The 495,907-nt window shown below is 40.4% G+C and overlaps 11 protein-coding genes across 14 annotated transcripts; 5 read left to right on the forward strand and 6 right to left on the reverse strand.

Annotated features, from left to right (window-relative positions):
• Positions 1-178,714: 178,714 nt before the first annotated feature.
• On the reverse strand, positions 178,715-182,109 carry tmem216 (transmembrane protein 216). The gene is made up of 6 exons (XM_033966935.2): positions 182,098-182,109; positions 181,131-181,144; positions 180,944-181,037; positions 179,814-179,906; positions 179,148-179,349; positions 178,715-178,736 (listed from the first exon to the last, which is right to left on the reverse strand). The coding sequence occupies exons 1-6, from the start codon at positions 182,105-182,107 to the stop codon at positions 178,721-178,723; spliced, it is 429 nt and encodes a 142-aa protein (XP_033822826.2). The 5' UTR covers positions 182,108-182,109; the 3' UTR covers positions 178,715-178,720.
• A 719-nt stretch (positions 182,110-182,828) lies between these two features.
• tmed9 (transmembrane p24 trafficking protein 9) lies at positions 182,829-189,649 on the forward strand. The gene is made up of 5 exons (XM_033966933.2): positions 182,829-182,995; positions 183,986-184,086; positions 185,983-186,108; positions 187,026-187,172; positions 187,660-189,649. The coding sequence occupies exons 1-5, from the start codon at positions 182,848-182,850 to the stop codon at positions 187,807-187,809; spliced, it is 672 nt and encodes a 223-aa protein (XP_033822824.1). The 5' UTR covers positions 182,829-182,847; the 3' UTR covers positions 187,810-189,649.
• Positions 189,650-193,907: 4,258 nt separating this feature from the next.
• Positions 193,908-204,370, forward strand: b4galt7 (xylosylprotein beta 1,4-galactosyltransferase, polypeptide 7 (galactosyltransferase I)). Its single transcript, XM_033966574.2, has 6 exons — positions 193,908-194,462; positions 196,781-197,131; positions 197,567-197,792; positions 199,621-199,704; positions 199,789-199,893; positions 200,882-204,370. Exons 1-6 carry the CDS (start codon positions 194,410-194,412, stop codon positions 201,035-201,037), a joined length of 975 nt encoding a protein of 324 aa, XP_033822465.1. The 5' UTR covers positions 193,908-194,409; the 3' UTR covers positions 201,038-204,370.
• Positions 204,371-234,163: 29,793 nt separating this feature from the next.
• On the forward strand, positions 234,164-486,090 carry canx (calnexin). Of its 3 annotated transcripts, XM_033967102.2 has the most exons (16): positions 467,202-467,274; positions 472,204-472,424; positions 474,028-474,101; positions 474,191-474,249; positions 474,983-475,124; positions 475,266-475,347; positions 476,013-476,205; positions 476,709-476,898; positions 478,361-478,474; positions 478,836-478,992; positions 479,870-480,085; positions 480,166-480,285; positions 482,588-482,687; positions 484,410-484,546; positions 484,969-484,996; positions 485,865-485,957. In XM_033967102.2, the coding sequence occupies exons 2-15, from the start codon at positions 472,206-472,208 to the stop codon at positions 484,975-484,977; spliced, it is 1,812 nt and encodes a 603-aa protein (XP_033822993.1). In that variant the 5' UTR covers positions 467,202-467,274; positions 472,204-472,205; the 3' UTR covers positions 484,978-484,996; positions 485,865-485,957. The 3 variants fall into 3 exon arrangements, with proteins under 3 accessions (XP_055077659.1, XP_033822993.1, XP_033822991.1); XM_033967100.2 differs by lacking the exon at positions 484,969-484,996 and having other exon boundaries at positions 485,865-486,090; XM_055221684.1 differs by lacking the exons at positions 467,202-467,274; positions 472,204-472,424; positions 484,969-484,996 and adding an exon at positions 234,164-234,170 and having other exon boundaries at positions 485,865-486,090.
• emx3 (empty spiracles homeobox 3) lies at positions 278,102-297,728 on the reverse strand. The gene is made up of 3 exons (XM_033966954.2): positions 296,779-297,728; positions 287,600-287,784; positions 278,102-279,910 (listed from the first exon to the last, which is right to left on the reverse strand). Exons 1-3 carry the CDS (start codon positions 297,128-297,130, stop codon positions 279,749-279,751), a joined length of 699 nt encoding a protein of 232 aa, XP_033822845.1. The 5' UTR covers positions 297,131-297,728; the 3' UTR covers positions 278,102-279,748.
• On the reverse strand, positions 301,805-323,719 carry ccdc69 (coiled-coil domain containing 69). The gene is made up of 9 exons (XM_055221688.1): positions 323,562-323,719; positions 309,050-309,098; positions 307,260-307,432; positions 306,969-307,056; positions 306,590-306,663; positions 306,366-306,467; positions 305,423-305,542; positions 304,938-305,035; positions 301,805-303,904 (listed from the first exon to the last, which is right to left on the reverse strand). The coding sequence occupies exons 1-9, from the start codon at positions 323,580-323,582 to the stop codon at positions 303,736-303,738; spliced, it is 894 nt and encodes a 297-aa protein (XP_055077663.1). The 5' UTR covers positions 323,583-323,719; the 3' UTR covers positions 301,805-303,735.
• Positions 330,426-335,356, reverse strand: ltc4s (leukotriene C4 synthase). Its single transcript, XM_033967007.2, has 5 exons — positions 335,179-335,356; positions 332,471-332,570; positions 332,302-332,372; positions 332,140-332,221; positions 330,426-331,918 (listed from the first exon to the last, which is right to left on the reverse strand). Exons 1-5 carry the CDS (start codon positions 335,228-335,230, stop codon positions 331,777-331,779), a joined length of 447 nt encoding a protein of 148 aa, XP_033822898.1. The 5' UTR covers positions 335,231-335,356; the 3' UTR covers positions 330,426-331,776.
• LOC117371269 (ubiquitin-conjugating enzyme E2 2-like) lies at positions 338,229-355,656 on the forward strand. Of its 2 annotated transcripts, XM_055221689.1 has the most exons (8): positions 338,229-338,600; positions 341,772-341,835; positions 347,806-347,837; positions 347,918-347,995; positions 351,212-351,317; positions 352,186-352,279; positions 353,377-353,427; positions 355,361-355,656. In XM_055221689.1, the coding sequence occupies exons 1-7, from the start codon at positions 338,577-338,579 to the stop codon at positions 353,423-353,425; spliced, it is 447 nt and encodes a 148-aa protein (XP_055077664.1). In that variant the 5' UTR covers positions 338,229-338,576; the 3' UTR covers positions 353,426-353,427; positions 355,361-355,656. The 2 variants fall into 2 exon arrangements, with proteins under 2 accessions (XP_055077664.1, XP_033822802.1); XM_033966911.2 differs by lacking the exon at positions 353,377-353,427 and having other exon boundaries at positions 338,230-338,600.
• On the reverse strand, positions 356,627-393,492 carry LOC117371063 (nuclear factor NF-kappa-B p105 subunit-like). Its single transcript, XM_033966654.2, is given in 25 exon segments — positions 356,627-358,426; positions 358,991-359,117; positions 360,500-360,663; positions 360,978-361,047; positions 361,220-361,332; positions 362,436-362,538; positions 363,723-363,892; positions 366,558-366,759; positions 367,582-367,696; positions 368,002-368,131; positions 368,489-368,632; positions 369,645-369,752; positions 370,413-370,429; positions 370,431-370,554; positions 370,777-370,915; positions 371,422-371,513; positions 371,880-371,984; positions 372,582-372,740; positions 372,915-373,078; positions 374,278-374,429; positions 379,305-379,403; positions 379,500-379,540; positions 387,429-387,507; positions 388,684-388,729; positions 393,212-393,492. Coding segments are annotated over 24 exon segments (2,748 nt in total). The 5' UTR covers positions 388,723-388,729; positions 393,212-393,492; the 3' UTR covers positions 356,627-358,334.
• Positions 395,748-418,640, reverse strand: LOC117371426 (diacylglycerol kinase theta-like). Its single transcript, XM_033967111.2, has 23 exons — positions 417,626-418,640; positions 413,370-413,449; positions 412,397-412,496; positions 411,392-411,480; positions 410,697-410,822; positions 410,124-410,277; positions 408,979-409,047; positions 408,794-408,894; positions 407,624-407,895; positions 407,030-407,120; positions 405,443-405,497; positions 405,261-405,322; positions 404,948-405,098; positions 404,647-404,685; positions 404,444-404,559; positions 403,597-403,748; positions 402,862-403,010; positions 402,239-402,417; positions 401,234-401,334; positions 400,720-400,866; positions 399,901-400,012; positions 399,633-399,785; positions 395,748-399,453 (listed from the first exon to the last, which is right to left on the reverse strand). The coding sequence occupies exons 1-23, from the start codon at positions 417,816-417,818 to the stop codon at positions 399,361-399,363; spliced, it is 2,784 nt and encodes a 927-aa protein (XP_033823002.1). The 5' UTR covers positions 417,819-418,640; the 3' UTR covers positions 395,748-399,360.
• On the forward strand, positions 425,274-466,294 carry mgat4b (alpha-1,3-mannosyl-glycoprotein 4-beta-N-acetylglucosaminyltransferase B). Its single transcript, XM_033967103.2, has 15 exons — positions 425,274-425,479; positions 449,476-449,655; positions 449,924-450,064; positions 452,340-452,473; positions 453,339-453,385; positions 453,846-453,959; positions 457,586-457,661; positions 458,510-458,624; positions 459,032-459,162; positions 460,072-460,179; positions 460,586-460,779; positions 461,410-461,488; positions 462,062-462,149; positions 462,752-462,864; positions 463,656-466,294. Exons 1-15 carry the CDS (start codon positions 425,383-425,385, stop codon positions 463,677-463,679), a joined length of 1,641 nt encoding a protein of 546 aa, XP_033822994.1. The 5' UTR covers positions 425,274-425,382; the 3' UTR covers positions 463,680-466,294.
• Positions 486,091-495,907: the final 9,817 nt, after the last annotated feature.

A 495,907-nucleotide genomic window follows, 5' to 3' on the forward strand; every position in this document is an offset into this window, starting at 1 on the left:
CTATTGAGTCACAGAAATGATATAGAACACTAAAGGTGTTGTTTAAAAGTATTGTGGTACAGATAGTACTAGCTCAGTAGAGGTTGGTGTATTCGGCATACTGTATCTAATCGTAGTACAGAAGAAGAATAAATATAAACGTACTATTGCAAAATATTATACAATTGCACTACATAACTTTTCTATAGTGAAGAATCCGCCTACTTCTTCTCTTCATGAAAATGTTATTGCTTTGCCTGGAATGTACCAAAGTATGGCATTAAATGTATCTCATTTGAGACAAGGAGGTGACACCACTAGGCCAAGGTAAAGGTCACATTTTAGGATAATCAAGTCTGCTCATAGTAAGAATGCATGGTTGTTTTATTTTTCCAATTAAATGTATTTTTATAGCCCAAAATCAGTAATTTTACTCATGTAAATGAATAAAAGCAAATCATTTTAATGCCATACTATGGAACATTTTAGGCAACACAATAACACCTTCATGTAGACAATCATTTGATTTGTATGGCACATTTTAGACATTTTATTGTATAATTCAGTCACTCCATGAGCCACAGCTGCCCTGAGGAAGACTGACAGAAGTGAGGCTGCACCACCAGAACCAAAATATACCAGAACCACATTCTTATTGGTTAATGTGGGCCAAGTGTCTTGCCCAAGGACAAAACTACTAGAGCCACTGCTCCCTGACTGTGGCACCTGGTATTTCCAGCAGCCAGCAGTTCAAAAATATAATCTGATTTTGTACTGTACAAATTAGAAATAGAGTGATATATTGGAGCAATATTTGGATTTTTTTTGCATATTGGCTATTGACTTTAAATCTCCAGCACAGGTCAATATTTTGTTTTGTTCAGTCTGTTGCCTAGAAATATACACAAAGCTTTATATTATCACTTTGATATGAAGAGATAGCTGCACAAAACATGACCACAGCTCTCTTAAAGGTGTGTGATGAAGTTTGTAGTAAATTTAAATGACATATTTTGAGGAAAATAATCAATATCAGTCCTAAATATTGGCAGAGCTTATCGGCCACCGGGTGCTCTGGATTCTAAATAATTGGTATCGGGCATTAGCAGTGAAAAAACTAAAAAACACATTGACTGATCTCTAGTACAAATCCACAAAGTAGCTCCATATTCAAATGTGCCAACATGGACCTCTCACAGAAATATATGATCTGTTAGTATAAACTTTTCCCTATGTTCCTGTCAGCATTCCTTCTCATCTCCCTCTGCTGACTCTCACAAACTGCTCTTCACATTCCGATTGGCGTGTTAATGTGGGGCCGTAGATCCACCGGTGCCTGGCTCTCCGGAGCGCCCCTGCCCTCCCGCGCTCCCGTCCTTTAGGTTGGTGGCTGCAGCGTGCGTCTCTCTGTTGATTTACTTTGTGACAGCTCGCATCTGCGTATACTGCTGAGACGGCTGCTTACGGGGTAACGACGCCCACGGAGAGAGAGTGAGGGAGGGAGAAAGAGAGGGAGGCATGGAGAAAAAAGGGGGGAGGGAGGGCAAAGAGAGAGAGAGAATGGGGAAAGAGAGAAAGTGCGCAGGGGTAGACAGAGCGAGAAGGAGAGAGAGCTAGAGGGAGTGGAGAGAGAGTGAAGGAGAGAAGAGGAGAGAGCTGGAGGGGGCGAAAGGGAGAGAAAAAGAGAAAGGGGGAAGAAAGAGTGACAGAAAGAGAAAGAGAGAGAGATGGATGGGGGTGATGGAGAGAGAGGGAGGAGAGCGAGTGACAGAAAGAGGGAGAAAGAGAGACAGAGAGGGAGGACAGGGTGACAGAGAGAGTGAGAGAGATGAGAGAGATGAGAGAGAGAGAAAGAGTGGCAGAGAGAGATAAAGAGAGAGAGCCTTGAGAGGAGTTATGGGGCAGGGAGAAGTGGGGAACATTTAAAGTGATGAGTTGGGATTTTAAAGCTGCTGCTACTTTACTACAGCAGGACTACTGCAGTTTTATGTATAAAGTCAGTCATGTTTTGTTTTTGTTTTGTTTTTTTCTGGTAGTAATACACATGTTTATTAAGTTTGTTCTTTACTGAGGCTAATTAAGGTGTAGTACCACTTTTATTGTATTGTAAAAATAAAAATTCTGATTACATTTTTTTCAGATTTAAGGCAACTACATGAAAAAACATTTTCTAGTTAGAGGTGACTCCATGGTGGTGGCCCCTGACATTTTGGACTTTTTATGTATCTTATTTTTATATTGCGACATAGGACCAGTGCCTTGTCTGTGATCTTAACATTTATTTAATCACCCTCTCTCTCTCTCCTCTCTTGCCTCTCCTCTTTTTCTCTTCTGTCCTTCTCTGTCTCTTCCTTTCTCTGCCTCTCTCTCTTCTTCTCTTTCTCACCTTTTCACTCTCTCTGTCTGTCCATCCCTCTGAGTTTTCCGGTTTTGGGTGGATTTACCAAACCAAAAAAAAAAAAAAAAAAAAAAAAAAAATTCTGTTTCTCCCCCTCTCTCTCTCCTCTCTCTCTTCCTCTCTCTCCTTTTACTCTTCCCTCTCCTTCTCTGTCTCTTCTCTCTCTTTCTCATCCTCTCTTTCTATCTCTCTCTCACCCCCCTCTCTCTCTTGCTCCCCATCTCTCCCTCTCTCTCTCTCTCTCTCTCTCTCTCTCTTCTTTACCTGAGTTTTCCGATTTTTGGAGGATTTGCCAAACTAGAAAAAGAAAATCCCAGATGAGTCCAGTCCAAATCTGTCACCAGCCAGATTTACTCACAACTCACGAGTGATCAGAGCAGAACCATCGGACAAAAGAGGTCAATATTTAGCAAACGAATGGACTGGACTGAACTGTAGAGGAGAGAGGGAGAGAGAGAGAGGGGAGGAGAGAGGAGGAGAGCATGGCCGAGCTACAGCTGAAAGGTAAATATTTAAGAAACGGCTGCGCTGGACTGGAGAGGAGAAGAGAGAGATGGAGAGTAAGAGGAGAATAGGAGGGAAAAGAGGAGAGAGGGAGAGAAGAAGAGAGGGGAAGAGAGTGTAGAGGAGAGGAGAGAAAGGGAAAAGAGGAGGAGAGAGGAGAATAGGAGGGGAAAGTGGTGAGGAGAGAGGGGGAGGAGGAGAGGGAGAGAGCATGTAATGGAGAGAGAGAGAGGAAGTGGGGAGACAGAGAAGTGAGAGAAAGGGAAAGAGAAGGAAGAGAGAGGAGAGAGTAGAGAGGGGCAAGAGAGAGGGTAGAGAGACGAGATCAACAGAATGAGGAGAAGGTAGAGAAAAGGAGAAGAAAGGGGAGAGAGAAAAAAGAGGAGGTATAAAAGAGTAGAGATATGGGAGGGGAGGGGGGAGGAGAAGGTAGTGAAAAGGAGAAGAAAGAGGAGAGAGAAAAAAGGTGGAGGTATAAAAGAGTAGAGATATGGGAGGGGGGGGGAGGAGAAGGTAGAGAAAAGGAGAAGAAAGCGGAGAGAGAAAAAAGGAGGAGGTATAAAAGAGTAGAGATATGGGAACGGAGGGGGGAATAGAGATCAGAAAAGAGAGAGAAGGGAGGATGAGAAGAAAGAAGAGAGATGGGAGGTTGAGAGGAGAGGAAGTGAAAGGGAGAAGAGGAGGAGAGGAAAGAGAAGACGGGAGAGTAAAGAGTTGAGAAAGAGAGAGAGATGAGAAATGAAAGAAAGGGAGACAGACAAGTGTAGAGTGAAGAGAGTGAGGGGGAGAAGAAAGAGAGATAAGAGACTAGAGAGAGGAGGAAGAGGGGGAGAGGAGGGAAAAAGAGGAGGACATAAAGAGAGAGGAGAGGAGAGAGAGGAGGAGAGGAGAGCAGGAACAGATCAGAGGAGAGAGAAAAGCATGAGATAGAGAGAAGAGAGGAGGAGTGGTTTCTTAGTTTTGGAGTTTCTTAGTTTTTCTTAGTTAGGGAGATAGGAGGAGAATAAAGAAAAGAGAAAGGAAACACAAAGAAAAGAAAAAAAAGATAAATCATGAGAGAGAGGAGGAGAGGAGAAAAGAGGGATGAGACAGAGGAGAATCAGATGAGTGTAGTTCTTTAGTTTTGTGTTGAGCAAATATTGATGAGATTAGAGAAGCAGAGAGTCCAGTCACAGTGTATTAGGTCTGGACCAGCACATGCCGGACAGTCACGGGATTACACAGGGATTATACAGGGATTATACAGGGATTACAGCACAGGGCAAACTACTACCTGCTACCTCAACTTTCTCTGACAAAACAAGATCACAAATAAAACAAATAAAAATATGTTAGCTTTAAAAGAACTGTAGGTAAGACTTAGATTTTTGAGAAAAACTTGTATGTGTGCTCTATGTGTCCCGTCTCTGCAGGTGAAGGCTCTGGACACACAGGTTCAGTTGTGATTGTAGTAACTTTCTGAGTAAAGCCTTTTTTTTCTCTGGCATAGTTCGCTTGGGGCCTCGGAGTGGGTCTGTTTGTTGCAGGTCCCTCCAGATGAGTTGTATTTCCATGCTCTGGTCATGGCTCCGGGTGCAGGGGCAGGGCTCTGCACCGTGAGACACTGATGTCATCCAAACATTACAAATGTTTTCTCTCTTCCACGGCAATCTTTATTGATTTCTCTTTGTTATTTGGACTGATTGAGACCTGATGAGTGTAAAAACAAATAATTACCTTTTTATATTCTGAGAAAAAAATATGTCCACATGTGAGGACATTCGTTCTATATTTTGATCATTTTGATAGATCATTTGAATAATGATTTGCAAAAACTACAACAAAACTGCAACATCTGTCCTCAGTGTAAAAACAATTGTGCCTCTTGGAACAATGTGGCTTATTTCAAGTGCTGCTAAGAGGTACAGGAAGACATATGGCCTTTACAAAAAAATAAAAATAAATAAATAATACATAAATAAAAAATATATATATTATGAACATTCTAAACTCTTAAAAATATTAAAAACTGACTTTTTGCATTGTTGCTGTTCTTTTATGCTGTTCCACTTCTAAAAAATTGCATTGTGGCCTAGACAACCCAAAATGTGTTGTCCTCATATATACGCCAGGTCCTAGGAGGTTAATAAATAAAATCTAAATCATACCTGAATTATAAGACTGATCTCAACAATTCACAAGAAAGCGTTTAGTATTTCCAGTTCGCAGTGGGTCTGGCTCATGTTAGCTGCATTATACAGAGGAAATATAACATTTTCAATCTTCATACATGAGTGATGTGCATCCATAAACAGAAAACAGCTGTTGCATTAGTGCTTTGTTTTGTGGACCATATCAGCTCAACATTTAAGTTGCCATAACTGGAAATACGGCAGTTTATCATAAGATCAAGTCAGTGTTTGGTGACAAATGTTTACATCATATACGTTTGTATATATTATATATGTTTGCACGTTTGTATGTTTAGCCATGTGCACTTCTGCTGGTGTAATCTGGGAGAGTAAAAGGAAGAAAATATGGTCTTTCTCTAGTATGCACGCTGACCAAAAAAAAAAAAAAAAAACTAAAAAAAAACGTTTCATGATTTTGGAACAATCAGGTTGATATTGGATTCATTACTTCTTGATAGGTTGAAGCAAGCCCCCCCCCCCCCCCCCCCCCCCACACACACACACATATATATATATTTAAGTTTTATTTATTTTATTTCTTTATTGATTTCATTATTATATATTTTTATTTATATTTTATGTAATATTATATTTTACTGTTAACATGAGTAAGAATTTAGACCAAATAGAGATCAAGATATTTTTGTTTTTTTTTGTTTTTTTGTTTTGTTTTTTTTTACTTGCTGTATACCAATAGCACACTTTTACACCACACTGAAATCTCACTACATAGTCAGTCATATCAGTTTTTTTATCCTGTCTAAAAATCCATATTTGTTCCCTTTTTTCACTCTGCAAATTGAACTTCTTTTATTCTACCCATCCACACCTCCTCCTACTTTCTCTCCTCCGGTGCAAACTGGCTAACGCTACAAAAGTGCATAATTTTCCAACCAGGACTGCATTGATTTTAGCATCAGAAACCTCTCGGTCCAAAATTCTCCCTGGTTTGAATTATGATGATATTTATCCATCTCGTTTAAGCTCGAGTAGGTTAATAAGCCCGACTTATTGATTAGCCGGGATCGATTAAACCAGGGTTACAAACAGATGAGCGCCACGTTACCCAATGAAAATCAATGTGATGAGAGCTGTAGCACAGGTCGATGTCTCTCAGACTGAAGCTGGACTCAACTCAGGAACATTTGTGAAGATGGTTTTAGCAACAGGAAGTGAGACATATGCAGCTTTTTAGAGAGGGTCTGGGAATGAAAAAGTTAGGGGATTCTGTTACATCCTGCTAATAGTGAGGAGGTTGTGGGTAAAAATCCCAGAAAATGAGAAGCCTTTGTCATGAAGTATTTAAGTTCTCTGTAGTGTTGTCACAATCCTAAATTTTAAACTTGATACAAGGAATAGACTCAAGTTCATTTCTGTTCTGTGACTGTGACTTTTTTCGTATCGATACCTGCTCAAATCAAATCCAGTTTTGATATTAGTTTTCATTTCAATTAGTATCTGATTTTTGATACTTTTGACATTCCTAGTTCTTTGGGTGTCTGGGTTGGGGGTGGGACAGTAAATAGTAAAAGTATTAAGGTATAGAAGGGATAGACTGTTGCTGCAGTTGATAAAATCGTGAAAATCATACAAAGCTAACCACCATCCTTCTCCCTGATGTTCTATTTTAGTTCATTGCTGTTTCCATTTATAGTAAAGTACGTCTCTCTAATAGTGGTTTAAATATAGAGCGAATGCATAATATTACAATTATAATTATTAATACTGCACCACAATTTTCTTTTTTAGCCCAAACCAGCCTAAAATAAAGCCTTTTTTCTTTATTTTGGTTGTGATTGTGTACTGAAAAACATATTGTGGGCTTGCATCTTCACAAACCTGACTCTTATTTGACCTGGAGGAGGGCCTCTTTCCTTGGAAATGTTGTTCCTTTGGCTATAATATTCCACAGTATGGCATAAAACTCAAAGTTTATATTTCCATCGAAGCATGCAGATGATGTGCTGCCTCCAGAAAGTTTCATACTGTGCATTAACCAAAGTATTTTTGTATTATAGTTGTTCATGTTTATAATATTACAATTATAATGATTTAATATTTCAGATGATCAGCATTTTTAGTTTTTGTTGTGATATTATTGTTAATTGAAAAGATTTTGGCCATGATAATCGTAATCCTAAATTTGAAGGAGTCTAACCATAGACTGTATAAAGACATGGATTAAGGGACGGTGATGACATCCATAGTGTTTGGCTCCAGTCAAATGAAGCTCATCAAGGTTAGCAGTTACAGGGGTGAATTTGGAGCCGAGCCACAATTAGCATTCCAACCACGAGTATCATAGCAACCAAAGAGTCCATCCGGAGAGAGGTTGTTGAAGGTAACGGCCCGTCCTGTCCTTTCCACTGATTTAGCAGGGAGCAAGTGCTTAGCAGTGCTGTTAATCAAACCTGTTGCTAATCGGGAGCGTGCTCTGGGAAAGAAGCTACCTGATTTGTCTGTTATTAATGTTCATATCTTGAGTTACAAACACAATAGCAAAATAAAAACCTCAGGATCATGTAGAGCGGGTTTCAAACCAAAATCCTGAGCTTGACAGCAGCATTTATGGAGGGCAACAGTTTTCCAATGTACAGTGAATTGGAGCCAGAGTCAATGGACCCGGAAGCGCACCAAGGCTAACTTCCTATTTTGAACGCAGTGGCTAGCAGGTTTGATACATTTCTATATACGGTCTGTTAGTCTAACCCACAATCTCCTTACTGAGAGGAGGAGACAAGATAACCACTCTGCCACAGTGACACAGGGAGCTAAACTCAACAAATAAACCCAGTCCCCAGGCTTCTGAGAGAACTGGACCTGTAAGCTAATCGTCAGGTGTCATTACGTAATCAATGGCATTGATGAGCAGGCATGACAGTGTACGCCGGTGGAACCATGGCCTCCTGATTAACTCTGCAGAACCCCAATCGGACCAATGGCACGTCAGCTCTCCAGCTCCGCCCACCGTCATCTTATGGATTCTCCTCGCACCCCCCCTCCCCCCGCGCTGTCAGGACTCTTCAATCAGACCGCGTCAATGGGACTCAGCGAGAGGCGTAATTACACACTGATTTCTCTAGAGGAGCCAAGCGAGCGGGAGCGCGGGTGACACGGGCAAGCAGAGGAGAAGAAGATATGTGAGGGACAAAGAGGGGGAGACGGCGGACAAACAGGGAGAGGGCGGGCAATGAGGGAGAGAAGGGGAGAGAGAGGGGGAGAGAAGAGGAAAGAGGGGGAAAGGGGTGAGGGAAGGATGAGACAGAGGACGAAGGAGGTGGTGAGAGGGAGGGGGGTGGAAAGAGGGGGAGAGGTGCTGGGGTGGGTCAAGAGGTGGAGGGAGGGAAGAGAAGTGTAGAGAGGTGGTGAGAGAGGAGAAGAGAGGGAAAGCGGTACAAAGTAGTGGTCCAAGAAATTAGTAAACATTATTTATACTCAAGTAAGAGTAACTTAAAGAATAACTATTCGGGCGTAACATCTGTTTTGTAATGTGAAGTTAAAGTAATTTTAAGGACCTAACATTACATAATACATAAAATCTGGTGTTTTCAAATGATAAAAAACACAAAATGGGACAAACTAAATCATATCTGAAAGAGCTGCGAAAGACACAAATGTTCAAATCATTTCATATTGTCAACATAAAGATTTGTCACAGTGGGAAGAGTAACCAAAGAGTAGTGTTACTTCAATAAAAAATATTACTTAAGTAGGAGGAAAAGTATGCTGTTGGAAAAGTACGATTTCTTTTAAAATTTACTCAAGTAAATGTAACTGAGTACATACTACCCACCTCTTCACGGGACTAAAGCAATGGGGAATGACTCAATTTGTTGTCCAGTGTAGGTTGCAGGACTGTAGAGGACGACTGTAGACTGGGCCTTGATACCCTGAGAGCCCTGGATTGCATAAGTGACAAGGCATCAAACAAGGCAACTTAATCTTTCCGGACAATCACACCATTCAAATGCACTAACAACATAGACATAAACAAATCTAATTGGACGATCATGCTTGGTTCTGTCTTGAAGCGCGGCGGAGGGTGTGGTGACGAGACTGATATTCCTCTGAGAGCATAAAGGGCTATGATTCCAGACTTGCCAAACATGCCTGATTGTGCTTGGATTCATTGATGTGAGTTTGAGTAAATGGTACATGGTCATGCTTACTTAATGCTTTCCTACCTTCAAGGCACTCAAAACACTTAACATCAAGAGCCACCCATTCACACACACATTCATACACCAGTGTACACAGACACCGGGGGCAAAGCAGGTCAAGTGTCTTGCCCAGTGACACAACAACAGTATTCATCAGTGGGAGTTGTAATTAGACCTCCAAACTGTAGCTCAGTAGATCTTTCAAAATCACACATGGTCACAAAGGCTGCAGTTTATGAAGTACTAGAACTTCCTCCACAAACAACACAATCTCCTGTTTTATTCTGCCTAAAATCATTTTCAAAACATATTTCAGAGCTTTTGTCAGTTCTTCTGGAAACATTTAAAATATTGACCAGAATCATAGTATCAAAACATAAATCACAAATTGCACTGCAAAGATTTTCAGATAATAGATATTTTTCCCAAATCAATCAGCCCTAATTTTAATGTCAGGATCAATGGATGAGCACTCTAACTGAGCTACTGTTGAGTAATCCTGTATAGTTTGTCCACCAGATCATGCCATGGGCTGGTTTTGTTTTTAAAGTTCATTATTTCACATCATATGTATTAATTTGATAAGGACGGTGCATTTTAATGAACACCTGCAGTACTGATATAGACTCATAAATATGCCCAGTGACTGTAAAAGTCCTGTTTCCATCTGTGTCCTGCCAGAAGACAAATCAGTACAAAACACTGCTACATTTTCATTACCGCTTTTGTTTGCACCACAAAGTGAGTCTAAGATCCAGCGGCAATGAATCAGCCTTATGCTGTGGTGATGTACATTATTCACATTATTAACGTGAAATTCAAAAGCAAATCCAAAAGGACTTCCAAAGGCCTAAATCTGGGAGTGGTCAATGGTCGCACTTTTATATAGCACTTTTCCACTTTCAAGGCACTCAAAGTGCTTTGCCTTGTAATGCCTTGGGATTCCCCAGAGGAGCTGGAGGAAGTGTCTGGGGTGAGGGAAGGGCTGAGAGTCCCTGTTCAGACTGCTGCCCCGTGACCAGGCCATGCATAAAGCGGAAGACACTTGGAATTCCAAGGAATGCATTGGATTAATATGGGCTCTTCTCATCCAAAGCGCTTTACAGTGCATTATTCATTCATTCACTCAGACACACACCGCATTCATACTAGGCAATCTGGGTGAAGTGCCTTGCCTAAGGACACAACAAACGAGCTTGATCTGAGTGGGAATCCACTGCTCTAGCCACTGAGCACGGTCACCCTCACAACATTAGGCAAATACTGTTTGATATAGATGGAGGGGGATGAGTTCTAGTGCCAAATAGGGACAATGGGAATGCTATCTGAGAGTATAACATTCTATAGAAGATGAAAACCACCAATGTTGAGATATTCATGTGTATCCCTAAAAAAACAACTCTGTGTGCACGATACTAGAGGCACACTTAGAAAATATATATTACCAACATATTTATTTCAATATGTTCCATTATAATAATTAAAGTTATTCCTGTAGTTTGGCATAAAAAGATAATACATATACAGGTCCAAAGTGTTTATCAAAGTCTTTCACTTCCTGAGTACAATTGACTAAACCACCCCCTAACCATCCACAAAAAAAAAAAAAAACAAACCCAAAAAACAAATTGGCTCTAATCACAACACATTATTTACCTTCTTCCATCTTCTTCTCAAAATGCAACCTCCTCTTGAACTTTGACAGTAATCCTTGTCACTTCTCACCTGGATCGGATCAACATTTCCAAACTCCAAAAATCCAAGATGGCAGCCGCAGCCCCTCTCCTCCCTTCTCCCGGAGTTGCTCCCGTAATCCCAATCCGACAGGTGGACTCTCCGGTGGATTAGGGCCTGTACAATTCCGGCTTTACGCTGAATTAAAATCGGAATCAATATGGAAAATGCGGATAATTACCGACGCAGAGACATTTTAGGGACATGTCAGAGGTTTTTTATGCTCCTTCTGTCGACACTATACAGCTAAAATTCCAAACGTTTTTCCACACCCTGCTCAAATCCCGGATAAGAACATTACAGACATAAACTCATTCAGGTTGAGATTATAGAGAGAGGATGCTTTAACAGTTGGAGGCAAAATTTGAAAGAGGCTTTTGAGAAATGCCATTCAAGTGATAGAAACAGCAGGGAAACGTACACTGTCTAGAGTTCTGCTGATGGTTACATTACCTCCCCCTCGAGTATTGCAAACATGATTTCCAACGCCGCAGCCAAAAACATAAAAAACATAAATATCTGCCTTGTTTAAATAAAGTTAAAGTTACACGAGTGGATTGTAAATGGGATTTTTGTCAAAGCCTGATCTTGTCTTGTGACCTGAAAGTAGTGTGCTGCAGGTCCAGATCTCTCGGTGAATGAGTGCACTATAGAGTCTGCTGAAGAGTGCAGGGGTGTAGTGAATGAGGGGTTAGGGGCTGGGGAAGGGGTTGTGTTCGGAGGGATCGATGGTGCAGATTGGCAGCCTCGCTTCTGTCAGTCTGCCTCAGGGCTGCTGTGGCTCATCTGCATGGGTCAACACAGGCACAGCCCCTCCTCCCTGCGCTCACCTGCCTCTGGAGAATGTGATGTATTCTTGTGTGTTCGTCAGTAGTGCCGGCTGACTCACTCCCCTTCCCCATTTAGATGCAAATTGAGCCTTCTCCGTCACAAAGAGCACGCGCCATCATTGTCTCGCAGCGCGGGTGAGATGGATTTACCCTCTGTAGCTCTACATACTGACAGACCCGATCATCTGCAACCAGCCTATAGTGGCATCTCAAATGTGTCCTCTGCATTTGACCCATCCTTCAGGAACTCATCAGGAGCAGTGGGACCCATCTCCAGATCTTGAGCTAGTCTTAGTCAGGACTTTCTTAGCTGGAGGATTTAATGATCTATCTATGATGCATGTTTTGGGTTGATGGGAGAAACCGGAGTGCCCAGAGTAAACCCAACCAGACACAGGGAGAACATGCAAACTCCACACAGGAAGGCCCAGGAATCAAACCCAGAACCTTCTTGCTGTGAGGTGAGAGAGCTATAGCCACTGCCAAGGTCTGCAACCTGCTTGTCTGCTTGGAGATCTTATTGCTCGGCCTGGAATGTTCCGCAGTAATCCAGCTGTGACTGAATAGGTGTATGATTGATGTACTAAAGCAGGAGCGTCAAACTCATTTTCACCGAGGGCCACATCAATAAAATGACTGCTCTCAAAGGGTCAGATATAATTTAAGATAGTATAAATGTAACCAAATGTAACATAAAATAAATGCAACTACTTTTTAATCTTGTTAATTAATTGTTTTTTTTATACTTATTCAAGTTACAAATATTGCATGGATATGGAAAAAAATGACTGTGTATCTCCTGATAAACTGATAGTTTAAGTCATACCTTTTAATTGACAGTGTCTCGGCCATATAAAATGATGTGACGGGCCGCATTTGGCCCACGGGCCTTTAGTTTGACAGGTGTATTAAAGAGTGCAGGACTATATAGTGAGTGAGGGGTTAGGGGAAATAACTTTGTAAAATTCCATCATGATGCACTGTGAAAAATATCAAAATGTGTAAAATGACGAATATGTTTGAACTGGATAGCCACTGGTCAAAGGGCAAATGCTCCCTGACTGTACCACTCTCACCCCAGACATAGTTGTGTAAGATAAGAAGCTAGGCATGTAAAATACTGTTTATTTATGTACTTTTTGTGCTTTATCTGCCACATAGTTATAATCTCTGACACCCATGGATCATGACATTATAATTTGCACATTTTAAATTGCAATGTTCATGTAAGATTACTTAATAAAAGAAACAAATCCATGTGATTTCCATGTTACAAAACTGCAGTGCCAAATGGGAGCTGACGTTGCCGTGAACAACATCATCACAACAAAGACCCGTGCAGCTGTCAGAACCTCGTATGGATAGCTGCGCATCACACTAGCAAGTAGAGGATTTTTTTTTTTTTTTAATGTGTAGAATAAAGATTACTCAGACATGCATAAATCACTCTAAATACAACTTCAGAGGGTCAATGAGAAGGAAACAACTATGACAAAAGGCCTAAAAAGTCAATTTTGCAGAATATGTCCACTTGACCAATATTTATGGCAACAACTACAGCTCTCAGTTGAAAAAGACGTTAATAATTCCTCTTTTTAAGTCTCCTCATCTCAAAAACCTTTGTCAGTTTTCCCTCTGCAGTAGAAGCAGGCTTTGACATTTTGAGTGACGCATCTCTTGGTCCAGTCTAGCTCAGTCTGTCCAGTCTCTGGGGACAGACCTGGTCCCACTGGGGTCTAGATTAGTATTAAAGTCCACGTTCAGAGTCCAGAGACCAGGCTCAAGTCAAAGTGTGTGCGAGGAGAAAGGCAGACAGAGTTTTAAGAATATAAACCAGAATATATCCAAAAGTTAAAAGAAGTCAGAAGAGGAGGATGGGTGTGTTCTCTGCTACTGCTGGTACTACTGCTGGCAAGTACAGCTACTTAGTACTTTCATAGGCTATAGTTTTGAATTCATAGTTTTATTGTTCTTTCTCTGGACTGGAATATTTTAAAATCCAACCATATAACTAAAGGTTCCAGTCATCCTCCAACTTGTACATGACTGGAAAGCACTGCCATCTCGGAATTTCTACTCAAATTTCTACGCAAAGTCAGAGAACATTTCAGAGTCTTAGCACGGTGGCGCTCTGTGTTTGGATAGAGTTTGATATCTGACAGTTAAAATATTGCTCATACTTTTGTTTTTTGGGGTTTTTTTTGTGGCCTTTTTTGCTTCCTCTAGTCCTGTGTGAACCTGCGCCTGTACAGCTGTAGAGCCTCTGGAGTTATAAATGCACAGTTATTATGTGTTATACTAATTCTGCTGTTACCAAAAGCCAACTAAAAACATAGAAAAACATGCGTGAATGGGCTTGCATCTCCATAAACCTGACTCTTATTTGGCCTACAGGAGGGCTTCCGCTTGCCTGTCTCCATGAAATACTGTTCCATAGTTAAAGCGAGACAGTGTAATCCCTCATTTGTCCCGGAGTGGTCCGGTGTTACAGTGGTGCTCATCTGGACACTGTTTGTAATCAAGAGTTTTCAGTTCCTGTCCAGAAGCCATTTTAATTGATGGCACTGGTCAGAGTCTGGTCGTTGGGGTAGGTCCTGTATTACATAAAATGGACTCTTGTGAGCTTTAAGCCAGGTTATAATGCTGTTACTTAATCAAAAACGTACCTGGAGTTGTGCTTAGTTTCATTCAGTTTTCTGGTTGAGAGGAGAACTCAGCGTAAATGTGCAGAGTTTGGATGTTAAACGTGTGAATGAAACAAAACACAACTCCAAGTATGTTTATGATGGCGCAACATAATTATAACGTCTTAAAGCTCACAAGAGTTAAGTTTATGTAATATAGGCCCTTTAAACTCAGTCCCATAAATCTCAGTAAAATCAAATGTAGAGCTTGATCCTCTTAAATGTGTTTTAGGACGACATGACGTCTCACCAAATCTTAAAAGCAACAAACTTTTCACTGTGCTCTGGTACTGTGCCCGTTTAACAATACTCCAGCAATGGTTGAACGAAATCACATTTGAATCTGCATATTGTTGAGTTTGTCCAGTGTGCATGACCTTAACATAAATAAAATGATCGAATAAAAATGGCTTCTGGTTGGACATTGAAACATCTTGATTTCAGTAATACTGTCCTGAAAACCTTTTTTAAAGTATGACTTAAATGTATGTCCATGGAGAATGTTCTGAAGTACTGTTTTAACTTTGTGCTTCCATGATACATTAAAGGCACACTATGTAGCTTTTCTGGTGGTTGGTAGTATTGTATTGAATTAGGCCTATCTCCATTGAGGCGACACAGTAAGAATTTGAGTTTTGCAAGGTGTTTTGTGCAATAAAAACCTCTGTAAATGAATAAATGCACGATATGTAGGTTTAATGCATAGACTGTATATATAAATGGACATAGCGAACCCACGTTACCTTCAACAGCCTCGCTCTGTATTGGTTCTTTGGTTGCTATGATATTTATGGTCGCAACTTGGCTGGAAATTGGCTCCTGTAACTGCTCTAGCCTCGATGAGCTTCATTTGACTGGAACACTAGAGGTGACGTCACACTCAGGTCACTTCTCTATACAGTCTGTGGTTCAATGCCATACTTCGGAACACCCAGGCAAAGCATTATCATTTCTATAAAGACAGGCAAGTGACAGACCCTTCAACAGAAAAGTTACATAGTGCACAGTTTACTCTTACATTCAAAAATGACTGTGTATCTTTACGTTGTGTCGCTGCACAGTTTGTCTCCGTAGGATCACTGGTGACACAGATCTTGCTGCTCTTAGCTCTGACTCTCGTCACAGAAAAACGTGTGGTGCTGAGTCAGCCGATCACATGACCTCCCAGTTGACCAATCAGGCGTGCCCTCCTGATCCCTGGTCGGTCCTTGGCCCCTCCCCCAAACCCTCCAGCACCCTGAGGTCATTAGTCTGAACCGGGCCCAATCCTGATGGAGACCTGAATGCTGACAGAGAGTATTGTGGGTAATGAGCACACTAGAGTCAATGACCAAGGTACAGAGACATGGGAAGACTTGGTTTTCAGACATGGATTCTTCCTGCTCCTAGTTTGAACAATGTGCAGTTTTCAGGTTCATTAATATAAGTTTGACATGTAGCCTATAGTAAGTAAACCTCCATATGATGTGATTTTGTGAGTGCTGTGGACTCAAGCACATTAAAAAACCATGAGAACCCAGGCCAAATGTACTCAGGCGTCTATGGGAGAACAGTAATGAGTCCACTTGCAGCACATGTATGGATGAACCTGTCAGCAGCTTTCATTGTTAAAAACTGTCTGATTTTAGCAATATTTATAAGGTGGAAGAAAGCTGTTTTTGGTTACATGGTTGGTCACCTTGGTTACATGTGCATTAAAAGTCAGGTCTGTGTCAAGGATGACCCTATAATATTTTATATTCAAATCCTCAGAGTATCCGCCGTTTGCTTTTTTGACAGCGCTGCAAACCCTTGGTCTTCTAGACACCCCACTGGGGGAGAGGTGGGTTAAGTGTCTTGCCGAAGAACACAACAACAGCATTTCTCTGTGGGAGCTGGAATCTCATCACCAGCCTGTGGATCAGTGGACCTGAGTGCTCTGCCAATGATGTTTTATGTCGAGAGCGAGATTCCAACCACCAACCTTCAGATCAGTTGACAAATACTCTACTACTCTACTCTCTACTACTCCACTACATAGCTGCTGTCATTTGGCCTGGTGACATCTCCAGCTTATTTTAATAGACAAGATTAATGCCATACTGTGGAACATTCAAGGCAAGCAAACCTTTGGTCTTCTCTGAATGAGCTTCTCGATGAAGTATCCTGAAATTGACACTTCACAGATGAGTTCAAAGCTTGATTATTTTCAAAAGGTTGATTATTTTTAATGGGTTTTTTTTATGTTTTATTTTATTTAATCTAAAACAAGTTTGTTATTTTGTTATTTTGAGTTTATTTTTTTCTTATTACATTCACATTGTCATTCATAGTTTTGACGCCTTCATTGAGAATCTATAGTGCAAATAATCATGGAAATAATGAATAGATAGATAAACATAGATTTAAAAAGTGTGATTAAAAAACTTTTGACTGGTTGTGTACATTACATTTTTTGTCACATTTCCCTATTTGTTTGTGCCATCCACGAAGACTTCTGTTTGGTTTTGTTTAACTTCAAGAAGTTGTTATTCATCCAGCTGTTTACTGCTGGTAAGCAGTCTGTTATGGATGAGATGTTTTTTAGTTTGTTCTGGCTCTATTCAGATATACATCTTAGTATCATCAGCACAAGCAGGTGACAAGCCCAAATAAAGGAGTTGAAAACTAAGTAATTCGGCCCTGAATCTTATAATTTTTTTGTTTTTTTTTTCCCTCAAAATTGTGTAGCTCACATTGATTCTAATTCTCCTTGTTTAGTCTATCTATCTATCTATCGATACACAAAATGCAGACACAATGTACTCAGTATAAAGCATAAAACATTATTTGAGTTTATTTCTGCATTTTTGGGCTAAATGAAACAACTTAGCACATTATAGCAAAAATTCCCTGGAATTCATACTCACCTATACTTCCTACTACTTATTACCACACTTCCTGTTCAAAGCCACAAATATTCCCAGCTCCGTGTCGGGATTTGCAGACTGGAGTTTTGCTTGGCTGTATCTTCTCCATCAGTGTCGCTCTGGTGCTAATCCTGCGCTCCTCAAACCTCAGAGACGTGACTGCATTCTGAATTCACTCCCCCACTCTGAGTTTGGCTCCTCCAATACTGCACCATCATCAGAGAGGGAGGGGAGCCAGTCACACGTGACATCATTAGGGCCACCGAGCGGGACGCCTGACTGGCCGAGGGGGCGGAATGGAGGCACGTGAGAAGAGGGGGGGACAGGATTAGGAATCAGTCAGGTGTAGGTGAAGACACGGCAGTCAGGTGTGGTGTAAATCCAGCCTGATTTTAAGAATTATTCAACAGATTTTTTGGTACTTTGATGCATTATAGATTTAAAGCGGAACAATAATACTTTTCTCTTGAGGGGTTTTGCTACTTTGTTGTTTCCATGGAGATGGTATTGCTTTGTCTGGAATGTTCCACAGTATGGGGCTAATTTAGTCAGAATAAGCATGTGTTAGATGTTCTACCTGTGCTTCTCCGGTACTAGAAGGCACAGCTCTGCATCCTGGACCCAGACATGGAACCAGACCTGGACCCAGACCTGGACCCAGACCTGGACCCAGAACCTAGATCCAGACCTAGACCCAGACCTGCACCCAGACCTAGACCCAGACATGGACCCAGACCTGGACCCAAACCTGGATCCAGAACTAGACCCACACCTGACCCAGAACCCCAACCCAGACCTGGACCCAGACCTGGACCCAGACCTGGACCTAGACCTGGACCCAGGCCTGGACCCAGACCTGGACCCACACCTGGACCCAGACCTGGACCCAGACCTGGACCCAGACCTAGACCCAGACCTGTTTCTAGACATGAACACAGACCTGGACCCAGACCTAGACCCAAACCTGGCCAGACCTGACACACAGCGGAAACTCCAGGGACTTCATATGTTCATTCTTGCAAGTTTTCAGCCGCCAACTCTCATTTAAATACCATTTGCAAACTGCTGCTTAAACGGCCCATATTAGGCTACTTTCTGATTTATGTTATAATGTTGTTTCCTCATCACAAACAGACCTGGAGTTGTGTTTTTGTTCAGTCACACATTTAAAACACAAACCCTGCATATTTAGGCTGAGTTCTTCTCTCAAACAGAAAACACTCTGTTCCACTTTATGATGTCATGTGGCAATACAGGATGTGCTCCACTGTGTTTTCAATTTCCATACACCTTCACTAGAATCATTTGGACCATAGACCATCAGCCCTGGAATTACCCGTTTCGCCTGAACTAAAAGTAAAAGGTAGCTGCTAACTTGAAAAGGTGGAGCAGAGCATTTTGACCTTTGGAGATGTAGACAGACTAATATTACAGGATTACTCAAACATGTGTGAATGAAATAAAACACAACCAGGTACGTTTTTGAGGAGGTAACAACATTATAACGTGGTTTAATGCTCACGAGAGAACCTTTAAACTTCCTGATGAAACCTCCTGAAATTTATCTGTCAGAACCTCTAAGAGAACATAGACATGCTCCATCAGAAGGCCTGGTCTACAGCTGCGTGTATGTGTGTGTGATTGTGTGTGAGTGTGAGTGTGTGTGTGTGTGTGCTCATTATTGAGAAGATCACAGTCTGCTCTCACCAGGACACTTCCCTCTCCAGCCACAGGGGCAGCCTCCATTATTGAACAGATCCACACAGAACTGCAACTGTTGATGTATTATGCTTTTATCTGTATGTAGCAGAGGTGTTTAAAGTACCTAAAAAGTAACATTACTTCACAATAATACTATTTCAATAGAAGTACTGTTCCAAGAAATTACAGGGTGAAAAACAATTTGGGAAAAGACAAGTAAGAGTAACTTAAAGAGTAACTGTCGAGACGTAACATCTGATTTATAATTTGACGGTCATGTAATTTGAAGTACAAAACATTAAATACTGCACAGAATCTGGTATTTTCAAACAGACGCACAAATGAGCCAACCTAAGTCACATCTGAAGGAGCTGCAAGAAACACAAATGTTCAACTCATTTTATATTGTTGACATAAAGCAGGAGCCTATTGATACTTTGCAGTGACATCAGACTAGAGAAGTTCTATATGTATGTATGTATATGGTGGAATGTTCAGTGACACAATGCACATGTTAGCAAACACTGCCACAAAAAAAGTTTTAAGATAGTCTGAAAACTCAAGAAAAAACTCAAAACGGACATTTTCAGGAGCCTGTGATCAATACAGGCTCATGGACCTGTTTAGAAGTTTGATTTTCTACCAAAAGGTGAGAGCGGCTAACTGGAAAACTGTCGGCTAACGCTGGCTAGCTTGTGATGGTAATGTTATTTGAGAGGGACTTGTTTAACAGCACAAATCAGATCACCTGTTGTAGACCCAAGTAAGTCAGCTCATTTTGGTCAGATTGTGTTCACATAAAGCTCAGATACAGTCGAAGAAATCCTCAGACAGAGCATGCCTACAGTTAGCGTCACACCCTCAGGGAATGTTGATGCCATCAGTTGTAAAGTTTCAGTTGGTTCATTTGTAGCTCCATCCAAATGAAACGGCAAAATGACTTTAATTTACATGAGCTGGATGCAGTTTGGACTAGTTTGCATGGAATGTATTATCAGGCAAAATGACTTTCAACTTTACTCTTTCGCTCTTCTCTTTCTTCCCCTACTCCCTCTTTTCCCCTTTCTCTTCCCCTTTTCTTTCTCTCTCCCATTCTCCCTGGCTCTCTGTCTGCTCCTCCCTTTCTTTCTCCTTCTCTCACTCTCTCCCCTAGCCCTCTTTCCCTCTTCCCTACTCAGCTTCTGCCTCCTTTTTTCTATTGCTTCTTGTGCTCTATCTCTCACCCTCCTCTCTCCTTCCTCCATTTGCTATCTTTTCTCATGTGCTCCCTTTCTCCTTCTCCTCTCTCACTCCCCCGTTCTTCCTTCCTTTCCCTACCCTCATCCTCCCTTCCTCTTTCTATCTCTTCTCATGCTCTTTCACTCTTCTTTTCTTCCCCTGCTCCTTCTTTCCCCCCCTTTCCCCTTTTTTTCTCTCTCCCATTCTCCCCGGCTCTCTGTCTGCTCCTCTCTTTCTTTCTCCTTCCCTCCCTCTCTCCCCTAGCCCTCTTTCCCTCTTCCCTACTCAGCTTCTGCCTCCTTTTTTCTATCTCTTCTCGTGCTCTATCTCTTACCCTCCCTCATTCTCCCTTCCTCTTTCTATCTCTTCTCATGCTCTTTCACTCTTCTTTTCTTCCCCTGCTACTTCTTTCCCCCTTTTCTTTCTCTCTCCCATTCTCCCCATCTCTCTGCCTGCCCCTCTCTTTCTTTCTCCCTCTCTCCCCAGGCCCTCCCTTCCTCCCTCTTTCTATTTATTCTCATACTCTTTCACTCTTCCCTTTCTTCCCCTGCTCCTTCTTTTCCCCTTTCTCTTCCCCTATTCTTTCTCTCTCCCATTCTCCCTGTCTCTCTGTTTGCCCCACTCTCCCTCTCTCCCTCCCTCTTCTCTACTCCCTCCCGCTCCATCCATCTTCTCTAAAGTAATAAAATAATAATCAACCCTTGACATGTTTTATCTGCAGGATTAAACCAGCACTAAACTAAAACTAAACTAGGACTAAACTTGGTCTAATCCTTCACCAACTCTGGATTAAACTGGGTCCAGGATTAAGACTAAACTTGGACTATCCCAGGTCTGACCCAGGTCTGAATCAGGACTGAACCAGGTCTAACCCTGTGCAGTCCTTGTCTTTCACATCTCCATATCTCGCCTCATTGACTCCAGCTCGTTGGATCTGTGTTTCAACGACAATGGCCTTGAGCTCCAGAGGCACCTTGGGAGCCCACGGAGGAGAAACAGGAAGTGGGCTTTATATGAGCGCTACCATGACAACGGAGTGAAAATCTCAGACAGGGGCAACTGAGACCAAACTAGACCCAGAATATGGACTGGTTATGAGGGAAAGCAACAAAGCAACTTTTAACTTTAAAACCTAATCTTCTACGTATGTGTCTCTATGGAGATGGAATTGCTTTCTCGGAATGTCCCACAGTATGGCATTAAACTTACCTATATGGCATGTATTTTTTTTATAGATATTCAGAATTTGAAAAAATATCTTGAAAACCTGCAGACCAGCGTCACCAGTCTCTATGGAGATAGATATGTTTTTAAATGATACTAATGCTACATCTTACGTCATAGTAATTTTTGGCTACTGGGTCTATAAAGTGTGAAAAATTTCAGGCAAAGCAATGACATCTCCATGGAGACAAGTGCAGAGAAACTACATAGTGGACCTTTAAAGTGGAACCGAACACAAAATTAAACTGCTACCAGACTGTGTATATGGTGTTTTAATAGCATTATATACAGCTACTAATCCTTTTTTGGCAACTTTAGAGCAAACTAGATACATTTGCTGCTTTCAGGTCAAAACACAGTCAAAAAAGTGTGTGCTGCCTCTAGTGTCCACTGCCATTTCAAGTACGCAGGACTCCCCCGATTACAGCCAGGTGTTTCTGATTACATTAGAATCACACTGTTCCTCAAATGTCCAGACTCCACCCCTTCTCCCCCCACACTCTCCCTTTTAGTCCTCCAGACCCCTTCTCCCCCCTCACTCTTGACTTTAGTCCTCTAGACCCCGCCCCTTCTCCCGCCTCGGTCTCCCTTTAGTCCTCCAGACCCCCAGCCCTACTCCTCCTCCCTCCCTCTTCCCTTTACTCCCCCAGACCACGCCCATACTCCCCCAACACTCTCCCTTTACTCCTCCAGACTCCACCTCTCTTCCTCCCTCACTCTTGACTCTAGTCCTCCAAACACCTTCCCTCCTCTCTCCTCCCTTTCCTCTTTTGTCCTCCAGACCCCCAGCCCTACTTCTCCTCCCTCCCTCTCCCCTTTACTCTCCCAGACCACGCCCATTCTCCCCCCACACTCTTCTGTTACTCCTCCAGACATTGCCCCTCCTCCTCCTCCCTCCCCCTCCCTTTTAGTCCTCCAGATCCCACCCCTCCCTCCCCCTCTCTCCCCTTTAGTCCTCCAGGTACTCCCCAGTTCCGCAGCTCTATTTGAAATGCGATTGTGGTTCGGGTTTTAGTGTTTGGTCCCATTTTAACTATATACTGTATTTGAACACAATAACTGATATTTAGTTTGGTGAAAAAGCCCACATAGTGAAGAGTAAGAATAACAGCGTTTGTGATGATTCCCACAGTAGCTTTTTAGCAGCTGCCTGTTTTGTTTACAGTCATTTCCTCCGACTTGAAGGCAGCGTTTGGGGGAGCGAGGGCCAGCCGGGACTTGTTAACAGCTCTGCTACAATCCGTGGGAGGGGGAGACATTTTTAGACACACAAAAACACTAAATAACAGACGCGGAATACTGATAAATGTAGTAACAAATGACGCTGAGGTGAAAAATTAATGAAACAAGTAAAAATGTGTGAAGAATATGAATTATTAAGAAAACAAGTGGAGTTAGAGAGAAGCGAGAGACAGACGGGGGTCAAGGGAAGGACATCTGATTAAAAATACAATATTTGCTTTTTTAAGATTAATTTCACTGTAAAAGTTTGAAATTTGAGTTTCATTGCTCAAACGGCCCCAAATGAACCTGTTTCCAGTGTGTTATTTTCTGATCTCTGTTATAATTCCTCATCAAAAACATAGCTGGAGTTGTGTTTTGTTTCATTCACACTGCTTAACACACAAACCTTGCATAATTAGTTCTTCTCTCAAACACTTTTCTACTTTTTGATGTCATGTGTTTTACAGGAAGTGCTCCACTGTGTTTTTAAACTCCACACACTTTCACTAAAATCATTTGGACAGTTTCAGCCATGAGATTGCCAGTCTACTCAACAAAATGTAAAAGCTTCATGATATCACAAGGTGGCCGGGGGTGCGACTTATACTCAGATGCGACTTAAATGTGAAACATTAAAAGAGAGTATTGTAGATATCTACCTATTGCCCAGCCTCATCCAAAGCTGGAATGTGCACCTTTTTTTGCGGATTATGAATGACAGCGCCGAGTGTTATTACACCACAGCTGCCTTCAAAACAGCGTAATTGTTATCTTTCTTGGACAAGTATGAAAAAGTATCCTGGATCAGTGCTTGAAATAAAGAAAATCATCATTATCATCATCATCTTTAGATTATGTTAACTTGTGCACTTTACATCACTTTTAACCGGACCTGTCTATACTCCGCAGATCATTTACACCAGTCTTTTCATTAAATTTACACTAAGTTTTTGCTCTCGTCTAAGCAGTGCCATAGACTATATATAAATGAACATAGCTAACCTGCGAGCTGCCGCATACCAAACAGGAAGTGACCATGGGTGTGCTTCTGGCTCCAGTTCACTTTACATTGAAAAATTGTCTTAAAACATTCGCATTAACCGATTCTACATGATCCTGGGGTTTTGTTTCGCTATTGTGTCCATAACTCAACATATAAATTTAAATAACAGACAAATCAGGCGTTTACTTTCCCTGAGTTCATTCCAACTAGAATTAGCAACAGGTTTGACTGACAGCGTCGCTAAACCAGCAGTGCAGGCGGAAAGGGGAATTACCTTCAACAGCCTCGCCGGTTGCTATTCATGGTTGGAATTCCTAATATGCAACTTGGCTCCAAATTCGCCCCTATAACCGCGAGGCTCGATGAGCTTCATTTGACTGGAGCCCAACGTTATGGGTAATGTCACACTCCCTTAGTTCACTTTTTCATACATTCTCTGAGCAGTCCCCGCTAAACAACTTCATCTGCATTTCCTCCTCTTTTTTTTTGTGAATTTTGGCCAAACCGCCCTGTTTTTTGCATATTCATTCGGTCCCAGGAGAAAAATCTGTGCTGTCCCATAAAGCATCTATTCACATTATTCCCGAAGTTGCCATGGGCGCCGCCATCGGGTTGTATTATTTTGCATGTGGCTGCTGATCTTGACAGTAAATAAGTTCTATATGGACTACAAAGCTGTTTTAAAGCCTCCAGAGAACATCAAACGTTTTACACACATCAACATTACTTTATATCAGATTTTAGCTGCAAAAATTTCCTAATTTCGCCATTAAAATGAATGGGATTCCCACTTAACCGGACGTGCCACCTCAAAGTAAACACAATTTAGTTGCATTTACGGCAAAAGTGGGCGGGGCTGAACAAGAGTACCAATACCATCATACATTTTTGGGCTAAATGTATTTTTAAATACATATGTACCATTTTAAAGTAAACTCCTTCAAACTAAATAATTTAATGTGAAGACATCAGAAAACCATACCACCACCGCACACCCATCACAGATCTCGCTGTTTCAGTCCTGACATGAGTTATAGAGACAAACACATGAAGCGGCGTTTCCAGAGGGAGCCTTAACGCACCGTCCTTGGTCCAGTCCTCCAACATGTCATAACTGTCCATCACTTCCTGTCAGGCCCTGTCAAAATAAGAGACAGCGCTCCACCGCACGACCCCGGCGGAACACAGCTTCGTGCTCCGGTAACGTGCGCACCTGTCAGGACCGGCATCAATAATTCAAATATTGGAGGCAGGACAGGTGTAAGGACAGGAGCATCGCACAATCAAACGCTTGTCGTCCATTTGGGGTTTACAGGGGTTATTTCCCATGTTCTTATGTCATGTGTCATCGCTGTAGCTCACACGGACTGCAGGGCTGTAACAGAGATGCAGGCAGGTCAGGTGTCTCTAGTGAATCTGTAGATGTTGTGCTGTGGTTGGTTGAAAACAGTGGGAGAATGGACCTTTGCTAATAGAAATGATCAGGTTCTTTCTGAATTAATATGATTGATTTTGGATTTTCAGATTTTATGAAACAATTCCATTTAAAGCAGACATACTGTATTGTGCCTGTGTCTGCTATAATAATCTATGACACTCATGGATCATTACGCTATAATTTGCACATTTTAAATCTCAATATTCATGTAAAACAACTTAATAAAAGAAAGTCCACTTATTTCCACGATAGAAAACTCTGGGGCCCAATGGGAGCAGACGTTGCCATAAATGTCATCACTACAAAGTGCCACGTGCTGTCGGCCAAATCCTATGCGTATCGTCAATTAAGAAAGTTTTAAAAAAGTAATTACAGAGCAGTGGCCATGTACCGGTAGTGGAGAAAACAGGGGCTGCTCGGCAATATGGCATGAATGAATCACTTGAAATACAACTTTGGGTGAGTAATGGTGAGGGGAAACAACTATAACATGGTTGAAAGCTTTGAAAAGTCCAATTTGCAGGATAAGTCTGCTTTAAAATGTTGTATTTCATGTGGGATGTACAACTCTGTCTGCATGATGGATCCCTGTCTCTACAACATCAGCTGTAAGTTATGTTATGTAACCATGGTTCTATGAGTGGGAGATGCAAACTGTACATACATGTCGTAAGAACCTGAGTCTGCAGCTATTTGAAATGAACGGATGCTTGACTGTAAATAAAAAATAAAAAAAAATCTCTGTTGTCATATCCTCAAACACAAGCAGACGTCCATGGCCTCCTCTTTTTTTTTTTGACAGGGCTGTTACTCTGTGCACTGTTTGGATGAATAAAAGTATCTGTTTCACTGTGGCTGTTGCGCCTTCTGTGGCTCACACTGGAGCTGCAGCGAGCCCTTCAGTCACAAACACTACACAGTCACTTTAAAAACAACTATGCAAATACCTCCTCTCCTCCACTTTTCACTTCGTTTTTGCTCCCTCACTTTGTCGAAGGTGAGTGGAGTCCCTCTCATCTGACTCTCTCTCTGTCTCTCTCTCCCTCTCTCTCTCACACACACGCACTCTTTTTTCTCTCTCTTTCGCTCTCGCACAGTTTGACGGTGGAGTGTCAGTTGCGTCGCCCTGTCATGTTCCCGTCACACCTACTCCTGTATCTGCCATCTCTTCTCCTCTCCTGTCTACTCTCTCCTTCTCTCTCCTCTCCTGTCTGCTCTCTCCTTTACTTTCTCTGTTCTCTCCTTCACTCGCTTTCTCTCTCCCATGTGCTCTATTCTCTCTCTCTCCAATCCTGTCTACTCTTTCACTCTCTTTATCTCTCCCATCTGCTCTCCTTCTCTCTCTCTAACATCTCCTGCCTGCTCTCTCCTTCATTTTCTCTGCTCTCTCCTTCACTGTCTCCTATCCTCTCCCGTCTGCTCTCTCCTTCACTCTATTTCTCTCTCCCATCTGCACTTCTTCTCTCTCTCTATCCTGTCTCCTCTCTTCTTCACTCTCTCTCTCCTCTCCTGTCTTCTCTCTCCTTCACTCTCCCCGCTCCTGTCTGCTCTCTCCTTCACTCTCTCTCACCTTTCCTGTCTGCTCTCCCCTTCACTCTCTCTCTCCTCTCATGTCTGCTCTCCCCTTCACTCTCTCTCTCCTCTCTGCTCTCTCCTTCACTCTCTCTCTCCTGTCTGCTCTCTCCTTCACTCTTTCTCTCCTCTCTTGTCTCCTCTCTCCTTCACTCTCTCTCTCCTCTCCTGTCTGCTTTCTCCTTCATTGTCTCTCTTCTTTCTCATCTGCTCTCTCCTTCACACTCTCTCTCCCATCTGCTCTCCTTCTCTCTCTCCCTCTCCTGTCTGCTCTCTCCTTCACTCTCTCTCTCCTCTCCTGTCTGCTCTCTCCTTCACTCTCTCTCTCCTCTCCTGTCTGCTCTCTCCTTCACTCTCTCTCCTCTCTTGTCTGCTCTCCCCTTCACTCTCTCTCTATCCTCTCCTGTCTGCTCTCTCCTTCACTCTCTCTCTCCTCTCTCCTTCACTCTCTCTCCTCTCTTGTCTGCTCTCTCCTTCACTCTCTCTCTCCTCTCTCGTCTGCTCTTTCCTTCACTCTATTTCTCTCTCCCATCTGCACTTCTTCTCTCTCTCTATCCTGTCTCCTCTCTTCTTCACTCTCTCTCTCCTCTCCTGTCTTCTCTCTCCTTCACTCTCCCCGCTCCTGCCTGCTCTCTCCTTCACTCTCTCTCACCTTTCCTGTCTGCTCTCCCCTTCACTCTCTCTCTCCTCTTCTGTCTGCTCTCTCCTTCACTCTCTCTCTCCTCTCTTGTCTGCTCTCTCCTTCACTCTCTCTCTCCTCTCCTGTCTGCTCTCTCCTTCACTCTCTCTCCTCTCCTGTCTGCTCTCCCCTTCACTCTCTCTCTATCCTCTCCTGTCTGCTCTCTCCTTCACTCTCTCTCTCCTCTCTCCTTCACTCTCTCTCCTCTCTTGTCTGCTCTCTCCTTCACTCTCTCTCCTCTCTTGTCTGCTCTCTCCTTCACTCTCTCTCTCCTCTCTCGTCTGCTCTTTCCTTCAATCTATTTCTCTCTCCCATCTGCACTTCTTCTCTCTCTCTATCCTGTCTCCTCTCTTCTTCACTCTCTCTCTCCTCTCCTGTCTTCTCTCTCCTTCACTCTCCCCGCTCCTGCCTGCTCTCTCCTTCACTCTCTCTCACCTTTCCTGTCTGCTCTCCCCTTCACTCTCTCTCTCCTCTTCTGTCTGCTCTCTCCTTCACTCTCTCTCTCCTCTCTCCTTCACTCTCTCTCCTCTCTTGACTGCTCTCTCCTTCACTCTCTCTCTCCTCTCCCGTCTGCTCTCTCCTTCACTCTATTTCTCTCTCCCATCTGCACTTCTTCTCTCTCTCTATCCTGTCTCCTCTCTTCTTCACTCTCTCTCTCCTCTCCTGTCTTCTCTCTCCTTCACTCTCCCCGCTCCTGTCTGCTCTCTCCTTCACTCTCTCTCACCTTTCCTGTCTGCTCTCCCCTTCACTCTCTCTCTCCTCTCATGTCTGCTCTCCCCTTCACTCTCTCTCTCCTCTCTGCTCTCTCCTTCACTCTCTCTCTCCTGTCTGCTCTCTCCTTCACTCTTTCTCTCCTCTCTTGTCTCCTCTCTCCTTCACTCTCTCTCTCCTCTCCTGTCTGCTTTCTCCTTCATTGTCTCTCTTCTTTCTCATCTGCTCTCTCCTTCACACTCTCTCTCCCATCTGCTCTCCTTCTCTCTCTCCCTCTCCTGTCTGCTCTCTCCTTCACTCTCTCTCTCCTCTCCTGTCTGCTCTCTCCTTCACTCTCTCTCTCCTCTCCTGTCTGCTCTCTCCTTCACTCTCTCTCCTCTCTTGTCTGCTCTCCCCTTCACTCTCTCTCTATCCTCTCCTGTCTGCTCTCTCCTTCACTCTCTCTCTCCTCTCTCCTTCACTCTCTCTCCTCTCTTGTCTGCTCTCTCCTTCACTCTCTCTCTCCTCTCTCGTCTGCTCTTTCCTTCACTCTATTTCTCTCTCCCATCTGCACTTCTTCTCTCTCTCTATCCTGTCTCCTCTCTTCTTCACTCTCTCTCTCCTCTCCTGTCTTCTCTCTCCTTCACTCTCCCCGCTCCTGCCTGCTCTCTCCTTCACTCTCTCTCACCTTTCCTGTCTGCTCTCCCCTTCACTCTCTCTCTCCTCTTCTGTCTGCTCTCTCCTTCACTCTCTCTCTCCTCTCTTGTCTGCTCTCTCCTTCACTCTCTCTCTCCTCTCCTGTCTGCTCTCTCCTTCACTCTCTCTCCTCTCCTGTCTGCTCTCCCCTTCACTCTCTCTCTATCCTCTCCTGTCTGCTCTCTCCTTCACTCTCTCTCTCCTCTCTCCTTCACTCTCTCTCCTCTCTTGTCTGCTCTCTCCTTCACTCTCTCTCCTCTCTTGTCTGCTCTCTCCTTCACTCTCTCTCTCCTCTCTCGTCTGCTCTTTCCTTCAATCTATTTCTCTCTCCCATCTGCACTTCTTCTCTCTCTCTATCCTGTCTCCTCTCTTCTTCACTCTCTCTCTCCTCTCCTGTCTTCTCTCTCCTTCACTCTCCCCGCTCCTGCCTGCTCTCTCCTTCACTCTCTCTCACCTTTCCTGTCTGCTCTCCCCTTCACTCTCTCTCTCCTCTTCTGTCTGCTCTCTCCTTCACTCTCTCTCTCCTCTCTTGTCTGCTCTCTCCTTCACTCTCTCTCTCCTCTCCTGTCTGCTCTCTCCTTCACTCTCTCTCCTCTCCTGTCTGCTCTCTCCTTCACTCTTTCTCTCCTCTCTTGTCTCCTCTCTCCTTCACTCTCTCTCTCCTCTCCTGTCTGCTTTCTCCTTCATTGTCTCTCTTCTTTCTCATCTGCTCTCTCCTTCACACTCTCTCTCCCATCTGCTCTCCTTCTCTCTCTCGCTCCTCTCCTGTCTGCTCTCTCCTTCACTCTCTCTCTCCTCTCCTGTCTGCTTTTTCCTTCACTCTCTCTCTCCTCTCATGTCTGCTCTCTCCTTCACTCTCTCTCTCCCCTCTTGTCTGCTCTCCCCTTCACTCTCTCTCTCTCCTGTCTGCTCTCTCCTTCACTCTCTCTCTCCTCTCTTGTCTTCTCTCTCCTTCACACTCTCTCTCCTCTCATGTCTGCTTTCTCCTTCATTGTCTCTCTTCTTTCTCATCTGCTCTCTCCTTCACACTCTCTCCTTCTCTCTCTCTCTTTCCTGTCTACTCTCTCCTTCTCTGTCTCTTGTTTGCTCTTTCTCATTTCCCCCAAATGTTCTTCTCTTTCTCCTCCCTTCTTCTCTTCTCTGTGGCCTCTCCTGTCTGCTCCTTCACTTTCTACCTGTGTATCCTCATCCCCTGCACTCACTCATGCCCCTCTCCTCTAAACTCTCCCCCCTCCATCACTCTCCCCTCTGCCATTTCTCTCTCTACTCTTCTCTCACACCCCTCTCCCTCTGACTTTTCACTATTACTCTCACCCCTTCTCTTCTCCCCTCTCCTCACTCCTTTCGCTCTCTATCCCCATCTCTCCTCTTGCCTCCATCTCATATCATACACTCTCCTCCCTCTTTCCCCATCTCTTTCTCTTCCTTCCCCCTCCCTTCACTCCTCCTGCCCTGTCTCCACCCTCTCTCTCTCTTCGATCCCTTACCTTTCATCCTACTCTCCTGTCTCCTCTTTATCCTTGTCCGTCTCTCTCGGTGTCTCCCCCTCTCCAGTCTACTTCCGTTCTCTCTCTCTTTTCCTCTCCTCTACTTTTTTTTCCATCATAATTCAATGTTAAAGAGGAGATAATATCCAAAATTGACTTTTAAAAACTTTCTACCATGTTATAATATTGTTCCTTCATCAAAAACCTACCTGAAGTGGTTTTAGACGTCATTTATGCATATTTGAGTAATTTAGCAATCTCTCGCCGGCCTTATTCGAACCCTCCTTACGGTTAGCCGTAAGATTCTGTGCGATGCTCCGCCCACAAGCCTACGTCACCCATGCTCCCACATGACAAATCTCCATAAATATACAAAAATGTGATACAAAACGTTACACTACAACTTCACAAACCTGATACGATGTGCAGTAGTTTCATTGACTGTTATGATAGCACTGTGAAGGGGGAGCGACTTATCAAGAGGAAAGAAAGGGGAGACTCCGAACATCAAAAACAAAACTAAAACATGTTAATTTGTTGTTGTCGTTGGCGAATATATCATTTTATTAACAACAAAAGGAAACAGGGTAGTTAATTCTCCGTAGAAGTAAAATATCCCCTTTTTAAAGTATAAAAACGAATGCAAATGCCGAGGAGTTCTCAAAGTCTACTTTTTAAACACAATTTGACATTTTTAAAAGCCTCGTAGAAGATCGAAGACTCATAAACGTAGAGGACATGGCGTTCGCTTCCTGCCAAATCCCATTGTGAATTCAAACATAACTTTATCGTTCGAGCAGCAGATTCACGCTAATGCTCCTGCCCCAGCGATACGTCTTGTTTTGCTGAATGTGACAAAGCTAATACCGCCATATGTTCAAACCGCGATGCCCCATTTGTCAAAAAACTACACGGAAATGACTCCAGTATTCAGAAATAATGACAAATCGTCCAAAAGCAACAAGAACTAGAGGAAGTGACATAAGTTTGAGTCAAAACTGTTCCAAAACGCATTAAAATCCCATCGAAGAGGAAGCCAGCGCGTCCCGCCAAAACAAAAGCCCGCACTTCCAGAACGCGTCGGCCCAGAGCTGATCTAAATAGAACACAATATGGCCACAGTGAAGAGTGCTGACTCGGTTTCCCACAATGCATCTGTGATATATCGACCGGTCCGTGCATCCAAAACTAGCGCCAGGACAAATGTATTTTCTTTCACACAAATAAGACTGTTTGAGTGATGTCAAAATGTATTAACAAGAACGAGAACCGGTAAAGCTGATGAGCAAGTAGTTAAACTGTGTACCCACCAACCCAAAGGTCAGTGGTTCAGTCCCAGCTCTAACCAGTGCCGGTGTTGTGTTCTTAGGTAAGACAAGAGGGGGTATTTTACTTCTATGGGGTATTAACTACTAACATATAACATATTTACATCACTATGTTACATTTCGTTTTGAAAATGCTATATTTGTCAAGAAAAAAGCGTTTTAACATGTCTGCCCTCCCTTTTCTCTCTGCACTAAGTCGCTCCCACTTCAGAGCTCTATCACAACACAATCAGCGTGCATCCTGCTAAACATCGCATCAGGTTTGTGAAGTTGTAGTGTATTGTCTTGTATCATGCTTTTGTATATTTATGGAGAATTTTTGTGTGGGCACATGGGTGACGTAGGTTTGTGGGCGGAGCATTGCACAGAATTTTACAGTTAAACGTGAGGAGGATTTGAATAGGGCCTGGGAGGGATTGTCAAAATACTCAAACATGGACCTCTTCATGCATGTTTTTGATGAGGGAACATTATAACATGGTAGAAGGCTCAAATATTACCTCCGTTTTAATACCTCATAACAATACCTCCACTTTAAATCCCAATACAACTATTGCTAATACTTGTAATACTACTGCCAATACTGCAACCACTACTACTTATGGCTTAAAGATGCACTGTGTATTTCTGTATTTCTGTATTTCATCTGCTTCTCTCCATGAAGATGTTAATGCAATTAAGGATCTGGCAACACAAGTCAGTTGAGATAGTTGATGTAATTGTTTTTTTGAACCGCAGGAGCACAGGTTGCACACAGTAGCTTTAAAAATCTGATGGAACCTGTAATATTAACCAGACCCATCCTTACCATAGGGCAGTCAAAATGGGTTATGTCACTTACGTCAAAGTTTGGCTTGTAAATCTGCCCTCCCTGTCTTTTGTCCCCTCCCGGTCTGTCCTCTCTGGATTGTCCTCTCTGATCTCCTATCTGTGGATGATGGACAGGTGAGGTTTGGAAGTGATGGACGCGTTGGAGAACAGGTAAGTGCTGCCAGGCTGTTTTCCATGATTACATTTACATCCACAGGGCCATAGAGTGTAAACAGGCCCATCCGTCTGCGCGCCTGTCACCCTAACGTTCCTATAACAGTGCAGGCAGATGAACTACGGCTGAGAAAGAAGGGGCATGACCGTGCTGGGATGGACCTGGTGAAGAGCCAGTGTAGACCTGGTATGTGGTATCTGCCCATCTGTATGCACACCTGTCATCTTAACAGTTCTATAACAGTACTGAGACAGATCAACTGAGAGACAAGAGGTATGGACCCATCAGGAGGGACCTGGGTTAGACCTGGTTAAGACCTGGGTTAGAATTATGTCAAAGTTGGTGGATACATGGTTTAGACTTTGTTCAGACCTGGTTTAGACTCAAAGTTGGGGTAGACATGGTTTAGACCTTGTTCAGACCCTGGTTAGACCTATGTCAAAGTTGGTGTCGATATGGTTTGGTGCTGGTTTCATCCAAGGTCTAGCCTTTGTCTTAATTAGGCCGAGGAAAATTTATCCTGATCCTTCTCCAGATCTGGTCAGAAGTACAGAGCTGGACCCTTCAGATCTGAGCTGTGATGAGTCATAATTGTTAGTTTCACATTTCTGGATCTTATATATATTTAGTTCGACAATAAACTGTTGTTTTAGCCCCATGCATTACTTGCTCTTGTGGCTGCCAACTCATGTTTTCACATTTCATTTGGTGTGTTTATTCAACTAAAAAGTGCAGCTTGTGCTGGTCAGAGGACAGAAGTTTGGGACTATTGGAGTGAAATTAGCTGCTTGTTTTCTAGCAAGAACAATTAGACATATTATATTCAAATGATAACCTTTTATTTTAAAGATGTTTATGTGGTGAACTGATAGTGTAATCGTAAACACTAACAGTCATGACAATTTTATTTTAAGGGCCCATATTATGGTGCTTTCTGATTTATGTTATAATGGTGTTTCCTCATTACAAACAGACCTGGAGTTGTGTTTTGTTTCATTTACACATGTTTAACACACACATCCTGCATATTTAGACTGAGCTCTTCTCTCAAACAGAAAACATTCTGTTTCACCCTGTGATGTCATGTGGAAACTCAAGAAATGTTTCACTGTGTTTTTAAACTCCAAACACCTTCATTAGATTTGTTTGGATAATTTCAGCCCTGGAATTTTCTTTTGAACTAAAGTTAATAGGAGCTATTAACTTGAAAACTACCACTTCATGACTTCACAATTTGGAACAGAGCATTTTGAGCTTTAGAGATGAAGACGGACTGATAATAAAGGGTTACTCAAACAACAAAACACAGCATTAACATGACCTAAAGCTCACAAGAGTCAGTTGTGTGTAATATAGGACCTTTAAGCAACCTGAATGAAAGTGAATGATGGATTTCAAAGTTTGATCATGCTGTCAATAATCTTCTCACATTTACGACAATACTTTTTTTTATATCATTACCTCCTTATTTTGTTACATTTCTCACTTTTTACCTGTCCTCCTTTTGTCCCTGCCATCCCCGTGCCTGTGTCCCTCAGAGGAAGACATCAGTGAGTGCACTCTGTGTCAGCCTCTGCGCTCCTCATTCAATTTACCGAGCCATTATTCCCCGTGACGCTGATTGTGTTGGTGTTACGGCCGTGCGCGAGGGCCGGCGAGCGTGCACGAGGGTGATATGAGCGTGCACGAGGAGGGGGGGGGGACAGGAGCGTACACGTGAGCGACCTTGTGCGCACGGCCCCTCGGTGTGATGGACAGACACATAAAGAGGACTCAATGTCGGGGGAAATGGAGTGGAGAGAGTGGGCCGTGAACTTGGGTCAGCTCCTGTCTGCTAACAACAAGAGTAGAGGTGATGCTTTGGCGTACAGGAACAAGAGATGGGTTAGACTGGGGTTAGTCCTGGTTTAGTCCTGGTTTAGTCCTGATGGATGCAGTACTGTAGATAGTGCATTTAACTTAACACAACGGGGGACTGAGGTTAGACCGGGGTTAGTCCTGATGGATACTTTACTCTCTACTTGGGTTGTCCAAAGTATCAAAAATCAGATATTAATCAATAACACTAGTGTCCAAACTAGATAGGTATCAATTCTAAAAAACAACATTCACAGGACAGGACTGAACCTTTCCTGAATATCTTTAGAATGATCTTGAGTTGTATCGGAACAAGTATAAGACGCATAGACTAGTTTACACCCATGGACCACTATGGAACCTACCTGGACAACTAAGGATTACACAGATAAGACCATAAGAGAATATAAAAGAAAGTGCTACCATTTAATGTGGAAAATCATATTCTATTGTCTAAATAAAGAGAGTTTTATTATCACTGTGGTATCAGAATCAGTATCAAGTATCAAGTCAGTTCAATAGTATCAAATTCAAGTTTAAAATTTTTGTATGGCGACAACACTACTCTCTACTGTGGATAAAGAAAAGTAAATGCAATTAACAGAAACAAGGGACTGAGGTTAGACCCGGTGCACTCCTGGTTTAGTCCTGACTTGTACTTTATTACTACAGTGAATAAAGAAAAATAAATGTACTTAACAGGAGCTTGAGACTGAGGTTAAACCAGGATTAGTCTTGGTTTAGTCCAGACAAGATAATATAAGAGAACCTTCATTTGATCTATGTTATAATTTTGTTTCCTCATTACAAACATATCTGGAGTTCACACATGTTTAACACACAAATCCTACATATTTAGGTTGAGCCCTTTTCTTAAACCTTGTGATGTCATGTAGTAATACAGGAAGTGCTTCACTGTGTTTTTAAACTCAATACACCTTCACTAGAATCATTTGAATAATTTCAGCTCTGGAATTGCCAATCTCTATTAAACAAAAGGTAAAAGTTAACTTGAAAACTACCGCTACCGACATCACAAGGTGGAAAAGAGCATTTCAAGCCTCTGAGATGTAGACAGACAATAAAGGATTACTCAAACATGCGTGAATGAAACAAGACACAACCGTAATGAAACTACTCCACATTGCATTGGGTTTGTGTACAGTTTTGTATCATGTTTTTATATATTTATGGAGATTTGTTGCGTAGCGGCATGTGTGATGGAGGCTTGTGGGTGGAGCATTGCACAGAACCTTACAGCTATCAGTAAGAAGAGTTCAAATAGGACCCAGGAGATATTGCTAAATTACTCAAACATGAATCGATGTGGGAACATTATAACACGGTAGAAAGCTAAAATATATTTTGCATAATACCCCCTCTTTAAGGTCCAACATTTGTATGAATAATTAGATGTGATTCAGTGGTCAGTTGAAGTGAGGTGCGTGTGATTGCTAAGAATTGTCTGGAAATGTCATATATCAGGGCAAGTCGTTGATGTTTTTGACCTTCCTCAAGAGTTTTTCATCCAAGATGTTCCAGCATAGATGTGATGTTCAAAAGTTACAAAACGTGGTGCTCTTCTCAACTTTACTGTTGTCCTTTGATAGATGAGGGTCCCAGATGGTAGTGCAACATTCCAGGGCGCTGTGAGTTATAGGTGATGGTCTCTGGGGAGCAGTGCTTCAGATCCCTACTGATAAAGTTCAGGGTGTTGTTTGCCTCCTGTGACACTACGTAACCTTGTGTCTTCTGTAAATCACTCCGAATGTGCACACCATAGACTGTATATATATGTAAATGGACATAGCTAACCTGCTAGCTGGCATGTTCTAAATATGAAATGAGCATGGGTGTGCTTCCAGCTCCATCGACTCACTTTCTATTGAAAAACTGTCACCCCTCTCTCCATAGCTATTGACGGCAGACTTGTCATTTTGGTCTTAAAATGTTCGTATTAACCCACTCTACTGCTATTTTGCCGGTAAATCAACATGCAACGATTAATAACAGACAGATGAGCAACCCTCTCTCGCTGAGGTCAATGCTGCTTGTGCTAGGTTTAATTTACAACGTTACTAAGCGCCTACTCCGTACCAAACTAACGGGGCGGGAAGCAGCATTACCTTCAACAGTCTCACTCCTGATTGGCTCTTTAGTTGCCATGATACTCAAGGTTGGCTTCAAATTCACCCCTATAACTGCTAGCCTGGATGAGCTTCATTTGGCTTGAGCTGAAAGCTATGAGACGTCACATTCATTTAGTCCACTTCTTTATACAGTCTAGTGCACTCTCAGGTAGGTGGTATGGTGAACTCCAATAATACTAGATCACATGACATGTATAAAATCTTAAGTTACGCTGGTGTTATCCCCGAGAGAGCCCTTTACCCCTCCACCCCTTCACGATACCCCTTAAGACCCCTCCACCCCTGCTGTCCGCTCCTGTCACAGTGCGTCCCCGTCACATTAGCGCTGGGCCCTCAGAGGTAATTGCTGCCAGGTCTGTTTTGGCTGATGCAGATTTGAGATGGGCTCAGAAAGAGGATGAGATGAGATGAAGGCTGAGATCTGGAGATCTGGCCTCTGCACGGCACAGAGGAGGAGGAGAGGCCTGTGTGAGCGGAATACGAATTTAAGGACACTACAAAGCCAAAGACCAAACCCAGTCTAGTCCAGGATTAGTTCTGGTTGAGTTCTAGGTTGTTGTTGAGTAGACATGGCTCTACACAGAGGTTACATTTATATGGCCAGTAACAATCAGATAACTAGAATAATCATAAAACCAGGTGTGGAAAGTAACTGATTACAAATACTCATGTTACTGTAAATGAGTAGATTGTAACACCTGCACTTGTATCTGCAAATATGTTACTTTTACTTAAAGAGTGGGTAGTTTACTTCTATGGGGTATTAACTGCTAACATACTTCACCAGATCACTATGTTACCTTTTATTATTTTGAAAATGCTAAATCCTCAGAAAAAAACATATTAACATGTTTAATAAGTATAAGTTTCATTTTTGTTTTTGACACTCTGAGTCACTTCAAAGCGCTATCACGACACAATCAATGTGCATCCTGCTAATGAAGCTACTGCACATCGCATCAGGTTTGTGAAGCTGTAGTATATTGTTTTGCATCACGTGTTTGCAGATTTATGTAGAGTTCTTGTGTGGGAGCACGGACGACGCAGGCTTGTGGGCCGAGCATTTGAAAATTTTAGAGTTAACCGCGAGTGGGGTTCGGATAGGGCTTGGGCAGGATACCTAGATTACTGAAACACGCATGAACCAGGACTAAAATAACCACGTCTAAAATAAAACCAAAACTAAACCAAGACTAAAGCACGTCTAGACCAAGACCAACTAGGTCTAAACCAAACAAGGAATAAACCAAATAAAAATAAGCACAAAACCAAGTCTAAACCAGGTCCCCAGAACTAGACCAGAACATAAAAATGTCTCTAAATTAAACCAACTCTATTGACTATGAAGAAGCCATTAGTGGGCTGTGCACCACAGTTTGAGACACTCTTATCTCTTATAGCCCATTAAAAACATGTCCGTGCAGAATGCTGATGTAGCTGCATTAGCCGGCTCTCTCCTGTGTCCATACAAGTAAAGGCAGCACCATCACTCACATTAGCCATTAGCCATGTCCGTGCTAATGGCTAACAGCTAATGACTATGGTGTGACCCGACTGCTAACAAGATGGACACCACTGTCCTCGAATCACATCCACAGATTTACTCAGACTGTAGGGAGCATCCTATATTTAGCTTTCAAAAGAATGTAGGAGTACAAAAGTTAAAGATGCACTATGCAAGTTTCTCCTGCTTGAGATGTTTCGCATTGCCTTGAAGGATCTACTTTTCTATTTTCATTTACAAATGAAAAAAAAAAAAAAAAATGAACGGAGTCACTTCTCCACTAATCTCACCTGTAACTTAGGCTGGAGGTCTTACCGTTTTTTTTCTATGGAGATTTGTAAGTTTAATGCCATCCTTGTTACCTTTCCAGGCAAAGCAACAACATCGCCATGAATACAAGCAGGTAGCAAACCCACCACTTGAAAAGATACATAGTGTACCTTTAAACTAGGACAAATATATCTCAAGGGGTTTAAAACATAGTGTAGTGTATAAAGAAGTGGACTAAGTGAGTGTGACTTCACTCACAGTGTTCTGTTCCAGTCAAATGAAGCTCATCGAGGCTCGCAGTTATAAGGGTGAATTTGGAGCCAAGTTTCATATTAGGAATTTTGGCCGCGAGTATCATAGCAACCAAAAAGCCAATCTGGAGCAAGGCTTTTGATGGTACCACCTATTAGCAAAACTGTCAATCAAATAAAACCACCTGTGGGAACAACCTCGGGGAAAGAAACCGTCTCATTGGTCTGATATTAATGCTCATGTCTAGATTTACAGACAGAATAGCAAAATAAAAATACCAGGATCTTGTAGACCGGGTCAATATGAACATGTTAAGACTAAAATAACAAGTCTGACAGCAGCAGTTACAGAGAGAGGGGTGAGTTGATGGAGCTGGAAGCGCGCCCATGCTCACTTCTTATTTGGAACGCGGCGGATAGCAGGTTCGCTATGTCCATTTATAAATACAGTCTATGGTTTAAACAAGAACAAACCCGACCAAAAACCATCTTGGATTAAACCAGGATATCGTAACTTAGCTCAGGCCAAACCGATATGAGTAGCATTTTGAATTAACAAATAACTGAATGTGATTGGCAGAAACACCACAACAGTGAAACATCCTCATCCGCACAAACAAAAATAAGCTGATAAGCTGTTGTGTTTGCTACACCTTTGGCTCCGCCCAAAGTACAATGCTGCTCTATGATTGGACTGACTGTGGTCCTATTGCGTTGCATTGTTAAATGGATCCTCGTGAGTCTGTGCTCTGTATTCATCTTGCTGTGTTACAGGAGAACACCTGACACTGTTAGAGATCCAAACAGCTCATTTTCCAGGATGAGTCTCTGCTGGTCCTGTGGGAAAAACAGGGACAAGGAACTCTCCCTGGAGTGGAGACGGAATTTCCTCACACATCTTAGGAGCTTGTTCAACACTTTGTGTCCAAATGCACAGAGGAGCAGAGAAGGAAAGATAAGAGATGGAGTGAGAGGGGAGGCGAGATGAGAGAGGGAGAGGAGAGGGATTGAGTTAGGAGGGAAAGAGAAAGAGATGCAGAGGGGGAGAGGAGAGAGAGATGGAGCGAATGAGAGAGGAGTAGAGAAGAGAGAGAGAAGAGAAAGGGAGAGGAAAGAAGAAGAGAGTGAGAGAAAGATAATGATGACCAGAAGGCGCACTGCTGCAGAGGAGATGTGACAATTAAAGAATCATCATCAAAACAGAAGTGAGCGCAGCCCCAGGGACAGAGTGAGGCCTCTCCACTGCAACAAAACATCTTCACTGAAATAATTGGATATCATATAAAAGCAATATAGAGAACACACATTATGAGGTTCCTTCAAACATGATTTTATAGAGATTGGAAATTACAGGAATGTAGTATAGTATCTATTAGGTCCAACCCAGAACTAAACCAAGAATAAAAACAGTTTATAACCAGTACTAAAACAGAACTAAACCAGGATGAAATCAGGTCTGAAGGACGGCAACAGAAGGAACTGATATGATGGCAGCTGGACCTGACCAACATCATGACTACACCAGGATAACTATATATTGCATACAGATGTTATTGTTTTGCTTGGAATGTTCCACTGTAAGACTTAAAGCATGTCTATCTTGTGTGTATTCAATTTCAGATGTTTTTAGCTATATAAAATACTCTTTGGTGCTTTCATATTATAATGTTGTTTCCTTATCAAAAACATGCCTGAAGAGGTTTTAAATCTCATCCATGCATGTTTGAGTAATTTAACAATCTCTCTTGGGACCTATTTGAACCTTCCTTAGGGTTAGTTGTATCATTCTGTCCAATGCTCCGTCACAAACCTACATCACCCATGCTCTCACACGACAATTCTCCATAAATATACAAAAACGTGACACAGAACAATACACTACAACTTCACAAACCTGGTGCAACGTGCAATAGTTTCATTCATTTCATTGTGTTGTGACAGCGCTCTGAAGGGGGAGTGACTTAGTGTGGGGAGGGGGGACTCAGAGCTTCAAATACAAAAGTGAAACGTATCAAATATGCTAATGTTTTCGGTGAATATAACATTTTCAGAACTACAAAAGGTAAAATGGTGAGCTAATATGTTATGTGTTAGCAGTTAATACTCCATAGTATACTACTTCATCTTTAAAATGTGCATTTTTAGGAGTGCATAATATATTGGAAAAAAGTAAACAGAATTATTGCAATGTTGATTATAATATAATATAAATGTGCAATCAACTCTAGTTATTTCATGTGCTAATCTTGCATTTGTTGCACACATGAGCCTGCATATTTAGTGACTAGTAACTTGTCTCTGTGGACATTAAGTTTAATGCCATACGGTGAAACATTTCAGAACAATAACAAAACAATAACATCCCCATGGACACAAGCAGAAAAGTTGCATAGAGTACCATTAAACCATGATTAATTTACAGTTGTGTTGTGTTCACACTTGCACAATCACCACAACAAAATTGAGACTAAACCCTGACTGAACCCGGAACTAAACCTGCACCAAACCAGGACTAAACTGGGACAATGTTTAAACCAGAATTTAAAGTGAAACCAAACACTAAACTGGGTATAGGGTAGCATTATCTACTGTTTCTAGTCATTTTTGGCAACTTCACTTCAAACTAGGTGCATTTACAGGTTTCTGGTCTAACGCATCTTAATCTAAGTTTGTGCTGCCTTCAGTAGCTGCTGCAATTTCAAGTAGTTGGTGACATCACATCGGACTGCACGGATTACGGCCAGGTGAACCGTGGATACCTGTTAGACCAATCACACTGTTCCTTATAGTGTGATTGACCCACACCCGGCCCCTCCTCCCCCCTCACTCTCATCTTTAGTCTCCAGACCTCACCCCTCCTTCCTCCTCACTCTAGTCCTCCAGGTACTGCCCAGTTTAGCAGCTCCAAACTAATCCAGGACTAAACCAGGACTAAACCGAACTCATCCAGGACTAAACCTGGTACCGCTGTCAAATCGTTACCTCAGACTGTGTAAGAGCAGAGAACATGTAAAGATGTCCTTAATTAAACATGAAAAATGTGATTTAAATTCTCTCATTAAAAACACTGTGATGAACTATTATCTCCAACAGCGTTTAATCTGAAGCAGGCAAACGGACACAAGTACGGCGAGAGAGGAGGGCCAAATGTCACAGCAGTGAGTTTAATTAAATATGACCTTTCATAAACTTCATTAACTCCTGTCATTAAGATATTATGTCACATTAACCCCCGCATAACCGGAGGCCAGGAATTATGTTAAGTGAGAGACAAGGTTTAAAACAGGACTAAAAAAGACTAAACTAAACAAAGACTAAACAAGGACTTTACAAAGGATTAAAACAAAGACTAAACAGAGACTATACCTAGGAATAAACCAGGTCCAAAACATAGTCTAATCAGGGATTTAACGGGCTACAGAACTACAGGATGTCAATGAGAGAAGGTAAATGGCATTTGGAAAAAAAAAAAAAAAAAAAAAAATCCTATACTTCACTTCTTTAATAATTTGTATTTAAAATCAGTCCAAGTTTACTCTCAGGTTATTGGACCTGGTTAAGTATATTTTATTTACAGCAGAACTATACTAAATCTGCATTAGGACTAAAACCAAGACAAGTTAACATAGGTTTAGTCCTGGTTTAGCTCTGGTCTAGCCCTGGTTTAGTCTAGTTCTGGTCTAGTCTTGGTTTAGCCCTGGTTGAGTCTTGGTTTAGCTCTGGTTTAGTCCTCTTTTAGCCCTAGTTTATCTCTTGTTTAGTCCTGGTCAGTTTTTTTTTGCTTTAGCCCTGGTTTTGCCCTGGTTTAATCCCGGTCTAGTCCTGGTTTACTCCTGGTTTAGTCCTGATTTAGTCTTGGTTTAGCCCTGGTTGAGTCCTGGTTTAGCTCTGGTTTAGTCCTCTTTTAGCCCTTGTTTATCCCTGGTTTAGTTCTCGTCTGTTTTTGGTTTAGTCCTGGTTTAGCCCTGATTTAGGCCTGATTTAGCTCTGGTCTAGTCCGTGTTTAGATCTGGTCTAGTCCTGGTCTAGTCCTGGTCTAGTCCTGATCTAGTCCTTGTCTAGTCCTGGTCTAGTCCATGTCCAGCCTTGGTTCATTCACTTCCTGAACAGATTAGATCACACTGCGTGTCCCTGAGGCCTGTTCGCTGTCACAGTCTGTCTGTCCTGTCTGTTTGAATAAAGTTGTGCTGTTTTGAAGCTGCTGTTGTGGGCTCCGTTGGCTCTTGTTTACCTTGGTCCTCCTCTCTCTCCTCAATCCACCGGTAAAGACAGCTGGGCTAATTGCCCTCGGGGGGACTAGCTTCTGCGGCGAAAGAGCACGGTTTCCTATCAGTCTGCACTCCGGCTGTGCACACAACTGTACCACGCTGGTGTCAAGGAGCGCCGCAATTAAGTAAAAAACAAAAACAACAAACAAACAAAAGAGACGGACGAATGGAGCGCGAAGAGAGGAGGGAGAGAGGAGTGGGAGGAGGGCAAGGACCTGTTATAGAGGAGAGACAGGTGACACACTCAGAAGTAAAGCAGGTCTAAAACTGGACTAAGAAAAAAACTGATGCACGATGTAATAATAATTCAAAATGTAATAACTGCAAGTTGTTGTCAGATGCATTATTTAATAACCCACAGTTTGGAGACAAGCTAATATCCATAGCATAATATAGCTTAATATCCATCCATGTTCTTTATCCAGGGCTGGGCTGTGGGGGCAGGCTAAGCAGGGACCCCCAGACTTTCCTTACACACACACTTCCTCCAGCTCTTCCCGGGGGAACCTGGGGTGTTCCCGTGAATGGGCAACACCTGGGAACACCTGGCAACACTAACATCTAGCAAGGGAGGTGTCTAGGAGGCATCCAGAACAGGTGCCAAAGCCACCTCAGCCGGCTCCTCTCTCTATGGAGGAGCAGTGGCTCTACTCCAAGAACCTCCCACATGACTGAGCTCCTCACCCTATCTCTAAGGGAACACCGAGCCACCCTACAGAGGAATCTCATTTCTTGTGATACTAATAGCATAATAGCAAAAGGCACAATATCACTTGCATTTTGTAACCATTTGTCTCACTATCTTGCCTGGCAAGTCCAGACTATCTCTTTAATACAGAGGGATATCAGTCTGGGCACCACTCCCTCCATTGTGTCTCGAGCCAGAACCAAACACGATTCTCCGATCAGATTTGTTTAAGTGATGCATGTGAAACGAAAGCTCTCATTGGTAATCTGGCATTTTGAATAAAATGAAACTTTTCTCACCTCAGATTAATAGAGTTTAGTGCTTCACTCATTGATACTGCAAATAGTAAATTTTTTTCAGTCCCTTGTGATTTTTTTCCCAATATTTTTTCCTCATAAGAAGCCATATTTGTTTTGATATGGATGCATGCATGTCCCTGATTGGTTAATCCACTTGTCAAGTGGATTATCTGAAAAACAGGTAGATTCACTCGTGTCCAGACTCACATCTTGCACCATGACACAAAAACAACTCTTCAGAGCACTACCACAACACAATCAGCATGCATCCCACTAATGAAACTACTGCTCATCACATCAAGTTTGTGAAGTTTTGTTGTGTACAGTTTTGTCTCATTCTTTTGTATATTCATGAAATATGGCCGTCTTGTGGGCGGCACATTGGACAGAATCATACTGCTACCTGTGAGTGTTCAAATAGGGCCCGGGGGAGATCGCAAGATTACAGGCATGGATAACATATAAAGTCACCTGTTTTTGATGAGCAAACAAATTTATAAGATGGTAGAAAGCTCCAAAAAAGTCAATTTTGCATAACACCTTCATCTTGAAGAATGAATCAAAATCAGGTACAGGCCCTTTAAAACCTGGTAAATTTGTCTAATCCACAACATTACTGCTCTTGTACATTCACAGTCAGATCAAACATGTTGTATCCTCTGGTCTTCTCTCCTGGTGTTTCTTGCGTGTCCATTTTGGCTCTAGTGCTAGTCTAATCTGGGTCATCTCTTCATTATGTCTGCCATCCCTCACACTCTGCCTAATTAAACCGTGACAGCGCCGTAAAGCTAACGATCGGCAACAAGGTCCAATTAAAACCAAACAAGGCCGGCTCCCCCTTGGGCCGCACATGAAAGACTGGTGTCCAGGGGGCGCTGGCGGACAGGAAGAGCCCAAACACAGGAACATGGAGATAATTAAGGCAGAAGAAGAGAAAAGGTCCACTCGGATCACAATGTACAAGAAGAGTGGTTAAAAAAATGGATTGATGTTAGTAATAGCTGATAAGAGATGGGGTTATAAAAGGAGTAAAATTGTGTAAACCAGATCTAAAACAGGATTAATTTAAACTGGACTACAGAATGTTCAAATGAGACCAAACTAGGCTGAACTGGGTATCTTTCAGGTCTAATACTGATCTAGGACTATTTACAAGTCCAAACCGAGGAATGAACTAGGTCTAAACATAGGACTAATGCAAGTCCAAACTAAAGAATAAACCAGGTCTATAAGACTAAACCAGGACTAACTCAAACTGGACTAAAACATTTTGTCATTGAAAAAAAACTAGGCTGAACCAGGTCTCTTCCAGGTTTAAAACTGGTCTGAACTAGGACTAATGCAAGTCCAAACCAAGGAACAAACCAGATCTATAGGACTAAACCAGGTTTAACTGGTGACTGAGTGGCAACACTCATGTCTCACAGCAAGAAGGTTGGTTCGATCCCCGGGTCACCAGGCCTTTCTGTGTGGAGTTTTTCATGTTTCTCCCTGTGTCTGGATGGGTTTCCTCCGGGTACTCCGGTTTCCCCCATCAACCAAAACATGAACGCCCTTCGAGACAACTCTTGTTGTGATTTTGGGCATTACAAAAATAAATGAATTGAAATTGAATTGAAATTAACTCAATCTGGACTGAAGAAGTTCAAAGTTAGACTCAACTAGGTTGAACCAGGTATGTTCCAGGTCTAAACCTGATCTGGACTAGGACTAATGCAAGTCTAAACCAAAGAATAAACCAGGTCTAAATCTGGGACTAAACCAGGTCTAAACCTGGGACTAAACCAGGGCTAACTCAAACATGACTAAAGAAGACCTAAAGTGAGACCAAATAAGACTGAACCAGGTATATTCCAGGTCTAAAACTGGTCTGAACTAGGACTAATAGAAGTGGGGAGGGGACATATGTAAATGTTTATCAGTTTAAGTGTTCAGAAATGTCAGTTTTCAGGTATCCCCTGTCCCCGCCCACAACTCTGTACTTACTTCTGATTATTCAAAAAAAGTTGGACTCCAGGTCAGAATATAGTGTTATGTCACATAGCAACAATAAAAAAGATGTAAATATTATTGTTAGTTTAGTGCCAATGTAAACTTGGTTTGTACTTCTCCTGATTTAGTCCTAGTCAAATCCAGGTTTAATTCCAGGTTTAGTCTTAGTTTAATCTCAAATTTGATAAGGTGTGCAAGTGTGAAGGACCTTGAAAATTAAAAAGCCAAAACTGTAATTACAATAAATTGATACTATAAGTAGGTCTAAACCAGGATGAATTTGGATGAAATAAGATTAATCTAAAACTGAACCATGCAGGTCAGAGAAGGACTAAATGTAAACTGCACGTAAACCAGGTTCATTTATGGACTTTAGTATCAGGTGGCATCTAGGACTAAACTAGAACTAAATCTAAATAGATCTAAACCAGGTCTAAATCAAGGACTAAACCAAGACTAAGGTTTGAACCAGGATTAAACCAAGATTAAACTAGGTCTCAAGACTAAACCCATAATCAACCAGGTCTAAACCCTTGACCAGAACACAATTAAACCAGGTCTAGAAATTAAACAAGAAGTAAACTTCAAAAGTTCAAAACTTAAACCAATAAAGCCAAGACTTTCTCAATCAAGAAATGGCAGTAAACCAAGACTTGTAAACAAAGTCTAAGACGGTAGCTAATACAGGAATCGGCCAGTTCTAAATGTAAACTTGAACTGAAACTAAACTAGAGGCCTGTACTATGAAGCTGGATTAGAGGGTTAGCGAGGTAACTTCGAGATTAAGTCTAGTTTAGCTGTACTAAGAAGCTAGATCACTTTCTATCAGGGTAGATCCCTATGGTAACATGCCCTGTACTCATAACCTGCTCTAACCAGATAAAGTTCCCCAATAAGATAAAAAGGCAGCTCTTCCAATCAGAGACAAGAATCCATATGCTGTGCCCAATCAGAGAGGAGAATTGAGTCACTGTGAAGCAAGCGAGCGGCTGTAAAGAGAGAGGAAGTGGGGTAATGGGTACAGCATGTGCTTATATTGTTTCCTTTGGCTTGTTCTTTTATTATTTTAACTCTTCGTATATTTGGTGATTTTGATTGACAGTTCCTCATGTGCAAAGTGCATAGCTCTTATCTTTTCTATCATTCTGACTGGTCGACTGGTGCTAGCCCCAACTCATCTTCTTTGAAGGCACACGGCTTCATTCCGAAAATCTGGGGTTGACAAATCGAGTTGTGAACTTGCTTCGTAGTTTCCAGAGATGCTCATGTCTGGGTGAATTTATCCAGGTAAGTGAAATCCAAGATAAGTTTAGGTAGTTTCATTGTACAGGCCTCAGGTATGAACAAAGAAGTAAAACCAAACATAAGCCAGGTCCAACCTTAGAACTAAGGCAGTACTTCACTAAGATTAAACCAGATTTAAATCTAGAATAGAACTAGGACTAAACCAGGTCTAAACTAGGACTAAACCAAGACTAAGGTTTGAACCAGGATTAAACTAAGAGTAAACTAGACTAAACCAGGTCTAAACCAGGTCTAAACTAGGACTAAACCAGGTCTAAACTAGGACTAAACCAGGTCTAAACCAGGTCTAAACCAGGTCTAAACTAGGACTAACCCAGGTCTAAACCAGGTCTAAACCTGGTCTAAACTAGGACTTAACCAGGGCTAAACTCTTCTCAGTCTGTGTGTATTTCCTGTGCACAGCTGGGTCCCAGTTGGAGTAGCTCTTGAGTTTGGCTCCAGGTTGTTTAATCTCCTCTCATAGTGTGATGTCTTCAGGGACCCTGGGACAGAGCAGGACTGTGTTTGTGACAGATGTTACTGTGATGACAGCGGAGTTAAGAAACCAGAACATAGAGATCATTCAGTGTGAGACCACAACACAGGCCCCGAATCCACAAGGCAAACATGAAGACAAGAAGACAGAAACTAGCTACAATTATGACATGTATTAGATCAATAACTATATGGGGTTAGATATACTGAATTAGGTGTAGTTTGGTACAAAACCAGACTGTATAAAAAAGTGAGTTTGACTTCAAACATAGCGTTCTGCTCCAGTCAAATGAAGCTCAGCGAGGCAGCAGGTAGGGACAGTTATGGAGACGGGTTCCATATTTTGAATTCTGACCACTAGTATCATAGCAACAAAAAAGCCAATTCAGTGCGAGGTTATTTTCACATTTGGTTGTCAGCCTGTTTATTGCCACAAGTTTGAGCCCACATGTCATCATCCTTGAGTTCATATGTAAAATACAGACGTACTGCGGACTTCATTGGCATGAAGGGATGGGCCTATATCCTCCTGAGACCTGACGTCCTCATCTGTGGACACACACATTTTGGGTTGTTTAGGCCACAGTGCAAATTTTTTGAAGAACAGCAACAAGAACATGTTCAAGTTTGAATATTTCTAAGAGTTTAGAATATTTATTTATTTTTATTGTATTTATTTATTTTATTATTTTATATGTTTTTAATTTTTTTTATTATTTATTATTTTTATTGTATTTAAATTTATTTTTATTTATTTTTATTTATTTATTTATTAATTGTATTATATTTTATTTTCTTTTTTTATTTTTATTTATTTTTATTTTTATTTATTTATTATTTTTATTGTATTTAATTTTTTTATGTATTTATTTATTATTTTTATTGTATTTTAATTAATTAATTTATTGTATTTATTTATTTATTTATTTTATTTAAAGGCACATGTCTTCCTGCTCCTGTCAGCAGCACAAACAAGACACATTGTTCCTAGAGGCACAATTGTTTCTCATTTAGTTTTTTACACAAAATCTATGTGTTCAGGCTCTTAATAGTTTTTTGCAAATAAAGTCCTGCAAGAGCTCGGGTCTTAGGAGGTTAAAGTAATATTTTGGCCTGCTGCTGTGGCCGATAACCGATAATACCAATATTTTGCATTTAAAATCCATCACAAGGCCCACAAATTTATCTTAAGTTAACTTTAGTAACATTCACAAATAAATTTTTCATTTTTGTAAAAATCATAATAAAATATATTTATCTGCAATATAAAATGATGTGTTACATGTTTGTGCAACATAAAGCCATATACCTCTCTTCTATTTCCATTTCCAGCACAAAAAATATCAATAGGGAATATCTCCGTTGAGTATAGATCCTTGTTTAGTCTTAGCTTAGACTGGGTTTGAACCTGGTTGGTTTAGGTCTGGATTAGTACTGTTTTAGCCTCAGCTTAGTCCTGGTTTAGTTCTGGTTTAATCCTGGTTTTGACCTGGTTTAGTCTTGGTTTTATCCTGATTTAGACTTGGTTTAGATCTGGTTTACATCTGGTTTAGTTATGGTTTTGTCCCAGTTTAGACCCAGTTTATACCTGGGTAATCCTGGTTTAGACCTGGTCTAGATCTGATTCAGATCTGGTTCAGACCTGGTTTAGACCTGGTTTAGTTCTGGCTTAGTCCTGATTTAGTCCTAGTTTAGTCCTTTTTTGATCTGGTTTAGACCTAGTTCCGACCTGGTTCAGACCTCGTTTAGTTCTTGCTTAGTCCTGGTTTAGTTTGTTTTTTTTCAGTCCTGGTTTATTCCTGGTTCAGACCTAGTTCAGCCCGGGTTTGAACCTGGTTTAGTTCTGGTTTTGTCCTAGTTTAGTCCTTTTTTGATCTGGTTTAGACCTAGTTCCGACCTGGTTCAGACCTCGTTTAGTTCTTGCTTAGTCCTGGTTTAGTTTGTTTTTTTTTTCAGACCTGGTTTAGACCTGCTTCAGACCTGGTTTAGACCTGCTTCAGACCTGTTTGATGAAACTGATGAATCTGTACCCATTATATCACCCATTCCTATTGAGATGTTTGTACTGCACAGACCAGGAGCAAAGCCAGGGACAGCGCCCAGAGATGACCAAGGGGCTCTGTTTGTAAAGGGCTAAAGTGAATTTGAGTTGAAGTGTGTGGTCTAAACTATGGTCTAAAGATCAAACATTTAACCAAGTTTTCCTATGCTTATCTAACGTTGTGTTGGAGTTATTGATACAAGGATGATTTATGACCAGGGGAAAGTCTATAAGCCACACATTAAAGTCTGAGCCCAATTTAGTCAAAAATAGTTGTTGACTAAAAATACATACCATGTGACATCCTAGGCAAAGAAATAGCATCTCCATCATAGACTGTTTAGATAAATGGACATAGCCAGCCTATTAGCCGCTGCGTTCCAAATAGGAAGTGAACTCCCGGCTCCATCGACTGTAACTGCCACCCCTTTCACTGTAACTGCTGCAGTGAGCCTGGTCATTTTGGCCTTAAAATGTTTGTACTAACCTGCTTTACATGATACTGGTATATTTTTTTTTGTTTGCTATTGTGTCCGTAACTCAAAATATGAACATTAATGACATACAAATTAGGCGCCTTCTTTCCCAGAGGTCGTTCCCGCTGGCATTAACAACAGGTTTGATTGACAGCGTTCCTAAGCGCCCACCCCCTACTAAACCAGTGGTGCGGGTGGGAATGTCTTTTACCTTCATCACCTTCACTCCAGATTGGCTCTTTGGTTGCTACGATACTTGTGGTCTGAATTCTAAATGTGGAACACTATTGGTTATGCACATTTAACTAGCGTGTATGTGTGTGTGTGTGTGTGTGTGTGTATATATAGTTTAATTACTCAAAAGTAGCAATTCAAAGCATGAATAATGTAAAACTCGACCTTTGACCCCCTTTCATAGTCCATAATGATCCAACAATGACCCATCTCCAAAAGGTGTGAACTCTCCTCTCCATGATTGAGGTTCAGATGGGGCTGATGTTCTTCATGTTCTTCAGAGGCCCAGATCTCTGCGGACCAGGACTGGCTCTGGCCCTGGGATCCTCGTATGAAAGACCGCTTTAATAGAGCACAGATATGGAAATGCAGAGAGGATTTAACCGGAGAGCAGATAACCTCAGGTCCAAAGCCCACTGAGCACAACTGATACATTTATATGAAGTCATTAAGAAGAGAAGGCAGAGCTGGGAAAGTTTGGGTTGTTATATTAGTCTGGAACAGTTTGAAACCTGGTTTAGACCCGGTTAAAGGAACTGTATGCACTATATAGTTTTCAAAAAAGCGTCACAATCACAACAGACCATGGGCTGCCAGAGCCTTGAGGTGGAACTAAACACTAAATACATTTTGTTTTGGTACTAAACTGTGGATATTGTATTTGAATAGCATTATCTAGTATTCCTAATCCTTTTTGGTAATTTTAGTACAACCTAGGCAAATGTGCAGCTTTCTGGTCAAAAGTGCCAACATCTAAGTACTTGGTGACATCACACAGTCAGGTGTTTCTGATCACAAATACCCGGCTGCAGGGGCGGAGTTTGAAGTGTGGACACCTGTTAGACAAATCACACTGTTCCTTCCTCCTTTTAGTCCTCCAGTTACTGCCATAAACTGTATAAATAAATGGACATAGCTAAACTGCTAGCTGCGTTCGAAATAGGAAGTGATCATGGGCGTGCTTCCGGCTCCATCGACTCTGGCTCCAATTCACTTTACATTGAAAAACTGTCGCCACTCATATAGAGAACACATACACGTTTTACTGTTCAAAATAAGGCTATACAGGACATGTTTGAGCCCTATGTGTACTACCCCAGGAATACTTTTGATTGATCTTGTAAATACAGGTATATGAGCGGGGATAGGGGGTAAGTGAAAACAGAAACGTATGTAGAGGCTAGATTGAAATGGAGGAGCCCTGGTTTGGTTTAGATCTAGTTTAGACCTTGTTTGACCCTATTTTAGCCATAGTTTGTTTCAGTACTTTTTGAGGCCTGATTTAGTCCTTATTTACTTTTGTTTTAGACCATACTATCCAGTTTCATCCCTGGTCACATCCAATCTCTTGCATTAGCTCCTCATCTGAGTGAAAACTTTTAAACCAAAAACTTGTATCATTAATTTCCCAGCGTTGTGTTTAAAGTGTAAAGACATGTGACCTTTTCTTAGTCGGAGTAAACAAAGCCTGGATTAATTTGTAGCCAGGATTAATGAGGTGTTTAAGTGAGATGACAGAGTTAGCCCCGCGTGGCTAATAATCTCTAGTCCATTTCTCTGCTTCAGTCAAAGGTCTTATTAAACATGGTGAGAGAGCTGTGTTTCTGTCACGTACACTTTATTGCAAAATTGGGCAATGTTAAAATAATCATTTAAAATGTAAACAAAAAATATTACATTTTGCTTACTGTTTAGGTTTTAGAGGCACTGTATGTAGCCTGCTCTCTTACTTTTTGAATGTTCTATATTACACAAAATTTACTTTATTGAGATTTAAGACATGTTATAATGTTGTTACCCCCTCACAAAAACATACCTGGAGTTCTCTTGTTTCATTCACACATGCTTGAGTAACCTTTTATTATTAGTCTGTCTACATCTTCAAAGCTCAAAATGCTCTTGGTAGTTGGTGGTGGTCGTGGTAGTTTTCGATTTAACAGCTACCTTAGACCTTTTTCCAGTAGAGGTTGGAAATTCCAGTACTGAAATTATCCAAATGATCCTAGTGTGGGAATATGTTTTAAAACACAGTGGAGCAGTTCCTGTATTTTTACATGACATAAGGAACTGTATCTAGGCTGTGCTCTTACTGTTTAAAAAAAAAGTTACAACAGTCACAACTGAACCTGTGTTGCCAGAGCCTTAACCTGCAGATTGAGACACAGTCAAGTTGTTCTCATTCTCAGTTTATGGACAGGCCTCATTTGAAAGAACCTCCAGAATTCAGTCACTGAGCTGCAGAGGCTGCACTAGCACTGATTCATGATTGGCTGCAGGTGCTAATTACAAATAAATCAGCATTACAATAGTCATCAGTAAAAAATACATTTGGTTCAAACATGTTTATTTCATTTCTGGGAGCACACATACAGTTATGTTTTGTTTCACATGTATCCGTCTTTAAAAGTAAAAATAAGCATTTGTGACATCACCAGGTGTTAATCAAGGACCTGATTTCCCCTTGGTGTTATATAAAGTATATTTTCTCTGCTGTTCAACAATAAATGCTTCTATTTCCATGGTGACAAGCTGGTGACACCACCATAAATTAGTTTCTTTTTGTGGTTTGTTCCTTACTTCTCAGCCTGGTTTTGTGCTGGCGTAGTCCATTAAAAGTACCCTCTCTATTGAGACTGACAGTGGATGTTAAGTAATTGACCCCTGCCTGATCCGTTCACGTTGATGCTAACCACCAAACGCTAACAGGGACGGACTGAGCGGGCTCCGTCAGTGTCCTCTCCACATGATGAATGGGCCCTCTCAGATCCACTGCACGCTGAATTATTAACGAACAAATAAAAGCTTCAAACGCTGTCTTCCCTGAGCTAACGGCTAACGGTTAATCAATGCTAACAGATGCTCCCATGAGACCCGCCTGATCCGTTACACAGGAGCAGAGATGGAGCCGAGTCACAGCGCAGAGCATGAGGGGAGACATCAGACTGGTATGTCTTTGTAATAAGCAGCTTGAACTGAGATGAGGATAATATGGACTACACCAGGGCTAAAACAATCCTAACAAAGGATCAAACAGGTTTATTATGAGAACCTGCATTTTTGTTCTGTTTTGATAATCTAGAATAGTTCAATACAGTTGTGGTGTCATCAATAAGTTAAAGCTGTAATATGTAACATGTCGGGTGATCAGAAGTCACCAAGCAAAGTTACAAGTCAGATCAGTGGGGAATTGGCTATTCCTGCTTAAACTAGAACAGGACCAAACCAAATCTCCATCAGGACTAGACTGGGCTGAAAACCAGGACCAAACCTGGACTAAGCCAATACCAAACCAGAACCAAATCAAGTGTGAATGCCCTTTGTCAGGTCCTGGTTTGATCCAAGTTGGCATTAACCTTCTTGATTTATACGTCTGTCAAATGTAGTTTAATATTATGTTATCATTGTTTTGGTCTGATTTAATCCTGTTTGGAATTGTTTTATACTTGGTTAAGTTCTCCCATAGTCCAGATACCATGTCCCCATCTTTCACCTGTTAAAAGATCCTGCAAAAGTTCTTAAAAGTCCTCTTCTAACCCACGCAAGCTTGGATTGGCTCATGTGGGTTAGAAGAGGACTTTCAAGAACTTTTGCAGGATGTTTCAAGACTCATACTTTGTGTTTGACTGGTAAAACCAACACCTAGTTTAGTCCTGCTTAAGTCCTTTTTTGTCTTCAATAGTTCTGGTCAAATCCTGGTTCTTCATCCGTGTCAAGACTAGTTTTAGACATGTTTAGTCCTGGTTTACTTCTGATTTAGTCCTGGTCTAGTCCTTATGTAGTCCTGTTGATCACCTTTGGAAACCTCTTGGAAAAGTTGTAGTGGACTCTGTGTTTGACAGGTATTAATGTTCATATTGGAGAGACTGGTCCTTGGCCACCTCCCCTCCACCGTGAGCTCAGCAAAGGACCCACTGCAGTTTGCGTACCGGCCTGGCATCGGAGTGGAGGACGCCGTCATCTACCTGCTGCACCGCTCACTGTCTCACCTGGAGAACCCCAGCAGCACTGTGAGGATTCTCTTGACTTCTCCTGTGCTTTCAACACCATCCAGCCACTGCTCCTGAGGGACAAGCTGGAGACCGCCGGGGTGGACTGTGACCTGGCAGACTGGGTCCTGGACTATCTCACAAACTGGCCCCAATTTGTGAGAGCCAAGAACTGCGTGTCTGATCTCATGACCTGTAGTGTGGGGGCGCCCCAGGGCACTGTCCTCATGCCCTTTCTTTTCACCCTTTACACTGCAGACTTCAGACACAACACGGACAGCTGCGTCCTGCAGAAGTTCTCTGATGACTCTGCCATCATTGGCCTCATCAAGGATGATGACGATGTGGAATCCAGAGGACTAACACAGGACTTTGTGGACTGGTGTCAGCAGAACCACCTCATCATCAATGCAGAGAAGACCAAGGAGATGGTGGTGGACTTCCACAGACGCCACTCTACTGCCCCCTCAGTGAACATTCAGGGAAGGGACATTGAGAGAGTGGACTCATACAAGTACCTGGGTGTTCATCTGAACAACAAACTGGACTGGACTCACAACACAGATGCACTGTACAGGAAGGGCCAGAGCAGGCTCTATCTCCTGAGGAGACTCAGGTCTTTTGGAGTGAGAGGGCCACTCCTGAAGACCTTCTATGACTCTGTGGTGGCATCAGCCATCCTGTACGGTGTGGTCTGCTGGAGCAGCAGCATCACAGAGAGGGAGAGGAAGAAGTTGGACAAGGTCATCAAGAAGTCCAGCTTCGTCCTGGGCTGTCCTTTGGACTCAGTGCAGGAGGTGGGGGACAGGAGGGTCCTGGCTAAGGTCATTTCTATGCTGGGCCATGAGTCTGCCCCCTTGCAGGACGCTCTGTCTGCCCTGGAGAGCAGCTTCAGTGACAGACTGATTCACCCTCGCTTTGTGAAGGAGAGGTTTCACAGGTCTTTCCTTCCTGCTGCTGTCAGACTGTACAACGAACACTGTTAACACTGAACATGTGTCATTCATCCACACCTATGTGCAATACTCAAGTCACTTTACGCAGATGTTATATTAGAGTCTATTTTTAGTTTATTTTTAAGTATATATTTAAAATTATTTTAAACTATTTATCTATTATCTCGTTTTATTGCATGTACCATTTTCCTTCTGTTCTTTAACTGTGCGGTGCAATACTGGAATTTCCCCACTGTGGGACTAATAAAGTCATATCTTATCTTATATTATCCTGCATTAATCCTGATTTAGTCCAAATTTAAAGTCTTTTAGATTATATTCACACACTGCATCATAATTTGGATTACTGGGACGAAACCTGGACTACACCAGGATTATGAACCAAACCAAATCCACATCAGGACTAAACTAGTATCAAACTAAATGCGAACGTACTCTCAGTCAGTAAGAGTTCGAGTTCAATTTTGTGGATTTTTACCCATTTTCAGATCATAAACTTTATCTCAGCTCAAAATCCATCTTTCGTCTTAAAAAACGCTTTTTAATCATTACCCTCAGCTACGGTCTATGTCTGCTCAAGCTAAGCTCAAGCTCTGATTGGTTAGAGTGATCACATGGTACCACATGAACGAGCATGTGAGCGATGTAAACGAGCTCAACTATCATGAACGAGCCTCAGGTTTAGAACATGGTTCAGAAGTGTACTGGAAGCATACACATTATCATTTATAATGTATTATTTATTTATTATACCCTCGCCTCCTTCACGGGTCGCTCGCTCTCATCATGCTAAGTCTCTTGGGGTGTAGCTCAACTGCTCCTCCCTATGAGATGCTCACATAGTTGATGGTCAGGGCACATGTCAGGGCAGGACCGGATGTACCAGGACCGATGTAAAGCACAGCCTATTGACTTCAATGGGGGGCCAAGTTTAGGCCCCAGGGCTTGGATGCATCTTGTTTAAATGTAGCTTAGTCTTGATTTGATAATTTTGAAGTTCTGGCTTTAATTAATTTAGATTGATTAGTCCTGGTTTAGTTCTGATTTAGACGTGATTTAGTTTTGATTTAGACATGATTTAGTTTTGATTTGGATGTGGTTTAGTTCTTATTTAGTCCTAAGGCCATCTCCCTGTCAGTCACCTTTGGAAACCTCCTGGAAAAGTCCTTGTAAATCCCATACAAGTCCCTGAAATCCCTCTGACACGACCGTACCGGAGCACAGCCGTACAAACACCAGTAGCAAGCTTTGGTTTGACAGGTAACAGTCTCCCTAGACCCATCCTCTTCCTCTGCCTCTGCACTGGGAGCCGAGGCCCATTTAAGACCAGAGATTTTCAGGCCCGGGAAAAACATCGACCCTTCAAGGACGAGCGCGAGCTGCAACGGTTTCATCAGTCGCTGCATTTGAATTATTTCTCAGCCGCGTTTGTCAAGAGAACAATGGCAGGAAAGAAAGGAAAGAGAAAAAAGAGACTGAAAGAGAGGTGGGGAGGGGAGTGTAGACCTGGGTTAGACCTTGGTTTGGATCTTCGTTAATCCTGGTTCAATCATGTTTTAGTTTGAATCAAGCTTGAAATTTACTCATTTCCAATTATCTATGATCAGTTTGGGTCTTTTAAAAGCCCCGGTACATAACATACATACATATACTGAAATAAAAAGCCTTTTTTGTTTTGGTTGATTTTATGGTACTGAAATATATTTAAAACATAATGGCGTCCTTTGCTGTGAGTGGATTTGCATCTCCACAAAACTGACTCTTACTTGGCCTGTGCTTGTTTCCATTGCTGTTTCTTTGGTTATAATGTTCCACAGTATGGCATAAAACATCTATCTCCTTAGAAAAAGAAAAACTTTATATTTCCATGGAATACTGCAGATGGCATGCCACCTCCAGAAACTTACATAGTGTTGTTTTTAATTAGTTTAAAGCACGTTGATGTGTTTAATGATTGTGGTGTGATAATGATTAAAAATAACTCTGGATTTACATCGTTCAGCCTCTTAGTGTTGATTTTTTTTCCAGCTCAGTCCTTGATACTTCTCACTATAGTCCAGTTTAGTTTAGTCCTGGTTTATCCATTCATCCATCCATCCATTTTCTTCCGCTTATCCGAGGCCGGGTCGTGGGAGCAACAGTCTTATCAGGGACCCACAGACTCCCCACCCCAGATACTTCCTCCAGCTCCTCCGGTGGGACCCCAAGGCATTCCCAGGCCAGCTGCGATACATAGTCCTAGTTGAATTGTTGTTATTGTGTAGATTTTGGTCCTGGTTTTCACCTAATTATTGACTGTATATGAGAAACAGAGGGTTAGTTAAAATAAATAATACAAAATATGATTACTAAAGTGTATTTGATTGTCCCCATAGCTGTAGTATTTGATTTCTGCTCACATCTTAACCCAAACCTAAACTGGGCCAAAACCAGGACTTAACCCAGGTCTAAACCAGGACTTGTACCATGATGTAAGAACCACTGGTCTAATTTGCAAATCCGCAGTCTTGTTCATTGTGTTATTTTCTCCTGCTGTCCCTTTGCACGCCTTTGCAGTTTGTCAGGCAAGCGTCACATTTCCTGGTTTACCCCTGGAGCCTGAACACAACAGCTGTTTCCTCTCTCCATGTGATGAGTGAGACAATACTACACTACCCAGAATGCATCAGGGCTCTCTGCTTCTCCCTTTTCCACCTGGAGCTTCTGATTCTTAATTTTTTTGGTTTTGTGGAGTGATGCGCACAGATGGGTCCTTTAGGGAGAACATACAAGATCCAATCTTAAGAAGAAAAAGATCCAAACCGATACTAAAGCTGGACTAAACCAGGATTCAGTAAGGTCTATCCCAGGACGAACATTAACGTTTTAATTCACATATAGTTTAGTAGCAAAAGAACCCCCATCCCATTTGTAGAAAAACGTATAAAACTCTTCGTACACTCCAGCAGGTCATTTCCTCGTCATAGATCACACCTGCAGCAGAAATCTGAGCCCCTTTAACGTCTCCATTTGACCCTAAAAGGACAGGACACGGCCATTTCACCCGGTGCTGAGTGAGGGTGATGTGTGTATGGGACGGGGGAGCTGTGGTGCTGATCCACGTGTTTGACAGCTGTGTCTTTTTGACGGTCGGACACTTGATTTATTTACTTTATGTCTAGCGATTATGTCATCAACTTCACCTTATACAGAGCGCTAAAATAAAATAACCCAGCATCCAATGTGTTTATCCCCCACAGACAGTTGTGATTCAGTGAGATATAAAGTATATATATATATGTGGTGCAGAGTTGGAGGACAGGAGCGCACAATCGCACATCAAGTTGTCTTTCTATAGATCCCAATCTTAACAGGAAATGTCGCGTATGTAACATTTTGACCCCATTTTGTACGCATGCTTTTTAAATGAGACCCTAGATCTGAATTGTAACACTTGGACTTGTAGTTGACATGAGCTCTGATCTTGGTCTGGATTTGTCTCTGGTTCCAGACTAGATCACACCTTCAGTCAGAGCAATCTCAACCATTATGTGACACCTGACCTCCGACCTATGCGCTAACGAAAGGATAACACCATGCTAGCAAAAGCTCTCCAATGATAACTCTAAATATAAAAAGGAGCAAAGTCTGAAAACCTCCCAACAAAAGGAGAAAGAAACCAGCTGGTGTCTCTGAAGATCCACTCAACTTGTCAAAGTACTGGTTATATCTACCTCTTCAAATCTGTTGATAATCAGATATACTAACCGATCCAAAAACTAATATTGAAACTAGATACTCATTTGAGCAGGTGTCGATATTAAAAAAAGTCACATTCACAGAACAGAAATGAACCTTTTCTGAATAGCTTTAGAACACCGTTTTCAACTTTTCTTTTCTGTTCCACTTTGTGATGTCATGTGGTAATACAGGAAGTACTCCACTGTGTTTTTAAACTTTATACACCTTCACTAGACTGATTAGGATGATTTCAGTCCTGGAACTGTCAATATCTACTGAACTAAAGGTAAAAGGTAGCTGTTAACTCAAAAACTACTAGCTCATGGCATCGTAAAGCTTTGGAGATGTAGACAGACTAATAAGAAAGAGTTACTCAAATGTGTGAATGAAACAAAACACAACTCTGGGTACGTTTTCTGAAGAGGTAACAACATCTTAACATGGCTCAAAGCTCACAAGAGTCAATTATGCATGATATAAGATCTTTAATGATGAAAATCACATTATATTTTGTAATAAGGTGTGTTTTTATTATCATTGTGGTATCAGAATCTGGTTTGAGCATCGAGTATATTCCTTAGTATCAAAATGAAGTAGAGTGACGCACCACCAGCCAGGGACCTGTTTTAAACCCACTTGACCTCACAATTCCTTTAAGCAAAACTTATTTTCATCTTATTTTTACCATTACGTTTGCCTCCAAAACAGCCAAAGCCCACGCTGTTTTCCCACAATGCACCTCACTTAGAGCAGATGAATAGTTAATAGAGCTGAGAACAACAATAGTTACTTAAAGACTCATAGAATATTCAAACCGTAGCTCAGAAAACACGCGGGAGGAACGTGTGATTAACTGTCCCGGGAACGCAAGAAGAGGAGAAATAAATAAGTGAAAGATTGTGTTTAAAATGCCCCAATTTCTCTGGATTTTGAGACTTTTTCTTAAGATAGTAAAGGTTCAATTAAACTGAGCATATCTTCTTAAATTTGGGGGTATCAGTAATGTAGTGCAGGAGCTCCCAAACTTTTTCTCTCCATGACCCCTATTTTACAAGTCTGGCAACCCAAACATCCTTCTTCGACTTGACAAGCTACAATTTTACAAGTAAAACTATAAGTGATTTATGGTTGGATGTTATAGAACAGTAATTATGATAAAATGCTTTATAGAAGCAGTAACCATGCCATTCCTTCCAAATAATTCAAAGTAGACAGTACTTTGGACCTCTTTACAAACCCTAGGGACAGCTGTATAAACTTTGGAGACAGGATACGGTTCCAGACCCAAACGTCTTTGTAAAGTTTTGTCTCAGCGTGTTGTTCTGGCTGGAGAGATATTACATTTAGGTGGGTGAAGTGTCTTTCCTAATAACTTGGTCTGCAGTTTGATGGATAAGTGCATTGAGCCCCTGACCCACTATTGCACGCTACTGTGTTCTTACTGTTACTGTTGTAAATGAGTACTTTTTGTGGTTTTCCCTCAATGAGTATGTTGTGAAAGTGTGACAAAATGAGACACTGTATGCTGTGATTAAGTCAAAATTTAGCTTTTTTTTCCCTCCGCAACTCTGAAGTGAGCACCAAAAACGTCCTTCTGATTGGCTGTGCTTGGGCGGTCCAGTTTCACTTCTCCGTCTGAGCTGTACCTCAACTCTGTACATGCCTCAAAATGAATGCCTGTGGATATTAACAATGTGGTAATTGCTTTGCTAATTACACAGATTTAAATAGCTACTTCCTCCTTCTGCACTGTGAAGGAAATGGAATCAAGTACCTCAACTCTATACACATAAAAGTAGCTACTTAAATATTTCCCTAGGACTGATTCACTATCATCCCTTGGCTACAACAATTATCATCAATTTCTTCGAGTCCAATCACAATTAAGATTTTATCACAATTTGTGTACACCAAATATCTTTATAATGCTACAAAGTCAACCACTTGTGAGCAGTAATACTTCAGTGTGATTGGTTAATTATACCTGTCACTCACACAGAGCCTTTGGGAGGCTGACCAACAGAACTGGGTTGTCTGTGTTTGAGCTGCATTATACTTACCTGGCAAATCCAGAATGATATCCCTGTGTATTTCTTATACAGATCAGTCTGATCACCACCACAGACGTTAAAACGAAGTAGACTAAAGGAGTGTGACACCCCCCATAGCGTTTGGCTCCAGTCAAATGAAGCTCATCAGGGCTTGAGCAGTTATAGGGGCAAATTTACAGAGAATTTGAGTGAGTGACAAGTTTTCAATGTAAAGTGAATTAGAACCAGAGTCGATGGAGCCTGAAGCGTGCCCATGAGCACTTCCTCTCTGGAACGCGGCAACTATCAAGTTAGTTATGTCTATTTATATATAGTCTATGGTCACCACTCCCTCCGTCATATCTTGAGAACTTAACATGATCAAAAATCAGATTTGATTTCAGAGACGTATGTGAAATGACGAAGCTCATTAGTCACAATTTAGCAAATGACCTTTCTCTCACCTTAGATTAACAATTCAGTGCATCACTCATTAATTCTGCAAAGATCTGTGACGTTTTCCAGATCCCTGTGATATATTTTCCTTTCTTTTTTTCCTCGTAAGCAGCCATATTTGTTTTAAAATGGCCAGACAATGTGTATCCCTGACTGGCTAATCAATCCACCTGTCGATCACGCCCATCTGAACTCAGGGAGATTCACCGGTGACCACATTCAAATCTTCATAAACATTTGGAGATGTGTATTTTGGATCCGAGCAAGCCTTAAACAGATGTAGTACTGAATCTGATAATGTCACCCAAACATGTCATGTATCATATCTATCCATTTTAGTCCATTTTAGTTTTCAGATTTGAGAATTTCATGATGTCATAATCCGAGATAGGGGGGCAAGGGTCAGATTTCCCTATCGATTACATTGTACTTTGAAATATTGAAAAGATAAAAGAACAAATGTTGATTCTGATTGTTTCTATAAGTGACTAGAGCCAGGTTTTCACTGTATTGTATTATTAAACCCCCATCTGTATTATCTGTAGTAAATATTAGTGGCCTATATAATGTTGTGATGTCATGTGAAACCCTGCTATACTGTTTCCATATTGCCCTTAGTAATATAAACGTACACCACGTAGCCACTGCGCTAACACGCCACGCTAACATCTGCTTCCTGTTTGCACACTCACGTCTTCTTCTGCTGTTGTACACGCTGTCTCCTCTCCTCCTGTGTGCTCAGCGCCAGCCGTTGTTTCTTCTTCGGCTGTTTGTGGAGACGTCTGTAGCATCTGGTGTTGTTGACTCGGCTCCTCACATTCTCCCGGAGCAAAGACGGTACACAGCGCGGGTTAGCATAATATTAGCTCAGATGCTAACGAGGGGCCCAGACAGGGATCCAGCGTGTACAGCCTGTTTAGAATTGCTGTCGGAACAAGCAGAGGCAAAACAGGACTAAGCCACATCCAGAGCCGGCCAAGTGTTTAGGCGGAACAGTATGGAGTCTAATGTGAGACGTGTACGGGAACTAGGATTACAGGAGCTACAATGAACTTTTTTGTTTGTTTTTTTAATCCAGTTCATTGTCTGGGCCCAGAGGTGGGTAGTACTCAGTTACATTTACGAGGTGACAGTCAATTGAGTACATTTTTTTAAGAAATTAGCACAGAAGTAAACTTAGTACTTGAGTAAAAGTTGTGGTTCCTCTTCCCACTGTGAGTAACTCTGAAGTCACTTGAGCTTTATGTCGACAATATGAAATGATTTGAACATTTGTGTTTCTTGCAGCTCCTTCATATATAATTTAGTTTGGCTCATTTTTGTGTCTCTTTAAAAATACCAGATTATGTACTTTTTTAATGTTTTGTGCTTTAAATTATAAATCAGATCTTACAGTTACTCTTTAAGTTATTCTAAACTCAGTAGAACTTTTCCCAAAGTAATTTTTAGGACAACTTTGTACTTCTACTTGAGTAATATCAATTTGAAGTCGTGTTACTGTTACTTGACTACTCTACCCAAATCTGCTCGGCCTTTCTATGTAGAGTTTGCATGTTCTCCCTGTGTCTGGGTGGGCTTACTCCAGGCACTCCCATCAACCCAAAATATGCACAATAGGTCAGGTTTCTAGCTAAGGTCGTCCTGATCAAGACGAGCTCGAGATCTGGAGGTGGGTCCCTGCGCTGTATGGCAGTAGTGCACTGCTCCTGACAGGTTGCCCCAATGGCACTTGGTTGAAGGACAGGTCAAATGCAGACAATGAATTTCACTCATGTAAAGTAATGTAAGATAAGATAATAGGACCTTTATTTGTCCCACAATGGGGAAATTCCAATGCTGCAACAAACAGCTCAAGAACAGCAACAGAACAGAAATAAGCACTCAAAAGTCAAGATAAATCAATAAAGAAAAATCAATAAATATTAGAACATAGACTTAAACACAATACTGTGCACGTATAATAAATTAAAGGGCTACAGCAGTGTTCTGCGAGTGGCTCTATGGTTCTGTAGAGTGTATGTTATGAACAGGATAAACAGTAAAGTGACTTCAGTGAATTATACAGGAGATGATGCATACATGATTAATACAGTTGAATGACACAAGTACACGGCCAGTATTCATACAGTCTGGCAGCAGCAGAAGGAAAGATCTTTAGAACCTCTCCTTGACACAGCCCTGGACCCTCCTCTTTGTGATGTCACTGAGTGCTCCACTGTGTTTTTAAACTTCATACACCTTCATTTCATTTGGAAAATCTCAGCCCTGGAATTGCCAAACTTTTAAGCTACAGTTATTGTTTTAGCCTGAATGAAACACTCCTCAGTGTAAATACCAGATGATATTGTAGAGCAGGGGTCACCAGCCTTTGTGAACCTGAGAGCTACTTCACAGGTACTGATTCATACAAAGGGCTACCAGTTTGATATGCTCTTCTGAAATAACACATTTGCTCAGTTTGCCTTTAGTTATATATTATTAATAATGAATATTGATAATCATCTATGTGAAGACACTGATCACATTAATGATTTCTCACAATAATTATCAACAATGACAGCAAGGTGGTAAACAGATATCAATATTCAGCACTTTAACTTTTTTAATCTTAGTAATTGTTTAATTGTTTTCAGATGATCACTTACATCACTACATCTTAAAGAAAAACTGTCCCATTTTCTCTATTCACTGACAAGCCTTTTTAACAAAACATAAACTATGTTGCCTCATGTTTCAAAAAAGTTATCAATTATGTAATGTTAAAGAAAAATCAACTTACATATTTTTAAATAAATCTCAGTTGCTTTGTGTGACTTTTTTGCCGGTCTCGAGACAAAAGACTGTTGTTTACCCAAAGCTGCTTTTAGCTCAGGGCTTTTTCTGCCCGTAGTGCATGTCCTGGTGGGTAGTTAGCGTGGAGCTTTTGTGACACGTAGTGAAGTGTCTCTCCAGTTTGTGCCGTTTTGCCGTCGTCACAGTAGCTCCACACACATGAGACACACGCTGGGTTTTTTCTACAGTCATAAAATTTGTTGTGAAAGTGAAGTGATCTCTTTTTTTTTTTTTCTGCCATGTTTTTGAGGTAAGAAACTGCATTCAGCACATCTTTGCAGCGCTCACTGAGCACTGGTTTGTCACGCGCACAATACTAACCTTTGAACTGAGTAGGTCAGAGTTCACCTTAACTTATCTAAACTTATCTTAACTTCACATATGATGAACATATTTTTAAGATATTGTCATTTTAAAAAAATCTATATAAATGCAAGGGTGATTAAAATAAATAGCAACAGTATAAAATTAAAGTTTAGATGCAGCTCATTAGTGAGTTGTGTTAGCTGGCCTGTGGGCGACTCATGTGTTCCTTGGGGCCCGTGGGCACAGTGTTGATGACCCTTGTTGTAGACTTTTTGTGCTAATTTTTATTTTAAGGCAACATTGGTAATTCTAGTGCAGTACAGAGTAAATCAGTTGATTTGAGTCTCTAAATAGCTGTTAACTTCAAAACTACCTTTTGATGACATCACAAGGTGGAACAGAGCATTTTTACCTTTGGAGATGTAGACAGACTAATAACAAATGTGTGAATGAAACAGGACGCAACTCGGGTTATGTGTTTGAGGAGGTAACTCCATTCCAACATGACTAAAAACTGTTTTAAAATGTAAACATAATGTTAAAGAGTATAAGTATATATAAAGTTCAATTTTGTTGACTAAAAATATGAGTGGAGACTGGATCCAAGATTTTACTACAAGACAAATTATTTGGCATTGGGCAAGTCTAAAGCATCACTATTCTAGTCAGGCCCACCGCCAATCGCATGCTCCACTTGATTACCCTCATTAAAACCAGTTTATTTAATCTGGACTGAGTAAATCCAGCTCCAGCAGAGTCACATGTGGAGACCAGGTGAGCTGGGTTTATGTCGTCTTTATGGGCATAAACCTTATTCTCTCATATGTGACTGATTTGTGTCATGTACAGTGTTTAGCATTCATCTCACACTCTGTTAGCTTCTGTCAGCCTATAGCCGTGTTTATGATAATAGGCCTGTAGCAGAGGTATGAGGAAGTAACTGTTTTCCACATAATGACTCATGTGTTACTGTTTTCCCATCAATATTTCACCATCAAAAACACAAACACATTTATTCCAAACAATAGTACACAAGACAACACGGGGCTGAATGTTTGCATTATTTAAATCAAATTCACTTCATTTCATTTCATTGTATTATTTATATATATTTTTTATGCTATTTAATTCATTCATCATTATTGTTTTGTTTTTATTCTAACTTGATTTCTATACTAAGGAATAGACTTGATACTCAATACCGATTCTGATACGACGATGATAATAAAAACAAAACTCTTTATTTAGACAACAGAATGTGATTTTCAACATACTTTGAACATACAACAACATACTTTCTTTTATATTCCCATGTGGCCTTATATCTGTGTAATCCCTCAATAGTCCAGGTAGGTTCCATAGTGGTCCATGAGCGTATACTAGTCTATGTGTCTTATACTACTACTACTACTACTACTATTACTACTACTACTACTACTACTACTACTACTACTACTACTACTACTACTACTACAACTACTACTCAAGATCATTCTAAAAAGTTCAGTTCTGTTCTGTGAATATGACTTTTTTAGTATCAACACCTGCTCAAATGAATATCTAGTTTTGATTAGTATCTTTTTGATACTTTTGACAACCGTAATACTTATTGACTGAATGATGGGTCAAATGCAGTGAACAAATATCCTTACAGTACTATACCTGCACCTTAAAGAGGGTTTATTATGCAAATAGATTTTATAACCATGTTACAATGTTGATCCCTCAGCAAAATCAAGCCTGAAGAGATTTTAAATGTCATCCATGCATGTTTGAGTAATTTAGCAATCTCTCCCGAGCCCTATCCGGACCCTCTTTATGGTTTTCAGTAAGATTCTCTACAAGGCTCCACCCACAAGCCAATGTCGCCCATGCACCCACATGACAATTTTCCATCAATATACTAAAACATGATACAAAACTGTACAAAGTAACTTGACAAACCTGATGCGATGTGCAGTACTTTCATTAGTGGGATGCACACTGATTGTGTTGTGATAGCGCTCAGAAGGGGGAGCGACTTAAGACAGAGAGGAGACTCACAAACACAAACTGAAACTTACAAAACATGTTAATATGTTTTCGGCACATATATCACTTTCAAACAATAAAAGGTAACACAGATTTAAATATATTACGTGTTAGCAGTTAATACCCCATAGAAGTAAAATACCCCCTCTTTAATAACAGCAGTCTGAAATAATATATAATACCGTATTTATGATATTTCGTATATAGTCCTTCAGCTTATACGAGGACCTTTAGTTTGGCTCCTGATAACGCAGTGCAGATGAAGTCCTCTGTCAGCGTTTTGCAGAGTCCACATTGCGACCCGCGGACCAGCTCAGCGCTCGTCAATCACACAGCGCACTCGATAAATAACTATAATTAAAAAATACTGCTGATTGCATAAACGGGGTAATCCATTAGGGCGGCGCTGGTGTGCACGCTGACGGCTGCCTGAGTTATGGGCCTTCTGCAGAGTGAGGACGGCTTCCTGCTTGTGAACGAGTTTGAGACCAATCAGGGGAAGGCTCAAGTAAAGTAAATATTAGTTTACTGCAGTACAAGGAGATTAAAGTATAACACATGTACAGAGACTTGACTCACTTTTGAATACATTTATGCTGAGGTGGGTAGAGTAGCCAAACATTGTACTCACGTATTCTTAATTACAAAAAAAAAACATTGGACATGATGGACTAGTTATACTGTTATAATTTTGTGTTTTGGTTCAAGACGATTAGCCAATCAGAGAGCAGAATGACTCTCACTTGTGTTGCAAGTTTCAATCCTGAAATCCAGTTGGTTTAAAACTAAAATGCCTCTCTCTGATCTGAATGGTCACTATCTAAACCACGGCACCTGCAGCCAATCATGAATCAGTGCTAGTGCTGCCTCTGCAGCTCAGTGAGTGAATTCTGGAGCTTCTTTCACATGAGGCCTGTCCATATACTGGGAATGAGACACACTTGTGTGTGTCTAAATCTCCAGGTTAATGCTCTGGACACAGTTTCAGTTGAGATTGTAGTTCATTTTTAAAACAATAAGAGTGCAGGCTACAGTTCCTTTAAGGTACACTTTATTGTCCTGTAGGGAAATGTGTCCTCTGCATTTGGCCCATCTTTCAATACCATTAAAGCACCTGTCAGGAGCAGTGGAGCAGCAATTTTTAACTTAATAGTATGGGATTTTGACCAACTAAGAAGTGCAGTTTATGCAGTTCAAAGGGCGGAAGTTATGGACTTTTGGATTGTGTGATTTGAGCAGTTTGTTTTTCCCAGATCCATGGCAACCATGTATGAAGTTACCTATGCTAGCCAGCTACATCTGAAATGCTACAGACCTTTTACACCATAGCTACAGGCTTTCTACACCAAATATGTCAGGTTCCAGAGGGAATGTCCTGTCTCATCACCTACCGAAATAACATTGCAGAGAGAGAAGCTTAGGAGAGGCTTTCCTGTTGTGTGTCCAGAGTTCACCTGGCTCCCTGGAGGCTGCTGTCATGCTGCAGGCCACAGAGGGCACGGAAGAGGGACACTTTTGTCCTGATAGCTATTACTTACCTCCACTGAAATTTTTGTTTGAGCTTTTCTATTATTATTGTATTTTACTAATATATTTTATATATATATATATATCTTAGATTGCACTGTTTGGCACACTGTATACTTTAGTACTTCAGTAATACTCGCTTGATTCCAAATCGTTGCGCTCTCAGTGAACATAATAGGTCCACAGCAGAACACTGTAGCCACATGAGGACTGGGGACATGTTTACTTCAGACAAACACAAGCAGTGGATTGTGGACATGAAAATAAATAAATCCATAAAAATGACAAAGAGAATAAATGCACAAGTCATGTTCACATTAAACATGCAGAGATCCACTCCACAGCAGAGTTTGGGCTTAAACCCAGCGGGAGTCAAGTCCTGAGGAGCAGAGACAAGGGGGACAGAGTGTGGGAGGAGTGTGAGAAAGAAGAGACAAGAACTATACTGACATGTACGATCATGATTAATTTTAGCTGTAAACTGAGGAAACTTAAGAAAGAAACATGACTGAGGAGCAGAGAGTGTGGGAGGGGAGGGCAAGAACAGCACATGGACTCTTGGTTGAGTAAAGATGGAAAACCAAACATCCGTTGTTTTGGCATTTTCGGTTAAACAGGCATCACATTCATTTAAATGTAGAGGTAGAGAAAAGACTCACAGCAGTATATAACTTAGGTTTGTGTAAAATGTCCACTGTTCCTGTGCTGACAACCGACATGTCAACAGTGCTCCATTTGGCTAACAGCTTTGAAGTGTTCATGAGTTTCATACAAATGATTCCTTCCTGATTTGAAGGATTTTGTAAGGACCTTTCCCTCCCTGTTTCCCTGATCCTATTTTGGTTTGAATTGTGTTATTTCTGTTAAAACTGTGGACTGTTGTCATGCCAACTCCTTGAAATCAGGGATCCTAAAGGTTAAAGTACACTTTATTTGTCCCATCCCTCAACAGCACTGGGCCACCGCATCAGGAGCAGCTGGAGGATTTTATCTATAGCATATGTTTTGGGTTGATGGGGAAACCCACCCAGACACATGGAGGACATGCAAACTCCACACAGAAAGCCCCGGGTGACCCAGGGATCGAACCCAGAGCTTTGTACACTGAGTGTTAGCCACTCAGCCATCCCGACTGAAACCTAGAACTTAGGTTAGAATTGACTATTTGCCCTATGCAAAATTACACATATTGGAAAGTCACAGAAAATTTCTTCTACACAGTTCTCACCCAACCTTCTGGTTGATACTTTATGGTTCACATCATATAAGATGTCTATTAAAATGCAGTGTGATGTCTCTACAAACTGTCCATAACAGCAGATTGGTTAAGTGTCATTATCAGCCAGCTTATTATTACTTTAGTGTAGAGTGAGGAGTGAAATGGCCAACGCACAGCTGTTATGAGGAACATATGCTCAGGTTTGATGTTATCTATAAAAAACAGAATCCCCCTCCCCTCTTCTCTACACTGCCATGTTAGCTTTGTGTCCCCCCCTCTGAAGCCCATTAGCCGCTGGAAGATAAAGATCACTGATAGCTCTGTGTAATGGTCTCAGGAAGCATTAGCGCATTAGCCTGTTAGCGCATTAGCTCAGTTAGCTCAGAGCCATTATCTCACACCAGAGTTCATGTGTTTATGAGTTAGCATGTGTCCAGGGGACTGCCCACGTCTGTATCTACAACTATTATCTATGACACCACTCTCCTTAGAGACACTCTATCCTGAACTCAAACGGACCTGGGAGATCTTTAGGTCTGTAGTGCCACCTGTGGTTGCCAGAAGTAATTTTAACTTCCTTAGTTTTTATGAACCTAAAAGTGAAAAAAATGGGTTTGTATTGGTTATATTGTGTTTCCCTTAACATGAGAACAGCTCATTGGAAAAACAGATCTTAAAGAGGGGGTATTACACTTACACATCACCATGTTACGTTTTATAGTTTTGAAAATACTATATTCGGCGAAGACAACGTATTATCATGTTTAATACACTTCACTTTCCCCTCCCTTTGCTCTACGCACTAAGTCACTCCCTCTTCATTGCAGTCTAACAACACAATCAGCGTGCATCCTGCTAATGAAACTACTGCACATCGCTCCAGGTTTTTGAAGCTGTAGTGTAGAGTTTTGTATTCTGCTTTTGTATTTTTATGGAGAATTACCCTCTGGGAGCATACATGATGTAGGCTTGTGGGCGGAGCATTGGACAGAATCTGCAGCTAACTGTAAAGAGGGTTTAAATAGGGCCCAGGAGAGATCGCTAAAATTCTCAAACATGCATGGATGACGTCTAAAACCTCTTCAGGCATCTTTTTGATGAGAGAACAATGTTATAACAGGGTAGAAAGCACCAGAAAAAGTTGATTTTGCCTCTTCCTTTTCCTCTTTAAATAAATCTCCTAACATTGCATAGTATCATCCAATGACAAAGTCCATTATAAGCACCTGCTCCTCCCTGCACTTCTGATACTCATCTTTCATAATCTCATCCAGTGCAGTTTAACTTGTTTAGGCTGCTCCAGAGTGCTCCCGTCAGCACAACGGCTCCATCGTTAACCCCTCGACGCACTAACGAGGAGGTAATTATCCCCTGGTCCCCGACAAACACACTCACACTCATTTGGACACAATCAGAGTTTTAGGAGACGCCGTAATGTCGCAGCCAAACATCAAAAAGCTAAAGAGGTGTCAATGAACCAGATGAGGACTGAGAGCAGACATCAGCGCTTCAGAGGAGGGGGTATTAGGACGATGAAACGAAAAGTTAAAGTGGGACTAAACACCTAAACTCCGCCCTCAACCACATTTCAAATAGAGATGCTAACATGGGTACCACCTGGAGGACTAAAGGGAGAGTGAGGAAGGAGGAGGGGCGGGGTCTGGAGGACTAAAGAGGAGAGTGAGGGGGGAGGAAGAGTGGGGTCAGGAGAACTAAAGAGGAGAGAGAGGGTGGAGGAGGGACAGGGTCTGGAGGACTAAAGGGGAGAGTGAGGGGGAGGAGGGACAGGGTCTGGAGGACTAAAGGGGAGAGGAAGGAGAGGATGGGCGAGTTTTGAATGACTAAATAAGAGTGAGAAGAGGGGTGGCGTTTGGAGGACTAAAGGGGAGAGTGATGAGGGAGGAGGGGCGAGGTCTGCAGGACTAAAGAGGAGAGTGAGAGGAGCGGAGGGACAGGGTCTGGAGGATTAAAGGGGAGAGGGAGGAGGGAAGTGGCAATATTTGGAGGACTAAAGGAGAGAGTGAGGGAGGAGGAGGGGGGAGGGTCTGGAGGTTTAAGGAACAGTGTGATTAGTGTAACAGGGATTCACAGTTCAAACTCCGCCCTGCTGCCAGGTGTTAGGGCAGACCTATGTGATGTCACCTAGTACTTGAGACAGCACACACTCAGTTTTTAACTGTTGCAAATTCACTTAGTTTGCACTAAAATTGCCGCAAAAAGACTAGGAACAGTAGACAGTTGTATTAAAACACCATGTACAGAGTTTAGTAGCAAAAAAGAGTTATTGCTCAGCTTGAAATCCTTTAAACCTGTCCTTAATCTACGAATGTCTTCTGATTTTATCTCTTTGTTACTCCATTAAGTCTTCTGAGTCATTTATGTCCAATGTGTCCAAACCATTTCCATCTGCTTTTTCAGTTGCCAGGTTTCTGCACCACATAGCAGTAGAATGGAGAGTGGGATTGACTCATAGTTTAGTCTGAGTTATGGTTTTCATCTCCCACAATCTCTTCATTTTGCCAAAAGCAGCACTAACTTTCCCTTTATATACATATTTGCCCTCTATCATAAACCTCCACCTTCAATGAAAATCAGCGACCCCATATTTAAAGAAGACAGACTGTGCTTGTGTCAGCTATACAGTTATAATCTATGACACCTGCGGATCAATACGTAATAATCTGGGTATTTTAAATCATAATATTCATCTAAAATTACTAAATAAAAGCAAGACAAAGGTGCCCAGTTGGAGCTGGCGTTACTGCAAACGTCATCACAACAAAGCACTGCACGCTGTCAGCCCGATGGATAGCTGCACATCACACTAGTGAGTAACGGAACTTTTTCATCTGCAGCAAAATGTACACAACTCTGCTGAATCCTACATGTGTCACTGAGAAAATAAAAGAGAACAAAGTGTATACGTCAGTGGGCATGTACCTGTGGAGATGAAAATGGAAGTAGATCGATGCAATGACGTCTTGAACACAGGAAAACAAAGAATACTCAAACATGCATGAATCACTCTAACCATGTTATACTTGTTTTTTCTCATTTATTCTTTCAAAGTTGTATTTAAAGTCAATTTTCCACTTAAAATAAATTCACAAACTGGATACCTGGATGCCTGCACAGTCTGGGAAAAATAAATACTGACTCCCAATTTTGAGCCCTCTGTCCTCAGTCCAACCAGGTTTATCCAGGATCATTGATTTTTCCCAGTTTTATACAAGAAATGTCCCAGGTGTTGCTATTTTTGACCAATTTGACATCCACCAAGAGTAAAGGGGCAGTATATTGTCATTTGTTTAGCTAAAATACAGAAAACCGTGCATGAAAATGAGCATAAGGCAAAAAAAACAAAAACAAAAAAACGACAGATCCTTCAGATTATAACCATGGGAACCGGGGAAAGAAGATGCTTGATTTGTCTGTTATTAATGCTCATATCTTGATTTACAGAGAGAATACCGATTATGTAGAGTGGGTTAATACAAACATTTTAAGACCAAAATGACAAAGTGACAATACAAAGTGAAGTGGAATTTGAGTCGATAGAGCTAGAAGGTGCCCATGCTCACTTCCTCCTTGGAACGTGGCGGCTAGCAGGTTAGCCAGGTCCATTTATATTTACAGTCTATGATTATCACTGACCGACAAATGAGTTAAGAATGAACAGTATCACACTCTCTTCACACTCATAATTGTATTTATACCAACCATCCCAGGTGTTTCCCAGTTGAGAATTCAAAAATCTGGTCACCTTATTTCTGAAAATATATTAAACTCAAATTTCATCATGTAAAATAAGTCTTTTCTGTGTTGCTTTCTGCTGTCGTCAGTCACATATTTATCAGAGTAATTTTCCGTTAGCATTTTGAAAAGTTGCAAAATTCAAAATTTGTTCCAGAGCGTGTCAAAATTTGAATAAAAGCTTATTACTGTCCCTTTAAACCCTCCTTGTTTTTCCTCTTGACACAAATAGCTGTAGGCACATCTCGCCTCCTAGACACTTGTCCTTGGACTTCTGCTTCCTTGTTTCCTCGTCTCCTTGTCATTACTGCACTTTTTAATTACTCACTCCACCTCAAGGTCGCGGGTCCCCTCCCTCCAAAGTTTCTTGTTTAAGCGTCACTTTTCTCCTAAGTTTCCTGTTGACTGGCTGCAGGATAGCTCTGTCACGTCGCGCGGTATGCTAATGTGGCTAATGCGCGGAGGTGCGGTGTAAGCTAATGGCTCATCTGCATACGCGGCTCTTCATCTGGAAAGCCTTGTCTCCGGAGTGGCATTAAAAGTAAACAGTAGAAGAGAGGGAGGGAGAGTGAAAGAGTGCAGAGTGACTGGAGAAAGAGTTAGTTATGGTTTAAAAGATTATGAAAAGAAACTTGAAGGAGATGTGTTAGGCTTTAACCTGTTATAGAGCTCACTTTGCAGTGTACATATACGTCTGCATCACCCACACAATCTACACGTCAAATGAAAGCTATGGCGCTCGCCTTTTCGAATATGCAAACCATTTTCACCTGAAATCACCACACTGCTGACAGGAAAGCTGTTTATACAGAAAAGCCAACAATTTGGATTTGGACGTCACTTACCTTTGAGGGCTCTGGTTCTGTCAAACATCAACATATTCCCAGAAAGTTGGTCTCATTCGTTCCGTGTAGGTTCAGAGAGTATAATCCAGTGAAGAAATTATGTCCACAAAGTAAGTTAGATCCTTCATGTCGAATCTGCTGCAGGAAGTATTAAAAACATTAAATCTTCTCTGTCACGTTTTTGCATTTCTTTTGGGGATATCAGGCATAATAAACTTCAGACAGAGCCAACTTTGCTTCTCAATGCTAAGAAAGAAACTCTTGTCTTGGAGCTGGCAGAGGCAGGAGTGATCAGAACACAACAGGAAGAAGGATGCAGGGAGAAGCATCATCATCTTGTGTACATCAACCTGGGCAGTGACAAGACACAAGTGCAGGAAGTGACATGCCAAAATTCCAGTGAAATGTTTAACTTGCTATATTCCCCTGTGCTTCCAGCAACAAATAGACTGCTATAAAGCACACAGAAGACCAGCCATAATCTTGTACAGTGCGTTTTCAGTTTGCAGTGTGTGTTTGTTTAGATTTTGAAATGTGACCTCATTCTTTGAGCACAGACTGTTGCTGAACCTAGACCTGACCAACTGCAGCAACACCCACATATTTGCTTAGTTAAATCCAGGTGGTGACTTTTATTTTGTTGTTTTTTGTTTTGTTTTTTTTGTCCAGGCAGTGTATATTGTGTTTGGATATGCTATATAAATGTATATAATAATAGAGCAGCTAGATGTGCAGATACAGATTCCTCTCAGTGTGAACTTTCAGTAGAGCCCTCATTGATGTCTGTGGGTTGAAGCATTCAAAGGTTATTGCATTTCTTCCATTCTCTAAATGTCTCAATTTGGAGAGGTTTGGATAAATTTGGATACATCAAAAGTCCCTCCATAAAACGCCTGGATTTACTGATAATGAAAGGAGTGTAGAAATCTCATTTTTGTAGATATTGTCCTCAAATTTGAAATGTGAAAGGTTAATAATATTTTCTGTTGAGATATAGTTTATTTTTGTCCCCAGCTACATACTGCAGCTTGCTACACCTTCATTTTAACCAAGAAATTTAGGCGAGGGTGAGACAATAATGTTTTATGTGTGTTCCAAAGTGTAGTGGGTAAAACTATTAGGTGTTACCATTATAAATACCACAAACTTGTACATATACTACTGAGGGTTCAGTAATGGTGATCATTTTAATTTGGAGAGGTCAGAACAAAGGCAATTTCACCAAAATGACCCAGAATTGTGGGGGGTTAATTAAAACAAGTAACACGCATGTTCACTGTAAAACACAAGATTCACAGAATAACTAAAATTTTTCAGCAAATTCAAGAGCATCAATTCAACACTTGTTATTTTTAACACACAATATCATATAGGCTCCCCCCCAAATTGGCTAAAACCATAGACTGTATAAAGAAGTGGACTAAGAGAGTGTGACATCCATAGTGTTCGGCTCCAGTCAAATGAAGCTCATCGAGGCTTTTAGGAATTCTGACCACGAGTATCATAGCAACCAAAGAGCAAATCCGGAGCGAGGCTGTTGAATGTCCCTGTTGAATGTCTCTTCTCGCTTGCACCATCAATTTTGCAGGGAGCACGTGGTTAGCAACCCTGTCAATAAAAGGGTTTCAAATGACATCTCAACATTCTATAGGCCAATAATATTTAATAGAGACAGGGGCCAGTCAAATTAGCATTGCTAAAATGCAGATTTTTGTTGTGATATAGAGGGTTTTGGTGTCCAGTCACTAATAAAAATGATCAGGCTGAATATTTGTGAATTTACTTTTTAGATATTTCAGAGAAAGTAAAATGTATTCAAGATGGACAATTGGCACATGCCCCATGGGAGTATGACATCATCACATTCTACAGTCTGAAAACCACCAATTTAACCTGATGCTAACGTTGGCACGAGCGACCACGGGGAAAGAAAGCGCCTGATTTGTCTGTTATTAATGTTCATATCTTGATTTTTGGATACAATAGCAAAATAAAGTGATACCAGGATCATGTAGAGTGGGTTAATACAAACATTTTAAGACCAAAATGATGAGCCTGACAGCAGCAGTTACAGTGAGAGGGGCGGTAGTTTTCCAGTGTAAAGTGAACTGGAGTCGATGGAGCCTGAAGCAAACCCATGGTCACTTCATATTTGGAACGCAGCGGCTAGCAGGTTAGCTATGTCCATTTATATATGTAGTCTATGCTTAAAACTATACTTTCTAAGGTGTTGAAGGCTAAACATTAGTCGGGTGATGTAATTATCCTCATAGTTGATTTTTTATTATTTATTATTTATTTATTTATTTTTTTTATAATAGTATACAGTGTAAAACTACAACACTATACAGAAATGTTTTAACACTTAGTTTAAAGGTACTCTACTGTCTCCTCATCTCCAAAATTCATAATCTGTTCCACCTCATGATGCCATATAGTGGTCATATAGAAGAACTCAGCCTAAATCTGCAGGGTTTGTGTGTTAAACATGTGTGAATGAAACAAAACACAAGTCCAGGTCTGTTTGTGATGAGGAAACAACATTATAACAGAGATCAGAAAATAACGTAATACAGGCCCTTTAAACAAGTCATATGAAATAAAAAAATTTTCTTTCTTTCACTTTTGAAGTTTACGTGGGACTTCCATCATCCATGTTGTGGACAGTTTGATGAATAAAAGTGTAAAAGTTTGCTCTTTGAAGAGTTCATCAAACGCAGGTCGATGATGACATAACCTCCCGTCCTTCTCACTAATGATGCAGGTAGAAAGGCCGTCCAGGCTTAATCCCGGCAAGAAATGTGTCAGTGATCATGCCAGTGTGTAAAATATACTATAGATTAGAATAAATACAAGATATTTAAGGAACCACATTGCTGTACAGCCGGGATTTGGATTAAACTAAATTTTATTCAATGCTCAATTAAAAGTCTTGGGTGAAATACTAGAATTAAAACTGATCATCATGTAGTTTTTATTTATTTATTTATTGTTTGCAAAAATTTGATTTTTGATTTTAATTTTTGCAAAATTAATAGAGAGGTAAATATTTAACCAAATTTAAACATTGCAGCATATTGGTATTTTTTCGGTTACGCTGTTACATGAGCGCTGTTTTTGTGTATACAGGAACCATTCGATAAATACCAAATGTCATACACAAAAAAATGAAACCTCTTAGTGCTTTACAGTAGGTTGCTGTCCTATTTTTAACTATATGACTCACAGAAAACAAAACAGCCCAATCCCGTTAATCACCAAATTAGAAAGACTCACCAACTCCATGTAAACAATTAGAGCCAATTAATAAAGGCTGATTTCCGAGGCTACATTTCAATACTGCATTTAACCATTTCATGACCTGCAGAGGACCGACAGTTTTCTATAATTTAGACATTTTAAATCGTAATATTGATCTAAAAAGACTTAATAAAAGAAATAAGACTGATGATTTCTGTGTTAAAAAACTGCCGTGCCCAATGCTGTTGGCGCCCCCTATGGATAGCTGTACATCACACTAGCGAGCAGCCCATTATATAGTCATTTTAGTACCAAAATGACTACACGACGCTGCCATATCCTCGTGGCACCTGCGCTCTGATTGGTCATCTTCGAGGGACAGCGTAAGCAGATTACCGTAATGACAGTAAAATATATAAAGAGCAACATAACTCTGCCTTAAGACGCTGTTTGAAATTTAACCGCGCTCTATTGGCGACGCGAGTATCCACCGCTATAGGGTTAAGAAAATAAGACTGGAGAAAGAAGTAAGTATGTCATAGTGGGCGTGTACTGGTGGAGGTGAAAACAGGACTTGATTGGCAATATTGCGTTTTGAAATTTTTAAAAAAGCGATTAAAGATTGCTCAAACATATGGAGAAGTGTAGAAGTAGGATGTGATTGGATGACAGGAAAGTGACACATAGTAAGCGACAAGTACAGTCTTCTTTTTCAGGTATATATTTATTAAAAGTCATTTTGGGAAAGTGTTTTAGTCTTAAATGTGTAATAAAAATGGAAAGACACATCAGCTGTCTCTCTCTTTCTCTCTCTCTGCTCTCAGGCCTCAGTTGTTCTCAGCGGGGGCAAAACTCATACAAACTGTGGCATTAGTTTTACTCAGTTCTACACGGGCCTCCTGCTGGGACTGTCCACGTGCACTTTATCTGTCCTCATGCACGCTCCTGTCCCTCTCAAGTACTCTCTCTCTCTCTCTCTGTTCTCTCCCCCTCATGCACACCCCTCTGTTTCTTCCTTATCTCCTCCTCATGATTTCCCGTTTCTCTCTATTTCCTCTCTCTCATTCTTCACAGCCCACTCTCCCTGTCCCACACTCTTTCTCATGCTTTCTCTCCCTCCTCTGCTCCTCATGCACACCTCTCTCGCCTCTCTTCCCGTACACCTTTCTTCTCTCTCTCTCTCTCCCCCTCCTCTCTCCCTCCTCTGTTCCTCATGCACACTTCTGTGTCTCTCAAATACTCTCTCTCCCCCTGCGCACAACCCTCCCTCTCTCATCTGTCCCCTTGTGCACACCACATTCTCTCTCACTCTCCTCTCTCGCCTCCTCCACAGCCCACTCTCCCCCCCCTCTCTCTCTCCCTCATGCATGCTCCTGTCTCTCTCATTCACTTTCTCTCTTTCCTCACTCTCCCCGCTCTTGCACATCCCCGTCTCTCTCTCATGCACCCCCCTCATACATGCTCCCGTCTCTCCCTCATCTCTCCTCCTCATGCACACCTCTCTCACTTCTCTTTCCCTCAGGCACACCTCTTTTTCTCTCCCTCCTCTGCTCCTCATGCACACTTCGGTGTTTCTCAAGTACTCTCTCTCCTCCCTGAGCACAACCCTCCCTCTCTCGTCTCTCCCCTTGTGTACACCCCATTCTCTCTCTATCTCTCTCTCCCCTCTCTTTTCCCCTTGTGCACATCCGCTTCTGCCCCTCCTGTACACCTTTCTTTCTCTCTTCCTTTTCTCTCATGCTGTCTCTCTCTCTCTCTGCCATGCACTCTCTCCTCCTTGTGCACACCCCTCTCTCCCTCTCCCCCCTCTCTCCCCTTGTGCACGTCCTTCTCTCTCTGTCCGCCTTCTCTTCTTTGTGCACACGCCTCTTTCTCCACACTCTCTCTCACTTGTGCATGCTCTCTCTCTCTCCCCCTCTCTTATGCAACCACCCCTCCCCTCTCTCTCCCCCTCTAGCCCTCTCTCCTCTTCCTCTCTCTCCCACTCTCTCATGCAACCATTCCCTCCCTTCTCTCACCCTCTCTCCCCCTCTCTCATGCAGCCACCTCCTCCCTCTCCCCTCCCCCTTCTCTCATGCAGCCACCTCCTCCCCTCTCTCTCCCCGTCTCCCTCTACCCTCTCTCCCCCTCTCTCATCAGCCACCCCCTCCCCTCTCTCCTCCTCACTTATGCACCCTCCTCCTCTCTCCCCTCTCTCTCCTCTCTCTCTCCCCCTCTCTCTCTTCCCTCCCCTCTCTCTCCTCCCTCCCCTCTCTCTCCTCTCTCTCTCCCCCTCTCTCATGCAGCCACCCTCTCCCCTCTCTCTCCTTCCTTCCCTCTCTCCTTGTCTCTCTTGTACACCCCTGCCTCTCTCCCTCCCCCCCTCCCTCGCTCCCCTGTAGTGCTGCCTGGTAGGGGACAGGCCCAGATGGCGCAGTCACGGCTGTCAGTGCGAACCACGTTTCCCACAATGCACCTGTGACAGCTGCCGCGTGTTCAGCAGCGCGGCTACACCGACTAATTATCACCAGACGGACCTCACAGCGTCGCCACGGAAACCAGAGACAAGGACCGCCAGGGACAAGTGAGGCTTTACCATGGAGCGTTCATTATACTAACAATACTAATATGAGACACATTAGAAGTAGTAGTGATAGTAGTGATAGTAGTGGAAGTAGAAAAGGAAGTAGTTGTAGTAGTCATAGTAGTTGTTGTAAATAATGCAGTACAAGTTGCACAAGCAGCGGTTGTAGTAGTAATTTGGGGCAACAACAGTATTAGTGGCAGCAGGGACAAAAGGAGTGAAGGTATCAAAAATTGTAGTAGTAGTAGTAGTAGTAATAGTAGTAGTAGAAACCCTTGTAAATCATATGGAACTAATAGCAGTTGAGTAGTAATAGCAGCAGTACTGGTAGTAGCAGTAGAAGCAGTAGTAGTATTAGTAGAAGCAGAAGTGGTAGTAGTATTAGAAGCAGCAGCAGTAGTAGTAATAGTACTAGTAGTAGCAGAAGTAGTAGAAGCAGCAGCAGTACTAGTAGTAGTAGAAGCAGCAGTAGTAGTAGTAGCAGTAGTTGTAGTAGTAGTAGTAGCAGCAGTAGTGGTAGAAGCAGTAGTAGTAGTAATAGTACTAGTAGCAGCAGCAGCAGTAGTAGTAGCAGCAGCAGTAGTAGTAGTAGCAGCAGTAGTAGCAGCAGCAGCAGTAGTAGTAGTAGCAGCAGTAGTAGTAGCAGTTGTAGTAGTACTTCAGATTGAAATCACAAACTGTTTTATGTTGTCATCGTGGGTCCCACACAGGAAACTACAGAGTCTTTGTAGTTTTCTTTTTCCTCTCTAAACTTGAGGAAGTGCCCCTCCTTTCCTCTAAATAAACACATCTGAATAACTAAAGTCAGACTTATCAAACCAAACCATCAGCGGACCACACATGTTCAGGTCAGCTCTGAAGACGTGAGGTTATCTTCTCAGGACGGGCTACGAAACACTGCCTGACTACAACTTGTGCTCTGGATCCTTCACTGGTGCAGTCAAAGAAACAGGTGGAGAGACCAGCAGGGGGCAGCAGAGTAAAGGCAGGTTATCAATCAATCATTAGCCACAAAGAGTTTTTCATTACAGCTGCAGCTCGTCATTATGTTAGCAGTCCACTAGTCACCCATTCATTTCCTGATCACTCGACCTGTCAAACGAGTATTTCTATTGTACACTGAGACTCCTGCTGGGACGGTCCGCGTGTACTTTACCTCTCTTCATGCTTGTTCCTGTCTTTCTCAAGTCATCTCTTTCCTCCCCGTGAACATTTCTCTGTCTTTCTCTCTCTGTCTTCTCTCTGCCTCATGTAAACCTCTTTCTCTCTCTCCCTTCTCTTGTCCTAATGCACACCCCTGTCTCTCTTTCTCTTCTCTCTCTCCTCCTGCATGCCCCTCTCTCTCCTCCCCTTCTCTCCCTTCATACAAATGCTCCTCTCTCCTCTCGTCCTCATGCACACACCCCTCTCTCACCCTCCGCTCCTCTTCTTTCCCCCTCATGCACCCCCTTCTCTCTCTCCTCCCTCTCATCCTCATGCACGCCCCTGTCTCTCTCCTCTCTCTCTCTTTCTCTTGTCTCCCTCTCATGCACACCCTTCTCTCCCCCCTCTCTTGTCCTCATACATGTCCCTGTCTCTCTTCTATTGTCCTCATGCACACCCCCTCTCTCTCTCCTCCTTATGCATGCCCCGTCTCTCTCTCTCTCCTTCTTCTCTCCCCCTCATGCACAACTACCTCTCTCTCCTACTCTTGCATGCACCTCTCTCTCTCTCTCTCTCTCTCTCTCTCTCTCTCTCTCTCTCTCTCTCTCTCTCTCTCTCTATATATATATATATATATATATATATATATATATATATATATATATATATATCCGTCCCTGTATGACCGGAGCAGGAGCTGTGTTCGCATTGCCGGCAGTAAGTCAGACCTGTTCCCAGTGCATGTTGGACTCCGCCAGGGCTGCCCTTTGTCACCGGTTCTGTTCATTATATTTATGGACAGAATTTCTAGGCGCAGCCAGGGGCCGGAGGGGGCCTGGTTTGGGAACCACAGGATTTCATCTCTGCTGTTTGCAGATGATGTTGTCCTGATGGCTTCTTCGAGCCAGGACCTGCAGCAGGCACTGGGGCGGTTTGCAGCCGAGTGTGAAGTGGCTGGGATGAGAATCAGCTCCTCCAAATCCGAGGCCATGGTTCTCGACCGGAAAAAGGTGGTTTGCTCTCTCCGGGTGGGTGGTGAGTCTCTGCCCCAAGTGGAGGAGTTCAAGTATCTCGGGGTCTTGTTCACGAGTGAGGGAAGGATGGAGCGTGAGATTGACAGGCGGATCGGTGCAGTGTCTGCAGTGATGCGGTCGCTGTATCGGTCCGTTGTGGTAAAGAAGGAGCTGAGCCGGAAGGCGAAGCTCTCGATTTACCGGTCAATCTACGTTCCTACCCTCACCTATGGTCATGAGCTTTGGGTAATGACCGAAAGGACAAGATCGCGGATACAAGCGGCTGAAATGTGCTTCCTCCGCAGAGTGGCTGGGCGCACCCTTAGGGATAGGGTGAGGAGCTCGGTCACACGGGAGGAGCTCGGAGTAGAGCCGCTGCTCCTACACGTTGAGAGGAACCAGCTGAGGTGGCTCGGGCATCTGCTCAGGATGCCTCCTGGACGCCTCCCTAGGGAGGTGTTCTGGGCATGTCCCACCGGGAGGAGGCCCCGGGGAAGACCCAGGACACGCTGGAGGGACTATGTCTCTCGGCTGGCCTGGGAACGCCTTGGGGTCCCACCGGAGGAGCTGGAGGACGTGTCCGGGGTGAGGGAAGTCTGGGAGTCCCTGCTTAGACTGCTGCCCCCGCGACCCGGCCCCGGATAAGCGGAAGAAAATGGATGGATGGATGGATATATATATATATATATATCCCTCTTTTCTTCCCTCATACACACCCCCTCTCTCTCTTCTCTCGTCCTCATGCACACCACTCTCTCTCCTCTCTCCTCCTCTTGCATGCACCTCTCTCTCTCTATCCCTCTTTTCTTCCCTCATACACACCCCCTCTCTCTCTCCTCTTATCCTCATGCACACCCCTCTCTCTCTCTCCTCCTCTTGCATGCACCTGTCTCTCGCCTTCTTCTCTCCCTCCCATACACTCCAGTCTCTCTCTCTCTCCTCTCTCCTCCTCCTGCATGCCCCTGTCTCTCTCTCTCTCTCTCCCTCTTCTATCCCCTTCATGCACACCCCTCTCTCTCCCCTCTCTTGTCCTCATAGATGTCCAAGTCTCTCTCTATCCCTCTTCTCTCTCACTCATGCACACCCTTCTCTCTCTCCCACCTCTTGTCCTCATGCATGCCCCTGTCTCTCTACCTCCTCTACCTCATCTCTCCTCTCACCCACATCTTCACATCTGTGTTTTAGAGTCTATAACACCCTCCCACCCAACCACCCTGTCCCAGTGTCTTACATAACAATTTTAGGTTCCAAGATGAGACACTGCAGGTGAATAGGAAAGTATTTTAAATTTAGAGGTGTCATTTTGAAACTTCTGCTGTAGTTTACTCACATAAATGTAAGGGGAAAAAAAGGATTGCATCATGTAAAAAATGTATGTGTAAAAATTTAAAGGACCAGCGTTATTTTCTTGAAAACGACCACTTCATGACATCACAAGGTGGAACAGAGCATTTTGAGCTTTGGAGATGTGACAGACTAATAATAATAATTACTCAAACATGTGTGAATGAAACAAAACACAACTCCAGGTCTATTTTTGATGAGGTAACAAAATTACAACATGACTTAAAGCTCACAAGACTCGACTTTGCGTAATATAGGACCTTTAATAAATCGCGCTGAATTAGATGAACAAATCCTTCTGTCTGTGAAAATCTTGTTAAGTACCAGATTATAAAGTTTGGTGTGTGCCGGTGCTACTTTAAAGGGTGATCCATATGTCCCTATAAGAGTAAATGAGTTTTGAAAAGCCTTTGATATTATAACGTTCAGTTCCATATGGGTTTTTTAAATGAAATAATAAAACATCTTTAGGAGCAGACTGGGCAATGTTGTTGTTTTCGGGTGAAATTTATATGATGAGATGATGAAAACTGACCAAAAAAATAATAATAACTGAAAATAATTGGTTCTGTTACAATTGTTATCAGTAAAAGCTATTTTTGATTTGAACATGTTTACCTCATATCTGGGGACACAGATTAAGTCAAAATCTTTATACAGTTAAAGTTTTGTTTGTTTTCAATATTTTTTTTTCCATTCTTAGCATTACGAAGTTTTCAAATCAGGGATAAAACATAAGTATATGTAAATTAGTGAAGACAGTTTAAATCCAGAAGCTCATTTTTATGCAGCAGATGTGTCATTTTTACAGCGCAGATACATCCTCTTTAAGTGGCATTAGTTTAGCATCTGTCTTAGGTTCCCTACTCCTGCCCCTGCTCCTCCTGTCTCTGCTCCTGTCCCTGCTCCTGCCCCTACTCCTGTCTCTGCTCCTGCCCCTGCTCCTGTCCCCGCTCCTGCCCCTGCTCCTGTCCCTGCTCCTGTCCCCGCTCATGTCCCCGCTCCTGCCCCTGCTCCTGTCCCTGCTCCTGTCCCTGCTCCTGTCCCCGCTCCTGCCCCTGCTCCTCCTGTCTCTGCTCCTGTCCCTGCTCCTGTCCCCACTCCTGCACCTGTTCCTGTCCCTGCTCCTGTCCCCGCTCCTCCTGTCCCTGCTCCTGTCCCTGCTCCTGCACCTGCTCCTGTCCCTGCTCCTCCTGCCCCTGCTCCTCTCCCTGCTCCTGCACCTGCTCCTGTCTCTGCTCCTGTCCCTGCTCCTCCTGTCCCTTCTGTTCCTGTACCTGCTCCTGCCCCTGCTCCTGCTCCTGCACCTGCTCCTGTCCCTGCTCCTGTCCCTGCTCCTGTCCCTGCTCCTCCCCCTGCTCCTGTCCCCGCTCCTGTCCCCGCTCCTGTCCCCGCTCCTGTCCCTACTCCTGTCCCCGCTCCTGTCCCTGAGGTGTTTTTCAGCAGTCCTCGCGGCTCTCTGCTGCTTAAGATTCACAGCACTGCCTGAATAATTCTCATTGTAATAATTGATTTTTAGGGGATTGCTTTGTAAATAATGGATGTGTTCATCAGGGAATAACGGCGCCGGAGAGACACTCTGAGACAACCAAAGTAAAACAATTTAAGAGGAGCAAAAAGTGTCTCAAAACCACATGTACAGGTGAAACGTCTCCAAATGTTACACACACACACACACATGCACAGGTGAAACGTCTGTAAATCTCCACACATATGTACAAGTGAAACGTCTCCAGATGTCCACACGGAAACACTTGTACAGTTGAAATGTCTCTAAATGTCCACACACACATGTACAGGTGAGACCATGTTACAATGTGACACAGTAGAATCAGTCTGTCCCGGGTCCTACTTGAACCCTCCTGATGCTATGTGCAGTAGTTTATTAAGCTCTACACTGATTGTGCTGTATGCGCTCTGAAGGGGGAGTGATTTAGCACAGAGAGCAAAGTGAGACTCAGAGCATCGAAAACTTTTAGCAGTTAATACCCCATAGAAGTAAACTACCCCCTCTGTAAAATATAGATAGCACAGCATTTTTTTTTTTTCTTTTCATTCGGATGTACATTTACTCACACATTTCTGTATTTTTTTTATTTTTTTTATAACACTTCATTCACATATATTTTTCTTCCAGATAACTACTGCATTATTAATTAAAAGGATATAGATTGAAGAGTAGTCTAACATGATTGGGCCGTCCCTGTTGGCCGCTCCCTCCATAATAAAGCTGTTATAGAGAGATATGGAAATGTGCGTGTTATTAAATATTCATGTTTCTGGAGTGGGGCCTAATCACACGGGGTTGAATAATGCATGCTGCTCTGATTGGCCCTCGCTAACCCCCCCGAAGGACCCCCACCTCGACACACTCAGCCCAGCCGTAAAAATAAGAAAGCAGATATTTAGGATTTACGCTATTGTTTCGTTAAGACTCCAAACCGAGGAAGCATCTTTAAAACAGGTCTACAAGTGCAAGTTTGAGCCAGTACTTGTGGTTATACTAGACTGAATCAATAACAGACTAAGTACTGCTAATTTTAAAGGTGAACTTGGAACTTTTCTGTGGGGAAAGTCTTTCGCATGTCTCCTAAATGTTTTACAGAGTGAGTAGTACTCTCTCCTCACAGCAAGAAGGTTCCAGGTTTGATTCCTTAGCTGCATGAACAAAAAATACTCAAGTAAAAGTATTTTCTCTACTCAAGTAAAATATATATATATATATATATATATATATATATATATATATATATATATATATATATATATATATATATATATATAATATTAGCGTATAAAAGTTAAAGTATTTCTCACAGATTTTGAGATCTATAATAAAGCTTCAAATGTAGTTATTTGGATAAAGATTTGTGTTGAATTTGGTTCAACAGAAACAATTAAATCAATGTTTTTGGGGGTTTTTTCATGCTGGTTTTATTTGTCATTTTTGTTTGCTCAAGTTATGAATTTGATAAAAATGAACTCTCAGTCATTTCAGCAGGTCTCAAACTGTAATAAAAAAAATATTTTTACAATGCAAAAATGTTTTGAAGCAGAAAGTACAGATACCCACACGCAAATGTAAAAGAAGTGGACTAACTGAGTGTGACGTTGTCCACAGCGTTCGGCTCCAGTCAAATGAAGCTCATCAAGGCTGACAGTTATATGACCTCAAGCATCATAGCAACCAAAGAGCCAATCCGAAGCCCGTCTATTGAAAGTAATGCCCATTCCTCCTCGCTCCCGGCTAAACCAGCGGTGCGGGCGGGAAGGGGCGTTACCTTAGAAATGCTGTCAATCAAACCTGTTGCTAACTCTAGTGGGAGCGACCTCAGGGAAAAAAGGCGCCTGAATTGTTTGTTATTAATGTTCATATTTTCTTTATTTACAGGCAAAATAGCTAAATAAAAACCAAAATGATGAGCCTGTGGACAGCAGTTACAAAGAGAGGGGTGACAATTTTTCAATGTAAAGTGAATTGGAGCCAGAGTCAACAGAGCTGGAACCGCGCACATGCTCACTTCCTACTTGGAGCACGACGGCTAGCAGGTTAGCTATGTCCATTTATATATACAGTCTATGGTTACAATCCAACTCTACCAATGAGATATTAGAAGCCGAGTCCCAGTTTTTTGCCAAATCCTACGTATATATCACCAAAATTTGGAGAACAAAGTGCGCACGTCACAGTGAGTGTGTAGTATTAGTGTGGAAAATGGGGGTAGATTGGAGCAATGACATATAAAAGAAAGAATAAAGATCACGCTAATCACTCTAAATACAACTTTGAGAGAGTAAACGAGAAGGGAGATAAGCAATATTCAAATTTACACTACAGGGATTGGTTGATAAATGTTCAGAAAAGGTCACTAATACCTTGTTGGCTAGCCTGTGTTTTTGGTTCAGATTTGGTCCTGCTGTGTTTGTTCAGGTTGTTGGTTCAAATCCCTCCAGAATGGCAGAGGTAAACCGGCCTGTTGGTCTAACACTGGTGAGCGGTGAGTCTGGACCAGGTCTGGGCCAGGTTTGGGCTCTGTTTGGTGTTTGTTGGCAAAGCCGCAGCAAGCCACGGGTCCTCTGTGTTTACTCAGCCTGTGTAAGCTAACAGCGCTAAGCTAACAGGTGGGATAAATACAAGCAGAGAGGGAGAGTGCAAACACTGACACCACAACTGTGTTTATGTTTACAGGGGGGGGAGAGAGAGAGACCTGGAGGAAGAGGAGAAGGGCAGAGAGAGAGACAGAGAGACAGAGAGAGAGAGACCTGGAGGAAGAGGAGAAGGGCAGAGAGAGAGAGAGACAGAGAGAGAGAGAGACAGAGAGAGAGAGAGACAGAGAGAGAGAGAGACCTGGAGGAAGAGGAGAAGGGCAGAGAGAGAGAGAGAGAGAGAGACAGAGAGAGAGAGACCTGGAGGAAGAGGAGAAGGGCAGAGAGAGAGAGAGACAGAGAGAGAGAGAGACAGAGAGAGAGAGAGAGACAGAGAGAGAGAGAGACCTGGAGGAAGAGGAGAAGGGCAGAGAGAGAGAGAGAGAGAGACAGAGAGAGAGAGACCTGGAGGAAGAGGAGAAGGGCAGAGAGGGAGAGAGAGAGACAGAGAGAGAGAGAGAGACCTGGAGGAAGAGGAGAAGGGCAGAGAGGGAGAGAGAGAGAGAGAGACCTGGAGGAAGAGGAGAAGGGCAGAGAGAGAGAGAGAGACCTGGAGGAAGAGGAGAAGGACAGAGAGAGAGAGAGAGAGAGTGAGAGAGACCTGGAGGAAGAGGAGAAGGACAGAGAGAGAGAGACAGAGAGAGAGAGAACTGGAGGAAGAGGAGAAGGGCAGAGAAAGAGAGAAAGAGAGAGAGACCTGGAGGAAGAGGAGAAGAGCAGAGAGAGAGAGAAAGAGAGAGAGAGAGACCTGGAGGAAGAGGAGAAGGGCAGAGAGAGAGAGACCTGGAGGAAGAGGAGAAGGGCAAAGAGAGAGAGAGAGAGAGAAAGAGAGACCTGGAGGAAGAGGAGAAGGGCAGAGAGGGAGAGAGAGACCTGGAGGAAGAGGAGAAGGGCAGAGAGAGAGAGAGAGAGACCTGGAGGAAGAGGAGAAGGGCAGTGAGAGAGAGAGAGAGAGAGAGAGAGAGAGAGAGAGAGAGAGAGAGAGAGAGAGAGAGAGAAAGAGAGAGAGAGACCTGGAGGAAGAAGAGAAGGGCAGAGATAGAGAGAGGGTGTTACCAAAACTGTTTATGTTTACAGGGGGAGCGAGAGAGACCTGGAGGAAGAGGAGAAGGGCAGAGAAAGAGAGAGTGATACCAAAACTAGGATTAAGTTTACAGAGAGAGAGAGAGAGAGAGAGAGATGGAGAAAGGGTGAAAGAGGAGAAGGGCAGAGAGAGAGTCATACCAAAACAGAGAGAGAGAGAAGAGAGAGGGAGAAAGACGAGACAGGGAGAGGGGGAGAAAGAGAATACGGTGATACCAAAACTTTGGTCAAGTTTACAGTGAGAGAGAGGAGAGAGATTGAGAGAAAGAGAGAGAGAGAGAGAGAGAGAGCACGACGGACAGAGAGAGACAAAGAGAGAGAGAGACGGAGAGAGAGGGAGAGAGAGAGAGAGAGAGGGAGAGAGAGAGAGCGAGAGATGGAGAGAGACAAAGAGTGAGGGAGAGAGAGAGAGGGAGAAAGATGAGAAGGGGAGATGGGGAGAAAGAGGATATGGTGATACCAAAACAGTGGTCAAGTTTACCAAGAGAGAGAGAGATGGTGGCTAGAGAGATTGAGAAGGGAGAGAAAGGGGCAAGATGGGGAAGCAAGAGATGGGGAGAAAGAAAGGGAGGAGAGAAAAAGAAAGAGAGGAAAAAGGGAGCGGTCGAACTATTAACACCCAAACTGTGCTCAAGTTTACATAGCGAGAGGGGAGGAGGGAGTAAGGGAGAGAAAAACAGAAAAAGAGAGAGTGCAGAGGGAGAGAAAAGAATCTTCACATATTTATACTTTTTTCAGTTTCTCATTTCGTATTGTTGAGTCTAAAATCATATGTGCCTGTTTCCTCCTGTTTGTGTAGCTATCACCATGCCAACCAACAAGTCCCCAGCAGAACCCAAAAAGTAACTAATGAAACTACTGCACATCATATCTGGTTTGTGAAGTTGTAGTGTACAGTTTTGTATTGTGCTTTGTAAATGGGGAGAGATCACTAAATTACTCAAACTTGCATGGATGACGTTTAAAACCTCTTCAGGCCTGTTTATAATGAGAGAACATAATAACATGGTACAAAACTCCAAAAAAGTAGATTTTGCTTAATACCTCCTCTTTAAAGTAGCACTGTGTAACATCTCTGGGGGAATGTCTGTCACCTGCTTCTTGCTTGTCTCAATGGAGATGTTATTTTATTCACTGAAATGTTCCACAGTAAAGCATTAAACTTGTATATTTCCATCCAGATGACTCCAACAGGCAAACTTACAGGTTAGATCTGTGGAGAGGTGACTCCACTCAAAATACAATTTGTTTTTAGAGTCATTTGCCCAGTAGATACGTTTATTGTAATACCGTGGAACATTGCAGACAAAGCAATAACATCTCCAGGGAGACAAGAAGTTGGCCGACCCCCAAACCACAAAGTTACATAGGGAACCTTTAACTTTTTTACTTCCAAAAATGAAACTCGACTTTTGGAGTATTCTAACAGTAAACTTTGATGTACTACGACACACATCTAAATACATAAACTTTGTGTGCAAATACCTGGTACAGCTGAAAGTTGTGTTGTTGTCAGCAGTTGTGTCCAGTCGTCATGGCAGCACACAGAGTGAGGAAGGAGGCAGATGGACCCGTCTGTTTGTGTTTATCCTCAAGAAAAAGGTGAAAGTCCAAAACTGCACCATCTGCTGATCACCAATCTCCCAAAATATACTGCTATATAATACTTTACAAACATATACTTTGAAATATACTATTATATACCATATTTTCCGGACTTTAAGGCGCACTTTTTTTCATAGTTTGGCCGGGGGTGCGACTTATACTCAGATGCGACTTACATGTGAAATTATTAAAATATATAATTTCACATCTTCGTTATTGTCACACTGACAACTGCACGAGGACACTCTATTTCAATTCAATGGATTTAGTGATTTGGAGCGAGAGTGAACTTGTTAGCTTGTTTTTTTTTTATGCTTTAGTTATCTGTTAATGTCTTACGTTAACATATCAGACACATATTCAGTTTGTTGTCTATGCTTCTTGTAGTTGAATAAATATGTGTTATGTAACGGTTGATTATACATGTTATAGTTCACTTGTTTTACCCATAGATGGCGGTGGTGTGTCTGTAACACCTGTAAGAAAATTTACTTGACTCGTTTGCTATAAAAGTACTATACCAACCAGACATCTGCTCAAAGTATACTGTATTTTGTATTTTTTGTAGATTTATTCGGTCATTACATTCAAATCAAACATTATTCAACTTGTATAAGGTTGGACATAACATCTCTATCATGATCGAAAGGGTTTAGGCTGAAGTAAAGAAAAAAATACTTATAATGCCTAACCCATATTAATAATAACACACAAGAATTCAAAGAAAAGCAGCCTCAGTTCCACAACATATGACTAAATATGTAAACAAAAGAAAAACTGTAAACCACGACAGTTCACATGAATCATTCCTGAGTCCTGTAATTTTCAAAAAGTAATGTTTTATACCTCTTTTTTAATGCTTCTAATGTGTAGGAGCTTTATAATTTATCATCAAGGTTGTTCCACACACTAACCCCTCGAACAGAAACACAATGACATTTTTTATTGGTTCTAGTCTTAATTTTTTTTGAATATACCAGTTTGTCTGAGATGATATTGACTCTCTGTTTGAATAGCATCTGTAAACGAGAGGGGAACTTATGATTATATACCTTGTACATCATTACGGCTGTGCTCAAATTAACAAGATCAAACAATTTTACTAGTTTAAACTTAACAAAAATAGGATTTGTTGGTGCGAGATAGTCTGCTTGGTTAACTATTCTAATGACCTTCTTTTGGAGTAGAAAAATTGATTTTATGTTAGATTTATAAGTATTACCCCAGATATCTACACAATAATTCAAATATGGTAGAAATAGACTATTGTAAAATAATTTAAGTGAAACCTGACTCAGCAAAAAATTCGTTTTACTCATTATAGCAGCAATTTTAGCTAACTTTGTCTGAAGAACAGTAATGTGCACTTTCCAATTAAGTTTTTCATCAATATGAATACCTAAGAATTTGGTCACTCGTTCAATTTCCATATCATTTAATTTAATATTAGTTGGGCAGTAAATTTTTCTATTCCCAAAGATAATGTATTTAGTTTTGTTTAGATTCATTGAAAGTTTATTAATGTAAAAGTACTATACCAACTAGACAAGTATATATGCCCTTATATGTCCTTTAAAAACATAAAAAATAAATAAAAATGCTCTCTGTAAACGAGGACTGGATCTAAATCAGAACTAAATCTAGAAATAAACTTCACTGAGACCAATTCTACATTTTGAGACCAGCTCTGAGATCATCTCGAGCTAAATCGGTCTGCAAGTTTTAAAGATGTAATTTTCCTGGATCAGTCCTCATTTCGATTATGAACAGTTTGGACTTAATATGGATATGTTTTCTACTCTTGCCACTTTTCTACTCTCCTTATTTCCTCTCTCTTCTTATCTCCTCTTTCCTCATCTCCTCTCTCCTTGTCTCCTCTCTTGTCATCTCCTTGTCTCCTTGCTCCTCTGCTCCTCTCTCCTTGTCTCCTCATCTCCTTGTCTCCTTGCTCCTCAACTCCTCTCTCCTTGTCTCCTCTTTCCTTGTTTCCTCCTCTGTTCTTATCTCCTACCTTCTCATCTCCTTGTCTCCTTGCTCCCCAACTCCTCTCTCCTTGTCTCCTCTCTTCTTCTCTCCACTCTCCTAATCTCTTCTTCTCATCTCCTCTCCCCTCAGGTTCCTCTATCTTCCACCTGTTTGTACTGTTCCCTTTTTTTTTTTTTTACCTCATCTCTCTTACTCTCTCCCTCTGACTTTCTTGTCTCCTCTCTCCTTGCCTTCTCTCTCCTCTTTTCCGCCTCTTCCCTTGCTTTTTCTCCCCTCTTTATCTTTTTCTCCCTCTCTCTGTTCCTCTCTCCTTCTCTTTCTCTCTTTCTCTCTCAACCCAGAGCAGACCTGTGGAGATGGGACTGAAGTAGTTTAACACTATTTCTCTCTCTCCTTCTCCCACTCTCTCTCTTCTTCTTTCTCCCACATCCCCTCCCTCCCTCTCTTGCCCCCTGCGTCTCTTTGAATGAGATTTTAAAAACAAACTATTCCTTCTAAATCCACCGCTCCGGGAATCTAATATATTTTTACAATTTTGGAGTAAAGTCTAAATGAAATTGTAGTTCCATAAATGGGGTCTTTGCCCAGACACAGGCGGCGGTTATAATCTGTGATACAATTATGAACAAGACCAGTTTGGACATGTTCCTCTGGGGTCTCTGCACACGAGGTACTTCAGACCTCAACCGAGAACATGGCGGACAAAAAAGAAGCATTATGGAACATTTCAGATGTAGGGTCTGCCATGTGCTTGTCTCCCATAGACTGTATATATAAATTGACATAGTTAACCTGCTATCTGCCGTGTTTCAAATAGGAAGTGATCATGGGCGCGCTTCCGGCTCCATCGATTCTGGCTCCAATTCACTTTCCATTGAAAAACTGACATCACTGCAATCTATAGGCCAATATTATTTAATACAGAGGGGAGTAACTAGTGAATAATAGAAATGATAAGGTTCAACACTGGTCCTTTTGTATATTTCATGGTAAAGTACAGTGTAATCAATAGGACTGTCTCCTTCCCCCATCTGTGAGTATAACATTCAAGAATCTGAAAAAAACATCAATATGACAGATCACCCCAGTATTTTGGGACTGCTCATACACTCAAATCAAGTGTGTGTTGAACCTAATCCTAAACCTGTGAAAGTATCTTATTCACTGGTGTAAATTTTCTAGCCAAAAAGCGAAACCCAAATTTGTTTCAATTCAAGTAAAAGTTCAATGTAGTGGTCCAAGAAATTACTCAAGTAAGAGAAAAGTATTTGGGAAAATTATAACTCCAGAAATAGTGACTCAAAGGGTAACTGTCTAGTAAATATTGCAATAAGTAGGAGAAAAAGTATCTGCTAAAATGTACCTGAGTACTACCCACCTCTGACGCGGGGAATATCAGGTGCAAACTGTTGTTGTCTCCTTAGGCAAGACACTCCACAGACATTGCTTAGTGTGAATGTCATGTGTGAGTGTTGGTGATGATCGTAGGGTCTGATGGCACAGACTGGCAGCCTCACTCACCAGGGCAGCTGTGGCTACAATAGTATCTTACCACCACTGAGTGTGGAGAGAATTAATAATACACTGTAAAGCTCTTTGGGGGTTTTGAAAGAGGCTAAATAAATTCAATGCATTATTATAATTCTCCAGATCTGCACCAGGATTATTTAGTCACTTGAACTTTGTGCTGAAATTACATGATTGAAGATTATGTTCTAAATTAGTTTAAAGAGGGAGTATTTTACTTCTATGCCGTTTTAACAGCTAACACTATTTAGATCACCATGTTTCCTTTTTTTTTTTTTTTTTTGAAAATGCTATATTCACCTAAAACAATGTATTAGCATGTTTAATAAGTTTTGCTCTCGTTTTTGAGACTCTGAGTCCCTCCTCCCTTTGCTCTCTGCATTAAGTCATCCCCCCCTTCAAAGCACTAATGAAACTATTGAACATCACATCAGGTTTGTCAAGTTGTTGTTGCAGTTTTGTGTCATGTTTTTGTATATTTGTGGAGGATTGTCGTGTTGGAGCATGGCTGACTCAGGCTTGTGGGGGGAGTATTGGACAGAACCTTACAGCTAATGTAAGGAGAGTTCAAATAGTTCAAATAGTGTCAGGGAGCGATCACGAAAATACACAAACATGCATGAATAACATCTCAAACCTCTCCAGGCAGGTTTTTGGTGATAGAACGTTATAACGTGGTAGAAAGCTAAAAAAAAAAAATAGATCTTTACGTGAGTAGCATTAGCTCCACAGCACTTAATTTAAATCATTTTCAGCTGGGTTAAAATTGCAACAATTTAATTGAGCTGAAATATGAATCAAATTTGAGCTGCCATTTTAAAATTGTATCTTTGGGGCAAATTGTGTTTTGAGTTTAAATTTTTTCTCCAAATAAACACAATGTTATGAAAAGGTCAGATTTCCGCTCTTTTCATTCTGGCTTTGCTTTTGTGTCATTGGTCCAGTCCTTTTGATTTTATGAATGAAATATTAGTTGTGGTAGTCTCAGATGAAAACATGTTTTTACTCCTCGGGGGTTTACTGTGGCGTGAAATGAAGTCAACAATGTGTTTGAGCAATTCTCCACAACCTAACAACTGCATACTAATGATGCTACCCAAGGACAAGATACAGGCTAACCACTCTGCCGCAGTAACACAGGGAGGACATCCACACTCCACTCACAGACATCAGGAGTTCAATTCAATTCAATTCATTTATTTTTGTAACGCCCAAAATCACAACAACAGTTGTCTCGAAGGGCGTTCATGTTTTGGTTGATGGGGGAAACCGGAGTACCCGGAGGAAACCCATCCAGACACGGGGAGAAACATGAAAAACTCCACACAGAAAGGCCTGGTGACCCGGGGATCGAACCAACCTTCTTGCTGTGAGACATGAGTGATGGCACTCAGTCACCGTGCCGCCAAGACACAAAAAACAAAACAACAGGAAGAATCAGACACAACAAGAAAAATCAGACACAACAGGAAAAATCAGACACAACAGGAAAAATCAGACAACATAAGAAATCGGCCAGGAGACCAGACGAGGAGGAGGAGAGCCGGGCGAGGAGGAGGAGAGCCAGGCAAGGAGGAGGTCCAACTGTCATCGGGGCATCTGAAAGAGATACACTCCACAGGGGGAGTGGGACAGGGGACAACATGTGAATAGCATTGCTGATGAGAAAATAGGGCAAAGTAGAGGATAGTGCTCAGGTTGCCATACTTCCCCCAGCTAGTTACTCCTACTGCAGCTTATCTTATCCCGGGTTTTAATAACCCTAACTCCCTCACTAAGTAACCTGGTCATACGCTATACCGAAGAGGAAGGTTTTAAGCCTGGTCTTAAATACAGAGACTGTGGGGGCCTGTTTAACATCAGCAGGGAGTTGATTCCATAGCACAGGAGCTTGGTAACTGAATGCTCTCCCTCCCACTGTACTTTTGGACACTCTAGGAACCACTAATAGTCCTGCATTCTGAGAGCGGAGTGCTCTGTTTGGCTGGTACGGGACAATAGCATCTTGCAGATAGGATGGGGCCATACCGTTTAGGGCTTTGTATGTCAGGAGGAGGACTTTGAATTTGATTCTAAGCTCGACAGGAAGCCAGTGCAGATATTTTAGTACAGGACTGATGTGGTCTCTTCTTTTAGTTCCTGTTAGGACTCTGGCCGCTGCATTTTGGACCAACTGGAGGCTCCTTATAGTACTTTTGGGGCAGGCGGCAAGCAGGGAATTACAGTAATCAAGTCTGGAAGTAACAAATGCATGGATGAGTTTTTCAGCATCGTTTTTAGGTAAAATGTTTCTAATTTTAGTTATATTTCGCAGGTGAAAGTATGCGGTTTTACAAGCTAGGTTTATATGGGCTGTGAATGAGAGATTTTGATCAAATAGGACTCCAAGATTTTTTACAGTAGGGCTAGAAGCTATATTCACATTGTCGAGTGAGAATATCTGGTCTGACAGAGAATCTCTTTGACCTTTGGGACCAACGACAATGACCTCTGTTTTTTCAGGATTTAAGAGCAGGTAATTCAAGGTCATCCAGGTTTTGATGTCCTTCACACAGGCACTGAGTTTATCAATTTGATCAGTCTGATTTGGTTTCATTGATAAGTACAGCTGAGTGTCATCAGCGTAGCAGTGAAAATTAATGCCATGTTTTCTGATAATGTTACCCAATGGCAACATATACAGAGTAAATAGGATTGGACCAAGCACAGATCCTTGTGGAACACCACAGGCTACTTTAGAACAGGGAGAGGTGCTCTGGTTTATACTAACAAACTGGTACCTATCTGATAGATAGGATTTAAACCATTTGAGGGCGGTCCCTCTGATTCCAATGTCACATTCTAACCTCTGCAGTAGAATGTTGTGATCAATGGTGTCAAACGCTGCACTGAGGTCCAGTAGGACCAGGACTGAAGCCAGCCCGTTATCAGCAGCTAGTAGTAAATCATTTGTTACTTTAAGCAGTGCAGTCTCTGTGCTGTGGTGAGCTCTGAATCCAGATTGAAATTTTTCAAATATATTATTGTCCTGCAGGTGGCGGCAGAGCTGTTTCACCACAACTCGTTCTAGAATTTTTGAGAGGAAGGGAAGATTAGAGATAGGTCTATAGTTGACTAATTCATCAGGATTTAGGTTAGGTTTTTTCAAAAGGGGTTTAATCACAGCATACTTAAAGGACTGAGGAACGTAGCCATTTTCTAACGACATATTTAATATGTTATGGATGGAATCTATTATTAGGGGGAGGGCTTCTTTGAGGAGTCTGATTGGAATAGGGTCGAGCAAACAGGTTGATGGTTTTGACGACATGATGACTGAGGTAATCTCCACCTCATCAACAGGAGTAAATTTATCTAATATTATTAGAGGGTCCATATGGGATATTGGCATTACAGACTGGATTTGCTCAGAGCTGATTTTTGGAGTAGCTTTGTTAATTTTGTCTCTAATGGTTGTGATTTTGTAATCAAAGAAGTGAAGAAAGTCATCACAACTAATGTTCGAGGGGATAAGAGACTCATTAGCAGTGTGGGAGTTTGTCAGCCTGGCTACAGTGCTGAACAAAAATCTGGGGTTATTTTTGTTTACTTCTATTAGATTTGAATAGTATCTAGTTCGGGCTTTCCGCAGAGCGGCCTTATAAGTGAGCAGGCAGAGCTTCCATGCCTTCAGAGACTGCTCAGAGCGCGAGCGGCGCCAAAGCTTCTCTGTGCGTCTTACATGTTGTTTGAGTGTCCTGAGCTGTAACGTGTACCATGGAGCCGGAGGTCTTGGTTTAATGCTTTTCTGTTTTAGCGGAGCTACAACATCGAGAGCAGATTTTAAGGTGAGCATTGTTCTGTCAACCAATCGATCAGTGACAATTGGATTAAAATTATTGCCATTGTCACATGACATATCTTTCAGTAATGGCTCAATAATTTCTTTAAACTCTGTAACCGATTTATCTGATAATGTTCTTTTCATTATAGTTTTTTTCTGTGGGGCTGGATAGTCTTTTAGTATAAATTGAAAGGTAATTAAGAAATGGTCAGAGAGTATAGGGTTTTGAGGAAGGACAATTAGATCATTAATCTCAATACCATAGGTTAGAACGAGATCTAGAGTGTGATTGTGACAGTGAGTCGGCTTATTCACACTCTGGGTGAAACCGATCCCATCCAGGAGTGCACCAAAAGCATTACTGAGGCAATCACTGCCGTTATCTACATGAATGTTGAAATCTCCGACTATAACAATCCTTTCCCAGTTCAAGACTAAACTTGAGATGAAATCAGAAAACTCTGTCAGGAAGTCGGCATATGGACCAGGAGTCTAACCCACAACCTTCTTATACTGAGAGGAGAAAAGACAGTAACTACTCAGTAGTACTGGACTAAAATACTTTATAGAAGATGAAGAGTGTGTACTAGTATTTGCATGTTGCAGTACTTTGTGATGCAAATGCACTGTATAGATTATAGTGAAGTAGGTCAGTCAACTCTGTTACATTTCTTGGGGATAAAGACAAGACTTTCTATGTATTCTCTGATGGTTCACAAAAAAAAACAACAAACCCTCAGTGTTTTTGATCAGTAGTGGGCGCCCCCTGTTGGTAGATGGGGTGTACTGTCACGTAAGGTTCCAGTCATGATTTGCTGGTTTATCCTGGTTTATTTTTGGTTTTGATCACAGGTAGGTCCAGAGTGACTGATCTCTTTTTATAGAGCAGCTGCAGCTCAGTTGTTAGAGTATTTGTCCACTGATTTGAAGGTTGGCAGTTTGAATCCTGTTTTCAACATAAATATCATTGTTTGTTTGATTTGTTTATTTCAGTGACACATCAGCTCATTGGTCACCCATCATTTAGAACAAAATGACATTTCTCTCACCCCAGATGAATAGAGTTTAGTCCTTCACTCATTGATTCAGCAGAAATTCTCTGTGTTTTTCAGTCCACTGTGATATTTTTTCTATTCTTTATTCCTCGTATGCAGACATATTTGTTTTGATACAGCCGGGCCATGTGTGCTTTTTCTGATCTGCAGCGATCCATAGGCGGGGCTGACAGCATGGTCCAACAAAGCACTCTTTGTTGTCATGATGATTTATTTATTTAAACTGTTCAGAATATGGAGCATATGTCTTCTGTAAAAATGATTGTTTCATTATAGTTGTGGTTTAGACCATCAGCGTTTTAGTCTTGGTTGTGATGCTGTTTCATTCCTATAGTTTTTTCCCTGATAAACACACATGTTTAGACTTGGGTCAGTTAGTCCTGTTTAAGTCCAGTTCCTGATGTAGATGTGGTTTAGTCCTCATTTAAACCCCTCTTACCCCTGGTTTAGCCCTGGTCTAATCCTGGTATAAACCTCCTTTAGTCCTGGTTTGGCCCTGGTTTAACCCGCTCTTACCCTGGTTTAGTCCTAGTTTATAGTCCTGATTCAAACCGCCTTTAGGCCTGGTTTAATCCTGGTTTAGCCCTCCTTTAGTCCATCTTTGGTTCTACTTTAGTCCTGCATTAGTCCTGGTTTTGTTCTGATTTAAACCTCCTGTGGTCCTGCTTTGATCCTTGTTTAGTTTTGATTTAAACTTCCTTTAGTCCAGGTTTAGTTCTACTTTAGGCCTGGTTTTGTCCTTGTTTAGTTCTGATTTAAACCTCCTTTCATCCAGATTTAGTTCTACTTTCGTCCTGGTTTAGTCCTGGTTTAGTTCTGATTTAAACCTCTTGCAATCCTGTTTTTGTCCTAGTTTATAGTCCCGATTTAAACCGCCTTTAGTCCTGCTTTAGTCCTGGTTTAGTTTTGATTTAAACCTTCTGTGGTACTGGTTTGGTCCTTGTTTATTTCTGATTTAAAACTTTAGTCTGTGTTTAGTCCTACTTTAGTCCTGCTTTAGTCCTGGTTTAATTCTGATTTAAACCTCCTGTGGTCCTGGTTTGGTCCTTTTTTTAGTTCTGATTTAAACCTCCTTTAGTCTAGGTTTAGTCCAGGTTTGGTCCAGGTTTATTCCAGGTTTAGTCCAGGTTTAGTCCTCCTTTAGTCCTTCTTTAAACCCTTCTTAACTCCATTACTTGTATTTTGAAGTGCTGTTTTCTTGAGCAGCTCTTCACCCACAGACAAATTATTTTACCTAACGCCAAACTTTTAATTAACCTTCCCTTTCCACTCATTACTCTTAACTCAGAAATAATTAGGATACCGGTTTATTGTCTTATTTTCATATGGCTCGTCAAACCCACACACTCTTATTAAAACACATCCCTCTTCATTTGCTCGCCTTTCCCAGACGCTTCCCTCAGATACGCTCTCTTCCAAATGTTATTCTGGTTTTTGTTGTAATTACTGTGCTTTTACGGTGGCCAGGTAAATGTGCTAATTACAGATTAGTTTAATGAAGTTTCTGTGGACTCCGATTTCAAAGACACTAGAATAAAGAGCAGAAGTTTCACCAGTCAGAGTTATATGAGTCATATTCAGTTTGTTTAAAAAGTACTTTGTGAAGACTAGGTTTGAAGAGACTTGTATTTTGGATTTAGTCGGATTTATACCTAAATTAGCCCCGGTTTGGACCTGGTTTAAAACTGTTGGTTCTAGATATAGTTAAATAGTTAAATCAGGTACAGCGGCTGATTTCTTTAAAAACATGATGAACTGCTGCTGCTAATGCTAACAGAGCACTTCCTGGTTTGTGGACAATAATGATGCCTTATAATTAGCATAAAGAGTATCTATTTGGATGCTCTTTATCTCTTTCTTACCCTCTCTCCTGCTCTCTCTCTTTCTCAGTCCTCTCTCCTGCTCTCTTTCTGCTTCATCCTCTCTCCTGCTCTCTCTCTTTCTCAGTCCTCTCTCTTGCTCTCTCTCTCTTTTTCAGTCCTCTCCTCTTCTCTCTCTTTCTGCCTCACCCTCTCCCACTCTCTCTCTTTCTCAGTCCTCCCGCCTTCTCTCTCTTTCTTCCCCACCCTCTCTCCTGCTCTCTCTCGTTCTCAGTCCTCTCTCCTGCTCTCTCTTTCTTCCCCACCCTCTCTTCTGCTCTCTCTCGTTCTCAGTCCTCTCTCCTGCTCTCTCTTTCTTCCTCACCATCTCTCCTCCTTTCTCTCTATCTGAGCCTGTCTCCTACTCTATCTCTCTTTCGCAACCTCTCTCCCACTCTCTCGCAGCCTTTCCCACTCTCTCTCTCTCTCTCTCTCTTTCTCAGTCCTCTCTCCTGCTCTCTCTTTCTGCCCCACCCTCTCCCACTCTCTCTATTTCTCAGTCCTCTCTCCTGCTCTGTACCTCTCTTTCTCACTCCTCTCTCTTGCTCTCTCTTTCTTCCTCACCGTCTCTCCTGCTTTCTCTCTTTCTGAGCCTGTCTCCTACTCTCTCTCTCTCTCTCAGCCTCTCTCTCTCATCACTCTCTCTCTTTCTCATCATTCTCTCCTGCTCTCTCTCTCTGTCCTGATGGGTCTAGGTACAGTTAAAGGCGCTGTATCTGATTTCTTCTGTCTAAAAACCTGAAAAACTGCTGCTAATGCTAAGTAACAGCTATCATGCTAACAGAACACTTCCTGGTTTGTGGAGATTAAAAACACTTCATAAGTGTAATGAGTATCTGTCGAGATCCCCGGCTGAATCGTTTGCATGTGCAGTACGGAAACTGACCAATCACAATCCAGCCCCTTCTTTTCTGCCTTTTCTCTTTATCACCCTCTCTCCTGCTCTCTCTCTCTCTCTCTCTTTCACCCTCTCTCCTTCACATTCTCACCCCTGTCTCCAGTTCTCTCCTGCTTCCTCTCTCATGCGTCCCCCTCCTCTCCCTCTATCACCCTTGCCACGCTCTCTCCTCCATTGCTTTGTTTCTTTCTTCTGTTCCTTTCTCACCCTTTTGTCTCATTAATGTCTCCCTCTCTCTGCCCTTCTCTCCTGTTGTCTCTCACACCTACTTCTCTCACCGATCTCTTCTTCTCATGCGTGTCTCTTCCTCCTCTCTTTTTAATACTATCTCACCTATCTCTTGCTCACCCCATCTCTTCCCACATGCTCCTCTCTCCTCCCTCTCTTTCATCCACCCTTTTTTATTACTGTCTCCCGTCTCCCCTCTTCCTCCCCTCTCTCTCTTTCTCCCTCTCCACCTATCTTACCTTCTCCTCCCATCTTTCTCCTTCTTTCTCTCCTCTCTCCCTCTCTCACCTTCCCTCTTCTCCTCATCTCCTCTCCCCCTCTCTTACCTTCTCCTCCCATCTTTCTCCTTCTTTCTCTCCACTCTACCTCTCTCACCTCCCCTCCTCTCCTCATCTCCCCCTCTTTCACTTTCTCCTCTCTCCTTTGTCTCCCTCTGCTCTCCTCCTCTCTCCCTCACTCTCCTCCTCTCCTCTTCTCCCCTCATCTCCTCCCTCCCCTCCCACTCTTCTCCCCCTCTCTCACCCTCTCATCCCCCTCTCCTCTCCCGTTCTCGCGGTGACCTTTTGAAGTAGCTGCTCAACAGAACAAAGTCAGGATTAGCGTCTGCGGCGGTGAGAGTCGTGTTAAAAATCCATCAAAGCCTGATCTCACCTGGGCTTTGTGAAGTCGGGCTTATCTGAACCTCGCTCACAGCTGTGGCCACATGGGCAAAATGAGGACGCCACGCTCCACTGCAGCTTTCCCACTACTTTACTACAGCATACTTTTACTCCTACTTAAGTAATACTTTTATTAAAGAAACAGTACTCTTTCTTGAGTAAAAGTTGTGGTTCCTCTTCCCACGGTGAGTCAGTCTAAAGTGACTTGAGCTTTATGTTGACAACATGAAATGATTTGAACATTTCAACCTGTCACAGAACTGACATGAGATCACCACTTTATAGTATTAAAAAAAAAAATACTACATGGGAGATATCCAAGAACTTTTCTGACCAAGAGTCGGATTTTTACTTTTGTTACAAAGCAGAGTCAACATTAATCAGTCAATTATTCCTGCACAAACCTTCTAAGTCTTCTTGGCTTCATACTTGCAGTTTTTCACCCCATAATTTCACAGCCAATCAAATCAGCAGATTGATTTGCTACTTGACAAGGTCACTGGTCGCTGCAGTTCATCACTCTGTGTGTTGGATTTTTAACCCAACGTGATGAGTGACACTTGTTGCAGCCAGTGTGTCGACCTCCTCACTCTCCCCTTTAGTCCTCCAGACCCCGCCCCTTGTCCCCCCTTACTCTCCCCTTTAGTCCTCCAGACACTAGCAGCGGTATTTGAAGTGTTGTGGGACTAGTTGTTTAGGTGTTTAGTCCGACTATTTCAAAAAAAAAAAAAAAAAAAAAAAAAAAAAAATATATATATATATATATATATATATATATATATATATATATATATATATATATATATATATATATATATATATATATATATATATATATATATATATTTTTTTTTTTTTTTTTTTATATATATATATATATATATATAATCTCTGTGGAGATGACACCACCAGCAAAGTTAAATAGTTCTCCTTTAATTTATGGAAAAGGGGCCTCAGTATTTGTAATCATTTTTACTACAGAATAATCAGGATTCCATATAAAAACCTGACTGATGTATTTCAAAGCTGACCTCCATTTGGCCTCCATTTCCCACAATCCTTTGTTGATGTGAGGCTTAAAATGTTTTTTATCAAAATCAATAGAACTTTTTTTTTGTTTTTAATTATAAAAGAGACAGACATGCACTGACACAAAGATTACATTTAAAAGGAACAAAGATGAAATATACCATTTATATGAAAATGATCTTTACTAAAGAACAAGGACATGTGGACATTTTGATAAAGTTTGAGTCTTTAATTTTAGACAGAAGCTGTATGATATTTAAATATAAAATGAAAAAACATAATAAATATACTCTGCTAAACTCACTGGGCTTTTGTATTGAATCCTCATTAAAACACACACATTACATGACATTACAGCAGCTTATTCTGCAAAATGGACTTTTAAATTTTTCAATGGAGCTTTTACCCTCTGGAGTTGTATTTTAAGTAGAGCTGGGCAGCCAATCAAATGTTTAATCATGATTAACCACATGCCTGATATGTGATTAATCGTAATTAATGGCATGTTAGCACAAAGGTGAAAAAAATGATATAATAAGGTTTTGGCTCCTACACAGCTCTTTATTTAACCTTTTAGGTTTAAATCTTCTGTAGTATTGACCCAGTGTGGTGCTGGTGTGGCTTGAATATGATTGTTTTATGTATCTGGGACGAAGGTATTTGTACAAATAAAAGTCAGAATATAAAGAGGCTCAGTATTCACCTATTATATATTATTTTTATAATGTCTACATTCAAATATAGGACTGGAATGTTATTTAACCTTTTGAAGCTGAAACTATTTTTCCCTGTGGTCTGTGTGGTCTGTGTGGTCTGTGGTGGTCCTGTGTGGTCTGTGGTTGTCCCGTGTGGTCCGTGGTTGTCCCGTGCGGTCTACTGCTTTCTGTTCACTGTGAGCCTAATAGGAGGCTGCTGGAGACCTGCCTTAGTTTTACTTTAGTCCTGATTCTAACCAGCTCACTGTTACTAAACTTGTGGGATTTTAATATCTCCGTAGTTTCCAAAGTAAACATGATTGACACGTGCGGTAAACTTGCCACTGATGGAGCTCTAATCATCCACACACATGTTTAATGTATTTAGCGTCACTCTCAGTGTGCAGACTTTAGTGGCCGTTTCTCCTGATCACTGACTCTTTTTTAGAGTTTAAAACTCAGACAGAGCTTGGGCTCGTGTCTGTCTCCCTCTTTGTAGGGCAGGGTGCACTTCCTCATGTCCCGTGCACAGATACAGCAGACCAGCCCCTCTCTGTGTGTGTGTAAGTGTGTGTAGGTGTGTGTGTTTGTATGTGTGTATGGGTGTGTGTGCTGAGCGGAGAGAGAGAAAAGGTGTGTGCAGAGGCTCAGACTGCAGCGGGCCATTTGATCCTGTGTTTTTGACTCATCCACAAAATAATCGCGATTAATGAGTTAACGCGATAAAACATGTGCCCAACTCTAATCTAGAGTAATTCATGCATGTCTGATTAATCCTTACTTTTCTGTATTCAAGAGGTCATTGCTCCATCTAACCCCGTTTTCACTGCCACATGTACCACTGTCAGTACTTCCTTCTCCAGTTTCATTTTTTAAATCTGTAATCAATCAATGTATAAATTGGCAGCATCCTGTAATCATTTTGATACAAATTTTAAAAATTGCTACTTGCTAGCGTGATGTGCAGCTAAACACAGGAGGGGCCAACAGAATGCAACATTTTGTCATGATGACGTTTACAGCAGCGTCATCTCCCACGGGCTCAACCATAGACTGTATATGTAAATGGCCATAGCTAACCTGCTACCCATCACATTCCAAATAGGAAGTTATCATGGACACGCTTTCGGCTTCATCAAGTCTGGCTCAAATTCACTTTATATTGGAAAACTGTCACACCTCTCTCTGTAACTGCTGCTATTTTATCCGTAAATCAAGGTATGAACATTAATAACTCACAAATCAGGCACCTTCTTTCCCCGTGATACCTGCAGTCAGAACTCGGCCCCAAATTCAGGTCTATAACTGCTAACCACAATGAGCTTCATTTGACTGAGTTTTACAGTCTATTAGCACCACAGTTTTTTCTAACATGGAATTTAGAGGACTTGTTTCTTTTATTTAGTTATCTTAGACGAATATTCTAAGTATCATAGCAACCAAAAGACCAATCCGGAGCAAGGCTGTTGAAGGTAACGCCTCTTCCTACCCACACCACTGGTTTAGCAGGGAGCAGTAGTAACACTGTCAATCAAACCTGATCTCAGGGAGACAAGTCGCCTGATTTGTCTGTAATTAATGTTCATATCTTGAATTAGAGACACAATACTAGGATCATGTAGAACGAGTCAATACAAACATTTTAAGACCAAAATAACAAGTCTGACAACAGAAATTACAGAGAGAGGGGCGACAGTTTTCCAATGTAAAGTGAAATTGAGCCAGAGTCGATGGAGCCGAAAGCACGGCAATGCTCACTTCCTATTTGTAACGCAGTCTATGCTCTGATTTAAATGTGGTCAATGAGTTAATACCAACACCCTCTTGTTATTTAATAAATTGCGATTGTTTAGGGCTAATGCTAACGGCTATGGGAAAAAAATAACAGGGTGTCCCAAAATATTCCTAGCCGAGTTCCTAAGTGGATGATAGCATTAGCACTGTGATCCGTTTCTTGTCATTATATATCTATGGTAAGGAGAGCCTAGTTGGACCCGTCTTCACCAGATTTGAGACAGCAATCCTGGTCAGGAGTACCTAGCTGAAGAATTTTTACAGATTTCAGGTTGAAGACAAAATGGAGGACACCCAACAAGACACAGGGAGAACATGCAAACTCTATGGAGCTGGTGCACACGGTCTAGGACTCAAATCTGGTACTTTCTTGCTTCGAGGAGACTGTTAACCACTCTGCAACCATGCGTAAAAACAATCAACTTCATGAACTCCTTAGTAATTGCATTTCTATGGCCATTTCAAGCATAAAACACAATATAAGAAGACAAAATGGACAACTCCCCCGGACCAATCACAAAGCCCCAAAGTTCCAGAGCCACTCAAAAGTTTCACAAATTCAAACTTTGTCAAACTTTGTCCAAATTCCAAAGTAGTTTAAATATTTCTCATTTCTCTCCTTGACTGGCTCCATATTCCTCCTTTTCAGATCATAATTTACGAAGACGTGCCTGTCTTTGGGGCGGACACAGCGTGGAGGTGGAGCGTGACCTTTGCAATGCGCCGGTCGCCGTGGTTACGCGTTAGACAGAACCAGACGGTCACGCAGACAGGAGTACAATCTGAGGACCTGTTTGAGAACCACGCAGCCAGGACGGGGGGATGAGGGGGGCATGCACGGAGATGGGAGAGAGAGAGACAAAAGCACATGTATAAAACTAATAAAATAGTAAAATAATAATAATAATACTTTACTGTACTTTACCTATATTTTAAAGTAGATATGTTTTACTTCACTACATTTGAGAGCAGGAATCTGTACTTTCTACTCCACTACATTTTTTAACAGGACTGAAAAGTAAAAAGTATTTTTTTATTATTGTTTGAGGCCTGTTGAAAAGTCTGACGGTTTATTTTTAACAAGTAAAAATAATTTGAGCAAACAGAAATATACAAAGAAAAACAGATAGAGAAAAAAAAATTCAGCACAAATCTGTATCAAAATCACCACATTTGAAGTTTTATAAGACCTCAACAATAGAAATACTTTGACTTATTCATTTATTTAGTATTTCAGTGGAACAGTGTGCATTAATAAACATTCAAATAATGTAAATGTAGTCCCGGTTTACTCTTTAAATACATTTTGAAACAGGTTCTTTCGTGCTTTTTAAATAGATTTTTTTCATGTGATACTTTTACTTGTTGTTTTATTTGTTTTCTTTTTCTTTTTTTGCTCTGCAGATAGAATAAGTAAATAAATACATACCAATTTTCTTCTTTAACATTTGACTATTTAGTTTTGTAACAAATATTGAGACTAGAATGAGAAATGTTGACACAAGTAAAATGTATGTATAAAATATCATATAGTTATAGATAGTTATTTAAAAAAAACATATTTTTGTTCTGAATCCAAGACATTTTTTTTTAACTCCAGCAATATGCCTTGTATGCCTTTTCTCACTATGAGAAGATGACACTAACACATAAAAACACAAAACACAAGTAACACTAACACACACAAACACACAAAAATAAAACCAATGCTATTTGTTCATTATTTTAACTGTTTATTTTATAAATGAAAAAAATTAAAACCTTGTCAGAGCGGCTGGTCGAGTCAAAGGACAGCAGCCTGTGATGTGTAAAGTGTAATTAAATCAGACCTATTCTGCAAAATTAACTTTTCAAAGCGTTTAATCATGTTATAGTTGTTTATCTTCTCATTTTCCTTATTTTCAAGATGCCGTATTGCCGATTTACCCCCGTTTTCCCTGATACACGCCCACTGTGACATACACACATTTTATTTTCTTAATCTGTGATACTTGTAGAATTTGGAAATGTGGCATAGTCATTTTGATACAAATTTTAAAAATCTGCTACTAATGTGATACTCCCTAGTGTGATCTGCACCTGTCCATAATATGAGCCAACAATTTCACGCCACTTTGTTTTGACGACATTTACAGTGACGTCAGCTCTCATTGGGCACCAGAGCTTTCTGACGTGGAACTCAGTGGACTTGTTTCTTTTATCATGTCGTTTAAGATGAATATTGTGATTTAAAATGTCCAGATTATAACAAAATGATCCACGGGGGTCATAAATTATAACCACCCTCATGTGATCACTCTGAGGAAGAGCGCTAGTGAGAGGTCCAAACTGTCAGGTATGAAAACAAACTTCATCTGGAAAAAAAATTGGACTTAAAGCTCACATGTGTAATACAGGACCTTTATATTCTGGTTTAGCTTTGACTTATTCCTTGTTTACTCATTGTTGAGCTTCTCCTTTTGCAGATTGCCCTTAAAATGCCCATATTTTTCCGATAGCGCTCTGTGGAACATTTGCCGGTTTAAATGCTTGTTTTTGGCGTGGAGAGTCGGGGCTGTAGTCACTCCTTATCACCCCACACCAGATGCTAACGTTTACATTCACACTGCGATGCGTTTGGGTGCCCCCCTCACACACACACACACACAGACACACACAGACACACACAGACACACTTTGGCTTTCCATGCTTCTTGGGGACAGTACATTGAATCGATTCTTTTCCTGGAGACTGATCCTAAACACAACCATAGTCACTATTTGCATTACCTTAATCTAAACCCAACCTCAACCTACTTTATTTCAACCCATATCTGAACTGGACACCGTGCTGTTGATCTTATAATAAAGGATTTACATCACGGACCTGATTTTTGTCCACATAAGGCCAGATATCCATGATGTGTGTACAGAATTTAGTCCCCACAGTGCGAGAAGTATCTGTCCACACATAAATGGGTGATACGGTCCGGTGCTCATCTCTATCTATCTGTTTTTAATTATGGATTTACTATATATTGATTACCTTAAAGTAGCTTTCTTTCTATAGAATCCTTTGAGTAGGTCAGTAGAAAAAAAGGGTTGGTACTGGACTTGTCTGAGCAGCCAGTCCATTCTACAGTCAGTTTGTATTTCAGAAGGGTCTGGAGTCGGACCACAGAGCGTGACAAACCTCCTTCCTGACTTGGTACGGTCCAACCACAGCCGCTAATTTGCATCATTGCGTCTCTCAAATGCAGAAGACTCTCCAAAACTATCACTTCTTTTACCTGACATAAATAAGAGTTTCATATTTCAGTTGTTGATTCTGCAGAAATCCACTCTTGTTTCTCAGCCCTCTTTCTTTTTTATATGTAAGCTGCCATGAGATGATGCGTTCAGGTGCCCTCTCATCTCTATGGGCACTGCACTTCAGTACACAGTCGATGTACTCCACACAGTGATACTCAGTTAAACAGGTACAAGTATAGACTGTATATATAAATGGACATCACTAATACGCCAGCCACCGTGTTCTTGAAATTGAAAAGTTGTCGCCTCTTCCTCTGTAACTGCTGCAGTGAGCCCCGTCACTTTGGTCTTAAAATGTTTGGATCAACCCGTTCTACATGAGCCTGATATTTTATTCTGCTTTCTTGTCCGTAAATCACGATATGAACATTAATAAGAGACAAATCAGGCGCCTTCTTTCTGTGAAGTTGCTCCCGGTAGCGTTAGCAACAGGTTTAATTGGCAGCATTGCTAAGCTAAACTTCTATACTAAACCTTCAACAGCCTCGCTCCCGATTGGCTCTTTGGTTGCTATGATACGCGTGGTCGGAATTCCAAATATGGAACTCAACTCCAAATTGGCCGCTATAACTGCTCGCCTCGATGAGCTTCATTTGACTGTTGAACGCTGTGGGTGACGTCACAGTCCACTTCTTTATACAGTCTATGGTTACAGGACATTAGGTGAGCACATTGACACTTTTTTTTAAATTGTGGATTTAATTGTATCAATTTAATTGTATTTTTTTTTAAACTCTTCCCTAATCTCCTTCTACTGAATCCTTCTCGCTGTTCAAATATCCTAGAAAGATTAGACGAGGTAATCTCACACAGTAAAATGAATTCTTGTGATGTTTGTCGCAAACTCACAAGAATCCATATGTCTCCATGGCAACATGCCCAGAATATTCCACGCTATTACAATAAACTTAAATGTATTTATAGGCCAAAAGCAACTTGCAAAAACTCTGACATGTAACTTGGCCTGGTGATGGTCTTGTCTCCATGGAGATTTCAACTTACTATTGAACATTCCAGGGAAAACAATAACATGTCCATGAAGACAAGTAGGTGATGTATTCACCAGAAAAGTGACATAGTGCAGCATTAAAATATTAAAGTAAAAAATAAAAGCGTCTGTTGGTGCGACTTGGAGCAGAGATGTTATGTCCGAGTGACTGAGGACATTTTATGAAAACAGCCACTGAAGTTATAATTCCTCATGATTATAAATAGGTTTTCCAGTAATATTTCATTTTAAAGTAAACGCTGTGCCTATATAAAGTTTCAGGCACCATCTTGTTTCTAGGGAGATTTTATTGCTTTCTGTAGAATGAATCTATCTCCACGGAGAAAAACAGGTGACAGAAGTAGGAAGAGTAGCCAAAAAGTAAGAGTGATGCTACTTCAAAATAATATTACTCAAGTAGAAGTATAAAATAGTGGTCCAGGAAATTACACAAAAGTAGTGCACAAAATCTTCAGAGGATGGACACAAAATGAACCTAATCATATCTAAATAGTAATGCTGCTAGAAATGTACAATTTCTTTAAAAGTTGCTCAAGTAAATTACATAAGAATACGTGTTTTTCAAGGTATATCAAAGAACAATGCTTTAACTTAATACACTCAGGCTAGATGAGTTTAATTCCATACTGCGGAACATTCCAGACTCTTCCTAACTCTTTGTCTGTCTGTGAAGTTGTTCAGACAGACTCATCTTAATCAGCAGACAAATGGAGCGGAGGTAAGTGATTTCTGACGATTATTTTTGCATAATCACAAATCATTAAAAGTGTGTGGACTCCGCTCTGGTGCCTTCACTGCCTTCACCACTCCATTGTACTCACTCTTACCCTAATGGCAGCTGATTGCTCGGGAGCGCTGATAGATTATAAATTCGCATAATTACCAGCAGTATTTGAACTGTTTCTGTTAGCAGCACACAGCAGGTTAAAGCGATCAAGATCAAGTCAACCTGGAACTCACATTTAAATCAATTGGGAATTTAAAAGTGGATTTTTTAAAAGTGCGTATGACGTTAATTTTGACTTAATTTGGTGGAATAATACCTGCTGTAAATATAAATCATTGTTTTACACCAATCAAGAAGCGGTATGTGTTACAGGAAGGAGTTTCTAGCCGTAAGTGACGCACAATTTATGCTCAAGAAGCACATTTCTTTTCTGATGAACATTATTTCAGCAAAGATAAAGTGTTTTCTCTTCTGTAAATGTTTCTGTTGTGTTTTCTGTTGTTCTTTTTTTATGTATTTTGTGTTTTATTTGGTCTTTTTGTGTTGTATTTTGTCTTGTTTTTGTGTAGTATTTTGTGTTTTTTGTACTATATTTTGTCTTGTTTCTGTATTGTATTTTGTCTTTTTGTGTTGTATTTTGTGTTGAATTTTTGTTGTTTTATGATATGTTTTGTCTTGTTTCTTATGTAGTATTTTGTGTTGTTTTTATGTTGTTTTTTGTACTATAGTTTATCTTGTTTTTTGTGTTGTCATTTTTTGTGAGTTGTTTTTTTGTTGTATCTTGTGTCGTCTTTTGTGAGTTTTTTGTATTTTGTGTTGTATTTTTTGTTTTATTTTGTTGTCTTCTATTTTGTCTTGTTTTTTGTTTTGCATTTTGACTTTTTGTGTTGTATTTTGTCTTGTTTTTTGTCTGGTTTCTTGTGTTGCTTTTATGTTGTTTTTTGTAGTTTATCTTGTCTTGTTTTTTGTGTTGTATTTTGTCTTGTGTTATATGTTGTATTGTATTGCAGTGGTTTAAAAAATGTGATGATGGAAGGAAGAGAGAACACAGTGAAAAGTTTGGACCAAACCAGGTCTAAAGCAGATCTACATGAGGGACTAAAGTCAGACTGAACAGAACCAGGATCACATTTTGTTTCTCTGCCAAATAATTGTCAAATCAGCAGCAGTTTCATGTTACTGTACACTCATCTTTTGTTGAAGATGTGAGTCTGCTCGAGTTAAAGCTAAACTCTGTTCATCTGAGGTTGTTCAAATGACAGGTGACCAATGAGCTCCTTTGTTTCACAATAAACAAATCTGATTGGACAATCACGTTGAGTTGGATTCGACCTGTTATGGACCAGACTGATATCCCTCTGTGTAAAAAACACAAACAGATCTCAACTCATTTCTTTGCTGAATCAAACTATTCAGAAAAGATAGAAATAATTCCTTACAATTTCATTGTATTTTTTGTAATAATACTTGATAACGGTTTAATATTGATTAGTAATAGTAATATACAAATGAAATTAAAATACATTTATGACACATAAATAAAGTGCTGCTCTGTAACAGGGTGAAGTGATTCATTTTAGCTTCAGGATGTTTGAAACAAACACATTATAATATATTTAAGACTTAAAGCATGAATTTATAACAAGCACTTCTTATACAGCTGCTTGTCTCCATGATGTTATTGTTTTGCCTGAAATGTTCCACAGTACATCATTAAACTTCCATCCATCTTAAACTTATTCAATTACATATGTATTTATTCCTCAAAAATCCTTTAAAAACATGCATTATTTGTGTGTGCAGTTTTGCCTCTCCAATAATATAATTGTAATATATTTATAATAATATTCAGTGACTGAAGCATCTCAAGCACTGCACATAAATGAGCAGTACAGATCAGCCTCTTGCTTTAACACTGATGTCATGTGACGAGGATCTCCAGGCCTATGCTAAACTGTAACCTCCACAATCTGACACTACATCTCCCAGCATGCCCCGGGGCCACCGCCTCCATCTCCCAGCATGCCGCGGGAGTGCATTTGATGTGCGCGCCTTGACATGGAGGAGATACTGGAGGCGGGCGGAGCTTCTGGCACGACTGTTGTACTCTGTGTTACAGAAAGTTTACAACTGGTAGAATAAGCACTGGAGATAGAGTGTGTAAATAAGAACAGACAGGACTAAACCAGGACTAAACTTGAGCTAAACTAGGGCTGAACTAGGAATAAACTAGGAATAAATAACTAGGACTAAACTAGAAGTGACCCAGGATTAAACTAAGACTAAAACTGGGACTAAATTGGGACTGAACAAGGAAGTAATAGGACTAAACCAGGACTATAACAGGACTCAGCTAGGGCTAAACCAGGACTAAATCAGGACTAAACTGGGACTAAACCAGGAATATAATAGGACAAAATTAGAATTTAGGACTAGGCTAGCATATGTTAGGCTACCATAGATATCTGATTAACTGTTAATATCTTACAAAAACATACCAGACACATATTCAGCTTGTTGTTCAGACCATGAAAGAAAACGAAACTGAAACTTATTAAACATGTTGACACGTTCTTTTTGGCAAATATAGCATTTTCAAAACAATAAAAGGTAACATGGAAACTAACATGTTATGTGTTGCCCCAAAGAAGTAAAATATCCCTCCTTTTAAGAGAGATCAACAGTGTGATAAACCAGTGCTTCTTTCTGTTTCATTCAGATGTGTTGTGCATGAAGACCTGTTGCTGTCTGCTGTTGTTTCCAACTCTCCCATTGCATTCTGGTCTATACTGACTGGTCTAGTGATCATTGCTGGACACTACTTTTCAAGGTGCATTGTGGGAAATGTTGAATGTACTACTTTTCACCAACGGGACATTCGGACTCCACTAAAAATGATGTGACCCCTAAAAAGTGCCCGAACTAGGAAATAGTGTGGGACTAAACTAGGGTTAAACCAGGACTAAACTATGACAAAACCAGGACTACACAAGAACTAAACCAGGACTACACAAGAACTAAACAAGGATTATACGAGATCTAAACCAGGACTACACAAGAACTAAACAAGGATTATACGAGATCTAAACCAGGACTACACAAGAACTAAACAAGGATTATACGAGATCTAAACCAGGACTACACAAGAACTAAACAAGGATTATACGAGATCTAAACCAGGACTACACAAGAACTAAACAAGGATTATACGAGATCTAAACCAGGACTACACAAGAACTAAACCAGAACTACACAAGAACTAAACTAGGACTACACAAGAACTAAACAAGGACTAAACTATGACAAAACCAGGACTACACAAGGACTAAACCAGGATTATACGAGATCTAAACCAGGACTACACAAGAACTAAACCAGGACTACACAAGAACTAAACCAGGACTACACAAGAACTAAACAAGGACTAAACTATGACAAAACGAGGACTACACAAGAACTAAACCAGGACTACACAGGAAGTAAACCAGGACTACACAAGAACTAAACCAGGACTACACAAGAACTAAACAAGGATTATACGAGATCTAAACCAGGACTACAAAAGAACTAAACCAGGACTACACAAGAACTAAACCAGAACTACACAAGAACTAAACCAGGACTACACAAGAACTAAACCAGGACTCCATAAGAACTAAACCAGGACTGCACAAGAACTAAACCAGGACTACACAAGAACTAAACAAGGATTATACAAGATCTAAACCAGGACTACACAAGAACTAAACCAGGACTACACAAGAACTAAACCAGGACTACACAAGAACTAAACCAGGACTACACAAGGGCTAAACCAGGACTAAACTGTGCAGTGTTAGTTTGGAGTAAATGTGTTGTGTTGTCCTTGGAAACGCATTCTCAGCTGTACGGGGACATTTTGGAACATATGGAGGTAAAAACACACAAAATAAAACACTCTTTTGGTGTGCTTTGTTCTGAATGAATGTGAACAGCAGCCGTGCCATAATGTTTTAGAGTTTGTTTGTTTTTTTCTCTTTTTTTTCTTTTGTTTTTTTTTCACTAAACAAAACAATAAGACTCTTAACAGCTCTGGACACATGCAAATGAAGCTCATTAACATCGTGACTAACTGCACCAGACAAGAGAGAAGGAAGGGGGGATAGAGTGAAGACAGAAAGAAAGAAAGAATGAAAGAAAGAAGGAGAGAAGAAGAGAGTATGAGAAAAAGAGGGGAACGAGGGAGGTGGAATGAGAGACATTGTAAAAGAGGGAAAATAAAATTAAGGAGGGAGGGGAGAAAAAGAGTAGAAAAAGTGCAAGGAGAGATAGTCCTGGGGTCCGGGTTTAGCTCTGGTTTAGATCAGTTTTAGTCCTGGTTAAGTCCGAGTTTAGCTCTGGTTTAGATCAGTTTTAGCCCTGGTTAAGTCCGGGTTTAGCTCTGGTTTAGATCAGTTTTAGTTCTGGTTAAGTCTGAGTTTAGCTCTGGTTTAGATCAGTTTTAGCTCTGGTTAAGTCCGAGTTTAGCTCTGGTTTAGATCAGTTTTAGCTCTGGTTAAGTCCGAGTTTAGCTCTGGTTTAGATCAGTTTTAGCCCTGGTTAAATCCGGGTTTAGCTCTGGTTTAGATCAGTTTTAGTCCTGGTTAAGTCTGGATTTAGCTCTGGTTAGATCAGTTTTAGTCCTGGTTAAATCCGGGTTTAGCTCTGGTTTAGATAGATCAGTTTTAGTCCTGGTTAAGTCCGGGTTTAGCTCTGGTTTAGATCAGTTTTAGTCCTGGTTAAGTCCGGGTTTAGCTTTGGTTTAGATCAGTTTTAGTCCTGGTTAAATCCGGGTTTAGCTTTGGTTTAGATCAGTTTTAGTCCTGGTTAAGTCCGGGTTTAGCTCTGATTTAGATCAGTTTCATTCCAGGTTAAGTTCGGGTTTAGCTCTGGTTTAGATCAGTTTTAGTCCTGGTTAAGTCCGGGTTTAGCTCTGGTTTAGATAAGATTTAGTCCTGGTTAAGTCCGGGTTTAGCTCTGGTTTAGATCAGTTTTAGTCCTGGTCCAGCTCATATGGGTTGCTTGCTTTCTGTTCGGGTCTGTGTATATTAGAGATGCTTTGTGCCAGGTTTAGTTCTGATTTAGACCAGTTTTTAGTCTTGGTTCAGTGCACCTCTTGTGGGTTGTGTCCTGTCTGCAGTGGTCAGAAGTAGAGCCAAGGGTTACTTGATTTTCTTAATCAATGATAAGCATAGGATTTGGCAGTGCTGCGTAGTCATTTTGGTATAAATAAAAACAATCTGCTGCTCACTAGTGTGATGTGCTGCTCTCCATAGGGGGCACCGACAGCATGTGGCTCTTTGCTGTCAAGACCTTTGCTTCCCATTGGACACCGTCAGTGGACTTGTTTCTTTTATTAAGAAATTTGAGATGAATATTGAAATGTGCAAATTATAACATAATGATCCACAGATGTCATAGATTATATATAGAGCAGACACAATGACAATAGGGCTTCTTTAATCTACAGGTACTTTGTTTTTTATGTGGTTTTCTTTTTCTGCAGTATAAAACTTTTAGCCTGGTCAAAAGTTGAAAATAGTCATATCAAACAGAATCACGCACCTCTGTGAGATGGTCTATATATGCAACCATTAGCACTGTATAAACTACGCCTTTGTCTTTCATGTGTCTGCGACAGGTCCACTGTTTTCTTGTTAAAACGTTCAGGTCAGTGAGCTCAAACATGACCCAAAATCATTATTTCAGGACAATAGATTGTTGCAGAGTATAATGTATTTTACAACATGGATGCTAAATAAAGCTAACTGCTGGGGGTTAGCCATTTGAAACGACAGTGCGCTACGCTAATGAGGAAGCTGCACAGACTGATGCAGTGGTTTTGGACAGGGACATACTAACTATAAATTATGACCAGGATTAACCGGATGTGGTATTTAGAGGGTAAAAGTGGGGGTGGAGGCAAATTGTATAATATAGATTTTAATTTATATCCATATTAGCATACGATCATGTCATTAGCACTGAATAAAACGTAGGCGAGTGCATGCAGCAGTACACGGCATGCATCGGCCCACCTCGCAAAGAGAAAGGAGTCACTGGGGAGCTACAAACAATCAGCATAGTTAGCTCTGTACTGACTATTACGTGGTTAAATTAATCAAAACCACTCAAATAGCCGTCCACTGAGAGTTTGTGTATTTGTAACCCAGGTTATAAAAATGTGCCTAAACTGAGGTCTGTGAACACATCCTGCTACGCCCTCACAGTATGGTCTCCTCTCAGGCATTCAGAAGTTGGGGAAAGCAGCTACAGGACTGCAGTACAGAAGTCACTTTACCACCACAGAAACTGGGTTCTAGCTGCCAACGGATTACAAATTGGGACTGGCCAGGTGCTCAGTCGGGTACAAAACCATTGGATCGTCAGATGGAAAACTAGAATCAGCCCAGAACCTCAATAACCTGAACTCTATCACTGTCAACGCCCCATCCTTCTGTGGTTTTGAACTTTTAATCAAAGTACTTTAACTATCAAGCTTGAGAATTATCTGCAGATACATTATAAATATTGTTGTTGTTTTTTTTGGATCATGCACCTCCGAGTCCCCATATCTTGTCTTCTGATCCAGCCCATAATCCCTCCTTAAACTGTTTTGGCCAGCAGTACCAAGACAGAACTTTACTGTACAGTCATGAACAATCAAGTTAAAGTGGCCGCCATGTCTCTGCCCCAGCCAGGACTTGACATGAGAGAACGGAGAGGAAGGGAGGAGAGGGAAGGGGTCAGGTGGGAGGGGTCAGGTGGGGGGAGCAGAATCCAGAGAATACTTTTTTTTATCTGGGCGTTGCCGCTGTTGTGATGTGATTCAGACCAATCACAGGGCATCATTTTGATTTTGGGCGGAGCCAAACATGAAATGCTCCAAACTTACAATGAAAACCAGGACTAAACTAAATCTAAATGAGAACAGAAACCAGGTATAAAAAATGACTAAACCAAAACTCACCTGTGTATTAAGTAAGAGTAAAACAGGATTAAAACCAGTCTCGAGCAAAGACTGTCATGGGGTGTTCCCCCAGAGAAATTAATGAATTAAAGTGTTTAGACCTGGTTGAGCTCTGGGTTTGACTTGGATTTGGAGCTCATATCGACCTGATTTAGACCCAGTTGAGATCTGAGTTTGACTTGGATTTAGACCTGGTTTAGACCTGGTTGAGGCCTGGGTTTGACTTGGGTTTAGAGTTGATTTAGTCCTGATTGATATCTGGGTATGACCTGGGCTTAGACCTGGCTTAGTCCTGGTTTAGACCTGGTTGAGATCTGGGTTTGACTTGAGTTTAGACAAGGTTTAGACCTGGTTGAGGCCTGGGTTTGACTTGGGTTTAGATCTGACTTAGTCCTGATTTAGGCCTGGTTGAGATCTGGGTTTGACTTGGTTTTAGACCTTGTTTAGACCTGGTTGAGATCTGGGTTTGACTTGGGTTTAGAGTGTGAGTGTTCCCAGTCTACAGTGATCATTATTTTGGTGCATATATCTTCCCTCACTCGTGCTGGTTAAACATGTGTCTTGTGTATTCACTAAAACGTTTTTCAAAGGGAAGTTGCTGCTGTATCAGTGCTGCCGGATCTGTGGCACTTCCTGTCTCCTGCTGAGAGTGTTTAGTGTGGGCCCCAGAGGATTTCCTGTTCCTGTCTATGAACTCCAGCTCAGCAGGAGAAGGAGCGATCTAATATGTGTGGGGCTACACATTTACAAGCCTGTGGCATCAAATGTAAAAATGGGCTTTTTTCTAATAAATCAAAATCAAGGTCAAAACAAGGACTAAACCAGAACCAAATAGTTGTTGTGACAAAATTAGAAGTAAACCAGGACTTAATCAAAACAAAGAGCTAATCTAAACTTTAGCTTATAGTAGAAAATAACCAAGAGTAAACCAAAACAAAAACCATGACTGAACTAAACCAGGACAAAACTAAGATTGAACTGAGACTAAACTTGGACTAAAACCATAAATAAAACAGGACTAAACCAAGATTAAAATTGCCACTAGTCAGGTTGAAGTAAAAGAGCATTCACCCAGAGAGCAGTGCTTGGGCCGGTGTGAAGCCAACAGTCGTACTCTGGACCGCAATAAACAGCCGGACCGAGAGTGCTTCAAACAGGAGGTCTCAGAGCGGCTCCGCTGACACTGTGGAGCAGGGCGAGTGTGGTGTGAACATGACTGACCTCGGGCCGACCTACATAGTCCACTGTGACAGTAAAAGTGTTTGGAATTGGCTAAAAAGCTCTCTGATCATGTATATTTGTATGAATGGGTGCAGCAGAGTTGCTGCTTGACACATTCATCTGATGAGGGCCATTTGGATTAACTTAATATCAGCAACAGTCTCCTCCTGCCTCTGTTTGTGCAGGTGAGCTTGGGTCTGTCTGTGTGCCATTCAAACTAGCCTGGCTTACTCCAGATTCATAGAGATCTATCTATGTCTAGTCTGGATTGGCTTTGAGCTTTGGAGATGTAGACAGACTAATAATAAAGGATTACTTCAAACATGTGTAAATGAAACAAAACACATAAAATATAGCACATTTAAACTAATCTAAGAAGCAAAACTAAACAAGAATTAAACAAGTACTTAATAATTTGAACCAGAATTAACCCAGGACTATAACAGACTGGACCCATTCCTCTCTTCAACACTCAGGCCCTCATTAGTCCTGGTCTTTGTGTGAGACCTGGATTAGTCCGGGATTAGTCCAGGTGTCTATCACTCATGGTCCCTTTTCCAGACGATGTAATCCTTAATAATGATTGGTCCATTGTTGGGTGTGCGTTGGTAATTTTCTTCCTCGTGCCGAGCTGGTTTGGTCATGAATCTTTTGTGAGCGCTGTAAAAAAACACATTAGAATGAGTTATTACAATAGCAGGATTATAATTGTTCAGGCAGCAGAGGTGTACAGTGAAAGAGGGCATTTAACACGGGCAATTAGTGAGGATTACAGGGAGGAGGTAGGACTGAACCAGGACTGAACCAGGACTGAACCAGGACTAAACCAAGACTCATCCAGGACTGAACCAGGAGTAAAGCAGGACTGAACCAGGACTGAACCAGGACTCAACCAGAACTGAACCAGGACTGAACCAGGACTGAACCAGGAAAGAACCAGGACTGAACCAGAACTAAAACTGAAGCAGTGAACCAGGACTGAACCAGGACTGAACCAGGACTGAACCAGGACTAGAAAACTAGGATATATAGTGGAACAGACCATATAATCTTGGTCCATTGTGATTGGTTCAGATTTATTCCTCTGCTGTATCTAACATATATTTAAAGAGTAAAAGATTATTTGATATAATCTGGTCTCTACTTAGTCCTTTTTTAGTTCTCATTTTGACCTGGCTTAGTCCTTATTCTGTCCTGGTTTGAACCTATATTCACATGATTTTGTCTCTCTCTTGCTCTCTTTGGTGCATGCTGCCTCCACCTCTCCTGGATTCACTCCCAACTATCAAAGTCCCTTAATTAGGTGAGATCAGAGCGTGTTAGCACACGGTCGCCACGTTAACCTACTTCTGTCGCTAACAGGAAACAAGAGGTCAAAGGTAACGCAAGGAGCCATTTTGGATCAGATGCCGCTTCAGTGAGAATGGGGACAGGTGTAAGATGTGTACAGACTAAAAAGGTCTATGGTAACAAGTCTAAAGTCTAAATTGGATTTAAGTAACAGTTTTATTTTGAATTGAATTTGTATGACTTTCCCTGAATTGCATCTTTTGACTCAATTATTTAAAAAAAAAATGGTTTTGGTCCTTAAAACCTCTCTCTTTTATTCGAAATTGTGGATAGTAGACATTGTGTATCATCAAATAAAGTAAAATTTGTGCATAGAAATGTGATGATATTTTATGGATTTAAAAACTGCTCAGGGCACCTTTCTATGATGTAACTATCTCGGAAAATTTGAAAGACAGTGATTTCTGGGGCTCAGAGAAGATGACATTGTAAACAGGATTAATGAAACAAGCGTGAACTACAGTTAAGCATAACACAACTTATCTCATCTCCTCTCTACTTTTCATCTTTCTATTTGTCTCCTCTGTCCTTGTCTCCTCTCTTCTTGTTTTCTTTGTCCTCGTCTCCTCTCTCCTTGTTTTCTCTGTCCTTGTTTCATCTCTTTTCCTCTGTTCTTGTCTCCTCCATTCTCGTCTCCTCTATGCTCATGTCCTCGCATCCTCCCTCCCCATCTCCTCTGTCCTTGTCTCCTCTTTCCTTGTTTTCTCTGTCCCTGTGTCCTCTGTCCTCGTCTCCCCCTCCTTGTCTCCCCTCTCCTTGTTTCCTCTGCCCTTGTGTCATCGCTCCTCGTCTTTTCTATTTTCATCTCCTCTGACCTTGTCTCTTCTCTCCTTGTCTCTTTTTTCTTGTCCCCTCTGTCCTTTTCTTCTTGTCTCCTCTCTTCTCTCCTTATCGCCTTGTCTCCTCTGTCCTAGTCTCTTCTCCTTGTCCTCTCTTCTTGTCTCCTTGTCCCCTCTGTCCTCGTCTCCTCTTTCCTTGTTTCCTGTGTCCATTCTCCTTGTCTCCTCTCTCCTTATCCATTCTTTCCTCATCTCCTCTGTCCTTTTTTTCTCTTTCCTTGTCTCCTTCTCCTTGCCTCCTCTCCCTTATCTTTTTGTCTCTCTGTCCTTCTCTTCTCTCTTCTTATCTTTTGCGTCCTCTGTAGTCCTCCACGTCCCCAGAGATGGTCCCGTCATGGCGTCCCGTCCTCTTGTCTTCTGTACATATGTTTGCTGCTAAAAATGGCTGCTCTTTAGGGGATTTCCTTTATTTGTCTGGCACTGGGTAAAACTGGTTTAGTCCTGGCCTAGACTTTGTCCTGGGTTAGGCCTGATTTAGACAAAACGTTGATCTGGTTTCAGTCCAGATGTCATCCTGGTTTGTGATCTTAGTTCCTAAATAAAATTGCCTCTAAAATATAAAATGTAAATCTTTTTAGAACTAATCTGTTTTTTCTGTGTCTTTGCTCTGAGGGCGTGGAGCCAACAGCAGATGTTTAGGTTGAGGGACAATGGGACTGCATGCTTGCCTGCGATTGGCTGGTCTGGGATAAGGCCCGCCCCTCAGTGTCCTGATGGATCACCTGTCTCTGAGGTGGACTGTCCTCCATTTTGTCCTCTTCACCCTTCAGTTTCATGTAAGTAGAAGAATACATGTCTCAATAGGCAGGTTTAGGACCGGTTTAGTGCTGGTTTAGTTCTAGTTTAGACCTGATTTAGTCCTTGTTTAGACCTGTTTTATTCCTAGTTTATACCTGGTTTAGTCCTAGTTTATACCTGGTTTAGTTCTTGTTTAGATCAGTTTTAGCCTTATTTTAGATCTGGTTTAGTCCTAGTTTAGGCCCGATTTAGTCATAGTTAGGACCTGGTTTAGTCATAGTTTAGACTTGGTTTAGTCCTTGTTTAGACCCAGTTTAATCCTAGTGTAGACCCAGTTTAGTTCTTGTTAAGACTTTTTAGGTTTAGTCCTTGTTCAATATATCCTTAACATCCAAACTACATCCAGCCAGGCTCAATATGCCACGAGATATAAACCAGGACTAAACTGGGAATAAACCAGGAATAAAGCACAAGTAAACCAGGATTACATCTGGACTAAACCAAGATTTAAGTAGAAATTAACCAGGGTTAAACAAAATCAAATCCAGGATTATTAGGACTAAACCAGGATTAAATGAGAAATTGATCATATTAAACCAGGACTAAACCAGAATTTAACTAGAAATCAACTGGGGTTAAACCAGAACTAAACCAGGATTAAGATAGAACTAAACCTGGGCTAAACTAAAACTAAACCAGGACTAATTAAATCAGGACTAAACCAGGTCTACACCAGGATTAAGACAGGATTAATCTTGAACTCAACCATATTAAACCAGGATTATAGAAGTAAAATTGCATTACTTGAACTAAATCTGGGTTGTACTAGACTAAGTATGGTTGACTGAAGGAGCACTACACCAGGATTAAAATAGGATTAAACTAGGACTAAACTGGGACTAAACAAGGACTAAACAAGGACTAATCAAGGACTAAATTGGAACTAAACCATGACTAAACAAGGACTATACTGGGACTAAATCAGTACTAAACCAGAAATGATTAAACCAGGATTAGATCATTTAACTAGAGCTAAACCAAGATCAAACCAGGACAGAAGTTGAAGCATAATACCTGAACTAAACCTGGGCAGTGCTTGGTCAAGTACAGGACCACACCAGGACCACACCAGGACCAAACCAGGACTACACCAGGACTACACACGACCAAACCAGGACTACACCAGGACTACACCAGGACCAAACCAGGACTACACCAGGACTACACAGGACCAAACCAGGACTACACCAGCACTACACCAGGACAAAAGCGAGTCTAAAGAGTCTTTATTTCCTCTGCGTTTGACCCTGTTTAAGCTTTAACATACTGAGGTTTCAGTGATAAACTCCTTGTGAATAATCCAGGCCGGTGGCTCCCTCTGCACTTGGTCTGAGCTCCGCCATATTTATTATTGACATTTTATTTAAACATAAATGACGCTGGCTCAGGCTCAAAGTCAGAAACACTCGGGTTTGTTCAATATTTCATTTGTCCCCATGTTACACACAGAGCAAACAAGAGGCTATTTGTGCTCTGAAAGATGCACCAGTCAGCTGGACAAGTTTATTTATGAACACTTAGGTACAGTTGAAGGCAGCATGTATTGAAACTTTGCAGCTAATGTCATCAACATTCCCTGGGGCTGTGGACACTGCTCTGTCTGAGGGTTTGTTAAACTTTAATCTCAGCTTTATTATAACACAATCTGACCAGAAATATCTGATTTAGCTGGAACTAAAACAGGTGAGCTGATACAGTATGTGCTGCTAAACAAGTCCCTCTCAAATAACATTACAGTCACTAGCTAACTAGCATTAGCCAACAGTTTTTCAGTTATTCACTCTCACGTCTTTGTTGAAAATCCACACCCAGACAGGACCATAAACGCTCGGATTGATCATAAAATCCTGGAAGTGTGTTATTTTAATCAATTTTGTATTTTTTCTTGAGTTTCAGGCAATCTAAAAACATTTCTTTGCAGTGTGCATTGTGTCACCATGGTAACTGCTGAACATTCTACTATAAACATACATGAAAAACACCCCAGAACATACTCAAAAGTATCAGTTGCTGCTTTCATGTTGTCCTGAGGAACTTGGGATTCTGAGATGAGATGGCGAGCTTCTGACTTCTTTGTGTTCATGTCTTTTTATCCAGAAAAGTCCAGATTTTGATGTCACTCAATAAAATCACAATGACGGCTGAGGAGTGAGATTCGTGGTTGTTAGCCACCTCAAAAGCTAAATGTTATCTGTTTACTTGTACTCTGTATTAATGAAATAGTATTATCTCTTATGATTTGTAGAGCTGACAGTAAAGCTGGTTTCGGCCCGAGTTCCCTACTTGTTTTTCCAATTTGTGTGAACATTCATTCCACATTAACAGGCCAAATGAGAGTGACTGATGTGATATTTGAGAGGGACTTGTTTAACAGCACAAATCAACTTACCTGTAGTTCCAACTAGGTCAGTTCTTTCTGATCAGATTGTGATACAACAAAAGCCAGATTAAAGCCTAACTTAAGTAACAGAGCTTCAGACAGAGCACTACAGTAAGGTAATTCTGCCACTGTCTCAAGATAATGTAGAAAGATGCAGAGTAGACAAAACCTCCAGCTAGGTACTTCTGACTAGATCCTGGCTCAGATCTGGTCTAAAAAGACACAGTTCTCCACATGGACAGTATTACATTTGTGTATAATTCTTCATTACTTGGCAATATAATATTTTTGTTTTAGTTTTCAAGCACACCCTTTAGTCCTAGTTAAGATCAAGTTTATAGTTTGGTTGGATTTAGACCTTGGCGAACTTCTAACGCATAACATATTTAGATCATCATGTTGCCTTTTATTGTTTTGAAAATGCTGTATTCACCCAAAAAAAATGCATTAACATGTTTCTCTGTTCTCCATGTTAAGTCTCTCCCCCTTCAGAGCGCTATTACAACACAATAGGTTTGCATCCCGCTAATGAAACTACTGCACATCACATCAAGTTGTTGTGTACAGTTTTGCATCATATTTTTGTTTATCTATGGAGAATTGGCATGTCGGAGCATGTGTGACTATGGCTTGTGGATGGAGCATTGCACAAAATCTTACAGTTTACAGTTCAAAAAGTGCCCATGAGAGATCACTAGATTATTCAAACATGTGTGGATGACATCGAAAACCTCTTCAAGCCTGTTTTTAATGAAAGAACAACATTATAACATGGTGGATTTTACATAATATCCCTCCTTTAATTTCATTCTTGCGGTTAATCCAGATGACGTGGTCTGATTCTTGAGTCGAGATAGTTCAATATGATTTGTTTTAGTTTAATCTTGCTCCTGGTTTAGTCAGGTTCAAGTTTATCACTCGCTCCTTTGTTTAAAATCTGTATATTTAATATTCTGACTAATCTCCTCAGAGTAATTCCTCAGATTTGATGTTGTCAATCCTTCAGCCCGGCTATAGACCATGTTAAGTCTGTTTTTAGTCTGTGTTTAATTTTTGTTTAGACATGCTTTAGTCCTGGTTTAGTCAATGTTTAGTCCTGCTTTAATCTTTCTTTAGTCCACCTTTAGTCCATGTTTAGTTCAGGGTTAGACTACGTTTAGTCCATGTTTAGTCCTGCTTTATTCCTGCTTTAGTCCAAGTTTAGTTCAGGGTTAGACTACGTTTAGTCCATGTTTAGTCCTGGTTTGGACATGCTTTAGTCCTGGTTTAGTACTGGTTCAGTCCTGCTTTAGTCCACGTTTAGTCCTGTTTAGGCCACATTTAGTCCTGCTTTTGTCTTTGTTTAGTCCTGCTTTAGTCCACGTTTAGTCCTAGTTCAGTCCTGGTTTATTCCATGTTTATAGTCCTGCTTTAGTCTTGCTTTAGTCCATGTTTAGTGGACTTGTTGGATATTTTAACATATATTTTCAGCACTATTTCAAACTCTCTCCTTTGTTTAAAATCTCTGAGTAATCTCCCATCTCATTCTTGAGATTTTGATGTTTTTAATCCCGACGACAAAGGCTGCGGCTTCAAAGTCTGTGTCTGTGTGGATCAGAGGAAGTGGGGATCAACACTGACTCTTGAAAGAGAATGTGTCTTCTGTTCTTAAAGCTGTGAGGGGACAAGGTTATTCAAAGGTACATTAAAGACACACTGTGTAACTTTTCTGGTGAAGGCTCTGCCACGAGTTCATCATGGAGATGTTATTAAAACTAAGTAAAAGTAGTAAGGTATTGTAATTAATTACAAATGTTAGGTATCTGTACTTTACTTACGTACATTTTCACTTTTACTTCACTACATTTGAGAGCAGGTATCTGTACTTTATACTCCACACTTTTTTTCATCCGTTCATAATTTGAACATCAGAAATATACAATTGTTTCTGCTGAACGAAATTCAGCCCAAATCTTTATCAAAATCACAACATCTGAAGCTTTATAAGACCTTAGAATCTCTGTGAAATACTTCTACGTTTTACTCTTTAAGTGCACAGCAACTTTAATATTAGCAGATATTTTCATGTGATATTTTTACTTTTACTTGAGTATTTTTTTTGCCCTGGTATCTGAACTTTTACTGAACAAAATCAAGTACTTCTTCCACCACTGCCTGAAATGTTTTACAGTATGGCATTAAAATGACAAGTTACAGGTCAGAGGTAACATTTATAAAACAGTATGTGGAACTGTGACTAAAAGAGACGTAGAAAGAAAACCAAAACTTCACCAATATGAAAAAAATTGAGATTTTTAAAACTTTGCATACGCTTCCTCAGATCACACCTGCAGCAGAAATTTAAGCACACCCCTTTAATGCCTTAGTTTCACTGTAATGGACTGGACACGCCCCTTTAACGCCTCTGTTTCACCATAAAATAACAGGACACGCCCCTTTAATGCCTCCATTGCGCCATAAAGGACAGTACACGCCCCTTTAACGCCTCCGTTTCACCATAAAATAACAGGACACGCCCCTTTAATGCCTCCATTGTGCCATAAAGGACAGGACACGCCCCTTTAATGCCTCCATTGTGCCATAAAGGACAGGACACGCCCCTTTAACCCCTCTGTTTCACCATAAAAGGACAATGCAAAGTGACTTCTGAATGAGATTTATCTAAACATGAGCCTATAATGAGCGGGTTTGATTGACACATGGGGTTAAGAGGGAGGTGTTCGGGGAGATGCTCCTGCAGAGGACACTGGCTCTTGTCTCGCCGGCTTGCTTCTCTAGCATTTTGTCCTGTCATTTAAAGTTTGAACACAACTGTTTGGATAAAGTGTGCTTTTTAGCCTGTATTTATCTGTGTGTACACAATACACTCGAAATCATGAGACATATTTCATTTTGCATGTGCTAGTGTCACCCTCCCTCTCTGATCTGTGAGTGTGGAGAGTGTGTAGTAGTCTCAGGAGAGGAGGCGCTCTGAGACGATAAAAGTTTGCTGTGCTGTAGTTAACCTCCTGGTCCTGTCATAAATCACACTCTTTTTCTCCAATCTGACAACAGCTCTCTGCTGTGGAACTGCTGCGCACACTCTACTGTACCATGGGCTTAGGGTCTTGGGTTTGGACCTGGTTAAGATCTTGATTTGGCCTGATAATCCAAGCCCACATTTGGTCCTGTTTTAGTCTACGTTTTGTCCATGTTTAGTTCACGTTTAATCCTGCTTAATCCACTTTTAGTCCTTGTCTAGTCCATGTTTAGTCCACATTTAGTCCTGCTTTAGTCCATGTTTAGTCCCTGTTCAGTTCATGTTCAGTCCTAGTTAAGTCCTGCTTTAGTCCTCATTTGTTGCTAATTCATTCCCTGTTGGACTCCTCCTTGGTGCCGGTGTGTCTTTCCTGGTAACATCTGTTCTTGCTGGGGTAACTCTTGTACCACACCAAGATGGCCGCCGGGGTTCCATTAGCGCTGGACGTTAGCGGCAGCTGCTGTTAGCCACTCAGAGGGACAGGAAACAGACTTAGAGCAAACACGGCCAACAGCTCCCCGAGACAGGACGAGCTAGAGCCAGGGAAAAGTTTGAAACTTTGTACAATATGGAGAGAGGAGGGAGATGAAAAACTTTACTCGAGGATTTTTGAGGTTCCGTTTTATGCTTAAAGAGGGGATATCATGCAAAGTTTGTTTATTTAGTTTTGCTTTCTACCATGTTTTAATGTTGTTCCCTCACTTTAAAAAATGCCGGATAAAGTTTTAAATTTCACCCATGCATGTTTGAGTTATATAGTGATCTCTCCCGGGCCCCATTCCAACCGTCCTTGAGGTTAGCTGCAAGATTCTGTCCACTGTCTATCCCCACTCATAACTGTGCGGACTCTTGTTGTGTTCTTTTGATGCTTTCTTCACTTTCAGAGTCAAACCTTCTTGGGACCTTCTTACTGTGAGACAAGCAGTAAGCAGTAGTAGTTTTGGTAGTAGTTGTAAAAGCAGGAGTGGTAGTAATAGCACCAGCCTGTAGGTGATGTTATTTTTTACTGCGAGTACTTCTACTGTCTCTGTTCCATCATTCACTCACCACTCAGACTGCTGGTTTTAATCCAAATATTTGAAAATGTTTTCTGCAGTGACTGATCAAAGCTGAGATAATTTGGGATTTAGTGCAGGGTAATTAGACAACCTCATTACTCCTAGGATCAGATTAGACCGGATTTAACAGCACAGATCAGACTGATGAGTTTAAAGTACATATAGGTCTGCAGGAGGCTCGTATGTTCATAACCTGGAACTAGGAAAAGGTCCGATTGTGTCAGATGTCAACAGTGTGGTGAGCTCGTCTAGAAACATAGTGGTGTGAGTGTCCATCCATCCATCCATTTTCTTCCACTTATCCGGAGCTGGGTCGCGGGGGCAGCAGTCTAAGCAGGGACTCCCAGACTTCCCTCACCCCTGACACGTCCTCCAGCTCCTCCGGTGGGACCCCAAGGCGTTCCCAGGCCAGCCGAGAGACATAGTCCCTCCAGCGTGTCCTGGGTCTTCCCCGGGGCCTCCTCCCAGTGGGACATGCCCAGAACACCTCCCTAGGGAGGCGTCCAGGAGGCATCCTGAGCAGATGCCCGAGCCACCTCAACTGGTTCCTCTCAACGTGTAGGAGCAGCGGCTCTACTCTGAGCTCCTCCCGTGTGACCGAGCTCCTCACCCTATCCCTAAGGGTGCGCCCGGCCACTCTGCGGAGGAAACCCATTTTGGCCGCTTGTATCCGCGATCTTGTCCTTTCGGTCATTACCCAGAGCTCATGACCATAGGTGAGGGTAGGAACGTAGATTGACCGGTAAATCGAGAGCTTCGCCTTCCGGCTCAGCTCCTTCTTTACCACAACGGACCGATACAGCGACCGCATCACTGCAGACGCTGCACCGATCCGCCTGTCAATCTCCCGCTCCATCCTTCCCTCACTCGTGAACAAGACCCCGAGATACTTGAACTCCTCCACTTGGGGCAGAGACTCACCACCCACCCGGAGAGAGCAAACCACCTTTTTCCGGTCGAGAACCATGGCCTCGGATTTGGAGGAGCTGATTCTCATCCCAACCACTTCACACTCGGCTGCAAACCGCCCCAGTGCCTGCTGCAGGTCCTGGCTCGAAGAAGCCATCAGGACAACATCATCCGCAAACAGCAGAGATGAAATCCTGTGGTTCCCAAACCAGGCCCCCTCCGGCCCCTGGCTGCGCCTAGAAATTCTGTCCATAAATATAATGAACAGAACCGGTGACAAAGGGCAGCCCTAGCGGAGTCCAACATGCACCGGGAACAGGTCTGACTTACTGCCGGCAATGCGAACACAGCTCCTGCTCCGGTCATACAGGGACCGGACAGCCCTTAGCAAAGAGCCCCGGACCCCATACTCCCAGAGCACCCCCCAAAGGACACCACGAGGGACACGGTCGAATGCCTTCTCCAGATCCACAAAACACATGTGGACTGGTTGGGCATACTCCCATGAGCCCTCGAGGACCCGATGAAGAGTATAGAGCTGGTCCAGTGTTCCACGACCAGGACGAAAACCACACTGCTCCTCCTGAATCCGAGGTTCGACTATCGGTCGGATTCTCCTCTCCAGTACCCTGGAATAGACCTTACCGGGAAGGCTGAGGAGTGTGATTCCCCTGTAATTGGAACACACCCTCCGGTCCCCCTTCTTATACAGAGGGACCACCACCCCGGTCTGCCATTCCACAGGTACTGTCCCCGACCGCCACGCGATGTTGCAGAGACGTGTCAGCCAAGACAGCCCCACAACATCCAGAGACTTGAGGTACTCAGGACAGATCTCGTCCACCCCCGGAGCCTTGCCACCGAGGAGCTTGCCAACCACCTCAGTGACTTCAGCCAGGGTGATGGACGAGTCCGCCTCTGGGTCCCCAGTTTCTGCTTCCTCCTCGGAAGACGTGACAGTGGGATTGAGGAGATCCTCAAAGTATTCCTTCCACCGCCCGACAACATCCCCAGTCGAGGTCAGCAGCTCTCCACCCGCACTGTATACAGTGTTGGTGAAGCACTGCTTCCCCCTCCTGAGGCGTCGGACGGTTTGCCAGAATCTCTTTGAGGCCGTCCGATAGTCCTTCTCCATGGCCTCTCCGAACTCCTCCCAACCCCGAGTTTTTGCCTCTGTGACCGCCCGAGCCGCGGCACGCTTGGCCCGCCGGTACTCATCAGCTGCCTCAGGAGTCCCACGTGGTGCACGTGGCACCAGGACACTCTAGGTCGGAGGTCGATGATCGACTTTGTTGTCGTGTCATCTGACCTCCGACTGTGTGTCTTGGACACTCGGGTGAAGAGAGGGGCTGAGCTGTCAACTGATCACCACCTGGTGGTGAGTTGGATCCGCTGGCGGAGGAGGAAGCCGGACAGACCTGGCAGACCCAAGCGCATTGTGAGGGTCTGCTGGGAACGTCTGGCGGAGCCCTCTGTCAGGGAGGTCTTCAACTCCCACCTCCGGGAGAGCTTCTCCCTGATTCCGGGGGAGGTTGGAGACATGGACTCCGAGTGGGCCATGTTCTCCACCTCTATTGTCGATGCGGCTGCTCGCAGCTGTGGTTGTAAGGTCTGGTGTGAATGTGTAGTAGTGTATTTTATCATGCTTAAAGAGGCGAAACTACGTAAAATTGACTGGAGTTTCTACCATGATATAACATTATTGTCTCATCAAAAACATGCCTGAACAGGTTTAAGATGTCACCCATGCATGTTTGAGTAATTTAGTGATCTCACCCAGGCCCTATTTGAGCAGTACGATTCTGTGCAATGCTCCGCCCACAGGCCTACGTCACCCATGCTCCCACACAGCAGTTCTCCATGACAATGACTTGTGGGCGGAGCATTGGACAGAATCTTACTGCTAACCATAAGGAGGGTTCAACTAGGGCCCAGGAGAGATCGCTAAATTACTCAAACATGCATGGATGACATCTCAAACCTCTTCAGGCATGTTTTTGATGAGGGAACATTATAACATGGTAGAAAGCTAAAAAAAAAAAAAAAAAAAAAAAAGAAAAAAAAAGAAAAAAGAGAGATTTTGCATAATATTCCCTCTTTAGATAAACACATTCAGCTGGCCACCACATCTTTGAGGTGCCACTTTTCTCTCTCCCCATCCTCCTCTTTCTTTCTTATGCCTCTCTTATTCTCCTTCTTTGTTTTATCTCCTTCTCCCCATCTCTCAACCTCCTCACTCTGTCTCTCTGTTCCTCTCGCCCTTATTACTTCTCTCTCTCACACACACCTTTGTCACCTCTTTACTCTCTATTAGTTCCCTCTGTTCCCCCCATTTTTCTCTTCTCTCCTCCCTTTCTCTCTCTCTCTCATACTCTTGTGTCCTGCCCTTTCTCTTCTCCCTCCATTTCTCCTCAGGTCTAACTCAGGACTAAACCAGGTCTAACCCAGGACTAAACCAGGTCTAAGCTACACTAAACCAGGCCTAACTGAGGATCTAAACCAGGCCTGACCTAGAACTAACCCGGCTCTAACCCAGGGCTAACTGAGGACTAAACTAGGTCTGACCCAGGAGTAAACCAGGTCAGACCCACGACTAAACCAGGCCTGAACCAACACTAAACCGGCTCTAACCCAGGACTAAACTAGGACTAAGCCATTTTTCCTCACCTAAACCACCCTGTGTCATTGAACATATTCTCTTACACTTGCCTTACTTGTTTCCATATTTCTCCCCCAGATATCATCATGCATCCTCACACACCTCTACTCCCGCCCGCACCCGCCTGTCTCTAGTGTTTTGGTGGCACCTGCTCCATGTCACCCAGGCAGTCGAGCGTTGCCATGTTGGACGAAAAGCAGTGGCAAAAGAGGATAATTGGGCTAAAGTTTAATGTAAATGAAACCCAGACACGGAGCGGGATCATCATGTGCAGCGGAGCGAGAGACAAGAGCCAAGATGGAGGACAGAACCAACTAGGTGCAGAGGAGGGACAAGAGCCAAGATGGAGGACGGAACTAACTATGTACAGAGGCCGGACAAGAGCCAAGATGGAGGACGGAACCAACTAGGTACAGAGGAGGGAGAAGGGCCAAGATGGAGGGCGGAACCAACTTTGTAAAGAGGAGTGACACAAGCCAAGATTGGGGACAAAACCAACTATGTACAGAGGAGGATGAAGAGCCAAGATGGAGGACAGAACCAACAATGTATAGAGGAGGGAGAAGAGCCAAGATGGAGGACAGAAACAACTATGTACAGAGAAGGGAGAAGAGCCAAGATGGAGAACAGAAACAACTATGTACAAAGGAGGAAGAAGAGACAAGATGGAGGCCAGAACCAAGATTGTATAGAGGAGGGAGGAGAGCCAAGATGGAGGATTGAACCAACAATGTACAGAAGAGGGAAGAGAGTCAAGATGGAGGAAAAAGAGCCAAAATGACAGAACAGAGTAAGAAGTACTGAACCAGGACTAAACCAGTACAAAACCAGGACTAAACTTGTGATGTTATGTGGAAATACAGGAAGTGCTCCACTGTGTCTGTAAACTCCAAACAACTTCACTAGAACCATTTGAATAATTTCAAACCTGGAATGTATCTCTACTGAACTAAAGGTAAAAGGAGCTGTTAAATACCACTTCATGACATCACAAGGTGGAACAGAGTATTTTGAGCTTTAGAGATGTAGATAGACTAATAATGCGGGGTTACTCAAACATCTGTGAATGACACAAAACACAACTTCGGATATGTTTTTGAGGAAGTAACAATATTATAACACAACCAGTCCTAGATTAGTCCTGATTAGTTGAGACCTTGTTCCGGATAGTATCTGAACCCCCTTTTCCTCATCTCCCTCTGAAACCTAAGTCCTGACATGATACCTCTGCGGATCAGATCTGGTTGTGATCCGGTCTCAGGTCCAAAGTCCTAGTTTTAGTTCAGATCTGTGTCCTGGATTAAATTCTCTGTGGTTTTATAGCCTCCGTTTAGATTTGACACTCAATATGGCCGCCTTATGAATATGTTATGACATCAGCTGTAATAGAAGCCACTGGATACCTGATATTTACCTCAAGATCAAGTCCCTTTCACCCCAAATTATCCTACCCTGTCAGATGCTCTCCCATCCTCCTATATCCTTATGTCAGATACCCTCCCTCCTGTATCCCTGTGTGTCAGACACCATCCCATCGTCCTATATCCCTGTCTGTCAGATGCCCTCCCATACTCAAATGCTGTCATCATCTGTGTTTATTTTGAGTGTGTTTTTGTCTGTGGACCTGTGAACTCAGAGTGAACCAGTATCAGAGCCAGGCTAAATCCAGGCCTAAGTTTGAAAGTCAAGTTAAGTCCTCCTCATTTTGAGGAGGACTTAACTTAACTTTTAAAATAAAGGCAAATTTAAGAACCACATATGATTTTCCAGCTTCATTACACTCCATAATGGAATCTGATGAAGCTGCCATCTCCTGCCAGCAGAAAAAAGTACCATCTGGAAAAAAAATTAATAAACTAGTTGATAAGTAACATGAAGCAGTAATGAACACAGTAGAAATATTTTTGAATGTGTCTTATGGATTTGAGAACTGTGCAAGGTTTCTACCTGTGATACAACAATCCTGGGAAAATTCAAACCAAGTGTTTTAATGTGAATGTGTGTGTGTTTTGTTTTTTTGTTTTTTTATACAGAGGATTACTTAAGCCAGACATAAAGTGTGAGACAGACATGTTCGAGCACAAAGTTAGGCCTAGATTTATACAGAGTTCTGATGATCCACATGTGTTGTGTCTGCGTCTCTGTGCAGAGTTTAAACTACATACATATATTTGGTTTGTACTTTTTACCATATTTTTTATTAAACTAGGATAATCCCCCTGAGATTAGGGATCTCATTTTCAGGGGAGATCTGATCTAGAGGGACACACATGTTTTTAGTGAATGGTATCGATGTTGTTTCAATTGTACACACACAGTACTTAGTGGTACTTTTTACTATTTTATGCAATATATATGCTACACACCAGAAGTCTACATGGGCATGGGGAGAACATGGAAACTCCACACAAAAAGACGTCACCCATGAGCTGAAATCCTGTGGGCTGAAGCTATGTTGTTATAATTTTTTTGGTTTACCGCAGCCTTGAAACTTTGAGTTCTAAGAGTCTTATAGATGATGGTGAAGATGATCCAGATAAAGTCTGGTGCTTATGTAGACCTTAGAGGAGGGCAGGTCCCAGCACATCTGCTCTGTGCTTTCATAAACCAGGTGGAGAACAACACTTAGGCCTGGTACCTGCTGCTGTCTGATTTAACACCACCCATAACACCTGACACTCACATGTTGTGTAAAAATACATGTTCTAAGGCCAAAGAGAGAGAGTGTGGACATCCTGTGAAGTCTAACACACACCAGAGAACAGCTCACCAAATGATCTTAAAACAGGAAAGAAGAAGAGGAGATTTGAAGTAAGCAGCTACAACAGAACATTTTCTGTTACGTGTTTAAAGAATTGCCAATTAAATAAACTCTTATCTAACCTGAACTAGATTTAAGATTTTAGATCTGACCTGGCCTATTTGTTTTGGCTGTTTCTGCTGACAGCACTGTGAATGTGATGTGTCAGACTGGAATAGCATGTGTGATTATAGTATTTATAACAAGTCCAACCGGGTCTATGCTGACTGCAGAGCCCTGAACAATGACTGTGCCTACATCGACAATGTGTGCTGCTCTGCCAGAACTCTTCAGGTACAACATGGTGTACACTGAGCGCAGGAGTTGGATCTGGGACAGCTAGCCAAAAATGTTATCTTTAGATGCACCCAACAAGATAACAATTTGCAAATTATGACACAAAAATAAAGAAAGAAATAGTAATAATAAGGCTTACAGTTTCGGCACCACGGACAGCACCCAATCTCTTTTCCTTTGCAGTGCTGTATATCTTGTATTCTTGGAATTTTACAGAGTTTTAAGTAAATATGTTTGCTTGTTTTGTTTGTTTGTTTGTTTGTTTGTGCTTTTTGGATTATCTTTATATATTGGCCTTATATTTTCCACAATACCAGATAAAACAATAAAAGGGCTCAAAAATTACTTAAAATTATGATTATTTAACAGACAGCTTTCTCAAAATGCTGTTGACTTCATCTGGTCAACAGTAATGTTGTAATATTTTTAGCAATATCCTGTTTTGTTAAAATGAATAGTCCAGCCTGCCATGTGCACTTTGAGTGTTGGAGGGCTGTTTATAGATTTCTCTAAAATGGCCCCTCTCTCATGGAGTGATAATGGCTCAGTCCATTTGAAGATAAGAGATTACAGCCCCTTCAGCACCACGGACAGCAGCTTCATATGAATAATCACGTTGTATTACACTTAATAAACTTTACAAGCCTTTACACTTGTAAGTTTTGAACATTTTTAAAAAGACATATTGTGCTTGTATCTGCTGTATAGTTATAGTCTATGGCACCTGTGGATCATTTAATACCAGCTAGACACAATTTCTCTGTGTTTCATTGCTCTTTTCTTATGTATGGTGTTATCTGCATATTTGTTTTATGTTAACTTTTATGTGAAGCACTTTTTATGTGAAGCACTTTGGTCTGAAGTTGTTTTTATATGTGCCATATAAATAAACTTGAATTGAACTGAAGTAAGTAGTGCCATAAAACTGTAAATTAGATTGTAAATTAGCTATAGTCCATCACATTGGAATTTGTTCAGTAGAAATGTTCATGAATGTGCCTTGTTCCTATTAAATAAGTAAAAATAAATAAATAAATAAATAAATAAATATATATATATATATATATATATATATATATATATATATATATATATATATATATATATAATATATATATATATATATATATATATATATATATATATATATATATATATATATATATATATATATATATATATATATATATATATATATATATATACTCCATACTCCATACTCCATACATTTGCACATTTATGTTGTATTTATATTTAAATGCACGTATTTTATTTCTGTTATACTTTTTGTAGTCTAAAACATTTCACTTCAACGGAGAAGTCCTGACCATAAACAAATCAATAGGTGGGTTTGTGTTTCAGCACCATGGACACAGCTCCGGGCTGTGTTTAATCCAGCGCTCTTTTGGAGTTACTCACATACAAATGTGGACTGTGCAAATATAACAGTGTGATTGTAATCCAGCTGTAGTGATATGTCCCAGTTATTTTATTTAAAGCCCCATCATGCAAGTTTTTTTCATTCTGGACGTTTTTATTGTACTGAAAAGCAAAGTTAAAAAGTCTTTACAGTGAGCAGGCTTGCATCTCCATAAACCTGACTCCTGTTTGTTTCCATGGAAATGTTGTTCCTTTGGATATAATATTTCACATTATACCAAACAACTTGTCTATCTCCATGGAGAATGTTTTGCAGTATGGTTTTACCTTTTTACTTTGACTGAATCATGCAGGTGACTTTTCACCCCCAGAAAGTTACATATTGTGCCTGTAGAGACAAATATTTCAAAATATAAGATCATCAATAATTACAGAGCTTATTATTTCAGGACTAAGGACAGCAGCTGACAGACATAATGTTTATGTTTCACTTTCACTTTATTTTTTCAGTCACAAAATTAATAACATTGTCAAAACAATAACAATATTTTGTCTATACAACAATGACTGAAAAAAGATAAGGCAATGTATGTACATATGTATGTATGTGTGTTTGTATGTGTGTATGTGTGTGTGCATGCATGTGTATGTATGTGTGTGTGTATGTATGTATGTATGTATGCATGTATGTGTGTTTGTATGTATATGTGTGTGTGTGTATGTATGTGTAGGGGTGTGTGTGTGTGGGGGGGTGTATGTATGTGTGTGTGTCTGTGTGTATATGTATGTGTGTATGTGTGTGTGTGTGTGTGTGTGTGTGGGTGGGTGTGCGCGCGCGTGTGGGTGTGTGCGCGCGCGTGTGTATGTATGTGTGTATTTATGAATGTATGTGTACAATATAATTTTGAATAATAATAAAGTTAAACCAAAGAAGTGATTGGTAAGACATCAATTAATCCTAAAAATCTTGATAAAAAGCAACATAAATTTGTCAAATCAAGATCTTCATCATGGCCATTTGAACTTGACTGGTTTTGTGCAAGAGTCTAACCACTCGGCCAGTAACACAGAGAGAACATGCACACTCCACTCAAGAATCTAACCCACAACACCCCCTTTCTTAGTCAACAGGCTAACCACTCTGCTATAGCTCTTCCCATACAGTATATCTCGAATGGTATCCGTGGCGCCGTTCCAAATGTTCCGTACTATCCAGTGTAATTGTCATATTTTAGTGGTTTATGATGAATGTTGGTGGAGCCATAGCCAACAATATTCTCGTGTATTATTGATGCGTGCGTATTCTGCTCGGGTTCATAAATCATATTCCAACAAAAGCAGAGCCTTGGTGCCATCCATCTGCATTAAAGTGCATTAAAAACCATTACTGTCTCAAACCATCTCTCTACCCTGTTTACAACCAGGGAGCAGCCACTTTGGAGCCCATCCTAGTCCGGGTTTAGTTCTAGTTTGGGTCTACTTTGCCCCATGTAATCCTGGTTTAGTTCTAGTCTGATCATACTTTGTACTAGACCTGGTTTAGTCCTGGGAGGAGGAGATAGGATTACCAGTCTAAGTCTAATCTAACCTTACTTTGCCCTGGTTTAGTCTTGGTTTAGATCTAGTCTGGTCATACTTTGTTCTATATCATGATTAGACCTGGTTTAGTTCCAGTTTGATCCTACTTTGCAATAGGTCCTGGTCTAAACCGAAACCTGCTAAGCCTACCGGTAGATATGGTTTAGTCCTGGTTTAGTCCTCGTCTAATCCTAAACCCAGGACTAAATGCAGATCTGGTTTAGTTCTGTAATCCTGCTTTAGTTCTAGTTTGATCCTGCTTTTCCCCAGGTCTGATTTAGTCCTGGTTTAATTCTAGTCTACTGCTATTTTGCGCTGCATCTGGTTTAGTCCTGTTTTAGTTCTACTCTAACCCTATTGTGGACTAGGTCTACATTAGTCCTGGTTTAGTTCCAATCTGATCCTTTGCAGTAGGTGTAATTCAGTCTTTCTTTAGTCCTTGTCTAATCCTAACCGTAGTATTAATTGTAGATCCGGTTTAGTCCTGGTTTAGTTCTAATTTGATCCCATTTTGTTCTGGATCTGATTTATTATTAATCCTGCTTTAATCTAGACACGGTTTAGTCCTGGTTTAGTCCTGATCTAGTCCTAGTTTGGTCAAGTTACAACTTTATGAGAGTATAAATATATATTTTTTCCATTTCTTCAGTTTGTATCTTGTGTCCGTCACTCCATCTGCCTCTGGTGCTTTGTTTTATTTGCTGTTGCTGCGGTGATGTTTTGTGGTTATGATATGGCAGAGCAGCTCAGAATCGCACTGACAACACACATGAGGAGTGCAGCAGATTCAAAACGTGCATGACGACGTAAAGTCAGGCCACGCTTCTCTGAAGTCGAGGAGAAGCAAAAGTGATCACAAAAGAGTCTGCTTCATTCTCTGTCTGACAGAAAGTTTTAAAACTCTGCACGCATCTTAAAATGTAAGTATTTAAATGCTGGTTGATTCTGCAGAAATCCGCCATGTTTTTCAGTCCCCTGTGATTTTATTTTGCTTTTTCTTTTTCCTCGTAAGCAGCCATATTTGTTTTGACAGACTGACCATGCATGTCCCTGATTGGGTAATCCACCTGAACACACCCACATGAACTCGAAGAGACCAGACTCACATCTTGAGAAAGTATTGAATAAATGTGTATTCCCAGGCATTTAAAGTTCAAACCACCAATATATTTCTTTTTTATTCATGCCTTCATCATTCCTGTCCCCCTGTCTTTGTAAACTGTCCTCTTTGTCTCCTCACCAGCTGCTCCGTGTCTCTCGTGTGTCTCCTGTCTGTAGTTCTGGGCGCGCTCAGTAGCGTCCTGTCGCGGTGCGTTCAAGGCTTGACCTCTGGGGGGCAGGATTGGGACAGGGAACGCACCACGGAGACAGGGTCAGCTCACATAACATGAAAAACCACGAGGCCAGAGACAGGAGACTGGGAAATCATGGAAAACTTCTACCTTTTGTTTGGAAGTTCACAAGGACAATTAAAGTGCATGTGACGGGTTACACGCTTCATTAAAGAAGACCTATTGTGTTTGTATCTGCTCTATAGTTATAATGTATGACACCCCTGGTTTATAATGTTATAATTTGCACATTTTTGCACATTTTAAATCACAATATTCATCTAAAATGAATGCATAAAAGAAACAATTCCACTGACTTCTGTGTTAGAAAACTGGGAGCTGACATCACCGTAAACGTCATTGCAACAAAATCCTCATTTTATAAGCCTTTTAAAATAAATCTGTACTGAGGCATGCCTGAAGAGGTTTAAGATGTCTTCTATGCATGTTTGAATAATCTAGCGATCTCTCTTTGTCCCTATTCAAACTGTACTTGTGGTTAGCCGTATGAGCCTGTACAAGGCTCCTGCCACAAGCCTACGTCACCCATGCTCCCACACAGAGAACAATACACTACAACTTCACAAACCTGATACAATGAACAGAAGTTTAACAGGATGCACGCTGTCTCTGTTGTGATAGCACTCTGAAGGGGAAGTCACTTGTGTTAGCAATTAATACCCCATAGAAGTGCAATGCCCCCTCTTTAAATGAAGAAAAAAAAAAAAAATTGGTACAGCCCCTTTAAATATGACTGATGACAACCAGGACTAAACCAGAACTAAACCAGGACTAAACCAGAACTAAACCAGGACTGAACCAGGACTAAACCAGGACTAAACCAAGACTGAACCAGGACTAAACCTGAACTAAACCAGGACTAAACCAGGACTAATCCAGAACTGAACCAGGACTGAACCAGGACTAAACCAGGACTAAACCGGGACTAGGATAAGATTAACTTGTGTTCCAATGACCCATCCTTGGGGAGGAATGGGGAATGGTGGGTGCTCAGGGACTATCTTTGCTGAAGGATAAATAATAAAATAATGCTTTTATATGCTGTGCTATTAACTGATTACAGTTGACCTCTCGTCCAAATTTCTTGTGATCAAAAATCAGTTATAAATGATGGATGATATGAAAAGTTTAAAATTAACTAATTGTGGGAAGATTTGTACTGCATTACATTTTACATATAGTAGTTGCATCTAATACAGATCACTTCTACACATGGGGGTATGACATACATTTTATTCTATTTATCTTATTAGTAACAAATAATAGTGACTTTCAATCTTGATTTTATGAATAAGACCTGTCTTCTGTGACATTTACTCAGTGGAGACTTGGTTAGGCCTGGGTCACTTATGATGTAGACCTGGTGTAAACCTGGTATAGACTTGGTGTAGACTTAGTTTAGGCCTGGTGTAGTCCTGGTGTAGACTTGGTGTACACTTAGTTTAGGCCTGGTGTAGTCCTGGTGTAGACTTGGTGTAGACTTAGTTTAGGCCTGGTGTAGTCCTGGTGTAGACTTAGTGTAGACTTAGTTTAGGCCTGGTGTAGTCCTGGTATAGACTTGGTGTAGACTTAGTTTAGTCCTGGTGTAGTCCTGGTGTAGACTTAGTGTAGACTTAGTTTAGGCCTGGTGTAGTCCTGGTGTAGACTTAGTGTAGACTTAGTTTAGGCCTGGTGTAGTCCTGGTGTAGACTTGGTGTAGACTTAGTTTAGGCCTGGTGTAGTCCTGGTGTAGACTTGGTGTAGACTTAGTTTAGGCCTGGTGTAGTCCTGGTGTAGACTTGGTGTACACTTAGTTTAGGCCTGGTGTAGTCCTGGTGTAAACCTGGTGTAGACTTAGTTTAGTCCTGGTGTAGTCCTGGTGTAGACTTGGTGTAGACTTAGTTTAGGCCTGGTGTAGTCCTGGTGTAGACTTGGTGTAGACTTAGTTTAGTCCTGGTGTAGTCCTGGTGTAGACTTGGTGTAGACTTAGTTTAGTCCTGGTGTAGTCCTGGTGTACACTTAGTTTAGTCTTGGTGTAGTCCTGGTGTAGACTTGGTGTAGACTTAGTTTAGTCCTGGTGTAGTTCTGGTGTAGACTTGGTGTAGACTTAGTTTAGTCTCGGTGTAGTCCTGGTGTAGACTTGGTGTAGATTTAGTTTAGGCCTGATGTAGTCGTGGGTGGTCACTGTTGAGCTCCTTAGCGCTGTATGAATGTGGTTGTGGAGCAAACAGAAGACGAAGGAGGCATGAAATTTCAATGTATTTTTTAGTGACACTGTTTAAAAGTCTATGTTCTGTAGCAATTGTATCAGTTTTAACTAATACAGTTTTTTAATTTATTTTTTATCAATATTGATCAAAGGAGGAAAGAAATGAAAGAATTGTTTTTTGGTTTTATTGTTGTTTTTTTTCTCATATTGCCCAGCCGTACTGTTAAACAATAGTGCTTGAAATTTGAAAATAACTATTGTAATAATAAGAGCAGCCACAATACCATCTCAGCTAGTCCAAATTAAAAAAAGAATTCTATTTGGATTTTCATTTTATTTTTGATTTGAAAATGTGACTGAATCACCACACACTTCTGTTCTTCTTGTGCGTTTTTATCACAGTGCGGGACTAAAATCTGTATACACACATCATCAAGACCTGCCTTATGGGGACAAAACCAGGTCTCCATAACGTAAATCCTTTAATATCAGATCAACAACATTGTTTAAAAGTCAGAAATCCTGTTTTGTTGTTTTTCTAATTCAGACTTTTTTGGTGGGATAGACCCTGTGTTAAATATGTATTATAATTTAGCATAATTTAGTTGGCAGTTTGTGGAAAAAAAGTTAATAAAATACAGGAAGTAGTGCTGAGTTGTAAACCTGAATCCCCCTACCTATGTCATCAACACCTTGACTTAACAGAATAAAGCTGTTGTCATTAATTTGTATTCGTCTACTCATAACAAGTGTGAAATTCAGACACGTTTTGGCCCTTGTTAACCTTATGGTTGCTAGGTAACAGTTATGAATTTACCTCTATGTATGTCATATCTGCTGTCAGGGAGTAAAATTATAAACTTCACCAATATTAAAAACTAGGCAAGATTTTTGGTCAGCTCTTAGTGAAATGAGAAGTCTAACGTGTCAGATGCACTTTAAGGTTAAAGCAGTGACTATGGGTAAGGTTAGGATCAGTGTGTGTGTGTGTGTGGGGGGGGGGTGTAGGGGTGTGTGTGTGTGTGAGAGAGAGAGAGAGAGAGAGAGAGAGAGAGAGAGAGAGACAGCGCGCGAGAGAGAAAGAGAGCAACAGAGAGAGAGAGTAGATGCTGTCCTCACAGTGGAGTCACAGCGCACCCCACAGGCTACTGCTACTCACTGCATCAATATTCGGCCATATCCATCTACTGCGCTCTACTGCAGTCAATCCTACTGAAATGTGCTAATTACTATTATAAACTCCTACCAATTAGTTTTGTCATGATACTAATGTTCAACACGATTTTGATACTAAGGAATAGATTCAATTCTCAATAGAGATTCTGATATAAAAAAACACACTGTGTGAATGTGATTTTCTGTAAATATGATTTTCAGCATTAAATGGTAGTACTTTCTTTTATATTCCCATGTGGCCTTATATCTGTGTACTCCCTCAGTGTCCAGGTAGTTTCCATAGTGGTCCGTGGGTGTATAATAGTCTATGTGTCTTATACTTGTTCTGATACAGCTCAAGATCATTCTCAAGATATTCAGAAAAGGTTCATTTCTGTCCTGTTTCGTGTCGATACTTGCTTTAATGAGTACTTAGTTTTGATACTTTTAAATAATATTTTACATATAGTTAAAAAAAAAAAAAAGACTTCACTTCCACACATGGCGGTATGGCATTTTATCTCTTTAAGTTTTATTGTATTGTATTTACTTTATTAGCAACAAATAACAGTGACTTTCTAATCTTGATTTTATGAACAAGTCATGACTGTAGACCTGGTTTAGGCCTGGTTCAATTCTGATTTAGTCCTGATTTAGTCCTTTTTTTGAACCTGCTTTAGTCTTTGCTTATCACTTTTATATTTTTGCTATTTAGTGGATTTCCTGTGAGTGTGCTGGTCCTTGAATGCCTCTCAGTGTTAAACAATAGGCCCACAGGGTGCTCCCATCAGCGCTCATTATACCCGTGTTGTGTGCGAAGCTTAAAGGCAGCGTTCATTATTCCTGCGCTGTGTGAGGACCTGAAGGCAGCACAACCAGCAAAGACCATTGTGAAGCCAGGCCTTGGACTCCTGTTTATCTGCACCAGAGGAACAGCGCAAACAAAAGAAACACACAAAGAGACGCTTTCAATTATAAAACTGCCACACAAGCACAAGGGGGAGTTGGGAGTTTAGTCCTGGTCTAGACCTGGTTTAGTCCTGGTCTAGACCTGTATAAGACCTGGTGTTGTCCTGGTTTAGTTCTGGTTTAGACCTGTGTAAGACTTGGTTTAGACCTTGATTAGATCCAGTTTAGGCCTGTGTTAGACTGGGCTAGTCCTGCATTAGACATGAATTAGACCTGGTTTAGTCCTGGGTTAGACATGGTTTTTAGTGCTGGTTTAGACTTGGTTTAGACATGGTTTAGAACTGGCTTAGTGCTGGTTTAGACCTGGTTTAGTCTTGGTCTAGACCTGGTTTAGAACTGGCTTAGACGTGGTTTAGTCCTGAGTTAGACCTGGTTTAGTCCTTGATTAGATCTGGTTTGGTCCTGGGTTAGACCTGGGTTATTCCTGGGTTAGTCATGCGTTAGTCCTGGGTTAGACCTGCATTAGTCCTGGGTTAGACCTGGGTTAATGCTGGTCTTTAGCTACAACAGTTTACCAGAATCAGAATCAGAAGACTTTTATTGCCATCATCAGTTCACAACACAGTTCACAAACTAGGAACTTACTGCAGTGATAACACAGTACACAATAAAAAGTAACATTTGAAAGTATTTCATATTGCCTGTTCTAAACAAATAACCTATTCTATCTGAGTTGTCCTTTGTCCTGTGTGTCCTCTGCCGCTGTGCCCTTGAGCAGAGCCCTCACTAAACTGTAACAATAAGTGCTTTTGTCAGAGTGAATGGGACTCCAGATGAATGAGATTATATTTATTCTCTCAGACTGAACTGTGGAGATTTGATCGAAGCATTCACACTTTTGTCTTGGACTCATTACTGCAGCTGGACAGATAAAACTCCACAAAATAATGGCTCGCTCACAGATTCCAAATGTGTTTGTGCCGCAGGCTTTTATTCTGAAAGGGAAGCAGGTGGAGGAGGCAGAGGTCAGCACACTGTTTCACAAAATACACAAGTCCAAATGTGGTTATGGTAGACTTGGTAGTAGAGTTAGGAGAGGAGCTGGGCTTTCACACCTCAGCTCCTGGTCTCTGCTGCCTCACAGCAGCAGAGGACCTTCTTGGAATTCTACTAATGAACACCATTTTCAAACACACTGCACATGGCACCAGGGCACTCTAAGCTGGAGGTCCGTGATCCACTTTGTTGACTGTGTGCCTTGGAAATTCAGGTGAAAACAGGGCGGAGCTGTAGAGTACCACCTGGTGGTGAGTTGGATCTGCTGGCAGAGGAGGTCCCTCTATTTAAGAAGAAAGAGCGGAGGATGTGTTACTATTTCGACCGATAGTCAAACCTCGGATTCAGGAGGAGCAGTGTGGTTTTTGTCCTGGTCGCGGAACACTGGACCAGATCTATACCCTCCATTGGGGGCTTGAGGGTTAAAAGTTTTTATGGATAGAATTTCTGGGCACAGTCAGGGGCTGGAGAGAGTCTGGTTTGGGGATCACAGGATCTCATCTCTGATGATCTCCTGATGCTCCATCAAACTAGGACCTGCAACACGCACTGGGAACAGGTCTGAACCAAGACTAAACCAGGACCCACAACATGCCCTGGGGCAGTTTGTAGCCGAGTTTGAAATGGCTGGGATGAGAATCAGTTCCTCCAAATCCGAGGTCATGGTTCTCAACCGGAAAAGGATGGTGCTCTCTCCAAGTGGGTGGAGAATCCCTGCCTCAAGTGGTTCCAGATGCCTCCTGGATGTCTCCCTGGGGAGGTGGTCCAGGCAGACTGTCTCTCAGCTGGCTCAGTAACACCTTGCGATCACCCCAGAAAAGCTGGATGTTTGTGTATAGAAGGGAACGTCTGTACCACCTAGCCCCAGATAAAACAGAAGATTTGTAAAGCAATGGTAGTAGAATTACAGGTATCCAACAATAGAAACTGCGATTACATAATGGAAGCACAAATCTCACTGAACTAATCACACCAAACAACTATGGGATTGGGTTTTCAAGGACCACACACCAGAAAAGTTACATAGTGCACCTTTGATAATGATGTCCAGTATGTGTATCTGGGATATAAAATAATTTATTATATGATTGTTCAAACATAGAGACAGATTTTAGCGTAGTTCCTCATCTTTTTCTATTGTTCTTTATGAGTCTGTGATGAATCTGATCCTCTGAGGACGAACTGGGACTGACACATGGGCACACAGAAAACACTACTGGTGCCAAATAGCGGCTAAATTTGCCAAAACCGATATTAAAGTCTATATAGCACCCGTTTGTTTTTTTGTTTTTTGTTTGTTTTGTTTTTAACTGTTGATGTGTACAATAGTTCCCTGTGGAACACCTTGAGAAAGTTGGATTGGTGTATTAGCTTTGTGGTAGCTAACTTTACACACTGATGTCTTCAGCAAATCTGTGTCTTTATAGAGTCCGGACCAGGTGCCAGGAGGGTCCCAGCTGCTCCTGTGACCTGGACTAGACCTGGACCAAGGACAGCCCCAAAAGAGAACCCAAGCTGAACCACACAGACTGTCCAATTATGCCTTTACATACCCCTGTGACCCTGTGTGTCTGATGACCTCCCGTCCTCCTATATTCCTGTTTGTCAGATGCCCTCCCATCCTCCTACGTCTCTGGGAGCGTCTGCAGTGAGGTGTCTGTTCCCTGTAGTGTTAGACTGAGACTGGGGTAGGTCAAATGTCTAGTTAATCTGCAAAACATTAGGAAACATTGGTAGATTTCTGCAAATGCTACTGCTACTACCACTACTGCTACTACCACTACTGCTACTACCACTACTGCTACTACTACTACTGCTACTACCACTACTGCTACTACCACTACTGCTACTACTACTACTGCTACTACCACTACTGCTGCTACCACTACTTCTACTACCACTACTGCTACTACTACTACTACTACTACTGCTACTACTACTGCTACTTCAGTCTTGTCTTAAAGGTTCCACAGTACAGCATTAAACTCATCCACTTGCATTTACTCAATTATAAGTGTTACCTTGAAAAGCATGCACTCTTACTATGAACAGGCTCACTTCTCTTTGTTGCAAAGCACCAGAAAAGTTACATAGTGGCCCTATAAAATAGGTTCATGTGAGTTGAGTGGATATTGCACGGATGTTTTCTTCAGGAGAGTTGCCCAGGTGTCCAAGCTTGTGTCCCGTTGTCTCCTCTGGACCCCCACAGCCCTGACAGACTGACAGCTCTGAGCTCAGACTGAGCAGCAGCGGGACGTCCCACACTCAGTGAAGCAGACATGAGCCTGGAACGTCCCACACTCAGTGAAGCAGACACAGGCCTGTGGTGTGTTCAGGTGCCCGGAGACAGTACGGTCAGGGACAGACAGATCTCATGTGGAGAGCAAAGTACTCAAGCATTAGAACATTATTTAGGCTTCTACTGTGCAATTTCTACTTAACAATATGACTGCTAGTACTACTACTGATGTTGCTATTACTAACTACTACTACCACCATCACTATTAATACTTCAATGATTTTTGCATAATTATTTGAAATTATTTTTTGTTGGAAAACAGCTGAAGGTCACTTAATTATTATCAAAAATAATAATACCAGGAGGGGGCACGTGGACTCAACCAGTATGTGCACTAGTTTGCACATAAGAGTAAAGACGTTCAAATCATTCTTTTTTAAAACACACTTCGGTGCAGTTTGGGGAGTTGTACTGAAATGATTATGGATTTGTTTGAGAGTGAGCTTGTATGGACAAAAAAAGTCATAGAGATTAAAAGTCTGTTTGTGTAGACTTGAATTGTGTGTTCTATTTTAATATCCAGCAGGCTGTGTTCTTCACAAGTGGCACCAGTTAAACTTGACTGTGTGAGCAGAAGAATCTGCTCTTCAGAGTTTGTTGCAGCAATTACATCACACATTTGAAACCTGGCACTTTGACATTGTCACAGTTGTAGTCACTCGCCTCTAGTTTGGAAATACCGTAGAAGTGCAGAATATGGTATCCAGTAGGGGGAGTCCTTTCATTTGAGTCAATGGGAAAAATGTATCCCATTTTAATGAATAGTTCAAAAACTGTAAGAGAGATATGTGAAAAGTAATGTCAAGACAGGGAAATGTAATGTCAAGACAATGTTTGACACTTGATGTTTGAAGAAGCATCGAGTGTCAATTTTGACTTAAGTGTTGAGGAGTCGAAAGGTGTCAAAAACAGGAAGAAAAGATCAAATACAAGAGCAAATACTGAGGTGATGTTATCATGCTGTCACTCAATGATGTTTACAATGTTTTGGCAAGGTAGCGTTCTGTTCTTTTTTGATGAAGTAGTGTTCTGTCCTGTTTTGGTAATGTAGTGTTCTGTTTTGGTAAAGCAGTATTCTGTTCTGTTTTGGTTAAGTAGTGTCTGTTTGGAGAAGTAGTGTCAGTTCTTTTTTGGTAAACTAATGGTCTGTTTTGGTAAAGTAGTGGTCTATTTTGGTAAAGTAGTGGTCTGTTTTGGTAAAGTAGTGGTCTGTTTTGGTAAAGTAGTGGTCTGTTTTAGTGAAGTAGTGTTCTGTTTTGGCAAAGTTGTGTTCTGTTCTGTTTTGGTGAAGTAGTTCATCCTGTCACATGCTCTTTAAACCCTGCAGAGATACTGCAGGATATGAGCACACCCTAATAGCAGTCAGTCTGTTTGGATGTCCTCACAGAAGGGGCACTTGTGCAGGTTTTGGAGCTCAGAGTGGGGCACAGTCTGTCAGGTCCATGGGGGTCCTCCTGTCTCCATGTAAAGTATGTACAAGTCCATAACCTCCAGAGCTACTGAATGTCAACTCACAGCGCCACCACATGGAGGACTTGAGATGACAGAGCAAAACTGGTCAACAATAAGTGCAGCAGCCCAGAACCTGGAATTAAAGTTGAATTACCCAGATTTTCTGTAGGTGTACTGTGAAAGCAGAACTTTGTTACTAAATCTGATCACTATATGTTGTCCACATCTATGACTGTGTGTTGTTTCACTTCTCTGTCTGAAAGCAGTGCTGAAGCTGTACATAGTGCCTGAAGATTCCTGCATGTAAAATACCAGTGATTTGCCAGATGGATTTGTGGGTGCTATGGACTAGTCCATATCTAACCATATTAGAAACAGCGGGCCACAGACACGCTGTCAGTACAGTGAGTCATTCACATTGATGCATTTAACATGCCCATTACAGAGCACTGTACCTTTAATAAGGCATGTGACAATAATGTCTGTTCTGTGTCAACATGCAGTGTGATGTCATTTAGAGTGGTAGAATTACTTAAATCTATGTTTATTTGCCATAGGAAGTTACGATTTTGGCCAATTCACCAAATCGTTCTGATAGATAGCATAGTTTGGACCCCTCTGGATGAGTCAGATTCATATAGTGGTCCCTTGTTCATCACAGGGGTTACATTGAAAAAATAACCCGCAATAAGCGAAATCCGTGAAGTAGTCACCTTTATATTTTACAATTATTATATCTGTTTTAAGGCTGTAAAACCCCTCACCACACACTTTATACACTTTTCTTAGACAGGCATCAACATTTTCTCACATTTCTCTCTTGTTTAAACACTCTCAAAGTTCAAGCCTTCGTAGATTTAAAAAATAGGTGCCTTTGTCGTTGCAGAATATTAAATCGACATTGTGGGTTTTGTCGGGGAGAAAACTTTCAAACATAGAGCACTTCAGAGTCACACTGTTAGTGATCGAACATTTATGTAAATTTGGCTGAACGCATTGCCTTGCAACAAAAGCATAATTGCTTAAGTAATTTGTCAAGATTCTTGGCTAAAAACAAACAAGCTTCCTATGTCTATAACATGACTGGCCAGTTTGTGTTTTTTGTCTGTAAAAGTCTTTCTGATTGGTCAAGGATGGAGCCAATGCCACCTACACACACACAGCAGGGTCTGGAGAGTAGAATGAGACAGAAAGCTAAATTTGGCCACAAAATGACTTAAGCAGTTGTGCGATGAGGTGATGTTTTATATTTTACACCTAAAATATAAGATATGTTTGCAGTCATTTCACCCATTTTGGTTTGTTGATTCCATGTACTCAGAGGTAGTCATACTGAGAGAATGACTATCGTAAAAAAGGGTCTAACCTGGTCCACTCTCTCCTCTCCTTGCGCTAATGAATAAGTCTCGCCTTGAAGTTGACTAATGCCTTCATATATCAAACTTCAATGAAGCCTGACTTTGAGATAAGCCTTTTAACTTAAGCTTGAGCAGATAGTGTCACTCAAACTCCAGATACTTGGACAAATGAATGTCAGATCATAATTCTAACATGCTGTAATATTAAACACAGTTGATCCTCTATAACCTCATGTGACACAGAGAGGACACTCCACCATCCATCTTCATACACCTGTGCTAACCCTTACGACGAGGGCCGAGGGTCCCTACAACGCCTGAGCCAATTAAACCCCGCTCTGTGTCTGAACGCTTTGGAGTACAGACAAATGGAGTGGGTTCTGTTGCCATGGCAAATGTGGCGGCTACTTTGTGAGTGGAGCAAGAGTAAAATAATGCGGCCAAAAAATGCACGGGTCTATATTTTATGAAGAATGAATCTATGTTTTTGTTTTTGTTCACACCTATTAAAGGGCCCATATTAGGCTATTTCCTGATCGATGTTATAATATTGTTTCCTCATCACAAACAGACCTGGAGTTGTGTTTTGTTTCATTCACACATGTTTAACACACAAACCCTGCATGTTTAGGCTGAGTTCTTCTCAATCAGAAAACACTCTGCTCCACCTTATGATGTCATGTGGTAATACAGGAAGTGCTCCACTGTGTTTTTAAGCTCCATACACCTTCACTAGAATCATTTACATAATTTCAGTCCTGGAATTGCCAAACTCTACTGAACTAAAGGTAAAAGGAGATGTTACGTGCTTCACATCAAGATGGAACAGAGCATTTTGAGCTTTGGGGATGTAGACAGACTAATAACGAAGGATTACTTAACATGCGTGAATGAAACAAAAAACACAACTCCAGGTATGTTTTTGAGGAGGTAACAGCTTTCTAACATGGCTTAAAGCTCACAAGAGTCAATTGTGTGTAATATAGGACAGTTAATATAATATAATAATACATTTTTCCAAGATTTGTTCACATGAGTTGATAGAACATAGACATTAGATAAAATACAAATGCAAAAAAACAACAAAAACAAAACAAAAACAAAACAGCAGTCTAAAATGAAAAAGTGCAGCTCCCTGTTAGTTTGTCTGAGTTCTTCAGTTCTACACTTATAACATGTCTGCTGGGCAATACTGGTATCGATATCGGCACCGATGCTGAAAATTTTCAGATTTTCAAATATAGGTTAAGCTGATCCTAATTCAGCATGCACACTGATGTAACAGGACTATTCACTCGTCATAGTTGGTCTAGAAGGTCTCATAATGTTTGAATTTTTATTTATACAAAGTTGTTCTGTTACTTGAGGGATACATAACAGCTCCATAACACTTGGATCAGTTTGGTCTTATTTTATTTTAAAGGAAATAAATGCTGTTTTCAGTGTCTGGTATCAGTTGATATCGGGGATCGGCAGATACTTAAAGCTATGGTATCAAAATTGGTATCGAAACTCTTTAGTGTAGGTTACCATAGCGACAGTCTCTCTGGTCTTTTACTATATCTCATTGAATCTGATACGGTGTAGTTTTGGTCTCTGTCTGATCGGTTCACGTTATAAATGGGAGCAATCTCTGCACAGGGGAAAATCAGAGTTCAGATCCCACCTGGATTTTTTTTTTTTTTTTTTTTGTGGTAAATATAAGGTTAGTTGAAGAGTTATCGTGTAACTATGAATTTGGTGGTTCAAATTGTGTCTTTGGGCAATAACTTGAATGAAAAAGCACAGGTGGTGGTCATTGGCAAAAATTGGCAACCTCAGGGCACTTGTGACTACAGAAGTGGCCATTACTACTACTATTACTACTACTACTACTACTACTACTACAACTGCTATATAACTACTTCTACTCCTGCACTACTACTCCTACTACTACTACTACTACTACTACTATATAACTACTACTACTGCTGCACTACTACTCCTACTACTACTACTACTACTGCTATATAACTACTACTACTGCTATATAACTACTATTACTGCTGCGCTACTACTCCTAATACTACTACTATTACTTCTTCTAGTAGTATTTCTTCTACTACTACTGCTGCTGCTGCTAATATACATTGTCTGGCCAAAAAAAAAGTCACCATCAAAAAAAAAGAAAATTGGTTGTTCTGCCTTAATCTTTCACCAAGATGTTGCATTGATGATGGTAGAGTCTGTCTTCTCAGGAACATCCCAAAGATTCTCAATGGGGTTAAGGTCTGGACTCTGTGGTGGACAATCCATGTGTGAAAATGATGTCTCATGCTCCTGAACCACTCTGTCACAATTTGAGCCCGATGAATCCTGGCACTGTCATCTTGGAATATGCCCGTGTCATCAGGGAAGAAAAAATCCATAGATAGAATAATTTCCTTTCTTCGGTCCTTCAGTATATTCAGGTGTCAGCTGAACTCACAGACTTTTTGCTGAACCTAGACCTGACCAACTGGAGGAGGCTAGTACCTATTTGCTTAGTTAAATCCAGTGGGGACTTTTTTTTTTTGGCCAGGCAGTGTATTTCAGAGATATATGAGTAGAAAATCATCATAGAAATTGCACGATTAATCAACTTTCAAACTACTACTACTACTCACTAATGAATAACTTTTTCAACTTTAGTATAAATCAGGTTCTTTTACTCCTTGTCCCTGCTGTTTCAAACCAGTATAAATATACTAAAAATATATATATATATACAAAATGTCATACAAAACACAAAACTCTTCTCTCTAAGCACAACAGTAACTCCATTTTAAAAGTTAGACAAAGCTCACCCGCTTCTGTCGCTCCTTTTGTTTACATTTGGAGCTGTCAGTCAAACTGTACCAGGGTGAGAGGGCGGGACATGCCTCGTCTTCTGTGGTCCATAAACAGGAGACGTGGGGTCTGTATTATTCCAAGGAAATCCCAAAGGACGGTCCTCCAGCTCTTCACGGCGTCTGGGGAGTGAGTCAGATCATTCTCGAATTTATACTTTAGGACCGGGGAAAAAAATAAGGTTTTTGAAAAAGTTTGGCTTCAAATCAGGACTAAGCCAAGACTGAACCTGGACTATACTACAACAGGCTAATCCTGCAGTAGATGTATGTGAACAGATTTATCTGAGAGGGCCAAACCAGGACTAAACCAGGTCTAAACCCAGACTAAAACTGGAAGGAGCTGAGACAGAACCAGGTCTAATCTAGAACTAAACCAGGTCTAAACCTCTCTTAGTGCAGTAGATGTAGTAGATGTATGTGTGTTCCATAATAGAGTAGACCTATCAGAGAACTGAATCGGGACTAAACCAGGACTAAACCAGAACTACACCAGGTCTAAGCCAGGTCTAAAGCAGGATTAAACCAGGTCTGGACCCTCTGCTCTTTTGGTGCAGTAGATTTATGTGTGATCCATAATAGAACAGACCTATCAGAGAACTTAAATAATGCACTGGCTCCATCAAACATTCATCTCTTATTGAACACGGCGCTGCCTTTTCCCACCTTCAGGCTCGACTATGAACACACCACACACCCTCCACAAAGCACAACTTACAAACAAAACAACCTACTTTCCTGAGTTTCTTTGGTTTATACATCTGCAAATGTTCATGGGCAAGATGAATTATTTCAAGTAGCCTATGGTAAAAGGACTACATTTAGACTATTAATTACATTTTGAATTTTAAGTAGTTTGGACTTATATGGATAGTCTGGTTTCAACCATTTGTAGTCCTAAAGTAAAATAAGAATATGCATTAAGTCTTGGACATAATATGAAATAAAAAAAATTAAAAAATCTAGTCAGTGTCCGAATGTCCACACTATTCCCTACAGGGGGCACTCCCACAATGCACCTTGAAAAGCAGTGGGCATCAGTGGTTACTAGACTCGTCAATATAGACCCCAATGCATCGTGAGAGTCGGAAAAACAACAGCGAACAGCAACAGGTCTTTGACTGGACACAACACGACTGAATGAAGCAGATAGAAGTGCTGGTTTATCACACTGTTGATCTTGATTATGAATAAAACTTAAATAAACTGTTGCTACGTAAAGTTGCTTGCGTTAGCCACTTACCTTAGCTTGAGCTATTAATAGAGCGAGAATTTCCACATCTCAGACAAACTTTTAAAAATCCAGTCTGTTTACGTGAGATGCAGCTTCATAAAAGTTGTACGGTTATGATTAGTCCATAAAAATTTGTGCCAGTCCAATCTTATCATTATTTATGACAGAAATCAACTTTTATCGGAGTTTAGCCTTTAGACTTTTTTTTCACCAATACCAGAGTCATGTGACCTGAAAGTAAAAAGCTGTGTGTCTGAATCTCTCTGTGAATGAAGCTCTATTGAGTCTGCTAAAGAGCACATGCCTGTGGAGTGAATGAGGGGTGAGGGTTTGAGGGGGAACATCAGCCACAACCTTAGTCAGAAGCACTTGAAACAAAATACAAGCTAATGCTGGTGCTATTCATTTACTTTTTAAAGGTTGATGTGAGATGTATTAGGGAATGCAGTAACCTCTCTTACTACCTTAAAGATGCACTAAACTCTCTGGTCGAGGAGCCATCACAATCTGGAACAATCTTCCTGAAGATGTGAGACAGGCCTCTACTTTGACAATGTTTAAATCCAGACTCAAAACAGTTCTGTTTAGCTGTGCAAAGGTTTTTATTCTGCACTCTTCTGTTTTAATGCAAATTATAAAATTTGCATTAAAACAGAAGAGTATTTGTGATTATTTATGTTTTGATTTGTGTGATTTTAATGTCCTTCTTATTCTTTAAAGCACTTTGAATTACTTTGTGTACGAATTGTGCTATACAAATAAACATGCCTTGCCTTGCCATCACTTTACCTTGTGCAGCAAGGTGAATTCTCACAATATTTTTCGCAAGAATCCATCTTGGCAGGCTCCCACTGGTGCAATTGGGCCAGGTAACCAGAGGGCCAGAGACTGGATCAACCACAGAGCAGCATTGTGGTTTGGGCAGAGGCCAAAGGTGAAGCAAACCAAAACAAACGGCAACAAATGTTTCTGTCTATGTTTGCAAAAATATAGACTATTTAGTTTGTGAAAAAATGCACAGAGGGAACATAGACTGTATGAAGTTGTGGACTAAGTGAGTATGACGTCACCTATAGCGTTCAGCTCCAGTCAAATGAAGCTCATCGAGGCTCGCAGTTATAGCAGTGGATTTGGAGCCAAGTTCCATATTCAGAATTCTGAAGACAAGTATCACAGCAGCCAAAGAGCCAATCCGGAGTGAGGCTGTTGAAGGTAATTTCCTAGGCGCTTCCTGTTTGGAACGCAGTGGCTAGCAGGTTATACTATGTCCATTTATATATACAGTCTATGAAAGGGAAGCACTTTGTGGAAATATGTCTGTGTTATTTATCTCCACTGGATTTAACCACAGTTTGATTTCTGGACATGTTCCACTGTTTAACACTTCAACCAATCAGCTTGGAGTATTTGTTTTAACATTACCATCATTGGCTCTGATCACTTTTTCTGTGAGTACCATCGCATGTCAAACACACACATACACACACACATCAGGCTGATGTGAGCCAGGTTATTCATCACCTGATTGTCTCCATGATGTTATTGCTCTGCCTGGTATGTTGCACAGTATGGTATTAAACTTGTCACCATGGAGATGAGGAAGTGAAGCCCCCAGCAAATACACACGATAAAAATGATTACTAACAAGCATCTTTTAAAAATTGTTCCAGTTTGGTCCTGGCTTGCTCTCTCCTTGGTTTAGTCGTGTTTGTAACTTTTTTTTTCATCCTAAACATTGACACCGGTTTAGTCCTGGTTCATTCCCTTTCCGTATATATTTCCTCTCATCCTCCTCCCCTCCGGTACATTGTAATATCTGCTCCTGTTTGAACCCTGTCTTAAACCGTGCACAAACTCAATTACCCATGATTCATTTGTGCGCGCAGCTCGCCTCTGTGACTGCGGGCCCTGCACCTCTCTCCTCCATTTTGTTTTATCACATTATTGTTCTCTTTGGGCGACAGTGATCAAAACGAATGCGCCGCGCAGCCACCTGACGATTAGCCCGCGCCTTGTTAGGGAGGGCAATGTGCTTGTCGCTAACCGCATTAGCCTAGCGCCTGATTGGGTTAGCACCAGCCCACAGGACACTTCCAATAAGCACAGATCCGGCAGGGGGAAAAACAGAGACACAAGGTACACATCCTATATGACATTGTACTGCAGTACAATTATGGCACTCAAAGTAAAAGTAGGCTGTTCCAAAGCTGGCCTAAAGTACATGCACTGTTAATTCAAAATCTTAAACTTAAATCTTAAATTGTCTGAACTATCAACTCCATTACTGGTGCTACAGTTCAACTATTTTCACTTCCAGTGCAATTACCTAAAGACTGTTGAAACACAAAACAGAGGGTTTAGTGGTTAGAGCACTTGTCCACCAACCCAAAGGTCAGTAGTTTGATTCCTGCATGGACTCAGGCCTCATGCAATGAATCTGATTTATTTGTTATTGTTCAGACCTGTGCATGTGGTACATAAGAAAAATAAATCAGTTCATGTAGAATCCCTCCGTACTAGCAGTACCCCCTATCCCCGCCCAAATCCCAGTACTTACTTGTACTAACCTCGACTCTGATTTTGTATAAAAAAAATTTAATAAGCACATTTTTTTTTTTTTTTTGCTTGCTACAGTGAAATGCCACTGTGAAGAGCTGGGGCAGTTCGACAGAAAGTCAATGACTCATCTACTAAAATAATGATGTACAGCTGCTCCTGTTTTTAGTATTTTAGGTGGTTTTCACACAAGTTAACGCTCTTTGGAGTGACCCAATTTGCACTAGAATTAGTTCTGTTTATTTTACTTTTGGGTCATTCTTGTTCACACACACTGCTCATCATTCACCCCAAACACCACACCAAGAGCCACGTGAGAGTCCATCAGCTGAACAAGGAACTTATTTCTAAGACGACGTGCTTCAAGTGGAATGATGTGTGGTGTGAACAAGGATGACTCAAAAGTAAAGTAAACAGAACTAACACTAGTGCCACTGGGGTGTCCCCACTGAGAGCTAACATGTGTGAAAACCTCCTTAAATAGAGCTATGCAGTTATTTGTTTTGTTTGTTTTGTTTGTATTGTTCTGTATTTGAACAGGGCACTTGTGAAAAGAAAGTCTGGCACCCTCATTGGGCTCTCCCTATAGAAATAAAGATTAATAAAAATGAAAAAAGTTATAGTTCAATACTAAACCTGTAAAAGTCTATTGTCTCCTTCAAAGTCAGGTGGTGAGAGTGAGAGAGTCAGCATTTTGAGCTGTGAAGAGGGAAATCATCTCAAACATCGTGAGACTCGAACAAAACAAAAGCTCACACCCCAGATGCTTCCTCCAGCTCCTCCAATGGAACCCACCAAAACACATTTTGTACCTAAAATAAGAAAGAAACACTAATTCTTTGCAAAAAGGAAGGAATTAAGAAAACATATCTTATTCTACTGGTAACATCAAAGGAAGTGTATGTAAGATTTAGATTTTAAATATGTTCTTAAGTCAACTCATTTTTGACTCATCATTTCAAATCTAAATATGTCCCTTTTTGCAGGATGAATTTGGTGTCAGTTTTATACTTTGTCAGCATTTTCAGTGCAGTTTTATTATGACCAAACAATAGTACCTGATGTTGTGTCCTCTTTGGGCTGTCTTTTTGCTGAGCCTGACTTTGTTGCGCTCACTTTACACATCTGTCTGCTCCTGTGCTTTGTACTGTAAGGATGCCACACGCCATTTTGTGCCAGGCCACGCTGAAAAACACAATTTAGTGTTTTGGGAAGTGGAGGACTGCAGAGGAAAGCGGTCACATACAAAAAGGGCTCATACAGAAGTTTGGAGAAATGGAACTATGTAAATATAAGCAAAAAGATGAGAATTACATCATTCTGTGTTTATGCTAATAGTGATAGTCAGCAATATGAGCATTTGCACCTGATTTAGACCTGATTTAGTCCTGGTTCAGTCAGTATTAAGACCCAGTTTAGTCTTGGTTTAGACCTGGTTTAAGTCTTGGTTTAGCCCTGGTTTAGTCTTGGTTTAGTCTTGGTTTAGTTTAGTTTTGGTTTGGTCCTGTTTTAGACCTGATTTAGTCCTGTTTAGTCAGTGTTAAGACCTGGTTTAGTTTTTGTTTAGCCCTGTTGGAGACTTGAATGGGGTAGTCCTGCTTTAGACCGGATTTAGTTTTGGTTTAGACCTGCTTTTACACCTAGTTTAGTCTTGGTGTGTTAGTGGCCTGCGTAACCTGCCAGTAGTGTATTGAGTGTGTCCTCAAAAACAAATGTATTCTAGCAGTGAGCCGGATTGCCTCTGCACAGATTTGACTTGTGACTTGACCCGATGGTATCACCTGCTTGCCTCCAGATAGATATGTTTAATGCCATACCGTGGAACATTCTAAGCAAAGCAAAAGCACCTCTTTGTAGAAAAGTGCACCTTTAAAAAAAGTAAAATAAATTTCCACATCTAGAGAGAAACACTGATAACTAACATCATACTGTATTTTTTGTTTACTCTCAGGTCATGTGACTGTCTCTGTTTCCTGGGTGATGCTGGGCTCTGGTCCATGTGAGCTCTGTGAATATTTCATGGTTTGATTAGACTCTCACCTGCAGCATTTTCTCTCAATAAGTCTACTCCAAGACCGGTCTCATATCAGGACTAAACCTGGGGACAAAAGGACTGGATCAGAACTGGACCAGGTCTAGGCCAGAAGTAGACCAGGACTAAACCAGGACTGAATCAGGACTGAACTAGGACTGATCGAGGGCGAGACCAGGACTCGACCAGGAGGAGACCAGGACTGGACCACGACTGAACTAGGACTGATTAGGGGCTAGACCAGGAGTGAACCAGGACTCAACCTGGACTGGACTGGGAGTGAACCGAGACTGATCCGGGATTGGACCCGGACTGACCCAGGACTGATCCAGGGCCAGACCAGAACTGGAGCAGGACTGAACCAGGACTGAACCAGGACTCGACCAGGACTCGACCAGGACTCGACCTGGACTGAACCAGGACTGGACAAGCACTGGATCAGGACTGAACCAGGACTGATTCAGGGTTAGAATAGGACTGAACCACGACTGGACCAGATCTGGATCAGGACTGAACCAGGACTCGACCAGGACTGGACCACGACTGAACTAGGGCTGATTAGGGGCTAGACCAGGAGTGAACCGGGACTCAACCAGGACTGGACTGGGAGTGAACCGAGACTGGACCGGGAGTGAACCGGGACTGATCCGGGATTGGACCCGGACTGATCCAGGGCTAGACCAGAACTGGACCAGGACTGAACCAGGACTGAACCAGGACTCGACCAGGACTCGACCTGGACTGAACCAGGACTGGACAAGCACTGGACCAGGACTGATTCAGGGTTAGACCAGAACTGAACCACGACTGGACCAGATCTGGATCAGGACTGAACCAGGACTCGACCAGGACTGGACAGGGGCTGAACCAGGATTGATCCAGAGCTAGACCAGGACTGAATCAGGACTAAACCAGGACTGGATCAGGATTGAACCAGGACTGGACCAGAACTGGACTGGAACTGAACCAGGACTGCTGATTTATTCTTAATTACAAAAACACTGGACATGATGGACTAGTTGTTTATGTTATAATTTGGCATAGCCTTGAAGTGCGTTGTCATAAGTTCTTTGATCAGCTGATGGACTCTCACGTGGCTCATGGTGTTTGAGGAGAATAATGTGTGGTGTGTGTGAACAAGGCTGACCCAAAAGTGAAGCAAAAAGAACTAACTCCACAGAGCAACATGTGTGAGGTGACATACTGTTCCTTTAACTATTTTCCGTCTACATTATCACTTTTTTCAGTTATAAAATGTGATAGTTTCCATTTAAAACACGTGTGTCTTTAAAACCTGCACATTTAACACCCCCCAAATCCTCTTTGTCAAACATCTGCTCCTCTGGTTTGGTCCCGTCTCATGATGGCACATGTTTTGGCACAGTTCAGCACACTTTGGCACATTTTGGCACAGTTTTAGGCGCATTTTGGGCACATTTGGGGGATGTTTTTGACAGAAAACAGGTGGGAAATAATCTGTGTAATTACTCATAAGGCTGTGAGCAGATGGAGGGCTCGGATGTGATATGGATAAAGTTAACACACAGATGAACACGTGCACTTTGTTTCATATAAATAAGCTACAGATACATCTGATTTGATTTGACCACAGTCTGATTGGTTACATGTTAAAGACTCTTCCTTGTGAATGTGTTCTATTGCTTTGGGTTTGGTTCACTGTATTAACTGTAGTAGTATTTGCAGTACAGCCATAAGAGTTGGGTTCAGGAGCGAAATATTTTACTACAAAAGAATCATTTCATATTGTCAAGGTAAAGCTGTTATCACTTGTAGACTTACTCACAGTTGGAACCAAAACTTTTAATGAGTTCTGTTTTCTAGCAAAAAACAAAACACATATAAAGTAAAGTATGACATCATTAGTGTGATTAGTAGTAATGGCAGCAGTAGCTTAAATACTCTCTTTGTAGCGTACATGCTTGACTCATGTGCTGCTGCAGACAAATGGACTGATGAATAATACACAGTGACGGGTCTGGACCAGGACTCTGTGTAATTACACTGAGCACATCTATAATTCTGCTATTCGTTTGTAACTGTCCCATAGACTCACAGGGAAGCAGGCCGGTGGGATGTGGGATCTGGTAAAGGGACGGGGCTCATATGGTTTCCTCTGCTGTGAGTTATTGGAAAAATTTGCCAACAGAGGCTAAGGGGAGTAGGTAAAAGTGGATATGTTTATGTGTTTGGCTGTATGTTGTTTTATCTATATACATTGAATCTGTATTTTCAATATTTCCACCAGCTCAGGGTCAATGGGTGTAAAGGAGCATCCACGCTATAACCTGCACCAGCATCTCTCCTGTGACTTGTCTTGGTTAATGTATTGTTGTTCTGTTGCTTTGGTTTGGTCACTTCTCTTCTAATCTAGATGGAGCCAGTCATTGAGTTTGTGTAGCTTCATCTGGTGTTTTGGTTTGGTTTGGCCGATGCACTGCACATTATGCATTTAATTTATTTGCAGTATGTGAATAGCAGTTTGTTGAGAAGTGGTCACTTAAGCATTACTGCCAATAGAGTTATGATTAGGACATAATGTGTCACTTGTTCACAAGCTGCATTTACATGAGCCATGACGACATAGTAACAATTGTTTGCAAGAAAAACTAATCATTAATACCAACAGACGAGTTTAGCAGCATAATGTAATCAAAATATAATTGAGTTGTTGGAGAGGAAGACAGAAGATTCATCTTTGAGAGTTGTTTGGTTTGTTCTCGTACAAGTCTGTGCACAGTGAACACCCACAACACTACAGTTGCAGTTCCTATTTATACCAGATGTGGAAAACTAGTACAAACACTAACTGTAAATTAATGTTGAAAATCAAACTCCTAAACAGGACCATCAACGCTCGGACTGATCACAGGCTCCTGAAAATGTGCTCTTTAAATAAATTTTAAAAACCTAAAACTTTTTTGACAATGTTTATGAATACCTGCATTGTGTCACCATGGTAACTGCTGAACATTCTGCCATAGAGATACATGTAAAACACCCCCAGTGTGATACTACTGCAAAGTATCAATAAAAACAAAAAGTTAGTAATTTTATGTGTACAAATGACTCTTCATGTATTTATGTTTTGTATCATAGTTCTTTTGAGTTCCTTCTTTCTTTTCCGTAGCAGGTCTTGGAGATGGATGACTGACGCTGGGGACAGTCAGATGTAAATGAACAGAGGAAATGGAAATGCTTGAAACAGTCCCGTAATTACACTAAAGTCTGGTCTCGGACTCTTCCACTGCTGCAGGACACAAAGCTCATCATGTTTCATAATCGGACTCCAAATGTGGAACTGGCCTCATATATCTGATTATTTTTACACCGTAATACCAGTAATACCAGCAGGGCATTCAAGTATGTATGACAGGTTTTGATGATTCTCTAAATTTGGTGAGATAATAACTGTTGTGAATATGAATTATAGTTTTACACAAATTGAGAAGTAATGTGTGAAGATGAAAAATATGTTGAAAATGACACGAAGTAGAGAGTTATAGTTTAAGGAGCTCTACACTGATGACATCACACTGGGAGAATTGTATACAAATGTTTGGCACCATCAGGCCACAATGTAATTATAAGAACTGAAAAATAATCATTGTGACTTTTTTAGAAGCAAAATGAAGTTATTTGTTTTATTATCTCCTGTTTATGGCACCTCAGCTTTAGAAAGTTTCATTTCATAAACCCAGTCATAAGCTGTATTCACATGGGATTAGTTTTACCTGGGTCCTGGGTCCGTGACCCTCGTCCTGTCTGTAAACATGTCTGTAAAAATGTTTCCCTGAATTTTACCTGCTGTAATTCTGCAAACTCAGAGCTCCTCAGGTGATTCTAGTCCCGTGTGAACGCTCGTGTCTGTAAAGCTCATAGTGATTGAAAATGTTTCTTTATTTTCTTAATTGGTGATAGTTGTAGAATTCTGCAGTTTTGCATTGTAAGTATGACTTTTTCCTGTTTTTAAGGGCATAAGTTTGATTAAAAAATAGAAACATTTGTTGTTAATTGCTAAAGGCGACTGCTCCATTTTTTGTCATTATAAGTGGTATCATGCAAAATTGTTCCCTCCTCAAAAACTTGCCTGAAGAGGTTGTAGATGTCATCCATGCATGTTTGAGTAATCTAGCGATCTCTCCTGGACCCTATTCAAACCCTCCTTACGCTTAGCTGTAAGATTCTGTGCAATTCTCCACGCACAAACCTACGTCACCCATGCTCCCACACGGCAACTCTCCATAAATGTAAAAAAGCATGAAACAAAACTGTACACGACAACTATGATTGTGTTGTGATAGCGCTTTGAAGTGGGAGTGACTTAGCACGGAGAGCAAAGAAAGATACAAAATTGAAACTGACGAAACATAGTAATACATTGTTTTGGCTGAATATAGCATTTTCAAAACAATAAAAGGTGACAGGTGATCTAAATATGTATTTTGTTAGCAGTTAATACGTCATAGAAGTAAAATACCCCTTCACTACACCCACTGATAGAAGTTTCATTGTCTTGAATTTGGATGAAAGACATTTATCTATTTATTTTTCAATGACCCAGATGCCCTACTTTCTTCCACACTCGCAAACAAAGTGCTTTCTATTTCTTTTCTTTGTAGTAATTTGTCCTTCTGGGCCTCTGTACTTCTGAGCCTTATTTAGCGTTTTGTGGCATCAGCTTTTTGCACTTTGTTCTTGAAAAAAAACAAAAAAACAAAACTACACTCCGAGCCCCTGCGCCATGCCCCAGGAGACCCCTCAGCACCGCAGCTCCCATCATGCTTTGCGGCGACCATTACGACAAACCCGAGTGGGCCAGGAAGTGTTTTTGGATTGTAATGATGCTAACTGCTCTCCGTGGCTTTAGCGCTGCTGTCTCGAGTGTGCACTGCTCACGGGAAATCAGCCAGGAACTCAGACGTACAACAACAAAACTACTCGCAGTACACAAAAGATAAAAGAGGATTAAACCAGGACTAGACCACAGTAATCTAGTTTCGATACTACTTTTAGCATCAATTAGTGTCTGCCTTTCGATACTTTTCACAACCCTCCCCCTCTCAATAATCATTTTAGGGTATTTTTGAGCTAAGACCTGTAATTAAATAAATTCTTTATAGATGCAGTTAATACCATATGGTGTAACTTTTCAGGCTAAGCAATAACATCTCAGAGACAAGCTGAAAAGGTGAATAGTGCAAAAAAAATAAATAAATAAACACACAAAACACAGTATAAAACAAAAGATTTTATGTAGTGTAGAAGGCCTATACAGGAATCATATCACAAAAATTGAACAGAGCGAGCTTGAGTTTGCAGCAGAGCCTGGAGCAGATAAATGGTGCATTGAACAGGTTGATTCATATTTAATTCTTCATGAATAAAAATCTTCCCCTCCTCTCCTCCTTCACTTTACATTGTATTTTTAATGACAGTCACATGACCTCACACCATCCCTGCTCTAATCTGTGACACTCAAATGGTTCTAACCAAAAAGTTTGTGCTCTACCACCTGAAGTCCATCAAGTCATTGTTTCAAATAGGGGGTATTATGCTAAATCGTATTTTATTTAGCTTTCTACCATGTTATAAAGTTGTTCCCTCATCCAAAACATGCTTGAGGTATTAGATGTCATCCCTGTTTGAATAATCTAGCGGTCTCTCCTGGACCCTATTGGGACCCTCCTTATTGTTAGCTGCAAGATTCTGCTCAATGCTCCGCCCACCAGCCTACATCACCCACGCTCCCACGCGACAATTCTCCATAAACATACATGTGTTAGCAGTTAATACCCCATAGAAGTCAAATACCCCCTCTTTAATGTATGATCAGGGCATTTTAAAGACTTTACTACTTTGGCAAAATGCTAATAAAATATAGTCCCATTTTGGTCCTGCAGGTGGCGCTCTCAGTCTTGGATTTTGCGCTTTATTTTCGAGTTTTCAGTTTCTGTAATGTGCAAAGAAAAGAGAACATAAAATTAGCCATTTTTGGTAGATTTCTAATTGGACTATTATTTTTAATGGGCACTAGAGAAATAAAGTGGGGGTGAGGGGCAGGGTCTGGACGACTAAGGGGGAGAGTGACCGGGGAGGTTTGGAAGAGTCTGAAGGACTAAAGGGGAGAGTGACGGGTAGGAGGGACAGGATTTGGAGAACTAAAGGGGAGAATAAGTGGGGTGGAGGGGTGGCGTCTGGAGGACTAAAGGAAAGAGTGAGGAGGAGGAGGTAATTAGACATAAATAGGGAGATTAGGATATTTTACATGTCAATAATAACAGTGTGTACTTACTGTTCCTGATCTGGAGTTCTGAGACATTTTTTGAACAGCGTCAATCGTATCTGTTGAAAAAAACAAATACATATTATAAGATTTAAAATGGTCCCTTACATCATGGATTGTGTGGGAAAAGGCTATAAAAATACATTGAGACTGCAAAATATTATAATCTTCATCATCTCCAGATGCCATTTCCACTCTTAGCCAGGACATTGTTTTGCATATTTTGAGTTGATGAGGGAACCAGAGTGCCTGAAAGAACCCACCCAGCCATAGGGAGAACATGCAAACACCACCGTGTCACCTAATCAGGGAAAATTACAAAGAATCATGGTAAACTGCCTGAACCTATCCCAGACACTTGATTCTCTGACATGGTGCATTTTCAAGAGTGACAAAAAAGCAAATAGTTCCGGAGATTGTAGGACTGTAATAAATCATTAAACATATTAAAACACACATTAAACTATCCCAGACAGTTGTGTCTGTGTCATAGTGCAATATCATGAAAGTTCAAACTAAAACATGCTCCTGACTCATGGTTTGAAATCAGGTACAAGCCCGTTAATAAAGAAAATCTGCATACCTTAGAATCATAGAGTGGTCCAAATACTAGAATCCAGAACCCCTGGAAAAATAATACATGCATTTACTACAGAAAGGAGCTGTGGTCAGCCTGCATGTTTAAGTTTCCTGCATTTGTAATTTAGGCGCTCAGAAATTCTTTGTTTGTACCTACCCCCTATCTAGACTTAGAGTTCAAAACTGTCACATAGACTACAATAAAAAACATGTAAATGAAAAGCTGCTGCTTGCTGCAGTAAAATATCATTATGAAGTTGTAGCAGTTCTGCAGTTTTGAACAGGAAGTCTGTGGACTTGTTTCTATTATTGTGTCATTTTAGGTCATTGTTGTGGTTTACAGTGCAAAAACATTATGATAATATGCTATAGTTTATTAGTGAAAATAACACAGGGATTGTTCCAAATCTACTTACAGCAAAGTTTTGTCATTTGTTTGTGGTGACAGATTTCTTCATTTCTATACTGTTTTTTGTTTTTTTTATCTCTCTCTCTCTCTCTCTAACATTCCAGCAATGGTTAACTTTTACTTCTTGAGCCAAGCAGGTGGCACAATGAGGTCACAGGTCAGACCTGTGGAGAGGTGACTGCACTCACAGTGATGCTGTGTTCAGACTGGTCAAAATGTCTGTGTCAAAGACGTCTGTTTATAACGTTTACATGTCTCAAGAGTTTGGCCCAGCGTGTCATGAGCATTCATGCTCCACACGTCAAAGGTAAGGGTTGGAGAAACTTTTTGTGTTGCATCAATGTATTTCAAGCATTTGCCTTCAAAAGCAGAGGTGTCCAGCAAGAGGTGTTTGACCTGATTTTGACATCACAGTCTGAACATAGCAAAACAATGCATTTTTGAGCATCAAATAAGTTGGGAATAATTGAAGGATTGCAAGATAAATACTTTTAATGCCATATTGTGGAACATTTCATTGAGACAAGCCAGTGGCAAACTCCTCAAAGGAAAAGTGCACCTTTAAATATTAGAATACTGTAGTGTGGACCAGTTCACCAGTAAGTATCATCTTCTCACCTGTAATGAACTGAGGACTACAAGGGGGTAGTAGAAGCCCACACGGCTACGGATCGCTTCCAAGGCAAGTCCATTAGTCAGGCCCAACAACAGAAACGAGATCAGAAGAAAGAACAGGCAAAACAGTAGTTTCCTATTAGCCTCTCTGTTAACCACTCTGCTACTGTGGACAATCCTGTATAGAATCACACTGAGCAGTACTAGGTTGACCAGCAATATGATCATGATCGGCACAGCTAAGGACAGAACAGTCTTGGAAGTTCGGAAATCCAGAAAACAAAAGACATATTCAGAGACATATTGACCTTGTGGTGCTGTGGAGGCTATTGCGATGGTGGTTATCAGTAGTGGACCTCCGTACCCCACAGCAAAACCAATGGGGAGCATTTTAGCATTGAAGGTGTTTGAGAAGGCCCAGGAAGTTTTGAAGAAAAGCAGCAGGCACAAGATAAGCATCCAGAAGAAGATAGAAAGGTCAAAAAGTTCCCAGAAAAATATTAAGGATTTACATTTCCAAGGGCTTACAAAGGTTTTACGATAATACACTAAAAAGAAGCGCAGGCCCTCTTCCATCAGCATACAGATAGCAGTGTTTATGAGGGTCACATGTTTCATCAGAGAGGTGGAGTTTTCACTTATGGACTTCCAAAAACATCCCTCAATCATGAAGCATATCAGAACACACACTACATTCACTCCGGATGCAATTAAAATACTTTCATACGTATCCATATTTATAGGTATATGAGTGTCCAGAACTGAGAAAGTGCTGAGGCGATTGCAGTTACAAACCACAGTCTCGTTCATTTGGTTAGTGTCACATCCTTCTTCCGTCCAGCCCCGCACTCTCCCACTCAGCTCAGAGTCCCAGAGCACACAGCAGTGCAAGGTTGTGGAGAAGGACTTCATCTTGAACGTCACATACACTTCATGGATCTGCAGCTGGTGGACTGTGACCAAGACCACATCAGCGTTGATGGAAGAGTTGTTTGCATCTGGGAGGTCCTGGGAGGGCATCAGAGTGCCCAGTGTGGAGAAGGTCACTGTGCTGATGACGGCATTGACGGTCTGCTGTGTGCTTGGGATCTCAGTAGAAATAGTGGGGCTCAGGTCTGCTTTGTAAGATGTGCTGAAACTGCTTATAGTCAGCTGGATCTGTGCAGTGGAGATGGAGATCTCACCTTCAAATGATGCTAACAGGGCCTCCAGTGCCCTCAACAGGCCAGAAGTGGCAAATAAGACACTGCTTGGAGACAGAGAGTCCCAGGAGTCAAATGCCTCCTCAGAAACAAGGACAACCACTACATTCAGCAGATTCTAGAGACAAAACAGAGGAGCATCATTCAGTGACATTGTTTAAATGTATCAATATTTGATCAAACCAGGCATCAGCACCTTCATGACTGGAGCCGTGACTGCAGCGCAGGCTTCAGAGGTCTCTTCAAGGATCTCAAGAATTGCCAAGATGGTGGGAGCTGAATTCTGAACTTCTTTTTGAAGAGATTTAACACTTTGATAGAGCTTTTCAACAAACATTGAGTCCAAATCCTGGCAATAAATACATATATTGTTCATATTGCAATAGTTGTGGTGTGTTCTGACTGCATTTATCAGATTTAACTTCATCTTCAGTAACTAGGGTTGCCAATCGTCATGTAAACTATGGAATCACTCTGTAATTAGCAAACAAAATCCGTGTCCATCTAGAAGTGATACTGAAAATGTTTTTTTTCCATATTTTGAGAAGCCAATGAAATTCCCAAGTCTAATGGAATTATTTAATAGTCACTCTCGCCTTCTTCCTATTTGTGAATGAGCAGCTTTAGCACAGATCTAGAACTGTTCCAAACTGAAGAAGTAACGCATCAGGCTGAGATGAGACAGAGAGCGGGCGAGGAGAGTGCGGGAAATGAGCGTATGGGAGGGCATCTGGACAACACATGAATGAATCCTTTAATTTACTTGAATAGCGGTCTTTGCTTCTGCTGCCTCCTCAACTCCTGAAAGCACTGCTGTTGGTACTAGAATTCTAGTAGTACTACTAGTAGTACTACTGTTACTACTACGACTACAAGTACTAATACTACTTGTTCTGCTGCTAATACCACTATCTACTGACCTGTGATTCGATCAGCAACCGGTTGATCTGGGGCAAAATTTCAGGGGTGGAGTTGGACCAGATGAACCCTTGTAGGAGACACATTAAACATGGTTTTACTTTTACCTGTGTATCTGTAAGGGAATAATAGTCACACCATAGTAACAGTAGCAGGATTAGCATTATGAAATGTACTTTCCACCAAGTACTTTCACTGTTCTGCAAGTATTGACCTTATCCAGGAACAAAACAACAATTAAAGGGATATTTTTACTTAAAAGTTTGAAGTACTTTTCTGTGAGTTACCTGACGAAGTGGCTGACTGGAAGATCATGCTGATATTCACACCAGTGCTCCCAATGGTGGTTGTTATGTTGTCTGCAGTAAATATGTTAGTAGCATTAGTATTTGTAGTACTAGCCTCAGTAGTAGTAGTCACAGTAATATTGTGGATTGGTAAAGTTGTTCTGTGCTAATTCAACTTCCTGCCCTTGTTGCTAAGAGACATGAGCAAAAAGTTCAACAGTCAGAGACAGAAGGCCACACTCACCAGCGCTCTTCATCCACGTCGGCTCAGTCTCAGGTAAGTCCTACAAAGGTCAGAAGAAGTCAGGTCTGTAGCATTTTACACACACACCGTGACATTGACCATGTTATGGCCAGTAAGAATCTAAGGGGGATTTCACATTTTTAGGATTTTCCAGTTTGGTTTCGTCTTGTGTGAATGCTCCTGTAGACCATGGTCCAAAGTCCTGTGTAAATGCTCCTGTGAACCCTGGTCTGGATCAAAGAGCTGATCCTTTTGTCAAAGAAAAAGAAATCCAAGAAGTTGCATGCATCCAATCCCACACAGACAAGCGACTTTTCACCTCAAACGGGAGGTGAAAAAAGTGGCAAATTATTGAGGCAAGCTAACGTTCTGTTGTATACAACACTGTAATTGTAATGTGCTGCTACATCATATATATATATATATATATATATATATATATATATATATATATATATATATATATATATATATATATATATATATATATATATATATATATATAATACTGTTGTTGCTCTATCCACGGCTCACATATATGCCAGCATTTCGCTCTCTAGACTGACCGGAATACAGGACTGTTGGCAGTCCTAGCCAGACCCTTCTCGTTTACTTTCCAAAAGAAAAAAATATATATGGAAAGTCTGTTGTTTCAGATTTTGGGAGCTAGTGCGAAGCTTAAGACCAAATGAGAACATTTGAAGTTTTAAATCCAGATCTCAGTGCAGACATTCAGGTGTGAATCAGCCCTGAAGGCAGTGAGCCAGCAGTTACCTGTGCCATGGTGCAGTGTATCTCCAAGACCGAAAACATCACTAAGGCCACCAAGATGATTCCTCTGCTGGCCATAACGTTAAGAAGACATAAAAGAGGTAGCACTTTATTTTAAAGTAAAATACTTTGTGTATGAATTGTGCATTATAAATAAATTTGGCTTGCCTAAAGTTCCTGTACCTGTTTTTCTCCATGTATTTGAGCAAAATGTGTCTTGCCCCAGTATAGATACATTGTATAGACAGCACCTGAGGTCAAAATAAGTCCACTGTGTACTGTTTACATCTAATTATGAAGCATTTTATTGGAAATTGTGCATTAGCATGCTGGTTGTTGTCAACTTTACTGTGACAGCAAAGTTCTCTTGCTCCAAATCTCGCTCTGGTCTCTAAAAGTTGTGAAAAGACAAACTCATTTTGGTGAATAATTAGGATGCTCAGAATGTAATGTACAGCCCCAATTCCAATGAAGTTGAAACACTGTAAAACAAAAAAAATAATAATAGTAATACAGAATACAATGATTGGCAAATCGTTTTCAACCTATATTGAACTGAATAAACTACAAAGGTGATATTTAATGTTCAAACTGATAAACTTTATTGTTTTTATGCAAATATTCACTCATTTTCAATCTGATGCCTGCAACACATTCCAATAAAGCTGGGACAGAGGAAACAAAAGAATGGGAAATTTGAGGGATTTTTAAAATACACCTGTTTGGAACATTCCACAGGTGAAAAGGTTAATTGGAAACAGGTGAGTGTCATGATTGGGTATAAAAAGAGCATCCCGGAAGGGCTCAGTCATTCACAAGCAATGATGGGGCAAGGTTCACCACTTTGTGAACAACTGTGTGAGCAAATAGTCCAACAGTCTAAGACGAACGTTTCTCAATGTACAATTGCAAGGAATTTAGGGATTTCACCATCTACGGTCCATGATATCATCAAAAGATTCAGAGAATCTGGAGATTGCACGTAAGCAGCAAGGCCAAAAACCAACATTGAATGCCCATGACCTTCGATCCCTCAGGCGGTACTGATATGAATGTGTAAAAGATATTACCACATGGGCTCAGGAACACTTCAGGAAACCACTGTCATTGTTGTTAACACAGTTTTACATCTCCAAGTGCAAGTTAAAACTGTACTATGCAAAGCCAAAGCCATATATCAACAACATCCAGAAACGCTGTTGGCTTTTCTGGGCCTGAGCTCACCTGAGATGGACAGACGCAAAGTGGAAAAGTGTGCTGTCGTATCATGAGCCCACATTTCAAATTGTTTTTGGAAAACATGGACGTTATGTCTTGCGGGCCAATGAGGAAGAGGACCATCCGGATTGTTATCAGCACAAAGTTCAAAAGCCTGTGACGGTATGGGGGTGTGTTAGTGCCCATAGACTGCTGAGCAACTGAAGTTGCACATTCAGCAATGGGAAAGGATTCCTCCTGCAAAGCTTCAACAAGGAGTGTCCTCAGTTCCCAAACGCTTATTGAATGTTGGTAAAAGGAAAGGTGATGTAACACAGTGGTAAACATGCCCCTGTCCCAGCTTTATTGGAATATGTTGCAAACATCATATTGAAAATGAGTGAATATTGGCATAAAAACAATAAAGTTTATCAGTTTCAACATTAAATATCACCTTTGTAGTTTATTCAGTTCAATATAGGTTGAAAAGGATTTGCAAATCATTGTGTTCTGTATTTTTATTTTATTTTTAAGTTTATACAGCATTCCAACTTCATTGGAATTGGGGTTGGAAGTGAGGATTAAGTGAACCACTGCAAACTGTTTAAAATTCTGTTTTCTATGTTTTTAAGACAGTAAAAATCAGGTACAGAGCCTTTAAGGTTTTAGGTTTATGGGAGACAGTATAAGATCCCCACACATCAGGCCCCAGATCACCTGGGAGTTGAACCTGAGACCTTGCTGTGAGGCCATTGCCTGTACAACCACGACCACATGCATTTACAATGCTTTAGAAAGACATTATGGTCTGGAACAGATCCTCTGTTTTTTTCAGTTTTATTCAAATACTTTTGTTATTTGAATTTTACTCTGGGCAGCAGACGTGACATACATATGAAGTTCCTTTAAGTGTTACATAGAAACCATACTTTAAACAAAGGCTAAAGCTTGTACAGTATATCTTACACAGTTTCACAATTTCACAACCCCAAGCTGGTTCTGAGTCAGAAGACGTGGCTGTGCCACATGTACACATAAGCTTTGATATCCCACAGTAAAATATTGATAGTTCACATGCTAAAGCTGCTCTCAACTGTCCACCCGCATCTGTGAACCCTCTTCTGTGAACTCGCTCCTGCAGCAGTTGAGCCTCTGCAGTTATAAATGTGCTTTTATGCTCCGTTATGCTAATGGAAACACAGAGCTAATGTCGACAAAAGCAAAAATTCACTTGCAAACACTGACTTCTAATTTACAATTGTAAAAACAATGTCCAGGTTCATAAATCGACTTGAAATGAACTTTCCTAGATTGTATTACCTGTGTGACTTGTTAGCATAGACTGTATAAAAAAATGGACTATAAAGAAAGAATAAAAGTGCATGTGACGTCATCCATAGCGTCAAATGAAGCTTTTTGAGGCTAGCTGTTATAGTGGCCAATTTGGAGCCAAGTTCCATATTTGGAAATCCAACCACAAGTATCATAGCAACCAAAGAGCCAATCCAGCGCGAGATTATTAAAGGTAATGTCCCTTTCTGCCCACACCACTGGATTAGCAGGGATCAGGCACTTAGCAACGCTGTCAATCAAACCTGTTGGTAACACTAGGGGGAGCGACCTCGGGGAAAGAAGGCGCCTGATTTGTCTGTTATTAATGTTCTTCATTTACAGACACAATAGTGAAATAAAAATAACAGGGTCATGTAGAGCAGGTTAATACGAACATTTTAAGACCAAAATGATGAGTCTGACAGCAGCATTTACAGAGAGACGAGCGACAGTTTTTCAGTGTAAAGTGAATTGGAGCCAGAAACACGCACAAACTCACTTCCTATACAGAATGTGGTGACTAGTGCGTTAGCTGTGTCCATTTATACTGTATATTTAGTCCATAGTGTAGATTATATTGTAATGTACAGGTCATTGTTAGTCCGACGTCCCACTGGAAGACAGAAAACTCAGAGAAAACGTTATTCCGAGTTCAGACCTCTGAGCATAAATAGAATGCAGCATTAGGCTAATACAAAATGGGAATACAACATCCTTCATTTTTAAAAAGTTAATAAAAGTGTTCCTTTTATTTTACTTTTATTAAAAATCTTGCCTAGGGTTTACAATATTTCTGTAGATGCAGCAGAGGTGACATATGTACAGGTAACTCCGTAACTGTTATCTAGAAACCATAATTAACAAGGGCCAAAACATGTCTAAATAATCAGTGATGGGAAGAATACTTTGAAAATGTCTGTAGTTACAGAATACTGAGCCTGAATTAAACGTATCCTGTTACATGGTCCTATCAGAGTACTGCATTCTGAATACTCTGAAGACCTTTACACTGAGTTTCATTATAATATGGTGTAAAAACATGACATATAATTACAAACTTTATTTTTGGCTCACTGCTTGTTATGCATTCATTTATGTCTAATAAAAGATGAAAAAAATCACAAACACACACGCACGCACACCCCCACCCACACACACACACACACACACACACATACACACACGCACACATACACTGTAAGAGCTGTGTTTTCTTTTTTCTCACTAATGGCCTGCAGTTCAAAGTCAAAATTATATTATGAAGTAGCATTGTGTATTAATTAATTAATTTATTTTTTTGTTTTTTGTTTTTTTTGGGGGAGAAATAACTGTATTCAGTTAGTAAAAGAAAATATGTCAACTGGACAGAAAGTTACTTCCCAGCATTGTAAATAACACAATAATTATTGATTAATTATGATGATGATTAGACTAAAACAAATAAATGACAACAGGTTTATGTTGCCAGATAAATAACTTCCTTGTGCATAAATTGTCTCTGCATTTCTGATGGACTTTTCTGTGTTGATTACAGAGGCAGAACGATTTTACAACTCGATGCTACTTCCTGTATTTTTGTACTTTCCTTCACTTAACTGATGTAAAACTAAATATTTCCCACAGGTACTATCCCTCCAAACCAAGACAGAATTTGAAAAAATATATGAAAATCTCACCTAAAGCAGTGAGTAAATTGTAAACTTACTTTTTCACTGCTGTCTGGACAGCGTCAGATCCAAAGCACAGGTGCAGTGGGACAGATGAGAGGGACAGTTACATGACTCAGTCAAGAGAAAACTGGATCTTGTGGTGGGACTTTTTTACATATGTAAAATAATCAAATGAATTTTACAAGTCCTAATATTATCAAACCTTGACTATTGTCCCATTGCATGGTCCAATACTAAAGCTGAATACTACAAAGAAAATAACAAAGTGTTAAAAAACAGAGCAGCATGGCTAATACTCTGTGATTATTACACCAGGGCTAAATGAATACACCAGAAATGAGGCCAGTTATTGGGACATGACACATTTTTATATTCACTGTTCACATTCTTCAGGAGGGTTTCTTTCACTGAGACTCGATTTAACATCCACATAATGTTTTTCTTCATGATGCCATCTATTTTGTGAAGTGTTATTTAACTAATTTTTAATCATCCCTATCCCTAATTATGAAACCAGACATGCTTCTGGCAATTTATGTCCCCTAAAAAAAGTATTTCAGTTACACAGAAATGTATGAATGGAATATGTTTTCTAAACATTCTGCAATATTAAAAATTATTTTAAATTTAAAAAGCTGTTAAATTATTTTATTAAACAACAAGTCTCCTTGAATGAATTTGAATGAAATGAAGCTGCTTGTGTCGACTCTTGTACGTTGTTCTCTATAATGTGTTTTTTCTCTGTTCATGTTTGTATTGTGTAGTGTCTTGAATTGCATTTTATAATTGTTTCATTGTACATTTTTTGTGGACTCTAGGAAGATTAGCAGCAGCTATGCTGTCGCTTAATGGGATCCAAATAAATAAAATGATAAAACCTTTACTATGGGCTGTAAGAGGAAACATTATCCAGGTTACCATAACCAGTTTGGAAATGTCATGTGGCCAAATATAACTGTTCTTTTACTACTGATACTGTGTGACAGTAAATAATGACATTCAAATTTAAACAGATGTTAACCAAAACATGGATAAGGGGCCTTTGTTTATTACACTCATCATACTGGAAAACACACATGCTTTTGAAACTGTGCACACTCACGTGCACACTCGTACACACTCTCGTGCACACTCACGTGCACAAGCTCCCGGTGCAGCGGTGGCTCTCCCTTAGTTTGCTCTGTGACCATAGACTTGTCCAGCTGTGACCCAACTCAGAGGATCCTCGGAATTTGTAACTGGACTTATGAACATTCAGACCTGAGACTTCACACAGAGGACAAGAGCCAGGCTTTGGGTTTAAAGAGGGGGTATTATGCAAAAAAAAAAAAAAAAAAAAAATTGGGAGCTTTCTTCCAAGTTATATCATTGTTCTCTCATAAAAAATATGCCTGAAGAGGTTTTATACGTATTTTAGCAATCTCTCCTGGGCCCTATTTGAACTGTCTTTATGGTTAACTGTTAGGTTCTGTGCAGTGCTCCGCCCACAAACCTCGTCACTCATGGTCCAACACAACAAGTCTCCAAAAACATGATACAAAACTGTACACCACAACTTCACAAACCTGATGCGATGTACAGTAGTGGCGGGATACACGCTGATTGTGTTGTGATAGCGCTCTGAAGGGGGAGTGACTTTGCTCGGAGAGGAGAATCAGAAAGTCAAAAACAAAGGTGAAACTTATAAAACTTATAAAATGTTTTTTTTGGGGATATATAAAACACAGATTACAGGTGAATCTATAAAGCACAGATTACAAATGGATCTAAAAAACACAGATTACAGGGGGGATGTATAATGTACAGATTTCAGGTGGGAAATGAGGCCACTGACCTGGCTTGACAGACAGTTTAATTCCATACTTTGGATGGTGTACCCCCCACCCAAATGTTTACATTAGAGCTGGGCAGATCCACTGTGTGCACTGGACATGAAGAGGAGCGCCCTGCTGTAGAGAGAGGGAGACAGAGAGGAGCCCAAGCTCCGTCTGAGTTTTTAAATCATCCAACAAGAGTCAGTGATCAGGAGAAACGGCCGCTAAAATCTGCACACTGAGAGTGACGCTAAATACATTAAACATTTGTGTGGAGGACTGGCGCTCTATCAGATATTAAAATCCTACATGTTTAATAATCAGTGAATGGAACCAGAACTGAACCAGAACTGAACCAGGACTAAACAAGGACTAAATAGGAAAACTGACTTACCAGATCTGAATCAGGACTAAAACAAGACTAAGCCAGGACTCTAGCAGCCTTCTGTTAGGCTCACAGTGAACAGAAAGGAGCAGCAGACTTTTATTTGGACATTTTCATTAATTTAGTCCCAGATACATAAAGCACCACACTGTGTGAATACTACAATAGATTTATGCCTAAAAGGTCAAATAAAGAGCTGTTAATAAGCCAAAACCTTATTATATTGATTTTGACCTTTGTGCACATCACGCCATTAACTGTGATTAATCACAAATCAGGCATGTGGTTAATCACTATTAAACATTTGAATGGCTGCCCAGCTTCACTTTAAATACCGGTGTGTATATATAACAACAACAACAAAAAAAAAAAGAAAAAGAAAAAGAAAAAAATATTGAGAGATCATTTTATTGTTTGTTTTCCTGACAAAATAAAATTAAAAGTTTAATAATGCAAGTGCATTAATAGTTTTTTTGGTTATAATAGATTCTCCATTCAAAATATCCAAGACTCTCTGCATGAACTAAATCAGACCTGGTCTGAAACAGGACAAACCCAGGTTTAAAGCTGACCTAAAGCAGGTCTAAAGCAGGACTAAACCAGGTCTAAAGCAGGACTAAACCAGGTCTAAAGCAGGACTAAACCAGGTCTAAAGCTGGACTAAACCAGGTCTAAAGCAGGACTAAACCAGGACTAAACCAGGTCTAAAGCTGGACTAAACTAGGTCTTAGACAGAACTATAAACCAAAACATGAAACCAGGTGTAAAGGCGGACTACAGTAAAAATTAATTAAATAAATAAATAAATAAATAAATAAGTAGAACTAAACCAGAACTATAAGATCAATCCAAAAGCATCCTAAAGTCCATCCTTGTCCTGATCCAGACCCTGTCCCAGTCTAGAGCAGTCCGGACTGGTGGATCTGACACAGGACTGGCTCTGGTCTCATGAATAATCAAGTCCAGTGTGAATAATTCATGTGGATTTTTGCTCCAATCTGCAGCACTCTTTCTGCAAGATTCAGAATGATGCAGGGTCTGCAGCTGGTCTGCACCTGCGACAGGTGACAGGGACTGGACCGGGACTGAACCAGGACTGAACCAGGACTGAACCGGGACTGAAACTAAACCAGGGCTATGTTTCATGACGTGAGCACACATATATATCAATGTGTGATATTCAAAAAGGCTCTACTTTCGTTGCGGTGTAACATAAACTAGGACTAAAATAGAACTAAAACAGGACTAAATTAGGAATAAAACAGGACTAAATTAGGAATAAAACAGGACTAAATTAGGAATAAAACAGGACTAAATTAGGAATAAAACAGGACTAAATTAGGACTAAAACAGGACTAAATTAGGACTAAAACAGGACTAAAATAGGACTAAAATAGGACTAAATTAGGACTAAAACAGGACTAAAATAGGACTAAATTAGGACAAAAACAGGACTAAAATAGGACTAAATTAGGACTAAAACAGGACTAAAATAGGACTAAAATAGGACTAAAATTGGACTAAACCCCAAATTAAAAGAAGACAATGCCAAGTGTAACTGTAGAGAACCGAACCAAACCAGACCTAAACTAAGACCAGGACAAGACTTGGACTAAACAGGACAAACAGGGAAAACCTGTTCTAAACAGGAGTTATCCAGGCCAAACCAGGACAAGAACTAGGTTTTGGTAAGCCTGTATGTGCCCCCATTTGTGATACTTGACTGCCATCTGCAGACTAATAAAGGAATTATTTCAGATACTATTATTGTGACAAATATTAGTTACCCTAATACAGAAATATAAAACAAGCCGAGAACTAAACTAGGAATAAACCAAGAACTAAACCAAGAACTAAACCAGGACTAAACCAAGAACTAAGCCAAGAATTAAACCAAGAACTAAACTAGGACTAAACCATGAGTTGTGTTTTGTTTCATTCACACGTTTGCATAACTCTTTATCATCAGTCTGTCATCTCAAAGCTCAAAAATGCTGTTCCACCTTGTGATGTCATGAAGTGGTAGTTTTGAAGTTGGCAGCTACCTTTTACCTTTAGTTCAGGAGAGATCGGAAATTCCAGGGCTGAAACCATCCAAATGTACTAATGATTAAACACAGTTGAGCACCTCTTGTATTACCTCATGACATCACAAGGTGGAACAGTGTGTTTTCTGTTTGAAAGAAGAACTCAGCCTAAATATGGAGGGTTTGTGTGTTAAACATGTGTGAATTAAACAAATCACAACTCCGGGTATGTTTTTGAAGAGGAAACATTATAACATAGACCAGAGAATAAAGAATTATATTCCCTTTAATCCCAATTAAGCAAGAAAAGACAAGACACAAGACAAGACACTTTCATATTTGTATTATTTATATAAAAACAGATGAACAGTAAAAAAAAAAAATGAAACCACAGTTTACATCCAAAAATATTTACAAAATTCTCTCATCAAAACATTGAAATGGATTGTTCTTTAGTACACTCTGGACCTACAAGAAAAAGAAAGAGCAATCAATTACAAATTTTCTGACCCTCTCCACTGCATCCGCGGCTCCATCTGCTCCTCTCCTCTCTACCCTCTGCTCCTCCTCTCTCCTACTTCCTTTCTCCTCCTCCCTGCTACTCCCCTCTCCTCCTCTCTCCTTCTTCTCTTCCTTTCTCCTCCTCTTTCCTCATTCTCTCTGCTCCTCCTCCTCCTCTCTGCTTCTTTTCTTTGCTACTCCCCTCTACTCCTCTCTCCTTCTCCTCCTCTCTGCTCCTTCTCACTGCTCCTCCTCTTCTTCTCCTTCTCCTCTCTACTCCTCCTCACTCCTATTCCTCTCCCCTCCTCTCTGCTCCTCCTCTCTGTCCTACTCGCTGCTGCTCCTCCTCTCTGCTCCTCCCTCCTCCTCCTCCCTCACCTGGAGAACATGGACAGTGCGAGCACGCTTAGCACAAACTCAGCGCAGTAAAAGACGAGGAGGATTGTGTTGAGGATGAACTCGAGACGCAGGACGAAGGTCTGGAGGAGCAGGTAGTACACGCACAGGGCCGTGCACGGGAACAGCACCAACACGGACATGCTCGAAGACAGGGGGCGCTCACACAGGTTACCTTTCTCTGCTGGAACAACAACAACAACAAATAGACTGTGGGCTCAATCAGAAATATGTATATGATTCAGGGATAGTCCATTTCTAAACCAGGACTAGGACTACATCAGAGCAAATGAAATAGGACTGCACAAATTTGGGGGGAAAAAATGCAATTGGACTTGTGATATACGCTTAAAAAGTAGGATTCTGTTCCTAGAGCTCATTGTAAACTCTCTTTACTCTTTAAATACATGTTTAAACTGGTACTTAAATACTTTCACTTAAGTGCATGAATAGTTACTTGAGTAACAATGTATCTCTGTATCTGTACTTTTACTTAGGTTCTTAAAATTTTCCACAAAAAGAGGAGGTATGTATTTACAGCTAACCTGTCCCTAGCTCTGACAAATCTTTTAGCACATCGTGGATTTTCAGGTATTCTAAAGTCATACACACACAAAAAAAAGACAAAAACAATGAAAAGTATTGTACCATAGAAGATTCGGAGTGTCTCCAAACCGAGGAAGAGCACCAGCAAAACCACATCCAGGATGAGGTTATCAGTGGGATATGGGAGCAAAATGCCTGCAAGAATCGTATTTAAAAGTATTTACAAAGTAGAAACATTCTGATCATCAGCCTGGTCACTTTTATGTTTAAACTGCTTTTCTAAATCAATCCAATCAAGATTCCTTTTAACACAAACTATAAGGTATTTTATTTCAATGGGGTATTAACTCTTAACACACATAACATATTTAGATCACCATGTTACCTTTTATTGTATTGAAAATCCTCCCCTCCTTTTGCTCCCCGCATTAAGTCTGCTCCTCTCTGCTCCTCTCTGCTCCTCCCTCCTCCTCCCTCCTCCTCCCTCCTCTTCCCTTCTCTTTCCTTCACTTCCCTTCTCCTCCCTCCTCCTTCCTCAACTTCAGTGCACTATCACAACACAATCAGCGCGCATCCTGGTAATGAAACTACTGCACATCACGTCAGGTTTGTGAAGCTGTTGTTTACAGTAAAAGCCAAAGTTAAATCTGTCAACTGGGCAAAAAGTTGTAGAAGTGAAGACATTTCGTTGCTCATCCAAGCTGCAACACCGAAAGTGTAAACAGCTATTGTATACAGTTTCTGTATGTAGGCTAGGTCTAGGTTGTCATTTACAGTTGTGTATCACATTTTTGTATATTTATGGAGAATTGTCACGTGGGAGCATGGGTGATGTAAGGTTGTGGGCTGAGCCTCATACAGGATTCTACTACTAACTGTAAGGAGGGTTCGAATAAGGCCCGGGAGAGATTGCAAGATTACTCAAACATGCATGAATGACATCTAAAACCTTTTCAGGCTAACTAAAAAAAACTAAAACATCTTTAACAGGTTACTAGAGAAATTACACTGCGTTGGTATATATTATCAACAAACTAAAATAACTGGATTTACTTAGTTTTTAGAAGTCACTAAAACGTCACCACCCTGCGCTACACCTTGTGGGAGTCACAGTCACAAACACAAGCCCTGAAGCTACCTGGTTGGTAGTGAAATCTCGGCTTCTAAAAGTTGTTTAACTTGTTGATAATATCTTATTCCTGGATGTCTTAACATTCCCATCAATTAATTACCTTTGTATATGAACATGAGGATTTCTGCCAGGTAGAAAGCAGCAAAGTACCATTTGTTTAGATGAAGCAGGATCTGGAGAGGGGTAGATGAGAGCTACAGAAAACTGTTAAGGACAAAAATCACAAAACATGAGAGATTTCAATTAATCAGGACACAACTGTCACATGCTGCATCAGGGAAGGATACGATCTGCTGGTTTCCTGAGAAAATATAGAGAAGAATTAAGTTTATTACAATAGTTTATTGCATTAATCCATTTATTTGAGTTCTTACTGGTTATTATCTAATTGCATGTATCATAGTATTCAGAGGTGGGTGGAGTACACAAAAATTGTACACTAGTAAGAGTGAAAATAATATTACTCGACTAAAAGTACAAAGTAGTTTCTAAGGAAATGACTCAAGAAAGTTTGTAAAAGTAGGTAAAAAAAAAACAAACAACTACTACTACTCAAGTAAGTGTAAATTAAAGAGTAACTGTTACCGATTGTAACATCTGATTTATGATTTGAAGTGAATGTAATTTGAAGGACAAAACATTAAATAATGCACACAATCTGGTATTTTCAAGGGGCAGATACAAAAATGAGACAAACTAAATCATATCTGAAGGAGCAGTACAAGAAACACAAATGGTCAAATCATTTCATATTGTCAACATAAAGCTTAAGTCACTTGTAGACTTACTCACAGTGTGAAGAGAAACCACAACTTTTACTCAAGTAAGAGTAGGTCGATAAAAAAAAAAAAAAACTCAAGTAGGACTAAGAGTATGCTGCTTGAAAACTACCTCTAAAAGTACAATTTCTTGAAAAAAAAAAAGTTACTCAGTTAAATGTAAAAGAGTTTGTTATTATTCTCGCATATTTGTTACACCTTCTTCTATTTATTTTAATAAAAACTGTGAATAAATAAAATAAATGCTGTAATACATCAACAGAGCCCATGCCCTTTCTGTTTCTATGGACGCTTTGAACTAGCTCTCATTTTAACTCACTTTTCTCTATTTTCTGAGGTAATTAAGAAAATCTATCACCACTGGATAAATATTTAAACATTTAAGCATGTACTTAATACTATAAACGGTAGAAAGTAACCCAGGAACGCGTCCAGGAGTCTATTTCTGTCTAAAAACAGAGATCTCCACACTCACCCGCCGCCATTTTGGATTGCCATGGAAACCGCGTCAGAAGTTTATTTCCGCTGCACTCTGAACCAATGAGGCACCACAGCGCCGTCTAGCGGTGAAAAACGAAACCACTGCCTCCACTGCTGCTGACTGTACTGCACAATCACTTTTATGTGACATGAAACATATGCAAAATTTGAGAAAATATTTAACCAGAACTTCGAGATGAAATTAATTAATTTGCATTATTTTGACCTTGGATGAGACACAAAGGCGACTGATAAGCACACTAGAAATGTTGCTGTTGCTACAGCAAGGGGGGTTCAGGAGGATTATGCGTCACATTTTTGCTCTTTCCTAAGTAACATAATTAATAAAATAAAAAATCAACTGAATGGTTTGTTTATTCATTTGTTTTTGTGTTTGTTTACGTAATGTATTTATTCATTTATTTAGTAATTTATCTATTAATGTAATCGTTTCCATTTTTATTATATTGTTCTGGTATTTATTTATTTATTTATTTATTTATTCAAACTCCATAACTTTCTTCACATTTGTGTGTAGTTCAAACTGTCAAGTGTATTCTGCGCTGTGAGATCCAAAAAGATTTATCTCCTCATATTTTCATTTTATTGCAGTAATATAATTACTATGTAAACTTCATTTCCCATGATGCCTCAGCCACGCTCTGATTGGCCTGCGCAGGTTGAGGGTTTACGTGGCACTGTGGGCTCGGCGCATGCTCAGTCGAGTCCTCTCCCCGGCAGGAAGATGGTGGTTGTCAGCATGAAGTCCAGTGCTTTATCTTTGTTACTCTTGAACCTTTTCTCCAGCCTGGTGTCCTCCTTGTACTTCCACATCGGGGAGACCGAAAAGAAATGTTTCATAGAAGAGATCCCCGATGAGACCATGATCATCGGTGAGTGATTATCTTTTACAAACCATCGAGACGGTGGTGAGAGGGCTGCTAATGCTAATGCTAATGCTGGAAGTGAACATCCTCGGACAAGGCTAAAACATAAAATATAACCACGTATTAGCTAAATTACCACCACTTTTTATCTTAATAGTTATTTTAAGATCTTATGAAACTGCTAGTTTTTTATATTTTTATGTTTACTTTGAAACGACATCCCTAGCTACTCAGTGGTAAATCCATGTACTATTTACAGAAAGACACTTGTCAGGGTAAATGAAATGTATTTATAACATGCCATTCATCTTCATCACACATGCATTGTTCTAAGCATAATGATGTCAAACTAAATATTTAACGTTTCCTGAATGAAACGTGGGCAGCAGACACACAAGTCATCCACCGCTCCTTAAGGCTTTAATATACAGAAATATTGCGTTGCCCATGTAAAGGCTGCAGAGGGCAGTATTTGAGTATTAATAGGGGTTAACACAAAAAGCTGTGTAAAAACTGCTAATTCTGTAGTTTAGGGGCATTTTAGAAGACGACTGGAGAGGTCTGAGTGTCAGATGTTCTCCCCGTGTCTCCGTTGGATCTTATTACATGTAAAAGCTGCTAATCCTGCGGTTTTGACATCTACAAACATGTTCTTAAATGTCCCTGTGTGTTAGATGCCCCCCCTGCCTGTCTAGGGATTCGTATGTGTAAAGGCTGTTAAACCTGTTGTTCGTACCTGTACAAGTATGTTCTGAAATGTCCCTGTGTGTCACATGCTCTCCCTGTGTCTCCATAAAGGCTTATTTTGTGTGAAAGCTTCTAACCCTATAGTTTAGACCTCTACAAACAAGTTCTGAAATGCATGGATTCTTGATTTAGTTTAGCAATTCAGATTTCTATCTTTTCTCAAATGTTAATGCCATTGTATGGGTGTGCTCATATGTTGCAGCCCTGATTGTAAACATCACAAAATTAATTTCCATTTTTGTGTGACAGGTAACTACCGCACTCACCTGTATGACAAACAGAAGGAGGAATACCTGCCTGCCACTCAGGGCCTGGGAATGTTTGTGGAGGTGAAAGACCCTGACGACAAGGTACAGCCATACCACTGGAGGGCACTACAGTTTAAATCTGTTTATTTATGTTGAGTGTAAAGAAATCCTGGACATGTTTTTGGGAGCGAGTCATTTTGTATTATTGTTCCTAAGATGTTGAATTGGGTTAAAGTGCAGATGGCAGATTAGACTACTCATTTCATTAAAGCAGACCTATTCTGCAAAACTGACATTTCAGAGCTTTTAACCATATTATAGTTGTTTACCCTCACCATTTACTCAGCTGAAGTGGAGTGTCTGAGCAATCTTTAAAACCGTATTTTCAACGCTATATTGCCCATCAATTACTGTGTTCACCGTCACTGGCACACGACCACTGCTATGACCACTTTCTTCGTTCTCCAATTTTATTATTTAACCTGTGATACACATAGAATTGGACAGCATTGTGTAATAATTTTTTAAAATACATGGCTTGTTAATGTAATGTGCAGCTATCCATAGGAGGGGCCGACAGCATGCAGCACTGTTGTGATGCTGTTTATGGTGATGTCAGAATTCACTGTTACCTAGAAATCATTATATTAGCAATGGCCAACCTGATTTGCACAATAGTTAATATTTAAATAATACATCACAACATCTTAATTTTCTTAAAGTCCTATATTACGCAAATTTGACGTGTGTCGTGTGTTTTAAGCATTTGACCCATCCTTCAGTGATTCTTGTATATGTGTGGAAAATTTGGGCCAGGTAGATTTCAAGTGGAGTGATGTATTGTGGTGTAAAAAAGTAATCCCCTCTCTTTCTAGACTTTCTGAATGTTTTCTGAAACAACAGTGTCGGTTAGATTTAATAATTCATTTGGTTTTCGTTGTTTGTCATTGCTTCTGTGCAAGAAAACTGCGGTGCCCAATGGGAGCTGACTTCACCGTAAACGTCATCACAACTCTTGCTGTCGGTGCCCCCTATGGATAGTTGCACATCACGCTAGTGAACATAGGATTTTTTTTTTTCATTGAAGGGAAACAACTATACCATGTTTAAACATGTTTAAAAATCAATTTTGCAGAATAGGTCTGCTTTAAACATAAAAAAGATCCTTATCCTTGCGTAGAAATCTGAATGACCAATCCAATCCAATCCAACTTTATTTATAAAGCACTTTAAAAACAACACAGTCGACCAAAGTGCTGTATACAAGTTAAAACACAAAACATGAGATGGAATAACATTAAAAACAGAACATGATAAATGTCAAGTCTTTACACTGAGTTAAAAGCCAAGCTAAAAAAATTAGTTTTAAGAAGAGATTTAAAAACAGGAAGTGAATCGGCCATTCTAACATTCAGTGGAAGTGCATTCCAGAGTTTAGGTGCAGCCACTGAAAAAGCCCGATCACCCCTGTGTTTCCTTTTTGGCCTGGGGACCACAAGGAGAACCCGACCTGCAGACCTGAGGGAGCGGGAGGGCGTGTAAGGCACCAGCAGGTCAGACAGATACTGTGGGGCCAGGCCATGCAGACAATTAAAAACAAATAAAAGAATCTTAAAATCAATACGAAACTGAACAGGTAGCCAATGTAGAGATTTCAGAATGGGAGTTATGTGGTGAAATTTTCGAGAACCAGTTAAAAGACGAGCAGCAGCGTTCTGGACGAGCTGAAGACGGGAAAGCAGGGTTTTATTGAGACCTGAGTATAAGGCGTTGCAATAATCTAGCCGTGTCGAGATAAAAGCATGGATTAAAATTTCAAAATTGTGTCGAGATAAAAATGACTTTACTTTGGCAAGTTGCCTCAGTTGAAAAAAACTAGTCTTAACAACTGCCTTAATTTGAGCATCGACCAAACATGTTTTGTTTTTTTAAGTCATCTGTAGTGCTCGGAGTTGCTTTCTTACCATACCAGGTTCATATACAGTGTTGTTTGTGTAGGTGATCCTGTCTCGTCAGTATGGCTCGGAGGGACGCTTCACCTTTACCTCCCACACTCCCGGAGAGCACCAGATCTGCCTGCACTCCAACTCCTCCAAGTTCGCCCTCTTCGCTGGAGGCATGCTGGTACTACAGCGTATCTCACATCTGTCATTTCATTCAGTAAAGACAAGCTACTATTAAAGGAACTGTACAGAGCTTGAGCTCCTACAGTTTTAAAAAGGTACTAGAATCTCAGCTGACCATGTGTGTCCAGAGCCTTAACCTGCAGATAGAGGGCACTACAGTGGTCACTCTTTTATCGCGGGGGTTACATTCCAAAAATGACCCACAAAAGGCAAAATCTGCAAAGTAGTCAGCTTTATTTTTTACAATTATTATATGTTTTAAGGCTGTAAAACCCCTCATCACGCACATTATACACTTTTCTCAGGCAGGCATTAACATTTTCTCAAATTTTTCTTGTTTCTCTCTCGTGCCTCTTCATCATGTATTTTTATCGAAGAGAAAATAACTTTCACTGAACTCCAATGTAAAATTTTAATTCACAGCTTTACAGTTGTGTTTTGTTTCATTCACACATGTTTAACACACAAACCCTGCATATTGAGTTCTTCTCTCAAACAAAAAACACTTTGTTCCACCTTGTGATGTCCTGTGGTAATACAAGAAGTGCTCCACTGTGTGTTTTTAAACTCCATATACCTTCACTAGAATCATTTTGTTGATTTGAGCACTGGAATTTCCAATCTCTACTGAACTAAAAGGTGAAAGGTAGCTGTTAATTTAAACTACTGCTTCATGATCTCGCAAGGTGGAAGACAACATTTTTAGCTTTGGAGATGAGGACAGACTAATAAAAAGGATTACTCAAATGTGTGTAAATGAAACAAAACACAACTCCAGGTGTTTTTGATGAGGAAACATAACATAGATCAGAAAATAGTCCACACGCCCTTTAATAAAATTCATAAAGTACTTTCATAATGTCATGTGACCGACACTGTTGTGTGTTTGTGTTAATTCCACTTTTGTTATTTCAGAGAGTGCACTTGGACATCCAGGTGGGAGAACACGCTAACAATTACGCCGAGATTGCAGCTAAAGACAAGCTAACAGAGCTGCAACTCAGAGTCCGACAGCTGGTGGAACAGGTGGACCAGATCCAGAAGGAGCAGAACTACCAGAGGGTAAAGATACTGCTACTACTATAACTTCTACTGCTGCTGCTAATACTACTGCCACCATCTATATCTACTCATTCACATATTGGAAAGCATGCCTGAAGAGGTATTGGATATCATCCATGCCTGTTTGAGTAATTTAGCGATCTCTCCCAGGCCCTATTCAAACTCCATCTTACAGTTGTAAGATTCTGTCCAAAGCTCAGCCCATGTTTCCATGGTAATTCTACATAAGTATACGAAACTACTCAACTTCACAAACCTGATGCGATGTGCTATAGTTTTATTAGTGAAATGCACGCTGATTGTGTTGTGAAAGCTATCTTAAGGGGGAGTGACTTAGCATGGAGAACAATGGGAGGGGAGACTGAGAGATACTTAATAATGGGTAACATGCTGATCTAAATATGTTGTTAGCAGTTAATGCCCCATAGAAGTAAAATACCCCCTCTTTTAATGCCCTATAAAAGTAAAATACCCCCTTTTTCCTTAGTACCGTGAGGAACGTTTCCGTCAGACCAGCGAGAGCACCAACCAGAGGGTCCTGTGGTGGTCCATAGTCCAGACCCTGATCCTGGTCGCCATTGGCATCTGGCAAATGAGGCATCTCAAGTCCTTCTTCGAGGCCAAGAAACTGGTCTAAACCCTGGGCTAGACCTGCTCCGAAATCTGGCTCCAGGCTGGTCCGAAACCAGTCCATATAGGTCCACCTTCCCTTTTCAATTCAAAGCAGAACTCAGTAACTCGTTTGTTATGTTTGGCTTTATAACAATATTTTTTAACCAGCTACTGTCCCATTAAAGGGCCTGTGCTTGATCTACTGTACAACTTCACCTCAAATCAATAGGTTGCATTCACATGACATCACAATATTCTAAAATCTCTGTAGTTTAAACTGAGCTGGACAGGTCAGAATTCTCAGTTGGAATTATATTTTCTTGACAATGTGAATAGGGCAGGTCTTTTTTTAAGATCTAAGATTAATATGAGAAGTTTGTGGCGCCAATCCCAAACAAATAATGAGAAGATTCAACATTTGTGGATCATAAGTGTTTTTGAAAGAAATATCCATAGTTATACAAGTCCCACTCTCCACCTGAAAATATGACATCAAATTCTACAACGTGAATGCAACCTATAGAAAACGTCACTGAGTTCTGCTTTAAAATGGAGTGATGTTGTGGAGATGAATCGTCAGGTTTTGGAATCTTAAAGCAGTACAAATGTGGGGGCAAGGTGCACAAAATGAACTGAAAAATCTGCACCCCCTGAACTTCGTCCGAACGGCAGATATGTGATGGCTCAGTCTGCTGTAAATGTTACTGGCCGCTGGAGTTTGTTTTTCAACTATTTTAATGTATTAAAGTTGCACTGTGTAACTTTTCTGGAGGGTACGTTGCCGCATGTCCCAATTGAGATGCTATAGCTTTGCCTGGAATGTTTCACAGTATGGTATTACAGTAGCTATCTTGTATTTATTACAGTTTTTATTGCTCAAAAACATTCTTACTGTGAGCTAGGGTTGTCAATAGATACTAAAACTAATATCGAAACTAGATACTCATTTGAGAAGGTATTGATACTAAAACAGCCACATTGACAAGACACAGACATGAACATTTTCTGAATGTCTTTAGAATGATCTTGAGCTGTATCAGAACAAGTATAAGACACATAGACTAGTGTACACCCATGGACCACCATGGAACTTACCTGGACGACTGAACGATTACACAGATATAAGGCCACATGGGAATATAATAGAAAGTATATGTTGAAAATCAGTTTATTGTCTAAAAAAAGTGTTTTTATTATCATCTTGGTATCGGAATTGGTATTCAGTCATTTCCTTAGTATTGAAATCAAGTTTGAATTTTTTGTATTGTGACAACACTATCGCCTCTCCGCAGATCTAACCTGCTAACTTTGCCTGGTTGCGCTGCTTGTCTCTATACTAAAAGATATGTTTTATACTGTGGGACATCCCAGGTAATGCTATAACCTCTTCATCGAACCACCACCAGAAAACTTACATAGTGCACCTTTAACAAATGAATGCAGTTTTTACATGGAGAAAGAGCTTTAGGATTTGGCATATGCTTAGGACCCCTCTATATGTACATAGATATTTTTCTGTATACAGTTTCTACTTACAAATAGTATTTCATATCCCAGTCCTGGTCCAACTCATGTACTATTTTTTTGCAACATGGAGAATATCGATTTCTAAAAATATCTATGCCCATGTCCTTAGGTCCTCAAAATCTAAAATTTGGTTGTAATTTTGTTCTTACGTTTTGAGGGGATTTCTGTTCTTGTTTCTCAGTTGTATTTAAAAATATGGGTTATTTTTGTAGAGATTGTGTGAAGATTGCACTCAGAGATAATACAAGTTTGAAGGTGAATGGTTTCTAACGTCAAGGTTTTATCAAACTGTGACTTAACCAAGATTTGTTTTAAATAAATGTAATAAAAGGAAATGGTTTAATTAATTTATGAGGAAACAGGAACAACATCTGTCAAGGGAGAATATGAAACGCCAGATACTGTTTTAACTCTATTTACAGATTGTACAGGATTTTAAACATCGTGGCCCTGAGTGATTTGCCATTTAAAAAAAGCTGTACCAGATTTGAATGAAAAGGTCCCACCAAATGTTCAAGTAAAAACTACACTGGTCAAAAAAAAAAGGTCACACATATAATATTTGGTTGTTCCGCCTTTAGCTTTGATTACAGCACACATTCGCTGTGGCATTGTTTCGATTTCGCTTCTGCAATGTCACAAGATTTATTTCCATCCAATGTTGCATTAATGTTTCACCAAGATGTTGCATTGATGATGGTAGAGTCTGTCTTCTCCAGCACATCCCAAAGATTCTCAATGGGGTTAAGGTCTGGACTCTGTGGTGGACAATCCATGTGTGAAAATGATGTCTCATGCTCCTGAATCACTCTGTCACAATTTGAGCCTGATGAATCCTGGCATTGTCATCTTGGCATATGCCCGTGCCATCAGGGAAGAAAAAACCCTGGATTAACCTGGTCATTCAGTATATTCAGGCGTCAGCTGAACTCATTCTTTGAGCACAGACTGATGCTGAACCTAGACCTGACCAACTGCAGCAACCTAAACCTATTTGCTGAGTTAAATCGAGGTGGCGACTTTTTTTTTTGGCAAGGCAGTGTACTTTTCAATAGGGACTGGTAACTAACATTGGTTGATATCACAATTTGTGTATACACTGTTTTTCAAATTCTTTTAAGAGATAATATTGTAAAAGTTCACACTTCACGGTGATCAGAGCCTTACACAGGGTAACCAATAGGAAGTGTGTTTGGAAAAAGTGTGTGGTGCAGCAGTTGGCTACATTAAATAGATAAATATGATTCAGAATATAACCAAAATATATAATCACGGGTGAGATCACGATTTGATTAGGACTACAACAAGTTAATCGATTAATCGGCAACTAATTAAGTAATCGAATATTCTGGGCTATGCACAGGCTGTAAACTGAGAGAAGAGGCTTTAGGACAGCAGCAATTAAAGCAAGAAAAAGGTAATGGATAGATTTATCAACTATCAAAATAATCATTAGTTGCTGCCCTAGATTTGATTTTTATGTCCGTATCGCCCAGGCCTGTCGGAATACTTTTGAATGAACACTAAATTTATGCTAAATGACAATTGAGATATGACCAGGGGCGTTGGATTGGAGGGGGTAAAGAGCACTGTTTACCCAGGGCGCAATGCAGGGAGGGGGCCTCACAAAGTCTGTAATGTGTATTCTTCATTAGACAACATGACTTTCTCCAAAAGCTTTGGAATCAGGAAAACAGTATCCCCCATCACTTCATCACCTCGTTCAAACAGAGGAAGAATTCCACTGATCCTTGTGATTTCTTTGTGGGACATGCCGCTATTGTACAAAGGTGGAATAAAAGTCATTAAGCCACAGGGAGCAACCCCGATCAGGGCTTTCAGAGGGCGGTTCTCATAGGTTTGGAATATCTTGGATTGCTTGGTGAGGGATGGCGCGGTTTCCACAGCAATTTCCAAACAGTCTAGAATGACACGCATGTTTGGAGAAAGCTGTGGGAATTTCGGAGGCATGCTCTTTTTTTTACTTTCGCTCAACTAATCCATATTTTAATGGAGGATAGAACTATGAACAGGTACAGTAGCTAGCCCAAGTGACAATAGCTCTGCAGACTGTAGCTACACTCACTTTAAACATCTCAGCAATAAGCCAAGTACATTAAAAACTCATCGATTAGAGGGATGTTCTGAGTTGGGCTCAGGGAAGGCTTCTATCCCTCTCTCCTGTGCTTCTGTCCAATCCAAGAGTCGAGACGCAGACAGTGCAATGGACTTCCAAAACCTCTGGAATTCGCCCTCCGAGGGGAACTGGGTGTAATACTGGATCTGCTCATCTGAAGCACAGTAGCAGAGATAAATGATGGATGACAAAGCTACTCTCTTCTGATTGACCGTCAACTGGTTCATGTATTCCACGTATTCATCATATTTATCTATAAAAACAGAACAAAAAATATATAATATACACAGACTAGGGTTATCAAAAGTATCAGCAAATCAGATGCTAATCTATTAGCTACTCATTTGAACAGGTATTGATACTAAAAAAGTCACATTCACAGGACAGAAATCAACCTTACCTGAATATCTTTATAATGATCTTGAGCTGTATCCTCACAAGTATAAGACACATAGACTAGTACACACCCATGGACGACTATGGAACCTACCTGGACACTGAGGGATTACACAGATATAAGGCCATGTGGAAATATAAAAGAAAGTACTACCATTTAATGTTGAAAATCACATTCTGTTGTCTGAAAAAAAGTGTTTTTTTATTATCACGGTATCAGAATCGATTTGGAGTATCAAGTCTATTCCTTTGTATCAAAATCAAGCTTGAAATTTTAATATTCAAAGATTCAAAGCTTTTATTGTCATAGGAACAGTAAGAAAAACGTTTCCCTATACAATGAAATTCTTACTCTGCTGACCACACTGGGTGACAAAGTATAGAGAAAATTAGGTATAAAATAGATAAATGATAAATAAAGAGAGCATATAAAAATATAATCAAATAAATAATAGTGTAAATTATCATGTGCAAGGTTTAAGTTTATAAGTTTAGTATTGTGACAACATTAACACACCTGTTTTAATTAGCTGTTGCAACTAAAATAGCAACCCATATTTGATAGAGAATTTATATAGAGCTGAGGACTGTGTTGTTGTATCTCAGAATTTTAAATTATTCTAATGTTAATAATATTAAAACAATATAGATTTAAAGATGCTAAATGTTTTATATTGTGTTCATTCAAAAGTATTCTGACACTATTAGTCTTAACAATGACAATAGTAAAATGTCAACCTCGAGTTCAACCTCAAGGAATTGACTCAATACTTGATACCACGAGGAAGATAAAAAATGTTAGTTTAATAAAATAATAATACTATTCAACACAAAATTGTGAAATTTTACAAAATGCGAGACCAAAAACAGGCATTTTATCTTTAAAAGCAAGTTATAATAATAATAAAATAGAGAACAACAGGCTGAACAGCAGTACAGCATGCTAACATGACACAGACAATGAAGTGAATATGTGTCTGGTATGTTAACATAAGATATAACAGTTAATCAGAAAACTAAAGCATAAAAAACAAGTTAATCCTCGGTGTCGCTTCTAAAGTGACACCTTCTTTAGTCCGGAAAATACGTTACTTCTGATAAACCTCAAATGCATATGAAAACTGAAAGTTCAAATTTTGTCCTGCAGTATCAATACTTGCTCAAATGAGTATCTAGGTTTGATACTAGTTTTAGCATTGCTTAGTATCTTATTTCCGATACTTTTCCAACCCTAGATAACATAGTGTGACAGATGTAGAGTTGATATTTTACATTATGTTTGTAGTCAAGTTTTTGACATTCGACCCGAAGCTCTAGTATTTTACAGTAGCTGTTTCATTCTTACTAATACTACAACATAATTAACAGAATATTTTACTTCCTGTTTGGACACAGGCAGCAGAGGTAATTCTAATTCTGTGACCTAGCAATCATAATATTAACAAGGGCCAAATTTTGGTTAAATTACAAAATAATTATGATTTGACTAGTAAAGATAGTTGACAACACCTTTATTTAATTAAATCAAGGTTTAATCTGTCCAAAAAAAAAAGTTCAGTGTTTATGATATGGTATTCCATTTTCTATTTCCTGTTTTTTGTACTTTTCTTTTTTTCCTCAAACACTACAATAAGTTCTGTTTTCAGTCTCAGCTATACTTTGTGGCGCTGCACGAACACGCACCGGAAGAAACCTATTCCGCCATGGAGCTACTTCCGGTTCTCGTGGAAAAGTTTTTTTGTTTGTTTGTTTTTTTCTTCTTCTTCTAAATTTTTTTTATTTTATTTTTTTTTTACTTTGAACAAATTATTTACTTATAGTGTGAATGTAATAGCATAGTATAACTTTTTTTTTTTCTTTTAATTACGAGTAAATAACTGCCATAGGATACAAGCAGCCCACTAATTGTTTCTTATTTTGAGTTGTAAACAGCTTCCATGCATAACAGCACAAGTGAATACATCAGCAAAAAAATATGTAAATTATAATTTTAATTTTAACTGATACGCGTGAATAAAAAGAGACTAACAAAATAGAAAGGAGGAACGTTCACTGTTAATAACATTGCCAGCCGGCTCTATTTCGCCGTCGGACCGCTTTACAATCGGCTTGTGTTCTGATTTTTTACTATCAAATGCGTCTATTTTTTGTTTATTTCTTTTGTTATTATACTAATTTGACAACGACATAACAGCAGCGGTAGCAGAGGTATAGCATAGCAAGATGTCATCGTAAAACGTTAAGTTAGATCTCGCAAATAGTGTGTTTTTAGGTGGACCTGAGCATCTTTCTCACGGCTCCATGCTACGTGTACAGTAGCCAAGAGGAGCTCATCGAATGGACATCCAAATGGCTTCGAACGTGGATTTTAACCTTTTGTTGGATATTTAAAACCCTAAAATGGACCTCAGACGTATTGGTGTTGTAATGTGTGGGTTACGTTAGCAGGGAGGTTATATTTGTGAAAATATATATTTAATCATGGCCAATTAGGCACTTTTAAATGCCTTTGAAACGTAAAAGAACTACGCCTAGACTGTTCCGCACCCATCTGCTCTCATAAAGATGATGTATTCGTCCAGAAGAAAGCCAGTGCTGTATTTCAAAGAGGAGAAAAGGTGAGACTGAGGGGTGTTTTGTTTTTTTGTTTGTTTTTTTATTATTATTTTTAGTTTAGTTTCAAAGTGTCACTACTTTATGTGTTTGCCTTTGCTGTTAGCTGTATGAACGTGTGTAACTTTATTCTCATTGTTGGTCTTTGAAGGAGTGAAAGGTCAAGAATGGACAAAAAGTGAGTAAAATGAACAGTAAAACAAATTGGAATGGAAAATGAAAGTGCATGAAAATGTGTGGCTCCGAAGCAAATCTTAAAAGTGTACGATGTGACTGTTCTGGTCTTTGTTCCACAGTATAGCATTAAATGTATCTGTCTTACATTTATTTAATTATAGGTGTTTTGATTACTCAAAAATGTACTCAAACATCACTTCTCCTATTCACAAAAAAACGCATTAAAGGAATTATATGCAGATTTTCATTTCAAATTCCATAAATGTGTGATGGCCAAGTTGCATGTTATACTTTGGTGTTTTGGTTTGGAGTATTATCCAATCAGAAAGCAGAATGAGCCTGGGTTGCCAGTGTCAAAGCTAAAAGCTGGTTGGTTTCAATCTAAAAGGACTCTCTTTCATATGAATAAATCCCAACACCTGTTTCTGAGCTTTCACCTGAGGCATGGCCTGTCGATATATTGAGAATGAGAAAAGCTTGTGTGTGTGGGTTAAGGCACTGGCAACACTGGTCCAGTTGTGACTTTAATACTTAGTATTGCACTAAAAGTGTAAAAGCACAGCTGCATATAGTTCCTTTAATTATTTACTCCACACTTGGTGGTGAGTTACTATTGTTGCTACAGCTGCCTTGGGGCAGACTGACAGAAGCAAGGTTGCCTATCAGCACCACTGGCCACTCACACGTTCATACTAGGCAATGTGAGTGTGTCTTGCAAGTACACAAAGTTTGTATGCACAAGTGCCTCTACTTCGCCCCTGTGGCATGTGGTATTATCAGTAGTCTCCCATTCATAATGCCATACTGTTGAACATTCCACGTAAAGAGATAACATCTTCATGAAGGAAAGCAGGTGAGGAACTCTCCAACAGAAAATATATTAATGTACCTTTTAAAGGATTTAAGAATCAAACTTTGACGATATATAGCTTATTGTACCCTGATTAAGAATTTGAACTTTGACTTAAATGAATGGTATGTGGAAATGCTTTTTGTGTAACAGAAATAATTGGACTTACTTTTTGTTTTTCTTGTTCAAGTCAAGACTTGAAAACTGTATGAATGTATAATATTTACTGAGTTGTTTCTGACTCATCTTTACCCGCCAGGCTGGAAATGCCTTGCTTAATCTAGTGGCCTTGTAGTAAGTAGATTAATCTGGTGTGTTTTGATGCCAGTTATCTTCACTAGTTTGCAATAAACTCTTGCTCTAACCTTGAAATAAGCTTGCACAATCCTCACTTCTATATCACAGCATTCTTAACAAACTCCAGTTCATACCAGCCTCAAGTTTATCAGTTAAGGCTGAAGCCACAAGCCACGAGCCAAGTCAAAACCAAGAACTGAAATCAGTTCAAGTCTAGAATTAACCTAGGACTAAACAAGGAGTAAGAAGACAAAAACCAGGACTGAACCAGGACAAACCAGGAGATCTCCACATTAAATCCATGGAGAGAAAAAAAATAGAATTAAAACGAGACTAGACTTTGGTTTACCAGGATTAATTCAATTCATTTTTATTTCAATTCATTTTTAATTCAATTAATTTTTGTAAAGCCCAAAATCACAACAGCAGTTGCCTCTTAGGCTTGAACATGAGAATTCATTTAACAAACATGACTTGATCAGGACTAAACCAAGCCTGAGGTCAGGACTAAACCAAGCCTGAGGTCAGGACTAAACCAAATCTTAGGCCAGGGCTAGGCCAGGACCGTAGCTAGGCCGGAACTAGGCCGGGCCGGGACTAGGCCAGGCCAGAACTAGGCCGGGACTAGGCCAGGCCAGGACTGGGTACGTTCACACTTGCACATAAAGCCACATTAAAATTAAGACTAAACTGAGACTAAATTCAGAACTAATCCTGGACTAGACTGGGACTAGACCGGGACTGGACCAAGGCTAGACCAAGGCTAGACCAAGGCTAGACCAAGGCTAGACCAAGGCTAGACCAAGGCTAGACCAAGGCTAGACCAAGGCTAGACCAAGGCTAGACCAAGGCTAGACCAAGGCTAGACCAAGGCTAGACCAAGGCTACCTGCAGCATTTTTTCCTACATTATGGTTGGTTATCTACAGGCAGAAATGAATGAACCAAGACTAAACCAGGACTAAACCAGATCTCCCTCTCTTGTCCTCTGGTCCCTCAGGTTCCCGTGGAGTATGTGGCGTTGCTCTCGCTGTAGTGTCTTCCAGCTCTTCGGCCTGTGCATGGTGCTGGTTCTGGTGCCTCTCCTGTGGCTGCAGCTTTCCTGTTCTGGAGACATGTCCTCATCCCAGCGCTCCTCAGCCCCCTGTCCCCCCCCGGTCCAGGGCTCAAAGAGGGACCAGAGCCTGGAGCCTGACCCGAGCAGCTGGGGCCCGCACAAACTGGCCCTGGTGGTGCCCTTCAGGGAGAGGTTTGAGGAGCTCCTGGTCTTTGTGCCCTTCATGCACAGCTTCCTCAACAAGAAGAAGATCAGACACAAGATACTCATCATCAACCAGATAGACCACTACAGGTGAGAAACAGAACTGGAGGAGGACTGGAGGAGGACTGGAGGAGGACTGGAGGAGGACTGGAGGAGGACTGGAGGAGGACTGGAGGAGGACTGGAGGAGGACTGGAGGAGGACTGGACCAGGGCTTGAGCAGGGCTTGAGCAGGGCTTGAGCAGGGCTTGAGCAGGGCTTGAGATTGACCACTACAAGTGAAGACCGGGACTGGACCGGGACTGGACCGGGACTGGACCGGGACTGGACCGGAACTGGACCGGGACTGGACCGGGACTGGACCGGGACTGGACCGGGACTGGACCGGGACTGGACCGGGACTAAAGTAGCACTGAACCAGGTCTAAAGCACTGATAGACCAAATAACTACCACAGGTGAGGAGAGGGACTGAACCAAACCAGACCTGAAGTAGCCAGGCCTAAAATGGTATGTTCTTGCCCAAAGGTTTAACCGCGCCTCCCTGATAAACGTGGGTTACCTGGAGAGTGGTAATGACACAGACTACTTGGCCATGCACGATGTGGATCTGCTGCCCCTCAACGATGCCCTGGACTACGGTTTCCCCGCCGACGGGCCCTTCCACGTAGCTTCACCTGAGCTGCATCCGCTTTACCATTACAAGACCTACGTGGGAGGGATTCTACTGCTCACCAAGAAGCACTACAAGATGGTGAATACTGCCAAGACTACTACTGCTCATGTATCTGCTGTGGTACAATGATGCGATTACTAGTTTTGAACATAAACTGTATATACTAAAGGACATGGCTAACCCGCTAACCGCCATGTTCCAAATAGGAAGTGAGCACGGGTGCGCTTCCGACTCCGTCGACTCTGGCTCCATTTCACATCACACTGACAGACCATCACCCACTCATTCTGTAACTGCTGTTGTCAGGCTCGTCATTTTGGTCTTAAAATGTTCATATTAGCCCGTCTACATGATCCTGGTGTTTTAATTTTGCTATTTTGTCTGTAAATCAATATATCAACATTAATAACAGAAAAATCAGGCACCTTCTTTCCCTGAGACTGCTCCCGTTACTGTTAGCAACAGGTTTGATTCATAATGTTGTTAAGCCCCCTGGAGCTGTAGGTGTAAAGGGGCGTTCTTCAACAGCCTCGCTCCTGATTGACTCTTTGGTTGTTATGATATTCGCCGTTGGAATTCCAGATATGGAACTTTGCTCCATATTGGCCCCTATAACTTCTAGCCTCGACAAGCTTCATTTGACTATATGTGACACATACTTAATCGACTTCTTTATACAGTCTATGGTTCTGATGCAGCAAAGTTTGAGGGTACATTTTCGACGATACTAAATTGTCAAATTCGATTTTGAGGAATAGACTTGATACTCAACACCGATTTTGATCCCACAATGATTATATAAAAGCACTCACATTTAGACAATAGAATCTGATTTTCAGCATTAAATGGTAGTACTTTCTTTTATATTCCCATGTGGCCTTATATCTGTGTAACCCCTCAGTTGTGAAGGTATGTTCCATAGTGATCCCTGGGCATATACTAGTATACTAGTGGGAGATTTGGGGTAATTATTGCTTCATTCTGCTTTTTTTTTTTTTTTTTTTTAAATACTTTTGGAGCTCATGCCACGTAATGATACTCTCTATTTAAAATTGGTTTGCTGGGATTATCCTGCTTAGTTTTATTTTGCCAGTGGCACAAAGTCATTTCTATATTAGCGTTTATCACAGTATTTCTCTGTAACAATATATTCAAAATGTGTTATTCGACAGGCCTAGTATGTAAAGGTCCTGGGATCCATTGGCCTTCGGGTTGACTCTCTGAACCACTGAGCCACAAACTCCCAGGTTTCCTCCATGGCTAGTCCCCTCCCACTAAAAACATGTACATAATATTTTGCATAAAAACAAGACAAATAAACTGCAACATCCTTTTCTGTAGAGGCTCAGACACCAGTGAGTCCACATACTAGAAAAGTATTGCACTGGGCTTAGTGCTGGGTCGGTCAGTGGTTAACCAGTGTAATCCTTGAAACTTTAATTCTTTCAGCTCATTGTCACCAGGCCTGTTACGATCACACATTTTAAAGATATATTGCTACAGAGATATACTGATACTGATGAGATATACTGCAACAAATGATAATGTGTGAGAAGTGTGATATTGTAGAAGTAAATATAGATGACAAACAATAACAAAGCCATAAAGCAGAATTATCCCTCTAAAAGTATTCTAAAAGTACAGTATTGATAAAAAAAAAAAAACTGCAATAAATACATGACAGAATGCAACACTTAAGTAGTTAGTTTGTGTCTATAATGAGTCATAGAAGTTCATAATTCAAAACTCCACAGCTCTAATCTCAACACAGTACACAAAAATAACCCAAAATGTTCCCACCAGTGTAAAGAAATCATATATTACATTACATACATAACGTTGATATATATATATTGTCTTTATTGAGACAGGCCTAATCACAGATTTCTTGTTTTGTCTGTTTCAGTGTAATGGCATGTCCAACCGCTTCTGGGGCTGGGGGCGAGAGGATGATGAGTTTTACAGGCGTCTGAAGAAAGCTGAGCTGCAGGTAGCACAAATAAAATTTCATTTCACAAACATATTTCTTAAGTTTGTGTGTCTCTAAAAGAAATCTCATCATATATTCCTTTAGTTGTACCGTCCAACTGGGATCAACACAGGGTACAAGACGTTTCAGCACATCCACGATCCGGCCTGGAGGAAGAGGGACCAGAAGAGAGTGGCAGCACAGAAACAGGTACAAGCTAAACCAACATGGGACAAAGAATCTTTCATAACGTTATAATACTGCAGTCTGAAATAATTGTTAAGGCCACTGCAAATAATGCTTAAAGAGCGGGTATTATGCAAAATTAGTCGGTTTTTTTTAGCTTTTTACCATGTTAAAACATAGTTCCCTCAACGAGGTTACTCATTATGTTTTGCAGTGCACTAGATGGGCTTGGCTAGTCTAAGCTATACTTATTTTAATGATTCTGTTAATCCATTGAAAGCACCACACCACCCCCTCAGTTTGCTCCATTCCTGATATTTGGGCACGGCACAGTCCTTGTTTAGAGCTGAACGCGCCACTATCTGCCAGGAAATTATGTTGTCCATGCTACTGTGTAAAATAGAGCCCTATATCTTTTATAATGATATTTGACTTTTTCCAAATGGTCATGCTAAAGCTAAAAAACAGGCAGTGTTCACATGACATCACAACATTGCACAATCCCTATAGCGTAACATAACTATAGGCACTGCTCTGTCTGAAGTTCTGTTACTCAAATTTCAATTTTAATCTGACCTTTAATTTAACTCAATCTGACCAGAAAGAGCTGGTTTAGCTGTAAAAACAACAGTTAAACTGATTTTTGCTGTTAAACAAGTCTGTCAACCTAAAATTACAGTCACAAGCTAGCTATCCTATCATTAGCCAATGTTTTTTCAGTTAGTCACTCTCACCTTTTTCTTGAAAATCATTCACCTAAACTGGACCATGGACACTCGTATTGATCACAGGCTCCTGAAAATGTTTAAATCCATTTTGTATTTTTTTCTTGCATTTTCAGATAGATCTAGATAGCTCTTTAAGACAGATCTTAAAACATTTTGGGTATTGTTTGCTAATGTGTACATTGCATCACCACGGTAGCTGCTGAACATTATGCCATAGCATAATGCAAAGTAGAAATACTTTTCATATATAACTAGTACATAAAATATCACCTTTTTGTGTCCAGGAGCAGTTTAAGGTGGACCCAGACGGCGGACTTTCTAACCTCATGTACTCTGTGGAGTCCCGACAGGAAATTACCATAAATGGAGCCCCGTGTACGATCATAAACACCAAACTGGATTGTGACCAGGAGCACACGCCCTGGTGCATTCTGGGATAGTGTCACCTACACTTGGCATTTTGAGTAAATTTCACAGATCTCAGCCTGGTGCATAGGATGGAACTGCTAAGGGTACAGAGCAGAGAAGAGAAACAAGAGGGGACTTTCCAGTGGTCACCTACAGTACGGTGGCCATCTTGTGACTGTAGGTTTTACCCCTTCCATATGAAAATAAATGGGGAGCTGCAGTTACTTTCATAATCTTAATTAATTAATTTAGTCAATTTGACTTTGACTGCACAATAGCAGTAAAATCTCATACTCAGGGATACAACAACTATTTTAGGCAAGATTGGAACTGGCAACCTCATGTTTAGAGGGCATACTTTACCAACTGTGCCATTGTGTCATGTGGAGTAGCTTGTTAATTGTCTATAGGGTTGTGTGCTTAATTAAATGTGACTAGTTACAAATGATTCTCAAATCAATTTAGAAAAAATTTAATTGAGAAAAAGATTAAATTGTGTTTTGAAATAATATACAAAACATTACTAGTAATTATAATAAGCCTATCTTCCTGTAAAGTTTTTTTTTTTTTTTTTTAATACTACAAAGCTTTTCTTTGAGTCATAATTGAAATAATAATTTTCCAAATAATTCTAATCTTGATTTTATATAATTTTTTATTTTATTTCTAATTGAGCAGCTCCTTGTCTATGGACTTGTCCCTATAGTTATTTGCCATATGCACATTTAGTAGAACTTTAACCAGAGAGAAGAAATCAATGTAAAAACTATTAGACCTGTTACTATACGAATGAGCCTTATCCTACTGTCACAAGATGGCGCTATGTCCACTTTGTTGTGCGCTGTAGGGTTGTACTACTCTCTGCCACAGCCCTGGTGCATTCTGGGAAGCATCTAAGAACAATGCAACTACAGAAAAATGTACTACAGAATGTCCACAAAAGACTACAACCAGAATGGACTACAAATGCAATGATTTGTGGGTAAAAAAGTCTACAATGATGGACAACAAGCATGGACTATGTTGATCCCACTGCACACCTGAGCATCACCAAGTGGCCATTTTGGATTTAAGTGTCTGAAATGCAACCAGGACAAAAGATGCAAGTTCACTGGGTTTTGAATTTGAACAACTGCATTTCTTACTGGTTTAAACTACTGGACATTATGGGAAAGATCATTTAAGTATGTGTTAAAGGGCCCATATTATGCAATTTTCTGATCTATGTTATGTTTCTTCCTCAAAAACAGACCTGGAGTTGTTTTTTGTTTCATTCACACATGTTTAACACATAAACCCTGCATATTTAGGCTGAGTTATTTGCTCAGACTAAAATACTCTGTTCCACCTTGTGATGTCATGTGGTAATACAGGAAGTGCTCCATGGTACACCTTCACTAGAACCATTTTGATCATTTCAGCCCTGGAATTGACTTGAACTAAAGGTAAAAGGACATGTTAACTTGAAATTACATCACACGGTGAAACAGAGGATTTTGATCTTCGAGATGTAGAAAGAATAATAATGAAAGGTTACTCAAACATGTGGATGAAACAAAACACAACTCGAGGTATGTTTTTGAGGAGACAATGGTGTCATAACATGGTGTAAAGCTCACAAGAGTCGATTTTGCGTAAAATGGGAACTTTTTACTTTCTGAAATGTTTGTGACGTAAACATTGGACATTGAACCACGCGACAATAATCTGGTTTTGCTCCTCATTCTCACACAAAATGATTAAGATTATTTTATTTTTTGTAAAAGTTTGTGTTACTAAGCCAAAAATGCTGTCGACTCCTGGTGGATTTTAGGCAGGGAGTTACTTCTCAAGAGTGCAATTTTATGGTGGGAGTTTTGGTTGAGACTAGGGCAGCACGATATGAGAAATACTGCAATATTCAATCCACTGCAAAAAGTTATGGAGCTCAACAGTCCCGCCCACTAACAAGTCCACTCTGGCTCTGGAAGTTCATTTTCCTTTCTCTTTTCCCCATAGACTTTTCGAAATATTCAAATATTAAGAGTTCAGAGGTATCGCAGAGGCTAATCAGCTATGCACTATCTAGCTACGTGCTAATTAGCTATGTACTAACCAGTTACGTGTCTACAAAAATTCATAACATGGTAGTTTTAAGTACAAATAAATGATAGGTCTTGTGATCATTAGTTACCCCATAGATGATTAGGCCTGGACATTCAAACTTTTTTCTTTTATCTTTTTTTGGAAAGCCTACGGGAAAAATAAATGGGAATTTTACTTCCAGGACCTCATTAAGAACATTTAAACTGTTAGTTCACTATTTTAAGTACAAAAGGCCTGTTCCATTGGTAGATCATTTTACATTTCACATTTTCTTAGTTCAAGTATTTTTTTACCAGTTAAATTAAAACCAAAAATGTCCATGCCTTTAGTTACTAGTCAAACTATAGAAAAGTCAAAACTAGATGGAAACTAAACCAATACCAACCCAGGTCTAAAATAGTGAACCTTGTGTTAAGATATATTTAGTTTCATGCGATATTGATTATCACGACAACCAATACTACGATATTGATTTTTTTTTGTGATATATCGTGCAGCCCTAGGTGAGACTTAAGAGTAAAAAGTGTTTATTCATACTAGCATTATACACATTATAACAAGCATCATTTTTTAAAACCTTTAGCTCAAATTTCAAGCAAATTCTGAGTAGATCTGCAGATTTGAAAATAATATAAGAAACATAATTTAACAAGCTTTTACTTAATACATGCTTGCCTCCATGGAGATGTTATTGCATTGCCTGGAATGTTCCGCAGTATGGCCTTAAGCTTGTCTATCTCCGTGGAGACAAGCAAGTGACCACCAGACCAAGTTACATGTCTGGTATGTTTTTCAATGTATTTTTTTTAGCAACAACAGCACTTGTAATCGAGCAAATGCTAGCTAGTAAAATGCCGTACTGTGAAAAGTTCCAGGCCAAACAATAAAATCACCATGGAGATGAGCAAGAGGCGAAGAAATGTTACATAGCTTTCTGTCTTATGTTCTCAATGGCATACTGAAGCTGTCTTTGTAAGTGTTCGCTAAAACGGTTATGAGACAGTTGATTAGATGTGGCCAAAGATACAAACCCCAGCCACAAGAGGGCAGTAAGCAGCTATTCTAGTACCTCCATTTGTGCTTTTAATTTAAACTCAAAATGTGTGTAGGAAATTTTATGAAATGCCAGTATTGGGATATTTTACTTTCTGTTGTGTTTAAGTTGTATTTTGAATAGATTTTTATTTAAGAAAGTGTCACCAAATGTGTGTGTGGACTGAGCCAAATGAGACCAGCTGGAGCTTCGGGTCAAGAAGAAATAAAAGATAGTTTGTTTTTTTAAAGTCTGCTGCTTTGAAGTTATTACAGAGATGTAGTTTTGAATTCATGTTTCACATCTACAGAGATTGTTGCATCACAGTTAAAGTTATAAAAAATAATATAGTACAGTTTTCTCCATGTATCTGAGCAAAATGAGTCTCGCCCCAGTTCATATATATTGTATAAGCAGCTCTTGAGGTCAAAGTATGTGTTTGTATGTTTATTGTTGTTAGCATTACCGTTACAGCAAAACTCCACTCTGTGGAACTCCAAGCTGTGAAAAGTGCTTAAAAACTCATTAAGGTAAATCATTAGGATGCTCTGAATTCATAAGGTGAATGAAGAAAAACTTTGGATCACAGCAAACTTTAAAATGAAAGAAATCTGTTTTTCATATTTAAAAAAAAAATCAGGTACAGCTCCTTTAATATGTGAATGGAGCCCGGGTTTCTTTGGATTACTTACAAAGCAATCGTACTGTAAACAAGGACAAAGCTTGGCCAAGTTACACAATAGTTATATAATCTTTATTTTATCTTTATCATTATTGTCTGAAAGTCTCAGTCCCTGATTCAAAAAAATGTGAAAAACAGAACTAGTTTATTTTTAAACAGTTTGCAGTGGTCCTGATTTACCTTATGCATTCTGAACATCATAATTATTCACCATGATGAGTTTATAAGTGCATGTAATAATAATAATGCCTTACACTTGTAATGCACTTTACAGGCTTGTCAAAGCCTCTCAAAGCACTACACTATAGTCATTATTCATTCATTTCCACACTTGGTGATGGTAAGCTACTATTGTAGCCACAGCTGCCCTGGGGAGACTGACAGAAGCAAGGCTGCCAATCTGCGCCATCGGCCCCGCACACACCACGCACACACCACTTTCATACTAGGCAATGTGGGTGAAGTGTCTTGCCTAAGGACAAAACGACAGAACTTGGTCCGAGCGGGACTCGATCCTCCAACCTTCAGGTTGGGGGGACCAACACTCTAACCACTGAGCCACTGTCACCCCACCTGGAAAACCACAGGTGGGGCTTAGTCCTGGTTTTCCTGTGGAAAACCATGACTAAGTTCAGTGGCCAGAGGGGAGTTTTGCAATTACAGTAATGCTACCAACTGCCAATGCCACTTTTTTGGACTTATTTTGATCTCAAGAGCTGCTTGTGCAATATACCTGTAGACACATTTTGCTCAGATACATGAAAATTGGATACAGGCTCTTTAAATGTAAAAAAAAAAAAAAACGTGCATAAATTGTCTCTGCATTTTGGAAGGAATTTTGTGTATTGATGATAGAGATATAGAGATTCTGCTTTAAACATGGTGCTGCTACCTCTAATTTATTTACCAACCTTTAAATGATAAACACAGGTGCTATTCAGCTAAAATGCATTGTGGAAAAGCTTTCATATGCTCTTATCATTTAGGCCTATATTATAACAATGACAACATGCTTTTAGTCTGACGTTTATGGACTCTACCATTAGCCCTCATTAGCCGTGCTAGCAGTCTGTGCGTACGTTAGCAGTAGAACAGTAGGCACTGGTTTCTTGGTTTGCTCCATTTGCACCTTCTTCACCGGTGTTTAAAGGTGTCAGGTCAGGCCTATTAATAGACACATGACACTCTGCACAGGGATCACCAGGGGGCCACACTTCATTTACAGCTCCATGTGCTCCCAGAGGCGACATCCAGCAATTATCCACACGAGGAGATGGGAAGGGGGAAATATATGGGTTAAGTCAGAACTAAATGTCTTTAATGTCCTGCAAGATTCATGTTTTAATCTTTCCACAATACGGCATTAAGCACATGTATTTCCACAGAGATAGGCAGGTTACAGTAAGAATGCCTTCAAGATTTTTGCATAAGGATAGTCTGTAATTGAACAAATGTAACACCAGCTGTGGCACACTGTCAGGCAGCAGTAACATAGGCGGCCTCTAGTGGTTATATGTGAGAATATAACAGGGCCAGGGTGGTCAGGCTAATCTCGGGGTCTTGTTCACGAGTGAGGGAAGGATGGAGCGGGAGATTGACAGGCGGATCAGTGCAGCGTCTGCAGTGATGCGGTCGCTGTATCGGTCCGTTGTGGTAAAGAAGGAGCTGAGCCCAAAGGCAAAGCTCTCGATTTACCGGTCAATCTACGTTCCTACCCTCACCTATGGTCATGAGCTCTGGGTAATGACCGAAAGGACAAGATCGCGGATACAAGCGGCTGAAATGGGCTTCCTCCGCAGAGTGGCCGGGCGCACCCTTAGGGATAGGGTGAGGAGCTCGGTCACACGGGAGGAGCTCGGAGTAGAGCCGCTGCTCCTACACGTTGAGAGGAACCAGTTGAGGTGGCTCGGGCATCTGCTCAGGATGCCTCCTGGACGCCTCCCTAGAGAGGTGTTCTGGGCATGTCCCACCGGGAGGACGCCCCGGGGAAGACCCAGGACACGCTGGAGGGACTATGTCTCTCGGCTGGCCTGGGAACGCCTTGGGGTCCCACCGGTGGAGCTGGAGGACGTGTCTGGTGTGAGGGAAGTCTGGGAGTCCCTGCTTAGACTGCTGCCCCCGCGACCCGGCCCCGGATAAGCGGAAGAAAATGGATGGATGGGTGGGTGGTCAGGCTAATTACAGATGGTAGCTTTAAGTGTGCATTTAAAGGAACTGTATAGAGTCTGTGGTGTAGCTCTTACAGTTGCAGCTGCAGAGAAACTAATTCATTATTGGCTGCAGGTGCTGGAGCATTTTAGGGTTCAGCACTGAAAAAAATAAAATTATAATATTACACACAGGTCCTTTAAATTAAATACATATACACATGTGGTGCAAACATTAAAGGTAATGTTAACAACACAGTGACAGTGATCAGAAGAAGAATGGATTTTAAAAACACAGAGAAGCACTTCTGGGGGAAAAAAAAAAATAATAAAAAAAAAAAAAAAAATCAGGGCTACACCAACACTATAACTCAACCAGGCAGGGTGCTGTTTTACATTTAGACACTAGATGGGGATGTTGGCTTCTGAATAAACCCGCTGCTTTCTCAAATAATTAAAAGAAAAGAAACATGCCAATCATTTTTTTTGTATTAATATTTTCTACCCTAGTGTCACTGCTGCAAGTTCTGTAAAATGTCTGCCCTCATAACTGAAATAACACAAAGCTGTGATGCAGATCAATCATGCTCCTGGCCTTATCACAGCTGCAGTGCCTCAAACCTGCGTCAAATGGAACTGTTTAAAGGACTGTCTTCACTGTCCAGTGTGCCATGTGGCCTCTGCTCCACAAGTTTTGGTATGTGGCCCACAGTGAACAAAACGCTTGGATCGCCCTGGTCTGAACATTCTACAGAATATTTTAAGGACACATTCACACAAAAGCTTTAGGAACTGAAACAGGACTAAACCAAGACCAACCCAAACTTACATAACATATAACAGATGAAAAAAAACAGAACTAAACCAGAACTAAACCACGACTAAACCAGTACGCTCCTAGGGCCAAACCAGGACTAAACCAGGACTAAACCAAGACCAACCCAAACCTACACCAAGATATAACAGGGGAGGAAAAAACAGAACTAAATTAGGACTAAACAAGGACTGAACCAAGACTAAACTAGGGCCAACCCAAACCAAACACCAGAGTCTGGTGACTTAAGTGGGACTAAACCAGGACTAAACTAGACCAACAGTAAAATCAGGGCCAAACAGGACTGTTAAAGACTAAGCAGTAAATAAACCTAAACCAGGACTAAACTGGATTTTAATCGAGGACAAAACCAGGATTAAATTGGGTCTCAAAACCAGGACTAAACCAGGACTTAAAGCTCTGGACCAAACCGTTTCTTTAGGGATGATTCATGTGCAGCTCTCTGGGAAGATTGTGGGTACAGGGACAGGGGACTGTAGGTAATGATGTCTTAATGACTCCAGTGGGACCAGGCCTACACCCAGTCTCAGGTCCAGACTCTGGGGAGGGCCTTGAACGCACCGCGGGGGGATCATTAGAGAGACAAGAGACGGTGAACGCACCAAAACACACCTGTTCACTGGCCCATTAGCAAACAGATACTGTGCTTATGGGTTTAATCATTTCAACAATAACAAAGATTATACCTGAATTGACCCAAGACTAGACCAGAACCAAACCAAGACTAAACCGGTGATAAACCAGGACTAAACCAGGGGTAAACCAGGACTAAACCAGGAATAAGCTAGGACTAAACCAGGGATAAACTATTACTGCAGGACTACCAGATCTAAGACTAGACCAGGACTAACCCAGGACTAAAACAGTACTAAACTAGGCCTAAATCAGGACTTAACAAGGACTAAACCACGACAAAAACAGGACTAAATATTTGTAGATATTATCCAGTCCTTTCACACATAGGTACTCATGTGGTAGTCTTGTGTCTAAACTGTCTTCCATAGTGTCCCTGAACGTAGCTTCTGTCAGCACGAGGCGTTTAAAGACCACAGCGTATCCGTCACTTTGAGCGCTCACTCATCGCACTCAGGCTAACCACTCTGACATCAGTGAACAGGCATCTGGTCTATTCTACACATGTGCAGTAAAGACATCTGTCAGATACACTGTAACAGCCTCCTCCTCAAGAACACCTGTGTCGGTCTAACCAGAACTAAACCAGGTCTACATCTGGATTAGTTAAGATAAACTAGGTCTAAACACGTTCTAAACCAGGTCTGAACCAGGTTTAAATCAGGTCTAATCCAGGACTAAACCAGGACTAAATCGAGTCTGAGCCATGTCTAAGCCAGGTCTGAACCAAGTCTGAACCAGGTTTAAACCAGGTCTAGACCAGGACTGAACTACTATAAGTCTAAAGCGGGTCTAATCCAGGACTAAACTATGTCTAAACATAGGTCTTAATAAGGTCTTAACAAACAGTACTGAAGTAACTAAACCAGGACTAAACTAGAACCAAGCGAGGAGTAAACCAGGACTAAAAATGGTACCTAAACTACTATAGCAGAACTGAAGTTATTGGTCCAGGGCTAAACCTTGAAAAAAACAGGATCAGACAGTCTGGGACAAAACCACCGCTGAGCCAAGTCAGTAGGGCCTGGAAATGTTCCACAGTATGGCATTAAATGTTCTGTTTTGCATTTACTCAATTACACAAGTTTCTAATCCTCAAATATACTTTGAAAACATGCATTCTTACTGTGAGTGGGGCCACCACTCCACAGATCTGACCTGTAACTTGCCTTAGTCATGGCATCACTTGCTTGTATTGCAGATAAAAGTTTAATGCCATACTTTGGAACATTTCAGACAAAACAATAACATCTCAATGGAGACAAGCAGGAAGGTTACACATTATGCCTTTAAAATATATGGCTTAATTTAAAGAGGTAGTATTACACTTAACATTAACATATTTAGATAGCAAATGAAACTACTGTACATTGCATCAGGTTTGTGAAGTTGTAGTATATCACTTTGTATCATGTTTTTGTATATTTGTGGAGAATTGTCGAGTGGGAGCATGGGTAACGTGGGCTTGCGGGCGGAGCATTGGACAGAATCTTACAGCTAACCGGAGGGTTCAAATAGGGCCTGGGAGAGATCACTAAATTACTCAAACATGCATGGATGACATCTGAAATGATGAGGGAACATTATAACATTGATACACAACTCCAAAAAGTCAATTTTACATAACATCCCTGCTTTAAAGAGCCCATTCTACACTATTTGATCTATGTTATAATGTTGTTTCCTCATCACAATCACACCTGTTTAACATGTTTAACACACAAACCCTGCATATTTAGGCTGAGTTCTTCTCTCAAACAGAAAACACTCTCTTCCACCTTGTGATGTCATGTGGTGATACAGGAAGTGCTCCATTGTGTTTTTAAACTCCATACACCTTCACGAGAATCATGTTGATGATTTCAGCCCTGGAATTGCCAATCTCTGTTGAACTAAAGGTAAAAGGAGCTGTTAATTTGAAAACTACCACTTCATGACATCACAAGGTGGAACAGAGCATTTTAAACTCCAGGTATGTTTTTGAGGAGATAACAGCATTATAACAAGGCTTAAAACTCACAAGAGTCAATTTTGTGTAATATAGGACCTTGAACAATGGAATAAGGTGACATAATACCAGCAAATAGGGTCAACTTTTCTCTTTCCTCCCTCTTGAGTCCTGTCTTTGGTATCTTGGTGCGGTGTCTGTCTGGCTTGTTTACACTGTGGGCTTAAGCGCGTCCTAATCGGGGATAATGGATGTCTAATGGCCAGGTGTGTGCAGGTAATGAGCAGTGTGCAGAGGGGGCGGGGCCTGTCGCACCTGAGCGAGGACAGGTACAGGAAGTGCCCGGGGCCAGTAACAACAACAGTCTGACAGCTCACACACTGGAATCTCACACCAGACGATGATTTATACTGGCATGAGGAGAGCACTGGTCAGACTACAACTCCCACAATGCATCTGTCTCAATAAGAAATAGGTTATGAGCTTTGAATAGGTTGCAGCAAATCAAGACAAGTGAATCAAGACTCATAAATACCTGCTCTCACATCATTGCTTCCTCGCAGTTCTCACCTGAGGCCCCTCCAGCCCCGCCTCCTGCTCTCTTGTATCACCATGGCGACCACAGGTGTTCAGGTGTTTGTGTGTGTGCGTGTGTGTCACCACGTTTACCCTAGGTGTGCCTCACGCTCCATAGACTCCCTATGATGCGGTCGACATTAGGTTAAACAGTCACTGGTTTAGATAAATTATGTTTCAGAGAGTTTGAATATTTTTAAATAAATTAAAACTGTTACAGAATGATCATATTTTGAAATACTAAAGGTTATTGAAAAGGACAGACTTAAAGGTTCTATATTATGCAAAAGTGACTCTTTTGAGCTTCATGTTATAATATTGTTACTTCATCAAAAAAAATACTTGTCACATCGAAATATAAGTCACATCTAAACCACAACTTGGGCTAAACCAGGTCTAAAGTGGAAATTAAACCAGACTGAAACCATCACAAACCAGTAAGTGAACAAAATATATTATTTACTGACTGTGATTTAGTGTGTGAAGTGTCTTGCCCAAAGGCACAACCACAGAACATGCACTTGAGCAGGGGAACTGAACCTCCAACCTCTTACAGTTTAAACAGCAGCTGCAGTTCTCACTTAGCTCCGGCTCTTTAAAATAGTTTAGCGGGTAGAGCGTCTCATTTTTGGACACATTCCTCATAAAAATGTTTCAGGAAGTGGCTTTAATAACAGAGGAGAGGACAGACAGGAGCAGAAGTATAGTGCTTTGTGTCAATACACTGTTTATCTTCATGTGAATATGTCTGTCTGTTTGAGGCACCCAAGATACTCAGGCCTCACATTAGCTTTCAACTACAGTAAGTGCATCCATAATAGAATGTACAGGTTTTGTCATATTTATTTATTTATAACAAATTTAAATAGATGGGTTGGGTCCTTGTGCTGGGTGGTATACCACACTGCTCAGACTGTTTCACTCTATTCTACATTTGCTTGTATTTCTTTGTAATGTTGAGATTATGCCGTCTTCTTGATTATAGGGAACATTTCAAGTTAATGGGGGGAGACTGTAAAAGGATAAATCACTCAGCCATTCTCTTCTTCCCATCTCAAGCGGGGAGATGGTCCTGACCAGTCTCCCCAAAGACAGCCGGCCTCTCTTCTTCCACCTACCCGCTTGACTCATTACACTTTATTAACAAGTTAGTGCATTCAGCTCTGCTCCTCAGCCCAATTTGTCCAAAGTTTTGTATTCACTCTTAAGGCTCTGTGACGACATCATAGAGGTAAAACAAATACTATCTCTGTCATGACTCGTGTGTTAGCTGTTTCAGAGCGTGCTCAGTCTGTGTTTAAGCTGCTCTGCTGCAGCATTAGAAGAGGCAGCTGTGTGAACGAGACTCTAGTCAATAAATCCCATCCATGTCTGGATCGGCCTATAACGATATGAGTAATGGATCAGGAAATCCCTAATGAGAAGTATTTCTTACTTTTCAGTCCAGGTAAAAATGTAGTAGGGTAGAAAGTACAGGTCTTCTCTCAAATGTAGTGAAGTAAAAAAAAAAGTATAAAAATACATAAAAGATCTGCTTATACAGTATGTTATAAATATACTTTCCACCACCACATAAAAGAAAGTATGCTTTGAGTCCATGGAGACACGCAGGTCACACCACCACCAAGTCAGATCTGTGTTGAGGAGAGTCCACTAAAAGTAAGAGTGTATGTTTTAAAGGTAATTATTTTAGGAATATAAAACCAGAAGAGATACATTTAATGCCATTCTGTGGAACATTTCAGGCAAAGCAATAACATCTCCATGGAGACATTCAGGTGATGAACTTTCGACAAAAAAGTTCCATAATGTGCCTTTATTTTTATGAAAGTAGTGACTGTAGAATTTGAAGTATTAGAAGTATAAAGTATTTATTGCAGTATAACAGTAGTACTCATAGTTTACAGTAGTAGTGCTCGTAGTTTCAAATTCCAGGAAGAAAGTCATTTTTCTAGCTAAATGTATTGTTACTAATAACATCTAATGTTATTCTGCTGTGAACCTGTCTGTGGTAGTGTGTAGTACTCAGTGTGTACTCTGTGTAGTAGTGTGAACTACTAATCTTTGTTGAGTGAAGTTTGTTTGTACTGTCTTCTTCCTCTTGGTGTCAGATCTAAGCCCAGAGCTGACAGCTGTGTAACCCAATATTGCTCAAATGCCTGCAGTACTACCACTGTGTGCTTACTACTAATACAACCACAGTTATTTCTACTGCACAGTTACTACCACTACTGTTACTACAACAGTACTACATCATATTGGTATCTTCTATTTATAAACTTAATGTGTATAAAACATTTAATGAAATATTCCAGGACTGACATGTTCTAATAACACTCATTCTTACTATGAGCGGAGTTGCCTTTCCACAGATCTGACATGTTACTTGACCTGGTGAGGTCTTTAGAGATAAGTTTAATGCCATACTGTGGAACATTCCAAGAAAAGGAATAACTTCTCCATGGAGATGAGTAGGTGGCTAACGCCCCACTAGAAAAGTTACATATTGCCCCTTTAATCTAATAACTTTTTAAAGAAATATGCTTAGAGTAGTTTTCAGATACCACTTTTACTCCTGCTTGAGAAATATTTTTATTGAAGTAATGGTACTCTTACTTGAGTAAAAGTTATGTTTCCTCTTCCCACTGTGATTAAAGAGACTTGAGCTTTATGTCAAGAATATGAAATGATTTGAACATTTGTGTTTCTTGCAGCTCCTTCTCATGAGTCTATCTGATTTCATGACCATTACAATAAATTCACTTGAAATTATATCTTGGTGTTTTATAGTTGTTTTAAATGTGCTATATAAATAAACCGAACCGACTCCTTTGTATGGACCCAATCTCTAACAATAAATGTCAGGTTTCTGCATTTATGTTTTTTTTTTTAGGTTTTTCTTTCATAAAATGAGACTAAATAATAGGCTCCAGTCCTCCATCCATAGACTGTATATATAAATGGACATAGCTAACTTGTTAGCCGCTGCATTCCAAATAGAAAGTGAGGATGTGCACACTTCCAGCTCCATTGACAATTCACGTTCTATTGAAAAACTGTGGCCCCTCTCTCTGTAACTGCTGCTGTCAGACTCATCATTTTGGTCTTAAAATTTTCATATTAACCCTCTTTACATGATCTGGTGTTTTTATTTCACTTTTGTGCCCTTAAATCAAGCACTCCTTGCTAAACCTGTGGGGTGGGCAGGAAGGGGCGTTATCTTCAACAGCCTCACTCCCAATTGGCTCTTTGGTTGCTATGATACTTAAGGTCGGAATTCCAAATATTGAACTCGGTTTTAAGTTTGCTGCTATAAGTGCTAGCCTCGATGAACTTCATTTAACTTCTCCACCTCTTCCACTTCTTTGCACAGTCTCTGTCTCCATCTGAAATGACATCCTCATTTTGTAAAACATCATGAGTGCAGCCAATCAGATCACGTTATACTGCTGTGACACGACCCCTTCTGATTCTTGTCATTGTTAATACTATTCAAAACATTTGAATGAGAATGAGTTTTGTTCGATGGCAGATGGACAGTCACCTCTCTTCTCCCCCTCCCTCTCTCACTCCCCCTCTCTTTCTTCCTCTCTCTTTCCGCTCCTCACAGGAATAGAAAAGGAGACTTTCTCTCCAAAAACGATAGAACACCGGAGGAGGAAGTGTGTTCACACTCCACTCGCCTCAGGGCAAGCTGGACTCAGCCAGTCTTCCAAGTACAACTACACAGAGTACACGCACAATACGCACAAAGTACACAAAATACTGCAGTCACTATAACCATGAAGGAGGGATAATCTCACACTTTGACTAATGAGGGGTTAATTAAAGACATTTGGGGTGGAAGTACCGGGGGTCGCCACTAGGGGGGTGCCACAACACAGGTACTGTGGTCCATAAGAAAAAGACCCTATACTTGTTGATGTAATTGTAAAAGTATCTGTAGCAACCGTAGGACCACTCTACTTCTCTACTGAGAACTTTGGGAGCTTAGTGGCTACCACACTGCTGCACCCAATAAGTTCCTAATAAATAGAAAACTTCTATGACACAGTAATTTCCTGTTTTGTTGCAATACTATGTAATAGTGGTGGTAGTAGTAGTAGTAGTAGTAGTAGTAGTAGTAGTAGTAGTAGTAGTAGTAGTAGTAGTAGTAGTAGTAGTAGTAGTAATAGTAGTAATAGTAGTAGTAATAGTAGTAATAGTGGTAGTAGTAAGAGGAGGAGCTGTAATAGAAGTAGTTGTAGCTGTTGTAGCAGTAGTAGAAGGAGTGGTAGTAGGATTTGTGATGTAATTAGTAAGAGTAGTACTAGGGCGTCTCCGGTGAAGTTTTCATCTCATTTGTAAAGTCTTTAACATGTTGTCAGTGACATCCACCTGCATCTTACTGTCCACTGCGGGTACTTTAAATATTTGTTAATGTAGTAATGTAGTAATATTACTAGTAGCAGTAGTAATATTCAATAATACTTATTCCACATTGTTGCTGTTAGAAGTATTGATACAAGTACTACTGCTACTACCATTACTATTAGTTCATTACTGCTACTATCACCTAAACCACTATTACATTTTTCTTCTGTGAGTGTAAGAAATTGATTGAAGAAAGGTCCCGTTCAGATCCAACATGGCCGCCTGTGGCTCTGGTCCTCTTGGCGGCGTTGCGAGCGTTTGGCCGTGTGTCTCTTCTTAATGAGTTCTAATTGTTCCACAGACTGTTCTTTAAAAACCACGCTACGCTAATTTATTCATGAATGCAGAGGGGCCTTCTGCTGTCGAGTCTGCTCGAGACAAACAACACCAAGCAAAACTGTGCAAACCCACTGCAGTCTGTGCATAAAGCTCCACTAGGGAACTTTCTCATCTGGACATGCATCATCAAGTTCTATCAGAAATATACGCAAGCTCAGAGGAGAGTGGCAGTTCAAATCAGGCTAAAACAATAGCTTTCTAGTGCATTAGCTGAAGTGTATGCGTGAGTGTGGTGATGGTGTATGGACTCGAAGAACAAGGAGGAGACAACAAGGACAGACAACAAGGAGGAGGACTCTTTAGGTAAACAGGATATAGACCAGTGGAACACATTTTTTGTTTTGTTTTTGTTTTTTTTCAGTCTGGTCCCATAGCTGTTGTCTGTTCTAATCCTGGTTCAGTCCTGATTTCATCTTGGCCAAGTCCATGTTGAATACTGTTTTGGTTCCAGTTCAGTCCTGATCCTGATTTAGTCCTGGTTTAGTTCTTGCTCAGCTCTGGGGGAGACAGCTCCATTGTTCTACTCTGCACATATATATCACACTTATATGACAGACTGCAGTCCTGCTGAGCTGTGGATCTCTGAGAGATTTTTTCCTATTTATGAATATCCTGTTCACAAATAAATAAACCAAGCAACTTTGAAAATGCTCCATTATTTAAGTAAACTGCATTAGACGACACCAAATATTTTATTAATTGGCTTTCCCCACTCTCGGGTCAGAAATCTGGAGAAGGTTCCTTGGTCCTGGTTCAGTTCTGTAGCACATTCCTTGGTCCTGGTTCAGTTCTCAAGAAGGTTCTTCGGTCCTGGTTCAATTCTGCAGACCGTTTTCTGGTCCTAGTTCAGTTCTGGAGAAAGTTCTTTGGTCCTGATTCAGTTCTGTAGACCATTCCTTGGTCCTGGCTCAGTTCTGGAGAAGTTTCCATGGTCTTGGTCCAGTTCTGTAGAAAGTTTATTTAGTCCTGGTTCCATTCTGTATATTATTCTTTGGTCCTGGTTGAGTTCTGGAGAAAGTTCCTTGGTACTGGTTCAGTTCTGGAGATGGTTCTTTGGTTCTGTTCTGTTCTGGGTCTTTGGTCCTTGTTCAAGTCTGATTCAGAGGTCCAGATTCTTAATGTAATGCAATCCTTGACTGGTCCTGTTTATCCATCCATTTTCTTCCGCTTATCCGGGGCAAGGTTGTAGGGGCAGCAATCTAAGCAGGGACTCCCAGTCTTCCTTCACCCTGGACATGTCCTCCAGCTTCTCCAGTGGGACCCCAAGGCGTTCCCAGGCCAGACGAGAGATCCTCCAGCGTGTCCTGGGTATTCCCTGGGGCACCTGCCCTGAACACCTCCCTTGGTCCTGTTTAGTGAGAGTATTTTGATTGTCCATGAGTCCCGTGGTCCAGTTTACTTGAAATGACCCTAGGACCATCACAACAGTCAACATTGTGCCTTACAGTAGCACTTCCCAGAAGAAGAAGAAGATTTCTGCAAGGGAGGGTCCTTTCCCCACAGAGCACAACCAAGGAAACGGCAGAAGAAGGTACAAAGAAAAAGTAGAGGTTTCCCGTCAGCAGGAGCCTAAATACAATACATGCATTTAAAGTTCAATACAAAACAATGCATTTGACAAGAGGATACCAAATACACCGGAGACATAATGTGACATACAGTATATAGTGACATAATGAGGGAACTTTATCGAGGTAACTTCATATTTCACAATTCCATTAAACATTTACATTTCTAAGCTGGAACATTCAAAGCAATAACATCTCCATGGAAAAAGCGCATGGTGTACCCTCCAATAAAAAAGTTCCATAGTGTACCTTTAAATGTGCTGTGGCCTTGTTTGTTCAGTCTGTGTGATTGTGAGAAGGGTATGAGTGCATTATTTTCATTATAAAGTCATTATGAATAATTATAATAACTAAGATCAATCAGAGATCAGCCAGGCTCCACTTAGGCCTGTGTCTACAACAAAACAAGTCCCAAAAAATATAATAGTTAATAGTCCATGTGAAAGGCCAGTCAGGGCTAAACCAGGACAGAAAGAGGACTAGAACAGGACTAAAACTGAAATTAAACTAGAACTAAATCAGGATTTACCAAGGCTAAACATGAACCAGGGCTAAAGTAGGAATAAACCAGTACTAAAACAGAACTAAAACAGAACTAAAACAGAACTAAACCAGGGTTAAATCAGGACTCTGTCAAGACTAAACCAGAACTAAAACAGGACTAATCCAGGCCAGAACCAGGGCTAAACTCGAAGTAAACCGAGATTTTCCCAGGGCTGAACAAGGGCTTGATTTAACCAAGACTAAACCAAGACAAGCAGTAAAACTAGACTAACCAGGAGTGTAGTACCTATAGCCTCCCAGAACTTTGCAACTTTAAACTCTTTTAGGGCCTAAACCAGGACTATAAAACAGGTAAAAACCACAATAACACTAATCTGGCCTAAACTAATGCAAACAATAACTAAATAAGGTCTTAAAAATATATTATACCAGGACTATGAAATCCAGGACCAAAATAGATGCAGACCAGGATTAAACCCAGACCAAAACAGGACTGCAGCAGAACTTTGTCACTTCCCTTATGTGCATGTGCTTAATAAGAGCAGTCTTGGTTGGGTCCACAGGGAGGACCGAGTCTGGAGTCTGGTCCAGGGTCCAGAGACCAGACAGATGGACATGTTCCCCTTCTACACCCAAACACAAGTCCCCATGTCCATTCTGTGTAGGACCATAACCACAGGGACAAAATATAAGATTGATTTTTTATTATTTTTTGTTGGAAATTTTGAAACCTTTATTCCTTTATTAGTATTTTCCACATACATTCTGGTAGAGGGTCTGTGTCTTGTTTTTGTCTATTGCGTATTCATTTCCAAGCATTTTTATTAGCAAATTAGCCTCCATGGAGATTTTTTTAATTACAATTTTGTCTAAAATTCCAGGCAAAACAATAATATATGTCTACGGAGGAAAGAAGGTTTTGGACCCTCTTTGATTTTTGTCCAACTTTGATGTTAGCTGTCATAGTTTTTATCTTAATAGAAACTGCTCCTTTTCCTCAGTACTTCAGCAAATACAGTATTGCGCCCTCTGTTGGCATTTTGTAAACACAATTTCTATGGCATCTATGTACTTGATGTATTTTCCAGACACAAGTCTATTATGCTATTACTCATAACTGGATGTGGAGTGACTGATGTTTCATGTTTGAGTAATCCTGCACTGTTCTGCTTGTGAGGATTGAGCGCTCAGGAAATTCCAGTTTTCACCTAACCCTTATCCCCACCCACTTTCCTATTCTAGCTTGTTTTTATTTGAACAATTTAGACTCCAGGTCAGACATGGGTTTGAAGATGTTGTGTAGCTCTTTTTAGCAATAAAATCTCAGGTGAAATCAATAGTACAATAAAGAGCCATTTTGAACAGGACATCTATGAAGCTGTTTTAGATAAACTTCATGGTTTACAGAGAAAAAAATGTTAAAACATTTCTCAATAAGCTTCATGGTGAAGTCTCTTCACAGCTGTTTCAGGGCCAAGAAATGCCAAAAGTGAAAAGCAGTGATCAAAGCAAAGGCTAAAGGCCATTTTAAAAATCTAACACCTGAAACAATTGTGGAGTAATTTTGAGTTTTGAACATATTAAACTATAAACTTTAAGCCATGTTATAATGCTGTTACCTCCTCAAAATCATACCTGGAGTTGTGTTTTGTTTCATTCACACATTTGAGTAATCCTTTATTATCAGTCTGTCTACATCTCCAAAGCTCAAAATGCTCTGTTCCACCTGGTGATGTCATGAAGCTGCATTTTTAAAGTTGAAACTAATTTGAGCTGCTACATACTGCAGTACCCTAGAATGTCGATTGCTCGGTTGAGATTGCCACAGAAAGTCTACAATATCTCCAGGTGCCCCAAGAAGCAAAGATATTAAATTTTATTTATGAGGCTAAAAGACACTTAATGACAAGGGGGAACAGAGTGTTTTCTGTTTGAGAAAAGAACTCAGCCTAAATATGCAGGGTTTGTGTGTTACAAATGTGTGAATGAAACAAAATACAACTCCAGGTCTGTTTTTGATAAGGAAACATTATAAGACAGGTAAAAAATGTGTTTAATATAGGCCCTTTAAAGTTTTACTGCGGGATGTACCAAAGCAGTTGAGTGCGTGTGTATATTTCCAAACTAACTCTCCTTTATGTGAATATTAAAACTAGATAGTACGTATTTTTTCACCCACTTGACTATTTCTAACTAACAGTCCATTTACCCCCCTCTTCCCTCTAATCCTCTTGTACTCGTATACTGCAGTTCAAAGTACCAGCGCAGTACTTTCTGTGTACTTCACGCCTTCACCCATTCAGCGGTTAATCCCCTGGACAAAGGGCCTGCGGAGAGGCATTGAGGGCCCGCGCTCAGGGCCGCACCCTACAGCTGGGAACCCTCTAATCCCCCTGCGATTGGCCGACAGCCGCGTACACACCGCAAGGTCCACAAAGAGGTTAGCCGCTAATTAGGACAAAGCTAACGTGATGACTTCCTGTGTTCAGATCATTAGACATCACAGGGCGTCAAGTGGAGGGAGGGAGGGGCACTGAGGGACATGGGAACACGGATGCTAATACTGCTAGCTATTACGGCTATTACTACTGCGAGCTATTACAGCTACTGCTATTGATAGATATTATGGCTATTACAACGGCTAGGTATTACAGCTACTACTACTACCATTACTACTACTCCCACTACTACTATTACTACTACTATCACTACTACTACTACCACTATTACTACTACTATCACTACTACTACTACTGCTATTACGACAAATACAATTATTACTTCTACTACTACCACTATTACTATTACTACTTATTACTACTACTCGTACCACTACTATTACTACTACTACTGCTGCTAATACTACTACCATTACTACTACTACTACTTCTACTACTGTTACTACTACCACTACTACTATTCCTACTACTATCACTACTACTACTGTTACGACAAATACAATTATTACTTCGACTACTACCACTGTTACTAATACTACTACTACTGCTACTACTACTGCTACCACTACTACTATTACTACCATTATTACTACTACTACTTCTACTACTACTTCTACTACTACTACTACTACTACTATATCTCCTCCTACCTCTACTACTACTATTATACTCATTGCACTTTACATTAAGAAATCACTTACTGATTAACACACTAGAAAAATCGGTGGGTTAAATGTCTTGCCCAAGGACGAGATGAGATGCTACAGAGAAGTGTCTACGCTGATAAATACTTCCTCCAGACAAACATCCAGTGGAGATTCAAGAGCCCCATCGAATACCAGGCCACAAACTGGAAAAAGCCTGAGGTCTCTGAGTGTGAATTGGACCAGTTTTCAAATCTAGAGGAAGCCATAATGCTACGGGCTGATGGCATGGGCAAAGATGCTGTGTTGGACTTGGAGGTTTTCCTTGATTTTCTTAAAAATCTTCTCCATGTCGACCCTGAGAAGAGGCTGACTGTCGGCCAAGCCCTAAGGCACCCGTTTATAACAATGGAACACCTGATCTACAGTGACGGTGAATATGTCCAAAGTGCCTTTGATCTTATGGCAGTAACCCTGAAGACCTCCAAACGAGCTGAAGGAAATTCAGACCAGGACTCTCATTCCTCTGCAGCTTCACACGAGAGTCCATGGTCGTCTCTGGCCTCTGGAGATGTGAGCTCTCCTCCTGAGGACCATCATATGTCGTCTGAACCTGAGGAATCTGACTGGTCCTACAGCCCTGTGACTGAGACTGGCATAGACTCTTTCATGGGAAATGATGATGTTTCCTTCATCATTCAGCCTGTGGAGGAGAATAACCTGTGCATGGACATAAACGTCACTGACCCTGATCTGCTCTGGGACAAAGGACCCGTCCTGTTCTCGTTCGAGATGGACCAGAGTGATGAGGTCAGCTCCTGTTTGAACGAGGAGCATACGGCTGAACCTGAACAGGCTGAGATTGCTGTTGGTGATTCTTCAGAAAAGGCAGATGCTGCAAACAATGGTGTGGATAAAGGACCCATCCTGTTGTGGTTCGAGATGGACCATAGTGGTGAGATCAGCTCCTGTTTCAATGAGGAGCATACAGCTGAACCTGAACAGGCTGAGATCGTTGTTAGTGACTCTTCAGACGAGGCCGATACTGCAAACAATTGTGTGCACAAGAGCACCTCCGTCTGGTCACGCATCAAGAAAACGTTTGGAGATGTCATGGCGCGTTTACGCCGATCCATGGCCCCTGTGCGTCGTTGCTTCACCTCCAGAAGGCGTTAAAAGGCGCCATTGCAAACTTATTTATTTATTTATTTTTATTTTTTATTTTTATTTATTATTATTATTATTATTATTTTGCAAACTTATTTAAATAAAAATTGTTCATTAGCATTCAAATGAGTTCATGTATTTATTGGTCAAATGGTTTCCCCGACAAACTTTTTGAAAATACAACTTTATAATTTAAAAATAGACAAATACTCACTACGAATACTTGAAATTTATTTAGCATTACATTGAATTAATATAAATAAAATAAATAAATATAATACTGGAATTAGTTTTGTGAACATAGAACACACTGAATACTAGGGCCTGGATCATAAAGATGATTCAGATGTGAGGTCATATGGCAAGTACTTATTACATAGCCTATACTTGAAATGTAGGTCTAATAACTATGAAGTAATTGGCATGTTGAATCCTTCAGGCCTATAAGCTCCAAGAGCAGTCTGTTGGTGATATTAACGTAACAATGATGGCAGTGATTAGGTAAGACTGTCTTTAATGCACAAAAGACAAATGTAGCACAATTTCATTTGGCTGAAACTTGCTTATTTGGCAGTGTACATACATCATGTGAATCCTTAAATCAGGGGTCCCCAAACTTTTTCCTGTGAGGGCCACATAACTTTTCGCTTCTCTGATGGGGGGCCGGGGTCAGTTTGTAACAGAAAAAGTATGACAATTGCAGGAGTGCCTAAACGTAAAAATGTATTGTTTTCCAGAAAGCCACACATAATCAAATAATCCTTTCTGGATTCTTCACAGAACAAAAGTCAGGAAAGAAATAATAACACTATTAATTAAATAAATAATAATCAAATTACCCTTCTTGTGTAATAATTAGTTCATAACTAAGCAACATTTTATTGCAAAAGTCCAACTTTATTATCAAATACAAATACACATATATGAAAAAAAATCAAAATGCTCTCTGGTATTGTTCAGGGGGCCGGACCAAATGTGGAGGTGGGCCGTATCCAGCCCGCGGGCCGTAGTTTGGGGACCACTGATTTAGACCTTTACAGTTCCAAGAGATAAACCTCACTGTATTTCTTGCCATAGTTAGTGATCATCAAAAATTATCCTGAAAGCCTGCTCCCCCACCCCCGGGGAATAAAAAGGGGAGAGAAAAAAAAAAGAAGTGAAATAAAACAAAACCCACATGACCCTCTCTGCCTTTCCCCAAATGAAAGACATACGAACTGCATCCAGTGCAGGAACAGAAAAAAGACAAAATATTGCTAACCTCCGCCGATATGTTAGCTGAAGGAGCCGACGCTGTCTGAATAGTCTTCTGCGTATATTTGCGAGTGCCTTTTTTAGTAGTCATATCCCCGTCGACATAGTTAACATGTTGTAGTCCTGGACAAATGTCCTGGATCCTCAAAAAGAGTTGTGTTTTGTTTCCTTCATCCATGTAACACATAAACCCTGCATATTTATGCTGTGTACTTCTCTCAACCTGAAAACACGTGTGATGTCATTAAGTGGTAATAAAGGAAATACACCTTCATTAGAATCATTACAATAACTTCCAGCCCTGGACCTAACTTTGAAGCTACAGAGAAGTGTAAAGCAGGTCAATTGAGGCCAAAAATATCTGTTAATTTTTAAAACTTAACGACTTAACAAGGGGGTATTTTACTTCTATTGGGTATTAACTGCTAACACATAACATATTTAGATCACCATGTTACCTTTTATTGTCTTACCTCTTATGTTTTTGATGAGGGAACAATGTTATAACATGGAAGAATGGTAAAAAAAAACCAAACTATTTTGCATAATAGTCCCTCTTTAATGACATCACAAGGTGGAACTGGCATTTTGAGCTTTGGAGATGTATGACAACTTAAAAACCCAAGATTGTCGAAACGTGTGAATGAAACAAAACACAACTCTGGGTAGGTTTTTGATGGATTAACAGTATTCTAATATGACTAATACCACGTAATACAGGACCTTTAAATTCCTGGGCAAGTCCATGTTTAGTCTTTTTTAAACCAAGGCCTTGTTTGAGATCACACAAAAATAATGAATAAAAGTAATAAGAATGTTTGTAGCTAATGACTTGTTTTAAAACAGGAGCTGGTTCTTTGATTAGCTGCAGCCTGTTCAGTAATCGCTCTGTTTTTGAACTTAAGCTGTTGTGAAGCTCTTGTCTGGACTGAGTACCAGCAATTATACCTCATGTGGATAACTAATGAAGCTATTTTCATTATGAGCTTGTTATGAATAACACTGGGTTACAAAAAAAACATTTTTGAAAGTTGTCTGTGTTTTTTCAACTGAATTAGGACCATTTAGCACCGCTGAATCCAAAAATGATATCCATTTTTCTCAGTCAGGTCAGGTTTTTATGCTAATTTGATTTAGAAAAATCCGATCTTCTGACTAAATTGATTACAATTTTGTGACATTATCAGTTGATTTTCTTTAATATTTCTCATCCTGTTTTAGGAGATAAAAAATAGTTTTCTAACAGAATGTATTAATTGAATGTTATGTTAATTGATAAAGGTAAGTACATGTAAATTGGAACGTTACGTTATCATTGTGCAAAATTCAGGACATGAACTTCTGTTTTTATGAACCCCTTGAATGCTCAGTAGCAGGATGTCTCTCTTCAGAGTCCAACAGTAATCAGCCATCATGACTGCATCCCAGCGTCCCTGATACCTGGTCTCCATCTCTTTTATGTCCTGATGGAATCTCTCCACCTGCTCATCACTCAGTGATCCCAGATTCTCAGGAAACCTGAACATTTAGCTCCTTTTCGGAAAAAGGATGTGGAGCATCATCATTAAAACCACACTGGAGGAATCTTTGTCACTGATGTCAGGAACTTCACTACAAAGACAGGTACTGGAATTTCATCACAGTGAGCTACAGGACGTGCTGATTCACGGTCAGGATACTTGAGGCTTCGGTTCTTTCTGTTGATCCCAGTCACATCAATAGCCCAGAAGTAGCTATTGATGTCGACTCCCTCCAAACCATGGGATTCCAAACTTCAGACAACTCTTCTTGCCTTTAGTCCACTGACGCAGATACTCGGTGCATGACTTGCATACCATGTGTGGCGCCCAAGCTTCATCTTGGTCACCAAGTTTAATACCAAAATAAGCACGGTAAGCACGCTTTATGAAACTTGTGACTTGATTCCTGTTAGGAACATTGGTGTATTCACCGCAGATGTAGCAGAATATGTCAGGCTTATTTTTGCAAGATCTTCTAGTCGAAGCCATTTCATTCACTTGTAATATAACAAAAAAAACAATTAGTCATAAGTTGGCACATGCAAAATCTTCAGAATTTGTTTATAGCGAGAAATATAACAGAATTTTGCATCATATGACGTGAAAATACTCATACATGTTAACAAAATCGTCCAAAAACAAATATGTAGCTTAGTTCAGAACGTTGAACTGATTGAGCAAAACCAATGTGATTTTTGGATTCAGCACATCAAAATTATCCTAAATCAGCTAAAAAATCTTAGACAATAAATTTAGTGTTGACCAGTGTAATTATTATGATTCTGAATAATATGAGGCACTGAAGAGAACGCAAGTCTTTTTTTTCTTTTTTTTTCTTTTTATAAAAGCCCATAAAAGTGTCCCAGGCAATTCAATTCAATAATCTGAATTTTCGTTAAACATGAGTGCTACTAAAACGTATTTCCACTCTATGATTATCTCTCACAGAGACTATTGTTTAACTAGTTGGTCTCTTACCTGCCCTTCAACACTTAAAACCAATGAAAACCTCTATAAAAGAGGCCTAAAAATACTTGATAAAAAACCCATTTCCCACCACTGTCACATTCTGAAAAAGCATAGACTACTGGACTTCAACAACAGGTCGACCTTTAAAGAGCTTGCCTAATTTATAAGGTCCTACACTCCCATGCACCACCACCACTAAAGGAGTGCATTGAAAATAAAGACAATTTAGCAAGGACCACACAAGCCATCACCAGAGATGACCTGCTGATCCCCCACAGACAGACCACCTTTGGATAGAATGCATCTGCCCAAGGTGAGGAACCTGTGGAATAATCTCCCAACAGACCCTGCCAGGGTCTACCAGGTCTGTCCGGGTTTCTCCTCCGTCAGCGGATCCAACTCACCACTAGGTGGAGTTCAGTTGACAGGTCTGCCCCTGTCTTCACCTGAGTGTCCTGGTGCCACATGCACTGATGGACACCCTTGTGCTTGAACATGGTGTTTGTTATGGATAAACTGTGGCTAGCACAGAAGTCCAATAACAAAACACCACTCAGGTTTAGATCAGGAAGGCCCTTCTTCCCGATTATGCCCCTCCAGGTGCCACTGTCATTGCCCACATGGGCGTTGAAGTCCTCCAGTAGAAGCACCTCCCCAGTCAGAGTGAGACATGTGGAGTGAGACCTATATATAACTCACTGGAGTGAGGCCTTTGGCTGGTCAGGTGATGTGGAGTGAGAAAAAAGAGAGAGCCATGTGGAGTGAAACAGGCAGAATGGTGCAGAGTACACCTGTGTCCCCTTGGGCTCTGTCTGTTCACACACAAGTATCAAAGGTCAGGACAAAACAAACATCTAGTACTACTGTCACACCTGAGGAAGACAATCCAGGACTGCTACTATTGCTACTACTACTTCTACTACTACTACTACTAACTACTACTACTACTACTGCTGCTGCTACAACTGTATCTACTTCTGCTACTAATGCTACTACAACTAATAGTAGTAGTTGCTGTTGTAACTGTTGATGTAGTTCTGATTTACCAGTGACTTTGCAAACTTGGACCTTTCTTTGTCTTGTATTTATTACTATACTGTATGTATATGTATACTACTTTACTATGTGTAGTCTATTTCTGGGGTCTTGTTTCATATGCTTGGTTTAAACCTTAACCCTTTTTAGATGTAGCTTAACCCCAGGTTTATTCCAGTATTTTCTAGGATTTTATCAGATTTAGTCCTGTTTTAGCAGCAGTCCCTGGCTAAAAGGGCCCATATTACACTATTGTCTGATCTACATGACCAGTCAAAGGATTGGACACACTTTATCATTATGTTTCTTCTTTATTTCCATGATTATTTACACAGAAGATTCTCACTGAAGCATCAAATCTATGAATGGCACATGTGAAATGTAGTACAAAAATATATTAATACATAAATTAATTAATTAATTAATTAATACTAATAATAAAAATGGCCACCCTTTTCTTTGATTACCACTTTGTACACAGTGAAATGAAAACCATTTCAAGAAACTTCATCAAGAAGCTCACTGAGAGAAGGCCAAGGATTTGCGGCTGTCCACAAAGCAAAGAGTGGACACTCTTTAGGATAGGATTTGAATATAAAATGTAAAACATATTTAGTTGAGTTATAATTCCAAACATCTTGCATCATACATTTGATGTCTTAGTAGAAAAGAAATAAACATTAAATGAGGGGGCGTGGCCAAACTTTGGATTGGTCGTATGTCATAATGTTGTTTCCTTGTCACAAACATCCTGGATCCACAAAAGTCCTGGAGTTGTGTTTTGTTTCATTCACACATGTTTAACATGTGTTTTTAAACTCCATACTCCTTCAATAGAATCATCTGGATGACTTCAATTTAGGAATTGCTAATCTCTTTTGAACTTGACGAAGTAACAGCATTATAACATGGTTTAAAGCTCACAACAGTGCATTTTGTGTAATATAGGACCTTTTAATCTTGGTTTAGACCTACAATACATCAGCTCAGTTAGTAGCCCTGTAGTCTTGGTGCTGGCTTAGTCCTGGTTCAGTTGGATAAAGTTCCCATTTCTAACTTTAATAATAAAATAATTTATTGTTTCTCTGTTTCATCTATATCTCCTCTCTGAAACCTCAACCTGCAAAATAATAAAAAATAACCCCAAAAATCCACATATTTCAGACTTTGACCTAACCTCAACTAATTCTCCAAGTGTCCTCCGCCCGGTCCATCCCGCGGCCCTAACCCTCTCCTAATCATCCCTGTAATGATCTCAACTCTCGCCCCGTGCTCGCTAGCTCCTGTGCTAGCGTAGCATGCTGTTAGCGGGTGCTGTTAGCGTACCATCTGTCCTCTCCATGGCTGGCGCTCATTACGGCGTCTCCCCTTTTGGCTAATGCCTCTAATATGGCGTCTAATGGAGAGTTAATAGGGCTGTGAGCGGGCGGGCGAGCGAGCCAGTGTTAGTGTGCCAGAAGAGGAGAGAGAGGGGGGGAGTAGAGAGAAAGGGAGAGGAAGAGAGAGAGAGAGGGAGAGAAAGAGAGGACACCGATAGAGAGGGGGAGGTAAAGAGAGGAGAGAAGGAGATAAATGGAGGAGAGGGAGAGAAAATGGACAAGGAGAGAGAGAGAGGAGAGAGAGGAGAGGGTGAGAAGAGGAGCGCTAACAACAGCATAATCACACCAGAAAACGCTCTTTTTATGGTTCAGAGAAAGAGAGAGAGAGGGAGAGAGAGGGACAATATGCACTGCAAAAATAACATCAAAATACTGTCATAAAATACTTTGAATTATCACTAGTCATCTTGGTATGAGTGAGCACAGGTGGTAAAGTAGACAAAAGTTGTGCTCAAGTAAGAATAACTTTACTTCAAAATAATATTACTCAAGTGGAAGTACAAAGAGGTGGTTCAAGAAATGACTCAAGTAAGTAAGAAAGTATTTGGGAAAAGTATTATTCAAGTAAGAGTAACTGTCAGGAAATAATATCTGATTTAAAGGTTTAAGTTAATGTGATTTGAAAGACAAAACATCAAATACTGCACAAAATCTGGTATTTTCAAATATATCTGAAGGAGGTGCAAGAAACACAATTTCATATTGTGAACATAAAGTTCAAGTCACTTTAGACTGACTCACAGTGGGAAGAGGAGTAACAGTACTGTTACTTCAAAAAAGTATTACTCAAGTAGGAGTAAAAGTATGCTGCTAGAAAAGTACTTGAAAAAGTACAATTTCTTTAAAGTTACTCAAGTAAATGTAACTACCCACCTCTGGTTTAGACAGAGGCTGATATTGTGTCTTATTGCACTTAATACAAATCTTCATTATTTTAATGCTGTGTTAAAAACTTAGAGCTTTAGTGAAGTGGCAGTTTGTGGAAAAAAGTAAAAAATGATAGGTAGTAACACGTGTGTTTATATATAACATATATTTTAAATGAATCTAATTGAAAAGTAAATTTAAAAAAATCTAATAAAATAAACAAACAACCCCCAACCAGAGGTGTGAAGAACATTCTGCTGACGGAGTGTAATTTACTTATGCACACCCCTCCATGTGCACGTCTGTCTCATATGCACACACCTGTCTCACATGCACATACCTCCATGTGCACATACCTCCATGTGCACACTCCTCCATGTGCACACCCCTCCATGTGCACGTCTGTCTCACATGCACACACCTCCACATCCACCTCCAGTCTTATTGTGCATATACTCTGTTCTTGTGCACAGCCCTTCAGTTCACACTCCCTTTCACATGCACACTCCTGTCCATGGGCACGATCTTCATTGACACCCCTCTTTCTCGTGCACACTCCTCACTGACACCCCTTCCTCTCTTTCTCTCTCATGCACACCCTTGTCCACGTGCACACTCCTGTCCCCGTGCACGCTCCTCATCTACACCCCCCCTCCTTCTCACACTTGTGCACCTGCAGAGGTCTTTGGTCTTTGGAGTCTGGATGTGAGCCGGAACAGCCTCAGGGACATTCTTCAACTGCTTCTGAAAAAACACAAACATTCAACTTTCAACACAAGAGGAGGACTACACCAGGACTGAGTCTCGGCCTGGACTAGACCAGGCCACAAGACAAATAAGGGCAACAGTTAGAACGGACATGAATGGAATATGGTTAATTAAAGATTTTTACTGTCGCTTAAAAACATGTAAAACAGAACTAGTTCGTTTTAAACAGTTTACAGTTGTCCAAAGTCACGCCTCACGTTATACATTCTGAGCACCCTAATGATTCACCATGATGAGTTAACAAGTTACCAGAGCGGCGTTTTGCTCTGACGGTAAAGCTAATAATGACTAGCATGCTAACGTGCAGTCCCTGATTATCGGAAGAGCTGCTTATACAGTATATCTGAAGTGGAGTGAGACAAAGTACATGGACCAGGGCTGTGCATTCTTCTCTTTAGATGTGGCATGCACTTGAAACTGAAAAATATAATTATTTTTTTTTACATTAAAAAGTGTTAATATTTGTGGCATAATAAATGCAAATAATCTTCCTGTAAATTATAGGCCTGCTTGTCTCCATGAAGATCTTATTGCTTTAATGTTTCAGAGTATGGCATTACACTGCCATTACATAGAGACAAGGAGGTGACACCACTGTGGAAGGTTACAGGTGAGATCTGCGGAGAGGTGATCGCGCTCACGCTAAAAATGCATGTTTTATTTTAGCAATAAAACAACTGTAATTAAATAAATGCAAGATAAATCAGTTTATTGTTATGCCATGGAACATCACAATGAAAGCAATAACATCTCCATGGAGGCAAGCACTTTCCACCAAAAAACTTTCATTGTGCATAATTATATTTAACTTCACTGTACTAATACTGAGGCCTCAATATAGTGGAAAAAAAACAGAAATGTGTACAAATCACCACAGACATAAAGATCCACTGCGTAATTTTTCTACTGGTATATTACCTAATTGTCTCCATGGAAATGTATAGATAAGTGCCATAAAAACAACCCTAAGGGCACGCTTGATTAGTTTAATGCCATACTGTGGGACATTTCAGGGAAAACAATAGTAGTGCATGTCTAAAGGAATTATACCCTAACCCAGAAACATGACCTCTTTGTGTGGACATGAGGGACATGTATTTATTTTATAATTTGGTGTTTTGGTTCAAGACAATTATCCAATCAGAAAGCAGAATGAGCCTCACATGAGTCTCATTTGTGTTGCCAGTTTCAATGCCAAAGTCCAGTTGGTTTAAACCTAAAATGCCTCTCTCTGATCTGAATGGTCACTGCCTAAACCCCAGCACCTGCAGCCAATCATGAATCAGTGCTAGTGCAGCCTCTGCAGCTCAGTGTGTGAATTCTGGAGGTTCTGAGCTTTAACATAAGGCCTGTCCATAAACTGAGAATGAGACACACTTGCATGTGTCACTATCTGCAGGCTGAGGCTGGACACTCAGGCTCAGTTGAGATTGCAGTATATTTTTAAAACTGTAACAGAGCAGGCTTCATACAGTTCTTTACATTGTTTTATTCAAATTTGAGCCAGAACTAAACTAAAATTAAAGATGTACTATCTAACTTCTATGCTGAAAGGCCCATCACCTGCTGGTCTCCATGGAGATGTTACTTCTTTGCCTGGAATGCTTCACAGTAAGGCATTACACCTTCTGTCAGTTATAGGTGTTTTAATTGATTAACTCATGCCTTGATAATAAGTTACAGATCTGGTCTGTAACTTGCCCTCGTGGCATCAGCTGCTTGTCTCCATGAAGCGTGGTAGTTCTATGCCATAGTGTGGAACATTTGTGACAAAGCAATAACATCGTCATGGACACACGCAGATTATATTTGTTTACTTTAAAGGTTGCATATTAGGCTATTTTCTAATGTATGTTATAATGTTGTTTCCTTGTCACAAACAGACCTGGAGTTGTGTTTTGTAAATTTGGATTTGGCAAAACTAATTAAAGAGGGGGTATTATGTGAAATCATTTTTGTTTTTTGGGTTTTTTTTTTTTTTTAGCTTTCTACCATGTAGAAACATAACACTGTCCCCTCATTAAAAACATGCCTGACGGGGTTTTGGATGTTGACATGCATGTTTGAGAAATTTTGCGATCTCTCCCGGGCCCTATTTGAATGGTAAATGGTCACATTTTTCTATAGCACTTTTCTACCTTCTACCTTGAAAGAGCTTTACAACAAGGAACCACTCACCCCATTAAGTGTCTTGCCCAAGGACACAATGACAGCATTTATCTGTGTGAGTTAGAATCACACCGCCAACCTATGGATCTGACCGCTCAACCAATGATGTTTATGTCGAGAGCGGGATTTGAACCACCAACCTTTGGATCAGTGGACAAACACTCTACCAACTGTGAACCCTCTGTACGGTTAGCAGTAATATTCTGTGCAATGCTCCGCCCACAAGCCTACGTCATCCATGCTCAACTCTCCATAAATATACAAAAGCATGATACCAAACAATACACTACAACTTCACAAGCCTGATGCGATGTGCAGTAGTTTCATTTTGGGATGCACACTGATTGTGTTGTGATAGCACTCTGGAGGGGGAGTGACTTAGCACAGAGAGCAAAGGTAGAGAGACTCAGAGCGTCAAAAAACAAAAGTGAAACTTACAAAACATGTTAACACGTTTGTAGGCGAACATAGCATTTTCAAAACCTAAAAGGTAACATGGTGATCTAAATATGTTATGTGTTAGGAGTTCATGCCTCATGTTAAAATCAATATTCCTCCTTAAATCAAGAGAAATATTTTGAATTCAAGACATTTTAGCAATTGTTTTGTGAGGCTAAGTCAGGACAAAACTGGTCTCATGTTTGGCTCGTGTAAAACACTATTCTGGTCAAATTGTTTAGGATTCCAGTGAATGTGAGGATGTGGGCGGGGCTCCTCAAATGGCCCCAAGCAACAATCTGTGCTGACAGACACACGCCCCTTCATTAACAGCTCCACGTGCACGCTCGGCCTCACGTGCACGCCCATACACACGTGCATGCTCGGGAACGCCACATGCACGCCCCACACCTCCCAGGAACAGCTGAGGCGTCAATGGAAGAAATGCACAAGAAGAAAGACAGAGGGGGGAAGGGGAACTGTCAACAAACCAGGACTAAACCAGGACTAAACCAGGACTAAACCAGAACTGAATCAGGACTAAACCAGGACTAAACCAGGACTGAACCAGGACTAAACCAGAACTGAACCAGAACTAAACCAGGACTGAACCAGCACTAAACCAGCACTAAACCAGGACTAAACCAGGACTGAATCAAAGCTAAACCAGGACTAAACCAGGACTAAACCAGAACTGAACCAGGGTTAAACCAGAACTAAGCCAGGACTGAACCAGGCCTAAACCAGGACTAAACCAGGACTAAACCAGGACTAAACCAGAACTAAACCAGGACTAAATCAGGACTAAACCAGAACTAAACTAGAACTAAACCAGGACTGAACCAGCACTAAACCAGGACTAAACTAGGACTGAATCAGAACTGAACCACGATTAAACCAGGATTAATCCAAGACTAAACCAGGACTCAACCGGGTCTAAACCAGGTCTAATACATGGAATACACCTGCTCTAAACTAAAACTATACCAGGGTCTAAACCAGGACTATACAAGAGTCTAAACCAGAACATTACCAGGGTCTAAACTGGGACTATGCCAGAGTCTAAACCAGGATCTAAACTAGGACTATACCAGGGTCTGAACCGGGACTATACCAAGGTCTAAACCAGGACTATAACAGGGTCTAAACTAGGACTAACACATGTATGGAGTAAATTATGTCTACAAAACCTTTACCTGGAGGTGAAGACTCGAGGTGCGTTCACACTTGTCCTGGTTTAGTACAGGTTTAGCCCATAATTTCAAATCCAGGTCCAAACTAAGTTAAAAAAAAAGTTCTAAACCAGGACTAAAGGAATACAGATCTGAACCAGTGCTAAATCAAGGTTAAAAATGCACTATGTAACTTTTCTGGTGTCACCTGCTTCCCTCCATTGAGATGTACATTCAATCAAGTCAAAATCAGCATTTAGTCTAAAACAGGACTAAAGCAGGACCAAACAAGGACTAAACCAGGACTAAATCATGACTAAATCCAGGCCTAACCCAGTCCAGTCCCAGGACTAAACCAAGTCTTTCCCTCCCTGCTTCCCAGTCCTGCTTATGTACTGCAATGTTGTATTTATTTATGCTCTGAATGTGTGCCTCATTAGTAAACCATGAGTCATATGTTTCTGAAGTGAAGATAACAAGTCATATTAATATCTCACCCCAAAAAAACATCTTTAAAAAAGTCGCTAATGATGGCGTCTTTGGCTGCAGCTCGCTCCCAAAGTGACAAGTTGATTGGCTGTCAACAACTTTCTCTCTCTCACACAAACTCATTGACGCAAAATGTGGCAGAGAGGAAAAAAATGAAAGAAAAACAGAGAGAGAGAGGGAGGAGAGAGGCACGGAGCAGCCGTTTCTGAATACCAGTAATGTAAGGGGGGCAGTGAAGGGCAGACAGGAAGTGGAGGAGGGGACAGGTAACAGCGTGACACCTGTTAGCATGTAGTATCATCTGCACTAAGTGCTAATGAATGCACGACAATATGAGCAGCGGTGGTATACGGAGGCCACAGGGTGTCACAAGTGGAGAGTTAAAATATGCAAGACTGTACCATCATTAGCGGCATCGATCTTTGGTCTTTGTCTAGACTTCTGAACTGGACTAAACTCAGGTCTAAATAAGGACATAACCCACAAATCAGGTCTAATAAATGAGTGACTAAAACCAGTCGAAACATAACCTATTAAAGGTCCCATATTACACATAATTAACTGTGGTGAGCTTTAAACCATTTATAATGTTATTACCTCCTCAAAAACATATCTGGAGTGTTTTGTTTCATTCAGACATGTTGGCGTAACCCTTTATTATTAGTCTGTCTACGTCTCTAAAGCACAAAATTCTCTGTTCCACCTTGTAATGCCATGACGCTGTAGTTAGCAGCTCCTTTTATCTTTAGTTCAGTAGAGATTAGAAATTCCAGGCCTGCAATCATCCAAACGTACTAATAATGCTAATGAAGGTGTACAGAAGGTGTAAAACACAGTGGAGCACTTCCTGTATCACCACATGACATCATGAGGTGGAACAGTGCTTTCTGTTTGAGAGAACTCCAGATATGCTTTTGAGAAGGAGACAACATTAGAACATAGATCAGAAAATGGCCTAATATATAGGCCCTAAAATGTGCCCAGATTGAGAAAAGTGGATACTATTATCACTCAGACTAATCCAGACATGAGCCTGACAGGTCATGTATTATATTATATTAAAGATGTTGATTCAGCAGAATACATTTATCCAAGCATCTGTCTAAATATGTTTACCACTTGTACAGGCTCCATTTCAAAATGGACACTTGAAAAACAGCTTTCACTTTCTGAACACTTTTTGAGCATCCTAATTATTTCATAATTATTCACTGCAATGAATTTATAAGTGTCTTTTTCCTTGAGGCCAGAGCGGCTTTTTGCCATTGCAGTAATGTTAACAACAATGAGCACGCTAACAGTGCTCTAGAGCTGTTTTTACAGTATATTTGTAATGGAGTAACACTAACTGTAGTTAATTACACAGAATAATCAACTACAGCCCCTTAAAGGTGCAGCATGTCACTTTTTAGAGGTGACACGTCACCTGCATGATTCCATGGAAATAGGAACATTCTCCATGGAGACAGATATATTTTAAGCCGTACTGTGGAATGTCAGAGTAACAATATTTCCATGGAAATGAGCAGAAAGAGTCCCTCACACAACCGCACAACAACAACAATATATATATATATAACAATATATATATATATATAACAATATATATATATATATATATAACAATATATAACAATATATATATATATATATATATATATATATATATATATATATATATATATATATATATATATATATATATATATATATATATATATATATATATATATATAACTATATATATATATATAGTTATATATATATATATATATATATATATATATATATATATATATATATATATATATATATATATATATATATATATATTTATTTATTTATTTATTTTTTATTTATTTATTTTTTTTGTGATATACTGTGGCCTACTGTGTGACCTACTGTATGGCCTATATACTGCAGGAGCTAAGTTTTGTTGCTAAAATCTGATATAAAGTAGTGATGATTTGTGTAAAATCTTCAATGTTCATCTGAAAAACAAGTCAAGATTGCAGCGATTCTCTGGAGGCTTTAAAATGGCTCTGTAAAATAACACAATCCAAATGACAATGGTGGTGCCCACAGCAGCTTCGTGAATAAGATGAATACCGCGTCCCAGGAACCAGAACTAGTGATGTGGCATCTCTGAGCAAGTTGACTCTTTTGAACAGTTCATTCATGTGAACAGTTCGCATCAGGTCCCATTTTTGAAAGAACCAATTTTTTTATTTACAATGTTAAGCATTTTTACACTGATTTACACTGAACCAGCACAAGAATCAGCTCAGAAAAAGAGTAGGCAACATGAGTGAGAACTTTGCGCACAACAGACATATGTGTCATTATAAAAATAGTGTTTTTTAGTGCAATGTTTTGTTTAGATCATGCATAATTACAGGCTAGACACACACCAACTTTCAGTTCGAACAATTTTAATCAAATCTTAGCCTTGGTCATTTCTCTGTCTGATTAGTAAAAAAAAATGTAAAAAAAATTGTAAATAAAATAAGTTTCCAAAAGATTCGGATCCCATAAAAGAGCCGAAAGTCCCATCACTCACCAGAACTAAAACTGTTACTGGAGCTACAAGAGTCTCTACACTGCAAAAGCTCTCAGACCAGCATGCGACAAACCTGAGTCTCAACAAAAGATCGTAACATTCTTCCAGGACCAAACTTGAAATAATTTGTCTTTCGTATCTAAACCCTCCCGGTCCCTCCTTCCTCTCGTCTCACTGTCTCTCCTGTTTATGCTCTGCTCCTTGTTGTGTTGGGCTCCAGATCTGGCGTTGCGGCGTTTGGCGTCGGCAGATCCACAGATGGGCTCTCCCTCTCGGACGCAGCGCTTCCTGGATTCTTTCCCGGACCTCAACACAATGACGAGCGTCCACCAAAAAGAAGCTACCGGATCCACGCCGTGACCTTTCACCCCACACCTGCTGCAGAATATGAGCGCCTGCAGTAATGTATGGTGCAACAGCTAAAGCGCAGCTGGTGAATTCAGACAGGGAGTATAGACATTACAAGTACACCTGATTTAAAGGGTCTATATGAGTTTATTTTTGTACTATCCCATATATTTTAGTGTTAGCTTGTAATTGTTATGTAGCTCTTTCTTTAGCTTTCTACCATATGTTAGCGTTGTTCCCTCATCAAAATGTCTGAAGAGGTTTTAGATGTCATCCATGCATGTTTGAGTAATCTAGCAATCTCTCCCAGACCCTATTTAACCAGTCCCTACGGTTATTCATACGTTTCTGTGCAATGCTCCACCCACAAGTCTACGTTATCCATGCTTCCACACGACAATTCTCTATAAATATACAAAAACATGATATAAAACAATACACTATGACTTCACATATCTGATGCGATGTTAACACATTGTTTTGAATATAGTATTTAATATTGTGAACTGCATTACTGATTTAAAACTGCTCATTCATTTAAGGTGAACTCAGTTTTCTGGTGGTGGTAACATCTGCCACCTGCTTGTCTCCATAGAGAAATGATTGCATTGCATTGAATGTTCCACAGTATGGCATTAAACTTATCTAACTCCATGGAAACAAGAAGTTGATGTCACTAGACCAAGTTAAGGTTACATACACTTTATTGTCCCCATAGAATTTTTTTTTTTTTCTCTTTTTTGACCTATCCTTCAATGTCACTGGGTAACCTCATCAGGAGCAGTGGGACCCATCTCCATCTTGGGACCTTAAGCTGGAGGATTTGAAAACTGTGGCGATACATAAGTTACAGGTCAGAGAAGTGAAAGGTGGAGAGGTGACCCTGCTGTATGTTTTAAGTATTTTTTGTTTGTAATAACCACAGACTGTATATTTAAATGGCCGTAGCTAATGAGCTAGCCACCACGTTCCAAATAGGAAGTGATTATGAGCTTCTGGTTCCATCGACTCTGGCTCTAACTCACTGTATGGTTAAAAACTGTGGCTCCTCTCTCTGTAACTGATGCGGTGAGCCTCATCATTTTGGTCTTAAAATGTTCGTACTACCGCACTCGACATGATCCTGGGTTTTTATTTCACTATTGTGTCCATAAATCAAGATATGGCAGCATTGTTAAGTCCCTGCTAACCCAACTGTGCGGACGGGAAGGTGCATTTTTAACTCTGAACCGACACAAGGATCAGCACTGAAGCAAAGACCACAAGAGTGAGAGACTTGTGCGCAAAAAACACATTTGGTATCATAATAACAATTTATTATTATTATTATTATTATTATTATTATTATTATTATTATTATTATTATTATTATTATTATTATTATTATTATTTGTATAGAGTATGCATAAATAATTTCAAAGAGTAAACACATCTGAGCCTTGGTTGTTTCTCTCTGTGATCAGTTTGTTGTTAAAATGAGCTCTCACATTGGCTTGTGTCATATAAATAAATAGTAAAAGAGCTAGTCTTTTGAACAGCTCTTTGACATGAGATTCAGATCCCATAAAAGAGCCAAAAGTCCCATCACTCTGTGGAACCTACATGGATGACTGAGGGAGGAAACAGACGTTGGTCATCTTTTTCTATCTTTTTGGTCTACTCTACATGAATCCTGACGTAACAGAAGCAGCAGAAGCAAGACAACAGCAGTGATAGCTTTGTGCACGCAACAATCTGCCGTACAAGTCATCTGTCCCGTTTGACTCACATCTGAGTTTGGTGCCTTACTCTCTGATTAAACAAGTTCTCATGAATACTCTGAAATATAAACTCATACAAGAGCCAGTCTTTTAAAGGAATGAGCCCCTCAAATAGTTGTGTTGTAGCACTGGAAACAGCCATAAGTCTCATTATCGTTTGGCAGCTGCTCGTGGGAGAAATACTTGATCCAAATTTGATCCAGACCCATACTCTATCAGCGAGCAGTCCAGTTGTGCCAGGCTATTTTCCACTACTGTGTCTGTGTAATTTAAAACAATTATTATTCATATTAACATTTTTTATAAGTTTTGCTTTTGTTTTTGATGCTCCCCTCCCTTTGCTAACATCATTAAGTCACTCCTCCTTCAGAGCGATATCACAACACAATGAAACAATTGCACATCAGGTTTGTCAAGTTGCTGTGTACAGATTTGTATCATGTTTTTTCTATATTTATGGAGAATGGAGAATTGTTTGTGGGCAGAGCCTTGTACAGAATCTTACAGCTAACCGTAAGGAGGAGAGATCGCTACATTACTCAAACATGCATGGATGACATCTAAAACCGCTTCAGAGATGTTTTTTGATGAGGGAACAATGTTATAACTTAGTAGAAAGCTAAAAATAAATGTATTTTGTATAAGACTACTTCATTAAATGTGTTTTTGCGGACCCCTGAAACAGTCATATTAGACTTGTACAATAAGTTGAATTTGAATAGAGATGGATAGAGTTCTGTCGAATGGTCAGTGATCAGCTGACTGGACACATCACAGTGAGGAAGTGCGCTAGTGAGCAGTCCAAAACTGTCAGATATGAAAACAAACAAAACTTTGGTCTAGAAAAATAATCTATTAAAATACACTGATGAACCTCATTTTACTACATAACTGTTCACTTCTAATTCAGGGGTTTGACTTCCTGTTACATGCACCGTTATGAGGACCTTTTTGTAATAATATCTGATTATTTAAATGTATATTGTGGTGTGAAACGCTGAGCCGATTCTTTGGCGTTTAGATTCTGGAGGCACACGTTCCTCTTCATTTCAATGGATTTTCTCATTTGTCCCAGAGCACTCCACACCTACGTCTTGTCCTGAGGAGGTGTGCATTGTTCTCTTCGGGATGAACCTGGATTCGGAACTGGACTGGTCCTGGTCCAGATCCTGGTCTGGTTTGAATCCAGGTCCGGTTCGGTCCAGCTCAGCCCGGGTGGACAATGGGGGGGGTCAGATGGTGGGCTGTGGGTCGAGATGTGGGAGGAGATGGATTTTGAGATACAAAATGAATGGTTATTCTTAAACTGGCAGTGTGTGATGGAAAGAGGCTGTATTTTGATTGGACTGTTGAATACTTGTGTTTTGTTTCATTCAGGTATATTTGAGTAAGAAGTAATATTGAGTATGACGCTGAGTTTCCGGGAATCCCCTAAGGAACAGTATGTAAGATTTTTATTTAAAATTTCTGCTGCAGTGGGCCCGAGCAATGGTTTAACAACACTTAACTGCTTACAATTAGCATTTGGTCTTTTTAGCCTTGGAGAGGTAATACCTTCACATTAGCATTTGAGTACAGATGCGGACAACAGTGTGCGGGTATACAGCATGTGTCAGTGATGCTAAAAATGTATGCTGCACATCAATAAAATACAAAAAAAAAAAAAAGTCTTCCATTTGGGTTGCCAGTTTCAATACTAAAATCCAAATGGTTTAAACCAAAAATGTCTGCAGCCACAAACAAACCAGTGGTAGTACAATCTCTGCAGCTCAGTGACTGAATTCTGGAGGTTCTTTCACATGAGGCCTGTCCATAAACTGAGAATGAAAAAAACTAAAATGCTCTGACCACAGCCCTCAACAAAATGTATGATTTGTTTTACCTGAGCATGTGTCTCTGTGACTGGTTAATTCACCTGTCAATCACACCCTTTGGAATCTGGAAGACAGGATACAGTTCTAGACCCACATCTTTGGTTTGTGTAAGTTTGTGGTTCTGTCTGGACAAGTAAGTGGAGAGATGCTTGTTTTTCAAGGTCTAAGCTATTAAAAAGACCTAAGAAAGAAAAAGTTTAGTAAGTGTAGTAAAAGTAATGCTATGAATGAGTATAAATGATACGAAACCAGTAGCTGCTTGTGTTGAAACTAGTTAGCACCTAATATTTTGTAGAAAATGTATTTATCTCTATAGCAGTCTATTTATTCTATCTATAAGCTAAATAGAGAAAAGCAGTATATTTATGGCACCTGTGCTCTTGCTGTTTTAGAAAGGAACTACAATCATAGCTGAACCTGTGCTGCCTTAAGAGAGTCTTAACCTGCAGATAGAAATACATCCTCAGTATATGGACAGGCCTCTTGTGAAAACTCAGAATCTTCAGAATTCGCTCACTGAGCTGCCAAGGCTGTGCTAGGACTGATTAATGATGGCTGCAGGTGCTGGGGTTTAGGCAGTGACCATTCAGATCAGAGAGATCCATTTTAGGTTTAAACAAACTGGATTTCAGCATTGAAACTGGCAACACAAATGAGACTCATGTGAAGCCCTCTGCTTTCTGCTTTCTCATCTTGAACCAAAACACCAATTTAATATAAACAACTTGTCCAGTGTTTTTGTAATTAAGAATAAATCAGCATTACAATAAGTTATATTTGGTTTTAACATGTTTATCTCATATCTCATATCTCATTAAAATCTTAGTGTCCCTTTAACATACTGCTGTTTTTTTCTGTCATAAATCATCCACATATAGTTATAATGGTTTGGCAACACATAATCCTTGTGTTTGACCACAATTGAACGGTGTGGTTACAGATCCTGCACACAACACTCTGAAGAGTTTTTATGATGTGTTTATAGTGAACAGATGACGGTTAACCCAACCCCACCACATTAAACTGCTGTCAGCGGCTGATCACATGTGACATGTGAGGAGGCGTGGCATGTGTGGCTCTGTTCAAAACATCTTACCATGAGCCGGATTCATGTCTGTTGTGCACCGCAGTCATCATCTCATACAGAACACTAGAGCGCCCCCTATGTTTGGTCAAGTTTACTCCCATGTGGACTCTCTTTTTTATGTGTAATTCTGCCAGTTAAGCACTTTCTATAAAAAAGATAATGAAATAAATCCATTTTCTCTTCCACACACCATGGATCATAGATATTCCATTAAGTTTATTCGTTTTTAATGATTTTTACTTTAAAGAGGGGCTATTTTATTTCTGGTGGGTATTAACTGCAAACACATATTTACATCACCATGTTACCTTTTATTATTTTGAAAATGCTATATTCCCCCAAAACAACCTGTTAACATATTATTAGTTGTTGATGTTCCGAGTGTCCCCTTTGCTCTCCACGCTCCCCCTCAGAGCATTATCACAATCAGCGTGCGTCCCACTAATGGCACTACTGTAAATCACTTCAGGTTTGTCAAGTCTTTGTTTAGTTTTGTATCATGTTCATGTTGTGATATTATTGCTTTAGCTGGAATATTCCACAGTATGGCACGTGTGGTTTGTTTGGACTTAAACAAAGAGTTCTTAATGAGGGGGTATTACGCAATTCCTAACATGTTATATTATTGTTCCATCATCAAAAACATGCCTGAATAAGTTTTAGATATCATCCATTCATGTTTCAGTAATTTAGTGATCTCTCCAGGCCCTATTCAAACCCTCCTTATGGTTAGCAGTAAGATTCTGTCCAATGCTCCGCCCACAAGTCTGCGTCACCTGTGTTAACCACATGACAATTCTCCATAAATATACAAAAACATGATACAAAACAATGTACTACAACTTCACAAACTGGATGCAATGTACAGTAGTTTCATTAGCAGGATGCAGCTGATTGTCTAGTGATAGCGCTCTGAAAGGGGAGTGAGGAGTGACTTAACACAGAAAGGGAGGTCTAAAACGTCTGTGAAACTTATAGAACATGTTAATACGTTTTCAGAGAATTTAGCAAGGTAACATGGTGATCTAAGTATGTTATGTGTTACGGTTAATAGCCCACAGAAGTAAAACAGCCCCTCTTTAATACCCTATAGAAGTAAAATACCCCCTCATTAACAGCATAAAATATTAAACTTATCTATATTTTGCATCCATTAAGCTGTAGATATTTTTATCGTGAATAACTTGACCTGTACATGATTTTGAACCTCGAGTGTAGAACATGTTTCAGACAAACTCCCATCTAGTTCTTTTTGCATGACATAGCTATGAGGGTTTTTTTATGTTTTCCTGAAGTCAGGTACTGGCCCTTAAAAGTTCCATGATGTCACCTTTCTGGTGGAGGTCTGCCACCTGCTTGTCTCCATGGAGATGTTATTGCTTTGTTTGGAATGTTCCACAGTATGGCATTTTACTGATTAACTTCATTGTATTTGTCCTGTATCTGCAGGTTAAATCAGACCTATTCTGCAAAATTGACTTTAAACCATGTTATAGTTGTTTCCCCTCATCATTTTCACACCCAAAGTTGTATTTGGAGTCACTGATGCATGTTTGAGTAATTTAATCACTTCAAGACGCCGTTTTCCCGATCAACTCCTATTTTCATCCCCACTGATACATACCCAATATGACATACACACTTTATTGTTCAGCTTTATTTTCTTAATATGTGATACTCGTAGGATTTGGCAGCATCTACTTTTGCACAAATGAAAAAAGTCCTGGTGTGATGTGCAGTGTGGATAAAATACAAATCTAATACATTGGTTCTACATCTGTAGCCCCTCTCACCTCAGTAATGTGTAACCCTCACTCTGTAATCCCCGCTCTGTGAAGGTTATAAAACACTCACCTTGTTCGACTTTGCTTTAAATTTCTTGCCAAAAGAAAGTTTATACCCCACTCTTCTAGTAGTATAAAAACTCTGTTACAATCTCACCCTGTCAGACTCTGCACAAGACTCTACTAGACTCTACTTCAGACACTAGACACGACACTGCTTTGAATTTAGCTGGATGCTGCCTTTAACCCGACTCTATTGCTGTATCCGACAATAAAGATCTACAGAATGATGATGACGTTTACAGCGGCGTCAGCTCCCATTGGGCATCACAGTTTCCTAACAAGGACATCAGCGAACTTGTTTCTTTTATTAAGTCATTTTAGATCAGGGCTGTCCAAACTACAGCCCAGGGGCCAAATGCGGCCCTCAGACCAATTTTTATTGGCCCTCATGCCTCCTCCTAAACTATCCCTATTGATCAGGAAGTATTTTTACTACAAACTGAAGAGATTCTAACTCTATAACCTGAATAACATCACTTTGCAATAATCAATAATCTTCCAAGTCTTATTAAATGTACAATGGCTCTGTCAAACCCGTGTGAAATGCACCATTTGACTCCCTGTATCGACACTGGTCTGAAGCCCTCCGTTTCAAATATGTTTCAGTATGTGGCCCTCGGGGAAAAAAGTTTGGACACCCCTGTTTTAGATTAATGTATTTTGATTTAAAATGTCTAATTATAACATAATGATCCACGGGTGTCATAGACAATAACTATAGAGCAGACACAAGCACAATAGGAATAAGTAAATAGTTTAGTTAATTTGGATGTATATAGAGATTATATAGAAACTGCTCTCTATGACTTCAATAAAAAAATAATTTCATACATTTAATTTGTTGTCTCACCTCCCATTGTAAATCCGATAAAATATTCCCATTTTGAAAGCTGAATAAACAGAAACATGGAAATAATGGGGCGCTGATTAGGAGCTGTCACCTAAAGGCAGCGAGGTGCGAGCACCGAAAGGTACGGGCTTCACACGTCACCTGAACTACACACGGCCCAATAAACAACAGCACAACAAGCACAAGAGATAAACAGGAAGCCCACCACGACTGAGGTGTGGAGACAGGAAATTGCAGCTGCCACTTCCTGTCTGGGATCACAGCAGGAGAGAAAGACAGGTACTGCAGAATGACAGGAATACACTTGTTTAAGGTGGAGAGAGGTATGCAAAGTGACAACACATGACAATCAAAGTGTTTAAAGAGGGGGTATTATGCAAAATCTATTTTATTTCTGAGCGTTCTACTATGTCGTAGCGTTATCCCTTCAACAAAAACATGCCTGAGGAGGTTCTAGATGTTATCCATGCATGTTTGAGTAATTTAGCGATCTCTCCCTGACCCTATTCGAACCTTACAGCTATCTGCAAGATTTGCACAGAATCTTACGGTTAGGTGTAAGTTTCTATGCAAAGCCCACATCAACCTTCCACACGACAATTCTCTATAAATATAGAAAAATATAATACAAAACTCTACACAGCAACTTAACAAACCTGATGCAATGTGCTGTAGTACTGATTGTGTTGTGACAGCGCTCTGAAGGGTGGGCATTTTAACATGGGGAGCAAAGGTAAGGGACACTCAGAGCATCAAAAATGAAAGTAACCATGTTGTTTTTGGTGAATTGAATTAGTGGATTTTAAAAACAGTAAAAGGTAACATGGTGATCTAAGTGTTACCATAATATTAGTACCCCCATAGTAAAATACCCCCTCTTTAAAGGCACTGTACATGTTCTTATATGTATTAATTAATTTACACTACATTCTGTGCTATCGGCCCCTCTGTTTGCCACCAATCACTCGCACACACTATATTCACACAAGGCAGGCAAAGTGGGTAAAGTGTGAGTTCTGCCTGTGTCATTACCTGATTGGTTAATCCATCTGTCAGTCAAACCCATCCAAACCCAACGATGTGATTGGTGTCCAGACTATAAATGTCTTTGAAACATATTAGAGAAGCATGTATTCTTGCCCAACCACCAAAAGATTTTACACTCTGTGTTAAACTGTGTTGTAAAATGTTTTTTCTTCATTTCCAGGATTATATACATTGTAGATTCTCACTGAAGTGTCAAAACTATGAATGACACATGTAGAATATAGTAAAAGATAAAATAAACTCAAAATAACTCCAGACTTGTTTTAGATTTTTTTTTTTTAAACTTCAAAATACCTGCCCTTTACTTTGAGCCCTGGTTTACACTCTTGGCATTTCTTGACCGTGACATAGCACACCTGAAGTGAAAACCATTTCAGGAAACTTTATCAAGAAGGCCAAGGTTTTGCAGCGCTGTCCATAAAGCAAAGGGTGGATACTTTGAGGATTTAAATATAGAATTTCACTTTTTTTCTTTGCTACATAATTCCATATATCTTGCTCCATATATTTGATGCCTTCTGTTTGTATATAAAATGTAGGATGTAGCAAACATAAAGAAAAAATGAAATGAAAAGGTGTGTCCAAACTTTTGCCTTGTCGTTTATAAGCAGTTATTAGAGACATAATGAGTCTGTGATGCATCTACTTAGTCATTATATATACTGTACTACAGGGCAAGGCAAGTTTATTTGTATGACACAATTCATACACAAAATAATTCGAAGTGCTTTACAGAATAAGAAAGACAATACAATCACAATACAACAAATCAAAACATAAATAATCACAAATAATCATCATAAAATTAACATTAAAACAGAAGAGTGCAGAATAAAAACCTTTCAGTCACATGCACAGCTAAACAGAACTGTTCTGAGCCTGGATTTAAACATTGTCAAAGTAGAGGCCTGTCTCACATCTTCAGGAAGACTGTTCCAGATTTCATCTGCATAAAACTGAAACGCTGAATCCCCATGTTTAGTCCTGACTCTGGGACCAGCAGGAGGCTGGGACTATAGAACAGTAAAGAGTATGAACCCTTAAAAGATGTGAAAAGTTTACAAACTGAAGAGTTCATTCAACAGATAAGTGCCATTTTAAAAAGTCATTGGAGGCTGTTTACGCTTTGTATAGTGTTTTCAAATTTTATTTTACTACAGTATTATTACAAGTATTATTTCATCCCCTCTTGATTAAATCCACTAAACATTATATTAATTGATGGAAATGTAGCGTTATGCAAATCTCATGGTTTTATATTTATTGCAGTATTGTGGAGATGAACAGAATTGAAAAAATGCTACTACGATTATAATTTGAGATGTTTTGACAGTCCTTGATATTACTGTGAGAACTTTAACAACACAGTATCACAATATTTTGATTATTGTTACATTGATACTCAGACAGACAGAGACTGCAGCGCATTGTGCGCTCTGCTGAGAAGGTGATTGGCTGCAGCCTTCCATCTATACAGGATCTGCACGTCTCCAGGACTCGGGGGCGAGCAGGCCGTATAGCAGCTGACACTTCTCACCCTGGACATGGACTATTTGAGCCACTTCCCTCTGGCAGGAGGCTACGGTCCATTGGGACCAGAACCTCTCGCCATAAGAACAGTTTCTTCCCCTCTGCTGTTTGTCTCATGAACACTTTATAATATCTGCACTAAACTGGACACTTTATAATACCGGTCACTTTAATAAGTCATGTTTGCACTGTTGTTCTGATGCTGCTGTTTTACATATTTTCTCCCTTTAAGTATTTCATTTGATTTTTTAAGCATATCTTTTTAACTTTGTGCATGCCCTTATTTGTATTTGTATTTATTCAGTGTGTTTATGTTGCACTTTTTCACCGAAGCAAGTTCCTAGTTTGTGAACTGTGTTCACAGACTATGGCAATAAAAGTCTTCTGATTCTGATTCTGATGATAATACCTGTAGAAGATGGTAACGAAAAGAAACATACTGTAATGACCTGATATTTTCTGTTTAGTCCAGAGTAAACAACAAAAGGTGCCAACCTTTTGTTGTTCTTGTAGCTGTTTATGTGTTGTTGTTAATGTAACTGCACAGAATCTCACAGCTAACCATTAGGAGGGTTGGAAAAGGGCCCGGAAGAGATCACTAGATTACTCAAACATGCATGGATGCCATCTAAATCCTCTTAGGCACGTTTTTGATGAAGGAACAATGTTATAACATGATTGAAAGCTAAAAAAATATGATGGCCTTCCTCACTATATATATGATTTTGCCTGATATCTTTAATGCAATACTGCGTAGCATTCCACGTAGTGCAGTAACATCTCCATGAACCAAGTAGGTGGCGGATCCTTCACCTCAAAAGTTACATAGTGAACCTTTAAAGTGTCAAGTCCTTTGTGCATTATTTTACTTTTTACCGTCACAAATATCCTATGTCCTGCTGTCCTGTCCTTGTCTCTCATTAGACTTGGTTGGCGCGGTCTTGGCGAGGGTCCAAAGATGGCACCACCCTTCCACCTCCGCTCCCTCGCACTCCAACTCATCAGACGTGAGAACGAGGTAAGCACTCTGCAGTCGCTAACATGCTAATATATGCAGCAGCAGCACAGCATTGTGGGTAGTGGACCGGGCTAATCCAAGGCGAGTGTGAAATGTGAAAAATGGCAGGACATTTACCAGCCATTTGAATTAGCGCCGACGCAGCCACCGGCAACTGAATCATTCACACCCTGACTGCGCGTGCACGTGCAACAGACTGCCAAGTGTGCGCGTGGGAAGGGTGTGCATGTGGAGATAGGTGTGCACGAGGAGACAGGGGTGTGCACCAGAGAGAGGGTGTGCATGGGTAGACAGGGGTGTACACCAGTGTTAATCTCATTGACTAAAATATTCATCATAGTTTTCGTCAATGTCATAATTTTTCTGACTAAAACTAAACAACAAAATTCATAATGACTAAAACTATGACATTTGTTTTGTGTTTCACTCACAAATTCTGCAGAAATCTGAGATGTTTTTCATTCTCTTGTGATATTCTTTTTACCTCGTAAGCAGCCATATTTGTTTTGATATGGATGGACCATGTGTGTCCCTGATTGGCTAATCCAACTGTCAATCATGCCCATCTGAACTCTGGGAGATTTATCAATGACCAAACTTCATGAAGATTTGGACAGGCAGTCAAAGCATGTTCTTACTCATGAATAGTGCTTTTTACTAGTGAACACTTCAACAAGATGGATTCTTAAGAGTTTGCGAACTCAGAAACATCACAAGACTCAATTTTGCTGCAATGTTGCTTAAACACTCTTCTAATGCAGTAGTCATTTTAGATTCCTTTGTTTGCTGACCAAATTAATTGATCAAAGTTGAGTAAAATTAGATGCCAAGCTACTTTTTGGGGCTAGCTTATTGTTCTTTGTTATTTCACTTAAAGCCCCAGCGTGTAACCTGCCAGCGTGTCAAAAAAATAAAAATAAAAAATTTTCATCGCCCTGAAAACATGTATGCTTACTATGAATGGGTTTGCATCTCCACAAACTAGACTCTTCTTTGGCCCGGAGGAGGTTCTCCTCCTGCTTGTTTCCATGGAAATGCTGTTCCTTTAACCATGATGTTTCACAGTATGGCATAAAATCTATCTCCAAGGAGAATGTCTCCAAGTATGTTTTAACTGCATGGGTTTGCATGATCAGAAACAGAGCAATCAAAAGCCAAAGTAAGTGTTAAAGGGGTGTCTGGAGGTCCTCAGTGTGTGATAGTGTAAAACTAAATGTCTACAGTGAAAGTAATTACTGTAAGTTATGAATCATATAAACTTCAAACCCTTGAATAAATAATGTGATAGTTTAGTTTTTCTTGTTTTCAAACAGTGTAAAGGAGTAAACACAGAAACATATTTACAACTCCACTCTTCCACACGTGTTGTTTTCCATCTCTGATAGTATTGAGATGATACTGTTGTTCTGATAGCTTTATTTTGATAGTGTTGTTTTGATAGTGCTCTTGCGACAGTGTTCTTCCGATAGTGCTGTTCCGATAGTGTTGTTCCGGAAGTGTTGTTTTGATCGTGTTTTTCTGATAATGTTCTTCTGATAGTGTTGTTCTGATAGTGTTGTTCTGATAGCATTGTTCTGATAGTGTTGTTCTGATAGCGTTGTTCTGATAGTGTTGTTCTGATAGCATTGTTCTGATAGTGTTGTTCTGATAGCGTTGTTCTGATAGTGTTGTTCTGATAGCATTGTTCTGATAGTGTTGTTCTGATAATGTTCTTCCGATAGTGCTTTTCCGATAGCGTTGCTCCGGTAGTGTTGTTTTGATAGTGTTGTTGCGATAGTGTTGTGCTGATATGCTCTGATAATGCTGTTCTCATAGTGTTTTTCTGATAGTGCTCTTCTGAAAGCACTGTTCTGTTAGTGTTGTTCCGATAGTGTTGTTCCGATAGTGTTGTTCTAGTAGTGTTGTTCCGGTAGTGTTGTTTTGATAGTGTTTTTCAGATAATGTTCTTCCGATAGTGTTGTTCTGATAGTGTTGTTCTGATAATGTTCTTCCAATAGCTTTGCTCCGGTAGTGTTGTTTTGATATTGTTGTTCTAATAGTGCTTTTCTAATAGTGTTGTTCCGATAGGTGCTGTTCTGCTAGTATTGTTCTGCTAGTGTTGTTCTGGTAGTGTTCTTCTGATAGTGTTGTTCTGGTAGTGTTCTTCTGATAGTGTTGTTCTGATATGTTCTGATAGTGTTGTTGTCATGGTGTTGCTCTGGTATGTTCTGATAGTGTTGTTCTGGTAGTGTTCTTCTGATACTGTTCTTCTGATAGTGTTGTTGTGATAGTGTTGTTCTGGTATGTTCTGATAGTGTTCTTCTGATAGTGTTGTTCTGATATGTTCTGATAGTGTTGTTGTCATGGTGTTGCTCTGGTATGTTCTGATAGTGTTGTTCTGGTAGTGTTCTTCTGATACTGTTCTTCTGATAGTGTTGTTGTGATAGTGTTGTTCTGGTATGTTCTGATAGTGTTGTTCTGATAGTGTTGTTTTGATATGTTCTGATAGTGTTGTTCTGATAGTGTTGTTTTGATATGTTCTGATAGTGTTGTTCTGGTAGTGTTCTTCTGATACTGTTCTTCTGATAGTGTTGTTGTGATAGTGTTGTTTTGATATGTTCTGATAGTGTTGTTCTGATAGTGTTGTTTTGATATGTTCTGATAGTGTTGTTCTGATATGTTCTGATAGTGTTGTTGTCATAGTGTTGCTCTGGTATGTTCTGATAGTGTTGTTCTGGTAGTGTTCTTCTGATACTGTTCTTCTGATAGTGTTGTTGTGATAGTGTTGTTTTGATATGTTCTGATAGTGTTGTTCCGGTAGTGTTCTTCTGATAGTGTTCTTCTGATAGTGTTGTTGTGATAGTGTTGTCCTAATTACACTCTTCTTATTGTAGTCTTCTGATTGTGCTCCTCTGATTGTGCTGTTCTGATAGCAGTGCGTGTGCTGTGTGTAATAATAGCTGACATTGTGCGATCGTCACAAACAAACAGAGCCGCATGCCAGCTCGCTCCTGAACACTTTCTCCGAGCGCCGCTTCGCTAAAGTTGCAAAGAGAAGCATATGTGGCACAATCTGTCGACTTATTTACCGCCGCGTGTGAATCTGGAAGGAGTTCACGGGTAATAATTCATGGACTAATCTCGCCGCATGACTCTCATTATCAGTTCATTAAAAGCATAATTCTGATAATTATAATTTCGCACGTTTTAAAAGGGGAGCGAGGAGAGGAGCGGAGCAAGAGAGAGCAGCAAGAGAGGAGGGGAGAGAGAGGGGAGGAGGGGAGAGAAAGGGGAGCAGTGCCAATTTAAGAGATACAGAAATCTATGTAGCCTACTATTAAATGGATATTTATAAATGATACAGTTACTCTGGGCAGGACTTGCTCTTAGTGGTTTGAATGCAACAGTGTAAACATACGGTTGTTGTATTGGTAGAATGACAGAAGTGAGGTACATCCAAGAACTACTATGCACTCACACCACATTCATATTAAGTCATGTGGATGTAGTGTTTTGCTTAAAGAGGAGATATTATGCAAAATCGATTTTGACTTTTCTACCATGTTATAACGTTTCCCAACATTGTCCAAAGATGTGTTATATGCCACCCATGCATGTGTGACTAATCTAGAGCAGTGATTCTTAACCATAGGGACGAGGCCCCAAGTAGGGCAGAAGGCAGCACCCACCTAAGGGCCACGAAATCAGAACAATGTAATACATTTAATATGTGACTGGGCACCCAGTTATTTTTTACTGAAAATATTGGGCCGAGAGGTCAAAAAGGTTTGGAATCTAGATCTTTCCCAGGCCCGGTTTGTACTTTCCTTGCAGTTAGCAATACACTTTCATCCAATTCTCAGCCCACAAGTGTATGTCACCCATGCTCCCACACAGCCTTTTTCCATAGATATATAAATGCATGATACAAAACAATACACTACAATTTCACAAACCTTATGCGATGTGCAGTAGTTTCATTAGTGAAATGCACACCAATTGTGTTGTGATGTCAATCTGAAGGGGGAGTGACTTTTGACTCAGAGCGTCAACAACAAAACTGAAACTGAAACATGTGATAGCAATATAGCATTTTCAAAACAAAAACAGGTAACATGGTGATTTAAACATGTGAGCAATTAATAACCTATTAGTAAAATACTAATATACCCCCCTTTAAGAACACAACAACAGTTTGCACAAGAGCCACCGCTGCCTCATAGTGACTGTAGCTTCTAAAAGCAGACAAGATTGTCCAACATCTCCATAGACATCAGAAAGTTGCATAATGTGCCTTTAAGCGAATGCTAAGCTACTAAATTGACATCACGCTGAGCATGTATAAACAAAGCACTACTCCAACTATGATATCAGAAGAGTATATTTTGCATAAGTTATCTCTTCTTTGCCTCCATCTCTCACACTGACGTGCTAACAGCCGTGCATTGGTTCTTCTCATAGTATTTGATCCAAATTAATCCCTATCTTTGCCTAATGCTCTCCTGCTCCACTCTGATTCAGACTTTGCCTAATGCTCCTGACTGAGCAGCTCTCAGCACTACAGTGTACACACAGGCAAAGCAACCTCAGGAGAGAGGGCCAATGTGGGACTAAAACAGGACCAGAAAAGAGGGCCAACACAGGGCTAAAGCAGCTCCAGGACAGGACAACACATGGGTAAAGCAGAGATAAAGAAGGGCTAAACCAGGACTGAACTAGGACTAAAGAAGTGCTGAAACAGGACTAAACCAAGGCAAAAGGAGTTCTTAACCTTAGACCAGGGATGTCCTAACTTTGGCAAGGGTCCAATTGAGGCCCTCACATGATTTTTGTGGGCCGTGTTGATACATTGACGTAGACTAAATAAGGACTAGCCAGTTAAAGCTAAACCAGGACTATACCCAATTTAAACTTAACGCAGAATTAAACAATTAAGGGGTAAATATGGGCCAACTAGTAAGGCTAAAGTAGGATTTAACAAGCTTCACTATGTTTTCGGGTTGAGTGAGTGTTGGCAGTGCAAGTGCAGTTTGTTCTTTACTGCTCCATCTGAAAAATCTATGGGCATGTGCACATGTCCCCCCAAAAAAAAGATTTTTCATGTACTAGAGTAGAAGTAGTTTTGCCCCTGGACAGATACATTTTAAAAGCAGACCACTGTCTACTGTCTGCAACTAATTGGCTGTGTTAAAGGTCCTATATTATGCGAAATCGACTCTTGTGAGCTTTAAGCTATGTTATAATGTTGTTACCTCATCAAAACATACTTGGAGTTGTGTTTTGTTTCATTCACACATGTTTGAGTAACACTTTTATTCACTATTCACTATTATTATTAGTCTGTCTACATCTCCACAGGTCTGTACACCTTGTGATGTCATGTAGTGGTGGTTTTCAAGTTAACAGCTAGGTTTAACTTTTTGGTAAGTAAAGTTTGATAGTTCCAGGGCTGAAATTATTCAGGCGATTCTAGTGAAGATGTATGAAGTTTAAAAACAAAGGGTAATGCTACCACATGACATCACAAGGTGGAACAGAGTGTTTTCTGTAACTGAGAGAGCAGCCTAGATATGCAGATCTCATATTGCACATATGCAAAGCTCAACCCCAAGTATGTTTATGAAGAGCAAACATTATAACATAGATCCGATAATAGTGTAATCTGGACACTTTAATGGCCACACTATTCCGACATGCACTATTTAGGAGTCTCATTATTCATGAAAATGTAGTGTTCAGCGCTGATCACTAGATTGGTTAGAAAAGACAAACAACAGCAGACAGCGACAGCTCTTCAGGACACAGCACAACTGAATGAAATTCTACACAGTGTGAGACGATGTAGTGAGGAAGTAACTATGCACAGCAAGATCTATTCTCGTGATATTTCTAAGTTCACAAACCCATGAGACTGGAGTGCGTTACGCCCCGATAGATGGTTGGTGCACCAATCACAGAGCAGCATTGAGAGTTGTACGGAAGCCAAGTGAACCAAAAGAATTTTAGGTTTAATACAGACTATTGTGTTTGTGTAAAACATGCAAAAGGTTAGAGCTGTGTGCATTTGTGACAGGAAAGATATCTGTGCTTTTCTCAGATTTAACAAAAGTTAGATTTTTCGTCTTGTTGTGACGCTTCGACCAATCAGATTCAAATAATCGTCATGACATTCTACATTTTCTGATCACTTTCAGCAAGAGCCATCCCAGGTTGACAATGTGTAGAGCTCAATTCAGAGACACACACATCAATCTTGCGTGAGAAAGGTTAGTGAGGAAGGCCATTATAAAGTGTTTTTATCATCCATGAACCAGCAAGTAATGCTGGTGTGCTGTTAGCATGCTAGTTGTCATCACTTGTGTGACAGAAAAATTCTGCTCATCATTATGAATAATGAGGATGCATAGGGTAAGGAAGGTGAGGAATAATTTTGTAAAACTTAAAATGTATTATGATCAGATCTGGTTGCATAGTGTCCCACTAATGACACAGTATGACATCACACTCAGCTGGCCAGCCCACACCGTCAGCCTGCGCCACCAAGCCGCACCGTCGGCTCACACCGCTTCCACATTCCACGGTCATCCATAGTTTATTTAGGAAGGAAGTTGGTATGTGCAAGTGGCTGTTGCTCTGCCTCTCCCACTGCACCGCTGAGCAACTCCGCTGCCATTTATTGGGTAGGTGTAGCTTGTAATTTTGTTTTATGCACGTCCCTCCCTATTTAGCTGTAGACGCACTGTAACAGTACCGCTGCCATGGTCACTACTCCTCGGCGTCTGGTTGTTTGCGTATGGCCTGGTCAGAGCAGCTTGTGTTAGGTTAGTGCCCTTTAGGGTCAATCTAAAGTCATGATATGGGCCATTAGCTAACTTTTGTTATTTGTTTTCATAAATGCTGCCGGCAAATGCTGTTGTTTATTTGGGTCAAATAATTTGTTTTGGTTTTGAGCTGTAGTGATTGATCATCTTTTCAGCCCTAGGATCCGGTCCAGGTGTGGTCATCTGCCGGTGTATAGTGGTATTTTTGCACACCCTCGCTCTTTTCAAGCTTTTGTTGCCCTTTCAGGTTTATTTTGTGTGACTTAATGGAGAGCAGTGAGAGCCCTACCCCAAAGAGTCCCTCCCTGCATCACATATGTCTCTGTTCGTCCTGGGGCACTGTAGGTTTGAATTAATTCATTCCCTTATTAGTATTTTAAATGCTATAAAAAAAAATTGTGTTTTATCTTATATTAATTAAACTTGTTAAATCTTGATGTGTCTGTGCCTCTCCTTTGACCACCTGCATTGATTATTTGCTTATCCAATTTCAATAGATTCCCTTAAGGAAGCCCTATCTACGTATTCTAATCAATCACAATAGGTCAAATAGGAAAAAAAACATGTCTGTTTATACAGCTGAAACCAGAAGTTTACAAACACTATTTAAAAAGACATACATTTCAATAGTATTTGGTACCATTGCCTTTAAACTGTATGACTTGGGTCAAACGTTTGCATATCCTTCCACAGGATTCTCAAAACAGTTGGCAGGAATTTTGTCCCATTCCTCCTGACAGAACTGGTGTAACTGAGCCAAGTTTGTAGGCTGTCATACTCGCACATGCTTTTTCAGGTCTGCCCATACATTTTCAATAGGACTGAGATCAGGGCTTTGTGATGGCCACTACAAAACAGTGACTTTGTTATCCTTAAGCTACTTTGTAGCAGTATGTTTCGGGGCATTGTCCATTTGGAAGATCCATATGCGCCCTTTAACTTCCTGTCTTGAGATGTTGCTTCAGTATTTCCACATAATGTTCTTTCCTCATGATACCATCTATTTTGTAAAGTGCACCAGTCCCATCTGCAGCAAAATAACCCCACAACATGATAATGCCACTTCCACATTTCGTAGTTGGGATGGTGTTCTGGGCTTGCAAGTTTACCCCTTTTTCCTCCAAAGGTAACAGTGATCATTATGGCCAGACAGTTCAATTTTAGTTTCGTCATACCACAAAACATGTCTCGTACAATTAAGGTCTTTGTCTTATCATCTGGGTTTTCCAAAATTGTTTAAATGCTTAGACTGCTGCCCCCGCGACCCGGCCCCGGATAAGCGGAAGAAAATGGATGGATGGATGTTTAAATGCATAGTAATCTTTCTTTCTGTATAACTTCTGAACTTCCTATTTTGAAGAAAGTGATGAAAAATTGTCTTAAAAAAAAAAAAAAACTTTCCTCATTATTCTGGCATTTAGTAGATGACTTAAAACAGGAAAGGTTTAGTCTGATTTTATGTCAAACCGTCAGAAAAAAGCATCTGTATTTTTTTATATAGCGTGTGTAAACTTCTGGTTTTAACTCTACGTGCTATAGATAAAGCGTTGTGATTGGTAATTCACATACTTGAGGAAGCAGTAAGGTTTGGAAAGGTCCTGTCTCACTGGGCTCATTTTAAGTAATAGTAGTAGTAGTAAAGCTATATCTTTATTTAAACCAATGTACTTTTAAACAAATCTATGACATCACAATACTCATTATAATACTTTGCATATCCATAGCTCAGTGGTTCCATCAGTGCTGCTGTAGCCCGTTTAAATCCTTCATCTAACGAGCCCCCATCATTTGGTTAAAAGCCAAAGAAGAGAAGCAGAGACAGCCAGGCTTAAGTCAACTCCCGCTCAGCAGACTTGGGCTTTGTTGTTGGATTCCACTGATGCATGCCTAAAACTAGGGAGCAGCGGCGTCTAACATTCAAAAGTACTGCACTTTTGTTAGTACAGCACAGGTAGTACACAAATACTCCTGGCACGCGCCGTTTAATGTCTCTTAGTCAGATTCACTGGGCTCAGGGAAAGAGAAAAGTAAAATGTCCTATTAGTCAAAAAGGTTGGAGGTCCAAGTATGTAAAGTAAAAAGGTTGGTCGTTCTGGTTAAGTTAAGATGATAGAATACATACATACATACATACATACATACATACATACATACATACACAGGATTAGATCTAGTGATAAGTTAAGAAGTAGTAACAATAGACGTTATAGTACTAGTAGTAGCAACAATAAAACAAGTTAAGCAGTAGTACCAGCAGTTGTAAGTTATAGAGGTTGGGATTCTGACATCACACAGCATAGAATTTTCATTTAGCCTAATGTAAAACCAAAGGAGATGCTAAACACTCTATGAGCATTTTGCACAACTGCTTCAAACATAGCCGGTTTCCATGGTAACATCCTTCTTTCCTGAGCTCTATAGGGTTAAGTCTGATGTCACTTCCTGGTCCAAGGCAGGCAGCATTGTGGCAAAATAAAAATAAAGCTGTGAAGTTGCCAGTTGGACCTGGAAGTGAGTTCTTGTAGGAGTGATAGTGGATGTAGTAGCAACAGCAGTAGTAACAGTAGCTAGAAGCAAGTAGTACCATTAGTCACTTAGTTACAGCTCTTGTGAAGAGTTAGTTGTCACTGTGTGTAGAGCATAGACAGTGCATATAAATGGACATAGCTGACATGCTAGCCACCACACTCCAAATAGGAAGTGATCCGTGGGTGTGCTTCTGGCTCCATTGACTCTCTAATTCTCTTTCTATTGGAAAAAAAACGGTCTCTCTCTGTAACTGCTGCTGTCAAGCTCATTATTTTGGTCTTAAAATGTTTGTATTAACCAGCTCTACACGATCACAGTGTTTTTATTTCGCTTTTTTGTTTGTAAATCAAGATATGAACTTAAATAACAGACAAATCAGGCGCCTTCTTTCCGTGAGAATGCCCCTACTAGCGTTAGCAACAGGTTTGATTGACAGGGAAAGGGTGTTACCTTCAACAACCTCGCTCCTGATTTGCTCTTTGGTTGCTATGATCCTCGTTGTCGGAATTCCAAACATGGAACTTGGCTCCAAATTCACCTCAATAACCACTAGCCTTGATGAGCTTCATTTGTCTGGAGCCGAATGCTATGGCTGACGTTACACTCACTTAGTCCACTTCTTTATATATTCTATGGTTAGAACCAGCTTTGCTCAGCACTGACAGTTTGGTGCTGATAGGAGCGAGTGTTTAGCACTTGATAGGGGTGATGGTCTCGATGCTCCTACAGCCCGAGCTATCTATCTTCAACCAAGGATTTACTTAGTGTTCATTTCTCTGACCTGTAGAGCAGAATGGACAGGACTGTGGCGTTGTAGATGGAGGTTCTCCAAAGTGGTTTCCAGACTGTAGAGCTGATGCGGTCGAGGCGCATCACTGGTTTTAGTTGGCTGTTATTTGTCAAAGCTGTTTACATGCTCAACAATGTCATCACCGAGCTGTAGTAGCGTTGTCTAGCTCACATGAAGTTCCTCTGCCTCCTGGTTATAGATGTTCAGAGCGTCCCTCAGGTGAGGTGGGATGTGTTAAGCTGGATGGTGTCGTTGCTGTATTTTTTGAGGTCCGAGGGCCAGTTCCAGCTTGTGGTGCCTAAGACGAGACTTAATATCAGGGGGGACAGGGCCTTCTCTGTGTCTCATCTTAAGACCCACTTTTATTTTTTGGCTTTTTTTCTCCTATTTGATTTGACTGGTTTACATTTTAAGGCTAATAACAAGTAACAAGTTATTTTATTATTTCATTATTATCATTGTTGTTACTGTTGTTACTGTGTATTTGTGCAGCACTTTGAAAACTGTTTATGAAATATACTATATAAATAAAGGATTGGAAATATTCTATGTCAGTCTGATGAGAGTTGGCAAAGGACACCAGGGGCCCGCTCGTAGACTCGCATTAGGTGATCTTTGACATAGATGAAGAGATCTGGAGCCTTAACACAACCTTGGAGAACATCTACCTATGTCATCGACACAGAAAATACCATCCAAAATGCAGAGACAATTTACACACAAGGAAGGCATTTTTCAAAATTGATCTGGCTGCAGACCTCCACCCAGAGGACGCAACCTGCAGACTTCCACAAGGAGGAGCCTCACCTTTATCCACAGGTCCCTAAGAGTAAACAACAGCTGCCAGAAAAATGCCCAAGTCCATTGTTTCCTGGTCACTGTTTTCTACGCAGCATTACAAAAGTTTACATTGTTATAAACTTAAGACAAGCCCAAACCATTTCCCTAACCTTAATCATTACAGATTTGTGCCTGCTCTTCCTTATACAGTCTTTACGATTAACCAGACACAGACAACACTTTCACAGACAAGCTACATCTAATAAGTCTATGCTATTTAGGCCCTTGTATGTGTAGGCCTTTGCTGACAGGTAAATATCTGATTTTGTTTTTGACATGTTTTAAACTGCCATTTAACCTACATCAGCAGAGTAGAGCAGAGACAAGAGAAGCTACTTTATTTCAAACTAGAAATAAAATCTGTTGGTGATCTGTGGTCTGAGAAGTGCTTCGCTCAAAACAATTTAAAATGAGCTTTTATTACCTGTAATACACACTGAACCAAGACAACAACTGATACAATGTGTCCTTGTTGTTTTTAAAGTAAACTGATGAAAAATGGTGAGGTGCATCATCCTGGTGGAGGTCTGTGGGTAGGAACCTCTGGGTGGAGGTTAGCAGCCAGACTCTTTTGCATTTTTCTGACAAATGAAACATTGATCCAACAAAATAAAAGTGACGATATAAAATATTTTATTTGTATTAATCTAATCATAACTTGTATTACAGTTGTCAAAAGACTCGAAAATCACTAATCAATACTAAAACTAGTATCAACTAATATCAATACTAGTATCAAAAATATAATTTTTTTCCAAGTATCAATACTAAAAAACTAAAATTCACAGCCTGAATATATTTAGAATGATCTTGAGCTGTATCAGAACAAGTATAAGACACATAGACTAGTACACACCCATGGACCACTATGGAACCTACCTGGACACTGAGGATTACACAGATATAAGGCCACATGGGAATATAAAAGAAAGCACTGCCATTTAATGTGAAGGAGAGAATTTTAAATCTGTCATCTGGACAAATTGTTGATGGAGTGAAGTTGTTTCTGATGCTCATCCAAGCCGCTTCTTCAATTCTGGTCAGATTGCTGGTGGCCTTAAATCTAAAACTGACGACTGAGGGATTACACGACCATTTAATGTGGAAAACCACATACTATTGTCTAATGAAAGAGGTAGCGAGTTAGGTAACAGTTATGGAATTACTTCTGCGTATGTCACATTGGCTGCCTGTGTCCAACCAGAAAGTAAAATGATAAACTTCACAAAAAAAAAAAAAAGTTTTGTGGAGCACTTCCTGTATTACCACATGACATCACAAGGTGGAACAGAGTGTGTTTGTGATGAGGAAACAATGTTATAACATAGATAAAAAAAATAGAATATGAGCCCTTTAAGATTTAAATACAAAAAAAAAAAAAAAAATATATATATATATATATATATATATATATATATATATATATATATATATATATATATATATATATATATATATATATATATATATATATTTTTTTTTTTTTTTTTTTTTTGTATTTAAATCTTAAAGGGCTCATATTCTATTTTTTTTATCTATGTTATAACATTGTTTCCTCATCACAAACACACTCTGTTCCACCTTGTGATGTCATGTGGTAATACAGGAAGTGCTCCACAAAACTTTTTAAACTCCACACACCTTCACTAGAATCATTTGGATCATTTTAGCCCTGGAATTGCAAATCTCTATTGAACTAAAGGTAAAAGGAGCTGTTAACTTCAAACCTACCTCTTCATGACATCACAAGGTGGAATAGAGCATTTCGATCGACTTATAATGCAGGATTATGAAACAAAACACAATTCCATGTATGTTTTTGAGGAGGTAACAACATTTTAACATGGCTTAATGCTCATAAGAGCCCATTTTGTGTAATATAAGACTTTAACTATAAGGATGTTAACCATGTTGCAGTGAAATGAGTAGTCTAAGCTGTTATGTGCTGTTCTCTGGAGGCCTTGTCTCTGTTTGCACCTCATTACAATTCCTCCGGCACACCTTTATGAGTCTTTAAATATAAATCCTGCTCCAGAGCTGTTAATTGATGTAATATTGCATTTTTCTGCTCGTCTTGGTGCATGTGATTAGCACTCGGTTGGTTTTCCAAAGGCTTTGACACGTGTAAAAAGAGCCAGTTTCACCTGAGCGCGGCGGGAACCAACAAAAAAGAGAAAGAGGGGATTGTTTAAATGTAACACCCGCCTCTTGCTCAAACGAATCAGGCAAGAAAGGAACAATGGCTTTGTCACCACAATCTGTGATCATTTAGACAACAAATGTGTTCTGATGCATTGAAAGTAAGCAGTATGGCTGTGATTATGTTTGTGTTTATTTTGTTTTAACTGCACATTTCCAGCAGGACAAACTCTTGAGAAAACTGAAATCTGAATTTAAAGCCCCAGTTTGTAGCTTTATGTTGGTGGAATGTCAGCATCATGATTCCATGGAGATATAAAGTTAAAACCATACTTTGGAACACTTCCCATGGAGATGGGAAAATGCCTTACTGTGGAATATTATATGCAAAGGAACAACATTTCCATGGAAACAAGCAGGAGCAGGCCCTCCTCCAGGCCAAATAAGAATAAGAGTCAGGTTTGTGGAGATGCAAGCCCGCTCAAGTAAGATAAGAAGTTTATTACTTGAAACTATTAATAAAAACATGTGTCCTTACTGTGAGGGGGCTCGCATCTCCACAAACCTGGATGGATGTATTGGTGTGTGTTTATGTGAGTTTTGGTTGGATAAGCCGTTGGTGCAGATTGGCGGCCTATCAGTCTTACCCAGGGCAGCTGTGACTACAGAAGTATCTTACCACTGAGTATGGAACGATTTATGTTGTTGTCAGCCATATTACCTTGAGAATGCCTCATTTGGTCTTCAGGGCTAAGCAGGGCTGGACCTGGTAAATGCTGGATGGGAGACCGCTGGGAATACCAGGAGCCATAGTGGTAAGTAGTGGTTCAGTGGCTAGAGTGCATACTGCTGTTGTGTCCTTGGGTAAGACACCATCCTCCTTACCTCTAGTGTTGAAGTATGATGGTGAATAAATGAGGGTGAATGCAGGAGAACAAATATCTGTCTGCTCCTCTGGCTTTGCTCTTCTGTCTCTGCTCCTATCTGCTCCTTTGGCTCTGCTCCTGTCTACTCCTGTCTGCTTCTGGCTGCTCTTCTGGCTCTCCTCTTCTGGCTCCCGCTCTTCTGACTCTGCTTCCCGGACTCTCTTCCTGTCTGTTTCTCTGACTCTGCTCCTCTAGCTCTGCTCCTGTCTGCTCCTCTAGCTCTGCTCCTCTCTGCTCCTTTGTCTCTCCTCCTGTCTGTTCCACTGGCTCTGCTCCTGTCTGCTCCTCTACCTCTGCTCCTGTCTGCTCCTCTAGTTCGCTCCTGTCTGGTCCTCTGTCTCTGCTCCTGTCTGCTCCTCTGTCTCTGCTCCTGTCTGCTCCTCTAGCTCGCTCCTGTCTGCTCCTGCCTGCTCCTCTAGCACTTCACCTGTCTGCTCTTCTAGCCGTGCTCCTGTCTGCTCCTGTGTCTCTGTTCTGTCTGCTTCTGTCAGCCAACATTTACCCTTGGCGGTTCTTCACTGTACGCACATTCATAGGTGATAATTCTCCCTCAAATGATCGTCTTCTGAACTGTGTGCCGCTAATTAAAATCACTTTCTGCTAAAATTTGGTAGAGACACGGCGCTTGGAGGTCGTTAGCCTCGTTAGCGCACCTGAGCTCCAAATTAAAAGCCCAATCCTGTAAATTTGTGCATCCGCCGCCAGTCGCTGTTAGCAAACACCAAACCTGAGCTGCGCGATAATTAATGTTAAGATAAAGCCAAGGGGAGTGGTACGGGGGGGGGGGGGGGGCGCACTGTGGGAAAAGGAACAAAAGATGCATTCTTTGGATTTGCAATGATATGAACTTGTAACTGCAGATTAGATTAGACATAACATTTAGAGTAGCATAATGAGTGCAAATCTTTAACTCTATCTTGCAATGAAGGTTTTACGCACTATACTATAGATTTTTCTAACATGTTATAACGTTGTTTCCTCATCAAAAACATGCCAAGAGGTTTTATGTATATATATATGTTTGAATAATCTAGTGATCTCTCCCACGTCCTATTCAAACTCTCCTTGCGGTTAGCAGTACGAGTCTGCATAAAACTTAGCCCACAAGCCTACATCACTCATGCTCCCACACAGCCATTTTACATCAATATACAAAGCATAATACAAAACAATACACTACAACTTCACAAACCTGATGCGATGTAGTAGTTTCATTAGGTGATTGCACGCTGACTGTGTTGTGATAGTGCACTGAAGGGGGATGGGTTTGTTGTTTTTTTTTTCAGGTAACATGGCAATCTAAATGTCATGCGTTAATAATTAATACCCCCTCTTTATGTTATGCCCCCTCTTTAAGGTATACTCTGCAGCAACTCATCCAGGCAAAACCATCTTGATTATTTATAATTTGGCATTTTTGAGGTCCTTAAAAGTCCTTAAAAATGTCTGTTTGAAGCAGAGACATCAGAGCTGCCCCTGTAACAACAGTCTCTGTATATTCTCACGTTTAAACTCCAAACTGTTTTATATTGCTCATAAATTCATTGTTGCGTTACCATCCAAGTTTCAGTGTCTGCATCGTGCTCATTTCTCTTTGTTAAATCGTTCTTGTAAAGTTGCTGTTTGATGTTGTAAAGTGTATTATATTTATTCCCCACAACTTGCCTGGTAAATCCAAACTGGTATCACTCTGTATTTTTTATGCAAATTGATATCAGTCTGGTCCCCTCTGTTGCGTCTCAAGCTCGGTTAAACATGATCGTCCAGTCAGATTTGTTTTATTTTTTTCAGTGACTCATGTGAAACAAAGGAGCTCATTGGTCACCTCTAATTTACAAATAAAATCACATCTATCTCACCTCAGATTAACAGAGTTGTGTGCTTCACTCATTTATTTTCCAGAAATCCGTGTCCCTGATTGGCTAATCCACTTGTCAACCATGCCCATTTGAAAACAGGGAGTTTCACCATTGACCAGACTCACATCTTCATAAAGTATTGAAGAAGTGTGTATTCAGGATCCCAGGCAGCCCTACGACTATAAACGTTTCGTGGTCCAACACAGGTCACTCCAAGTTCATTTGAGCGACGCGTAGCATAATTACACCCGTAAGACATAGCTGTAGGCTGTTAAAACCAATAGCGAATCCTACGCATCAAAATCCATGTATTATTTACTGTATATTTTAGACTTGTCAGGGAAAGTGGATCAAACCTGTGCCTGGATCTTGCTTAGGGGGTATCCAGGGGTCCTAAACACAGGGGGAATCTGGCTTAGGGAGTGGAGCCTAGAACCATATGACAGAACTATCCTTTCTCAGCTGCTCAGGACACTGGTTTAAAATCACAGCCCTACTGTACTTTTTATGAATGAACAGCTGTGTGGCCCCGCCCCTCTGCATCACTCCATGCCCATAGAAACCATTTGTTTACTGGCAGAACTCTGCAGATTTCTGGGAACAGCCTCTTGGTGTGGGTCTAGACCTGTGTGGGCCTGACACAGTGACACATAAGAGCACTGGAAGGCCCGAGCTGCACCTGAACGCACCGCCAGGGGAGAAAGGGGAGGAAGAGGTGTGGCCTTCGGGGGACGTCCATCAGCACCAAAGCAGACAGGGAAATGCCTAATAATGTTTAATGAGTATAGGACTAGGAAAGCCAAAGGTTAAATCTAAAGCAATAGACTGTGGGACATATTGCAGATGTATTGGCATTTGCATGCATTTGTTTATTTAATATGGGACATTATATTATAATTAACATGATCCTATGGACATATGCCAGATTTATACATACTAAAGTCTAATTTTCATTTGTAGTTCTAGGGCAAAGTGATGTACTACTGAACAGGATGATTATAGTGCTGTGAGATTCTTATTGAACAGTGACCCAGGTGTGGCTGCCCTCACAGAGAAACAATTCTCAAGTTTTTTGTTGTTTTTTTCTTTCTTTTTTTTCTGAAAGGAATGGCACAGTTGCCTCTGCTTTGAGCTTGTCTTACACTGTACTTAAATGTACAGTAACTATCTGGAGGTGGTACATCACCTACATGATGCCATAGGAGCAGAACATTCTCCATGGAGATAGATATAAATGTTATGCTTTTCTGTGGAATATAATAGTTAAAAGAACAACATTCCCATTAAAACAAGCAGCAGGAGGTCTCCAGGCCAAATAAGAGTTAGGTTTGTAGAGATGCAAGCTTGCTCACAGTAAGGATGAATGTTTTTGTTTTACCGTGCAATAAACCTAACTTTTTTTTTAAAACAACAAAAAAAAGAAACATGCTTGTATATTTTTTTAGCTAAAACATTGCACACTGTGGTGGTGGACCAATTCTTGCAAAGGATGTTATGATAATCCAAGAATTATTTTATAGTGTTGTGAAATTTTGCAATATCACTCTCATCAAAAAGTCCTATTTCGATAGAATATGACAGCGGTGAACATAAATGACCCTATTTTTTTTTTGACTGACTACAGTATTGTTTTACTGTTGTTTCACATAAACATAGCACTTATGATTGTTTTAGTAATTTGTATCATTTCATTATTTCAAACATTCCTGAACGTGATTAGATTTTATTTTCCCTTTTCCTATTTAAAATTTGAATGTCGTTTTCTTTGTTTATTGTGTGACTTTATCAAAAACACATATGCGTGGGTTAACCAGTTTTGCGCAGACACCATAGATTAGAGAGATAGATAGATAATTCCTTGGCTCTTTAGCAGAAGTTGCAGATTATTTCTTTATAACGTGAATAAGAGGGGGCCCAAGGTTGATCCTGGCGGTACTCCATGTAGTTATTTACTCTAAAAGAAGTGCACTTATTGACCTGATTTGAAAAACCCTTGTTTTTGGTAATTAGTCTGGATCATACTACCTTAAAAACATACTTACATTTATAATATTTATTATGTATACAATAATCCACATGATAACTGGAACAGGCACACGGCATCAGGTAGGCCCGTGTTTGGAGTCACAACTAAAGTGTGTCCGAAACTAGAGCCAAACTGCTGATGTGAGCAAAACAGATCCTAACTGTCCACAGTGAATCCTCTGCTCCATCTATGTACATGTCCTCTCTATATATTCCTAAATCTCCTCTTTGGTCTTCCTCTGGGGCATCTCATTTCTTCTGCTCTAACCTCAGCATTCTTCTTTCCACATATTCATTCACCCACCTCTGTACTATATATTGGAAAATGTGTCTCAGATAAAATATCCCTGACCTGTGGGTTGCCCCAGGGGTCAGTCCTGGGACCCCTGTTGTTCAATCTCTACATGCTGCCAGTTAATACACAGCAATAATGTGTCCTACCACAACTATGCAGATGACACTCAGATCTATGTCTCACTGGCAGCAGGTGAATATGGACCAGTGGATTCACTCTGACACTGCATCCAACAGATCAATGTGTGGATGCAAAACAAGTTTCTCCAGCTAAACTCAGACAAGACTGAAGTCATAGTCTTTGGCCCACATAAATATGGGTAATAACTGACTAAGAATTGGACTCAGACTTGAACTTTAACAGCCACATCAAATCAATAACATCTGCTGCTTTTTACCATCTAAAAACATTGCAAAAATCAAAGGTATACTGTCAAAACCAGACTTGGAAAGACTTGTGTTTGTCTCCAGTAGGTTAGACTGCTGTAACAGCCTTCTCACTGGCCTCTCCAAACGAGTTTTAAGACAGCTGCAGTACATCCAGAATGCTGTTGCTCAGATCCTGTTTAGAAGTAGGAAGCACGAGCACATACGTCCTGTGCTCAGGTCTCTGCACTGGCTCCTGTGGCTCAGAGAATCAACAACAAGTCTCTCCATGGCTTATCACCAAAGTACATTTCTGATATGTTAGTGCCACATGAACTATCTCACACTCTGAGGACTTCAGGGACTGGCCTCCTGGTGCCCAGAGTCAGGATTAAACTTGCCTTGTCTATGCCTCCACTGTACCATATATTCATCGTCCCTCCTCTGTACCATTTATGCACGCTCCCTCCTCTGTACTATATACTCACTGTGCTCCTCTGTACCATATATCCAGTGTGCTTCCTCTTTACCATATACTGACTGTGTTCCTCTGTATCATATATTCCGTGTGCCATCCTCTCTCATATGCTAGTGTCGTGTCCCATGTTAGCTTATCTTGCTTCTTTATAATGAAGTCGTGTCATTCGGTTCGTAAACTCGCACCTCATTTTCTACTTTCACCTTTTTACGGAAACGCCAATTTCTTTCCTGATCACACACAATTACTGTAAAAATAACAGCTTTAACTTCCCTGATAATGATTTCCCCTGCTCCTCCTCCTCCATCAGATCTGATCATTAGAACCCAAAGCAGACACACACTTTGTTTCTGTCACAAATGACATGATGAAAATCACAGAGGAACAAACCAGAAGTGATCAAAAACTATTAATTACTCCATTTCAACTTTTAACGAGCTCCATTCACAGAGTGTAGTCTGCAGGTGTATGTGTTCAAGAAGAGGAGGTTAGGTTTGTTTCGGAATTGATATAGTCCTAATTAAAAGGCCTTTACCTGATTTCTTCTATGTATCTGAAGAAAATGTATCCTACCTCAGAGAATCAGGAAGTGAACATTGGCATGGTTGTTGCTGTTTAAAATTAACTACTTCTGTTTTCTCACATTTTAAAGAGAGTAATAATCAGGTGCGGTACCTTTAAAGTGGCTGGGCCTATATTTGTTAGGCCTAGTTGAGCAAAATTAGTTTCTCTCCAGTACAAATATATTGTAAAGGCAGATCTAAAGTGCTGTTTACTCTTAATTAGAAAGCATTTTATCATCCGAGAACCAGGAAGTGCATTGTCAGCAAACTACTACTACGTGTTGTTAGCTTAGCACACATTTCCGGACTAATACATGCATTCAGTGTAAACTACAGAATGGAAGGAAAAACATAAAAGAACACTTCAAGAGTCCTGGGTCTGCAAATCTGATACAAGTACTGTTTTATTTCCAGGACAGAGATCACAAAATCTCTACATTTATTAGTGTAATGAATCATGGCCATCATCAATCAATGAGAGGTTGTATAGGTGACACTCCCCACACCAGCTTCAGAATCAGCAGAGAAGCTTAAGCGAGCCTAAAATTAGTAATAACTCAAGTATGATGCTTTGAAATATACCTGTTATATCGTCCATGACTCACTGTTCCTCAAACTCTTTGCTCTGACTCATATTTTGGGATGTATCAAACCACAAACCACAACCATTTATCATGCTTCTGATTCATATGCACATAAAAAACAGAGGCCTTTATATAAACTAAAAATATAGTACAGATGAGGAGGTGAATATAAGGTACAGAGGAGGGAAACGGTGAATATATAGTACAGAGGAGGAAGAGTGAATATATGGTACAGAGGAGGGACAGTAGTTATAAGTGCAGTAAAAGATAAGTTAGTTGATATGTTTTTAACAAGGTCTTGCTGTTGTTGATCTGAAGTTTAGTTAAAACACTTGTCGAGTTGGTCCAATCACAGTGACGCTAATCACACCCGCTAACTGCTAATGGCTAATGAGGCTAACAAGGCTAACAAGCTCTTGGCACAGAACCTCTAATCAACATAATTACACCAATAAACAGGCAATTATCAGGAGAGGCCGATTACCCAGCATGCACTGAAGCCACTGACAGGGGCCACAGGAGCAGGGTCATAAAATAAAGCCGTAGACAAGGACATTTTAAATCGGTCAGAAAGTTTAAGTTGAGAAATAGAGAAATAGTTGTCCTCATATGAAGGTTTAGCTGTAGATCAGATCTGGTTTAAGCCCCATTTTAAAAGAAATGGGGACACTATTTGTGGGATTGGTGCCACAAACTTATTTTCATTATTCTTCAATCTTATTGATTAAAGTCGACTCAACTGAAAACACTCATGTTTCAGAGGTTGAATAAAGACATAACAGGTTATCTTTGAAGGGTCTTTCAACAAGGCAAGTAAACTCCATGTAAGTATCCACGTTTTTCAGGGTATTGTAATGGAATAAATGCGAGGCAGATACGTTTGAGAGGCCATATTATGGGGTCATCAGTGCTAAACTGTGTTATTCTCATTATGTTAATTTTTGTTCATTGTAAACCACAATACTGATCTAACATGACTTATAATAATAGAAACAGGTCCATTTCCTTCAGCCCTGTCTAAGCCCTGCAGGACAATGCAGGATGTCTCAAACATGCATCAATCAGTTGGCTAATGACAGATATGTGTAGCTGAACTGAGTTCTACACATGTGAAAGTGATCACAATGTTTAAACTAATTTTTAAACAAATCAAATCTAAATTTAGTTAGATTCAGTTGAGAGAAAAGCACATCTTTCCCTCTACAAGCGGACTGATATTCATGAGCTTATGAACTTACAAAAATTGTGAGGTTTCATTTTGTAGTGCAAGGTTAGATAAAGTTAGTAATTACAGAGATATTAACCATAAACCTGCTCAGCAATCAATCTGCAATCGGACAGTTACAGCTGACTTCCTCCAGCTCAATGTTAATGTGTGGGGATTCTAGACCGTCGTGATGTCACAGTCAAACTAACGCTCAGTGCTCAGCCGAAAGGGCCTGGAGAGGCAGAGGAGGTGTCCGGGGAGGGGGAGATCCAGTGCAGGGGGGTTATGAAAAAGAGGGAGGGGCCAGTATGAAACAAGGTGAGAACAGAGGAGCAGACAGGGGAACTCCAACCTCTGCACCAACATGGCTACAAGCAGCATAAGGTCTACATCCAAATTGTGTGTCAGTGATTCACTTTGTCACTGAGAGTCTGTGATGGTTAAATCAGATGTTATGGGGTTAATTAAGAGCTGACCATCTGTGGGATAGAAACCACACAAGTACAAGTATGAGCATCACCAATTCTATGTACCTCAAACAAAAGAAACATGATTACTCAAACATGTGCAGATAAAACTAAGCAGCAGGTATGTGTAATAAAATTACAACAACACAACTAAAATCAATTTGAATGAATATGAATATTTTTTGGAGAAAATGTCTAATAAGCCTCTAATCAGTAAAAGTTTATCAGCTGTGTTCTTAGTGTGTTTGTGCGGTCATTAAGTTAAAGCAAACAGACCTCTTCGTTATCATTTAATCAATATATAATTAAGTTATCATCATCACAATCAGAGCAAGAGGTGGTACAGAAAGAAACGGACCAATCAGAGAGCTCACGGTTCACAAGAGTTTAGATACAGTAGATCAGGGTCAAAATTCCCCAAGCCCTGTCCAGTCTAAATGTTTGTTGTCCATTGGCTGAAGTGTTTTGCCCAAGAACATGAGTCACTGTTGACTTTAAAGGGCCCATATTACCTTATTTTCTGATCTGTTATAATGCTGTTTCCTCCTCAAAAGCATGTTTAGATAGGTGTTTTCTTTTATTCATACAACTGAAATCAGAACTTTACATACTCTATATAAAAAAACACATATGGTCTTTTTTCTCACATTCTTAAGTGAAATCAGACTAAACTTTCCATGTTTTAGGTCAGTTCAGATTACCAAAATTATTTCTTTTTACTAAATGCTAGAATAATGAGAGATGGATTTTTAGATAATGTTTCATGACTTTCTTCAAAGTCAGGTGTTTACGTACATTTATTTATTTATTTATTTATTTTGTATTTGGTACCTTTGCCTTTAAACTGTATGACTTGGGTCAAATATATTGGATATAATTCCACAAGCTTCTCACAATAATTTTGTCCTATTCCTCCTGACAGAACAAGTGTAACTGAGCCAAGTTTGTAGGCTGCCATACTTGCACATGCCTTTTCAGGTCTGCCCATAAATTTTCAATAGGATTGAGATCAGGGCTTTGTGATGGCCACTACAAAACATTGATTATGTCCTTAAGCCACTTTGTCACCAGTTTGGCAATATGGTATTGTCATTGTCCATTTTCAAGGCTCATTTGTGCCCAAGCTTTATCTTCCTGGCAGATGTCTTCAGATGTTGGTTCAGTATTTCCACATAATGTTCTTTCCTCATGATGCCATCTATTTTGTCCAATGCACCAGTCCCTCCTGTAGCAAAACAACCCCACAACATGATGCTGCCACCCCCATATTTCACAGTTGGGATGGTGTTCTCAGGCTTGCAAGTTTTCCTCTTTTTCCTCCAAACATAATGATGCAGATTAAGGCCAAACAGTTCAATTTTAATTTTGTCAGACCACAGGACATGTCTTTAGAAATGAAGGTCTTTGTCCTTGTGTGTATTTGCAAACTGTAATTTGGCTTTTTAATATTTCTTTTGGAGTAATGGCTTCTTCCTGCAGAGTGTCCTTTCAGCCCATGTCGGTACAGTACTCATTTTACTGTGGATAATGACACACTCTCACCAGTTTCAGCAGCATCTTCACAAGGTTTTTGTTTTTGAGTCGATACGCACATTTCGGACCAAAAGCACATTCATCTCTGGGACACAGAACCCATCTCTTTCCTAAGTGGTTTAATGGCTAGACATTCCCATGGTCTTTATGCTTATCTTTGTAATAGTTTGAACAGATGAATCTTGCACCTTCAAGCATCTGGAAATTGCACCCAAGGATGAACCAGACAATTCTACAGTTCTCTTCCTGATATCTTGGCTGATTTCTTTTGACTTTCCCATGACGTTACACAAAGAAGCAGTGTGTTTCAGGTGTGCCTTCAAATACATCCACAGGTGTGTCTCTAATTAACTCAAATGTTTCCAAAAAAACTATCAGAAGCTTCCAAAGACATTATATCATTATATCATTTTCGCAAATTGTTTAAAGATGTAGTAGTCTTAATGTATGTTAACTTTATCTTTATTATTTCTCTTTATCTATTCTCTTATTATTCTGGCATTTAGGAAATATTTTTTGTCATTCTAACTGACCTAAAACAGGGAAAGTTTAGTCTGAGTTCATGTCAGACAGTGAGAAAAAAAAAAAAAAAAAGCCTATGTAATTTCAACTGTACATGCATATTTAGGCTGAGTTTTCTCTCAAACACAAAACACCCTGTTCCACCTTGTGATGTCATGTGATAATATAGGAAGTGCTCCACTGTGTTTTTAAACTGTTTGAGGCAGTAACAACATTGGCTTAAAGCTCAAAAGAGATCATTTTGCATAATACGGGACCTTAGTTTTTCTTTAGGCACCGTAGCATTTGCTTAGTGCTTGTTTTAATGAAATAGTTCCAGTTCTAAACAAAGGATTGAACGGGTCTAACTGGGGCCTAATAAAATAATTAATTGGACTTGTCCTTATTTTATAGCCTGACTCCTGCTGTTACCATAGTGATGTGCTGATGATTTACGACGTCCGTTTTGACATGATAATGACAGGTTAGGGTTTTACAGAGCAGTCCGTCTGGTTCAGAGCAGACATGACTGAGACAGCTCACACACTGCAATGAGGTGGGACCGTTTAGACGTTTACAGCTCTGGATGAGACTGTTAAGAATGCAAATTAGAGCTGAAATTACTGTAAATTGTTTAGATTGGAAAGCTGTTTACACTGTTCCTTCACTCCAAAAAGGTTCCAGGTTAATTTCTCATCGGTGGTTTTCAGATTCTAAAATGCGGTTATGTCATAATACCAGATGGAGGACAGTTTTCCTATTGATTAAATTGTACTTTCAAAAGGAATATTTTTTAAAAATTTACAAATGTTGAACCCGATCTTTTCTATTAAGAATTCAGGCACTTTGAATTTTAGCTGCCCCCATCTGTAAATAAAATTGGCCTATTCAATGTTATGATGTTATCTGAAAGCCAGCAACAGCATGAGGGTTCTTTCTGTATAGAAAATACTCAGAGACATCATTCTGGATTTGCCAGATAACAGAGATAGATTTGATTTAAATACTGCTAATAGTACTATGTGTATGTTTAGTTAGCTATATCAAGCTAACATGGTTAAAGGGGCTGTCCTCATTGTATAAAATCCACTATGCATCATAAAGCATAGTATATATAAGTGGATATAGCTAATTCGCTAGCTGCCATATTCAAAATAGGAAGTGTGCACGTCTGGCTCCATTTACTTTGGCTCCAATTCACTTTTCATGGAAGAATTGTCCCCCCTCTCTGCTCTGCTGCTGTCGCGCTCGTCATTTTTTGTCTTAAAATGTTCGTATTAACCCGCTTTACATGATCCTGGTGTTTTTATTTCACTATTGTGTCTGTAACTGTGGATATGAACATTAGTATCAAATGCTCTATCCCTGAGGCAGTCCAGACAGGAAGGGGCGTTACTTGCAACAGCCTCACTCCGGATTGACTTCTTTATACAGTCTGTGGTCTTCATCCAGGCAAAGACAGAAGTGGCTAGCATTACAGCGAGTTGCTCTCTGAAAGTTGTGCAACATTCTTATTCTCATCGGTGTAGAAATTTGGGACATTAGGAAACATTATGAAAGAGAGGAATATTTTTTTCTTAAAATAAGGTTCCTCACAGATTTAAAATCAGTCTTTCAAATCAAATCATTTTCCTGTTAATAATTACAGTGTTGATTTAGGGGAAGAGAAGATAAATGAAATTTGTCTTCTGCGTTTGAAACCATCCTTCAAACCTTCAGTTCTTTCTGAGCTAGGCTTGGTCAAGACTACCTTAGTAAGACAGACAAGTTTAATGCCTTACCGTGTGACATTCCAGATTTTTACAGTCTTAAAAATGTAAAAAAAAAAAAAAAAAAAAAAAAAGAAAACAAGTTAATTTTAAACACTTTGCATTTATTCATCACTTAGCTTATGTATTCAGAGCTAATTATCCACCGTGATGAGTTTATAAGCACTTTTCACCACTTTCCAGACCAGAGAGGAGTTTTGTCATCAGTATAACAACAACTAGCATGCTCATGTGCGCTTCTTGGTTCTCTGATACTAAAAAGCTTACAATACGCAGCAGACAGGTCAAAGTGAATGTACTTTGACTTCGAGAGCTATTTACACAATACAGCTGTACTGGGGCAAGACACATTTTACTCAAATATATGGGAATAGAAATGGGTACAGGGTCTTTAGTTTGGACTGTAGTCAAGTTCAGTAGGACCACATGATACACTGCCTTGATACCATTTGAAAAAAAAATAAAAATAAAAATAAAAATCGAATAACTTTCTTTCTCAGGTAGTGAGCGTTTTTTTCTTTTAAAGTCCTTAAATGAGCAAACACCACGTAAAGCGCTGATCCCGGCTGTCGACGCCTGTCTGCCCGATGTCTGTGTCTGCTGCAGTGCTGATACGGTTGCCAGGGAGATGCCGGTGTGGTGTTACCGTCGGCGACCGCTGATGGAGGACAGATGGAGGAAAGCGTGGAGGTGCGTGACCCAGAGGAACAGCATCAGAAGGAAGAGACTGAGAAGTGACAATTTTAGAGACTCAAAACACATGGACAGTTTAAGCAGCTCATTACATTTTTATAACGCTGTATTTTAGAAACAAAAACATATATGTCCTTAAAAGTGTCACTGAGAGCCAAGACATTTTTATGTTGAATTGCCCTGGTCACTGCCCTAAAACGGTGATTGCAAGGACAGGCTGATGAGGCTGAGCTTGTGTGGGAGATTGAGCATTACAGACTAGATATCGTCAGCCTCACCTCCACACACAGTTTGGGCTCTGGAACCCAACTCCTCAAGAGGGGTCAGACTCTCCATGTCCCTGAGCCTTTGGGTAGGGGACAGGTCTCTAACTATATTCTCAAATGACGAAGTTTAAATCTGTCAACTGGACAAATTGTTGTGTTGTTGTGTTGTAAGTGCAGACATTTCACTGCTCATCCAAGCCGCTTCTTCAGTTCAGAATTGAAGAACGTCTTTTGTTATGGATCAGACCTGGACGACTGAGGGATTACACAGACATACTCTCCAGTGACGTGCAGTGCGGTTCATGGCTGGTGAGGCACTGATGTCATCACAATCAGATTTACAAACATGTAAACCAGGTGTCGGCAAGTACATTTGACCCCGGGCCTATTTCTCTCCCAGTAAGTGACTTGGAGCCAGAATAAAAAAGAATTTCAAAATAAGTTCCGAAGTCCGTATGAAATAGCTCTAATAGTATGAAATAAAAAGCAAGCTGGTTTTATATTGTTTTATCCTTATTCTGGTTCCCCAATTTTTAATGGATTGAAGTCATTAAATATCTTACCATTTCGTACAACTCTGTTTAAAAAGAGCGAGTCATTCATCCCATAGTCTTGGGAATGAATGTCAAAAATTGTACTTACTGGCAAACGTTCACATAAAGATGCATTTGCAAAATCATTCTTAAAAAAATGATCACACTGTAATGTTAGAATATTTCTGAATGAAGTTTATTATTTAGCATCTTAAATTAGAACTAAACACTAAATCCACTCATTTCGCTAGTAAACTGTGTATATGGTGTTTTAATAGCATTGTCTACTGTTCCTAATAATTGTTGGCAACTTTAATGCAAACCAGGTAAATTTGAGTGTGTGCTGCCTCCAGTGGCCACTGCAATTTCAAGTACTATGTGATGTCACACAGGACTGCCCTGATTACAGCCAGGTGTCTCTGATTACAAACACATTGCAGCAGGGGCAGACTTTGAGGTGTAGATACCTGTTAGACAAATCACACTTTTCCTTATACCTGTAGACTCTCCTCTCCCTCATTATCTTCTTTAATCCTTCAGGCCTTGGCCAGTTAGGCAACTCTATTTGAAATGTGGGCAGTAGTGATGCACAGCACGTAACCCACAGGTCCTGCAGGTTGACCGTGGGTCGGATAACTCATTGAGGAGAAGGAAAGTGGATGCAGGTATGTTGGATCCAAACACACCTCTGCTTTCACGTGGCACAGCAGTCGGCACAATAAGGCTTGCCTAAAGCATGTTCTGGAGCTCTAATTAACAAATAAGGGCATAGGACTTTTGTATTCAGATGTCATACCTGCACAAAGAGGACAACTTTATTCCTTATGCAACTGACGCCAAATGAAAACCGTGATAGAAGAGAAAAAGTGCATGATGTTCTGTGTGCACAGAGCAGACACACTATCAACAGTTTTGTATCTTCACATTGGAAGTACACAAACGATGCTCCAGCGTGAACGAGGCATGTCACAAGTGCTTTAGTCTCAAACAAACTCTCCTAAAAGCTTCTATCTCCTGTGAGTGCACAAGCCATTTCAATCGGCTCCTAAATAGTGCATCTGAGTGTAAACAGTAAAAAGAAGTGTGACTTTAACACATCACACATAAAAAAGCCGCGCCTTCACTGTGCCGCACTTCTGCAGACATGACACGCAGCTGCAGTGGCACGCGAAACATTACTAATGTGCGTGGGTTTAGGGTCGACTCCCAACATTTAAACTAGTGATGTGACGCTCGTGAACAAGTCAGCTCTTTTTAACGGTTTCTTTACATGAACGGGTGGATCCAGATCTAATTTTTTAAATGAGTCGATTTTTTTTTTTTTTCTAATTTGTGTGCATATTTATACTGCTTTCAACTGAACCAACACAAGAATCAACACAGAAGCAGAGCAGGCAACACGAGTGAGAGATTTGTGCACAAAAAACATTTTTTGCATCATAATAACAGTTAGCTTTAAAATTTGTATTATTGTAGGGCAATGCGTTATTTAAATTAAGCATCATTTGAAAGGGTAAATTCTCTTCCACTCTCAGTTTGAACTAGTTTAAACACATTTAAGCCTTGGTCATTTCTCTCTGTGATTAGTTTGTTGTTAAAATGAGTTCTCACATTGGCTTCTGTCATATAAATAAGTAATAAAAGAGCCAAAGGATTCAGATCCCATAAAAGAGCCGAAAGTCCCATCCCTAATTTGAACCCATTTCTTCTGGCGGGGTGGGTCATATTTTAACTTTGGTCAGACAGGGCGAGTCAGAAAAAAACCTGACCTGTGCATCAATAGTGGGCAGAGTTTGGGTGTTAAGTCCTACTTTAAAATCCCTGTTGGTTTAATATTAGACTATGATGATGATGTGTATGATGACACAATCTCAAGCTCTATTCAAAAGTAACACATCCAGTAAAAACTATCAAAAGCTAAAATATTTTACAAATCCTTTTTATTCAACATCATTTTAATATGTTTTTTTTTTTTGTTTTTTTTTTCCAAAACACAAAAACCAATGAAGCCTTAAATCAATGGTACAGTTAGTGCATTCGACCCTGAAAATGAAAAAATATCTCTATAAACAAGTGCTACATAAGGAAATACAGTGAGGTAAGTCTGTCAGGAAGAAACATGCAAACCAAGAGAGACAAGCAATGCACAAGATAGTATCATTATTATTATTCATATTATTATTATGTTATTATTATGTACACAGCAATGCATAGAATACTTTTTACATCACACATTTATTTAAAAGTCAAAGCAGGCCACACGCAACCCAGTCTATCCAATGAGATCGGTATGTAAAATAACAGTTCCCCAAGTGTCTGCAAGAAAGTTGTATTGCCTTGTGGTGCTCCTGCATTATTTCAATGTTTTAAACCAGAAAGTACAAATGTGCAAAGTTAATTATTTCAGATGGAGGGCAGGAGCCTTTGGAACTGCATGTGATAGTTTTTGAATGAAATATATGGGCCACATTTTTACCCGACATCTTATATTTTGACTTGATACTCTTGTATTTTGACCCAGTTGTGGCCCCTTTCGACCCTATTGTCTTGCATTTTGACCCTGTTGTTGTGCATTTTGATCCCACATCTTGCATTTTGATTCCACGTCTTGTATTTTGACCCAACTGTGGTCCCTTTTGACCCTATTGTCTTGCATTTTGAGGATAGTAAATTCACAAATGGTGAACCTTTGACGTTGCAGATTAGGTTCACGAATTTATAATATTAATCTTAAGTATTTCACCTGACAACAAGCATGTCGGTGTGTTTGAATAATGGCACCACTTTATAGTTAAGTAAAATATTTTACCTTTGTTTATATTTGTTGACAGAAAAGATGTAAAACTTTGTGTTAGTTTTAGTTGCTCGTGAATAGGCTCAGTAATTATAGAGATATTAACCATAAACCAGGTTGACACATCTGCAATCCGACAGTTACGCAGCAAATTCCACCATAGAATTCTTGATCTGTCTCCAGCTCAGTTTTAATTTCGTGTGAACTATATTTAGAAAATCCTTATGTCTTTTTTTGAATATTAGTTTGCATTTTCCTGTATTGAGAAGTTATTGAAATCAGAAGACAGGAAAAATCGACCATGAACCGAGATGAGGGGGCTTATTCATTGGCTCACACCTGGAAATTTTTGCAACTATGTGACTAATTAAAGGAAAACACAATCCAGTTATATGAACACAACCAAATAAATGAGCATGTTTGCAGTCGAACCAAAAGGTTTGTGGTTCAGTTCCATCTCTATCCCTATCATCCATACTGTCATTGGCTTATCAGCTGGTGTAAACTCAGCTCTAGGGAAAATATTCTCTTACATTAGAATCCATGGCTACTTGACTTCATGTTTAACATTAAGTTGTTTTCGGTCCATTTCCTTGTCTGGATTCTCGTTGGCACCAATCATATCTCTCATTGGTCCAGATCCAGGAAGTGACTCCATTAAGCCCCTCCAACTAGACCATATTTGTCCATGCCCAGTGGTTGTCCGTGTCCAGTGTTTAATAAATAAGTGTTTGAATGTTGCAGGAATGTTTTGTCAATGGACAAAATCTGGTGGTTAGCTGACTCGGACGGGGTCAAAGGTCACGTTATGTTGCGCATTTTGTCACAGCTCAGATGTACTAAACCTGGAACACCAAATCCAAACCTGAACTTGTTTGTCTGTTTCACTTTCATTGTTGATTCTCTAACTTTCTGTTGGTTAAATAAATTCTCATGTTCAGCCCTAAGAGGCAACTGCTGTTGTGACTTTGGGCTTTGCAAAAATAAACTGAATTGAATTGAACACAGATTCAACTAGGCCTAAATCAAGCCGGTACCACGAGTAACTCAGGCTAACTATAAATCTAACCCAAGACTATACCAGGGATTAAACTAATTTAAAGGTACAACTTCAGTTGTAATGCATTCGTGATGTACCCCCAAAGTTGATTTTGCTTTAAATTCTGACCCTATTGTTGCCAAACCCACAATCTGTACTCTTGCAAATTTCTATATGATGTTGCGGATGTCTTGCGTTTTGATCGCATTGTTGTCCATTTTGACCCTATAGTTTTACATTTTAACCCCATTGTTGTGCTTTTGACCACATAGTCTTGCATGTTGACCCCACATCTTGCATTTTCACCCAACTGTGGTCAGTTTTTATCCCATAGTCTTGCATTTTGACCCCATTGCTATCCATTTTGACAAGATAGTCTTGCATTTTGACCCCATTTTTCTCCCTTTAACTCTACAGTCTAGCATTTTGGCCCCACATCTTGCATTTTGAGCCCATAATTTAACATTTTGACCATATAGTCTTGCACTTTTGACTTTCTTGCTGTGTATTTTGACCAAACACTCTTGCATTTTGACCCCATTGTTGTCCCTTTTGACCCCATAGTCTTGCATTTTGACCCTGTTGTTGTATATTTTGACCCCACAGTCTTTAGGCTTGGTGCTGTGCTTGGGTCCATCAGCCCTCACTCATGATGTCCACCTCCTCACTGCCCTGCTGTAGTGGTTCAGTCTTCACTCATGACGTCCACCTCCCCTCTGCCCTGCTGTAGTGATTCAGTCCTCGCTGATGACGTCCACCTCCTCGCTGCCTTGCTGGGTGGCTGCCCTCCATCGGCTCACGTGCTGACTGCCCTTCCTCTTCTGCTGCTCCGGACACTCCTCCTCTAGCTTTTGACGCTTGTGCTTCGTCCTCCTATTCTGGAACCACACCTTCACCTGGAACAAAGACCAATAGGCCGTGAGGAGGAGGAGGAGCTTGTACCAACAAGCTAAAAATCAGCCTTTTTTTTTTTTCAGTCATCAAAAATGTGGTAAAAGCATCAGTAGGAATGTCAAAAGTATAGAAAATCATGTAATAATACTAGTATCGAAAATAGAGCATTTGAGCAGGTATCGATAATAAAAAAAAGTTACAATCACAGGACAAAAATTTATCTTTCCTGAATACCTTTAGAATGATCTTGAGCTTTATCAGAATAAATATAAGACCACATACACAAATATATGCCCATGGACCACTATGGAACCCACCTGAACCATTAAGATCTGTACCTCTCTATCTTCAAAGAGTGGTTAGTGGCTTTGAGATGATTCAGAGCAGATTAGGGTCCCCAGCTGCTCTCTCAATGGTGTTGGTACACTCTCTTATGGAATGGCTGTTTAGTTTCTCAAATGTAATGCTCACTGCAGTCTTTTTTTATCCCTACACTGAATGGAGTAGACCATTTTGCTTTGTTTGTGTCTCAGGGTTTTGTCCTCTGGGTGGTTTCTGTTTTAAAGTGTTTGTCCTGTTTTTAGCTCTCTCGGATCTATTAAAGGCCCATTTTGGATGTCCACAAGCTGAGAGGGCTTGTTCTTTCGTTTTTCTGTCTGTGCTTGTATGAATCACTTGAGCCTCCTGTTTTAATGTTCAAATAACGTCGAGTTTGTGCTCTAGAGGATGGTGTGAATCAAAGACATGAAGTTCCGGTCTATTTCAAACCTACAAACTCTTAATATACCATGTACACATAAAAGTGTCAGATCGCGTAAACACTCCACACTTGAAAATTTCCTGTCAAACACGTGAATGACTGCATGCAAATTAGCGGTACACACTTTGGTTGCTACAACATTCATGTTCCTGAAGCTGATTCAGTTCAGTCATCTTCAAATCAGTAGAGCTAAAATAAAAAATAATTTAGGCTACATCTTAAACAGTTGTGGTGTGAGAGAAACATAGACTGTGCAAATGATTTATCTTCGTTTATGAAGGAAAACACAAAATCAACTGTAAATCAAAAGTGGATTTAAAAGCACAAGTCTATTATTAGTCCATGTTTTCCTCGGCTCATGGAAAACGGTGTGAATTTCGCCTGGAGAAGCTCCATGCTTCCTGGGCCCTCACAAGCAGAGAACTGGGTACTGCGCAGCCAGAGAACTGGGTACTGTGCAGTGACAGCCAAAGCCAAAGACAGGTGAAGAGGTCTGGGCATGAGACTGTTGGATCCTGAATGCTCCTCGGTCTGTGGTCTTGCCTACCCTTATTTAATATTGAGCAGTCAGAGGTGGTAGAATCACTGGAGGTTGTAGGAAAAGCCTCACTGCCTATGGCTCTGCAGGACCACAGATGCCCTCGCTGGCTTCTGTGCACTCACTGTGGGAGAGCGGGCTCTTGGTGATTGCTGCCCGCTCCCTGGTTTAGTCTTGGCTGTATACTGACCCAGTCCACGCACAGAGAGGGGAAATAACTCACCTGGAGTTGCTAGACCTGCTGAGAGCTCTCCAGTACTTAACTAAAGTTTAAGAGCACAGACAGCCTGTCTGCTCCAAATGCAGGATACTCTCTGTGTTTTGTAAATAAAACATTCTTTTATATGTGTGGAAATCCTGGAGCAAAATCTAAAGTGTATGGACCTGATGGAATTACATAAATATTGTGTAAATTCTCAGTGTACAAGAGGACACTGAGAGGCACAGGACACAGAGGAGCCGTTACTGCTAGGGATGGGACAATATACGATAATATGGCTAATTGCAATCAAAAAGGTTCACAATTAATTGTTTGTGGCATTTTTTTAATAATCGTGATCATCACACAGGATTATAATCGCCTTTACGGCACCAGACTGCCTCATGTTTCCAGTTTAAATACAATGTTTAGATATTAGTTCTGGTGTTTGCCCACAAGGAGGCCCTCTAGCATAGCAATGAAAATTGTTAGCTTTTTGTACCCAGACACCTACAAATTGTATGGTAATTGATGTTTTAGTGACTTTAAAAAAAATAAAAATGTAACCATGGTTTAATAATTATTGTGATAATATCGTTAATTGGTCAAAAATAATCGTGAGTCTAAATTTTAATATCATCCTATCTCTAGCTACAGCTCAGGGTTTCACGGACAAATGGACTTTACATGATGAAAAAGGAGATTAGTACTTGGCAATTTGTATTTAACATGTAGCAGCTCAGCTGGCGTAGAATCCTCTCTTTTACGTTTGGATGTGTGATTGATATGGATCCAATTAGGCCTGTAATTATACCACACCTAGAGCATGTTGGACGCTCTATTCTGTCGGTCTGTGCTTCCATCGAGTTAAACGCCTGCTCATTGTTCACAATTATTTGCTCTTGAACACCTGTTTGCCTCATTTGCACCGCTCCATCCGCCCAAAACATAAAAAACGATTCACGCCGCACCACGTTGGTTAGCATGGGAATGGTCCATGTTCAGTGCTGCGTTCAGTCTGAGCGAACCTTTAGACAGAAAGTAGTTCACCCAAAGGACAAAACCCCGAGCCACAAACAAAGCAATGTGGTCTACTCCATTCAGTGCAGTGAAGAGTGCAGTGAGTGGTACACTGGAGAAACTAAACAGCCACTTCATAAGAAAATGTACCAACACGATCGCAAAAGCAGCTCGGGACCCCAGTCTGCTGTTCATCTGCATCTCAAAGCCACTAACTACTCCTTTGAAGATAGAGAAGTACAGCTCTTAGCCAAAGAAAAGAAATGGTTTGAGAGGGGTTTTGTTTGAGCAGGAATGAGGGCCTTAGACATCATCTGTCTCCTATTTATAACTCCATCCTTAGACCTATATCTAAATAAACAAAACAATAGGTTTAGCCAGTATGCTAATAGGTGTGAGAGCACCCATTAGGGATCCAAATGTTTATGCCAAATAAGACTCATTTCACTCATTTGTTAGCTTTGATGCAGTTAGCTCCTCCCATCAAATACATATAACGCAGTGTCCACCAGCAATCTGACCACAACTCAAGAAGCGGCTTGGATGAGTGTCTTCTCTAAAACTTTTGTCCATTTGTTCGTTTGCAATTTTTCATTTGCACATGATTAGACAGACAACTTTCTAAAGACAGAGAGTTTTGTATCAGAATTGGTATTGAGTATCGAGTTTATTTCTTAGTATCAAAATCAAGTTTGAAATTTTAGATTTGTGACAGCACTTTTTGCCAGTAAACGTCTTGGTTGGGGTGAATGAACTGTAATTTATAACCCTGTACCCAATTTTGCATAAGGTAAGTGAGGAGTAACTTTGGACCATAAACAGTTTAAAATGAAGTAGTTCTGTTTTTAAGACATCAAAAATCTGGTATTAGTAAAAATCTGCTTTAAAATCTGCCTTAAACCACAACAGTACAAACTTATACACTTACAGTTTGCATTATTTTAACTTCTGCGGCAGATAGAGTTGATATTCTAACTCTGTGTCTACTAATACACCATACTATGTGACATTTCTGGTGTATAATGCGCCAACTACTTATCTTCCTGATTGCAATAGCTATGCCTAGAAAGTTCCACAACCATTTTTACACAATTATGTAACTGCATTGCGTAATCATGTAAATAGCTACTTCCCTTTCAAAAAAAAAAAAATTCTAATATAATTACCTAAGATGACTACATGTAAAAATTGTAATAATTATCATTAGGAGCAGAAGTATGCTGTGTATTGACTTTACTTGGCCCCGCCCACTTTTGCCTCTAAATACTTCTAAACTGCTGTTTCTTTGTGGTGGTTGTTCCAGTTAAGTGGGAATCCCACTCGTTTCAGTAGAGAATTTAAGAAAACTTTTGTAGCTAAAATCTGATATAAAGTAGTGTTCATTTGTGTAAAATGTTCAATGTTTATGTGACCAACAAGTCAACACTGCAGCGCCTCTCTGAGCAGCGCCCGCGGCAACTAACAGAATAAGGTGAATGCATGTATTACACTTCTATGGAGTATTAAGTGCTAACACATATTTAGATCAGCTGTTGTTTTGTATCATGCTTTTTTATATATTTATTCCACCTTGTGATGTCATGTTGTGGCTGCTTTCATGTTAACAGCTTCTTTTACCTTTAGTTCAGTAGAGACTTGAAACCCTAGTTGAAATCATCCAAATAATTCTGGTGAAGGTGTGTCGAGAAACAACATAGTGGAGCACTTCCGTTATCTCCAGATGACATCATAAGGTGGAACAGAGTGTTTTCAGTTTGAGAGAAGAACTCAGCCTAAGTATACAGGGTTTGTGTGTTAAACATGTGTGAATGAAACAAAACACAACTCCAGGTGTGTTTTTGATGAGGAAACAACATTAGAACATAGATCAGAGAATAACCATAGGCCCTTTATATAATGCTGTTAAGTATCTATAAAAAGTATGGTGCTTGTATCCTAAGATGACTGCTTGTTTCCAAACCCCATGGCTGGAGTCCAGATCAGATCACATGACCATCATTTGATTGACAGGTGGGAGTCATGTGACCACTGTTTGATTGACAGCTGGTATCTCTGACGCCGGTGATTCACAGCGCTGATATTTACGACAGTGCTCTCCCCTGAACGCACCGCCAAGCATTTCTCATCGGGGCGTAATGAGACAGCAGACAGAGTGGAGACTACGGTGGCCCCGCAGGGACAAGATACACCTTTTATTTAAAACTGTGTGTGGTGCATTTAAACAGGGACATGTGCAAAGTTTTAAAAGGCAAAATCAGGATTTAACCAGGACTAAACCAGATACTGTAACCAAGACTATTAGACCAGAATTAAACTAAGATTTAACCATTGCTAGAACAGGGACTACACCAAGACTAAACAAGGATTTAATCAGGACTAAACTAGAGATGATGCCCAAGACTAATTAGGTACAAAATCAGGACTAAACCAAGACTAGTCCAAGTTGAAACCAGGATTTACAGACAATAAAGGACCTCGAATTTATTAGGACTATACAAGGATAAACCAGGCTAAATGGTAGTGATGCACGGAACAAGGATTTTACCAGGACCAAACCAGCTACTATGGCTAAGACTAATTAAAAACAAGGCTAGGATTAAACCAGGACTTAACAAAGGCAAAACCAGACTTTGCCAGGACTATAAAAGACTACACCAGAGTAAATGGGAGTGATGCGCAGATCAGTCCTCACTGAGGTATTTTCATGCAAAAAATATCAATATTTGAAATTTAAAATAATCAAAATGTATCAAATATAAATGCATTAAATGTTCTAAAATAAATATTTTATATTTTTTTGCTTTGGTTTTCTGTACATATATTAATTGTTAGATCAGTTTAAGTTTGGTGGAGCCAAGATAATGAGATACAGTGAAGGTGCTTCAATGCCTTTTAATACAAAACTCATTGGCATCAGTTTCAGATCAATATCACAATACTTTACATAGTATTAGGTCAAATTAAAATTAAAATAGGTAATTAATTGTCCTGAATTAAACCAGTACAAAACCTAGGCTAAACCGGGATAAGTCAGGACTAAACAAGCACACAACCAAGGCTAAACGAGTGACTAAAGTAGCAGTTAAACAAGGTTAGGTTAAAAAAAAAAAAAAAAACAGGATTTCATCTGGACTAAAACTGGACAAACACAGAAAGAAATCAGGATTTAACCAGGGCTGATACATCTGGGCTACTACTACTACTACTACTACTACTACTAATACTGCTACTATTGTGGTACTGCAGGATATGTATATGAGGCAGAGCTCTAACGCCAGATGCTTCCTCTTGGCTCCCACCACATAGTGATTCTTCTACTACTACAATTAGTACAACGACTACTGCTACTGCTGCTACTACTACTACAACTAAATCTACTTAACCCCCATCTAGTCCTGAAAAACAATGGAGGCAGGTCAAAACCACGGACTAAATCAATTATAAATCAAGAGAAAACCAGGATGAGGCCAGAAATAAAGCCGGTCTAGACCAGGGACTAAAGTAGGTCTAGACCAGGACTAAACTTTAGACTTTTATGGTAGGAGTTAAATAGTACTCGTGTGATGGTGCAGTGTGCTGGGACATGTACTCTCTACAGTCTAAATCATGCTGACAGCACCACCATAATTATAGCTACAATACTTTTATTACTCTGATTTATGTACGCTCATTTCACTGTCAACATGTACCAACAATAACTCTAGTAGTAGGGGTAATAGTAGTAGGGATAGTAGTTGTACTTATTAGTAGTAGCTGTAGTTGTATGGCAATAGCAGTGGAAGTAGCAGTGGTACTAGATTTTATAGTAGTTCTAGTGCTGGTATTAGGAGAAGAGTAGTCTTAGTAGTATGAATAGTAGTTGGGGGAAGTAGTAGTTGGAATAGTTGCTGTAATAATCGTAGTAGCAGTAGTAGTAATAGTAATAGTAATGGTGATGGTCACTGTAGTAGTTGTAGTGTTGATAGTAGTTTTACATGAACAGTAGTTGGAGGTAGTATATGTATTAGTAATAATACTATTAGTCCTAGTAGAAATAGCAGTGGAAGCAGTAGTAGTTATAGTGGTATATAGTTTAAGTAGTGCTGGTGGTAGTAGTAGGAGTAGTCCTAGTAGTACAAATAGTAGTAGTTTAGGTAGCAGTAATAGGTAGGCAGAGTAGGAGTACCAATAGTAGTAGAAGTAGTCCTTGAGAGACAGCAGTACTTTTTAATTTAACAATTACAACTACAGTAATTACTAAAACTATACAAAAACTACAACTACCACTGTACACTAATGTTACTATTTACAGGTGGTAGTGATTCATTTGGTGAAGATCGGTGGTTCAAATCACACCCAATTTGAACTGTGTATCCTTGGGCAACACACTTTAACCAAATTTTGTGTGAATAATATGTGATTGGTGGTAGCTGGAGAAACTGCCACAACAACTATTAGTACTACTAATATTGCTATTATTACAACTACTACCACAAGTACTAGTAGTATACTATTATTACCACAATTACCATTACTAATGTTGCCATTGTTTTGACAGAGCTGTATATCGTCGGTAGCTCCCGAGGCGTTTGGTGAAGAATCATGTTTGAGCAGATGCTGTCAGAGATAGTCCCAAAGATATTTATGACTGTGTAAGGGAAGATTATGAGGGAGGAGGTGTAGTAGTAACAGCAGTAGAGTAGTCGATTTTATCTAGTATCAGAAGCTGTATTGAGGTTGTACTTGTCAAACTTCAGTCGGTTGTTATAGTAGACCTAGTTGTTAATATTAGTACTCAAGGTTTTGGTGAGACATGATACCAGCTGCTTTCCCCCAGTTCCCACTACATACTCTTACTACTACTATTGTTACAACTACTAATGCTACTACTTCTGGTACTGCAGCATTTTACCTAATTATGCCCCTATTTTGCCCTGATGGTGGCTGTTTTCTATTGAATCTACTACTAATACTACTAATACAAATAATACTACTGCTACTATTACTGCTGCTACTACTACTACTACTACTACTGCTACTACTACTACTACTACTACTACTACTACTACTACTACCAACCCTCCCTGTGGTACAGCATTATATACAGCAGTATCTACTTCCACCACATAGTGATTCTACTACTACTACTATTGTTACTTCTACTACCCCTCACTGTAGTACTGCAGTATTTGTACCTGAGTTTCGGTGAGACAGAGCCCTGATGCCAGCTGCTTCCTCTCTGCTCCCACCACATAGTGATTCTTCTCGAAGGCCCTCTCCAGCCTGAGCAGTTGTGAGGGTGAGAAGGCCGTCCGGATGCGTTTGGGTTTCCTGGAGAACGGGCCGTGGAGGAGGAGGTTCTCTGGGCTGGCCTCCTCACCTGCAGGGGGCAGAGAGAGATACAACAGAGACACAATAAAGGTCAAGACCAGGGCTAAAGCCAGGGAGAAATCAAAACTAAACCAGTACTAAAATGGGGCATAAAAGGATGCAAACACAAAAAACAAAACAGGACTAAAGCCAGGGATGAATTATAATACTTATTGCATATAATTTGAAGAAGCTCCAGAACCAGAACTAAACCAGGTTTGGACCAGCAATAAACAGGTGAGAGGTCAGGTGAGAAGAGAGGGGAGGGGTCAGGTGAGGGGAGGGGTCAGGTGAGGGTAGGGAAGGGGCCATGGGAGGGGAGGAGGGAGGGGCCAGGTGAGAGGAGGGTGGAGGGGCCAAGTGAGGGGAGGGGTCAGGTGAGGGGAGGGAAGGGGCCAGGGGAGGGGAGGAGGGAAGGGCCAGGTGAGAAGAGGGGGAAGGGGCCAGGTGAGGAAATGGGGGAGGGGTCAGATGTAAAAGTATAGGATCCAAAAACTACTCTGAATATTTTTTTTTTTTTTTTTTACTGGGATAAAACCAGTTCTAATGTAGGACCTAGGGCTAAAGCAAGAGTTCAAACCAGAGATAAACCCATGACACTAAACTAGAGTTAATGGTAGTAAATTCTCAGTCTCAATGGAGACAAGTAGGTGAGACCTCCAGGCCAAGTTAGAGATCAGATCAGTGGAGAGGCGAGCCCAATCGCAGTAAGAATCTATGTTTTTCAGTGTATTTTGTGCATGTATCCCCTGAAGCATAGTTTACTGCTGTGTAAAGAGTGGTGTTGACTTTGGGATTATCCTGTTAATCTGAAAATCTGCTTTTATGTCAGATTTAGAGCATAATGTCAGTGTATACTAGCTGTGTGTGTACAGGTATGGTGTATTAAAGCCACAGTATATATCTTCAAGACAAAAATAGCCAAATAATAATAGTTGAGGGTTGTTTTTTTTTTGTTGTTTGTTTTTTTTTTTTTTTTACCTGACGCAAACGTATAAACTGGAGGTCGTCTACTTGTTTCTATGGACATTGTATTGCTTTGGATAAAATGTGATGGTATGTTAAAAACATATCTATGGAGAATGTTCCCAAGTATGGTTTTAGCTTTCTTTTTCCATGGAGGCATGCAGTTGACGAATGAGAGCATTTCATATTCCACTGGTCCCTCATAGAACGCACTCAACAAAAGTATGAACTGCTCGGGATTGAACTGCTAACCCTGACCAAACATCTACACGGAGAGCAAGAATGACCTAGAATTTTCCACTTATACAATACATATATATAGCTTACCCTGGACCAGAGTAAGATATAGGTCAGATCTGTGGAGAGGCGTCCCTGCTCACAGTAAGAATGCATGTTTTTCATAGTCTTTTTAGCAATAATAACACATTTAATTAACCAAAATAAACAAGTGCAAATCTATACAGTGGAACATTTCAGGCAAAGCAGTAACAACTCCATGGAAACAAGCAGGTATCCTTCAACCAGAATAGCGCCCTTTTAATAGTTTAAGTTGTAAACATGTAAAGCTATACAGGTGTATTTTGTTGACACAAAGTTCAAAGTTGTTGGTTTTTTTTTGGTTTTTTTTTGGTTTTTTCTCAAAAACTGATATTTTTCTCTCATATCAGCATCAGCATGTTTGTAGACAGAAAGAACATAAAGACAAAAGATTCACTGACTGCCTCCATTTTCTACTTTCTTATACTTTCTGTATGTAGGCTGTGCTCGAACACAAGTGTGTTTCATTCTCAGTATATGGACTGGCCTCAAGTGCAAGAACCTTCAGAATTGACTCACTGAGCTGCAGAGGCTGCACTAGCACTGATTCATGATTGGCTGCAGGTGCTGGGGTTTAGGCAGTGACCATTCAGATCAGAGAGAGGCATTTTAGGTTTAAACCAATTGGATTTCAGCATTAGAACTGGCAACACAAATGAGAGACTCATTCTGCTTTCTGATTGGATAATCATCTTGAACCAAAACATTAAATTATAACAAACAAGTTGGCATCATGTCCAATGCTTTTGTAACTAAGAATAAATCAGCATTAGAATAGTTATCAGTAAAAATTGCATTTGATTTGAGCATGTTTATCTCGTATCTGGGGACACAGAGACGTTATGTTCATGGAATAAAAATCCAAATCTTACATACTGTTCATTTAAAGGTGGCTACATTTTAGGAGATCCGAATCATTTGGATCTGGTCACTCAGATCCATTCCATAGACTGACTCTTTCCTTTTTTATTTATATGACAGGAGACAATGTGAGAACTAATTTTATCTACAAACTAATCACAGAGAGAAGTGATTGTTTTTTAAATGGTTCAAACTGACGCTGGGACTGTGTCTATCCATGAAATTATCCATAACCTAAAAAAATACAATTAAAAATAGACTAGAATGATGCCAAATATGTGTTTTGTGCAAAAATCTCTCATTCTTGTAGCCTGGTCTTCTTCTGTGCTGATTTTTGAGTTGGTTCAGCGTCAATGTGTCAAAATGCACAAAACTGAGATCCGATTCCAGCCGTTCGTGTTAAGGAACCGTTCAAAAGAGCCATTCACCACGTAACTTAGTATTAAGATTAATTTGTCTGAACGGCCTAAGCTCCAGACGATTCAGTTTCCACATTTCGTTAAACGGCGGACTTTCCAAGATGGCCGCTCATATTCCCCTCAGAATTTGCCTGTCTACGCTCCTCTCCACGCCTTCGCCTTCGCTTTGCATATGAAAGTCACATTTGAGTCGCCATTTTGTCCATCGAAAACCGCCGCGGTCACACTCAAAGCACGCTGGGCCCGGGTGCGTGTCGGAAAAGATCCCTCCGCTCCCCCTTTCTGGCCCCAACTTCGATTTGGTTATGTAAAAGATTAGACATTTTAATATGATCAAAATGGAGTGGTTTGGGGCACAAAGAAAGTTGCAACGGTTGAGTTCGGTGGTTGGTTTTGTCACGGCAAACGGATTCAGAGAAGCAGAACAAAGCATGGTGATATTTCATTATCAAATGATCTGGAACATGGGAGAAAATCGGCCATATATTTGGACCACATTCACTACCTTCTACACGCACTGCCAACCTCAGATTTATTACTACCAAATCGTTTTATTAATATGTTTATGTTTTGATGGTGAACTCATGGGCAGGTCAGGCCTTGAAAGAGAATAGTCAGTCTCAATGGGAATTTTCCAGGTTAACACTTAAAGGACCTATATTACACAAAATGGACTCTTGCGAGCGTAAACCCATGTTATAACGTTGGTACGATCTCAAAAACATACCTGGAGTTGTATTTTGTTTCATTTACACATGTGTAAGTAACGCTACATCTTCAAAGTTCAAAATGTTCTGATCATCCTTGTGATGTTTTCAAGTTAACAGCTCCATTGACCTTTTGTTCAGTAAAGATCGACAATTCCAGGGCTGAAATTATCCAAATGATTCTAGTGAAGGTGTGTGGAGTTTAAAAACACAGTGGAGCACTTCCTGTATTACCACATGACATCACAAGGTGGAACAGAGTGTTTTCAGTTTGAGAGAAGAACTCAGCCTAAATATACAGGGTTTGTGTGTTAAACGTGTGAATGAAAAAAAAACACAACTCCAGGTCTGTTTGTGATGAGGAAAAAACATTAGAACAGATCAGAAAATAATGTAACTTGAGCCCTTTAAATTTTAAATGTGCAACTTTACTGATGGGAGATTTGCCATCTGCTAGTATACATGTAGATGTTATAGCTTTGTTCCACAGCATGGCATTAAACTTATTAATGTTCAGGTGTTTTTTGTTGCTAAAGGAAATACCTTGAAAAACCTACATTCTTACTGTGAGAAGGGCGCCCTCTTTATAGATCGGACCTGTAATTTGGCCTGATTTAAGTTTAATGCCATACTTTGGGACATTCCAGGCAAGCAGGCGATGGACCCTTCACCAGAGAAAAAGCACTCCACAAAACCTGAACTAAACCTGTCTAACCCAGGACTGATCCAGGTCTAACCCAGGACTAGGACCAAACCAAGTCTGAAAGAACTACTAAACCAGGACTAAATAAATACTAAGCCGAAATCAGACCAGGCCTAGCTGGACTCAATGTAAATAATGGTACACTTTATTGTCTGTGAAGGGACATGTGTCCTCTGACACACTGCACACAGTTTGCTCTCTTGTCTAAGTCACAAGCACAATTCCTCCTGTATTCTTTCTGAACACCATCCATGCCATCAGTACATGTGGGTGAAGAGTCTTGCCCAAGGGACAATGGCAGCATGCGATTCCGACCTTTAGAGCAGTGCTATTGGAGGCACTGCTGTGTACAGTCTGCTTGCTTTATAGGTGCACTCTGTAAGTTTTGTGTTGGGGGTGCACCACCTGCTCATCTCCATGGTAATGGTATTTCTTTGCTGAGTTCATTTAACACAACACAGCTCACCAGAGCAGCAGCCAGAGTCACATGACCCGGCTGTGATGAGGGACAAGTCTGAGCCTGTCACTAACTCTCCTTTTTATCACTGCTAACTGTTCAGGAGCTAACGATAACTGTTCAGGAGCTAACGATAACTGTTCAGGAGCTAACGATAACTGTTTTTTGGCTCTAAAACACAGATACACTATGGGCTACAAAATGCAATATGGCAACAGTGGCTCAGTGGTTAAAGCAGTCGTGCCCAAAACTAAGGCGACGGATTGATTCCCGCTCTGACGAAGTTCTGTCATTGTGTCCTTAGGCAAAACACTTTACCCACATTGCCTAGTGATGGTGTGCGTGTGAGTGATTGGTGGTGGTCGGAGGACCCTCTCCTCTGCTTCCTCTGCTCCACTTGTCCCTCCCCTCTGCTCCGCCTGACCTTCCACTTTGCATCCTCTGCACCTCTGACCATCTCCTCTGCTCCTCTCCTCTGCATTACTCCTACACACTGTCCCTCCTCTGTACCTCCTGACTCTGCACTAGGCACACCTGACTTTATCTACAAAGCATCTATCTGCTTATATCATTAAATTAATGATTATTTTATTTCTTTAAAGGCACTAAATCTCGTCCAGTAAAAGTAAGAAACCTTCTAAAATCAAATGACGCATAACATCACCATAAGACCACAGACCTACTTTAAACTGTCTGTTTCCACGCGCGTAAAACGAGAGAAACCGAACCTATAATTAACGAGGATAATGAAACAACGAACGAGCAGTGCCACATGTCACGGACCATCTGCGCCACAACGGGCAAACCGCGCACACTTTAACTAGTCTGACTGGACAAGTCGCCTAAATGTGCTGCAAAATGTGAGAAAATGTAAGGCACGTGTCAGTGCTCATCAGTCTACAGGGCCTATGTTTTAAATGAGATTCGGGCAAATAAAATGTAGTAGGCCTAAATAGATCCGCGTACGCACAAAATGAGAATTACCTCTGACCAATTATGCGGAGAGGAGCACTGGAAACTGCGAACCACAGACTGTAAATATACTGAGACCTCCTCTATAAGTAGGCCTACAAAATTACACAAACGTATACTGGCAAATGTTTATTATTTTATGTATTCATGTATTTATTTATTTATTTATTTATTTATTTATTTATTTATTTATTTATTTATTTATTTATTTATTTATTTATTTATTTGACATTAGCCTAAGTAATTTTTTTGTGCATTTATAGGGCAAACAGTAGCATACCTCCGCGTGTTAGGGCCGATGGAGAAGGGACAAACTTAATTACGCACGGTTTGTCACACGAAATATTATGTAGTCTAATAAAATTATTCGAATCATTTGAAGAGTTTTTTTCCCCCTTTTGTTCTTTTTGATACTATCATCTACAGATATTATGAGTGGCATTAATGTACAGTGGATTTTTTCAAGAAGGGGTGGATGTATATGTTTGATAGCAGTAAAATACATTTGTCTTTTGAAAATATTACTGTACTAGGAGTAAACTACAAGCCCCCGATGACCTGTTTTCCCAAATGAACTCTTCATACAGGCCTGGGTCTATAGCCTATTGAATTAATGATACGTGCAAATTTAAAGAAACTTTAAATAAAATACATTATACGAAAAACATTTGAACGTGCCAAAAAAAATAACAATTCAGCTGTTGGAACGTGCGTAAAACGGGGAAATTAAGAAGAATTTGAGGATGTTTTTGCATGAAGTGAAATTTTAGCCAACGTCCAGTAAAAAAAAATGGGTTTTAGTTGTCCTGGTAACGATTTGGAAATGTTGCCTTTGGAGAGATATCATTTTAATATCTGTCGGCCTATAGAAATTAAATGGGATAACGCCATTAACCATCAGGCTAAACTGCGTTGTTTGGAGTTTTATTGTCAAATCAATAATTAACCTAAAAGTCATTAATTGGTTTTAAAATATTCTGAGACAGTCTCTTAAACAGGGCAAAGATATTTACAGAAATTTTAACATCGTAGACTGACAAGAAGCCCATCGGGATTTCAGGCTCGGTGTTACGCCATAAAACTCCCCCCTGTCAAAATGTGCCCCCTCCTCCTTATTGAACCTTTCCTACACTTTCTCTGGGTTATATGAATAAAATGAGAACGTAATCGGCTTCTCCAAAGGCTTGGCTAGTTTAATGCCACGTTTTTTCGTCTTTATTCGATGTAAAAACATATATAACAGTACAAGACGTGATACGCTATCTTCAGGTCACTGCAAATAAAAAATATCGTGTCGCATCTTGGTATTAAAGAGTATTAGGATTATTAGTAACGAGATAACTATGGCGCAGATTAAGTTCATATTTTTGCAGAAATTCTTAAAAAAAAAAAAAAAAAAAAAAAAAAAATCCACACTGATATTTGTGTTTTTTGCAATAATAATGGTTTCGGTATTGTTTGTTGTTTGTTGAGATTGTTTTTTAATTAATTAAAATGATGTAAAAATAGCATGTTGCGTTTTGCATTGTTTTAGATGTTAGATGTCCTGTCTAGTCAGGACTTTGTAGAAGCCATTTACGTTGTCACTTTATTCGTATTATCCAGAGAAAACGCGCAAAAAAGATTCGCAAAGGAGAAGGAGAAGGAGGGAGGGGGCACAGTTTGACAGGGGGGACTTTTATGGCGTAACACTGGTCTGAAATCCCAAAAAGCTACTTCTCAGTCTGTAATGTTTTCATTTCTGTTCATATCTGTCCCCTTTTATGACATAACACTGGGCCCAGAGCAGAGGGACGTGTCTTGGCGCATTTTATTTTCAACGTGAGAAACTCCACAAATACAAAGGTGTATTTATGTGAATTACTACGACATGTGAGAGATTTATCGCGTCTGCAGCGCGCGGCTGTGCGTCAGCAGACATCAGCGCGTGCGCGGATGTCTCAGTTTGTGCTCACGTTTCTCAGTTTGTGCTTAAGGACCACATATGATTATAGTGATTTATGAGAGATGTCAAAACGTCTCAGTGCGTCAGGTACATGTGGAACAAGGAACAAGCAACTGTAAGACTTAGTCAGCTTATGCTTACAGGGTGATAAATAAAGTACAAAATCCTATCCAAGTATCGAAAGTGTCACCGGTGTGGGACTACTGCAGTAGTATTCACCGTCTCTTGAGTCATGACACTCAAGAGACGGTGAATACGATTAGCGTTTCATGTCACAACGCTGTTCCACAACTTTGCATACAATTTGTGAAACAACTTAAATAATATAAAAGCTTTAATTTAGTTTAAATATTGTGCAACAAATCCCCTAAGTGCAGAGGAACATAATCATATAGTAATAAAGTCACATTCCATCACTGTTTATTGTGCATGTGAAGAATGCCACAGCGCGTGTGCGTAAACGTGCCCGTGCCCACACCACACACACCACACACACACACACACACCCCCACACACCCACACACCACACACCACACACACACATCACACACACGCCTTTAAACCCCATGTGTAAAACGAAGTTAGCCACGTTTAAAGAGAAATCGGGCCTATTTAACATCGCGTTTTAATGTCGCAATTTTCAGGTCAAGAAAAAAAAACTGCTTTGATCTAAATTTTCATTGCAGTAAAATGATTTAACATCGTTATAAAATATGGCATTTAAATCATAAATGTGCTGCATAAAATTTCTCAAGAAATTGGCTCAACAATTTGTGCATAAAAGTTTTCTATAGATTTGTAAATAAATACAAACTAAATTTATTCAAAGCCTACAATAGTTCTTAAACTGAATATTTGGTATTTAAGTTGACAATGTCAGATAAAGAACTGCTGCATTATACCAATGATCATTTTATAAAATTGTGTGAAAATCCCACGCGTAAAATGTCGAAAATGACTATGAAATCTGATTGGTGGTGCATAAAAATGAATTACGCAGTTCCCACAAAGAGAAGAATTTAAAAACGACTGTACATAAAATGAGGCAAACGTGGAGAGGATTAAAGCTGTGCGTAAAAGACGCGCTCTCAACTGGAAGAAAGGCAGTGCGCTCCAGGTCAGTGCAGAGGTGAGGATAATTAACACTCCGGTCTAATGTTTAAATCTGAGAGAAATCTGAACAGAATTTTAGTTTTTAAAATATTCAAAAATGAATAGTCTTATTTACAGTATAACTAAAGTATAAACCAAATTATAAAGCAGCAGGTCAAACTGTTACTGAGACATTTACGCGCATTTCTTATTCCTTCAAACATTGACATTGAACATTAAGATTTTTTTTTTTTTTTTTTTTTTTTTTTCAATATTGTTTTTGTTTCAGTATTATTTTTGTTCCAATATTAGTTGTAAATATATGATTTGTAGACTACACAGTGGCTCCCGCTGAGGTGCAGTTCAGGGTAAGTGCAGCCTGTTTATTTACATGGTTTTATTTCATGTATTTCATGTATTTGTTTTTGGCGACATGAAATTCTAAGATTAGCTTTTTTATTTAAACTCGTTGCATTCTTGAACCGTGTCTGTCTCTTGAATAAAACACAGTTATTTTTCATAAATCAATAATCATTTACGCATCAGATCTGTGGAACGTCTCACCTGCGAACCTGTGCGTCAAGTAGCGTCCCCGGAGCAGCCAAGAGCCCGGGTAAAAACCCAGACCCGCGTGCGTCTGTGGCGGAACTTGCAGCGCGTGCAGCGGCGTGTGCGTGTGTGTTCCGGGCTCGTGCAACATGACGTCGTGTCCAGTGGGAAAGAGGCGCGCGCCACCGAATGCTCCGGCCGCGGATACCGCGTGCAGCGCGTCCGTGAAGCGCAGCGCCGTGGGCCTGAGCGGCTCTTCCTGGACACGCGCCGGCCCGTGACCCGAGCCCAGACCCGGACCCGAGCACGACTTTCCCACGAGCGCCTCAATACTGAAGGCCTTCCGCGGGGATGGTCCCGGGAACATGGTCCAAGTCCTACTCCTGAGGGGTCTAAACCGGCTTAGTCCAGGATTAGTCCTGGTGTAAACTTGTGCCCGAGTGTAGCACTTTAGTCCCTTTAAACCAGAGGTTTAGAGCTGCAGAGTCCTGTCTGGTCCTGAAGACTCCAGGTCCCTGGAAAGTCCTGGTGCCGCTCAGTCCTGGGAGAAGTCTGATTTGTCAGGAGTAAATCCTGTGGGCTGCTGCGGGCTACAAGTGTAAACAAACTCTTTCTGCTTCGGGTTTAGTGCAGATTTATCACGGATCCAGGTTTAGTCCCAGCGTGGGTCACATCCAGACCTGTGCCAGACCCATAACTCCACTGCGATCCCTCCCTCCTCTCTGTCCGGGAAACGATGCTCCTGGTGCGGCCTCAGCTGCAGTGCGCTTCGGGGACGTGTTGATCCAGTACCGGTTGTATTCAGCGTCCTGAGGGCTGTGTGCGGGAGGAGCGCACTGTGTCTGGGCTGCAGAGCTGCGGAGACTCGGTGCTCTTCGGATGAGGCAAAGTATGAGCCCGGTTTGAGAGCGCCTCGGAGCGGATACCTGCCCAGCTCCGCCCCCGGAGGCAGAGGTGCACAGGGCATGCGCAGTACGCATGCTGTGCACTTCAGGGATTTATCATGACATCACGAGGAGAGAGACTTCTCGTCAACATTAGTCACATTATTCAATGTCAATGGAGGATATGACGTCATGATTATAGCAAAACAAACTCCACATTACACTGAAGATTAGTGTGTAATTATCAGTGTTTTAGTTAGTCACGTGGTTTAAACTTTTCATCCTGAGTTAACATAGTTTAACCCTTAAATACAGGTCCTGGGCTTGTCTCTTGTGTAACATTTCCTCTAGTTTAGTCCTGATGTAGTCCTAAAATAGCTCTGGCTAAGTCTAGTCCTGCTTTATTCTTGGTTTAGCCCTGGTATAGTCCAGGTTTAGTCCAGGTTTAGTCCATGTTTAGTCCTTTAGCTGGTTGTGGCTTTGTAGTTTTGCTGTGGTGTAGTCCTAATTTAGTGCTGTCTGCACTGGTTTAGCTCTGGTTTAGCTCTGGTTTTGTGGCTTTCTGATTGGATAATATAGATACAATATATATAGTTACATACAGTTATTTTAATACAATGAAATAAATAAATCAAATCAGAATGAGATAATACAGGGAATGGTGATAAGGGTTAAACATTAGAACATTGTTTATTATTATGTTGTACTTTATTTTTTAGGGATGCACTGATCCGATTCTGGTATTGGATATCGGTGCCAATACTGAAAAATATGCTGCTTCAAACTATCGGTTCAGTTGATATCCTGGTTGGATGTATAAATGATGTGTTAAGACCCAGAAAGCCTCAGAATCTTTGAATTTTTATTTATACAAAGTTGTTGACTTAAGTGATTAATAACAGCTACAAAACACATCTGGATCAGTTTTGTCTCATTTTATTTTGTTTAAAGGCTACAGTATCGGATCGGTATCAGAACTGAGAAAGATGAATCTCAGTTTATTTTTGTAGATTTTTAAGCAGGACGACACATCACACAAATAAAATGTAATTAAAATGTAATTAAGACAAGACACTGCAGGAGAAGCTCAGAGGTATCTGTCTGAAACTCCTGCTGTGGTTCACTCACATAAATGTAAGAAAAAAGTATATGTCAAGTTTTTTATCATGTGATATTCTCACATAAAAAATAAGCCATTTTATGTGTAAAACTGGACAGAATTGACCATTTTTGGGACATTCAAAACAGGAACATGAAAAAGCCAAGTTAAAATTTCTTGCTTCATTTTGTTATTTAGTATTTGACTAAACTAGATCCAACTGAAAATTTGCCAAATTTCATCAAATTTTTTGGAGTTAAAACTTGAATAAGACTTGGATTTAGATATAAAATAAATAAATAAATAAATCTTCAGTAAATTTCATCAAAATCTCATTAAGCACCAGATTACGCCCTTAGAAAACGTCCTTCAAAGTGTCTCATGTAACTCTAAGGAGCCAAGTTGATTAAATTAAATATTAAAACGCATTTCACTGCAGTGTGGATAATTTTGTTGTTTCCACATGAAATCTTGTTGCCAAGAGACAAAACTGACAAAAAACAAAACATTAAAAAAAAAGAGTTTTGCCTGTAGGTCGTGAGTTACAGTTTAATAGATTATTTATACCTGAATTTATATTGAGCTAAACTAACAGTAAATGACTCATACACATCAGTACGAGAGCCAGACTAAAGCTCTTTTCACTATAGTGTCAGTCCTATGCATATTTCCTGTTAGCATTAGCACGTGTAGCTGTGGCTTGGGATAAACTGTTGTGACTAATGAGTTTGTGTAGCCCCCCACAGAGACCCCAGTGTGTCGCTGTGTTAGCCCCATGTGAACAAAGATCCCCCCCAGGACTCTTCCACTGGTTCAGTCCTGGTCTAGTCCGGTTTTAGACCTTTCTGACTCCTGCTTTAGTCCTGGTTTAGTCTAGGTTAAGTCCTGGTTTAGTCCTGGTTGAGTCCTGTTTTAATCCTGGTTTAATCTTGTTTTAGTCTTGGTTCAGTCCAGTCCAGTTTTGTCCTGCTTTAGTTCTGTTTTAGTCCTGGTTCTGTCCTGATTTTGTTCCACTTTAATCCATCTTTGTCCGGTTTTACTCCTGGTTTAGCCCTGTTTTAGCCCTGCTTTAGACTTGCTTTAGTCCTGGTTTAGTCCTGGTTTAGCACTGCTTTAGCCCTGGTTTAGCCCTGCTTTAGACCTGCTTTTGTCCTGCTCTTGTCTTGTTTTAGCTCTGCTTTTGTCCCACTTTAGTCTCGGTTTAGTCCTGCTTTGGTCCTGGTTTAGTCCTGCTTTAGTCCTGCTTTAGTCCTGTTTTAGTCCTGCTTTAGTCCTGTTTTAGTCCTGTTTTAGTCCTGTTTTAGTCCTGCTTTAGTCCTGTTTTAGTCCTGTTTTAGTCCTGCTTTAGTCCTGCTTTAGTCCTTGGTGTTATGAACCTAAACCAACACTTGACACATGTGCTGGATCTCATTATACAACCATAGCACTCACCTTATGCATTCAGAGCATCCTAATTACACAACAAGAGTTTAGAAGCACTTTTCACAACTCTCAGAGACCAGAGCAGTCTGCCATGGTGATGCTAACAACAACACTAGCATTTTAACTGTGTACTTCCTGATTATCAAATAATAAAACGTATTTTGGCTTCAAGAGATGCTTATACAATATATTTGTACTGAGGGAGGACACATTTTGGGAACATATCAGGGACAGGGTCTTTAATCTGGACGTGATGAGGAAATAACATTATACAAAGAAATGGTTTATGCCGAGAGGATTTCTGAGCCAGTGTCTGGTACTGTTCCCGTGGCGATCGTTTGAGTGACAGGTGATGGGCTCCTTGTTGACCCTGGGGTCAAAGGTCAGGGCAAGCTGTGAGAATCTCCACAGGAAACACTTGAGGCGCATTAGCACTCCACCTCCACACCTTAGACTAAAGCAGGTTTATAACTGGACTAAACCACGTCTATAGCAGGACTAAAACAGGTCTAAAGCTGGACTAAGCCAGATCTAAACCAGATCTAAACCAGGTCTAAACCAGGTCTAAAGCAGGTCTAAAGCAGGTCAAAACCAGGACTGAGCCAAGACTGAGCCAGGACTAACTCAGGGTCTAAATCATGGCCTAAACCTCGGACTGTTATATAATGTTATAGCAAATCTAGAACTAAAATAGACAGGACTAAACAGGACTAAAACCAGAACTATAGGTCCAACAAACCAGGCTCTAACAGAACTGAATCTATAACTAGATTCTCCCAGGACTATCCACCTCTCACTTCTATTCACTCACTTCACACTTGAAGTGAGTGGAGAGGGATTATAGCACTCTGCTGACCCTTGGTGGTAGGTCAGAGTAATTACCAATATGTGCTCAGAAATAAACTGGGGAATTTATGAAGAACCAATCTCTTGATGGAACCGTATGTAAGATTTGATTTCAAATTCTATAAACATGACCTGTGTCCCCTGATATGAAGTAAACATGGTCAAATCAAATATAACTTTTACTGATAACTGTAACACTGACTTATTACAAAAACATTGGACATGATGTACAAGCTGTTTGTTATATTTTGGTGTTTTGGTTCAAGATGATTATCCAATCAGAAAGCAGAATGAACTCCACATGAGTCTCTCATTTGTGTTGCCAGTTTCAGTGCTGAAATCCAGTTGGTTTGAAAATAAAATGCCTCTCTCTGATCTGAATGGTCATTACCTAAACCCCAGCACCTGCAGCCAATCATGAATCAGCCTCTGCAGCTCAGTGAGTGAATTCTGGAGGTTCTTTCACATGAGGCCCGTCCATAAACTGACAATGGGACACACTTGTATGTGTCTGTCTGCAGGTTAAGGCTCTGGACACACAGGCTCAGTTGTTGTTGTACCATTTTAAACAAATAAGAGTTCAGGGTACATGGATTTCCTGTAATAAATATCAGCCAATTACTCAGGAGGCAAACCACAGGCTATGGGGTAACGCAGGTCTAAACCAGGACTGAGCTTAGTCTAGGGTGAAAACCAAACCAGTTTCTAAAAAAAAAAAAGGCTCATGGACCTGTACCAGGTCTAAACCACCACTGAATCTACGGTAGTCCAATAAATCACACAATCCAGTATAGATTTGTCAGTTTTTATTTAGTCTGAGTTGAACCAGAGACATTCAAAGAAAGAACAGAAATTTCACAGAAATTCAAAGTGCTTTGTCTCTGTTCAAAACACAAAAATATGACTTAAATTTGGCAAAAACACTCAAAATATTTACAAAATGTTCACAAAATCACGTTCCCTCGCTCATCGTTGGCTCCACACATTATCAACACCATTCAACACGGGTAAATGCAAACATGATCCAAAAAGTCCCAAAGAAACAATGATGAAGAGATGTGGTTAAAACAACATCAAGAATACGCACAGTCACCGAAACAGACGACACTGACCTGAAGGAATCTGAAACCAGATTTTGTACAGAAATGTTGTCTTTTGTAAGGTTCAGGTTAGGGTAAAATACAGTGACAATTGGGCTAAGGCACCACAAATATATATATATAAACAAAAAAAACAAAACAATTTTGTAAAGATAAAAAAAAAAAAAAAAAAAAAAAAAAAAAAATTGTGGGGAGTAAAATAGTGATCAAGATGGTTGTATTTCATGTAACATCAGAATGCACATATGGCAAACTACATTACATTTTAAAATACAAACTGGGCCAATATGCAAATTTTTGTTTCTCCTTTGAAAATTTAAATTCCAGTAACTGCAATATCTTTGGGTTAAATAGAAGAGCTATGTAGAATTAATGTTTAGAGTAACGTTCAGTCCTCAAGGCAACTACATGAGGTACCATGTGCTCAAACTCTGATTTGGACCAAAAACAAGAATTATGACGAACAAACTTTAGATTTTAGAACTGGGTCATCTCAGTGCATGTTCTTTAAAGACCACTTTTCATAAGCCAATAGAATTTGACATGAAGATAGAAAATAACTTCTTATACTTTATGCTTCTTATTGCCAAAACATCTACATTTTACTGACCAATTTGACAAAATTCATGTAAAATTTCATGAATTGCATTAGTGTTTTTGAAATAAACGCATTTACAAATCTAGACGTTTCAGTTCACATCATGAAATGTAAATTGTTTCTGGATGGGAGCTGAAACATCCAGATTTCACTTGGACCACTCCTGGACAAATGGGGGATTACACTTTCATGTCTATAAGTCACTTTACTTGCATTCAAAACAGAGTCTTAAGGGGTATAGAAGTTTTTAGTAAACAATATCTTTAGTCCACGCATTTACAGACTGAAGAGCTGTCTCTAGAGGCCCTAACTCTACAACAAAGGGTAGCATAAAATACTGCATGGATTCTAAAAAATGAAACAGTTCTTTAAATATCTAAATATGAGACTTTTTAAACCTCAACTAAATACTTGTATGGGGCCCTCCTCAAAAACATACCTTGAACTGTGTTCTGTTTTGAGTTTAAAACAAACACACACTCACACAGTGGAGAACTTCCTGTATTACCACATGACCTCTCAAACAGAAAACACTCTGTTCCACTTTGTGATAAGAACTCAGCCTAAATATGCAGAGTTTGTGTGTTAAACAAGTGAATGAAACAAAACAACTCCAGGTATGTTTGTGATGAGGAAACAGGATTATAACATGGATCAAATGGCATAATATAGGCCCTTTAAATCTTGTTTGAACACTTGAGTAGTTGTTCTAAGTTCAATGCAAAAATAGATTATTTGTGTACAAAAATATGGCACTGGAGGTGAGAGTTGGTTAAACACTCTTCTCATCTCTTGTCCTCAGTCCACTCAAGCCAGTTCTTGAGTTCTCACTGGGTTATCCTTGTTTAAACTTATCCAAAAGTCTTTAAATGTAAATATGGACTTTGCATTTGTAGTCTGTGGCTCTGAAGGCACATTATGGTGGCCAGTCTTTATTAAATATAAAATATATATATGAGAATGGAAGCTCCGCCCCTTTGAAGAAGTCCTGTCTGAGATTGGCTGAGAGTGTGAGGTCAGGGGTCACCGGGGGGCGATCTCAGGAACCATGGTGGACAGGTGCATGCTGGGATAAGAGTCTCGGTGGCGGATTTTGAAGACGAGCTGCTCCTTTTCCTGAGAGAGGCGCTGGTTCAGGCTTAGCTGTCGGTCCAGGGCTAGCTTTAGCTCCTGCTGCTCTTTGGACAACTGCCTACGGAGACAAGACAGGGACAAGACATTTAAAAACACATTTTAATAAGGGAAAAATACTACCGCTGCTTTTTAGACATCTATGGGGATCGATGTTAGCATGTTATGGATGGCCAGACATCTTTCATACAGATATAATTTTATTTAAAGTGACAGTATGTAACTTTCTAAGCGTGAAAAGTCAACTTCATGATTCCATGGAAATAAAGGTTAAAACCATACAGAACATTGTTAATGGAGAGAGATGTTTTATGCCATACTGTGGCATGTTATAATAAATAACATTTCCATGGAAACGAGCAGGAATAAGCCCTCCTCCAGACCAAATAAGAGTTAGGTTTGTGGATATGCAAGACTGCTCAAAGTAAGGACACATCTTTCTTTTTTCCCTCCATTACGGATGTGTCTGTTGCATAGAAGAAATAATATTTTAGTGTAAAATAACACCCCAGTATGCAACTTTTTTGCCAAAAAAAAAAATTCACCTTCAAAAAACTAAACAAATTAGAGCAGTAAAAACCCTGTCAAGTTTGCCCACATTTGCTGGACACCATGTGGAGTAGGTTTAGAGCAGTTTCTGGTCAGAATAATTAATAATTATTAAAACCATATTTTAATAAGAAAAAAATCCTGCTGCTGCTCTTTACACAACTGCCAACAATTGGGCACCAGCACTTTGTTGTAAATCCTGGTTTGACCATAGTTTAGATTTCCCATATTCTAAATGGGTTAAAAAGACAATAATATATTATACTTTTTTTTTTTTTTTTTTTTTTTTTTTTTACTAGTTTTCACTTTTATCTTGAGAAAGAATGTTTAGTATGAAGTAAATGAAGGATTTTGTGTGTGCATTATAAACAAGGAGTGACCGTCTTCTGAACCTACAAATTAAAAAGGTCAAAATGTTGGTCTATCCAGGCTTTATTATTTATGTCGTACTTCACCAGCAGAGGGCACCATCTCATAATTCACACGAGGTACCTGTCTAACAAAGTGTCAGTGCTGTTGTGTACACAGACAGTGGTGGGTCTTACTGAATGAAACTCTGGCAGTTGTCAAAGCGCACTCGCAGGTCCTCATTCTGCTGCAGCTCCTGGACCAGCTGCTCCTCCAGACTCTGGTTCTTCTGCCTCTGCAAACACAAGCAAACACACAACACACAATATTTAGCATGCCTACAACTGTACACAGGACTGGTCAGGAGTCCACCCACAGCCTAATGATGCATAATGTCGCCTTTAACACCTATGGGAGGTTTGACCAAGGGTTGGCAGTGCTGTCCACAAAGCAAAGGGTGAATACTCTGAAGATGAGTCAAAGGTGTTTTTGACATGTTAGTGGCTCTGGTGTGAGGCCAGTGCACACTAGATTTAGTTCTGTTTATTTCACTTTTGGATGGGCCTTTTTCACATACACGCATCATCTTGCGGTGACCCAAAGAAAGTTGTGTGGTCTTAAAACCTCAGAGGAGCTGCCTGGACTGGTACATGCTAAGATGCTAAGATGCTAATGCACTCACCAGCGTGTCCATCTGCTGGAGCCTCCTCCTGTGCTCCTCCACCTGCTCCGCCTTCATTTCGATCACAAACAGCAAGGATTCCTGCTCCGACTCCCAGAATGCACCGGGGCTGCCGTGGGCCTGCACACACAAGAGGACAAAGGTAATTACAGTAATGGAAGATGATCTAGACAGTGTTTTTTTTTTCGAGCAACCAGGGTTAAAAATAAGCACAGACTCAGGCCTAAACTGGGCCCTACACTTCAAAACTGGATCTGAGGGGTAATTTGGGGTTAAGCCTGGTTTGGTAGTAGATGAATTATATATTAGGGTATATTCTCTATGGTAACATGGCCTGAACTTATAACCTACCCTATCAGGTTATAAGGTGCTGTACAGGCGCTGTACCTGATTTTTAGCGTCTTAAAAAAGGTGAAAACCATAACTAGTTCATTTTAAAAGCTTTGCAGTGGTCCAAAGGTATTCCTCACTTTAACGCATTCCGAGCATCCCAATTATTCCCTATGAAAAGAGTTTATAAGCACACAACTCTCAACTTTCAGAGACCAGAGCAGAATTTTACAATCACACTACTGCTGACAACAAAAATAGCCTGCTCACAGTGCACCAATATTACTTCCTGATTCTTGAAAAATAAAACGCACGACGGTACACTGCAAACTTATTTTGAATTGACCTCAAGAGCTCATTTGTTAAACAAGTCCCTCTCAAATAACATTACACTCACAAGCTAGCATTCTCACCTTTTTGGTTGAAAATCAAAACACCTGAACAGGACCATTGATCAGTTTTCAGACAATCTTAAAACCTTTTTAGCTGTGTTGACTAATAATTGCATCGTGTCACCATGGAAGCTGTTGAACATTCCCCCATAGACATACATGAAGTACACCCCAGCAAGCCCCATCCCCTGCCCCATCCCCTGCCCCATCCCCTGCCCCACCTGGATGTTCCTCTTCAGGTCCCTCTTTAACGTAGACTCTTTCACCCTCCTCTTCAGCTCGTTGTAAACCTGCAGCTCGGAGGTCAGCACCTCCACCTGGCCCTAAAGCCACATCACACATTTATATCAGAACAGAATTACATAATCACCATCTACTCCACCTGGCCCTAAAGTCACACAATACTTTTACACAATAACATCACACGAAATGTGCCAGGTTTTACCTTTAGAACATTTTCAGCAGCTTCAAACTTCTCCGTCAGTTGGGCCATTTCTTGTTGGTGGGCCTTTTGGAGCTCTGAAATGTAGAGGTTATTAAGTCCTTTCTAGAAATCAAAATAATTCCAGTCTAGTGTACATTGTGAACAAATACACAAAGACAGTGAGCAAAACAACTATTGCAACCATTTATGACATTAGTGAAAGAGCAGCAAAATGGGTGGGTTTTATTGGAAGTAAATTAGAAGTAACATTTGTAGCAGTACTAGTGGTAGTAGTAACAGCAGTAACAATGGTACCAGTAGTAGTATTACAATAGTAGTAGCAGTAACAATAACACAAACAGTAGCAGTTGTAAAATAGTAACAGTAGCAGCAGCAGTACCTTCTACTCGTCTCTCATGTTCTTCTGAGGTGGCTTTACTTTTTTGTTCAAATGAAACATTTAAATCTGCTGTAGTTTCTGTTTTTACCTGTGAAATATAAGAGAAAAATAAATAATGATTGAACCCGGGCCTGAACCCGGGCCTGAACCCGGGCCTGAACCCGGGCCTGAACCCGGGCCTGAACCCGGGCCTGAACCCGGGCCTGAACCCGGGCCTGAACCCGGGCCTGAACCCGGGCCTGAACCCGGGCCTGAACCCGGGCCTGAACCCGGGCCTTATGGGTTCCTTACCTTGTCCAAGATGCTGTTGACCAGGGCACACACCTCCTCGTGGGCGTGGCCTTTCAGAAGCTCTGCCCTGGCTGCATTCCCATTGGCCGACAGCACTTCCTTTAGCGTCCGGAGCTGCCACTCAAACTTCTCCAGCTGCTTCTCCAGACACACGTCTGAGCCACAGCTGGGGTCTAGTAAGAGAGGACAGTCCAGCTTAGACAAGTCTGTACAGTCTAATGAGTAGTCCCCCTAGCCCGCAGAGTCTAGTCCCCCTAGCCCGCAGAGTCTAGTCCCCCTAGCCCGCAGAGTCTAGGCCCCCTAGCCCGCAGAGTCTAGGCCCCCTAGCCCGCAGAGTCTAGGCCCCCTAGCCCGCAGAGTCTAGGCCCCCTAGCCCGCAGAGTCTAGGCCCCCTAGCCCGCAGAGTCTAGGCCCCCTAGCCCGCAGAGTCTAGTCCCCCTAGCCCGCAGAGTCTAGTCCCCCTAGCCCGCAGAGTCTAGTCCCCCTAGCCCGCAGAGTCTAGTCCCCCTAGCCCGCAGAGTCTAGTCCCCCTCTGCAAAGAATCTAGAGCCCTACTACATCCCGGAGAGTCCAGTCCCCCACTCCCCAGTCTAGTCCCCTTTCCCACACCCTGTACAGTCCAGGCCTCTCCCTCACAGGGTCTAAAATGTTAAATACTTCTCTCATTTTCTTCTGAGGTGGCTTTACTTTTTTGTTCAAATAAAACATTTAGTCATGCTTAAGTCCTGCCTTAAAACCTACTTTCAGGCTCAGCTTACTAACTTTGAATACCACAGTACAATGTACAAGTCCAAGAGGTAGTAGCAGGTCCTAATAGCTGTATCCTAAGTACAAGTGGTAGTAGCTGATAAAAGTTGTTTAAAATCTGAGCCAAATCCTTTTTACTTTTGCCTGTATTATTTTCTCATTAATTTGTTCCCTTCTCTCTATGAAGTCATCCTTATAAAACATTACAGGCGTTTGCTGCGCAGTGATTGGTTGGGCCCCTCACAGTCTCAGGCATGTCCTGAGCTCTGATTGGTCGAGGGTGACATCATGGGCATGTGTGGACCTGCCTCTGCTCTGAATGCTGCTTGTTTTGGTCCAATGTGGATGAGAGCAAGCCACAACTGTTCTGCTTATAATCAACCAGTTATTATCTAAGTCCACAGACCTGTTCATTCACAAAAACAACATTTACAAGTCTGTTATCCAATATGCTTCACTGTAAATTTGAACGGAAGCAAAATGAAACCATCACCGGATTCATTCTACAGCCAAATTGTGTGTGTGGGGGGGGGGGGGGGTAAAGTTAAAATTGCTACAGATTGTTCTTGTTATATATAAAGATGTTTGGCTGGTGAATCCAGACTGAAGTCCTCTGTGCAGGATTCAGTCTGGTCACCACCTCTTAGGCCAAAATCACACCCATCAGAACGCTGGAAGACGAGGCTTGGCCCAGAATATATGGCATAGGAAAAGGGTGTAGTCATGGCTAGCGTGGCAAGTGAATAGTACCACCTTTTACTGTATAATCAGGTTCAACATCCCACAGTCTAGAATTGGAAAAGCACCAATATAAACAAGTATGTGTCATTGGTGCCAAAATACAGAAATCCAGTCTGAATGACAGGACTTATATGATGGATGCTTTGCACATTGGACTGACGGGCTGTAGATGAGTAACCCCAGTGACTCTACCTCCCTCTGTCAGACTGGTTCAGAAGCTTTACCACATGTTTTGTCAGGGTTCCCATGAAAAGCCAGGTCTCAAACAGGAAGTAATGCAAGAGGAAGTGAAACTCTCTCACCTCCGTCTCCGCTCAGCCTCTTCTCACTCTTCTTGCCTTTGCTTTTCTTCTGATAACACACAAAAACAGCAGAGTTAGCATCAACAATAGGACATTAAACAGACCTGGGCCAGAACCAGGACCATCAATCATGGACAACATCACAACCCGATAGCACACCATACACTGATCTAACCTGTAAACAAGACCGTTCCCTTGGCATTAAATGCATTTATTATAAAGTTGTTTTTATATTTTTCAATTTAAAAAAAAAAGGTACAGTATGCAACTTTCTGGAGTTAAAAAGTTGATAATTCCATGGAAATAGAAAGTTAAAACCATACTTTGGAATATTCACCACAGAGATAGACAAGTTTTATGCCATAATGTGGAATATTATAGCCAAAGGAACAACATTTCCATGGAAACAAGCAGAAGGAGCCCCTACAACAGGACAAATAAGACAGGTTTGTGGAGATGCAAGCCGGCACATAGTAAGGACACGTTTTTTAGAGCAATAAACTAAAATAAAACATGTTTTATTTTAATCTATTTTTTGTCTTAAAGTTAAACTGTGTAGTTTGTTTTTTCTTATAATTCATGACAAAAACACCCACCCACCATTATGAGTATTTTACACTGGTCTTATAACATGCTGCCAGTAATTATCCAACTAAACTGCTGTCCAACGCCTCATTGAGAGTAAAGGGGACAGTGAGTGAAGCTGTGCCCTCACAAAGACGCCAACAATCTCACATTGCAGCAGTCCACAGTTTTATAGTGACATTTTAATTCATTATCATTCAATCACATCCCATTATGACAGAGCCAGAGGGGTCAGAGGTCCTGACGTGCTATGACATTGTGCTGACAGAGAAATTAGCCTGTTCACTGTGCTGGGAGGTATTGTTTTGAGCACAGACTTGTTTCATAATCACATGTTTGCCAAAGCGCTGTGGGACTTTTGATTTATGTGTGCCATGAATGAGCCTCTGTGTATCAGAGTGTGTGTGCGTGTGTGCGCGCGACTGTGTGTGCGTGGGCAGGTTTCTGCCCGTCAAGCAAATATACTGTCATCAGAGTGCATTATAAAATACACACATAGAGAGTAACCCGCTATGGCCCAAAGTCACCAGGGAAATGTGGGAAAAATTCAGTCAAAAATTCTACATTTGACATTATTGAGTCAAAGGGTCAAAAGACAATATCTTAATATAACCTGATACTAGGCCTGTCACAGTAAAATTATGAAGTTTGATATATGACTGAAGAAAATACAGATGATAATCGATAGTATTGAAACTAATTTTGCCATTGATATATTAACCCTAAAGTAGAAGTATCCCCCAAATAATATTCTAAATGTGCATTATTATTAAAAATACAAAAACAAACTGCAGTAAATACGTAGCAGAATGAAACACTTTAGTACTTGGTTTGTATCAATAATGAGTTATTTACTTCATGAGTTTGTTTTCCCCCCAATGCAGTTCTGTCAAGACCCAGTCAGAAAACCTGTCCTAAACTGTTCCTAACCCAACATAACCCTCATCTTAATCCTAACCTTTACCTCATTGTGAAATACTAAAACTGTGACAAAGATGCTGTTGAACCCTGTTAGAATAATCTTATGTCTTAAAATTAACAAAATGTAAAACAATAATCTGCTTGTTCATAGATTACTAGATACCAGGAAAAAAGTCTTAAAAGTACCCATGCTAGTAGAGTCTCCTGCACAGGCCTGTGACGATAAAACATTTTGAAGGGCGATATATTACTAAATAGAGAGGATAAACGACAATATTGAAACTAATGTATGCCACTGACACAAAAACCCAACAGCAGATTTAAAGCCCAAAAACTATTCTAAATCTACAATATTGTTTTGTTTTTTTTAAAGTGTTTCATTCTGCAGTTTATTTATTGTAACTCATCTTTTAGTATTTAGTTTGCATTCATAATGAGACATAAAAGTTATTAAGTCAAACTTTTAGGTCTTAAATCTTATTATAGAGCCAAAAAATAACCAAAAATGTCCCAGTCGTGCAAAGAAAATGTACACACGATAAATATTGACCCTGTGGTAGAAATATTAGTGTTGTGTGTTAAGTATTAAAAGTCACACAATACTAATATTCTTTGTCCAATTCTTTAGCCTCACAGAAGGCTTTAGGTACTTTTGTGTTTTTCATTTACATGTCTGTTTGATTTCACATATCTCTTGTTTGATCATCCTTACCTGTTCTCAGATGCCAATGTAAAAGGTGTTACCTCTCAGAGTTAAGAAGCTGAAATGTCTAGCCAGACTGACCTAAATGTGAATTGTCTTTTAAGTAAACACACTTAAATACTGTTTGAGGTTAGCCCCCAGACAGCCCTTCCCCATCGCTCTGGGCCCTGTGCGGCAGAAACTGTCAGTAGTGGGACCGGTTATTTACCAGCGCAAACGTAATAAACCAACATAGACAGTCTTCTTGTATATTTTGGTATTATTTTACAGATATTTCAACGACAACCCCCCAAAAATATTGTTCCAGTTTCCATATATTAAACGATAAATCAATACTGTATAGTGATTGTGATGACAGCCCCAGAGACGCACATCTCTGGCCCCTTGTGTGTATAAAGGGAGTTTAAACAGTGCATATCTCCTGACATTGTCCTGTGGTGTCTGTCTGCCACACGGACATTCTCTGGAGAGGCGTGGATCTAAACACTTACTTCACTGTGACATTACCCAACCTTAAACAATCACTGCTGCGGTGTTTATGTGAGGGCTGCTCCTCTCTGTGCTCTCTGCTACTGCCTCTGCTCAACATGACGCTCCACTAGTCTGATAATACACTTTTAGTTCATGGCAGGGTTGTCAAAAGTATCAAAAATCAGGTATTAATAAACACTAACACCAGTGCTGAAACTAGATACTTATTTGAACAAGTAAAGACGATAAAAAAGTCACATTGACAGGACAGAAATGAACCTTTCCTGAATATCTTTATAAAGATCTTGAGTTGTATCAGAACAAGTATAAGACACATAGCCTAGTATACGCAGATGAACCACTACAGAACCTACTGGACACTGAGGTATTACACAGATATAAGACCAAATGGGAATATACAATAAAGTACTACGAGTTAATGTTGAAAATCACATTCTGTTGTCTAAATAAAGAGTGTTTTTATTATCATTGTGGTATCAGAATCAGTATCGAGTCTATTCCTTAGTATTGAAATAGTGTTTGTTGGTACTTCTAAACCTCAGGCCTTTATTCTATTAATCATTTGATGGTGTCTTAGTCATCCAAAATGTGCATTAGTAGATCATTTTATTTAGATAAGGAATTATATGGGACAGCAGCAGAAAGGAGAAGTGGAGGAGCTGAAGTGCTGGTATATTTTTGGGGGATTTAACTGTAAAAAGTCAGATTAAACTCAGGATTCACAAATTGTTTCCTTGTACTTGTTTCTGCAAAAATAGTTTTTGCATGAACTCCTGTGCAGGTGTAGTTTTGTGAGTGCAGTTGTGGTCAGGTATATAGATACACAGAGCTTTTGCCAAGCCCCCTTTTTAGTCTGCTAACGAATTTACAGAACATCTCTTTAATTGAACAAGAATACAGCCCTTCTAAACTCATCTGGAGGAGTCATTTTATAGGCTTGTCACAATTATTACTATATTGACTTCAATTTCAGTTCAGTTATGATAGAAAGATCAATGTTTTTTTCTTTTGTGTGTATGTAGAAGACCACATGACAATTATCCACATGAAACCAATTACTCAAAGTCAAGTTAAAAATGTGAAAAACCAAAATAGTTCATTTGAAATAGTTTACAGTAGTCCAAAGTCATTCCTCACATACCTTATGCATTCACCGCGATGAGTTTATAAGCACTTTTCTCAACTTTTTAGAAGCCAGAGCAACTCAGGGTCACAGTAATGCTAACAACTACTAGCACACTAACCACACACTTCCTGATTCTTGATTAGCTGCAGACAGTACATTCAGAAAACAGTTCATTCAGTTTTACGTTTACCATGTCAGTGGCCTAACGTAATTTCAATATTCTCATTTATTCACATTTTACTGCAACAGGCCCAACACTTTTGAACCCAATTTAGTCATAGTTTAGTTAGTCCCAGTTCCTGTTTTAGTCAAAATATTTTCATAGACAGATTTACTGGCAAAAAAAAAAGAAGTTAAACAGTACCTCTCACCGCTCCTTCTGTTAAAAGAATACTATTGTTTTGGTTCATTAATCAAAGTCCTGGCATTGGCAGTGAACGCCTCCTCCATTGCAGACTGAGGGATTTGAGCAGATTACACAGATTTTGGAATAAAGCGAGGGCATTGCATCATTGTTGTTCAACTGGCTATAATGCACTATTCAACTCTAACGATGTGTTTTTATAGCCTAACAACACATTTTTAAAGGGCCCATATTACACCATTTTCTGATCCATGTCATGTTTCCTCATCACAAATATACTTGGAGTCGTGTTTTGTTTAATTCATACATGTTTAACACACAAACCCTACATATTTAGTGCTCCACTGTGCTTTCAAACCGCATACACCTTCACTAGAAACATTTGGGTGATTTCAGCTCTGGAAACGTAATGAAACAAAACACAACTCCAGGTATATTTTTGAGGTGGTAACAACACTCTAAGATGGCTTAAATTTGAAAAGTAAATTTTGAGTAATGTAGGACCTTTTGTATATGTATACATTTTATTATCTTGATTTAGGAAGTCAATACGTTTCCTCCTAAAGTGTCCAGGAGAGGAGTGGTTAAGTTCTCATTCAGTTCCGAGTCAGGAGCTGCCAAATGTCTCACCAACCGGACACAACTATTTAACTCCTACGAGCCAGAATTAGAACCAGGACTGGACCCAAGACCAAGGTCAAAACTGGGGCAACGACTCAAAATAATTTAATGATAAACAGCTTGACCATAGCTGAACAGTTTCTTTGGTATATAATTACTGACAGTGCCTGAAATGTTACATTTTACACTCATAACTAAAAAGGACATGTTAAAGTAGAGGGTTTTCTGCCTTGGTTCAGTCTAGGGCTAAAAGCAACTAATCTTTTAAATAATCGTTAACTAATTTTAAATATTCGTTATCTGGACTGCAAGAAGAGGTTTTATGAGTCAGTAAAAATGACTTCAAAATGACACTGGGAATGTGTTGATGTAGTGTCTTTGATGAACGCCTCTGTTCTGTCTAAACGCAGTTCATCGAGATGCATCCTTTGCAAGTTGAACAAGAGTTCAGAAAAATTGCTAGATTAACTGATTAATAAAATAATTATTAGTTGCATCTCTAATTCAGACCTTGTTAAAAGAGGGCATTTTACTTCGAAGGGGTATTATGGGGCACATACCTATGTGCAATACTCAAGTCATTTTACGGAGATGTTACATTAGAGTCTTTTAGTTTATTTTTAAGTCTATTTTTTTAATTATTTTAAGCTATTTATCTATTATCTTGTTTTATTGTATGTACCATTTTCCTTCTGTTCAACTGTGCGGTGCAATACTGGAATTTCCCCACTGTGGGACTAATAAAGGCATATCTTATCTTATATTTCATTCATGTCAGTCCTCAGGTTTGTCAAGTTGCTGTGTACAGCTGTATCATGCTTTTGTATATTTATGGAGAACTATAGTGAGGTAGGTTTGTTTGCGGAGCATTGGACAGAATCTTTCAGCCCAGGAGAGATCACTAAATTACTCAAACATGCATGGATGACATCTAAAACCTCTTTAAACATGTTAACAATGAGAACAATGTTATAAAATGGTAGAAAGCCATTTTAATTGTTTTTAATAAATTTTGCACAATACCCCCCCTTTTGTACCCACAGACATTCACAGTTTACACACGGCTATTGAATCGTTAGTACAACTATGCAAAGTACAAGTACATTGAAAACAGTTTGTATTATTTAAATTAAATTTGGTGTTTGGTAAAACTTTAGGAGAGGTCAAGCAGGGTGTTGACAATCACATCACTGATAAAAACGACACATTATGGCAGACTGTATAGAGTAAAGCAGGGGTGTTCATTACGTCGATCGTGATCCACCAGTCGATCGCGAAGGCATTTTGGGTAGATCACGTCCCGTCATCCATCCAGTCACATGACTAATATACAGGACAACAGTCAGATTACACCTGACTCTAGGTCACATCATGGGCGCTGCACACGCGTAAACAAGCACGAGTCAGCTTAACCCTATAGCGTCGGATCCTATCGTCGCCGATAGAGCGCAGTTGCGGACTTTCCAGCAGCGTAACTCCGCAACCAGTCATGCTCTCATGTAAATTCAAACGGCATCTCAAAGCGGAGACATGGGGCTATCTAAATATTTTACCATCATTACGGTAATCTGCCTCTGTTGTCCCTTGAAGGTGACGAATGAGAGCGCGGTGCTGCGGGGATTTTCACTCATTTATTCGATGCATAAAAGAAAAAATACCGATGGATGTGTCAAATAGAAGTAGTTGTGTGAAAAAATGCAGTAAATTCTGATACTTCGTTTAACATGATTTTTATGGCTATAAAAAAAAAAAAAGACAAAATCGTAATCAGCATGATTAGCTCTGTTATCGTTTTCAAACAAAAAAATGCAATTTTACTCCTGGCTGGCTGTCAGAAGCTACTGCCCGAACTATGCATCCCTCACTGATTCTATTCAGTGCAAGTCAGAGCAGTAATCATCATTCATCAAGTAATTATGAACATGTAGGAAGTTCAATTGTGTTGTGCAGTATTATCTCATGACGTTGTGCAAGGTACATCAAAATGCACTGTACATGTAAGAATTCATAATACATGTACAAATAAATATATGTTTAACATTTTTGTATTAGGTGGTAGATCTTTCAGACACAATCATTTTAAAAGTAGCTCACATACTGAAAAAGTCTGAGCACCCCTGGAGTAAAGTCTTTGTTTTCACCAGTGAGCCAAGAGCAGGTAGGTCTGGGCAATATGCCAAAAAATATCACGATTCTCTGTCAGATTTCATATAAAGGTGAGAAGCTTTACAATGCATTGAAGATGCAAGTACAGTCATCTGCTTCTTCTGAAAGTTCACAATTCACTGTGATTGGCTAACTCCACATGTCAAGGCTGATCAATAGAGGCTGAAGGTGAGATAAATATATAATGTATTGCAATAGTTTTGGGGCACCCTGATCCCTGACCTGAGCCAACATCTGAACCACAAAATAAACCGAAAAAACATTACCACTGCTAAAGCCACAGTTACAGGTGAATTTGTTCTGCCTTTCTACCATAGACTGTATATATAAATGGACATGTCTAACCCGCTAGTCAAATGTTGCTCCTCTTTACGTAACTTTTGCTGTCATTTTGGTCTTAAAATGTTCATATTAACCCACTTAACATGATCCTGATGTTTTTCTTTCACTATTGCGTCAGTAACTCAAGATATGAACATGAGTAACAGACAAATCAGACACCTACTTCCCCAGAGGTCACCCTGGATAGCATTAGAAACGGGTCTGATTGACAGCATTGCTAAGCGCCCACTTACCGCTAAACCAATGGTGCGGGCAACAACAGTCTCGCTCCTGATTGGCTATTTGGTTGCTATGATACTCACAGCCGGAATTAATATAACTGCTATCCTCGATGAGCTTCATTTGGCTGGAGCTGAACGCTATGGGAAATATATGAAATTGGAAAAGGACTGTATAAAGAAGAGGACTAATGGATGTACAGGGTGTCAACTAATCAAGCCCAGGGCCGGATTAAAGATCTTGGAGGCTATGGGCTAATAGAACGTGATGCCCCAATAAAAAGAAAAGAAAAAGCTAAAACGGGGGGGGGGGGGGGGGGGGGGGGGTGTAAATCCACACACAAGGAGAACATACAAACTTCACAGCTGGGCCTAACATCACCTTATCTGCTGTTTGAAATCAGCTTGGTTTATCTGGAGGAAGCCAACAATTTCCACTGAATTTCCAATAAGACCTCTTTAGTTTTAATGACAACAAAGCAGAACTCCTTCATCCCATTTTCCACATAAACAGCGAGGGCCACATGAAGAGCTGTTCATTAAACGTTTCCTGAAGTCAGAGGAGTGGGGTAGTCTCGTCTGGAGTCTGTCTGCCTTCAGCGCTCAGGGCAAAAACAACACTATTCCAAACACGTAAATCTAAAATATGGGAGGGTGACATGACAGATTCAAAATTAAACCCAAAATTATGTTGGATTGAAAGGCTGAATGAAGCAAGTTTGAAGAGCGATCGAGATTCAGTCCTGTCTAATGGTCAGTGATCAGTTTGGGTCTTTTTAACGGAGAGGTCTACAGCCAGTCCTCTGTCAGTAAAATCATGTGGTTTGGAGAAAGAAATGGTACTATTTTTGTGTTAAATGGCACTGATTAAAACCAATACTGAAACCCATTTAATGTTTTTAAAGGAGACTAGATCATATCAAAAATCAAAATCTATCCATATGTGGAAAAAAAATAGTGATGATTTTTTTTCTTATAATCGCCCAGCCCTGAAAAACAAATAAGAACCAGCTTGCCATTTAGATGTGGTACACAAATTTACCAAAAATTCTTTTAAACTGCCAACAATTTCATTTTTCTTTCTGAATAAAACAAAGATTTGACATTAGTGAAAGATGTACAACTTTGAGCCAGCTGGTTTCATGTGAACTATCCCAATAATTCAAATATATTAACCAAGCTCATTTAGTTTTGCTTAGTCCCTGCTCTAGTTCCAGCCTAGAACTGCTTTTCCATCGCTTGGGTCAGTCTGGTTTAGTCTTTTAAGTTGCAGTTTACTTAATATCTGGTCCCATCAGGCTACATTTTGTGTGCTAGGCCTGCGTGTGTTTCTTTTAGTGAATTTTGGAGTGACTGGACAGTTTAATCTGCCTTCTCATTTACAGTATTTCTCTGTATATAAAGTTGTTTTTGTGAGAAATCCTAATCATTTTTAGAGTTTATGTCAGGTTTGATAGCTGCACAACTTAAATCTTGGTTTTGATTTGACTGTGATACTGTGAAGCTCTAGTCAAAGCCAGATTCAAAGAATGTTTAAAACCTGGGTCGAAGTCAGGTCCAAACACGGTCTAAACCAAGGTCCAGGCCAGGTCCAAACTAACAGTTGCAAGCCAGATCTAAACCAGGTCCACATTAGGTCTAAGTCAGAAAGAGTCCTATAGGGCTGTGGTCCCTTAGTCTATTAATTGATTAACTAGTGGATGTGTCGAGAAAATGAATTATTAGTCTACCAATTTTATTCTTTTATTAGGATCATAAGGATTTATATGCACAACAGTAGAAAGAGGAAGTGAGTTAGTGGGAGTTTGGGAGTGACCATACAGTTTAATCTGCCTTCTCACTTATGACAATGCCATTTCCTAGTACTGCTATGTGTGTATATATACTACTCCTTGCACACATGAACATAAGGCACCCACTCTACCAAGAATGTCCTTAGTCAACTACAGCCCTGTTAAGAATCAGGTCTGGTTTAGTCTTCCGGTAGTTTTAGTTCTCTGGTACTCTGCGGGTTGCCGACTGCAGACCAAATGGACAAGTGTGAACGCCTGTATCAGGGGTCAGAGGTCAAAGGGCAGAGGTCCCAACAACCCACTCCTGCTGAGAGATGTATTAAGTATTCTTTTAATCCCGAAGTGAACTCCAGAAATCTAAGTTTTAGCCAAAATTTGCATAATTTTGGACACTTTTTTATGTAATGATTTCGATGATACACTTCTCCACGTGGCTTAGAGGCAGATGTGCAGATTTCAGAGGGAGGTTTGGGGTTGAATGCCTGGAATAGTTGACCCATCTCCACTCAGTCACATGGACACCACTCCCAGCTTCACAGGGTCCAGGTGGAGCGCAGAGGGAGAGGGAAATAGAAAACATTGTGTGCCATTCTGTCAGAAAAATACAAAGGAATTCCACCTTTTAACAACAACTTGGATATTCTCGGTCAAAATGATGGATGTTGATTTTCTTGTACAAAAAGTATTCCAAAAATATATTCATAGTATTTAGAGAGCAGGAAAAAATTAGAATAAGAATAAAATTTGCTCGTCCAAAGCCGAAACAGCTGGGACTCGTCCATGATTAAAGCAAGAACAAAACCAGGTTCAAACCAGGTCTAAGCCAGGTCCAAAAAGGGTCTAAACCAGGGTCTAGGCCAGGTCCAAAAAGGGTCCAAACCAGGGCCTAGGCTAGGTCAAATATGGGTAAACTACGGCTCGGGGGCCACACACAACTCTTTGGACTTATTAATCCTGCCGGCCGAATGTGACCAAATTAAATTAAAATAGGTAAGGGTAAACCTTGTTCAAGTTTTTCTGCTGTGTTTATTTAACTGAAATTTGATAAATTTATTAATTTAATTAATGCATTTGGAAAACAATTTCTACAATGAGCCTTGCAAAAAAGGGTCTAAACCAGGGTCTAGGCCAGGTCCAAAAATGGTCTAAACAAGGGCCTAGGCTAGGTCAAAAAAAAAAAAATGATTAAGATTCAATTTGCAATCTATGTTAAAAAGTAGGATTCTGTTCAGTAAGCACATTGCATACATAGCAGGAGCGTTAACATCTGGGAGAAGACTGAAATCTGAACTGATAAACTAATCCAAGAATCCCATGCATTTCAGAACATGTTTGTAGAGGTCTAAAGTACAGGTACAAAAAGACTGGATACTTGGTTATTTGCAGAGCACCGTTTTATCAAAATATTTTTGCCATTTGACAATTGTGCAAAGTCTCAAACTGCGATTTGGATACGACTGTAATGTGCAGCCCTAGTCAATCCCAGATCCAAAAGAAAGGTCTAAAATTGGATCCAAACAGTTTAAATCGAGGTGTAGGCCAGGTCCTGACTTAACCAGTTACAAGTCAGGTCTAAACCACAGTCTAAGTCAGATCTAGATCTAAATTAGGGTCCAAGTCAGGTCCAAATTAAGTCTAACCCAGTTGCAAGCCAGATCTAAATGATGGTCAAAAAAGTGCTTAACAAGGTCCAAAGCAAGTCCAAATCAGGGTCTAAGCAAGCCCTAAACCAGGCCTAAACTATTTCTCAGCTTCTGCAGTGTTTTCCAGTCTACAGTAGAGTCCAGGCCTGAATCAGCTGTTTGCTCATGTGACCTCTGTGCAGTATTTTTATATGTGACGCTGAGGCAACCACAAAACAAAACACACAAATAAGCACATTGTGTATGCAGTCATAAATCTCTGTTTATATAAAGACTGAGAAAAAAAACAACAAATCCCAACAAAGAGCCAATACTGTCAAAATGAATAGTCAGAATCAACTAAGCCAAAGCTACAGGTGTGAGTCCAGGAAGGAGTCTGCTTCTGTTGTTGTTGCAGTTAAATGGAGGGGGCTTATAGGGTTACGTAATGGATTAATACCTGTAAGACGCACTGAGAGCAGTGATGAGAACCAAACCAAGTCTAAACCAGGACTAATCCCGGTCTAATCTTAGTTGGCACACCTGTTGACAAGCATGAAACATAGGCTTAAGAATCAAACTGGCAACTGATGGCTTACAGTATACAGTAGTCCCTCGCTATATTGTGGTTCACCTTTCACTGTATCGCTGTGTCGCGGATTTCTTTTAGTGCAATTCTGCACACTTTTTACAGGGTATACATGCACATTGTGTTCTGCGTTCTGATTAGCCAAGGGACTGTAGACCATTGTCAATCAATCTCCTCTCTCCTGTACAGAATGCATTCAGCTTGTCAAATTTAGATAAATGTTAGATTGACACTACAGCAGCGCGGCGCCAAGACAAAGAGGCACATCAGAGGAACTGTGAAATACACACAAGTCACTGTTAGTCAATTAAACAAGCGAGAAATGTGAGAAAATGTTAATGCCAGTCTGAGGCATTAGGCAAGTGTATAAAGTGTGTGGTGAGGGGTTTTACAGCCTTAAAACATTTATAATAATTCTAACAAATGAAGCTGACTACTTCACGGATTTTGCCTATTGTGGGTTATTTTTAAAGCGTAACCCCCGCGATAATCTGGTCTGGGCTGGTCCAATACAGACTCTTTCAGCCAATACTGATAAATATTTTGCAGTTGTGGCAATGAAGCAATATTTCCTGAAATCAATTTGCACTTTGAAGTAAAGTTGTGGTTAATGTAAAAAGGTATTTTACTTCGATGGGGTATTAATTGATAACGCATAACATATTTAAACCACTATGCTACCTTTTTACCAGTTTCACTTTCAAGTCAAAAGTCACTTCCCCTCAAGCTCACTATCGCATTACAATCTGCTTACCTTCCGCTAATGAAACTACTGCACATCACATCAGGTTTGTGAAGTTGTCGTGCATCGTTTTGCATCATGCTTTTTTCTGCATTTGTATATTTATGGAGAATTGTCATGTGGGAGCATAACGTAGGCTTGTGGGGTGGCCACTGGACAAATCTTACAGCTAACCATAAGAAGGGTTCAAATAGGGCCTGGGTGAGATCACTAGATTACTCAAACATGCACAGATGGCATCTAAAACTTCTTCAGGCATGTTTTTGATGAGGGGATATTATTATAAACATGCTACAAAGTGCATAATATCCCCTCTTTAAAAGTATTACCATTACCTTTGCAATTTCAAAGGCTGCAATTATTTAGACAAAAGAATGTCCCCTGCAAAAATAGTATATCTCTACCTCTACAAACATGTTCAAACACATGGGAGTCTTGTATTAGTTTATCAGTTCATGATCATGTTTCAGTCTTATCTCAAATGTTAATGCTCCTGGAAATGTTGCACTGTGAAGAGAATCCTATTTTTATCGTAATTAATCGCTATATCCCTTATCTTGCATCTTCATTTAATTTTCTTTCCAGAATTGTGCAATCTTTCTGGATACATGGTACACAGGTGGAAGAGTGAACTTTTCTCCCCACTCAGTATATTGACAAATAGTAAACAAAACCAAGTTCAGGTAAAGTCAAGAGTATAGAAAAAGAGAGTACATGTATTTGGGGATGGGTGTGCTCATTCTGCCGTGTTACATTCATATCTAATGTGGAGGATTTCAACATCTTCCATAACCTCAACATTAAAACTATGTGATGAAATACTAGGCTGAAAAACAGAGCCTAGGCAACCAGTTTGTTTACAGTAGATGGATTTGGGTATTGGATATTGCTGAGTGTTGGGCTACTAGTGCATAGAAGAGTGAGAATTTTGATATTGGGTTCCTGCTTTAGTCCTGCTTTAGTCCTGCTTTAGTCCTGCTTTAGTCCTGCTTTAGTCCTGCTTTAGTCCTGCTTTAGTCCTGCTTTAGTCCTGCTTTAGTCCTGCTTTAGTCCTGCTTGTATTTATAGGCTACACTACATTAAACTACATCTGTTAAAATGTGTGAAGATGAGTCAAATCTGCTAGACATGACTCAGTTTACATAAAGCTATTTTTGTTTGGATCTAACAGCTTTCATACTTAAATATTTTGTAATCAGCTGTTCAGCAGAAGGCCTGTTCTGCGTAAAACTGGTCAAATGAGGCAGAAAACGCCCTTTTCCCTGTGAGCGTGCACAAAGATTGAAGCTCAAACTTTGGCATCACAAATTCTATTCTATGGCTTCATGACACTCGTTATCTCTGAGCTGAGATTTAGGCTTTGAGAAGACAGCTCACTGAATTAAAGCCTGGCTATGTCCAACCAGCTTTGTAGTAAAACCGTCTCGTTCAGTCCTGGTTCGGAGTAGCCCAGGAGTAGCCCAGGAGTAGCCCAGGAGTAGCCCAGGAACAGCCCAGGAACAGCCCAGGAACAGCCCAGGAACAGCCCAGGAACAGCCCAGGAACAGCCCAGGAACAGCCTGGTCCTGGCTCAGTCCTTCATTTCACTTTACTCAACTAGTGCACTCATTGGAACAGTTTTTATCCATTGTCAAGTCTATGTTTAGTCTAGTGGTAGTAGTTCTTTGGTACTGTCCTATAAGTTATTTTAGTATGAAATCATCAGCATCATTTTGGCTATGCATTATCTCTCCTAACTCCAATATCAGGATATTTTCAACCATCACAAAAAGCAGCCAGTTGCGTATTTAAATTACAACGTCCACGTTTATATTTGGCACGTTTAGAGAGATAAAACTCACTCAAGTGTTTCAAAAGCAGTAAACGGAGCTACCAAAGTTACGCATGGAGACTGAGAGGTGTGAGCCGTGGGAAACGAGCCCGGATTCAAAACGCAAATCAAAAACAGATGCGCTGCTGCACAAGTATCCAAAATCGACCCCAAATTTCGACAAACTTGACACAAAAAACAGGCTAAAACGCATGCCTTTAAGCTTAAACCGAAAGTAAAGTATAATATTTTGCAGAAATGTGTTGATAACAGCAGCCGTAAGGAGCACGTTGTCTCCCACCGGTTAAATTCAAATCACGTCGCCGCTAGGAGCAACACCAATCGCGGCTACAACTCTGCCGACGCCCCGCTGAACTGTGCGGACCCCGGGTCTGGAGAGCGGTGAGTCGGGACTTACTTTACTGTGAGTGCAGCCCATGGTGGCGGGAGGAGGGTCGGTGGTGAGGCGGGTCTGGTGTCGGTCCGGGCTTAAAGTAGGAGCGGGGGTCTCGATGCTGCTCTCCCCGGTGTGTGAGTGTGTGAGTGAGGGTTTGTTTGACAAGTTTGAACGGAGGCTCCGGCGGAAAACGAGGGGCTGGAGGCGGGGCTTGTGTCCGGAAAGTGAGTGCGGGGAGGGGGGTCTTTGTTCCTATGGCTTTGTGATGCATCGCCTGTTCATTTCTATGTAACTGTTGTAAATGATTGTATTTGGCAACTTACACCAGTCTGTTGTCACGATACATTTCAAACTCGATTTCGATAGATTCATAGCTGATACAGTACAGAGTTTTCTAAAACTTACCTCAATGATAAAAAATAAATTTCTGTATTTGTAACCTGGTTTTGTAGTTACCAGGTGATCTAGTTCTGCTAAACTTCAATATAATGTAATGTAAGTCTGTTTTTTTGTTTTTTGTTTTTTTTTAAGGCAAAGTGAAATGTAATCAATTAATGCTTTGCAATGACATCACACTGGTGGTGTTCTACATGAATGTGCATGGTGGAATGTTCAGCAGTTGCTATGCTGACACAATGCATACATTAGCAAACGTCGACAAAAAAGATTTAAGATTGTCTGAAAACTAAAAAAAACAAAAAACAAAAAAACAACAACAAAAAGAAGCATTTTCAGAAGCCTGTGATTAATATGAGCATTCATGGCCCTGTTTAGGAGTTTCTGATTTTTTAAAAAAGGTGAGCGTGATTAACTGAAAAACTGTTGGCTAATGCTAGCTAGCGTATGACTGTTATGTGATTTTAGAGGGACTTGTTTAGCAGAACAAATCAAATCATCTGTTGCAGTTCCAACTGAGTCAGTTCTTTATGGTCAGATTGTGTTAAAATAAAGCTCAGTTTAAAGTTTAACAGAGCTACAGACAGAGCAGTGCCTACAGTTAGCATCACATGACATTGGCTGCAAAGTATCAATAAGGAAATCTGACAGTATGACATCATCAAATTCTAAAATCTGAAAAACGCCAAGTTTTGTCGAGTTTATTTATGTGTTAGTTCTTGCTCAGATGAGTACACGTGTATCTTGTTTCAGTACTAATTTTAGTAGGTCTATGGATTAGTATCTGATTTTTGGTAGTAAGCACATTACATAAAGGAACCACTCAACCATTCATTCCTACTCCAGCGCACACAGACACTAAGGGTGACGTGGGTGAAGTGTCTTGCCCAAGAACACAAAGACAGCTTTCATCTGTGGGAGCTGGAATCGCACTGCCAACCTGTGGGTCAGTGGATGTGACCACTCTATCAATTTATTTACATCAAGAGCAGGATTCAAACCACCAACCTTCAGATTAGTGGGCAAACACTCTGAGCTACTGTCCAACATGCATGGGCTAAACTGGTCTGTATAGGTCACATAGGACTGTATTGGGCAGGCCTGTTTTAAGCACATATCAGCACTTATCAGGCTGATGCAATCGTAATTCATTCACATCACACACATAGGTCTAATCATACACCAGTGAAGAAGACAATTAAATCAGTGTCTTGCCCAAGGGCACAGCGGCAGTGTTGCGATTAGTTCAAATTACATGGGGTGTGCAGCCGCCCACACAATCTGACTTAAGCCCTTCTGAATAAGAGCTTTAGAACGAATGAATGAGAATTGTGAGTTTAAGCCTTTGTATTGTTCTAATGTGCTCATGCAGGCTAATGAAGAAATGTGTACAACAAAAGTAAAAGTTTACTTCAAGTGTAAAATATGTGTCATATGGAGCAGATGATACAGTCTATTCACAGTCACAAGACCAATGTCAACTTTTAAGCAGACCAAGAGGAGAGAGGGGATTTCTATGGCTGAAAATGTTAAAAGGCCCATATTACTCTATTCTCTGATCTCTGGTATAATGTTGCTTCCTCATCACAAACATACCTGGAGTTGTGTTTTGTTTCATTCACACATGTTTGAGTAACCCTGCATTGTTAGTCTGTCTACATCTCCAAACCTCAGAATGCTCTGTTCCACCTTGTGATGTCATGTGGTAATACAGGAAGTGCTTTACTGTGTTTTTAAACTCCATACACCTTCACTAGCGTCATAAAGGGGTACTTAAACATGTGTGAATGAAACAAAAACAAAAAAGTAAAAGGTGGGGGAGGTTGCCAAAAAACAGAGGATTAGAGGTTCAAGCCAGGAAGTATATTATCGTGTCATAGGGCAAGACACTTCACCCGCCTGTTTGAATGTAGTGACTGAACATAATGGCTGGAGAGTCAGTTGGCCCAGATCACCAGCCATATTTTTATGTGTGTGTTGCAGGGCAGATGTGGCTAGGAGCTTACCATGAGTGTGGGGACCGGTCTATGCTGAGGACTGAATGAACCCAGGCCTACTGTAGCTCCTTATTGTTATTGTTTTGCAAGGAATGTCCCACAGTATGTCATTAGGCCTGTCACAATAACACATTGAAAAATATTGAAACTACAATATTCCATTGAAACAGTAATGCAAAATCAGGATTGTCTTAAACACTCTGCCACCTCTGCACTTTGTCAAGACAAGTTCTACAATGTAAACAGCATATACTTGAACAAACAGTCAAACAGTATAAAACATCACTGGCACCAGGATCGACACAGGGCAAATTAACTATGGAGATAAACCAACACTAGACCTGCACTAAACCCAGTCTAAACTGGACTACACCAGGACCAGGTCTGGACCAGGTCTGGACCAGATCTAAACCTGGACAGATGACATCACAGTGTGAGTGTGGTGCCCTCCCAGGTGCAGTAGAACAGCAGCAGCTGCTGTGGTACATGGAAAGTACTTCAAACAACAACTGTTCCTGCTATAAATATACTCTCACTGCATACCTCTGTGGGAAGTCTACTACATACATACATACATACTGTACTATTACTGGTACTTCTGTTCTCAATACAAAAGCTACTACTACCACTACTCCTACTCCTACTACTACTACTACTACTGCTGCTGCTGCAGCTACTGTTACTACTGTTACTATTCCTACTACTACTACTACTGCTGCTACTACTACGACTACTACTACTACTGCTGCTACTACTACTACTACTGTTACTATTCCTACTACTACTACTGCTGCTGCTGCTGCTACTACTACTACTACTACTGCTACTCTGCTATTCCTACTACTTCTACTACTCCTGCTACTGCTGCTACTATTCCTACTTCTATTACTAATTCTACTACTACTATTCCTACTACTACTACTGCTGTTACTGCTGTTGCTACTACTACTACTACTACTGTTATTATTCCTACTACTACTACTACTGCTACTGTTACTACTGTTACTATTCCTACTACTACTACTACTACTACTGCTACTGCTGCTGCTGCTACTACTACTACTACTGCTACTACTACTCTACTATTCCTAGTACTTCTACTCCTGCTACTATTCCTACTTCTATTACTAATTCTACTACCACTATTCCTACCACTGCTATCAATACTACTGCTACCCTTTCTACTACTACTACTACTACTACTACTACTACTACTACTACTACTACTACTACTACTCCTACTACTACTACTACTACTACTACTACTACTATTTCTACTATTACTACTACTACTAAGGCCACAGACCCAATTTTATTCCCATGTATTTGAGCAAAATGTGCTTGTCTCAGTACAGATAAATTGTATAAGCAGATACTGAGGTTAAATAAGTCAGCTTTGTACTGTCTGCATTTTATTGTCCAAGAATCAGGAATTGCACAATAGCATGCTAGTTGCTGTTAGCTTTGCCGCCTCTGGTCTCAGGGGAAAAGTGCTGATAAACCCATCACTGTGAATAATTAGAATGCTCAGAATGCATAAGTTAAGTGAGGCATAACTTCGGACCACTGCAAACTGCAAAATGAAACAAACAAGAAAAACATGATACAAGGACCAAGACTAACCCAGAACTAAACCAGGACTATATGAGGACTAAAACGGGACAAGTTTAAAGCTGAACCACTGAACTGAAGACACATCCTTCACACTACAATCACAAGGTGCATCATGGGATATGTAGTCACAACTCTTGAGTGAACCAGTTTGTTTACAAAGCTCCAGGACAGTCTATATTTAACACGTATCATTCAGAATGCTGACAGTGCAGAGGACAGTTTTCCTACGCTCCCTGAAGGCATCGTTTCTGTTCTGTCCATGGTACTGTCTGAACCGGGCTTATGTCAGATGCCCCGGGCCGCGAGGGTCTGCTGATCTGCACTCCACTCTGACTCAGGGTGAAAAGAACAGACATTAAACTAGAATTATTTCATCAACAAAACATAAAACACATATGTAACACTTCCAAGGCCTTAATCATTTGTAGTTCTTATATGACTATGTATATAACACTATGTATATAACACTATGAACTCTGACTGCATTATTTATTTATTTATTTATTTGTTTGTTTGTTATTTTTTATTTATATACACAAAAAATGTATTGTTTGCCATTCCATACAACCAGTGGTGGATGAAATACTCAGTGTTGTTACTTAAGTAAAAGTACAGATACAGAGGTAAAAAAGTTACTCAAGTAAAAGTACCACATGGAAAAAAAAATGATTTAAGTAGCTGTTTAAAAATTTACTTTAAGAGTAAAAAGTTAAAGTATTTCACACATAAGGGTTTTTACTTTGCAGTGTAAATGTAGTGATATTAATAAAAAAAAAAAAAAAAAAAAAAAAAAAAAGATACATATTTTGGTCAGTAATAATATGAATCAGTTTCTTAACATTTCTTACAAATTTTGTGTATTTATTTTTGTTTGCTCAAAGCTGAAAACTTTAGTCTGGATGTTACCATGAACATGGTAAAAATAACACCTCAAATCATATGAAAAGTGCTTTTTACATTCAGTTTAAAAATCTCATTAAATACTCAACAGTATTTAATTAGATTTAAATAAATACTCAACAGACAAGTTCAATGTTTTGTTGGGTTTTTTTTTAGAACATTCCAGACAAACAGCTACGTTTCCATGGAGATGTTCATGGCAAACATTGGTTTTATTTTGCTTTTTGTTCACAGATGATCTTCTTGGTGAAACTGACCATCACTGCGAGAAAGGGCGACAGGGGGTGAAATGTGTTGCCAAAGGAAACAACAACAGAGCAGATGTTGAACTCTTAAATGACTAATGTAGACTACATGTGGTTATGACCTCCGACAAAGCCAAGTCTAATCAGATCTTGTAATGGCATCACTAAAACAGGACTAAAGCAGAACTGAAGCAAGACTAAACCAGGCCTAAAGCAGAACTAAACCAAAACTAAACCAGGACTAAAGCAGAACTAAACCAAGACTAAACCAGGCCTAAAGCAGAACTAAACCAAGACTAAACCAGGACTAAAGCAGGGCTAAACCAAGACTAAACCAGGCCTAAAGCAGAACTAAACCAAAACTAAACCAGGACTAAAGCAGAACTAAACCAAGACTAAACCAGGCCTAAAGCAGAACTAAACCAAGACTAAACCAGGACTAAAGCAGGGCTAAACCAAGACTAAACCAGGCCTAAAGCAGAACTAAACCAAGACTAAACCAGGAGTAAAGCAGGACTAAAGGAAGACTAAAACAGGATGATTGTGTCTTTGATAATAGGAGGGGTCCTTTTACAAAGCATCATGGGAAATGAAGTCAGGATCCCGCTTTATTTAGGTTTTTTTTAAAAGCTGTTCATTTGACTTTCTCTCTACACAAATGGCTCATTAGAGACGAGACAGTTCCCTCTGCTGGTCAATGCATGTATTTGGAAAACAAGGCGAAAATGAACATTAAATAATAGTTTGAATAGGCATATCTACAGTACTTAGAAATATAATGCAATATAATAAAACATAAATATGAAATGTGACAAACAGTGTTTTCAACAAATGGACGGAGTCCCAAAAGAGCTCTCAGAATATTGATATGGGTCAAATTGGACAGGCTGCTATGTAGAGAAATCATAAAATATGTATTATATTAGACTACATTTGTACTTCTCAGCAAAACTTGGTTCCGCCTTGTGATGTCATTAAGTGGTAATCCATGAAGTGCCCCATATTTTTAAGTCCATACTAATTCTAGTCATTTTAGGCTCAAATTCACTAAGGGGCATCCTAACACCGGAGCTAGCAGCTGTTGTATTAAACTTGATTTTAACAACTTGACTCCTCAGTGTGCCAGAGTCCTAGTGACTGCGCCCTCTGCTGGCATCAGTGGTGTTTTGTTTACTCTTTAAGGAGCTGTATGTATTATGTGCTTTTAGTTTTAAAGACTGTATTACAATAACAACTGAACCCGTGTTGCCAGAGCCTTAACCTGCAGACAGAGACACATACAAACTGTTTTCATTCTCAGTTTATGGACAGGCCTCATGTTAAAGCTCAGAACCTCCAGAATTCACTCATTGAGCTGCAAAGGCTGCACTAGCACTGAATCATGGTTAGCTGCAGGTGCTGGGGTTTAGGTAGTGAGAATCCAATCTATTTTTAATCAAATGGTATGGCAGAAAATATGAAAATGTATTCATTCATAGGCCTTTGTCAAGCTAAACAGACAAAACACAGAGGCTATTATGAACAGCTTTGTCATTGAACACATGTTAAAATGTTGTTGACCCCTAATTCGCAATTCAAATATGGAACTCTGCTCCAAATTGGCCCCATAACTGCTAGCCTCAATGAGCTTCATTTGACTGGAGCCGAACGCTGTGGGCGACATCACACTCACTTAGTCCACTTCTTTATAAAGTCTATGAAACACCAGAAAGGAGCAAGGAAACCGAAGATTTGGTCATATTTGGTGTTTATCTGTAAAAAGGCAGATTAAACTCATGATTCACAATATAATCTGTTTTTATAAAAATACATTGTTTCCTAGTACATTTCTGAATAAATTTTTTATGAACTCCCCTTGCAGGTGTTGTCTTGTGAGTGCAGTTTGGGTCAAATACATGGAGATACACAAATGTTTTGAAAGCTTTTGCCACACCCCCTTTTGAGTCAAGCAATCAATTGGCAGCAGGTTTTTTGTCAAACAGGAATTGCAATGTGATTAATTGCAATTAACTGCAATTAATTAGTGTCTTTTTCAGATTTGTGATTAATTTGTTGTTTTTCATCGATTGCCCTAAATATTACAGAAAGATGTCTGAAGACCATCAAAGGTCCACTATTTGCTATAGAAACAAGCCTGAAGATCATCTAAAGTCCTCTAAGTCTGAAAACTGTCCACAGACCTTTAGATGCTATTAGGACAAGTCTGAAGAGCATTCAAAGTCCCCAGCTTTTTCACATTAATTATATCAAAATCACTTTAAAATCACAGAGGTATTATACCATCGGACACAACAGTGACCAACCATAAAACACGTTTTTGTCATTTTCATACAGAATAACACTTGATTTTTCCAGATACTACAAATGGAACATAGTTCATTCATATTTTCATCTCTGGGTAAAAATTGGGCAGAATATTTTCCACAGGTACTATCTATAGATTGTATATATAAATGGACATAGCTAATACGTTAGCCTCCGCTTTCCAAACAGGAAGGGAAGATGGACACGCTTTCAGCTCCATCGACTCTGACTCCAATTCACTTTACCCTCATTGTCTTAAAATGTTCATATTAACCCTTTGATTCATACAGGTATGTTTATTTTGCTAATGTGTCCATAAATCAAGACATGAACATTAATAACAGACAAATCAGGTGCCTTCTTTCCCTGAGATTGCTCCTGCTAGCCTTAGCAATAGGTCTGATTGACAGCGTTCCTAAGCGGATGCTCCCTGCCAAACCACCCGTGTGGGTGGGAGGGGTCATTACCTTCAACAGCTTCGCCTCAGATTGGCTCTTTGGTTGCTATGACACTCGTGGTCGGAATTCCAAATATGGAACTTGGCTCCAAATTTCATAACTATATAACTGTTAGCCTCAATGAGCTACATTTGCAGCTGTACGCTATGAGTGATGCCAGATTCACATAGTTTACTTCTTTATACAGTCTATTGTACTATCCCACCAAATCAAGTAATTAAATGATTGATCAACAAGGTTAAGTGCTCAAAAAAAGACTAGCTAGTCCAGTCATTTTGGAACCAGATGCCCTTCCATGTCTGTGGACTGTAGCTGTTGCCTGTCAGTAAAAACCTAGGGCAGTGGCGGTGATCTGAAGCAGGTCCATGTGTAAATATATTTTGAAGAAAGACTGAAAAACACCAATGGTGGAGCATCCAATCAAAGTCCAGAGAACCTTAGCACAGAAGTACAATGGATCCAATCTGAAATAACAAAACAAGGAAGTACAAGTGAGAACAATCAACCAATCATGGCAAAGAGTTCAAAACAATCAACCAATCACAGCAAATAATTTTAAATTAACCAATAAGAGACCAAAAGAGAAGTAAATAACAAGGAAGCCAACCTGAAACAAGGAAGTGTATCTGATAACAATCAACCAATCATGGCTAAGGGTTCAAAGTAGTTGTAGTAGTACACATACCGCCCCTGAGGAGAAGAGGCATATCCCCAGAAGTACTGCAATCTTCCGTACAGATAGAGGACACCGCACATACTCGACAGCCCTGCAGAATAAAAGTACTCACTTCCACTTTTAATGATACCAACAAATTAAAAATTGTGTTCACAAATTGAAAAAAAGAACCTTCGTTGAAGAATACTCCACTAGTCCACAGAGCAGTGATGAACAGGGGGAAGTACTCAGAACAGTTGGCTCTGGACAAATAAAATATGATTGGCAAAGTATTTCAGTTGTATTTGAGCTGTACTAGTACTGTGGTCGTAGTACCAGTAATCGTAGTAGTAGTACTCACTGAGCTCTGTATACCCGGTTAAACTCTGGTGGTCCGGTGATGGAGGGAGGAGACACAGAGTACTTCCTTCGAGCGTAGATCACCTGTAGAGAGAAATAGGCTGTACACACAAATACTGCAATTAGGATCAAAGGATACTACACAAAAATACTGCAATTAGGATCAAAGTACACAATAATACTACACACAAAAACTTTGATTTTAATTGCAATATTTCTGTGTAGTATATTTTGATCCTAATCAAAGTCTACTACATAAAAATACTGTGATTAGGATCAAAGTATACTACATAGAAATACTGTGATTAAGATCAAAGTACACTATAATACTATACACAAATGCTGCAGCTAGGACTAAAGTACACTTCATGCAACTACCATGATTAGGATGAAAGTATAAATACTACAAAAATACAAAAATACTGTAAATAGAATCAAAGTGCACTATGATACTACATACAAATACTTTGATTAGGATACTACACACAGATAGTGCAATTAGAATCAAAGTATACTACATAAAAATGCATTGATTATTATCAAAGTATACTACATACAAATACTGTGATTAGGACAGTGGGCCACTTTAGGCAAGGCACTGTCTGTTGAGTGTTGGTGGTAGTCAGAGGGACTGACGGCGCCGATTGTCAGCTTCATTTCCATCAGTCTGCTCCCGGGCAGCTGCGGCTACAATAGCCTTCCATCACCAAGTGTGGAGTGAATGAATAATGCTTTGTAAAGTGTCTTTGAGTGTCCAAAAAAGAGCTGTATTAATCCAGTTCATTATTGTAATTATTCCTCTTCCCACTGTGAGTCAGTCTAAAGTGACTTGAGCTTTATGTTACAATATGAAACAATTTGAACATGTATTTCTTGTTCATTGAAAATACCTGATTTTTTTTGCAGTATTTAATACTTTGTCCTTCAAATTATAATAACTTCAAGTAATAATAACCTGAAGTAGTAATTTGTACTACTTTGCACTTGTACTTGAGTCATAATATTTTGAAGTTAGAATACAGCTCTTATTTAACACAAATTTGTGCAATGAGGATGTTTAAATAGTTAAAGTGCAGTTTGTATGTAAATATTGGAAGTACTTTATGACTTTATGTAGCTGTATACTTCACTTTATGACCACAGTAGATGCAGGCTGAGATTCATTACCATTAAAAATTAAGTACCCAAAAGTACTGCAACTGGAAACTTGCTACGAACATCAGCATTACTTGCTTCTGTTACCACTACATATTTCTGATGTGTCATAGACCAGTTTTTCAACTACTACTACTACTACTACTACTACTACTACTACTACTACTACTACAACTGTTATTATTACTACAGTTATTACAACTACTACTACATCATCAATTACTACAACTACTACAACTACAATGACTACAATTACTAGTACAACGACTACAACAACTACCTACTACACAACTACTGCAGCTACTTTGACTACCATTACAACTATTACAACTACCACTACTACTATCACTACTACTATTACTACTACAGTTACTACAACAACTACTACTACTACTACAATCACTATAGTAAGTGAAGTAAAGTAAAGTAAAGTAAAGTAAAGTAAAGTAAAGTAAAGTAAAGTAAAGTAAAGTAAAGTAAAGTAAAGTAAAGTAAAGTAAAGTAAAGTAAAGTAATGTAAAGTAAAGTAAAGTAAAGTAAAGTAAAGTAAAGTAAAGTAAAGTAAAGTAAAGTAAAGTAAAGTAAAGTAAAATCTTTCAATCAAACAAAATCTGTCAACCAAACAAAGCGTTGTAGGAGTGAAGACGTTTGGCTGTTCATCCAAGCCGCTTCTTCAGTTCTGGTCAGATTGCTGGTGATGAACACTGCCTTATATCTGTCTGAAGGGAGGGGCTAATTAAAATGAAACAGTTTCCAGTTTCAGTGTAATTAGCCCCTCCCTTCAGTTTCCAGTTTCAGTCTAATTAAATCTAGACAAAAGTATGATTTTTTTTTTATTTAAATGTGTATTTTCTTCACACTTTTTGTTTCTTTGTGTGAGCGTTAGAACAAGTGTGTTTCATTTATTGATTTATTTTAAGTATAAAGTTCATAATTATAGTATAAATAGTAAAAAATATTAGTAGTAGTACTGCCCAATTATAAAAATATACATAGTGCTGAATGTGGCTATGGCCCTTTTAGGTATTACAGTATTCTGGTTTTATTTCATCAATGAAATGCTCTTCACCAGATCCCGCTCCCTAGACCTGCTCAGCTCTCCCATCTCCGACCCTGCTCTTCTCTACCAGTACTGTCCATCTCGTCTCAGACTCTGCTACTCTCGCTCTACCCATGGACCACGGCAAACACCACATTCTCGACTGATCGATTGAGCTACTGTCATTTTGCACTTTGCACTTCTATAAATAAACACTGTCAAACCTTTCCCCGAGTTCTGTCTTTTTGGACAGTATTACAGGTATTACAGTATTCTGGGTTCATCAAAGAAATCACAATTGTATAATTTTTAGATAAAAAATCTCTCAAGCATACAATAAATGTATAAATGATTATCCTGCCAGATTTGGTGTTACTTCTGCAGTCCTTCAATTAAAGCAGATACAACTCAAACATTTAGCCTGATATATGATGAAAAGGACTGATGGGAGAAAGTAACCCTGGTAATTTGCATCATTTGGTGGTAGTAGTAGCAGTAATAGAAGTAATTGTTACCTTGCTCAAGTAAACCCAGGATAGTAACAGCTCCGAGAAAGACTGGCTCCATTCAGAAATCCAGGACTAAACCAGGACTACACTGGGGCTAAACCTGGAGTAAACAGGTTTTAACCAGGACTAAACCGTAATTATACCAGAACTAAATCAGGACTAAACCTCGACTAAGACTAGGACTAAGAATAAAGCTGGACTGAACAGCCAAAGTGAATGATATACAGAGGGTGGAGTCAGGGGGTGTGCCAAAAACTGCTGCTGCTGCTACTGTGGCTGAGCTAAAACACACATCTTATCTTACTCCTCATTTGCATCATTTACATGTTTTTGTTTGTTTTTACATAAAATATGCAAATGCCTTCAGCCTTACTCATAACTGTATTCATTTTAGAAGCTTAATATGTTCTCATGTTATGGTTCATTCTGAGTACAGTCCTGGTTTGCTCTGCTTAGACCTTGTTTAGACCGGGTTCAGTCCTGCAGCAGTACACCACAAGGTCCTTTTGTTGATACCCCAGTGTTATGGATATCAGTGTGGAATTTGTCTGTCTTTCCTGTGTCCGCATGGGTGGGTTTTTACCCCTCTCAACCTAAACATGCATAATGCTCCCAAATTTGTCTCTAATCTGGTCCAGGATCCTGGATCAGACCTGGTTGGATTCTGGCTCAGACCTGGTTGGATCCTGGCTCAGACCTGGTTGGATTCTGGCTCAGACTTGGCTAAAAAGTAATATTAATAGAGAGTATACAGGTTAGTTTTTTTTCTTATGAAGAGTAAACATCTCTTTGTATGGAAAACATTTTGTCATGGTTATAAAGTAAATTCTAATATTATTAATATACTTTGACATGATACAAAAGAGGAAGTAGTGATAGTAGGAGGATTTAAATATGTGTGTACTGAGGTAAATGTAAATCTTCTACATTTGACTGTGAAATTACCTCAGATAACAGTATTTCTGTTTATGGCATTTTATATCAAATCTCCTAAAATCGTTAAAATACACTTAACTGTAAAGATAGGGGAAAAAAACCTCGATAGCACCGTTTATATAGAGCTGATGCTCTTTGCATTTGCTGCTCTACAATGAAATTCTTGGTTGCTTTGTATTTGATTATGCTGTTTTCTGATCTGTTATAATGTTTCTTCATCACAAACAGACCTGGAGTTGTGTTTTGTTTCATTCACACACGTTTAACACACAAATCCTGCATAGTTAGGCTGAGTTCTTCTCTCAAACAGAAAACACTCTGTTCCACTTTGTGATGTCATGTGATAAATACAGGACATGCTCCACTGTGTTTTTAAACTCCATGCACCTTCACTAGAATCATTTGGACGATTTTAGCTCTGGAATTGCGCATTTCTACTGAACTAAAGGTTAAAGGAGCTGTTAACTTGAAAACTATCGCTTCATGAAATCACATCTCCAAAGCTCAAAATTCTCTGTTCCACCTTGTAGGCAGACTAATAATAAAGAGTTACTCAAACATGTGTAAATGAAACAAAACACAACTTCAGGTCAGTTTTTCAAGAGATAACAGCTTTCTGACTCACAGGCTCATTTTGCGTAATATAGCACCTTTAATAACTATAACTGTAACATGAGCTCCCATTTCAGTCCATTCTTTTTCATATGTGTGACACATTATACAAACAGCTTTTGGGTTTATTACAAACTGGTTTTCGTCATAGGATCTGGCAGCCTAATGTGTGGAGCTCAATTAGCTTTCTGGTTGAATAATCAGCTTGAAAACTAAAATACAAAAAGCAAACATAGGCCTACAGGCTATTTTTCCTCATCATATACTATTATGAATAAAAAATACAAAATAATCTGCTCTGATTACTTGCTTTTATCATATTTAATTTATTTTATAAATTAAATATGACATATAAAATATTTAAGTCAAATCTTGCAGACCTATTTTTGATTCATAGCACGTTCACGCAAAACAGACTTCCAACAGCAGAAGGCACTGTTGTCCAAGGAGTGACAGGCTGGGGGCACATGACATCACTGTAGAAAGTCAAATGTTCTAATGTCAGCTCTGTCTAAGATGAAATCTATGTTTTATTTTCTATAATGTGGCTGTGCTTCAGAAAGTGAAACGATAGTATGAATGCATATGGCAAATGTGTGGCTTCAATATGGAACAGACAGGCTCATGATATTTGACATGTGTGGGTTTTGTGTTCATCTTATTGTGTATTTCTTAGAAAACAGTAAGTTCAGAGTTATTTGAGGCCTTGCTCTCCTTCTGAAATTCTGTGATCAATCATCATTCTACAATGTTATACCGTCCATAGGATCTGCTAACAACAAACAAAATCTGTTTGCATATTTCTTAGCATGTGGACTGGGAGCATTTATAAGGGGATAGGACTAAATTTGAGTAACCTAGGCCTATTGAGTAGGCCTATATTGTTTAAAAAAGTTGTAAAAAGAGCTGCTTACATGGGCCTATAAAAAGATTAGAAACTTAGTTTAACCTTTCAAACCAGTGTAAGGTGATGTTACGGAATATTCACTTAAACAAAGTGTGTCTAAACTTTTTTTTATCACGTTTCTGATGGACTTTTATAAGACTGTCTGAATATTGTTAGCAGGAATAGTTATTACAACATACAAATAATAAGAGTTATTACAAGAGAAGTAATGCACTAGAAAAAGAAATGATAGAAAAATGTATATCAAATAAAAACAATAATAATTATAATAGGCATCCTTTTTCCAGTATTTCCCACCCCTATGGCTCCTGTCTGAGGGACTCTTCATTTTAAACTGTTTATGGGCTGAATGATTAATCAGCCTCTGTGTCTTTTGTGTGATTATATGTGCATCAGCCATCACTACATTAGATTACTGTACTATGCATTCATCTTTTGTAAATGATTAATGTATTGTTTTTTCAATATTTTGTATAATATCTATTTTTTTCCATATAAATAGCTTTAGTCTTAAGTGTTTTTTGTGAGAGGTCAGATGCAGCAGCAGGCTCAGAGTGAGACGTCTGTCTGCTGCTCCCTGTCGCCCCTCTCTCTGCTCTGATTTCCCGTCAGAGTGAGACCTCCTCTTGCTCCGTGTGTGACAGCTGCTCGCCCGCTCGGTGATTGTCGGTACCGGAGGACATTTTGAGCCCGTGTGGTCGGTCAGCGCCGCGATCTTGTCCCTGATTACACCCGGAGCTCGGGCTTTGTGTTTCTAGCCGCCACAATCCGCCCGTATCGCAGTCTGAACACGCTCCTGCCGCCGCTGTCTCCTCGCCAGTGTTCACCTTAGCACCGTTAGCACAGTCCCATGCTAGTGTTGTTAGCCCGCTAGCTCCGCTCTTCCCCGGCCTGGCCTCCGCTTCTCCACCTGCTCCTGCTCAACAGCCGGCCCCTCGGCGCAGACACAATGGCTTTAAAGCGGATTTCTAAGGTAACCACCCCAGGCCGCCTGTACACGACAGGTACCCCGGCTTAGACCCCGTTTCTCCGTGTCTCTGAGCCATGTTGTGTCCGCTAGCCGCGTTAGCTCCGTGTCACCGCGGAACTGAAATAGTGCTACGGACGAAGCGTTAGCAGCAGGTGTTTCAACGGTGTAAAAGCGTTAATAATACACTACATTTTAACGGACTATACAGAAACATGATTGGATTAAATAAGCAACAAGATGCGCGGTTTGTCAGTGAATAAACACATTGAAATGATTTGGCTATAAAAGAATACATTTGTCGCATTTTGTCTGTATTGTTGAGCTGACCCGTGTTTAGTTTTGGTTTAGCCCTCGTACAATATTGCATAATTGCTCCAAAAATACTCCAGGACTGGGTGTTCCGTGTGCATTACAAACAGGACACAAGAACATAAAATGGACGCACAATTCCAGCATGTTTACATCAGCTGTATTTAAGTGCGTCCTCACAAACAGGTTAGGCAAAAACATAGTCCCTTGCGTCCATGTTTTGGCATGAAAATAATCTTGGACTGGAGTCAGCAGTTCTGATTGAGAAATTGCACGTTTCATAGTTGGGGTGGTTATTTAGACAAGAGATTTGGCTGTAAAGAAGTATGTTTTCAATTATAAAGTTTTTATAAAAGCCCAGACAAGTGTTTATTTCGCTATTAAGGAATAGACTCGATACTCAATAATGATTGTGATGACACAATTATATTAAAACACTCTTTCTGTAGACAAGTGATTTTCAACATTAAATGGTAGTACTTTATTTTATATTCCCATGTGGCCTTATATCTGTGTACTCCCTCAGTGTCCAGGTAGGTCCCATAGTGGTCCGTGGGCCCATATTAGTCTATGTGTCTTATACTTGTTCTGATACAGCTCAAGATCATTCTAACGATATTCAGAAAAGGTTCATTTCTGTCCTGTGAATGTGACATTTTTTAGTCTCAAAACTTGCTCAAGTGTGTAGATAGTTTCGATGCTAGTTTTACTATTCATTAGTATCAGATTTTCAATAGTTTTAGAAAAGAATAGAAGTGAAAACCAGGTACACAGGCAGTACTGAGCCAAGAATGGACCTGTTTAAAGATGTACTATTTAACTTTTCAGGATCAGGATCTCTTACCTGCTGAGAGGTTATTGTGCTACCTGGAATTGACCACATTATGGCATTAAACCTATCTAATAATCTTGTGTTAAGACAGTTACAGGTGTTTTTGTCGCCCATGATTACCATATCTGCATTCTTACTGTGACTGGGCTTGTCTCTCCAGAGATCTGACTTGTGACTTGACTATACTGGGGAACATTTCTGCCAAAGTGATAACATCTTCTCCATGGAGACTAAGGATGCACCGATGCAGCTTTTTCAGTTCTGATACCATAACTTTAAGTATCTGCCAATGCTGAAAACAGCACGACCAGTAAATGTCTCATTACATCAGTTTGTGTTTAGCCCTGGTTTAGTCCCGGTTTCATCCAGGATTACTTTTGAATTTGGTCCTCATTTTGATGTTATCCATGTGAAAGTGTGAATGCACCCTAAACTGCACCTAGACCAGACCTAGACCAGACCTAGTCCAGGATGTAAAGGTCCTATATTACTCTAAATTGACTCCTGTGAGCTTTAAGTCATGTTATAATGCTGTTAAATCATCAAAGTCATACCTGGAGCTGTGTTTTGTTTCATTCACACATGTTTGAGTAATCCTTTATTAGTCTGTAAACTCAAAATGCTCTGTTCCACTTTGTGATGTCATGTAGTGGTAGTTTCAAGTTAGCAGCTACCTTTTACACTTTGTTCAGTAGAGATAGGAAGTTCCAGGGCTGAAATTATCCAAATTATTCTAGTAAAAGGGTATGGAGATTACAAAGTGAAGCACTTCCTGTATTACCACATGACAAGGTGAAACAGAGCTGTTTGCTGTTTAAGAGGTCAAGTCAGCCTAAATATGCAGGGTTTGTGTGTTAAACATGTGTGAATGAAGCAAAACACAACTCCAGGTCTGTTTGTGATGGAAACAACATGGATCAGAAAATAGCCTAAAATGGGCCCTTTAGAATAGATCTACCACCAGTGCCATATAACATTTAATCTAGGAAACTGAACCTTGATTGAACCTGGACTGAACCTGGACTAAACACTGATTAAACCAGGACTAAACTAGGTCCTCTGCTTGTCCGCTCTGGAGTCTTGTGGTGTGTGGCCTTTCTAAGCTGAAAGTCGATGCGTCGGTCCACATACCGACGTGTGAAAGTCTAAACCAGGTCTAAACTGGGTCTGGTCCTGTCTCAATACAAATATATCCCAGTGCTGAGTTCCCCAAACCAGGTCCAGAACTAAAACCAGCCTAGCCGAGACTGTAACTGTACTACAAACAAGAAACTAGACTCCCTCATTATATCCTGTCCCACTTTCAATTCATTTACTCCTACCTTTCCTGCTCGTTTGGTCTAATTGTAACTTTTGTTACAACCTTTGTGATTAGATTTCTGTTTTAATAAAAGCCGACTGTTCAAAGTTCACATTTCAAACACATCCAGAGGAATTGATTAAAAGACTGAAATAGAAACTGACAAACTAATACAAGAATCACGTTTCAGAACATGTTTGTACAGGTTTAAGCTACAGGGTGAGCAATGTATGCAAAAGAAGGCCTCATGGACACATAGGGAGGGCATCTGATACACAGGGAGGTTTCAGAACATGCTTGTACAGACTTAACCTACAGGGTTAGCAGTTTTTATGCAGAATAAGACCAGAGATTTTGTTCTTTGTGGAGGAAATTATGGTACTTCAAAAAAACTTGAGCATTTGAAATGTGCTATTTTTGACTATTCAAAATTCAATTTAATTACGATCCATCTTTCCGCATTAGTTTGGTCCTCTTTAGTTTTTAGTTGGTTATCCTGAGACGAAATTGCGTCCGTGAGATTGGGCCATGAGATCTTGTCCCATCCCTAGTATTTACAGGCACGTTTTAGAACAGTTCTTATAGATTCATCGCGATCATATCATATCTTTTTTTTTTTTTTTCAGATCGAAATGGCCCTTGTTTAGTCCTGGTTTACTTCCTGGGTTATCTTTTTAAATGTTGACTTTAGTAGCATTTTAATATGGGATTTCTATGTTTTTGTTGTCCTCAGGAGCTAACGGACCTGTCCAAAGACCCTCCGGCGCAGTGCTCAGCTGGACCAGTGGGAGAAGATAGTAAGACCTGTTCTGCACCAAACACTAACTTCACAGCATACAGGGCTCCAGACTGAGACTAAACATTTTTGTTGGGCACACTGGTGCTCCTGCCAGATCCTCATCACATCCCTTCTGCTGTATCCTCTCTCCTCATTAAGTATTCAGTAGTATAGGACTTACTTAAATTATTGTCTTTATTGACAACGAGATGGAAACGGCGTTGACTCACTCTTACCTCTGACCAGAGCACTAATCCCAGTCCGAGTGACGGTGGCTGATGCGCTCAGTTTGCTCTCTGATGCTCAGAGTTAAATGGACATCTGAGGTAGAGCTGGGTCTCATTAAGAAGTTGCTGATACGATACATACCACGATACATACCTGGATACATAGGCCACAATATGTATCTTGATACAGTGCACTGTCGATTCAATACGATACATTTCAAATCAATTTGATATGATTCAGTGAAAAATATAGACTTTCGGGACACTTAATGATCAACCCCTTTTTCAAAAAAAAAAAAAATTGATTTACCTTCCATTTATTGAAGATGAATGAACATAACAGCACATATTGTTTTGTGCATTTAACTAACTAGAAAACACATCAGACTGTTACACTGACCAGTATTACTCATCCACAGCGTATATGAGCGCCGCATTTACATGTAACAGGGACATGTGCAGTTTAACAGGTCTGAAGGATCATAATATTTTACTCAATCACAACTGTGATACTAAAAGTCTTTGTTTAAGCAAAGTTAATATGAAATAAACCTATTTTAATGATCAAAACAGTGAATCAAATGTTCTGCATAAATGACTCTTTCCTCTAAATAAGCCCGACAAATGTAGAACTGTGAATAATTTGGAAAAATATACACAAAAATATTCTTGGCGATATATCGATACAGCAGCCCACGATATCGATACTGTATCATTAAATGAAACTATATGATGTATAGATATTTTTGCACACTCCTAGTCTTAAGTATTTGCCTTTTTAAAGAGCAGCATCAAACCTGCAGATCCTCCACACTGTGTTTAGTTACTTAAATCATTTGAGGCTGCCGATGACAGAGGTGAAAAAGAAAGTAAAACTAGATGCCAAAAAATGTCAAAGATCAACTACTGAAACGTAAAAGTAAGAGTTCTCACTCTGCACGTGCTATAGTGAACTGTAAAGATCCTTAAAAGCACAGACTTCTCATTCTGACTAGTTTTTTGAAGCCAATATTTATTTTTTAATACCTTTTTAAATAATTAAACTGAGCATTGAACATTATTTGATCAAACAACTTTGAACCCAACTCAGATCATTTGTCTGGAGCCCTGTATCTGTGTCCCCCTCCTTAAGGACACAGGAGTCTTACACCAAAGCATTGGACTGGTATAGTTTAGTTTGGTTGCAGTAAAATGGTAGAATTTTGATGAGGATGCAGCACAATGCTGGCCGATAGTCACGTCATTGATATTGGCTGAATTAGGGATATGAATTTTTTTGAGCTGGTACTGAGATCAGATATTTATAAAGATCACAAATTAAACTTTTCACTTTTGTAAAAAAACAAAATATATTATCTGAAATACAAAATTATTTGTTACATATTTGTGTAATATACAACCATATAACACTCTTCTGTTTCCATTTCTGGGTGCTGCCACAGTCTGTGTGCCCTTTTTGAACAGCCTAATCTCGGCATGAAATACCGATATCAAAGAATCAGTGTCAATATTGGCCGATACTGATACTTGAACCGATCTAGCACCCATCATCAGGCCAAATGCACACATAGCACTCAACAGTGACACTCACCCCGAGGTTCCGGAGCTAACTATCCCATTCATTTTCTCAAACTTTGTAAAAAAAAGATATTAAAATTTGAAAGCTTGCTCAGTGCTAATCAGGTATGTGGTAACTAATGACAATAAGACCTAGAATTTTGTTTAAAATCTATTTCTGAAACTTTAAAATGTAATATTATGCAAAATGGTTTAATGACTTTGAAGTCCAAAAAGAACATTTGTAAACCACAAACGACCGTGTTATGCATATTAGTTAGCACATAGCTGGTTAGCTTCTGCGATGCCGTTGAACTCTTTAATATTTGAAAGTCTTTGGGAAAAATGAATAGAAAATTTACTTCCGGAGCCAGAGCAGGCTGTCACTGAGGAGCTCTATAAAGACTGACGATATTACACTCTCATAATGAAAGTGTTAACTGTCCTTTTGTAGGTCTTAATAAAACCTATTCTAAATGAACAGTATTGTTAAAAAAAAAAAAAAAAAAAAAAAAGCTGCAGTAAATAACAGAATGAAACGTGCATTGTAAAACAGAAAAATAACAAAGTTCCCCTTAAGAGCAAACGAGAAGTCCCACCATAAATATTGAGCCCTATAAATGATTGTTCCATCTCAGATTATTCTGAACGAGAAGTTGATGTAATGATTATCGTGACTGCTGCTGCTGCTGTCTTGCTGCTGCATTCAAGTTTAACCCAGTCTTTGTCATGTCTGGCTCTAATTTAAAATTAAATTCTGGACTCACGCAAAACCTGTGATAGACCCAATGTTTTCAGAAATGATTTGATAAGAGGGAACAGAGCAGAGAGGGGACTCACTGCTGTTGCTGCTGCTAGGCCTGTCCCAAGAAGGGATGTCACAATCATTTTTGGGGGTCAATACTTATCGTGGGGACTTTTTCTTTGCAATAGTGGGAAATTTTGGTTATTTTTCTGTTCTACAATGACATTTGAGCCATGGAGTGTTGAATAAATCACCTCTGACTCTTTATAGAAATAAACTAACTATTCAAGTGTTGCATTCTGTTATTTGTTGCAGCTCATATACTTTTTTAAATAATTTGGCACATTTAGAATACCTTTTTGGGAATAATTCTGCTTTTATTGCTTGGTTTCAATAGTATCATTTATCGTATAGTATTATATATATATATACTATATATCGCACTTCAAAATGTGTCGTGACAGGTCTGGCTGCTGTTGGGGAAGAATGCTTGAAAGAATCTAAATGAAACAAGATGTTGATAGAATATAAAGTGTGAGCACTGTTTCTACACTCATGACCCTTTTACAGCCTATAGGCCCATCTCTAAACATGGTCCCAAATAGGGCTGGATATCATTAAGTTGCCGATATGACATACCTCGATACATAGGTTTCGATACAGTGCACTGTCAATTCGACACAATATGATATATTTTAAATCGATTTGATAAAATTCAGTGAAAAATTTCAGGACACTGAATGATCAGCCCTGTTCTCACAAAAAATAAATATTAATTTTTATTTAGCTTCCATTGATTGAAGATGAATGAACATAAGTGTATTTTGTTTTGTGCATTTTACCAACTAGAAAAACAAATCAGACTGTTACACTGACCAGTATTACTCATCCACAGCTTATGTTTACATGTACACAGGGACATGTGCAGTTTAACGGGTCTGAAGGATCACAATATATTTACTACATCACAACTGTGATACTAAACGTCTTTGTTAAAGCAAAGTTAATATGAAATAAACCCATTTAATGATCTAAACAGTGAATCAAATGTTCTGTATAAACAAGTTTTTTTCCTTGAAGCAAGCCACACAAATATAGCGCTGTGACAGAATAATTTGATAAAATATACCAAAAAAAAAAATTACTTTTGGTGATATATTGATAGCAGCCCATGATATCAATACTGTATCATTAAATGACATGCTATGATATATATCAATATTTCGATATTTTTGCACACCCCTAGTTTTTATTCCAAGGGCGTCAAGTATTAAAACTGATTCTATACATTTGAAAATTGATTTTGACTTTATGTTATAAAGAAATTTTAAAAACAAAGATTTACAGCAATATTTTTCAGTTCACAATATACAGAAGTGTGGTTTGTTTTAGAACAACCAGACAATCTCAGGCTGATACGTTCAGTATATAGTTTATCAGCTCAAGCTTTTCCTGATAACGTTGTTCTTAGTATCACCTAATATGTCTATATTGGTGTTTCCCCAGATTTTTTATCCATTCATGTGTCAGTAGTCAAGGAAAAACAATAATAACAAAAACGTGGTTCTGTTCAAAAGTGGAAGCATTTTGTTCACTGCCCCAGAGTCTAACCTTTCTATCTCTAACAATATCCTCGAATCATCAGCACAGATTGGCCGTTATGGGTTTTTTCATGGCTGATACTTATTGTTTTAGACTCCAAAGAAACAAATGGCCGATAAATTCTGCCGATATTTTTTTTGGGTCAATATCCGGGGCAGATTTTGATTATATAATTTAAAAGTTTACTACAAATTCCCCCCACGGTCTTTTTACCATAAACCATTAGAGAGCTGTGTAATTATGTTATGCTTAGTTGTCTCTTTGTATAAAAGGGCCCATATTACACCGTTTTCTGATCTATTGTAATGTTGTTTCCTCATCACAAACAAACCTGGAGTTGTGATTTGTTTCATTCACATGTTTAACACTCAAATCCTGTATATTTAGGCTGAGTTAGGGTTAACCCTAACCCTTCTCTCAAACAGAAAGCACTCCATTCCACCCTGTGATGTCATGTGGTCAGGAAGTGCTCTACTGTGTTTTTAAACTCCGTACACTTTCACTATAATTATTTGGATAATTTCAGCCCTGGAATGTACAATCTCTACTGAACTAAAGGTAAAAAGTACCACTCCATGACAACACAAGGTGAGCTTTGGAGATGTAAACCGACTAATAAACTGCGTGTGAATGAAACAAAACACAACTCCAGGTCTGTTTTTGATGAGGTAACAACATCACAACTTGACTAAAACCTCAAGAGTCAGTTTTGCGTAATATAGGACCTTTTAAAAAGTGTTCAGGTAAAGCTTTATGCGTGTTCTTTAGTCAGGTCGGCCAAAACTAAATATCGACTGGAGATATAACACCGATAACCGAAAAAAAAGTGCAAATATTGGCCTGATATACTAGCAAACTGATATATAGGTCTATCTCTAATCATCAGTTGCACGGTGAGCACTGCAGACATGTGAATCTAAGCTGATAAACCAGGAGCATGTCCAGCGGGGATAGCAGCCATATTGGCATCACACACTGGGATGTGACTGCTTCAAGGAGCTCTGACAATGCTTCACTTTGAAAAACAGCACTGCACAGTATGAGGAAAAACATGTGGTATTTAATAACTGTTTTCTCTTGCAATAACGGCATTATTGCAATATTTTAAAACAGACCTGTTCTGCAAATTTCACTTTTCAGAGCTTTTAACCATGTTATAGTTATTTCCCCACATCATTTACTCGAAGTTGTATTTGGAGTGATCCGTGCATATTTGAGCTATTCTCTAATCTTTTCAAGACTCCATTTTGCCGGTCAATCCACATTTTCACTACCTCTGGTACACGGCCACTGTGACATACTTACTTCTTTCTTCAATTTTAATTTCTTAATCGGTCGGCAGCGTTGTTTAGTCATTTTTTCAAAAAAATCCTCGCTAGTGTGATCAAGCTATCCATAGGGGGGCTGACAGCGACGCTTTGTTGTGATGAAATTTACAGCGATGTCAACTCCCATTGGGCACCGCAGTTTTTCAAAAACTTGTATCTTTTAAATCGTTTTACATGAATATTGTCAGATTATGACTATAGAGCACACACACAATAAGTTCAGTTATATTAAAACAAAAAATGCACATGATTTTATTTACTAGTCGAACTAGATCAAAAATAAAAACTTGTGTAGGACCTAATGAAAATCATGAATACAATTTTCAAAAACGGTGAATTTCGGTAAAATAAGGATTGTGTTCTGACATACTTATTTCCTTCTGGCATTGATGATTGCATCAGCCATTTTACTAAATAAAGATAAAAAAATACATAAAGAGTGTAGGCCCAGTGGTCACCCTTATGTCTGCTCATACTGCCTTGAATACTACTTTGTATTTGTGTTTAATCTACTTCTCTCTCCTCCTCAGTGTTTCATTGGCAGGCCACTATAATGGGTCCTGTAAGTATCACTCCATCTGTACTTCACCTTTTCAAATGGAGCTGTTGACCTCAAACTAACTGTTGTGTTCTGTGTTGCAGCCTGACAGTCCATATCAAGGAGGGGTCTTCTTTCTCACTATTCACTTCCCCACAGACTACCCCTTCAAACCACCCAAGGTCAGCCCGCAAGCTCTGTTCTAGTCCCCCCGCTCTGGGTCCCCCCGCTCTGGGTCCCCCCGCTCTGGGTCCCCCCGCTCTGGGTCCCCCCGCTCTGGGTCCCCCCGCTTTGGTCAAACCCCATTTTGTCTTTTAAATGTCATTCATCAATAATGTCCTGAAGCAGCATCACTGAAGTCAAATTTGATCCAAATCTCATTCAGAGTTTTTTGCAGTTTAGTCAATGAATCAAGAGTTGCTAAATTAATTGATATAGTAAAATAATTGTCCATTTCAGGCCTAAATTAAATGATATTAGTTTGTCTGTGTAAATTCCTCAGTCTACCAGGTGGGGTTCATAGCAACAGAAGGTTGAATTCTGTCAACTGGACAGTTTTTAGCGATAATGTTGGGCCTGTCGCTATAACTACTATATCAACTTCAATAAATTATGTCTGGAACAATCATTTTCAGTATTTATCCTGTGCACTTTTCTTTGCTCTAGTGGAAATTTGTTAATTTTGTAATGGGATTTGAACTATAGAAAGTTGAATTTCTAACTTATGACTAGTTACAGATACAAAATGATTCTTGGAGTGCATTCTGCTTGTTTTTATAATTCTGCTTCAGTGGAGTGAATTACTTAAAATATTCTCCTTTATTTATTTAATTGGTTATTGATGACAGGCCTAGATCATTTTCATCACTCATCCAAGTAGCTAACACATGAGAGTGCTGTGAAAGCACTGAACATACCTCAATGCTGCAGAATCCTGGTTGTATCACCGATTTAAGAAAATAAAACTGGAGAAGGAAGTACGTCACAGTGGGCAATTACCGGTGGCGGTGAAAACGGGTTGATTGGCAGTATGGCGTCTTGAAAATAAGTGATTAAAAATGGCTCAAACATGCACTCTCAAATCACTCTAAAATATCTGATTGGGTGAGTAAATGATGAGGGGAAATGACTATAACATTCTGCAAAATTGACTTTTTAGAGCTTTTAACCATAAGGGGGAAGAACCTTTTCTGCTAAATATGATTCGGGCGACAGTTAACACCTTTGGGTAGTTGAATAGATTAAACTATTACTGTAATACCATAAAGGAAATGACAAATTTCAGTGTAGTGAGCTGCCCCTTCAAGCAGGAAACATATTTACCGTAACTAGCCTGTTGACTGAGTGCCGCATTCTTTAGACTCAGCCATTGAAAACATTCTTTCAAACTGTATTGATAAATTACCACCAAAATGCCTCAAATCCCCCCCAAAAAGCGAAATCTCTCACGTCACTGTCCTATAACTAAGAAGTGTGCACATCTTGTCTCCCAAACAGTCTCATTTTTATGTAAATGTCTGCAGCGAGTGTTTCCTGAGCTCATCTCATGAACACTCTCACTTTTGTAAATCTGAGGATATTATTTTTTTCCGAGTGAGCATGAATGCAGCGTGTAAACATGGGAGGCCTTCAGACAAACTTTGGACCGACCCATGTCCAGTATATAATGGTGTAAAAGAGCATTACTAATGTCATATAGTACATGTCTGCTTATCTACATTTGCCTCTACACGCCTCTATGTCTAAATGAGCGTGACGATAGGCCGACCAGAACGAACAAACTCTTTCACTGCTGATGTATCTGACTGCACTCTCAAACAGGTCCTGCATAAAGCCGGTAGCAGGGAGGGGTTTAAAACACATGTGGGAAATAAACAGTACATCCATTACATTGTTCTATCGACTGAACAATAAGTTGATATAGTGATTATAGTGAAAGGCCAGTCTTTTTTGAGGGCTGTATTTATCATGGTACTTTTTCTTTGTGGGGAACTTGTTATTTGTCTCTTCTACGATTTAGATTAGAGGGATGAATAGTAGTTTGTATCTTTAAAAAGTCACAAATTATTTAATGTGTTTCATTCTGCTGTTTATTTATTGTAGTTTGTATAATATGGTTAAAAACACATTTAGAATATATTTTTGGGGATAATTCTACTTCAGGGTGATTGTGTCAGTTTCAGTATTAGTATTTATAGTCTATATTTTCTTCAGTGATATGTCTTTAGCGTTTGACATTGTGACAGCCTACCATTACAGTGTAGAAGCTCTGGGTTAGCAGTGTTGATTAGACCTGTCAACATAGCTTGAAGCATCATGTATAGCCACAGACATGTATAACAATAATAATAATATAATACTGAAACACTTTTTGTTTCAGTATTATATTATTATTATTATTATTATAAAAACAATAATGCAAAATAATCCCAGTAAACTATGTTTGAACAGTCTCATTAAAAGGCCTGAGCTGCAGCAGATAAATAACAAAATAAAGCAGTAATTAGCCATCCAAGTCACTTATTCTACCCTCTGTAGCTCAAATCTTATAGTATTACAGCTAAAATAACAAAATTGTCCCACTTTTGCAAAGAAAATGTACACACAATAAATATTGAGCCCCAAAAAATCTAGTTGCAGCTTTGATACTGAAGGATAAGTCGATATAGTCATTATCGTGACAGGACTAGTGCTAATGCTTGTTTAAACCTATAGGACACATGTGTCCAATGCTGGGCCTACAGTTTTTAGTCTCTTGTCCAGCCTGAGTCATGACTCCTGACCTACACACATGTGAAGAAGACACACTGAACTGAACTGGGCCAGTGCGCATGTGCATAAGGCACTTTTCTGAATGATCCAATACTTAAACAAGGCTCAAACAAGCCTGAATAGGGTCAGTGTGACCTCAAATCCATTTGGAGCACATGTGCAGCTGATAAGTGCCCTGTGTGATATCTCACACCATTTACTTTAATGTTAATAGGTTGATGCAATATATAAAGCCTTATGCACAGTACAGCGATGGGGGGAACACTTTTGATGGAAGTGCTGCGCGCTTGACTAAATATTAATGTTTCACTCAAAAATGGTTAAAGGTTTACTTTATCTTGTTGTTTATTCATAAAAGACACACAGAAGGAAAGAAACAGCTGCAACTGAAACACACACGAGTCAGGACAGTAGCGGTGAGATCAGACTTGAGTCAAAAGTTTTAGGTCAGAGTCTTGGGCATATGTGGTGGTGAAGGATCCTCTGCAGTCCTGTGTTTGAGTGTGGTTGTCCCCTGCAGTCGGGTGAATGCCTCTCCTAAACTCTTATTTGTGCTCAAACCTTCCATAGTTTGAGCCTGTGAGCTTCACTGTGAAGGTTTTGATCCATCCTCTGCTGTTTCTCAGGTGGCCTTCACGACCAGAATCTACCACCCCAACATCAACAGTAACGGCAGCATCTGTCTGGACATCTTGAGATCGCAGTGGTCTCCAGCACTAACAGTCTCAAAAGGTAACCTACTTATGCAGAACTGTTTTCAAGTACTTTAGAAATTACATTTAACCTTGGAGATAATCCTGCTTTATCTGAAGACTTGCTGTAGTCCTGCTGTATGTTTGAAATTGCTGCATTTGCACCTCTATGAAGTCATTGGATTGTGTTTTCTGTATGATTAGTCCTGGTTCAGACCTCGTACCTGTCTACTCAAAGTGGAGCTTATGTTGTTGCTATGAAGCTGCATGTGACTGTGCACAACTAACAGAGTGCTCCGCGTGTGAGCACTGGGTTACTTGCACATGTGAGTGCTATGCTTGTAAAGATCTTCTGTGTAGACTTCAGTCCTGTAGATTGGTCTCAGAGCCAGAGTGAAGCACCTCTCCATGTTCTCCAGTCCCCCTCTCTATAGCTGCTGCTGTCAGGCTCATCATTTTGGTCTTAAAATGTTCGTATTAACCTGCTGATCCTGGTGTTTTTATTTCACTATTCTGTCTGTAACTCAAGATGTGAACATTAAAAACAAATCAGGAGCCTTTTTTCCTCGAGGTCACTCCCGCTAGCATCAGCAACAGTCTTGATCGACAGCGTCCCCAAGTGCTCGCTCCCTGCTAAACCCGCAGTGTGGGCAGAAAGGGGCGTTATCTTCAACAGCCTCACTCCAGATTGGCTCTTTGATGGCTATGATATTCATGGTCACTACTGGGCTCCATAACTCCTATAACTGTTAGCCTCAATGAGTTTCATTTGACTGGAGCCAAATGCTGTGGGTGACACCACACTCAGTTAGTCCACTTCTTTATACAGGCTATGATACAAACCAATACATAAACTCTCTAAAGTAAGCATTTCTTTATATAACTATTCTTCTGTTTTCTGTCCTCAGTCCTATTGTCCATCTGTTCTCTGTTATGTGACCCCAACCCTGACGACCCTCTAGTGCCCGAGATCGCCCGCATCTACAAAACCGACCCTGCTAGGTGAGTCCCGCCAATGCTACCATCATGTTTGTTTTTCCACATGGACTGACACCCCCAGGCCTTACATTCACAAACGTCTGGAAGGACTATGCATATGAAAATCTGGCAAAAAAAATCTGTCCATCACCTTCTTGCCTCCATAGAGATAAAATGCTTTGCGGGAAATGTTCCATAGTGTGGCATTTAACATCTATTTTGTATTTCTTCAGTTGCAGGTGCTGAAAACATAATCATACGTTCTTACTGTCAGTGGCCTCACCGGTCCACAGATGTGACCTGTTACTTGGCCTAGTGGCATCATTTTTTTTTTTTTGCATGGAGATAGATCAGTTTAAAGGGCTTATTTTACACTGTTTTCTGATCTACGTCATGATGTTTGTTTCCTCATCACAAACAGACATTGAGTTGTATTTTGTTGCATTCACACATGTTTAACACACAAACCCTGCATATTTAGGCTGAGTTCTTCTCTCAAACTGAAAACACTCTCTTCCACCTTGTGATGTCATGTGGTATTACAGGAAGTGCTCCACTGTGTTTTTAAACTCCTTGCAACTTCATCATCATTTGGATGATTTAAATTCTGCAATTTCCAATCTACTGAATAAAAGGTAAAAGGAGCTGTTAACTTAAAAAAAAAAAAGGTGGAATAGCTTTGGAGATGCAGACAGACTGATAAGGCAGGGTTACTCAAATGTGTGAATGAAACAAAACACAACTCCAGGTCTGTTTTTGACAAAGTAACGACATTCTAACACGGTTTAAAGCTCACAAGGGTCGATTTTTTTAATGCCATACTGTGGAACATTAGGTAAAGCACTAACATTTCTATTTAGACAAGCAGGTGACAGACCCTCCACCAGAAAAAGCCACCTTGTGCACCTTTAAATCCATGTAGGTGATGACATATTAGTCATACGAAGCCTCTAGATAAAGATAAGAGACTGACAAAACAAGTTCAACCTGATCATTGTTAAAGATGGATGAAAGATGAGTAGGGCTGTCATACTGACTCGATAAACTGATGGTGTAAGAGTAGGCAGTGGTACAAATCTACTGCATCCTCTCAAACTAAAGCAGTTGGTTGTAAACCGTAGGTACAACAGACTAGCCAGGGAGTGGACAGAGAAGTACGCCATGCTGTGAGGGTAAGACACTGAGAGACTGAGGCTCGGCATGGCTTTGTCTGTGCTTAGCTCCACACGTTTGGCACATGTGGAGAATGCACATGGACTGTTGTGTCACTCACTACCTTTACATGCACAGCTAAACAACAATTTCGCTAAACAGCCCAACTCAAATCCTGCCTGACCTGCTGTAGACTGGGACATTGTTTTCCTGGCTGTTTCTTACCTTGTGCAGTTGAATGCCTCTCCTATTGCCTGTTCATCCAGTCCTTTCTATGTTCTGTTTGAATCCAGAAGGGACCAAACAGTGTGACAAAACCTCTGTCCAAACTTGGGACCGTCCAACCACGGCGGCTCATTTGTGTCATGTCTCTCAAATGCAGAAGACATCTCCTCCAAAACTCTACATCATTCAGAACAAAATCTATAACTTTGACCTCATATAAATACGAGTTTGGTGCTTCGATCCACAGTGTTTCTCAGTTCTCTGTTAAGTTCTTTTTTACTTGTAAGCCGCCATGTTTGTTTTGACCCAAATCTGTGTACGTACCACCTTCTATAGGTGTACTTCAAATCTCCCAGGTCCCAATAACACGACACCTCAGTCATAGTTCCCAGGTTTGAAAATGAGTTTAACTTGGACTAGGCCCATTCTCAGTTATCCTGGCGTGCATGTAAACGTAGTGATTGTGGAGGGAGGACTCGGGGCTGAGCATGGACTTTCTCAAACTCACTGTTGTCTCAAATGTACTTTCTGCTGCCCCCTAGTGTCTTGCTGTGGTCATGACCGCCTCAATTTCTTAAAAATACTTCAGAGGCCATGTGTCAAAAACTTATGTTTAGAGTAACCCTTTATTATTAGTCTGTCTACATCTCCAAAGCTCAAAATGTTGTGTTCCTCCTTGTGATGTCATGAAGCGGTGTCTTTTAAGTTAACAGCTCCTTTTTACCTTAAGTTCAGTACGCAATTCCAGGGCTGAAATCATCCAAATTTTTCTGGTTAAGATATATGGAATTTAAAAGCACAGTGGAGCACTTTCTGTATTACCACATGACATCACAAGGTGGACAGAGTGTTTTCTGTTTTAGAGACGAGCTCAGCCTAAATATGGAGGGTTTGTGTGTTAAACATGTGAATGAAACAAAACACATCTCCAGGTGTGTTTGTGATGAGGGAACAACATTAGAACAGTTCAGAAAATGGTGTAATATGGGTCCTTGGATGGATGTAATCCCGGTATAAAAAGTGACATCTGCTATTTTATAACCAACAAAACTAAGATGGTACAAGTACCGCACTTCACTCTTACTCTGGTTAAGTTATAATGTTTACACTGATTATGAACTTGTGGTCAGTCAGAGTCATGGAATGACTACAACTTCCATGAGGTTTAAACCCACAACCACAGTACGTTTCGTTCTTGTCTCTTACTGGTTTTTAGACCAAACTTTTACTCCTACCTGAATAATGTATTTTACAGGGTATTAATACTTAGACTGTACAATATGTTACTCAAGTACAACAGTACTCTTGAGTAAAATTTTTGGTTACTCTTCATCAAGTGACTTGAGCTTTATGTTGACAGTATAAACTGATTTGAACACTTGTGTTTCTTGCAGCACCTTATGATTTCGTTTCTTCATTTTGTGTCTGTCCTTTGAAATTACTACATTTTGTGCAGTATTTAATGCTCTGTCCTTCCAGTAACATTAACTTCATATCAGATCAGATGCTGCGTCCCACTGTTACTCTTGAGTAGTAGTTTTCCCGAATACTAAATTACTATTCGCCATCTTGGACCACTACTTTTTTTATTCTACTTTTTGAAACATTATTTGAAAAACAGTACTTTTACTCTAGTACCACTGTTTGTGTGTTTGCAGTTTTTTGGAGCATGGCATCGTGCTTCCTCCTTCCTGTTTCCTAATCTAACTCTCCCGCTCTCTCTTTCAGATACAACAAGACAGCTCAGGACTGGACCCAAAAATATGCCATGTGAACCCCGCTCCCCCACCCTCCTCTTCACCTTTGCGTTGACCTTTGACCTCTGGGTTGTCCTGACGATGAAATGCTTTGGAAGTGTGTGCTTTTCTTTTCTTGGGGACTTTTGGTGTGTTTGTGCCAACACGCAGGAGCCCGCCCTCGCGCTGCATGTCTCACAATCATGTTTATTTAAGTTGTTCTGGTTTTTAGTCGGAGAGCCGCTGTCACAGGATTTTATCAGTCAATAAAACTGGCTCCAAAATGGCCGCCTGGTTTCATTCGTCACGACACAAGGGTGGTGGTTTGGGTCTTGGGGCTGAAAGAGGAATTTTTAAGCATATGTACATAAAGTGGGACTATACACATAAACTAGAACTGCTAAACTGAGAAGTGCCTGGACTAAAGGTGAGAGTGAGGGGGAGGAGGGGCGTGACAGGTGTTTGTAATAAGAAACACCTGGCTGTCATCAGGGCAGTTCTGTGTGATGTCACCAATTACTGGAAATTGCAGAGACCACTGAAGGCAGCATTTAGGTTTTTGACCAGAAAGCTGCACATTTGCCTAATTCACACTAAAGTTGCCAAAAATGCCCAGGAACAGTAGGTCAGAGTATTCAAACACCATTAATACAGTTAAGTAGTGGGGGGAAAAAGTGGATTTAGTGTTTCGTTCCATTTGAAGTACATTTTAAAGTGGATACATTTTACTTCACTTTTTGAACAGAACTGGGAAGTAAAGATGCCTTCTCTCATATAGTGGAGTATAAAGTACTTCTTTTGGATTACTTTTAGCATCTTCATGGTAACATCCTCACTAAAGGTTTTCAGTTCAAGTCCCGGTGTTCTGTGGAGTTGAGCCCGAACGTTACATTGACAGTAACAAAACTGAGTACTTCTTTCACCACTGGAGTCATTAGATTACTGACACTGATACTTCTTCGGCCTGTAGCACCACTGTGTGTTCACTGCCTAAAATTATCTTTATTTTCAAGAAGACGCCCTGGCTTAAATAATGATGACACCTTTAATTAACTCCTAATTAAGATATTCTCTTAGGACAAGATAAGAAACTGGGTTAAGACTCCTTGATTTCCCCGTTGGATACTACCGGTATATTTGAGTAGGTTTATTTTTGAAAAAATTCTGCACTTATACTATGAGAAACTTAAAAAATATATATTAGTGTGCTACATATTTTGTGAGATGTATATATATATATAAAAACATTTATTAAAAAAAAAAAACTTTATTGAAAAATATCAAACCATGAAAAGCCAAAGTCTGTACAGTTCTGACAGAACACGACATCTCCCAGAATGCCTTGCGCTTTCATTGCAGTGACATGACCACACTTAGCACCATTTTCTATATTTACCTCGTACAGAATTTTGTATCCAATGGTATTTAGATAAAACAGCCTAGTTTAGGCCTGGTTTCAACCTGATTTTGTCCTTGGTATCTTGTTTTGCTTAGGTTCTTATTGACCTGGTTCACCTTTACCTGATCAGATAAAACTCTACTTTTCAATTTAATAGAGATTCATTACATTAATACATTAAAAGACTTTTCTCCCAAGTTTATCCAAATGGATCTTCAGTACCAGATCAGTCCTCTGCCCTGCTCAGTACCTGCTCATTCAAAAAAACACTCTTTTCTTTGGCTTTTAACATTTTTGCTGCTAAAACACAAAACAAACATTCAAATATCAATAATAAAAGTGTCTCATTCAAACACATTCACTCCGGTCCAGGTGACGCTGCACTCTGATTGGTCGTCCGTCCTCCGTGATGTGTTCATAATGTCTGGGGATTTTAGGTATTTTGAATTACCAAACTTATTTCTGTACCATAACGGCAATATTTGTCCCCAAACCTTTAAAACTAAGCATGAGGTTATGAATTTTAAACTTCGATGGCTAATCAGCGATGGAGCAAGTAAGAACGATTTTCAGAGGTGGGTAGTACTCAGTTACATTTACTTTTACTTTTTGAGCACTTTTCTAGGAGTATACTTTTACTCCTACTTTTAATGAAGTAACAGTAGTCTTACTTGAGTAATACATGGTACAGTGTAACTGTACTCTTCCTTTTACAGTGTAATAGTACTCTTGAGTAAGTTGTGGTTACTCTTTCAACTGAGTAAGTCTACAAGTGACAAAAGCTTTTTTGACAATGTGAAAAGATTTGTACGGCGTTCCTTCAGATATTTAGTTTGTCTCATTTTTGTGTCTGAAAAGACCTGATTTTGTGCAGAATTTCATGTTTTATTCAAATTATAAATCAGATGTTATGATGTTATAGTTACTCTTACTTGAGTAGTACTCTTCACAAATATGTTTTTCCTCTTTCTTTAGTACAACTTTTGGCTACTCTACCCACCACTGACCATGTTAAACTAGATACCCTCCCTGTCACAACCAGGTTCATTATTGGATAAGAGGGTAAAGGATAAAGGTGCCTTGCTCAGGGACACAACCACAGTATGACAGTATAGAGTCATTTTCTAGATGCTTAAACATATTTCACAATTTCATGCATTATTAATCCATGCATTTGCCGCACTTTCAAGTTTTTGGCGAGAAGGTGGAGTCACCACCAGACCAAGTTATAGTTCAGATCTATGAAGAATGCACGATTCTTTTCTATGCATATTTAGTAGTTAAAACACCTGCAAGATAAATAAGTTGCATGCCATACTGTGGAATATTCCTGGCAAAGCAACAACATCTCCATGGAGACAGACAGCAGCACCTGGTTACTGGTTGCCCCTTAGCTGATTAGCCTCAGTCAATAAATACAGTGAGAAATTTAGGAGAAAGTGACATGTAGAATTCACATCAGAAATCAGAGGTGGGCGGGCACTGGACGCCTCTTCTGCGCTCCGATTGGCCGGATGTCTCTTTGGTTGGTTAGTGAATAGTCTGACCAGGGAGAGCTTTGGACCAATCAGGCAACAGACAGCTCCACTCCGCTGTCACAGAGTCCACTGTCCACACGCACATCCAGCTTCAAGTCCTGGAGCAGCCCCGGGATCGGCTCTGCAACAACAACAGGTGAATGAGGTTTAAACTACGACTAGACCAGGACTGAGACCAGGACTGAGACCAGGACTGAGACCAGGACTGAGACCAGGACTGAGACCAGGACTGAGACCAGGACTGAGACCAGGACTGAGACCAGGACTGAGACCAGGACTGAGACCAGGACTAGAGCAAAGTTGAAGCAGGGTTAAACCAGGGTTAAACCAGGGTTAAACCAGGGTTAAACCAGGCCTAAACCAGGCCTAAACCAGGACCAAACCAAGACTGAACAAGGACTTAAGTACTAAACCAGGGCTAGACCAGGAGAAAAGCATAGCAAATCAAGCATTAAACCAGAGCTATCCAGAACTAAACCAGGTGCAAATTAGAACTGAGCCTGGACTGAACCAGGACTACACCAAGACTGAAGCAGGATTTGACCTGGACTGATCTAGACTGACTAAATTCAAGAAGAAACCAGTATTAAACCAGTACTAGCGAAGGACTGAACCTAGGGATGGATCAGAACTAAAGCAGAGCTAATTCATGGCTAAACCAAGACCCAAGACAGAGTAGCAGTACCTAAGGAGTCTACAGGTGTGTCTGTGGTGGGGGTCAGCTGCGTCACCCCCTGCAGGACATTCAGAGCAGTGCAGTCTCCCACAGACTTCAGAGCAGCCATCAGCTCCTTCACTGTGCCCCCCGAGACCTGCAGACACCAGAGTACAAGTATTATGTACACAGAAGGAAAACTATCATTAGATTTAATTTAAAGAGGGTGTATTACGCTTCTATTAACTGCACTATGTTACCTCTTGTTGTTTTGAAAATTATATATTCACCTAAAACCACATATTAAAAGGTTTATTTTGAGTATTGGTTTTGGTGTTTGGAGTCTCCCTTCCCTTTGAGAAGTCACTCTCTCTTTAGAGCGCTAACACAATTAGCATGCATCTCACCAACAATACTACTGCACACAGGTTTGTGAAGTTGTAGTGACTTGTTTTGTATCATGTTTTTGTATATTTATGGAGAATTGTCGTGTGGTAACATGGGTGATCTAGGCTTGTGGACGGAGCATTGAATCTTACAACTAACTGTAAGGAGGGTTTGAATAGGACCTGGGAGAGAATGCTATATTACTTATAAGCCTAGATTCTACTGGCATGGTTCGGTTGGGGCCACCTCAGGGCGGGTGTGTTGTGGGTCCCACCAGCAGAGTTATGTTTCCATGCCCCGGGTCCAGGGGCGGGGCTCTGCTCCGTGAGACACTGACATCACCCAAACATAACTAATATTAACTTAATAAATAAAATTCAAATTCTAAATATCTGAATTATAATTGTCTGGCTGACCTCGGTAATCCAGAAAAACACATCGAGTAATTCCAGTTTGTGACGCTGTGAGATGTGGCCAAAACTTAAGCTAGCGTAATCACAAAACTACTTCCGGTTTATCATTAGGTTCTTCTGCATTTATTTCACTTCTCGGAGCCTCTACACAGCGTTTTAACCGGTCTTTATGTAATGCTGTGGGTTTGGCTCATGTTAAATGCATTATACACTGGAAATATAATAGATCTGATCTTATGCAAGTACCATGCATCCATAAACAGAAAAGAGCTGTTGCATCCGTGCTTTGTTTAATGGAGCATGTCGGCTCAACATTTAAGTTGCCATTACTGGAAATACGGCTTATGGCAAGATCAAGTCAGGGTTTGGTGAGAAATTATTTTATATTTCTGCTTTTTGCCGTCTTATTTTAACCTGAATCTGCGCTCTCTCTCGTTCAATAATCTCGTTTGGTGGTTAACTCCACGTGGAGCCGTACCATACCAACCCCAGATCCTGCTTGAAGCTAGTACCCTCCAAGGTCCGCTTTGGACTTCTCAAACAGGGTGGTACGGTTCACTTTAGACACTGTGGAGACACTGGCGGCCTGTACCACTCCACAGTGTACTATTGGAAATGAGGCTAAACATACATGAATGATCTAAAACCTCTTCAGGCATGTTTTGATGAGGGAACAGCATTAGAACATGGTAGAAAGCTAAAACAAAAAATCGTAAAAAGTAAATATATACTGTAGTACCTCGTAGCTGTCCAGGAGAGATTTGGCTGGGCAGGGGCTGAGCCTGAAGGCGTTGTTTAAAATGCCCAAACCCAAACTGTGAGACAACGTTTCCCACAATCCCTCAGTGTTCAGAGCACGGCACACTTCCTGTTTCAGGGAGGGATCCAGGCTGCACAAATCCCCTGTGGACAAGTAGGGAATCAGGACTAAAGTAGGGAATAAAGCAGGACTAAGCCAGGACTAAGCCAGGACTAAGCCAGGACTAAGCCAGGACTAAGCCAGGACTAAGCCAGGACTAAGCCAGGACTAAAGCAGGGCTAAAGCAGGACTAAAGCAGGACTAAAGCAGGACTAAAGCAGTAATAAGCAGGACTAAAGCAGGGCTAAAGCAGGGCTAAAGCAGGACTAAAGCAGTAATAAGCAGGACTAAAGCAGGGCTAAAGCAGGACTAAACTAGGCCTGAAGTGAGCTAAAGTTAAGACTAAAATAGGATTAACCTTGAGGAGTGCTGAGGGGGTTCTGAGGTGGTTTTGGTTCGTATTCTTTTCCACTGAGAATCTCTAAAACCTGAAAGAAATGTTATTTTAAAGAAATGTTTTGGATAAATTATTAACAATAACTAAATCTAAACCAGAGAAAGAATATCACTTTTGAACAGACAATGCAATATCTGCTCTTTTTAATTTCATCAGGATCTCTTTTAACAGAATGACAGAGGAGATGGTGTTTCCTGTCTCACCTGAGCGTTGGCAGCCATGTTGAGAGGGGTGGTTCCTGGGACGTAGCCTTCGTCCTCCTCCTCTTCCTCACACATGTACAGGGGCTGCAGGTTCTCTCGGAGGGGGTCGGCTCCTGCATACACACAATACAAAGTACATACAAAGTGGTAGCAGTGGTGGTAGCATTAGTAGTAGTAGTAAAATGCAAGATTTTTGTTCTAAAGTTTTCAAAAACAGATCAATCAATCAGTGTTTAAAGTTGGACTGCAGAACTTTCCTGTTAGCTGGTCTGCCACCTGCTCGTCTCATGAAGATGTTATTGCTTTGCCTAGAATGTGGCTTTAAACATTATCCACTGCATTTACTCAGCTGCAGTTTTTTAATTCCTCCAAATCCCCTTGAAAAGTAGACTTGCCTCTCCACAGATCTGACTTGTAACTTAGTCTGATGGTATCACATGCTTGTCTACATGGCAATTGATTAGTCTGATGCCATACTTTGGAACATTCAGCAAAGCAATAACATCTCCATGGAGACAATCCTCCACCAGAAAAATTACATAGTGCCCCTTTAATAGTAAAAGCTCATATATATTGATCTATATTATGTTTGCTCATCACAAACAGACCTGGAGTTGTGTTTTGTTTCATTCACACATGTTTAACACACAAAGCCTGCATATTTAGGCTGAGTTCTTCTCTCAAGCAGGAAACACTCTGTTCTACCTTCCACCTGATGTGCTCCACTGTGTTTTTGAACTCCATACACCTTCACTACAATCATTTGAATAATTCGACCAAACTTTGAAGCTGTAGCTATTGTTTTAGCCTTGTTGAAACTTCTTCACTTCTCGGTGCACCAGCAGACACTGGAGACTTTCTGTGGAAATCGCAATTGAACAAAAGGTAAAACGATAAAAAAGCACACTGAATTGTACTGCAGAGTAAAGCAGCTTGATAGAGGCTAAGAATAGATGTTAACTTTTAAACTACCACTTGATGACATCACAAGGTGGAACAGAGCATTTTGAGCTTTGGAGATAGAGACAGACTAATAAAAAAAGCTTACCCAAACATCTGTGAATGAAACAAAACAACTCCAGGCATGTTTTTGAAGAGGTAACAACATTATAACATGGCTAAAAGCTCAAAAGAGTCAATTTCGCATAATACAGGACAAACAGGTGAGGGCGGGGTCCAGACAGAGCCTAGTGGTAACGGGTGGTACTGCACTCACCTGCCGCCATGAGAAGAGCTGTGAGTTTGGCTGAGCCCCGCCCTGCCGCGATGTGCAGGGGAGTCGAACCATCAAACGTACAGCTGTTCACGTTAGCGTTCCCCTGTAAAATAAGACCTGTCAATCCCCTGCATCATCATCTTCTGCACACGCACAACAAATGTCTGTTCCTGGTAAAATAAATTTCCCCCAAAAAATGCAACTTATACATATGTTTTTCTTCATTATGTCTCACTGCAGCAGGTGAATTTGGACCAGTGGACTAAACTCAGACAAGACTGAAGTCATCGTCTTTGGCCCACAGAAACATAGAGAAAGTGTCAGCAGTCACCTCCAGTCTCTCTCTCTAAAACCTTCAAATCAGGCTAGAAATCTAGGGGTAATAACGGATAGACTAAGACTTGGACTTTAATAGCCACATCAAATCAATAACATCTGCAGCTTTTTGCCATCTAAAAAAAAAATCAAAGGTATACTGTCAAAACCAGACTTAGAGAGACTTATCCATGCATTTGTCTCCAGTAGGTTAGACTACTGTAAAGTCCTGCTCACTGGCCTCTCCAAACGAGCCTTAACACAGCTGCAGTACATCCAGGACGCTGCTGCTCGGATCCTGACTAGAACCAGAACGTACGAGCACATATATCCTGTGCTCAGGTCTCTGCACTGGCTCCTGTGGCTCAGAGAATAGACTTTACAGCAGCTCTGCTTGTGAACAAGTCTCTCCATGGACCAGCACCAAAGTACATCTCCGACATATTAGTGCCATATGAACCATCTCACACTCTGAGGACTTCAGGGACAGGCCTCCTGCTGGTCCCAGAGTCAGGACTAAACACGGGGAATCAGCGTTTCAGTTTTATGCAGCTAAAACCTGGAATAGTCTTCCTGAAGATGTGAGACAGGCCTCTACTTTGATAATGTTTAAATCCAGGCTCAAAACAGTTCTATTTAGCTGTGCACATGACTGAAAGGTTTTTATTCTGTACTTTTTTGTTTTAATGTTCATTTTATAATGATTATTTGTGATTATTCATGTTTTGATTTGTGTGATTTTAATGTCTTTCTTATTCTGTAAAGCACTTTGAATTACTTTGTGTACAAATTGTTCTATACAAATAAACTTGCCTTGCCATTATTACACATTTTTACGCTGCCGCGATTTATACTCTGGAGCGACGTATAGTCTGGAAAATACAGTAGTCACTCTCCTGCCTCTGTATCATACATTCACTGTGCTTCCTCTGTACCATATATTCCTTCCTGGTTAGGGTATGCTTGTGGTACCTCCAGGAGTAGACATCCGGCCAGTGAGACGTTGTCCGCCTCGGTTGCCAAGTGCAGGGATGTCCTTCCGCTGGTCCTCTCCTGAAGCTCCACGTCGGCTCCGCTCTGTAGGAGGCTCCGGAGGGAGGAGAGGCGGTTAGAAAGGACGGCCACATGGAGAGGGCACAAGCCTGCCGGGTACAGAAGGGAATGTGTCAGTAGTGCCAGTCCTGGTCTAAGTCCTGGTCTAAGTCCTGGTCTAAGTCCTGGTCTAAGTCCTGGTCTAAGTCCTGGTCTAAGTCCTGGTCTAAGTCCTGGTCTAAGTCCTGGTCTAAGTCCTGGTCTAAGTCCTGGTCTAAGTCCTAAGTCCTGGTTTGTGAAGCACAATAATAAGCAGTAAGCGTATAGAGTGCTGTGAAAAAGTAGTTGCCCCCTTACCGATTCTTACTTTTTGTGCAACTTTGCCACTCTGAGCCATTTCAGATTAAGCAAACTTAAGTATTACATAAACATAACTCACAAGTAAGCACAAAATGCAGTCTTAAGTGCTGGTTTTATTTATTAAGGGGAAAAAGCCATCTGAACCTACATGGACAATGTGAAAAAGTAACTTCCCCCTAAACCTAATAACTGGGTGAACCACCTTTAGCAGCAACAACTGCAGTCAAACATTTGAGATAACTGGCAATGAGTCTTTCACATCACTGTGGAGGAATTTTGGCCCACTCTTCTTTGCAGAATTGTTTTAAATCAGCCACACTGGAGGGTTTCCGAGCATGAACCTCCTTCTTAAGGTCATGCCACAGCATCTCTTTGGGTTCAAGTTTGGACTTTGGCTTAAAAAAAATAACGAGGGTTTTGGAATGGCCTAGTCATTCAGAAGTGGACTTGCTGTTGTGCTTTGGATCATTGTCCTACTGCAGAACCCAAGTGTACTTCAGTTTGAGGTCACAAACTGATGGCCAGACTTCAGGATTTGTTGGCAGAGAGCAGAGCTCATGGTTCCTTCAATTACAGCAAGTCGTCGAGGTCCTGAAGCAGCAAAGCTCCAAACCATGACACGACCACCACCATGTTTCACTGCTGGCATGATGTTCTTTTTATCACATACTGTTCATTTTACATCAGATGTAATGGGATGCACTCCTTCCAAAAAGTTCCAATTTTTGTTTCATCAGTTTACAGAATATTTTCCCAAAAGCTTTGTGCATCATCAAGATGTTTTTTTTAGCAAAAGTGAGACGAGCCTTTATGTTCTTTTTTGTCAGCAGTGGCTTTTGCCTTAGAACTCTGCCACCCATGCCGTTGTTGCCTCGTCTCTTTCTTATGGTTGAGTCATGAGGCACTGGCCTTTACTGAGGCAAGTGAGGCCTGCAGTTGTTTAGATTTTGTTCTGGGTTCTTTTATGACCTCTTGGATCAGTAGTTGCTGTGCTCTTGGGGTAAAATGTGTAGGCTGGCCACTCCTGGGAAGGTTCACCACTGCACCATGCTTTCTCCATTTATGGATAATGGCTGTCACTGTGGTTCAATGGAGTCCCAGAGATTTAGAAATGGCTTTGTAACCTTTTCCAGACTGAGACATGTCAGTTACTTCTCTTATCTGCTCCTGAATTTCCTTGGATGATGTCTTGGGTTCAATATGTCCGACTTCTCCTTGTCAGACAGGTTCTATTTAAGAGATCTCTTGATTTGAAAGGTCTGGCATCAATATATCTATATAGTCCACAGAGTGTACAGGAGGAGACAGAGTGGGCGTCAGAGCAGCCCACACTGTACAGGCTGTAGCTCACGTCTCAGAAAAATGCTCCCGTATCAGTTTTACAGTTTCCAAAATCACATGCAACACACCCACAAACTGCACACGGTATTTTCAGTTTGCACACATTGTTTTGCACCTGGATTGATAAATCTGAATTACAAGCTCCTTGGTTTAAAGGCACAGTATGTAACTTTTTAGCCAAAAAATGCATATTTTTCTTTTTTTATTTATGTTTAGTTATGTTTACACGGTAAAAAAAATAATAGAACTCTACGCAGGCTTGCATCTCCACAAACCTGACTATTCCTATGTCCATGGAGAAAGTTCCTAAGTATAACTTTCTATTACCATGGAATCATGCAAGTGACATACCACCTCCATAAAGTTACATAATGTAGCTTTAAATGCATTGTTTTTCTGCAGCTGCAGCTAAAAATCAGAGGGAATTACATAGACCATGATCCTTTGCGCCATTTCAGTGCATACTACATAATGAAATAAGTGTTATTAAGCACTTTTAAATCTTAATTCTTTGGATTATGACAGTAAAGATTCACACTAAGATCTTGTCAATGTGTTTTGAAAAGAAAAAGTAGCACACCTACAGTTCTGTTGTCTCCAAAATATTGCAATAAATATGGTACAGTGAAATTTAGATACTGTTACATCCATATTTGTTACAATGAAATTTTAAGTCGTAGAATTAAGCTTAAAAAGCAACTAAACAATATATATAACAAAAATATGAGCTGTATTCGGTACTAAGACTTGAAACTCAAAGCAGTCGGACTATGACTTAAGACTTTATTTTGACTTGAGGCCAAAGACGTGGGACTTACTTGAGACTTGCAAAAGAATGACCTATGTGCAGAGCCAAACTGTGCCAGGCCAATATGCAAAATGATATCAAGGCCAGCATGGTCCAGAGTCCTACAGGGGATGGCACAATTTACCCCTTTTACCAGAGGAAACAGCCCTTTACCTGAAAACCTGTCTCACTGCCACTACAGCCCTGCATAGTAGTAGTAGTAGTAGTAGTAGTAGTAGTAGTAGCAGTAGCAGTAGCAGTAGTAGTATGTAGATAACGGTTAATACCTGCTGTATTTGCGACCCCCATGAGCGCCCTGACCTCCGGTGTCTGCAGCAGGTGTGATGTCATGTCTCCTACTTCCTGCGATGTCGCCAGGTGAAGCACCGTGTTACCGTGGCGATCTGTGAGGGCAGGGTCAGCTCCAGCCAATAGGAGAGTGTCTACAGCCTCCTTCTGCTGCGTCAGGACAGCCAGGTGCAAAGGAGTCTGGGATACAGACACAGTCAGGTCACATTTCAGATTTGCTGACCTGGTTTATGACCTGGTTTATGACGACTGTGTAATCCCTCAGTCGTCCAGGTCTGATCCACAGTAAAAGCCAAAAGTAAAATCTGTTAACTGGACAAAAGTTGTAGAAGTGAAGTGATGTTTTGCTGCTCATCCAAGCCACTTCTTCAGTTCTGGTCAGATTGCTGGGGGACACTGCCTTATATCTATATGAAGGGAGGAGTTAACTGCACTGAAACTTGAGATGGCTATTGTTTACAGTTTCTGTATGTAGGCTCAGTCTATTGAGCTACAATAAGTGTGTACTGTGCCTGAGTTATATTTAGCATATTCATTCAGCTCTTAATGGGTGCTTCCACATCTACTTAGCATCCTGGCTAGTCCAATTGTTCCATTTGTTTTCTTTGTTTGCTTTGCTTTGCTTTTCTGAGGATGAAGTTATAGATGGGGGAAAGATGATGTCTAAGGCCACCATTCCTGTTAAAGGAACGATTTTCCTAACAAAAATTTACATTATCTGGCTCCCGAGGCTTCTTTGATGAGCAGCAAAACATCTTCACTCCTACAACTTTTTGTCCAGTTGACAGACTTTACTTTTGGCTTTTACTATGACCTGGTTTATTGTTAATATCTCTGTAATCACTGGGCCTATGATTGAGATGTGATTGTTATCAGTTGAAAGGACTTTAAGACAAAGATTTATATGATAAATTTGTGGAGCCAATCCCAAACTGATAATGAAAAGATTTAACATTTGTGACTCTGAAGTTTGGAGATTTAGATGCTTTAGTCCTTGTTTACCTGGTAAAGATAGTTCCTCATACTGAGCAGTTCCTCAGTGGAGAAAACCGACAGGACCTGGGTCAGACTCTGTAATGCCTCCGGTTGGCTGTGCAGAATGGCCAAGTGCAGACCTCTACAAAACACAAAGAAATAATTACTCTTTACTAAATAAAATTAGTCACATCTATGAAATCAACAATGGCATTAAAATGGAACTAAACAATAAACTTTATTTGCAACTAAACTGTATATCTTGTTATAGCACTGTCTACTGTTCCAAGTCCTGTTTTGCCAACATCAGTGCAAACTAGATAAATTTGCAGAGTTTGTGCTGCCTCCAGTGGTCACTGTAATTTCAGGTACTACGTGACATAACACAAGACTGCCCTGATTACAGCTAGGTGTTTCTGATTATCACTTTAAAAAGTATAAACTCACGTGTCCCCATCCTCATCCTGAGCTGACAGTAGATGGCGCTGTGGGATAAGGAGAAAGGCTGGGTTTCCTGAGACAGAGAACTGGAATAGTGCCTCCACCTGGTGACGAACTGCATTTACCACTGGATCATCTGAAACAAAAATGGTTTGAAATATAACAAAACCAAGAGCAATCAAGAGTGAAAAGCACTATTCAGTTAAGAATAGTTGTAAAAGTAATATGTCATAACGTCTGATTTATAATTTAATGTTTGTGGAAATGGAAGAACAATATCTGGTATTTTCAATGGATTGACACAAAAATGTGACAAAGTAAATAATATCTGAAGAATTTTGTCACTTGTAGACTTACTCACAGAGGGAAGAGGAACCAAAATTTTTACTCAAATAAGAGAACTGTTACACTGTACAATATATTACTCTAGTAAGAATACTGTTAACAGTGCTGCCCACATGTACTCTGGGACTAAACCAGGTCTGGGTATTACCTGTATGATTCCCAAGAGGACCCTCAGTGTCCTCCTCGCTCTGCCCAAGCCTGGAGTTTTGTTTCTGAGCTATGTCTTTGAGAACAGCCCCTGAGGAGTCGTCATCGTCTGGATCATCATCATCTGCTGCAGAACTTCTAGAAGCTAAAAATTAATGAAAACATTACATCAAATACTGAAGACAGCACACATTGAAAATAATCACACATTAAATCAAAGTCCAGTCCTGGTCTACATACTTTTTCTGGTCCCAGTTCACTTCAGATTGGTTTAATCCAGCCTGGTTCAGGTTAACACACTGTTTACTTCTGAGGTAAAACGTTACTATCTAGCTCTGTTAATATTTTGCAGAAAAAAATCTGTTATGATTAAAAATACTGATCTTTCCATGGACTAAATAACTAGGAAAAGAAGGTGGAGACTAAATCCAAATTCGCAATAAAACAGTAATTTTAATGTAGCCTACAAATACTTGGATGTTTGTCTATGGTCTCCTTGTGGTAGATGATTTGATCCGACTAGTTCATTTAAACCGTTTGCAGTGGTCCAAAGTTATTCCTCACTTATACACACACTTATAACGGTGAATAATTAGGATGCTCTGAAAGCATGAGTGTTGTGAAAAGCGCTTATGAATTCAGAGACCAGTGCAGAGTTTTCCATCACAGTACAGCTAACAACTAGCATGCTAACTCACACTTCTGATTCAAAACAAAACAATTGCATTTGTGGCACCAAAGTATCAAATTTTGCTAGTACTTGAAATATATTCATGTTTATGAAGCAGAACAGCCAAAAGCCCCTTTTCCCATCTCAGTTCTGGTGCAGGTCCTTAGATTTAGACATCATGTGCTCTTGTATTAAATGTTCCTGTATCAACGATTAACAAGCATGTGAGATATTCAGGCAGTTTATCAAGTAGTCCCTTATAAATACAATGACCAACCTACTTTTTAGTGTACAGTGATGGGTTTTAAATTAATCACCTGTTATGAATGCTTGATGAGTGAATGCTTTATAATTACATGCAGATAGTACACAGCTGAGCTACTTATATAACATATCTGTACTGGGGTGAGACTCATTTCAAATACATGGGAACAAAAATCGTGCAGAGCCACATTAATTAGTTATACTAATCTCCAATGGCTCTCACCATGTTTGGCCCCCGCTCCAGAGCCCAGGCCAGCTGAGTACCCTCCAGAGAAGCCTCCTCCAGCTCCAGGAGAACCATAGTTAAAGGATGGAAAGTTCTGGTAGTACCCTGTAGACAAGAGGCACATCAGGATCAAGACTGAGGGACTGGTTTACAAAATATGATGCCTTCTGAATATATTAAGGCTGTACAATATATTGCAATCAAATCCAAATCACAAATTGAGTTGGCACAATTATAAAATTGCAAAGGAAAAAAAAAACAAATTCATTCATTGGTTGCCATGGTTGTGGTAGGCTACTCTTGTGGCTGACTACACTGAGCTGACTACACTGAGCAGTGTAAAATTAAATTTTACATTTTCAGCTTAATATTTGAGGATTTTAATGAACTACAAAGTGCAACTTGTGTAGTTCAAAATGAAGTTAAGGACTATTCAATTGCGTGATTAGACGTTTTTGTTTTTTGTGTATCCTTGGCGACCCTGCTTGGGGATAGCTATGCTAGCCCGCTAGCTCTGAAATGCTACTCTGACTTTTTACAACAATGCAACAGGTTTTCTACAACATATGACAGGTCTTTAGGATCTTCAATGCCTTTAAAGCAAAATTACAAAACAAAATGACTGCAGTTTGGAAAAGCAAATGTAACGTGCACTGCAGAGAACATGAGGTCTGACTCTGGTAGTTTCTACGTATAAAGAAATGATCATGTTTTGAACTTTCAAACTGTAACTGTTTTCATAAAAATCACAAATTGAAAACCCACCTCCTCCCCCCCCTACTCCCCCCCCCTCCTCCAGGCCCTCCTCCTCTGTAAAGGCCCCCTCCTGCAGCTCCACCGTGAGGCCCACTGAAGTCCTGGAAGTTTGGTAAAGTCTTCTGCCTCTTCCTCTGCACTTCCTCCTTATCTGCACGGACAAGTAGCGCACAGTCTATGTTATTTATAATGAAACAGAAGACAAAGGCTTAAACCAGTTTGTAATAAACCCAATACTGCTCCGTATGAAGTGTGATGTATGGGCATGGCCTATATGCACCTGTGACAGGTGGTAGATGAAGGGCTTGCTATGTGGGAGTGTCCTGAGATGTGTGGGCGTGCCCTGTGAGCTGTAGACGTGTCCTATTTGTACCTATGATCTGTGGGTGGTAGGTGAAGGGCTTGGGCTCGCTGGTCTCGTTGTCAGACTTCCTCTTGAGTTGGACAAACACAGACGTGGGCTTCTGCAGGTTCAGGTCACGGTACTTTGGAGTTTTGAACACTATGGCAAACTGCACAAAGGAAACAATTACAGCCAATCAATAATCAGTGCTAGTGAGTGAATTAAGGCTGAGGTTAAGGTTAGGTTAAGGTACACTTTATTGTTTCTATAGGGAAATTTGTCCTCTACATTTGACCCATCCTTCAATGCCACTGGAGCATCTGCTCAGGAGCAGTGAGCACCACAGCACAGTGCTAGTGGAGCAGTCTCCATGATCTTGTTGCTAGTCTTTGCTGGAGGTGCACGTTTTGAATTGAAGGGTAAATCCAGAGTCCTAGAAATCGAACCTAGAACCTCCTTGCTATGAAGCATGAGTGCTGGCCACTCAGCCAACTGGAGCTTTCACATGAGGCCTGTCCATATACCAAGAATGAGAAAAACTTCTATGTCTGCTATCTGCAGGTTAAGGCACTGGAAATACAGGTTCAGTTGTGCCTGTAGTAAATTTTTTAAAACTGTAAGAGTGCAGGCTAAATAGTCCATTAAAACCTCAAGGAGTAGTAGCAGTAGCAGTACCTGTCTGTGTACATCGGTGGGTGAGAAGTCCCCCAGGGCCTCCCAGGTTACACCAGAGTTGTCCTCCTCGTAGAAGCGCACTTGAATATCATCTAGAACACACACAAATAGATGTATTTCAAATAGAGTAAATCCTCTGCCCCACACAATCTAACATTTCAGATACATAGAGGCACAACCCGCGCTCATTAAACTAATATAATGTCTTTCACTACATACAAGGATTTACTGTTTGGTGTTCCTCTACAAGAGAAGTGACTGAAGTGGTTTGCTTGAAGATACAAACTGGGAAGAGGATAATTTATGGAGCTTAAAATGTGATTTAATAAGCTTTGATAATTCAAACATATTTTAACTTCTATTATAATTCAGCAAACCTGAACTACTGCATTGTTGGTATAGACATGGACACTTTACTTAGAGTAAACAGGGGCTAGTAGTAGTTGTAGTATTTTTACCTTTCTGTACTTTGTCACAGAGTAGGTAGACCTCCTCTCCCCCAGTCACACATCCTGCTGTCCTGTCCATACGCACAATCTTCAGGTTTGAAGCATTCGGAGCCTCTGAGAAAGAGAGGACATATTAGAGATGTTTCACCTCTACATATGTGTGAACACTTCACCCATAGACTGAAGCCAAAGACTATGTGACATCACACTTCTTTTATACAGTCAAATGAAGCTGTATAAAAGAAGTGTGATGTCACATTACACTTCTTTTATACAGGCTAGCCGTTATAGCAGCTGATTTTGAGCTGAGTTCCATATTCGGAATTCAGAGTGTGCGCTTCATCGCGGTCAAAGAGCCAATCTTGAGCAAGGCTGTTGAAGGTACTTGCCCCTTCCCGTCCAGGGAAAGAAGGCACCTGACTGGTCTGTTATTAATGTTCATATCTTGATTTAGGGACAATAAAAACAACAGGATCATATAAAGTGGGTTAATGTGAACATTTTAACCAAAATGACGAGCCTAACAGCAGCAGGTACAGAGAGAGGGATGACATTTTTTCTTTACAAAGTGATTTGGAGCTAGACTCAATGGAACCAAATCACGCCCGTGCTCACTTCCTATTTGCAATGCAGTGGCTAACAGGTTAGCTATGTCCATTTATTTATACAGTCTTTGGTTTAACCTGTACATGTGCGGACATTTGGACTCACTGCTGTCGTAGATGGGCTCAGACACCACTGGTTCCAGCCTGCGGGAGAAGCCTCCATCGCTGTCGGGTAAGAAGGCAGTGAACATGAGGCGAACCACACTCAGATCCATCTCTTTGGACTGGAGACTGGCCACAGAGGAGATCAGGCTGCGCTGCTGGTCTGAAAGTACAACAATAATGGCAGAGTGGTTATCCTGTCTCTTCCCTCTCGCCAGGAGGTTGTGGGTTAGACTTCTGATCTTTGAGTGGAGTGTGTATGTCCTCTCTGTGTTACTGTGGCAGAGTGGTTGTCCTGTGTCTCAGTAGGAGGTTGTGGGTTCGACTCCTTTCTGACCTGTGAGCTCTCGGGGTGTCCTGACCTCCCCCCGCATGGCGTCGATCTCTGGGTGGATGTGGACTCCACAGTTGTAGCCCATCCTGAAGGCCTCCACCATGCGCTCCTCCAAAGTCTTGGCCACATTCTTCTTGGTCACATGGAGGATGCCCAGGTTTGGAAAACTACAATGAAAATGTGAGTTTAAGCTCACATGCCAGAGAACTGCATCTGGATCTTAAATCAGTTTAGCCTTAGTTTAATCTTGGCTATGTAAAGAACATAGTCATTGAAAAATGTTGTCTTTTCAGAACCTGATCTTAAAATAGACATGCTCTTATATACTGTGCCCTACCTCCACAAGTCTCTCTCCTACCCCTTTTTTGAGCTGCATCTCAGAGTGCCTTGTTTTGGAGCAGTGTTTTAAAAGTGGACCAAAAACGTATTTTAATCAAAAAATGACAACAAAAAAGACATCATCCAGCCTTACGAGCCCAATTCTGATCCAGAGCAAGAAGAGTAAACTGAAAACATCAATCCCCCACAGACTGGATGCATCTCAATGGTTTGGTTCTCAATGGTGGTTACTACATTATTTACTATGATGTGTAGGGTTCTATGGTCCACACTCACACCTGTACAACTGAACAAGCAACGACCTGATGACGACATCACACAGTGCTGCTTGTTTACATGTGGAGCAGCAGTCCTATCGCTTTAGCAGAGAAATTAAGACCAGCGGTAGAAAGATCTCTTAAACAGTGAGTCAGATATGAGTCCTACTGTGATACACTCTCCTCCATGAGTTTATGGCTTAAACAACAGTGTGGAGCAGCAAGGACAACAGGAGATGATTATGAGGAACTTCTGTCTGTCACAGTCCTTGCTAAAGTTTAGCGTAGGTTATCCTCTCCGCGTACAACACAGAGCTCGCGCGTGTGCTAACATGAGCAACCGTGCCATTGCTTTAGCCAAAGTCCCAATTCACACTGGACAAATGTGCCATGCTTTAGGGGCTACCCGTGGGCAATATTGGCCTAGTATGAGCGCATTGTTATTTTCGAGTTTCACACACTCGCAAATAAGGCTGTCCGTCACAGGTTTCTCATTCACTCTAAACGTTCTTTCTGCTGCTTTTTTTTTGTTCAGTCTTTCTGAATTACTGTAATGTTGAAATTTGAAATGGTACGAGAATAGCAGATACTGGTACACAAGCCTATATGCTCTTGCTTGGTTGTAAGTGGGACAGCAACAAAGATGTGAAATTACAGTATATATTTTAATAATTTAACATACAAGTCGCATCTGAGTATACATGGCACCCCCGGCAAAACTATGACTTATAGTCCGGAAAATACGGTATATGGTAGTACTTTTGCAGTACCTGATAATAGAGTCTTTGGGCTGCAGATCGGCGATGCAAATACCCTTGTCACACTGCTTACCCACAAGGCTGTGCGCGTGCAGCTGAGGACTGTGGGTAAGGGCTGTGACCAGCTGTACCACCACACGTGCCGGGCCCTGGTAGTTACAGATCTGAGGACACAAGATGGAGGAACCAATGAGATTTACAAGTGAATTCAAAGTGTAAACTGTTTTTATTATTACACATCTACTACTGAATTAAATTAATTAGCCCTGGTTTAGTCCTGGTTTAGCCCTGTTTTTTAGACCCTAGTTGAGATCCGCTATAACTTATAGCCCTGGTTTAGTCCCGTCTTACCCCTGGTTTATTCCTGGCTTAGTCCTCGTTCAGTCCTCGTTCAGTCCTGGTTTCAGTCCTGGTTTCAATCCTGGTTATGGCCTGGTTTCAGGTCTTCAAAGTGTATTTTAAAGTACACTATGTAACTTTTCTGGCAGAGGGAATGACACCATGTCTCCATGGTCAGATCCTGAACTAGCCAGAACGTAATCCTTATTTAAATCCTTTCTGGAGGTGGAAAGTCAACTGCATGATTACATGCAAACAGAAAATTAAAACCATACTTCTGAACATCATATTATAAATATGTTATAGCCAAAGGAACAACATTTCCATGGAAACACGCAGGAAGAGGCCCTCCTCCAGGCCAAGTAAGAGTCAATTTTGACCCTAAGGATGCTTGTCATTGCAATAAACACATCCATAATGAAAAAAAAAACATGCTTTTATATTAACCTTTTTTTTATTTATTTTTTTTTTAAGTTATATACTGGGGCTTTAAGTCCTGGATCCCATAAATCTGTCTGAATAATCCTGAATAAATTATCTCTAATATGAAACTAGTTATCACCTGGGCTATTTAAAGGCCTTGTACCCGATTTTTTCCCAGGTATTTGAGCAAAATGTATCTTGTCCCAGTACAGATATACTGTACAAACAGCTCTTGAGGTCAAAATAAGTCCACTGTGTAAGGTCTGCATCTAATTCTAAAGATTTCATTGCCCGATAATGAGGAAGTACACGTTAACATGCTAGTTGTTGTTAGCTTAAGGCCACAGCAAAACTCTGCTCTGGTCTCTGAGAGTTATAAAAAGCTCTTTATAAACTTTATAAACTGATGAATAATTAGAATACTCTAAATGCATAACATATGTGAGGAATAACTATCTTTTTCAGACAGTAAATTAGACTTATTTGGCAAAATGCACTTTTAGAGCTTTTAACCATATTATAGCTGTGTCCCCTCTCCATTTACTCTCTCATAGTTGTTATTCAAGTGATTCATGCATGTTTGAGCCATCTTTAATCGCTTATTTTCAAGACATCACATTGTCGATCAAGCCCGTTTTCACCTCCTATGGCATGTGCCCACTGTGATGTACTTACTGTGTTCTGCAATTTTATTTTTTTACCTGATGATACTCATAGGAATCAGCAGTGTTGCATTTTGGTACAAATGTAAAAAAAAAAAAAAAAAAAAAACTCTACTCGCTAGCATGATGTGCAACGATCTTTATTGTGCTGATGTTTTTCGACAATGTCAGCTCCTTTTGAGCGCTGCAATTTTCTAATGCAGAAGTCAGTTGATGTTTGAAGTTTACTTCTTGGTTGGACACGGGCTGCTGATATGACATTAGTAGAAGCAAATCCATAACCCTTACCTAGCAACCATAAAGTAGTGCCAAAATGTGTCTATATTATAATCAGAATAATATAATTTAATGACAACACCCGTTTTTAATCTTAATATTCCTCGTTTTTCTACTCAGCACTACTTCTAATATTTTTGTACTTTTGTTCTCAATTTTTTTCAACAAACTGTGACTTACCAAATATTTGTTACAGCTTTACATCAGGTAACAGTACCATCTCAAACCAAGTGACCTATGCATGCGTTTTAAACAATCTCATATACTGTACTTCCACTGTACTGTCATTATAAAACTAAAATAAAGTCATTTGGGTGAAGCTGCTGCTTGGCGTTAAACAGGAAACCATCGAAAGCACCACATTATGTTTCTAAGAACTGCCCAAACAAGTCATCTGATTGGATGAGGTCAGAACCAGGAACAGGAAGTGGTTTTAAGTTATTCACTGCAGCGATCAGGCAGAGAAGAACAAAGGGAAGGGTTTTTATCTGATCTAGATAACATTTACTATAAATTTCAAGAGAATTTTGTGTGCTAAAAGTATCGACAGAGTAGATGGGACTTCATGCAGATGCTATGTGACATCATACGTTGACACAGAGCTCATGTCTCCAGGTTCCTCTTTCAGTTACCGTATCTTAGGATTGAACAATTTTGGAAAAAATTTGAATTGCAATTTTTATGACCAGCATTGCGACTAGATTTGTAATGTATGTTTTAATAATATGATCCTGTTCAAAGTTCACATTTTAAACACATCCAGAGGAACTGGCGAAAATAGTGAAATTACAATAACAAGAATCACATTTCAGAACATGTAGAGATCTATCCTACAGGGTTAGCAGTTTTTATGCAGAATAAAACAGAAGATTTAGTTGTTTGTGGATAAAATTATGGTACTTCATGATTTGCCATTTGCGTTCATTCAGATTGCAATTTCAGTTTGATTTTGATGAATGAAGTGTGTGGACATTAGCAGAAGACTTTTGAATGGACCGGGTCTTGGGGTTAAACTGCAAAAGCGCTACTGCAATCCTGAACTAGTCCCTCTTTATATCAGTTATTTTATTTTCTTACTGATTCAGTCACAATTTAGACTTGGCTTTAAAGTGGCCAGGTTTATCCCAGATTTAGACCTAATTTAGTCCTGGTTTAGTTCAGGTTCAGTTCTGGCTTAGGTTCTGGCTTAGGATCTGGTTTAGCTCTGGTTTAGGATCTGGTCTAGGATCTGGTCTAGGATCTGGTTTAAGTTCTGGTTTAGGATCTGGTTTAAGTTCTGGTTTAAGTTCTGGTTTAGTTCTGGTTTAGGATCTGGTTTAAGTCCTGGTTTAGGTTCTGGTTTAGATTCTGATTTAGGTTCTGGTTTAGGATCTGGTTTAGGTTCTGGTCTAGGTTCTGGTCTAGGTTCTGGTCTAGGTTCTGGTCTAGGATCTGGTTTAGGATCTGGTTTAGGATCTGGTTTAGGATCTGGTTTAAGTTCTGGTTTAAGTTCTGGTTTAAGTTCTGGTTTAGGTTCTGGTTTAAGTTCTGGTTTAAGTTCTGGTTTAAGTTCTGGTTTAGGATCTGGTTTAGGATCTGGTTTAGCCCTGTTCTCATACAGTAAGAGAGGGGAAATCCCATATGTGGAAAGATTCACAGTAAAGAGCAGGAAGTCCAGTAAATCAAAGGAGAGACTGAACCAGGAAGTAGAGACACATAAACAGACTCATCTGGAACAAACTACTATAGATTATATTTAAGACAGCATCAACATGACATGTCATTGTCTCATAGTGCTGCACCTCAAGGTTAACCAATCCACAGCTCATTTAAAAATAACATTTATGATATTTTAAGTTTGATCAAATGCACATTTTGATTGAGTGCAGTGTCGTGGAGCATTTAGGGGTTTAGCCCTGATTTTGGGGTGATTAAACTCAGGTTTACCGTGGTCTAGCCCTGGTTCAGCCTCTGTGGTCCTGGTCTGGTCCTGGTCTGGTCCGGTCCTGGTCTAGTCCTGGTCTAGTCCTGGTCTAGTCCTGGTCTAGTCCTGGTCTAGTCCTGGTTTACCCTCACTAGACCGGTGGTAGGTGACATAAATGTCTTTAAAGTGAGGTGAAATGAGACAGAGGAATCTGGGGTTTTCCCTGGTCCTGGTCTGAACATGTGAGGAGAAGTTGATGAAGAGAACAGACTAAACACTACCACACACACACACACACACACAGGGCAGGGCAGGGGATGGCACATGCAGATCCTCACACTGGCCAGCAGGGGCACAAGTGGCAGGGGACCATAGACTAGAAGTGGACTAAGGGAGAATGACCTCACCCATAGTGTTTGGCTCCAGCCAAATGAAGCCAATCAAGTTTAGCAGTTATTGGCACTGATATGGAACAGAGTTCCAAATTTGGAATTCCGAAGATGTGTATGCAACCAAAAAGCGAATCAGGAGCAAGGTTGTTGAAGATACTTTCCCCTTCCCACTCAGACTGCTGCTTTGGCAGGGGACGGGCGCTTAGAAACAAGGAAGGATAGCTGTCAATCAAACCTGTTGCTAATGCTAGGAAGAGTGATCTTGGAGAAAGAAAGCGCCTCATTGGTCTGTTTTAATGTTCATATCTTGATTCAGGGACAAAGTAGTGAAATAAAAATCCCAGGACCACAGGGAGCGGATTAGTATGAACATGACCAAAATGATGAGTCGGACAGCAGCAGTTATGGAGAGAGGGGCACCGATGTTTGGAGCCAAATTGCTCATGCTCTTCCACACGGTGGATAACTACGTCCATTTACAGTCAATATGTGGCACTGAGGAGTGAAACAGGGCGTTAGTTCAAAAGTCCATAGCCTGCTCTACAACTCCCTCATTTGATTGATTCTGATCTGGTCCTGGTCTAGTCTTGGTCTAGTCCTGGTCTAGTCCTGGTCTAGTCCTGGTCTAGCCTTGGCAATGGACTGTATGTTTTCTTGTTTTATTCCTGGTCTAGTCTTGATCCAGTCCTGCTCCAGTCCTGACAGCGCGGTATGTTTTCCTGGTTTAGTCCTGTTTTAGTGCTGCTCTAGTCCTGGTCCTTGTCTAATCATGGTCCAGTCCTGTTCCAGCTTTGGTCTTAGCTTTTAATTAAATTTAAAATGTGGAAATGTGTTGTGTGATGTTTTTAAATGAAAGAATGGGGGATTGTATGGTTTGATTGTAAATGGATGGATCCTTGGATGTATTTTAATTGTTTGTAACCTGCTGAGGGACGGCAGATGGAAACTAACTTTAGCCAAATCTTGTGTCTCTTATTTTATTAGAATAATGGGTTTGCACATGATCCCTGTTAAAATAAACCAATAAACCAAAACTAAACTAACCTTGACAGTGGGGTATGTTTTCCTGTTCTTCTCGCTGGAGGCCCCTGGCAGACCTCCGTGTGATGGGCCCTCACAGCCGTACCGGAACCTGAAGCCCCGCTGAACAAACAGGGAAGACAGGGAAAAAAAAAACCTTAAATCATGAAAAATCAAATGTAAATAAAAAGGTATCAAGTGTCTTGAGTGTATCCTCACCTGTTTTGGCTGTTCAGTAATTTGGAGATATGGACCATCCACTGAAACAGACAGGAACATTCAGCCAATCAGAAAACAGAGTGAAGTCTACAGCAGCCCCTTTTTGAACACAACTCTGATTGGTGGAAAATTAAATAAAAATAAATAAAATCCATGTTATGAACCAGAACTAAACTGGGACAAAAAATACACCAGTTACAGTCAAAACCAGGATTAAATAACTCAACCAGGTTTAAACGACCCATATTACAATGCTTTCTAATTTATGTTACAGTGTTGTTTCCTCATCACAATGCACCTCATCACCTCATTGTGTTTTGTTTCATTCACACGTTTAACACACAAACCCTGCGAGTTGTTCTGCGAGTTCTTCTCTCAAACAGAAAACACTCTGTTCCACTTTGTGATGTCATGTGGTAATACAGGAAGTGCTCCACTGTGTTTTTAAACTCCATACATGAAAAAGAGAGGGCTGAAGGACACAATACCAGTACATGCTCGATTAGGATACAAAGCTGCCCCCCCTTATACTTTGAGTTACTTCTTTGTTGTTAATCCAGTACCTTTTATTTAAACCTACACAAACCATCATCTTTGTTTTGATACATGATGGAAAATGTGTCAGTCCTGCCGTCAGAACTAAGTTTGTTGTTTTAATTTGAGATAAAACTCCAGAGTCTTTAAAAACAGATCTAGTTCATTTTAAACAGGTCGCATTGGTCCAAAGTTTATTCCTCACTCTGAGATTATAAGCGCTTTTCACAACTCTCAGAGACTAGAGCAGAGTTTTGCAGTAACGGCAAAGCTAGCAACAACTAGCATGCCAACGTGCACTTCCTGATCATTGGACAGTAAAACACTTCATAATTGGATGCAAACAGAACACAGCAAGCTTATTTTGAGCCAAGAGCTGCTTATACAATATATCTGTACTGGGCGAGACACATTTTGCTCAAATATATGGGAACAAATTGGGTACAGGGCCTTTAAGAAGAAAAGGAACATGTTTTGGCTAACCAGGCTACAACAAGTGCTAAAACATGGCAGGGCATCAGGTGCAATCTAACACATGGACTAAAAGACCAAACTATGACATGGAAAATAACAATGATCAAAGGACAGAGGTGAGACAGGAAACACTGACTAAACCTCCCTCCTCCACACTGCTCAACCTGTAAAAAGTACACCTCAAATATTCCTCAAGTAGAAACACAAGTACAACAACGAGTACTACTACTACTACTACTACTACTATGAGTATTACTACTACAAGTACTAAAAGTACTACTACTAGTACAAGTACAAGTACTAATACGTGATCATTTTAATTTAAATATACTTAATTGTGGAAGTAAATAAAATAAGGAAATAAAAATAAAACATAATAGAAGTAAGTTGTATCTAGCCTATAATAAACAAACAAATACATCAGCAAATAAAAATAGCTAAATTGTAGTAAGGTGCAGGAAAGCGTAGTGAGGCGCAGTAAAGCATAGTAAAGTGCAGTAAAATTTGTGAAAGGGGAAGTGAGAGGCAGCAGCAGAGTGTCATGAAACTCCACTTTCATTTGAAGACTTTCCCCCTTGAGAGCAGGACCAAAGGTTTCTGCCTCAAAAACCACACACTCACTTTTATTTATGTCTCTCAAATCCTCTTTCATAAATATAGAGCTACAGAAGAGTACGTATACAGCAGGACCAAATCTAAGGATAAAACCGGACCAAAACTGGGCTAAACTAGGTCCAACTTAGACTAGGTGTAAAAGATGACAAACTCAGCAAGACCAACGCGTTGAGGCCAGGACTTAAAACACGTTTAGTGTTAGTGTGACACCTAATCTCCACCCACAACAACATTTCAAACAGAGCTACTAACCTGAGGAGCACCTGGAGGACTAAAGGGGAGAGTGAGGGAGAAGGAGGTGTGGATTGAGGAGGAAGAAGGGTGGAGTGAGGGGGAGGAAGGGTGGGGTCTGGAGGTCTAAAGGGGAGAGTAAGGAGGGAGGCGGGATCAGTAGGCCTAAAGGGGACAGTGAGGAGGGGCGGGGTCTGGAGGACTAAAGGGGACAGTGAGGAGGGGCGGGGTCTGGAGGACTAAAGGGGAGCGTGAGGAGGGGCAGGGTCTGGAGGACTAAAGGGGAGCGTGAGGAGGGGCAGGGTCTGGAGGACTAAAGGGGAGAGTGACAGGGAGGGGGTATAAGGAACAGTAGTTGGTTGATTGGTCCAGACTTCAAACTCCGCCCCTGCAGCCAGATGTTTGTAGATGTTTTGCCAGACTAACTTGATCTAACAACTAGTTTACACCAGGACTAAACCAAAACCTGCTCAACCATAAAATACCGTACATATCTATTCTTTTCTGTTCCTGGGCCAAAACAAGGACTCAAACTCAAACCAGCTCTACACCAAGACTAAACGAGAACTAAACCAAGCCTACACCAAGTCAAAATTACTTGTAAATCATGTACAAATCTGGACTAAACCAGGACTAAGACAGGACTAATCAAGGATTAAGGCAGTTCTAAACCCACTGTAAATCAGGACTAAACCAAGCCTAAACTGGTCCAAAATTCCTTATAAAGCAGGTCTACATTAGCGTACACTGTGCTGCATGTGTGGTGCATCCTGTGCTCTGAGGTTGTGGTCGCTGCAAAGCAAAGAGAGATTTTTATTTTGATGGCACTGGTTACAGACTTCAGACCTGAGTGTCTACAGCTGAATAATGCTGATTCTGTGCCATTACTGTCACGATGCTCAGGTTCACTGGTGGAAGACGTACTCCATTTTGGTACTTAGGTAAAAGTAATGTAAATGTACATGTAGTGAATTTGATATAGATTTGTGCTGAATTTTGCTCAATAGAAACAATTAAATAAAAAATTTCAATATCTGTTTTTATTTGTATATTTTGGTTTGCTCAAACTATGAACTTCAAAATTAAATTGTATTAGTTATAGTATTGATTAGTGTCTGATTTCGATACTTGGTAACACTTTTTAATAACTACACTTTAATCAGTCTTAATTGAATGAACACAGGATTAATTCATAATGAACAAATAGTTAATTAAGAAAGACTCAGGCTTAGTAAATCCTGACCCCTTGATAAAGTTAGTAAGTCGAGTCATCCTTAATCAGCCATTTGTTTATTATGAAATACAGCTGAACAAATTGGGAAATATATCAAATACATTTTTTTATGGCAAGCAGTGATTAGATTTGCGATTTATGTTTTGATAAAAGGATTCTGTTCAAAGTTCACATTTTAAACATGGCCAAAAGAACTGACACAAAGACTGGAGTAGACAGCTGATGAACCAACACAAGACACACATTTTAGAACATGTTTATAGTAAGACCCCATAGAGACACAGGGAGGGCATCTGACACAGGGAGGGCGTCTGACACACAGGGAGGGCGTCTGACACACAGGGAGGGCGTCTGACACACAGGGAGGGCGTCTGACACACAGGGAGGGCGTCTGACACACAGGGAGGGCATCTGACACACAGGGACATTTCAGTCATTGTGAGAGTGATTATTGAACCCGAGGTCTGTCATTCACTTTCATTCACATTATCTGATAGACCGACATCAGAGGTGGTAGAGCAGCCAAAAATAGTACACTAGTAAGAGTAATGTTACTTCAAAATAATATTACTCAAGTAGAAGTAATGGTTCAAGAAATTACTGAAGTAAGAGTAAAAAAATATTAAGGAAAAGTACTACTCAAGTAAGAGTAACTTAAAGAATAACTGTATCATCTGATTTATGATTTGAAGTGAGTGTAATTTGCAGGACCAAACATTAAATACTGCACAAAATATAGTATTGTCAAACAGACACAAAAATGAGTCAAACTAAATCAATCTGAAGGAGCTGCAAGAAACACAAATGTTCAAATCATTTCATATTGTCGACATAAAACTCTAGTTACATTACTGTGTTACTAAAGCAGTAATGCAGTAATAATGTCTCTACAAGTAACTTGTTACAAACTTAAAGTAATCAGTATCTAATAACTTTTGAAGTAAAGTAATCAGAGTAGTAATTAGATCACTTTTAGAAGGAGTAATCTGTAGTTTTGCAAAGTAATCTGACAAACACAGTTTATGAATGAGAAAGTCAAGTTAATGTGACAGAAACAGATTTGACATTTTTAGATTTAATTTAAAGAGCTTATTTTTTGCTTCTAAATTATTATTTTTTTGTCCTTAATGACTTTATTATGCCCAGAATAATCATGATTGTCAATAAACAAAATAACCTTAACATCCCTATAAGAACATCATGCACGTCTCTGATTGGCTAAGCCACCTGTCAATCATGTTTATCTGATCTATGTACCATCTGACTGCTGCTAAAACAATTACATTCATTTAATATTTCCATTGTCCTTATTATGAAATCTTTTGGCAAATGTGTTTTAGAGGTTGTATAGTCCAGATTAGACATCGACTGATCTGTGTTTTTTATGGCCAATAAGGTCTGATGATGTCCCCAGAGCTAGTCTCCATGTCCGGAGATCCGGTCGTCGAGGTCCCCGCCTTCGACCGCCACCCAGATCTCTCTGCACCCGCCCCGCATGGCTCCTCCCGCAGGTGGTGGGTCCACGGGAGGACGGCCCACGTCGTTCCTTCGGGCTGGGCCCGACCGGGCCCCGTGGGGAAAGGCCCAGCCACCAGGCGCTCGCTGCCGAGCACCCACCCCAGGCCTGGCTCCAGGGTGGGGCCCCGGTAACGCCAGTCCGGGCGACGTAACTGGCCTTGATCTTTTCCTCTTCATGCTGGGCTTCTGAACCGCTCTTAGTCAGACCCGTCTCCCAGGACCTGTTTGCCATGGGTGACCCTACCAGGGGCATGAAGCCCCCGACAACATAGCTCCCAGGATCATTCGGGTGCTCAAACCCCTCCACCACGATATCTCGGGGTCTTGTTCACGAGTGAGGGAAGGATGGAGCGGGAGATTGACAGGCGGATCGGTGCAGCGTCTGCAGTGATGCGGTCGCTGTATCGGTCCGTTGTGGTAAAGAAGAAGCTGAGCCGGAAGGTGAAGCTCTCGATTTACCGGTCAATCTACGTTCCTACCCTCACCTATGGTCATGAGCTCTGAGTAATGACCGAAAGGACAAGATCGCGGATACAAGCGGCTGAAATGTGCTTCCTCCGTAGAGTGGCCGGGCGCACCCTTAGGGATAGGGTGAGGAGCTCGGTCACACGGGAGGAGCTCGGAGTAGAGCCGCTGCTCCTACACGTTGAGAGGAACCAGCTGAGGTGGCTCGGGCATCTGCTCAGGATGCCTCCTGGACGCCTCCCTAGGGAGGTGTTCTGGGCATGTCCCACCGGGAGGAGGCCCCGGGGAAGACCCAGGACACGCTGGAGGGACTATGTCTCTCGGCTGGCCTGGGAACACCTTGGGGTCCCACCGGAGGAGCTGGAGGACGTGTCCGGGGTGAGGGAAGTCTGGGGGTCCCTGCTTAGACTGCTGCCCCCGCGACCCGGTCCCGGATAAGCGGAAGAAAATGGATGGATGGGTGGAAGGTCTGATGATATTTTTGTGCAAGGCCACTTTTGATTATTTTCCCCAAATACAATTTAAATTTACTGCAAACTCCCCTCAAGCCTTTTTTACTGGAGGCCTATAAGAGAGCTGAGGTCACGTTTATCCATCTCTTCTTATTAAAGTGTTAATATAAAATTTTGTCGATCTGCTGCCTAAAAATTACACACAAAAACAAAATATCGGTCTGTGCTAGAGACTTAAGGCCAACAACCGATATGCTAAAAAGGCCCAATATCGAGCTCCGTCTGTCTTTATATCAGAGCATTAAAAATTAAAGTGAAACTAAAACGTGAATACATCATTTTGGGCAAATATGGTATTTTCAAAACAATAGGCAACATAGTCATCTAAATATGTTATGTGTAAGTATGTTATATGTTAAGTAAAGTCCCCTCTCTTTAACAATTCCTATTTTACTTTTAAAAGATCACTCAAAATGTGTAATAATTTTCTTGGCATCATCTTGGTGACAAACTCAACACCTGCTCGTGACCAGTGGGAATTTCCGAATGTGAACTGTGCTGTACCCTGTTCTTTAGCAGAGGAGTGATTCACAATGATATACAATCACAAACCCTGCATCAGGACTGGGACTAAACTGAGACTAATTCTGGAACTAAACCAGGACTAGACCCGGACTTAACGAGAACTAGAACAGGACCAAACCAACTACACAGAGATCAAGCCACGACCAAATCACTGCTATGACCAGATATTACATTACTAACAAATGAATGGGCCTGCTTTAGATCCGCTTTAGATCCGCTTTAGACCCGCTTTAGACCCGCTTTAGACCCGCTTTAGACCCGCTTTAGACCCGCTTTAGACCCGCTTTAGACCCGCTTTAGACCCGCTTTAGACCCGCTTTAGACCCGCTTTAGACCCGCTTTAGACCCGCTTTAGACCCGCTTTAGACCCGCTTTTGTCCGGCTCGAGTCCAGCCCGAGTCCCGCTCGAGTCGCGCTCGAATCCCGCTCAAGTCCCGCTCAAGTCCCGCTCAAGTCCCGCTCAAGTCCCGCTCGCGTCCCGCTCGCGTCCCGCTCGCGTCCAGCTTGCGTCCAGCTTGCGTCCTTAAGGTTGAGCCCTTGTACAGTCTTTTTAGTCTTTTTAGTCTGGTTAGCTTAATGTATAGTCTTGGTAGCCTCCTCCTTAAGCCTCCACTTTAAGGTGGTGAAGGGGTTTGAGCATCTGAATGATCCTGGGAGCTATGTTGTCGGAGGCTTCATGCCCTGCTAGGGTCATCCATGGCAAAAAGGTCCTGGGGGACGGGTAAGACTAAGAGCCTTCATGAAGCCTTTCATAACAAGGGATAAAAAAAAGGCCAACTACGTTGCCCAAATTGGCGTCAAAAGGGCCTCTGGAGTCAGGCCTGGCATGAGTGCTGTCGAGCACCTAGTGGCTCAGCCCAAAGGAGTGACGTGGCACCGTCCTCCTGTGAACCTGTGATTGGGAAGAAAGGCCTCCCTGTTCTCAACCTGAGCGGCGTTTTGTTATTGGGCTTCTGTGCTAGTCACAGTTGATCCATAACGAACACCATGTTCAAGCACAAGGGTGTTCATCAGTGTCTCAGTCCCGGCCTCAGTCCCGGCCTCAGTCCCGGCCTCAGTCCCGGCCTCAGTCCCGGCCTCAGTCCCGGCCTCAGTCCCGGCCTCAGTCCCGGCCTCAGTCCCGGCCTCAGTCCCGGCCTCAGTCCCGGCCTCAGTCCCGGCCTCAGTCCCGGCCTCAGTCCCGGCCTCAGTCCCGGCCTCAGTCCCGGCCTCAGTCCCGGCCTCAGTCTTGATTTAGTTCTAGTTTAGACCTGTTTTGATTTTGCCGCCTTTGCATTTGAGGACAAATGCCTCTGACGCACATCATGGATGCCATGGAAGCACGTCAGAGAAAAATACTTGACGCATGTCCAGGGCATCCTTTGCGGTCTCTGCGAGTGCCTTTGGATGTTTTGTTTTCCCTGTGTCTTTGTGAACGGTGCGAACCAGGTTGAGAGAGTGACTCGGCAGCAGCCAACATACTTAAGTTGCTGCTTTGTGGCTGATGTCTTTCTACTTTTTTTGGGTGATGCCAAACGGCAAAAGTTAATCTTTTTCAACTGTGGCGTCCGACACCTGAACGCTGTGTCAATGCCAGATTTACGTCACTCTGGCGCTTGAAAATCCGCAGCAAAAACGCAGGGCGCCCAAGATGCGCAGCCACCATAGACATTGCATGTGAACTCAACACTGCTGATGCCCATGTGTGAACGTACCATCTTAGTCTTAGTTTAGCCCCGGTCCAGCCCCGGTCCAGCCCCGGTCCAGCCCCGGTCCAGCCCCGGTCCAGCCCCCTGACCTCTGTAGTTGAGAGATGAATGACAGTTGTAGGAGTGTCCGTACCTGTGCGCAGTGCTGGGTTCTGGGTCAGGACTGGGTAAGGGGTGTAGTCCCAGGCGGGGTCCAGGATCTCATGAAACATCTGCAGCACATGGGGACAGATGTTTCAGACTTCATTTGATACACTATAGAGACACCTTCAACACTGAGCTAAAAAAACTAAACTTCAGGAACAAGAGAAGCTGCATGGATTATGCATGGATCACTCGAAATACAACTTCAGACGGGATTATAACATGGTGAAAAGTTAAACTAGTAGAAGTGGGACGACACACAATTTTCTGATCCATGAGATAATAATAATAATTTATAATAAATACAGTGATCAAATTCACAATTCGGGCCTCACCATTTTATTTATTTCATGTAATACTTAAATCAGACCTATTGTGTCGTGTGGCTTGTGTCTGCTATATAGTCATAATCTGACACCTATGGATCATTATATTATAATTTGGACATTTTAAATTCTAATATTGATCAAAAATGACTTAATAAAACAGATAAGTCCGCCAACTTCCGCATTAGCGAAACTGTTGGACCCTGCTTTGAATAGCTGCACATCACAAGTAGAGGATTTTTTTTTTCCATTAGTATCAAAATGACTATGGGCCGCTGCTGAATCCTACGTGTATCATGATTAAGAAAATAATAAAACAAAGTAAGTACGCCACAGTGGGCGTTGTCGTCATCCACATTATTAATTTATCTCATGAATGAGCGAAAAATGTGTATTTATTTTTGCTCAAAGTCAAAGTTTAAACTCGAAAACTTTAGTCATGAAAATTGTAAAAATAACCCCTCAAATCATATGAAAAGTAATTTTTACTTTCCAGTCCTGTTCAAAAACATGTGGAGTAGTACATATACCTGCTCTTAGATGTAGCGAAGTAAAAGTAAAAATTATATGCTTTAAAATTTACTTAAGTACAAATACCTACAAATTCTACTCAAGTACAGTACTTTACTACTTCCCCTTTTAACCTAATGAATTTGCAAATGTTGTTATTAAAATCTATGGTAGAGACCAAATTTATGTAAAGTTATAGTGAAATTTACAAATGAAGTAAATAGTAACAAAATGTATTCATCTGGGACATGAACTCAGATTTTCTCTCATTTAATCTAATCTGTTTCACACAATATTGGTGTCAAATATCAGCTACATTTTCAATATCAGACCGATGCCAATATCTGGGGAAATCCTCCAATATCACAATAATCATAGTGTGTCCCCTTTAAATAAGCTGAGCGTTACCTGGTTGCCAGGGTGGAGGTACGGGTCATCTGCGGCCATCTTTACTCTACAAAAGACACACAAAATGTTCAGGTTTTTGTAAGGTTCATTTTGACTTTTTTATTTTTATTTTATTTTACTCACCATTAAACTAAATAATTCTGCTTAGTTTTAGTCAACCGCACGGTCTACAGGTCATACACGTTTATTTATTTTTTTACATAGGTTACATTATAATAATTTTGCCGACATATTGTCACATTGACATTGACATATTGGTATGAATATGGAGTTTTGCATGTTCTCTCTTGTCTGGGTGGAGTTTGTGTGGAGTTTGCATGGTCTCCCTGTATCTGGGCAGTGTTTGCATGTTCTTCCTGTGTCGCGGTGGAGTTTGTGTAGAGTTTGCATGTTTTTTCTGTGTCTGAATAGAATTTGCATGTTCTTCCTGTGTGTATGTGCAATTTGCATGTTCTCCCACTGTCTGTGTAGAGTTTGCATGTTCTCTCTGTGTGTATGTGCAATTTGCATGTTCTCCCACTGTCTGTGTAGAGTTTGCATGTTCTCTCTGTGTCTTTGTGGAGTTTGTGTTGAGTTTGCCTGTTCTTCCCGTGTCTGTGTAGAGTTTGCATGTTCTCTCTGTGTTTGTGTGGTTCTCTCTGTGTTTGTGTGGTTCTCTCTGTGTTTGTGTGGTTCTCTCTGTGTTTGTGTGGTTCTCTCTGTGTTTGTGTGGTTCTCTCTGTGTTTGTGTGGTTCTCTCTGTGTTTGTGTGGTTCTCTCCGTGTTTGAATGTTCTCCTTGTGCCTTGGTGGGTTTCCTTTGGGCACTCCAGTGTCCCCCGTCAGCCCAAAACATGCACACCAGGTTGCGTTCACGTTCTAGCTGATACCATGATTTCAGAAGGCCATGGGTCTACATAACTCTGAGGGAGATTCACTGTTTTGGAACGAAATCTCAAAATTTCTGCTCCACAAATGCTGAATCTTCATTTCTTAATTATCATTTTGGGACTGGCTCCACAAACTTGTCACATTAATCTTATGTCTTTAAGTCCTTTGAATGTTTGAGTAACACTTTATTATTAGTCAATCTACATCTTCAAAGCTCAAAATGTTCTGTTCCACCTTGTGATGTCATGAAGTGGTAGTTTTCAAGTTAACAGCTCCTTTTACCTTTAGTTCAGTAGAGATTGGCAATTCCAGGACTGAAATTATTCAAAGGATTTTAATGAAGGTGCATGGAGTTTAAAAACACAGTGAAGCATTTCCTGTGTTACCACATGACATCACAAGGTGATGAGTGTGGTGATACATACATGAGTGTTTTCTGTTTTATAGAAGAACTCAGCCTAAATATGCAGGGTTTGTGTGTTAAACATGTGTGAATGAAACAAAACACAACTCCAGGTCTGTTTGTGGAGGAAACAACAATCTAACATTATAGCCCAACATGGGCACTTTAAACTATAGGGATTTCACAATGTTGAGATGTCACATGAACAACACATTTTGAAGACTTTTCTGCAATGAAAAAGTTAAATATTTAATTTAAAATTGTTAATTGCAACCTAATTCCTCATAAAAGGGGGACAAAGGGGTCAGTTGTCCTGGGTTCCTGGTTCTCAGGGACCTCTGCCTATTAATTTATATTAGAGGGGGGATTTCTGTCAACGGCCCTGACCAACATCAGATTATTGTTGTTGTTGTTTACTTGGTTTAATATTGGCAACAATCAGAAAAAAATTTCACCTAGAAACCTTTGGTCTACATTTTTTTCACTGTCAGAGAGTTTTTACTGTCAAATTTTAAAAGTGCACCCTAGATTTTCTAACTTTTCAAGAGAAGGGCCTTGTCTCAGGGGGGATGTTATTCCGTTGCCTGGGATGTTCCACTGTATAGCATTAAACATTTATATGTAGTATTAATTTAATTGTTATACAATACCTTGAAAAACCTGCATTCTAACGCCTCTCCACAGATCTGACCTGAACTTGGTTTCTCTTTGTATTGCCATTTTCCAATATATCTCCATGCCAACAAGCAGGTGAACCATTCTCCACTACAAAAGTTACATATTGCTCCTATAGGTATAGGTAAGTTTAGGTAAGTATAGGACAGATAAGCCACTTGAATTGATACTTTGCAGCTGATGTCATCCACATTCCCTGGCGGTGTGATGCTAACTGAAGGCACAACTTGGTCTGAAGCTCTATAAGACTTTAATCTGAGCTTTATTTTAACACAATCTGACAAGAAAGAACTAACTTGGTTGGAACCACAACAGGTGAGATTATTTTTGCCTTTGAACAAGTATTTCACACTTAAAACACAGTCATAAGCTAGCTAGCATTAGCCAACAGTTTTTCATTCAGTCATCACCTTTTTTGTTGAAAATCAAACTCATACACATAACCATGAATGTTCGTATTGATCACAGGCTTCTGAAAATGTGCTGTTTAAATAAATTTTGTGTTTCCTCTTGAGTGATTTCTTGAGAAATCATCGTAACGTACTGAAGAAGTGTGTTCTGGATCCAAGGCAAGAGTTTTCAAACGATCGCTGCAAAGGATCAACTGGTGGTTTTCAGATCCTAGAATGTGATGATGACAAACTCTCAGATGGGGGCAAGGGTCAGATTTCCCTATGGATTACGCTGTACTTAACCATGAAATATCCAAAAGGTAAATTCACAAATGCTGAACATGAACATTTCTATCATTCACTACTAACTAGACTAGAGTATTCACTGTAGCTGTCCTCGCCTGTATTAAATATTATTGGTCCATATAATGCTGTGATGTCATCTGAAATCCAGCAGTAGGCCTACTTTGGGAGTGAAGATAAAGTCTGCGGTATTAGAACTGTGTCTGCAGACGTCTGAGCAGAGCTGAGGTCCATGGACGATACAGCGGTCTGGAGATTTCACACATAAATAACCACAAGCTAAAGCTGATCTAACATCACCGCTCAAGGGGCTGCTGTCACACTTCAAACCGCCCTGGAACAAAAGCTGTGACCTTAACTAACACATTCAATACATCAAACTACTGCTGCAATATTAAAGACAAGTATAAAAATTAGTGTGATTTTTCTGAAGTCAAATTTGAGCCTTTTTGTTATTGCCTCTTTGCTCTTTCAAAACCTTTAAATTCCAATGGCTAATTCTGGTGATTCAACTTACAACTCTACCAAAGCATAAACCCAACCTGATAACAACTGAGCATCATTTAAGCTGCACTATGTAACTTTCTTTTCTGGTTGAGGGTTGCTTCGCCTGCACAATTTAGTTTTAAACAATTTGTCATGCATTTATTATAGGTCTTGTTACATAAAGCTGACTCTTGTGAGCTTTAAGCCACGATATAATGCTGTTTCCTCCTCAAAAACACACCTGGAGTTGTGTTTTGTTTCATTCACACATGTTTCAGTGAGTTATTATTAGTCTCTCTACATCTCCAAAGCTGAAAATGCTCTGTTCCACCTTGTGATGTCATGAAGTGGTAGTTAACAGCCACCTTTGACTTTTTGTTTAGTAAAGATTGGCAATTCCAGGGCTGAAATCATCCAAATGATTCTAGTGAAGGTGTATGGAGTTTAAAAACACAGTGGAGCAGAGCTTTGTGTGTGTTAAACATGTGTTAACAACAAAACACAACTCCAGGAATGTTTAAGATGAAAATCAACATTACAGTATGGATCAGAAAATAGCGTAATATGGGCTCTTTAAAGAAAATAAGCTTGCCTCTACACAGATCTGACACTGCCTGGGTTAAGTTAAGTGTCTTGCCACAACAACCATGTATGAGTCAGTGGATCTGACACTTCGACCAAAAGTGAGATTCGAACCACCAACCTGCGACCTGCAACTTGCACAAACACAACCAACTGAGCTTGTGTCTTTATTACATTATAAAAGGCACAACGTTTTTTGCTTTCCACTACATAAAAATACTACATACTACATTTTCACTATAGCCTGAAATTATATTAAATTTAAAGTAATTCTGAAAAATAATTATTCTATTTATTTCATCTGATTCATGGTAATTTGATGACACTGAGTTCAGGCTTTTACAGACTAGAAAGAGACACGTGACAAATGGTAAATAGTCACATTTACACTTTACATCAAGGAACAACTCACCCATTCACACACACATTCATACACCAGTGTGCACAGACACTGGGTTAAGATGGGTTAAGTGTCTTGCCCAAGGACACAACAACAGCATTCACCAGCATTAACTTTTGAAGAAACTTTTTTTTTTTTTTTTTTTTTTTGGAAAGAGCTAAAAAAAAATCATAATAATAAGTTGACTGATTAAATATATAATTATCCTACAGTAGCAGTTTAAATCAGTTTAGTCTACTGTTACTATTTGATTTCTGGTTGACGTTTTGCCCAATGAGGAAGTGAACAGCACAACAAAGCGCTGAGCCAGACTCCACTGTCCCGCGATAATACCAGGTCAGCGCGGTCACATTTAAGCTCCAAACGCGCCCCAATCCACGTATTTACACATCCACGACGTAACCCACGGCGTACCTACCTCTGCGTCACGTCAAACAAGGTCAAAGCCTGAGTTTAATCCCGAAAAGGCGAAGGAGAGCGTAGCGGAGTGGAGTGGAGTTGTCCGGGCGCATGCCGACGCCGCTGCTGCAGAGCCATTTACCGTAAGCTCCCGTGGCTGCCGTGCGTCATGACGTCAGGAAGCGTGGATGAGAACTGCTTTATGGTTATTAGAAGTTTGTGTGTTTTAGAGGAGAGAAAGGCAGAGGTGAGAGCGAGGCGCAGGTGAGACGGAGGAGTGCGTAAAGTTGGTTTCCTTCCCCTTGGAAATTCCCCCTGACGTAGCGCGTGCAGAGATAGGACTGAAGAGAAAGATGGTTCACTCTGAGCGACAACTGGAGAACTCTAAAAGGTCCTATATTACACAAAATTGACTCCAGTGAGCTTTGAGATATGTTATAATGCTGCTGCGTCCTCAAAAACACACCTAGCTACATCATGTCTACATCTCCAAAGCTCAAAATGCTCTGCTCCACCTTGTGATGTCATGAAGTGGTAGTTTTCAAGTTTACAGCTCCTTTTAGCTTGAGTTTAGTAGAGATTGGCAATTCCAGGACTGAATTCATCCAAATGATTCTAATGAAGGTGAGTTTAAAAACACAGTGGAGCACTTCCTGGATGACCACATGATGACATCACAAGGACGAACAGTGTTGAGAGAAGAACTCGGGCTAAATATACAGAGTTTGTGTGTTAAACATGTGTGAATGAAAGAAAAAACAACAACTCCAGGTCTGTTTGTGGTGAGGAAACAACATAGTAGATCAGAAAGTAGCTAAATCTGGTACAAATCATCTCTTCTTTTGTTAGATTCATGAATTTGTACATGGTCCCTGCAAATAAAGAAGAAAAAAGAAGAAGAAGCCATGGTGGGTGGGGTAACCAAAATTGTACTCAAGTAAAATTATAGTTACTTTAAAATAATATTACTCAAGTAGAAGTACAAAGGAGACGACTGAGAAATTACTTTGTGTTGCTATGACTATGACTTCTCTGGTGTAGGGTTAGCCACCTGCTACTCTCATGAGGATGTTATTGCATTGCCTACAATATTCCACAGTGTGGCATTAAATATTACATCATGTATTTATTCAGTTACAGGTGTTTATATTGCTCAAAAATACCTTAAAAATGTATTCTTACAATGAGTGGCTTGCCTCTCCATAGATCAGACCTGTAACTTGGTCTGGTGTTTAATGCCGTACTGTGACATCTCCATAGAGACAAGCAAGTGACTGACCTTCCACCAGAAAAGATTAAAGATGCTGTTCTGTTTGGAGGAACTTCTTCTCAAGTAACTGTGTGTCTGGATATGACATCTGATTTATAATACAACTGAAGCTCATGTAATTCAAAGAACCAAAAATCTTTTATGGAAAATCTAAAAACCATAAATGTTTTTATTACACTGTAAAGACTGCTTTTCACTATACGATACTATACTTTACTATATAGAAAATTATTAAATGAAATAATTGGAAGAGCCAAGCATGAACTAATGCACAAAATCTGGTATTTGCAAAGAACAGACAAAACTGAGACAAACTAAATCATATTTGAATTAGCGCTGCAAGAATCATGTCCTCGTGTCTGACTGAGAGCGACACACATCACACACTCATCACACACATCACACATACATCACCTCTTCTGTTTTAGACCAGGCGAGTGACCTTCAGTGGTGTGATCTACCTCTCTAAAAATAAATTAACCAAATGAATCAAACTGCCCAATAAAGGAACCTGGACATCATCATCATAGTGGATCATCGTATTTGTCAAAGATCCTGTCTGTTAGTGCAGGATTGTCCAGTAGGGGGCGGCACTGGACAGTTACCGCAATACTATTATTGATCATCATTGGAGTTCAACTCACAGGTGCACTGTGGAACTTTTCTGGAGTGGGATCCACATCTGCTTTGTTACTTCTTAGCCTGGGATGTTCCACATTATAGCATTAATTAATTATGCTTGCATAATATGGATCATCTGCTTGTCTCCACGAAGAAGAAAAGTCACACAGTGCACTTTTAAAACCACTGACATTAAGAGTAAATATCACAAAAAAGTTCAGTCCAGACCAGAACTTAACCAAGACCATAAAGTACTGAAAGAAGAACTAAACCAGGAGTCAAGTATTGTGTGTAGATCTAAACCAGGTTTAAACCAGGACTAAACCAGGACTAAACCGGGTCTAAACCGGGTCTAAACCAGGACTAAACCTGGTATAAACCAGAACTGAACCAGGACTGAACCTTGTCTAAATCCAGTCTAAACCAGGTCTAAACCCAGACTAAACTAGGTATGAACAAGGACTAAACGTGGTCTAAACCAGGACTAACCTGGGTCTTAACCAGGACTAAAGCAAGACTAAAACAGGACTAAGCCAGGACTAAACCAGGGCTTTAAACCAGGTCTAAAGCAGCTCTAAAACCAGGTCTAACTCAGGACTAATCCAGGTCTAAACCAGATCTAAACCAGGACTAAAACAATGACAAAGTCCCAGTCTTATTATTTCCATAGACTCCAGTTTATTAGAATAGTCACATTATGTTATAACATTAATATTTAACATTGTAACATTCAGTTAAACATTTTACATTTATCTCAAAAACAAAGAAAAAAAAATTAAAAACAACAAATTTCTGCAAAAATATACATCTATTTTTTTTTTTTTACAACTTCATGTAAAATAAATGCACATGTAGGCACATAACATATGAGGCACTGCCCTGTTCTATGCCCACAACAGCTGACCACGTCTCAAGGTGGACTTTTAGCCGTTTAGTCGAATAAGAACACCGTGTAAGCTCTGAACCTGGACTAAACCTGGGCTAAACTAGGCTAAACCAGGAGTAAACCAGGAGTAAACGAGGAGTAAATACACCATCACTCCATTACAGCTAAAGTGGGACTCAGATAAGTTAACACCAGAACCACATCTGTCGACCTCAGCAAGTACAGCTAACATTGAAAGTATGTATTATATCTTCTGTCCTGAAACCGTCTAAAGAGACGTCCAGTAAAACATAATGAGCCGCTCCATCTCACCCAGTGTTATCCCCCCGTTACACTGTCTCATGACGTATACTCATCTTTAATTTGGAGGATCTGAAAACAACAGAGCCAAGTTTTCATTTCACAGAGGCACAGAGTCACAGCACCACCACAACCTGGAGGAGTGTACACATATTATTACTACTACTACTACTACGACACACGCTTGAAGTAACGCAGTAGTACTTTACAGAGTACTTGGTCATTTTTGGTATGTCTTAATGCAGGTTACGCGGGGCCTAAACCAAGGGGTCCAAAGTTTTTTCATCAAGGGCCATTTATGGAACAATATGAAGTGGACACAGAATCATTAAAGTAGCCAAGTAGGGTAGTACTCATTTACATTTACTTGAGTAACTGAAGAAACTGTACTTTTCAGATTACTTTTCTAGCCACATACATTTACTCCTAGTTGAGGAATATTTTTATCAGTACAGTACAGTTAGTTGAGAAAAGTTGTGGTTACTCTTCCCACTGTGAGTAAGTCTAAAGTGACAAGCTTTATGTTGACAATAAGAAATTATTTGAACAGTTGTGTTTCTTGCAGCTTTTTCAGATTGATTTAGTTTGGCTCATTTTTGTCTGTTTGAAAATACCAGATTCTGTGCAGTATTTAATGTTTTGTCCTTCACATCACATTCACTTCAAATCATAAATCAGATGTTACGTCCAGACAGTTACTCTTTAAGTTACTCTTATTTGAGTAGTACTTTTCTCAAATACTTTTTTACTCTTACTGGAGTACTTTTTTGAACCACTACTTTGTACTTCTACTTGAGTACTATTATTGAAGCAACATTACTCTTACTTGAGAGCAGTTTTTGGCTCCTCTACCGCCTCTGAATAAGAGCAGTTAACAGGCCATAGTTTTGGACACCCCTGGTCTAAATCAAAACCAGGACTGGTCTGTAGGTAAAGTTGTACTTTTAAAATTTGGGTTTATGTGTAGCATGTTTGAAAAGTCCAGATAATTTAATACAGTGGCAGGAAAAGCAGTACCTCTGGATAAATGACAGAGGGCACCGTAGCTGGACACAGTGCATTCAAGTGGTCAGATTTACTCCTAACGAAATATTTAAAACCTAAAACATTTAATACCACTTTATATATTTAGTGAAAATAAATGTCAAAAAATGTCATGTATAAAATAATATAAAAATCCAAGTAAAATTATTTAAAACCACAAGTCAGCACCAAAATTAATTAATATGTTAATCTCTCATAATACTTTTGATATTAGTAGAAACTCTGAACAAACACTTGAACAAGGTCTTGGGATTGAATAATCTAGATTTGGCACTGGCCAAAAAAAAAATAAAAAGTTCACTGCCTTAAGAGCCATAGAAGCTTAAGAGGGCAGTGGACAAAATGTGCCTCATTCCACATTTTAATCAATCTTTTATGGCAATTTTAGCTTTAAAGTGCACATGACAGGTTTTCATGTTTTTATAATTATAATTTGCTTTGGTGGGATTGTGCCTGTGGTGAATATTTATCATTGTTTTACATCAGTTAAGTGGCAGTTTGTGAAAAAATATGAGAAGAAAAGTACAAAAATACACTGCCTCTGTCATCACAGCAGACTCCATCCAAATACAGACAACTGACACCCAAGGATTTTTTCTGACAGTTAATACATTTACCATTTAACTAAATGGTTAAGGTATTATTTATTTTCATTAGTCTAGTCATATTGTGTATTTTAGACAAGTTTTGGCCCTTGTTAACATTATGGTTGCAAGGTAACAATTATGGAATTACCTTTACATGTGTCATGTCTTCTGCCTGTGTCCAACCCACAGAATGTAGAAAGTGACTAAGTGAGTGTCACCCAAAACGTTCGGCTCCAGTTCCTATTTGGAACACGACGGTGAGCAGATTAGCTATGTCCATTTATATATACAGTCTATGGTCCAACCAGGATATAAAAGGAAAAGGAAGGAACTTCACCACATTTTCTTCTTAGATATAATTATGTTAAATGAGTTTTAGTGAAATGAGTATTCTAATCTGTCACATGCACTTTAATTTGTAATTTAGTTTGATTTAACCAGGATTAATTTAGAGTCTAAATTTAGATTAACTCAGGACTAAACTAGGTTTAAACACAAACAGTACAAAAGAGGGACTAAAACACGACAGGACAAATAGGAGTCTAAACCAGGATTAAATCGCATCTAAACCTGGATTAAAAGATACTTCTTAAAATGACAGCATCCTTCAATCATAAATTTCAACATTTTAAATAGATGTTTTTACATTTTGAGTTGTGCAAAAGATTCTGTAATTGTTACTAAAACAGCAGTACACCCACAGACAAAAGCCAATACTAAAAATAGCTGCACGTTTGTACAATAGTTACGGTAACAGAGTCCACTGCTACAGGTGACAAACAGCACTGTGAATACTTCATTGGGTTAGACTTGGTTACGTAGTGTTCAAGTTAAGACATTACAATTCAAATTCAGTTAAAACAAGACAAAAAAATAAATAAATAAACGGGGCCATATTGGCATGTCTAATTGGTTGCAAATTCAAATTCTAGGACGTGAACGCAACCTATTTATGGGTTTCAAAATGATGAAAAATAGGACCGTTACCATAGCAATTAACACATTATTGAATAAGTCCTCAAAATATCACATATAACAGAAAGCTGAAACCCAAATATTAGGCTCAAATCAGGTCTAAACCAAGGCTTAACAAGGACTAAACCAGGACTAGAGTGGGCTAGAATTTAAAAAACTGGATTAAATTAGAGCTACAGCAGGTCTAAACCAAGACTGAACCAGGACAAAACCAGAATCTATACCGAGAATAGACTAAACTTAACTAGGTCTAAACCAGGTTGGACTAAGGTTTATAAACCAGGACCACACTGGACCCAAACTAGAACTAATCCAGAAACTACTTTAGAAAATACCAAGACAAAACCAGGAGTAAACCCAGTTCCCATTTACTTGTATCCATTTGAGCAATCTCATAATAGTCTTCTTGTGCCTTCAGGAGAAACAGCAGTATTTCTGTGGCAGTGTAAACTTGCTCAGACTAAAACCTGTCTGTCTAAAAAGTTTCAGTATCCTACATCTTTAGAGGAGAGCGGAGTGTCTTTCCCACCGGATGCATGCTTCTTCTGCTTCTGCTTAGACTTCCGCAACATCCGCACCTGGACAATATTTAAAAAGTGTGGACATTTAAAGATGATGTCTCTCAATGTTGACACACACACACACGTACAGGTGAAACGTCTCTAAATGTCCACATACACATGTACAGGTGAGACATCGCTAAATATCCACACACACATGTACAGGTGAAGCGTCTCTAGATGTCCTCTTGTCTCACCTTGGGTCCTGCGGCAGAGATGATGATGTGTCCTGGAGGTTGAACCCAGGGCTCTCCGTCCACCTGTACAGGGACTTCTTTACTGACCGTCAGCCTGATGTAGTTCCCCTGAGCAATGCGGATCCCACACCTCAGACCGCTCTGCACCTGGCCCTACAGAAAAGGTCAAAACTCTTTAAATTAAAAAGGACTAGAACTAAAATAGAACAAGATCAGGACTAAAACAGGACTAAAGGACTAAAAATAGTAGTAGTAGTAGTAGTTGTACCATATGAACCACTCCAGTGACCCCCACCACCTCCAGCAACCCATCGTCGATGCTGGGTTTCCTGAAGCGACCATCCGTCTCAGACCCCCACAGGTCGGCCCCAGAGCCCCAACTGTGTGGGCAGAGGACACATCAGAATATATACCACATATTATGAAAGACCAAGACTAAGCCTGAACTAAACCAGGACTAAAACAAGGTTAAAAAACAGGGCTAAAACAGGACAGGTACCAACTGGACCACGCCTCATACAACTGTGCACCATTACATTTTAGTTTTCACATCTTTACAGATTATAACAACAGTGTGGTTTAAAACTGTGGTCTCTCCAAACATAACCTGCATGAATATGTTTAAGGATCATTCTGCTTCATAAATCCATGCCCACATCTCTCCTGTCTCCCTCTTTGACTGCTCACTCAGCTCACAGCTGGATTCTTGTCTCTGATTGATCACAGCAGCTGGATTCTCATCTCTAAATGGTCAAAGAGTGACCTTTTTATCTTATTTGAGAACTTTAACCTGGTCTGGAGCAGGTTATGAGTTTAGTGCATGTTACCACGTAGATCTACCCTGACAGAAAGTGATCCAGCTTTAGTATCGCTAAACCAGAGCTAACTCCAAAGTTACCTCACTAACCCTCTAATCCAGCTTCATTGTGCAGGCTTCAAGTCTAAAGCAGTACTAAACCAGACATAAAGCAGAAATAAACCCACAGTACAACAGTACTAAATCAAGACTTCAACAGAACTAAATCAGAACTACAACAGAACTAAACCTGGACTACAACAGAACTGAGCCAGGTCTAGACCCTTGTACCTGGGTATGTTGAGGAAAATGAGCCCCTCGATGTTGGGCAGTGGGACTGTCTCGAAATCCACCTGAAGCTGGAGCTCCTTGTGCAAACTTCTGCTGTAGCTGATCTTCTGTAGGCCCACTTTCACATACACGCCCTTATTGTGAAATCTGAGGGGGATACAAGGTTTTTATTGTGAAATTCCAGTCTGATATACAATGCTATTTCAAGTAAAGGCTGTTATTGTGAAAATCTAGAATAAAAAGTATTATGTACCTTCATATACCCACCCTTATTATGAAACACTATAAGAACAAGTACTGTCATTTCTGTGTGAAATTTATTATGAATTTTCAGAGGGAACATCATTTTAAAATCAGAATAATCTTAAATATTGATTTTAGATGTAGATGTGTTTAGTAGTAGCTTATAACAAGTGTAAACCCAGATCAAACTCAACGTGGGACCAGCCAGGTCAACTCTAGTTTATCCCTGATTCAGGCCAGTTCTGATCCATTTTTAGTCCAGGTCTCATACCTGCTGGTGAACTTGTCCGGATCATCTTCTCGTGCCAAATGAAAATCCAAACTGAGCTCAGCGTCAATCCCAAGACCGAAATAGTTATTCATCTGCACAATCTGGAAAAGAAGAACAAAGTAGGTCTAAACCAGGACTAGGCCAGGACGAAACCCTAAAGACAGGATTTAAAACAGTAAGGAAATACATTTTGATCTGCACAATCTGGAAGAGAAACACAATCCAGGTCTAAAGCCTAGGTCAGGACCATAGACTCTATATATAAATGGACATAGATAACCCAAGTTCAACATTTGTGCATTTATCGCTTGAAAATACAATGTGATCAATAGAGAAAACTGTCTCTTGTCCCCATCTGAAAGTATGACATAATCACAGTCTATAATCTGAAAACTACCTATAACTACAAGCCTCTATTGGCTTCATTTGGCTGGTTAAAACTCACTCCATTTCTTTATACAGTCTATGGTCAGGATTAACTTTGCACAATTTTGAACTAAACCCAGTCAAAAACATATCCAATGAAATTAATGATCTGCACAATATGCAAAAGAGATGTAATCCAGGTTTTAACCAGGACTAAACCTGGTATAAACAAGGACAAAACCAGGTCTAAACCAGGACCAAGAAAGGACTAAACATACTCTAAAAAGGACAAGGACTACACTAGGACTAAACCCGAACTAAACCACATAAAAATAAGATTAAAACCAGAATTAAGAGCTTTAAACAAGAGCTACTGTGATTAAAACAGCTCTAAATCAGTTCTTAATCCTCTTTATCCCAGGTCTACCTCAGTACTAAACTTGGTCTAAACTTGGTCTAAACTTGGTCTAAACTTGGTCTAAACTTGGTCTAAACTTGGTCTAAACTTGGTCTAAACTTGGTCTAAACTTGGTCTAAACTTGGTCTAAACTTGGTCTAAACTTGGTCTAAACTTGGTCTAAGCCCAGTCTAAACCCAGTCTAAACCCAGTCTAAACCCAGCCTAGAGTGGACTCCGGACCTTGGGGGGTTCCAGGTAGCCGTTATCAGTCCCAGTCTGGCTCAGGTCCTGGGCGTCTAACAGAATGGTCCAGCGGTCCATGAGTACCTCCTCCGCCTCCTCCACAGACTGCAGCACAGAGAGGGGGGGCTCGGCACTGTACCCTGCCCCCCAGCGCAGCACCCGGGACAGGTCGTTACCTACGGAGAGGAGGCAGAGGGTGGAGAATGTTCAAATTTTATTCAATTAAAAATAACATAAAAAGAAAAAAAGTAGCAAACTAGCAACACTGGGTTCTGGAGTCATCAGTGTAAATCTTTTTGTATAAAAAACTGCTGTAATTACTGAACCTATCTGCAAAAACAGGTTCAACGTCTTCTCAACCTAAGTAAACAAACATTTTCACAATAGTTTCAGCAATTGGTGCCATTTTCATTGTCAGGTGACAGTAATTTATATCTGAAGATCAATAAGAAGGTTCACGGATGTGGATCAAGTTTGGATATTTCTTTAAAAAACTGTGAATCTCCCATAGAGTTATACAGGCCCCCGCCCTCCACCTGAAATCATGAGATCATCAAATCTTAGAACATGAAAGCAACTTATTTGTGCCCCATATTTAAATGAACGTTGCATACTGGTACCTGTTCCCAGGGGCAGGATGGCCAGCGGCGGCTCTCGACAGACCATCTTGTGTCTGATGGTCTCTAGCACCGAGAGGACCCAGCCCACGGAGCCATCTCCCCCACACACAAGCACCCTGAAGCGTGGAACGCACCGGAACACGTGCAGCCTGCATGAGGAATTACAGTACTTTTACATTCAAGTGGGCATAGCATGCATCCTTGGCTTTAATTCCCTTTAAAACATGATTTTGGTCACGTTGGCCTTAGTATTTCACATTTTCTAACCTAAACTACACTGCAGTTTCCAACAAGGAATTTAGGTTTGAATGAATGAAATGAATAGGAAGGAATAATGAAAAATAGAAAGAAGGGAAGAAATTAAGCCATTACATTATTACTAGGCAGTCTGGATTTTTACCTGTGACGTCACGATCCAGAGTAAATTTTGAGGCTCAGAGCAAAATGGCCTTGTAAACAGGATTAATGAAACACATGCTAATAAATACAATGGCAAGTATGTTTTAGATGTTAAGACAAATGTTTGCATAATATGTCCTTTATTGGGTCTTTTGTAATTGTATACTTGTTTTCTCATCTGAAACATACCTTGAGTTGACTTATGTTTAACTTATGAATGCTTAGTTCATGCTGCATAATGTGTGGTAATAAAGAAGTACTCCATGTTCTTGTATATGTACAAGAACATGGAGTACATGTTTAGACAGGAGTATTCCACAGTACTTGTACTCTCACCCTGGCAGTGGTCCTCCGTGGCTGATGTCAAACACTTGGTGAGGGTTGAGGATCTTCCTGAATCCATGTAGGAGCTCTCGTCCTTTAAGTCCTCCACTTTTAGGGTTCACAAACACCAGGAGCGGCTGGTCCTCCGGGCACAGTCTCTCTACCTACACAGACATATCAACTATTACCATGTTATGTAATAATACATGAGGTTATAAAGGCATAACCCTCATTGTACAGTATGGGTGCACAGTGGGCGTATAAATGCTGACAAAGGTTAAAGCAGGACTGCACTTAGACACAGAGGAGGTACATTATGTTTTGATTGATTGTGTTACTGCTACTTGACAATTATTCATGAAACAAGCTCCAGATCCCATTTAGTGATATCAAATATGGATATGACCCAGAATGCACTGCCACACCACATAGAGCAGCTTCACTTAAAATATGCCCTGGAAATACTTCACTGACAAATTATCGTAGATTTCAAATGATAAGTGCTACGGTATATATCACTGCGTTTATGTTTTTTGGCAATGTTAATATATGACACAGGGTTATTAATAAACATATACATTTTACTGTTTCCCATCTTAGTAATAGTAGCAGATATGGTACAAGTACTCAAGTAAAAACAAAACAACACAACAGCAACATTGTTAGGGCTAGCTTTGAACTGTCAATTGTCAAATCTTCCACTTGAGCTGGTTTCACCCAATCTCTACTGTTATTACTAATTAACAACCTAAATGTTACCTGCTACAGGTTAATCTAACAGTGTCACTTCATGGTACTCAGCTGGCAGTATTTCTGGCAGTATTAGCAGTAGTATAGCAGTGATATTGCAGTATTTTACCTGTATTTGTGGACAAACGAGTGAACTAAGTTGCTTGTTAGAGACTGTGGTGTCTTTGGCCAACATGAAAATCCTCTCTGCCTCCGAGAAGCAAGAGATCTGGAGAGACAGCCAGCCTGGAAATATATGTAAAATATATGAACCAGAGGAGCAGAGCCAGAGGGACGGAGGCAGAGGAGCAGAGGCAGAGGAGAAGATCTTACCTTGAGCTCCATAGATTTGATATATTGAGACCAAATTACCTAAAACAGAAATAGACACTTGTTTGAATAAGGATTTTATGAGATACAGCCATTAAAATGCAAGTAAATATATTAAAGTATTTTAAAAAAAGACAAACTGGCCTGTTTTAATCCTGGTTCAGTTCTAAGTCAAAATCTTGTTGAATCTTGTTTTAGACCTGGATTCAACCAGCATCAGTTATCTGGTTCAGACAGACGTAATCCCTGGTCTAGTCCTACTTTAGTCCTGGTTTAGTTCTAGTTAAAAGCTGTAAACCCTTACTTTTGATAGCAAGGTGTTCTTCAAGTAGGTGGGTATACTCCTTTGTGTCCAGCACAGTGGGCAGTCCTCCAATCAGCAGCTCCACATTCACCTCTGACCTCCTGTTCTCCACCACGTACAGGCGAGTCTGGTGCATCTGACGCAAAGACACCTGGGAAATTAAGTTGATAGAGTTAAAGTCTGGTGTGGATAGGACGATGGAGCCTTCAACAAAACTGCCCGATTTTAGATGTGTGTGATTGACAGGAGGACTGAACAATCACAATGAATGATAGTAATTAGTAAATCATATAACCATAGTTTCTTTAGTTACCTTCCTGATTTCTCTGACTTTGTCCAGGATTTTCTCTTTGGGCCCGAGAGTTTGCTTCATGACTGAATAATAACAGAGCACCGTTAGACAAATGTAGAGTAGCCTAGTCCTAGTTTAGTCCTGTTTGGCTCGTGTTAGTCCAGTTAGTCCTGGTTAAGTCTAGTTTTAGTTCTGATTCAGACCTTGTTTGTTGTTCATATACACCTCTTGCAGACTGTAGCTTGATTGTTCATCTCCCTGAAACCAACACAACAACAGAAAGATCAAATAGTTTTGGAAATAAACTTTAGCAGAGACTGTATTAGATTCTCAGACTAGCTTCTCTAATTAGCTTTTTCATTTAGCTTTTCCGTTTCCCTTCTGGTCTTCCTGGGAAATATGAAGCAAATAATAAACATGAACTAGTAAGGAGCTCTCTGATTGTTTAGAGCAAATTTTAAACCAACTCGTACTCCACAAGTTGCCGTGGGCACCGCCATGGTCATTTGGGTTGTATTATTTTGCGTGGGGCTGCTGATTTTGACAGCAAATAAGTTCTAAAGGGGCTACAGAGCCGTTTTAAAGCCTCCAGAGAATCGCTGCAGTGTTGACGTGTTGGTCACATGAACAGTGAATGTTTTATTAAAAATCAACACTACATTATATCATATTTCAGCGGCAAAAGCGGTTAGGGCGGAATAAGGTCAGTACCCTCTCTAAGGGTCTGGCACTGTATCAAAACTCCATACCGGATCATGGAGATGTGGTGTACATGCAGACTTTGGCCTCTGCGTTGAAACTGTTGGATCTGCTGTTTCATTACAGGTGATGGATTTGAAACCCATCACAGTATTCTCTATGAAAATGTGGGCTGGCCATCACTGTCTATTAGAAGGGACTACTTCAAAAACTGTCAGAATACCTCACCTGCTTGTAGTCATTGATACCAAAACATTTAATACCAGATCAGTTTTTATTTTTCTGTTTGTATTGTATTTTAAACAGGGCACCCACGAAAAAGAGAGGACAAATACTCTCATTGGGTTTCCCTGAAGAAAGAAATATGGCTGCTTCCAAGGAAAAAAGAAAGGAAAAATAACACACACAGGGGACTGGAAAAACATGTGGATTCCTGTTGAATCAATGAGCAAAGCACTAAACTGTTAATATAGGGAAGAGTAGAGATAGACCAATTTTTTTAGCGTATGGGCTATCGGCCTTAAATCTCCAGCACAGGCTGATATTTTCTTTTGGTCGATTTACTGCCTAGAACATACACACAAAGCTTTATTTTAACACTTTCATACTAAGAGATAATTGCACTAAGCGTGACTACACAGCTCTATTATAGGTAAATGGTTGTGGTAAAAAGTGCTGTGGGTGAGTTTGTCGTAAATTTAAATTACATAATTTGCAGAAAATAATCTAAATCGGCTCTTTATATTGGCCCATAAATATGGGCAGAGCTTATCAACCATCGGTTGGTCTGTATTCTAAACAATCAGTATCGGCATCGGCCATGAAAAAAACCATAACATCCAATGAGGTTCATCTGGTCTTCAGTTAATTTATTTTAGTAGATTAATTTTTTCTTTTTTTTGTCTGGAAATGGAATCATTTACAATAAAGCCTATATCGGTCAATCTCTAGGGGAAAGAACTGTCATTTTATTCAAAGACACATGTGTCACTCAGATAAACTTGGCGATTGCATGGCACAGTCTGAATCTGGCTGGAGACGCGATAGAGGGAGTGGTGACCAGACTGTGAGGTGTTTAAAGACTTCTGTACCTGCCGGCCAAGTCGTCCCAGAACCTCGTTGAGAAGTACAGCTACAGTGATGTTCTCAGCAACAGACACTTGGAGAAAAGACGACTCCGATCTGAAAAACATTAGCATTAGCACTGAGCACTTGGGTTTTGCCTTCTGTTAACTGCTAACATATAACATATTTATACCTCAGTGTTACCCTTTATTGTTTTGAAAATGCTATATTCTGTGAAAATAACATATTAGCATGCTTAGTAAGTTTCAATTTCGTTTTTGGCGCCCTGAGTTGCTCTCTGTGCTGTAACTTCCCCTTCAGAGCACTATCCCTACACAGTCAGCATGTATCCCACTAATTAAACTACTGCACATGGCACCAGGTTTGTCAAGTTGCTGTGTGTAGTTTTGTATTATGATTTTGTATATTTATGGAGAATTGTTGTTTGTGAGCATGTGGGCTGAGCATTGCAGAGAATCTTACAGAGAGATCGCTAAAGTATTGAAAACATACATGGATGACATATAAAACCTTCCAACATGTTTTTGAGGAGGGAACAACATTATATTATGGTAGAAAATCCATTTTGGCTGGTGCATTGTGGGGGATTGAGTCCTGACCTCTCCCATTCCTGGTAGACCTTGAGGACTTCAGAGTACTTGGGTTTGGCCCTCAGGACCCAGGTCTCCCCTCGGTCCTCGGGCTGCTCTTGGTTCTGGTTGAGTCCGTTTCTGTTCAGGATGTCTTCTTCACTGTGAGAAGAATCATTCTGTGCGCCACACTCTCCTCCTTCGGCATGGAGACCCTGATGCCCGTTGCCATGGAGATTAACCTCCTGCAGCTCAAAGTCCAGAGGGTCGTCAGGGAGATAGTAGGCTCTCAGTGCTGCCTCCTACAGGAGAGAACTCATATTATAATTGCATGTCTGGTCCGGTGACCAGAAAATGTATTGTTTAATTCAAACTGGGACAGTGCGGATGATTGCGGGGATGGAATAGCAGAAATGCTAAGACAACCACTGCCATGTCAAAGGAGCAGCCATCTTGTGACTGGGAGAGAGAATAGACTTTCATATGGTCGAAAACTACAAACCCATTCAGTCATTATACTAACAGTAGAATAGTGTCGTCATGATACTAAAATTTCACACTGGATTTCAAGACAAAGGAATCAACTCGATACTCAATACCAATTCTGATACCACAATAATAATAAAAACATTCTTTCTCTAGATAATATAATGTGGTTTTCAACATTAAATAGTAGTACTTTCGTTTATATTCTTATATTATATACTTTTCTATGTGGCCTTATATCTGTGTAACCCCTCAGTGGTCCAGGTTAGTTCCATAGTGGTCCATGGCTGAAAAGCGCTATATAAATAAAATTTATTATTATTTATTATTAAAGTTCTAAAAATATTCAGAAAAGGTTCATTTCCATCCTGTGAATGTGATTTTTAGTATCGATACCTGCAAAAATGGTGGAATTGTTTACATGACAGTTCAATAATCTAATAGCTCCAGAAACCAGATTATGATGTGACAATGTCTAAATCCAGGCTCAAAATGGTTCTTTTTAGCTGTGCATATGACTGAAAGGTTTTTATTCTGCCTCTTCTCTTTAATGTTAATTTTATTGTGATTATTTATGTTTTGATTTGTTGCATTTTAATGTCTTTCTTATTTTGTAAATCACTATGAATTACTTTGTGTACAAAATGTGCTATACAGATATACAGATATGCCTTGCCTTAATATGTTAGAGGTTTATAATTATTTTTTTCCTACCACCACTTCTTCGTTGTTGGTTGCTTTGGAGACGGACACAGTACGGGAGCTGCCTCGTTTCACTGCATCATCTCCATCGAACACTTTTAAGAAATGCCTCCCTGCAGCACAAACACAGGAGGACATATTTATGCTGTACGGACACCTCACAGGGTCAAACTTCACATTAAAAAGTTGTGATGTACCAGAGTCAGCAGCAGCAGTTGAACCATCTTTTATCACCGCCAATGAGACGTCCACTTCATCTGAGGTATCTGAAAAATGAAACAGAAAACATATGAAAGATAATAAAACACAGATTTTAGGGATACAGTTTTTCCAGTCCTAGACCTGGTTTAGTCCTCCTTAAATCAGATCTATTCAGCAAAATGGACTTTTCAGAGCTTTTAACCATGTTATAATTGTTTCCTCTCACCATTTACCCCCCGAAGTTGTATTTGGTGTGATTCATATTTGAGCAATCTTTAGTTGTTTATTTTCAAAACATCATACTTCCAATCAACCCCTGTTTTCAATGCCACCGGCATACATCCATTGCTCTGTACTAATTTAGTTCTTCAATTTTATTTTCTTAATCAGTGATATGCGCGCAGGGCTTTGTTGTGTTTACAGAGACGTCATCTTCCTTTGGGCACTGCTGTTTCCTAAGTTCACTTCAGTTAAATTCAGTTCAGGACTTAAATTAAGTTAAGTGAACTTAAGTTAAATTAACTTAATTTTGAAAAAAATAAAATAGCACCAAAACGTTACACCCACTTTCCTCATAGATCTTGAGGATTCTGAGTCTGAAGAGGCTGGAGGAACCCTGAAGGTGGATGTGCAGATGTTGGTACAGAAGCAAACCAATATGACCAGAGGAGGAGAGACACCTGGAGCAAGGACTGTGGAGTTTTCTCACTTTGTCAAAATCTAATAAACTTCAACTACTACTACTTTTTGCTTTCAAAAGACCTTGACAAGACTTTGGTGCAAATCATTACTGTCATAAATATAAAACATATTTCTTCATGTTGAAATGGATCATGTTCTAAGTAATTCCCTCTGCAGGGTTTGTGTGTTAAATATGTTTGAATGAAACAAAACACATGTGATGAGGAAACAACACAGATCAGAAAATAGTGTAATATGGCCACTTTAATGGTGATGTGTAATATAAATAGCAAACCTAGCAAACCTTTTTCCCAACCTCTACACCAAGACTACCTCAGGTCTACCCTCATTCAAACCCCGGTCTATCCCAAGGGTCTACCCCGGTCTACCACAGGTCTACCCTCAGGTCTACCCCCAGTCTATCTACCAGTCTATCCACCAGTCTTACCCCAGTTCTCACCCTGCTCTGGTGCGCTGCTCTCCTGGACTCTGTATAGGTGCATCTTGCTGAAGTTCCTAGACTCCAGTTGAACATACCGCGGGTCCAGGATCATGGTGCGGAACCGGCCTAGGGTACACTCTGGAGGCACACTCACGAAGCAGGTGCCATGGCTCTGAGCAGGGATATCAAAAGCAAAAAGATGTTAATGTGCAAAAGGATCTGAATGTAGGCCTGTCACGATAACTACAAAATCGACTAATGGTTCAGGATATGAAGGCAGGAATGATCATTTTTGGTTTTTCCATCACAATAAAGTAACAACAGTTAGCATGCCAACAACGCACTCCCTGATTCTTGTACAATAAAACACTTTATAATTAGATTTCGACAGTACACTGTCACTTATGCTGACAGAAGACGCAGAACTTTCTGTCAGTTTTTTGTTTCATGTGGATAGACCCAGTAATTACAGAGATATTAACCATACACAATGATGAGAATTTTCATGTTTTCAATTCATTTTTCTTCAGACTTTACTAACAAATAATGAACAGGCCTCCACTACGTCAGTAAAGGCATTTAAAATCTCACCGTGATTCCGCACCACTCACACCGGAGCCCAGTGAGCACATCTGAGGAACCACAGGAACGGCGGCACACCTCACAGCGACACGACGACGAAGCACAACCCTCCCTCCAGTGGTGTGGCCAAGTGTCCTTACGCAGAAAGAAATAGAGCCACATCAAAACATGATACAATGGAGCCCAACAGTGACCACACAGATAAATTTCCCATACATTTTTTCTCATAAACTTTCCAAAAATAATTATTATTAAAAGTTTGAAAGCTCATGGTTAATCAGCTACATGGTAAATAATGACCACAAGACCATGATTTTATTTAAAATCTGTTTCTAAAACTTTATAAACCGCCAAGCTATTAAAGCATTTCACAGATTATTGTTATAATTTTTTTGCTTAAAACACAGCTTACTTTCGCTTATTTTCATTTTTTTTTTCTTTAGATGAATATTGTGATTTAAAATGTCCAAATTATAACAGAATGATCCACAGGTGTCATAGATTATAACTATAGAGCAAACTCAAGCACAATATGTCTTCTTTAAAATAATTCCAAATACATGGATGATAAAACAGAACACAGAATAGTCTGGGAAGCAGTTTAGTTATAAAAAAAAGTTTGACTACTACATTTGACAGATTTAGGTAGTCCTGACCAGGATCCATGCTCAGGTCCGGGCTAGGGTCTGCTTGTGAGGACTTACAGGGAACTGTAGCGGTGAGTCCATGTGAGAGCAGCGACAGTCGGCACAGCTGAACACAGCACAGTCTGAGTGAACGTGGAGCTCACACACTGAAACACAAACAGACCATTAATGCACTATACAAGTCTTCACCTGCTTTAGACCATCAAGCAGGAATAAAGCAGGGCTAAAGCAGGACTGAACCAGGACTAAAGCAGGACTAAAGCAGGACTAAAGCAGGACTAAAGCAGGACTAAAGCAGGGCTAAGGTGGGACTAAGCCAGGACTAAAGCAGGACTAAAGCAGGGCTAAGGTGGGACTAAGCCAGGACTAAAGCAGGACTAAAGCAGGACTAAAGCAGGACTAAAGCAGGACTAAAGCAGGGCTAAGATGGGACTAAGCCAGGACTAAAGCAGGACTAAAGCAGGACTAAAGCAGGACTAAAGCAGGACTAAAGCAGGACTAAAGCAGGACTAAAGCAGGACTAAAGCAGGACTAAAGCAGGACTAAAGCAGGACTAAAGAAGGACTAAAGCAGGACTAAAGCAGGGCTAAGGTGGGACTAAGCCAGGACTAAAGCAGGACTAAAGCAGGACTAAAGCAGGACTAAAGCAGGACTAAAGCAGGACTAAAGCAGGACTAAAGCAGGGCTAAAGCAGTGCTACAGATCTAAAGCATTGCTGATGGATACAGACCACTGCACATGGGGAACATTCTATAAGAACTGCACTAACCCTGGACTAACCCTGGACTAACCCTGGACTAACCCTGGACTAACCCTGGACTAACCCTGGACTAACCCTGGACTAACCCGGGACTAACCCGGGAGTAACCCGAGTCTAAATGAGGACTAACTCAGGACTAACTCAGGACTAACTCAGGACTAACTCAGGACTAACCCAGGACCAACCTTGGACTAAACAAGCACTAATCCAGGACCAACTCAGGACTAACCCAGGACTAAGCCAAGTCCCTCATAGAGACGTGCTCGTCAGGTTATATGCCATACTGTAAGGCTAACTCTCACCCTCACAGCGCAGATCAGTGCTGCCCCCTGTAGGTTTACGACACACACTACAGAACCTCTTCTTGTGTCCAGCAGGGAGCAGGCAGTGAGCGACAGGCACCTGCAGAACATCACACAGTGGATCAATGACAAAGTCCTCACATACAAGCTCAGTATATTACAATATATTTTTAGTTTATATTATATTATGTTATGTTATATTATAAAATCTCATCCTCTTTTTTCCATGCTTGGGTCCTCTAACAGAGGCCTGGGAGCTTGAGGATTCTGAGCTGTATCTTTGCTCTTTCTAGTACTGCACTTATCTGGACTGAGGTGTCTGATGTTTTTCCTGCGATCTGCTGTAGCGACTCGCACCTCGGCAATTTCCATCTTGCTCAAGTAGCCCATTTTTCACATACTTATAAAGATCAAGGTAAAATGCTGTGTCCCAAATGTAGAACTGCACTCATTTTTCTCTGTTAGCACAAGTCATCAATATTATCATATTAGAAAAAGAAATATGCTACTTTTTTCTAGATTGTTGTCGTTGTCAAAAGTATAAAGTATAATTATCATAATATATTCATTCATTCCAATTATTTAGGTATAATAATAATAATCAATAATATTGTCCCATGTCTAGAGATGTGAGCTATAACCTGGCACCAAAGTCTTTCCTTTGACTTTCTCTTGAGCAAAGTCACTGTTCTTGTGTAAATAAAAGCATACAAACCATGCTGTTGTGTATTATTCTGTATCAAGTATGGCAGATTTTATTGCTAACTGAAATATGAATTGTGTAATATATGTGTAATTAGGCCTGTCACAATAACACATTTACAAGTTCAATATATTGCTGAAGGAAATATAGATAATATATATAAATGATATTACTGAAACGAACTTATTCCACTGACACGAAGAATAAGTCGATGTAGTAAGAATCATGACAGGCCTATGTGTCATGATGTCACAGTGTACTAGTACTTACAGAGATAATGGTGGGCGTGAGACAGGAACACACCGACCTCAGAGTTTTCAGACATTTCTCATGGCTCATGAAGTTACACACTGCAAATCAACAACACTATTTCAGTACATTTAAAGAAGAACTAAGTAACACACTCCTCTCCCTCCCTTCACTCCCTCCCCCATCGCTCAGTTGAGTACTCACATTTGTTTTCACAAAGCCGGTCAACACTACGCAACAAAATATCTCAGCTGGGTACTTTTACTTTACTTTATCTTGAACATAAGCCTCTTGTAAATATATTGTGTACGTGCAATGTGTTATTTTCTGCAATATATAACTTTTGACCTAAAGTATTGTGAGGAATAACCATAAACTGTATATATAAATGGACATAGGTAACCTGCTAGCCACCGCGTTCCAATTAGGAAGTGATTATTGCTGCGCTTCCAGCTACATCGGTTGTGTTTCCAGTTCATTTTACATTAAAAAACTGTCACCCCTCTCTTTGTAACTGCTGCTGTCAGACTCATAATTTTGGTCTTAAAATGTTAGTATTAACCCACTCTACATGATCATGATAAAAAAAGAAAAAAAAGAAAGCTTAAACAGTTCCCCTGTTTGATTGTACAAAGATGTTCAAAGCCTTTATCAATATGGCTTTTTTGGTTAAGCTTTTGGAAATGGTGGATAGGGAGAATTCAAACTTAATTCATTAGCTTAAGCTTAATTAAAACAGGAAAAAAGAGGTAGAAGAAAATGTACTTCTGTGAAACAAGCACTGTACTGACACGGGCTGAAAGGCCACTCTGCCAGGAAGAAGCCATTAATCCAAAAGAAACCCAAAAAAAAGGCAGAATACAGTTTGCAAATGCACACAGGGGCAAACACCCACATTTTTGGAGACATGTCCTGTCATCTGACAAAACAAAAACTGAACTGTTTGGCCATAATGAACATCGTTACATTTAGAGGAAAAAGGCTTGCAACACCATCCCAACTGTGGAATACGGGGGTGGAAGCATCACATTGTGGGGTTGTTTTGCCACAGGAGGGACTGGTGCACTTCATAAAATAGATGGCATCATGAAGAAAGAATATTATGTGGAAACACCGAAGCAACATCTCAACACATAAGCCAGGAAGTTAAAGCTTAAGTGCAAATGGATCTTCCAAATGGACACTGACCCAAAGCATACTACCAAAGTGGTTACGAAGTGGCTTAAGGATAACAAAGTCAGTGTTTTAGAGTAGCCATCACAAAGCCCTGATCTCAATCCTACTGAAAATGTACAGCCAGAGCTGAAAAGGCATGTGTGAGAAAGGCGGTGTCATGAGGCATGTATCTTTGCTCCTGTTGTGCCTCCCTGTGTGCTCTCCCCCCTCCCTCACCTGCCTGAACCTGGAGCTGGGCGGAACTCTCGGCTCCTCCCGCGCGCACCTGTATCCCATCAGGGTAATCATCACCACCTGCCGTGGATAAGAGGAGCGGGGAGAAGACACTTGGTGCCAGATCGTCCGCGTGTCAACGTGATGCTCCAGCTTAGTTTTTGCAATTTTGTTACCTGTCTGCCTGTTACTCATTGGATTTTTGCCACCTTCCAGATTCCTGCTCTCGCTCGTTCCTGCTCCTGCCTCAGTACAGTCCACCCCTCTGCCTTGCCTCCTGTCCCGTCTTGGTCTCCGGCTTGCTTCCCGTCTCCTGCCCTGTCTCCCGCTCTCTGGGTTACTCCTGCTGGGTCTTCCCTGACCCTGTCCCTGGTCCCGTCGTGCTCCGGCCCTGGCTGTCTCCGTGCCCGCTCTGGACATCCCTGCTTGGCTTGCCCTGGTCTTGTCCTGATCCTGTCCTTGTTCTGGTCCTGGTTTTCCGTCCCTGCTCTGCACTACTCCCGCCTGGTCTGCCTCCCGCTACCTGCTCCCCGTGTGTGTTAAATGAACTATTAAAGACTGAATTTCATCATTTTGTAAATAAACACTGTAAATCTGCCCCGAGTCTGCATATCTTTGGTCCTCCCAACCCCACCCGTTACGACAGGCGACCTACAAACTTGACTCAGTTACATTGGTTCTGTCAGGAGAACTGTCAGAACACCTTCTGTACATAGACAGTCAGACACCAGCCCGATGTCGATTCGTGACTGCTTGGAACCACTATTGTTACTCCCGTTAAGTAAAAACACATTCTGTTTGGGGTCTGTCTCTCTCTCCAAAAGTCTTTTAGACTAAAACGATGCATTAATAAAAGTAACTCATTATTAGTACTATGGGTTCTATGGTGGCCATCTGTTTAACTGATTATTCAATTCTATATTAAAATCTACTCCTGTTATTATTGCATTAGGGGACTGGTTTAATACATCACTTCAATCCGTCTTTTCTTTAGTGGATATGAGTTTTGAATTATAACCATAGATATTAATAAGCCTTATTTTGAGGATAATACCATGAATACAAAATATCCCTGGTTGTGACATTGGTTGTGATCTGTTTCCATGAGAATGCCAGCCTAATGCTGACTTCCATGTGAAGGAAAGACATTATCCCCCCATTGAGACCTCCAAAAGAGAGTGTCATCACATGCAGAATGGGATTCTTGGAAGAAGAAAGTCTGTACTTAATCTTTTAGCAAACGCAAACATTGCTTTACATTAACATTAAAAAACCTCAAGACAAACACATAACAAAAAAGAGCAAAAACATGACTATGTGAGATGTGGTACTTTAAAAAAAAAAGAAAAAAAGAAAGCCACTTCCTCTGACAACACTGCAGCCTAACCACTATAGTACATCTGTACACATATTATTCTTCACACACAGAGAATTCAATTGAAATTAGCAAGTTTTTCAATTGAAGTCAAAGTAAGTCCACTGTTTACATGTAATTATGAAGTGTTTTATTGTCTGATATTCAGGAAGTGTATGTTAGTATGCTAGTTGTGTTAGCATTACTATGACAGCAAAACTCCACTCTGGTCTCTGAGATTTCTGAAAAGCGCATATAAACTCATTGTGTTTTTAAAAATCAGGTACAGTGCCTTTAATTCACGAAACCAAGTCAGTTAAACTGTAACAAATGGACATGCACACTCCACTCAGAGAAATCAATAGTCTAACCCACAACCTCCTGGTGATAAGGAGGAGATAACAATTCTGCCACAGTAACCATGGTTGTACAGTGGTTCAGCATTAATCCCAATGTTATGTAATAATCCATGTTTATCGCCTCTCGCTGCCTTCTGCCACAAATACTAAGTTACTATACTTAAAGCAGATCCAATTCTACAGACAAGAACAGTAAATGCGGTAAAAAGAAAGAACATTGAATATATGGCACAGAGGAGGGACAGTGAATATATAGACAGAAGGATGCTGAGGTTAGAGCTCCATGAAACAGGAGGCCTAGAAGAAGACCAGAGTCAGATGGAGCAGAGGAGAGGAGAGGGTCAAAAGATGTAGAAGAGAGGGTCAGATGGAGCAGAGTATTCAATCAACTAGCTAAATGAGTGAACCAGGTCTACACCAGGTCTAAACCAGATCTAATCCAGCCTTAATTAACATCTAAGACCATGTTTAAACCAGATCTTATCAAGGTCTAAACCAGGATCAAACCAGCTGTAAACAAGGACTAAACCAGCTGTAAAACAAGTCTAAACCAGGTATAAAGCAGGTCTAAACCAGGTCTAAACCAGATCCAACCCAGATCCAACTCCGGTCTACGTCAGGTCTAACCCAGGTTTAATCAAAGTCTAAACCAGGTCTAATCCGGGACTACAGAATGACATCTGTCTTTGTAATAAATTAAACAGTCACACAATGACAAAGGAAGGATATGGTTGGAAATAGCAGAAAAGAAGCACTGAGGAAGTAGGAAAGGAGGTGAGGAAGCAAGGAAGGGTCTCCGCTCTGATTCAAAGAGGGCCTGTTACTATGAGAACTGACGAAGACCACAGGAGGGTTTAGTCCTGGTTTAGACCAGCTTGGACCTAGTTAGACCTGGTTGAGTTCTATTAAAGTCCTGGTTTTGAGCTGGTTTACTGTGGATATGTGGTCTTATCCATGTACATATGGTACAGAGGAGGGACGGTGAATATATGGTACAGTATATGGTACAGAAGAGGGGCAGTGAATATATGTTAGAGAGGAGGAAGAGCCTCTATCAGAAGACTAAACCAGGATTAAGAACTTGCAAAACGAGTCTAAAATCATGACTCAACAGAAAATTCCCAGAAATCAAACCTAAGCATTCCCAATCCCCACCAGCCCATAGTGGCTCTTACCCTCGCAGAGGTAGCCCGCCAGCCCCCAGATGAACTCGCTGCAGCTGTGGCAGAACGTGGGCTTCGTCAGCGTCACTTTCTTAAAACTGTGCCCGCTGGAGGGGTTCTGGAGCCGGGGCCGGAGCGAGGGCGACGGCTGCTGCCCGCGCCTCTTCCCGGCCAGAGGGCTCGCAATCCGGGTGCTGTCCGCCATGTCCTCCCGGTGATGCTCACGTCTCCAAGAGGAGGCAGCAAATCCAGATCCTCCGCTGATTCACAACACTAGAGAGTCCAACCTCCACAGCCAAAACATGTCAGCGGGACGTCTCAGCAGCGACGCACGGAAAAGGTGCGCTGTCACCGGCGTTGATGTAAGGAGGAATCCGGTAAAACAAAACCGAAGCTGTAAATGTCTAAACCAAAACAGATATAAACTGTATCCAGGATAATTACAGCTTTAATAACCCGTAATAAACCAGTCCAACTTGTGGACTAAACAGGGCCAAAGGAGAGGCATAAATCCACGTCTTAACCCAAAGAAAAAGCCGGTTTCCTAGTTCGAGTCATGCCGACGAGCCGAACCAGCGAAGCCACTCAACGATTGGTTCTACCCGGCCAACAGCGCTCCCGGGCCGGCTTGTTTACCACTGCCTCCAGCTAAAACTATACAACCGTATACGTCTCCAAACGATTAAATATAACACATGACTCTTAAAAACTAAAATCCTCCCGCAGCGTGGAAGAAACCCTGGACCCGCCGTGTTGTTTTCACCGAGCAGAGGTCGAGTGCCACGCCGAGATCAGAGCGCTCTTCCCGGTGAGAGTGGCGTCAGGCGGCGGCCTCTAGTTCTCGGATTGACGCGCGGATCAGTGGTGAGTTATTGAACGGTTCACGGTTGGATGTGTTGCCGGAGGAAGATGTCAGCTCAGTGCCTATCACAGCCGTCTCTCACGGCTCCAAACACCGGAACAAACAGCTCCACATCCGCGAAGAGGAGGAGCGCTGGGGCAGGCGACGCGAGACCGAGGGCAACAAGTGTCCTCCCTCCCCCGAGAAGAGACGCGGACGCGGGGAGGAGACGGCGCGAGTGTCAAAGAGCGGCTTTCAGCTCTGAATCACTGCGCTCCGACTCTCACAGCTTCAGTATGTTTCCTAGACTTTCTTTTTCTAGCGTCCAGTGTAGATTACGATTACGAACATCTGCTGTAGTTGGCTTTGGATAAAACCACTCTTAAAGGGGCTGCCCACAGTCTTGTTTAGGCCTTTACCTAAACATAAACTCTTGTGGTGCATCATAAACCGTCAACTTGTCTCCAAAGGATGAAATGTTTAGAATGTTCCACAGTTTGGCATTAGTACTGCTCTATCTCCAGTGCAGGTCAAAGAGGCCAAACTGTTTGATAACCAGTTAAACCAGGTCTAAAACAGGCATGTCCAAACTATGGCCTGGAGTCAGATGACCCTGGGAAGCTTGTCATGGAGCTCTTATCGCTTTGCCAGAAATATTCCACAGTATGGCATACACTATGGAGTCAAGCAGGTTACACCAAGCCAAGTTATACGTCAGATCTGTGGAGAGGTGGCTCGTTAGTCCTTTTTCGAGGTTTTCTGGAAAATATAAACATAAACTGCGTATGCCAACACCTTTAATAACTATAAAATAACATTCTTCCTTATGAGACATGGCAAGTCAGAGAATGATGCTGCGGCCCAAAGTGTGTCCACGGGTAAACTCATACTTCCATGAGGAGAATAGGGCCCCCTGAGAGAAAAACTGTTGCATAATTAAAACCTTGATTTTAATTTCGAATGAACCATATTGTAAATAAACATGGTCTACAGACAGCAACTCAATTGTCCCGCGAAAAAAATGATTTTCTTTTAATTAAATCTGAAATTATTAGATTATGGATTGTCACAAGTTTCATTTTTATGTAATTTAAGCTGCATGTAAGTCAATAAGGCTGCAGTCAAAATCAGACCTACAAACCCATATTCTGATTTGTAAAGTATGCTATTTGTCAGTTAACTTCAATCTCTAATCTTCTGACCAAAATGTATTTTTCAAAGTTGACAGATGTGGTTAGAATAGGTAAAGTGTACGTGCATTCCCTGGCCACCAGATGTCAGTGTACAGCTTTAAGGTAAAAAAAAAAAAAAAAAAAAAAAAAAAAAAAAAGTAGGTAGGTTGTCATTCTGACCACCAGATGTCACTGTTTTCTTATGTGAACCGATCCCAGTCAGTATTATACATTATAACCTATATCACTGAATAAAGTAAGCCTGTGAGTAATGAGGTAGTGTGAATTTAGGAAGTAGTAGGCCTTGTAGTAGTAGTAGTAGTAGTAGTAGTAGTAGTAGTAGTAGTAGTAGTAGTAGTCAGACTTGAGTTACTATTTTGACTTTAGATTTGACATAAAAATAACTCAGACTTGGGACTCTACTTGGACTTAAGCCCTGTGAGTTGAGATAACTTGATGCTTCTCGGTTCACTTTAAAGACATAGTAGTGTGTCAGCAGAAGTAGTAGTAGTAGCAGTCGTAGGCCTAATAAGAAAAGGAGTAGTAGTATAGTATAGTATAGTCTATTTTGTTGGCAGTATTGATCTAAACTATGGGCATTGTTTAGTAGGCCTGTATGTACAAAAAATTGTCACTCTGCACTGACTATATTTTACACTGACCATTTTAAATAAAAAAGAAACACAACCATTCACAACTTTGGACCACCCTCTCATGGAAGAAAAAAGTTAAATAACTCTACTAAATATGTTTTGACAAAGCAAAGGGTGGCTACTTTAAGGGTTTGAATATAATTCCATACACCTTCATATATTTGATGTCTTCTAAAATGTAGGAAGAAGAAGTAAAAGTACAGAAAAAAAAACACTGAATGAGCAGATGTGTCCAAAACTTCGACTGGTGGCGTATGTGTTTTGTAATGACTGTGTGGCATCAGGGACACTTGAGCACACAACATGTTCAGTTTATTTCATACATTTTGTGGCAGAGTTTTGAAATTGGAATTTCAAAACAGGTTGACGAACTCTCCCCCACACATGCTCACATCGTTCACACATACAAACAAATAGAAACACATACAGTACAGCAGAGGAACTGAAAGAATCTGAAATTAGCATTATTAAAGATACTTCACGTGCAAAACTAACTTCTTCTTTCATTACTATATTTCCTTATCCAAAACATAGAGCTTGTTCTCGAGTGTTTAAATGAACTGTAAAACTTTAATGATAAAGTTCATAAACATGATGTGTCCCCAAATATGAGATAAACGTGTTCAAATCAAATAGAACTGGTAACTATTCTTCCAGCTCCCACTCATGAATGCTGTGTCCTTGGTCTAGACACATGACCCACCTCATCCCCCAATGTCTGTGTATGCTGATGTATGAATAGGTGAGTGGTTCCTTGATGCAAAGCGCTTTGAGCCTTGAAGGTGGAAATATAGATGCTATATTCTCTTTTAATGTTCATTTTATGATGATTATTTATGATTATTTATGTTTTGATTTGTTGTATTGTGATGTTAATGTCTTTCTTATTCTTTAAAGCACTTTGATTTTCTTTATGTATGAAATGTGCTATACAAATAAACTTGCCTTGCCTATATAAAAATGTGACTATTACCATAGTCTATAGAAGGTCGGAGGATCGAGTCCTGCTTGGACCAAGTTCTGTCGTTGTGTCCTTAGGCAAGACACTTCACCCACATTGCCTAGTATGAAAGTGGTGTGTGCGCGAATGATAGGTGGTGGTTGGAGGGGCAGATGGCGCAGATTGGCAGCCTCACTTTTGTCAGTCTGCCCCCAGGGCAGCTGTGGCTACAGTAGTAGCTTACCATCACCAAGTGTGGAAATGAATGAATAATGACTATAGTGTAGCGCTTTGAGAGGCTTTGACAAGCCTGTAAAGCGCATCACAAGTGTAAGCCATTATTATTATTACATGATGGTCCATTTATTTATGTTATAATTTGGTGTTTTGGCGCAAGACGATTATCCAGTCAGAAAGCAGAATGAGCCTTGCCTGACTCTTTCATTTGGTTTACCAGTTTCAATGCTGAAATTCAGTTGGTTTAAACCTAAAAGAACTTTCTCTGACCTAAAATATACTGAGAATGAGAGACCCTTGTATGTGTCTCTATCTGCAGGTTAAGACTCTGGACACACAGGGTCAGTTGTGATGGTAATACCTTTTTAAAAATTAACTGCAGGTCACAGACAGTTCCTTAACAGTCCCTCACAGGTGAAATTTTTGTGCCCTTTGGTGTTTTATATGAAGAACATAAGTCCTCAGATATTTAACATGAAAGCCAGTGCAGGAGGAAGTACTAAATTGTGTCACTTAAGTAAAAATACAGATGCTAGAGTAAAAAAAATCCACCAGTAAAAGAATCACATGAAAAAAAAAAAACTTAAGTAGGCAAGGCAAGGCAAGTTTATTTGTATAGCACAATTCGTACACAAGGTAATTCAAAGTGCTTTACTGAATAAGAAACATTAAAATCACAATACAAAAAAAAAAAATACAAATACAAATACAAATACAAATAATCATCATAAAATGAACATTAAATGAGAAAAGTGCAGAATAAAAACCTTTCAGTCATATGCACAGCTAAACAGACAAAGTAGAGGCCAAGTTTTAGCTGCATGAAACTGAAAACGCTGATTCCCCATGTTTAGTCCTGACTCTGGGCACCAAAGGGAGGTCGGTCCCTGAAGTCCTCAGAGTGTGAGATGGTTCATGTGGCGCTAACATGTCAGAGATTTACTTTGGTGCTAGGCCATGGAGAGACTAGTTCACAAGCAGAGCTGCTCTGAGCCACAGGAGCCAGTGCAGAGACCTGAGCGCAGGATTTATGTGCTCGTTCTTCCTGGTTCTAGTCAGGACCCAAGCAGCAGTGTTCTGGATGTACTGCAGCTGTGTTAAGGCTTGTTTGGAGAGGCCAGTGAGCAGGCTGTTACAGTAGTCTAATTTACTGGAGACAAATGCATGGATAAGTCTCTCTAAGTCTGGTTTTGACAGTATAGATGGTAAAAAGCTGCAGATGTTATTGATTTGATGTGGCTGTTAAAGTTCAAGTTGAGTGCATTATTTCTCCTAGATTTCTAACCTGATTTGAAGGTTTCAGAGTGAGCGACTGGATCTGACTACTAACACTTTCTCTATGTTTCTGTGGGCCAAAGACTTCAGTCTTGTCTGAATTTAGTTGGAGAAAGTTGTTTTGTATCCACACACTGATTTGTTGGATGCAGTGTCAGAGTGAATCCACTGGTCCATGTTCACCTGCTGCCAGTGAGACATAGATCTGAGTGTCATCTGCATAGTGGTAGGGCACATTATCGCTGCGTATTAACTGGCCTCGTGACAGCCTTTGTCTGGCAAAAAAAGAAAATGTGATGCGCCTGTTGTCGGTGAGTCGTGTGCTGTGGGTGTGTGTGAATGCTAGTCAGCATAGTAACGTTTTGTGTATGTAAGTGTTAAGGTGCGTGTAGGTGCAAAAACCATGAGAGAGAGCCAGGAAGCAGCGGAAGTGGGCCTTTTATACTCCAGGAAGCACTGGGTCCACTGAGCGGTCTGCCACACCACCTCGATAAAACACACAATATTAGTACTATATTGTAGGGACCCACATTGTCCCACATTGAGGGACTGTGACAAAATAAATAAATAAAAAACACAAGTCTGCATCTCCAAAGCAGACTTGTGTTTGTGTTCTCAAAATGCGTCACCTTAACAGCTACCTTTTACGTTTTGTTTAGTAAAGATGGGTAATCCAGGGCTGAAATCATTCAAATGATTCTAGTGAAGATGTTTAAGTTTAAAAAGACAGTGAAGCATTTCCTGTATTACCACATGACATCACAAGGTGGAACAGAGAGGAGAACTCAGCTTAAATATGCAGAGTGTATGTGTTGTGAAACAGAGCATTTTGAGGTTTGGAGATGCAGACAGACTAATAATAAAGGATTACTCAAACAAACACAACTCTAGGTATGTTTTTGAGGAAGTAACAACATTATAACAAAGATCAGATGATAGGGTGATATATAGGCCCTTTAAAGTGTTCAAAAAGGACTATGGACTTGAATACTTGCAGAGGATACAAGGCTTCTGCTGACACATGAAAAGTGACGCACAGAGCACCTGTATAAGACACTAAAAATAAAGTAGCTAAACTGCACCAAGGAGGCATTTGTGATCAGGTCTGCAGATGTGGACTTTAAAGAGGCAGGATTTCACCTGTTTGGGATATTAAATGCTAACACATAACATTTAGATCACCATGTTTCCTTTTATTGTTTTGAAAATGCTACAGTCACTGGAAACAATGTGTTAATATGTTTTAAAAGTTTCCATTTCGTTTTTGACACTCGTCCCTTTGCACTCCATGGCATACATACAGTTTTGTATCATGTTGTTGTATGCAATATTTATGGAGAATTGTCGTGTGGGACCATGGCTGATGTAGGCATTGGACAGAACCTTACAGCTAACCATAAGGAGGTTTCAAATAATCAAACAAACTTATTTCCACATGCAGATGTCGGGAGGTTTTGCTCTAGAGATGGACTAAACATGTGGCTTATGAAACACATTAGGGGTGGGCGATAGGACCAAAACTTTAAATCACTGTTTTCATTCAGCCAGATCACGATTTCAATTTTATGTATGGTTCATGTAAACGTTTTGTGGTTTTTATTGCTCTCAAGAGGTATATAAAGTCATTGGTTTCTTTTGAAAGTACACGCTTCACTGTGATTGGTTAAATCAGACCTACTCAGCAAAATGGACTTTTCAGAGCTTTTAGCCATGTAATAGTTGTTTCACCATTTACTCACCGAAGTTCTATTTGGAGTGATTCATTCATGTTTGAGCAATCTTTAATTGCTTATTTTCCAAAATTCATTTTTTCCTTGTTTTCACTGCCACCAACATACTCCCACTGTGATGTACTGCAGTCTACAATTTGATTTTCTTAATCGGCGACAGCATGTGGCGCTTTGTTGTGATGATGTTTACGGTGACGTCAGCTCCCCCTGGGCACTGCAGTTTACTCACACGGAAATCAGCAAACTTGTTTCTTTTATTAAGTCGTTTTAGATTAATATTGCATTTTAAAATGTCCAAATTACAGGTGGATTTAATCAGATGAAATTAAGCATAACCTTCCAGAAGAAACAGATGACTTTAGTTACCTCATAAAGACACTAAATTCACAAATTGAGATGAAACTGAAATTGTAATCTGGCTTCAAGAAAAAAAAGTTTTGTCATATTGCCTGTAATTGCATTGCAGTGTCGTGGAAGCTTAACAAACTAGGCGAAATTTAGCTAAATAAACAACATTTTGCTCATTCCTGTCTCCATTGCACCATATGGATACCACACATACGGGATATGTTACGCGCGGGTTACCGTATCTCAGCTCACGACTCCACCTAGCGTTCACAGACTGTATTGCGTTCTTATTTCTACACTGTACAAATTTGCTCCTTTTTGTTTACCCGGCAGCACGTCCCCTCTCCCCCGCCCCCTCCACTCCCCCTCTCCCCCAGCTCCATGCCTCCAAAACGGTTATTTTTAGCGCAGTTCGGTTGGGGATCTCACGGCAGCGCCCCTCCTCTTTCTCTGCTGTTTTCACTCTCTCTACCTGCCTCTCCCTCCTCCTCCTCCTCTCTCCTTCCCTCGTCTCCTCGCCTCGTCTCCTCGCTGGTCTGCTCGCTCGTAAACGATGTGGATTGCGTGGAGGAGATGAGGCTCCGAAATGCGTCCTTCCTCACGCTGCTCCTGTTCGGCCTGTGCGCGCTGGTGTCGCTGTCCTGGTACACGACGTTCAGCGGATCCAGAGGTAAACACACGCGCGCGCACACTCCACCGGCTCACCCCTGCACCCTGTGGCCGGGGAGCATCGCCCTCAGCCCGGCGTCAGTGCACTGCGGAGCCCCGGTGCGTACGGAGGACTGTGGTGCCGCCGCCGTGAGGGGTGATGGAGCACGTGAGGCCGGGGTTGTGGTTTGGAGATTAGCGCGGTTTGGTTCGGTTCGATTCGTTTTGGTGGTGAATTGTGAAGCGGGAGAAATGAGATGTGAAGGTGGGAGCGAGCGCGGTTTGTTTTGACGCGGGTTCTCGTAGAGCAGAGTAACGGGACGTAACCCGGGCTGGAATTGGGACTAAACCAGGTCTAACCCAGGTCTAAACCAGGACTAAACCAGGACTAAACCAGGACTAAACCAGGACTAAACCAGGTCTAACCTAGGTCTAAGCCAGGTCTAAACCAGGACTAAACCAGGTCTAACCCAGGGCTAAGCCAGGACTAAACCAGGACTAAACTAGGTCTATCCCAGGACTAAACCAGAACTAAACCAGGTCTAACTCAAGCCTAAACTGGGTCGAAACCAGGACTAAACCAGGACTAAACCAGGGCTAAACCAGGTCTGTCCCAGGACTAAACCAGGCCTAACCCAGGACTAAACCAGGACTAAACCAGGTCTAACCCAGGACTAAACCAGGACTAAACCAGGTCTAACCCAGGACTAAAACTGGTTGAAACCAGAATGAAAACGGGATTTTACCAGGGCTCTTGTGGATTTAATCTAATCTACTAATTATGGAGGGGACTAAACCAGTTCTGAACAAGAACTGAACCCGATCTAAACCAGGACGAAATTAGGACCCAACTAGGTGTAAACAAGACCAGTCCAGGACTATCATAGGTTTAACAAATTGTAATAAATGCATGGCATGGAACGAAACCAGGTCTAATCAGGTCTAAACCAGGACTAAATCAGGACAAAATTATGACTAAATCAGGTGTAACCAAGACCAATCCAGGACCAGCTACCATGGTCTCCTGGGTCTAAGCCTGGCCTATTCAAAAACCAGGGCTAAACCAAGATAAAGCAGGGCTAAAGGAAACCATGAATTAAACTGGTCTAAATCATGGGGGGACAAAAACAGAATTCAACCAGGTGTAAACCAGAACCAAGTCTAAACCAAACAGGACTAAACCAGGTATAAACCATGTTCAACATCGAGTAAATGGTTCTATAGGCTATATTTAGGTGCTGAATAAATAATAGACCTAACAATATAAATGGCGTATTGGGGAGGATAACACTGGATGTCGTCTTGATTTACTTCTGGTATAGTCCTGGTTTTTGTGTAGATTTTTGTCTGATCTTCTCTTAGAATATAAAGTGCATTCATTTCACACTTGTCCTGGTTTGATCCTGGCCTGTGCGCTTTAGTCCTCATGTAGACTTGGTCTGGCCCTATTTTGATCCTGGTTTAATCCTGGTTTGGTCTGGGTTAAGTTTAGCCCCAGTTTGGATGTAGTGTGTAAAACGACCTTTAGACCTCCTGTAGTTCGGAGCATCGCTGTATATTTTGTCTGTACCTGCTTAAGTTTAGACCACTTTGTTTAGTCTACTTTTGAATGTCCGGCTAATTATATGTTTACTGCTGGAATTTTGCTTCCACTAGTCCTGATCTACACCTGGTCTACCACAGTTACATCCTAAAGTAACCTGGTTTGAACCTGGTTTAAACCAGGTTCAGTCCTGGTTCATCGTGGTTTAGATCTGATTTAGCTCTGGTTTGTCAGATATACCACAGTCCTGGTTCAGTTCTTCTTCGGTTTTAATCTTTAGTCAGTCCTGGTTGAGGTTTGTTTTAGTTCTCATGGTTTAGATCCGGTTGATTCCTGGATTAAAGGGCCCATATTACACTACTTTCTGATCTATGTTATAATGTTGTCTCCTCATCACAAACAGACCTGAAGTTGTGTTTTGTTTCATTCACACATGTTTAATACACAACCCCTGCATTTTTAGGCTGAGTTCTTCTCTTAAATAGAAAACACTCTGTTCCACCTTGTGATGTCATGTGGTAATAAAGGAAGTGATTCAGAAAGTGATTCAAGTGACGGTATAAGGAGTTTAAAAAGATTTTGGTAATTTCAGCCCTGCCAATCTCTACTGAACTAAAGGTAAAAGGAGCTGTTAACTTCAAAACTACCACTTCATGACATCACAAGGTGGAACAGAGCAGGACTAAACCTGGACTAAATAAAATAGGTCTAAACCAGGTCTAAACCAGGCCTAACCTGAATTTAGACCTAACCTATTCTAACTCACCAGCTCACAAGAGTCCATTTTGTGTAATGCAGGACCTTTAATATTGCATTTCATTTATGCCATTTTTATCCAGGGACCATATGAGAGTAGTACAGTAAGTGAATTAAACAATATTAACAGTCTTGCCAATAGCTTTAGTCTGTCCTGGTTTAGTCCCACGTTTGTAGTACACTGTTTACACAATAGGGCATTTTTATCTGTTCTGGCTTGTTTATATACATCCACAGATACAGTGAAAAGTCAGAGGTAAGACGAGGATGTACGGGTCACATAAGAACAAAGTCCGATTCAACTTAAACAGGAGCTACACAGAACCAGGGTTAATCATGAACCAGGCACAAGAATTTGCCTTGATTTCAGTCAAATATTTATTTTGTTATGCTAGTCCTGAGTTAGCAGTCATGTTTGCCCTGGGTTAGTCTTGGGTCAGGTGTGCTTTAGTCCTGGTTTGGTCTGGTTTATTTAGATTGGCTTAAGTTTAATTTTTTTTTTTTCCTGATTAGTCCTGATTTGCTTAGACTTGGTTTGGGCCTGGTTTGGACCTGGTTTAGTCCTGGTTTGCCAGATGTGCCACAGTCTTTTTTTGGCATGGTTGAACTCTGCTTCAGTCCTGGTTCAGAATGGTTTTAACCCTGGTTTGACAAATCTGCTGCAGTCCTGATTTATTCAGGCCAGGTTTAGTCCTCATTTTGATGTGGTTTAAAAGCTGTCTTGGTTTAGGTCTGGTTTATTCCTGGTTCAGACCAGGCTGAAAATTGGTTTAGTCCTGGGTCAGACCTGGTTTGAATTGGTTTATTTTTGGTTTAGACCTGTTTTAGACCTGCTTCTGTTTCGATGCTTGTTCAGAACACCTGGTCATTGGCTTGGTTTATGTTAGGTTTAGTCCTGGTGTAGATCTGTCCTGGTGTAGATCTGGTTTAGTCTTGGTGTAGGCCTGCTTTAGTACTGTTTTGGTCCTGCTTTAGGTACGGTTTAGACTTGATTTAGACCTGCTTAAGTCCTGCTTAAATCCTGATTAAGTCCTGTGTTGCACCTGGTTTAGACCTACTTTAGACCCAGTTTTGGCAGGTCTGGGCAGGTCTCAGAGGTAGAAGACAAACAAGAGAACAAGTCCAGACCTGCACCAACAACAGAATACTCACTCAGACCTGAGAAATCGAGTCAGGCTTAGACCTGTTAGTCCCGATTCAGTCCTGGTTCTGTCCTGGTTTAATCATAGTTTAGTTCTGACTTAATGCTGGTTTAGGCCTAGTTTAGTCCTGGTTTAGTTCTGGTTTAGTCGTGGTTTAGTCCTGGTTTAGTGCTTGTTCTGTATTGGTTTAGTCCTGGTTCAGTCTTGGTTTAGTTCTGGTTAATCCTAGTTCAGTCCTGGTTTAGTTCTGGTTTAGTCCTTGTTCCATCCCAGTTTAGTCCCAGTTTAGTACTGATTTAGTGCCGGTTTGGTCCTGGTTTAGTCCTGATTCAGTCTTGGTTTAGGTCTGGTTTAGTTCCGATTTAGTCTGGGTTTAGTCCTGGTTTAGTCCTGGTTTAGTCCTGGTTTAGTCCTGGTTGCGTCCTGGTTCAGTCCTGGTTTAGTCCTGGTTTAGTTCTGGTTTAGTCCTTGTTCGGTCCTGGTTCAGTTCTGGTCTAGTCCTTGTTCGGTCCTGGTTTAGTCCTGGTTTAGTTCTTTAGGCGTAATATGATCTGGGAACACTTGAAAACAAAAGCGTCTTAATCCCTCAGCTGTTCTTGACATCAGTCTCTGGGATACGGTCTACAGGCTGGTCTGGGTCTTGAACTGGTTTGGGACTCGAGAGTGGGACTAAACAAGGTATAAAACAGAATTAAATCCAGACTAAACCCAGACTAAACCTAGACTAAAGCAGGTGTACACCTGAGTATGTCTGTAAGTGTAGGAGTCTTGAATGTGATCAAGTTTCCTTCAGAGACACTGGATCAGACTCTGTTAAATATTCAACAGCTCCAAGACCAAAGACCAGGACTGAGACCAGGACTGAGACCAGGACTGAGACCAGGACTGAGACCACAGCATGACCAAGACTGAGACCAGGACTGAGACCAGGACTGAGACCAGGACTGAGACCAGGACTGAGACCATAGCAGGACTAAGGCTAAACCGTAGATCAAAGACCAGCACTAAGACCAGCACTAAGACCAGCACTAAGACCAGCACTCAGACCAGCACTCAGACCAGGACTCAGACCAGGACTAGACCAGATCTGGACTAGGACTGAGACGGACCAGTACCAGGACATTCTCAGACCAGACTGACTTACTGTGTGTTCCAATTTCATGCATTCCTTGTTCACCCCTCTCTCACCTTGTGGAGGTCGTGGTAAGCTTCTTCTGCAGTCATAGCTGCCCTGGGGCAGATTGGACTTCTTACAAACACTTGTGCACCAAAGCCTTGGGTACGTTTGGGTTAATGTGGGCCTGTATCATGCTCTGGGCGCTGGGTCCAGCTAGTCTGCTGCATGAGACACTGACATCACCCAAACATTTCTTAATAAATTAACCGTAGTAGCCATAAGTCCCGACCCTCAAAAACTACCACATGTCAGAGTGGCTGTTTGAACTCCTGAGAGGTGGGGGGGGGGGGGGGGGGGTCAGGAGGAACATGTGACCTCATCATGTGACCCAAGGTCCTGTCAGATGTGACCTTTGACGCTGGGGTTCCTCTGGGTCAGACACAGCCAAGTTTAGTCCCAGGCCTCTCCCTTATGTTTGTGTAATAGAAATGTGCTGTAACTATAATGTTACTCTGTAACTTCTATAAGTGACAGATTTTTACAGTGTCACATCATCGTGTTTGAGGCCTGAATAGTTTGTTTACATCTGAACTGTGACAGAGCAGATTTGACTTAAATTCTGTATAGCAGCAAACATGAAACCTCCTCATGTTTTATGAGATACTGTTCAAAGAAAGACATGTAAACCACATCAAGACGGACCCAAACTGGACTAGACTAACAGGACCAAAGCAAGGCTAAACCAGGACTTAAATGGACTCAGCAGGGCTAAACCAGGACAATTTAAATGTGAAACCACTTTATACCTGAAGTCTAAGCCAAGATTGAGGTAGAACTATGGCTGTCTAAACCAGGACTAAACCATGATTAAACCAGGTTTATAGCAGGATTTAAACTAACTCTAGAACCAACACTTTAGAAAAACAGGTCTCAATCAGGACTGAACCTGGTCTAAAGTAGGACTGGGCAATACCAGGTCTGGACCAAGACTAAACTGGGTGTAAATTAGGACCGTAGAAAACCTGGTTTTAACCAGGACTGAACAAAACCAGGTCCAGATCAGGACTAAACCTGGTCTAAATCAGGACTGAACAAAATCAGGTCTAAACCAGGTCTAAACCTGGTCTGCAGAGTTCCTCCATGGCAGATGGTCTCAGTATGGGTCCATACTGCTCTCTTTCTGCCCACACGGACTGGAGAATACAGAAGGATTCATTCATTCTCTTCTCTCACAAAATGACTCTCTGAATCCAGATTTAGACCTGGTCAAGTTCTGGTTTAGTCCTGGTTTAGTCCTTGTTTAGTCCCACTTTGGTGCTGGTAAAAGTCTGGTTTTGACCCCAATTTAAATTGAGTTAGAGTTAAACTTCTGTACGCTTCAGTTTTGGTTTTGCTAAGCCTAACCCGACAGACCTCCCCAGTTCAAGCAGGGTCTAGTCTTGGTTTAGCCCTGGTTTATTGCTTGTTCAGACCTGGTTTTGACATGGTTTAGTCCTGCTTTATACCCTGTTTAGCCCTGATTTTATCCTGGCTTAGTCCTAGTTTAAAGAATTGCTTCAGTCCAGGTTCAATCCTCCGTTAGTCCTGGTCAAGATGTGGTTTAGTCGTGCTTCAGACCTGGTTTAGTCCTGCTTCAAACCTTTGTCAGATCTGGTTCTGTCCTTGTTTATTGATGCTTTAGACCTGCTTTAGTCCTGGTTTAGACCTGCTTTAGTCCTGTTCCCGACCTGGTTTAGTCCTTTTCCCGACCTGGTTTAGTCCTTTTCCAGACCTGGTTTAGTCCTTTTCCAGACCTGGTTTAGTCCTGCTTCACCTGGTTTGGCCCTGATAAAAACCTACACACTTTGCCCTTGTTCATTGAAGCCCGTCTCTTGTGTACCTGTCAGTCTGGTCTAAAGTCCTGGTCTGGTCTCAGAGGGTCTTTGTTAGTCCAGACTCTGTCACTGAATCACCCTCAGAATGGTTATAGTCCTGGTCTTAGTCCTGGTTCTGCACTGTGCCCAAACACAAAGCTCTGTGGCACCCTGCCCTCTCAAAGATGTCCGCCACTCAAGCCTTTTGACCGTGGGAACAACTCAGTCTCTAAAATACTACTACAACTGCTACAACCACTCCTATTACTATTACTACTATTACTACTATTACAACTACTTCAGCAACTACTACTGCTACCACTACTACTAAGGTTACTACTACAACTACTACAACAACAACTGCTACCACAACTGTTCACCTGGTGCTAATAAACTTCTGTAGCCACAACTGCCCTGACTGACAGAAGTGAGGCCATACTCACTCACCATACTAGGCGATGTGGGAGTGTCTTGCCCAAGGACTCAACATCAGCAAGTTCTGAGTTGTGGATGAATCTGTTCTAGCCTGTTACAATTATTACTTGTACTACTGCTACTCATGGTACTACTAAAACAATTAATACTACAATGTTACTGTTTCATCTACCACTAAACAGATGCATGCTACTACTGCCACTCCTACTGCTACTACTGCTACTGCTACTACTACTACTGCTAGTACTACTGCTAGTTTTCTCCCCGACAAAACCCACAATGTAGATGAATGTTCTGCACCGACAAAGGCGCCTACGAAGGTTTGAACTTTGAGAGCGTTTAGAGAGAAATGTGAGAAAATGTTAATGCTTGTCTGAGAAAAGTGTATAAAGTGTGTCATGAGGGGTTTTAAAGCCTTAAAACATATATAATAATGTAAAAAATAAAGCTGACTACTACTACTACTACTACTACTATGGATTTTGCCTATTGCGGGTTATTTTTAGAACGTAACCCCCACGATAAAAGAGGGACCACTGTAGATATGTATTTTGTAATTATACTATAAGCACTATAATTTCTGTGTTCTTCTTTAAGTCAGCTCACTATATTTTTTTCTAAATAACTTGGTTTAAAAACGGCCAAAACAAAACTCAAGTACTGTATTTTCTGGATTGAACAATTGGCTGAATATCAGTACAGCACGCTAATGTAACACATTTATTTATTCAGCTACATGAAGCATAAACGACGAACTGAATACGTGTCTATTATGTTAACGTAAGACATTAACAATTACGGTAATCAGATAACTACGCTAGCGTGACACATATTAATTTAACTACATGAGGCATAGACAGTGAACTGTATACGTGTCTGGTATGTTTACAAAAGATATTAATAGTTAATCAGATAATTAAAGCATAAAAACAAGCTAACAAGTTCACTCTGGATCTCACTCCAAATCACTAAATCCATTGAATTCTTCATCCTCTGTGTCACTTCTGAACCCTGTAAACTGGTAGTAGATGAAGTGCTGTTTTTGCGTGAGTGTCATACTGGTACAAAAGCCAAGAGCGCCCTTGCGTGGTTGTTAGTGTGACAAAAACGAAGAATGAAATTATGTAGTTTAATAATTTCACATATAAGTCGTATCTGAGTATAAGTCGCACCCCCAGCCAAACTATGAAAAAAGTGGGACTAAATCAGTGTTGAATCAGTACTACAATATAACTTTAACATTTTAACAAATAAATAAATAAATGGAGAAAAAATTGATTACTGTGAGTATGATAACACCATTAAAGGCTCTACCTTTACCTTAAACGTTCTGAGCATCCTAATTATCCACCTTGATGAGTTTATAAGTGCTTTTCACAATTCTCAGAGACCAGAGTGGAGTTTTGCTGTGATGGCAAAGCTAACAACTTGCATGCTTACACGCACTTCCTGAATCTTGGACAGTAAAAGGCTTTATAATAAGATGCCGACAGTACACAGGGGTGTAAGACTCATTCTGGTATTGAGCTAGCCTGTGTACTTCAGATTAAGATTAGGGAGTGCTGTTCTCCAGGCCCTTGTGCCCTTTCAAAGATGGCTGCCTCCCTTTCTCTCGTTTTGGGTGCTTTGTCTCCGTGGGAACCGCCTCTTGACGGACAGCTCAGCGGAGCGTTGGCGTGGAAACGGGAGATGCTTATCAGTCGGCCAATCAGATTCCCCCCCTGAGAGTCCTTGTGTTTAAGAATGAGTTGGTCTCAAGTGAACATTAACATTCTGATCCCATAATAGAACTAAACCAGCATTGAACCAGGACTGAACCAGGACTGAACATGGACTGAACCAGGACTAAACCAGGACTGAGCCAGGACTGAACCCAGTAAAACAGTACTACACCAGTACTTAACCTAGACTATACCAGAAATAAACCGTTACGGAACTCGGACTAAACCAGGAGAAAAACAGGACTACAGCAGGTCTAAACAGGACATAACCTGAACTAATCCTTGTCTAAACCAGTCTAAACCAGAACTTCACCTAGAGTCAAACCCAAACTAAACCAAGACGAGTTTATCCTTAGTTTAAACTAATCCAGTCAGGATGAAGCCTAAAGCCGGACTAAAGCCGGAAGAAAACAGGACGAAAGCCGGACGAAAGCCAGACTAAAGACAGACTAAAGCTGGACGAAAGCCAGACTAAAGACAGACTAAAGCTGGACGAAAGACAGGCTAAAGATAGACTAAAGCCAGACTAAAGCCATGCTGTGATAACCAGTTGAAGAGCGTGGTTATAAAGTGCAGCCATTATCATTGGAGAAGCTTCTGACATATGAATAATTCAGACTTTTATAGAGTCTCCAGTACAATGGACACTTAGCTCGGACATGTTTTATTTTAATGTATTATTATTTTTATTTATTTGTTTAATTTTATTTTTATTTTTTATTTTATTTGATTGTGGTTTAGTGCTAGTTCAGTCCTGCTTTAGTCTTAAGGTTTATACCTGGTTTAGTCCAGGTTCATTCTTGGTTTAGTCCTGGTTTAGTCCAGGTTCAGTCTTGGTTTAGTCCAGGTTTAGTCCTGGTTTAGTCCTGGCTTAGATCTGATTTAGTCCAGATTCAGTCCTGGTTTAGACCTGGTTTAGTCCTGGTTTATACCTGGTTTAGCCCAGGTTCAGTCTTGGTTTAGTCCTGGTTTAGTCCTGGTTTAGATCTGATTTAGTCCTGGTTCAGTGCTGGTTTAGGCCTGGTTTAGGCCTGGTTTAGTCCTGGTTTAGGCCTGGTTTAGTCCAGGTTCAGTCCTGGTTTAGACCTGGTTTAACCCTGGTTCAGTCCTGTTTTAGACCTGGTTCAGTCCTGTTTTAGACCTGGTTCAGTCCTGGTTTAGACCTGGTTCAGTCTTGGTTTAGACCTGGTTTAGTCCTGATTTATTCCAGGTTCAGTCCTGGTTTAGACCTGGTTTAGACCTGGTTTAGTCCTGGTTCAGTGCTGGTTTAGTCCTGGTTTAGGCCTGGTTCAGTGCTGGTTCAGTGCTGGTTTAGTCCTGGTTTAGGCCTGGTTTAGGCCTGGTTCAGTCACGATGGTTGTTTACATGTATTAATAGATTATGAACACTGTTCTAAAGTTCAAACTGTCATCTTTTATATCATTTAATGGTTGTGATTTTTCGGACCAGTTTTGTGATTAGATTTGTGATTTAAGTTATAATAATGTGACTCTGTTCAAAGTTCACAGTTTAAAGTTGCCCAGAAGAATTGACAAGAAGAGAGAAATATAAAAGATCTAACCCACCACCTCCTTATACAGAGAGGAGGAGGCAGGACAGGCACAAGCAGGTTAAAGGCACCGCACACAGAGGGGCCACTGTGAGGGCCCCTCCAGAACAGAGGGTCAGTGTGAGAGCTACTCAAACATGTTGACTAAAGGGAGGGAGGGAGGGAGTGAGTGAGGGAGGGAGAAGAGCAGGGGAGAGATGAGGAGAGAGAAAGGGGAAAAGGAGGAGAGATGGGGCAAGAGAGAACAGGAGGAGAAAGATGAGAGATGACAATAAAGGGAGAGAGAGGGGGGAAGGGGTTGGGAGAGAGAGAGGGACAGATGGGACAAAGAGAGAGAGAAGAGAGAGGGGCAGTGTAGGTGAGTTGAGAAGAAAAAGGTAAAATAGTAAAAAACAAAAGTATAATCTGTCAACTGGACAAAAAGTTGTAGGAGACAGTTGTAGGAGACATTTTGCTGCTCACCCAAGCTGCTCCTTCATTTCGGATCAGATTATTGTTGGACACTGCCTTATATCTATTTCACGACGCGAGAGCTCCTCTGGACCCCAGTCTGCTATACATCTCCATCTCAAAGCCACTAACCACTCATTTGAAGATAGTGAGGTACAGATCTTAGCCAGAGAAAAGAAATGGTTTGAGAGGGGAGTTAAAGAAGCAATTTTTGTTAGGAAAGAGAATCGTTCCTTGAACAGGAATGAGGTTCTTAGGCATCACCTGTCCCCCATCTATTACTCTATCCTCAGACCCAAAGCAAACAAAGCAACAATGGAGCTAGCCAGGATGCCAATAGGTGTGAAAGCACACATTAAGGGGTGTATGAATATGCTAAGTATGTCTCAGGCACAGTACACACTTAGTGTAGCTCAATAGACTGAGCCTCTAAACAAAAGCTGTTTACAGTTTCAGTGTCAGTTAGCTCCTCCCTTCAGACAGATATTAGGCATGTCCACCACAGTCTGACCAGAACTGAAGAAGGATGAGCAGCAAAACATCTTCACTCCTACAACTTTTTGTCCAGGTGACAGATTTTACTTTTGGTTTTGAATATGGATCAGACCTGGACGACTGAGGGATTACACAGACAGATGAGAAGAAAGGGAGAGGTGGAAAGGAGTGGTACAGAGATGAGGAGAAGGGAATGAAAGAGGAAAGAAGGAGAGAGAAGAGGAAAGAGGAGAGGGAGGAGGAGAGGAGAGAGCAGAGAGAGGACGAAAGATGACAAAAGAAGAGAGAGAATGAGAGGAGAAAGAGAGAGAGAGGAGAAGGATGCTCCACCATATCAATAGGTTGTGTGAAATGTCAGTGATGATTCATATTCATGAAGTGCATGGTCCTAGTTCAGTCCTGGTTTAGTCCAAAAAATATATATATTTATGGGATGCTCCAAACGCAATTTCGTTGTTCTTCTGTGACAATGACTACAAATAAATTGAATTGAATTGAATGTATAGTCGTAGTTTAGCTCTGGTGTAGTCCTGGTTTAGCCCTTGTTCCTGGTTTAGTCCTCTTATAGTCCTAGTTTAGTCCTGGTTTAGTCCATGTACAGCCCTATTTTAGCCCTGCTCCATTCTTGGTATAGTCCATGTATAGTCCTGGATAAGCCATGTTTAGTCCTGGTTCAGTCCTGGTTCAGTCCTGGTTCAGTCCTGGTTCAGTCCTGGTTTAGTCCTGGTTTAGATCATGTTTAGCCCTGGTTCTGTCCTTGTTTAGTCCATGTGTAGTTTACAGTCTGTACACACAGGCGGCTTGTATCTGAGGTCTACAGTTAAAGCTGCTCCCAGTTCCTGTGATAAGCCTATGTCCATATACGTGCGTAATGCCCATATAAAAGCGTCCATAGTGCTTCCTGTTTGAGATAACACACACACACATATATATACAGGAAATGCTTCTCCTACACAAACACAAGCACTTTTAAGCTTTTCAAATGGTTGATTTGGAGTCAGGGGAAATACATCAAAACACAATTTTGGTCTTTATTTAATTAATCCAACCAGGCTGTAATCGATAGTGATTTTTGAAAATGAACTCCAAAATTTTTGAATTTTAGAAGCAAAATTCAATTCATTTAAAAAAGGGACAGACAGGGAAGGGAGGGTTATGAGAGAGTGGGGAAGTAGGACGGGGAGGGTAGGAGAGGGGAGTAGGGGTGGGGGGTGTAGGTGAGGGAGGAATAGGAGCAGAGCTAATCGGCCATTGGTTGCTCTGGATTCTAAACAATTGTATCAGCCATGAAAAATCCCATATCGCTCGATCTTTAGTTTTGTATAAATCTGCCGGGACACAGGGCTCCAAACTGGGACTGTGTCAGGTAAATTTAGTCACCCTAAATTGAACATATTTCTCAAACGGTTCCTCCTGGTTGTGTCATCTGGTTTAAGGCGTGAGATTTTGTCCTGTCTGTGACTCCATGCTGAGTGATGTTTTCTGTCCTCTCCCATGCCCCTCCTGTCTTCTCCCTCTCATTAACTCAGAATTAGCATGTACTCTGTCGTTAGCTCGGGCGCTAACACCTGCTGCTGCTGCTGCTGTGAGGACCGCTTTGCCCACAATCCCCCAGGAGCCATTAGTTTACGTAAATTCACTTCCTGTTTACAGAGAGCAGATCTGAATCATACGCAGATACTTTTACACCTCATTTAAAACAAACTCCATTTCCCCATGAAAGAATTGACAGTATTTAGACATCTGTTCTAGATGAGTACGCTAGTCTTATTTTGGTCTTGGTTTAGTTCTTGTTTAGTCTCTTGGTTTAGTCCTGGTTTAGTCCTGGTTAGGGGTATTCAAAACTTTAAAAATATCGATATAGCGTATCGTTTAATTTAATCATACAGTTATCGATATCGTGGACTGCTGTATCAATATGTTGCCAAGAGTATTTTTTTGTATATTTTACCAAATGATAACTTTAGCACATTTACACGTGTATTTTTACTGGTGTTTAATGTGCATTGTCCCTTTTAAATAAATAAGTAAATAAATAAACATGTAAATGTTGAGCTTGTATAAGCTGTGGGTGAGTTAGTTACATGCACTAAACAAGGTGCACTTTATGTTCATTCATCTTCAGTAAACGGAAGAGAAATGCTCCATTAATGTTTATTTTTTGTGAAAATGGGGCTGATCATTAAGGGCCCAAAAGCCTTTATATTTCACTGAATCGTATCAAATTGATTTAAAATACATCGTATCGTCTCGTACTGTATGGAATCGAAAGTGCACTGTATTGAGATATGTATTGTGGACTTTGTATCAAGGTATGTTTCTGTCATGATGCCTGCATTTTCTGTCTCCCTGTGTTCTCTCCCCCTCCCATACCTGTCTGCCTGGAGCTGGGCGGAGTTCCTGACTCCTCCCGCGCACACCTGGAGCGCATCAGCATAATTACCTCCACCTGCTGCCGAGTATATGAGGGCTCGGCAGAAGACACTTGGGGCCAGACCGTCCGCGTGTCAACGTTCCTGCTCTCGCTCATTCCTGCTCCTGCCTCTGTGCTCCAGCTCCGGTACAGTCACTCCTCTGCCTTGCCTCCTGTTCCGTCTTGGTCTCCGGCTTGCTTCTCACCTCCTGCCCTGGCTCCCGCTCTCTGGACTACTCTGGCTCGCCCTGCTCCGGTCTCGTCCCGATCCTGTCCTCGCTCTGGTCCTGGCTTTCCCATCCCCGCTCTGCACTACGCCCGTCTGGTCTGCCTCCCGCTCCCTGGCTCCCCGTGTGTGTTAAATGAACTATTAAAAACTGAAATTCACCATTTTGTAAATAAACACTGTCAACTTGCCCTGAGTCTGCACTCCTTGGTCCACACCCGCACTAGCCGTTACGACAGTTTCGTATCTGCACCTTCTTAATGGTAGTCCTGTTTTAGTCTTTGCTTAGTCTTGGATAAATCCTTGTTGTGTCTTGGTTTAATTTAGACTTAGTCTCAGTTTAGTGTAGTTTATGGATGTAGACCTGGTTTAGTTCTGGTGTAGTGAATTGATTGCTGATTGTTGTTGTGTCAAATGCTGGTTTGTGTGGCAGATCACTCAGCTACAGGTAATCATCATTTGCATCAAACATAGACAGTGGAAAGCTTCAACCACAAATACCAGGACTAAACCAGAACTATATCAGAACTAAACTAGAATCAAGCCATTACTAAACCTGGATTAAACCAGAATGAGAGTAAACAAGGGCTGGGAAACATGGAAAAAGCTGATGTAAACATGTTCAAACCAAATATAAATTTTACTGTTAACAATTGTAACACTGTCCTCTCCGGGTGGGTGGTGAGTCTCTGCCCCAAGTGGAGGAGTTCAAGTATCTCGGGGTCTTGTTCACGAGTGAGGGAAGGATGGAGCGGGAGATTGACAGGCGGATCAGTGCAGCGTCTGCAGTGATGCGGTCGCTGTATCGGTCCGTTGTGGTAAAGAAGGAGCTGAGCCGGAAGGCGAAGCTCTCGATTTACCGGTCAATCTACGTTCCTACCCTCACCTATGGTCATGAGCTTTGGGTAATGACCGAAAGGACAAGATCGCGGATACAAGCGGCTGAAATGTGCTTCCTCCGCAGAGTGGCCGGGCGCACCCTTAGGGATAGGGTGAGGAGCTCGGTCACACGGGAGGAGCTCGGAGTAGAGCCGCTGCTCCTACACGTTGAGAGGAACCAGCTGAGGTGGCTCGGGCATCTGCTCAGGATGCCTCCTGGACGCCTCCCTAGGGAGGTGTTCTGGGCATGTCCCACCGGGAGGAGGCCCCGGGGAAGACCCAGGACACGCTGGAGGGACTATGTCTCTCGGCTGGCCTGGGAACGCCTTGGGGTCCCACCGGAGGAGCTGGAGGACGTGTCCGGGGTGAGGGAAGTCTGGGAGTCCCTGCTTAGACTGCTGCCCCCGCGACCCGGCCCCGGATAAAGCGGAAGAAGATGGATGGATGGATGGATGGATGGAATTGTAACACTGATTTATTCTTAATCACTAAAACACTGGACATGATGGACGAGTTGTTTATGTTATAATTTGATGTTTTGACGATTATCCAGAAAGCAGAGTGAGCCTCACATGAGTCTTTCATTTGTGTTGCCAGTTTCAATGCTGAAATCCAGTTGGTTTAAACTTAAAATGCCTCCCTCTGATCTGAATGGTCACTACCTAAACCCCAGCACCTGCAGCCAATCATGGCTCAGTGCTAGTGCAGACTCTGCAGCTCAGTGTGTGAATTCTGGAGGTTCTTTCACATGAGGCCTCTCCATAGACTGAGAAAGAGACACACTTGTGTCTCTAGCTGCAGGTTCAGGCTCTGGACACACAGGTTCAGTTGTGTAGACTACAATTCCTTTAACTTAAAGGAAAATTATTTGGCTTATTTTAGATCTTAGTAATCTCTCCCGGGCCCTGTTTGAACCCCAGTAAGCGGTATAAGGCTCCGCCCACAACCCTACATCACTCATATTCCTTATGACAATTCTCCATAAATTTACAAAAACATGATACAAAACTGTGCTGATTGGCTCTTTGGTCCTATGATACTCTAAATTTGCCTCTATAGCTGCTAGCCTCAATGAACTTCATTTGACTGGAGGTGAACACTATGAGTGACGTCACACTCTCTTAGTCCACCTCTTTATACAGTCTATTATTAAAATGTGACTAAACCTAGACCAAAGCAGATCTGACCCAAGCTGTTTGGTTGTTCTGTGGTGTTTTTCCTAATGTTTCAGAGGATGAGTCAGTAATATTCTGGGATATTGCCACAAGCTGATCACATGACCTATGAACAAAAGAGGAGCTGATGATGTCACTAGTGTGGGATAGGCCTGACCACAGACCCCGTATCACATTATCAATATACTCCTACCATTACTATTACTATGACTGGTGGTGCTGCAAATACTGGAGTGGCCTGTGCTCGTGGGGTAGCTGAACTCAGATGTGGGAATAGAAATGAGAGACATGGAAAAAATGAATTTGTAATTGGAAGAATTGGCATGGTGTAGATGTCAGAGTTGTAGTAGCAGTAATGTAGCAGTAGTAGTAGTAATAGTAGTAGTAATACTACTAAATTGTAGTATTAGTAGTAGTAAGTAGCATCAGTCATAGCAATAGCAGCAGCAGCAGCAGCAGCAGTAGTAGTAGTAGTAGAGGTAGGTAGTAGAATCAGTAGTAGTAGGAGTACGCCTAGTAGTAGTAGTGGTAGTAGCAGTAGTAGTAGTAGTAGTAGTAATAGTGGTAGGTAGGTAGCATCAGTACTAATAGAAGGAGCAGATCTAGTAGCAGCAGTAGTAATAGTCAGTGGTGGGCCCTCTCTGCTGGCCTAAACATTCTCAGAAAAGTGAATTTATTTATTATTTTCATAAATATGCAAACAAAAATATTCTCTATTTTCTGTTCTCTTTATGTCGTATTATATCCATGTTTGAGTGGCTTCCAATGTTGTTTATTGTGGTAGAGTTTTTATCCAATTATATTTCACCTAGCTTGTGTTGTCAGGCAAATTTCATTTTGTAAACAGAGCTTAAAAACGTTTGGAGACACTCGAGTGGATAAGGTCACCTCAGTTAAAACTGCACTAAAGTTTGTTCAATCTCAGCTGCGCCACATTTTCAGTTATTTGCTATTGTATAGTCGATTGTCAAAAAATGCAAATGATCTGTTTGCTTTATTTTCAAAGAATAGTTTGTTTTGTTATTGTCTGGTTGGTGTCTTATATGAAATGTCGACATTGTGCAGTTTATTGGACAGACTTCTTTAAGCTCACATAACGTAATTTATTGGCATTTTGTTTTGTTTTGTTGGCATCTTTAAATCACATTTTTATTCAAAATTTTTGACAGTATCTGTGAACTTAGTTTCCTACTCTTAATTGTGAATGCAATGCTGCTTATTGGTTTTAAATGCTCCTGAAATTAAGTGTTGAGGTGATGTTGTAATGTGTAAGTGGGACGTCTCTGAAGGCCTGAGGGTGAAATACACGGCCCGCCACTGAACTAAACCAGGACTAAACTGGGACTCAACCAGTACTAAATCAGGATTACACCAGGGCTACACCTGGACTCAACCATTACTTAACCAGGACTCAACAAGGAAAACACTAGGTCTACACCAGGATGACACTAGGCATACTAGTACTACAGTCAGTATGCACCTTAATACAATCCACATATGAAGCCAGTCTAGACAGTTTAAAATGGAAAAGATTTTGTCCAAATTTGTCTTAAATGTTTTAACTCTTGCCACTTTTTGTAACTAGTTTTGACAGATTCCTGAATGGTCCAAGTTTTCCAGAATCCGGGTCAGACAGATCCTGATCTTATCCTCGGAATTTTGGGAAAATACAGGCAAAAATAAAAGCAGGACTAGACCGTCGACTGGGCCCAAAGATTAAACTAAGGATATAACCAGGTCCAAAATAGGGACTAGACCAGATTTAAGAGAGGACTAAATCTGGATCATATTTGTGCAGTTATTAAGGTTGTCTGATTTTCACCTTTGTTGAGATGTCTTTTGGCAAAAAGGAGGAATAGTAGTTAGTCAAAATACTGAAATTTCAATCTTGATTTCAATACTAAGGAATAGACCTGATACTTAAAACCTCTTTCTTTAGAATGATTTTCAACATTAAATGGTAGCACTTTCTTTTATATTTCCCTGTGGCCTTATATCTGTGTAATCCCTCAGTGTCCAGGTAGGTTCCATAGTGGTCCATGGGTGTTTACTCGTCTATGTGTCTTATACTTGTTCTGATACAGCTCACGATCATTCTAAACATATTCAGGAAAGGTTAATTTCTGTTCTGTAAATTGACCTTTTTAATATTGATGTTAGTTTTAATATTGATTAGTACCTGAGTTTGATACTTTTGACAAGACTAATCAGCAGCAGCAACAGCAGTAACAGCAGTAGTAGTGCTAGTAGTTTGACCAGTAGTTTGACTTTAACTACAGTGTTCTTTAATGAGTAAATACTTAATAAGTGAATCATGTTCCTGAGAATAAGGTCAGAGCCCCAGAGGGAAGGACCAGGAAACAGATGGAGTCCAGTCCAGGGTCTAGACCAGGACTAAAACAGAACTGAAGTCTGAACCAGGACAAGACTTGGACTAAACCAGGACTAAAGCAGGACTGAACCAGAACTGAATTGGGGCTGAACCAAGACTAACCATAACTGAACCAGGAATAAACCAGGACTAAACAGAACCCATAAGAACTACACTAGCACTAGAACTGGGTTAACCAGAAGTAAACCAGGACTGAACCGGGACTGAAACAGGACTGAACCAGGGCTAGACCAGCACTTAACCAGGGCTAGATTAGCATAAGACTAGACCAGGATCACACAAGGACTGAACTAGAACTTCACAGGATCCACAGAACTAGTTTTAACCAGTACACCTAAATGTGATTAAACCAGGACTAAACCAGTACTTAACCAAGACTAGATCAGCATAAACCAGGGCTAGACCAGGACTAAACTAGAACTAAACTGGGACTTCACAGAACTCGTAGAACAAGACTTAGACCAGGGCTGTCCAAACATTTTGTTTACAGAGGGCCACACACTGAAATCTGTGTGGAGCAGAGGCCACACGAGGCAAAGGACACAGAAGTGGATCCTTCAAAAAGTTACATTTGACGCAGGTTTGACTGAGCCAAAAAACTTTTATGTCAGATCTCTTTCACAACAGAATGCTTGTTATTTCAGATATCATGGCAGACATTTTACATAATTTGGGCCAATTCAGCAGAAAGCCTGAAGGCCAACAAACACAGGGCCATAGTTTGGACATCCCTGACTGAGACCCTGGTAATGACCAGGACTATCCCAGTGCTGAGTAAGTTCCTTCCTCTACGTTGGAGGAAGTGGACTTTGGAGATTGTGGAATAGTAGACATTTGTGAACATAGTGAACATACTGGACAGGAGACAGAGGACTGATCCATGAGAGAGGAAAGGGCAGAACACAGGCTTCCTGGAAGAAGCTCTGGGGAATAGAACCCAGCACCCAAACAGAATCAATAACATGAGATAGTTTTCAGACCCCATACTTGAATAATACAGTGTAACAGTACTCTTACCCGAGTAATATATAGTACAGTGTAACAATACCCTTACTTGAGTGCTATATCATACAGTGTGAAAGTACTCTTATTTGAGCAGTATACAGTAAAATGTAACTGTTCTGGTACTCGAATAAAAGTTGTGTTTTCTCTTCCCACTGTGAGTATGTCTAAAGTGACTTGAGCTTTATGTTGACAATATGAAATGATTTGAACATTTGTGTCTCTTGCAGCTCCTTCAGATATGATTTAGTTTGGCTCATTTTTGTATTTATTCTGTTTTATTCAGATTTTATGCAGTATTTAAATGTGGACTTCTGCAACTCATTGATTTTCCTAGAATTTTACTTAATATAGGATTAAATTGATATATCTATGGCCGCCTCTCCACAGATCTGACCTGTAACCTGGCCTAGTGATGCCACCTGTCTAAATGGAGACAGATTTAATGCAGTACTGGAAAACAAAGCTTTTTTGCCTTTCTTACAGTTACTCTTACTCAAGTATTTTCTTCGATACTTATACTTGAAAATAATTTTGTAGTAATGTAACTAGTACACTGTTACCTCCCATGAGCAGGACAAAACTAGGACTAAAGCAGGACCTAACCAGGACTGAAGCAGGACTAAAACAGTACTAAAGATGGATTAAAACAGGACTAAAGGAGGATTAAAGCAGGACTAAAGGAGGACTAAACCAGGACTACAACAAGACTAAAACAGGACTGAAGCAGGACTAAAACAGGATTAAAGCATGGCTAAACCGGCTCTAAAACAGGTACAAACCAGGACTGAACCAGGACTGAACCAGGACTAAACCAGGACTAAAACAGCTATAAAACAGGTCTAAAGCAGAACTGTAAATGCCTGGGATTACCTCCTCTCTAATGGAGCATCAGGATTACCGCTGTGTGGATTACGTGTGTATAATTTCAGATGAAGTGCCCCTCGGTACCTGACCGTGCCGGATTACCATCTTTGATATGAATATGACCCCACTACAGATTAAAGCTTACAGATGGCTCTACTACTGAAGCTGTTTAAATATCTTTCAGGCTACGATATCATCTGATTTTTGTTTCGATATATTACTAAGTAATATATACCAACTATTGTAATATTGATCCAATACTGATGCCAATGTGTTTTGAATAAAAACACATTGGCACTCCTCTACAACAAAGAATTTTACCTTGGCATATTCTCAGTCCACGCCAGTTTGAACTGATCTGAAAATGTGATAAACTGGCCTAGAAGTAGTTCTTAGTATTATTAAAGAGGGGGTATTTTACTTCTATTTGTTTGATTTGTTTGATTTGTTATATTGTCTGTAAATCAATATGAACATCGCTCCCATTAGAGTTAGCAACAGGTTTGATTGACAGCATTACTAAGCGCCTGCTCCCTGCTAAACCAGCGGCGCGGGCGGGAAGGGGCGTTACCTTCAACAGCCTAGCTCTGGATTGGCACTATGTTGCTATGATACTTGCGGTCGTAACTGAGCTCCAAATTTGCCCCTATAACTGCTAGTCTATACAGTCTAGCCCTCCCATCAATGATAAAAAGAAAAATATTTTTAAAAAAAATAGCAGCCCCCACACTCAGAGTCCTACTTTCCAGTGGCTCTCATATTTTCAGCAGCTGTAAGAGCAGCTACAGCAGCGTTCATTCATAGTTTGGTTTGCTGTGTCATTCATAGTCACCTCTGTGTGTGGGCTATTTCTTTTTCCATTATGTTTGATAGAGCGTTAGTAGCATTTTCCCAGAAGATTAACCTCTGAACATTGCCAAACCATGTGAAGGAAAGTGCCAGTGGTATTATCTGAGCAGATATTGCAGTACTGGTTATCTTTAAGTGTCATCATATGTAGTCTCCTAGGATGGAGGTAGAAGCTGTGAATACATTTGTAGTGAATCATTTGGTGGTTTGGATTTCTGAATGACAGGGACACAGTGGACCAGATGCAGGCTCTAGTCTCCGATGTTATTCTATCGGCTTAGACGGAGATGCAGTGGGGAGTATTATGAACCATAATTGGTGCCAGTCTTCCAGATTGTTTAATTAATAGTCCAATGGGCCCTAAAGAGAGGTAACAGAGGGCGTGATACTGTGAATCTGGAGGAGAAGGTAATGCCTGTTAGTACTATTGCTGTAGGGTTAACAGACAGAGTTTGAATCATAGAAATGAATCCTTCACTAAAGCTCATATTAGGAAGCACAGACCATAAACCTTCCCATTTGAAGGAGAGAACAGTGCTCTTATTGGCTGATTTTGATGATCTATCTAGAACACAAAGTAACCTGTATTATCAGAAGCATGCCTTTATGAACCCAGTCTCATCGTGATGGACATGATACAGATTGTATTTCCCTAGCCTCATAGCTGAGACTTAGGCATAAACTTTGAGCTTGATGTTTAAAAGGCTTAAAGGTTGGTAAAATGTAATCTCAGTTTCTGGTTTATACTTTTTTACAAGTAGAGAGATAATAGCCACATTGCATCTATCTGTGAAAGAGACATTAGAGACTGAGTAGTTTAGCATTTCTTGTAGAAACGGGTCAAGCTGAGAGCAGAAAGTACTGGGACTGGAGGAATGCTGCCCAAGCCTTGAGACCTGCCTTTATTCATGCTAATTATTACTTTGGTTAATTTTTCTAATGTAAATGTTTTTCAAGTGAAGCTGCAGTTTCAGTTCAAATTTTTGGTAGGCGAAGTGAGTATAAAACATTGTTGCGGTTAGGCCTTTACTTCAGCGATTGTTATTGTGACAGTCCTAGTTGCAGGTTTCTTTGTTGAGGGTAACTTTTTAAATATATAGCTGTTGATAGAACTTTTTAAAATCTGAATTAGATTATAGCACCCTCCTCTGCCCTAACTGCAGGAATACTTACTACTATGTATATACTATACTATACTACTTGTTCACTATTTCTAATTTCTTCAAGAGCCAAAAGGCAGCTTGAGCGGGCATCGTTTGTGTGGTGCTTCTGAAGGGTCCTATGTATTTTAAATTCTGCCTTCTACCTCAACAGTTCACTCAGTTCTTCTAATAGTTTCTGGTGTTTTTTGGTGTTTTCAGGTGTAATTTTATTTGAATTCTTTTCTTTGTTTAATCAAGAAGCAAAAGAAATAGTATTTGTGATGCAGCCTTTAACTGCATCCACATGGCCTTTGGACTCTTCGTGGGCGGTTTATTTATATTTACAAAGAAATCCAGGTCTTGTTTGCATTGTTTCTTTGTAAACAAAAACTTCATTCTGGTTGCCTGGGATTCAGAACACACACTTCTTTAATACTCTGTCAGTCTGATCACCGGTGAATCTTCCTGTTTTCAGATGGGCGTTATTGACAAGTGGATTTGCCGAACGGGGACATGCATTAAACTATATATCGGAAAAAAATAAAAGCGGATTTCTGCAGAATCAAGAAGTAAAACAGTAAACTGAGATTAATTAGATTTTGTTTGTAATATTGGTCATATGCGACCAATGAGCTTCTTTGTTTCACCTGTGTCATTAAAAAAAAAAAAAAAAACAGATCTAATTGGCTGATCACGTTTGATCGGACTTGAGACACAACAGAGGACCAGACTGATGTCAATCTGTGTCTATCTGTTATCTGATATCAGTCTTTATGTGTGGGAGACTTGTCTAGCACAAATTATCTCACCTGTTGTAGTTCCGACCAAGTGATTCTGGTAAGACTGTGTTAAAACAAAGCTCAGATTAAAGTCTAACTTGAGTCTTTTGTCCCTTCAGCATAAACTGCTAGACTGTTAATAGAAAGCCCATATGAAGTCATTGGAGCTGCTTTGGCCCCGTAGGTAGATGCTTAACTCTCATAAGTGTCAGAATGGATTATCTAAAGAGAGAGAGCTCATGGAAACACAGGAAGTCCAGTCCAAAACACATTGACACATTTGGAGGACAGTCAGATCCAAACATCAGCTGTTGGGCTAAAGCTCGGACATTTTTACTCAAACCTGATGGTGGCAAGTTACTGTTGTGGCCACAGATGTCCCTTGGGCAGACTGATGGAAATGAGGCTGCCAGTCTGTGCCTTCGACCCCTCCCACCATCAACTCTCACACACCACATTTATACTAGACTGTGTGAAGTGTCTTGTCTAAGGACACAACAACAGTTTGTACTAGAGCCACTGCTGCCTCACTGTGGCATCTTGTTTTCCCAATGGGCTCCCATTCAGGTACTAACCAGACTTTGCCCTTGGTTTCTGAAATCAGATCAGGAGGTGTAGCCTCTGTAAATAAAGATGATGAAAGATTAAACAAATGTTCTGTAGTCTATAACTGTATGAGGTGTAATCTTTCTGCACTTTTGTGTTTAGTTTCACAGTCCAATAACACACCTCAACCAAGACTTTTACAGGCACATTTTACAGGCAGCACGGTGACTGAGTGGCTAGGACTCACGCTTTACAGCAAGAAGGTTCACTCTGGGTCACTCTGGCGTTTCTGTGTGGAGTTTGCATGTTTTCTCTATGTCTAGGTGGATTTCCCTCTCGTTTCCTTATCAACATGAAAAATGCAAAATAGATGAAATCCTCCATCTAAGGTCTTCCTGACCAAGACTACTTCAAGATTTTCAAGATTCAAAAGCAGATTTAACCCAGAAACACTGAAGGATAGGGCAAATGCTGGGTTAACCCAGAAACACTGAAGGATGGGTACAGTGACAGTAAAGTGTACCTTATCCTTAACCTGTTATTATATCCTGTCTATATGTCATTATTATAATCCTTATAATGTTGAGATATTCATTGAGTCAGCATCACCTGCCCTGTCAGACTCATCCTGCTGTAGTTATTCATAGTAGTCATCAGTATTCTAACATACCATACTGTGTGTTGCAGGAGATGTGGTGGACGTGTACCAGAGGGAGTTCCTGGCCCTCAGAGACCGGCTGCACTCAGCAGAGCAGGAGAACCTCAGGAGGTCCAAAGAACTCAACCTGGTCCTGGATGAGATCAAGAAGGCCATCGCCGAGAAGCAGGCCCTCCGAGACCTCAACAAGACCTGGGCCAGCCTCTCAGGTATCAAGTATAGGTAGTAGTAGTAGTGGCTATAATAGTAATTGTAATAGTAGCTGTAGTTGTAATAGTCAGAGCTGTAATTGTAGTAGTAGCTGTAATTGCAGGACAAGTCTGAGTAGTAGCATAAGCAGTAGCAGGAGTAGAAAAAGTAGTACTAGTAGTAGTAATAGAGGGGGTTAGATGAAGCAATGGATGCAGAGGAGATGCTCAGACAGACCAAAGGAGGTCAGATGGTGCAGAGGATTTACTGTGATATTGTGTGTTGCAGAGGAGACCCGTCTGAAGCTGTGGAACGTGAGCAGTAGTAAGAGCGTTCTTCAGCTGCCCTCCATCTTCCATCACCTGCCTCACCTGCAGCACCCTGAGAGCCTGCAGCCTGCCGTGCACCTGGGCCAGGGCCGCACTGGGGGTAAGCCACCACCATGGAGCGCAATGACAGCTTTCACCCCACAACTACTACTCAAGTTAAATCATTAACCCCCATTTTCAGGCCTTGTTAGACCTTCTGGACCCACTGTTGGTTTAGTCTTGGTTCAGCCTGGTTTAGACTGTAGTGACATGTGTTGAGTCTAGTTTGGATCTGGTTTAGTTCTGGTTTGGTTTCATGGTCTACTCATTACCTGGTTGAGTCCTGGTTGAATTTTGGTTAAATCCTGATTGAGTCCCGGTTGAGTCTTACTCCAGTCCTGATTGAATCCTGGTTGAGTCCTGATTGAGTCCTGATTGAGTCCTGGTTGAGTCTTGGTTGAGTCTTGGTTGAGTCTTGCTCCAGTCCTGATTGAGTCCTGGTTGAGTCTTGGTTGAGTCTTGCTCCAGTCCTGGTTGAGTCCTGATTGCAACTTGGTTTAGTTCTTATTATATTGAGACCTGGGTTAAACCTGGTTTATATCTAGTTTATGTCTCGTCTAGTCCTGGTTTGGTTTTGCAATAGCCCTGTCTTTCTTTGCTCTTTGTTATTCCTGGTTCAGTCCTGATTCATCTGTAATTTAGCCTTTCAGTTTAGCTGAGACCTGGGTTAGACCGTGAACATGTAGAACATGTAGTTTAGTCCTAATTTTAGCCCCTAGAATTAGATTTAGTTCGGATTTAGTTTATCTTAGCCTCACTCTTGGCCAATGGACCACTATGGAGCCTACCTGGCGACTGAGTGATTACACAGATACAGGGCCACGTGGGAATATAAAAGAAAGTGCTACCATTTAATGTTGAATCACATTCTATTGTTTAAAGAAAGAGCGTCTTTTATTATTTTATTATCAGTATTGAGTATCGAGTATATTCCTTAGTATCAAAATCGAGTTTGAAATTTTCATGACAACGCTATCACATACTCTTTGTTTAGACCCACTTGAGATTTGTAAGGTGCCCTTACTTCTTTGTACCTTTCCCTTCCCAAATGGCCGCTTGTTGATTCATTTGAAATTATCTTGGCATTTCTGTGCTTTACTCCATCTGTCTATGGGCACAGCAGCAGTCACATGACCCACCTGGTCACATGACGGTGTCACTTCCTGTTAGCTCTCTGTCTCAGTCTGGTCTAAAAATAGCACCAACCCCAGACCTCCACAGTCCCGGATCCTGAGGGGCTCACAGTTGAATCACTGCCCTGAAACAGTGCTCTGTCCCTGGTTAACTCCCACCCAGCTCCCCTTAGACCTCCACTGGCCCTGGAGGACAAACTCAGGATTTGTTTATGGTTGTCCTGGTTTGGGCTTTGTTTAGTCCAGGTTAAGCACATGTTTAGATCTAACATAGTTTTAGTCTGATCAGGCCTTGTCTCGTTTAGTCCTAATTTAATCCTGGTTTGAATTTTATTCAGTTTGGTTACAGTTGATTTAGGGCATGGTTTCGTCTTGAGTAGTGTTTTAGTCCTGGTTTAGCTTAACTACTAGCTGGGGGGACATTACAGTATTTATTTGCCTTAGGACACTCGTAATGTGGGACTAAACCAGGACAAAGAAGGGCAAAACTAGAATAAAGCATGACTTAACCATGACTTAACCATGACTTAACCATGACTTAACCATGACTTAACCGGGACTTAACCGGGACTTAACCGGGACTTAGCCGGGACTTAGCCGGGACTTAGCCGGGACTTAGCCGGGACTTAATCACACTGCCAGATTAAAAATATATATTATACAGAACATTTATGGCCTGACTCTTCTGCATCCAACAGAATGTAGGGAGTTTGGAGAGCCAGGATATTGTCTTATTTTGTCCTCTGTCTCCTCTCTGCTCTGTACATGGAAAGGTGCTGATTTGTCTTATTCTGTCCTAGGCCTGTCACGAGAAACACTACTTACAGTAGAGTACAGTAGAAACAGTACTTACTTACTTACAATACATGACAACAACAACAACAACAATATTAATCATGGGTTTATTTTCATTGTGAGAAATTTTGTGGTTATTTTTAGATACTACAATGAGATTTAATATGTCATGGTTTGAATTATGAACTTCTATGACTCATAGATACAAACTACCTACTTAAGTGTTGCATTCTGTTATTTCTTTATTGCAGGTCATATTTTGTACATTTAAAATACCTTTGGGGGGATAATTCTGCTTTATGGTTTAGTTTCAGTATTATTGTTTATTGTCTGTATTTACTTCAGCAGTATATTGCACTTTAAAATGTGTTATCGTGACAGGCTTCCACTGTCCTGTGTCTCTTACAGTGTCCATAGTGCTAGGCGTCCCCAGTGTGAAGAGGGAGGTCCACTCGTACCTGTCGGACACCCTCACGTCCCTGATGTCCGAGCTGTCCCCTGCGGAGAAAGAGGATTGTGTCATTGTGGTCCTCATCGCAGAGGTCAGTCTTGGTCTGGTCCTAGTCTAGTCCTGGCTTATTTAGACCTGATTCTGCTTAGTTTTACACTAGAATTTGCTAAACCCTTTTTAATATAATTTGTTACAGACTACCATAGCACATTCACTGGCGTTAACATTCATTAGCTCAGACGCTAAATCCAGCCTGACTAACATTAGCACTGTGTCTTGAGGGCATAGTTAGTCCAGATCTGACCTTTCCACATCATGTTTTAGCACTTAGACTTGGATCATATGAGTAATAATCGTTTAGATATGTCTGAGTCAGTAAACTGGTCTCAATGATGTTAAATGCCATCCATGGGACTACATCGAAAAGGTGAAAGGTCAGTGGGCTTTACAGTGCATATTCAGTTCGATTCAAGTTTATTTATATCACACATTTAAAACAACTTCGGCTGACCAAAGTGCTTCACATATAACACGATACATACTGTCTAGCTAGTATTAAATGCCAGGGGGAAGTGCTAGCAGGCCTTGTTGTGAGAAATTTCAGGACCCTAGGCAAGAAGCCTGACACGGGCCACCCTCTAATATAAATTAATGGGATGAAGGTCCAATTCTGGGCCCCTAAAACCCTGGGACCTGGGACAACAGACCCCTTTGTCCCCCTGTGTCTACTCCCCTGTTTGCTAGGTAGCCTAACAGTTATGAAATTACCACTGCATATTTCATATCTGATGCCATGTCCACCCCAGAAGTAAAATTATAAACTTAAGCAAAATTAAAAGCTTGGATCAAATTAGGCAAGATTTTTTGTAAAACCTTAAATATAATGGTGTTAACGTTTTAAAGAAATGAGTAGTGTAACCTGTCAAATTGACTTTTTTGTTTTGTGTGTGTTGCAGGCCGATCAGCAGTACGCTAGCTCTGTGGCAGAAAATCTCAGGAGCATGTGAGTCCTGGTTTAGTCCTGGTTTAGTCCTGGTTTAGTCCTGGTTTAGTCCTGGTTTAGTCCTGGTTTAGTCCTGGTTCAGTCCTGGTTCAGTCCTAGTTTAGTCTTGGCTTAATTCTGGTTTAGTCCTGATTAGATCCTTGTTTAATCCTGGTTTAACTTAAGGCCTGGTTTAGTTCTGATTTAGTCCTGGTCTAACTTAAGCCCTGGTTTAGTTATGATTTAGGTTTAACCCTGGTTTAGTCAGAAATGATTAGTCAAGGTACTTGTTTCGTTCTGGTTTAGTCCTGGTTTGGACCTTCTCAAACCCTCCTTTAGTCCCTGTTTAATCTTAGTTTAGACCTAATGTAGTTAGTTTAGTTTGGTCTGAAATATTGGACAATGACACTGTTAAGTTCTAAACATTCCCCATATCTGATTTCAACAAATTTTTTTATGATTTATGTATTTGTTCTTGCAGATTCCCCTCAGAGATCCAGTCCGGGCTGCTGGAGGTGGTGTCCCCCTCGTCTCACTTCTACCCAGACTTCTCCAAACTGAGGGAGTCCTTTGGAGACCCTAAAGAGCGGGTCAGGTAGGCCCAACCCGAGCACCATCACTCTCCTCCGGACTCACAGTGGCTCAGCAGTTAGCTCCGTCTCCCTACAACAACAAGGTCACAGCTTTGATTTCCAGTCTGGCTTTTCATGTTTTTCCAGAGTTTACACCATCAACAATTCAATTCAGTTTATTTTTATAAAGCCCAAAATCAGAACAGCTGCGGCCTCTGAGGACTTAACAGGATCATTCATTTAACCAACAGAGAGTTAGAAAATCAACAGTGAAACAGACACTGGACAATAAATGACAGATTAACAACATTCATAGAAAACAGATGGAGAACTGCCTCAGAGCGCTCCCTGTCAATAGACCCTCCTTTTCAGTAAGGAAAAAAACCCAGTGGGACAAAGAGACACCTCAAGGAAAATCACAGTGAAGGAGAGATCCACTCCCAGGGACTAAACCAGATCTAAACCAGGACTAAACCAGGACTAGACCAGGACTAAACCAGGACTAAACCAGGACTAAACCAGGACAGGCAGGCTACAGATGTGTCCAGGACTTTATCTGCATTCATTTGCAGATAATTCTCAGGGCCAGAGCCCACTTAAGACTAAGGGACAAAAGGGAGCTCATTCAGGATAGAGTAGGGGTCATCCAGCCAGGTACTGAGTCATTCAGCTGGGTGAGGGAAGGGGAGGAGCTGGGTTCACAGAACAGGATCAGGGCATAGGAGGGACATGTAGGGTCCAGTCATCACCGAGTGGTCAACAAAAATACATTGCACAAAGTCTCTGTTGTCTATACCCAAATCTGGGTTCAGTTCTGGAGAAGGGTCCAGCTATTCCCAACCAGGATCCTCATTTAGATTTAGTGAAGGGTGCAGATAGGTTGCCCGAGCAGCCAGTCCCTTCTACATTTTGTCTGAAACCAGAAGGTTCTGTAGTTGGACCAAAGAGTGTGACAAACCTCCGTCCTAACTTGGAATGGTGCAACCTCAGCCGCTCTTTGGGGTCAGTATTTATTATGTACATTTTCTTTGCACTACTGGGGAGATATTGGTTATTTTTTGGCTATACGATAACATTTGAGCAGAAGAAGTTGAGTAAATCACTTCTATGACTCATTACAGAGTCAAACTAAGTACTAAAGTGTTTCATTCTGCTGTTTATTTATTGCAGCTCATGATTTTTAACAATGAAAAATCATGATAAAATCAAAAATCAATGATAACAATAGATTTAGAATAGTTTTTGTGGTTTAAATCTACTCTTGGGTTTTTGTGTCAGTTGCATAAATTCGTTTCAGCATTATCACGTATCGTTTATATATACTTCAACAATATGTCACACTTCAAACTGTGTTATCTTGAGAGGCCTGTCCACACATGTTTCTAAAGTTTTGTCAAAGTGTGTGGTTCTGGCTGGACAGTCTGGCTCAAATCTGGAGAACATTTTAGCCAATAGACTAAAATGTGTTTTTATTATACCTTTGCTCTGAGGAGGCTTGTCTCTCAACAGACCTGACTTGTAATTTTTCAGTTGAAGTGTCTGCCACCTGCTTGTCTCCATGGAGATGTTCTCAGTTTGTTTAAAAGAATGGCATGTAACTGATCTATTTCCTTGGACAATGTTCCAAAGTTTTGTTTTAACTTTTTATCTCCAGGGAAATGTGCCCACCACCAGGAATCTTTACGCACTGTTACTTTAAGTATTAGGTCAAATGCAGATGACACATTTCCATAGAAACAGGTAAAGTCATTTTGTTCTTGGATAATATTCTATTTTGAAAGTATCAAATAGAGCATACGTTTTAGCTCAAATTGAAAGTAAAGAGTTTAACCTGTAGTGACCTCTGACCCTGTGGTTTAAGCCTGGTTTATGTGTGTGATCATGTGAGAATCAGGAGTGGGTTTAAATAAGTCAGTCTTTGTTTGGAGAGCCCAGGGGCCCAGGGTTTTACAGAGAGAGGGAGTTTGTTTAAAGGGGTATTTTGCCAAATCGATTTTTTGAGCTTTCTTCAATGTTATAACTCTGTTCCCTCAACAAAAAAATGCCTGAAGAGGTTTTAGATGTCATCCATGCATGTTTGAGTATTTTAGCGATCTCTCCCGGGCCCATTTTGAACCCTCCTTATGGTTAACAGTAAGAAGCTGTCCAATTCTCAGCCCACAGGCCTACGTCACCCATGCTCCCACACCACAATTCTCCATAAATGTACAAAAGCATAATACAAAACTGTACACAGCAACTTCACAAACCTGATGCAATGTGCAGTAGTCTGTTGTGATAGTGCTCTGAAGAGGGAGTGACTTAGCTCGAAGGGGAGACTCAGAGTGTCAAAAACAAAAAGGGAAAAACAGGTTCATAACAGGACTATTGTAGGTCAAATCTAGGGCTAAACCAGGTCTAAGCGTGAACTACATAATTTCCACTGAAGTTCTTATTGGCTCACCATAGTTATTACATTACTGCATTGTTATTTTCATTATTGGCTTATTACATTTAAAATTTGCCAAAATGATTACGTTATTGGCTGTTACATTATCAGTTGCTCCAGTGTGTACAGCAGTCATGTGGGGAACAGCGCCATCTGCTGACACCGTGCTGTTATTTAGAATCTCTGAATCTGTATTTGAATGTTTATTTTTATCCTCTTGTAATTCCAGGAGGGGATTTTCTTAAGAAATGTGTTGTGTCGGTCACATGGTTTGGTTTATATCACCACAAACACGACATCGTTGAATTGTACTACATCATTTTTCCTGATTCAGATAAACTATGGCACAATCGTTTTGGTTTATTGTCTAGTAGGAAATGTGTCCTCTGCATTTGACCCATCCTTCACAGTTTCTGGGTTAAACCTGCATTTGACCATCCTTCAGTGTCTCTGGGTTAAACCTGCATTTGACCCACCCTTTGGTATCTCAGAGTTAAATCAGCATTTGACCCATCCTTCAAACCTCATTTGACTCATCCTCTAGTGCATTTGACCCATCCTATAACTTCTGAGATTCACTGTTTTTGAAAGAACAGGTCTCACATCTGTCAAAATAAAATTCTGACAAAAACAAACATTAAAGGGCCCATATTACACTATTTACACAAACCCTACATATTTTAGAGTTTTTCTCTTAAATTAGAAACACTCTGTTCCACCTTGTGATGTCATGTAGTGATACAGGAAGTGCTCTGCTGTGTTTTTAAAATCCATACACCTTCACTAGAATCATTTGGATGATTTCAGGCCTAGCATTGCCCATTTCTACTAAACAAAATGTAAAAGGAGCTGTTAACTTGAAAACTACCTTCATGACATCACAAGTGGAACAGAGCATTTTGAGCTTTGCAGATATAGACAGAGTAATAATAAAGGGTTACTCAAATATGTGAATGAAGTAAAACACTACTTACCCTGGAGGTAAGAGCATTATAGCATGACTTAAAGGTTGTAAGAGTCAAGCGTAAACGTGTAATATTGGACTTTAAAGTACCGTACTTTCAACTGACAACAGTCATGACTTTAGGGTCGAAAAATTGCACCAATGTCTGTAGCTACTCTGGAAAAAATAATGAGTTTATTTTGTTTGTGTTTGTATTGGTTTATCTGTGTGGACAAAGAAGACACTGAATAAATGACAACATGTTTATATTTGTGCAGATGGAGGACCAAACAGAACCTGGACTACTGCTTCCTCATGATGTACGCTCAGTCCAAGGGAACCTACTATGTCCAGGTCAGAGATCAACTTTACTCACAAAAACACTTCTGTAGTGCTTAGTAGTAGTATTACTTATATCTCAAGATTTTTTTTGAAGGGTCATAGCGTGGTTAAAATGTATGTATTAAGTGACAGTTTGGACAAAATTCTCCAGGTTTAGTCTTTGTTTAGCCCTGATTTAGTCCTTGTTTTAGTCCTGCTTTAGCTCTGGTTTAGTCCTGATTTAGCTCTGGTTTAGTCCTGTTTTAGCTCTGGTTTAGTCCTGATTTAGCTCTGGTTTAGTCCTGATTTAGCTCTGGTTTAGTCCTGTTCTTGTTCTGATTTAGCTCTACTTTAATTCAGATTTAGACCCTGCTTTTTCATAGTTTTCAAGTTTTGCTGTGATTTAGTCCTAGACTGTTTTAGTCCTGAATGTAGCCCTGGTTTAGTTCTGGTTTAGCTCTAATTTAGTTTTGGTTTAGACCCTGTTTTTATGTTTGTTTGGTTTAGCTCTGGTTTAGTCCTGGTTTAGGTCTATTTTATTTGTCGTTTAGCTGTAGTTTAGTCCTGGCTTAGTTCTGGTTTAGTCCTGACTTAGCTCTAGTTTAGTCCTGGTTTAAGTCTAGTTTCATCCTGGTTTAGCTCTGGTTTAGTTCTGGTTTAGGCCTATTTTATTCCTGTTTTAGCTCTAGTTTAGCCCAGGTTTAGCTCTGGTTTAGTCTTAGTTTAGCTCCTGTTTAGTCCTGGCTTAGCTCTGGTTTAGTCCTGGTTTAGCTCTGGTTTAGTCCTAATTTAGCTCTGGTTTAGCTCTGGTTTAACCCTACTGTGGTCTTGGTGTAGTCCTTGTTTGATCCTGGTTTACATTAGTGTATGTCTGTCCACAGTTAGAAGATGACATTGTGGCTCGTCCAAACTACTTCACGACGATGAAAAACTTTGCTCTGCAGCAGCCCTCAGAGGAGTGGATGATCCTCGAGTTCTCCCAGCTTGGATTTATCGGTCAGTGACACCAACTGGATATCTGAGCCAGGGTTAACAGAGGGCGGGGTTCGAGGGGCAGAGGAGAGGGTCAGAGGAGCAGAAGAGAGGGTCAAATGGATCAGAGATGAGGGCCAGAGAAGCAGAGGATGCAGAGGAGAGGGTCAGAGGAGTAAAGGATCCAGAGGAGAGGGTGTGATGGAGCAGAGAGGGCCAGAGGAGAGAGTTAGAGGGGGTCCTGGTTATTGTTCTAGTTTTGGCCAGTTTTTCACCTATAGCAGCTTAACCCTTTTTCTGTCGCCTATATGCAAAATGTCAAAGTCTTGCATCCTACTTTTAACCTGAGTTTAAGTCCTTGTTTAGGCCTGTACTATGGCTAAGTCCTAGTTTGGCCCATTCTTTGACCATGTATACGATGTGTCTCTCAGGTAAGATGTTTAAGTCAGATGACCTGCCGATGATCGTGGAATTCATGCTGATGTTCTACAAAGACAAACCCATCGACTGGCTCCTGGATCACATCATGTGGGTCAAAGTGTGCAACCCTGAGAAGGACGCCGTGAGTGCAATAAAACACACCATTTAAGACGCATGGATTACGATACTATATGATGTGAATGTTATTTGTAGCTGCACCAGTTTAATGCAAGAAAATGACACTGATCTAATCTTTATTTTTCTCTTGTGACAGTTTGATATCGTGACATTTTAAACAGTAAAACAGAACAAGGTGTCACTCTTAACTCTTCATATCTAATACACAATTTTTTTACCACTCCATTTGGCTCTTTGCCATGCATGTACTCCCTGCCCATAATCTATCCATCCATTTTCTTCCACTTATCTGGAGCCGGGTCGCGGGGGCAGCAGTCTAAGCAGGGACTCCCAGACTTCCCACACCCCAGACATGTCCTCCAGCTCCTCTGGTGGGACTCCAAGGTGTTCCCAGGCCAGCTGAGAGACATAGTCTCTCCAGCATGTCCTGGGTCTTCCCCGGGACCTCCTCCCGGTGGCCATAATGCAACAGTTATTATTACAATAATTATATCAGTTTTTAGTGCTTTTGAACCAATTATTCTATTTACATTTTAACCAAATTTATGCAATATTATGAACTCAAAGAAGTGAACAAAATTGAATAAGCTACTTGAATGAGCGGCCAAACATACTCAGACTTTTGTCCTGTTGATACAATTATCTACCTGGATGACAAAAATATCAAATATCATGTCACATTTAAGTAAAACACTAAAACAATGGCAGTCTCAATGGCAGTTACATTATTAGTAGTAGTTTTATCATTATGTTACCATCCCATAACATGCATTACTGAAACCCCCTTTGCTTTATGAGGAGTATTCTAGCACCAGCTGTTGTAAATGTGTTTATGATGAAAAACTATATCTATATTTCATAATTTAGTGTGTGATATAATATTGTAAGTGCATTTCTGTGATGTGTTCCACAGAAACACTGCGACCGGCAGAAGGCCAACCTAAGGATCCGCTTCAAACCCTCTTTGTTCCAACATGTGGGAGTTCACTCCTCCCTCGCAGGAAAGATCCAGAAACTCAAGGTACTCCTGTGTAGACCTGCTCTGGATCAGGTTTAGATCTGGTTTAGATCTGGTTTAGGTCTGGTTTAGATCTGGTTTAGATCTGATTTAGATCTGGTTTAGGCCTGGTTTAGGCCTGAATTACTTGAACTTGAACCTGAACTTATTTCTGGTTAGCTCTCACTATTTAGACTTGGTTTAGTTGGGGGGTTCAGTCCTGGTTTAGACCTAGTTAATTTCAGGTGTGGATCTGGTTTAGACCTGGTTTTGATACGTTTCGTTTTAGACGTTTTAGACGTTCCTGGTTTAATGACAATTTATACACAGTTTCATCATAGGTCCAGCCCTGGTTTTGTCCTTGTTTAGTTCAGACTTGGTTCAGACCTGATTCAGACTCTTAACTCTTGTTTAACCCTTTGTATTCCAGGACAAGGACTTTGGGAAGCAACATCTCCACAAAGGCCACATAAACCCAGCGGCAGAGCTGAGCTCCAGTTTGAAGACCTACCAGCACTTCACTCTGGAGAAGGCCTACCAGGGGGATGACTTCTTCTGGGCCTTCACACCTGTGGCCGGGGACTTCATCCGCATACGCTTCTTCACTCCTGTGCGTGTGGAGAGGTATGTGGGAGGAGGAGGACAGTTAGAGCAGTACTGGCACTAATGACAGTAAGAGTAGTAATACCTGTAGCAATAGTTTGAAAGGTAGCAGTAATTGCCCTTTCACTGCTCTGGAAATATTAGTATTCTGGCAGTAATAAAACTTAAATGCTCCTTACATGGACACAGTGAAGGACATCTGGTGTGGGGTTGACCGTTGAATGTAGAAAATATAACAATAATAGGTTGTTAAAAGTGTGCTTTTCTGCTCATCTCTATGCAATACCAATAATATTTTTAAATTAACAGGCAATTTTAATGCTAAAACTACCTCAAAAAACTTTCATCCTTACAGTGAGTGGGCTTGCTTCTCCACAGATCAGACCTGTAACTTGGCTTTTTTGTCTCCATGGAAATAAGTTTGCTTCCATATGATGGAACAAGCAGGTGCCAGATACATTACGTAGTGCACACTGAATGTAGAAATGAAACACGTACTGCTTCTATCCGATAAACATAAGACAACCTGCTTTGTTTTGAATGGACTGAGTTGTAGAGCAGTGTCCAAGAGTTCACTCAGACACTCACTGGATGACACATGCTGCTGATTGATTTTGTTACTAACTGCTTTGTGTAACTGTTGTATTTCAGATTCTTCTTCCGCAGTGGGAACATCGAGCACCCTGGAGACAAACTGTTCAACACCACAGTGGAGGTGCTGCCCTTCGATGTGAGTAACACCTCCTCTTCTCACATCCTTATTTGGCTGCTAGTGCTAACTGCCCTGAAAACTGCTATCCCTGCCTTTCAGATGATATTGTACAATTTTGGCGGCAGTAGCTCATATGGTTGCGTGCTCGTCTTCTGATGTGAAAGTTTGCAGTTCAAATCCCACTCTTGACATAAACATCATTGGTTGAGCGGGCAGATCCACAGGTTGAGACTGGGAAAAACATTTAACCCATCTCACCTCCAGTGTCTGAATACATTGGTGTATGAATGTGTGTGTGAAGATGAGTAGTTTCTTGATGTAAAGTGCTTTGAGTGCCTTGAAGGTGGAAAACTGCTATATAAATGCAACTGTTTACAATATTTCATGGCAAGATACAGTGTAATTTATAGGAAAAATGATTTCTTGCCCCATCTGGTAGTACGACATCATCACATTACAAAATCTGAAAACCACCAAACGGATGAGGTGGAGGGGTTGAAAATAAACGTCCCCGTAACGCTGAAGCAAGTTCCTGTTTCAACATTTCCTTCACTGATAATGGCAATAAAATATATTCTGTTCTGATTTCAGAATCTACAGGCCGAAAAGGAGGCTCTGACCGATGGCAAAGACAAGACACCAAAGTACCAGCGCACAGAGGACGGCTTCTACAAGATAGGTCTGGATTATAACAAATACTGCTACTCCTAATACTACTGCATATTTTAAATTACCTAAACTTGTGTGTACATAATAATAATATAATATAATAATAATGGTAGACGTTTGGACAGTGCCAAGTGTCTATTTTTGGACCATCGCATATTTTTATATTTCCCATCTACGCCTGCTGTTCTTGGAATGAAATGTTTTCTTAGAAGTACTAGTACAATGTCTGTAACTAAGTAATCCTCATCCTAGTGACTGCAGTAGTGAAATAATTCATATTGAATCAAATTCATATATTCACATTGTTACTGTGACCAAAATATGTATCTTTTTTAATCAGTATCACTACATTTACACTTTAACAAATTAGCAACACTTGTGTCAAATACTTTTGATTTTTTACTCTTAAAGTACATTTTTAGACGAGTACTTACATACTCTTACTTAAGTAGATTTTTTCATGTGATACTTTTATTTTTACTTGAGTAATGTTTTACCTCTGTATTTGTACTTTTACTTACTGCAACAAAATTGAGTACTTCATCCATCACTAGTTATAATAGTACTGTGGTTTTGTACTAAATGTGCATGTGTGTGTTTGTGTGTGTGCAGCCTGGTTCCACAGTGGGGTGTGTGAGGGGGAGGTGGACCCCTCCTTCGGCCCTCTGGAGGCCATCAGACTGACCGTCATCACAGACTCTCCGGTCTGGGTCATACTTAGCGAGGTAGGGCATCCGGAGTGGAGACCTTACTTATACCAGGATGAAGCCAGAAAATAAAGACAGGAAGTCTAAGGTTGGACTAAACCAGGGCTCAAGCTGAACTTAACCAGGACTAGAGACTCCCTCAACCCTCCACTAGACTCCATTTAGACAGACCAGATTTAACCCAGATTTAGACACTGTACCTGATTTTTATTGTCTTAAACATGAAAAGCAGAACTAGTTCATTTTAAACAGTTTAAAGTTATTCCTCACTCACCTTATGCATTATGAGCATCCTAATAATTCACTATGATGAGTTTATAAACACTTTTTCATAAGTTTGATTTTGCCGTCACAATAATGGTAACAACTAGCATGCTAACGCGCTCTTCCTAATTATTATACAATAAAACGCTTTATAATTAGATGCAGATAGATAATTAGATGACTCTGTGGTGGACAATCCATGTGTGAAAATGATGTCTCATGCACCTGAACCACTCTTTCACTATTTGAGCCTGATGAATCCATCATCCTGGAATATGCCCGTGCCATCAGGGAAGAAAAAATCCATTGATGGGATAACCTGGTCATTCAGTGTATTCAGGTGTCAGGCAGTGTATTTGACCTAAAGAGCTGCTTATATCTGAACTGGGGCAAGACACATTTTGCTCACATGGAAAAACATGGGAAAAAATCTGGTACAGGCCTTTAACCAGGACTAACCCAGACTCAAACAGGACAGCTCTGTACCTGGACTAGAGCTTGAGGAGATTAATTTATGTCCTTGTTCTTTTTGTTTTTTCTTCCAGATTTTCATTAAAAAAGCCGAATGAAGGAGCCCTGCCCCTTTCCCCTCTGTTATGACGGATACCTCAGAGACTCTCATAGAGCTCCACCCACTAGTCACTTCGGATTATTGCAACCTAGAATGCAAACTAGGAAGCAACCGAGGATGCACCCAAGCAACGAAGGATGCCACCTAAGAGGCAACCAAGGACACAACCAAGGACACAACCAAGGACACAACCAAGGACACAAACCAAGGACACAAACCAAGCACGTAAGGACGCAACCAAGGGAGTAACCTAGGACACAAATAAGGAAGGAAGGAAAGATAGAAATGACCTTTTAATCAGGGAGAAACTGCATTGAACCTGTTTGAATTTGGAGTTATAGATGGTCAAAATTATTTGGAAAAAATTGAATTGAACTCAGTAACCTTTCCATATTCCAAAACCTGTTTACAATCTGTGTAATGTTTACTAAGTTGTGAACATAGAGTGTATATATAAACGGGCATAGCTAACCCGCTAGCCGCTGCGTTCCAGATAGAAAGTGAGCATGGGCACACTTTGACTTTGGTTCCATTTCACTTTCTGTCGAAAAACTGTCGCCCCTCTCTGTGTAACTGCTGCTGTCAGGCTCATTTTGGTCTTAAAATGTTCGGCTTCACCCCGTCTACATGATACTGCTATTTAGATTTCATTATTTTGTCTTGTTAAATCAAGATATGAGCACTGATTACAGACCAAACAGGTGCCTTTTTTCTCCGAGGTCGCTCCCGCTAGCGTTAGCAACAGGTTTGATTGACAGCGTTGCTACATTAGCAGTGCGGGCAGGAAGGACTGTTATCTTCAGCAGCCTCGCTCTGGATTGGGTTTTTTTTGGTTGCTATGATAGACTTTGCTCCAAATTCTCTCCTACAATCGCTAGCCTTGATGAGCTTGATTTGGTTGAAGCTGAATACTCTGGATGACATCACACTAACTTAGTCCAATTCTTTATACAGTCTATGGTTGTACATAAAATGCCCTGCACCTCCCCCTGCTGGCCGTCTCTAGAACAGGAACATAAATCACCTTTGCAAATATAAGTGTTGCCAACCTCATGTACCTGAAGTCTGAAGAACTAAGTATGTAGATACAGAAAACACTGCACTGGATAATTAGAATATATTTATAGGTAGGGGCGCTGTACAGAGGAGGAATGAGACAGGTTACTGAGTTCTGGTTTAATTTTAAAGTCACAGTACGTACGTTTTTAGCCAAAAAATAGACTGGACTATAAGCTTTTTCTTTCATTTTGGTTAGTTTTATTGCACAGCAAACATTGAAAAACATGTGTCCTTACTGAGTGGGCTTGCATCTCCACAAACATGGCTATGATTTGGTTTGGAGGAGGGCCTGTTTCTGCTTGTTTCCATGGAAATGTTTCTTTGGCTGTAATATTCCACAGTATGGTGTACAACTTGTATATCTTCATGGAGTATTATTTGAACCTCTTATTTCCATGGAGTCGTGCAGGTGATGTGCCACCTCCAGAAAGTTACATACTGTTGAAAACGTTCCGATCCGGATTTTGACTGAACAAAAACAACGTGCTTTCAAGTGTCTTGCCTTAACAAACGTCCCTGCAACTGAGCAACTTAAAGCTTTCAGATTCTGTTTAATCAGCTGTTTTGAGTTCTTGTAATAGTAGCAGTTCAAAAGGATTTATTTGGTGCAGTAAATCTGAGCGTTCTATGTGAAACTAATGGTGACCAATCTTTCAGCTGTAGTTTTTCCTTATCGATGCTTATTATAAATTAAAGTGGGACTAAACACCTAAACTCCACCCACAACGACATTGCAAATAGAGCAGTTAAAATGGGCAAAAAATGGAGGGGGGGGGGGGGTCTGGACATAAGAGGTAGAGTGTGACTGGTCTAACAGGTATCCACACTGCGCCCCTGCTGCCTGGTGTTTCCAGGCTGTAATCACGGCACTCCTGTGTGATGTCACATAGTACTTGAAATTGCAATGGCACTCACTAGTTTGCACAATAATTGTCAAAAAGGGACTGGGAATAGTAGACAATGTGTGTACACAGTTTAGTAGCGAAAAAGTTGATTTAGTGTTTAGTTCCACTTTAAGTTTAAGATGGTAAATATATTTCATAAAGCCTGAATAAGGGGAACGTGAAAGCTTTAAATAAACTACAAATACAAGAATCCTATGTGCATATTCCAAAACTACAAATTTCAAACTTAAATTTGTGACTACACCTCACGAACGCCACGCATACAAGTCTGATAGTCCTCTTTTACAAAGCCATTGCGCTTAACTTCTGCTCCCAGCATCCTTCACCTTTCCCTTCCTTGACTACATCTCTCAGAATCCTGCACCGCGCCCTCTCCTCCTCACACACAAACTACTGAAGTGAACTTTGCCCTTTCTTCTCCTGAGGCCTTTTTCTGCTGTGCTGTCTCACTTTTTGTAATAAAATATTTAAAAATGATAATAAAAATCAGTGAGAGAATGAGTGAACATCTCCTGTAGCGTCCCCTGGAGTCTGTCTGAGCGAGTGTGTTTGTACAGTTTTTATTTGAAAAGTACTGGATCGATGCTGTTTCTGTTTTAGGATTTCAATTTGGTCCAACTGTTGTAATAAAGAATATTATTTAAATCAAGCCTGGTGGTTCTCATCATTTTATTGTGACAAAATTAAAGGATTAAAAGATGCACTATGAAAAACTTCTTCAGGTGGAGATAAGTTTCAGAGAGAGAGAGAGAGAGAGAGAGAGAATTTGCCAGTTTAATGCTACACTGTAAAAGTTTCCAGGCAGAGGAAAACATCTACATGGACACAAGCAAGTGGAAGACCCTCCTCAAGAAAAGTTACAAATTGCATCTTTAATGAACCAACCTATTCCATACAATTATCGTGTTTGGTTTGTGTGTTTTAGCCCTAGGTCTAGTGTTTCTACTATGTTCCAATGTTAATTTTAGGTTCAGGTAAACGGCACTGTTTATGTAATCTGGGCCAATTTAGCAGGAAGCCTGCGGGCCAAGATAAATTGGTCTGAGAGCCGTATCTGGCCCCAAGCCATAGATTAGATTTACCTGTTTTACATTATACCAACGTAAATAGACAGTTCCATTTGATAAAACAAGTTACAGGAACGAATTTCGTTCCTTAAAAATAAGCAACAACATGAAAGTCCGCCTTCACTCAAAAAATTCACATCACGATATAGGCTGTCACTGCTAAACTATGTAAACTATTACAATGATAAACAATAATTTTACAATTAACCATCTCAAGCCATTACAAACGCTTCTTATGAACGACATTTGGTAAAATTCCATTGATTTGATAGCTCCACTTTCCATCAGCTTTGATTTGCTTCTTCGGCCATTCAGCATTCACTTCCTGTGACACTCCGCCCAATCAGCGCTGTCCACGAGGTTCAGCTCCGGGGGGCGGGCTCTATGCTCTTTGACAGACAGTCAATTTTATCCAATCAGCGCTTGACAGATGACAGCAAGACGCAACCTTTAGCCCGTTTTGGACCAATCCCCTTCGAGCATGGGCGGGCCGTTGTCACCCCCAAAGAACCACGTGACCCTCCTCAGTAGTTCCCAGGCGATCGTTCACGGAGAGCTGGAGGTGAGGAAAAACGCTCCTAATTTTTTATTTTGAATTGAATAATTCCACTCAAATACAACTTTACACATAGCTACGAATGTATTTCACATGTCTGGATATAAATATCTTAGATCGGTTTCAAAATTCATTGTAAATTTGCTTGAAAATGTGCGAAAGCGTGCTGGAGTATGGGAGTAAGCAGCTAACTGAAGCTAATAAACCTCAGGTGAAGTAGCAGTTAGCAATAGCCAAATTAGCCACGCTCTATTTTGCAAACTTGGCTTTGTAATTTAAGCATGTTGCCTTAGATTGGTGACGTTTGAGAGGTACTATCTGATCATTATTGTGCTTGTCGATCTGGAGAAGTGGCGAGTAATTTGATCGGACAGCTCCAGAAGCGACGTGGAGGACTTGGGGCTAATCTTCGCTAAGAGCCGTTAGAGCGGTCGCTTTGGGGGAGGTAGTTTGCATAGGTTTGCATTGCATGTGTCAAACTGTTGATAAGTAACCGAGGAGCGGGTTATTTAGTAAAACACGCCGGGGAGAGGCGACGGTTTCACGGGCTGTCAGGTGAGCCATCCGTGCGTTAATCCAATTTCAAGCTTCGGTTTGGTTGCCCTGCTTTTTCCGCTGGATTCCTCAGTGTAAATATTGAAGGTGTGGCCCCCAAAAGCGTAAGATTTCAGGATTAGCGTGTCGCATGTACTTAGCGGGTTGTGTAATGAGGATACATGCAGTGATTGTTCGCGGAAAGATGCGGGTTATTCCGGACAGACCAATCTTGCATCATGGACCTATTTATGGAGATGCGATTTATGGGCATACTATTCGTGATAGGCGGAAAACATCTCCACTGAACCACAGAAAAAGGATTAGATGTAGTAGCTTACTTAATGTAGTGCATTTTTGGGATCTTATGACTGATTTTACGTTGGATTTAATTGTTGATGGTGTTTCTGTAGTTAGTAACTTATTGATTGAAGGACCTGTATCACACTATTTTCTGATCTGTTATGTTTCCTCATCATTAACAAACATGGAGTTGTGTTTTGTTTCATTCACACATGTCTATCACATAAACTCTGCATATTTAGGCTTCAGTTCTTCAGCAAACTAAAAACATTCTGTTCCACTTTGAAGTCATGTGGTAATACAGGAAGTGCTCCACTGTGTTTTTAAACTCCATACATTTTCACTAGAATCATTTGGATAATTTCAGCCCTGAAATTGCCCATCTCTACTGAAGTAAAGGTAAAAGGTAGTCGCCCAGCTGAAAACTACGGCTTCATAGCATCACAAGGTGGAACAGAGCATTTTGAGCTTTGGAGATGTTAACAGACTAATAATAAAGGGTGACTCAGACATGTGTGAATGAAACGAAACACAACTCCAAGAGTCAATTTTTCTGTTTAGGACCTTTTAAATAAATGCGTTTACAAAATGGTTTTGCCAGTTATCAGCTGTGGCTGTTGTTTCTCATGTTTACAATACAAATGTGTACACACAAAAAAGAGCCACCAAAAACTTCTATGGGCCTAATGCCTCCTCAGGCCCATACGCACTGAGAAATAATTCACAGATTCTTACCCTCAATCTCCTTACTGAGAGGAGGAGACGGGATAACCACTCTGCCACAGTTTTATTGCGGTCCCTGGTCATAAAGATGGTGAGATAGGGGGATGTGGGACAGCTTGGCTCTGCTGCTCAGAACTGATTAGAAATGGTTTGAAGGGAGAATCCACTTTGGGTCTTTGAAATGAGATCTGCTCAATATCTGCCCTCTTTATGAGAAACAGAGGGCCCTTTCAAACTGCATATCCCATAATGCATCAGGCTACAGTCAGTGCAGTACCACATGTGTACGCTGTGGTCCAGACGGAACCACAAGATGGATTTCATGTGGTGAGATTTGCATGGCCACAGTGAATTCTCTGCTCCATCTGACCCTCTCCTCTGCTGAATCTGCTCATCTGACCCTCTCCTCTGCATCCTCCTCTCCATTTTGACCCTCTGCTCTGCTCCATCTGCTCCGTCTGACCTCCTCTTCTCCATCCTCTGCTCCATCTGACCTCCTCTTCTCCATCCTCTGCTCCATCTGACCTCCTCTTCTCCATCCTCTGCTCCATCTGACCTTCTCTTCTCCATCCTCTGCGCCATCTGATGCTCTTCTCTCCATCCTCTGTGCCATCTGACCCTCTCCTCGGCATCCTCTGTGCCATCTATACCCCTCTCCTCTCCATCCTCTGACCCTCTCCTCTGCATCCTCTGTGCCATCTATACCCCTCTCCTCTCCATCTTCTGACCCTCTCCTCTGCATCCTCTGTGCCATCTCTGGTCCTCTCCTCTCCATCCTCTGACCCTCTCATAGTTGCTCATATTGTGTTTAGTCAGATTAATGTGGTGTCTTTTTCATTAGTTGATGTAATGTAGCCTTGTCTAAACAATTGAAAATCAACAGTTTGTGGTTGTCAGTGAGCCTGGCACTAGGCAAATAACTAAACCCAGCCTAAACCAAGTGAGCTTTTGTTGGATCTAACCTCTGCATGTTATCAGTGCACTGTCATGTTTGTAGTTTCAGTTCAGGACCAGTCTGCCTGCTCTGGGCCAGCTGGTTAGACCAGTAAAGTCTGTATCAGCACATGACATATGTAGAAACGCTTCATAACCTACAGGAACCATTATACCAGGAAACAAGACTGTTGGTACTGGTAGAAAAGTTTGAATACAGTAAAATGCCACTTATATTTATATAATACTAGTAGTAGACTAGTCAGTAGTTTTGTTTTGATTTTTGGTTTTGAAAATCTAAAACATCAAAATATGGTGATTGGAGGCTTTTATTGACATTTTAATGTAATAATGCCTGTGTCTTTGTTCTAAAAGTTTTTTTTTTTTTTTTTTCGAGTCTGTATTGTTCAGATAACAATTACAATGATCAAAATATGACTGTCATGATTAGTCCATTCATCATTGCAGCCCAAGTATCTGCCTAGTATCTGGGTATATTCATATTTTTGACAACCACAGTAGTAGTAGTCAATTGAGTGAGAAGTGCAACTCTGACACCTGTGAGGTATAGACATCTGTCAGAACTGTAATCCGGATTTAATCAGATTATGTCCGGCTTTCTTTTGGGATCTTTGTTTTACTTTACTTCTTTGTTGTCACAATACTAAAATTTCAAACTTGTTTCCCATATTAATGAATAAACCTGTTACACAATAGAATCACATTCTATTTTCTAAAGAAAACACTTTCTTTAGACAATAGAATGTGATTTTCAACATTAAACGGTAGTACTTTTTTAATATTCCCTTGTGACCTTATATTTGTATACATAGTGGTCCATGGGCATATACTGGTCTGTGTGGTCTTACTAGTTCTGATACAGCTCAAGGTCATTCTAAAGCTATTCAGGAAAGGTTCATTTCTGTTCTGTGAATGTGACTTTATTAGTATTGATACCTGCTCTAATGAGTATCTAGTTTTGAGACAAGTTTTAGTATCAATTAATAGCTGGTTTTCAGTAGTTTTGACAACCCTGGTCCAGATAACATTATAATTATCAAAATACGACTATGATTATTATGTTTTTAGGTGATTAATCACCGCAGTCCTAGTATTTAATTCTACTGTTGTGCATCGTCTCTTCTTATCCTCCCACCCCCCCTTCCCTCCTGCCCTCTCGCCCTCTCCAGTTATCTCTTTTGTCCCATGACTGTGTGTTGTGTGTGGTTAAAGAGGTGCTAATAATCCCCCAGAGAAATGTCATTAAAACGGCGCCCCCGTGCGGCTGACGTAACCCTGACTACAAACCAACACTTGTCATGATGGAGCAGGGCCCTTTGGGAGCAGTCTGGAAACAAACAGATTAAAACCAAGACTAAACCAGGGACCAGGCTACAGACCCAAAACCAGGGATGCAGACTGAACTAGGGATTCAAACCTATGCCGTATCCCAAGGCCTGTCCCATTTCATGCATCCCACGAATGCGGCCAATCAATGTGCCGTGTGTTTCCATGGAGATCGGCTGTGAACAAAGCATGCATCAGAGCAGACTTCACGCAGCAAGCCAACGTATCCCACAGTAGGGCCAGTCGGAGCCTACCTGCCACAATAATGACTATATCAACTTTTTGTTCAGTATAAGATCGGAAGAACCATTTTAAAATTTTGCAGTATAATAAATGGTTTGTGTTGATAATAAGTCTCTCTACAGCTCAAATCTTAAGTGTTTCATTGGGCTATTTATTTCCTTTATTAACAATACTGTGCTATAGGAGTATTTTTAATAATCTTGCTTTAGGGTTATTCTGTCACTGGCGTAAAGTAATTTTCAATAACCTAGTCATTGTTGCATACCAGTGTCTTCTACCTAACACTCTCTCTCCTACTGTAGCTAATCCCCCTGAATGAAGGTTGACACTAGATTTAATGGCAACAAATCTTCAAATACACTGTAAGAGTTTGGGAAATGCATAAAAACATTGTGTAAATGCTAAGTGCCATGCTCTTACACGGTCTCAAAAGAACTGTAATGTTAACTTATAGAAGATGTAAGCTCTAATGTTCTTACATTTTAACATTCACTTTGGTTATACAAAATATTACAATTCTGCTTATATGTGACTCAAAACATGCCTTGTGCCTCTTCAGATGGGTAACTAATGCAAAAACCATGTTATTTTTGCCCCATCAACTCCATTCACTTTACTTTAGAAAACCGTGGCAAATATGGAACTTGGCTCTAAATTGGCCCCTATAACTGCTCTAGCCTCGATGAGCTTCATTTGAATGGAGCCGAACGCTATGGATGACGTCACACTCACTTAGTCCACTTCTTTATATAGGTTTATGAAATTGACACATGTTGGCGATACCTACAGAAATCTTTTGTTTTATACCAGTGTCTTAAACTTAACACTTGTCCCCTCCTCTCTCTCCTACAGAAATGTCTCTTGGTCGCCTGGCCCTGCTCCTGTCCCTGGGGCTCCTGTGTCTCTCGCTGTCCCTCAGTGTCTCCGCTCAGTCCGAGGAGGACGAGGATCTTTTGGAAGACCTCAATGATGTGGACGTAGAGGATGAAGACCTGGAACTGGCCCAAGACCAAGATCTGGACCAAGATGAAGACTCAAGTCCTCCTGAGACCAAAGCCCCACCCACTCCCAAAGTAAGATCCATAAACAGTTCAGAGAAGCCAATCAGGATGCGTGAAGCAGGAAGTGAAATAAACAAACATGGCTGCTAGGCCTGTCACAATAATCATATCGACTTATTGTTCAACATATGAGAGCTGGAACACATATTTAGGGCTCAATATTTATTGATTTGGCAAAACAAAATACAAATTTAAACCATTTAAAAAAATATTTATATAATACTGCTTTTTGGTTATATCAGTAGCATAAATTAGTTACAGTATTATCATTTATCCTCCATGTTTGCCTCAGTAATATGTTGCGTTTTACAATATGTTCCCGTGAGAGGCCTGATGGCAGCCTGCTAGTGGCTTGGAAGAATTTTTGCATATATTTTGTTCCTGCTACGTCCAGTTATTTAAAATATTACTTTTTTATACATTTGAAATAAGGAAATGAACCAAGCATGTTTCAGGATTAAGCTCCAACCAGAGCTGGTTAATATTCAGTTACATTACTCACTTATTTACTTGAGTAACCTTTTAAAGAAATTGTACTTTTCTAGCAGCATACTTTTATTCCTGCTTGAGTAATATTTTTATTCAAGTAACAGTACACTTACTTGAGTAAAAGTTGCAGTTCCTCTTCCCACTGTAAGTCTATAGTGACTTTATGTTGACAAAATAAAATAATTTGATAATTTGTTTCTTGTAGCTCCTTCACATATGATTTAGTTTAGTTCATTTTGAAAATACCAGATTTGGTTCATTATTTAATGTTTTGTCCTTCAATTTACATTAACTTAAAATTATAAGTCGGAGAGTTACTCTGTCACTTACTCTTGGACCAATCCATCGTTACTTGAAGTAACAGTACTCTTACTTCAGTATAGTTTTTGGCTACAATGATCATCAATGACTTTCTATATTTGACTTACTGTGGTGGTCAGTAGCTGATATGTCCCATCATCAATATCACATTTTTAAATGGTGTAGCAAAACTCATATATTAACTTGTAAAATGTGTAAACAGCCACCTCTTTAGTTTCATGGTGCTTCCGTTTCCATTTGAAATTTGAAATATCCCTAGAATAAAAATGTGCATTTTTTTTTCTAATATTGCTATGCAGAAAATGTGATCCATTCCCTGTTCAGGTCTGACATGAAACTAAGCCTGTCACGATAATTACTATCTACTTATTGCTCAACACATGACAGATGGAGCAATACTTTTTTGGGGGTCAGTATTTATCGTGTTACATTTTCTTTGCACTACTGGTTATTTTTTGAGTATACGATAAGATTTAAGCTGTAAAAGTTTCAATAAATCATGACCCATTACAGATGCAAACTAAGTACTAAAGTGTTTTATTCTGCTGTTTATTTATTGCAGCTCATGTTTTTTTTTACAATATTGTAGGTTCAGAATAGTTTTCATTGTTTAAATCTGCTTTTTGGTCATTGTATATTTACTTCAGCAATATGTAGCACTTCAACATGTGTTATGACAGGCCTATGTGTTATGTGACATGTTTGGGCTAAAGCTAATGTCTCATATTAATTTGTCTGTACACAAAAGAGCTATAAGGAGAGGGGGAGTCCTGTACTAACTGCCTGTGTGCCCTTGTCTGTGCAGGTGACGTACAAGGCTCCAGAGCCCAGAGGGGAGCACTACTTTGCAGAGTCCTTTGACAGGGACACAATGGACGGGTGAGGACACACACAGTATTTGGAAAGTCCAGAGTACTGTTGTACTATTGTAGTGTGTGTTATTCCTGATCCAAATGTATGTTTCACAGGTGGGTCCTGTCCAGTGCCAAGAAGGAAGATGCAGATGAAGACATCGCCAAATACGACGGTAGGTTTTATATAACATTGTATATACAGCATTTATGTTTTTTTTGTTGCTGCAAACAATAATTTTGCTAATACATTTTTAAATTCTTGCATTGTGTGAGTCCTAAACCTCTTTTCTCTCAGCACATGACATCTGGGTATAGACAAGATAATGATTATTCAAATATCAATTCCTAAATGAGTTGGCAATTTCAGTCATCAGTTGAAATTAACTTGCCCATCCCTAAAGAAATATGAAAAACATACATTCTTATGTTTTTCTGTTAATGTTTACTGTTAATGTAATGGGAATTCCCTTTCTCTTAATCACTTCTCTGCTCTGCTCCGTCTCTGCTCACTTTTTCTTACTCTTCTCTTTTCTCCCTTTTCTCTCTTTCTCCCCTGTCTCCTCTCTCTACCTCCTCTTTCTTTCCCTACTTGCTTATCCCTCTTTTTTTGGATTTTCTCCATCCCTCCCTCTCTTTCCCCATCTCCCTCCCTCTTGCCTCCCTCTCCCCCTTACCTCCCTGTCTCTCCCTGCCCACACATCTGACCTATAACTTTTCTGATGGTGCAGTCTTCTGGTTTCCATAGATATGCAGAGGTTTTAAATGCCATACTGTGAAACATTAGTATTACAGTTTTACATTGCACTTGGTGGTATTTGTGTTGAACAAACAGTGGATTTAAACTGAACCAAAATTTGACTCTCTGTATGTGGCCTGTTTCCCCTCTGATCTGACCTTTTTTTTCAGGTAAATGGGCAGTGGAGGAGATGAAGGACACCAAACTTCCAGGAGACAAAGGCCTGGTGCTGAAGTCCAGAGCCAAACACCACGCCATCTCCGCCCAGCTGCTCAGGCCCTTCTCCTTCACCAACAAGCCCCTCATTGTGCAGTAAGTCCTTCTACCTCTACTACTACTTACTTTTTATTTAACAAAACCCAAACTTCCTGATTTGTTACACTGTATTAAATGTATGTACTGTCATTTGTATCCTGAGACCTAACTATATCCTTACTTGTGTGCCTCCTCCAGATATGAGGTGAACTTTCAGTCTGGGATCGATTGTGGAGGGGCCTACGTCAAACTGCTCACCCAGACTCCAGATCTAGATCTGGTACTGCTGTTACTTCTAAAGTTTCTGCTAAAATTACCACTACTGCTATTATTTCTACTATTGCCACTAAACTAAACCTACTGATACTGCTAATATCACAATTTATGTCAATACTACAGCTAAAAGCCACCTTTGCTACTACTGCTGCTGTTAGTGCTGTTGCTGCTACTAGTACTACTCCCCAGGACTCCCACCATTCACCACATTACTTCCATCCTCAAACAGCTTTGTTGGCTTCTCATAAAACAAAGAATCAACTTCAAAATTCTCCTCATCACATTCAAAGCTGTTCATAACTAGGCCTGTCACTACTATTACTACTAATAATTACCACTACTATCGACTTATTGTTCAGTATATGTTAGATAGAACAATCATTTTTGGGATCGATACTGAAGAGGATGAAATTCATAACGCAACCAATTATTATTACCGCTACTATTAGTATTACTGCTTGTACTCGACTACTATACTGCTAAAACCACTGCTAAGGCAACTGCCACCACTAGCACTACTACTATTACTGCGATTAGCACCATAGCCCAATCCTCACCAGCAAAGAGTACTATGGTTGTAGTCTCTGCTCACTAATAGATGCCACACATATGGAGTTATTTGGTTGTACTGAATTGTGGGTAATGTAGTCCTCTTTTCTGTGTCCCCAGGCCCAGTTTGTGGACAAGACCCCGTACACCATCATGTTTGGACCAGACAAATGTGGAGAGGACTACAAGCTGCACTTTATCTTCAGACACAAGAACCCTAAAACCGGAGAATATGAAGAAAAGCACGCCAAGAAACCCGACTCAGACCTGAGAACCTACTACACCGACAAGAAGACCCACCTCTATACACTGGGTAAGCTGGTTTAGTGCTCTTTTAGTCCTTGTGGATTTGCCATCCTCTTGTCTCTGTGGAGATCTTGTACGGCACCAGGTTACATCTGTGGGGAATGCTGTATCAGTGATAAATGTGTGTAGTCTGCAGTGTTCCTTTTGTTTAGCTAGTGTTAACTGGTTTTCTGGTATTGTTGACTTGATTTTCTAGATTCTGTCAGGTACAAAGTAAATATTTAGAGTTGTAGACTGTTATATTTGTTATTAAACTGAAGCAGCTCTTGTTCAGTGAGCTTTTACAGAAGAAAATGTCATTGCTACTCACTAATAAAGTTTCAAAGGTTGTGATATCTGCATAACCTCTTTAATGTTTAATGACATACTGTGGAATATTCTCCATCTGAAACTGTACATTAGGTAGAAGGCCCAAAACGCAACATACAAGTTATAAAATTAAATAAGTCTTGACTATAACCAAATGAGTGAGATTGAGCTCTGTCCCTAACCTCCTGACCTCCTGTCCAGTGCTGAACCCTGATAACTCATTCGAGGTGCTGGTGGACCAGACAGTGGTGAACAGTGGAAGCCTGCTCACAGACATGACGCCTCCAGTGAACCCCGCTGCGGAGATCGAAGACCCCGACGACCACAAGCCGGAGGACTGGGATGAGAGAGCCAAGATCCAGGACCCTGATGCCACCAAGCCTGAGGACTGGTAAGACAAATACACATCTATAAAGCAGGCATTTACAGTTGGGAGTCTGTGGGATGTTTTAAAGTGCATATGACAGGTTAGACTACTTATGTCACCAAAACACAGTAACATGATTTATAGTTAAGAATTTAATAAAAACCTTGTGTAGTTTTTGTAAAGTTTGTAATTTGTCTTCCTGGTTGGACACAGACAGCTGATATTACATTGATACTTTGCAGTGACATTATGCTGGAGGTCGACTTTTCTGTGCATTTCTGTGGCTGAAGGTTTATCAGTTACCACAGTGACACAATGCACACATATGCGATAACTACCAGGAAAAAATGATATTGTCTGAAAGCTCAAGAAAAAAGTCTAAATGGATTTAAACGGCACATTTTCAGGAGCCTGTGATCAATCTATTACCCATCAATTTACTACTTGTACTTCATTGCCTTCCAGCACTGGTAATAAAGTACTGTTCTTAAGTAGATTTTTTTTTTAGGTCTCTGTACTTAAGTACTTTTTTCTGCATTTTAATAGATTATTTTTTCAGACCAAGATTTAGTTGGTTTTTTTCACATGTGACAGTTTCAACTGAGGAAGAGCGCTAGTGACAAGTCGAAACTGTCAGGTATGAAAACAATTTAAACCTTGGTCTGGAATAAGAATCTATTAAAATAATTTAACAGAAGACCAGATGAGCACAGATTAAAGTCTAACTTGAGTCACAGAGCTACAGACGGAGCAGTGCTTACAGTTGGCATGATGTCATACTCACAGATCGGAGAGAAAGAGACAGTTTTCAGTATTGATTACATTGTACTTTGCCATGAAATATCCAAAAGGTAAATGCACGAATGTTGAACGTGATCATTTCTATCAGTGACTAGACCCAATAACCCTCTGTAAATGTACATTTTAATAATATTAATTTTAGCTGCCCCCATCTGTATTAAATATTCTTAACCTATAGAATGTAATGCCATCGTAAATCCATAACTGTTAGCAACCATAATGTTAACAAAAGCTACAACTTGTTTAAATTACACAATAGTGATAGCTTTTTCCACCAACTGCTGATAAATGATAAATATTCACCACAAGTACTAACCCACCAAACCAAGTCACAATTAGAAAAACATGACAACCTGTCATATGCAGAGTTGTCAACTGGCTCAGCTTTAGCATTATTCACGGTTAACTGACTTTGTAGTGCTTCAAGTCAAACTGTAGGGGGCACTCTAAGAAGGCAAAAACTGTAAACAAGACAAGTAATTGAGTTCAGCTTAAACATTTTTGCTTAAAGCCCTACTGGAACATTTCATCCTGTTAAATAGACTTACTAGCATTTATATGACTAGTGATTTACTGGTGATGCTGTGTACATGTAGGGGTTCATAATCTAGAGTGTCATCTGTATTGCTTTAAATAAGAACACACAACACAAATGGACTGTCCCCTAACCCATACTTTTGTGCAGGGATGAGGATGCGCCTGCTCAGGTCCCTGATGAGTCTGCAGTTAAACCTGAAGGCTGGTTGGACGATGAGCCAGAGTACATTGGAGACCCCGACGCCCTCAAACCAGACGACTGGTAACACACTTTTATGCTTTTATTTTAAACCTACACTTAGCCCGGGGTTTAGCATAGCAGTGCTGATAGTAGAAGGCTCGTTGAAGGCCGCAACAATAATAGACATGGTGTGATATGGATTATACTTTTTTTCCTCACCGATATTTGAAATTTGATCTGCTGTCGTGACTTCTTTATTTCTACTTGTGGGCCTTAGCAGGAGGTTTAAACTTGTAATTCCCAAATTTGCATATTTATGAAAAATGGTATTATGTGATGTACTAGTTCCATTATTAATACACCAAAAATATGAATAAATATCTGCTCAAAATTCGTATCTATATGACTGCTAATGCGAGTTAACATCTGTGTGTGTGTTCAGGGATGAGGACATGGACGGTGAGTGGGAGGCTCCTCAGGTCCCTAACCCCAAATGTGAGACTGCTCCTGGGTGTGGCGAGTGGAAGAGGCCTATGGTGGATAACCCCAACTACAAGGGCAAGTGGAAGCCCCCCATGATTGACAACCCCAACTACCAGGTAATGCAACAGTCTGGACAAGACCAAATTTAACTCAGATCTGTCAACAGAAGCTTAACAATAAACTTTTATTTATAGTGTCTGCTTTGTGTTAGAGAGCCGGCAGTGGTGTAGTTTATAAGCGTTCACCCTAGGGCCAAACGGTCACAGGTTCACTTATAGTCATTGTGTCTCTGGGTTTGGCACTCACATCGGGGGTTTTAACACTGTTGGAACCTTTTCCCCTTTTGACACTATGGCAGATTGGGAATCAGTGTTTGTTTTGACAAGAAATTATCATTTAGTTTTAGTCTTAGTCTTTTTTGACTAAAACTATTTTTCGTTCTTGTCAAGATTTAGTTAAATTATTACTTTTAGATTTTGAGTTTTAATCTACAGGAATGTGATGCTAATTTAGTCAACTGAAAAGTTTTAGCCAGTCTGAAAAAAAATTATATTATTTAACTATTGCTTCATGGGTCATGTACAGAGGTGTTCCTTGGATGTTAAAGAGGAGGTATTATGCAAATTAAATTTTTTGAAGCCACCTCAGCTGGCTCTTTGTGTGGAGGAGCAGTGACTCTACTCCGAGCTCCTCCCATGTGACTGAGTGCGACCAAAGTGAAACTTATCAAACATGTTAACACACTGTTTTTCTGTGAATGTAGCATTTTCAAAACAGTGAAAGGTAACATGGTGATCTAAATATGTTATGCATTAGTAGTTAATACCCCATAGAAGTAAAAGACCCCCTCTTTAAGTTTGTTTATGGCCTGGAACTTGGAACTGGTTCTTTGTGACATCTTCTGATAAACCATGAACTGAATGGAAAAAAGTTATTTGGCGCATCTTGCTAAGGTTGCATAGTTTGAACCCTCTTTGGTCTTGCTCTCTTCAGGGAGTGTGGAAGCCCCGTAAGATCCCAAACCCAGCCTTCTTCGAGGACTTGGAGCCCTTTAAGATGAGTGCGTTCAGCGCAGTGGGCCTGGAGCTGTGGTCCATGTCGTCCGACATCTTCTTCGATAACTTCTTCATCACTGATGACAGGAACGCAGCAGAAAGGTGGGCAGCAGAAGGATGGGCCCTCAAGAAGACTGCAGAGAGTGCTGCCGAGGTAAGGACTGAACTCTAAGCTCTGCTCCTCTGGCTCTCTGCTCCTCTGGCTCACATTGACCTGTTCTCTTGTCTCTTCAGCCTGGTTTAGCCACTCAGATGCTGTCTGCTGCAGAGGAGCGTCCGTGGTTATGGATCGTGTACGTCCTGACCGTCGCTCTTCCTCTCGTCCTCATCATCGTCTTTTGTTGCACTGGGAAGGTATGGCTCCTCACACTTATTCCGGATAGTAGTCAAAGTTTAACTCTTAAATGGCTGAGATGTGAATGCTGTGACTAATGTGATTTCAATTGCCATACTTGTCAAATTAAACCTATAACTTAATAAAAAACAAAAAAATTTAAAATTAAGATTAATTATAACTTTTCCCACAAATTCAGTTTTGTGGGAATTTTATAAAATAATTCATTAACCTTGCTAATGTGTGTCCCCATATATAAAGTAAACTGTTTAAATATTGGTCACAATAATTTAAAGGTCCAATATTACACAAAATTTGACTCTTGTGAGCTTAGGTTATAATGCTGTTGCCTCCTAAAAAACATACCTGGAGTTGTGTTTTGTTTCATTCACATGTTTAAGTAACCCTTTATCATTAGTCTGTCCACATCTCCAAAGCTCAAAATGCTCTGTTCCACTCTGTGATGTCATGTAGTGGTAGTTTTCAAGTTAACGTCTACCTTTTGCATTTAGTTCAGTAGACACTGGCAATTCCAGGTCTGAAATAATCCAAATGATTCCAGTAAAGGTGTATAAAAACACAGTGCGCACTTCCTGTTTTACCACATTACATCACAAGGTGGAACAGTGTGTTTTCTCTTTGAGAGAAAAGCTTCAGTATGCAGGGTTTGTGTGTTAAACATGTGTGAATGAAACAAAGCACAACTTCAGGTATGTGCGTGATGAGGAAACAATATTATAACATAGATCAGAGAAAAACCTAATATCAGACTTTTATATTGTTTTTGATTCATTGATTAGAAAAAGCTCAATGAATCCTCACGTTGTATTCCTATAGTTTCTGTGACTAAAAGCAGCTGTGTTCTCGGTATTGACCTTATTCCGCCCCGCCCACTTTTGCCTCTAAATGCTTCTAAACTGCACTTTGTGGTGGTACTTCAAGTTAAGCAGGAATCCCATTAATTTCAGAGGAGAATTTGAAAAAAGTTCAATGTTCATGTGACCAACAAGTGAACACTGCCCCCTTTTTCTGGGAGGCTTTAAATCGGCTTTGTAGTCCCAATATTTGCTGTCAAGATCCACAGGCCAATGCCATTGTCATTCGGGTTTTATTATTTTTTCAACACCCATGGCAACTTCCAGACTAAGGTCAATACTCTACATATACTAGTCTATGTGGTCTTATACTTGTTCAGATACAGCTCAAGCTTTAGTATTGATACCTGCTCAAATAAGGATCTAGACTTCATACTGGTTTAAGTATCGATAGTATCTTATTTTCGATACTTCTGGCAGTCCTACTTCTTTTTAATAGCAATGTCGACATAAGTGATCCCATGACTGTTGTCCACAGAAGTCCACAGCTCAGAGCCAGCTCAGTCTGACCGGTCTGCAGCAGAAGCGCGAGGACTCGGTGACCAGTCGTAGAGTAGATCGAACTAGGGCGCAGTGATATGCCATTTGAATCAGAAGATTTTTGACATGATCCAGTGCTTTTCTGTTTAATACATCTCTAGGATCAAATCTCACTTCTATTTGTCAGTGTCCTTAAGGCTCAGATGGTGGTTATAAAAATTCAGAGTGAAGCATGAATCCTCAGATGACTGAAGTTCAGGCAATGTATAACTCCTTCAATAGATCATCAAATAAATGATCTCTTTAATTTTGTGATGTACACTACAGGTTGCGGTCTGTCATTCATTTTTTTTTTTTATTGTTACTATTTTCTACATTTTGTATACAAAGAGAATACATCAAATATATGAAGTAGTAAAAAAAGTTAATTGACTACTAAGTTTTTATTATAGTCAAATCCTTAAAGTAGCAACCCCTTTGCTTTGTCAAAAATATTTAGTAGAGGTATTTAACTTTTTTCCTTTGTCACATAATTGCATTTTCATACATATATTTCACTTCATGTATTTGATGTCTTCTGGATGTATATAAAATGTAGAAAAGTAGTGAAAGTGAAGAAAGGGAAAACACTGAATGAGATCGTGTGTTCAAACTTTTAACAGGCAGTGTACATTTTAGCCATATATCACCCACCCCTAGATTAAATATTAAAGTTTCTGCTTTTGTTGCCTCTGCTGGTGAAATTGGGACAGTACAGGTTGTTCTTTTAAGCCCAACTTGTTGTGTGGTTGTCAAAAACATCTGTGTCTTTTTTTTTTTTTTTTTTTTTGCATCTAAAATAAATGTTGCAGCTTGAGTGGTGATTCTAATGCACATGTTAAATGTTTAAACCAGTAAGGCACCATTTTGTTTTCTGTATTGACCAAAGGAACCATAACAACGGCTCTTTTTTTTGTGTCCTTAACAGAAGAAGACCCCAGCTGCAGAGTATAAGAAAACCGACGAGCCACAGCCGGACGTGAAGGAGGAAGAGGAGGAGGGCCAGGAAGAAGACAAGACCAGCCCAGGTAATACTACACAACTCCACTATAAAACCTGTAGGGGGCAGTGTTTCAAGGGCTTGGTCTAAATAATAGCATCAAATGTGTTTCTGATTTTAGTGCAAAACAAATTCTGTAATCCATTTGACATTTTAAGAGGATAAACCCCTTGAAACCCCTCAAGATAAAACATGGCATATAAGACACAAACACACACACAATCATACCAGACTCTCAGCTAACCAACCCTCCCTAAACAGTCTAACAGTTTACATCTATTTATTTATATGTGCTGTGGCATGTTGATTCATGTAGTTCGTATTGGTAAGGAAAATCGTGATGAGAAGGTTACAAACATGCTTAAGTTGTTCTAAAATGGCATTTCTGAACCATGGGAGAGAGGTCAGAGAGCGGAGAGATATTGGGAGATGGTTCCAATGAGTTGTGTTGAAATGGACGTTCACCTACTTCCATTTTTAATTCTGGGGCCATAAAATTGAGGTGGTTGGTATTGTGATGTTTGTATGAGGAGCTAAATGGGATTAAATATTGTTTTAAATATAAAGGGTAATTAAAGGGTAAAGATAGAAACATTTAAAAATAAATTGTAAGCAGTGAGGGTGCCTTCTTGCTGATAAAGAAGGCCATGACAGCTGATGGTACGTACATCAAATGTGACAAACGCTATTGGAGCTATGGGTTAGCATGTTAGCTTAGCATTCTTGTTTCTTACATGTCTTGTGCAATTGTGCGCTTGAGGTTCTTCCAGGGTTGTCTAACCCTGTGACTAAACAAAAAACCCTTCCCACAACCACATTTCAAATACAGCTGCTAAACTAGGCCTGGTTTCATTTCGCTTTCCATTTCCACCTCCATTTTTCAGCTGTCAATCAAATACGCCATATTAAGTGGTGCCCCAAAGCTCAGAGGAGGCCATGGAAGGAAACCACGGAGGAAACATGAGCGAGGGTTTAGGAGGCAGACCTCGGATACAATAATATAACTGTATTTGTCTCACAATCAGGAGTTTGTTTTGTTGCAACTACACAAGTACAGGAATAGCAGCAAAGATGAAATTGACAATAACACATTTGTCTAAAACTAAACATGTTGGTCTGACTTTGATTTAAAAGTCCTGTAATAGTAATATTATTGTATAGTCTTCACTACAAGGTCATTTTGGTCAGAACTAGCACCTGAGGAAAGTCCCATTCACCCTCCTCTTGCCTCTCCCCTCTGCCCCTCTTCTCCTCTGCTCTTCTTCTCCTCTGCCCCTCTTCTCCTTTGCCCCTCTTCTCCTCTGCTCTTCTCTTCCACTCCTCTTCTCATTTGCTTCTCTTATCTGCTCCTCTGCTTCTCTCTCCCCTCTGCTCCTCTCTCCCCTCCCCTCTGCTCCTCTCTCCCCTCCCCTCTGCTCCTCTCTCCCCTCCCCTCTGCTCCTCTCTCCCCTCCCCTCTGCCTGTCTCTGCTCCTCTCTCCCCTCGTCTCTGCTCCTCTCTCCCCTCGTCTCTGCGCCTCTCTCCTTCCTTCCTCACCCTACATAGTGCTTAGTTCCACTTTAAGCATCCCCATTAGGTTAATCCTCCAGGTAGGTACCCCTGACCAGGATCCTGGCTCAGATCTGGAGAAGGGTCCAGCTAGGTACTCTGACTGTGTTGACACTGGCTCTTTTACTGTGAAACATATGTCCTCATGTGTTCTCCTAAATTCTTTTTGAGATGTGATGGCTAATTTTATTGTGTATTTCAGCGGAGGAGGCAGAGGAGGTGGAGGAGGACGCAGCTGAAGCAGAGGAAGGAGAAGAAGGAGAAGAAGGAGAGGAAGGAGAGGAAGGAGAAGAGGAGGAAAAGGCAGAAGAGCCAGAGAAGGACACAGAGGCTGATGAGGTAAACATGGGACTGTACATCTCTAGACCAGATAAGAAGTAGCATTGTTCTGATATTGATACCTGGCCCTAGGAAAGCTGCTAATACAATGTCCAAGTTAGATAACTCTGAGGACATTGCTAATTATACAGAATAAACAATATCCATGCTAGCTGTTGTCTATGCAGTTCATTTGACTAACGTTGTGCTTCCACTCCTAAGGCTAAATAAAGGCATTAAAGGGAGTATCACACATGTCCTTTTCTGTTATTACCAGTGGTTTTAAGCTGCTCTGGGAGTTGGCATTAGCGCTTTCATTAGCCTCAAGCTGTATACAGCGGTTGCGCCTCTCAAGTGCATGTCGTCCTTTGGATCAAAACAACTCTTAAGTGTAGTAGTCGTTTTCTGCTGCTTATGTCATTAAATCACTGTTTGTCTTGCAGAAGAAATAAGTTTGGATGTTACAAAGAGGTAAATGCAAAAACAAAAATCAGCCAATTGTTCATTTTAATCTTGATTTTAAAATTCCCAGATCATGTTTGGTGCTTTTGTCCTGAGATCATCAAATCAGACTTGTTGATTTATTCTTTTTCTGTGAAGCAGTTAGGGGTGGGGCTAGGGGGTAGTTGTAAACGGGACTTCTTTCGTGTTCAATTTCAAGGTGTTGGTTCCTCTAAAGCTCAGCATTTGACCATTTCCCAAACAAAATCCAGGACTTACCCAGGACTAATCCAGGACAGGTTTAAACTTGAACTAAACCAGATCTAAATGGGTACATTCAGTTAGATTTTTGTGGTTTATCTCCATGGAAACATATACTTAACAATAGATGTTTAACCTGCTCTGGATCATTCATGAACTTGTAAACCTAAACTAGGACTTGACCCACTGTTGAACGGGACTAAGCAAGGATTTAAAGCTACAGTATGTAACTCTTTAGTCAAAAATAGACAGACTAAAATAACATTCAGTTAGGTTGTTTTTATTGAACTGAAAAACATGCCTGTTAACTGTTACATCTCCACAAACCCTCGCCCTCCTTGTCTCCATGGAAATGTTGTTCCTTTGGCTATAATCTTCCACAGTACAGGATAAAATTTGAGTGAATGTTCCAAAGTATGGTTGTATGGTTTCCGTGGGATCATGCAGAAAGTTACATACTGTACCTTTAAATGCATTTGTGGTATAAATTAGTTATGTCACAGTTTTGGGTCTTTTGAAACAATGGCAAACTTTACTTCTATAACTGCACTTTGAATTTGAATGACCTTCAAACTTGATTCTTCTTGACACAGTATTTTCAATTATAATTTTTAATATTTGTTCCCTTATTTTGTAGAAACTGGAGGAGGACATTCTGCGCAGATCTCCCAGAAACAGGAGACCTCGAAAGGACTAAACAAACTCCTCTGTCCCTAAAAGCACCCTAAACCCTGCCCCTTCTCTCTGAGGGCATTGGATAACAGCCACCAGAAGACCCTTCCCTTCCGCCCTGAGGAAGAATCTGATTGGATGAAAAGCCTGGGACTGAGAGAATTTTCAGAAACTGTATCATTCCATAAAAACATCGAGAACCGCCGTCCGTCACTACGATAACACGAGCTAAGACTAAGCTAATATGCTAAAGCTAAGAAAGGTAGGAAGAAAAAAGTCTATCACAGTCAGACAAATAAAATGTATTATGTTCAATAACCAAATATTCATCAAAATGAACCTATACTTTTTTAAATTATGATTTTTAGGCTAGCGATGTATGCTAGGCTAAAGCAGATGCTAATGACTTGCTAAATGGATTGAAATGGTTTTAAAACTCACATGTTAGTGCTCAACAATTACATTCAACTTTTCTCTAAATTAGGCAGGGGCTGATACGGATTTTTTTGAACCGATAAGTTATACTGAATTTGTCTTGCTGTTGTGGGCGATAACAGATATTTGCCGATAATTATGACCAAATTTATGCTAAAGGTTAATTTGTAAACTTCACTATAACTTAAGTATTAAACAATAATTCACACATTCTGGTAGTGCAGAAAAAATATCAGTTTGAGATAAATGTTCAATATCGGGCCTATACGATAACCTTCTTCCAGATTAATCAGAATGTAATTTGACACAAAAATATTAATTATTTAGATTAGGGATGGTTTATTTGTTAAGCCATGGATTATAGCTTTTTCTATTAAAATTTGAAATCATGTCTCGGGAGTTTCTTGGTTTCACGACTAAACCAGACCTAAACCCACTTGCATACTTGTCATCTTAGAAATCTTTAAGTCTCTCTCCATTCTAAATTGCTAAATGTTAAATTCGGCTAATTTGTTTCAGTTTCTTAAACTCTAAATTAGTTTGTCAAAGGTGAACAATCCTCCTTTTGAATTGACCCCATTTGTAAAGAAACCGGCACTAACTCTAGCGCTTATCCCCGTTCTTCCCAAATATTTCACTGCCAAATCAGCCCCATGATTTTAAAGGCATGGCACTTTTACTCCACTGTGAGAAGATTAGATTTTTTTATAGACCATGCCCATTTATAAAGAAATTTGAAAAGTAAAAAGTGTTTAGCTTAAAATAGGAAAGTAGCTTAATAATCCTTCTGAAAAAAGGATCTTTTGTCTCATTTCGTGTAACTTTGAAGCTGTATTTGCATTTTTTATATTAGAATAGACTAATGAATTCACCAAATCTACTAAAACCAAAAATATTTCTTTGTTCAAATATTTAGCTTGGGACCTTCAGTTTAACAATTTCAACTTTAAAAACTGCTCTATTTTGAAACCATGAACTCATCAGCAAGTCATTAGTATTTTCCAACGTGAAATCCAAATCCAATACTGATTCTAACATTTTTCAAATTTTCCATAATTCAAATAAAATCAAAATATTTCTTTTGGCTGTGTTGGCTTTATACTTAAAGCAGATAACTTTTCTCTAACATCTTGTTTATTCTGCATTTTGACTCTGAATACTGTGCACTGATTGGTTGGCGGGCGGTGGGTAGGTTTGTAGTAGGGTTGTTTAAATAAAATAATTATTAATAAAATTGTTTGGACGATTTTTTTATTTTATTTTAAATTTTTTTTTTAGCCTCAAAGCTCCGTGTTTTCTTTTTTAACACTTTTTTTTGTCTTGTCTTGATGCATTCACGTTTTTAGGGTGGGTCCAGTTACATGTACGCAGATAATTTTCCATATTTTCCTCAGTATTTATATCTAATTGTTGAATATTTTGGATTTTTTTGGAAATTACCTCTTGTCTGGATATAAACATTGGGATTGAAAAACTATCCCTTGAACATGTAATGGGCCCTAAAGCTGCCTAGTCTAACTCTAGTCTGACTTCTGCTGTTTTTGTCATCTTTTCAATTTTTTTTTATTTTCTTTGTAATATTTTTTCTTGCAATGCTGTTTGTAGAGACAAACGTGACGCTGAGATACTGTGACCGAGGCTGTGTGTGCATGGAACAGATGTTTGAATAAAAAGACTAAACCAGATCTAGATTCAAGCGTGCGTTTTTATAAGCATTGACGTCAGGCCACTGGAGGGCCCAGCACCTGCTAGTTTCCACGGAGATGGTATCATTTTATCACTTGTTACTTTTAATACATGTTTAATTGGAGAAACACATAAAAAATACTTGTCTTAAAGGATATAGATGAGTTAAATGTCTTATCAAGGGACTTTATAGGCAAACTAATAACATGCCCATGAAGACAAGCAAGTGATGGTCCTTCCACCATAAAGTTTGTGTTTTTGTTTTTTTTAATCTAAGGTTTGATTTTAAATTTCATAAATCTGATCTGTGTTCCCTGATGTGATGTAAACATGTTTAAATCAAATACAGCTGTTACTGATAACACTTGTGACTGATTTATTCTATTGTAGAGATATTGGACATGATGGACAAGTTGTTCATGTTATAATTTGATGTTTTGGTTCAAGGCGATTATCCAATCAGAAAACAGAATGAGCTTCACATTAGTCTCATTTGTGTTGCCAGTTTTGTGCTGAAATCCAGTTGGTTTAAAGCTAAAATGCCTTTCTCTGATCTGAATGGTCACTACCTAAACCCCAACACCTGGAGGCAATCATGAATCAGTGCTAGTGCAGCCTCTGCAGCTCAGTGAGTGAATTCTGGAGGCAGTGGTGGAATGTAACTAAGTACTGTACTTAAGTTCAAATTTTAGGTATCTATACTTGAGTACATTTTAATGTGGATACTTTTTTTACTTTTGCTTCATTACATTTAAAAGCAGGTATCTGTACTTTCTACTCCACTACCACCAAGTATTTTATTTTTATTACTGTTTGAGACCTGCTGAAAAGGCTGAGCATTTATTTTTAACACATTCGTAGTCTCAGCAAAACAAAAATACAAATAAAAACAGTCTGGAAAAAAATCTCTTCAGCTGTTTCTGTTGAACAAAAATCAGCACAAATCTATCAAAATCACTACATCACTGCTTTATAAGATCTGAAAATCTACACAAAATACTTTTACTTAAGCAGATTAAGTAGATGTGATACTTTTAGTTGAGTTTTGTTTTTTTGTTGTTGTTTTTTTTTTTGCTCCAGTATCTGTACTTTTACTTAAGTAACAAAATTGAGTACTTCTTCCACCACTGTCTGGAGGTTCTGACCTTTCACATGAGGCATGGCCTGTCCATATACTGAGAAAGAGAAAAGCTTGTCTGTATTCACCGGCAACCCAAAAAAATGCTGACTATAGTAGCATTTTTATTTTTTATTTATTTTTATTTATTTTTTTTACAGTAATTCATTCCCTAGGGGTGTGAAGCTAGTTGTAGGCACTGCTCTGTCTGTAGCTCTTTTAGACTTAAATTTTTTTTTTTTTTTTAAATCTCACCAGAAACTTGGCTTAGTTGGAACTATGGATACTCAGATTGATCAGAGGCTCCTGAAAATGGCAGAGTTTGATCATTTGCTAATGTGTGCACTGGGTAACCATGGTAACTGCTGAACATTCCAGCATAGGCATAGATGTAGAACACCCCCAGCATGATGTCACTGCAAACTTTCAATAGGCATCATTTTTAACAAGTCTTAAATATAGACTGATGATCAATTATGTTTTAGTGAAAAGTTTAGTCTAACTTGGGATATGAGACTTCCTGTTGTAAAATATCTACATTTAGCAATGCATACTACTTTAAACGTGTATCTCAATGTAGTAATGATAAAGTAAATAACATGTGAATACCAGTAAAATGCAGACAACTAAAATACAATGAGACATTGTTGCTCAGAGTCAAGGACCAAACTGTGAGTTCCTCCGACCCTGCCATTGCGCAGGAGCTCAGGAAGATGCATTATCTTCCTGAGCTCCAGCGCAATGGCAGGGCCGGAGGAACTGATATGCTGACCAGAAGAAGATCCTCCTTCACACACACACACACGAGGGACACTATAAAAACTGTACACATGCACATCTCAGGCCTCTCATCCTATCCTTTTAGTAGAGTTTGTTGCATCATTGTCCACTTTACCACTGCGAAACTTATTCAATCCTTCTGACTTTATGTTTCAGACTCTTGGTTCTCTTTGACGCTTACACCATAAACGAACAGTCTTACATGCAACATCTTGAGGACTTTTTTCCCATTCAGTTATATTTAGTTTTAAATTGTTAATTGCTATGGCAGTGTTCCCAATTTATAATCATTCTGAAACCCATGGATCGGTTACTCTGTGTGTGTGTGTGTGTGTGTGTGTGTGTGGGGGTGTGTTGGTGTGTGTGTGTGTATGTGTCTGTGTGGGTGTGTGTGTGTGGGCGTGCGTGGGTGTGTGTGTGTGTGGGGGGGGGGGTGCGTGTGTGCGTGTCGTCTCATCTCATCGTCGTGGAGATGAGATGTCAGATTCTAGAATCAGAGGTTTTGTTATAAGTGTAAGTTCCCGCGCTCATTTGGCTCATAACTTCTCAGACACCGATGGAAACACACGCAGAAAACGATCGCTCCACGACTTTCACCATGAAGCCTTGGTACTTGTACACGTATGAGGACGACATGCACCTCTACGATGAGGACTTCAACCTGGAGGCTCTGCTCTGTCCCACACCATCAGGGGACGATCAAGAGTCAGAGGAGACCCACCTGGAGTCTCCCACCACCCAGGACTCCTCACACCCAGAGGAGAGAGGTCCAGCCCAGGTAACCCTGGACGAGGTACCCCTGGATGAGGTACCCCTGAACGAGGTATCCCTGGACGAGGTACCCCTGGATGAGGTACCCTTGGATGAGGTACCCCTGAATGAGGTACCCCTGAACAAGGTACTCTTGGATGAGGTACCCCTGGAGGAGGTACTCTTGGATGAGGTGCCCCTGGACGAGAGCGCTCTGGTCAGGGCACTCCGCCAAGAGTTGGAGCGAACGAGGGCCGAGCTCGCAAATCAGGTCCAAATGAGCCAAGCACTGGACCTGAGGCTCAAAAAGCAGGAGAGGATCGACCAGGAGAAAGACCTGGAGATCCAAAATCTTACTGAGGCCCTCCAAAAGAAGGAGGAAGAACTGCAGCAAGAGACTGAGGACCATCGGCAGAGAAGAATCAAGCATCTCAAGTCAGTGATGGAGATGATGGGGGTGAAAAAGGAGTTGCACAAGCTCAAAAAGGCAACAGCAAACACAGACTTGGAGTTAGAAAAAGTCACTGCGTTGCTCCAAGAGAAAGAGAAGGAGCTGGTTTCCCACGTCAGTGCTCATAAACAGCTGAGAAACCTCTACATCATGGCAGGGCACGAGAACATGCGTCTGAAACAGGAGCTTCACTACTGCAACAACGTTACAGCACAAATGGAGCTGGAGTTCTATAAAGTCAAGGAGAAGCTCCAGAAGAAGGAGAAAGAGCTGGATAGTGTCCCCAGTGCACACAACAGAGAGCAGTTTCACAGTGCACTGAAGGAGAACACACAGCTCGCACTGACCTTTGCACAGAGGAACATGGAGGCAATGAGCAGGACACTGAAAGAACAAGACACTGAGATCGCTGCCCTGAAACTCCCACACTGGACTGATCCAGAGGCCTGCAGCCGCGAGACAGTCCAGAGCACGAGCGTCAAAACCAGGGCCAAGGAGCAGAGGGACGACAAAACCCCTCTAACAATGGACAACCGAGCAAGCATCGACACTATCGGAGATGCTACTGAAGTCGAGAAAGAAGAACGCTCGACTTCACAGCTGCGGTCGTCCAAGGAGGAGGTGAGCTCCCTAAAAAAGGAGAAGATGAAACTTAAATCTGCTCTGGAGCAAAAGGCACAGCGACCCGCTCGACTAATGAAGAGTGGAGAAGCAGAGGAGCGGCCCCGGCGTTACCAGCGCTAAGGCGGCTCCACACATGACCTCTGACCCCTGCATTAAGACTTAATAAAACTTTAACTTTAAAACTAAATATCTGTTATTTGTGTTTTATTGTTTTACAGTCCAAACCTATAACTGGTCACTATTATGAAAGACACTGGTGAATTCTGAAGTAAAAGTAAAATTCCAAAAGATACTCAAGTAAAAGTGTTAAAGTACCTGTTTAAAAGTGTATTTAAAGAGTAAAAAGTAAAATTGTTTAGCTGATTTTGAGATCTTATGAAGCAGGGCACAAAGTCTTCACTGAGGCCCATATCTTAAAAAATATTTGACACAGAAGGCGACAGCAACAGTTTTGACTTCATACTTTAAATAAGGCTTGAAATATAATATTAGGTCTGTGTGACAATGCAATGTGATGATATTTAGGTTATATTGGTAGGATTACTCAAATTTGCCATAAAAAGTACACCCCTGACCTAAATGGTAAAGAAGATAAGAGTTTCTCCGTCTTGTCCTGGTTGGCTCCTGGTTTGAGAGTCATTTAAAACATCAACAAGATAAAAACAAAACATCTGAAATGAACTGGGACTAAACCTGAAACTCACTGAATCTGCATCATGACATAATCCCAGTGCAGGTTTAGTTCTGGTTTAGTCCTGATCCTGAAATGTGAAGCAGATGTGTTTTCTTCATTATGTACCTGACAATCTGTATTTAACCTGAGCCGGCCAATCCCAGACGGCTTTAAACATGTATAAAAGTCTAATCTATTGGTTATAGTCTTTATTTATTTATTTATTTATTTTGGATAAATTTTTTTTATTCAAATATTAATCTCATCTGCTGTACAGGTTACACCCCTGATGGGCACATACACAGAAGAGAACAAAAAATAATGATAAATAATTAAAGCCGCAAGCGGCATCGAACGGTCCTCACGGGCCGTGCTTCGCACTCGGCCGACCTGGCACTCCCTGTGGGTGGTGCTAACGTGCCACTTGTCCCTTTTTTATTGCGACTTTGGGCTGTACTTGTCACCAAACAAGTCAAAACACATTGGAAGTGCTGATGCACAAAATGCAAAAACATGGGTTTTCCAGGCATCGCCATGGCAACACCGTGCAAAATACAAACTTGGCCCCCCAGACTTTTTTGACGGGGTTGACCTGAAGAATCACTGTGCCAAATTTTATGTTCGTCGTTGACGGTAATAAGTCGTTATAAGACTTTGAAATGCATGAAAATTTTGAAATTTTCCTATTAGGATAACATGGGTGCTTTCGTGCATCGCCATGGCAACCCAGTGAAACAAATTGCATGGGTCCCATTGACTTTTTTCATCAGGATGACATGTCGAGTCATGGTGCCAAATTTCAAATTATTCCATGAAACTAATATTTTTCCCATGAATGGGAAAAATTGGAAGGTTTCCCATTAGGATAACATTGGCAGTTTGGCAGATCGCCATGGCAACACGGAGCAAAAAAACACATGGTTGTGATTGACTTTATTGATTGGGATGACCCAATGGAATTTTGTGTCAAATTTGATAACATTTGGGAAAACAAAATTTTCGGCCCTCCATACAAATATATTAGATGTTCTGTAGGGGGCGCTGTCGCGCCAAATTTATTTCTTTCACAAACATTAGAATTAGGCAGTAAAGTTTTACAACTGATTCGAATTTGACCAAAATCGGACTTTGCATGCGCTAATGGGAGCAAATTTTGTAATTTGAATATTGCAAAAATTTCGATGGAAATTTGCGGCTTCGCCGCACGGAAACCGTGATAGGCATCATCATGAATTGGATAACTTTTGATGCCCCGCTTGTCTAGATGATGTACAGTGATTTTCAGCCCTGCAGGTGAAGCGCCTTCAGAGGAGTTGATTAAAATGCGACGTCAGTGAAAACGCTGACTTTGCATTTTGGAATTTTCAATCCAAGATGGCCGACTTCCGGTTTGTCAGGGGGCGTGGCCATAATAATATTTTTTGTTTGGCATCACTTGAAGAATGCGTGTCCCGAATTTCGTGGCTCTACGGTAAAGTTGACGTCGGGACGTCTCCCATTGAAGCAATGTATTTTGACTTTTGCAGGGGGCGCTGTCGCGCCATTTTTTTATGACCAATGATGCACCAAATTTTTCGCAAGACCTGAATTTTGGCTCACTCTCTTTTCCTCTCTCTCTCCCTCAGTCTCCTTTTCTTCCTCTCTCTCTCCAGTGTTATCTAATGTCACTTTCTCCTCTCTCGCCTCTCTTCTTCCCTCTCTCTCTTCCTCTCTCTCTCCCTCTCTCTCTCTCTTTCTCCAGTGTTATCTAATGTCACTTTCTCCTTCTCTCTCTCCTTCTCCCCTCTCTCTGTCTGTCTCTTTCTGTCTCTCTCTCTGTGTCTGTCTCTCTGTCTCCTTTTCCCTCTGTCTCCTTCCCTGTCTCTTTCTCTCTCTCTCTCCTTCTCTCTGTCTCATCCCCCTCTCTCTTTCTTTCTGTCTCTCTCCTTCTCTCTCTTTCTGTCTCTCTCTCTGTCTCCTTCTCTCTCTCTTTCTCTCTCTCTGTCTTCTTCTCCTTCTCTCTCCCTGTCTCTCTCTGTTGCTCTCTCTCTTTCTGTCTCTTTGTCTCCTTTTCTCTCTCTGTCTCTTTCTCTCTATCTTTCTCCTTCTCTCTGCCTCTATCTCCCTCTCCTTTCTCTCTTTCTGTCTCTATCTTGTTGTCTCTCCCTCTCTCTTTCTGTCTCTTTGTCTCCTTTCTCTCTCTGTCTCTTTATCTTTCTCCTTCTCTCTGTCTCCATCTCCTCTCTTTCACTCTCTGTCATGTTGTCTCTCCCTCTCTCTTTCTGTCTCTCTGTCTCCTTCTCTCTTTCTCTCTCTCTTTCTGTCTCTTTGTCTCCTTTCTCTCTCTCTGTCTCTTTCTCTCTATCTTTCTCCTTCTCTGTCTCCTTTTCCTCTCTCTCTCTTTCGCTCTCTGTCTTGTTGTCTCTCCCTCTCTTTTCCTGTTTCTTTCTGTCTCCTTTTCTCTCTCTGTCTCTCTGTCTCCTTCTCTCTTTCTTTCTCTCCTTCTCCTTCTCTCTGTCTCTGGTGCTCCTTCAGAGAGAGGGAGAGGCCAGTCAGGTTTAACCCAGGTAACATGAGACTCAGGTGAGCTGAATGGGTGTGTGTGGGTGTCTGTCTGTGGGGGTGTGTGTGTGGGTGTGTGTGTGTGTGTGTGTAGGGGTGTGTGTGTGGGGGGGTGTAGGGGTGTGTGGGGGTGTGTAGGGGTGTGTGTGTGGGTGGGGGTGTGTGTGTGTGGGGGGGGGGTGTACGTGTGTGTGTGTGTGTAGGGCTGGATGTTGTTTTATTTTAAAATCGTTGTTTTTCCAACTATTTGATGCTGTGTCTGAAAAAGTCATGTGTGGTTTGTTCAGTGCTGATCTAATACAACTCGGGATGGAAGGTCTAAAGACGGCTATTACGCCAGACATGTGCCGTGTTTGTGGCAGTAGTGCAAAATTCTGTCAGAGATGCATTAGCCAAAAGAATGCTAAAGTAAACAAAATAAACTGCTGGGTCACTGCTGGTAAATACATCTATAACACTATATTGAATGAATGCTAGAACTAATGTTTAGCAACTTAAAAGCTCATCACTTTTTTTCAGAAATTGGACATTCCAGGGCTGAACTGATCCAAATGATTGTAGTGAAGGTGTTTAGAGTTTAAAAACACAGTGGAGCATTTCCTGTGTCACTACATGACATCACAAGGTGCAAGAGAGTGTTTTCTCTTTGAGAGAAGAAGCCTAAATATGCAGGGTGTGTGCGTTAACCAGGTGTGAATGAAACATGTTTGTGATGAGGAAATAACATTACATTACATTAAAGTTCTGAAAATAGCATAATATAGGCACTTTAAAGTCATACTACTGATAATAATAATAATAATAATAATAATAATAATAATAATAATAATAATAATAATAATAATAATAATAATAATAATAATAATAATAATAATAATAACAATAATAATAATAATAATAATAGTACATAAATGTACACACATGTGTCATTCAACCATACCTATGGGCAAT

This window comes from Periophthalmus magnuspinnatus, chromosome 5, assembly GCF_009829125.3.
Source record: "Periophthalmus magnuspinnatus isolate fPerMag1 chromosome 5, fPerMag1.2.pri, whole genome shotgun sequence".
In the NCBI taxonomy this organism is placed as follows: Eukaryota; Metazoa; Chordata; class Actinopteri; order Gobiiformes; family Gobiidae; genus Periophthalmus; species Periophthalmus magnuspinnatus.

Coding starts and splice junctions, on each gene's coding strand:
- tmem216 (XM_033966935.2), bottom strand. Junction 179,907..180,943: donor CCTCATGTTCATATACAAAG/GTAATTAATTGA, acceptor CGATTCTTGCAG/GCATTTTGCTCCCATATCCC. Junction 179,350..179,813: donor GACACTCCGAATCTTCTATG/GTACAATACTTT, acceptor TTGTTGTTCCAG/CAGAGAAAGGTAACCTGTGT.
- tmed9 (XM_033966933.2), top strand. CDS start 182,848: ATGGTGGTTGTCAGCATGAAGTCCAGTGCTTTATCTTTGTTACTCTTG. Junction 184,087..185,982: donor TGAAAGACCCTGACGACAAG/GTACAGCCATAC, acceptor TTGTTTGTGTAG/GTGATCCTGTCTCGTCAGTA. Junction 187,173..187,659: donor AGGAGCAGAACTACCAGAGG/GTAAAGATACTG, acceptor CTTTTTCCTTAG/TACCGTGAGGAACGTTTCCG.
- b4galt7 (XM_033966574.2), top strand. CDS start 194,410: ATGATGTATTCGTCCAGAAGAAAGCCAGTGCTGTATTTCAAAGAGGAG. Junction 194,463..196,780: donor TATTTCAAAGAGGAGAAAAG/GTGAGACTGAGG, acceptor CTGGTCCCTCAG/GTTCCCGTGGAGTATGTGGC. Junction 199,894..200,881: donor GAGTGGCAGCACAGAAACAG/GTACAAGCTAAA, acceptor TTTTGTGTCCAG/GAGCAGTTTAAGGTGGACCC.
- emx3 (XM_033966954.2), bottom strand. CDS start 297,130: ATGTTCCCGGGACCATCCCCGCGGAAGGCCTTCAGTATTGAGGCGCTC. Junction 287,785..296,778: donor CTTGACGCACAGGTTCGCAG/GTGAGACGTTCC, acceptor TGCCCCCTGCAG/GTGAGGAGGCCAGCCCAGAG. Junction 279,911..287,599: donor TCTGTCTCACCGAAACTCAG/GTACAAATACTG, acceptor TCTTTGTTCCAG/GTGAAGGTGTGGTTCCAGAA.
- ccdc69 (XM_055221688.1), bottom strand. CDS start 323,582: ATGGGCTGCACTCACAGTAAA. Junction 307,057..307,259: donor TCAACAGCATCTTGGACAAG/GTAAGGAACCCA, acceptor TATATTTCACAG/GTAAAAACAGAAACTACAGC. Junction 303,905..304,937: donor AACTGCCAGAGTTTCATTCA/GTAAGACCCACC, acceptor TTGTCTCCGTAG/GCAGTTGTCCAAAGAGCAGC.
- ltc4s (XM_033967007.2), bottom strand. CDS start 335,230: ATGGAGCCAGTCTTTCTCGGAGCTGTTACTATCCTGGGTTTACTTGAG. Junction 332,571..335,178: donor CCTGGGTTTACTTGAGCAAG/GTAACAATTACT, acceptor TTGTGTGTACAG/CCTATTTCTCTCTACAGGTG. Junction 332,222..332,301: donor TGGAGTATTCTTCAACGAAG/GTTCTTTTTTTC, acceptor TTTATTCTGCAG/GGCTGTCGAGTATGTGCGGT.
- LOC117371269 (XM_055221689.1), top strand. CDS start 338,577: ATGGCTTTAAAGCGGATTTCTAAG. Junction 347,838..347,917: donor AGGCCACTATAATGGGTCCT/GTAAGTATCACT, acceptor TCTGTGTTGCAG/CCTGACAGTCCATATCAAGG. Junction 347,996..351,211: donor ACCCCTTCAAACCACCCAAG/GTCAGCCCGCAA, acceptor GCTGTTTCTCAG/GTGGCCTTCACGACCAGAAT.
- LOC117371426 (XM_033967111.2), bottom strand. CDS start 417,818: ATGGCGGACAGCACCCGGATTGCGAGCCCTCTGGCCGGGAAGAGGCGC. Junction 407,121..407,623: donor GTCTACCAGGAATGGGAGAG/GTCAGGACTCAA, acceptor AATGTTTTTCAG/ATCGGAGTCGTCTTTTCTCC. Junction 402,418..402,861: donor CATCCTGCCCCTGGGAACAG/GTACCAGTATGC, acceptor TCCTCTCCGTAG/GTAACGACCTGTCCCGGGTG.
- mgat4b (XM_033967103.2), top strand. CDS start 425,383: ATGAGGCTCCGAAATGCGTCCTTCCTCACGCTGCTCCTGTTCGGCCTG. Junction 458,625..459,031: donor CTCCCAGCTTGGATTTATCG/GTCAGTGACACC, acceptor TGTGTCTCTCAG/GTAAGATGTTTAAGTCAGAT. Junction 462,150..462,751: donor GGACGGCTTCTACAAGATAG/GTCTGGATTATA, acceptor GTGTGTGTGCAG/CCTGGTTCCACAGTGGGGTG.
- canx (XM_033967100.2), top strand. CDS start 472,206: ATGTCTCTTGGTCGCCTGGCCCTGCTCCTGTCCCTGGGGCTCCTGTGT. Junction 472,425..474,027: donor AAGCCCCACCCACTCCCAAA/GTAAGATCCATA, acceptor TTGTCTGTGCAG/GTGACGTACAAGGCTCCAGA. Junction 484,547..485,864: donor AGGACACAGAGGCTGATGAG/GTAAACATGGGA, acceptor CTTATTTTGTAG/AAACTGGAGGAGGACATTCT.